At 35.5% G+C, this 560,937-nt stretch overlaps 46 protein-coding genes, 1 long non-coding RNA gene, 2 other non-coding genes and 2 pseudogenes across 77 annotated transcripts; 19 read left to right on the top strand and 32 right to left on the bottom strand.

Moving 5' to 3' along the window:
• Nucleotides 1-8,541: 8,541 nt before the first annotated feature.
• LOC104905362 (axial regulator YABBY 1) lies at nucleotides 8,542-13,736 on the bottom strand. Of its 2 annotated transcripts, none has more exons than XM_010693885.3 (7): nucleotides 13,051-13,736; nucleotides 12,731-12,907; nucleotides 11,865-11,997; nucleotides 10,066-10,114; nucleotides 9,831-9,906; nucleotides 9,603-9,683; nucleotides 8,542-9,009 (listed from the first exon to the last, which is right to left on the bottom strand). In XM_010693885.3, the coding sequence occupies exons 1-7, from the start codon at nucleotides 13,216-13,218 to the stop codon at nucleotides 8,923-8,925; spliced, it is 771 nt and encodes a 256-aa protein (XP_010692187.2). In that variant the 5' UTR covers nucleotides 13,219-13,736; the 3' UTR covers nucleotides 8,542-8,922. The 2 variants fall into 2 exon arrangements, with proteins under 2 accessions (XP_010692187.2, XP_010692186.2); XM_010693884.3 differs by having other exon boundaries at nucleotides 11,865-12,000; nucleotides 13,051-13,733.
• Nucleotides 13,737-58,699: 44,963 nt separating this feature from the next.
• LOC104905364 (Golgi SNAP receptor complex member 1-2) lies at nucleotides 58,700-66,468 on the bottom strand. 3 transcript variants are annotated; one of them, XM_010693887.4, is made up of 6 exons: nucleotides 66,054-66,468; nucleotides 62,040-62,236; nucleotides 61,395-61,484; nucleotides 61,239-61,310; nucleotides 59,458-59,587; nucleotides 58,700-59,110 (listed from the first exon to the last, which is right to left on the bottom strand). In XM_010693887.4, the coding sequence occupies exons 1-6, from the start codon at nucleotides 66,181-66,183 to the stop codon at nucleotides 59,013-59,015; spliced, it is 717 nt and encodes a 238-aa protein (XP_010692189.1). In that variant the 5' UTR covers nucleotides 66,184-66,468; the 3' UTR covers nucleotides 58,700-59,012. The 3 variants fall into 3 exon arrangements, with proteins under 3 accessions (XP_010692189.1, XP_010692188.1, XP_010692192.1); XM_010693886.4 differs by having other exon boundaries at nucleotides 61,392-61,484; nucleotides 66,054-66,463; XM_010693890.4 differs by having other exon boundaries at nucleotides 61,392-61,484; nucleotides 62,040-62,250; nucleotides 66,054-66,194.
• A 25,092-nt stretch (nucleotides 66,469-91,560) lies between these two features.
• LOC104905366 (chalcone synthase 3) lies at nucleotides 91,561-94,166 on the bottom strand. The gene is made up of 2 exons (XM_010693892.4): nucleotides 93,898-94,166; nucleotides 91,561-92,810 (listed from the first exon to the last, which is right to left on the bottom strand). The coding sequence occupies exons 1-2, from the start codon at nucleotides 94,079-94,081 to the stop codon at nucleotides 91,813-91,815; spliced, it is 1,182 nt and encodes a 393-aa protein (XP_010692194.2). The 5' UTR covers nucleotides 94,082-94,166; the 3' UTR covers nucleotides 91,561-91,812.
• Nucleotides 94,167-95,136: 970 nt separating this feature from the next.
• LOC125495809 (uncharacterized) lies at nucleotides 95,137-96,423 on the bottom strand. Its single transcript, XR_007272220.2, has 2 exons — nucleotides 96,049-96,423; nucleotides 95,137-95,389 (listed from the first exon to the last, which is right to left on the bottom strand). It is a non-coding gene; the product is annotated as an uncharacterized LOC125495809 (long non-coding RNA).
• Nucleotides 96,424-124,556: 28,133 nt separating this feature from the next.
• LOC104905365 (chalcone synthase 3) lies at nucleotides 124,557-127,201 on the bottom strand. The gene is made up of 2 exons (XM_048640648.2): nucleotides 126,929-127,201; nucleotides 124,557-125,839 (listed from the first exon to the last, which is right to left on the bottom strand). Exons 1-2 carry the CDS (start codon nucleotides 127,110-127,112, stop codon nucleotides 124,842-124,844), a joined length of 1,182 nt encoding a protein of 393 aa, XP_048496605.1. The 5' UTR covers nucleotides 127,113-127,201; the 3' UTR covers nucleotides 124,557-124,841.
• Nucleotides 127,202-156,689: 29,488 nt separating this feature from the next.
• On the bottom strand, nucleotides 156,690-176,018 carry LOC109136247 (chalcone synthase 2). Its single transcript, XM_057392361.1, has 4 exons — nucleotides 175,923-176,018; nucleotides 159,239-159,422; nucleotides 157,523-157,971; nucleotides 156,690-157,239 (listed from the first exon to the last, which is right to left on the bottom strand). The coding sequence occupies exons 1-4, from the start codon at nucleotides 176,016-176,018 to the stop codon at nucleotides 156,691-156,693; spliced, it is 1,278 nt and encodes a 425-aa protein (XP_057248344.1). The 3' UTR covers nucleotide 156,690.
• Nucleotides 176,019-180,927: 4,909 nt separating this feature from the next.
• On the bottom strand, nucleotides 180,928-182,960 carry LOC104905367 (chalcone synthase). Its single transcript, XM_010693893.4, has 2 exons — nucleotides 182,658-182,960; nucleotides 180,928-182,128 (listed from the first exon to the last, which is right to left on the bottom strand). The coding sequence occupies exons 1-2, from the start codon at nucleotides 182,839-182,841 to the stop codon at nucleotides 181,131-181,133; spliced, it is 1,182 nt and encodes a 393-aa protein (XP_010692195.2). The 5' UTR covers nucleotides 182,842-182,960; the 3' UTR covers nucleotides 180,928-181,130.
• A 10,968-nt stretch (nucleotides 182,961-193,928) lies between these two features.
• LOC130591310 (plasmodesmata-located protein 8-like) lies at nucleotides 193,929-198,002 on the top strand (annotated as a pseudogene).
• Nucleotides 198,003-203,086: 5,084 nt separating this feature from the next.
• Nucleotides 203,087-208,671, top strand: LOC104905368 (plasmodesmata-located protein 8). The gene is made up of 2 exons (XM_010693894.4): nucleotides 203,087-203,987; nucleotides 208,378-208,671. The coding sequence occupies exons 1-2, from the start codon at nucleotides 203,243-203,245 to the stop codon at nucleotides 208,497-208,499; spliced, it is 867 nt and encodes a 288-aa protein (XP_010692196.2). The 5' UTR covers nucleotides 203,087-203,242; the 3' UTR covers nucleotides 208,500-208,671.
• A 949-nt stretch (nucleotides 208,672-209,620) lies between these two features.
• LOC125492077 (pectinesterase 2-like) lies at nucleotides 209,621-210,439 on the bottom strand (annotated as a pseudogene).
• A 1,011-nt stretch (nucleotides 210,440-211,450) lies between these two features.
• On the top strand, nucleotides 211,451-214,416 carry LOC104905369 (vacuolar-processing enzyme gamma-isozyme-like). 2 transcript variants are annotated; one of them, XM_048640659.2, is made up of 5 exons: nucleotides 211,451-211,659; nucleotides 212,427-212,623; nucleotides 212,717-212,837; nucleotides 213,636-213,838; nucleotides 213,976-214,416. In XM_048640659.2, exons 2-5 carry the CDS (start codon nucleotides 212,430-212,432, stop codon nucleotides 213,989-213,991), a joined length of 534 nt encoding a protein of 177 aa, XP_048496616.1. In that variant the 5' UTR covers nucleotides 211,451-211,659; nucleotides 212,427-212,429; the 3' UTR covers nucleotides 213,992-214,416. The 2 variants fall into 2 exon arrangements, with proteins under 2 accessions (XP_048496616.1, XP_048496612.1); XM_048640655.2 differs by having other exon boundaries at nucleotides 211,479-211,659; nucleotides 213,636-213,833.
• Nucleotides 214,417-220,400: 5,984 nt separating this feature from the next.
• On the bottom strand, nucleotides 220,401-226,995 carry LOC104905370 (pectinesterase 2). Its single transcript, XM_010693895.4, has 2 exons — nucleotides 226,031-226,995; nucleotides 220,401-221,300 (listed from the first exon to the last, which is right to left on the bottom strand). Exons 1-2 carry the CDS (start codon nucleotides 226,935-226,937, stop codon nucleotides 220,624-220,626), a joined length of 1,584 nt encoding a protein of 527 aa, XP_010692197.2. The 5' UTR covers nucleotides 226,938-226,995; the 3' UTR covers nucleotides 220,401-220,623.
• Nucleotides 226,996-231,825: 4,830 nt separating this feature from the next.
• On the top strand, nucleotides 231,826-238,447 carry LOC104905372 (uncharacterized). Its single transcript, XM_010693896.4, is given in 11 exon segments — nucleotides 231,826-232,098; nucleotides 232,210-232,339; nucleotides 234,251-234,389; nucleotides 234,475-234,687; nucleotides 234,782-234,920; nucleotides 235,405-235,531; nucleotides 235,534-235,554; nucleotides 237,141-237,250; nucleotides 237,326-237,423; nucleotides 237,553-237,622; nucleotides 238,146-238,447. Coding segments are annotated over 11 exon segments (1,230 nt in total). The 5' UTR covers nucleotides 231,826-232,005; the 3' UTR covers nucleotides 238,236-238,447.
• Nucleotides 238,448-241,820: 3,373 nt separating this feature from the next.
• Nucleotides 241,821-245,807, top strand: LOC104905373 (probable pectinesterase/pectinesterase inhibitor 36). Its single transcript, XM_010693897.3, has 3 exons — nucleotides 241,821-242,956; nucleotides 244,242-244,577; nucleotides 244,941-245,807. Exons 1-3 carry the CDS (start codon nucleotides 242,686-242,688, stop codon nucleotides 245,630-245,632), a joined length of 1,299 nt encoding a protein of 432 aa, XP_010692199.2. The 5' UTR covers nucleotides 241,821-242,685; the 3' UTR covers nucleotides 245,633-245,807.
• A 1,761-nt stretch (nucleotides 245,808-247,568) lies between these two features.
• On the bottom strand, nucleotides 247,569-268,651 carry LOC130590290 (uncharacterized). Its single transcript, XM_057392360.1, has 5 exons — nucleotides 268,331-268,651; nucleotides 267,477-267,593; nucleotides 266,004-266,708; nucleotides 262,224-262,291; nucleotides 247,569-247,761 (listed from the first exon to the last, which is right to left on the bottom strand). Exons 1-5 carry the CDS (start codon nucleotides 268,649-268,651, stop codon nucleotides 247,569-247,571), a joined length of 1,404 nt encoding a protein of 467 aa, XP_057248343.1.
• A 3,133-nt stretch (nucleotides 268,652-271,784) lies between these two features.
• LOC104905374 (pentatricopeptide repeat-containing protein At5g12100, mitochondrial) lies at nucleotides 271,785-275,770 on the top strand. Of its 3 annotated transcripts, XM_010693898.3 has the most exons (4): nucleotides 271,786-274,280; nucleotides 274,382-274,464; nucleotides 274,557-274,674; nucleotides 275,512-275,770. In XM_010693898.3, the coding sequence occupies exons 1-2, from the start codon at nucleotides 271,923-271,925 to the stop codon at nucleotides 274,421-274,423; spliced, it is 2,400 nt and encodes a 799-aa protein (XP_010692200.2). In that variant the 5' UTR covers nucleotides 271,786-271,922; the 3' UTR covers nucleotides 274,424-274,464; nucleotides 274,557-274,674; nucleotides 275,512-275,770. The 3 variants fall into 3 exon arrangements, with proteins under 3 accessions (XP_048496629.1, XP_048496626.1, XP_010692200.2); XM_048640672.2 differs by having other exon boundaries at nucleotides 271,785-274,464; nucleotides 274,557-274,657; XM_048640669.2 differs by having other exon boundaries at nucleotides 271,785-274,464.
• Nucleotides 275,771-276,790: 1,020 nt separating this feature from the next.
• Nucleotides 276,791-279,499, bottom strand: LOC104905375 (ycf20-like protein). Of its 2 annotated transcripts, none has more exons than XM_010693901.3 (5): nucleotides 279,201-279,499; nucleotides 278,898-279,049; nucleotides 277,671-278,069; nucleotides 277,467-277,580; nucleotides 276,791-277,133 (listed from the first exon to the last, which is right to left on the bottom strand). In XM_010693901.3, the coding sequence occupies exons 2-4, from the start codon at nucleotides 279,020-279,022 to the stop codon at nucleotides 277,574-277,576; spliced, it is 531 nt and encodes a 176-aa protein (XP_010692203.2). In that variant the 5' UTR covers nucleotides 279,023-279,049; nucleotides 279,201-279,499; the 3' UTR covers nucleotides 276,791-277,133; nucleotides 277,467-277,573. The 2 variants fall into 2 exon arrangements, with proteins under 2 accessions (XP_010692203.2, XP_010692204.2); XM_010693902.4 differs by having other exon boundaries at nucleotides 279,429-279,493.
• A 2,662-nt stretch (nucleotides 279,500-282,161) lies between these two features.
• On the top strand, nucleotides 282,162-290,102 carry LOC104905376 (methionine aminopeptidase 1A). 2 transcript variants are annotated; one of them, XM_010693903.4, is made up of 17 exons: nucleotides 282,163-282,327; nucleotides 282,442-282,525; nucleotides 283,570-283,620; nucleotides 284,135-284,308; nucleotides 284,946-285,021; nucleotides 285,217-285,264; nucleotides 285,373-285,417; nucleotides 285,676-285,775; nucleotides 286,530-286,581; nucleotides 286,669-286,710; nucleotides 287,168-287,229; nucleotides 287,321-287,419; nucleotides 288,300-288,373; nucleotides 288,482-288,551; nucleotides 289,022-289,087; nucleotides 289,182-289,270; nucleotides 289,784-290,102. In XM_010693903.4, exons 2-17 carry the CDS (start codon nucleotides 282,452-282,454, stop codon nucleotides 289,859-289,861), a joined length of 1,200 nt encoding a protein of 399 aa, XP_010692205.2. In that variant the 5' UTR covers nucleotides 282,163-282,327; nucleotides 282,442-282,451; the 3' UTR covers nucleotides 289,862-290,102. The 2 variants fall into 2 exon arrangements, with proteins under 2 accessions (XP_048496643.1, XP_010692205.2); XM_048640686.2 differs by lacking the exons at nucleotides 289,182-289,270; nucleotides 289,784-290,102 and having other exon boundaries at nucleotides 282,162-282,327; nucleotides 288,482-288,581; nucleotides 289,022-289,057.
• A 244-nt stretch (nucleotides 290,103-290,346) lies between these two features.
• On the bottom strand, nucleotides 290,347-311,466 carry LOC104905377 (tubulin-folding cofactor D). Its single transcript, XM_010693905.4, has 17 exons — nucleotides 311,088-311,466; nucleotides 308,831-309,378; nucleotides 306,279-306,381; nucleotides 305,783-305,959; nucleotides 303,506-303,697; nucleotides 302,206-302,322; nucleotides 301,612-301,716; nucleotides 297,664-297,834; nucleotides 297,348-297,563; nucleotides 295,960-296,158; nucleotides 294,731-294,936; nucleotides 294,431-294,655; nucleotides 293,815-294,348; nucleotides 293,461-293,730; nucleotides 291,915-291,959; nucleotides 290,956-291,141; nucleotides 290,347-290,825 (listed from the first exon to the last, which is right to left on the bottom strand). Exons 1-17 carry the CDS (start codon nucleotides 311,331-311,333, stop codon nucleotides 290,535-290,537), a joined length of 3,831 nt encoding a protein of 1,276 aa, XP_010692207.2. The 5' UTR covers nucleotides 311,334-311,466; the 3' UTR covers nucleotides 290,347-290,534.
• A 5,528-nt stretch (nucleotides 311,467-316,994) lies between these two features.
• Nucleotides 316,995-317,993, bottom strand: LOC130589426 (pectinesterase inhibitor 11-like). The gene has a single exon (XM_057390674.1). The coding sequence runs from the start codon at nucleotides 317,900-317,902 to the stop codon at nucleotides 317,267-317,269; it is 636 nt and encodes a 211-aa protein (XP_057246657.1). The 5' UTR covers nucleotides 317,903-317,993; the 3' UTR covers nucleotides 316,995-317,266.
• A 6,735-nt stretch (nucleotides 317,994-324,728) lies between these two features.
• LOC104905379 (hypothetical protein) lies at nucleotides 324,729-327,481 on the bottom strand. The gene is made up of 2 exons (XM_010693907.3): nucleotides 327,346-327,481; nucleotides 324,729-326,404 (listed from the first exon to the last, which is right to left on the bottom strand). The coding sequence occupies exon 2, from the start codon at nucleotides 326,335-326,337 to the stop codon at nucleotides 325,069-325,071; it is 1,269 nt and encodes a 422-aa protein (XP_010692209.2). The 5' UTR covers nucleotides 326,338-326,404; nucleotides 327,346-327,481; the 3' UTR covers nucleotides 324,729-325,068.
• A 2,115-nt stretch (nucleotides 327,482-329,596) lies between these two features.
• On the bottom strand, nucleotides 329,597-332,533 carry LOC104905380 (uncharacterized). 2 transcript variants are annotated; one of them, XM_010693909.4, is made up of 4 exons: nucleotides 332,172-332,533; nucleotides 330,875-331,967; nucleotides 330,179-330,368; nucleotides 329,597-329,928 (listed from the first exon to the last, which is right to left on the bottom strand). In XM_010693909.4, the coding sequence occupies exons 1-4, from the start codon at nucleotides 332,468-332,470 to the stop codon at nucleotides 329,801-329,803; spliced, it is 1,710 nt and encodes a 569-aa protein (XP_010692211.2). In that variant the 5' UTR covers nucleotides 332,471-332,533; the 3' UTR covers nucleotides 329,597-329,800. The 2 variants fall into 2 exon arrangements, with proteins under 2 accessions (XP_010692211.2, XP_010692210.2); XM_010693908.4 differs by having other exon boundaries at nucleotides 330,875-332,533.
• A 4,231-nt stretch (nucleotides 332,534-336,764) lies between these two features.
• On the bottom strand, nucleotides 336,765-339,426 carry LOC104905565 (uncharacterized; the record flags this gene model as incomplete). The annotated part of the gene is given in 4 exon segments (XM_048634202.2): nucleotides 336,765-337,008; nucleotides 337,209-338,257; nucleotides 338,260-338,769; nucleotides 338,772-339,426. Coding segments are annotated over 3 exon segments (2,166 nt in total), but the record flags the coding sequence as incomplete, so codon positions are not given.
• A 210-nt stretch (nucleotides 339,427-339,636) lies between these two features.
• On the bottom strand, nucleotides 339,637-344,537 carry LOC104905382 (uncharacterized). Its single transcript, XM_010693910.4, has 7 exons — nucleotides 344,240-344,537; nucleotides 344,001-344,107; nucleotides 343,618-343,750; nucleotides 343,399-343,502; nucleotides 341,087-341,258; nucleotides 340,856-340,996; nucleotides 339,637-340,779 (listed from the first exon to the last, which is right to left on the bottom strand). Exons 2-7 carry the CDS (start codon nucleotides 344,042-344,044, stop codon nucleotides 339,859-339,861), a joined length of 1,515 nt encoding a protein of 504 aa, XP_010692212.2. The 5' UTR covers nucleotides 344,045-344,107; nucleotides 344,240-344,537; the 3' UTR covers nucleotides 339,637-339,858.
• Nucleotides 344,538-345,552: 1,015 nt separating this feature from the next.
• On the top strand, nucleotides 345,553-351,717 carry LOC104905383 (arginase 1, mitochondrial). Of its 2 annotated transcripts, XM_010693912.4 has the most exons (8): nucleotides 345,553-345,719; nucleotides 345,943-345,971; nucleotides 346,722-346,884; nucleotides 347,076-347,235; nucleotides 347,438-347,571; nucleotides 349,242-349,451; nucleotides 350,295-350,405; nucleotides 351,165-351,717. In XM_010693912.4, exons 3-8 carry the CDS (start codon nucleotides 346,744-346,746, stop codon nucleotides 351,423-351,425), a joined length of 1,017 nt encoding a protein of 338 aa, XP_010692214.2. In that variant the 5' UTR covers nucleotides 345,553-345,719; nucleotides 345,943-345,971; nucleotides 346,722-346,743; the 3' UTR covers nucleotides 351,426-351,717. The 2 variants fall into 2 exon arrangements, with proteins under 2 accessions (XP_010692214.2, XP_010692213.2); XM_010693911.4 differs by lacking the exon at nucleotides 345,943-345,971 and having other exon boundaries at nucleotides 345,554-345,719.
• A 903-nt stretch (nucleotides 351,718-352,620) lies between these two features.
• On the bottom strand, nucleotides 352,621-362,833 carry LOC104905384 (protein NRT1/ PTR FAMILY 7.3). The gene is made up of 5 exons (XM_010693914.4): nucleotides 362,341-362,833; nucleotides 358,553-358,697; nucleotides 354,928-355,145; nucleotides 353,814-354,379; nucleotides 352,621-353,628 (listed from the first exon to the last, which is right to left on the bottom strand). Exons 1-5 carry the CDS (start codon nucleotides 362,389-362,391, stop codon nucleotides 352,764-352,766), a joined length of 1,845 nt encoding a protein of 614 aa, XP_010692216.2. The 5' UTR covers nucleotides 362,392-362,833; the 3' UTR covers nucleotides 352,621-352,763.
• An 8,249-nt stretch (nucleotides 362,834-371,082) lies between these two features.
• Nucleotides 371,083-379,335, top strand: LOC104905385 (probable tRNA N6-adenosine threonylcarbamoyltransferase, mitochondrial). The gene is made up of 15 exons (XM_057394499.1): nucleotides 371,083-371,409; nucleotides 371,518-371,562; nucleotides 372,952-373,026; nucleotides 374,408-374,504; nucleotides 375,879-375,969; nucleotides 376,161-376,210; nucleotides 376,526-376,538; nucleotides 377,089-377,266; nucleotides 377,389-377,474; nucleotides 378,020-378,095; nucleotides 378,218-378,301; nucleotides 378,388-378,502; nucleotides 378,618-378,706; nucleotides 378,837-378,997; nucleotides 379,082-379,335. Exons 1-14 carry the CDS (start codon nucleotides 371,152-371,154, stop codon nucleotides 378,969-378,971), a joined length of 1,392 nt encoding a protein of 463 aa, XP_057250482.1. The 5' UTR covers nucleotides 371,083-371,151; the 3' UTR covers nucleotides 378,972-378,997; nucleotides 379,082-379,335.
• A 2,094-nt stretch (nucleotides 379,336-381,429) lies between these two features.
• Nucleotides 381,430-387,094, top strand: LOC104905386 (DNA repair protein RAD51 homolog 3). Of its 2 annotated transcripts, none has more exons than XM_010693917.4 (9): nucleotides 381,430-381,668; nucleotides 383,071-383,169; nucleotides 383,438-383,557; nucleotides 383,692-383,725; nucleotides 383,799-383,869; nucleotides 383,929-384,167; nucleotides 384,601-384,732; nucleotides 385,373-385,439; nucleotides 385,606-387,094. In XM_010693917.4, the coding sequence occupies exons 1-9, from the start codon at nucleotides 381,557-381,559 to the stop codon at nucleotides 385,779-385,781; spliced, it is 1,050 nt and encodes a 349-aa protein (XP_010692219.2). In that variant the 5' UTR covers nucleotides 381,430-381,556; the 3' UTR covers nucleotides 385,782-387,094. The 2 variants fall into 2 exon arrangements, with proteins under 2 accessions (XP_010692219.2, XP_010692220.2); XM_010693918.4 differs by having other exon boundaries at nucleotides 381,431-381,668; nucleotides 383,941-384,167.
• A 926-nt stretch (nucleotides 387,095-388,020) lies between these two features.
• LOC104905387 (phosphopantothenoylcysteine decarboxylase) lies at nucleotides 388,021-392,805 on the top strand. Its single transcript, XM_010693919.4, has 3 exons — nucleotides 388,021-388,184; nucleotides 388,904-389,283; nucleotides 392,301-392,805. Exons 2-3 carry the CDS (start codon nucleotides 388,939-388,941, stop codon nucleotides 392,589-392,591), a joined length of 636 nt encoding a protein of 211 aa, XP_010692221.1. The 5' UTR covers nucleotides 388,021-388,184; nucleotides 388,904-388,938; the 3' UTR covers nucleotides 392,592-392,805.
• A 3,155-nt stretch (nucleotides 392,806-395,960) lies between these two features.
• LOC104905388 (3-phosphoshikimate 1-carboxyvinyltransferase 2) lies at nucleotides 395,961-401,755 on the top strand. Its single transcript, XM_010693920.4, has 8 exons — nucleotides 395,961-396,486; nucleotides 397,747-397,988; nucleotides 399,227-399,380; nucleotides 399,751-399,965; nucleotides 400,041-400,158; nucleotides 400,547-400,757; nucleotides 401,093-401,154; nucleotides 401,266-401,755. Exons 1-8 carry the CDS (start codon nucleotides 396,154-396,156, stop codon nucleotides 401,482-401,484), a joined length of 1,554 nt encoding a protein of 517 aa, XP_010692222.2. The 5' UTR covers nucleotides 395,961-396,153; the 3' UTR covers nucleotides 401,485-401,755.
• Nucleotides 401,756-412,232: 10,477 nt separating this feature from the next.
• Nucleotides 412,233-415,226, top strand: LOC104905390 (UDP-glucuronate 4-epimerase 3). The gene has a single exon (XM_010693922.4). The coding sequence runs from the start codon at nucleotides 413,468-413,470 to the stop codon at nucleotides 414,818-414,820; it is 1,353 nt and encodes a 450-aa protein (XP_010692224.1). The 5' UTR covers nucleotides 412,233-413,467; the 3' UTR covers nucleotides 414,821-415,226.
• Nucleotides 415,227-425,201: 9,975 nt separating this feature from the next.
• Nucleotides 425,202-428,624, bottom strand: LOC104905391 (uncharacterized). The gene is made up of 2 exons (XM_010693923.4): nucleotides 428,234-428,624; nucleotides 425,202-425,687 (listed from the first exon to the last, which is right to left on the bottom strand). Exons 1-2 carry the CDS (start codon nucleotides 428,461-428,463, stop codon nucleotides 425,480-425,482), a joined length of 438 nt encoding a protein of 145 aa, XP_010692225.1. The 5' UTR covers nucleotides 428,464-428,624; the 3' UTR covers nucleotides 425,202-425,479.
• A 2,709-nt stretch (nucleotides 428,625-431,333) lies between these two features.
• On the top strand, nucleotides 431,334-433,987 carry LOC104905392 (40S ribosomal protein S18). The gene is made up of 4 exons (XM_010693924.4): nucleotides 431,334-431,494; nucleotides 431,616-431,776; nucleotides 432,938-433,126; nucleotides 433,625-433,987. Exons 1-4 carry the CDS (start codon nucleotides 431,492-431,494, stop codon nucleotides 433,728-433,730), a joined length of 459 nt encoding a protein of 152 aa, XP_010692226.1. The 5' UTR covers nucleotides 431,334-431,491; the 3' UTR covers nucleotides 433,731-433,987.
• A 2,564-nt stretch (nucleotides 433,988-436,551) lies between these two features.
• Nucleotides 436,552-438,770, top strand: LOC104905393 (uncharacterized). Its single transcript, XM_010693925.4, has 2 exons — nucleotides 436,552-436,780; nucleotides 437,485-438,770. The coding sequence occupies exon 2, from the start codon at nucleotides 437,517-437,519 to the stop codon at nucleotides 438,345-438,347; it is 831 nt and encodes a 276-aa protein (XP_010692227.1). The 5' UTR covers nucleotides 436,552-436,780; nucleotides 437,485-437,516; the 3' UTR covers nucleotides 438,348-438,770.
• A 728-nt stretch (nucleotides 438,771-439,498) lies between these two features.
• LOC104905569 (pentatricopeptide repeat-containing protein At3g50420) lies at nucleotides 439,499-442,936 on the bottom strand. Its single transcript, XM_057394479.1, has one exon. The coding sequence runs from the start codon at nucleotides 442,027-442,029 to the stop codon at nucleotides 439,930-439,932; it is 2,100 nt and encodes a 699-aa protein (XP_057250462.1). The 5' UTR covers nucleotides 442,030-442,936; the 3' UTR covers nucleotides 439,499-439,929.
• A 1,236-nt stretch (nucleotides 442,937-444,172) lies between these two features.
• LOC104905394 (uncharacterized) lies at nucleotides 444,173-452,967 on the bottom strand. Of its 15 annotated transcripts, none has more exons than XM_048640742.2 (10): nucleotides 452,722-452,967; nucleotides 451,457-451,576; nucleotides 450,046-450,213; nucleotides 449,510-449,626; nucleotides 449,209-449,356; nucleotides 447,974-448,063; nucleotides 445,623-445,677; nucleotides 445,319-445,441; nucleotides 444,977-445,033; nucleotides 444,173-444,851 (listed from the first exon to the last, which is right to left on the bottom strand). In XM_048640742.2, the coding sequence occupies exons 3-10, from the start codon at nucleotides 450,201-450,203 to the stop codon at nucleotides 444,721-444,723; spliced, it is 879 nt and encodes a 292-aa protein (XP_048496699.1). In that variant the 5' UTR covers nucleotides 450,204-450,213; nucleotides 451,457-451,576; nucleotides 452,722-452,967; the 3' UTR covers nucleotides 444,173-444,720. The 15 variants fall into 15 exon arrangements, with proteins under 15 accessions (XP_048496699.1, XP_010692229.1, XP_048496705.1 ...); XM_010693927.4 differs by having other exon boundaries at nucleotides 451,457-451,552; XM_048640748.2 differs by having other exon boundaries at nucleotides 450,046-450,099; nucleotides 452,722-452,966.
• Nucleotides 452,968-456,705: 3,738 nt separating this feature from the next.
• Nucleotides 456,706-457,266, top strand: LOC109136238 (uncharacterized). The gene has a single exon (XM_019252129.1). It carries the CDS (start codon nucleotides 456,706-456,708, stop codon nucleotides 457,264-457,266), a length of 561 nt encoding a protein of 186 aa, XP_019107674.1.
• A 388-nt stretch (nucleotides 457,267-457,654) lies between these two features.
• LOC104905396 (LRR receptor-like serine/threonine-protein kinase GSO1) lies at nucleotides 457,655-461,025 on the top strand. The gene is made up of 4 exons (XM_010693936.4): nucleotides 457,655-458,327; nucleotides 458,465-458,725; nucleotides 458,828-459,679; nucleotides 460,184-461,025. The coding sequence occupies exons 1-4, from the start codon at nucleotides 457,892-457,894 to the stop codon at nucleotides 460,663-460,665; spliced, it is 2,031 nt and encodes a 676-aa protein (XP_010692238.1). The 5' UTR covers nucleotides 457,655-457,891; the 3' UTR covers nucleotides 460,666-461,025.
• A 3,404-nt stretch (nucleotides 461,026-464,429) lies between these two features.
• LOC104905397 (pentatricopeptide repeat-containing protein At2g45350, chloroplastic) lies at nucleotides 464,430-466,665 on the bottom strand. The gene has a single exon (XM_019252189.3). It carries the CDS (start codon nucleotides 466,557-466,559, stop codon nucleotides 464,622-464,624), a length of 1,938 nt encoding a protein of 645 aa, XP_019107734.1. The 5' UTR covers nucleotides 466,560-466,665; the 3' UTR covers nucleotides 464,430-464,621.
• A 1,576-nt stretch (nucleotides 466,666-468,241) lies between these two features.
• LOC104905399 (hypothetical protein) lies at nucleotides 468,242-469,842 on the bottom strand. Its single transcript, XM_010693938.4, has 2 exons — nucleotides 469,706-469,842; nucleotides 468,242-469,215 (listed from the first exon to the last, which is right to left on the bottom strand). Exons 1-2 carry the CDS (start codon nucleotides 469,760-469,762, stop codon nucleotides 468,634-468,636), a joined length of 639 nt encoding a protein of 212 aa, XP_010692240.2. The 5' UTR covers nucleotides 469,763-469,842; the 3' UTR covers nucleotides 468,242-468,633.
• A 9,171-nt stretch (nucleotides 469,843-479,013) lies between these two features.
• Nucleotides 479,014-481,058, bottom strand: LOC130590289 (uncharacterized). The gene is made up of 4 exons (XM_057392359.1): nucleotides 481,053-481,058; nucleotides 480,533-480,994; nucleotides 479,663-479,911; nucleotides 479,014-479,452 (listed from the first exon to the last, which is right to left on the bottom strand). Exons 1-4 carry the CDS (start codon nucleotides 481,056-481,058, stop codon nucleotides 479,420-479,422), a joined length of 750 nt encoding a protein of 249 aa, XP_057248342.1. The 3' UTR covers nucleotides 479,014-479,419.
• A 349-nt stretch (nucleotides 481,059-481,407) lies between these two features.
• On the bottom strand, nucleotides 481,408-483,860 carry LOC125499572 (late secretory pathway protein AVL9-like). The gene is made up of 4 exons (XM_048648521.2): nucleotides 483,622-483,860; nucleotides 483,045-483,356; nucleotides 482,756-482,895; nucleotides 481,408-481,957 (listed from the first exon to the last, which is right to left on the bottom strand). The coding sequence occupies exons 2-4, from the start codon at nucleotides 483,319-483,321 to the stop codon at nucleotides 481,667-481,669; spliced, it is 708 nt and encodes a 235-aa protein (XP_048504478.2). The 5' UTR covers nucleotides 483,322-483,356; nucleotides 483,622-483,860; the 3' UTR covers nucleotides 481,408-481,666.
• Nucleotides 483,861-484,684: 824 nt separating this feature from the next.
• LOC130591304 (uncharacterized) lies at nucleotides 484,685-487,925 on the bottom strand. The gene is made up of 3 exons (XM_057394449.1): nucleotides 487,819-487,925; nucleotides 486,065-486,172; nucleotides 484,685-485,978 (listed from the first exon to the last, which is right to left on the bottom strand). Exon 3 carries the CDS (start codon nucleotides 485,771-485,773, stop codon nucleotides 485,270-485,272), a length of 504 nt encoding a protein of 167 aa, XP_057250432.1. The 5' UTR covers nucleotides 485,774-485,978; nucleotides 486,065-486,172; nucleotides 487,819-487,925; the 3' UTR covers nucleotides 484,685-485,269.
• Nucleotides 487,926-495,019: 7,094 nt separating this feature from the next.
• LOC104905400 (hypothetical protein) lies at nucleotides 495,020-500,004 on the bottom strand. 2 transcript variants are annotated; one of them, XM_010693939.3, is made up of 7 exons: nucleotides 499,857-500,004; nucleotides 497,254-497,585; nucleotides 496,897-497,051; nucleotides 496,729-496,809; nucleotides 496,494-496,569; nucleotides 496,337-496,402; nucleotides 495,020-495,537 (listed from the first exon to the last, which is right to left on the bottom strand). In XM_010693939.3, exons 2-7 carry the CDS (start codon nucleotides 497,576-497,578, stop codon nucleotides 495,374-495,376), a joined length of 867 nt encoding a protein of 288 aa, XP_010692241.2. In that variant the 5' UTR covers nucleotides 497,579-497,585; nucleotides 499,857-500,004; the 3' UTR covers nucleotides 495,020-495,373. The 2 variants fall into 2 exon arrangements, with proteins under 2 accessions (XP_010692241.2, XP_010692243.2); XM_010693941.4 differs by having other exon boundaries at nucleotides 497,254-497,572; nucleotides 499,857-499,998.
• On the bottom strand, nucleotides 499,520-499,593 carry TRNAN-GUU (transfer RNA asparagine (anticodon GUU)). Its single transcript has one exon. It is a non-coding gene; the product is annotated as a tRNA-Asn (tRNA).
• Nucleotides 500,005-501,889: 1,885 nt separating the features above from the next.
• Nucleotides 501,890-507,050, bottom strand: LOC104905401 (50S ribosomal protein L19, chloroplastic). The gene is made up of 6 exons (XM_010693943.4): nucleotides 506,822-507,050; nucleotides 506,593-506,694; nucleotides 503,209-503,394; nucleotides 503,033-503,119; nucleotides 502,783-502,916; nucleotides 501,890-502,338 (listed from the first exon to the last, which is right to left on the bottom strand). Exons 1-6 carry the CDS (start codon nucleotides 506,822-506,824, stop codon nucleotides 502,236-502,238), a joined length of 615 nt encoding a protein of 204 aa, XP_010692245.2. The 5' UTR covers nucleotides 506,825-507,050; the 3' UTR covers nucleotides 501,890-502,235.
• Nucleotides 507,051-508,283: 1,233 nt separating this feature from the next.
• LOC104905402 (probable protein S-acyltransferase 14) lies at nucleotides 508,284-513,967 on the bottom strand. The gene is made up of 7 exons (XM_010693944.4): nucleotides 513,405-513,967; nucleotides 512,674-512,893; nucleotides 512,497-512,588; nucleotides 510,649-510,772; nucleotides 510,445-510,530; nucleotides 509,594-509,659; nucleotides 508,284-508,937 (listed from the first exon to the last, which is right to left on the bottom strand). Exons 1-7 carry the CDS (start codon nucleotides 513,612-513,614, stop codon nucleotides 508,812-508,814), a joined length of 924 nt encoding a protein of 307 aa, XP_010692246.1. The 5' UTR covers nucleotides 513,615-513,967; the 3' UTR covers nucleotides 508,284-508,811.
• A 12,816-nt stretch (nucleotides 513,968-526,783) lies between these two features.
• LOC104905403 (protein transport Sec1a) lies at nucleotides 526,784-540,810 on the top strand. The gene is made up of 21 exons (XM_010693945.4): nucleotides 526,784-527,024; nucleotides 528,171-528,223; nucleotides 529,014-529,095; nucleotides 530,131-530,209; nucleotides 531,770-531,820; nucleotides 531,924-532,020; nucleotides 532,096-532,128; nucleotides 532,765-532,893; nucleotides 534,098-534,280; nucleotides 534,361-534,444; nucleotides 534,529-534,627; nucleotides 534,712-534,788; nucleotides 535,966-536,062; nucleotides 536,542-536,667; nucleotides 536,754-536,849; nucleotides 537,757-537,876; nucleotides 537,980-538,060; nucleotides 538,936-539,135; nucleotides 539,255-539,345; nucleotides 539,435-539,524; nucleotides 540,323-540,810. Exons 1-21 carry the CDS (start codon nucleotides 526,937-526,939, stop codon nucleotides 540,374-540,376), a joined length of 2,010 nt encoding a protein of 669 aa, XP_010692247.2. The 5' UTR covers nucleotides 526,784-526,936; the 3' UTR covers nucleotides 540,377-540,810.
• Nucleotides 540,811-542,509: 1,699 nt separating this feature from the next.
• LOC104905405 (uncharacterized) lies at nucleotides 542,510-551,733 on the top strand. The gene is made up of 10 exons (XM_010693946.4): nucleotides 542,510-542,992; nucleotides 543,117-543,222; nucleotides 544,001-544,061; nucleotides 544,176-544,471; nucleotides 545,161-545,300; nucleotides 545,872-545,946; nucleotides 546,394-546,484; nucleotides 547,627-547,830; nucleotides 551,102-551,146; nucleotides 551,276-551,733. Exons 1-10 carry the CDS (start codon nucleotides 542,777-542,779, stop codon nucleotides 551,359-551,361), a joined length of 1,320 nt encoding a protein of 439 aa, XP_010692248.2. The 5' UTR covers nucleotides 542,510-542,776; the 3' UTR covers nucleotides 551,362-551,733.
• A 686-nt stretch (nucleotides 551,734-552,419) lies between these two features.
• Nucleotides 552,420-552,492, bottom strand: TRNAK-CUU (transfer RNA lysine (anticodon CUU)). Its single transcript has one exon. It is a non-coding gene; the product is annotated as a tRNA-Lys (tRNA).
• Nucleotides 552,493-556,645, bottom strand: LOC104905406 (glutathione S-transferase zeta class). 3 transcript variants are annotated; one of them, XM_048640816.2, is made up of 9 exons: nucleotides 556,261-556,635; nucleotides 556,119-556,175; nucleotides 555,268-555,353; nucleotides 554,706-554,777; nucleotides 554,031-554,084; nucleotides 553,836-553,935; nucleotides 553,651-553,712; nucleotides 553,300-553,359; nucleotides 552,493-552,833 (listed from the first exon to the last, which is right to left on the bottom strand). In XM_048640816.2, the coding sequence occupies exons 1-9, from the start codon at nucleotides 556,367-556,369 to the stop codon at nucleotides 552,711-552,713; spliced, it is 723 nt and encodes a 240-aa protein (XP_048496773.1). In that variant the 5' UTR covers nucleotides 556,370-556,635; the 3' UTR covers nucleotides 552,493-552,710. The 3 variants fall into 3 exon arrangements, with proteins under 3 accessions (XP_048496773.1, XP_048496781.1, XP_048496783.1); XM_048640824.2 differs by having other exon boundaries at nucleotides 553,836-553,911; nucleotides 556,261-556,629; XM_048640826.2 differs by lacking the exon at nucleotides 552,493-552,833 and having other exon boundaries at nucleotides 553,306-553,379; nucleotides 556,261-556,645.
• Nucleotides 556,646-560,937: the final 4,292 nt, after the last annotated feature.

Raw genomic sequence — 560,937 nt, 5'->3', positions numbered from 1 at the left:
CCAGAAAGCCTCGGCTCTCTCTCTGTGGGAAGGTGTGGAGGTTAGTCGCGGAGGGCTCAAGATCACCCACTTACAGTACGCCGACGACACTATCATTTTTTGCCCCCCAAAGGCAGAGTATCTAGCAAACATAAAGATGGCACTAATTATTTTTCAGCTTGCTTCGGGCCTCCAAATAAATTTCTATAAGAGCTCCCTTATTGGTCTCAATGTTCGCGACTCGTGGATTCACAATGCTGCCTCTTCTCTTTTTTGTAGGGTCGGCTCTCTACCCTTCAACTATTTGGGCCTTCCAATCGGGGGCAACGTACTGTTCAAGGCTCAAGCTGTGGGATCCCATCATATCGAAAATGGAAAAAAAGCTTGCTTCTTGGAAGAGCGCTACATTGTCTATTGGGGGTAGGGCTATCCTCCTGAAATCCTCCCTCTCTAGCCTCCCTATATATTTTATGTCTTTTTTTCCGATACCAAAGGGGATGGTTGATAAAATACAAAAGATCCAACGAGCATTCTTTTGGAGTGGAAATGCGACGAAAAGGCCGTTCCCACTTATGGCTTGGAGTTCTCTTGAACTACCAAAACAACTTGGTGGCCTTAACTTCGGCAATCTCATTGACAAAAACACAACACTTCTCCTCAAATGGCTGTGGCGGTTTTTCCATGAAAAAGATTCATTGTGGCACAAAGTTATAAAATGCAAGTACATGTACAACTCCCCACTCTCTATTTTTAATCACTCACATCCCCCTTCGGTTGGTCTATGGAAAGCAATATGTGGAGCTATTCATAACCATGAGACAACAAAAACATTCATTCCAAATTTAATAAGAATGAAAATCGGTGATGGGAAGAATGCCCTATTTTGGCACGATTTATGGGTGGGAAAGAGACCTATCAAATCTGTATGTCCCCGCCTTTTCCTTCTATCCCAATCCCCGAATGCTACGGTCAACTCCTACGGGTTTTGGGACGGAATCGAATAGCAATGGAGTTTTTCTTGGAAGCGAGATCTTCGTATTCATGATTTGGAGGAGCAGGTTCTTTTATTCTCTCTTCTTGGCAGGGCAGTCCTCTCTCCAACAGGGATGGATCATCTTGTTTGGACCCCCTATAAATCCGGCAAATTCTCGGTAAAGGCCTGTGTTCTTGAACTTGCAAAGGCCCGCATACGTGCTCAGATGGCCCCGATTAAGGGCCTTTGGCGTGGATTGGTTCCTCATAGGATCGAAATTTTTAATTGGTTCGCGGTCCTTGGCAAGCTTAACACCAAAGATAAATTGGGTCAGCTCGGTATAATCCCCTCCTCAAACACAAACTGCATCTTTTGTATGAATCATATAGAAACCCACGAACATCTTTTCCTCACATGTGTCTTCTCACGCAAAATATGGGATTGGTGGCTTCAATTATGGAAGCTCCAATGGGCCTTCCCTTCATCCATTAAAGAGGCCATTGAGCAATAAATGGCAGTATCCTTATAATGGCATCTTCTTTAAAAAAATCTGGGCAGCGAGTTTCTTCATTATTCTATGGACTATTTGGATTTCAATGAAGTATTCAGTTCAATATCACAACTCAAAGACCTTATTCTATTGCGATTGAGTTGGTGGATAAAAGGTTGGGGAGACCCCTTCCCGTATAACAGTGCTGACATATTGCGAAACCCCTGCTGTCTATTATGGAGGCCCTCCCTCGCTGGTCCTTGTGGCCTCTCTCCAATTTTGAACACCGAATCATGGTCCCCGACCCGCCTCCTTTCGGTTCTCTGAAATGGAATGTGGATGCATTCCTTCACCCCTTCCGATTCAAATCAGCAATTGGGGGTGTCCTCCGGGATCACTTTGGAAACTTTATTTGTCTCTTCTCATCTCCAATACCCACTATGGATATAAATAATGCAGAGATTCTTGCGATTCATAGGGCCATAAAAATTCACCAGAGCTGTGAGCGGATAGCAAACTCAAAAATCATTATCGAGTCGGATTCGCAAAACGCAGTCCAGTGGTGTTCTAGCGTTTCGGGCGGACCTTGGTGCCTAAACTTCATAACAAATTTCATCCGAACATCTATGGTGAATGGAAGAGTGCAGCTGGTGCACAAAGGGAGGAATACAAACTTTGTGGCAGACTCCTTAGCCAAACAAGGACTCGACAGAAACAACGAATTTCTAGCCTGGATATAATCACCTATGTAATCATATGGAAGTGATTCATGTCCCCTTAGTCTTTTGTTTTGTAAATGGCTGTTTAGGCCTGTAACTGTCAAACTTTTTGACTATTAATGAAAGGGTGGTAAATTATCAAAAAAAAAAAAAATTACGAGTCAAAAATTTAGTATGTGGTCGTGATAACTAATGTGAATTGTCGATGATTTTGGTTTTTGGAGAACCATTGAGAAACTAATGGTTAATTTAGAAACCTTAGAACGGAGAATATATATCGAAGTGAGTTTAGATAACAATTGTAAGCTAATGATTACCATTTGGTGATTTGCATCTGTTGAGACCCATGGCCTAATGTGGTCTCAATTATAGCCCAATGATGCCTGCTACTTTTATTTTGAGAATATTTATAGTACACACCCAAGACTATTTTCTCCAAATGAGCGAATGAACAAATGAACAAATGAGCAAATAAGCAAACATTTCTACTCATGTAAGAAAAAGAGCAAACACTCTTATTACAAAATGAGCAAATAAGTAAATGAGCAAAATGCCCATATGAGCAAATTTGGTGTCAAATGAACACTTGAAATTCTAATTTATTACGAAAATACCCCTCGGTGTACCATGCTCATGGTACACCCGGGTGTACCATGAGTGAACTCTTTTATTTTTGTTTAGTCTCCAAGTATCAGTACTGTTGTGCCACCAATACTGATATTAATGTCTTTTGTTTGTAGCTAATACTGCTTTCTCATGCTCATTTGGCCAGTTGTCTTTAGGCCGTTATTTTGTTTGATCCAAGAAGGATTCCAGGACACTTGTCACTCTTGAAATGGTGTCTGTAATTGTGAGCATCAATGTATTTATGTAGCTCAGAAAGGATGTAAGAAGACATTCAGAAATGAGAGAGTGAAAAGAGTAGTGGAAAGTTTATCACTGCTAAGCATGAATCATCTTTATTATTGTTTTCATGGTATTAGAGCTACGGTTACTCAACCTATTTTTTCACCATAAAAAATCCAACCTCTGTTAAATCTGTTCATCCAAAATAGCTAGAAAAAAGAAGATGACAACTATTGAAACAACTAGCCCTCTTTATCTTCATCCTTTAGATGGAAATAATTTCATGACTGTGGAGAAACTTCAAGGATCATCAAACTATAGATCATAGAAGCGCTCCATGGAAATAACTCTAGCTTCAAAAAGGAAGCTAGGTTTTGTTATTGGTCAGGTTAAAAGAGAGAATGGTACAGGATTGAAGGCTGAAGCATGGGATACTTGCAATAAGATAACATGATAATCTCATGGATATACTTGGTTCAGGATCTGAGCCTATAATGAATTCATCATGTTTGTAAGCAATGCTTGCCAGATCTGAAAACAGTTGGAGCAAAGATTTGCTCTAACTAATAGAACCAGAAAATACAAGTTGAACAAGGACTTATATGAAACAAAGCAAGATGGAAAACAAGTGAGTGAATATTACACCTCCATGAAAAGTGTATGGGAAGAACTTGAATCTCTTACCACTTTACCTGCTATCACTACAGTTACAACAAAAGTAACTGAGTTCATAGGAGCTATACAACAATTAACAACAAGAAGAAACGAAGTTGTTTCAGTTCTTGAATGGACTAGATGAGATCTATGGACCTCAGAGGAGTCAAATGTTGATGATAAGTCCTCTACCAACTATTGAAACAACATGTAGTTACATAGAACAAGAGGAGGCTCAGAGGGAAGTCCTAGGTCAAGTGAAAGAAGAACCAGACTCCATTGCTATGTATAACAAAGGAACTGGGGGAGTAATGAGTTAAAAGGGACTCCAGTGCAGTGTGTGTGGGAAACCAGGGCACATAGTTGAAAAGTGTTGGTTTGTAATTGGTTTTCCAAGCAAATGGAAGAACCAAGGATAAAACCAAGCCTAATCTCAGTACACAGGAAAGAGGAAGATGAACTATAGCAATCACCAGAAATGGAACAAAGGGAGAAATAGAGACCAGATGATTGCTGCTAATGTTCATCATAATCACAATGATGGAAAATCAAGTGTTCAAGGAAGTACCATAACTGATCATCAACTTGAACAACTCCTCAAATTACTGCCTACACCATCTAAAGCATGAGACACATATGATGAAATGGAGGCCAGTTATGCAATTATGATGTCATGTTACTTTGCTGATGTTGGAAAAAAATGGTGCTTGGATCGTAGATACAAGAGCCTCAGATCATATGATTGGGACTCTTGATATACTCATTGATCTTACATAATGCAAGAAGAATGCACTGATTATTCTACCAACTGGTGAGACTTCTAAGATTTCTCATACTGGTAATATAGTGTTGAAAAAAATATTAAACTCAACAATGTTATGTATATTCCAATATTTAAACATAACTTATTATCAATTTAAAAGATGTGTGAAGATGGAAAAGTACAAAGTAATGTTTAATAAGACATTTTGTATGATAGTTGATGAAGTCATACGAGAATTAAAGGGAGTAGGAAAAGGTGAAAATGGGTTGTATTATATGCTTAATGAGCATGTTGGTAAGACCTTGAGAAGAATTAGGGAACAAAGTACTAGCAGTGCATATATGAGAAAAATTGATGTGTGTAATGGAAGTTCTATGACTGCTAGCAGCTGTATAAATGTACCTAGTATCATCAAAAATGTTGCTAGACTTAGCAAGGATACATTATGGAATCATAGGTTGGGTCACACACCTATGAAGAAGTTAATGATGATAGAAGAGATTGGTGTGAAGGGAAATGGAGCAGATGTGTGCTTAGCCTGTCCCCTAGCTAAATTTACCAAGTTGCCCTTTCACAAAAGTGACTCAAGAGCAAAAGAAAGCTTTGCACTTTTTCACATTGACACTTGGCCTGGGGACCATACACAGTCAATTACAGAGGGAAATTAAGGTATTTTCTTACCTTAGTAGACGATTACTTAAGACTTACTTGGGTTCATCTACTAAAACTAAAATCTGATGCATTTGATGCTATCAGGAACTTTACTATCATGATTCAAACTCAATTTGGGAAAGGAATCAAGATATTGAGATCATACAATGCACTTGAGCTTGATGATACAAAGTGCAAGAAGTTTTTTGGAAAAATGGGTATTGTTCATCAAACATACTGCCCTGACAAACCCCAACAAAATGGGAGAGCTGAAAGGAAACACAGAAACATACTTCAGATAGCTAGATCTCTAAGGTTTCATGCTGGTTTACCTCTCCAATAATTCTAGGGAGATTGTGTCCTTACAGCTATTCACATAATCAACAGGGTACCTAGTGATATCTTGAAGGGAAAAACTCCCTATGAAGCATTGCATGAGAAGAAGTCTGAGTACAGACAAATGAGATCATTTGGGTGCCTGGCATTTGCCTACAATCCAGAGAGAAAAAGAGATAAATTCCAAGCAAGAGGGGTGCCATGCATCTTCTTGGGGTACGCTAACACTCATAAAGGGTATAGACTCCATCACTTATTGACAGGGGTATCATTTATGTCAAGGGATGTTAGATTCTATGAATCTATATACCCCTATCATATATTCCACTCAAGTACCTCTCAATCACTTATAGTGAAGCCACATGAAGTTCAATACGATACTATTGGTGTGCAGTGTATGATGATGAAGAGAATGAAGGTGAAGTTAGAGAAGAAGTAAGAGAAGAAGTAAGAGAAGAAAATGAAGGTGAGATCACTGAACCTGACTTGTCACCTGGAAGGTCAAGCTAGCAGATCTCATAAGGCTCCTGTATGGCACCAAGATTATCATATAAGTGCCAATGATGTTCAAAGAGTTGGAACAACTCAAGTCTCACCATAATTCACTTGCATGATGGGCTCTGTAAGTATACAACTCCAGATCAAAGGCATTTCAAAGAAGCATTTCAACACTCACATTGGCTAGTTGCCATGAATGAGGAGTTAGAAGCACTTCAGAGTAACCATACATGGGAGATAACTGGTCTTCATTCCACCTAGAAAGCAAGTAATTGGTTACAAGTGGTTGTATACCACTAAGTATGATCCTCAAAGAAATACTACTAGGTATAAATCTAGGCTACTAATTCTCGGCAATAGACAAAAGTATGACATCGATTATACTGAAACTTTTGCTCCAGTAGCAAAGTTGACTATTCTTCTTGCTGTTGTAGCCATGGAGGGTTGGCATACACATCAGATCGATGTAAAAAATGCCTTCCTCCATGGAGAATTGGAAGAAGTGGTGTACATGAAGTATCCACCAGCAGGTTATGAAGGAGAAGGTTTTAGGTTTGATGCCACGTCTCAGGGGGAGAATGTGAGTAAAGCTACTACTAACAAGGTGTGTAGACTGATTAAATCCCTCTATGGTCTCAAGCAAGCACCAAGGCAGTAGTTTGCTAAGTTAAGATTAGTTTTGATAGAAAATGGTTTCAAACAGTCAAAGAATGACTACTCCTTATTCACTAAGCTTGATGGATCAACATTTGTTGCAATTCTTGCCTATGTTGATGATATGATTCTAACAGGGAATGATATGAAGGCTATCTCTCAAGCTCAAATCTTTCTTCATAAGGAATTCAAGATGAAAGATATGGGAGACTTAAGCTACTTCTTAGAGATTGAAGTAGACAGAACTGATCAGGGGATATTGTTATCTCAAAGAAAATGCATCAATGATCTACTTACACAGTATGCTATGACTATATGTAGAACATTAAAGCTTCCTATGGAAACTCATGTCAAGCTTCTCTTCACTGCAGGATCTCTCCTCTCACATCCTGAGATCTATCAAAGACTCAATGGAAAACTTATCTACATAACTCTCACTAGGCCAGACATTGCCTACATAGTGCATGTTCTAAGTCAATTCATGCACAGTCCCACATCTGTCCACTTTCAAGCTGCAAAAAGGGTGTTAAGGTACCTAGCTGGATCACAGGATCAAGGTATTCTTCTTGCTTCTAAGTCAGGAGCTCACCTTAAAGATTTCTATGATAGTGACTGGGCAGGATGTCCAAACATAAGGAAATCTACTTCAGGTTTTGCATTCTTCTTGGCAAGTCTCCTATTGCCTAGAAATCTAAATAACAATCTATGGTGGCAAGATCAACAGTAGAGGCAGAGTACAGGTCTATGGCTAGCTATGGCCATTTGTGAAGTCATATGGGTCAAGGAAGTGCTCAAGGAACTAGGGCTTAAGCATCTTGGCTCTACTCCTATTCTGTGTATGTGACAACCCGTCTGCTTTGGCTATTGCAGCAAACCCTGTGCACCATGACAAAACCAAACATGTAGAGATTGATTGTCAATTTATTCGAGACAAAGTAGCTGAAGGTCATATCACTGCCACCTATGTGCCTACTACTGAGTAACTTGCAGATGTTTTGACTAAAATTCTGACTACTGAACAACACAAGCAACTCTTAGTCAAGCCGGGAGTTCACACACTTCAATTAGTCTCCTCACTCTCATCTTGAGGGGGAGTACTGTTGAGACACATGGCCCAATGTGGTCTCAATTACAGCCCAATAATGCCTGCTACTTTTATTTTTGCTTAGTCTCCAAGTATCAGTACTGCTGTGCCACCAGTACTGATATTAATGTCTTTTGTCTGTAGCTAATACTGATTTCTCATGCTCATTGGCCAACTGTATTTAGGTCATTATTTTGTTTGATCCAAGAAGGATTCTAGGACACTTGTCACTCTTGAAATGGTGCCTTTAATTGTAAGCATTACTGTATTTATGTAGCTCAGAAAGGATGTAAGAAGGCATTTAGAAATAAGATAATGAAAAGAGTAGTATAAAGTTTATCACTGCTAAGCATGAATCATCTTTATTATTGTTTTCAGCATCTGAAGTCATCTAATAAAATTCTTGTATTTTTTGGACATCAAGAATTATTTGTAGTTGTTGAATTTTCTTTTTAGGAGTTCCTTGAGGTCCTAGGAGCTTTACAAATTCTGTACTTTTCTAGCCTCTTATGCAATACATCTTCCAATCTACCCTCTTTGCGAATCAGGCCTTAGAATGGCATAAGTGATCAGGCCTTCAAACCATAAACATGGACTTTGAGACTAGTCCTACATACCCTCTACTAGGTAATAAGTTAATAAACTTTAATGATTTCTAATGTACTACTTGGAGTACTATTAACCTCTTTCGATTACATACAAGTTATAGCAAATAATCCCACACGAACATTTTATTATTTCTTATATATCGTAGATAAAACATGTGGTTTAAATTTTCCGACTTTGGTTTTAAAAGGCAAATTATGCAATTAATATGAGACAAAAGGGGTATTCTTTTTAACTTACAGTCACATTTTTATTCTTCCTACACGAAGTAAAAACATTTTTAAGAAATTGAAAAATGATATAACATCATCATACTTTAAACAAACTAAAGAGATTTAGTTGTTAAGAAGTTTGAGCAATAACATTAATATATATAACATGCTCACTTCAACTTCCTTGGTTTCCCTTCTCTAAGACAAATATTTCATCAAGGAGTAAAAAGTAGAGTCCTAAAGAAGTTGAATTACTCCTAGAGGTAATTAATGAAGTGCAAAGAGAGAAGCACCAGGTGAAAAGCTAGTGACTTAGAGATCAAACTAAAAGAGACAAAAGAAAAAAAAAACCTACGGAAATTTAAACACAAAGTGGTAGTACTAGTACTAGAGTTAGTACTTGACTACCCTTGCTTTAAATTTTCTTATAACTACTTTGTTTTTTCATCCATCCATCTTAGTAGGGACCTACACCCACATTCACATTGCAATTGGCTTGAGGAGCTAAGAACCCTTCTTTCATCAGAACATCATGCTCTCCTTCCTGCATTATTTCAATCGAAGTGTTGCATTAATTTTGAAACACAGTAAGTAAATATCTTTTAATTAATTGGCGTATTTTCAAGAAAGGAATATTTTGATTTATTACTATTTGAACTTCGTATGTAGGGCGCGAAAGGGATATAATGCGAGTTCAAATTGAAATATTAACGTGCTTATTAGTCTCCCGACAAAGGGAATACATACATGATGATGTTATAAGTTTAACGAATACGTTCAACTTTTTTTTTTTATTGAAGTTAAATAGAAGATTTAATTATACTAATAGAAAAAAATTATACTTTGTTTTTTGTCCTACTACGAGGAGTTTCCTACCGTCTTTGGTGAGTGGATTAATCTCCTGCGGGAGTTTGCATGGGTACCTCAAAGGACAGCATTTCTCCCAGTTGAGATTTTTTTCATACCCAATGCTCGAATCCGAGACCTTGGTTAAGGAGCAAGAGACCCTTGACCACTTACGCTAACCCCAGTTGGTAAAAGATTATACTCTTTATAAAGGAATTAAGTGGCTTTTTTTCAAAGATAATATAGAAGTACTTGCTAGGGTTAGGGCTACACAGTGAGAGAACGAAGTACCTGCTGCTGGCGCACATTAGCCTTCTTCACGGGTTGATGGTCAGGCATAAGGCCGAAATGAATGTGTGGGAAGTGGGCCCACTTTTACATGCAAACAAATATAGAAGATCAATAATGTTTTATCAATATTTAAAATAATACCCAAATTCTAAATTTAGTCATTTAAACCCACAAAAATAGGAAAGAATATAATTTAAAAAAAAAAACAGAGTTTCTAAGATTTTTTACATTCTTGGCAGCAGCACTGAAGGCTTCCCTGTGACTTATATCAGGATTTCCAGCTTTAATTCTTTGAATTTCTTCCCTAAAAATACAATATTAAATTAAATTAATTTCATTAATTAACACTTAATTATTTAAACTATAGTTTATACAATAGACATATGCATGTAATAATTATTAAGTATATATAGTACTAACAATAATATAATTGTAAAAAAAAGGTAGAAAAAAGAATACTAACTTGATGAATCTGTTATAGGCAGATGGTACTCTCTGTCTCTTCTCTGGAGCTGTGATGACATTTATCAATTTTACATGCAAAACACATATATATAAACAAACAAGACAAACAAAAACCACATTAATTAAACTCACTTTTTTCTGACATTTTTTTTTGGCTTTTCAAATTTGCATTTAATTCATTCATTCCAATATCTTTCTCTTTCTATCCTATATTTCTCACTCTAAATCATAACCTCATCATATTCATATCATTCTCTTACCATTTTCTATCTATCTATCCCATCAATTGTTTGTTCTTGGATTTTATATGTCCTATTGAGTGCTGAGAGAGGTGTGGGGGTTATACACTTGGCCACCTAACTTTAGCTCATCAATTTGTTAGGTCGACTTTTGACTCATCATACTCCTTAACTAATCATATTTAAGCGGAATATATATCATACTGTCTTAGTTTGAAAACGAACATTATTGATATTAATTGCTACACGTTTTATAAGTATAACATTAACAACACTCTTAGATGAGCTTAATAGTTGTGATTTGTCCGTTGTTAATTTAATAGCATGCTTAATTAGTTGATGAGTTTGGAATTAATTATGAACTTTTAATTTTTTTTGTTTCCCTTTTAGATGAAGGAAAATAACAAATTTCCTTGATTTTGTTTGAGGAGATTCAAAAATTATTAAAAGAGACGGTCTAATTTTGATATAAAAGTAAACCTAATCACTAAATGAACTAAACTAGTCACCGAAAGAAATTAAATATAGTCACCACGGGCTAATCCTCTTTTTAATATTGGGTTTATCATTGCTTAATAATTTTAATTTAAAAGTAGGCGGTCTTTTACAAGACAAACTCGAGGAGATTTATGTTAAAACTTTGTATTATAATTAATAAGGGTTTTTAGATTTTGATGTAGTCTTGCTATTGGTTCCCAATTACAGTCACTTCTTATAGGTAATTATAAACTAATCATATAAAAGTGGCTTGACATATGTACTTTTTAAGTATATTTTCATTGCCCTAACAATATAGTGTAACTTTGGCTAAATTACTAAATATACATGATCTGTTAATAACAAGCTATGAGGAAAATATTCAGTATGATAAAAAGTCCAAAATGAAAAGGGGATTCAAGTACAAATACATTGAAATAGGCCTTCTTCTTTTGTGTAGAAAACAAATTTTAGAGCAAGAAAGAGATGTAAAGAAACAGTGAAAGGCATATAATGAAAGTGAATAATGTAAGAAAGTTCTCTCTTTTATTTTTTTGCCTTCTCTTTTTCTTTTTTCTTTTCCCATCATTTGTTATTTTTGCAATAAAGTAAAGCAAATAACCAAAAGGCCAGGCTCAAACTTTAGGGATGGCATGAATTTTAACACATCCAATCAATCAAATATGTTCTTGATTGATGAGCTTGACATGTCCTCTTAGGGCTAAGCACAAGTGCAGATGAAACTGCTTTTCTTTTTTTCTGAATAATTATACTTCCTCTGTTGAAATGAATGAAACGCTTCTCTCAGAGAGCTCTCACATAAATGAGAGAAGCGTTTCATTTATTTAAGAACGAAGGAAGTATGCAGTTTGGAAATTATTTGTTAGGGTAGAATGGCTTTGATTGATGTTCTATAAGTTTTGTGAATAATTATGTATACATTGTCCTATATATTAGTTTTTGATATTAAACTTTAGTTTTAGTTACAACCCTACCTTGACGCATGCCTAAACGAGAGAATATAAGAAGAAGAATAAAGGGTTTTTTAATTGATTGAGATCAAGTAATGTTAGGGACTTACGCCGATTCACAGGTGGAGGCTTTGGCAACTCTTGATGATGATGATGATCAATGCCTCGAACCGGCATCATGGGCTCATTGAACACAGATTGATGATGGTTGTTGATGAAATTTGGTGTTGAGCTTCGAATCTCCTCCTAGTACGTACAATATATCAAGCAAACAAATAACTAAATCAATCTAATTATTTCAACTTTTGACCATTATCAACTCACAAATTTTTTGACTCAGTCTCTTTTTACTTGATACTTTTAATCTCCCGCACCAACACTAAACCACTAATATCTTTAATTACACAGTTGTGATAACTTTAGAATATGTCGATATTATGAAAATACACATGAAGATAAATACAACGTCTCATATCATAGTATTCTCTCTTATATGATAGTGAAAAAGGTCAAAATTTATAAACTTTTGGCCTTCAAAAAATGAAAAATGTAGCAAATTAAAACAATCTTAAGTACTACTCTAACAAATCAAATATTCAAATGCAAAACCAAGTATGTTAACCATTTCATATATAGTTCAAAACCTCTCACACAAACATTATCTGTTTTATACTCACACCATCCTATCCTAAATTAATTGTCACATTAGTAATTATAATGTGAACTTAATTCAACTCAAAGGAAGTAATATCACACATCTAGTACAACTAGACAGAGTAGAAGGAGAACAAAATCCCAATATTTTACCTTAATATCTTGTTACCAACTAATATAATTAGCTAGATGAGTATAAAACTATCCCTGCAACTCCAACCATCAGCTTAAACTTTTAGTTGAGTTGGTCGATCTTTTGACACTAGAAAATCTCCCCTTAAAGATAAGACTAAAATTAACATTACAAAAATAAACAACATACCAGAAGATTATGAGGAGAAGTAAAGAAAGAGGGAGGAGGAAGATGATGATGAAGTTGATTAGTTGGAAGCGGCGGCGGCGGAGTAGACGGCGTCCACATTTGCACTGATAACAAATTAGTGCAGTGTCCACACCTCACTGTCACAGTCTTAAACAAGCTGCTACTTGGTACACTCACCTAATAACAACATACCATAAAAAAAATAATTCACCTCATTTTCATTATTCACATTCACATAATAATAATCACATTTCATATATATATACTAAGATAATGTTAATTTTTGGTAATAAAAGAAAGAGTAAGAATAAGAAAATTACAGCAAGAACAGTATCACAGAAGTTGCAATGAACATAACAAAGTTGATCTGAAGGAGAAAGAAGATGATTTTCAACATTAGTATTATGAGAATGATTAGTAGTAGTATCTAAACTTCCTCCACCACCTGCACTTCCTGTTGTTGTTGTTGATGATGATGAAGATGACATTTTTTTTCTTCTTATTTCTAAACTTTCTCTCTCTAAAAACACACAGAAATACAGAATTAAAGAACACTAGCTACTTTCTCTCTCTTGCTTTGATGATATGATATGATCTATTTGATGGGATGGGTGGATGGATAGATGGACTGATTGACTGAATGACTGATCGGTGATGTTTTATTTGTAGTGGAATATTTATTACTATTATATAGTTTTTTATAATATTATATAGTAGTTTTTTAATACTATTATATAGTTTTTTCAGTAGTTAGTGTAGGTTTTACAGATTTAACCGCCTACACTTTTGGGGATCTGCTATCTTTTCTTTCTCTCTCAACAAATGAGGGTTGAGAGAAAGACAGAGAATAGTATGTATGTGTGTGTGTTTGTGTGTGAATGTTGTGGGTATGTGTGTGTTATGATGATACCAATTATATAGTTGTAGAACTTGAAAGCTCCATCTTCTTCCCTAGAGAAAACTGCTCTTTCTACACTTTTTTTTTTTTCTTTTTTTTGATCCCACCAAACTATTTATTTATAGTGACTGTACATTTTTATTGGTTCTTTTCTTTTGTCACATTTTAAAAAGTATGCATTTCTATAGTGGATTCTCATAATAGAATTTTTTTTTTTTTGTAATTAGTAGGGTAAAGATTGAGTAATCTATAAACGGTTATGTTATATGCAGCCTTTAGAGCTGCATATAAGAGTTATAAGACATAAATACATTGCTTAAAATGGAATTTAATTGTAAATTTATGATAAAAGTTTGCATTAATTTATGTAATAAATGATCAGTTATTGTTTGTTTTTTTCATTTTTAGCTTCTTATATACAATCCTTAAGGCTGCATTTAGCTTTTTCCATATATAAAATATGTTTTTCATTGTTTATTTTTAGTGGGTTGATTACTCGGAGTAAATATATTATTTGCCGATTGATGAGGTGACAATATGATATATATACGAATAAGGGTTATTAGTAACTCTAACATGGCGTTAATGAGAAATGTATACCTATATATTTTTTTTGATCCATATGAGCCACGAAGGCGGTACAAAGTACAAAGAAGGGGACGGGGATTCGAACCTGTGACCTATCGTTCACAACACCTCAATCTTAACCACTAGGCCAAGACATCCTTGGTAATGTATACCTATATATTGGGTTGGAGTATTGACAAACTCGTTTATATTATGTATGTGATTTTTATAGAGTTGTGATCTTATCTACATAGTAAAAGATAAGTGTGAACAGGTAATGTAATGCCATGTTTGATGACATGTAGGGCCTGTATCAATTACTGCTAAAATTTCATGAAAATTTCATATGAATTGTCTCATATTGAAGACATAGGAGAAAAACAAACTATGTTATAAGTTTGAGAAATAACTCATTTAATTGCCAATTAGTTTTAGGATAAAAGCTTCTTTAAAATTATAAGTCGTCGAAACTGATCTCTTTCATTGATGGATGCATTGTGTAGGCCCACATCCATCTAACAATTAACAAAATTTAACTATGACATGTACAATAATATGGACTACACATTATTAGTCAAAAGTTCGAAACCACAAAAAAAAATACTTATGGCATCTTTGGAGTGTTTAATTTAGTTCTCTTATCAAGTGTTTAATTTAGTCATTTGTTACTAGACTAAGATTGTTTAGGCTTAAATCATTCTATTCAATTTAGGTAAATCTAATTTACATGACCCAAATAAGTTGGGACCAAAATTTCACCCCCACATATATACTTGTAGCATTTCCACAACTCTTTTTGTCCCCTTATTCCATATCCAAGCTCTTCACAGTACGGCCATTTAATTCTTCTCCATCCCCAAATTATTCAAATCAACGTGTGTTCAAAACTCATCCTATACCACAAACCTAGAATGTCTTTGCAAATGTGTGTCTGATATTTTCTTGAAGAAATACTTCTTCTGTCCTTTAAGAAATACTCCAGCTAAGTCAACTTTTTTCCAATATGAAAATTGAGGATTAAATTTGTTAGATAATTAAGATAAATTGCCCCTCTTTTAGGTATTATTTACAAGTCTTTAATTTAACAATGTAAAAGTGCTTATATACTAAAAATAGACCAAAAAAAAGGATAACACTTAGTTAACTGAGTGGGTAGTTTATCCATTACTAATAATTTAATGCATGGTAGAATTCAATTCACCATCAATTATAATTTTTAATAGTTTATTAGGAGTTGTTAATCTATCCATTGGATAGATGTAGTTATGTCAAAAAAATATAAGAGCATGATTTTGAAAATGAATAATAAAATCTATCCATCTCTTCAAAAAGTTTGCATCTTTTATTTCTACTATTGTTTGTGTAAAGAGTTAGATGAATAGCCAGACATACTCTTCCAAAAAGGATATATGCTATATGTATGTAATTAGTGCAATATGAGTACTTACGGTACATTCTCTTCACTAGAGCTTATTTAATCGGTCTACTAATTTAGGACACCTACGAGATGGAGGCCTATTATAATCCGGTTTCCTAAACCAAATTAACCGGTTTCTTAAGCCGTGTTTGTAGTAGTGAACCTCATAAACCTTAATTTAACCTTAATTTATGTTTACACTTAATTGGACCTCATCAGTTATGATTAATTAGATCTGATCGGACTCGAATCATTATTTTTTTGAGGTGAAGATCATTTTGCACCCCAGCCTTTTTTTCCATCCTTATGAGCCACGAAGGCAGTACAAAGTACAAAGAAGGAGAAGAGAATTCGAACCTGTCATCTATCGTTCATAACACCTCAATCTTAACCACTAGACCAAAATATCCTGGGTACCCACCCTTATTTATAACACAGAAAATGAATTCATATCTTAAAATTGCAGCAGTAAGTAATTAACGAAATTCAACGCATATAAGTTTAGCTGAAGAAGTAGTGTGACAAGTGGATCTCTAAAAAGCTAGTATATAGACCTGTTAAGTTTACTACTACAACGTAGCTTTAGCTGAAATAAAGCATATAACATCAGACATAGAAGTATTATAGATTTACAGAACTTAAAATTAAATAGCCAGGTCTTTCTTACACCCTCTACATATTAGGGTTTTGTCTAGAGAGAGAAAGAATAATTAAGTAGAGAGAGAAAATAGTTAGCTAATAAGGTAAGAGAAGAGAAGAGAAGAGAGAAATTGAATGGTTGGCATTCCCGATGATGAGAGAGAAACAAGGGCAGAGGCGGCAGAGGTGGGGGAGAGGGACGAGAAAGGGACGTGTGCATGTTGTGAATAACTTTGCCTCATTCATCTGTTGTTTTCAACCCTCTTTTTTTATTTTTATTTTAAGAGTTTTTCTTCTGCTTTAAAAAACTTATGTCTTCACACTATACTAATTAATTAGCATAATCAACATATATATAATTCCCAACTTAAACTTATGTATTAATCATGCATGCATATATTGAGTAATGATTATTCAAAAGTACTACAATATATAAACCACATAAATAATAATAGCGTATTGTACTTCTATGTTTTTTTTTTGTATTTCTAGCTCTATGTAAAAATTTAAGAAGATAACAACGTGTTTGAATAATAAAGAATATAAATTTATTCATGTCAATTATTAATGTGATTTTTTATGTAATAGTGGAATTTATACTACTTATAGGTTGAGGATTCTTCATTACAAATTCTTGGGTGTAAGTGTAACCGTTACACCATAATTTATGGTGTAACAATCTATAAACCACCATTACTTTTGTAAAAAGAACTCAAATGACATAAAATGAATGACAAAATGATGTGATATTCATGTCATTATTTGTATAGTCTATATGTTTTTGTTGGAATCTTTGTTAGTATGCATGTTATTACACATGCAATAACTTATGGTATAACATGTTACACACAAAACTCACTTATTTTTCATATGCTTAACATGTCTATATGACTATAATAATCAATATGTCTAACAATATAAGAAGTATTCCCTCTTGATCGGTCCCTCTAACAAATGTATTATTTAATTTTCATGGTTACCATGAAAAAATATTTGATTATTGACTCTTTTTTTTCAATAGTAGTAATAATAAATCTTTATAAAATATAATATTTGAATGTATATATTAAGAACAATCTAATAGGATATCATTAGTCATATTATTTCAAATATATTGGTGAAAATTTATTGTCAATATATATGAAGTATTAGAACCAAAAATGCTTGTTGGGAAGTACCTCTATGACTTTGAAAATGCAAATGGGATATATTTTGAGTATAGTTTATCAATCGCAGCTCGACCCGACCTGTTTTTTTTTTTTTTTTGGGGGGGGGATAATTTTTGGCCTGTAGTCGGGCCCGACCTAACTCGATTATTTTTGCTTTGGATCGAGCTTTGGGCAAGTCAGAAATGACTTTTTAATCTATTTTTTTGCTCAAAATAACGGGCTTTGGGCACAAAAAAACCGGCTCGGATTTTGGCCCGAGCCCACCAAAGGGCAATTTTTTAAAGCGCGACTCAGTACGAACCCGAACCCGCCCCATGATCATCTCTAATTTTGAGGAAAGGAGGAAGTATCCTGTTAGGTCTCTACTTCATAGTTCATACTCCATCAAATTTCAAAATTATATTATGTCTGGATTGATCAAATTGATCATATACGTCCTTCTTGCGTTCTTGTTGTACCCTTTGTAATTCATATGCTAGTTGTCATAGTTACATGGGAGAAAGGGGGAGAAAATAAATTCGGAAGGTACTTCTCCTAATATTAATCTTGTATCTTTTCATTTTCTCTAATTTGAAGAAGACTTGCACGTTACGGTTAGGAATGGGCATGGGTCCAGGATCCTAACAAGATCCTATTATCTCAGACCTTAATTTTAGAGTCTAGGTCCAACTTTTTTTTAATCCTAAGGGTCGGTTCCTGTTCCAGGTCTGGGTCCAAGGAAATTTCTTAGGGTCCGGGTTTGGGGGTCTTAATTAATATTCTAGACACATATCCTAAACTTGGACCTTAAAGTTATTTAATTAGTATTCTTTTTGCCGTTTGCGTCTTGCGTGAAAAACGTTCATATTTATCCTAAAATTTGAACTCTTGCAATTTGGACTCTAAACTCTAGGCCCACACCATACACCATACAGATAATAAGCACTATCAAAAGTTAAGAAATATACATGATATTGAAAATTGGGCAAAATTAAAGGAAATATGCTAGACCCTATACCCTAGACTCGAACCTTAGACCGTGTAGGCCCTAAGCGTCTAGGTCTAGGTCTAGGTCCAACTTTTCTAGACCCTCAGGGTCCGAGTCCGGTTCCAGCAAAAAAAATTAGCGTCCAGGTCTAGGGTCTAAGTGGACTAGACCCAAACCCTATCCATGTGCATCCCTAGTTAGGGCCTTATGAGTGTTGAACTTGTTATGCACACATGTGATTCTTTGGCCTTAAAGCAAGAGAGAGAAAATGACCACCTTAAAGATTTAAGAGCTACTTCTTACATTGTGATAAAATAGATTGAAGGAAAAAAAAATTGAAATTATTATTACGGCTTTTTTCCAAGTACCTCTGTGGTTTTTCAAAATTCATGGGATATCCCTGCTTGTTAAAAAATACACCATGTACTACCCTTATTACAATTTCAATAAAATTCACGAAATACCCTTGATAACTAACGATGTTAAGTTTCCGTTAGTCATTAACCTAATTCTCCCCTCTAACCCTAAACCCTAACACTAACCACCCACCACCCAGCCCCTCCCTTACCAACCCAACTGCCCCCACCCCCACCCCCGCAGTCCCTCTCCCATCCCCCAACCCTGTTGATTTTCGTTGATTTCCCCCCACCCCCGTCGATTCCCTTCAATTTCCCTATCCCCCATCGATTTCCCTCACCCCCGTCAATTTCCCCCAGCCCCATCAATTTCCTTCGAATTCCCCCCTTCCCACCGATTTCCCCCTCCCCCTCCGATTTCCTTTGAATTTCCCACCACCCCATCGATTTTCGTGTGTTGTGTTGTGATGTGTGATACAGGGGATGTGGGTCTATTATGTATTGCGGTCTGCGGGTGATTGGGGTCATGGCTGGTGGTTGCTTGTGCGAAGAGAGAGAAGGGGGCACCGTGTGCGGTGTAGTGGTCTGCTGTGTGCGGTGGTTGAGGGAGGGGGAAGGGGTTGCAAGGCTGCGGGGAGAAGGTGGAGGGGTGTTGCGGTGGTTGGGGATGGGGGGTCTGCGGGGGTGGGGATGCTGGGGTGGTGACTGGTGAGGGAGGGGTGGTGGGGAAGGGAGGGTTAGGATTAGGGGGTTAGGATTAGGGTATGTAGGGTTAGGGTTTAGGGTTAGAGAGTTGTATTAGGGTTAACGACTAATGGAAACTTAATATCGTTAGTCAGTAAGGACATTTCGTGAATTTTATTGAAATAGTAAGGGTACCTGGTGCATTTTTTAAAAAGTAGGGGCACCTCATGAATTTTGAAAAACTATCATAGGGGTACCTGGTGAAAAAAACGTTATTATTAACCCAATAAGGGTATTTATAGTAAATCTTATAAAATATAACTTAGGTAGAACTAGGAAAATATATCCTAAACTAAATATAATACTAAGAGATATTATCTCTGGATAAACACTTCTACATGGATAGATAGATTTAGAAAATACTACTAAATGTATCCTTAATTATAACATCCTCCCGCAATCGTAATGGCAGTAACACGAACTTTACGAGTGGAGAAACAAAAAATAAAGAAGTAAAATCAAATTAAACATATATATTGATAGAAACATCATTCTTTTTGAACCCGCAATTTTCTAAAAAATGGATATGCCATTTTCTTCAAACCCGTAGTGTTTACATTTTTCTTACGCGATCATACTCACAACTAATATTGATTTTTCTTGAGCAAAGTCAAACTCTCTTCAAATACTGGTTTGTTTGAGCAAAACCACTCTAACACATTATCCGACCTTGTGCCACAGTACAAGGAGAACAAATATACCTTGTTTCACGGTAAAAGGAGAACCAATATACTTTATCTCACGATACAAGAGAACCAATAAGCCCTGTCAATGAGAGAAGAAAAAGAAGTCTTATCTCACGACATTGGGAGAGCCAAAACTTTTATGGAGGGATTTTATGGTTAAGAACTAAGTAAATTAGGTTCTTGATAACTGTAGCCAAACACCAAGTAGAAGTTGGACTTCCAAAACGGTAGGAGAAAATTGGAGAAAAATCTAGCGGCAAACACCAACAATGTCATGGAGTAGTGTAATACAAAACAACCCCGTTGCAAACCAACTCAAAAGTGTAGCAGCGGAAAGTAAGTTGCGGTGAGACATAAATTAAAACTACAAACCTCCAAATAATTAATGAAATAATGATGGTAGCAACAAACATGGGAAGGCAACTAAACCTCCTTGGGTGGATGTGTTGATGGGTAGAAAGGGCAAAGATAACCGACTAAGAAAAGTGCCATAAAGCTTGTATACTCAACGCAACAATCACCAAAAATTTGCCACCTGAATAAGTATTAGCAACGGAATACATTGCACGCTATACAATACTATCAAGAAAAAATATAAACTTTGAGAGAAAAAAATCCGGCCGGTGAGTTTGAGGGAGAATAATATATTTGAGATTTTGTCAAAGATCTTAATTTACTCTGATACCATGACAAAATAGATTAAGGGAAAAAGGTTGAAGTTATTATTACTATTTCTGCTTTTTTTATTTGCTACATTGTTGTGCACAGTTTTTAAGGCACTATCTAACCCTTGATATCTCTTATTTCGTTTAAGTAAAAATTACAGAAATTTGATATTATGAAACGACACATTGAGACGAATCTAACAAGACCACACATGAATATTTTTTCACTTATAAAATAATCAAAATAATTAGTCAAAGTTAGTGGCTTCATTCCCAAAGCAACAATTTAGCAAATAAAAAAAAACAGAGGGAGTAACCCAACCATAAAGGGTATTTATAGTACATCATATAAAACCCAACTTACTAGGAAAACATATCCTAAACTAAATATAATACTAAGAATTATTATCTTTAAGTAAACAATTCTAGATGGATAGATTTAGAAAATACTCCTAAATCTATCCTAACACGCTGCGGGTTAATCTTGAGTTGAAGTCTCCTTGAAATTTATAAGTGGTTTTAAAACCCCTCTATTTATAGGTATCTTCCATATATGTTTTACGATTGACAAAGTTACAATTGTGTTGGGTACTACTCAAATAGGAAATTTGTTTTACAATGCCAAACTTCATAAATTATGATTGTATTTTTTACTGACTAGTAAAGTATGTCAATGTGTACTTTTACTTATGAAAGATTTTTATAATTTTCATTAATTCATGGTTGTTCGAAGGAATCGTAAATATAAAATGAAAGATCTCGACGGTGAAAATCCCGCTTTAAAAGTATTAAAAAAGCATACTATCTTCTATTTAGTTATTTTGCGCAAAAAAAATCTTAATCCTTCTGCTAACAGAAAATTCATGTTCCATATGCATCAAAGTTAGCAATTAAGTAGCAAAACTAGACATTTCTAATACGAGGATTAATATAATATTAATCCGACTTATAGTAATTAGTCACAGGTAAAGCCACACTGTTGAAAGTCTTAAGTATTTGTTTGGTTGATAAAATAGAAAAAAAAACTTGTAAAGTAGAAGCTCTTAGAAAATAACCTATGCGAAGTTGTGTTTAATAGGGGAAAAAAAAAGAATTTCTACTTTCCATAACCTGAAAGAAGTTTCTTACCTAGATTTCCAATAGCAAAGTATACTTTTCCATGATAATTCGAACAATCTATTGTACTTTGTAGGAGATGAGAATATACGAATAAAAAGTTTTATATGAAATATTACTTTTGATGTTCTACCAAACGACTACTTAATTTTAATAAGCAAGGTAGAAGCCACTGTAAGCATTTGTTGTGCTCAACTTATTATAACTTATTTCAGAAAACACAAGTTCGGATAATAGACGACAAGTTCAGATAAGATAAAGTTCGGATTATATAAGATAAGTTTAGATAAGTTAAGTTAATTAAGTATAGATAATATAAGATAAATTCAGATAAGATTACATAAATTTAATAATACAAGCATCATCAAGTTTAATAAGTTAAAATAAATTTAGATTAGATAAGATAAGATAAGATAAGTTCAATTAAGTCAAAATAAGTTAAATAGAAGTATAGAACGAACCCAAACTAGTAACTATGCGCCATAAAGTAAAGGTGTACCCGATTCTTTCCATAATCAATGTGACTTAATATCAATTGTACTTCGATGTTTTATCAAAATAATAGGTGAAACTTAACTTTTATAGCCAAATTCTATTTTAATTTCTAGTACTACTTTACTCATTAACCTCTATATGAGTATGACAACAGGAGTAGGACACGAAAAAATAGAAAAAATAAAAAATAAAAAGAATGTAACTACCTAATTAATTAAAAAAAGCATAATAAAAAGAAAACAATGAACATTTACAACACAATCAGCTACTTCCATCTCAATTATATTTTTGGAAAAAAAGTTTAAAAATCTATGATTTAGTGGGATAAACTGATTAAAAATTTAAAAAATTCCTAATTTATTTGATGTAATTAGCAATTAATTTAATTTTCCACATGCTTTTGTACGAATCGCATGCATTTAAAAGCTAGTAAAATAAATTGCAATAATTTGTTTGCAGAGAATTACAAAAGAGTTGTTTAGTAGGTTGTTTGTTGTTTATTTTATACTTTCTTCGTTTTTACTTTGCACGTTTGTCAAAGCAAAGCTTTAAGAATTAATATATTAAATTACACGTAAGTAATGATAAAAAGTGGATATTTTGAAAATATATATCGAGATCCCACACGACTATATCTTTCCTTACATATAAATAACACAAGATGGTATGATCAAAGTGAAATATAAGAATAGAGTCAAAAGTCAAAATGGTAAAACTAAAAAAAATGGAGAAAGTATTATACAAGTACCAACCAGGGAGAGAGCAATATGATAAAATAATAATGGGTTCTTCCCCTAAAAAATGTTGTAATTATTCTAGTAAATATGAAAAGGAATAGAAAATATAGTATATAATCGCTCTATAATTATCATTATGAAGACCTACAAATTGATAACCGTATATGTGAAAGTATTTCTAACAATTAATTATGTTACTATATTTTAATAGCAAAATTAGTACAATTTCTAACAATTAAATATGTTATATTTTAATAGCAAAATTAGTACTATTTGACATGCATGTTTAAGGTCAAAGCTAGTGGCTATTTAGAATATACAGTTTGACCGATCACTACTAGAAAATATACTTGTCTTTTTATGTTTTGTTCTTTGTCTGTCTTATGAGATTTGTATTTTATAGTATGATTTTATTTTATTTTGTTGTAGGGTCTTGTTATGCATATGACTTATGATAAGTCACTATAGATTTTAATGATCCTTTGTCCTCCCACTACATATTACCCGTGCATTATCATCAGACAACTAGCATTGATCAATGGATCAGTACAAAGTCTTGTTCTAGAGAAATTTTATTGGTTTTCAAAAAGATTTGAAAAGACCCCTACATTTCCTAAATCTACCTGCAGAATTTGGACCTCACACACTAGAAATTGCAATAACTAGTTTTTTTTGGCAACGTGCAATAACAAGTTAGTGTTTGGACAAGATCATGTTTTGAATAACATGCTTGGAACTAATTTGTTGCCCATCTAATTATATAATCCCCCTATTAACACATTAAGATTACTGAATTGAACTATCCTAATTTTTTACAATTCATTGCATTATCACGACCTACAATTTACTACGTCGAATAGGTAACCTGTCTATTAGATGTAATAAATTTGTTCTAAATATAAAAAAAATGTATATATATTTCATGCATAATTAGGTATATACATCACTTAACCTCTCATTAGAGTATGATTTAAAATGATATGACACAATATTATCCCAAGTAGTCATAAGTTACAATATATTATACTCATATATAATTATCTACCATCTATAGCTAGAAAATCGAAGCATCTTTTCAAGTATATATAATTTTTTTTTTTTGAAAACTCTATTTGATTAAAATTAATTGGTTAGGTCAATAAGAGATATAAAGATAGTATATTTCATATTTATTGAAGTTACAAAAATGCTCCAAATAAATTTACTTATAAGACAAAAATTTAGCTAAGAGTTTTAACTTTTAATAATTTATGCATGTTTAGGAATAATGGGAGTCATGTCATGCAATGTGACCCAAAACATTCCATTTAGATACGCTCATATCATATGCATACAACGATATGAGAGATTCTTGGGGGGAAATTTTATCCAGCAGATAATTATAGGGTAATAATTACCCAATTTTGAAGTAGTGCAAAAAAGTCGTCCTACAAAAAATGCTTTTACATGTTGCGGATTTGACCACTCATGTCTTCTTCCCCCTAACAGCGATCAGATACATAATAGTAATATGTCAGTTGGTGTGTGTGTCATACTCATACACGAGGGATTCTCAACTATATTGGCCTACTACAAGGATATTTTGGTCATTTTGTTAAAAATTAATACTAAAAATGGTTAAACTTTTTATCATTTTAACTATTGTTAGTGTTAATTTAACCACTATCAGTAGTAATATTTTTAGCCCAAATGGCCAAAAAGTTATTGTGGTCCAATATGGCTAGATATTAAGACTTCCTCCTCATCCACCACAAGTCCACAACACACATATCTTCTTCATATCAAATTATAGTATTAATATTGTATTGCATTTTTCTTGCTATAATACTTGTTCCGTTCTATAATAAAAGTAACATGAAAAATGGACGATGTGTAAGGAGCTCGATCATGTGATTAGAAGAGGGATAAACAAGGGACGACATACATGATGAAGATAGATAGATAATATAGAGATAACCCTTTAATAACATAGAAAGTGTTTATTTAATACTAATTAGGTATACTTCTTTCGTTTTTTAATACTTGCAACCATTTAGCTTTTGGATTATTCATCAATCATGACCTTCTAATTAATACATAAAATCAAAGTGATATTCATTAACATGTTACGTTGTTGGATTTAATTTGATATGTACATTTCAAATATCAACTTTTTATAATTTAGATTAATCGATAACTATAGATATTAATAATCACGGATGTGCACTGGTAAATGACAAACATGAAAGTCAAACAGTTGCAAGTATTATGAAACAAGAGAAGTACAGCTTTTAGTCGGACTAATTGCAAAAGAAACAACTTTACAATAATTTAAATGGCTTTTTTTTGGGGGGGGGGGTTATTAGTCCCGATAATATGAAGAGAACAAAATCAAAGCTCCACTAAATAAACTAGCTAAACTAATAGTTAATTAGGCATTGTTAGCTTTACCTTAATTTCACTTATTTTTGTCAATTAGATTTGAAGAGATTATTTTAAAGAAATCAAGTAAAGATTTTCATATCTTAGCAGGCAATCAAGCATAATATGCGTTGATCACCAAAAAAACATCGAGAATAGTACATTATCACATCATATTATCACAAGTAAAAGCATCGTGAGTAGATGTAGGATATCATTTTCTAAGAGGTGAGAAAAGAACTAAGGTGATAAAAGTAGCTACTGCTGGTAATCTTGTTGATATGTTCACCAAGCCGGTTCCGCACGACAAGTTCCAACATTATTTGGACTTGCTAAATGTTTTGAGTTGTCAAATCTAGGCCCTTAAGGTCATTTTGAGGCAAAGGGGAAAATTCTGGGTACACCTGGCAATAATTATGCATCTAGTTCATTTGTTATTATGATCAGTCAGAAAATTCAAGTCAAGATGAAGATTTGTTGAAAATGCCTTGAATTATATGGCGCTATGATTAATCAAGCATAGGATCGGGGTCTCGCTGAATCTGTTTCAGATTCGGTGTATGCAATTTAATAAACCGTTTCTATTTTAGTTTTGAGTTTAGGCTCATTCTGTTTAGGTTAATTAGAAGGTACTATATAAACCTCATAATCATTATTCCCCATGCATATTTTGTAATATGTACTCTCTCTCCTAAAGGATAATAAAATATTTCTCCTGCATGTGGATATAACTAACACATTGTTAGTGAACCACGTTAATTCTTGTCTCAATTGTTTTTTTTATATAAATTGTTAGAAATAATTTAGGAAATTATTTGTTTTCTTAAAAAGAAACTGCCTTCAAAATAATAGTGCCTTTGATTCTTTTTTTATATTGCAACATTTGATCATTTTAATCCACACACCAAAAAACGGCAAATGTTGCATATAAAATAAACAGGAAAAGTACTAGATAACAAATTATGTTAAATTTGATTGTTTAATTCCACCATTGACTTATGTGTGGTTATCACATGACCTTCTTCAACACTATTATTTATTTAGAGCTCGAATTGGAGGGATTTAATTTGTCCAATGGACACACGAACCAACAGTAGAAAAGTATCGATAGTGGCGTCACAATGGTTGGAAGAAGATTGAAAAAGGTTACGTGACTAGCTACGATGTGCAAGTCAATAGCGACATAAACTAATGACGAGCGACTATATATCATCTAATAGCATCATTTTGAAAACAATTTGTTGTAATAGATAATTTTCTGAAAAGAAGAAGTTAAAAGGTAATTTATTTTGAAAAAGTTTCTTATAAAAGTTAATTTCTTAATAAATATCCAAATAATTATTGGTCTCTAAAAATTCACAAATATTGAACTCCATACAAAGTCCATGCTAATTGCTATAGAAAGCACCTCCAATAGACTTCTCTGAAAAGGATGTTGGCTTTTTCAGGCATTTAGTAGACGTAAATTACAACTATCACCATCCCTCTCATTTATTATTATGTATTTTTATAAATAGAAATGTGAACTGGCAAAAGCTGATATCCTTTGGTTTCAAAAATTACCCTTAAAGGTAAATTGTTCCTATGCACAGTTGCTAATGCGAGTTTTAGCCTCTTATGTGGTCCTTGTACTTTGGGTATGTTTCGCATGACTGTCCTTTAACCTTTTTTCCACTTTTACTATACATTTTATGCTGTCAGATTTGGTGCTAGCTTCTTGTTTTTGATTCATTTCATTTGCTCATCTTCAATTCCCACCACATTAATTAGTATAATTGCTTGATTGGTACGTGCTTATATATTGCTCTATGATTACATACCATAAATCATGTCTATCCAATTATCAATCTCTAATTAAACTAGTTAATGGCTCGGATTATGTACCGAGTTGCTGTGATTTGTCATTGATCACCTGTGTTTTGCATAATGTAATAATGATTTGAGCTCCCCGTCAAACATAATGTTAATTTGATGCACGAATTAAGCTCCATATTATGGCTTTAGTATTATCTTATAGCTTAAGACAGCTATTGCATGAACTCATTTACTAAAGTTCCATCAAGAGAAAATAAACACAACTGCGATATGTTGACTGATTAATGAGAACCCCGCAAAAAGTTGTTTCTTTCTAAATTCCAATGTCCAAGAATGAAGTATTTTTGGAGTCCTTGTAAATAGAAAATGTCATGTATGTGAAAACAACATACTCTATTCTCGACTATTTTTTTAACATATTAAGTATAGACATAGATTACTAAGGGACTAATATAACTATATCCCTTCACATATATAAGTGTAACCGATGTTTACGTCGTTTATGATATACTATTATGCTCATATGCTTCATCATTTTCATAATGCAACGTGTGTACGTTTTCATTTATATTTGCAAACTTATCAATTCTTTTCATGATTTCTTGTCTCTCACTTTTTTTTTTCTCAAAAAAAAAAAGTAATTCAAAGTTTAATATGCCATATTATTGTTATCTTCCTTAATTAGCCTGATTTGATGATATTGGAGTTACTAGCTAGTCCTTTTTTTTATGGGGTACAAGCATCCTTCTTTGGGTTGTACTTTCCAAGGGTCCAACCCAAAGGCCTAAAGTGAAGTACCATGCACGCACCCACCCCATTTTCTTGATGAGCATTCTAACCTACTAACCTGGGTTACGGTAGATGGTATGCCTATACCACTACTCCGGCCACTAGGCTAGCTGCTGCCTGCTGCCACTACTCCAAGCTTTTAATTTAGTGGTACTTGTATGATAAGATCTATCTTAGATTGCTTTAGCTTTATTTTAACACAAACATACGGGTTTAGCCGTTTAGGTCGCCACTACGTAACTCATGTATAAGCCGAGACTAATTGCTGTCCCCCCCTCTTCCCAAGCTCTCCCCTTTGGTCTTCATCAACTTGTTGCTCTTAGCCTTACCCTAGGTTTATACGGGTCTCTCCCTTAGAAAACGAACATACTCCCCCTGCTTTTATTTAGTTGCTACATTGTTGATGCGCGATTTTCAAGACATTATATAACTCTTAATACTTCCTCCGTTCCATAATAAGTGAAACACTTCTCTAAAAAAGCTCTCACATAAAAGAGAGAAGTGTTTCACTTATTATGAAACGCGGGAAGTATCTCTTATTTCGTATAAGTAAAAATTATAAAAAAATTGATATTATGAATCTACACATCGAGACGAATTAACAAAACCACACATGACTATATTTTTACTTATATAAAAATCAATATAATCGTCAAAGTTAGTGGTTTAATTTTCAAAACAACAATGTAGCAACTAAATAAAAGTAAAGGGATTAACTAGCAACAACTTTTGGAGTCCGAATCCTCTAGAGTTTTAGTGAAACTCTATAAGGTGGAGTTGTATCTAAGCCATACATTTTAATATCAAGGGCTCATATTGGTGGACGAGAAAGATTTATGGTTGGATTTTAATGAGATAAAATAGGGGAATTTTGGAAAGAGAATATATGAGCTATTGATTTTTTATTCAATGGTTGATATTGCTCAAACTCTATCTTGTAAAGTTATTTTACAACTCTAGAGGATCCAAACACCAACTTTTGGATAGCTTTAGTCAAATATATTAAGCAAAATTGCTATGATTCTTGTAGTCTTGATTGTTTTCATGTATCATAAATGTCATTGATTGTAGAATTAAAAGGGAGTATTATATCAAACTAAGAAGAAAGGGAGAACCAATAATAATTGATGTACAACTAAGGATGACAAGGCATCGGATCTAAATCAAACCTTGGTTGGCTCAGATTTAGAACCGTGTTTTATACATGGATCCAGATTCGATGCGGATTTGTGGATCTAAAAAAGTTAGATCTAGATCCATTAGATCCACTGATCTACGGATCTGGATATGGATCCACATAAATTCTTTTTTTACTTTAAAAAAAGCACCTAAAAAAATTTATTATTGAAAAGGAAATTATCAATCACTTTATTTTACATTTTACAAGAAAAGAATATTAATGAAACTATTTTAATTATCATAAAAATTATATTATCACTTTACTATACACATGTTGATATATATTACAATATAACGGACCCACGACTCGGATTTGAAGACCCCTTATATCCTGGATCCGCTGGATCCAAATTTCAAAGATCCATATCCTATAAAATAGAACTGGATCTACGGTTATGAAGCAGGTCCAGGATCCATTGCCATCCTTACGTACAACACAATCATAACTCATAAGACATAGTTATTGGTACTAGTTTGAAGTCATGAAATTAGATGTCATTTGACTTCAAAACAAAGAATAAATTTTTAATTTAAAAAATAGATTTGTGCAATTCTAAGTGAATAAAGCCTTACTCTTTTGGACTTATTTTTTATCTTTTTGGTTCAGTTCAACATTTTGAATTTAAAAGAGTAGGTCTAGTAGAATAGTTGCTAAGCATACATATATACATGCATACATTGAGCACATTTAAAAATCCTGTTGTGTTTCTTTTGTTGCATATTGTTTCATGCATTTTTACAATGTTTTGTATCATTTTATATGTGTCCTTTTTGCAATGTATTGTCTCATTTCTATTACATATGATATTGTTTTTACAATACTACATCTCATCTATACAAGTCTCCTTTTTATAACATTTTATTTTATTTTTGTGAGTCTCATTTATATGACATTCTGTTACATTTATATGAGTTTCAATTTATATTATTTTGGATTATTTAATAATAAATCTGGTTTATATATCATATGGTATCATATACATATCATCCTTTCTCATTTATATGACATTTTGTTACATATTTTATGATTATTATTTATAGGGCAATATGTCAATAGTCTCATTTATATGATATTCTATTTCATTTTTATGTGTAGATAACATGCACCCAAAATAACACTTGTACAAGTGACTAGTGAGTTAGGCAGCTATTAGCTAGTAGCATAATAGCATTGACTGTAAATTTACTAGTTACCCCCTCCCTTTCTTCTATTTGTGTTCATCCCTATGCTCTTAAAGGAACCATGTTCTCTGCAAAAATGCATGCTAAGATAAACAGGATTCATACATTTGTTTGTATATCTGCAACAGCTAGCAGTAACAGCAAAAAAATAATAATTCCCAGTACATATTAAAACACAAATTACAAAAGCAAGCTTAGTATTGTGAGCAGCATTCATATTAAATATGTTTTGACTATATATGTCAACAGTCTCTCTCCTGCACCTTCATTAAATCCATGATTGGCTTATATGATGTAAGTTAGCCAAGATCGATTTGGTGATGAACCCTCTTGTGATTCAGAATTCTCTGTCTCCTGCTATTCTATCAGTGAAATAGAAATATTTTCATTTTTATGGTGTGATCAAAAATAATAAAACTATTTTATTTTTGGAATCATTTATACGTACCTAGCCTTCAACATCTTATGGTTTTTTTTTATATCCAAAAAAAATTGGATTAGCGGCATTTTGTTTTTTTAGGGGGAAGGAAAATTTTCATTCATGAAAAAGTCATATAAGGCATGTCGGCATCTAAAAAGTTAAGATCAACCCTAAAATACTACATCAGTCGTTTAATATTATTTGCAACGATTATATATTTTCTATTCACATTTTATGTCAAATCGTTTCAAATAATAAAGGGAGCTAGTAATATACACTAGCTAGTAGAAAAAGGACGATTTGCGTCCCCCCAAGTGCGTCGCACTACAACGAAATCGACGCAAAAACATAATTTGCGTCGCATGGGAGTCAGAGTGCGACGCACATTAGTTGGGCCGTCCTTATTTATGAGCCCTAACAAATATCCATCTCACCCTCTCCCTCTTAACCTAAAACTCCAACTCCCCATCTCCCTTTAACCTAAAACTCCCTCTATGAACGCCGCTTCTTCCTCCCCCTCTCTCTCCCTCTCTCTCCTTCACTCGTCAAATTCATCAATCTGTTCGTTCCATCTTTCTCTTTGTGAGTGAAAAAAACCTAATCTCACTCCTCAATTTCACTCTTTCAAAAAAATCGTACCCTTACTTTGTGAGAGAAAAGAACCCTAAAAAAGGGAGAATTTGGTGATTTGGAGATCTGACGAAAAAAGTGTGGTGAAGCAGTATCAAAAGGCATCGTAGAGCTGCAAATTATCAAAAGGAGATTGAAGATTTGAAGGAAAAAGCGAGATAAAGGTTTTAAATCTTTTTTTTTCAATTTCTTCTTGTTTTTGTTGATTTTTTCTTAATTTTTTTGAGTTGGCTTCTGATTTTTTTTATCTCACTTTTGCTTTTTCGCTTTTTTTTGTTTACCTAATTGAAAATTCTGAGTTATGAATGTTTAATATTGAATGTTCAGTTTTTTTGTTTTCATTTTTTAGATCTGATTTTTTTTATATAATTTTTTTCATTTTCAGATCTGGGATTCATTCTCTCTCCCTCCCTCTTTCTTCATCTTCCTCTTAGATCAAAGGCGAAGGGCGACTAACTAACGATTGAACCGAATGAGTCACGATCTCACTCTCGCCGGTGTAACTGAACCAAAGTTGAAGATGACGGTCAAGATTTTCTCACATAGTTCTTACCCAGATTGTATTTTTCTTTAGATTTTAGGGTTTTTTTTTGTATTAGGATTCTTTTGAACTTCGATTCATTTCAATTACTAAATCTGTTGATCTGAATGCAATGGTTTTAAACTCTATAATAATAAAGTTCATTACTTCCTATAATAATCTGTTGATTCTTTTGTACTTCCTATTGTTGATCACTTGATCTGAATGCAATGCTAATGGACAAATGAAAACATCATTTCCCTGAATTAACAACAACGAAGGAAAAGCTCTCTTCTATCCAGGCTAGAATTTGCGTCGCACATAGACCAGGGTGCAATGCACATAGACCAGGGTGTGATGACGCAAATCATGCATCTGCGTCACACACTGTGCTATGTGCGACGCAAATTGCCCTTGAAGCTTTGAGGGGTTGGGGAGAGAATTTGCGTCGCACCGTATACAACGTGCGACGCAAATAACTAACAAATCTTCGTCGTTTTCACATACGACGTAGATCAACTAGAGGTCATCTGCGTCGAGACCTGTGCCGTCGGACCCAAGTTCGACGCAAATAGGGGTCCCAGGTCCGACGCAAATCGACATTGCTCTACTAGTGATAGATCTAATAGTTATCTAAAAATCTACTACATTGCAAGTTTATAAACAAGAAAATTATGTTTTTGCATACTCGAGCGCAACTCCAAATTCATGGTTTTAATTAATAAATATCGATCACTAGGCATCTTTCATAAAGACAGAGACCTTCACAATCCGTGCTAGAATAATCGTCTTGACACAAAAGCTTATTCTATATCTAAGATCATGTCGATTCCTGATTTTATTACCCACAATCTTTAACCCGTAAACATAAAAACAAGGAAATTAAACCCGTATTATAGACGAGAATAAATACTACCAGAATGAGAGAAACAAACTTCGTTCTACAAATGGAGAGAAACTCATTATTTTTAAAATAAATAAATAAAAGCACTATTTAGTATTCCCTCTGTATCTTTTAATGGTTACACTTTGATACTATTTACAAATTTATAGATTTACTTTTGACTATCATTTGTGATTAATGGGTAAGGAAAAATATAGTCGTATTGGATCTTGTTTGATACGTCTCCATATATACTTTAGAATGATCAACTTCTTTACTATAAATTTTAGAAATAGCAAATTTTAGAGATATTAATGTGTAAACATTTACATTGACAAAAGTGAAAAGATAGTACAGTGTAACTAATAAATATAACAAAGGGAGTAACTTATGATAGAGAAAACTAGCACTGTATTCACGCGATGTGTACAACAATATATTATCTTGTATTTGGTAGATAATTCAACAACTCTTCGTTTAAAAAATGATCAAGGTTATGTTTTTTATTTATTTAAAAAATACATATATTTTATAGGCGTATTTTATGAATAGTAGTTCAATTTAATTTCATTGGTTAATTGAGGTTTTAAACATTCTATGTTGAATAGTGCTTCAATAAAAAATTGATATTGATAAATGATGTATGTTCAACTCTTTAATTATTTATTATATCAACTGATTGTGAGCTCCAAAAAATGAAAAAATGAATATTTTCTAAGTTTCTTAATTCTTTTATGGTTTGTTTATGCATGTTATTTGAAATTGTTATTAGTTCATATAGTAAAAATTTCTGTAAATCTTTGTTTTCATAATTGTTTACAAATTGATTTAGTCATTAGTTTATATTTTAAATTGTGAGTTTTCTCTTTTTATACTTTTTTATGTATGTCTTTCTGGTAATGTACAACTTTTCTTATTACCTATTTTTGTAAATGAGGAAAGAATTAAGAATTTTTTTTTTAGATTAAAGATATATAAGTTTATTAGAGAAGGGACTTATCATCAACAATTAGTTTTATGGCCTAACTTGATGCTACTCATGCTACATGAAACGCGCGAGTTCTACATCCACATGTACATTCCGATATAGACTAAAGGAAAAGCTCTAGTCGGTAAAACAAACATTTAGGAGATTGAAAAGGCCATTAAATTGAAATTTCCAAATGTACATGTGGTAGCTACTAGCTACTAGCCATTAGCCAATAGAGGACTACTCTACTTCATCAACATATGATTGGTATTTTTTCAAATGGAAATATTGGCCACCTGATTTTTGTCCCTTTTGTCAAGTAAAGTAGTAAGAAAAAACTAATCATTAACTCTAGGCTTTATATTGATCATCTCAGATGTTACATTCTACATATCAGAGTCAAATCGAAAGAGATTGTTCCCATGTTTGATCCACTTATTACAATTTACAACTTATGAATATGATATCAAGGACCTAATGGTTAAGATTGAGGTGTGTGAACGTTAGGTTTCAGGTTTAATCCCCTCTCCTCTTTTTTGTACTGCCTTTGTAACTCATATGGATAAAAAAAAAACCCCTCATGAATATGGTCCATTTTTAAAATCATCAAAGTATAATAATTAGTGTTATCTCCTTAATCTTAACTAAACCGAACAAATTTTTACAACTTTACAATACATGTCTAATGTATTTTTTTGTCTTCATTACTGTGTTATCAAATTAAAGATTTTTAAATTTCTTGATACAAACCTTCTTTTTTTTTTTTTTTTTAAAATTAAAGCCATCAATGACCATTAATATTAGCAATTAACAATTAACAACTTAATCCAAACTATGTTTGACTAATATCTAAACTCCGACAATTATTGACCGACCCAATTTTGATTCTTGGTTATAAAGATATCATCCTCTAAAACTTCAACTATGTTCGCTAACATTCAATGTAACCTATTTTTGTAGTGGTAAATAGTTGTTGGAAGGTAATAAGCCTAGCATTGTTCTTTTGATAGACATGTTTCCTAGTTGTAATTGCCCTTTCTATCACATGTGTTGACAAGCCTATACGGGCATTAAGGCAATACATGAACACTTTGATTGACTTATTTAATTGATGAGAAATTTCAAAAACTAGCTAGGCCCTTTTCATTTTGATGCATGATTGATTTAGGAGTTAAGTCTTTGTTTATTGCCTAGTTGTGCCAGATTATTCGGTGTGCGTTCTTTTATGATGTGCATTCATCAACAAGGCAATGCTACATCTATCCGGTGGGTAGTTAATCCACTAGAAATAGAGCGTTAAAAAACTATTAGAACTGATGAGTTGGATTCCACAATTTATTTATTTCTATTAGTAGTGGGTTGTTGACCCACTGGGTAGATCAAGTTTTTTCCTCATCAACACGTGTATTAAATGTGTCCCACTATTCCTTTTTTAATGGATTTCATTTGATTAGTTGCAAACTCGAAAGAGTAAATAAAACCTTTTTTTTTTGGTCTTGTGGTTTCTTTGTTACTCTCAACTTCATATATCGTCGTATGACCAATAATACTTCTACCTTATCTTCATCATTAGAATCTCTTAAAGTCAGATACTTTCCCTACATTGCAACTGAAAAAGTAAAAACAAAGTTTCTATGTAAGGCACACCAACAGACAACACTTGAGCTTAATTTGATAGGATGATAAACATTTTATTGTGGAAAATGATTTTTCTTTGAAAAAATATATTAAAGAGAAAACACAATTATAGCTTAATTTTCCTTTATTCCGTTACTTGCATAAAAAGTTAAAGAGTCAACAAGAATGTAAATAAACAGAAGAGGATGGATGAGAGAAAGGTGAAGATCAATATGGAGTAAAAGGTGATTTTCCTCTCTTTTTACCATTGACAAACCATTTAAAGAAAAATGAAAAACCACTTTTTAAGTCTCCGAAAAATATTACTTGCTCCGTTTCAATTTAGTTGTGACACTTTAGAGTGGAGAGAGATAGAAAAAGAAAATAAAAAGGCCCCATGTGATATGAAAGAGATAGAGAGAAGTTATTACCCAAAATGAAAGTGTCACAACTAAATTGAAACTTCCTAAAATAGAAAGTGTCACAACTAATTTGAAACGGAGGAAGTAGTATTTTCTACCAAATTAAACAAACGCTCCCTTGATATAGAAGTCGTGCATGAGAATCACGTGAGAGCTCATTAATGGTTGGAGGCTTGGAGCAATGGAGCTCCCACCTCCCGACCTCATGGTAGGGAGTTCGACTCTCATTAACCCCAAATTTGGGATGTTTGTGTGGATATTTGTTTGTGGGTATAAATCTCCACTTTTCAGTCTCTGGAAGTTTCCTTATGAATTGGAATTCTCTTGTTACTTCCTAATTCATAAGGACTGAGCCTACTTAACCAGTTAATTACCGAATAAAAAAATATAGCTAGTGAAAGTATTGGGTCAGACCGTCTGACCCAATAGTTTCCGTCGGACTGGCTGAGTCCAACTTAACGCGCGCGGGTTCTCGCCGTTGTTTCACATCACCGCCGTCTTCATTGAACACCCACCAACATCGCCGATTCGCCGCCGTTACTTGTAACCTAGATCTGAGGGTTCTAGATAATTTTTTTTTTACGAAGAAGGGTACACGTCTCTTCACGTGGTTTCATTCATTATCTGGCAATGTCATAGTTCTACCATTATCTCCCTCCTTTCTGATTGATTATGTAAAGATGTATCAATCGAGATTTATTCTGATTGGTTAGATTTCAATGGAGTTGACAAAGTATTGAAGTTGATATATTGAGCATCTGTAATGTAGACCAAAGACTTGCCGAAGTGGTTAGAACTTTGAAGGTGCTAGGAAGTGAACACTAACCACATTTTTTGTCTGAACATGAGTATAGAGTATCAGCTAAGAGGAATGAAGAAGAAGGAGAAAGTGAGAGAAAGCAGGTTAGTGTTTTGTTTTCTTTCAGTTGGACTTTGTTTTCTTTCAGTTGGACTTTGTTTTCTTTCAGTTGGACTTTGTTTTCTTTCAGTTGGACTTTGTTTCGTAATATGTATACCAACTGAAACAAATAATGGACCAACTGAAACAAAAAATGGACTAACTGAAAGAAATAATGGGCCAACTGAAAGAAATAATGGACTAACTGGAAAAAAATGAAGACTACCTAAAAAAAAATGAAGACTACCTGAAAAAAATTAAGACTAACTGAAAAAAAATTGGAACCACCTAAAAGTCGTCCGACCAAAGATTATGATCGGACGAGTCCGACACAATACGTTATATAGAAGTCGTGCATGCATATGCACCTATCATCCATGCGCCATAAGTCATACGTGCACATGCATCACACCACTCATATTCTTTATTAGGAACGAACATACATGATACATAATGATGTTGATGCTAACTGATTGATAAATGTTTGGAGTTCTTGAGATATGAGATTGTTTTGGCCAATAAGTGGCGTAATAGCTGGTAAATTACGTTTGGTTACGGAGTATAGCTGAATTAGACATGCGAATATTACTCCCAAGCTAACTAGGTAAGATTCACTTTAATTAATAGTTGTTTTTCTATATGCCAACTAATCTATACAAATATATTAAAAGGCGTGCGAAAAATAAGAAACTCTGTCACGTGGCGCTCTCTCTATGGAGTTTTAGTTCATGTAATCCATGTACAATATAAAAAAAATAAAGAAATTGCATAGTATAGGGTTTGATCCCGAGACCTCAAGTACATATACTAAAGTTTTAACCACTAGGCTAAGTTGTATTTAGTGTTATTATCATAAAGTATTATATTAATAAATGAAATTTTTTCTTACTCGAGGCATAGCCCGGGCCTAATAACTAGTTTTAATTTGTTTGTGAAACTTGTGTACCCAACTTTTTTCAATACGTGGAAATTAAACAATTAACTTTTCTTCCATATGTCAAAATACTCCATCTACTGGATTATCGTTTCAGCATGATTTATACTTTTTTAACGTAGAAATATCACCATTAATATCTTTTGCTATCTATACTAAAAAAATGTAAATATAAGCTTACTTTTTTTAGAAAACACGCATCAAATTTTGGTCCTGTCTGAATCTTGTGGGTCATAAAGGAAAATATTTTAAGGTTTTAAATTGCCAAAAAGTTATAAAAGGTTGTTTCTCGTTAAAATTGGGATATAAGATGCTTGTTTTGATAAATCATCCTAAAAATTATTAGTTTTTGTAACTGATCAGAAGCTAGATCTATTGAGGTTAAGATTTTGATGTTGTTATTATGGTTGGCTTAACTTTGATTAGAACATTTCTCACCTCTTCTTAGCCAATGATTCCCTATTCTTCTTTAGAGCCTCAGAGGCGACCTACACTAATATTAAAGCTATATGATAGAGCCGATTTTGCGCATTTCATGGTAAATGTTGAATCTTGAATTTGCAAAAATCTTTTGTATAATTTAGCTCTAATATTTCACCCTATCATCAGCAAGTTTATAAGAATATCCTCAGGATGGAGTCTCATTCTTTGTTGAGTACGTATCGGATATCTAGGTGGATATTCAAGATTCTAAGGTTCAGCATTTTACTCCACTCGCTCCTTGACAAGGTCTCTACAAAAATTTCGCAATGGCGTCGTCATTCATTATCTCAGTCAACAAAGATGATCATCATCAACTCTATTCTTATTGGCACTATAATGCACCAGTTCGCAGTGTTCCAAATCCCCCAAACCATGTGCGAGTCACGTATATAATTTAACTATTTGAAATAAATCACTCTTCAGCAATATTTTTTGGAAATTTCCATTGGTAACCTTATAGTTTTTCGATTTCCCTAGAGGGACATGGGATGGTATATTAAGAAATCCCACGGCTTTGAATGCGCATAAGAACAACTTCTACGACCGTTTCGAGGCCGTTTCGTGGCTGCACCACAAAATCATGAATGGTTGGTTTGATGGCATTCTGGGGCAGCGCAATTCAAATGGTACAAAGCACTCATGATGCATTATAAGTCGTGCCACACCCCATAGGAAGGTTTTCTCCGAAATATATGACCGGGTCCGGAGTAGCTCTAAAACGGTCAAAATTAAAGGTTATAAATCACGCTTTTAGACATCCATGAGACTCGTGCACCAAGTATCGTGGGATGGCTCGGGGGGACATGGGATGGTATGTTAAGAACTCCCACCGCTTTGAACGCGCATAAGAATAACTTTTACAACCGTTTGGGGGCCATTCCGTGGTTGCACCACAAAATCACAAATGGGCGGTTTGATGGCATTCTGGGGCAATTCAGATGGTGCGAAACACCAGGGAGTCATTATAAGTCGTGTCGCATCCCATATGAAGGTTTTCGGCGAAAAATATGACAGGGCCCGGAGTAGCCCTAAAATTGTCAAAATTGAAGGCTATAAATCACGCTTTTAGACGTCCATGGGACCCATGCATCGAATGACGTAGGATGACTCGAGGGGACATGAGATGGTATATTAAGAACATCGACGACTTTGAACGGGCATAAGAACAACTTTTACGACCGTTTCGGGGTCATTCCGTGGTTGCACCCTTAAATCATAATGGGTGGTTTGATGGCATTCTGGGGCAATTCAGATGGTGCGAAACACCCGGGATACATTATAAGTCGTGCCACACCCATTGGAAGGTTTTTGCCGAAAAATATGACGGGGAGCGGAGGAGCCCTAAAACGGTCAAAATTGAAGGCTATAAGCCAAGCTTTTAGACGTCCCCGGGATCCGTGCATCGAATATCGTGGTATGCCTCGAGGGGACATGGGATGGTATATTAAGGACTCCCACGTCTTTGAACGGATGGACTGAAGAAAAGCTTTTACAACCGTTTTGGGGTCATTCTGTAGCTGCACGACAAAATAATAAATGGTCGTTTGGTGACATTATGGGGCAATTCTGTTTGTGTAAAGCACTCGAGATGCATTATAAGTTTTACCGCACCCCATAGGAAGGTTTTGGGTGAAAAATATGACTGGTCCCGAAGGAGCACTATAACGATCAAAATTGGAGGCTATAAGTCACGATTTTATACGTCGCCGGGACCCGTGTTCCGAATGTTGTGGGATGTATCGAGGGAACATTGGATGGAATATAAAACTCCTAAGGATTTGAACGGTCATAAGAACAACTTTTACGACCATTTCGGGGTCATTCTGTGGGTGCACCACAAAAATCATAAATGGGTGGTCTGATGGCATGTTGGGGCAATTCAGATGGTGCAAAGCGCCCAAGATGCATTATAAGTCGTGTAACACCCGTAGGAAGGTTTTCGGCGAAAAATAAGACCGGGCCCAGAGGAGCCCTAAAACAATTAAAATTGAATGCCATAAGTCACGCTTTTAGACGTCCCTAGGACCCGTGCGCCGAATGTTGTAGGATGCCTCGAGGGGAAATTGGATAATATATAAAGGACTTCCATGACAGTGAACGGGCATGAGAAAAACTTCTACGACCTTACGGGGCCATTCCGTGGTTGCACCACAAAATCATAAATGGGTGATTTGATGGCATTATGGGACAATTCAGATGGTGCGAAGCACCTTGGATTCATTATAAGTTGGGCCGCACCCCATAGGAAGGTTTTCGGCGAAAAAAATGGTCGGACCCGCAGGAGCCTTGAAACGGTTAAAAATTGAAGGTTATAAGTCACGCTTTTAGACGTCCCCGGGACCCGTGCAACGAATGTCGTGGGATAACTCGAGGGGAAATTGGATGGTATATAAAGGACTTTTATGACTTTGAACGGACATGAGAACGACTTTTACGACCGTTTTAGGGATATTTTGTGTCTGCACCACAAAATCATAAATAATGGGTGATTTGATGGCATTCTGGGGCAATTCAGATGGTGTGAAGCACCCGAGATGCATTATAAGTCATGTCGCACCCCATAAGAAGGTTTTCGAAAAAATTTATGACCGGGCCTAGAACAGTCCTAAAACAGTCTAAATTGAAGCCTATAAGTCACGCTTTTAGACGTCTACGGGACCCGTGCACCGAATGTCGTGGGATGCCTCGAGGGGACTTGGGATGGTATATTTAGGATTCCTTCGGCTTTGAACGGGTATGAGAACCACTTTTACGACCGTTTCGGGGTCATTTTGTGTCTGCACGACAAAATAATAAATGAATAGTTTGGTGGCATTTTGGGGCAATTCAGATGGTGCGAAGCACCGGTGATGCATTATAAGTCATGTCGCACCCCATAGGAAAGTTTTAGGTTAAAAATATGCCGAGCCTGGAGGACCCCTAAAACGGTCAAAATGGAAAGCTATAAGTCACTCTTTTTGACGTCCCCGGGACCCGTGCACCGAATGTCGTGGGATGCCTCGAGGAGACATTGGATGGTATATTAAGGACTTCCATGACTTTGAACGGGTATAAGAAAAAATTTTACGACCGTTTTGTAGCTATTTCGTGGCTGCACCACAAAATCATATATGGGTGATTTGATGGCATTCTGGGGCAATTCATATGGTGCAAAGCATCCGAGATGCATTATACACCCCATAGGAATTTTTTCGGCCAAAAATATGACCAGGCCCGGAGGACCCCTGAAATGGTCAAAATTAAAGGCTATAAGCCACGCTTTTTGACGTCCACGAGACCCGTGCACTGAATGTCGTGGGATGGCTCGAGGGGACATGGGATGATATATAAAGAACTCCCATGGCTTTGACTAGACTAAGGAACAACTTTTACGACTGTTTCGGAGTCATTTCGTGGTTGCACCACAAAATCATAAATTGGTGTTTTGATGGCGTTATGGGGAAATTCAGATGTTGGGAAGCACCCGGGATGCTTCAAGCCATCACCTACGCAAAAAAATCTAAAATATAAAATGGTAAATTCAGTGACGGTTTTAGACGGTCGTTATTCTTGTTAAAAGTCGTTAATGCTAATGACGGTTTAAAACAGTCGCTATTTGTAAGAATAACGACTGTTTGTCTGGCCGTTGCAGTGAAGCCGTCGTTGATTTGACATTTTCTTATAGTGCATAATTAATAAACTTGATGGAATGCTCGCCAGGGCCTTCTGGTCTGGTACGCAAAACCGGGGGATCCACTGTAGGAAAATTTAAGGGAGGTTCTGCATCTCCCAAAAGGCCTTGGGGTCTTTGTCCACGAAGTGTGGGCACTCTTAATGATGCTTTATTAATGCGGAAAGCATGGTTTATCCACTAGCACGCGCAATTATTGCTATCTCGAGTCTACAATACTCATGGAGGGTTTATTCGTCGACCGAATTCCTCCTGGGTGCGCGCGGGATTTTAAGAGCGCAACTTACTCTATAATAGCAGTGTGCTTGAATGGGAAAGTTGGGAGTGGGAGACACATTTGGACCGCAAAAATCATATGGTTGAATGGGCAAATCCCAATCATGAAAGATGAAGTTCCTATTATTGTGGGGGCTAGACTTAAGGTTTCTGATCTTATTATCTCCCCTAATGGTGCAAATTGAGATTCAAGGAAAGTTTGTAGTCTTCTCAAGCATCAACAAAACGATATCTGTAGCAAGACAACTCCGTCTTATATGCGTTTCTTTCACATGATTTGGAGATTGAACATCATGCCAAAATGAAAACTTTTTCTTTGGATTTTGGCACAATAGTCTTGCGACTCCGGCCAATTTATTTCAACGTCAATTATCTGACTCAGATAGTTGCCCAATTTGCTTTGGGGTCGCAGAATCTCTTCATCATCTATTCAAGGATTGTCCTCTTGCTCTAGAAGCCTAGGCCTTTACTGATATAATGGTCCCAGATATCGCTTCCTTTCACAGAACCTTTAGGGATTGGCTCATGCATGCAATGCATTTTTTTGCTTCATGAATGAGGGTGGAGTGAACAGTACTCGTGTGAGTGACTACATTATTGGCACGCATTGGGCTATATGGACAACTTGTAATGAGCAGATCTTCTGCAGGACTTGCATGTGCAACCGTGGAGGTTCTACAACAACAGATCAAGAGGAGTAAGCAGCAACATCTAGTGTTCACCCAGGATGTGAGGGCTGCTAGCCAGCATGTTGTGGACGGGGGGCGGGCCAGCCCTGGTTTTTTCTACGCCAATATTGGTCGTCAAAAGCATGGCACACTAGAAAACTTAATATGTGTATAGATGGCTCATGGGTGAAGAATACATTCCATGGTGTTGCCACTTGGATAGCTGATGCACTTGGCATGCCAAATTACAAAAGACATGGTCAGCGTTTTATTGCCTGTTCAGCTCTTCATACGGAGGCTAGAGCACGTCTCCTTGCGCTTACTTGGGCTAATACTATATCGTTCACTCGGCTCAGAATACGAACATATTCGAATTTACTCTTCTTCAATCTTCTAAAATGCAAGATATTTCGATCCATCATACTATTTTTGCCATTCGCTCTCTTGCTACCCGGTTTGATTGGTGCCAAATCGTCAAGGTCCACAGGGATGATGTCTCTCCAACACATGATTTGGCTAAGCGTTGTCGTTCCTCTCTATTTCCCTTTATGTCTTTTTAGTTTTCCATCTATTATTTGTACGTTTTTCCGCTGTAAAAAAAACTTTGGTTAGAACACAATGTCAAAAAGAAAAAAACTCTGCTTAGAACAACTTCTCTTGTAACTTCTTAAAAGATCTTTCCTCGCCTATTTCCTTAGCATAAGTGAGCAGAAAATCCTAATTGTGAAAAGATAAAATTATACTCCCTCCATCCCATAATATATTACCTACTTCATTTTTCGTAGGTCAAACTTTAAAATCTTTGACCGAATATTCTCATTTGTATATATAAAAAAACATATTCATGTGGAATCTTGTTAGATTCGTCTCAATGTGTAGTTTCATAATATCACCTTTTTATATTTTTTATTAATATGAAATTGAAGATATTAAAGGTCAAAGTTACATCTTGGAGACTGTGTAAAAAAGAAACAAGCACTATATTATGGGACGAAGGGAGTAATAGTTAAAAGTATGCTTAAGTCACCGTATCTAAGCTTTGTGTAATAAAGCAGTTTTTTCTTACTCAAGTTTGTTTGAAAGCATGAGATAAAACCTAACCCATTTCAAGCATTTTCTCCATCATGGATCGAATTGTAATTCATGGGACATCTCTATATCGTCGTGCTACATTTAGAAGGCATTGATATAATTAATGTAAACGGAATGAAAAAGGTTGGAATAAGGAGGGAAAATGGAAATAGTAATTGCTACCTTCAATAGTTGTTTGGTATCCTACTAGAATGGAAACAATTGACAGGTTGGTTGAGGCCTTGAGGGAGGAAATGTAATTTGTTTACACTAGTTTGATAAGGATAACAAATAGGGGGTTATGTTTCCATCCGAAATTGGTATTGTTCTAACACTCAATATTTAGATAATGCAAATACTTATTTGAATCCATTTCTTATATCAAAATTTTTCATACTAAACATCCTCCTCAATTCTATAGTAGTATAATGCACATCATATCCTGATTATGTATTCTTATCCCAGGAAATTTCTATGTTCTTGTTATTTTTCTTACTAGATTAAGATAATAGTTACATTTTGAGTACTATGTTCGGCAATTAACACAGAGAAGCATCCAATGATACCAACTTCCACATGAACAATGTCCCCAATTATTTAATTAAGTTCCTAATAATTGACACAACTTGTATTCCAAATGTTTCCTGGCTAAATCGTAATAGTGAAGTTTATAAAATCGCAACCAACATTCAAACTCCATTCCCCGAACAGTGATAATTAATATATTATTGGACTTGATCGATGAGTTGATGATTGTCTAGCTCATCCAAGAAATCAGAAATGTCGTGATCTCCACTCACTGCTCTTTGGTACCCTTGTACTAATGACTATTTAACAGTCTACTTAACGTTACGTTGATTAAACGTTAACAAAATCTAAACAAATATATTAAAAGGCGTGCGAAAAAAAGTTTATGTGCCACGTGACACTCTCCTTCAATTTCTAATGCAAATGCTTTATGTTCATGTGTACTCCTCACTTCAAAAAAAAAAAATGTAAGTGCAAGGTATCGAACATGTGACATTTGAAATGAAAAATAAGAGTTTAACCATCAATACACTATGACTTTGTTGTTCAATATTTCAAATAAAATATGATAAAGTCTTGTAATAATTGTAATTAACTAAAAAAACTTAACAAGTATATACTCCATCCATTTTTTTATTGTTACATTGTTGTATGTACAATATTTATGCAATGTCACTTTCAAGCTTTTTGGAGCATACTTTTTGATCCATTTAATGTAAAATAATGAAAAAAAGTGAAAAGGTAGTATTTTTGGGTAGAAAAAGAGAAGAACAAATATAAAAGTATTACTTTATGGTGGGCCAAGTACCCCAAATAAAATAATATGGCAATTAAAAAGAAACCATCATTTAAGGAAAATGTAGCAATTAAAAAAAAAACAGAGCGAGTACATCTTTAACACTCTTATTACGTAACTTACAAGAGAATATTGATGTCATTTTCTCTTACCACAATCACTTTTTAGGTATTGTTTTCAAACTCAAAGCTTTCAAATATTTTTTTACTTATCACGCGTGATGTGAATTTTTCAATTTATTCTTAATGAACAAAAAATACGAAAAGTAGCAAAATAAATTACTACCTTGGTTTCCTAAAGATCTTCCTTGTTACTGTTCCTACAGATACCAAGGAGGATCCATTTGTGTGGGGCATGGGGTGGGTAAAGTAGGAGAGAGAAAAGGGTTAAGATAAATAAACAAATAAAAAAGGATTAAAGTAGGATAGAGAAATAGAGTAAAATTGAATCAATAATGTAATGGTGGACCATATGATAGGGACATGAGAGGGTAAAAAGGGAAAAAAATTCCAAATAAGGAATAAAGTAAAAGAGGGAAAATCTTTTAGAAACGCACCTAAACGGAAAGAGGGAAGATCTTTAGGAAACAGATGGAGTATGAAATAATAAAAAAAATAACAACATATTTATTTATTGTAACTGACGCGGGGCATCGCTCGGGTAAAACAACTAGTTTGGATTATTAATAAGTGCTTAAGGTTTGTTTGGATGTTAGCTCATATGTTAATTAAGACCTAAATACCCATACTTCATACTTCCTCTGTTCCATAATAAATGATATATAGGGATTCGGCACAAGATTTAATAAACTTCACTTTCAAAAGCCAGAAAGTTATAAAATACTCTTTTCATTATCAAAAGGAGGAAAGAGAAAAACAAACCACACAAGTTTGTGATGGATACTCTTGTCATTTTGTCACTTTCTTTTTTTAATTTTTGTATGTTCCACTTATATTGAAGCATTTTAAAATAATAAGTGTTCCACTTCGAGTTACAAAACCAGATTGTAGTTTTTTCTTCCCAAAATATTCATTCTTCATTTTCATTCATTTGTTGTTTGCTTTAGTTTTTTTTTGTAATATGATTTTTATTGCTCTCATTTTCGTGTTATTTAAGCTATGATTGTGATTGCTTAAATTTATGATATTGATGTGCTTTTTTTTTTTTTAGTTTTTGTTAATCTCTGAAATGAATTCAAGTTGATGTTGCTGCTTAACAGATGGATTTTATAAGAAAAAGCTTTAAAATGTACTCCCTCCGTCCCATAATATAGCGCCTATTTCATTTTTGGTGGTCAAACTTTAAAATTTTTGACCGAATATTCTCATTTGTATATATAAAAACATATTCATGTAGGATCTTGTTAGATTCGTCTCAATGTGTAGTTTCATAATATCAACTTTTTATATTTTTTATTAATAAGGAATTGAAGATATTAAAGGTCAAAGTTACGTTTTGGAGACCGTGAAAAAAGAAACAAGCACTATATTATGGGACGGAGGGAGTAGGAAAATGATATATATAGTGTTTCTGTCTAGAAATTAAGGGTTCCGAATCCTTTGCTTAGGGAGTACCAGGTCAGATTCAAATGTCCTGAGTTCAAAGTCCGTACGCCGGAATCCTGCAAAAGTAACGGTTAGACTGCCCCGGGGTGGTTCCGGGATCGCCTCTCCGACGCTCAAGTCAGTAATCAAGCTTAGAGAGATAAAGTCTAGAGAGAGATGCTCTGATCTGTTAGGTAGGAATTCAATACCTTCTCATTGATGAGGGGGTTGAGTATTTATAGTGCTGGGGATATCCCAACTGTAGGCCAGCTGGGGGCACTGACAGCTGGTGTGCACCATCACAGGTGGGGCCCTCTGGAGGTTTAAGGCCCTTATTGGGCTTAATTATCCCTGGTAGGCCTAACCCAGGAAATAAGCCCAAACAATTAGCCCCACGCCAGGAACGGGAAACATCGAGGCCTTGCTGAAGTGTCTCCCGTTCGTGGCGGAACCTAGACAGTCTTGAACCCAGGCTGACCTGATCTTTTTAGGGAGAAAAAGGGCTCATGCCGACCCGGTCTCTTTGGAGAGAAGGGCGGCGTGCGCCGACCCGGTCTCCTCAAGGAAAAGGATGGCTAGTGCCGACCCAGTCTCCCCGAGGAGAGGGGTGGCTAGTGCCGACCCAGTCTCCCCGAGGAGAGGGTTGGCATGTGCCGACCCGGTCTCCTTGAAGGGAAGGGTGGCATGTGCCGACCCGGTCTAATATGAGAGAGGGTATCTCGAGTGCCGACCCGGTCTCCCAAGGAGAGGCGTGGCTAGTGCCGACCCGGTCTCCCCAAGGGAGAGGGGTGGCATGTGCCGACCCGGTCTCATAGGAGAGAGGGGGAGCCTGAGTGCCGACCCGGTCTCATAGGAGAGAGGGGGAGCCTGAGTGCCGACCCGGTCTCGCATACTAGTGGAAGGGTATGGCTTGTCTTTGGCTCGGACTAGGGACCAATGAGCCCCATGCTTGTCCGAGCCGGTCCGCCTTCGCTAAGTCAATCTGGGACTTAGGAAACTACTCAACCAAGGAGGAGGGCCTCCTTGGGCCGAGCTGGTTGGACGCGGCTCGGATGAGGGGCCAATGAGCCCATGCTTGTCCGAGCCGGTGCCTGCTCTCGCTAAGTCTAATCTGGGACTTAGGAGACTTACTCAACCAAGGAGGAGTGCCTCCTAGGGCCGAGCTGGTTGGACGCGGCTCGGATGAGGGGCCAATGAGCCCCATGCTTGTCCGAGCCGGTGCCTGCTCTCGCTAAGTCTTCTGGGACTTAGGAGACTTACTCAACCAAGGAGGAGTGCCTCCTAGGGCCGAGCTGGTTGGACGCGGCTCGGATGAGGGGCCAATGAGCCCCATGCTTGTCCGAGCCGGTGCCTGCTCTCGCTAAGTCTATCTGGGACTTAGGAGACTTACTCAACCAAGGAGGAGTGCCTCCTAAGGCCGAGCTGGTTGGACGCGGCTCGGATGAGGGGCCAATGAGCCCCATGCTTATCCGAGCCGGTGCCTAAGATTTTGGACCACTGGCTGAAGTGACCGAGCGGGTAACCTTGAGCTGATGAACTAGCAATCTTGAGCTGGTAACTTAATAGCTTCTTGAGAACCCAAATGCCACGTGGCAACGGTGGATTATTGGGGTGCTTGAAAACATGGTGGCGATTCAACTTCTGGTCATTTATGACTTTTGTGACGATTGACATTCCTGGGAGCGGTGCCTTTTGAACAGTTTTGGGCATTTGGGAGGCCCATTAAGGTGTTGAAACACAGGCCCGGTCCAAGATGTGACGCGGGACACGGAGACCGAGGATTTGCCTATAAGTAGGGAGAGAGGGAGAGATTTTGTCACTTTTACAATTCTCTCTCTCTCTCTAAATTTGAGTTTCTGCCTCTTCTCTCTCTACTTTAGAGTTCTCTTCTCTCTCTAAGTCCGGGTCCACTCTTCGTCCGACCAGGTACGCCTTTGTTTTGCTTTTTCACTAAGTTTTTCTTCTCTTTCTTTTAATAAAATCGGCCGACCCCCTTCTGTTGATAAATAATGGGGAGCTCGTCCGAGTCAGTGACACCCCCTCCCTCACCTCCTATAATTTAGCCGAGGAAGTGAGAGGTATGGGAATGGTATTGGTGTCAACTTTAATAAGTTGCCCGGATCCCTCGGCTGTGCCTGAGGCGCTTTCCCTCCCAGTACTCCTTCGCAAGCCGAGGAGGAGGAGGCCGAGGGTCCATCCCCCTACCCTGGGAGGTGTCCCTGGCCTATCCTTCTTCGAGGAGTTACTTAGACAAATATTGTCTGATGGTGTAGTTGGATAGCTATGCCGGGAGAGAAGGGAAGCGTCACGTCCGGGGGCTCGTATATCCGGAGCTTGATCCGAAAGGGGACCGGGAGCGAAGTTTCCACTTCCGTCTTAATAAAGGCTTTGCTAGAAGATGCCGAGGCCAAGCGCCAAATTTCAAATAAAGGACCCTATATTGGTCCGACCCGATGCAGCCATACCATCTTGTCTCACCACCCGGATGCACGCTTTTATTACAAGGCCATGGAACTGGGCTTAAGATTCCCGCTGACCCAATTTGAGAAAGACATTCTGAACGCCTACAATTGTGCTGGGTCAGCTTCTCCCAAATTCTTGGGGGGATCTTGCGGTTCAGGTATCTGTGACATCATCGGTGTCAAGCCGACCCTACCCTTTGGCGGCATATGTACAAGTTGTTGAAATGCCAGCCGGGGATCATGGTCCGGGCTGGTGGTGCTTTCAGGCTCGGCGGGGCTACCGACAGTCCTTGATCTCCCACTTCTCAGAAGGGGTTCCGCCGAGGGTTCGCTTTGTGTACCATGGTGGGGAATGGGGCATCCCCACTGTGCCCCCGTCATGCGCGAGCCAAACCACTGCTTGAATTTCAAGGTGCCTGAGCTATCCGACGAGGAAGCCGTGGCCGCTATTTAATGCAGCTGGAGGCCAAGATAGTCGATGGTGGCGAGGTTTTGTAGCGGGGAACTGGCTCCCGAGCTGCAAACTTTCAAAGAACGAGCATTTCTTGGCGGCCTTCGGCTTGAGTCCGGCCTTTCCTAAGGGTAATTCGGCAAAGAGGGGTCCGGTTGACTTATTTTTATTCCTTATTGACATATTGTTTAACTCTTTTTCCTTCTGCAGAAGCCTCTCTAGCCTTCCTTAAAGAGACCGACCAAGACATGGCCGAACGACTGACCTCCGCTGCTCTGAAGGCGGCTCGGATTAGGGCCGAGATGAAGGCCAACAAGATTAACAAGCCTTCCAAGCCAAAGGTGAGCCCTTTTTATCCGACCCGGTTTAACTTTAGATTTTCTTATTCTCACCAACTTTTATAGTGTTTGTAGGATCCTTCCAACCCTAAGCCGAGGAAGCGCAAGGAACGAACCGAGGAAGGGTGGAGATGACGAGAAAGCCTTGGCGAAGGCTCGGAGCGAAAAGGAGGCTTCGGCCAAGAAGGCAAGGCAAGAGTTCTGTTGGAGTGAACAGCCCCCGCCCGGCTTCTGGGGATGAAATACACACATTTCCCTTCATCCAGAGGATTTCGAGCCGGTGCGATAGCCGAGCCATGTACAGGGGACCTCGCATACCGAGCAGACCTTATCCGAGGCGCCGGTCCCCTTTACTGAAATGTCCAAGACGGACAAAAGACAACGGATTGCCAGTGCCTTGGAGATACTGGTTACCCAAACCGACCGAGATCATCAACGCGGTAAATGGGAGGAACGAGTCGAGCGAACTCTTTCGCTCCTGGATGGACGTAAGTACCTTTGCCTTACTCCTCTTTTTACTCTTTATTGTCTTTTAACTGGTCCTTGTTTTGCAGTTTTCCATCCGGATGACTAAAGTAGCCGAGGACCGGCTGCGCTGGTGCAAGAGGTCCAGAGCTTGAAAGAGGCGGCTCGGAAGCACTTCGATGAAGTTTATCAGGCCAAGGAGGCCCAGCGTCTGGCCGAGCTTCGCTTGGAGGAGGCCAACAAAAAATTGACAAGGGCGAGGCGACCTGGAAGCAGGAGAGGGAAGACTGGAAGGTGGAGAGGGCCAACCTTTCTCTTGCCAAAGAAAACGCCGAGTCTGCCAAGGTACGGCCGAAACCAAGCAAGCTCAGGCCGAGAAGGATTGGAGGAGGTCCGCTCAAACTCTCGCGGCCGAGGCCCAATAAAGGAAGAACGGCCGTTCTTCTCGCTCTCAGGAGGATGGTTCAAAGCCTGGCAGAAGTCGGACGACTGTACCGATTCTGCGCTGAGGTGGGCCAATCCTCCCATAAGATGGGCGAGGACGAGGCGCTCTCAAGCTAAGGAAGCCTTGGCTGACTCCTGTCCCGAGGCTGACTGGAATTCAGTCTGGTCTCGCTACCAGGAGTTGTCTGAGCCGAGGCAGCTGAGATTAAAGCCAAATGGCTGAGGAGATGAGCTCGGACAGCGATACTGATGATGATGAGAAGAAGATGCTGGAGCACCGAGCCACCCTCCACGAGCAACCTGCTGCTGAGCACGCGCACACTGCCCGGTCCTTCTACTTACCGCTTTAGGATTTTATTTTCTTAGCTTTGGCCTTGTCGGCCTTTTAGCTTTTCTGCTTTTGACCCCGTGTTTTTGTAAACTTTTGGTTGTATTTTACAACTTTTGATCAATTGGAATACAACTACTATTTTGCAACTTGTCATTTGTCGCGCATTTTTCGTTACTTGCAATATTACAGCGTTTAATAGACAATAAACTGGTTAAGTCCTTGCTTTTTAGATCAAAATAATGAGACTGGCTAAGTCTTTTTATTTCTGGGGTAGAAACCGACTTGGTACATGGACTGGTTAAGTCCGAGTTACAGATTTAGTCGATTATTGATTGCTTGCTAAACCGACCAGGTAGTGCTGGCCTTACATCATGCCCCTAGTGCAAGTAACGAAAAAGAAGTTATACATAGAATCTTTTGAGATTGTCTAGGTTCCAAGGTCGAGCCAGGGGGACCCCTTCGGGAGATTCGAGTCGGAATGTCCCTGGCTTGATGATTTCTGTAACCTTGTAAGGGCCGTCCCAATTTGCCCCCAACTTCCCTTTGAGATGGGAAAGTCCGGTGGCTTCGACCTTTCGGACGACCCAGTCGCCTAGACTGATTGGCCGAGGCTTTACTCGCCTGTTAAAGTGCCTGTGATTCTTTGCTTGTACCGGATGGCTTGTAGCAAAGCATTGCCTCGGGTTTCTGGCAACAAGGTCTAAGTTGACGGGCTTTTCTTCTTCTATTTTGGTCGAACTCATAGAATGTCATCCGAGGGGAGGGATTCCCACCTCGACCGGAAGGACAGCTTCGCTTCCATAGACCAAGCCGAAAGGAGAGTGCCCCGTGGCTTCTTTCACCGTTGTTCGAGCCGACCAGAGTACTCCGGTAGGTCGTCTACCCATGCCCCTTTAGCTGCATCAAGGGATTTTTGATACCCTTTAGGACAATTTTATTGCCGACTCGGCTTGCCCGTTGGTCTGAGGGCGGGAGACTGCCGAGAACCTTGTTTGAATGCCGAACCGGGCACAATACTCTCGAGTCGGCCCCTGTTGAACTGTCGGCCATTGTCTGATACCAAGGCTCTTGGAATTCCGAACCGGGTAATGATATTCCTCCATATGAACAACTGAACCTGCTTGTCAGTAATTGACGCCAGTGGCTCGGCTTCGGTCCACTTGGTGAAGTAATCAATAGCCACAATTAGGAACTTCCTTTGCCCAGAAGCCGGGGGAAAAGGTCCGAGCAGGTCCATGCCCCACTTGTCGAAGGGCAGGACTGCTTGAATGGTGGTGAGGGGAGTGGCGGCGCCCTTGGTATGTCCGAGTGAATATGGCAGGAGGGACACCGCGGACTAAGTCCGAGGCATCAGCTTTCAAGTAGGCCAATAGTATCCGTCTTAGCGCCTTTCCGGTTAGTTCGACCCCCTTGATGGCTTCCGCAGGCTCCTTGGTGTATTTTCCCGGAGGACATAATTTCCTTCCTCGGGAGTTATACATTTGAGGAGGGGATGAGTGAAGGACTTTTTATAGAGCTGCCTTTCATGCCAAAGGAACCAACCTGACTTATGCTTAATCCGGTCGGCTTCTTTAGGATCACTGGGTAAGGTCCCGTCTCGCAAGTACTCCACAATTTCACCCATCCAGTTTGAGGATCGATTGAGTACGAGCTGCTCTTTGGCATTTATGCTAGGCTCCTTCAAACACTTCCCAAGTTATGGTTCTGGGGGCCGACCCTCAGCAGAACTAGCCATCCGAGCCAGTGCATCGCTTGCTGATTTTCCGAGCGAGGAATGTGGGTAATCCGGAATCCGGACAACCTTGCAATGACGGCTCGGGCTTTGGCCAAGTACATCCTCATGTTATCCTCTTGGCCTCATAGTCTCCGGAAATCTGACCCACTATAGCTGTGAGTCGGACTTGGCTATGATTGATGTTGCCCCAGCTAGGATGCATAGCTGTATTCCGAGGATGAGGGCCTCATATTCGGCTTCATTGTTAGATCCGAGAAATTCGAACTTAACAGCATATTCAATTTTTTCTCCGACCGGGGTTTGATGACCAGCCGCTCCACAACCACTCTTTGTGGATGATCCATCAACAAGCAACTCCCACTCCTCTTGCGAACCGACCGGGGGTCGAGTTGCGCATTCAGTGATGAAGTCAGCGAGTGCTTGGGCCTTGATGGCTCTTCGGGGCTCGAACTCGAGCCCAAAATCTGCTAACTGGTCTGCCCAATCACTCATCCGACTCGAGTGATTTCTATTCTCAATAAGCTTCCGGAGCGGTTGTCCGGTTAGGACTTTGATGGGATGTGCTTGAAATAGGGCTTGAGCTTCCGGCTCGCCATCACCAAGGCAAAGACCATTTTCTCAACATCGCTGTACTTCGCCTCGGCCCCCCTATAGGCGTGGCTGATGAAGTAAACAGGATGTTGCTTTCCTTCTCGCTCGGCTATTAGGACGGCGCTAAGAGCGTAGTCCGAGACAGCCAAGTAGATAAACAGGGGTTCCCCCGGCAAGGGGGAGATCAGTTTGGGCAAAGATGCCAAGTGATTCTTGAGGTCACGAAGGCTTGCTCGGCTTCGTCATCCCATGCGAACTCTTTTCGCTTCAGGGCCTTGAAGAACAACAAGCTTTTATCGGCCGACCGGGAGAGGAACCGACCGAGTGCCGCTAAGCAGCCGGTTAGGCGCTGTACTTCCCGAACATTCCGAGGCGATTTCATTTCTAAGACCGCTTTGATTTTGTCCGGGTTGGCCTCTATACCTCTCTCATCTACTAGAAATCCGAGGCACTTTCCCCCTTTAACCCCGAAGACACATTTTTTGGGTTGAGCATCATTCGGTATTTCCTTAGGGTGCTCAGCGTTTCTTTCAGATCTGCAGGGTGATCCGACTGGGCCTTGCTTTTGACTATCATATCGTCAACATATACCTCAATGTTCCGACCCAATTGGTCGCTGAAGATTTTGTTGACGGTTCGCTGATATGTCGCCCCGGCATTTTTGAGGCCGAATGGCATCATTTGTAGCAGTAGCCCCCTGAGGAGTGATGAATGCTGTATGAACCCTATCCTTCTCGGCCATGGGAATTTGATGATAGCCGGCATTTGCATCCATGAAGCTGAGAAGGGCGTGCCCTGCCGTTGAATCGACCAGCCTATCGATCTTTGGCAGAGGGTGATTGTCTTTTGGGCAGGCTTTGTTTAAGTCGGTGAAGTCGACACACATTCGCCATGCCCCACTCGGCTTTTTGACCAAACCACGTTGGCCAGCCACTCCGAGTATTGGCATTCTTCTATGAAGCCCGCTTCGAGCAGCTTCTTGACTCTGCTGCTGCCGCGGCATTTCTTTCGGGACCTTGGTGCTGAGCTTTTGCTTGATGGTCTGAACCCCTCTTTATGTTAAGCTCATGACACATGATTTTCGGGTCGAGCCCCGGCATTTCTGTGGCCTCATAGGCGAAACATCTTGGTACTCCGTGAGCACTTGGATGATATCTTGCCTTGTTTGGGGTCCATGGCCTTGCCTACCCTGACAGTCCGACCGGGGTCCTGGCCGATCGCTACTTCTTCGTCATCCTCGGCTGGCTGAGGACGCTCGTATTGCTTGGGGTTTTCAGTTATGTAAACCCCGAGACTGGTTGAGGGCTGACCCCCTTCGTATTTTCTTTTTTTCGAGTCCTTTTGGACGTCGTTATCCGAGTCCTTTTGGACGTCGTTATTTTTTAGGCTATTCACATAGCACTCTCTTGCGGCCTGCTGGTCGCCTTGAATTTTTCCTACCTTCCCGTCATCAGTTTCAAACTGCAAGAGGAGCTGGTAGGTGGAGATGGCGGCCCTGGCTTTGTTCAGCATGGGCCTCCCCATTATTATGTTGTAAGGCAAAGGGATGTCTACCACCAAGAAGTCGATCGGTAGGCTTCTCCCCTTACCCTTTTCACCCATCCGAGTGGGTAATTTTATTGATCCGACCGGGTGGACAGAGTTACCCCCGAAGCCTATGAGCGGCTGAGCCATGGCGGTAACATCTCTTTCGGTGTACTTCAACTTCTTGAGGCAATCAAGAGTGATTATGTCGGCGGATGACCCACTATCCACCAACACCCTTTTCACCTTGGTATTAGCAACCTTGAGCTCGATGACTAAGGGGTCATCGTGCGGAACATGCAACGTCCGACTGGGTTCCCCGAAGGTCATGACGGGACCGCTGGCTCGGGGGAGCTGGACGTCAAGCACCTGATGTTTAAGGTTTTGAAGGTGAGCCTTGCGCGCTCGGCCGGTTAGGCCTCCCGACGCGAATCCCCCAGCGATGACACCAATGAATCCTTCCGTGTCCCCACTGTTCGACTGACCCACCTTTTGCTTCCCCTTTTCTTCGCTCGAACGCTTTAGGTAGGGGTTGAGTTTGCCCTGGTCGGCCAGACCGTTCAAGGATTTCTTGAGCTCCCGACAATCGTTGGTGGTGTGTCCACATTCCTTGTGGTAGTCACACCATAAGCTCTTATCCCTCCGAGACGATGATGTCCGGATGGGCGCTGGCCTAGGGAGCCAATTTTTGTTCCGGATGTCAAAGTAGATTTCCTTCCGGTTTTTATTGAATCGGGGGTCGTTGCCATTATCGGTGAGCCGGTCCCCTCGGCCCCCCGTTCTTTGATGTTTAGGCTGACCCAGATGACCTCCTTCATCTTTTCTCTTCTTGCCACCCTCGTCCGAGTAGCGACAGATGTCCGTGGCCTGGATGAACCGTTGGGCCCGAGCCATGGCTTCCGAGTAAGTTTTTACTTCATTCTCGGCCAATGACCATCTGAGCCGACCCGGTTGGAGCCCGGACATGAGGGCGGCGAAAGCTACAGCGTCCTGTAGGTCAGTTATTTTGAGAGATTCCTCGTTGAACCTCTTTATGTAGTCCGACAAGGATTCATTCTTGTCTTGCTTCACCCCCATGAGATGAAGGCTGGTTTTTCTTTGCCTCTTTCCAGCCACGAACTGGTGGATGAAGAGGTGCTCCAATATGGCGAAGTCAGTGATGACCCCCGCCGGCAGCTCTTGGAACCAATTCAGAGCCAAACCTTTGAGGGTGGTGGGGAAGAAGCGGCACCAAGTGGCCTCGCAGCTTGTCTGCACACTCATTTGAGCTTTGTAACTAGCCATATGATCATCTGGGTCGGTTAGGCCCGCAAATGGCTCGATCAGGGGGGTTTTGATTTTACCCGGAGGTTGGGTCCCTAGGATTTCCTGACTGAAGGGGATCAGGAACTTGAGCCCTCCTCCGGTTAGCCTAGGAGGCTGAGAGTGAGCCGAGTCCCCTTGGCCTTCTCGGTCATTGGCTTTCTTTCTGAGGAACTCCCGAGCGTCATAGCCTTGGCTGAGGCGCTTCTTGTTGTTAAGGAATTCTCGGGCATCTTGGGGTTTTCGACCCGCACCCCCCCTTGGGGATTTAGATATATGGGTTTCCCCATGTTGGCGGGCCGACCTTTGTCGCGCTGACTTTTCTCTTTCCCGGTGGCTTGGGTCTCTCGCATCGGACCGTGGCCGGCTAGGCTGCGGGTCTCGATTAGAACGAGAGTTGTCCCTCTGGGAGTGGACAACCGTGCGCTCCCTAGGCTCATGCTGATTGAGCGGGACGACTTGTTGTGGCTGCCTCTGCTGGAGCATGGCCATCATGTCCATCATGTCCATCATACCCTTTTGGAAAGTTTCCTGGAGCTGAGCCGTGATAAGGGCCAGGTCAGACGCAAAGAGCGGCTGAGGCTCCACATGCTGAATATGCTGGGATACCGACCGAGGGTCCAGAGTTTGGACGGTAGGTGACCTCCGAGCCGGTGAGGGAGTTCGCTCGGCCTCCCGGTTATGCGCAGGCGAATGACCTCGCTCCGGTCGAGGGATTGGGGGTTCCCGATTATGTGCTAGCGAGTGGCCTCTCTCTGGCCGAGTGACCTGATCAGAGGCTGGCTTGCCGCGAGTGTTTTTGGTTGGTGCCATTGTTAATTGGCGTTCTGAGCTGAGTAGCTGAGCGAATAAATCTGAGTGAGTGGTGGCGAAGTAACTTTTTGTACTGTCCCCACAGACGGCGCCAAACTGTTTTTGTCTAGAAATTAAGGGTTCCGATTCCTTTGCTTAGGGAGTACCGGGTCAGATTCAAATATCCTGAGTTCAAAGTCCGTACGCCGGAATCCTGCAAAAGTAACGGTTAGACTGCCCCGGGGGTGGTTCCGGGATCGCCTCTCCGACGCTCAAGTCAGTAATCAAGCTTAGAGAGATAAAGTCTAGAGAGAGATGCTCTGATCTGTTAGGTAGGAATTCAATACCTTCTCATTGATGAGGGGTTGAGTATTTATAGTGCTGGGGATATCCCAACTGTAGGCCAGCTGGGGGCACTGACAGCTGGTGTGCACCATCACAGGTGGGGCCCTCTGGAGGTTTAAGGCCCTTATTGGGCTTAATTATCCCTGGTAGGCCTAACCCAGGAAATAAGCCCAAACATATAGCTCTTAGGGCTACGTATAAGAAACTTAAAATAGAAATAAAAACTTGAATCAAGCATTTATTATCTCAAATGATGTGTAATTTTGTCTTGAATTCTTAAATTGTTTCCATTTTAAGAAATGTATTTAAAGCTTATCCTTAGCCCTAAAGGCTACATATAACATTATCCTAAAATGTAAGAGCTTTGATTAATTAGTTGAAAATTGAATATGGATATCTTTTAACGGCGCAATTATTACATCGTAAAACTTACAATATTTTTATTTGGAAAATGATCAAATTTTTGAAACTCGAAGAACACTACGTTAATATAAAGAATAGACATTAAGGTCTTTGCATGTGAATTGACATATAAACTAACCTTAAACACTTAGCAATCCAACTTTTTTTTGTAACATCTAATTGGTGTTAGTTGCATTGTGCTTAATAAGTCATTAATAGAAGGTGACAAAAGAGAAGCTAATTAGATTTTCTGTACCAATGAGAAAAATCAAAAATAGAAAGGTACCATTGAGAATTTCTAGATAAAACGTCTAAAATGCTATCAAAATTTTACTCCCTCATTTCTTAAATAATTGTCCTATATGTATCATTGTAATTATATACTTGTATATTAAATTGCAAAAAAGTTCATACATGAACTCTGACAGTTTCTTGCTCTAATATTTGCGAGTCAAGTGCTTGAGATTAGAGTTAAGGGAGAGGATAATGGATCCCCCCCCCCCCTCTTTGGCAAGACTTACCCAAAACCTCCGAGATTTAAGTTAAGAGTCTTGCCAAATAACTAAGTACTACTCAACCCGAATTGCCCAAATTGCTAGCTCGGTGATAATATGCTACAACCTTGAAAAAACGGGTAATTCAAAGCTTTTGAATTGCTATTATACCAGAGAGCTTCTTTACACCATAGCAAATGAGAGGTGATCATTTAAACCAAAATTACACTCACAAGTTTCTGCTCTTTTCCCCATATGCAAGACAATTAGGGCAAAAGAAAAGAGAAAAATAAAAAGGGAAAAGCAGAAAGAACCTCTTCTGTTGGGCAATTCCCACTCATATATTGCAATTGTAAGGGTTCACTGTCCTATATATTACCAGCAAATTACAGAAACAAAAAAAAATCTGCAGATGATTATAGTAAGAGTTTTTCCTTTTCCGGTACTGTTACTGTCATTTTGAGAGCCAGTAGATAATAAGGAACAAAGTACAAGCCGCGATGACAGCAGAGAGAATAAGCGTATCCCTGGAGCGCTTCCTTCTAATTGAACCTGCACAATTTATCGAAAGTTAACTCCGATGAACTCAAAGTTTTTAACTGCTATAAACATTTAGGAGCATTTCTTCTAATAGACTTTTCCCCAAAACATCCAATTTTATTTTCAATCTCCCACCCCCCGGAAAATAACCCCTAATTTTCCATTTAGTCCCAAAGCTCTTGTTAATTTTGTTCACAACTGTTAGGAATCAGGAGCATCTCAGATAAACCTTGTACTCATTCATTTCATTTTCTTTTCTTCCATATGATGAATGTACCGATATTAATGCAGTAACGAATGAGACATAGTTTTAACTTCTAAGCAAGCAAAAGTATGGGGGTAAGAAATATGTCTTATACCAAGAAGGCCACGGATGACAGGAAATTTCTCGCTTAGAACTTTAACTTTTCCTCCAACATCGCCAAACAATGCCCTCTGAGAACCCAAGACTGATCTAGTTGCCTGAGCTTGATTTATTACCTCGTCTATCTGCAGAATATGAAAGCAAAACAATAACATCAGAAGACGAGGAAAAACCAGACAAAAAGAAAAAAAGACAACAAAATTTCATAAGCATTATTAAGCACAAGCACCCAAATGGACACATCCCAAATTTCATTCAGAATCACTGATCACATTGTCTTCAATGTGTCAGTAAAGAGGAAAATGTTAAGCTGCCAGTACACCCTCATACCAGGGAAACAATGTGGCTTATGTATAACAGATTACAGAGCAATCAGAATAACAAAAGAAGTCGATTAACACTACTCCCTGTGTTTTAACACTTGCTAAAATAACCTTCACATGTGCATCTATACCATATTTGGATCTATTTCCTCTCTTCCTATCTCACATCTGGGTCCACTTCTGCTTGTTATCTATCTCTCTCCTCTTTCTTGTATTTTTTGCCATAAAAAATGTATAGCTTAGGTGAAGAGAAACTAGTATGAACTTTTAACATACAACAATGAAGAATAAAGGATCAGATAACAAACTTAAAACAGAGGCGCAGAAACATAAGAGAAAAGAGAACAGAATTGACAAGAATCTTCACAAGAATATAGTTACATTCGTACAGCATCCATCAATCTATCCCCAAGAGTCAATATATCTACAATTATGTGTGTTCCAATCAAAACAGAAATAGATTTAGTAATGACTTTTGGAGTAAATAGCCAACTGTTACTGTGTGCACAGTGCACACTGTTGTTCCCATTGATTCTGGATTTTCATCTCCAAGAATGGTTAATTAGCTGCTGGTTCTACAACACTATGAAAAATAGATAAGTTATCAGTAAGAGGAAATACAGGTTCTGATTAAGATTCTTATCTATTCGACTTCGTAATTGGTATTAACTTAAATTGACAAACCTTCATCCCCTTTGAGACTGAGATGTATCCAACATCCCAACTATCCTTCCCTTATTCATACCCTTTATATCTTATTTCTAAAATTAAGGGATGAATTAGCATGTCTTAGAACTAAAACAAACTGCAAAGAACATGCATTTTCTTTAATATCCTCTTTATATCTATATCCTGGTGTAATATGTTGTGAATAACAAATCCACTTGTCACATAAAAAAAAAATATTTAGAAGTAATGGGACAATCCTAAACTTGAAGCAACCTAGTAAAGTTGTTGAATTCAATTGAAAACCGTTGCAACTTTTTTATTGTTTTTCTTTTACCTCTTACCACATATCACAAATATCTATATAGCAAATGTACAATATATATATACTTGATATAAGTATTTACATCATAAACAATATTGTTGAGTATAAGGTCTTTCGTACTAAAGATACAGACTACAGAGTAAAGAGTAGATGCATAGGATCATTCTTCTTTTGGAAAACAAAAGGTTCAGTTTGTACTGTCGCCATCTTAATGCAGCAGAAACAATCATTTTGGTTTCTCAATTTAATGAGACAGTGTGTCCAATCCTGTAACCCAGCCATAATTACCCCCCTGTATATGAATGGAAAACATATGGGGCATGATGCAAGAATAGCTTCCACATGGCATTTCCTAATTCCTACTTTCTGCGTTAGCTGTAGAAGTATTAAGTAAATTGAAAAATACAGAAGAGGAAAAGAGAAAAAGATACTGATGCTATCCTCAAAAGTTGAAAGGCTTACATGAGATATGCTTCCATGAATTGCACCTCTTTCTCGTAGCAGCTGCATCTTAGGAGACATAGTCCCTGATGCCTGCATGAAGATGAACATAAAAATATAATCAATGATGCAAAATTAAGTAATAATGATTTATGTAATGCTTAGATCACTCACCACCTTGTACTCGCTAATGTCATCTCTCACAGAACTAAGGAGCTCTGCGTGTTCCTTCATTGAACTTATATTTCCCTTGATACGCCTGAATTCCTGTAAAGATGTGAAAATAATGTGTGAACGAAGCCTACTACCACAAGTCATAAAAGCTGATGTAGACAAGCCTTACCACATAGAAACTGACACTGGCATTATGTTTAATTAACAAAAAGAACTACTACATGATGACGTAAGTAATAGACAGCACACAAAAAATATAAAGAATCTCAAAATTGAAGCAAAACGTTCCTTGGTGCTCTATAGCTGACCAGTCAACACAATCCAAAGACTAACACAGAACAACACATGTAAACTGAAGGTGGAAACAACGGTTTTTTGGGCATTCAAGACTACTAATGTACTCCTCTGTCAATAACCTATAGCCTTCAATCTTCACAATAGACAACCAGCAAAAGGAAACAGGGAAGTTATTTCAGGATTAGATACTTCACAAGCCAAGCCACACTTGGATCCACATGAGACCAGGAAACTCTACCAGTTCAATGTTCACAAAAGTAATCCACGTCAATAACCTATAGCCTTCAATCTTCACATAAGACAACCAGCAAAAAGAAAAAGTTCAAACACGTAACAGCTAATAAAGAATACCTGGGTAAACTCATGAAGTATGTCTCTGTGTCTTGCCAGTTTTTGAGTAACTGATGTAGCCGGAGTAGCAGATGCAGCGCATCTGCTCATTGAATCATTTATATCTACTAGCTTCTCAATTAAAGACTGTATTTCCATTTCCATAGACTTCCATGACCTGCTCGAGCTCACTGTTGGGGATCCAGTATCCATGTAACCTAATTCCATGACACTATGCTCAGAAAACAGAGGAGCCCCCATGAATTCTACATTAGAGTTGATCTAAAAACACAAATAAACAGCATGCACATGTGCATCTTAATCCTAAGTCCTAACATAGTAGCAGTAAAACCACAAGGAAGTCGAATATCAGAAAAGATTCTGATCCCAACACCCCCACCCCCATAGAAAAGAGAAAAGGAAAAACATCTTGTAGATCTTTACAAACAGCAATTGTAATCGTCTTCAACTACTTAGGGGTAAAATTGCATCCTTTGGGCCTCCCTAAACCCTGCCAACAAGGTTAATGGGTTGCTATTTTCTTATGAAACCCTGGATCATCCCTGCATTCCCAAGCTCCAACAAGTTGTCCTTTCCACTATCTGGAGTAAGCCCTCCATCAAGCATATCTATTTCATACTGATTTGGTAGATCTAAATATGTTAACGTTTTACCATATGCAACAAAGCGCAGGTTACATGCAGACATATAGCAGGCACACGCTAAAGAAAGAGAAATAAATGCAACAAATTTTTAATTTTGGCAAGTCCATTTATTTTCCTGATTCCAATCCCAACACATGGCAAATGAACTTATAGTATGTTGCCAGGCAAATGAATTTACAGTACTTTGCCAGCGAAAAAATAGCAAAACTTTTGGTAAATTGACAACCATATTATTATGCAAGGTTTATGAAGGAGAACCTGATGCATTTTCCTCATGCAATCACTCTATGAGTTTTTGCTTTTGTCAATGATATTGCTCGCCACAGTCATTTAAATCATATCTTGCAAGCTGTTTGGAAATAATAAACCATTACAGCTCATGAGTCAATTCAGAGGTGAGTGAAGCTGGAATACTGAAAAGTTTATTTGGATATAGAGGGACTTAGATTAAACAGCACAAAGGCCAATGAAAGATGAAACAAAGTTGAACAGCAGGAGAAGAAGAGAGATGCAATCACAAGGATCCAGTGAATGCGTGGCTTGAAGACTGGATTGAAGAACGGTATGAACAGCTCGCAGAGAACAACCAAAGTAGGCGGAATGAGGAATGCTATGAACAGTTTAAAGGAAGGTGGCTGTCTTGAAAAAATGTATTAGTTACCCTTTAGAAAAACAAGTTTCCATCTGATCTCAAAGAGCAACCTCTACTTGCCAAGAGCAAGCAACATTCTATATCATGATCTCTCCATAATTCTTCGGCACATTTTGGAAGGCGCTGTTGCAAGTGATATTGCATGATATTACAACTCTATCGACTGTTATATAGCTTTGTACATCCAGTGACGGAGGGACTCAAGGTCCTACTGGCGCACATGACCCACCAATATTTGAAAAAAATGAAGCTCTTTAAAAATAATAAAGAAATTCATTTCCGGAATGACGCAAGTAAAAGATAAATTACGCAATAACATAGGAGACAAAATGTTGAATGATTGCTTGATTGCTTATGTAGAGAGGGATATTTTTATGAAAGTTAGCATGAATGATACTATATTGGTATCATTACACGAGAAGTCTTGAGAACCGTTGTGATAATTTTTTAGTACTATTTGATTGTAATTTGAATTATTATTACTTTTGGAATGAATTGTTTTTTTTAGTACTTTTTTCTAAAATTCATGAATTGGTTATAAGTGGTTGGTAGTCAGTAGTGACCCACCACTTGTAACTTCCTAGATCCGCCACTCTATACATCCCTACTAGTGGCAACATATTAGAAGAGCTCTGCATCAATAGAAGTAACACCCAGCCTCTCCAACACATTTACAAATTTATTTTACTGCATGGATTCAATCTGATTAATACAGCCATGAAAGCAGTCACAACCTAGCAGACGTCTAGATTGGAGATACACCTTAGAGAAGTTGACTGGCAGTTCAGTACATATGTTGATACAAAGCTTCATTCGGTGCTTATTATATCATAAGAAAATTTAAGAAAATTTCAACAGAGAGCAAGTCCAATGAGCAATTGGACCATAGGGACTAAAGAAACTGGGCTAATTTTGCAACTATGACTGGGCACTTGAATGGGTGAACCTCATGAATCTGAGGCTATTCAACAGTATTCAGGTAGGATCCATCAAAAACCTAGGTTGCACAGATACAGATACGGGTAAGGGGTCGACGGGTAAGGATTCGGGTGCTGGGAAGGAAAACGACGATATTTCAAATTTTAGGAATGGGTACACGTACCCATACAGGATACGTATCGGGTACGAGTACGTGACCTAGTAGAAGTGCCCATGTTACACAGTTAGATACGGGTGTAACCTGACTCCCTCCTTGCAAAGTAAACAGCCAGACTGGAGTGATCCAAGGATTAAAAAAAAAAAAAAAAAAAAAGAAACACACATAGAGAAACAGGATGTGAGAAGTCTCAAGAAGCCAGCCTCTAGGCCAATCAAACCCCTTATTCAGCAAACCTTGAGACCCAGTTCATGCAAGCAAATCACATGGCATCTGAGTAGTTTACTCTTTTGTTTATTGGTTCGAATTTAATCCCTGTGACTCTACCCTCCTCGACCTGCATATTTGTTGCCTCTCTTGGCACCTTATAACTCCACTTCTCATGTGCTTCCTGTTTAAGGGACATGCTCTTGCACCTCACACTAGTCATCTACAACCCCACTAAATAATCTATCTCATACTAGTCAAAATGAGGCTATTAGTCATTGAGATTAGTTCCAAAAAGGATCATCTCGAGTACAAATATGTCTCTTGGAACATAAGAAGACCCATACCTGCCAGTTGACATCAATGGAAAGGCTTCTTCTTTTCACCTCCATCACAAGTCTACAAGATTTGCAATTATGGACGCAAGCAGCACAAGATTACACATCAAAATTAAGTAAGGGAAAGGCTACACATAAATGAGAGTGACATTATTGTGTTTTATGATGAAGACTTGACAGCTATAACTTATAAGAGTGGATCATGTACAGAATGCAGGATGTGGAGTCATTTGGATCATTCGTAGTTAGAAGTAATTCAACACTTTCTTTGCAGTTTGCACTTATTTATGCACTCAAACATGCTTCCAGTTGCTGTCAACTTTCCAGCATACCATATACTCCACAATTTACACTTGATTTGGCTTTGCAAATATATCTTCTTCCCGCCAAATAAGCCACATCCAAGACTTTGGCACCTTCCACCTACTAACACTTCACCACTTCGAATTTCTAATATCCAAATATACTTAAGAGTCTTAGATTCTGGTCCATAATCCAAGCAACATAGATCTTTGGTAGTTATACATCACATTTCAATCAAACCAGTCATTTATCAACAAGAGCGCAAACCCACATTAATTGCTCCTTGTTCCCTAAAACCTCAACTGCCAATTCGCACCTTCAACGACTTCTCAGGAAAAACTTTATAACACAAACTACAGATTCCAAGAGCTCAAACAGTAGGGAAGCAATATACATAAAGTTCTCATATTCTAAAGTAGAGTGATCCATACACTCAAAATCGATTATGTTACCCTAGAATACCATCATATTAACAAAACTCACTGCTCAAAGACCAAATTAAGCAATAAGGTACTTCATCATCTTTACACATCCAATTACCCACATAACAAATTGCAAATCTATACATTTCATGTTAATTCTTCATGAACCAAAACATAATTTATTCAACACTCAAAATCAAATCTTTGAGATCCATAAATTCAACACAATGTAGACCCATTAACACCCACTTCTTAGTAAATCAAATCAAGATATTAAAAGACAACATAAATAGCAAAAATTCAAAGTACCCAATAATTTGAGAAACATTAAAATGAAGAAAAAAAAAAGTACCTTGGCTAAAACGTGCACCAAGTTTAGCATAAGAAGAAAGCTTAACATCAAGATCACCTTCAATCTTCCGAGCTTCTTTTCGAAGCTCTTCCCACCCAGATTCCTGTAACTCCAAATTTAGATCCGCCATCTTACCCACTTAACCAGAATACAACCCAGAAAATCAAATTTGGGAATTCTGCAAAATTTGACTAAGTTTGATAAAAGTGAGTGAGTTGATGTTGTTGGGTGTTTGTTAATTTGATGTTAATGAGGGTTTTCTAGTGGAGTTTATTAGAGGGTTTTTTTTTCTTTGTTTTTTTTCCCGGTTTAAAGAGATCTAGCATCAAAGTTGAAAAAAAAAATGGAAGGGAGAAAAACAGTGATCTAAATTTGCTAAACTGATACTTGATTAGTTGATTTGTTGTTTACACAAATGGGCTCTTTGTCCAGTGGTTATGGCCTCAAGCCATCCATCAATTGGAGTAGGACTATCGGGATTTCCAAGGGAGTCTACCAAGGTGATCAATCGACTTAGGCTATGTTTAGTTCACCTTATTTTTGCTTATTTCAGATCAGATCAGATCAGATCAGAAAAAATAAGTTTAGATCAGTTCAGATCATGCTTATATTTAAAAATCACTATATCTTTCATTACATATTAGTAAAAATTATAATAATTGAATATTAATAAAGTACTCATTGAGACGAATCAAACAAGACCCCACATGACTATATTTTTCCTTATATATGGAGAAAAATCTAAAAGATAAGATCTTGTTATCAGATCAGTTCAGATCAGATCAGATCAGAAAAAATAAATTCAGATCAGATCAGAAAATTTCAGGTGAACTAAACATAGCCTTACTTCTTCGTTTTTTTACATGTTACACTTTTTAAATCACGGACTCTAGACAATTTTTGGAGAGACTAGAGAGGAGAGATATGAAGAGAGAAATAAAACAAAAGGGTTGCATGTAAACATGTGATAGGAGAGATAGAGAGAAGTTATTACTCAAAATAAAAGTGTAACATCTAATTTGAAACTTTCTAAAATAGAAAGTGTAACATGTAAAAAAGCACGGAGGAAGTATAAATTTTTGGGTTATGAGACATAGATATATTGCTTAAAATGAAAATTAATTGTCAACTTATGACAAAAGTTTGCACTAATTTATTTTATAAATGATCAATTAATACTTTTTTTTCATTTTCAGCTTCTTATATGCAGCTTTTAGGACCACATTTAAGTTTTGCCATAAAATTTTAAAGAGTTTAATATGATTCACAATAAAATTTTAGTAGAGAGTCATATCTCCTTTAACTTAAAAGGTATATATCTTCCCCTCAAAAAAAAAAAAAAAAACTTAAAAGGTATCTCCTACAAGACACACTATGCAAAGCGTCTCTATGGAGATACGCTCAAGACACATCCAACTATTTAAGAGCTCCATTATTGGGTAAGAGGTGACTCTTCATTTTCTCTCTCTTGGAGAGTTAGTTGAAGAACTAGTTGGTAAACCACGTTGCACATACTCTTAGAAATTCTACAATATATTGTGCGGTACAATAAAAAATTAAAGATGTAAAATATTATCCGTGGAGGATATTTACAGTTACATAACTAATTCGTTAAAACAAGTCCCTCATATCAAATGTAAGATATTATTGGATGCATGTTTTTTTTTGGTTTCTAATTTCAAAACTAAAAACGAAAAGCTAAAATGAGAAAAAATGTAGTTACACACTTTTTTGTTGTCAATAAAAAACAAAAAGGATTAGAGTAAGTTAGTTTGACTATTTGAAATTTCGGTATACAATATAGATTATATGACTTTTAAAATCTGAAAACTTAAAACTATACACTATTCATAAAGGTGATCAAATGACGGGCTTGGTGGGGATCGGGCCAAACCGCGCCCGAAAAATTGCCCATTAGTCGGGCTAGGCCGATTTATTATACCCAAATTCCAATTTGGACTTTTCGGACCAAATTAAAATTTGAACTGAAAAATCATATTTAGGTTACCTAAAACCCCTTCTAAACACAAAAAAGATCGAGCCGGGCTCAAAATCAAGTGCAAAAAATCTACCCAAGTCCGGACATTTTTCGGTGTCAAGCTGGGTCGGGTTCACTTTGATCAGGTATAACGGTCAGTAATATTGAATTGTTTTATATCATTCATGTTACCTCTATTCAATTTTTTGAGATAGTGTCTACTTGGAGTTTATAACTCCCTCCTATTTCTATTAGTTTACCCATTTTTTTAGGCATATAATTTTTGGAGAAATAGATATATGGGTCATATAAGAAAAATTAAATTATTAATTTATTGTATATTATATTGAAGTTAATTTATTAATGTTGTGATCCAAGAGAACTAGAGTGAAATAAATTCATTATAAAGATAATAATATAAAATCGATAGGACCATTCAAAAAACACTAGAAATAAAAGTGGGTAATAGGAGTGTAAGTGGATTGCGAAAAGTCCAGAGTCCAATTCAGTCCAGTCCAAACTTGTCGGACTGGACTGGACTGGACTGGATTGAATTTTTTGGACTAGATTCGGACTCAAATTTTCGAGTCCAAATATTTTCAAACTGGATTTGGACCACCCCTTTGAAGTCCAACAAGTCCAGTCTAATCCAAAAATATTTTTATATATAATATATATTTAATATTTATATATATAATGTATATATATTTAATATTTATATATATAATAAAAAGTATGTATGTGACTTATTTTATGGAATGGATATAATGAGTTTAATTTTTCAAATTCAATTATGAGAAAACATTATTGTGAACCATTGAATCAAAATCGGGGGAAGAAAATAATATAGTAACCGGACTGGACTGGATTCTGACTCAAGAAAAAATTATCCGACTGAACTAGACTCAAAAAATATTTGGATCGGACTTGGACTCAATTTCTCGAGTCGAAATAACTTTGGACTGGATTTGAATTTGGCAAAGTCCAATCCACGCACTTATACCCCTAGTGGGTAAACTAGTACTCCCTCAATTTCTTTCTAATAGTTACTCTTTACCATTTTCACGCTTGCTAATGTAAATGTTTAAACATTATTATCTCTAAATTTGCATTTGTAAAAATTTTAAAAAAGTGATATTCGAAAAGTATATATTGAAACTAATCAAACAAGATCTCACATGACTATATTTTACCTAACCGATTAATCACAAATATTAATAGTCAAACATAAACTTGTGAATAGTGTCAAAGCTTATAAAGTGTAATTATAAAAATGAAATTGAGGGAGTAAATAACAACCCAAAAAGAAAATGATTAAATTAATAAAAAACGAAGGGGGTAAGATTCAAATAGGCCGGTCAAATAACTCTTGGGCTCTAAAAAAAAAAACTTACTCTAGGGTCTAATATATACTCCATCTTTCTTTTTTTTTTTCTTGTTTTCCTTTTAACGTTGTTTTCCTAATTTAATCAATATATTTTAGGTGTATTCTTTTGCCTATAATATTGTCCTCATTGAAGTTACTATATTACATTTTTTTTCTACCTTTTGTTCTATAGGTGGGGTTATATGAAATTTTTATTTTCCAAACTATCCAATTCACTACACTTTTTTTTTACTCTACACTTCTTATCTATATTATTTATCAAAAACAAAATATACATAAACTATTGCATGTATACCAAGATTTGTTTCAACACAAATCGGAGTGCTACTTCATTTTTCACCGATTTCAAATAATCAGAATAAAAGAAATAGGAGTATTATTTTTCTTTAAAAAAAATTAATGTTCAAATATGGAATACCTTATATCTGCAGGGGCGGGTTTAGGATTTTGAATTTGTTGGGTCCCAACTAAACCAAGCTAAATCATAATAACATATAAGAAGTTTAGTTTTACCAATAAGAAAACCAAACTTTATATTATTTAAACCATGTATAATATATATCTTCATTATATCGGTATTTCAATATTATCTCCAATTTTCAATAAATTTAAAAGATTAATTTTTACACTCATCAACAGACATAACTCTTACCTTTAATATCTTCATCAATTAACTGTTCCTAAAATTTTTAAGAAGTTGATATAAATTTGGTAAAGATAAATATATAACAGAGAAAATTCCAAAATTTTACATAATAGAATTATTTTTAAGCATTTGTAAAATTAATCTTAGTTATACTAGATATAGCAATACGAATATCTAATATAGAAACGAAAAAATGGTGAAGGAGAAAATAAAAAAGAGAGAGAGAGAAGAAGTAAGCAAAACGTAAATTAAACAAACAAAAAACAAAGAAGAAAAAGGAAAAAAAAGGTAAAATTGGAACTACAGGGATTTGAACACGTGAACCAAACTACTGCCCACAGCTCCACAAGTTTAGGCCCCGTTCGTTATCATTTTTTGTTTTCAGTTTTCAGTTTTTTTTTTAAAACTAAAAATCAAAAACTGGAAGCCAGAAAAAGTGTTTCACTTTTCAGTTGTTAGTTTTCAATATCATGACGTTAACAATACATTTGATTAATTTTGTACTCATTATAGGACATATATCATATGACTTTGAAATCAAAAAACCAAAAAACAGAAAACCACAGTAATATCGAACGTGCCCTAAAGTAAAAATTAGAGTTTTTGCGGGGATATACCAGGGTAATAGGGCATTTTGTGGGGATATACCTCACTAAATTTTTTTATCGGGATATACCAACCTAAATTTAAGTTTTGTTAAAAGGTACCAAAAACACTATTTTCGGCGAGAAAGTCAAATTTTCTGCCCTTGACTTGCTTAATTACTCTTTATACAGTGTGTGACATTCAATTGCTTCTATTACATTGATTTTCTTCCAACTTCCTCACTGTCACTTTGTGGTTCACTCGCGAGTTCCTACCAAGTCAAAGGCCGAAAGTTTGACTTTCTCGCCGAAAATAGTGTTTTTGGTATCCTTTAACAAAACTTAAATTTAGGTTGGTATATCCCAACTAGAGGTGTCAAAAACAACTTTTTAGTCTATTTTTTTGGCCCGGTCCGTTTTGGCCAGCAAAAGCCCGCTAATTTAGGCCTGAAATAGCGGGCTTTGGACACAAAAATTCGGCCTGAATTTTGGCCCTGGCCCGACCAATGGGCAAATTTTGTTGGTCGCGGTCCGGCCCGGCCCATGATCACCTCTAATCCCAACACAAAAAATTTATTGAGGTATATCCCCACAAAATATCCTATTACCCTGGTATATCCCCGCAAAAAACTCTAAAAATTATAAAAAAAATTGATATTATGAATTTACACGTCGAGACGAATTTAACAAGATTACATGTACATGACTATATTTTCACTTATAAAATTATGGATCATAGTTAGTGATTTCATTCACAAAGCAACAATATATGTAACTCAAGATATTGGTGTTTGAAGTTGCATCTCGTAAACTGTGATAAAGCAAACGTAGCAACTAAATTGGGATGGAGGGAGTAACAGATAAAAAAGTTAGTATAAAATTTGCCGAACGTTTAGAAAAAGAAAAATCAATTTTTTTTGGTAGGACCTATATCTCCCAAAACCCTTAATACCTGTCATCAACTCTACTAATTTTGTCATTTTGTGCTTCCAATCAACAAAATCTTCGAAAATCTGCCAAAATGTACAGTTGGATTCATCAATCTATCAATATAACCCCAATTAACTATCCAAGATAAAGACACCATTGAACCTAATAATATTTATTACAATAGTGAAAGAGAAAAGAAAAGGAAACAAATTATTGTACTTTAATAAGTTTTAGAGGTACAAATCGGATAGGTACGGCACGTACTTGTATATGACAACATACACATCGCATGTTGATGAAAAGATACAAAGTCGATTGTTCCATGCGTTTGCCAAACTAAATATAATTGATAATTATACAATAATACTTGAAGATGGGTTAAAAAGAGCTTCCATTTCCCACCCTACAAAAAGTGGAATAAAAATTAATCTTATGTTTAACTTGGAAAAAAACCTTCCATTACATTACTACTAGTCTACTAGTACTTTATATGAAAATGTAATGATGCTTGATAGTATTTTATTAAATAATAAAACAAGTATGTAGTTCATCTTTTTTTAAAAAAAAAATTTAAGTCAACAAATAAAAATTAACATTTTTTTTTTCTTTTTAGTGTCCCCTATATATTGCTATATAGAGTACTATAATAAATATCGATAGGGATTGACTTCGCTGGAACACTTCATATATGAGAATGTGATGACAATTGATAGTATTTTATTAAAGTTAACAAGTAATCCATCGTTGTCTAAATGCAATTATATTTTGTTTACTGTGATTCCAATATTCCTACAAAAATAACATACATATTCAAAACAAAAGATTTTTTAATATTAAAACAACATCTTTTCTTTTTTATGAAAGGAAAAATAACATCTTTTCTTGATTGGTTACAATAGTGAAAGGGTAAAGAAACAAAAGTGAAAGGGAGATTTAAATGATGTGACCAATTTTTTAGTTGGTCACAATATGACCAAACATATTTTTCAAGTTGTTCATAATGTAGATGATTTTTTTTAATCTCATAAACTAATTTCATATCATGATGATAGATGCTCTAAGAACAGACAACCTTTGTATTGAAATGACTTACTTTATTGTTTTTACATTCAGGTAAAAATTATTTTAATTCGAATCAATTTATTCTCTCTAAATATAATACTCCCTTCGTTTCCTAAAGATCTTCCCTGTTAATGTTCCTACAAATACCAAGGAGGATCCACTTGTGTGGGGTGTGGGGTGGATAAAGTAGGAGAGAGAAAGGGGCTAAGATAAATAAACAAATAAAAAGGGGTTAAAGTAGGAGAGAAAAATGGGGTAAAATTGAATTAATAATATAATGGTCGACCATGATAGGGACATGAGAGGGTAAAAAGGAAAAAAAAAATTCCAAATAAGGAATAAAGTAAAAGAAAGAAGATCTTTTGGAAATGCACTTAAACGGAAAGAGGGAAGATCTATAAGAAACGGAGGGAGTACTATATTTGGAACTCAGTGCAACTAAGAAGATTATCACTTACCATTTACAAAGAGTATGCAAAAATGACATCTTCCACTGAAATTAGATAAGAACATCGAATGGTAGGCGATAAAGTATGTGTTATGATATGAACTTGATAAGCATTAAAGCTTATAATAAAACCCTTATTATCTAATGCAATTGTTATCTAATAGCAACTTTCAACATTTAAAAATTGATCTGCCACTTCTATACAAATTTCCAATTGTAATCTTTTTTGTCTTAAACGGAGCAGGTGAAATGTTAGCTAAATAGCGCAACCGACTTTGGATTTACTGAGATTAGATAATTAATGGTTCAATATCGTATAAGGTTAAAGCTTTGAATCTTCAAATCAAAGCTCTTCCTGCACACAGAATACTAGTATAATTTGTTTAATTGTCTGAGATTTTAACAAAAAGAATTCGAGAAATAGGGAGTACAAAAAAAAAAACAATAGATGAAGATTCTTTGATATAAATATTCAAGTATCACCTTCATCATTATTTGAGACATTTAACATGTATTCATTCGAATTCGCAACACTTATATTCATTAGTTGCGATTCGTTAAAGTAGTATTTTGTTCAATTATTTTATTCATTTATTGTAAATTATGTTAAAAATAGTATAAATTTAGATAAGATCTAACAAGGTTTAGAGGTCGTTTGGTTCACTTTAAATTCCACCTGAATTTGGATATCCGAGAAAGAAGTACAAATAGGGTAGTTGTTTGCATGAAATAGGGAATTTATGGGAAATAGAATTTTCAAGAAAATGGAAATTCCTATGAAGTGTAGGAAATTAATCACCAACCCTCTTTGGTGATTAGAAATTCCTGTGTCAATTACAAATTCCTATGCTCAACTAAACACCCAAAACCATTTCCTAAGAAATAGACAAGGTAATTTACTTCCCATAAGATAAGACTTCCTATGGGAATTCAGTTCCAACGATAACCAAACGAGTTTAAAGTTTGTAAAAGATATTTTCACTTAGATCATAATTCTATAAGTATGTCATAATCTATTAATTGGATATAACACACCCTTTAAATTTTGACATAAACATGACCCCTACAATAAGAAAAGGGCACAACCATTAAATGAAAGAGTGTAGAGTGAAAATGAAATTTGATAATCACAGATTGCAAAAACCGCATCAAATTGGATTAATATATAGTATAACTATTCATTAAATAATTCCAAAACGCGCCAAATCAAAAACTAAAAGTCAAAGATTATGAAACTTTTCTTTTTAGTAGTAGATTTATTATTCCTTTAACAAAAAGGAAGTACTAAAAAATTGCATACCACCATGTAATTTTTCCTACGTACACGTTCCTACATAAGCCCGCTACTTGTATTAACTCCCTTTCATGTTTCATCTAAGTAGCTAGCTAGCTCCTCATTATTCTTCCTCCACCACCATGCTTATTATTATCCACCCTTGCACAAGCTTCCTTTAATAGTTTCTAGCTAAGCTAATTAATCTTGTCTATAATTTGGTTAAACCATTATTATTGATCATATTATTATCATGGACGTTTCATATGCTCTTGTACGACGTCCACCACCACCACCACCTCGACCTCCATCGAGAGGCATAAGAATCCGGGTCAAAAAGCGGGTTGTTCGATGTTTCTCCCGGGTTACGGGCCGGGTATATCGGGCCATGGCCCGTTGGTTTGGTGGGCTAAAGAGGGGTTTCCTTAGAGTCGGGCCGGAGTTGGGCCTGGGTTATGTCCGGGTCGGGGAGGGGGAGGACCGTGTTGCGAGGACGCCGAAGGGTCACTTGGTGGTGTACGTGAGGCCCACGGAGGAGGGAGGCGCAGCTGCGGCGAGGCGAGTGGTGGTGCCAGTGATTTATGTCAACCACCCTTTATTCAAGAGGTTGTTGGAGGAGGCAGAGGAGAAGTATGGGTTTGATCACCCGGGTGGCATCACCATCCCTTGCCCCGTTTCGGAGTTCGAGGCCCTGAAGACCAAGATTGCACAGGGCCGGGCTCGGAACGGGCCTGCCCTTCCTTTGCTTGGTTTCACCTAGAGGCTAGAGCTCTTGGCCGGGCTGGGCCGAGCCGGTTTATGATAAGTAAGGTTATAAAGCGAGAAGGTCAGGATCGGGTCGGGCTAAACCGGGCTTTAGCCCACCAAAAGAAAAAGCCCAAAACTTCAAGCCTTTTGAATCGCATCGAGGCATATCATGCCAAACTTAAACTTCGCATGTGGCATGTGGCATGTGTCAATCCTGATCAGCTTTAATATTACCTTCAGCTGAGGATTTGATTATGTATTCTTAGGGAATACCATGGAGAACCTCTAAATATTTGACAAGATTATGTAACATAAGTTAAAAGATATAGAGGTTGATTAACCTAATTAGTTGGTAAGATTTGTGGGGAATTGTTATTTGAGATATGGACTTAGAAGCTATAACTAGTTAAATGGTAAGTATATGTTTGTATCATTTCTAAAATAAACCCAACATTGATTTTGAGCGTTTTATCTTATTCTTTCCATGTTTTATGTGTGATAATTGGATCATGACCGTTTTTCTTATGAACGAGAAGGTCGAAAACTCGAAATTATTAATTATTTACTTTATAATTCCAAGTATGTGTTGAAAACCAGTTTTAATGTAATCCCAATCAATTAATTCAATTAAAAGTCCTCTCTATATGTCAGCATGTACACAATGAATTTTGTACTTCAAAAACAAATGAATACGGTCCAAGCATGGTTAGTTTCAATAGAGTGTGCCCTCTATGTTGAAGTGGACTTTTTTGCTTGTGCTATAAAAATCCCATATATATACATGATCAACTCTATGTCCAACATGTAACTTTCATTTAGACCTAAGTTACTTTCATTTAGACTTAACTTATTTTCAGTTAGACCTAAGTTACTTTCAGTTAGACCTAAGTTACTTTTAGTTAGACCTAAGTTACTTTCAGTTAGACCTAAGTTACTTTCATTTAGAGGTAACTTACTTTCATTTAGACCTAACTTACTTTCATTTAGACCTAAGTTACTTTCAGTTAGACCTAAGTTACTTTCATTTAGACCTAAGTTACTTTCATTTAGACTAACTGAAAAAAATGAAGACTAACTGAAAACAAATTAAGACTAACTGAAAAAAAATGAAGACTAACCGAAAAAAAATGAAGACTACCTGAAAAAAAAATGAAGACTACCTGAAAAAAAATGAAGACTATCTGAAAAAAAATGAAGACTACCTGAAACTCAAGTGAAGTCGTCCGACGAGAATATTGTGTCGGACGAATCCGACACAATACGAGCTATTATAACAAAATACATGATCAATCATAATATCATTTCAGATGGAGGATTGAGCTATTAAATTTACTTGTAACGTATTATCAGCAAAAAGTAAATATGATATACTTACCTACTTAATTTACAACTTTCATTATCTTCTCTAACAGGATATCTAACAATGTACTTACTCTATTATGTAAAGTTTTACTCACTTTTCATTTCAGTCTGTTTTGCGAAGTTCTAGTGTTCTATACCCTTTATTTTATCCGTAAATTGATAAAACAAATATTATTAGTTTATTGGCCTATGCCCTACTTTTGTTTGTGCTACTTATCTCTATTACATAAGGGAAGGGGGGACCTATGGTGTCCTCTTTTGAACCGACTATTTTACCCCCCCTTTCCTTTACTAATTACAAAAATATTATCAATACCAAAATGGGGATTCAAACAAAGCTACCGAAAATTAAATTTCAACATCACTCCCAAATCACTTATGTTAGGAAACTTTACAAATCCCTTTCTAAATCACGTTCAAGAAATCCCGCAAATCACTAAACTTTACAAAAAACTAAAAATTAACTTACAAACAAAAACTAATATAGTACTGTAAAAAAAAAAACCTAATATAGTAGGGCGTAAATACATAAAAAAATCATTCACAAAAATCACTTACAAATCATTGTTCTCAAGAACTCACAAATTTCACTTACAAATTATTTTTTACCTATACACGCTATGCATAAAAATCTGTAAAAAAAACATAAAATTTCGACGGGGATATCACACATTTGTCCATCGACGATTTGCAAACTTCCAAAAAGGTACATAATTCTTTTAATCTTCCAAGTTATTTCAAATTAATTGAAAAAACAATAGCAATTGTTATGTAGCGACTAACAGAAAAAAGGGAGATGATAGCAATTAGTTAAAAACGACTTTATTTAACCTTTATTTTCACATGAAATGAGAGAACAAGATAAAAGTAACAAATTTTGTTTTTTTTTTTTAAATTCCAATATTAAAAATTCTGCTCATAAATTTTGCAAAAAAAAAAAAAACAAATAAATTTTGAAAAAAAAACCAAAATCAAATTTTTCGCGAACGGTTTTTGAAAAAATCAATTTTCAGAAAAATATTAAATTAATTTGCTAAAACCATTTTTCAGAAAAAAAAAATTACATTATTTTGCGAAAACAAATAGTGAAATTAAGCACCAAGACAACTGTAAAATTTTGAAATGGAAAAAAAGGGCTTTCATACAATTTAAATTTAATTCATTTTCATGTTAAATTAGAAAACAAGATAAAAGAAACGATTTTTTTTTTTAAAAAATTCCAATATCAAATTGTGTATGAAAATTTACAATTTTATCTCAAATATAATTTTAAATATGAGACTGATGAAAATTTTAAATATAAGTTTGTGAAATCATAATTTAGATGTTAGGTAAGGGAAAAAAAACTGAAATTGATTCATACTTTCTCGGATTCAAATTTTGGGATGATAGATAATCGACCCAAGAAAAAACTGAAGTTGATTTAAGAGATTACCTTTCTTTGTTAGAAAATCGACCCAAGAAAAAACAGAAGTTGGTTTACTTGCTTCCTTCAAAAGTGGTTGATACGGTTGATGGATTTTTGATGAATTAGATCTACTGCTTTGCTTAATACTTGAAAAGGCTGATTTTCTTATTGTATAGTGTATAGTTTGATGAACTAGATTCCTTGAAAATATGGTTTGTAGATTTGTAGTGAGAGGAGAGAGAAAATAAATAGCAAAAGTAGTGGAATTATACTGATGTTGCCAAGTAGTGGAAAAGGTAGTGAAATATTTTTTGTTAAAATTCTAGAAGGATGTGCCTATAGGCTACAACACATCACTCGAAATTTTGGGTTTCAAATACAAGTGTGGATCAAAGTAGTCCCTCCGTCCTCTATTAGTTTACCCCTATTCCTTTTAAAGGTGTCCCTTATTAGTTTACCCCTTTCTTTATTTTGTTATTTTTGGAATGGGACCACAAACTTTTCATCACACATATATTCAACTTTAAGTATAAATAATCTTTTCTCTCTTTTTATATGCCCCACAATACTATTCCTCCTAAAACTTTGTGCAAAAGAAAGGGGTAAACTAATAGAGGATGGAGGGAGTATAAATTAGCCAAATTATAATATATATGGGTTTCAAATATAAGTGTAGATCAAAGTATAAATTAGCCAAATTATAATATATATGGGTTTAAAATACAAGTGTAGATCAAAGTATAAATTAGCCAAATTATAATATTGTTGCATTGGAAATTCAATGTAACAAATAATATGGACTCAATTTTTTTTTGTTCAATAGAGATAAGTTTAACTAAGGGAGTAATACTGTAATGCTACTTAAATGCAAAGAGTTAATGGCTGCAAAAGATATAACAAAATGTAGAAGGAGTACTATTGATTGTATTTCAAAGAATCTTATTCACAAAATGGAGGTGAACTTAAAATACTAACTTGCATTTTCTTTTTGCTTACTACTTAGTAATATTTAGGCCTAAAAATGTCATCGCACGCATCGCGTGTATAAAAAGCTAGTATTTATTTAATGCAAGTGGACCAAAAAAAATAGACCTAATATCTCTATCGTCATATATTCTTGTTTGTTTAATGCAAGCACAACAAAAAAAAAAGCATATTCTCATTCTTTAAAGTCTAAACTATTGCCTAAGATACTATGTCAATAGTAACTAAGTAAAACTTCTAAAAATGAAAGGAGTAACAGTCTATTGTTATTATAAGTCCATAATATTCATATTTTGTTAATTCAAATTGTCATGTAGGTGAACATTAGAATTTAGAAATTGATGTTAATAATAATAAATTGGTAAAATGAAGAGAAAAAGAATGAAATCTTAATTGATTACATGTCGTAGAGCTTTGCCATATGACCAGAAAGACGGCCCACGAAGGATATGAGTCGGCATAATTTAAAGTACACACTTGTGGTAAATGAATATATAAGTGGGCTCCTAGATGTGGGCCATCTCCGCGTGACGTTATTATTAACATGAGGAATTAAGCCCAATGGTACAAGTAAAACTATGGATATATGAACTCCACAATAGGTAAGCATGGATTATATAGACTATAGTTCATATGAAAGTATTTCATATGGTTTGGTGTAGTAGCAGGACCGTTTAATAAGGCATATAAAGCGATTAGGAACACAGGGTCCAAAAGTCTTAAATTAGATTTTGTTTTTAGTAATATTGTTTAAACTCGAGTTTTATTTTGTCAAAAATAGTTTAGAAATGATATATTATGTAAAATGCATTATTAATAATTTACAATCTATACATAATCTTTTTATATTTAGGGCCCAAATTGATAATTAGCATAGGGACTTCAAAAATTTTAAGACAACTAGTATAGTAGACACACATTTCAATGTTATATTAGATGTTAATTATAGATTCAATCATATTATTGATTGAACAGATACGTTTGGCAATATACTATAAACATTATACTATCTGGTGCATTGCGCAGATTAAAAGCTATAAATTCATAATATGAGACATTTTTTTTTGCATATAGAAATGTATAATACATAGCTGCTTAGACAAGTAAATTGTTTGAAAGGTCATAGATGGATATAAAGTTGTCAATTCAGTTACTCGAGTCGGATTCATGTTAGGTCATCTCAGGCTTCAGGTCATGTTCGGTCAAGTCGTGTAAGCTCATCAAATCCAACTGATGGGGTGCTGATCGATCGGGAACAATCGTTATTCGACCAGGTCTGCTTGAGTTTGTTTTTTCTTTCATATTCGGCCGTGTTTGACACGATCAATTTTGGGACTGGTCATCTAGTCTCGGATCAAGTTTATGGCATTTAGGTCCTCCGTGGTCAGAAATTTATCAGGTCAGTACAATAACGGTTTGGGTCATTGACATGTTCTAGTCAAGTTCAGGTCGGTAGTTATTAGGCTGGGTTATAATTACATTGTGGCATACTTGGTTTCAGGTCACTTTTGAATCGCTTCGAGTACGGAACGAGCCATAAAACTTGTGTGGCGCTACTTCACATTTGTATAATTATTAAAAGGTTCCATTAAAAATCAATGCTTGAGTAGTTCATTTAGTTTACTAAGAAATCACTTAGTTAAGAACCACCTCTTGAGTGAGTCTCTAAGGAGTTTTTAGGGGGTTTATATGCCTTTTTCTAGTAGTGTTAGGTTATGATTTATGTTACTATGTGATGACGTTAATGGCAAATCGAGTTATCAACAACCAACAAGTCGGATAACGAGAAATGGGTAGCAACACGTCAGATAAAACCAAGTACAGGGTCGCAACAGGTTTGGTAAAATCAGGTAATAGGTCGCAACAAGTCGGAACAATAACAGGTTGTGTCGAGTTATAATCGGTTTCAGGTGCTAATCAGGCCAGGTCTTGAATCAGGTTTGGATCGTTGTTAGGCCACATCACTTCAATTATGAGTCTTTTTTGGGCAGGTTTCGGTTCAATTCATGTCATGGAGTGCTGGGTCAAGATAACTTATTATCAGGTTGGGTACACGTAAGGTTACAAATGACCTGTTTTACCAAAGTTTACATGTCATTACAGGTTTAGATCGGTTCTCAAATCAGGTCATTTTTTAACGACTTTAATATTTATCATGGATACAAGTCCAAGCGATATGAGTAAATGATCGACTGAGTTTAGCTCCCATATCAGATCAGATTTGCATTGTTCGCATGACTTATTGACTTGACCATATACTATTCTACGTTGAAGAATAGAAGGACCACATGCCCTTTCTTTTTGTCCTTGATAACAAGGCCACTGCTATCTTTTATTTCTTGTCTGTAGTGTAATCAATGCTGTTGTACTAGGTATCTGTTATTTTGTCCTTATTGGAATCATCACCTAGGATCAGGGGCTGCATTGGTAGTGGAACTGAACCCCCCTTTTTTATTCCTCTATCTCGGCTATATATAGTAGAGGGAATGCATTGTAATCCAGAGAGAAAATAATACTAAGCAACAACATTTCTCTCATCTCTGCAACTAAAACCTTGATGCAAACATCAAAGTTTTCATGGTATCAGAGCAGGTCCTAGTGCAACCATTTTTTTGAACCTCAAAATAAATTCTTTCTTCCTTCCTTTCACCTACTTTCCCTTCTTCTTAACCTGTTCATCAATCCTTCCCTTCAACCAATGTATTTTCCCTTAAATTCGTCCCTTTCAATGGCAAAACTGTCTGATATTCAAAACCCTTTGTACTTACATCCCTCCAAAGTTCTGTCTCAGTGGAGAAACTGACAGAAGCTGGAAACTATAGAGAATGGAGGATATCAATGGAGATTGTGCTGGTATCTAAAAGGAAGTTAGGGTTTGTGAGTGGAGTGATAAAGATAGAAACTGAAGATGATGTTAAGGTTGAGCAATGGGATACCTACAACAGCATGGTAATTGCTTGGTTGATGGGATCAATGAGTGAGACCATCAAAAGGTCCACGCTATTCCTAAGCACAGCAAGAGAGGTGTGAAAACAGCTATAAGTGAGGTACTCTCAGACAAATGGTGCTAGGAAATACAAAGAAGCAAAATGAAAGACCCATAAGTGAGTATCATGCTGACATGAGTGCGCTATGGGAAGAAATAGAGGGTTTGAATCTTCTTCATGCACTTACCCAGATGAGTCCTGAGGTAAATGAGTTCATTCAAGCCATGAACAGACAAAGAGAAGAACAACATTTGTTCCAATTTCTGAATGTACTTGATGAAGAATATGCACCTCAGAGAAGCCACCATGCAATCTTCTCTACCAAGTGTATGAGTAGCATGTGGAACATTACTTCAAGAAGAAGCACACAAAGAGAAACTCTGAACCAGATGTTGTTGCTATGTATAACAAATGAGGAGAATCCAGGCCTCAAAGGAGAAACATTGAATTTGGGCCTGGTTGCACAGTGTGTGGAAGGAAAAACCACTCCACTGAAGAGTGATGGAGAGTTGTTGGATTTCCTAAAATTCATCCTCAATACAAGAAGTAGCAGAGAAACAAGGAAGCAATGGGTGCAGGGGAGATGGAACAAACCAAACCAAGGGCATAAGTTGGCTGTAAATGCTCATACATTTGATGAGAGTGTGTCTCTCATTGCTACTCAGCTTGAACAACTCCTAAAGATGGTTCCCTCAGGTTCTAAGTCTTCCAAAGCTGGGCATGAAACTGAGGAGGAGCTAGATCAAAATTTTGTAGGTATGATATCTTGTAATATAGTCTCCAGAAGCATGAATGACCGGATCATTGACTCAGGGGCCAGTGACTATATGACTGGTGATATACATCACCTTGAAAAACCTATACCTACCAAGGGTAAACCTAAGATACATCTACCAAATGGAAAAATATTGGAAATAACCCATACTGGTAATGTTAATCTTCAAAACAACCTGACACTGAAACATGTGTTGTATAATCCTGTCCATCATAGTTTGTTGTTTGTCAGTAAACTGGTGTAGGACAATGAATGTAGATGAATTTTTATCTTGGATTGTGTGTGATCTAGGACTCTGCTACACGGACAACTAAGGCTGTTGGAAAAGCTGCTGGTGGCTTGTTTTACTTAGTAGAATCAGGAAGGAGAAATGAAGGCAAGAAAAACACTAAACCAAGGATGAATTAAGTCAGTAAAGTTAGTTCACAATTAGCTAACAATGTTGTGCTTCAGCAAAGTACTAAATGTAATGTAGCTAATTTCAGTGAATGTAACTTATGGCATAATAGATTAGGGCATGCTCTTATGGAGAGAATTTACAAAACTGATGTATTTCTCATATATGCAAAAATCAGCATGATGTTTGTTTGACTTGTCCTCTTGCAAAGTTTACTAAATTGCCATATTCTGCTACTATGTCATGTGCTAAGAGCAAGTTTGAATTGATACACATTGATATATGGGGACCATACAAGGTCCAAACTAAGGAAGCATACAAATACTTCCTAACTATTGTACATGATCTCGCTAGGGCTACCTGGGTTCAATTACTCAGGTTGAAATCTGAAGCTTATGGTGTGGTTAGGAAATTTGTTTTGTTTGTGCAAAATCAATTTCAAGCCAAAGTGAAAATAGTGAGATCTGACAATGCTCTTGAATTTGATGATAAGCATTGTAAGAGGTTCTTTGGAGACTTGGGCATAACACACCAAACTACATGTGTGGATAGGCCTCAACAAAATGGGAGGTGTGAAAGAAATAAAGCATAGAAATATCTTGGAAATGACAAGAGCCCTCAGGTTCCAAGATGGTCTACCCCTATGTTATTAGGGTGATTGTGTGCTCACTGCCACCTACATCACTAATAGGCTACCATCTGTTGCCATCAACAACAAAACACCATATGAGCTGGTGTTGGAAAGAAACCTGATTATACCTTGATGAAAGCATTTGGATGTTTGGCTTTAGCTTGCAACCCCACATCTCACAAAGACAAATTTAAACCTAGGGGTCTCCCTTGTGTGTTCCTAGGGTATCCAATGAACAAAAAAGGATACACCCTACCGAACCTACTCACTAAGCAAACATTCACATCTAGAGATGTGAAATTCCATGAGCAAATATTTCCCTACAACACTCACTCATCTTCGTATAAACACCATCTCCCTGTTGATATGCCTACCTTTACTCCACAAAACACCCAGCACGACTTTGATCTTGTAGATCAAGTAACAAACACATCTGCACCTGCATCACCAGTCAGGTCTCCTGCACCCATGTCACCTACACCTAACAGCCCACCTACCAGCCCACCTAACCCTCCCACACAAAACTCACCTATAAATACACCGCATGTTCAAATACCTCCTAATCCTCCCCCTAGGAGGTATGCCAAACTACACAAACAACCTACTTGGTTATATGACTATGTCACTAACCTTCACTCTAACATCCACTCAGGCTCCTCTCACAACAACCCCCCACTACACACATAGCCAACCTTGCTACTACTCACATCCAACCTGAGTTTGCTGCTTTCCTCTCCCATTCCAATCAGGTCACTGACCCAACTCACTTCAAGGATGTTGTAAAACATCATCATTAGACCTGACAAAATTGATCCTGATCCGAAAATCCGGTCCGAAATATCCGATATGAGTCCGAACTAGATGGTCTGAACTTTGGTCAGAATCCGAAACGATCCGGTCGATCCGAATCTGGTCTGAAATAATCTTCACCCGAAACTCATCCCAAATGCGAATGATCCAATATGATCTTGCTCGATCCGAAATTAATCCGATCCAAAGGTAACCCGATCTCAACGCAATAAGAAATTATTGGCTTCCATTAGGCTTTGATCCAAAGTACCCGAAATTGACCAGTTAAAAAAAAAAAACGATTATCACAAGCACTCTTTGGCACAAGTTCTGACTATGAAAATTAGTTATGTATTCCTTTAGAAAGCACGAAGAGTGACAGTTCTATATATGCATAACAAAAGCTCATAGTCAAAGAAACCATCAAACCAAAGGAGTAACAACTCCATATATAATAAAGATGAGACAATCTACCATTCGATCCACAACCGTCCGATTCGAAAAGCATTCCATTTCGATAATGATCTGAAACATAATCCAAAATTGGTCCGGTCCGAATATAACTTGATCCGAAAACGGTTCGTTCTGAATTGATTCGGCCCGTATCCGATCCGATTTTTCCGATTGCCAGGTCTAATCATCATTGGGTATGTGTTATGAATGAGGAGCTCCAGGCTCTGGAAACCAATGACACATGTGCCATCACCACTCTTCCAGCTGGCAAGAAAGCCATAGGCTGTAAATGGATCTTCAAAACTAAACACAACCCAGATGGCACCATTGAGAGGCACAAGGCTAGGCTTGTAGTGCTGGGATGTAGGCAACAATATGGCATAAACTACCAAGAAACATTTGCCCCAGTTGCCAAGCTCACTACTGTGAGATCCCGCAGCTATTGAAGGCTGGCATGTCATCCAAATGGATGTAAAAAATGCCTTCCTTCATGGAGACTTGCTGGAAACTGTGTACATGCAACTCCCCCCTGGGTATACTAACTTGAACAACAGAATTTCAGTAGATAAAACCTGCTCAACCTCACCGAAAAACCTCACAAAAAAAGTGTCAACTAAAAAAATCACTCTATAGGCTCAAACAGACCCCTAGACAGTGGTTTGCCAAACTCTCTTCAGCTCTCAAGGACTATGAATTCCAACAGTCTAAGGTCTCGTTTGGTTCACATGGGAAGTAATTTCCCATGGGAATTTACATTTCATGGGAAGTTATTTCCATTGTTAATTTCCTAGAAATTAGACAAAATTGTTTGGTTGACACCATAGGAAATTGCATTTCCTAGGAAATTACTCACCAAGGGGGGGCTTGGTGAGTGATTTCCCATGTTTCATGGGAAATTCTATTTCCCTTGGAATTTGTATTTCCTATGCTTCTCCCATTTCCCTCCAACCAAACACAACACCCATAATGCATTTCCTAGGAATTTCTATTTCCAAGGGAAATAGCTTCCAACCAAACAACACCTAAGATTGATTATTCCCTCTTCACTCAACAGACAACCCACTCCTTTGTTTTTATCCTGGTCTACATTGATGACCTGCTCATTGCAGGCAATGATGAACATGTCATCACTCAAGTCAAGCAGTACTTATCATTTGCATTCCACATGAAAGATTTGGGAGCCATCAGATACTTCCTTTGGATTGAAATAGATAGGTCCAACACTGATTTTTTCTTATCTCAAAAGAAATATGCAACTGATCTTGTGAAAGAGTATGGTATGCACAATCAAAGCCAGTGAGATTACCCCTAGAAGCTAACCTTAAACTCACTGCTGATATGGGGGACCCTTCCTCACATAACTGAGTATTAAGACTAGTTGGTAGACTCATCTATCTTACTATCACCAGACCAGATATAACCTATGATGTGCATATTCCTCTTTCTAGAGGGAATGCATTGTAATCCGGAGAGAAAATAATACTCCCTCCGTTTTTTTTAGATGTAACATATTAACTTTGGGCACTATTCATCCATTACACTTTGACCACTAATTGTTATTTATACATAAGAAAAAATATAGTCATGTGGGATCTTGTTTGATTCGTCACGGTATACACTTTCCAAATATATATTTTTTTATAATTTTTACTTTTATACAATTGGAGATATTATCGGTCAAAGTTGTGCCTCGACAAATGTGAAAAGTCCAATGTTACATAAGCAACAACATTTCTCTCATCTCTACTATTTATCTGCAACTAAAACCTTGATGCAAACATCAAAGTTTTCATACGTAGTGGCCAACAAGATTGAATGCTATTAGTTATGACCATTAATAATCACTACCATGGAATACATAATACTACCTTCTCGATTCATTGTGTTGTGCATGTAATATGTTATGTTTTGATGATGAAAATTAATATAATATGTTATAGTATGAAAGTATGTAACAGTTGAAACAGATGCATGAAGAAAGGAATTAATAAATGAAGACTTTGAAGAAAAGAAGAATCAAGATTGAAGTCAAGTTTATATGTTCCTTTAGAATAGTTACTTTGTGTAAAAATGTAATAGGCTTGAATTAGGTGATATACTATGTGCTAAATATAGAAATATAAAATTAGTATAATTATTATTTTCTTAGAGTTAAGAAAATAAATAATTGTATTAATATTATATGTCTATATAAAAAGGAAATTAGTTTATAAAATAAGATAAAAGATTTTCATAAAAAATGTTTTAGAAAAAGAATTTTATAAAAACGTGGTTTTAGAAAAATATTTTTATAAACGTGTTTTATGAAAACGAGTTTTAGAAAAGAATTTTAGTAAACAACGTAATTTGGTTTTCAAAAAGGATTTGGAAAATATTTTTTGATAAAAACAGAATTTTAGTTGAAAAGAAATTCTAATAAGAAAAAACTTATCTTTTTGAGATTAAAGATAAAGATAGAAAAAGATAAAGTTTGTTTTTCTAAAAAGAGATTTTATCCCTTAAATTAAGGATTAAAAGATAAAGATATTTTTGAAGGATTTTCGTCCAAACCAAGTCTTATAAAAGGGATTTATAATTCACTTTTAGATCTCAAGTTTTCAGAGAGAAAAATCGGAGATATTAAGAGCTGAAAACTATTTCCTTCACACAGAGTATAGCACTGTTTGAGTCAGATTCAAGTAACGAATATACGAGTGTAATTGTCCTCTAAATTGCTTGACTAAGAAGCACACAATTGAGGGTCGTTTTCTTTCTGTAATTTCACCATTATAGAGAGTGTCAACACTAGAGTTAAGTGTTGGGGGTCGCTACTAGATTAGTAGTGAGGGAAATCTTATTGTATCAAGAGGTTGATATTTTAGGATTTAAAGAAATAAAAGAGTTTTTGTTTCTTGTGGACGTAGATCTCAGAGGTGAGATTGAACCACGTTATATCTTGAGTTTGAGTATTGATTTAATATAGTTTTAGTTTTAATTTCCGCAAAAACTCAAAACAGAAATTTTCGAGCGTTTCACTCAGTGTCTGGCCCTGTGCGATAACAAAAGTTTTGCGAAAATCGATCAAATTTCGTCACTCAATTCAATCCCCCTTCTTGAGTGTCACCTTGTGTTCCAACACATTGTTTAATTTTGATATAATTTATAATATACCAATTATATGCTTTCTTCTGTAATATGCAAAAATTGACCCACTTTCTCTCTCCCTCTTCATTGTTTAGGGTAATTATAAATTATATCAACTAGTATTGCCAGAGATAGAGAAGTTTCGTTTACTGCTACTAGTCTCTCAAATGTCTTAATTTTCGACGAGGAGATGTAACAGATGTTAAATACTCTAAATTTTGGCAGACTCCTCTTTTTTTTTTTTAAAAAAAATACATAATCATTCAATTACAATGATATAACTAATTTCACTGCAAAAGTAAATCAAGAAAAGAGCCCATCAACATGATAGTTTAACAAATTTTGCACTATAATGCAAATTCCTACAACTTCTTCGTCAATAGTCAGTACTCGCGAGTACTGGGAGCACAGACAGCGTCCACTGACCACTATGCGTACTAGAAGGTGATGCAACGACCCATCGCTCATTTTCCTATTCCCATCACAAATTTATGGTATTCTTGCGTTTCTTTATTTTCTACACTCTATCTTAAATTTCAGAAGTTTTACGTAGACTTGAAATTTAATTTGAACATTAGTAATAGCTTAGTAACATTGACACCACTCTCGATTAACAGGTTGTTAAAAAGTAGCGGTACATGATTGAAGATAAAGAAACATAATCGTACGCCAATTTAAATTCTATATTTATTTACTTTGAGTGCAAATCTTGTGGCTCACTAAGATTGAGTAGTACAGTAATGATAGAATTTGATCAGGCAGAAGATTTTTTTTTCCATTTCCGAAATGAATGAGAATCCGTATTACTTTTAAGTAGTAAAAAATATTAAAAGAAAGAGCCTAATTTTAATATAAAAGTAGACCTAGTAACTAAATGGATTAAACTCGTCAACGAAAGAAATTAATCTAGTCACTATTGGGCTAATTCTCTTTTTAATATTGGGCTTACCATTGCCTAATTTTAACTAGAATTCTTTGTACGCGATGCGTGCTTGAATTTTTCTCGAAACAGAAATGAGTTTTTTGAGAAAAGGTCCCATCCTTCAATATCATGATTGGGTCAACCAGGCTAGATCATGAGTCAAACATCATCATCGGGTCGACCCTCGATTTTCTTCGGCATAAGAGTCAAAATTTGAACATTAGACATACGAAGTATAATTGTTTTTAGTTGCAAAATTTGATTGGTTTAGTTTCTGTCACTTAAGTCTCTCACCATTCTTTTTGTTTTTTTTTTTTTTTTTTTTCTTTTCAAAGTTAAATTCTATGAACAAAATAGAAATTTTATTGAATTTATTTATGATTTAATAATATAATTTTTTAGTTGATTTTTACTTCATAAATTGTAAAGAAAGTGGACACTTTGATTTCAAGTTAATTTTTTCATAAGTTGTAGTTTGTAAGTAAATTTTTAAGTTTTTGTAAAGTTTCCTCATTTTAGTGATTTGCATAACTAAATTATGAAATTTTATGATTTTATTTGACTTGTGAGTGATTGTTATAATTATATTTTTGCTATTTTTGTTTGAAGCCCCCTTTGATTTGTAAGTGAATTTGTAATTTAGAATAGATACGGGTAACATAGTCTCTTCATTTAGTGACACCATAGCTCCCCCCTTCCCTTATATAATAGAGATATGTTGTACTTTAATTCTTGAATGATATTTTACATAACCTTTTTACCTTGATAATTAATCGTTATTTTATAATAGAAAAAGATAGGTCCAAATATATGTAAAAGTTTCATTATATATAGGAAACACTATAAAAAAAATAATTTTTTTTTTTGTCTAACTTCTAAATTCTATTTCACTACAAAACACCTCTATTTTTTATCATGACCCACCATTAATTGTGAATGGTTCTTGAGAATAGTGATTTGTAAGTAAATTTTTGAAATGTTTTTGTATGTATTGACGTTCTAGGTTATTAGTTTTAGTTTGTATGTTAATTTTAAGTTTTAATAAAGTTTCCTGATTATTTGAGTGATTTGCGTGATTTTCTCAATTGTATGAGTGATTTGTAAAGTTTCTTCTTTTAAGTGATTTGTGAGTGAGTGTTGTAAATTAATTTCGATAGTTTTCGTTTTTGAGTGTGATTTTGATTTTGACATTCCTTTTGTAATTTAGAAAGGAAAGGGGGGCAAAATAGGCATTTCAAAAGAGGACACCATTGCTCCCCCCTTCCCTTATATAATAGAGATTTAAAAGTAGGCGGTCTCTTACAAGACAAACTCTTCTAAGTAGTAATCAACATTAATTGAGATAAGGGGAAATTATAGTTGGAGGTGTAGGGGTATGGCCCATGATAATTTATAGTGTCATATTGGACATATATAATAATTAATCAAGGATGTCTTGGCCTAGTGATTAAGATTGAGGTGTTGTGAGCGATAGATCACAGGTTCGAATCCCCCCACCTCTCCCCTTCTTTGTACTTTGTACCGCCTTCGTGACTCATATGGATCAAAAAAAAATATTGGATATATATAATACATATGTTGTATTGGTTAAGAGCTCAACTATTAATATACTATTTAGGCGCAAAAAACTTGGTCTCTTAAGTTTTTGGTCAAAGATTCGTCACTGATTGAGGCTGCTTAATTTAATGCCCCCTGTATTTCGCTCGTAAGTTGAAGACGCTACTACTCTTCCTATTGCCATATGAATTTAAAATGAAATCTCCTTTAATCTTACAAGTGATCTTTTTTCTTCTGATTGTGAGTGCAATTTAGGCCCATTTTATCAACTTTTATAGTATTTTAATCATAAATTTGTCATATATTGTATCTAGTTTATTTATAAAGATAGCTAAATGGGAATTCTGAGCTGTTTTTGTTTCGGTGTTGAAAAGGTCGAGGACCTCTGAGATGTTCATCAATAATTGTGCGGTGTCCAAGAATGGAAGGCTGCAAGAGAGCAAACGTAAACTATCCTCGGGGATGCGAGGAAACCCCTTGCAACGCTCAAGTCATTATGTGTCCGTGAAGAATTTAGAGAGAGATACAAAGAGAAAGTGGTATTCAGAATGTACCTGCAGAATAGTACCATTTGATTATCTATAGGAGTATTTGACATGATACGTAATTTGTTGACACGTGTACAACTGAGATGAGTTTGATTGGAGGAAAGATTCCCTATTTTGTCATTTTCAGTAGCCGAGAGTGCAATCTGGAACAATCATTAGGAATGGTATGGCTCACCAGAATGAGGTTGCGTACTAAAAGATTCATGTCGTACATATAGCAGACTTGGGTACGTACCCCATACAGTTTTTATTACTTTTATAAGCAGTGCTCGACTGGAAGTACACGTTAATATCGATACCAAAATGCTATAGTCACTAATCACCTTATTGACTTATTATTTTCTGAAACTAACGTTGTTTATACATCAGATTTTCAACTAAAACAAATGTGAATCATACATCTTATACATTTTTCCAAGTGTAATATTGACTGCAGAAAAGATTGTACCAAAGTTCAATATCTCAACAACTCAAAAACATATTCAACGCACAAGTGCAACATTAAACATCTCTATAGATCACAAACTCCAAACTTTAAAAACTTATTCATGAAATTTCTTCTACAATAATATTATTGCGCAAGAGAACATGTAGATACATTATTCTATCACCTTAAGCTCTTACATTCATCAATTATTTGAGCTACCTTGCTTAGGAAATCAATATTTATAAAACAAAAAATAGAATTAAGCATAACATATACGATGATGTTTTAGGTTGGCCCTATTCTAGAGCGAACTTGTTGGCTAATAATGGCTAGAGTCCCACTTAGTTGGCTGTAGGTACGCTATGGAGCATAACGGTTTCAACAGTCAAGCCAGGTCCAAATCCAAACAAAACACCCCATTCTAACCCTTCCCCTGTGGTAGCCATTCCTTCCTTCATTGCCCTCTTCCTCATCTCATCCAAGATAAACAAAACACAAGCACTCGACATATTTCCATACTCGCTAAGTACATGTCGAGTTGTTTTAAGTTTATCCTCCTTAAGCCCGAGCTTCGATTCGACGTCGTCTAGAATCGCCCGGCCACCAGGGTGAGCCACCCAAAAAATGGAGTTCCAATCATCAATCCCAATAGGTTGGAATGCCTCAACCAAGGCCTTCTCAATATTCTTAGAGATAAGACCTGGTACATCCTTCAATAAGTGGAAAGTAAGTCCGACTTCTCGAAGGTGCCCATCGATGGCACCTTCTGAGCCGGGGAGTATAGTTTGAGCGGCCCACACCAGTTGGAAGATGGGTCGCTCAATGGACTCATCTGGATCAGCACCTACGATCACAGCTCCAGCTCCATCACCAAAAAGTGCCTGACCAACCATGGAGTCTAAGTGGATTTGAGTAGGCCCACGGAAGCAGATGATTGTGATCTCAGCACACACAACCAACACACGGGCTCCTCGGTTGTTCTCGGCGATGTCTTTCGCTAAACGAAGGACGGTACCACCAGCATAGCAGCCTTGTTGGTAAAGCATAAATCGCTTCACGGAGGGTCGAAGGCCAAGTAATTTAGTAAGTTGGTAATCAGCTCCAGGCATGTCTACACCAGAAGTGGTGCAAAAGATTACGTGGGTGATCTTAGACTTTGGTTGCCCCCATTCTTTGATGGCCTTAACAGCTGCCTCTTTTCCGAGTTTTGGCACTTCAGTTGCGAGAATGTCTTGACGAGTATCCAACGATGAGGCGTTAAAGTCGCACAAGTGTGGGTTCTCTTCTAGCAACTCCTCTGTTACATGCATGTAACGCTTCTTGATCATCGAATTGTCACCTGTACGTAGTATTATCATCTATTAGTAAATAATTGTTTCACTTGTCTATCATATATACGTCAAGTGATGCTATATATTGTCAATATATCGTTTAATCTAACATATATACAAAGAGAGGGGGACCTATTAAGGGTCTGGGTGGCCGCACAAAAAAAAATCAGTTCCTTTATATTAACGTAATAAAAATTACTGTTTAAATTTAGTATCCACACTTTTATACAACAATACGCGAGTTGCTTTAGTGGTCAACTATCTACCAACCTCTTGCATGCGCTAAATTTTTGCGCGGTTGGATCACCTAAAAACCATTTTCAGCTTTCTATTTCATTTTGTTTCTTCTCTACTTGATGAACTTTGTTTTTCTATATTACTTTATACTTGTTGTTTTCTTTTTTTCTATTTTAACATTTTTTTTCTATTTGAAATCTTCATTCTATTATTTTTGAAGATTTTAGCTCTAATTTTAACCATCTTTTTGTAATATAACAATTAATTCTCTCATTTTCCTTTTAAAATTGTCCCTTATTAGTTTCCGCACATTTTTTTCCTGTTTTTTTTTATAAGAATCGTCCTACCAATCGTCTACTATTATATTTACCTTATCATTATACTTTTTTTTTTCTCACAACATTAACTTCAATACAATAAATTGGAAATAGTATGAAAATATCGATATGATGAAGGTATCTCTAATAAAGGACTCAAATAATATAAAGTTTTTTTTTTTTTGTTATGGTCAAAACTCAACTTATCATTTATGTATTATGATCATTGTATATTTGTTTGGTTTAATTAAGACCTCCAATTTCAAAATCCTTGATCCTCCCTTATATACAAACATATAAATATGTCTACCAACGTATTCCACAATTTTTCAAAGTCACCTTGGAAGAAACTTAACGTTGCTCGTGAAGATATTATTTTTGAACAATTATGTATATGTTGTAATATAGGGCCTCTAAGCCTAACTACTAATGTCCCTTGATTTGTACGTACTAAACTCTATTAGCCCTTCTTAATATATTGCTCCAGTTAACCAAAAAAAGAACATGTATACAAAAAGAAAAGATTAGAGAAAATACTTACACATGCGCTTAAATTTTTGTTTAAGTTCTTTCATGTGCTCGCTCTTGGTAACTCGGAAGTAAAAATCCGGATACTCAGCTTGGTACATTTCATTGGCGGGGTTGGCAGTTCCAATGGCTAGTATGGTGGCTGGACCATTGGATCTTTGAGCATCACGGATTTCTTGAACAGATGGGGTGGCCATTTCTTTGACAGGATTTTTAGTGATAAAACTAAGTAATACTTATGTTTTATCTTAGAGTTGTATGTTTGGAGTGTGAGAGCCTGAGTAAAATGGTTGGAGGCTTAGGGTTTATATAGGGCTCATCGATTTAATTTGTAGTAGGTAACTTTGAATGAATTGGCAAAAAAACAAAACATATTAATTTCCTTATATATTTTTGGGATATTTTATTTGTTTATTTTCCTCTTAAGGTTGTTAGACAGTGAGCTGTTTGAAAATTCTTGGTTATGTGTGATGCATGCATGCATAAAATTCAAGCAAAGAGACTAATTAAGTGAGTGTAGCACCAATCAGATTTCATTGGATGTATGAATTGACCAGTTACTACTTACTATTCTAAGTATAGCATGACAAGATTGAATATTATTATGAGCTACTATGGCCTAGTGTTATGAACTAAACCAAATAAATACGACAATAAAAAACCTGAAAAGAGAAAAATATCAGAACGAAGTACTCCCTCCGTCCCATAATATAGTGCTTACATTCCTTTTTTGATGTCCCAAAATGTTGTGCCTATTTTCTTTTTTGTCAATTTATTTGGAATAAATTATCCTTAATTTCTACACAAACTTTCCAAAATACCCTTACTTTTCTCTCAAAACATGTGACCTCATTTATTGCTTTACACCATTCCAAGGAACATTTATTTCCTTTTGATTTTATTTAAAGGAAAAAGAAAATAAATAACTAGTTTCAATTAGGCCTGTCAATCATGTCGGGTTGGGTCGGGTTCGTGTTCGGGTCAAGTGAAAATGGGTTGAAACCCCCCCAACCTGAACCTGATCTGTTTTAATTTTCGGGTCAATATCATCAACCCTAACCTGATCTGAAAATTATCGGGTCAACCTGACCTGATCTGTTTGACCTGATTTTTTTTAAACGGGTTGTAAATGGGTCAACCTGAACCTACTGTTTAACCTGGTTTTTTCAGGTTGACCCGACCCATATAACCTGATTTTTTTTAAAAACAATTACATAGTTCATAATTGGCACTTGGCATTTGGGCCTTGAAATTTCATCAAAGTATTAGGCTATTAGCTAACCAAGTTTATACTTGGCAATATCAAGTACTTCTACCAAGTTCTAGCTAACCAAAATTCATACTTGGCAATATTACAAACCAATTTAGCAAAGTTTTATAACATAAAACAACATTAAAGTATCCTTATTGTTTTAGACTTATACAACCACAAGTCCACATCTCAAACAAACATTGTTGAGGTTTCACAACATTTGTAGGAGTGGAGTCAATCTCCTCCTCTGCCTCTGATGAGAAAATAGGAAATAAAAAAAGAACATTAATACTAATTGGTAGGAAAAATAGCATAAAAAAATTAAACAGAAAATAAATAACATTAAACTGGAAAAACAGCATAGAAAAATTAAACAGAAATAAATAACAGAACATTAAACAAAAAATTAAACAGAAAAATAGAATAAGAAAATTAAACAGAAAATGAATAACAGAACATTAAACAGAGAATTAAACAAAAAAAAACAGAAAATTAAACAAAAAAAAAGAACATTAATACTAATTGGTAGGAAAAATAGAAAATAATATAGAAAAATAACATGAAACAGAAAAATAGCATAAAAAATTAAACAGAAAATAAATGACATGCAGACATTAAATAGGAAAAAAATAGAACATTAAACAATAAAAATAGAAAATTAAACAAAAAAAAAACAGAATACTAAACAGAAAATAACATAGAATACTAAATGAGAAAATACAAAAACAATGAAAGACAAAATATGAAAATCACATAAATAACAGAAAATAAATGACAAAATACGAAAAAAAGGGTCAAAATACGAAAATCACATAAATAACAGAAAATAGCAAAAAAAAAACGAAAGAAAATAAATGAGAATAAGAAAATAAAGGACAAAATAAGAAAAAAAAATTGACAAAAGAAGAATACCTTGAAGAAGAGCAACGTAATTGCGACTTTTCAAGACGAAATTGAGAGACTTATTGCGACTTTGCGAGACGAAGAAAATTAAATGTTGAAGAAGAGCATCGAAGAAGACTGAGAGAGAGAGTAAAAGACTGAGAAATTTCACCATGAGAGAGAGAGGCGTTAGAAATTAGGGTTAGGAGAGAGAGAGAGAGAGAGAGAGAGAGACTGAGAGAGAGAATGAGAGTTGAGAAAGAAAGGGGCTGGTGAAATCTTTTAGGGTTAGGAGTTAGGAGACTGAGAAAGAGAAAGAGTGTTAGAAATTTAGTTATTAGGCTGGGGAAATTTTTTGGGCTGGTAAATCTTTTGGGTTGCGCAAGTGGCAAACACCAATATTCTTTTTTTTTTAGTTCAAGAATTCGGGTCAGGCGGGTCATTGTCAGGTCAGAAAATTCGACCTGAACCTGACCCATTTAACTTTCAGGTCGGGTTCAGGTCGACCCATTTAACTAATCAGGTTGAAAACCTCAACCCAAACCCGCTATTTTCAGGTCGGGTTCGGGTCGGGTTATCGGGTTGGGTCAGCTTTTGCCAGGCCTAGTTTCAATACAAAAGTATCAAAAAAGCACTTTAATAAATATATTTTTTGGAAATTCTACCACTCATTCCATTTTCCTTAATTCCCGTGAAAAATGAGAAGTAAGCATTATATTATGGGACGGAGGGAGTATATTTCATTCAATGATGATACATTCAATAATATACTTCATTCAATGATGATACACTTTAATTTTCTTGTATGAAAATATCACAATATGATTCCAAACTTGAAAAGACAAAAATTTAATTTTCATTACATATATGACACTACAAAAGTAGAGGGGTAACTATTTTTTTGGTTCACTCCTTTGATCACCTTAATTACTTTGTTAGTGTCCTAACTTTTTCTCGCTAAATTTCTTGATTTTTCCCACTTTCACTTTTACTTATTGCGAAATATAAGAAGTATTAAAGTTTCACTATAAAGAAAAAAAATACAAGACCTCATCTTGGGTCACAAGTCCAATCAATACTAGTTGATGCATCTAACCATTGGATAATTATGCACCAGAAATAATTTAGGGTCGCTAATCGAGCGAGTTGATCGCAAGCAAATTAAACTCAGTTGGACTCGACACAAAAATCATTTAATCATGCTCGAGTGGTACTTGTAACTCGTTAGGCCGTTGCTCAACTCGTGCTTATTAAGATTAGTTATTGCGATTCGAATTCGAACTACTTGCGAATCGCTCAACTTAATTAGCACCCCTACTAGCGAGTAAAGGAAAAAGAACGCAACATGTACATATTGTTTTGCATCAGCTAGCAAAAAAAGGTAAATTGATCATTATAAGCTAGCAAGTAGGTAGCACATTCCAACATTAGAAACGAAAATATGATACTTTTACCAAGTGAGGGAGTTTCTGTCATGGTAAATGACTGATTTTAGCTCCTTTGTATGTTTTCTTTGAGGTTCAAGAATAATCAACATTTTCCCCTAAATATTTTGAGTGACCGTGAAGATTGTTTGTGTTAATTTTTAGATTATATGAAAATGGGTCAGGCAACCCAATAAAGAGGAGGAGAGTTTAACCCACTTACAAGCTAGCTAGGAGGTTCCATTCTAAAACCAATTGGTGATAGGAGGAGTAACTCCTCATCTTATAAAGTGGTTTACTCTCTCCTCTTTCTCCAATGTGGGACACTCACAAGTGGACTTTAATTTCAATGGGTTTCAACAGTTTGGGTGGCTTGGTTCATTCATTACTTATGTTAATAAATTTTTATATAATATAAAATTTCCTTAAAAAAATATATTAAAAAACAAAAGTTATTGAGCTGCTTAAGACGAGTTGAGAATTGCTGAACTCATGCTCATTAAGGTTTCGAGCCAAGTTGAATTCGGGTCAAACAACCTTGAGTTATGTTATATTTGAGGGTTACCATCGAATCTAAGATGCCTAATGTAATAATAAGTGCCTTGAATATGTTTGATGAAATGCGTCAAAAGGGTGTTTAGGAGTGCCGCCCGATCGGGCCCGAGACAATTTCGTCAACAGATGGTTTAAGGAGACCGCCTGATGCTATCGGGCCTGCTCGCCCGATCGGGCGCACTTAGCGAACAACGTCCAGGCAAGGTCGCCCTATCGGGCCCGCAACAATTCTGGGATTAGTAATTACTGCCCGATTGGGCGGATGTCGCTCGACTCGATCGGGTGGTGGCCCATTATTCAGATGGGGGTATAAATAGGTTATTTTACCTAATTGTTTCAGACTACGAATTTAGTCTAATTCTCTCTGTAATCTGGTTTTCCTCACATAATAAAATATTATCTCTCTCTGCCTGTGGACGTAGCCAAATTGGTGAACCACGTAAATCTGTTGTTTGTTTTTCATTGTTTTACATTCATTATTGTTTTTCACGTCCGTTATAACAAATTGGTATCAAGAGCTTCGTGTTCGATCTGTGTGAGAAAGATATTTGGGATGAATGTCAAGATTGATAAATTCACTAGGAGGAATAGTTTTAGTCTGTGGCAAATCAATATGCGGCTTTACTGAAGCAACATGGGTTGTCGGCACTGTTGATGAAGAAGTCAACAGATTCAGTTACCGCTGAGATGACCACTCTGGAGGAGAAGACTCATTCAACGATTATGTTGTGTTTGGCTGATGATATAATCACTGAAGTCGCGGAGGAGGAAACCTCATTTGGTCTGTGGTTGAAATTAGAGAGTTTGAAAATGACAACATCTCTAACCAATAAGTTGCTTTTGAAGCAACATCTGTTCAACCTGTGAATGCAGGAAGGTATGCCTCTTAGAGATCACCTAGATCATTAAATACAATTTTGCTAGAATTGCGTAATATTGATGTTAAGGTGGAGGATGAGGATGTCCTTTAATTCTACTTGTTTCTTTACCATTATCATATGAAAATTTTGTGCAATCTTTCATTGTCGGTAAAGATTCTGTGTCCCTAGAAGAGGTTAGATCATCTCTTCATACTAGGAAATTGCACCATAAGACATCTGGTAGTACAAGTACAAATAATCAGGCTTCTGGATTAGTGGCCAGTAGTAGTGGTAAGGGACGTGGTAAAAAGAATCTAAAGAAATCTGAAAATTCTAAAGGGGGTCCTAAACCTAATGATGTTTGTAATTACTGTAAGGAAAAGGGGCATTGGAAAAAGGAATGTCCTGAAAAGAAGCATCAGGAGAATAAATATGGGTTTGGTGAAGCGGAAAATTCGAATTCCGAGGATGATCTTGCTCTAGTTGATAATGAGAAAACATATTGTAATGATGTGTGGGTTCTTCATTCTGGAGCGTCGTATTATATGAGTCATCGTAGGGAGTGGTTTACTACTTATGAGCAGGTAGATGGGGGTAATATTTCAATGGCTAACAATGCAGTTTGTAAGACAATTGGAATATGCTCTATCAAGATCCGGACACATGATGGTACATTCTGCACTTTGAATAAAGTTAGGCATGTTCCACAGATGACCAAGAAACTGATTTCACTTAGTTTGTTAGACAGTAAGGGGTTCAGTTTCAGAGATGGGGGTGGAGTTGTGTATGTCTGCAAAGGTTCAGAGGATGTTTTGAAGGGGTCAAGTGTGGTCCTTGTATGTTTTGCAGGGTTCTACTCTCTCAGGTTCAGCTGCTGTTGCATCGTGTCTGAAATTCAAAAAGAGGATATGACCAAGCTATGACACATGAGACTTGGGCATATGAGTGAGAGAGGGATGCAAATCCTCTCCAAGGCTGATCTTCTAGGTGGCCATAAGGTCACCAACCTGGAGTTTTGTGAGCATTGTGTCTTTGGAAAACTACTCGTAGCAAGTTTCCTAAGAGCATTCATAGAACAAAAGGTACTCTAGATTATATCCACTCTGATTATTGGGGTCCTTCACGCGTGGAGTCTTTGGGAGGTCACATGTATTTTGTATCTTTCATAGATGATTTTTTAAGAATTACTTGGTTAATAATTGTCATGAAGTTAAAAGGTGAAGCTTTCAATAATTTCAAGCAGTGGAAGGCATTGGTGTAAAATCAAACTGGAAAGAAGATCAAAAGGCTATGAACTGATAATGATATGGAATTTTGTCTGTCTGAGTTCGAAGAGTTCTGCTAGAATGAAGGGATTGCTAGGTATCACACTGTCAGAAATACACCACAACAAAATGGTTCAGTAGAACGAATGAATCAGATACTTTTGGGGAGAAACCGTCAGTACAACATGTTATCTGATCAACCGTGGGCCTCAATCTGGGATCAATCTCAAAACACCATATGAGATGTGGTTAGGTAAGCCTGCAGATTACTCAGATATACGAGTTTTTGGTTGTAATGTTTATTATCATGTAAATGAGGGTAAGTTGGAACCAAGGGATTAAAAGGGAGTGTTTGTGGGTTATGAGGATGAAGTAAAGGGTTATAGAATTTGGTCTCCGTCTGAGAGTTGGGTTATACTGAGTAGAAATGTTGTCTTTAATGAAAATTCTATGTTTAATCCTACTGTGAAATCTATTGTTGTGTGAGATAGTAGTAGTGTCGATAAACAGGTGGAGCAGCAAGTCACTCATGATGAGAGTGATGATTATCAACACATTATTTCTAAATAATCACCATCTTCAATACCAAGTGAAGAGGCGCCTAGCCTGGCTCGGGAGCATCCTATAAGGACAAAATTTGGGAAACCCCCAAACATGTATGGTTTTGAAGATATGGTGACTTATGAACTACAGGTTGCTGAGGAGGTGGATGTCTATGAGTCATCCATATATAAGGAATCAGTTACATGTACAAAGTCTACCCATTGGCTTGCTGCAATGGGGGATGAGATGGAATCACTTCATAAGAACGAGACTTGGGAGCTTGTGCCTAAGCCTCCAGGGAGAAAAATTGTTACTTGTAAATGGGTTTTCAAGAAAAAGGAGGGGATAACATCTGCAAAGGAGGTCAAGTGTAAGGCTCGACTGGTTGCAAGAGAGTTCACACAAAGGGAGGGTGTAGACTACAATGAGATATTTTCACCTGTAGTTAGACATACTTCCATCAGGGTGCTACTAGCAATAGTTGCACATCAGGATTTTGAGCTTGAGTAGCTAGATGTAAAAAAGCTTTTCTACATGGAGAGTTGGATGAGGAGATATACATGGCTCAACCAGATGAGTTCCAGGGAATGAAAACTGTGTTTTCAAGTTGAAGAAGTCCTTACATGGGCTAAAGTAGTCTCCGAGGCAGCGGTACAAGAAATTTGATAGCTATATGATAAAGTTAGGCTACAACAGGAGTCCATATGATTGTTGTGTGTATCACAACAAGCTGACAGATGGATCTTTCATTTACTTAGTGTTATATGTAGATGATATGTTGATAGTTGCTGATGTTCAGAGGTTAAAGGAACTTCTTAGTGCTGAATTTGAAATGAAGGATTTGGGTGCAGCAAAGAAGATATTGGGTATGGAGATTTATAGGGAGGGGGATCAGAAGAAGCTTTTCTTGTCACAGAAAGGCTATATTGAGAAGATATTGTCAAGGTTTGGCATGTCAACAACAAAACCTATAGATACTCCAAGTGCTGCAAATAGTCATTTGTCCGTTGCATTTGCACCTAAGTCTGCTGAGGAGAAGAAGTACATGAGTCGAGTTCCGTATGCTAGTGCAATAAGGAGCTTGATGTATGCTATGGTTTGCACTAGGCCGGATCTTTGCACATACATGCAGTCAGTGTTGTTAGTAGGTTCATGGGTGATCCTGGTAAGGAGCATTGGCAGACAGTTAAGAGGATCTTTAATTTCGTTATCTTAGAGGTACATTAGATGTTGGTCCTATTTAAGTACGAAGGTGATATGTCATGTTTAGTTGCAGGATATTCTGATTATGCTAAAGATGTGGATGGTAGGAGATCTATGACTAGTTATGTATTCACTCTTGGTGGTTCTGTTGTGAGTTGGAAAGCGACTTTGCACCCTACATTGACTTTGTCTACTACCGAGGCAAAGTATATGGCCTTGACAGAAGCAGCTAAGAAGGGAATCTGGTTAAAGGGGTTAATCAGTGATCTGGTCGGGTCCACATTATGATCAAGCAACTGTGTATTGTGACAGCTTGAATGTGATAGCTTGATGTTAGGTATCATTTTCTGAGGTATGAGACAAGAATAATTAAGGTGAAGAAGGTAGGAACTGCTGATAATCCTGCTCATATGTTCACCAAGCAAATTCTGCAGAGTAATAAGTTTCAAAATTGTTTGAACTTACTCAATTTTCGTGATTGTTAGTTGCCCTTGTGGGGCAAATCTGGGGGTCCTTAGGGACTAATATGGTCTGGTTGTCTTTTGGGACAAATCTGTTTGTAGGGAGATTCTGGGCGTTGTGACCGATGCATCTGTTTTCTAGTTTATTGTGAGAGGATTCAAGTCAAGGTGGAGATTTGTAAGAATAAGTGTCTTGAATATGTTTCATGAAATGCGTCAAAAGGGTGTTTCGGAGTGCCGCCCGATCGGGCCCATACAATTTCATCAACATATGGTTTAAGGAGGTCACCCAATGCTATCAGGCCTGCTCTCCCGATCGGGAGCACTTAGCGAACAATGACCGGGCAAGGTCGCCGGATCGGGCCCGCAACAATTTTGGGATTAGTAATTACTGCCCGATTGGGCAGATGTCGCCCGACCCGATCGGGCGGTGGCCCATTTAACGCGGAAATGCGTTTTTCTAATGGGGGTATAAATAGGTTATTTTACCTAATTGTTTCAGACTACGAATTTAGTCTAATTCTCTCTGTAATCTGGTCTTCCTCACATAATAAAATATTCTCTCTCCGCCCGTGAACGTAGCCAAATTGGTGAACCACATAAATCTGTTGTCTATTTTTCATTGTTTTACATTCTTTATTTGTTTCTTTCTCACGTCCGTTATAACACCTAAGATATCCGGCAGCGGTGTGAATCGATTAATACCCCTACAAAGAAAGTTCACAAACAATGAATATTCACTAGCTATGTCCTTTGTCAGTTGTCACTAGTCTATTGATCAATACTCAATTGAACTAGCACCATTCCACCAAATAATCAGATTGAATTTTAGTTAGTTCCCCCTAGAAATTTGCAACATCATAGTCATTGATTATTAGTATTTCCTAGTCAAAAACAGTATGCTAGGCTGCTAGCTGCGCTAGAATTTTCTACTTCGAAGAAAGTTGCAACCTACTATAGTATGTCATGCACGTATCTTTGATTTTTCCGAGATTCCCGACAAGTATCAGGTAGAATCATATATGTTTTTCTTTCTCCATTTCATTCCCTTCATAGCCCCCGCCACGCTTTGGGGGTCGATTACTCCTCTTGGCGGCGCCGCAGCAGGCGCTGTCTGACTACCAGATCACATTCCATCGATCCCAACCGCCGGCATGCCCACCCAGATGCCACTTGCTAGCAGCAGCTCACAGCCTTCCAACAACCAGTGCTATTTCCTGAAGGTTTTTGCTACCTCTGACCTTCCAACACTGAAGCTCTGTTTGCCGAATCCATTTGGTAAGGTAATGGACTAATGGTAATGCATGAGTCTCATGCCAATAAATTACCATGATTGGTCGTACGTATAGAGATACGGAAATCTTTTCTGAATGCCTCATCCGGCTCAAGAGACGGCAATTTCCGATGAAGGGGTTTTTGATCTTCTGTTGTGCAGTAATGTCACTCAAACGGTGGGAATAGATGTTAACCCTTCCTTAGGGAGTAAGCTTCATCTGGTTATGTAATTGTTGCGTGATTGATCTGTTTGCATGTTTCTTTTACTAGAATTTTTTTTAACGATAGGTTGACGGTTAAACCTGCCCATTTTTAAAGGTATGAGTCTAAAATTTATCCGATTTGAATTCGGGCTAAGTGATGTTGGATTCAGACCCGCCACAAATCCGATCGCATGGATTCATATATAATTTTCTTTTTTCAAAAAATAAATATTTGAAGTTGCAAAATACAATTTATATAGGCTCACATAAAGTCTTTATACTCTAAAAGTATAAAATTAATGGTGAGATAGGAGAGAATTAGCAAATGAATTTCTTTGATATTATTGTTATATATAGAATATATGATACTTCTGTAGGTGTTGGGCCCGGAAAATTTCATATTAGCAAAGAAGGAATTAAATATCAGTTAGCAAGAATCATGGGATTGGCATTGACTTTGGATATAACTGTTGGAGGAAAATAAGGAGGAAGTTAGAGATAATCAAGGCACTACCTATCTTCAAGGGAATTTGGAAGCATCTTTGAAGGATATCCCACCTATATATATGTAGTTCAATGTAACCCTAGTTTCTCTTCTACTACTTCTCTCTCCACGCACACATTTATATTCATTATTCTCTACTCTAATATTTTTCATAGCGGCACAAGAAAGCTTGATATTATAATCTACCCTTGTATTGACGCCGTCGGCATATTAGTGGATTGGTGATCAAGAGTATCACCCGCGGTTTTTCCCATCATTTGGGTTTTCCACGTCAACAATTTGTTTGTCTTTTTATTGTTTTATTTCCTTTACATATTTCATTTATTCGTTAATATTGATTGCCATAGTGTAAAGATCTCGTTGTTGGTTCCCTTTTCCTTTTGCGTACTTAGTACAAAAATGGCATAAACAATTTGGCGCCCACCGTGGGGCCACAACAAGATCTCTATATATCCTTTGGCAATCACGTTTTTTCCTTTCATCTTATCTACGTAAGTTTTCCGTACTTTTCTATCCTTTTGTGTTTTCAATGGCAGGACAATGGGTCACCACCCAAGAGGTCATTGATGAGCTCAACCGCGTCAAGGCGGAGATGGCGATATTGAAAGAAAGTTATGTCGCGTCCTGTATGGAGAATCAAAGCCTGAAATCTGCCCAAAAGTCCAAAGGCTCTAAGCGCCGCAGCATAGGCGACGCCGTCATCGAGCATGACGCCGTCATCGAGCATGACGCCGTCATCGAGCAGCGTCTTCAGCGACTAGAAGACATGATCGCCAGAATCCCCGGTGTCCCTCGTCCTATGGAGAAAGCGACGCCAAACAGCTATGCGGACTCACCTTTTGCTGATTTTATTGCGATGATCGAGGTTCCAAAGCGGTTTTCCGTCCCAACCATGAAGATGTACGACGGCACTACAGATCCAAATGACCACGTCGCCCAATACAAACAACGGATGATGACCATCTCAATTCCTCGTAGCATGCGCGAGGCATGCATGTGTAAAGGATTCGGATCGACGTTGACTGGACCAGCCCTGCAGTGGTTCATCCACCTTGGCAACGACACTATCTCTTCCTTTGCTCAATTGATTAATATTTTTAATTTACAGTTTGCTAGTAGTCGTAAGATGGAAAAACAGGCTAGTGACTTATATAGAATCGTGCAAAAATCTAATGAATCCTTGAAAGAGTTTGTTCACAGGTTTAACAGGGAAAAGGTGTCGATTCCAAATTGCGACTTTAAGACGGCGATTGAAGCTTTTCGACGGGGTCTGGATGAAGACTCAGATTTGTACAAAGAGCTTACCAAGTATCCCTGTCCAACGTTCGAGGACGCTCAAGCCAAAGCCTCGGCCCAGATCCGATTGGAGGAAGACATGCAGTCAAGAAAGGAATTCTATGACGTCGACAGCAGGAAGTCGACACCAAACGAAGAAAGTTCGTGGCGTCCAAAGCCTTATGATCGTCCACAACAAGTTTATAGCGTCCGTCAGATTCATCAAGCCAACGATTGGAAAAACGATCCTAACTAGACGTCGCCCAAAAAGTGATGTCGACGTCCACAATTGCGACGGTGTCTGGCAACTGGACGTCGTCCAAAAAGTGACGTCGACGTCAACAATTGCGACGGCGTCTGGCAAGTCGACGTCGTCAATTATTTCACATCTCAAGGAGGTAAGCACGTTCCCTGAAGTTGGAACGTCGTCCATCTAAAACTCTATTACTTTTAATCGTATTATGTTGAGAACAAGAGGGACGCCACTACATGTAAGTAACCAACAAGTTAAATTGAGTTATTTCATTTCATTTTATTCTCAACATATTATATTTTCATATTTTAAGCGTTATTTCTTTATATTATACTAACTTGAGCGTCGTAGGACCGTTGGGGAAGCCAACGACAGCTCACCTTTGTTGTATGAAGACAGGTATGGGGACGAGGATTAGTTGACAATCAACTTTGACACAATCGAACACCACAATGTTCACATTCACCTGACGCCATCATCAGCGTCAATGACACCATCATCGGCGTCGACGACGTCATCACAATTGACGCCGACCCTTATTATGACGGCGACAGTTTTAAGCTGGGGCATCAAGGTTCGACGGCGTTCAGGTGAATACAACATGACTTATATACAAAAAGGGACACACACCTTAAGAAGTCATCACAACAACATACAAAACACCACAAACAATTAATTAGAAGAGGCAAATTAGCCTTTCTTAACAATTAACACTGCAAGTGGTTTCAAACATCAAAGGTACCTACACACATACGTACACACATTCATACAAACATAAGGGCCCTACACTTGACGACATATCCTGGATGACAACGTTTAGTTTTAAAACTAAACCTCTAGTCACGATGGAAGAGTCATATACATACGTACATACATACTTACAAACATACATTTCGATAACACACGGTAAACATATGCAACGACTTTTACACACAAAAACTAACGCTGAAAACTAATTTATCTCCATGGCATCTTTATCTTCTGCAACAGGGGCATATTCAACAGTTGTCGCCGTCTCAGCAGCGGCAGTGACGCCGTCAGGAAGCAGGTCGTCAAGAGTTCTAAAAACAGCCAGGAGTTTATGGACGTCGTCTTCTGGCGTCCATGACGCCGTCTGATGTCCATGATGCCGTCTGACGTCCATGACATTGATTATGGCGTCATCAAGGATGACGGCGACAGTAGTCATCACATCACCGGTGACGGCGGCAGACGACATAGTGTTCTCTGATAACGACGTCGGCGTCCGAAATGAACAAACTTAAAGCCATTTGAAGGAGAAGATTAATAAGGGAAGAGTGTAATTGATGCCACTTCCCAAGACGGTTGAGCAAGTGTCATCAATTAGGGGCAATTGTTGGGCCCGGAAAATTTCATATTAGCAAAGAAGGAATTAAATATCAGTTAGCAAGAATCATGGGATTGGCATTGACTTTGGATATAACTGTTGGAGGAAAATAAGGAGGAAGTTAGAGATAATCAAGGCACTACCTATCTTCAAGGGAATTTGGAAGCATCTTTGAAGGATATCCCACCTATATATATGTAGTTCAATGTAACCCTAGTTTCTCTTCTACTACTTCTCTCTCCACGCACACATTTATATTCATTATTCTCTACTCTAATATTTTTCATAGTGGCAAAAGAAAGCTTGATATTATAATCTACCCTTGTATTGACGCCGTCGGCATATTAGTGGATTGGTGATCAAGAGTATCACCCGCGGTTTTTCCCATCATTTGGGTTTTCCGCGTCAACAATTTGTTTGTCTTTTTATTGTTTTATTTCCTTTACATATTTCATTTATTCGTTAATATTGATTGCCATAGTGTAAAGATCTCGTTGTTGGTTCCCTTTTCCTTTTGCGTACTTAGTACAAAAATGGCATAAACAGTAGGCATATTTGATATTATATAATTTTAATAGTCTTCTACTAAACTTTTAAATTGATATAGGATTATTAAATAATATTTTCTTGAGTTATAATTTTATTACTTCATTGCTCATTAAGTATTAATAGCCGAGCTTATCACAAACATCATTATATGTAAAGAAAATTTTAATGAAATAAACATATATATTAAATGATATTGATAAAAATTATTTTAAAGATCTATTTCGAACCCAAGACTCACTAGACCCAACGGGTCTAAAAGTCTAACTTTTTTAGGCCTAATGGGTCTTGGGGCGGGTTTAGATCCACCTCAAAAATTCGGGTTGGGACTTATGAACCAGCCCAGACCCGACTCATTGACATTTGTACCTAGGACACTTATCAGCAATCGAAAACGTTATATGTATTTATTTACGTGCGTAATTTCCTTCTTGGCTACTTGAATATGCATGACTTATTGAAAAACCAAAAAAAAAATTTTTGGGGGATGTTGACCACGTCAGCCAGGACCTTAAACGGATCCTCCCCTGCGTTCTATATTGTAGACGACTTAATGTTTTTTTTTTTACATCAACAAAATTTGCATTAATAAAAACCAGAAACCACTAGCTGCAGTAGTGATTCCCCCAAATCAAAAAAATTATTATCAAGGATTTTCGTAAACAAGAAAAACTTACAAGAGAGTTGAAGCGCAAAAAAATAAAAAAAAAGCAATAAAATTTGTCTCAGATTTCTTGTCTCATACTGATCATTTCATTTTCTTTCCTTCTTTTGGTCGATTGAGAATTTCTCCCCAAAACAAACCCCCCTTATTCTATTTCTCTCTCTTGTAATTTCTCACTCCCGAAGATCCCCAGGGCGAGCTCTAATGCCTGTTCTTCCTGAGTCGCGTAGAACTGAGAACGTCCCTGATCATCTGAGCAGAGGTATAACACCTCTTGTTTATTTTCTTCTTTGAATTTCAGAATTATGAGATTAGTAAATCAAGCCCAAACTGTAAATTGGAAATTAGTGTAGGTATTTGGCCTTAAAAACTGATTAAAGTCTGGGTTCTAATTTGTGAATTGTGATTGATGTACTTTGTTGTCAATCCCAAAAACAAACCAGCAGTAAAAGTGTCTAGTAGAGTAAGCTTTGCACCATTATCAAACCATATTCTTCATCATCATCAACGACATCAATTCATGACCAAAAACCCAATTTGTATCTGCTTTTGTTACTCATAAAATTAATTGGTGAAGCAAAAGGTTGGGAGAAGAAATTACGCAAACGATTTAAGGGGTATTCAATAGTTAAACGCTGATGTGAGGGAAATTAACAAAGAGGGGTTGGGGTAAATTAAGGGGGTATTTTAGCTAGTAATATTATATTAGAGTGATAATTGGAGGAAATAGTTAACCATGATTAGTAAATTCTGAATTTGGTAGTGCTTTTTAAAGTTTTTTCACTTATAAGGTAGTTTTGTAAAATAAACATGATATAAGGTAGTTTTTTTTTAAAAAAAGTGTCTTTAATAGGTAGTTTCTAACAATTTTTCCATTAATAAATTAATAATTATTTATATGATGATTTAGTTTCTCTATTAGGTGTTCTATGTACTTGTATGATGGTAATTTGTTGATTGATTTTCATATAGTTAATTTATATGTGTTAATTTGTATTAAATAATGAATATATGAAACGATGAGTGATACACCTATATAAAAAAATCGAAGGCAATGGGAAAACAACCTGATATTAGACACTGTTTCTTTACGTTGTAATTTTTTTACTATTGAATATCTTTTGTCTCTTTTTATACCATCGATTTTGAAATCTTGACTCCGCCACTATCAAAAACTAGAGATAAAGTATCTAAATAGTAAAAAGAAAATAGAGGAACACTTAATGGAACTTTATTACTAGTTCTTACAAACCCTATAAAGTAAAACCGACAAAAAGTTAAATACCATCTTGTCACCTTATGAGTCTAACTCTTCCATCAGAGGACATTATGGTATTCTAGGAGAGTACTTCTCTTGGGTGAGTTTTTCTTATGAAGTTGCATGTTATTGTTAAATTATGGGCCTGGGCCGCACCCATCACAAGGAGAGAGAGTCCACTTCACAACACAAAGGAGGTTCCACCTTAAAACCATATGGCAATAAGAGGAGTAACCCTTTTGCATTATAAAGTGAACCCATCTATCTTATTTAATCAATGTGGGACACTCACATGTGGTGTGCACTATACATCATAGCTTCAACAATCCCCCTCACATGTGAGGTCCCTTTTTCAATTGGCCTAGAATAAATTAACGGACCCTCTGTGGGCCTGGCTCTGATACCATGTTAAATTATGGGCCTGGGCCGCACCCATCACAAGGAGAGAGAATCCACTTCACAACACAAAGGAGGTTCCACCTTAAAACCATATCTCTATTATATAAGTCAAGGGAGGATGTGTGGTGTCCTCTTTTGAAGTGACTAAAATACCCTTAATGATCTAATTAATGGAATAAAAAAAATTACAAAAGCAAATCATTTAAAAATCCCATTCCAACTTGCCATTTAAAACAAGTTTAAAATGGTATATGCATCAAATACTTCAATCAAAAATTAAATGGACAAAATATTTATACCTTATAAAAAAAGATGGCATACATAAAATGCACATGAAAAGTCTGAACATTCACTACCTTTGATACTCTTTAATCCAGTTAAACCAACTCATTATTTTTGTTCTTTCTGTTCAATATTCATTCACAAAAAATTAATGTTAACAATCACTCACAACTTTTTTATTTTTTTTTACATTAGCAAATTAATAAATCTAAATTCATCTAACTGTTGAATTTTTCATATTTAAGTTTAATCATAAATAAAGTACGAATGGAGTATCTAATAGAATAACAAATTTTGAAATTAACGCACGCATCGCGTGCATATGAAAGCTAGTATGTCAATAAGGGGAGTAACCCTTTTGCATTATAAAGTGAACCCATCTCTCTTATTTAATCAATGTGGGACACTCACATGTGGTGTGCGCTAAAATAACGTAACTAATTAAGGCTATACATGAAATGATTTACACAAAATAAATCTTTCCTATAATACATATATACTAACAGTTATATCTAAAGAAATAGTTGCTGAAGCGTGATGGATATGTCGAGATTCTAAACAAAAATGATCTTCAAAGATGGATTGCCATTATAGAAGCATTTTAAATGGATAAATTGGAAAGGATGTGATGAGTGCATCCTTCTATCCGACTGACCAACATCAATGGGGAAGCTAAAATCAAAGACAAATACACTAATGCGACAAATGTATGCAGAGTGCTATTGCAGGAGGATCAAACAAGGAAGCAAATGTTTCGGCTAAGCTAGTTCCGAAGGGGAGCATGGAAGTTAATATATTCCACCATTTTTGCTAACCATATTGGGAGAAATTACATATTAGTTTAGAGGCTATTATTTTTGAACATTTAAGTAGGTGTTGTGATGTTGGGACAGATGACCCCCATGTTTACGTTGAATAACGCGTAAGAAGAACAAATTTTAGCTTAACATATATATAGCCCCCTTCATTCCTTCAACAAAAAAAAATAAATAATGGATTGCCACCTCTCATTTTGTATAATCATATATTATAGGTTGAACTAAGAAAGAAGTCACTTTCATTTGTGACTTCAGACTCCTTCAATTGATGTCCCATGCCTGTCATAAGGAGAAAGAAGTGTTCAGTTCATAAGTCAAAGCTAGTTTTCCTACTGTCATATGATTTTTAAATGAAATCTCCTAAGTAAGATCCGAGATTAAATCACGTCTACATCAATTCTTCTGGTGGCTTTCATACAAAAAAAAAAAAGAGTATGTAAATCTTTGTTGGAACCCAAGGGAACACTCAAGAAGGGGGGGTTGAATTGAGTGGTGAAATCTAATCGATTTTCGCAAAAATCCTTTCACAGCTCAGTGCTAGGCTCTGAGCTGAGCACTCGAAAATTGCTAATTTGCGTTTTTGCGAATAATAAACTTAAAGGATATTAGATTTGACACAAGATATAACGTGGTTCAATCTCACCTCTGAAATCTACGTCCACAAGAAACAAAAACTCTTTTATTTCTTTGAATCCTATAATATCAAACTCTTGATACAATACGATTCCCCTCACTACTAACCCTAGTAATGACTCCCAACACTTAACTCTAAGTGTTGACACTCTCTATAATGTAAAAGTTACAGAAAGAACGATCCTCAATGATGTGCTTCTTAGTCAAGCAAATAGAGGACAATTACAATTATGAAATAGTAACTTAAACCTAACAGCTCAGTGCTATGCTCAGTGCCAAGGAAATAGTTTTCAGCTTTTTTATTAGACTCGATTTTTTCTCTCTGAAAACATGAGATTTAAAAGTGAATTCTGATTCCCTTTTATAGGCCTTGGTTAGGATGAAAATCACTTAAAAATATCTTTATCTTTTAATCCTTGATTTAAGGGATAAACTTTATCTTTTTCTATCTTTTATCTTTTAAACAAACAAAGATAAGTTTTCCATATAGATTTTCTTTTTAAAATATTTTTCCAAATCCTTTTAGAAAAACTGAAAACACGTTTTTATAAAATTCTGTTTTTATAAAAAATCTTTTCTTTGAAAACACGTTTTTATAAAATCTTGTTTTATAAAAATCTTTTCTTAGAAAATACGTTTTTATCAAAACCGATTTTTATCAAAATCTTTTTCAAAAACTTGTTTTATTAAAATCTTTTCTAAAACTCGTTTTATAAAAACACGGTTTTTATAAATCTTTTTCAAAACTTATTTTTATTAAACCGCAATTTTTAGAAAATCTTTTTCTTTAAAAACTTGTTTTCCTAATCCCTTTTGATTTCTGATTTTGAAAACTTATTTCCTTTTTATATAGAAATATAATTTTAATATAATTATTTACTTTCTTTACTCAAAGAAGATAATAATTATATTAACTTTATATTTCTATATTGAGCACATTGCATATTACTAAGCATATTACATTTGAATCTAAAGTTACTATTCTAAGAAATTATAAACTCGAACTTCATTCTTTGATTCTTCTTTTCTTCAAAGTCTTCGTTTATCAATTTCTTTCTTCTTCATGCATCTGTTGTAACTGTTACATACTTTCATGCTATAACATATTATATTAATTTTCATCATCAAAACATAACATGTGCATAAAACATAACATGTACATGCACAACAAATTCCCCTTTTTGATGATGACAAACTCATAAATATAATATTGTTACATAAACATTTGTTCCCCCTTAAAGTATGCATATTGACTTTTGTTCCCCCTCAAACAATGCATGGATTGAATATTTAGTATTTACCCTTTTTGAAACTATATCCGTACAGTATTTACCCTTTTTGAATCTATCCGTACCTTAGATTAATATAGCTTTCAATCATTCACTTGTCCCTACATGCTCATTTATATTTTATTCACATTATCTCAACCTAGGATATCATCAAGATTCTAGTCAATATTATATGCTTTCTTTTCCCCCTTTTGTCATTCTCAAAAAGCATCAAAAAGACAAAAAAAACACACATATAGTCAGAATAGATCCAAAATAATCCAATAGCTCAACCAAGTGGGCTAGGGATGCTGGTGCTACAACTAATACCAATTCACAATCATCAGAAACATCCAAAAAGTATCCAAAAGTACCAAAATAGTTATAAAAACAACAAGTTGACAAAAACTACAAAGCATTAGCAAAAGGTCAAAGTAGAACTAGGATAAAGAATGTAGTTCAGGGTTTGGACATAAGCTGACGGTGACGTTGAGCGGCAAGGGTATCACTGGATCGGAGTCGTGCCACAATCTGTTGCATTTGTTTTGCATATCACGCATATATTCCATCATCTTCAAACAACCAGCACACGCCTCTTTTGGTGTAAAACCCCTAAAATCCTTCTTCAACAACTCACCTTTGACCACACACAGATCCATACGGCTCAATATACTATCACACATAACATCCACACAAGCAACACCCTTAGAGGTGGGTGTCAGAACATCAAAAGCCTGAAACACTTTGGTGAGCCATAACCCATAAGGAAAGTAGAGCGAACTCATGGACAAGTTACGCATATGATGGAATCAAGTGAGGAAGGCTAATAGGATTGCCATGAATTAATAACCAAAGCAGCACCTGATCCATAATCAAACATTCACCCCGATTCTCAACCCTAGGTAAAATTGTCTTTGTAACAAGGTTTCGAAGCAGTTTGTGGGGGGGGCCGAAAGTAAGGCAGAAGAAAAAATCTGGGCTTGGGGCAAGGGTTGATCTGACAGAGTGCGACTGATGGTGGCATTATCAACACCCAAAACATACGGCCAAGTCTGATGGGGTAGGTCCGAAAATCCAGCATATGGGACCTCTAACAGTTGACCCAATTCTTGAACAGAAAGTGTAATCATAACATCATTCACAGTAGAAAACACCAAAGATTCAGAAATCACCAAATTACTGTAAAATTGTCGCACCTCATCCTCATAAACAGCATCATTATAATTTAATAGTTTTAACCACCCTTGATTCTCCAAAGACTCTTTCAAAAATTTAAATTCAGCCCTAGAAATCCAGTCATCCTCATAAACCCGACCGGAAAGCACTTTGACTAGTTTGAGAAACTTGGAACGAGGCTTACCCGTGGTGCCGGCGGTTTTTCGCTTCCGAGGTTGTGAGGTGGAAGATGGTGTAGCAGCGGAACTCGACGGAACCGAATGTTGTGACCGGCGAGGAGAAGGAGGTGGGTTCGACTTTGGCATGGAGTGAGTAGCAGATCTGGTGGTCGGTTTTCGGACAAAAGGTTTTGTGGCCGGAGATTTTGAAGCGAAGGTTTTGAAGCGGCCTTTTGTGAAGGTGGGAGGTTTTGGTAGATTTGTGGTGGACGGTGGTGTTGGCTGTGGAGGTGGTGGAGGAGGTGACGGAGGAGGGGAAGGTGGGGGTGTCGGAATGCGTGGAGGAGAGGACGGAGGTGTTGGTGTGGGAGAGGGAGTGAGTGGGTCGACGGTTTTCGAGAGAAATCGCCGGCGAGCCACTGTTTTCCGGCCCATGACTGTGTGGTGGGAAGAAGGAAGAGAGAATGTGGAGAGTTTTAGGGTTTAGGAGGGTGTAAAGAACCGGTTATGAGGATGGGTTTGGGGGTTTGGGTATTTTGAAAGGGTGGGGTTGGAGTGTAGGGTTATGTGTTTAGGTTCAAGTCCACTAAGCTCTTTTACTTCAAATGCCTTGCATTATTTTCTTAAAAAAAATTTTGAAAACCAATTTTAGAAATCATTTTAGTTTTATCAAAGCAACATCAATAGAGATTTTCGAAAATTGTGATACTTTTGTTGGAATTTTTCATGGAATTTTTCTGAAGCAACTTAGGTGTCAGTTATCAGGACAGCATCAATAGCCTTTTTAGGAGTCTTGAATTAAATCAAACATCTGACTTAGTGTAGGTATAATCTTTTGAACTCTTAAGTTTGCAAAGGGATCAAAGGCACATTAATCAACTAGGCACTTGAAATCAACCCCAAGGCTAATCTAAGTTTTTCAAATCTTTCACGAGCAAGAGGTTTAGTGAAAATATCAGCTATTTGGTCTTCAGTACAAATAAATTCAAGGGCTATATTACCTTTTTCGACATGATCACGTAAGAAATGATATCTAATTTCTATATGCTTTGTACGTGAATGTTGAACAGGATTTTTAGAGATGTTTATGGCACTTGTATTATCACACATAATGGGCACATTATCAATCAAAACACCAAAATCTCTAAGTTGTTGTCTTACCCATAATACCTGTGCACAACAAGATGCGGCTGCAACATATTCAGCTTCTGCAGTGGAAAGAGCCACGGAATTTTGCTTTTTGGAAGCCCATGAGATTAAGCAAGGACCTAAGAAGGTGGCTGTTCCAGAGGTACTTTTTCTATCTACTAAAAATCCTGCATAATCTGCGTCAGAATAACCAATCAAGTCAAAGTTGCCTCCTTTAGGATACCATAGATATAAGTTAGTAGTGCCTCTTAAATATCTAAGGATTCGTTTGACAGCTTTGAAGTGAGACTCCTTTGGACATGATTGAAATCTGGCGCAGAGACATACACTGTGAAGAATATCTGGTCGACTGGAAGTTAAATAAAGAAGAGAACCTATCATACCTCGGTAGATTGTTTCATCTACTTTCTTACCATTTTCGTCCAGATCTAACTTAAGTGCAGTAGGTACAGGTGTAGGATAAGTCTTTGAATCTTCCATACCATACTTCTTCAATAGTTCCTTCACATATTTCTGTTGATGTATCATGATGCCATTATCCAGTTGCTTGATTTGTAAACCTAGGAAGAAACTTAATTCTCCCATCATAGACATTTCAAATTCACTCTTCATTAGTTCAGCAAAATAATGACATAATAATTCTGTAGTTGCTCCAAAAATAATATCGTCAACATAAATTTGAACAACTAGCAATTCTTCCCCCTTACTTTTCAGAAAAATGTCCTATCTACTGAACCTCTTTTAAAGCCATTTTCCATTAAAAAGATAGATAGGCGTTCATACCAAGCTCTAGGAGCTTGCTTTAAACCATAAAGTGCCTTATCTAGTTTATAAACATGTTTAGGAAAATTTTGATCAATAAAGCCAGGAGGTTGTTCAACATACACTGTTTCTTTTAAGTACCCGTTTAAGAATGCAGTTTTGACATCCATTTGAAAAAGTTTAATATTTTTAAAAGCTGCAAAGGATATCAAAATTCGAATAGCTTCTAAACGGGCTACAGGGGCAAAAGTCTCATCATAATCAATTCCCTCTTGTTGGTTAAAGCCTTGGCACACTAGTCTGGCTTTATTTCGAACAATCATCCCACTATCATCCAGTTTGTTTCTAAAAACCCATTTTGTTCCAATTACTGATTGATGAGTGGGACGAGGTTCTAGATGCCAAACTTCTTTCTTTTAATTGATTAACTCATCCTGCATAGCCAAAATCCAATCAGGGTCAGTCAATGCAATTTTATAATTAGATGGTTCAATTTCAGATATAAAAGCATTGAAAGCACAAAAGTTATGAAGAGATGAACGAGTTTGGACTCCCTTTGATATGTCTGTGAGTATTAGGTCAGTAGGATGTGATCCTTGGTGTTTCCACTTCTTCGGAGTGAAAATTTCGTTCTGTGGCTCAGTGCCATGCTCTGAGCGTTCACTGTTGTTTTCGTTTTCTTCAGCTTCTGTTGGTTCTGCCGACACTTCTTCTTCGACAGTTTCAGTTATCTCTTCTGCATCTTTTTCATTCTGTCGCAGTTGTTGATTTGTTCTTCAGACTGTGCCATGCTCTGAGCCTCAGAACTTGTTTCAGGTTGATTCTCATCATGCTGTTTGTCTCGTGACTCTCTAATCAGTCCAATAGAGAAGTCTTCGTCATCATCTACCTGCACATCTTGTAAGCTTTTATCAGATTCATCAAATATGACATGGACACTCTCCTCCATACGCATTGTTCTTTTGTTGTATACTTTATATGCTTTGCTATGAGGAGAGTAACCAATGAACACTGCTTCATCACTTCTTGGATCAAACTTACCCAAATTATCCTTGCCATTGTTGTGAACATAACAAGTACATCCAAAACATCTTAAGTGAGAGATATTTGGTTTCCTACCTTTGATCAGTTCATATGGAGTTTTATTCAAGATGGATCGTACTTTAGTTCTGTTATATATATAGCATGCAGTACTTACTGCCTCAGCCCAAAAATTCACTTTGTAGAAGCATGGTTCGAGACATGTCTTCTAAAGTACGATTCATCCTTTCTACAACTCCATTCTGTTGTGGTGTTCTTGGTGCAGAGAAATTATGATCAATTCCATTGTCATTGCAGAATTTTTCGAAATCTGTATTTTCAAACTCAGTGCCATGATCAGTACGGACAGACAGCAATTTACAATTTGTTTGATTTTGAACTTTTCGAATATGAACAAAAAAACATCAAATGTTTCATCTTTCCCACCAATGAATAATGTCCAAACAAATCTAGAGAAATCATCAACAAGTACCAACACATATTTGCTACCACCTCTACTCCTTACACGCATTGGGCCACAAAGATCCATGTGAATTAGTTCCAAGGGTTTAGAGGTGCTAACAAATGTCTTTGACTTAAAAGATGATCGAACATGTTTGCATCTAGCACATGCATTACAAATTGTTTCCCAATCAAAGTTTATGGATGGTAAACCATCTACTAAATCCATTTTTCTCAATTTGTTAAGCAGTCTAGAGCTAACATGTCCAAGTCTTTTATGCCAAAGTAGTGGATTATCTTGTAGGGCACTCATGCATGAAATTTTCTCATTAGGTAAGGTATCTAGACAGATTATATAGACATTGTTTAATCTTTTACCTTCCAAAATTACTTCCCTAGTTTTCATATTCAAGATTTGGCACAAATTTGCCTGAAATTCAACAACATTACCTTTATCACACAGTTGTGATATACTTAACAAGTTGTGTTTCAGTCCATTTACCAACATAACATTCTCGATGGAGTGTGTTAGAGACTTGCCGACATTGCCTATTCCAATGATCTCTCCCTTTTTGTTGTCGCCAAATGTAACACACCCTCCATTGTGGGCTACTAGTGAGAGGAATTGTGTTTTGTCACCAGTCATATGTCTTGAGCAACCACTGTCGAGATACCATAGGTTGCTTCCTCTCACGTTTACCTGCACAAGAATCACTTGTTAGTTTTGGAACCCATACTTGTTTGGGTCCCTTTTTCTTACGTTGGCATCTAGAATTCTTTTCTAATCCAGATTTGAGTGACATGTTTAATGTTCTTTGCAATTCGATTTTTCTTTTTGTTACAGTCCTCAATTAGGTGTCCATTATTACCACAAAAGTTGCAAATAAATATTCAGGAAGGCCAACATATTTTCTTTTTCGAAAGTCTCTTTCGAAGGGTCTGGCACTGAGCCTGGCACTGAGTCGCTGGTCAGAATATCCTAATCCTGTTTTGTTCGTGTTGTTTGTGGTGCAAGTTAGGTAATTTAGAGCATTCTTCCCATTGGTCCATTTTTCGTGCATCTTTCGAGCAATAGAAAGTTGTGATTCCAAATATTCAACTGAGGTGTTCAAATCACTACTTCTTTTTCGGGAAATCTCTAAGTCCTTTTTAACCTTATCCAGTTCTTCTTTTATTTTCTCATCACTAGGTGGCATAAGTGGGACAATTTCAGATTGTTGTCTTGATTTTTTAAGTTCATTCAACTCGTGATTTAAATTTTCAATTTGTTCCTCAAGACTAGACTTTTCAGCTTGGAACTCAGTGACTGGCACTGAGTTGTTTACGAGATTATCAACTAGAGTCTTTTCTTGTTTTAGTGTGTTTATCTCTAAGTCTTTCTCGTCAATCCTTTTTATTAGAGTTTTGTTTTCTTTCAGCAATTCCTTATATTCTGTTTCTAATCCAATTTTTAGCCTGGTCAAATTTTTTATTTCCTTTTTCATGTTATCAAAATTATCATTCATGTTTTGACAATCATCAATTACGTTTTCAAGCAATATGACAAGCTTACTTTTGGAAAGAAGATGAATTGAAGGTTTTAAAGAAGTTAGACTTACCTCACTGTCTTCTTCCTCTTCAAGAGGGTTCGAACTTTTAGCCATCAAGCATAGATGTGAGTCGTCATGGCTCAGTGCCGTCTTCAGAGTGGTCTGTACAGCATTCAGACATAATTTTGCTTCGTGGCTCTGAGCGTGGCACTGATCTTCGTCAGAATCCGAGTCTCCCCAGACTGCTGCGATCATGGCTTTCTTGTACTCCTTCTTAGACTGCTCTCGTTTTTCTCTAGGCTTTTCTTCATCCCACAGAGGGCATTCTTTAATCCTGTGATCATACTCACCACACTTGAAACAACCAGAGTTAGTAGCACTTTTCTTAGGGTTAAAAGTAGTGCCTTTACCTTTGGAGTTTCCACCTCTCCTGAAGTTGTTATTCCTATTCTTTTTCAGAAAGTTTTGAAATTTCCTAGTTAGAAAAGCTAGTTCTTCATCACTATCACTATCATCTGTTTCTACTTCAGTTTTTAAGGCCAACCCTTATTCTTTGGTTCACTTGATTTAGAGTCTAAAACAAGTTCTGAGTCATTAAGGAACCAATGAGTTGTTCTAGTGAGAGTTTTGATAAATCCTTAGCCTCTTGAATAGCAGTTATTTTAGGAAGCCATTTATTAGTCAAACTTCTTAACACTTTTCTAACTAAATCTTCAGAAGAATAGATTTTTCCTAAAGATCTTAGTTCATTAGTTATTAGTGTAAATCTGGTAAACATATCTTTAATAGATTCGTCCTTATTCATTGTGAACAGTTCATATTGTTGGACTAGTAAATCTATCCTAGACTGTTTTACCTCGTTTGTACCTTCATGTGCCAATTCCAGTGTTCCCAGATTTCCTTTGCTGTAGTGCATGCTGAGATCCTTGAATATTCATCAGGTCCAATTCCAGATTGGAGAATACTCATGGCTTTGAAATTCTTTTCTGCCTTTCCGTAGTCAACAGAATTGTACTCATCTTCCTCCTTGTCGATCAGGTTTCCTTCATCATCTTTGTTTTGAATAGGAAGAGGTCCAGTCTTTATGATTCTCCAGCATTGAAAGTCAGAACCTTGAATGTAGATCCTCATCCTAGTCTTCCACCATCCATAGTCTTTCCCGTTGAAAATTGGACACTTGGAATACTTGTCGCGAAGTCGTCTTGTGTGTTCATGATTTCTATTCTCTAGATGTGAGTCTTACGAGAATAGCCTGCTCTGATACCACTTGTTGGAACCAAGGGAACACTCAAGAAGGGGGGGTTGAATTGAGTGGTGAAATCTAATCGATTTTCGCAAAAATCCTTTCACAGCTCAGTGCCAGGCTCTGAGCTGACACTCGAAAATTGCTAATTTGCGTTTTTGCGAATAATAAACTTAAAGATATTAGATTTGACACAAGATATAACGTGGTTCAATCTCACCTCTGAGATCTACGTCCACAAGAAACAAAAACTCTTTTATTTCTTTGAATCCTATAATATCAAACTCTTGATACAATACGATTCCCTCACTACTAACCCTAGTAATGACTCCCAACACTTAACTCTAAGTGTTGACACTCTCTTAATGTAAAAGTTACAAGAAAGAACGATCCTCAATGATGTGCTTCTTAGTCAAGCAAATAGAGGACAATTACAATTATGAAATAGTAACTTAAACCTAACAGCTCAGTGCTATGCTCAGTGCCAAGGAAATAGTTTTCAGCTTTTTATTAGACTCGATTTTTCTCTCTGAAAAGTGAGATTTAAAAGTGAATTCTGATTCCCTTTTATAGGCTTGGTTAGGACGAAAATCACTTAAAAATATCTTTATCTTTTAATCCTTGATTTAAGGGATAAACTTTATCTTTTTCTATCTTTTATCTTTTAAACAAACAAAGATAAGTTTTCCATATAGATTTTCTTTTTAAAATATTTTTCCAAATCTTTTAGAAAAACTGAAAACACGTTTTTATAAAATTCTGTTTTTATAAAAAATCTTTTCTTTGAAAACACGTTTTTATAAAATCTTGTTTTATAAAAATCTTTTCTTAGAAAATACGTTTTTATCAAAACCGATTTTTATCAAAATCTTTTTCAAAAATTGTTTTATTAAAATCTTTTCTAAAACTCGTTTTATAAAAACACGGTTTTTATAAATCTTTTTCAAAACTTATTTTTATTAAACCGCAATTTTTAGAAAATCTTTTTCTTTAAAAACTTGTTTTCCTAATCCCTTTTGATTTCTGATTTTGAAAAACTTATTTCCTTTTTATATAGAAATATAATTTTAATATAATTATTTACTTTCTTTACTCAAAGAAGATAATAATTATATTAACTTTATATTTCTATATTGAGCACATTGCATATTACTAAGCATATTACATTTGAATCTAAAGTTACTATTCTAAGAAATTATAAACTCGAACTTCATTCTGATTCTTCTTTTCTTCAAAGTCTTCGTTTATCAATTTCTTTCTTCTTCATGCATCTGTTGTAACTGTTACATACTTTCATGCTATAACATATTATATTAATTTTCATCATCAAAACATAACATGTGCATAAAACATAACATGTACATGCACAACAATCTTAAATGTTAACTCGGAAGGAACTACAGGAGGGGGCGGAGATGGTAGTGTGAAACTTATTGCCCAAATAATGCGGAATTTAAAACATAAGCAATAAGGAACTCAAAGTGCAAGAGAGATTTTACGTAGAAACTTCTTTTCTCAATATAAGAAGAAAAACCACGACCTCCTCATGATTTAAACGCTTCAATATAATAGGGAACCTCCTCTGTTACAACCTATTATATGCGCAAGTTCCACTCGAAATTTCAACTCTCTCACAAGTTCCACTTGGAACTTTGACTCTCTAGACTTAACTCTAAGTCTCCCAAGAGTTCCCGCAATTCTTTACAACATGTTTACTCAAACCCTTCACCCCTAGATAGACTTCACCCCAAGTCTACTCATAAATAACGTACAAGAACTTACTCAAGTTCCTAACTTGAAATTGATACAAGAATTCACTCAAACCCTTTAACAAGTTCCCTTTACAAGAATTCACTCAAACCCTTAGCTTTAACCCCAAACTGAAATACAGATGCTTAATAATTTCGTTTAACTCTAGTATATAGAAACTGAATAACTGTAAAGAAACATGATACTCGTAGGAACTTGGAACTCACAGGAACTGACTCAAACAAAGGAATAGAAAATATAATTCTTTTATAACGTTATTCCTTAAGTCAAACCTTATGGAATGACACAAGTTAGACACTATGGAAAGATACTAGTCAGACACTTTAAAATGAATAAGCCTCTATTTATAGTACGCTCAAGACTTGAGTACTACTTCCACTTATTTCTCCACTAACCCATTATCAGTGTGTTGGGAGAAAGTTGGAAGAAAGTTGAGGAAGAAGCAATCAACTTCTTGGGCACAACTTATGTCACGTTTATAATAAAGCAATTAGAGTAAAAATAAGAAACAAAAAGAAAATAAATACTTGGAGAAAAAACGTTTTATCAAAATATAATCCAAGAGATATTTTTTCAAAAATCACTTTTTATTTATTTTCTTATGCAAAAATATTTTACTGAAAACTTTTTTCATAAACTTAACATAAGTATATGAGTTCCTGTGCATACAGGAACTTGCGCCAAGTTCCTGCACTCACGAAAACTCATTATACGTAATATAAATTTACGCTTTTTATTTTCCAAAGACTGATAAGATAAGATTAAATAAACTAAAAATATAAAATCAGAATCTTAAATTAAAATTGATTTTATTTAAAACTAATCTTTCATTTAAAAACTAAAGCTTATCCTGAAACAACTAATGCATATTATTTAAAAACAGTTAATCAAGTAGAGATTTATTAAGAAACATACTCTAAATAAATCTTGTATATTAAGATAATAATATGCGACAGACTCAGTGACTCTTAAATACTTTTGACTCTAAGTCCCACAAGTTCCTTTTGACACCTTGTTCCATTACCTTTCACGTTTCCATATAGTTACACGAATCCTAGAAAATAAACTCATATTTTTCGCCTTAGCTTCATGCTCCATGCTGCTTCAACTCAAGAACTGCATGTTGATAGCTCCACCTCTGGAACTCTTTATTTGATGTGCTAGTTCCTGTAAGGAACTTCGCACTTATATATTATTCCTGATTAGGAACTGCTTGTTTCAATTATGAAACTTCAGGAACCGCTCTCACTCAGGAACTCTTCCAACTCAGAAACTCTTTCACTCAAGAACTGTTCCCTCTCAGGAACTCTTCCACTCAGGAATTGCTCCCACTCAGGAACTCTTCCACTCAGGAACTGCTCCTACTCAGGAACTGCTTACTTAGGAACTGCTTTCTTTGTGTTCCTTCTAGGAATTTTTCTTGGAACGTTAACTCTCTTTGGATTTCTTCCTCAGGAACTTCACTTATTGGATTTCGTCTAGGAACTCCTCATGATGTGCCATGACTTGTTCTATGTTAATGAAATATGCACATCTCAAACACACATGTTAGTTAGATAATCATCATTTGTTTACAATCATCAAAACACTACACGCCTCAACATTAAATCTCGAGCTTTTGTTATATATTGTATCTATTATCTTCTCTTCTGCCCCTAATAGAGTTCTCATTTCTACTTTTCACATTTGTCAATGCATGTTTTGTATCATTAATATCTTTAGTTACATATCAGGAAAAATTAAAAAGTTTGATTTTCTAATGTACTTACTGAGACAAATCAAACAAGACTATTTAACTATATATTTTTTATTTTCTTATATAATGGCAAAAATAATTATCAGATTTTCTTTACTCATAAATAGTGCAAAAATTAAAAATGGAAAATATATTATAGAATGGAGGGCGAAATTATTTAGAATGATTGCTCGATTGGAATTGTGAGTTGTTTAATTACTTTTCTAAGCAGTGTTCGATTGGAAATACATGTTAATATCGGCACCAAAATGCTTTAATCACTAATTAGTATCTTATTACATTTCTGAAAAAACTTTGTTTGCATATCAGATTTTTAACTAGCACAAATGTGAATTATACATCTTATACATTTTTCCAAGTATATTATCCACTGCTAAAAAGATTGTACCAAAGTTCAAGAGGTCAACAACTCAAAAACATATTCAGCGCACAAGTACAATATCTAACAAACATCTTTAGATCAAAAACTACAAAATTTAAGAGGAAATTTCTTCTAGAATATTATTGCTCAAGAGAACATAACATAACAATACATTATTATACATTATTGCGACAGTTTAAGTCCTTAAACTCACTAGTTATAGTAACTTTGGGAGAGGCGATCAAACAACCAGTATTATCAAAATTACAAAAGTACATGATATTTTTTGCAAGGTAAGAGCCTAGGACTGACATCAACTTTTAGATATTAAGTAAGCATAACAATTAACATGAGATGTTAATGAACTTCTTTTGCTGAAATTATTAGCTAGAGCATCATTTAGTTGGCTATAGGTACGCTATGGAGCATAACAGTCTCAACCGTCAAGCCAGGTCCAAATCCAAACAAAACACCCCATTCTAATCCTTCTCCTGTGGTAGCCATTCCTTCCTTCGTTGCCCTCTTCCTCATCTCATCCAAGATAAACAATACACAAGCACTCGACATATTTCCATACTCGCTAAGTACATGTCGAGTTGTTTTAAGTTTATCCTCCTTAAGCCCAAGCTTCGATTCGACTTCGTCTAGAATCGCTCGACCACCAGGGTGAGCCACCCAAAAAATGGAGTTCCAATCATTGATTCCAATAGGTTGGAATGCCTCAACCAAGGCCTTCTCAATATTCTTAGAGATAAGACCTGGTACATCCTTTAATAAGTGGAAAGTAAGTCCGACTTCTCGAAGGTGCCCATCGATGGCACCTTCTGAGCCGGGGAGTATAGTTTGAGCGGCCCACACCAGTTGGAAGATGGGTCGCTCAATGGACTCATCTGGATCAGCACCTACGATCACAGCTCCAGCTCCATCACCAAAAAGTGCCTGACCAACCATGGAGTCTAAGTGGATTTGAGTAGGCCCACGGAAGCAGATGATTGTGATCTCAGCACACACAACCAACACACGGGCTCCTCGGTTGTTCTCGGCGATGTCTTTCGCTAAACGAAGGACGGTACCACCAGCATAGCAGCCTTGTTGGTAAAGCATAAATCGCTTCACGGAGGGTCGAAGGCCAAGTAATTTAGTAAGTTGGTAATCAGCTCCAGGCATGTCTACACCAGAAGTGGTGCAAAAGATTACGTGGGTGATCTTAGACTTTGGTTGCCCCCATTCTTTGATGGCCTTAACAGCTGCCTCTTTTCCGAGTTTTGGCACTTCAGTTGCGAGAATGTCTTGACGAGTATCCAACGATGAGGCGTTAAAGTCGCACAAGTGTGGGTTCTCTTCTAGCAACTCCTCTGTTACATGCATGTAACGCTTCTTGATCATCGAATTGTCACCTGTACGTAGTATTATCATCTATTAGTAAATAATTGTTTCACTTGTCTATCATATATACGTCAAGTGATGCTATATATTGTCAATATATCGTTTAATCAAACATATATACAAAGAGAGGGGACCTATTAAGGGTCCTGGGTGGCCCAGGTCACACCAAAAAAAATCAGCTTCCTTTATATTAACGTAATAAAGATTACTGTTTAAATTTAGTATCCGCGCTTTTATACAACAATATGCGAGTTGCTTTAGTGGTCAACTATCTACCAACCTCTTGCATGTGCTAAATTTTTGCGCGGTTGGATCACCTAAAAACCATTTTCAGCTTTCTATTTCATTTTGTTTCTTCTCTACTTGATGAACTTTGTTTTTCTATATTACTTTATACTTGTTGTTTTCTTTTTCTATTTTAACATTTTTTTTTCTATTTGAAATCTTCATTCTATTATTTTTGAAGATTTTAGCTCTAATTTTAACCTTCTTTTTGTAATATAACAATTAATTCTCTCATTTTCCTTTTAAAATTGTCCCTTATTAGTTTCCGCACATTTTTTTCCTGTTTTTTTTATAAGATCGTCCTACCAATCGTCTACTATTATATTTACCTTATCATTATACTTTTTTTGTCTCACTAACATTAACTTCAATACAATAAATTGGAAATAGTATGAAGATATCGATATGATGAAGGTATCTCTAATAAAGGACTCAAATAATATAAAGTTTTTTTTTTTGTTATGGTCAAAACTCAACTTATCATTTATGTATTATGATCATTGTATATTTGTTTGGTTTAATTAAGACCCCCAATTTCAAAATCCTAGATCCGTCCCTGTATACAAACATATATATCTGTCTACCAACGTATTCCACAATTTTTCAAAGTCACCTTCGAAGGAACTTAACGTTGCTCGTGAAGATATTATTTTTGAACAATTATGTTTATGTTGTAATATAGGGCCTCTAAGCCTAACTACTAATGTCCCTTGATTTGCACGTACTAAACTCTATTAGCCCTATTTAATATATTGCTCTACTTAACAAAAAAAAGAACATGTATACAAAAAGAAAAGATTAGAGAAAATACTTACACATGCGCTTAAATTTTTGTTTAAGTTCTTTCATGTGCTCGCTCTTGGTAACTCGGAAGTAAAAATCCGGATACTCAGCTTGGTACATTTCATTGGCGGGGTTGGCAGTTCCAATGGCTAGTATGGTGGCTGGACCATTGGATCTTTGAGCATCACGGATTTCTTGAACAGATGGGGTGGCCATTTCTTTGACAGGATTTTTGGCGATAAAACTAAGTAATACTTATGTTTTATCTTAGAGTTGTATGTTTGGAGTGTGAGAGCCTGAGTAAAATGGTTGGAGGCTTAGGGTTTATATAGGGCTCATCGATTTAAATTGTAGTAGGTAACTTTGAATGAATTGGCAAAAAAACAAAACATATTAATTTCCTTATATATTTTTGGGATATTTTATTTGTTTATTTTCCTCTTAAGGCTGTTAGACAGTGAGCTGTTTGAAAATTCTTGGTTTGTGTGTGCATGCATGCATAAAATTCAAGCAAAGAGACTAATTAAGTGAGTGTAGCACCAATCAGATTTCATTGGATGTATGAATTGACCAGTTACTACTTACTATTCTAAGTATAGCATGACAAGATTGAATATTATTATGAGCTACTATGGCCTAGTGTTATGAACTAAACCAAATAAATAAGACAACAACAAACCTGAAAAGAGAAAAAAAGATCAGAACGAAGTATATTTAATAATATACTTCATTCAATGATACACTTTAATTTTCTTGTATGAAAATATCACAATATGATTCCAAACTTGAAAAGACAAAAATTTTATTTTCATTACATATATGCCACTACAAAAGTAGAGGGGTAACGTAACTATTTTTTTGGTTCACTCCTTTGATCACCTTAATTACTTTGTTAGTGTCCTAACTTTTTCTCACTAAATTTCATGATTTTTCCCACTTTCATTTTTTCTTATTGCAAAACATAAGAAGTATTAAAGTTTCACTATAAAGAAAAAAAATACAAGACCTCATCTTGGGTCACAAGTCCAATCAATACTAGTTGCTGCATCTAACCATAGGATAAATTATGCATCAGAAATAATTTAGGGTCGGTAATCGAGCGAGTTGATCGCGAGCAAAACTCAGTTGGACTTGACACGAAAATCATTTAATTATGCTCGAGTGGTACTTGTAACTCGTTAGGCCGTTGCTCAACTCATGCTTATTAAGATTAGTTATTGTGAGTCGAATTGGAACTACTACTTGCGAATCGCTCAACTTAATTAGCACCCCTAATAGCAAGTGAAGGAAAAAGAACGCAACATGTACATATTGTTTTGCATCAGCTAGCAAAGAAAAGGTAAGGGTCGTTCAGTATCACTGTGGTTTTCTGTTTTTTGGTTTTTTATTTTCAAAGTCATATGATATATGTCCTATAATGAATAAAAAATTAATCAAATTTATTGGAAACATGATGATTTTGAAAACTGACAACTAAAAAGTGAAAATCACTTTTTCTGGTTTCCTGTTTTTGGTTTTTAGTTTTCAAAAACACTGAAAACTGAAAACAAATCACGATAACGTCACTAGTAGAAAAAAGGCTACTTGCTGCGGTTAAAAAGTGCCCTATTGCTGCGGAATAGGGCGCGCAGCTATTAAGGGCGCAGCAATAGGTAATAATAATATTGCTGCGGTTTTAAACCGCAGCAATATAACGTAATATTGCTGCGGGGGGTTTTAATGACCAAACCGCAGCAATATTAGGAATTGTGGTGAAATAAGGTGGCCCAGAAAGGTAATATTGCTGCGGTTCCTGGCCCAGAACCGCAGCAATATTACTTTTTTTATTATAAAAAAGTAATATTGCTGCGGTTCTGGGCCAGAAACCGCAGCAATATGTAGTAGTACAGGTAAAATTTTTTTTTTTTTTTTTTTGGTATTTTGTCATCAAATTTGAAAGACAAAAAGGCTAAAAGAAAGAAACACTATTGATTATAACTAATGACAAAAAATATTATATAACATTAAAAATATAAACAATACAAAATGAAATATATTATTACAATATAGGTAAGGTATTGTATAAAAATCAAAAGTATAAAAAAATTACAACAAACTAAGCAACAAATTAAAACTAAAACATAAAACTAAAAAAATTAAAAAAAATATTTTGATTAAAAAGTAAGAAACCAAAGAAAACAATAAACTGAATTGTACATACTAGATACCACAACGAAACAAAAATTCTTAACAAACTAAAATGAAAAAAACAAATCAAAAAGAAAAAAAATGAAGTGCTTCGACAACTTTCCAGATCAAATCGTCAAAAAACACAACACCAACGAACAAGTGAAATCCAGATGGCCGCCCGCCGCATGAACGACGAAGGACTGGACCGCACGAACGGCGAACGACGAAGGACTGGACCGCACGAACGACGAAGGACTGGACCGCACGAACGACGAAGGACTGGACCGCACGAACGACAAAGGATGACTGGAACGGCGAAGGACGACTGGAACGACGAACCAACTCTTCGACTCACGAACGAGACCCCCGACGAAGAAAACCAGACGAAATCGCGTGATGATGACGAAGCAGAAAAATCTCCGATGTGAAAAAAACCAGACGAAATCGCAACCGGCGACGAAGAGTAGAGAGGAGAGATGGGGCCGGTCTGATTTCGACAAACAAGCAACAGAAGGATTTAGGGCTTTAAGTTTCAACGGCCGAACAAACGAAAAGGAAGAGGATGTGAGGATGACGACCGGAATTCTACACGAGAGAGAGAGAGGGAAATTCCGGGGTGAGATGTGAGGAGGGAAGAGAGAAAGGGTGGGAGCTTGAGAAGGGGAGTTTTGAGAGGAGAGAGGCGCCCAGTTTATTTATATTTAGGTTTACATGAGAGGGGGAGATATGAGAGGGGAAAGGCGCCCCACTTAAAGATTTTTACGATTTAATTTTTTTTAGCTATATTGCTGCGGTTTCCACGTAGGACCGCAGCAATATATTAAAAAAATATTTTTTTTAATATATTGCTGCGGTTGCCCGTGGGAACCGCAGCAATATTCGCTGTTCAGGGGCCCACATGTTTTCAAAATTTGCCCGTTGACTAATATTGCTGCGGTTTTTGGCGGGAAACCGCAGCAATATTGTAATTTTTATTTTTTTTTCTTTTTGCGTGTTATATTGCTGCGTACAGGTAATACCGCAGCAATATCAACGCAACAAAAATGAACGGGCGCTAAATTGATCATTATAAGCTAGCAAGTAGGTAGCACATTCCAACATTAGAAACGAAAATATGATATTTTTACCAAGTGAGGGAGTTTCTTTCACGGTAAATGACTGATTTTAGCTCCTTTATATGTTTTCTTTGAGGTTCAAGAATAATCAACATTTTCCCCTAAATATTTTGAGTGACCGTGAGGATTGCTTGGGTGGCTTGGTTCATTCATTACTTATGTTAATAAATTTTTATATAATATAAAATTTCCTTAAAAAAAATATATAAGAAACAAAAGTTATTGAGGTGCTTAAGATGAGTTGAGAATTGCTGAACTCATGCTCATTAAGGTTTTGAACCAAGTTGAATTCGGGTCAAACAACCTCGAGTTATGTTATAATTGAGCGTTACCAAATCGAATCTAAGATGCCTAAGATACCCGGGAGCGGTTTGAATCGATTAACACCACTACTAAAAATAGAGAAGAAAGTTTACAAACAATGAATGCTCACTAGCTATGTCCCTTGTCACTAGTCTATTCAATACTCAATTGTTGTACGAGTTTAATTAGATCCAGTAGAGTTAGTAAATAACTCTACCACGTAGAGTTTAACAAATCATAGCCATTGATTTTAAAATCAATGGCTTATATATTCTTTCCCAAAACTCCCCCCTATTTTCCCCAAAAATCCTCCCCCTCCTTATCTCTTTCCATAAAATCCGAGTCGTTGATTTTAAAATATAAGGTTAGGATTCAACTCCACTATGTAGAGTTTTCATCAAACTCCACCGAATCCGAACACTGTACTAGTACCACCATTCCACCAAATAATCAGATTGAATTTTAGTTACTTCCCCCTAGAAATTTGCAACATCATAGTCATTGATTATTAGTATTTCCTAGTCAAAAACAGTATGCTAGGCTGCTAGCTGCACTAGAATTTTCTACTTCGAAGAAAGTTGCAACCTGCGTGCTATAGTCATGCTCATGCACGTATCTTTGATTTTTCCGAGATTCCCGACAATTATCAGGTAGAATCATGTTTTTCTTTTCTCCATTTCGTTCCCTTCATAGCCCCCGCCACGCTTTGGGGGTCGATTACTCCTGGCGGTGCCGCAGCAGGCGCTGTCTCGCTACCAGATCACATTCCATCCCAATTAATTAACCGCCGGCATCATGCCCGCACAGATGCCACTTGCTAGCAGCAGCTCACAGCCTTCCAACAACCCGTGCTATTTCCTGAAGGTTTTTTCCACCTCTGACCTTCCAACACTAAAAATATGTTGCCGAGTCCATTTGGTAAGCGATTATAAATGATGGTAACGGTAATGCATGAGTTCCATGTCAATAAATTACCATGATTAGTCGTATGTTTGGAGATATACGTAAATCTTTTCTGAATGCCTCATCCGGCTCAAGAGACGGCAAGTTCCGATAGAGGGGTTTCTGATCTTGTGTTGTGCAGTAATGTCAGTCAAAAGGTGGGAAGAGATGTTAACCCTGCCTTAGGGAGTAAGCTTCATCTGGTTATGTAATTGTTCAGTGACTTGATCTGTTTGCATGTTTCTTTTACTAGATTTTTTTTAACGATAGTTTGACTGTTGGACCTGCCCATTTTTAAAGGTCTGTGTCTAAAATTTATCTGGTTTGGGTTGTTGGATTATGCTCCAATTTCCTCCTCTAAAAATTCAACATGGGTCCGGGCCAAATGATGTTCAATCCAGACCCGCTCCAAATCCGACATATAGATCCATAATTTTTTTTTTTCAAAAAATAAATATTTGAAGTTGCAAAATACGATTTATATAGGCTCACATTAAGTCTTTATACTCTAAAGTTATAAAATTAATGGTGAGATAGAGGAGAATTAGCAAATGAATTTCTTTGATATTATTGTTATATACAAAATATATGATACTTAGGTAGGCATATTTGATATTATGTAATTCTAATAGTCTTCTACACTAAACTTTTAAATTGATATAGGATTTTCTTGAGTTATAATTTTATTATTTCATTGTTCAATAAGTATAATAGTCGAGCTAGCTTATCACAAACATTGTTATATGTAAGGAAAATTTCAATGAAATAAACATATATATTAAATGATATTGACAATTTTTTTTTTTAAAGATCCATTTCGGACCCATGACTCACTAGACCCAGCAGGTCTGAATTATTTAGGATTAATGGGTCTTGGAGCAGGTCTAGTTTCCACCTCAAAAATATTCGGGTTTGGGACTTGATGAACCACCCTAGACACGACTCATGACATCCGTACCCAGGACACTTATCAGTTATCAGCAATCGACAATGTTGAATGTATTTATGTACGTGCGTAATTCCCTTATCGACTACATGAATATGCATGGCTTATGGAAAAACCACCAAAAAAAAATTTGGGGTTGTAACACCCCAGAATTTCAAAACGAAAAAGAAAGATATAATAATAATATTATAGGACGATGGCAAAAACATCGTCTTCTGGGAATGTCACTACTACAAGAAATGCTTTTAAATAACTAAGTGATAAAAACAAACTTAACTAAATTAAATCCTATAAATAAATTAATTACTTAGATTAAAATCGAAATGAGAAAACTATCTCAAACTAAAAAGAAGTCTAGAACTAAATAATAGATTATTTCTCGCATCTCAACCCGAGCCAAAAATCAAAGAAAAACCCCATCAATCGAACCTGCAAAATATACAACAAATATCCACAATCAGTGGGGAGTAACTAACAGCTCTCCCAACCCAATATAGGATCCAAATAGCAATTTTTAGTAAAGTTAAAATAAAAATTACCACACAACAACATGCTTCTAATAACAATAAGTAAAAAAATTAATAATAATGAACTTAAGATAGTCATACAAGATCCATAGCATAAGCCTCCAAAACAATTACACAAAATAATATACTTCCTCTATTTCAATTTATATGTTACACTTTTAAAATCACGGACTCCTAGATAATTTTTGGAGAGGAGAGAGATAGAGAAAGAGAACAAAAGGGTCCCACGTAATACACTACAAAAAAAAGCTCATATAGCGACGGATTTTTTGCGACGGAAATATATCCGTTTCTAATTTAGAGACGGAATATTGATAATCCGTCTCTAAATTTAGGGACAGATTATCAATATCCGTCTCTAAATTTTGGGACGGATTTAAAAAATCCGTCTCTAAATTTAAATATGAATATTTTATAGCACTTCTTTAATTTGGAGGCGAAATCCGTCTATAATTTAGGGACGGATTTTTTAAATTTGTCTCTAAAGTTAGAGACGGATTTTAAAAATCTTTCTCATGCACAACCGTAGGTATGTTATTTCACCAAAACTTTCACCACGTATACTCATACACCATAACGAAGTATACCCAAGCCAATATATGATTATACCATAGAAAAAGTAACTATTTTAACAAGAGGATTAACATAAAACATAAATTACACATCCCTAAATATGATAATTCAACATATATTAACTATTCTAACATGATTAGTCACAAAATACATGAATCATATATCAAAAATAAATAAATTTTAGATCACTAAAACCACCAAAATTCATCCAAAACCACATCCAATCTTAAACAATATTCAACAAACATGCTTAAACATAACCCTAACATCATGCTACCAATTTTTCACAAACTCCTAATACTTTCATGATAAAAAATACATATAACATCACAATTGTAACAATAGGCATGAAGAATAACATTTATATAATCCTAACATGATACTAACATGAATAAAAAATAACAAGAACAATTCTGATAGCATCCTAACATATTCCTAAGCCTAATAACATGATATCTACCCTACTAACATAAATCCTAACAATATCAAAATCACTACTCTAGTCCTAATGTGCTAGAAAAGATGCTAGTTGCCTTGATTTTAGGTGGAAAAATAGAATGGCAAAGAAAGAAGAGAATTATATTACTCCTGAAAACTCCAAGAAAACCGGATAAGTCGTCTGTTTGAAATTGAAACTGCAGATGTGTTGCTCACTTTCTTCAAAAACAAATTATACCATGAGAAAGATCTTTCTGATCAGATAAATTTTGACTAGTCACACGTCCAATTTCGATAAGAGACGAAGGAGGTATGATGCAAACAAGTTAGGTGTGCAGAAATGGCCGAAAATGCGGGAAGGGAGAAGAAGAAGAGTTGTGATGATTTTTCCTTATTGTTTCCAGCTTTTGGAGGGGGGGGGGGTTAAAGTGCAGAAAGTAATGAGATTATTTACCTCATTAAGCAAAGAGTTTAAGGGTGTATTAAGATGGGTTAATGGTGGCAATTGATGGGGGGTTTATAAAGGTTTGACTCTTCATCTCTTGGTGGTTACAAAGAGGGTATCAGAAGATGCTAATACTATACTTAATACTCCTCTAAATTTCAGACAACATAAGAAGGAAATGGGGTTGCAAAATTCGTTACGTTGGTCGGTCCAAAATATAATTAACGCTTAAAATAAAATCACACGCTACCTAATTTTATAGAATAAAAATTACCAACTATATTATAAAACAAATATGCACATTAATAATAATAACAAATAAAATTCCTAAATAAATATATACACTTTAAATTAATAATCACAATTACATAATACAATAATTAAATAATTAAACACTTTCAAAAATAGTTTTTAATAGTAAATTATTTTATTTTAACGAGAAATATCATTTTTAATGTAAACAACGCCAAAAATAAAGAGTGAAAATTACGGGGTGTTACAAGGTGGGTGCGTGCGACCGCACCAATTAGGACCCAAAATGGATCCTCCCCCGCGTACAAAATTGTAGACGACTTAATGTTTTTTTTTTTGTTGTTTTGACATAAACAAAATTTGCATTAATAAAAACCAGAAACCGCCACCGGCGGAGCCAGTGACCTCTAGAATTTAAAAATTATTTTAAGGATTTTTAGAAAGAAAAAAAAATTATTGCGCCAGACGCAGAAGAGTTGAAGCGCAAAAAAGCAATAAATGGAGGAGTTTGTGGTTCTGTGGTCCCTGATAGAGGTCTCCGCCAAGGTGACCCCCTTTCTCCTTACCTCTTTATATTGGTTGCTAATGTTTTTTCTAAGATGATTCAGAGGATAGCTCAGGAGAAACTGATTTATGGTGCTAAGATAGCCGTAATGGGCCGGAAATCTCTCATCTTCTTTTTGTAGACGATAGTTTACTTTTTACAAGAGCCACCCGTCAGGAATGCTTAGAAATAGTTGAATTGACATCCGGACATAAAATTAATTATGAAAAATCGGAGGTCTCTTTCAGTAAAGGGGTACGTGTCGAGCAGAAAGATGTTCTTATGGAAATTTCGAAGATGCGACAGGTTGAAAAGCATGAGAAATACCTTGGTATCCCTTCTATTGCAGGAAGATCGAAGAAAATGATTTTTTGATTCTCTCCTTGATAGAATTTGGAAGAAACTTCAAGGCTAGAATGAGAAATTACTTTCGAGAGCTGGAAAGGAGGTGTTATTGAAAGCAATCATTCAAGCTATCCCTACCTATCTTATGGGAGTTTATAAATTTCCTACTATGATCATCTAGAAAATTCAAGCTGCTATAGCTCAATTTTGGTGGGGGAGTTCAGATGCAAAACGAAAGATTCACTAGAAAAATTGGGAGGCGATGTGTACATTGAAATGCCTTGGAGGCATGGGTTTCAAAGATCTGGCGGTCTTTAATAATACCCGTCTAGACCGGTAGGCTTGGCGATTTATTCATGCTCCTCATTCTCTTCTTGGCCGTGTTATGAAAGTTAAAAATTTTCATTATGCGATTTCATTGATGCCTCACTTGGCTATTGTTGCAGCTACTCTTGGAGAAGCATATGAAGTGCAAAAGCTTTGGTGATAGAAGGTTTGGTTTGGAGGGTGGGAAATGGTTTAAACATAAATATTCGGGAGGCCCCATGTGTAGGTGATGAGAATGGTAAATACATTACTTCCCCTAGAAGAAATGATATTACTCTAGTGAATCAACTCATTGATCCGCATAACATGAAATTGCGTTTTGATGTTATTGATGAGGTTTTAAACAAGCGGGACAAGAAATGCATTCTTGCAATACCTTTATGTCTTTCTCTTAATGATGTGTTGTCATGGGCCTTAAAAAAGATGGGCATTATTCTGTTAAAAATGACTATATATGCTTGGTAAAGGTTGCAATTTGGAAAATCTTCATAACTCTTAGGTCGAATTATGGAGAATGGAGGTTAGTCCCAAAGTCCGTCATTTTCTTTGGAAATTATGCACTCATACATTGCCTACTCGCGTGGTTTTGTTCCATAGTCATCTCATTGAAGGTGCGGATTACCCGTGGGGCTGCGGTTAGCATGAAACTGCCCATCATGCTATATTTCTTTGCCCAAGATTCGAGGATATTTGGATGGAAAGTGGCTGCTCAAGGATGCGGGATAATAGTGGCTGTGACACCATGTGCGACTTGGTTGAGAAATGAAAGCAACTTGATTCAAAGATAAGGGTGAAATGAGCTTTTTTGATGTGGTGTATTTGGGGAGAGAGAAATAGCAAAACTTTTAACAACAAAACCACCCCAAACAGTGTGTTGTTAAGCCGAGCTGAAAGATTGGTCGAAGAGTATGGCAAGCACTCAATGGATACCGTCGGCAGGTGGTGGCTGCACAAATCCCCCGTATGTGGAGCCCTCCACTGCTAGCATGTTGGAAAATTAATGTGGATGCATCTCTTGCAGTTGAAGGATGGGTTGGACTTGGGGTTATTGCTCGTGACCACTTTGGTGGCGTTCGGTTCGCGGCTTCGCGTCGTGTTCGAGCTTATTGGACGCCAGAAATTGCAGAAGCCAAAGCCATTGAGATGGGCGTGAGGCTCCGAAGGCGATTTGGACTGAAGAATGTGGTGTTTGAATCCGATTGTCTGACTGTGATCACTAGGCTGCAAAAGGCCTCTTTCACCTCTCGGATTTAGATAATGTTTTGTCTAATATTTTCTCCTCTAGCTCTCATTTTCTTTTCTTAGTATGGTCTCATGTGAAAAGAGATGGTAATATTGTTGCTCATCACTTAGGTAAGCTAGTCCCTTTTAGGGTTGAACAAATCTGGGAGAACCATTCTCCTCTCGAGGTGAATCCCTATATGTATTCTTATGGACAATTCGTCCCGTGATTAATCTAGCTTAAGCTTTTCCCCTAAAAAAAATCTCAGATTTCTTGTCTCAGTTGTCTGCTACTGACCATTTCCTTTTCTCTCCTTCTTTTGGTCGGTTGAGAACCCAAAACAACCCCCTATTCTCTTTCTGTCTCTTGTAATTTCTCACTCACGAAGAAACTCTAATCCCCAACCCCAACCCTAGGTCGAGCTCTATTGCCTGTCCTTTGTGAGTCGCGTAGAACGACCCTATTCATCTTAGCAGAGGTATAACACCTCTTGTCTGTTTTCTTCTTTGAATTTCAAAAATTACGAGATTAGTAATTCAAGCCCAAACTGTAAATTGGAAATTAGTGCAAGTATTTGGCCTTAAAAACTAATTAAAGTCTGGGTTCTAATTTGTGAACTGTGATTGATGCATTTTAATTTGTTGTTAATTTTGTGAATTTGTGAATTTGTATAAATTAGGTATTGTTAATAAATTGATAAATTTTTTATGATAATTTAATTTCTCTATTAGCTTTTTTATGTACTTGTATGATGGTATTTGTTGATTGATTTTCATATAATTAGTTTATATGTGTTAATTTGTATTATATAATAAATATAGGAAATTATGATCATCAAAGTGGTGGCCCAGACCATTCCAACTTATATGATGAGCATTTTCAAGATCCCGGAATGCCTTATTGATGAAATACATGCTATGTTATGCCGGTTCTGGTGGGGCTCGAGCACTGATGTCCGCAAGCTACACTGGAATAGATGGGAGAAACTTTGTGTACCCAAGGCTAAGGGAGGACTAGGGTTCCGTGATCTCAAATGTTTCAACCTTGCCTTACTAGCTAAAGAAGTGTGGCGTCTGTATGACAGAGGGGAAAATCTTCTGCACAAATTACTAAAAGCACGATACTTCAAAAATTCGGGTGTGCTTGAGGCCCTACGGGGCTATGACCTGAGTTTTTTGTGGCGCAGTATGTGGGGAGCGAAGTCTTTGTTGTTGGAGGGTATGTCTTGGAGGGTGGGAGATGGTTAGGATATAAATGTATGGGTTGATTCATGGCACGTACAGGATGGCATGCCTCTTTACCCGTCACCACTACACACGACTGATTTGGAGCTTCGAGTAGGGGATTTAATCAATTATGAATGTGGGGAATGGGATGTTGCAGCGGTGAGGAATACTTTTACGGTGGATGATTGTAAGCTAGTCCTTGCAATGCCACTCTCAAAGTGGTGGCAGAAAGATAGATTGTACTGGAGGCAAGCAAAGGATGGATGCTATAGTATTAAGTATGGGTATTGGTTAGCTAAGTTGGGCTACTTACCACATAATGATGGAGAAGATGATGCTGATGTTTGGAGAGGGATTTGGAGCCTTCAGGGCCCCCCTTGTAGAATTTTTAGAGGAGGAAAGAGAGAAACTTGAAGAGGATTAGAAAGACTACATTTTTATATATTTTTCATGTACTCACATTATGAATAAACAAAACAACCTTTAAATAGGCATACAAAGCACTACTAACAACATGTCCACTATGTAGCCCACTACTTACTTGCTATCCCACTAGCTAGACCATTATCTAGACCACTACTTGTTAACCCACTAACTAATTATTAGCAACTAATCATAACTATTAGGAAAACTTGACTAATTTTGGAGCATATATAATCCAACACACCCCTTTGCTTCAAAATTTGTAAGAGCCAACATTAAACATTATGTCACAATCTTGATTCTTGGTAATTCTTCCCACATGATGGACCTTCATTTTTTTATCTTCATGGAGCACTTCTCTCCATTAACATGGAAGCACTTCTCTTCCTAATGTAATGCACTTCTCATTACCAACTTTAAATTTATTGATGCACTTCTCATCAACCTTCAATAAATGGAGCACTTCTTTCCATAAACTCTATTTGACGTAGTCTTGCAAATTTGACCACATCCACTACTACAACTTTGAAAATCGTCTTTGCGTTGAGTACGGCTTCCACACACTCGTAAAGATTACTCGATCTTCAACTCAAACAATTTTTTATGCCCTCTTTTCCACAGGATTAAAATCCATTTTCATGGGCTAAAAGGGAACCCAACAACACATCACACCCAACCATTACTTTCATGGTTAAACACAAAAAATTTCACTCAAACAAAAAAATTGCTCACAAACAATAAAATCAAGCTGCATTGCTTGTTTCTTTTTACTCAATTTTGTTTTTAATACTCTCTTTCTCTCTCTATCTCTCTCTTTTTTTTTTTTTTTTTTTTTTTTTTTTTTTTTTGCTTCATCTCTTTCCCTTTCCCGGATCTAACTTGGAGCTCTTGATACCATGTAGGATTTTTAGAGGAGGAAAGAGATAAACTTGGAGAGGATAAAAAAGACTACATTTTTATATATTTTTCATGTACTCACATTATGAATAAACAAAACAACCTTTAAATAGGCATACAAAGCACTACTAACAACATGTCCACTATGTAGCCTACTACTTACTTGCTATCCCACTAGCTAGACCATTATCTAGACCACTACTTGTTAACCCACTAACTAATTATTAGCAACTAATCATAACTATTAGGAAAACTTGACTAATTTTGGAGCATAATCCAACACCCCTAAGCTGCTACATTTGTGATGCTGAGGTTGAAACAATATATCATGCGTTGTTTGAATGTAAAGCTGCAAAAGAAATATGGGCTCAGAGTGAACTCACTTCACAATTTGAAAATAATCCTCACTCGACCTTCTCGGAAAGATGGAATTGGTTAACATCGTTGATGAATGCTTCGAGTGTGCGCAAGGTGGCCTCCCTCCTGTGGGCAGCGTGGTTCTGTAGAAACAAGATGTTCTTTGAGCAATATACCCCGAATGTTGTGGTCGTGGCTGCGGGATTTGTTCGGCTCGTGGAGGATTATAACAGGTATGTGAATCAAGTGTCCTTCAACACTACTCTTCCTATGATGCTGGACCGAATGTGTCATCTTGGCAACGCCCTTCAAGGGTTATGTGAAGATTAACACAGATAGATGCTCATGTTGTGGATGGTGTAATGGCTGACTTGGGCGTGGTTGTGCGTGGAGATGATGGGGATCTGAAGGTGATAGCAGCAAAGAGGATACATGCCACCAATCCAGCGATGGCCGAAGCTTCTGCCGTTCATTTTGGTATTACGCTTGCAAGAAGGCTGGGTTATGGAAGAGTCGAGATTGAAAGTGATGCTCTGGCCGCCACCATGAATTTGTTAAAGAACAAGGCAAAAGGCTCCTCTTCGTATGTTCTTAGTTATTGAAGATATTAAGCATGATAGTTGTCTTTTTGAATCTTGTGTGTTTTCTCATGTTAAAGGAGCTTGTAATACTGTAGCTCATATGGTTGCCAGGGCCACCAGGCTAGACACAAGAGGTTGTGATGAACTACTTATTTGTATGTGGTCTTTTCCTCCAAGCATCACTGCGTTGGCGGACATTTATTATTATTGTTAACCTAATCAAAAGTTGATTAACATTGTAATAATAATGATTATTATTGTTAATCTTAATTATTTGACCATGATTATAATATTATTTGATAATAATATAATCAGCTAATTGTAATATGAATAATCAAATAACAGACAATAATACAAGTATAATACTATACATTGTGGTACCTTAATAAAAAATTCTAATAATAACATAATCAACTAATAGTAATATGAATAATAAAATAATAAATAATACAAATATTTAATAAAATAATAGACACTAATACAAGTATAATACTATATAATCATTGTGGTACTTTAATTAAAATTCTAATAATAACGTAATCAGCTAATAGTGATATGAAATTATGAATAATAAAATAATGGACAATAATACAAATTTTTATTGAACATTGACTATTTGGACCTTATTGGACCTGATTGGAACTTATTGCACCTGATTGGAACTTATTGGACCTTATTAGACCTGATTGAAACTTATTGCCCTGATTGGACCTTATTGCAACTTATCTGAACTTATCTGAATTTATTGACCTGAAATTTAAGTTTTTAAGTTGAGGAGAACGCACTCTTAATGGAGCTTTATTACTAGTTCTTACAAACTTATAAAGTAAAACTGACAAGAAGTCAAATACCATTTTGTTACCTTATGAGTTTAACTCTAGAGGACATTATGGTATTCTCGGAGAGTACTTCTCTTGGGTGATTTTTTGTGAAGTTGCATGTTATATCTTGCAAAGAAAAAGCTGCTAAATCATGATGGATATGTCGAGATTCTAAACAAAAATGACCTTCAAAGTCCAAAGATGGATTGCCATTATAGAAGCATTGAAATGGATAAATTGGAAAGGATGTGATGAGTGCATCCTTCTATTCGACTGACCAACATCAATGGGGAAGCTAAAATTAAAGACAGATACACTAATGCGACAAATGTATGCAGGGTGCTACTGCAGGAGGGTCCAGTGAAGCTGGTTCAAAAAGTTGAGCGGGATCAGACAAGGAAACAGATGTTTCGGCTAAGCTAGTTCGGAAGGGGAGCATGAAAGTTATTGTATTCCACCATTTTTATTAATTATTGTTGTGCATGTACATGTTATGGTTTATGCACATATTATGTTTTGATGATGAAAATTAATATAATATATTTTAGTATGAAAGTATGTAACAATTGAAACAGATGCATGAAGAAAGGAATTAATAAATGAAGACTTTGAAGAAAAGAAGAATCAAGATTGAAGTCAAGTTTATATGTTCTTTAGAATAGTTACTTTGTGTAAAAATGTAATAGGCTTGAATTAGGTGATATACTATGTGCTAAATATAGAAATATAAAATTAGTATAATTATTATTTTCTTAGAGTTAAGAAAATAAATAATTGTATTAATATTATATGTCTATATAAAAATGAAATTAGTTTATAAAATAAGATAAAAGATTTTCATAAAAATGTTTTAGAAAAAGAATTTTATAAAAAACGTGGTTTTAGAAAAATATTTTTACAAACGTGTTTTATGAAAATAATTTTATGAAAACGAGTTTTAGAAAAGAATTTTAGTAAACAACGTAATTTGGTTTTCAAAAAGGATTTGGAAAATATTTTTTGATAAAAATAGAATTTTAGTTGAAAAGAAAATCTAATAAGAAAAAACTTATCTTTTTGAGATTAAAGATAAAGATAGAAAAAGATAAAGTTTGTTTTTCTAAAAAGAGAGTTTTATCCCTTAAATTAAGGATTAAAAGATAAAGATATTTTTGAAGGATTTTCGTCCAAACCAAGTCTTATAAAAGGGATTTATAATTCACTTTTAGATCTCACGTTTTCAGAGAGAAAAATCGGAGATATTAAGAGCTAAAACTATTTCCTTCGCACAGAGTATAGCACTGTTTGAGTCAGATTCAAGTAACGAATATACGAGTGTAATTGTCCTCTAATTGCTTGACTAAGAAGCACACGTTTGAGGATTCTTTCTTTCTGTAATTTCACTATTATAGAGTGTCAATTCTTAGAGTTAAGAGTTGGTTAGCACTACTAGGGTTAGTAGTGAGGGAGTCTTATTGTATCAAGAGGTTGGTATCTTAAGATTCAAAGAAATAAAGAGTTTTGTTTCTGTGGACGTAGATCTCAAGGTGAGATTGAACCACGTTACATTCTGTGTTTGTGCATCAAATTATACGTAATTTAAGTTTTAGTTTTCGCAAAAACTCAAATCAGAGATTTACGATTATTTCGCACAGTGGCTGGCACTGTGCAATAACAAAGGTTTTGCGAAAATCGATCAAATTTCGTCACTCAATTCAACCCTCCCTTCTTGAGTGTCACCTTGGGTTCTAACAAGTGGTATCAGAGCAGGCTATTCTCGTAAGACTCACATCTAGAGAATAGAAATCATGAACACGCAAGATGACTATCGTGACAGGTATTCCAAGAAGTGTCCTGTTTTCAATGGGAAGGATTATGGATGGTGGAAGACTAGGATGAGGATCTACATTCAAGGTTCTGATTTTGAATGCTGGAGAATCATAAAGAGTGGACCTCTACCTATTCAAGTCAAAGATGCTGAAGGAAAGCTGATCGACAAGGAAGAAGATCAGTACAATTCTGTTGACTATGGAAAAGCCGAAAAGAATTACAAAGCTATGAGTATTCTCCAATTTGGAATTGGATCTGATGAATATTCAAGGATCTCGGCATGCACTACAGCTAAGGAAATTTGGGACGCACTGGAATTGGCCCATGAAGGTACAGATGAGAACAAGAGCAACAACTTCAGGAGAAGTGGAAACTTCAAAGGTAAAGGCACTACTTCTAATCCTAAGAAAAGTGCTACTAACTCTGGTTGTTTCAAGTGTGGTGAGTTCGATCACAGGATTAAAGAATGTCCTCTATGGATTGAAGAAAAGCCTAAGGAAAAACGAGAGCAGTCGAAGAAAGAGTACAAGAAAGCTATGATTGCGGCAGTCTGGGGAGACTCGGATTCTGACGAGGATCAGTGCCAGGCACAGTGCCACGAGGACAAATTATGTCTGAATGCTGTACAGACAACACTGAAGACGGCACTGTGCAAGGACGACTCACATCTATGCTTAATGGCTAAAAGTTCGAACCCTCTTGAAGAGGTAGAAGACAGTGAGGTAAGCCTAACTTCCTTAAAACCTTCAATTCATCTTCTTTCAAAAAGTCAACTTGTCACTCTACTTGGTAATGTAATTGATGATTGTCAAAACATGAATGATAATTTTGATATCATGAAAAAGGAAATAAAAAATTTGACCAAACTAAAGACTGGATTAGAGTTAGAGTATAAGGATTTATTGAAAGAAAATAAAACATTGTTGAAAAGGATTGATGAGCAAGACATTGAGATACAAACACTAAAACACGAAAAAACAATCCTGGCTGATGACATAAAAAATCGAACAGTGCCATCCACTGTTTGTGAAACTGAAAAAACGTGTCTTGAAAAACAGATTGAAACACTAAATAACGAATTGACTGAACTTAAAAATTCAAGACAGGAATCTAGTATTGTTCCTTCAATGCTGCCTAGTGATGCTAAGTTAAGAGAAGATCTTGAAAAGGTTAAAAGAGACTTAGAGATTTCCAGAAAAAGAAGTAGTGATCTAAATACCTCAGTCGAATTCTTAGAATCACAACTTTCCATTGCTCGTAAGATGCATGACAAATGGACAAACAGAATGAATGCTCTAAACTACTTAACTAGCACCACAAACAACATGAACAAAACTGCATTAGGATACACTAATCAGCCGCACAGTGCCAGGCTCTGTGTAAGGACTAGGGATGGGCATGGGTCCAGGACCCTACCCAGACCCTGTTGGACCCGACCCTAATTTAAGGGTCTGGGTCCAACTTTTTTAGACCCTAAGGGTCCGGGTCCGGGTCTGGGTCCAAGTAAATTTTTTAGGGTCCGGGTCCTGGTCTTAACATTTTGGACCCAGACCCTACCCAGACCCGACCCTTAGACCCTAAACTTATTTAATATAAACATTTTAACTCTTTTTAAAAAAAACAAATTGATTTTCTAAAAGACTAGAACCTAAACTAAAACACCCATTCTGAATTGTACTCTTATGTAAGTTGTGTTTGTTTTGTTTTTTTCAGTTTGTATGTTTATGTTTGTTTCGTTTTTTTTTTTCAGTTTATATCTTTGTGAATTGTGTTTGTTTCGTTTTTTTTCAGTTTATAAGTTTTTATCTGTTATTTTTTTTCAATTTATATGTTTATGTTTGTTTCATGCAAATTCTTGTGTTTGTTTCATGCGATTTTTTGCGTTTGTTTCATGCGAATTTCAGATGATTATTGATATTAATAATGTTGATAATTTGGCAAAATAAAGAATTTAGGCCTGGACCCTCCAGACCCTCTAGACCCTCCAGACCCTAAGGGTCTGGGTCAGGGTCCAATTTTTTCAGACCCTTAGGGTCCGGGTCCGGGTCTGGGTCTGCAAAAAATTTAGGGTCCGGGTCTAGGGTCCAGCTAGACCCGACCCAGACCCGACCCTTGCCCATCCCTAGTAAGGACCTACGAGAGAGACTTCCGAAAGAGAAAATACGTGGGCCTTCCTGAATATCTAATTTGCAATTTTTGTGGAAATAATGGTCATCTAATTGACGACTGCAACAAAAAGAAAAATCAAATTGCAAAGAATATCAAACGTGTTACTTAAATCTGGGTTAGGAAAGACATACTTGATGCTCAGCGTAAGAAAAAGGGACCCAAACAAATCTGGGTTCCTAAAACTAACAAGTGATTCTTTTGCAGGCAAATGTGAGAGGAAACAGCCTATAGTATCTTGACAAAGGCTGCTCAAGACATATGACTAGTGATAAATCTCAATTACTCTCACTAGTAGCCTACCATGGAGGGTGTGTTATATTTGGCACTAATAAAAAGGGATAAATTGGTATTTGAAATGTCGGCAAATCTTTAACACACTCCATAGAGAATGTGATGGTGGTAAGTGGTTTGAAAAGTAATTATGTGATCAAGGTAATTATGTTGAATGTCATGCATGAACCTTTTACAAGATAACTCGTGGCTTTGGGATTAATTTCTGGAAATTAGTTGAGTATTATGCCTATTGTCCTCCTTTAAATATGTTAATTAGAGTGTCTTGATGCATGTCTTGGTGAAGCTTTGTGAGTAAAGGTCCACTTGATATAAAAGGACTCGTAATGGTCTAATGATGCTATCCTAATGTCATGATCCTAAGTTGTCGAACTAATAAGCTATATGATCCTAAGTTGCCGAATTTTTGAGCTATGAAATGCTAATTCTTTCTCCTATAGCAAGCTTGATTTTTAGCCCAATATTCTGATTTTCTATTCATGAATTTGACTTTTGTGCCTCATAATTTTTTTTATATATCTCACCTTATCTTCATTTCCCTATTATTATCCTTCTTTTCTTCACACATTCATCCAAAGTTCTACAAGTGCTTTTAATCTTGATTCATGGTATATGGAGCATAGACATATTGATAAGATGGTGAAAGAAGAAGACGCATTAGTTAAGGGGGAACATGAAAAGGTTGGAAGAAACACTAATGCTTGAAAGAATGAAAGTACTGTTTCATACTGTGCGGGGCACAGTGCCATGAGATGTATCTAGAAGAAAATGAGGTTCGAATTAACTTATTTCACCTTTGATATCTTATTGATTGACTCTAGTAATATTGTATGGTCTGACTCTCTTTAAAAAAAATAAAAAAAAATAAAAAAAAAAGAGAGAGAAGAAAAGAAAAGAAGAGTAAGACACTTGTGTTAGATAAATCTTAGAGTTCAATTTCTAGATGAAAAAAAATATTATCAAAGGTTTGAAAATCATTATTTTGGATTCCCGTATATTCGAAGATTAGTTATATTTGAAAGGAAATAGATTATTCAGTGGCTCACACAGTGGCACAGTGGCACACACAGTGCCACAATGAAGAAAGTCTTAGGATGTTTATTTGCGAAAGTTGAAAATATGAAAAAGGGTTTAAGCACTTGTTGTTCCAATTGCCATTTCAAATCTTTAAGCTTGCATTACCTATCTCCATCCTACATTCTTAGCTACTAACCATGATCCTTCATGATTATTTCTTGCTTCATAAATTCGGATTGTGAGTTGGATTATATTTTGCTTAATGACTTCGGATTGTGAGTTGGATTATGACATAGCACCAGTATCCTTAGTATTTATTGCTTGAGCTACTTGAATTATTTTACAGACTATATCTCACTTTGACTTGCTAAACATGTTGATGTTCTCCTTTTTGATAATGTCAAAAGGGGGAAGATGGGTATGATACTTAGACTATTGAATGAAATTATCTTGGTTACCAAGTTTCTTGTGAAAACGTATGTGAATGATATTATGTTGTGATTAATGATGCATACTTTAAGGGGGAACAAGTGATTATCTAACAATATTATATTTATGGTTTGTCATCATCAAAAAGGGGGAATTTGTTGTGCATGTACATGTTATGGTTTATGCACATATTATGTTTTGATGATGAAAATTAATATAATATATTTTAGTATGAAAGTATGTATTAACAGTTGAAACAGATGCATGAAGAAAGGAATTAATAAATGAAGACTTTAAAGAAAAGAAGAATCAAGATTGAAGTCAAGTTTATATGTTCCTTAGAATAGTTACTTTGTGTAAAAATGTAATAGGCTTGAATTAGGTGATATACTATGTGCTAAATATAGAAATATAAAATTAGTATAATTATTATTTTCTTAGAGTTAAGAAAATAAATAATTGTATTAATATTATATGTCTATATAAAAAGGAAATTAGTTTATAAAATAAGATAAAAGATTTTCATAAAAAATGTTTTAGAAAAAGAATTTTATAAAAAACGTGGTTTTAGAAAAATATTTTTACAAACGTGTTTTATGAAAATAATTTTATGAAAACGAGTTTTAGAAAAGAATTTTAGTAAACAACGTAATTTGGTTTTCAAAAAGGATTTGGAAATTTTTTTTTTTTTTTGTTTGGTAAGTAAGTAGTAGTATATTAAGAGCAAACAATACATCCTACATCCTCTTAGAGGACACCACTGGCATTCCAGAGGGCAACCTATCAGGTTGGCAACATTTACAATTTATTCCACCATTCCCTATCTCCATCACTCATTCTCTTAGGCATCTATGCATATTTCTTTTCTGTACAGTATCTTTAATATCTATAAGCACCTTCTTTACAGTGTACACTTTGGAATGCCATAAGGCATTATTTCTTTCTTGCCAAATCGCATATACAGCAGCTATTATGCTAGCTATAAAGATGCTCTGCTTAAATTTACCTCCTTTGAATCTTCTCCTTGTCCATGCTAGAAGCTGTGCCAGATTATTGGAAGTACTTTTTATTCCCATCCAATTCTTCACTTCTTTTAGAACTTGACTGCTGAATGGGCATCTGAAAAATAAGTGCCCAATATCTTCAACACCATCCTCACATAGCAAGCATCTGTCAGTAGTGCAAATCCCAATATTATGCAATCTGGCCCTTGTCTGTAGCCTATTCTTCATTGCCAGCCAGCTTATAAATCCATGTTTGGGGACATTATGGGAATTCCATATGTCCTTACACCAATCTTGCTTCTGCCCATGGTCAGTCAAATTTTTGTACATATCAGCAGTACTAAATTGAGGGTTAGAAAGCCAACTGGACCCATTCATACCAGTAATGGTATTTTTAGCTTTACTAATGAACTTGACAGCCCAGCTAGCTGTCTTAGGAGCACAATAGTGATCCCAGGTTTGCTGCTTCACATACATGACATGTACCCATTTGACCCACAAATTGTCAGCCTTCATAGAGATACTCCAAGCTTGTTTCCCTACTAAAGCCAAATTCCAATGCAGCAAAGATTTAAAACCCAGTCCTCCTTTGCATTTAGGATAGCACACATCCTCCCAACTCACATAACCTGGCTTTGATGAGTTATATAACCCTGTCCATAAGTATGATCTGCAAATTGCATTGATTCTCTTCATTACAGCCTGAGGTAGCATAAAAATTTGGGCCCAGTACACACATATACTCATGAGAACTGAGTTGACTAGCTGTCTTCTGCCTGCAAAAGATATATTTTTGGAGCTCCAAGTTCTAATTCTGCCAATCATTCTATCAATGAGTTGTTCACAATCTACTGCAGACAACTTCTTGGTGCTTATGGGAACACCTAAGTATCTAAAAGGTAGTTTGCCCTGCTGGAACCCAGAACACTCAACCAATCTCAGCATTTCTTGGCTGTCCATTCCACATCCAAATATAGCAGACTTATTAGGATTGGCAACTAATCCTGTGGAACTGGAAAACAGCTTCAATCCTTGTAGCATCATCAACACAGATTGATATTCTCCTTTACAAAAGAGTATCATATCATCTGCAAAACACAGATGATTCAGCCCCAAACTTGTACATCTTGGATGAAACCTGAATTTGTCTTGCTTCCCAACATACTTCATAATTCTGGTGAAATATTCCATGCATAACACAAACAGCAAAGGTGACATTGGGTCACCTTGCCTGAGCCCTCTCTTAGAATTGAAAAACCCAGTGGGAACACCATTTAACATCAGAGTAAAGCTTGGACTAGTAACACACAGCATAATCAGCTTAATAATGCTATGAGGAAAGTGTAATGCCTTCATCATTTCTTCCACAAATTCCCAGCATACAGTATCATAGGCTTTCTGGATATCAATCTTCATCAAGCAACCTTTCTGTCTTTGACTTGGATTGTAAATTTTGACAATATCTTGGCATATCAAGATATTGTGCATGATGCTTCTACCAGTAACAAATGCACCCTGAGTATCAGAGACAATATGGGGCAACACCATCCTTAATTTTTCACATAACAGCTTAGTTATGCACTTGTATATTACAGAACAACAAGCTATTGGTCTGTAGTCACTAACATTTGCTGGGGTTTTCACTTTTGGTATCAGGGTGATCGAAGTAACATTGATACTCTTGAGCAACTTCCCTGTCCTGAAGAAGTCTAGCACAGCATCACTGACATCATCACCTATCACCTCCCATGTTTGCTTAAAGAAGTAGCTATTATATCCATCCAGCCCCGGTGCTTTATCATTAGGGATGGACATTAGGACCCTCTTCACATCAGCTCTGGTGAAGTTACACACCAATAATCTCTGCTGCTCTTCAGTGAGTTTAGGTCCTTCATCAATAATCTGGGCCTTTACAGAGCATCTTTGTTGCAATTGCTGCCCAAGAAGATCAGTATAGTATCTGACAAAAGCATCATCAACTTTTTCCCCTGTGTTAACCCATTCACCATTCCCATCTCTGATAGAGTGGATTCTATTTGCACATCTTCTAGCTTTAAGGGACTGATGAAACAATCTAGTGTTATCATCACCCTTGTCAAGCCAAGTTGCTTTTGATTTATGTCTTAAGAAACTGAGATAGGTATCCTGGAGTTTTCTGTACACCACAGTGGTTTCTTTCTCCTTCTGACTATAATCAGTGTTGCTAGGGTCTGCATGCATCAAATTCTGAATATGGATCAACTCCTGATATGCTTTAGTTGCCCTAACCTGAATATCTGAGTATCCTTCTCTATTAATCTTCTTTAGCTCACCCTTCGGCCTCTTGAGTTTCTGAGTCACCTTAAACATTCTGCAACCAGTTACATGTTGGTCCCATACAGCTTTCACAACCTCCTGGAATCTAGATGCTTGCACCCACATATTGAAGAATCTAAAGGGTTTCTTCCCCCCTCCAGCCTCAGGATAAACAATCAACAGATTGGGGCAGTGATCATACTCACCTTCAGGTAAGTAAGTTACTTCTGCACTAGAGTAATGAGACATCCAAGCATCATTTGCCATGGTTCTATCTATTTTGGTGAACACTCTACTTTCACCTTCTTGTTTGTTCGTCCACGTGTATAATCTCCCATTGTATTTCACATCAGACAGTTTACAATTGGCCACACAGTCCCTAAAAGGCTGAACTTCATTCACTCTTACTGGAGTACCAATTCTCTCATCCAAATTCAAAACTGTATTGAAATCTCCCATAATAACCCATGGATCATCAGTTTTTATTCCTCCCAAATCCTTCCATAGATCCTCTCTAGCATTTCTCTCATTATAACCATAGACAAAGGAGCAGTAAAACCATGGTTGAGGACCAACAGGATCAATCCTACAGTGAATCATTTGTGCTGTAACCAGTAACACATCAAGTGTGAACACTTCAGCCCTCCAAGCTACCACTATTCTTCCTCTATCAGTTATACAACTATTTGTTGTAAAACACCAGCCATCACAAACATTTTGGTAAAGAATTCCCATATTAGGAATTTTTACCCTTGTCTCCAGGAGACTGAAAAGCTTGATATTATGGCTAGAGATGAATTTTCTAACCTCCTGCTGTTTACTTAGCTTATTCAGTCCCCGGACATTCCATGTCAGGATACTATCCATCCAGGTCAGGGGCCTCACACCCCTGCACTTCATCCTCCTTAGGTGGCTCTACCTCCCTTTGTGGTTCCACATCATAGAACAACTCAGCTGTACTTGCCTCTGTGAGCACATCAAACCTATTCTTTACTGAGGTTCCCCCTATGTTAGCCACACCCTTCTCTACATTAGAAGTTACCCTTGGTGTTGGAGCAGCTTGCATTCTCTTTTGCTTCACCACCCATACTTTCTTAACTGGTCCATCTTGCTTGTGCCTTTTGACACAGTCCCTTCCATGATGCCCATATCCATTGCATTTGTCACATAAAATGGGCTTCCAACCATACACCACTCCTTGTTCTCTAACAGCTCCATTCTCATCCTTATAATGCACCCTGTCAGGAAATTCTTGATCAACATTAACTTCAACCAAGATTCAGGCAAATTGCAATCTAGTTCTACTCAGTGTAGCTTGATCCACCATAATGAATTTCCCTATTCTGCTCACAATCTTAGTTAGACTCTTATCCCCCCAATATCGCAGAGGAAGTCCATGTAATTCAATCCAGATTGGAACATTCTTGACATGTTTAGTGCTCAAATCCATATTCGATCTCCATGCTTGAGCAATAACTGGTTTACCATCAAAGAATTGATATCCTTCATTCAAGATTGCATCCCTATTCTCCACATTATGACATATCACAATGAAAAACCCTCTATCTAGTGATGCAACCTTATCAATCCCAAATTTTCCCCAAATCCTCCTAATAAATCCTTCAATCACCATTAATGGTGGATTAGCACCCAGAATATAACATACAATCGAGGATTCCCAGAAAGAAATCTCTTCTTGAATGTCATCCAACTCAATCTCCGGAATATCACAAGCATCTATGACAGTATCCTTCACTTGTCCATCCATCATTCCACCCTCAGTATGCAATTGATCATGTATTATAGGTTGTTGATTACAATTAACCTCTATCACATTACTATCAGGTATATGCATAGCATCAATTTCATTCAATTTCCCTTTATCACTTAATTCCCCAGTTTTCTCATCCCCAGAGACCCTCTTAGATGATTTTGATGAACTATTAATCACCTCTAACCATTGCGAAAATAGATGTTTATCATCAGATTGCTTCTGTAATTCATGTAAAGAAGATCGAGGAGAGAGAATTTCACCTTCTTCTTCAATGAAATCCGGAATTTCCAGCGTTCCAACCCCCATGATTGCATCCATTGACTTCATTTTCTTCGCATCTGCAGACGTCGGTTTCTTCGCACTTCCTTTACTCTTTGCCATACTTTTCGAATTCTTGGACCCTCGAGGTCTCCCCATGGCGACCAGCAATGGCTGGAAATCCTAGAGAGAGAAATTCAAAAGTTCGCGGCAAAAAATTTCTTAGTATATATAGTCCTTGGAAAATATTTTTTGATAAAAACAGAATTTTAGTTGAAAAGAAAATCTAATAAGAAAAAAACTTATCTTTTTGAGATTAAAGATAAAGATAGAAAAAGATAAAGTTTGTTTTTCTAAAAAGAGAGTTTTATCCCTTAAATTAAGGATTAAAAGATAAAGATATTTTTGAAGGATTTTCGTCCAAACCAAGTCTTATAAAAGGGATTTATAATTCACTTTTAGATCTCACGTTTTCAGAGAGAAAAATCGGAGATATTAAGAGCTGAAAACTATTTCCTTTTCGCACAGAGTATAGCACTGTTTGAGTCAGATTCAAGTAACGAATATACGAGTGTAATTGTCCTCTAATTGCTTGACTAAGAAGCACACGTTTGATGATTCTTTCTTTCTGTAATTTCACTATTATAGAGTGTCAATTCTTAGAGTTAAGAGTTGGTTAGCGCTACTAGGGTTAGTAGTGAGGGAGTCTTATTGTATCAAGAGGTTGGTATCTTAAGATTCAAAGAAATAAAGAGTTTTGTTTCGTGTGGACGTAGATCTCATAGGTGAGATTGAACCACGTTACATTCTGTGTTTGTGCATCAAATTATACGTAATTTAAGTTTTAGTTTTCGCAAAAACTCAAATCAGAGATTTACGATTATTTCGCACAGTGGCTGGCACTGTGCAATAACAAAGGTTTTGCGAAAATCGATCAAATTTCGTCACTCAATTCAACCCTCCCTTCTTGAGTGTCACCTTGGGTTCTAACAATTATATTGGGAGAAATTACATATTAGTTTAGAGGATATTATTTTCGAACATTTAAGTAGGAGTTGTAATGTTGGGGCAGATGACCCCATGGTACGTTGAATAACGCGTAAGACGAATAAATTTTAGCTTAATATATATATTTCTCCCTTTAAAAAAAAATGGATTGCCACCTCTCATCTTGTATAATCATATATCCACAAGATGATAAATCCAAGACCTTTAAAATGAGAAATCTTAGCTTCCTAGAATTTTATAGGTTGAACTAAGAAAGAAGTCACTTTCATTTGTGATTTCAGACTCCTTCAATTGATGTCCCATGCATGTCATAAGGAGAAATAAATAATGTTCAGTTCATAAGTCAAAGACGCTACTAGTTTTCCTACTGTCATATGATTGTAAAATGAAATCTCTCAAGACTTGAGATCAAAATCCGTCTACATCAATTCCTCTTGTAGCTTTCATACAAAAAAAAGAGTATGTAAATCTTAAATGTTAACTCGGAAGGAACTACAACAGGGGGGGTGAATTGTAGTGTGGAACTTATTTTCCAAATAATGCGGAATTTAAAACATAAGCAATAAGGAACTCAAAGTGCAAGAGAGATTTTACGTGGAAACTTCTAGTCTCAATACAAGAAGAAAAACCACGACCTCCTCAGGACTTAAACTCTTCGGTATAATAGGGAACCTCCTCTGTTACAACCTATTACATGCGCAAGTTCCACTCGAAATTCCAACTCTCTCACAAGTTCCACTCGGAACTTTGACTCTTTAGACTTAACTCTAAGTCACCCAAGAGTTCCCGCAACTCTTTACAACATGTTTACTCAAACCCTTCACCCCTAGAAAGACTTCACCCCTAGAAAGACTTCACCCCAAGTCTATGCATAAATAACAAGAACTTAATACTCAAGTTCCTAACTTGAACTTGATACAAGAATTCACTCAAACCTTTTAACAATTTTCCATTACAAGAATTCACTCAAATCCTTTAACCCCAAACTGAAATACAGATGCTTGATAATTTGGTTTAACTATAGTATCTAGAAATTGAATAACTGTAAAGGAACATGACACTCATAGGAACTTGGAACTCACAGGAATTGACTCAAACAAGGAATAGAAAATATAATTCTTTTGTAACGTTATTCCTTAAGTCAAACCTTGTGGAATGACATAAGTTAGACACTATGGAAAGACACGAGTCAGACACTTTAAAATGAATTAGTACGCTCAAGACTTGAGCACTACTTCCACTTATTTCTCCACAACCTATGATCAGTAAGTTTGGGAGAAAGTTGGGAGAAAGTTGAGGAAGAAGCCGTCAACTTCTTGGGCACAACTTATGTCATGTTTATAATAAAGCAGTTAAAGTAAAAATAGGAAACAAAAAGAAAATAAATACTTGGAGAAAAAGCAACGTTTTATCAAAATAAAATCCAAGAGATATTTTTCAAAAACTCACTTTTTATTTATTTTCTTATGCAAAAATATTTTACTGGAAACTTTTTTCATAAACCTGACATAAGTACATGAGTTCCTGTGCGTACAGGAACTTGCGTCAAGTTCCTGCACTCATAAAAACTCATTATATGTAATATAAATCTACGCTTTTTGTTTTCCAAAGACTGATAAGATAAGATTAAATAAAATAAAGATATAAAATCAGAATCCTAAATTAAAACCGATTTTATTTAAAACTAATTTTTTATTTAAAAACTAAAACTTATCCTGAAATAACTAATGCATATTATTTAAAAACAGTTAATCAAGTAGAGATTTATTAAGAAACAAACTCTAAATAAATCCTATATATTAAGATAATAATATGCAACATACTCACTGACTCTTAAATACTTTTGACTCTAAGTCCCATAAGTTCCTTTTGACACTTTGTTCCATTACCTTTCACGATTCCATATAGTTACATGAATCCTAGAAATTAAACTCATATTTTCCACCATCATGCTCCATGCTGCTCCAACTCAAGAACCGCATGTTGATAGCTCCACCTCTAGAACTCTTTAACGTGCTAGTTCCTGTAAGGAACTTTGCACTTATAATTCCTGATTAGGAACTGCTTGTTTCAACTATGAAACTTCAAGAACCGCTCCCACTCAAGAACAACTCCCACTCAGAAACTCTTTCACTCAGGAACTGTTCCCACTTAAGAACTCTTCCACTCAGGAACTGCTCCTACTCAGAATTTGCTCACTTAGGAACTGCTCTCTTTATGTTCTTTCTAGGAATTTATCTAGGAACATTGACTCTCTTTGGATTTCTTCCTCAGGAACTTCACTTATTGGATTTCGTCTAGGAACTCCTCATGATGTGATATATTTAACCTTCCATGACTTGTTATATGTTAATGTAATATGCACATCTCAAACGCACATGTTAGTTAGATAATCATCATTTGTTTACAATCATCAAAACACTACACGACTCAACATTAAATCTTGAGCTTTTGTTATATATTGTATCTAGTTATTCCCTCTGTCCCCTAATAGAGTTCTCATTTCTACTTTTCACGTTTATCAATGCATGTTTTGTATCATTAATATCTTTAGTTACATATCAGGAAAAATTATAAAGTTTGATTTTCGATTGTACTTACTGAGATAAATCAAACAAGACTACTTAACGATATATTTTTTTATTTTCTTATATATTAGAAAAATAATTATTAGATTTTCCTTACTCATAAATAGTGCAAAAATTAATGGAAAATATATTATAGGATGGAGGGCGAAATTTAGAATGATTGCTCGATTGGAATTGTGAGTTGTTTTATTACTTAGAAGTATTCGATTGGAAATACATGTTAATATCGGCACCAAAATGCTTTAATCACTAATTAGTATCTTATTATATTTCTGAAAAAGCTTTGTTTGTATATCAGATTTTTAAGAGGATATTATTCCAAGTATATTATCCACTGCTAAAAAGATTGTATCAAAGTTCAAGAGGTCAACAACTCAAAAACATATTCAGCGCACAAGTACAATATCTAACAAACATCTTTAGATCACAAACTACAAAATTTAAGAGGAAATTTCTTCTAGAATATTATTGCTCAAGAGAACATAACATAACAATACATTATTATACATTAATGCGACAGTTTAAGTCCTTAAACTCACTAGTTGTAGTAACTTTGGGAGAGGCGATCAAACAACCAGTATTATCAAAATTACAAAAGTACATGATATTTTTCACAAGCTAAGAGCCTAGGACTGTAAGTAAGCATAATATGAGATGTTAATGAACTTCTTTCGCTGAAATTATTAGCTAGAGCATCATTTAGTTGGCTATAGGTACGCTATGGAGCATAACGGTCTCAACCGTCAAGCCAGGTCCAAATCCAAACAACACACCCCATTCTAACCCTTCTCCTGTAGTAGCCATTCCTTCCCTCATTGACCTCTTCCTCATCTCATCCAAGATGAACAAAACACAAACACTTGACATGTTTCCATACTCGCTAAGTACGTGTCGAGTTGTTTTAAGTTTATCCTCCTTAAGCCCGAGTTTTGATTCGACTTCGTCTAGAATCGCCCGGCCACCAGGGTGAGCCACCCAAAAAATGGTGTTCCAATCATTGATCCCAATAGGTTTGAATGCCTCAACCAAAGCCTTCTCAATATTCTTAGATATAAGACCTGGTAAATCCTTTGATAAGTGGATAGTGAGTCCAGCTTCTCGAAGCTGCCCACCGATGGCACCTTCTGAGTCGGGGAGTATAGTTTGAGCGGCCCACACGAGCTGGAAGATAGGATGCTCAATAGACTCATCTGGATCAGCACCCACGATCACAGCCCCAGCTCCATCACCAAAAAGTGTTTGAGCAACCTGTTGGATTATGCTACAAAATTAGTCAAATAGTTTTCCTAATAGTTAGGATTTGTTGCTAATAATTAGTTAGTGGGTTAAGAAGTAGTGGTCTAGATAATGGTCTAGTTAGTGGGATAGCAAGTAGTGGGCTACATGGTGAACATGTTATTAGTAGTGCTTTATATGCCTATTTAAAGGTTGTTTTGTTTATTCATGATGTGAGTATGAAATATATAAAAATGTAGTCTTTTTAATTGTCTCCAAGTTTTCTCTCTTTCCTCCTCTAAAAATTCTACACAACCATGGAGTCCAAGTGTGTCTCAGTAGGCCCACGGAAGCCGATGACTGTGATCTCAGCGCACACAACCAACACACGGGCTCCTCGGTTGTTCTCGGCGATGTCTTTCGCTAAACGAAGGACGGTACCTCCCGCATAGCAGCCTTGTTGGTAAAGCATAAACCGCTTCACGGAGGGTCGAAGGCCAAGTAATTTAGTAAGTTGGTAATCAGCTCCAGGCATGTCTACACCAGAAGCGGTGCAGAAGATTACGTGGGTGATCTTAGACCTTGGTTGCCCCCATTCTTTAATGGCCTTAACAGCTGCCTCTTTCCCGAGTTTTGGCACTTCAGTTACAAGAATATCTTGACGAGTATCTAACGATGAGGCGTTATAGTCATACATGTGTGGGTTCTCTTGTAGCAACTCTTCTGTCATGTGCACGTAACGCTTCTTGATCATCGACTTGTCACCTGCGCATATTATTATCATCTATTACTACCTCCGATCCATATCAAATAAGATGCTACACTTTCTTAAATGGAATGTTTGTACACTTTTTTTTTTCCTTATTAAGTAAGTTTTAGGCTATAAAAATACTTAAAATACCCTTACTTTATAAAATTAATTTGATTACATACCCTAATCTAAAACAACTAAACTAATAAACCTACTCAATCTTTCACCTAACTATTCTTCTGTTCCTTCTTTCCAACATCACCACCAAAATTTGTCGGAGCTAGATCAATTGGGGTAGTAAAATAAGATCTAGACTATGTTTGGCAACACTGATTGAAATGAAGCTGAAACTGATAAGGTGGCTGAAACTGATTAGGTAGTAGCTGAAACTGTTAAGGTGCTGAAACTGATAAGCTAGCTGATTGCATAACCTGTTTGGTAATATTATTTATGACTGTAGCTAAAATGTCTTTTTAACCTTTAAAAAATAAAAATAAAATATATTTTTAGGCTTAAAAAGATAAAAAGAAAATAATAAAAAATGAAATTTCAGCACCTGATCTCAGAAGCTATATTTTACTCCAACTCAATTTCAGTCATCAAATTTTATTTGGACTTAAGTTTTATTTAAGTTCCTCCACCAAACACCACTAGTCATATAAGGTGACTTAAAATTGTAGCACCTTATGATTTAAGTCACCTGAAATACTTCCCCAAACAGAGCCCTAGACTCGATATGGGTTTGGGGTTTTTCCGAGTTTTTCTTGATATGGGTTATTAAGTGTTTTTCTGGCGATGAATTGTGGTGGTGGGTTTCTTGTTATGGGATCTGTGTTTCTTGATTAGGGATTCGAATGGTGGTGGGGTTTGGATGTGGGTTTTGAATGGTGGTGTTGGTGGTCAGGGTGGTCTTGTCGTGGTTGTTATGGTGGCGAGAGTTGGTGGTGATAGTGTCGTGTTTGGTTTAGGTGGTGGCAGGGTGGTGCTTGTGGTGGCATGGTGGTGGCTGCTGGCGGTGGTAGGATGGTGCTGGTGGATCCCAGGTGTTGGTGGAGTGAATTCGTTGCGTTACTAAATAATTTAATCACCTACCCCTTTTCATTTAATTATACACAAAAAAAATTATCTCGTGTACGTGATTTAAAAAGTGTAAGATTTTATTTGATAGGGAGGTAGTAGTAAATATTTGGTTCATGTGTATTATATATATATGTCAAGTAATGCTATTCTCAATCGATTAATCAAACATATACGAAAGAAAAGACGAGAGTAGATACTTACACATGCGCTTAAATTTTTGTTTAAGTTCGTCCATATGCTCGCTTTTGGTAACTCGGAAGTAAAAATCCGGATACTCAGCTTGGTACATTTCATTGGCGGGGTTGGCAGTTCCTATGGCTAGTATGGTGGCTGGACCATTGGATCTTTGGGCATCTCGGATTTCTTGAACAGAGGGTGGCCATTTCTTTGACAGGATTTTTGGTGATATAGAATTAACTAAGTAATACTTAAGTTTTGTCTTAGAGATGTATGTTAAGAGTGTGAGGGACCGAGTAAAATGGTTGGAGGCTTGTGGTTTATATAGGGCACGTCGATTTAGTTTGTACGTGGGAATGCCCTTGCGATTTTTTTTTGGTTTGTCTTTCTCTTAAGGTTATTAAGATAATGAGCTGTTTGAAAGTTAGTTCTATGTATGATACTCATTAAGCTGTTTGAAAGTGACTTAGTGCTTGTTTAGTTGACATTGTTTAATATGTATGGGAAGTTAGAATTTCTAGGAATTGGAGTTTTTTTATGTTGTTTGGTTGACAAATTCATGGGAAGTAGAAATCCATAGGAAGTTCCAATTCCTACAAAATAGAGGAAATTACTGACCTATGGGACCTAGGTAAACCTAGAAGACAGTTACAACACAAGATTGAATTTTATAATGAGATATTGTGGACTAGTGTTATTAACTAAACCTATAAGACAGTTACAACAATACGTTGATATACAAATTTATGTAGTTCACCAACAATATATTAGTCAATTATAGAGATAAAAAGAGAACATATGTTATATGCTTTAATTTCCTTATATAAAATAAAAGTGTCACAATAAGTGACATCAAACTTGAAAAGATATTTAATTAAAAAAAATTCATTTTTTATTACACATATGTCATTTCAAAAGTAAGAGGGGATCACTATTTGTTTGATCACTCCGTTAATTACCTTACTTTGTTGTGGTCCCACATTTCTCCTTCTCTCTCTAGATTATTTAGTTTCCCCCATTTTTTATGTTTTACTTATTAAAAAACAGAGCAAGTATTAAGATTTCACTATAAAGGAAAAAAAACATTATTTTACTCCTTAGATACATACACATACACAATAACCCCAAATCTAAGACTCGGGTTGGGTCACAAGTCCAAACAATGAATAACACTACTAGTTGATGTTGCATCTAACCACTAGATAAAATACGCTCTAGAAAATTTAGGGATGTTAATCGAACAAGTTGATCGCGAGCAAAATTGTATTGGATTTGGCACGGAAATCATTCAACCCTTCTCGACTTGTGTTTTTTACTCATTAAACTCATTAGGCCCTTGCTCAAGTTGATCTTAATTAGTCGCTAGTCAAGTTCGAGCTGCTTGCAGGTTGCTCCTCGATTAACACCCCTTAGGGCTTGTTCTCTTCGGCATAAAACAGCTGAACTGAACTGAATTGAACTGAACTGAATTGAACTGAACTGAACTGAATTGAACTGAACTGATTTGAACTGAACTGAACTGAATTGAACTGAACTGAACTGAAATGAATAGTGATATGTGAGAGTAAAAGTATTGTCAAGAGCTGAACTGAACTGAACTGAACTGAACTGATCTGAACTGAACTGAACTAAACTGAACTGAATTGAACTGAACTGAACCGAACTGAAAATAAGCTGGGGAGAACAGGCCCTTAGGCCATAAGAGCCGGTGGAAAAAAGAATGCAACATATCCATAATAAATTGTTTTGCATCGGCTAGCAAAAAATTAAAGTTAATATTAATCATTATAAACTAGTAAGCAGGTAGCAAATTCGAACATTAGAAACGCAAAATTCGAACATTAGAAACGAAAATATGCTACTTTACCAAGTGATGGAATTCCTTTCACGGGTAAATGACTGATTTGGGCTACTTCATATGTTTACTTTTAGGTTCAAGAATAATCACCATTTCTCCCTAAATATATTGACTGATCGTGAGGTGTACTTGGGTAGCTTAGCTTGGTCGTCCATCTTTAACTTATGTTTTAATAATTCTTTTATAGTTTTTAAAATCCCTGACCATATGAAAAAAAAGCTAAGAAACAAAAGTGTTATAGAGCTGCTTATGAGCTTGTCGAGTTCAGTTGGGTCTTACAACCAAACTCGTGCTTATTAAGATTTTCAAGTCAGATTGAATTTGGATCCAGCCAATTCAGGTTGTGTTTTAATTAAGCATTGACCAAATCAAGTCTAAGTTGCTCGGATACTTGATTAACACTCCACTAAAAATAGACAAGAAAGTTTATACACAAATGAATACCCACTAGTTATGTCCCTAGTTACTAGTTTAGTCAATACGCAATTGAACTAGTACCACCCAATCAGATTGAATTTTAGTTACCCCTAGAAATTTGCAACATTATATTAGTCATTCCATTAATTAGTATTTCCTAATTCCTAGTCAAAAGCACTATGCTAGGATGGTAGCTTGTTGTGCATGTCTATATAAGTTTTGATGATGATAAACAATATATTTTATAATATATATAATTATAATAGTGGTGTAAGAAAGATTTTCAAAATTTGAAGTCAGTGAAAGGATGAAGACTTTAAAGAAATGAATATTCAAGATATTGTTACATATTTAGTTCCAATATGCAAATGTAATATATTAGAACTTTATGATATATTGTGTGTCAAAAATAGAAATGTGAAATTAGGATGATTATTATTTTCTTAGAGTTAAGGAAATAAATAATCATATTAATTTCATATATCTATATTAAAAGGAAATAGTAATTCGAAATTTAAGATTATCTAAGAAAACGGTTTTGATAAAAACCGATTTAAGAAAGGATTTTAGAAAAATCGAGTTTAAACAGATTTTGTAAAAATCGAATTTAAGAAACGATTTTGGAAAAGAATTTCGAAAATGAAAGGAGCGTGACTAAAGATAAAAAGAAAACTGATTTGGTCATCAAAGTTTTAGATAAACATTGATTTAAGAAAAACTTTTCTTCTTAAAAGGAAAACTGTTTTGGTCATCAAAGTTTTAGATAAACATTGAAGTAAGAAAAACTTTTCTTCTTAGAGTTAAAGATAAAGATGAATAAGATAAAGATTGTTTTCTTAAAGGAAAATGTTTTATCCCTTAATCTTAGGAGTGAAAGATAATTATCATTTAGAGAAGGATTTTCGTTCAGAAAATAGACTATATAAGGGATAGAAACTCAGTTTCATAACTCACGTTTTTAGAAAATAATATCGGAGATTTCGAGAGCTGGAAACTATTTCATAAGGCACAAAGTATAGCACAAAGTTCTAGTCAGTTTTGGTAACTATTCAACGTTTGTAATTGTCCTCCAATTTGCTTGAATAAGAAGCACGCTTTTGAGGATTTATTCTTTCTTTAATTTCATTATTATAGAGAGTGGCAACACTTAGAGTTAAGTGTTGGGGAGCACTACTAGGGTTAGTAGTGGGGGAATCTTATTGTATCAAAAGTTTGATATTTTAGGATTCAATTAATAAAAGAGTTTGTTTGTGTGGACGTAGATCTCAGAGGTGATATTGAACCATGTTATTTCTGGTGTTTGACATTTGATTTCATATCGAGTTACATTTTAGTTTTCGCAAAAATACAAATCGGAGAATTACGAGTGAATGACATTGTGTTAAGCACAGTGCTATAACAAAGTTTTTGCGAAAAGCGATTAGATTTAGGCACTCAATTCAACTCCCCCTTCTTAAATGTCACCTTGTACTCCAACATAGTTGCACAAGAATTTTATACTTCGAAGAAAATAAGTAGAATCATACTTTTCTTTCTCGATTTCAGTCCCTTCATTACCCCCGCCCTGCTTTGGGGGTCGATTACTCTTCCTACTGGCGGTCTCGTGGTAGGTGCGGGCGTGCGGTCTGGCCATTTGCCAGCAGCATGCAGTGCACAACCTTCCGCCATTGGAGCTCGCTCTTTTCTGAATGCCTCAAAACATTTCGAGTCTATTTGGTAAGCGATTATAATTGATGGTAATGGTAATGCGTTAATCCTACAGACATCAATATATTACCATGATTGGTCGCATGTACGGAATAATAATGGAAATTATGGATACTTAAAATTTACAATAAAATTCACTATCGTTATCACCATTTATTATTGCTTATAGAGCAAGTCATAGTTGTTACTCGATATAGCTTGTCATTATGCTTCTGGGAGTCATGGTCAGCCTTGGTTTTGGGATTAGCCTTTAGACATCAAGCCTTGTCTTTCCCATTTTTGGAAGGTTTTTGCTTTGGCTTATTGACTATTGTTTTTCATTAGGCTAAAGTATGATTTTTACTCAAGCCCTGTTTTTACACATGTGTTGTGCATGTACATGTTATGTTTTATGCACATGTTATGTTTTGATGATGAAAATTAATATAATATGTTATAGCATGAAAGTATGTAACAGTTGCAACAGATGCATGAAGAAAGAAATTGATAAACGAAGACTTTGAAGAAAAGAAGAATCAAGAATGAAGTTCGAGTTTATATATTTCTTAGAATAGTAACTTTAGATTCAAATGTAATATGCTTAGTAATATGCAATGTGCTCAATATAGAAATATAAAGTTAATATAATTATTATCTTCTTTGAGTTAAGAAAGTAAATAATTATATTAAAATTATATTTCTATATAAAAAGGAAATAAGTTTTTAAAATCAGAAATCAAAAGGGATTAGGAAAATGAGTTTTTAAAGAAAAAGATTTTAATAAAAATAAGTTTTTGATAAAAACGAGTTAAGAAAAAGATTTTAATAAAAATAAGTTTTGATAAAAACGAGTTTTTGAAAAAAGATTTAAAAATCAGATTTTATAAAAAAAAAAAAAAGATTTTGATAAAAACCGTGGTTTTAAATAAAAAGATTTTTATAAAACAGAATTTTATTAAAACATGTTTTCAGATTTTCTAAAAGGATTTGGAAAAATACTTTTTAGATATAAACAGACTTTGAGTTGAAAAAGAAAATCTAGATGGAAAACTTATCTTTGTTTGTTTAAAAGATAAAGATAGAAAAAGATAAAGTTTTATCCCTTAAATCAAGGATTAAAAGATAAAGATATTTTTAAGTGATTTTCGTCCTAACCAAGCCTATAAAAGGGAATCAGAATTCACTTTTAAATCTTACGTTTTCAGAGAGAAAAATCGAGTCTAATTGCTGAAAACTATTTCCTTGGCACTGAGCATAGCACTGAGCGATTAGGTTTAAGTTACTATTTCATAATTGTAATTGTCCTCATTTGCTTGACTAAGAAGCACATCATTGAGGATCGTTCTTTTTGTAACTTTTACATTATAAAGTGTCAAACTTAGAGTTAAGTGTTGGGAGTCATTACTAGGGTTAGTAGTGAGGGGAATCGTATTGTATCAAGAGTTTGATATTTAGGATTCAAAGAAATAAAAGAGTTTTGTTTTTTGTGGACGTAGATCTCAGAGGTGAGATTGAACCACGTTATATTATTGTGTCAAATCTAATATCTTTTAAGTTTTTATTCGCAAAAACGCAAATTAGAATTTTCGAGTGTTCAGCTCAGAGCCTGGCACTGAGCTGCGAAAGGATTTTTGCGAAAATCGATTAGATTTCACCACTCAATTCAACCCCCCCCTTCTTGATGTTCCCTTAGGTTACAACAAGTGGTATCAGAGCAGGCTATTCTCGTAAGACTCACATCTAGAGAATAGAAACATGAACACACAAGATGACTTTCGTGACAAGTATTCCAGAATTTTCAACGGGAAAGATTATGGATGGTGGAAGACTAGGATGAGGATCTAATTCAAGGTTCTGACTTTCAATGCTGGAGAATCATAAAGACTGGACCTCTTCCTATTCAAAACAAAGATGATGAAGGAAACCTGATCGACAAGGAGGAAGATGAGTACAATTCTGTTGACTAGGAAAGGCCGAAAAGAATTTCAAAGCTATGAGTATTCTCCAATCTGGAATTGGACCTGATGAATATTCAAGAATCTCGGCGACCACTGCTAAGGAAATTTGGGACACATTGGAATTGGCCCATGAAGGTACAAACGAGGTAAAACAGTCTAGGATAGATTTACTAGTCCTGAATATGAATTGTTCACAATGAATAAGGACGAATCTATTAAAGATATGTTTACCAGATTCACACTAATAACTAATGAACTAAGATCCTTAGGAAAAACTATTCTTGAAGATTTAGTTAGAAAAGTGTTAAGAAGTTTGACTAATAAATGGCTTCCCAAAATCACTGCTATTCAAGAGGCTAAAGATCTAACAAAACTCTCACTAGAACAACTAATTGGTTCTTTAATGACCCATGAACTTGTTTTAGATCCTAAATCAAATGAACCAAAGAATAAAGGGTTGGCCTTAAAAACTGAAGTAGAAACGGATGATAGTGAAAGTGATGAAGAAGTAGCGTCTCTAACTAGAAAGTTTCAAAATTTCTTAAAAGAGAACAGGAGCAACAACTTCAGGAGAAGTGGAAACTTCAAAGGTAAAGGCACACTTCTAACCCTAAGAAAAGTGCTACTAACTCTGGTTGTTTCAAGTGTGGTGAGTTCGATCACAGGATTAAAGAATGTCCTTTGTGGATTGAAGAAAAGCCTAAGGAAAAACGAGAGCAGTCGAAGAAGGAGTACAAGAAAGCCATGATCGCAGCAGTCTGGGGAGACTCGGATTCTGACGAAGATCAGTGCCACGCTCAGAGCCACGAAGCAAAATTATGTCTGAATGCTGTACAGACCACTCTGAAGACGGCACTGAGCCATGACGACTCACATCTATGCTTGATGGCTAAAAGTTCGAACCCTCTTGAAGAGGAAGAAGCAGTGAGGTAAGTCTAACTTCTTTAAAACCTTCAATTCATCTTCTTTCCAAAAGTAAGCTTGTCATATTGCTTGAAAACGTAATTGATGATTGTCAAAACATGAATGATAATTTTGATAAATGAAAAAGGAAATAAAAAATTTACCAGGCTAAAAATTGGATTAGAAAAAGAATATAAGGAATTGCTGAAAGAAAACAAAACTCTAATAAAAAGGATTGACGAGAAAGACTTAGAGATAAACACACAGAAAAGACTCTAGTTGATAATCTCGTAAACAACTCAGTGCCAGTCACTGAGTTCCAAGCTGAAAAGTCTAGTCTTGAGGAACAAATTGAAAATTTAAATCACGAGTTGAATGAACTTAAAAATTCAAGACAACAATCTGAAATTGTCCCCTCATGAGAAAATAAAGAAGAACTGGATAAGGTTAAAAAGGACTTAGAGATTTCCCGAAAAAGAAGTAGTGATTTGAACACCTCAGTTGAATTTTTGGAATCACAACTTTCTATTGCTCGAAAGATGCACGAAAAATGGACTAATGGGATGAATGCTCTAAATTACTTATCTTGCACCACAAACAACATGAACAAAACTGGATTAGGATATACTGACCAGCAACCCAGTGCCAGGCTCAGTGCCAGAACCTTCGAAAGAGACTTTCGAAAGAGAAAATACGTGGGCCTTCCGGAATATCTAATTTGCAATTTTTGTGGTAATAATGGTCATCTAATTGACGACTGCAACAAAAAGAAAAATCGAATTGCAAAGAATGTCAAACACGTTACTCAAATCTGGGTTAGAAAAGACATACTAGATGCTCAACGTAAGAAAAAGGGACCCAAGCAAATATGGGTTCCTAAAACAAACAAGTAATCATGTAGAAAAAGGAAGCCCTTGAATTTATTTGTACTGAAGACCAAATAGCTGATATTTTCACTAAACCACTTGCTCGTGAAAGATTTGAAAAACTTAGATTAGCTTTGGGATTGATTTCTGGTACTTAGTTGATTTATGTGCTTATTTGACCCCTTTACATGCTTAAGAGTTCGAAAGATTATATCTACACTAAGTCAGTTTTTTATTTAATCCAAGACTCCTGAAAAGGCTATTGATGCTGTCCTGATAACTGACACCTAAGTTGCTTTAGAAAAATTCCATGAAAAACTCCAACAAAAGTATCATGTTTTCGAAAATATCCATTTGATGTTGCTTTGATAAAACTAAAATAATTTCAAAATATTGGTTTTCAAAATTTTTTAAAAAATGTATGCAAGGTTGTTAGAGGTGCATAGTGAACTAAAAGCCCAAACACAATCTCTCCTCCAAATTAAAAAAAAAAAAAAAAAGGTCCCCCCTCTTAACCTACTTCAAAATCTGGTCCACCCATTAAACACAAACCCTAAACACTTTCAAAATCTCCATCCTTCTCCCTAAAACGAAAAAAAAGGGGGCCTAACCCATGGGTCGAAAAACCACCCGCCGGATCTTTAAAAGGAAGACCACCTCACCGGCGACTCCTTCTCCCCTGAAAACCTCTACCCCTCCACCTCTACCTCCAAACCATTCACTTGTTTCCAAAACCTTCGCCTCAAAACAACCGTCCAAGAAAATACCACAACATGAAATTCCGGTTCCAAAAACCCGTTACAAAACCCATCACTCGAACACTCAACCGGAAAATTCCGATGACTTCCGCTGCTACCACCTCATAAACTCCGCCGACTCGAAAACGGTGCGATGCTGCTGGTACGAACGACCGAAAAAAAAAAAAAAAAAACCTCCATCCCCCTCGACCCGCAAACGCAAAACTTCCGCTGCCACCGACCCTCCGTCATTCGACCCGTCTTCATCAAAGCGTCGTCGAATTGCTTCCTCCGCCGGCATAAAAATTCTTTCTGGGCGCGTTTTCGCATCCCCGTGGATTTCGAAACCTGTGTTCAAGTTTTTGCTTAAAGCCATTCAAACTCAAGAAGTTAAAGAATTTTATCAAACCCTAGAACTTTCAGATGTGTTGGAATTAAAGGCAAATGTTAATGGGGTTTCGATTCATATGGATGTTGATACATTAGCTGATATTCTTGGTGTTCCCTATGTTGGGTTTTCGGATTATAAGACTCAAAATTGGCTGGTTGTGTATGGGTGGACAATGCTACATTAGCCGTACTATTTCTGATCACCCTCTCCATCATGCCCAGATTTTTCCCACTTCTACTGCCTTGATCACCTTAACTCCTTTGATCCCAGTTCTACTATGTATCTTTGCATATTCCTTGTAGTTTTTGGACAAATTTTTTGTTAAAACTGTTTTCGATACTGTTGGATGTTATTTTGGATTATTCTGAAGATTGTGAATTGGTGTTGGTTGTAGCACCAGCATCACTAGCTTAAATAGTTGAGCTATTGGATTATTTTAAACTCTTCTGATTCTGTGAATGATTTTTTTGTCTTTATGTACTTTTTGAGAATGACAAAAGGGGGAAAAGAAGGTATATAATATTGACTTTGTGTCTTGATGATATCCTAGGTTGAGCTAATGTGAATTGAATATAAATGAGCATGTGGGACAAAAGTGAATAATTGAATGCTATTACTCTGATGTACGGATAGGTTCTATAAAGGGTGAAAAATCCATGCATTGTTTGAGGGGGAACAAAAGTCAATATGCATACTTTAAGGGGGAACAAATGTTTATTTAACAATATTATATTCATGGTTTGTCATCATCAAAAAGGGGGAATTTGTTGTGCATGTACATGTTATGTTTTATGCACATGTTATGTTTTGATGATGAAAATTAATATAATATGTTATAGCATGAAAGTATGTAACAGTTGCAACAGATGCATGAAGAAAGAAATTGATAAACGAAGACTTTGAAGAAAAGAAGAATCAAGAATGAAGTTCGAGTTTATAATTTCTTAGAATAGTAACTTTAGATTCAAATGTAATATGCTTAGTAATATGCAATGTGCTCAATATAGAAATATAAAGTTAATATAATTATTATCTTCTTTGAGTTAAGAAAGTAAATAATTATATTAAAATTATATTTCTATATAAAAGGAAATAAGTTTTAAAATCAGAAATCAAAAGGGATTAGGAAAATGAGTTTTTAAAGAAAAAGATTTTATAAAAATAAGTTTTGATAAAAACGAGTTTTGAAAAGATTTTAATAAAAATAAGTTTTTGAAAAACGAGTTTTGAAAAAGATCTTAATAAAAATCAGATTTTATAAAAACGAGTTTTTGAAAAAAAAAAGATTTTGATAAAAACCGTGGTTTTAAATAAAAAGATTTTTATAAAACAGAATTTTATTAAAACATGTTTTCAGATTTTCTAAAAGGATTTGGAAAAATACTTTTTAGATATAAACAGACTTTGAGTTGAAAAAGAAAATCTATGGAAAACTTATCTTTGTTTGTTTAAAAGATAAAGATAGAAAAAGATAAAGTTTTATCCCTTAAATCAAGGATTAAAAGATAAAGATATTTTTAAGTGATTTTCGTCCTAACCAAGCCTATAAAAGGGAATCAGAATTCACTTTTAAATCTACGTTTTCAGAGAGAAAAATCGAGTCTAATTAAAAGCTGAAAACTATTTCCTTGGCACTGAGCATAGCACTGAGCTATTAGGTTTAAGTTACTATTTCATAATTGTAATTGTCCTCTATTTGCTTGACTAAGAAGCACATCATTGAGGATCGTTCTTTTTGTAACTTTTACATTATAAGAGTGTCAACACTTAGAGTTAAGTGTTGGGAGTCATTACTAGGGTTAGTAGTGAGGGGAATCGTATTGTATCAAGAGTTTGATATTTAGGATTCAAAGAAATAAAAGAGTTTTTGTTTCTTGTGGACGTAGATCTCAGAGGTGAGATTGAACCACGTTATATATTGTGTCAAATCTAATATCTTTTAAGTTTATTATTCGCAAAAACGCAAATTAGTAATTTTCGAGTGTTCAGCTCAGAGCCTGGCACTGAGCTGCGAAAGGATTTTTGCGAAAATCGATTAGATTTCACCACTCAATTCAACCCCCCCCCCCTTCTTGAATGTTCCCTTAGGTTACAACAACATGAAATTGCTAAACAAACTTTTTATAATTCAATTGAAATTAAATTATTAATATTATTCAATTAGTTTTATTGATTTTCTCCTGATTTGATCAAAACTGATTTCTACTTAATAAAACAGATTTAATTTTACTAGTTAAAGTGATTTTTTCAAATTATTCTTTTGCTTGAACTTAACATGGCTTAGCTTAGCTTTCTTTTAGTAGTTTAAGCTTTGATTTCTATAACCAAATATGACTATATGATGATTTGATCCGCCAACTTATACTTTTCAATGACCTGAACTTTGATCCATCTATATATAAATTAATTGACATGAACGTAATATTATGACAAAAATGACACAAATCTGACACGGTCTAATTTCTATACCCACCAGGCCACCAGGACAAAGTTAATTAGCTTGTTAAATGTAGTCAGGGCCGTCTCAAACTATAAAAAGGCCCTGTGCGAACTCATATTAGAAAAATTAAATAATGTAATAGCTCGTCCATTAGTCCAAATATGTAGATAAGCCTTTTCTATTTTGGGGTCTTCGCAATTAAAGGGTCCTGTTCCATGGAACATGTTGAACATGTTAAAAGCCGTCCCTGAATGTAGTAAACGGAAACTTTGTGCTATTACGTGCAGAAAGCACTCGAAGCAGAGAACAATCATGTGTTAGGATATCCCAGTACAATGGCTCATTATTTTCTTCGAAGATTGATAGAGTAGAGAAACCAAGGTAGATGGTCTGTCATTTTAGAAAAGTTTAGGATTACAAAACCAATAAAGTGGTTCATTATGTTGTCCGAATATTTATCGAGTAGAGAAACCAACGTAGGAACCTGGTCTGCTGGTATACAAAAGTTTATATGTGTTTCAGTTGCTAGTCTATAGAGTGGTCCATGAGCCGGTCTGTATGATATATGAAGTTTGGTAGTATGATGGCAAATTGATCTCCGCAAGATTTTTGGCTTGGCAAATTATTTGTTTGTTTGATTTACTTTATTTAGTTTCCTAATTTAGTGAAGTTTGTAATTGGGTAACTATGTACTTAGAATTATTATCTTGGGACAAGTATTATAATTCTAGTAAATTAGGTTTGTTTTCTTGTTTAGCCTATAAATGGGAGTTTAGGCCTAACTAGAAAATACACATAAAATAATTATTATTTTTGAGTGGAAGGAACCATCAAATGAGGAGAAGTATTATTTTGGAGGAACTTAATAATATAATTTATTTTGAGGGGAGGAAATTAAAATTTCCTCATAAAACACTTGTCTCTTGTTTATTGTTATTTCTCTATTTTCATATTGTATTTGATTGTGATTTTTGTGGTCTTGGACGGTGTTTGTCACTAATGCCATGCATTGTCTTTGTCATAGTATCAACTCGTACAATATTGTAAATGACTTGAAGTTTGTTTTGTCATCAACGAGATTTGCGTTAATTAAAATCATAATTACAAACTAGAGATGGAACATCTAAACGAGAAATAGAAAATAAAGGAATACTGAATTGAGCTTTACTAGCTCTTTCAAACCTTATAAAGTAAAACCGACAAATAGTTATATAGTACACCATCTTGTTGCCTTATCAGTTCAACTCTCCAATCAGAGAACATTATGGTCTTTGTGGAGAGTACGTCTTCTGCGTGATTTTTTGGTGGAGTTGCATGTTATATCTTGTAAAGAAAAAACAGCTGAAGTGTGATGGATATTGTCAAGAATCTAAACAAAAACGGTCTTCAAAGATGGATTGTCACCTCTCATCTTGTAGGACAATATATATACAAGAGGATAAATCCAATTAAGGCCCTTAAAATAAAAAATCTTCCTGAAATTTTATAGATTGAACTGAGAAAGAAGCCACTTTCGTATGTGACTTTATACTCTATATAAAGGGTATCTTGAGTTTCTCCCTAAGAGGCAAAAACTCAAATTTTGTGGAACTCGAAACTTGCCCTAGAATAAAATTAGACAACTTCCCGTAAGATGATTTATTTTGAAGTGTAATGACTCTTATATAAACATCACATGAACATGGGGTGAATTAAATTTTTTTAATTCATCACCCATGACCTGATCAGAAGATTGGAACCCACAATCGCTAAATTACAAAATCGAATCCATCCAACAACATATTTAAGTACTAACATAAACTTAGAACAAGGATCCTGATTTAGATAAAGACCTCTCCTCTTCTCCATACACGAATATGACGTAGGAAAATTAGGTCGTTACTAATCTCCTAAAGTCAAACTAAACCTAACTATAGACCACTAACCTAAGTAAAGTGGCAAGCAAGGGTCATTTTTCACAAGGACTAAAAGGAACATCGATATGTGTTAACTAATTAATAAGCTACGCCGGAAAAAGAGTCGGAAGGTATCAATTACCAACTAAAGTTTGTTGAATTAAACTAATAACTAACAAAGAACAAATAGGATTAGAGAAAGGTATCCAATACCAATCAAATCATGATTTAGGTAATTAGAAAGGTGAAACATGGAGGAAAGAAAACCAAGCAACTAATTGAGGTAATTGACTCTTAATTAGCTTTATTCCCTCTCTCAAGGGGTGCATAAAACTACCTAAGTCACATAACTAAGCCATTCTCATGGTCTTAAATATAAAACCAAGTGGATAAGTACAATGTCAATCCACAACTTAAAACACTCACTCAAATCTCACTCTCATGAGTAATTAAGCAAGATAATAGCATGAATATCAACCTTAATCTCCTCTCTCAATTTGATTAAGGTATCAATAAAACAAACATTAAGGTACAATGTCAATCCACAAGTATCAATTCTTGTAGTGCAAATAGTAATTATTATATTAATCAATGAATTAGCCCAATCAAACTGCCCAAATTTAATATTCCAACACCCAAATTATCATTGTTGGATTTTCACCAAACCCTAACCAACAAAATATTCCACAAGCACAAAAAAGAGAAACTTAGAGAAAAATTAACAACTAATAACATGATAATACGTATTAATCTAACAATAAACTAACAAAATAAACCACATATAATTAAACTAAGCATGAACAATTAATATAATGAAAACAATTAAAATAAGAAATAAAAAAAGAAAAGAGAGTAAGAAATTCTCATTGATAGATGTAAAGAAAACTTCAAATCTTCTTGTCACTAGATGATTATCCAAAATCCTCCATTTTTCATTGTGTTTTCTCACTTTCTCACTCTAGGTAGTTTTGAGACTTTCTCTCACTTAAAATCCTAATCTAAGACTAATTGAGGCTAATCCTCCCTCAACTCGGGTCTTCCCCGTAAATTAGAGATATCCTATTTATAAGTCCAACTATTACATCATTAAAGAGCCGCGTTAAAAACAGAGTTGTCTTGAAAATTTGAAAGGAGTCGGCGCTCCTAAGGAAACTGGTATTGGCAGAAAGTTGGAGCGATCAGCGAGCAAGAGCTCGAAATAACAAGGAGCGGGCACTCCTTTGAGAAAGGGAGCGAGCGCTCGTTAGAAAACTGGGCAAACAGTTCAATTTAAATAGTCATAAGTTTCTCGTTTTTAATCCAAATCAAGCATGTATCATTGAAAAGATAATGAGCAAAATTTTATTCTTCGATTTGAATCACAGCAAAATGATGTGTGGTATGGAAGATATGGTCATTCAAAGTGGACCATGTTGTGAACTTTGTTGCTTCAATTCCCATTTGCCTTCGTTCCTTCATTATTCATGATTTACTCCACATTTGTGCATTCCTTTGGCTTTTATAGGTGAAATTAAAAGTATATTTTAATTGGACCTACAAAGAACCAAGAAAATAATGTAAAAAGTAGGTCGAAGAGTAAAACAAAGACACAACCAAAAAAACTAGTAAAAAAAAAGGTGCAATCTAAGCAAAACAAACTTATAAAAAGAGGGTAAAATAGAAAAGAAAGGTTAAATATAGGGATAAATTAGTTTTTAGGCTCGGGCTAGACCCGTGTAATGATATTTTTCACTTATTAATATTTTACTTTAAAATGATAACACTAAATATGATTTGGTTTAGTGATTAATACTTTAATTTATGACTTTGAAGTCACGCGATCATATCTTATACATATTATTTTCTAATTTTTTTATTGTATGTGAAATACATGGATTGAAAAATCCTAATGGAGAGCGTCACGTGGCACCATTCCTTGTTTAGGAACACCTTTTAATATGTTAGTATAGATAAGGGGTTTAGAGTGACATAAATATCACTCATCAGAATACTTTAACTGTAAACTCTAGTCAAGTGAATCTTTTTTAAGATGGAGCGTCTTCTTGAGAGGTTCCCATAGATGATTCTTCTCTCCCATTTGGAGACCCCAACATAAGCATGCATCTTGATATCATTGTCTTTGGAAGCTAAGAAAAACTCTTTTCATTCGACTTGAGACCAAGTTTCACTTTTCCCTCCTCATCTCTTAGAATTTGAAGAGGGGCTATTGGCTTCTTTTTGAGCTCATCTGAGCACAAATTAAAGATATGCAACCACAAAGTACGAAAATCTCGTCTAAAATTATCATTTTTCAAATCACACCACTTAACTCCTCAAACACTTAACCAAACTCTGAAACATCCATAGGAAGAGCACCAAGGGAAATTGGGATTGTCTAACACTAAACTTATACTAAAGCAGATTAGATAATTTAAGGAAAATGAAAACATAAACAACATCTTCGATAGAAATGGGCTTCCGATACCTCCTTTCTTAAGTCTTACTCGAGAATTAGAAAATTTAAGAGAGGTACAAGAAAGGGAACTAACACAAAAGCTTGTTTATCTGACGCAGTGTTGTAGACAAGGACCATGAGAGGAAAGGGTAGGGGGCTCGGCAACCGCTGGTGAGGAATGTCGAGGCACCCCTGGCAGTTTCTAAGCCCCTAGATTTATGCCGTTTGCTTTTCCTTTTCCTCGAAATAGGGGTTTTCTATCGAGTTGTTTTTGACCTTGTAATGAAAGGGGTTTTTTGATGGGAATAATCCTAACTTTGACTGATCCTCCCAAAACAGTCCAACCTTTTATAAATTTGGGAACAATCCCACCTTAGGATGTGTCTGCTCAAAATGGTCTCTTACTTGTTGGTAACCTGCAAATGTAGGTTTTCTCTTTTCTCCCTCCTCTACTTCTTCTCCTGCACAACTACCAGCACCTAGCCACCCCACCCCTGCAGCCCTCATCCCCACAACAAACCCCAGTTCCCCCACTACTAGTTAAATATCAATGGATTGCAATTTTGAGGTGTTTTATTACTTTTCTAAGTAGAACTCGATTGGAAGTACATGGTAATATCGACACCAAATGCTTTAATCACTAATCAGTATCCTATTACTTTTCAAAAAAATGTGAAATGGTACCTTTTGTAGCACTGATTTTGTGAACTAGTATCTTTATTGTTTTATTTTGTCAACTAGTACTTTTAAGTCTTTTAATCTTTTATTTTCAGTACCTTTACTTCATTTTTCGGCCAAAATGATCAATAATCCGACATTGACTTCAATTCTCCCTCCAAATTTTGCGCGTGTGCTGCACATTAAGTCTTTTAACTCCTCTCCCCCCCCCCAAGATAATTCTCCCACTTTAATCCATCCCTTCCCTAAAAGACAGTACCCTTAACCATTCTCATCAAAATTCTCCCTGCCAACCCTAAATTTTACCTTGTGAAAGCCAATTCAACTATTGGAAATTGGATTCCAATCTAAGTCTTTTTCAATTTCAGAGGTATGTTATATCAATTCCTTTTGGTTTTATTTTCAGAAAACTAGGGCTAATTTTTTGTTTGTTTTAATCTTATACAAGAATGTCTTCTTCAATGTCTAGATCTTCCTCAGCCAAATGTACTAGGAAATGTGGATGTGGAGTCTCAATTGCTGAAAAAAGATCATGGGCCATTGATAATCCAGGGAGGAAATTTATAACATGCAAATTTTATGATAAGGAGAGTAGGCACAGGGTCTGTGAGCTTTTTGATTGGGTGGACCAAGGTTCGACTAAATGGCAGAAGGAAGAAAGAGACAGAAAGGAGAGAGAATGTGAGAGGAGAGAGAGTACAGTATTTACTAAAACTGAACTGAGGTTGGTGAGAAAGTAAAGATGGAAGATGAAAGAGTTGAAAATTGGGGGAGAAATGGATTTAAAATAGGAGAGTGAGAGCATGCTCCATCAGAAGCAGAAAAAAAAAAGCGCAAAATTTGGAGGGAGAATTGAAGTCAACTTCGGATTGTTGACCGTTTTGGCCGAAAAATGAAGTAAAGGTACTGAAAATAAAAGATTAAAGGACTTAAAGATACTAGTTGACAAAATAAAACAATAAAGGTACTAGTTCACAAAATCAGTACTACAAAAGGTACTATTTTACAAATTTCCTTACTTTTCTGAAAATTTTTGGTTTATATATCAGATTTTCAACTACATTAAATGTGAATTATACATTTGTACATTTTTTCAAGTATAATAACTGCAAAATAAGAATTGTATCAAAGTTCAAGACGCAAAGACTACACATGCACTCGGTGTATGTGGGCCACATGGGCGGAGCCACATAGTAACAAGGGGTAGCACGTGCTACCCCTATTTTTTTAAAAAAAAAATTGAGTTTTTTTATTAAAAAAACAAAGAGAGGAGAAGCGCGTGTAAGACTAAACAAAACCCTAACTGAACTTCTTTCCTTTTCTCTCTCCTCCTGGCCTCCTTTCTCTCCGTCACTCCGGTTTACTCTCTCTCAGAAATTATCGGCTGCTGGTAAATGGCTTGTCGCTCAAACGCTTAATGGCTGCTCGCTTGTAGATCTGCGTTGTTAACTTGTGGTCGTGCTCTGGCTTGTGGTTCATTTTCATATTCATATTCATATTTTCTTGTTCTATCTTCACTCTCACAAGTCACAAGTTAGTTTGCTCTCTTCTCCCTTAACCCCATTGTGAAATTGGATCTTTAATGGTTCATAAGTTGATTAAATTTTGGTTTGAAAGCTTGAAATTTCATTGGTATTTGATTGTATCTTGGTTAATACGACATTTGGGTTTTTCCCATTTTTGACTGATCAATAAATTATAGTCTTCATCATTTTTTTAATCTATGGTTAATCTTTTTTTTAAGTGCTGAAAGAAGTTTTCTATGATTTAAATTGAAATAACATAAATTAGCACCATCATTATATAAAATGAACATAACAAATCAACAGTAGACTAAGAGAAGAAGAACACCAAGATAAGCATTTCAAGGAGCAGATGACATGATTTTTTTTTTTTGATAAGTTTTTTTGTTTTTTTTTTAATGAGGAGATGGCATGAGTGAGTGAGAAGAAGACTTTTTCTTTTCAAAAATTAATCTTCTTGCAGCCAAGCAATAGACATAATCTGTGACATTGCAACAAATTTTCCTCGTTCTTTTCCTCGAAGTTTGGTCAATTACATGGAATTTTTGACGAACAAAAATAATAGATGTGAATAGTTTAATTAGGACAATGCTACTATGATAGCATACCCATTTTGCTGAATTACTTAGAAAATGGAGATAGGGATAAAGAGAGATAAAGATTGAAACCCAAATCTTCCTCCAACTCGATCAAGCTAACAAAAGTTTTCCATGCCAATTGTGAAAATCAATTTGAAGTTGTATTTGGATATTGTGATATATTTAGTAGTTTGGTCTTTTTGGTTTTTAAATGCAATACTATCACCAATTTACGCTACCCCTAGTTCGAATTCCTGGATCCGCCCCTGGTGGGCCATACATACACTAGGTGTATGATTTACTATTAAAATTTATACCTTGTGTATGAGTTACTACTAAAATCTATATTATTACTAGAAATATTACAAACTTACAATGTTTTGACAGATAATTTTGTTTTTAATGATTTGTTCTTTATCTTTGTTTGAAAAATCTGTTTTACGTAATTTTCTTTGTTTATATTTGTATGAATCCTTAGTTTAAATCAAAAAAAAAGAATTGTAATTTTTTTTCCAGATTATTCATACATTAGCTTCATCTTATTAATCTTCACCATTTTTCTAATATTAATTTCTACTAAATTTTCCCGTCGTTTTCAATTATTGAATTTAATTGTTTGCGTTGGAGTTTATAGTAGAAACTCAAAGTTTGCTTCAAAAGAATATGATTTTTTCACGCCACAATTATCATATAAGTTTATTTTAATTGTTACCAGTTTACGTTCCTACAATTTGTAGAATAATAATGTTATATTTTGATCCCTACCATGTAATAAAATTCAATTTGAAATATAGTATTTCAATTGTTTATGTATTATGTTAATTCAAATATTGTTGAATAACAAAATAGGTTCAAATATTTTAAGTTTGTAATTTTTTAAGTAACAGTATACATTTTAGAAATAACACATACAAAAAGTATACATTTTATTAGTAACACATACATCCGGTGTATGTGTAGCCCACATATACTCGATATATGTGTATCATCTCTCAAGTTCAGGAGGTCAACCACTCAAAAACATATTCAACTCACAAGTACAACATCTAACAAACATCTTGAAATGACAAACTACAAAATTTAAAAGGAAATTTCTTCTAAAATATTATTGTAAAAAAACTAATATGAACCCAGTGCACACTAATTAGTGTGCACCCGATCCATATCACGTGAGTTTAGGATAATTATTGTATACGCTTTTCAGTTTTTGGCCCCTTCAGTTTTTATCTCTCCTCAGATTTTCTCTCTCCTCAAATTTGTTCAGATATTCTCTCTCGTTTGATTTTCTCTCTCCTCATAACTTCTTCCCACTACTTCGTTCTATGGTAACTTCTGCATATTTTCTCTCAATTAAAACTTCTTTGCCCTAACTTCTTCATTTTCTCTCTCTTCAAGTTCAGTTTTCTGTAAAATCTTCTCTGCCCTAACTTCTTCATTTTGAGTTCTGGTTAATCTTCTCGTTTGAATTTAGCAATGGGAAAGAAGACGATCGGTTGAAGTTGGTTAATCTTTTTTGCTGTCATGTATATATGAATAATTGTGTGGTTATAGTGGTGTTGTATTTGATATAACGTATTTTAGACTAATATAGTGTTGGTCTATATGATATAGTGTATGTATGTGGTATAGTGTGTGGTTTTAGTATTTGATAGTTGTAAAAATTGAATAATATCCGTTTTGATATAGTGTAGTTTTGAATGATATAGTGTAGTTTTGAATGATATAGAGTATGTGATAATGTATGTGCTTCTGTTCTAATATATCTACTATTGTGTTCCTATAGGATATAATGTACCTAGTTATGATATAGTGTACCTATGTATAATATAGTGTATCTATGTATGATATAGTGACCTATGTATGATATAGTGTATCTATTTTTGATATAGTGTATCTATTTATGATATAGTGTTTGTTTCTGTAATGCGTTTAAGTAAATATTTTTTATATCTGCTATTGTGTTCCTATAGGATATAGTGTACTACCTAGTTATGATATATTATACCTATGTATGATATAGTATATCTATTTTATTTTGATATAGTGTATCTATTTTTGATATTGTGTATCTATTTTTGATATAGTGTATGTTTCTGTAATGCGTTTAAGTAAATATTTTCTATATCTGTTATTGTGTTCCTATAGGATATAGTGTACCTAGTTATGATATAGTGTACCTCCGTATGATATAGTGTATCTATGTATGATATAGTGACCTATGTATGATATAGTGTATCTATTTTGGATATAGTGTATCTATTTATGATATAGTGTTTGTTTCTGTAATGCGTTTAAGTAAATATTTTCAATATCTGCTATTGTGTTCCTATAGGATATAGTGTACCTAGTTATGATATAGTGTACCTATGTATGATATAGTATATCTATTTTTGATATAGTGTATCTATTTTTGATATAGTGTATGTTTCTGTAATGCGTTTAAGTAAATATTTTCTATATCTGCTATTGTGTTCCTATAGGATATAGTGTACCTAGTTATGATATAGTGTACCTCTGTATGATATAGTGTATCTATGTATGATATAGTGTATCTATTTTTGATATAGTGTATCTATTTATGATATACTATATGTATATGATAATGTAACTATTTACCTAGAATGACAGCTGAATTAGATTCATCAATAATTGAGAGTAAAGCATATTGCTCGCCAAATTGATTTTCTAGCTCATTATGAAACAGAACCACATTATCTACATAAAATTATAGTGTTAGTCTTTTGCTTGATGAAACAAATGAAATTATTGACTTTGATGTTGTTATTTTCAAAACTTGGTGTATTATTAAGATCTATTACGAGAGAATCTTGATACTCATTTTGGATTGAATTGTGATGTTGTTCGTCGTCGAGTGCTTCAATATTGTTCGTCGTCGTCGAGTGATTTAGGTTGTCTATATTATATGCTACAATACTCTGATTCAGATCTATTTGATCAATTAAACCCGAATTTTCCATGAATTTTTCGTAGTTGTTCAATTGAATAGGCAATTGTCGAAGAATCAATTTAGTTTGCAGAAATAATTTGAATGGAGAGAAACAATAATTTGCAGAAATTTTATAGCGACAGAATCTTTGATTTTTGGAAATATTAAAGAAAGAGAAAATCGCGGATTTTGGAAGTATTGAAGAGAGAGAAAATCGCGCATTTTTGGTAATTAAAAGTGAGTACTTCTTACCGGGTCACGTCCCGGGTCTGGTCCACACTATTTTAAATGTGAACCGGGTCCATGCAAAACGGATTGATATTATTGCCCAAGTAGAGACCATAACGTGATACACTATTGTAATTTTTTTTTTAGGGGATATACTATTGTAATTCTTAGCACTTTAATTACATTCACTAATTATATTATTATATTGGGAGAGACGATCCAACAGGCGACAACCAGTGGTATCAAAACTACAAAAGTACATAATAAAGCATAATATAAGATAAGGCTTAGTACATGAATCTTTATTTAAAAAAAATCAAGCATAACATAAGATGTTAATGAACTTCTTTTGCTGCATTTATTAGCTAGAGACTCATTTAGTTGGCAATAGGTACGCTATGGAGCATAACGGTTTCAACAGTCAAGCCAGGTCCAAATCCAAACAAAACACCCCATTCTAACCCTTCTCCTGTGGTAGCCATTCCTTCCTTCATTGACCTCTTCCTCATCTCATCCAAGATGAACAAAACACAAGCACTAGACATGTTTCCAAACTCGCTAAGTACGTGTCGAGTTGCACTAAGCTTATCCTGCTTAAGCCCGAGTTTTGATTCAACTTGGTCTAGAATCGCCGGACCACCAGGATGAGCCGCCCAAAAAATGGAGTTCCAATCATCAATCCCAATAGGTTTGAATGCCTCAACCAAGGCCTTCTCAATATTCTTAGAGATAAGACCTGGTACATCCTTCAATAAATGGAAAGCAAGCCCGACTTCTCGAAGGTGCCCATCGATGGCACCTTCTGAGTCGGGGAGTATAGTTTGAGCGGCCCATACCAGTTGGAAGATGGGCCGCTCAATGGACTCATCTAGATCAGCACCTACAATCACTGCACCAGCTCCGTCACCAAAAAGTGCCTGACCAATCATAGAGTCCAAGTGTGTCTCAGTAGGCCCTCGGAAGCATATGACTGTAATCTCAGCACACACAACCAACACACGGGCTCCTCGGTTGTTCTCGGCGATGTCCTTCGCTAAACGAAGGACGGTACCACCAGCATAGCAGCCTTGTTGGTAAAGCATAAACCGCTTCACGGAGGGTCGAAGGCCAAGTAATTTAGTAAGTTGGTAATCAGCTCCAGGCATGTCTACACCAGAAGTGGTGCAAAAGATTACGTGTGTGATCTTCGACCTTGGTTGCCCCCATTCTTTGATGGCCTTAACAGCTGCCTCTTTCCCGAGTTTTGGCACTTCAGTTGCGAGAATGTCTTGACGAGTGTTCAATGATGAGGCGTTGTAGTCGCACATGTGTGGGTTCTCTTCTAGCAACTCTTGTGTTACGTGCATGTAACGCTTCTTGATCATTGACTTGTCACCTGTGTGTATTATAATCATCAATTAGTTAATATTTGTGTCATTTATCAGTCTTATATGTAGAAACTAGAAGAGGAGATAAGAAGAGAATGCAAAATGACAAACGTAATTCAACTTATCAAACCAAAGTACATAGTAACAATCAGAAAAGCAATCCCGAAATCACTCCTAAAATATTTGACACCACTAACATCCTAACAGTCGACCCAATAACATTTTATTTTGAGCATCCTAAGCTACTAACTAACTATTCATATTTCTAACCAACGATGTCTTGGCCTAGTGGTTAAGATTGATGTGCTGTGAACGATAAGTTACAAGTTCGAATCCCCCTTTATTCCTTTTTTTTTTACTTTGTACTGCCTTCGTGGTTCATATGAATAAAAAAAACAATTCATATTTCTAATTGAACACTAAATTCGAAGCAAATATTCCAACAATATATACGTGAAGTTATGCTATATATTCTCAATCATTTAATCAAACATATACAAATTACAAAAGAAAAGATGCATGAGATATAACACTTACACATGCGCTTAAATTTTTGTTTAAGTTCGCTCATATGCTCGCTTTTGGTAACTCGGAAGTAAAAATCCGGATACTCAGCTTGGTACATTTCATTGGCGGGGTTGGCAGTTCCAATGGCTAGTATGGTGGCTGGACCATTGGATCTTTGGGCATCTCGGATTTCTTGAACAGATGGGGTGGCCATTTCTCTGATAGGATTTTTGGTGATAAAACTAAGTAATACTTATGTTTTATCTTAGAGTTGTATGTTTGGAATGTGACAACTTGAGTAAGATGTTTGGAGGCTTGGGGTTTATATAGGGCACATCTATTCAATTTGTGCGTAGGTAACTTTGAATAAATGGGCCAAAAAGTAACACATTTTGATTTCCTTATTTTTCTGTGTTATTTTATGTGCTGTTTTTCTCTTCAGGTTTTTTAGACGTATAGTGAGCTGTTTGAAGATTCTTAGTAGAGTAATTATGTGTGATAGTCTGATAGATGCATGCATAAAATTCAAGCAAAGTGACTAAGTGAGTGTGACACCAATCAGATTGCATTGAATCTATGAATTGACCAGTTACTATTCTATTTAGCGCACAACAAGATTGAATTTTATTATGAGGTGTGGTAGTTATAAACTCAACCAACTTAATACTTCCTCCATTCTTTCTTAATGGCAACATTTTCACTATTTGGAAGTTTTCTTATTCATTGTAAGACTTTCTTATTTAATAATATCTTCTTTTTATCTCTCTCATATCACATATTCACATGTCCCCCATTTTTATCTAGTTATATCTATCTACTCTTTACATAGGTTTCTTAAAAAATGTTTCAATGAGTATGTTGTAATTATTATGGAGTCGAATAAGTAAGACAAAAGCAACCATATAATCGATAAACAGGTTTAATTTATGTGGTACACCAACAATATATTGGTTAAACAACAGACATATATTATCAAGATTTTACTATAAAGTACATATATAAATGCAATGAACCAAAATAAAGAACTCGTGTTGGGTCACAAGTCCAAGCAATGAATACTCACTAGTTGACGCATCCAACCACTAGATAAGGCACGCACTAGGAGTTAGGAATGTTAATCGAGCGAGTCGATTGCGAGCAGAACTCTACTCGACTTCTTAGCTTGAAAATTTGATTGACTCGTGCTCCTTACTCGTTGAGCTCATTAGGCCCTTGCTCAACTCTTCCTCATTAAGGTTGTGAGTCGAGTTCGAGTTGTTTGTAAGCTACTCAGCTCGATTAGCACCCCTAGTAGTTAATGAAAAAAATGAATACAACATATGCATGCATAGTCGATTGTTTTGTATCGGCTAACCAAAATAAGTAAGACCAAACATTATAAACTAGCAAGTAGGTGGCAAATTCGAATATTAGAAATTAAAATAAGCTACTTTTACGAAGTGATAGACTTTCTTTTACGGATAAATGACTGATTTTTCTCAAGTGATATAATAATATAATCCGATCCCCTAGAAAAAAGGAAACAAAAATTATCGAGCTGTTCACGACCTTATCAAATTTGTGCAACTTCATGCTCGTTTATTTTTTAGTCTGGCCAAATTCGAGTCGACCCAACTCAAGCCAATTGAGTGTTGTGATCGAGTTGAGTTCGGATTACTTATGAGCTACTCACTCTCCGCTATATTCTTACTTCCTAGTCACCACACCAGTCTAGTCAATACTAGTACCCCGCGCACAATCAGATTGAATTTTAGTTACTCCCCCCCCTAGAAATTCGCGACAATAAGTATTGATTTACTCAATAAGTACTAGTCAAAAACAGTATGCTAGACTACTAGCTGCACTAGAAAGACTTTTACCATAACTTGTTTTGTACTTCGAAGAAAGTCGCAATCTGCCGTAGTCATGTATCTTTGATTTTTCCGCAACATCCACGATTATCATTAGAATCATATTTTTGTTGCTCATTTTCAGTCCCTTCAATCTTCATCCCCCGGCCCCGCTTTGAGGGTAGATTATCTCCTAGCAAGTAGCAATTATTACTTCTTCTGCTGTCGGTGCCGACGTGCCGTGGCGGGTGCGATCTGGCTACCAGATCACGCTCCATCCGAGAGGATCATTTCCACTGGCATGCCCCCCCAGTTGCCACTTGAAGGTTTCTTCACCTCTGGCTTTCCACCGTTGAAGCTCTTTTCTGGATGCCTCAAAATATTTCGAGTTTGTTTGGTAAGCGATCATAAATGATGGTAATGGTAAGACATGAGTCCATGTCAATTTATTAACACCATTGGTTGTAAGTATGGAATAACAATGAAAAATATAATTTTGCTGCAAAATTACACTAACCATTTAATACTGCTTTTGGAACGAGTCAATAGTTGATATCGCCTATTATTATGCTTTCAAGGGTCATGGTCGGCCTTGGTTTCGGGGTTAGACTATAAACCATCAAGCCTTCTCTTACCCGGTTTTGGAAGGTTTTTGCTTTGGTGGATTGTTTTTCGTAAAAAAAAACTTTAATAAACCCGGTGTACACTAATTTTAGTGTGCACCGGATTGTTAATTGATATTAACTTTGTATAGTGAGTTTTATAAAGATATAATGAGCTTATATATAATATTGGATTTTATTAACGGAAAACATGTAGTGAAATTATATGCAATATAGTGGAAGATTTAATTCTAATGTTTTAACATACAGGAAAATGTAGGTTGTGTAATATATTGTGACACATGTTTTAACATATAGGAATATGTAGTTTTGCATGATATAGTGAGTGTATGAATGATGTAGTGATGAGTTTCTGATTGATGTAGTGCATTGTTCATAAATGATATTAGTTTATACATGATATAGTTAGTTTATTCATGATATAGTACGTTTCTGAATAATATAGTGAATTGTTTAGAGATGATGTAGTTTTTGCATGATATAGTATGTTAATTATGAATGGAAAAGTGAGTTTATGCATGATATAGTGGATTTCTAAAATTTGATGTAGCTTTTGCATGATATAGTGTTTTTCTGAATGACATAGTGAGTTTATGCATGATATAGTGAGATTCTAAATGATATATTGGATTGTTCAAAAATGATACGTGCTTTTGGCGTGGTGCACACTAATATTAACGTAAATCGGGTCCATGCAAGTCAGGTTGTTGTTTTTCAGTATGCTACAGTACGATTTTTTACTCAAGGCCTTGTATTTTTATGTACGCATGAAATTGCTAAAGTAATTTTTATTTTTATTCAAATTGGATTTAACTTATTAAAATTGTATGTTTTACTGATTAAAAGTTAAAACTTATTTCTACTTAATAAAACATATGTTCATGTTAGAACTTTTTGCTAGGAAAAACCTATTAAAATAGCTAATTTGTTGAGAAAGACTTAACAAAAACTTTTTTTGTTGGAAAAGACCTATTATAATACTTCTCTTTGTTACTTAAGATCGTCTCAACATATCCGGCCAAATAGTCGATTTTCTAGCATTTTTTCTTCCTTTCCCTTTCTCATTAAATGGGATCAACCTATTTTTTTCTTTCCTAATCCCTTAACCTTACCAAACCCTTTCCTCCCGCTTCCCATTTTAAGGGATTAGGATAGAAAGAAAAGGGTTGGTTCATATATCTAATGATAAAGGGAGGGGAAGAAAAGCGAATGCCAAAAAATTGAGTTTTTGGTTGGAAACTTTGAGATGGTCTTAAGTACTAACAAAGGAAACTACTAAATTAGGTCTTTTTACAACAAAAAAAAATTAGATCCTACAAAATAGTTATTTTAATAGGTCTTTTTCAATAAATTGTTCTTAATTGTACTAGTTAAAGTGAAATTTTCAAATTATCTTTTTAGTTGAAAATGACATGGTCCAAAGGAGGTTTCATATAAAAGCAATTGACAATACCGCAATAATAGGAGTAACTCATATAGCTTATAATGTAGTGTTTTTTTCTCTTCTTTCTTCAGTGTGAAACAACTCATATATGCACACAACAAACAAGGCTTTTAACATAATTTGATCCGCCAACTAATACTTCTCATTTTATAGCGTACTCCCTCCGTCTTTTTTTATTTGCTACATGTTACCATTTAGGGGTGTTTCAATTTATTTGCTACATTTGCAAATATTTCCATATATAGTACATAGGTCCCACACTTTATTTACTAATTTGCCATCACTCCCTTCTTGATTTTGTAAATGTTTCCATATATAATACATAGGTCCCACAATTTACCTATTTGCTTTTTTGTTAATTCCATTTATGTCAATGATCCCCACTCCCTCCTTGGTCTTTGTGAAAAAGTGCTTGTAGCAAATAAAAAAAGACGGAGGGAGTATATGGTAGGGAGAAATTTTCTCCAATGATTTGGACTTTGATCCATATAGTTATTGACATGAACTTAATATTATGACAAAAATGGCACAAAATATGACCACTTTCTAATTTGTATATCCTCCAGGCCACCAGAACAAAGTTTCTATTTCTACCCTCGGCACTAAAACCATCTTATTAGGTACGAAATTATTGCCATATGTTGAATCAAGCCCAACCTTGAGCCAGGGAAAAAAGGGTGGTCGCTCGAGGTCCAGGGATAACATGTCAATCATTCTAGATATCCAATCACAAAACTTGAAAATTTGATTTGATGAAGAACATATGTAAATTAACCCGAAATACATTCATGATGCACACAATAACAACCGCATAAAACCAATCAATCACATGAATATGAATAATCACATGAAGTAGATCTTAAAAATCGCAAGAAATATGTTAAATCTCAACAGAATTAGAAAGAAAAACTTGAAATAACGATCTTTGAAGAACTATTCGAGCCTCAAACTCCGTATGGGTATAAGTGACAGAGTGATGGATGTGAGAGGTTTCTAAAGTTCAGGGTTTGGGCAGGATGTTGTATATACTCCATTGTAGTTTAGGATTTATTGTTGATTTGTTGCATATGGACTGCAAATGTTGGACAAGGGTATTCGTATTATTACTACTAGTCTTATATGTATGTTATTAAGCCTAATAATTAAATGGGTCGGGTTTATGCCTGTAATAAGTGGATTCAGTCATTATAGAGTAACCTTATTATGGTCAAATAAAGGGTTCGATCAAAATGGGTTGTACGTCGATAATGACGAGTTGATAAACGAACAAAGCAAAGAGATGGAGAAATTAGTCATAAGTGAGTTCGAGTAAATGTTAGACCTTGTGTTACCTTTTTTACCATTTCCTTTTAATTTTACAAAAATACTAGTTCACTATTGTTGACCCTGTAAAGATCTTATCTAATAAAACCATGTATATCATACCATGGACCCCTGTCCATTAAGAGCCCATTTATTTGACCGTACTCTTGTACCCAAATGGTTACTCTGTATAATAAACAAGTTTACACGTGATGCTTGTGAAAACAAATACAAAGTTCATTTGTGTAATGACGTGTACAAAAAATTCTGCCCAATATCTCTTTCTTATTTTTAAAAAACAATAAATTAGAGATATTGTAAAGGTTTTTGTTAAGGGTATAATTGCAAAAGAGGGTAGACACTAAGTCATCCCCTCTTCCAATATATAATAGAGATTATCCTTATATGTATATGATGTAATTACATAATCAATTTAAAACACAATAACAAACATAAATTGAATCTTGATATTATTGTCCTCACTTTTTATTGGTATCAAGTGGTAAATTATTTCTCCAAATGGTACCTTACTCAATAGCAAATAATATATCTATATATTAAAAGGCGTTCCCATCAAAAGAATTATTCCACATGACACTCTCCAATGTATTATGTGTCACGTGACACTCTTCTCAAGCTTATAGTAAATATGTGTATGATATCATTTTGTGTAATGTGTAGATATTAAGAATCGAACACATGACCTTTTTGGAATGAAATATGAAAGATTAACCATCAATCTACTACAATTTCAATATCTAATATTTCAAATTGAAACATAATAAAGTCTTATAATTATACGCAATCACAGAGACATATACAAGCTTTTTAATCTCTAGCACTTTTATTAAGGTAATAAATTCTCTTACCCGAATTCCATTGACATTGTTATTTTTATCCCCAATTCCTTAGAATATTTTTAAAAAAAAACAACTTATCATGATATACCATCCATTTTTCAATTTTGCACTTAATGAACTTAAAATTTGATATTGTCGAGTCTGAACCGACTAATTTCAAACAAGCTTCTAAAGATTCCCGTTGGCGCCAAGCTATGCTTGATGGAATATAATGCATTAATTAAAAATGACACATGGGAGTTGGTACCTCGCAACTATGACAAGAATTTACTTGGTTGCAAGTGGGTTTATAAAATTAAATATCATTCTAATGGTTCTGTGGAGCGGTACAAAGCCAGACTTGTTGTTTTTGGCAATCACCAGCAGGCAGGTATTGATTACTTTGAAACCTTTAGTCGTGCTGTTAAACCTACTACTGTTCGCTTGGTTCTTATTATTGTTGTTTCTCTTAAATGGTCTATTTGTCAGTTAGATGTTAAAATCGTTTCTTCAGGTTTTCTTAATGAAGAGGTTTATATGCGTCAACCTCCAGGTTTTATTCATCCATCTAAACCTACTCATATTTGTCGTCTTCGTAAGTCCATTTATGGTTTGAAACAAGCTCCTCGAGCTTGGTTCTCTAGGTTTAGCAATGTTCTATTATCTATTGGTTTCAAGTGCAGCAGTTGTGACACTTCTATGTTCACTCTAAATATCGTGGTCATCTCATTATTCTCTCTATTATATGTTGATGACATTGTCCTTACTGGTAGTAGTCCTTCTTGTTGCCAAATTCATATTGTTCTTTCTTCTCAATTTGCTATGAAGGATTTAGGGGATCTTCATTCTTTCTTAGGTGTGCAGGTTGTGCGTACTCCTCTGGTTTATTTTTGTCTCAACATAAGTATGTTTCTGATTTACTTCGTAAATTCCATCTTCATACTGTTAAACCAGTTACACCCTGTTGTCTCTAGAGTAACATTGTCTCCTTGATGGAGAACTTCTTGCTGATCCACAGATTATCGTAGTATGGTTGGTGCATTGCAGTACTTAACTATGACTCGTCCTGATATTGCTTATGTTGTTAATATGGTGTCTCAGTTTATGCATGCTCCTCGTACTACTCACCTTCATGCTGTGAAAAGAATTTTCAGATATCTGCAGGGCACTTTGGATTATGGGTTTTATTTATATAGCAGCAGTTCTCCTACTGTTGTTATTGCCTATTCTAATGCAGATTGGGCAGGATGTCCTGACACACGGCGTTCTACTACTGGTATGCTTTTTTCTTGGGAAGAATTTAATTTCCTGGGTTCGAAAAAGCAACCTATCTGTCTCCAAATCTCCACTGAAGCTGAATACAGGGTGTTGCCTACAGTGCAGAAACTATTTGGCTCAAGCAATTCTTGCTGACATTAACCATTTTCTCCGTCGTCCTGTGATTGTCTATTGTGATAATGTCTTTGCTACTTATCTCACTGCTAACCCAGTTCATCATGATCGTAGCATACATATTGACGTGGATTATCATTTTGTTCGAGAAATGGTTGTCAAGGGAGGACTTATTGTTCGACATGTTCCTACTCAGACCTCGGTCTCAGGTTGCAGACATTTTTACTAAGGGCCTATCTACTGACTTGTTTACTAAACATTGTATCAATCTATCCGTAGTTTCACCTTGTAAAGATTGAAGGGGTGTATTGGATAATATTATATGTAAAGATATAATATTATATTGTAAAGGGTCAAATGGTACTTTACTAGTCACTGGTCTGTATTGTAAACATTATAAATATTGAATGCCAGGTTAACCTACAACAGGTTAACACAATTATTCTCCACACTTGTACATAGTGCACGGAATATTAAAAAAAATTCTCACATCCCAAGACACAACTAATCTAACCTGTTAATAGCTTTCAGTCTTCTTCTTCCTACCCTACCATCTCTATTATGAACTTTACTTGGAAGGTCATTACTCTTAAATTCAATCATTTTCATTGTAACAAACCGAATATCAAATTTAACTAAATTTCTAAACTTCAATAGTTTTTCACTTTAACTCATTGATACTCTTTATTATTTAACAAAAACAAATTCAAATAGGAAACTAGTTACCAAGTACCAACAACCCCAAAGTCATATTTTAAAGGCCTAAGAGAAAATCTGCAATTGGGACCCTAATTAGTAGTGTTAATCTTTCGATCCAAAATGAAAAATAAACCGGTTTTCGGTCTAAGTTTTGATTTTTTGGTACAAACCGGTTGACAAGAGTGATATTAAATTAATTATTACTCTCTTGATCATTATTAGAAACTTTCTTAAAATGATAGTCCCTCCATCCTGAAATATTCTTTACACTTTCCTATTTTATCTATTCTAGAATACACTTAACACTTCTATTTTGGGATATATCTGACTAAAATAACAATTAATAACCAAACAACAACTTATTATTTATAACTACGTGCATCGATAAGTGTAGAGAGTATTTTGGGACGGAGAAAATAATATTTTTGAATTTACAAAATTTATTATGATAGAACTTGTGATTAAACACGTAGCGTTGAACTCGATGATTGTCATGATATAATTATTGGATATGCAAACAATATACGTTAAGTTATAGCCAACTAAACCTGAAATAGAAAAAATTTATATGGACCCTATACAAAGTGCAATCACAAAAAATGACTCTCTTATATTCATAAAACATAATGAGTTGATTTATACAAGTTTAGCCAAAAATCCTAACTTTTACTAAGTGATCATTCAAAAACCATAATCAACATGTTATTACAAATTTGGGCTCGAGTGATCAGTAAAAGTCTGTTTTTTTTTTGTAATCAACATGTCATTACAAATTTGGGCTCGAGTGATGTTTATTTTTTTCATGGGGTTAAGAAAATAGATTTTCTTAGTAGTTGGAATTAAATATGGTTCCAGCATATAAGAGATCCAGCTTAATGGTAAGATCATAACATTTGAACTAAGACGTCAGGGAATTCTAATCCTCTTACATAAATCCTTTGTTCATTTTCAAGGGGCTATCATGTCAGTAAAAAAACGAATATAAGTTTTTTGAATCCTACTTTTTTTCTTCTCTTATGCCAACTCATACATCTTCATCTATGCTGGTTGTTTCCAAGACAAATTCCAACCCTCCTCCCCTTTTGAATCCGCCATCAACTCTTTCCTCACCTCCGTCGTTAGCTCCTCATCGCAAACCGGCTTTTCCAACACATTCACCATATGAAACTCCACCCCGAACACCCCTTCCGACACCTCGATTTTCGGCATTTACCAATGTAAGGGAGACTTAAATCCTGCTGATTTCACAAGTTGCATTAAAAGTCCAGTCACCCAAATAGGACCAAACACCGATCTATTTTTCATTTCGGATTGGAAGATTAACACTCCTAATCAAGACCATATTTACAGATTCACCCTTAGACCATTAAAAACTCAAGACCTGGTGGTTGGTCATTGGTTTCCTCTTGGATTTGTTTTGTGAGATCACAAAGCTAGTGTACGCACAATACTCATTCGATCCATATTTTTTTCTGTTGTTTCTGCTAAATAGTAAATAGTATCAACGAGTTAAAGTAAAACTATTGAAGTTTTGAAATTTAGTTCATTTCTTAAAATACTCATCTTTCCTTCGTTGCTCTGCTATTTGTTCATTTTTATTTTGCCTTTTCACCTGAACATATCTTTTTGTGCTTCTCGAAATTCATCTACGGTATTCATACCTAAATTGGCCATAGTATTAAACGCATTCCAACAGCCCCACGGTAGCATAAGGTGAGTGAATCACTAATTTGTTTCCATATGCATTAATAATTTCAACACATTATCATCTATGTTACTAGTAACATTCATCCAACCATATTATACATCATCTTGAATTTGTATATTACAGATTTCTTCAATGAAATGAAGACAAATATCCAATATACAGTTTCTCCAACTTGACTTAGCATTCCCATTTAAACATTTCATAACATTGATGAGAATTTGTGCACATAATTTTTTTGGTATTTCTCTTCTCACATGTTAGAACTGTAACTAAAAGATTCGCTATTAGATAATTTATGTTTTGTCATACCATTAAAATCACTAAAACACATCCACTTATTTACATTCTTGAAAGAAAGACTATAAATGTTACCTTTGATGATAGGTCAATCCATATCCACCATCCTCTATATTTTTCTTTCATATGGATTAGATTGCATTATCATTTCTGAAATCAAATATTATGTTTCTATCTAATTGGTCATCATCATATAATTTCAGAACCAAAAGAATAGAGTCTTTGTCTTTAGCCGACAATCCTTCTTAGTGCATGGAGTACTAAAAATAATTTCTCACTTCCCAATACACAACTATTCTAATCAGTTAATAGCTTCCACCCCTCTTCTTCTTATCTATCATCTCTATTATGAACTTTAGTTGGAATGTCATTAGGCTTGAGTTTAATCATTTTCATTGTAGCAATCCAAAAGTATCAACTTTAGCTAAAACAAATAACAAAATTTCTAAACTTCAACCGTTTTTTCACTTTAACTCATTGATATTGTCTATTATTTAACAAAAACAAAGAAAAAATAGGAAAAGAATGAGTACGGTACATATACCTCCGGTGCTCTCACAAAACAAATCCAAGAGGAAACCAGTAACCAACAACCTGAAACTCATATTTAATAGGCCTAAGAAAGAATATGCAATTGGAGTCATAATTACTAAGGTTAATCTTCATATTGAAAATGAAATATAACCCGGATTTTGGTCCAATTTTATTTTTTGATTCAAATCGGTTGACAAAAGTGATTTGAAATTGATTATTGCTCTCTTGATCATTAATATGAACTTTCGTAAAATGATAGTCCATTCGTCTTAGAATACTCTTTACAATTTCCTGTTTTATCTATCCTAAAATCCACTTTACACTTCTATTTTCGATATGACCCACTATTATTTTAATCATTTTTATCTTTTAACTATTGGCCCATCATCTCTCCTCCAAATAAAATAATATCACTCTTATTACCTACCAACTCACACCATGGCCCACATCCTCTCTCTATAAAGTAAAATAATACTATTTTTACTAACTACTAACTCCTATCCTATCTACTTTTCAGTGAAATAACAATAAATAATCAAACAACAATTTATCATTTATAACTATGTGCATTAATAAGTGTAAAAAATATTCTGGCACAACACCCACCATCAAAAAACGAATATAAGTTTTTTGAATCCTACTTTCTTTCTTCTCTTATGCCAACTCCTACGTCTTCATCTATGCGGATGGTTCCCAAGACAAATTCCAACCCTCATCCCCTTTTGAATCCACCATCAACTTCTTCCTCACCTCCGTCATGAGCTCCTCCACGCAAACCGGCCTTTACAACACCTTCACCCTAGGAAACTCCTCCCCTAACACTCCTTCCGACACCTCGATATTCAGCCTTTACCAATGTAGGGGAGACTTAAATCCTGCTGATTGCACAAGTTGCATTAAAAGTGCAGTCACCCAAATAGACCTCATTTGTCCTTACTCCTATGGGGCTACCCTACAACTTAAGTGTTGTTATGTTAGATACGAACGGTACAATTTGCTAGGAAAACCTGATTCAACGGTCATGTACAAGAGGTGTAGCCGGAGCACAAGCAACGACGTTGAGTTTTTTTGTAGGAGAGATGATGTGTTAGGCGCCATACAAGGGGACTCTGACAGGTTTAGGGTTTCAAGTTCAGGGTCTATTCAAGGGTTTGGACAATGCTTAGGAGACTTGAGCTCTAGTGATTGTTCTAGTTGTTTGAGTGAGGTTGTTAAGGAGTTAAAGACACTTTGTGGTCAAGCTGCTGCAGCTCATATTTTTTGGGTAAGTGTTATGCTGAGTATTGGGAAGTTGGGTACTACGACTTCTCTACTCATTCTTCATAATTCGTACTCCTTAGTTGCATTTTTTTACAATGGTTCGATAAATGTGAACGTAACAATGGTAATTATTGTTTTCTTGAATTGTTGTAAATAACTTTTACAAAGGAATAAAAAAGGTTTCCAACTAATTATTTGCATGTTATTTGTGGGTTGCATCGCACACATATCACATATGAGAAAGTGAAAGTATTGTGTCAGACCGTCTGACACAATACATGTGGTTCGAGCAGCAGCGTCCCGCTCCATGACCATAATACGTCCTCGAATTCTTCCCTCTCGCTTTGATCACGTAACCTTTCTTGTTCCTCATCATCGATCATCAATGGCACCGAAGATGAAAACAAACATTTTTTGGCGGTGAGAGGCAGTGTCTTTGGAGGTGCCAAGGGTGTCGACAAGGCGACGGAAGGCCGAGACAGCGGTGTTGATCTGGAAAACACCGGCGGCGACTGATTTAGAAGGAGTTTGAGACATGGAACGAGAAGAAGAAGTAGGTCTTCCTCCGCCATTTCTGATATCTTGGAGGCTCGTTCTTTTTGCTGGTTTTGAGATACGAAAGGTGCTTTCATTTAGAAGTAAGTTACTTTCATTTAGAAGTAAGTTGCTTTCATTTAGAACTTATTTTATTTCATTTACTTAAGTTTTGTTTTCAGCTAGAATAAATAAAACACGTAAATGAAACAATAAGATAAGTAACTGAACTTAAAAGACATCCAACTGAAAAAAATTTGAAACCAACTGAATAAAAATTGAAACCAACTGAAAAAAATTGAAACCAACTGAACAAAAATTGAAACCAACTGAAAAAAATTCGAAACCAACTGAAAAAAAATTGAAACCAACTGAAAGTCGCCCGACCAAATATTATGGTCGGACGGTCTGATCCAATACCTTCTTTATGAGTAATAACTAATAAGGTTTGTAAATGGTAAGACATACTTCTTTTGTTCTATTGACTAGTTGTCACAGATATGGCAGGATTACCCCAAACCATGCAAAATCACATACATCAGTAATAAGGTTTGTACTTTGTAGACACACTTCGTTCATTCTATAATTTTGTAGACACATCTATTTCATTCTATTAACTAGTTGTCACAATACGATCCAATTTTGACTTAATTTGTCCTAAATAGGAATGCAACGGGTCGGACTTGGACCGAATTATGCATAATCCGACTCCGACCTTACAGAAAGTCGGATTTTAAATCTGAGTCCGACCCCGACATCCGACTCTGAAAATCTGAATTCGCCCCGACTTAAAATCCGAACATCCGACTCCGAGATCCGACCCGACTTAAAATCCGGACATCCTACTTAAAATTCGAACATCCGACTCCGAACCCGATCCGACTTATTTTTCTTCCAATTTTTTTATAATAAAATAGTCTTCTACGATACAATAATTTAATCATTACAATTTATTCTAATTATCATATGGAAATCTTATATAGTACAAATAATTTAAATATTACTATTATTTTTAACAAGCATTTTTTCTATGGGAAAATCCTATATAATACAATTGGCTGAAAGTCGAAGTCAAATTATACATAAATAATAAATTACATAAATAAGAAAAAAGGATTGATTGACTCAAAGTCGGTGTCGGGTTCGGATGTCGGATTATTTTATGAGATCCGACTCCGACCCTCCTCCGACTCGGAGTCGGATTTTTTAAACGGAGTCGAGCCGGATTATTTTTTTGTCGAAGTCGACTCGGATTTTTTACTTCGGATCAGAGCGGACTAGGGTCGGATTCAGACTGGATTGCCATCCCTAGTCCTAAAGTATGATTCATTGGGTGTATAGTAGTACTCACATATGTATTCATTCTTTACTTACGTACAATAACTGAAACTAAATGATGCTAACAGAAATGTTAAAGAAACATATATATGCAGTATATATATTAAACATGCATTAACTAAGTAAATTATTTTTAATTTAAATTAGGCAAATTAAAATTCACAAGCCAAATATTACGGGTTAACAGTTTATCCTTCTCAAAAGGAAATATAAGTGGACAAAATAAATACATTTTTCAATTGCTATATAAAGCTCATTGTGTTTCATGCTAATTGATACTACCTCTGTATTTTTTTAGTTGCACCATTTGTTTTTTCACATTTGCCGAGACAATTCTTTGAACGTTAATATCTCTTATTGAGTGTAAGTAAAAATTATAAAAATTTGATATTTGGAATCCTCGCATTGAGACGAATCTAACACGACCCCACTTGACTATATTTTTTCTTATATAATAATGTGAGATAGCTTAACTAAGTTGGTTGATGAATAGTGCCACAAAACCAAATGGTGCAACTAAAAAAGTACGGAGGTAGTATATTGCTAATTTCTACTCCCTCCGTCCCAAAATATAGTTCCCATTTCCATATTTGGTGTCCCAAAATATAGTTCCCATTTCCATATTAATTAGTTTCACATTTTTCCGAAATTTGTCTAGAAAAACCGTGTCCCATCATTTATTTGCTTCTTGAATTTTGTTTTTTCAACCAAAATATTACAATTAATGCTCTTTCACCAATTATACTCCATTCTCTCTCCTAAAATCATCTTTTCCCATACAACATTTATTTAAATAAACAAAAAATCTTTACTATCCCTACTTGCATAAATTACCGTGAAAAAAGGGAAATAGGAACTATATTTTGGGACGGAGGTAGTATTATATATGGCAACCCTTGAGTATTGTGGTGTTTCCCCTTTTTGACTAATATACCCCTAACTACAAAAGAAAACTAAATCACCTATCACTTTATTAGTTTTAAAGTAAAAATTAAAATAAAAAGGACAAATCCATCAATCTGATAAACTACAAATTAGTTGTTACCACTTATCCTACGACTCCGCACGCATAGCGTACATATAAAAAGCTAGTACTTGATAATGTGAACATCTTGAATAGATTATCTCTAGCAACCATCTAAGCTTATTTTATCTAGAAAGATCAGGAATAGCCGAATAGGCTAAGTATTATTGAAGTGAAAAAACATTTGAAAGGTAAAAATGGTCAAAACCATTACTTTAAATTTTTATCGAACAATAACCATTACTTTAGTATAAAGTAAAAGCATCAAAGCATATTTTGATACGTAACTTTCTTTTGGTCACCTTCAGTATTTTGGTAGTTGTTAGTGCCCTTTTTCCTTCGAGTATGTTTGTCTTTCGCCTTCCATTATCTTTCTTTCCCCTAATTGATTATTCCCTTTGTTGTGATCATAAACCTGTACTTCGCACAATTTCTAGCTATTAGCCTATTATGCAGAAGAAAATTATTCATATAGGGATCCTATTTATTCAATAAGTTTACCATTTTGAGCACCTCAAATTCAAAAACCAAAATATTTAAATATGTAAAGAAGTGTTTAGGGTTTGAATTGCTTGCCTTTCTATTGATCTCAAATACGTATATATAGTACAGTGAAGCTAGGAAACTATATCAACAAGAAACCCTATACATAAGGAAACAAATATAACAGAATATTATACACAATATTTCCTAACACCCCCCTCAAGTTGAGCAGGGGAGGGATCGAAAATGCCCAACTTGGACAATAAGAGATCAAACTGAGGACGACCAAGAGCCTTAGTGAAAATATCCGCAAGTTGAGTCGAGGTTGGAACATAGGAAGGAAGAATAAGCTCATCCCGAATAGCATCACGAACAAAGTGACAATCAACCTCGATATGTTTGGTTCTTTCATGAAAAACAGGATTGTTGGCAATATGGAGAGCGGACTGACTATCACAGAAAAGAGGAATAGCCTTGGGATGATTGACGCCCAAACTCAATAACAAGGCCTTCAACCACTTCAACTCACAAGTAACAGCAGCCATGGAGCGATATTCAGCCTCAGCAGAAGAACGGGAGACCGTAGGTTGCTTCTTTGTCTTCCAAGAAATAGGAGAGTGACCCAGGAAGACAAGCCAGCCCGATAAAGAACGACGAGTAAGAGGACAAGCCGCCCAATCAGAATCACACCAACCCTGAAGAGAGAGATCGCTGTCAGAGCGAAGTAGAATACCCTGCCCAGGAGTACCTTTCAAATACCGAACGACACGTAAGGCCGCCTCCCAATGTTCCTGGCGAGGTTCTTGCATGAACTGAGAAAGCACATGAACAGAATAAGCAAGATCAGGACGAGTAACTGCCAAATAAATCAGACGACCGACGAGCCTGCGATATGCCGCAGCATCTGAGAGCAAAGGACCACGAGCCTGCGCAAGGTGGTGATTTTGCTCAATTGGAGTACCAGAAGGCTTAGACCCCAGTAATCCAGCCTCAGAGATGATATCCAATGTATACTTTCGCTGACAAAGAAAAATGCCAGCGGAACTTCGAGCCACCTCAATACCAAGAAAGTACTTTAGAACCCCTAGATCCTTCATTTTAAAACAATCACTCAAATATGCCTTGAAAGTAGAGAGCGCAGCGGAATCATTACCAGAGATAATAAGATCGTCAACATAAACCAGAACATTGAGCTGAACAGAGTGATGAGTATAGGTGAAGAGAGAGTAGTCGGAATATGACTGGAGAAAACCAAAATCCTTCAAGGCAGTGACCAATTTTGCAAACCAACAGCGAGGGGCTTGTTTGAGACCATAAAGCGATTTGCGGAGCGGCAGACAAGATTCGGATTAGAGGATGCAAAACCAGGAGGAAGCTTCATATAAACTTCCTCATCCAAGTCACCATGAAGAAAAGCGTTATGAACATCCATCTGATGAAGTTCCCAATTTTTGGAGGCAGCAATAGCAAGAAAAGTACGAACTGTGGTCATTTTGGCAACAGGAGCAAATGTCTCCGTGTAATCAATACCGGCCTCCTGATGATTCCTAAAACAACCAGGCGAGACTTAAGCCTCTCAACAGCACCATTTGACAAGTACTTGGTGCGATAAACCCACTGACAACCCAACGCCCGTTTCCCGGGAGGCAACTCCTCCAAGGACCAAGTGCCATTATCCTCCAAAGCCTGAATTTCGGCCTGCATAGACTGTTTCCATTCCTCACTTCGCAATGCTTCCTTATAGGACCTCGGCTCAGTGGTAGATACAATAGCTGCAACAAACTTCAAATAATTTGCAGAAAAATTTGAACAATTGATATAGTGAGCTAGAGGATAAGGAGTACCTGAGGAAGACGACGAAGCAGGAGTAGAGGAAGATGGACAATCCGAAACAACAACATTAGTAACATAATCCTTTAAGAGAACGGAAGGCAACTTGGGCCGGAGACCACGGCCCAAAGGAGGAGTATCCGAAAGATCGGGTGAAGAAAAAGAAGAGGAGGGAGTGTCCAAGGGAGATGAGGGGGTAGGGCTCGCGGATCGCACATCAGCGAGAGAAGATGAGCTGGGCGGATCCAGTGGGCCAGTAGAGGAAAGACTGGGCCCAGGTGGAGAGGAGGGAGACAAAGGAGAAACGGACCCAGGAGAATTTTGTGGAGAGGATGGGCTTGAAAGCGGGCGGGCAGACCCAGGAGAGGGAGAGTGTGGAGCGGGCTGGGAGAGAGAAGGGGCCACAGGTGAAGTGGGCCGAGGGGGTGAATCGGTGGAGATGGGCTGGACATGTAAAATTTCGGTGGATGGAGTGGGATCATTGGGCAAATTTGTGGAGATGGGCTGGGTAGACAAATTTTCGGTGGGTGTAGAGGAAGTATGTGGCAAATTTGTGGAGATGGGCTGGGTAGACAAATTTTCGGTGGGTGTAGAGGAAGTGTTTGGCAAATTTGTGGAGGGAATAGTTGTAGAGGGAAGAGAAGGGTGAAAATCATCATCAAAATCCGGATGAATGGGACCGGAACAAGGAACCAAGGTAGATGAGTCAATGTTTACATCTTCGGGAGAGAGAAAAGGGTACACATCCTCAAAAAATTTAACATCTCGGGAAACAAAGAATTCCTTAGTATCAAGATCAAACAACCTCCATCCTTTCTTACCAAACGGGTAACCCACAAACACGCATTTTCGACTACGGCTAGCAAACTTATCCCCCTTAGTTTTGTGATTATGGGCAAAACATAGACAACCAAAAGTGCGAATTGCATCATAGGCAGGAGAGACACCAAACAAAATATCAAAGGGAGATTTGTTGTGGAGAAGAAAAGAGGGAGTGCGATTTATTAAGTGAGCAGCAGCAAGGATACTTTCCCCCCAAAATAAATAGGAAGATGAGCTTGAAAACGTAAAGCACGACCAACATTAAGAATTGTTGGTGTTTCGTTCAACCCTACCATTTTGTTGTGGAGTAGCAGTACATGAGGTTTGGAAAATGATGCCAGAGAGATGAAAAAAAATCAAGCAAACAATTGAATTCCGTACCATTATCACTTTGAACAACTTAATGTTTGAGAAAATTGCCGTTCAACCATAGCAACAAAGTTCATAAACATAGAAAAACCTCAGTCTTATCAATCATCAAATAAACCCAAACAGCCCGAAAAATCATCAACAATAGTCAAAAAATATCTGGCCCCACAAGAGGAACATGCCTGTAGGGACCCCACAAATCACAATGAACTTTTTCAAAAATTCGACTAGCTTTATTGTCACTCAAAGGAAATATCTCTAGAATGTTTAGCACGGAAACAAATTTCACATGCTTTGTAAACTACCCTTATGACCACACAGAGGAGATAACTTCACCACTTTTCAGAGGGTGACCCATACGACGATGCCACAACTCAAAGTCAGTGGAACATTATGAACAGAATCAAAGGATCACGAGCACCGCTGTTGAAGTAGTAAAGTCCATCTTCTCTACGACCCGTTCCAATCACTCCCTCATGCGGTCCTGTATAGCACACATAGAAGAGTTAAATTTGAACAAAGCATGCAAATCATTAGTCAGTTGTGCAACAGAAAGTAAACTACAACTGATTGAGGAACTAAAAGAACATTAGTCAAAGTGATAGAAGAAGACAAACGAACTGAACCCTTTGTAGTAGCAACCGCCGTACTACCATCAGGAAGACCAACCACACAAGAGGGAATAGAGACCATATCAAACATAAAGGAACGCTCACCCGTAACATGATGGGTGGCACCACTATCAATGATCCAAGATGAAGAAGAAAACATACCACTTAACCTGTCATCCGCAACTTTAGTAGAACCAAAAATACCAGCAATAGCCTTCCATTGGTCGGGAGTAAAAAGAGCAGGAGAAGAGGATGAAGGTGAAGCACTCGGGGAAGCGGCAGCCCCGACAACAGCCGTAGCATTAGCAGCGACGGCACCACGACCACGGCCCGCGGGCGGTTTGGTGGAACGAGACTTGGCATCCATGCCCTCGGGATACCCAACCAGTTCATAGCACTTAGAAACATCGTGACCCGGCTTCTTACAGTGAGTACATACATGTAAAGTCCAACAGCGAGAAATATCGTGCCCCACCTTATGACAGTGGGCGCACGTGGGGCGGTCAGACGAGCCTCGGCCGCGACCAGCTGTACCGGCAGAGGAGGAGGGGCCGCGAACAGCGAACCCAAGGACAGCAGCAGGTGAGTCATCAGAGGAAGATTTGGCCGTGCGTACGCGTTCTTCCTGAACCACAAGTTGGTACGCACGGTCGAGTGAGGGTAACGGGTCGGTGGACAATAACTGTGTGCGGATTCGACCATAGTAATCAGAGTAGAGGCCCATTAAAAAATCGTGAAGGCGTTGGTTTTCACGCCGGGCAGCATGTAAGGGACCGGCCGAACAAGGGGAAGCACAAGTGCAAGAAATTAAAGGTTCATGTTTGAAGAGTTCATGCCATAAAACATTTAATTTGCCATAATAGGTAGAGACACTCATGGTTTTGGTTTGTTCACACTTAGCAATGGCAGATTTTAATTGATGAATTCGAGGGCCGTTAATGGTGGCAAAACGAGTTTTTAAATGACTCCATAATTGATGTGCTTCACGAAACTTACTTAACGTACCTTTAACCTCAACATCGATCGTGTTGAGAAGCCACGAGACCACCATAGCATTCACAGTAACCCAATCGGCTTCGGTGAAGGGAGAGATGGGGCCGGTCAAACTGCCGTCGACGAAACAGAATTTTCGTCGAGCCTCGAGGGCGAGCTGCACGTCGGACGACCAGTCATCATAGTTGTCCGATCGTAGACGCGTCGGCGTGATGAAGTCGCCAGGACGATCACCAGTACCGAGAAAAAAAGGGTTTGAAATATCAAGACGGGAAACAGAAGATTCCGGCGGCTTTTCATTACTGTCGCCGGCCATGAGAAAGAAAAAAAAAAAAAAAATGAGAGAAAGCGTTATGGCTCCGATACCATGTAAAGAAGTGTTTAGGGTTTGAATTGCTTGCCTTTCTATTGATCTCAAATACGTATATATAGTACAGTGAAGCTAGGAAACTATATCAACAAGAAACCCTATACATAAGGAAACAAATATAACAGAATATTATACACAATATTTCCTAACAAAATACATGATGAAAGAATAATAAAAAGGCAACCAATCCCACCAAAAAAGCATCAATTCTCCTCCCACCACCTTTCAAAAATGCATCTATGAATCATCATCTAGCACCACTCAAAAGTTGAGAACTCAAACAAAACAACAATCCCACCTTCTTCCACCCAAAAATGCTCATCAACATCACCAAAACCAACCATTTTACCGTTTTTTTCCTCCTCCTTTTTCTGCTTTCTTTCTTCTCTTATGCTAATTGTTATGTCTTCATCTATGCTGGTTGTTCCCAAGACAAATTCCAACCCTCCTCCCCTTTTGAATCCACCATCAACTCCTTCCTCACCTCCGTCGTTAGCTCCTCCTCGCAAACCGGCCTTTACAACACCTTCACCCTAGGAAACTCCTCCCCTAACACCCCTTCCGACACCTCGATTTTCGGTCTTTACCAATGTAGGGGAGACTTAAATCCTGCTGATTGCACAAGTTGTATTAAAAGTGCAGTCACTCAAATAGGCCTCATTTGTCCTTACTCCTATGGGGCTACCCTACAACTTGAGGGTTGTTATGTTAGATACGAACGGTACAATTTCCTAGGAAAACCTGACTCAACGGTCATGTACAAGAGGTGTAGCCGAAGCACAAGCAACGACGTTGAGTTTTTCCGTAGGAGAGATGATGTGTTAGGCACCATACAAGGGGCCTCTGACGGGTTTAGGGTTTCGAGTTCAGGGTCTATTCAAGGGTTTGGACAATGTTCAGGAGACTTGAGCTCTAGTGATTGTTCTAGTTGTTTGAGTGAGGCTGTTAAAGAGCTAAAGGCACTTTGTGGTCAAGCTGCTGCAGCTCATGTTTTTTTGGGTAAGTGTTATGCTGAGTATTGGGAAGCTGGGTACTATGACTTGTCTACTCATTCTTCAGGTACTAATTCGTACTCCTTAATTATTGCATTTTGTTACTCCCTCCGTCCCAATTTATTTGCTACATTTTGTCATTTAGGGGTGTCTCAATTTATTTGTTACATTTGCAAATATTTCCATATATAGTACATAGGTCCCACACTTTATTTACAAATTTGCCATCACTCTCTCCTTGGTTTTGTAAATGTTTCCATATAAAATACATAGGTCCCACAATTTACCTATTTGCTTTTTGTTAATTCCATTTCTGTCAATGGTCCACACTCCCTCCTTGATCTTTGTGAAAAAGTGCTTGTAGCAAATAAATTGGGACGGATGGAGTATTTTACTATAGTTGGATTAATGTGAACATAACAATGGTAATTATTGTTTTCTTGAATTGTTGTAAATAACTTTTACAAAGGAATAAAAAAGGTTTGCAACTAATTATTTGCATGTTATTTGTGGGTTGCATCGCACACATATCACATAGTATGAGTAATAACTAATAAGGTTTATAAATTATAAGACATACTTCTTTTGTTCTATTGACTAGTTACGTTGTCACAATATGGCAGAATTACCCCAAACCATACATAATCACATACATTAGTAATAAGGTTTGTACTTTGTAGATACACTTCGTTCATTCTATAGATTTGTAGACACATCTAGTTCGTTCTATTAACTAGTTGTCACAATATAGTCCAATTTTGACTTAATTCGTCCTGAAGTATGATTCATTGGGTATATAGTACTCACGGCATGTTTGCACTAAAACTATTACCATTACCACCATTTAGTACCAATAACCAAACGGGCCGTCAATACTCATATATGTATTCATTCTTTACTTATGTACAATAACTAAAACTAAACAATGCTAACAGAAATGTTAAAAAAACATATGTAGTATATATATTAAACATGCAATAACTAAGTAAATTATATTTAGTTCAAATTAGGCAAATTAAAATTCACAAGCCAAATATTAGGGGTAAACAGTTTATCCTTCTCAAAAGGAAATTTTTTTTTTTTTTCTCTAAATGAAACTATGAAAGGTCGTTCTCAAAAGGAAATATAAGTGGACAAAATAAATACATTTTTCAATTGTTATATAAAGCTCATTGTGTTTTATGCTAATTGATATATTGCTAATTTCTATTATATATGGGAACTCTTGAGCACTATGGTGTTTATCTTTTATGACCAATATATCCCTAACTATAAAAGAAAACTACATCACCTATCACTTTATTAGTTTAAAAATAAAAAGGAAAAATTCATCCATCTAATAAACTGCAAAACTGTTACCACTCATTCTACGACTTTGCACACATAGCATGCTTATAAAAAGCTAGTACTTGATAATGAAAACATATTGAATAGATTATCTCTAGCAACCATCTAAGCTTATATTATCTAGAAAGATCAGGAATAGCCGAATAGGCTAAGTATTATTGGAATGAAAAAACATTTGAAAGGTAAAAATGGTCAAAACCATTACTTTAATTTTTTATCAAACAATAACCATTACTTTAGTATAAAGTAAAAGCATCAAAGCATATTTTGATACATAACTTTCTTTTGGTCACCTTCAGTATTTTGGTAGTTGTTAGTGCCCTTTTTTCTTCGAGTATGTTTGTCTTATCGCCTTCCATTATCTTTCTTTCCCCTAAATGATTATTCCCTTTGTTGTGATCATAAACCTGTACTTTTTGATTCGATCATAGTATTACTTAGGCATGTCATAATAGATTATAAAGCTCTTTGTTTACCTTGTTTTAAAACAACTAATACGGCTCCTGTCAACCTTTGTAGCAATAATTGGTGCTCATATGTTTCTTTTTAATTTTTATATAATGTTAATTCACATATTATTTGTCCATGTTACATTAAGATTAGTTTAAGTAGCTTTAAATAAGTGAAAATCATGTAGAGAAAATTTATATTTCGTAACAACCTGCTTAATTAGCTTGGTAATGATGAATTTATGGATAATTTTTTTAAGAAAGTTATATATCAAGATACATGCATGGTCCACTTTCTAAACAATCCTTTTTCTCCTCATTTTTTTATATTTTGAGGTGACATTAAATGGTAATGAGAATTTATGATTTAAAACACATATTTACATATGATACTTCAATACCATATAAATATCGGCACGAGACTTTTTTTACAAAATTTCTATATAGTGCCATTACCAATACTTCATTCTAATATTGGTTACCAATTATGTTTACATTTATATTTTAGGTATCTCAAAATACCATGCCGCCTTCTAGAATTAGTAAATTACAACTTTGAATTTCTCATATATAATTCCTTTACTTACCGACGAACACACCTAGCTAAGTCATGATTTAGTTTTTGTTTTTTTGAAAAATATAGCTACATTATTTTATTATGGTAGAGATAGAAAATTAATTCAAAAGTGAGATATAATTGTAATATTTGAAGGCAAAAGTTAATTAACGCTCTGAAGATGAGATACTTCCTCTGTTTTGTTTTAAATGAAACGTAGGGTCTTGTCACGGAGAATTAGGGGAAAAAAAGAGATAGCAAGATAAAGAAAGGAACCTATGTAACGAATATATATGACGATGAAAAGATATACAAAAATAAGTAAGTGTGAAATTGAGTAATGTTTTATTTTTATTGAAATATGCTGAAATGATAACTATTTTATTTATTTTATAACAAAATAAATATATAAGAAGAACAATTTTTTATTAACAATGATTTGATGAAATGAGACATATTCACATATTAACAGAAAATGGGAGTCCTGACATATTATTGACTATTGAGTACTTAAATACAAGCACAACTTTTTATGCACAAAACCACTTGGTGACTTATCCACTTATCTCACAAGCACCAAAGTTGATACCATCAGACAAGAGAATATTATGATGCATGTCCTACAAAAATAAAATAATGTATGTAGGTCATCCTGAATTAATACTTTTATGTGATGCATGTCTCCTGTACCTAAAGAGAAAAAAAAAAAAAAAAAGCTTTCCTGTGATGATCATATGATTAAATAATTCTACTTTTTACATAATATGCATATCATGATTAGTGCCATTGTGTTGTTAAATTATAAATATATGTCGCACTATATATTTAAAATTTTGGACTAGGAAAGGTTGAGCTCGTTAGTGGACGTAAAAAACTCTTAGACCCTTAGATAAGATGCTTTATGAATTCACGTTTCGTCTTTCGTGGTGCATGCATTGTTTATGTTTTAATACTATTTAGTATTTACTCTCTCGTTTCTTTTTACTAATATTTTTTCCTTTATAGTTTTTAGGGTCTAAGTTCATCAATTATGATGTGACATTATTATTAAATTAGTCTCAAAAATCTTCTAATATTCAATTAAATTTTCATAATTTAAATACGTAAATGAAATTACTAGTAATCTTAGTGAGCGTGGAATATAGTAATTTAAAAGATCAGATAGAGGTAGGGCTGGCAATGATGCGAGTCGAGTTCGAGTTTGACTAAACTCGACTCGAACTCAAAAACTCATACTCAAACTCGACTCGACTCGAAAACTCGCGAGTTTCAAATTTTCAAGCTCGAACTCGAACTGGAAACCTAAACTCGAGCTCGAACTCAAACTCGTTTCAAGCTTTTTGGTCATTTGATATAGTTCTATTTTTTATAGAAGAAATTTTTGCTTTGCTTTTTGGTCATTTTATACACTTTTTTTTCATTTTTTTAAAAAGAAAAGTACAAGTATTTTTATAGAAAAAAATAAAGTTAAAATTTCTTAAAAAAAAATTAAAAGTATAAATATATAAAATTGTATCGAGTATCTCACGAGTTTCATTCTCGAGTCGAGTATTGAGTTGCTCGACTCGACTCGTTAATCTGTCGAGTCGAGTTCGGGCTCAAGTCGAGCTCACTCGAGTCGAGCTTTGACCGAGCCGAGTTCGAGTAGCTCGCGAGCTGTCTCAACTCATTGTCAGCCCTATATAGAGGTATTACTTTCTCTATGTGAAATTCAACATCATGCTGTCTCAAATCCTTATAATCGAAATTTTGTATAGGTTATATATATATTTAGAAATCCTGTCTCAACTAAGATGATTAGAATTTTAAGAGATGTATCAGATGGAGGTGGTACCATCTAGAAATACATGTAGAGCATCAGGTGATAGTCTAGTGGTGTTGGATTCACCTGTGATTCAGTCTCACCCCTTATAAGGAATGATCCCCAAATTTTCTCCTTCTTTGCAAGAGACTTCATCTTATTTTTTAAAAAAAAAAATCTTAAAATACACGCAAAAAATACATTCATTTAGTTTTTAACTATACGAAGAAAATCACTTATTCTTTTCTCCAGGAAACTAACTATCTTCCCTCCCTTGGTTTCTATGTGGCTTTATTACATACAGATCCGTCAAATGATGATGAAGTTGCAAAAACAGTGGCTATTATTGTTGGAATCATTGGAGGAATTGCAGTTTTGATCGTTCTTCTCTCTGTTTGCCGGAAAAAAGCGGGTGGTGGCAAATAATAAACCCCTTGAATCCATAGAAAATGTATCTACTTTTATTTTTCATGTGCATCATGTTAAATTTTGTTTTCAAGTAAGTTATCAAATGAGCTAGGCAATTAATTACATGATCAATTCATTACTTTATTCTCATAAAAGTGTTTCTATATATACGCATTATTATTGTTTATCACTACTAAATTTTTGTACGCTGCTATAAAACTGTATATATCATTTTTGTATTTCAAATAGTACTATAATTTATATTTTGAAAATTACTCCTTTAGGGGGTGTTTGGTTCACTAGTTTTAGGTATGAGGTATGGGTTTGGAATGAACAAAACCTATACTTAGTGTTTGTTTAATTTATTTCTAAATTTTAAACACATACCTCAAACCCATAAGGTATGGGGTTCAGAAACCCATGGGGGGTGGGTATGGCTCATACCTTACCTCTAGGTATCAAATAAAAGAAGATTTTTCATTCCTAAATGAAACCAAACACAAGGTATCAAGTATCAAGTTTCAAACCCATACCACTTTGATTTCATTTCTGATTCCAAACCCATACTATTATATGAACCAAACGCCCCCTTAGTTATACGGAGGACTACTAAGACCTAGGTTATTGACATATTTCTTAATCTTCTAAGTGATGTTCTCTCTATCTCCTAAAAAGGGAAGAAGTGATTCTTTTCAAGCTGTCATGCATACTTTAAGAAATTTAAAAAGATAAAGAAAGGAAAAACAAAAATCTACGAGATAATATCGACAAAAAAAATCTACGAGCAAATTGGTGGGAATTTTCTTCTCTTACTCAGCTTGGTGGGTTTTGCTTTTTTACTCTGCATGAGCCCATACATTATTAACCAAATTGGCCCATTGAATCCAATCTATCTTAATGAGAGTGTTTGATTGGGTGCTAAATATATGTATGGAACAGTAGTTTTCTTTTGTTTGGTTTGCGAAAGGTTGATAATAATTTTTTTCAAAGAAGGTTGGTAATAATTTTCTTAAATAGTAGTGGAAAATAGTTTTTTTAAAAAATTAAAAGTTATTCTTTTGATTTGAAGTGATACGACATCTACAATAGAGATCAAAAACTAACAATGCATATCAGATTAGGATCAATTATACCACCAGTTATTTCCAGCAATAAAATCTACTAGGCAACCAGTTATTTCCAGCAATAAAATTTCCAACACTAAATTTCCCAGCTTCAGCAGAACTTGTTATCACATGATAACCCGACCACTTCACCCGATTCAACGTGGATGAACCAAGACTCGTATTTTCATATTCCCCATAATACAATGTGCTAAGGAAAAAATCGCCATTCCACTCAAGCCATCCCTTAGGATCAACTATACCGCCTAAATATGTCTTCATAAAAACAGTTCGGGAATATTTTTTCCATGGCCTACCCAATTAAGTCTTGGATCCTTTTAGGTCTTTAGATGTGCTGACCTGGAACTTATGGATCGACATACCCGTGTTCTTAGTTGGGTCGGACCGTCCTTGGGCTGTGATCGCAACAGTCCTCGAAGGACCAAATCGGGCATATATGTTAAAATTTTGGATGACCACAACCGCGTTTCCAAATATAAAGTCTAAGGTACCATAAATGTCACATTCACGGTAAAATTTGCGATTTGAGAAAACATAGAGGGTATCTTGGTGTCATTCAAAGTTGTATTTGTAGAAGACTGAGAGATCGAAGTTGGAGCGAAGGGCTACAACTTGGTGGTTTGATGGACCGGTTGTGTTCCTAAATGTTATTCTTTGTGTAAAAAAACATGTGTATGAAAAACTTCGTGCTAAAAAAGAAATGGGTTTTTCTACGTTATACCCTTGTGTTTCTTCAATTTCTACGTTTTACCCCAACTTTTAAAAAATTCCACACGGTGCCCTCAAGCTTACCTTTTTTAATGCACGATGCCCAAACCGCTTATGAAATGTCATTAATTTCATTAATTTTTTTAAATTTATTGGAACTAATTTGACTTATACATAGTTTAACCCTTATTTAGAAGGTTATTCACTAATTAGATTCGTTCCACCGGAATATCAAAAATAGACGAAATTAATGGATGTATAATCAGCGGTAGGGGCATTGTCCGTTGAAAAAGATAAGTTTAAGGATACTGTGGGGAATTTTTTGAAAAGCTTAGGGTACAACGTAGAAATTGAAAAAATACAAGGATATAACGTAGAAAAACCCAAAAGAAATTGAAAATCCTAATAAGCTATCCATTTTGGAATATTTTGGAACCAAGACCCGTTGGATATTGGTATCGGTCTAGATTGTCTAGATCATGGGTTTAGGGCGAGTTTGAGTCGAAATTGAATTTCATGGGTTTGAGTCTTAGTGTTGCCAAACCCGACCATGCCTATCCATATTTGACACGATTAAAAGTGAGGAAAACGATATTAGAATTAAATTCATGTTTGTTATTGTCTTTTAAATTGATTCTGTAATTACATCATATACATATAAGGCTAATCTCTATTATATATTGGAAGAGGAGAGAACTTGGTATCCACCCTCTTTTACCATTATACAGTCAATTAACAAAAACATTTACAACATCACTAATTACTTAGTTTTAATAGAGAAAAAATACAATTAACTTTGTGCACAATTTTTCGTACATGTTTTATGCAATTGAACATTCTATTTATTTTCATACGTAGACCCGATTATTGGATACGATGATCCAACGGGTACGAGGCTAGGTCAAGTAAAAATGGCTCTTAATGGACGTGGCCAATGATGAACAAAGTCTCTATTGGACGAGATTGTTACAAGATGAACAATAATAACTCACTATTTTAGTAAAACTAAAAGGATACGGTAAAAAAAATCACATAAGGTCTAAAATTTATGTGTACTCACTTATGCTATTTCCTCTATCTTTTTCCTTTATTCGTTTATCGACCTGTCATCACTAATCGGCAAACCACCCTCACCCGACCCTTTATTGATTCGCAATAAGGTGACCCATTACTAACCCAACTGCACTACTTAAACGCACCTCCCAAACCCATCTAATTATCATGTCTAATCACCTAGTAATAATAATAAACCCTTGCACTAACCCTGAATTTTAGAATTTAGAAACCTTTCACTCTCAGCTTCCTGCTTCCCTCACTCATAATCTCATACTCATACGGTATCTGAGGTTCGTTTTTTTCTACCTAGCTTTTGTTGCGATTATTCATGTGCATTTTCATATCTTGCGTTTGCTAAGATCTACTTCATGTGATTATTCATATTTATGCGATTGATTGGTTTTATACGGTTGTTATTATTTGTTTCGTGAATTTATTTCGTGTTTTTCGGGATATTTTACATGTTTATGATTCGAAATGGGTTTTTGTTTTGGTTGGTTTCTTCAAGTAGAAATTTAAGTACACTTTAGGGGATTTCAGCTTAGGGTTTTGATTCCTCTTGATTATCTGCTCATATTAACAAATTTTGCTGTTGATTTATCAGTTTTTTCTAAAAAAAATTCCAAATTCAATACAACACCCCAAAAATTTTAGCTATGAATTTTGATTCTGTCGCAAAATTCTTGACATTACTTGCTGCAAGTCTTCTTAGAACTCTTGATAGGTTTGTTTAATTAGTCTTTGAGCTAACAAATTTCACACTAATCGAAAAAAAGAAAAAAACACCAATTTGAATTTTGATTGTCAAATGTTATTGTGATAATTTAAGTTTAATTATAGGTTATAAGGGTCTGTTCTCTTTGGCATAAAACAACCGAACTGATCTGAACTGAACTGAAATGAATAGTGATATGTGAGAGTAAAAGTATTGTCAAGAGTTGAACTGAACTGAACTGGTCTGAACTGGTCTGAACTGAACTGAACTGAATATAAGCTGGGGAGAACAGGCCCTAAGTAAATTTGAGGAGGTATATAAAGAGTTCCGTTGTGAATGTAGGTGATGGGGTGCCAAGGGGTCTGGAGAAGTTTGCTAATTAAACCACAAAAATTATTGATAACTCTTGTGGGGTTGGCAATGTTAGTATATGGGATTTACGTTTTTGGAATGTATAAGCAAGCGTTGCCGGATTCTGCTCTTCCTGCTATGGCTATGTCGCTTTCTAACATCGTTTTCGACAATCTTCCTAAAGCTTGGTATGTAATATAAGTTCTTGTTTTCTTGTTTCTAACAAAATGAAGATTCATGAAATCCACAGTACTTCTTACATTCGCTATTATCAACTTCAGTATGGACCTTATGTCACTCTACTTGGGCTCTAACTACGACCATAAGCATCACAACAAACCAATTTCTTCATATACTAGTGTTGATCAATGTGAAGCCACCATGCTCTATTTGGAATCTTCGGTTTGTCTAATACTATTTCTCTAATTTCGCTTTAACAATTTCTTACATGTCTCTCGTATCTTTATTTATTTATCTATATCTTAGGGAAAGATAACTCGGACATATTATTAGTTCAAGTAGATTTTGAGTAGAAGTAATACTCTGGGGAAGGGGCCATACTCTAAATTACCGCTAGTATCCTACTTTGCCACCAAGAGAGCTACTATCTCACATATACCCTTTAATATGTGAAATATTAATGAAATTAAATATTCAAGCAACGAAGGGTGCAAGTAGCTAGTGGTTTATTTCATATCCATCTGGTACATGTCTTTCTTACCTAAGATTTGCTAGATTTTGGTCCTTTGATGTCTTAAGCATAGGGTATAGTTGCTTTTTAGGAGGAGAGGAAAGGTTGCAAGTAGAATGAAATAAGTTTGTACATGTCTTATTTCCCGAGTTATTAGGGGGGTTAGAGAGCCAAAAAAATTCAAGTAAGGAACAAAACAAAAGTGGAAAGAAGTTAGAAAAGCGAATGAAAACGAAAAGTTGGCATAACAAAGGAAGTAAAATCAAATACATGTATTTGAATTGCCTATATAATATTTACAAATCTTATACTATAACATATGTAGTAGATGTCAATTAGTATATATTGGATCTTGATTAGAAAATTAAGTTTTGAGATCGAGTGCCTCTACAGAGTAGAAGCTCAAAAAGACTTCAATGCCATTTTGATACATCAGATAATTATTATAGTTGATCATTACATTAATGAACTGTTAGTTATTTTTATGATCTTAATAGTCATGAATATAGGTTGAGGCAGCACCTAAAGGGTCTGTTGAGCGAAAACAAGCTCAACAAAATTTGGATGATGAGATATCGCATAGGAGTCATACAGAATGTGCTATCAAAGAGATTGGAAAAGCTCTTTTTGGCGAAGAAAATTACTATGAGATGATTATGACCATCCGATCACCGGTTGTGGACGATTGGAATTGTTACAAAACAATGGTAGTGTATGTCTAACCTTTTCTTTTCCTATTTATACCAAAAAGTATCACCTAGTGTTAACTATTTAACATGAACTTTTATTGAACTTCTAGACTCTAGTAGCTAAATAACAAATTGTTATTTATATGTTAATTGTATCCAGCCAATCGCTTATATGAAACATTGTGGGAAGTTCTACACGTACGGGTTGAAGTTCATGAGTGCGTTTGCAAGTATGTGCAATGCTGGCTTTCAACCTCATCAAGTGGCTGAAGTGGCATCTCAAGTGTGTAACAACAAGTGTACTTTGGGCCTGTTTGACCAAGCTTTCAAGAAAAAACTTGGGCAAATGAAAAGGATATAGACTTATAGTGTATTTGGCCATTGATTATAGCAGCACTTCAATCAATTCAATATTGTTTGGCCCCTTCTTTTCACTAGTATCTTACGTAGTTATTTATGTATATGGTCACCTTTCTGGATTTTTCCCTTTTAAAAGATGTCATTATTATTGGAAATGAATTAATCATAAATGAACCTTGTGCTGATGTCATTAATATTGGAAATGAAAATCATTCACGGCCCGTTTGGTAATTGGTCATAAATGGTGGTAATGGGAATGAATTTGTGTGTAAATTTGTGAAAAATATCATTGTCCATTCCCATGGTAATGCTAATCTATCATAAAGTGTCCACTTTCCTTCTTGAATTTTCATTCCCATCCAATACCACCTTGTAGGGTGGTAATGAAAATTGCTTCCCTTTGGAGACAAAAACACAAGTTTTGGGGTGAGATTGCTTGCCCATGGAGAAAAAATGCCTTCCCATGGAGATTTTAAGGGTGCTTCACTAATAAAATTACACTTAAAATTCATTCTCATTACCGCAATTTATTAACAACTACCAAACAGGCCGTCAAGTGTTTGGTACTCACTTATATTTTGATAGTTATGGACTACTAATACGGAGTATATCCAAGAACCAAAGTTGCTTAGTAGGATTCTCAAGTTGTGACTGAGGTCACAGATTTGACTCCTACCATTAGGGTTTTTCTTTATTCTTAACCTCTCACTTTCAAACGGGGTTACTGGGAGCATTGATTACAGATGCACTCTTTTCACTTTAGGGTGTTCTTTTCGCCTGATGAAACCTGAATTCATGTGAACAAGAATTATCTGAACTTAATAGAATTTATTAAACTTGAACTTATGTGTATTGAACAAATTAGTTCATATAAATTGTACTTTTTCTTTTCTATAATAAAATCAAAAAATTAAATATGTTGTAAATCTTTTTGTTAATTAAGGCTATGTAAAAAAGATGGAGGATTTGTATTTTGTTGGTTGAGGCTTGGGGGTATAGTAGGGTTTTCAATTTTTGGTGTCTCCTATCTCTTCTTTTATATAATAGAGATTTGTACATCTAACAAGAAAAATAAAATAAAAAACATATGCCCCTTAAATTATTACCAAGTTCACTAGCATGCATAGTGGAAGGAGATCAACATTACATCAAATGTATATCATATCAGGAAATATATGTATAGATATATATATATCAACGCCTATCTATTTCCCTTGACATGCAGGAATAATCCTTCCTATGTCAGCACACACTTGAGCTGCAACTTCAGATAATCGAGCTTGTTGAACACCTCGATTGCACATCGTTCTGAATACTTGCATGTATTTGAATTAATACATGGAGAACGTCCCACAATGTGTCTGGAAAGTGGAAATCTGCATATACAATAAGTAACTATGTGAGATATATAACGTCTCATTGAGTAGCAAAAACACGAACAAAGTATTATAGTCGTTCACAGGTGGTGATTGAATATCCATCACAATATCATACTATTCGTCGGTGTTGAATATGACTTTTCTAATTTCACAAAATATACCGTCAACATGTCTGCGACGTGATAATTCAATTGACTCATATGTTATCATTATGTTGTAATATGAACTAACGAAATATCATTGCATGAGTTTAGAACTCTGATACACACGTCGAAAAAGCCAATTGTAGATGCCTGATATTGGCTAAGAACATTCATAGAAGGATCAATTGGCTCATCAAGTTATCAGGAGTGAAGTATAGTGCAAGGAACTCTTTATCCATATCAAAATTACCATACTTCATTGCATGAGAGGAAGTGGTTCAGCACCTAATTTTTAATAAATACACCATTATATGCAAGAAAAGTTACTTATAATTAAAAACTTAAATTACATACATTAAATATAAGTAGTAATTAAATTAGTTACCTCTTCATACTGTTGACCTAGGGTCTCTTATATTGAATCACTTTCTTCACTGTTGAACAATATAATGAGCATATGTGTAAGACAAATAATGGTTATAAAATATTGATTGATGCTAAAGATCAACATATATCACCTGTCTTCCATCCAGGAAACACTATACAGGTCACCCAAACATGTTGTTCGACTATTAGAATCTTTAAAACAATATGCTAGAGGTGATCATTTTGGCCCGGCTCGCTGGCCCGGCCTGTTTTTTGGTCGGGTTTTGGGTAGAATTTTTGGGCCCGGTCAGATTTTTTTCAGTTTTTGGCGGGCTTTGGGCAAGCCAAAAACGACTTTTTAGTCTATTTTTTGGTCCGGCCCGTTTTGGTCCGCAAAAGCCCGCTAATTTAGACCCAAAATAGCGGGCTTTGGACACAAAATTTCGGCCCGAATTTAGGCCCGGCCCGGCCCGACCAATGGGCAAAAATTTTTGGCCGCGGCCCGGCCCGGCCCATGATCAACTCTACAATATGCTGCATAACTATTCTCTGTCGGATTTGCTGCAGTCGTGACATATATGGTTACGTTGGTTGGAAGATCCTTAAACATGCTTCCAGAATAACAAGCCTCGACATGTATAAGCTATAAATGTAGTACTCCCTCCGCTTTTATTTATTTGCAACATTTTAGTTTACACGAGAGTCAAAAATAATATATAAAAGTAACCTTTATAACCTTTTTAAAGGTTTATTCATCAAAAATTTATTTACCTTCATAATATAAAGAGTTAGTTTCTCTCATAATATTGAGAGGGGTGGTAATACATTTGCATATTTGGTTATTAGGTTAGATTGAACAATTTTTTGTTGATTTCTTTGAGCAAGGTGGTTTGGTCTTGACGGGTTTGATGTTGCTTAATATTACTACCGTTTCCCAAAAAAAAAAAAGTGATAGATGTGGTGGGTAAATTTCTTCCCAAAAAAAAAACTATATTTACGTAGCTAACACTCTAGGCTTACCATGACCAGAATAGTAAATGAATATTTGATCATTTGGACTAGTCTTCAAAACCTTGCCACTACCTCTACAAATTGTCGTTGCGTTGCCAAGTAAAACAGCAAAGAAATTCCGAGCTGACACAAGGTCACCTGTATAGTCATATATTCAACCAATTACATGGAAAATATACATTAGCTTTTGAATATGAAGATTTATTCAAAGAATCATGATAAAAAAGAATCCACTTTCAACTATAACACATAATCTAGAACAAAAACACGAGTCTTTAATTTGAGCAAATCATTAACATACAGATGGGAAGACACCAAATATCATGGATTCATGATTCATGACAGACTACTATTAGCTTTAAAAAGATCAGAGGAAACTAAGGTTTTAGAAATTTCGAGAGATTGGTGAGGGAATTATTAGCTTACATCTACATAAACCTACCCGTGGAACATCTAGTCATCTACATAAACATTTTCGCCATTTGGTCGGTTGATTATAATACCTTGATTGCACATAGTTCCGAATACTTGCATGTATTTGAATTCATACATGGAGAACGCTCCACAATGTGTATGGAAAGTGGAAATATGCATATATAAAATACTTAAGAATGTGAGATATATAAAGTCTTATTGATTAGCAAAAACATGAACAAAGTTTGTAGTTACATACCAGTGTTTCCTAACAAATTCCAATCGTTCACAGGTAATGATTGAATATCCATTATAATATCATAGTAATCGTCGGTGTTGAATATGAATTTTGCCATCTTAGAAAATATACATTCAGCATGTGCGCGATGTGATAACTCGGGTAAACCTACATGTAGGGCCTCATTATATTCAAGTTTTTTTAATATTTGATTTTTCGGTCTAGACCGAAAAATAAATAGTTGTTTGGTCCAAGTTTTTTGAAACTCCGATTTTCGATCCTAACCGTAAATAAATTTTCTTTTTTGGCTTTTACATCAAATCTATATAAAATTTAATTTTATATTATTTTTATGTACTTTTTATTGATATTATAACAAAAAATTATTTTTATATTATCAATAGCTTTATTTTTTATATATAAGAGAGAATGGAGATGTAGGAGAGAGATAAAAATTTAGTGTATAATAGGATATAAAATGACGAGAGAATTGAATAAAAAGAACGAAGAGGTTAGAAAATTTTGCAAACCAATTGATATTAAATTTGATAATTTGAAATGACATGATTTGATTTGTTTAAGATTTTGCAAGTTGTCATGATAATACTCCATATGAAATATTCTTTCCTATTATTAGTGAAATTGTGATATGTTTTAATTTGATTTGATTTTCTAGTTGTATTATGTTAATGACTCTACATTAGCATTATGTATCTGCATTGTTTTGGTATTAATCCATATAATAGCCTATGTGAACTTGTACATTGGTTCAACTTTTCAACTTTGGTTTACTCATGTAACACCTCGATAATTCTCTTTTTTTCTAAAAATGAGTGCTTTCATGTTTGTTTTCCCCAATTTCTTTTCAATTCAGTTCAGTTCAGTTCAGCTCCATTCTTTTATAACTATTTTTTAAAATATTATTATTATGTTGGTCGAATTTATTTTACTAATTACTCTTATTATTATTATTATTATTATTATTATTATTATTATTATTATTTATTTTTATATCATTATTATCATTATTATTATTATTATTATTATTATTGTTTTTATAAATAATTTTTTATTATAGTTTTACTCATTATTATTACAATTATTATTAGGAGGAACATGGTTTAGATCAAAAGCACAAATAAACCCACGTTTTTTAGCCCATAAACCAATCAAATCGCGTCAAAACGGTTTATGATGCAATTTTGCATGATTGAACCCAATCATTATTTTTAGTACTAGATATTATTATATTATTAAATCTAATTATTAAAATAGTAATATTAATTTACTTCTTAGATATTATTGTTATTATATAATCATCAAGTATTAATATATTAATACAAATAATATAAAATAATTATTATTAATTATCATTAATTATTATTATTATTATTATTATTAATATTATTTATTTGTAACTATCATTTAAAAATATCCAAAATACTATTATTATTCATTATTAATTATTCATTATTATTACTCATCATTGTCATTATTATTTAATATTCATATTATTATTGTTTATATATTATTTATATATTTGTTACATTCAATTTAATTCAATTCAATTCAATTTAATTCAGTTCAGCTCAGTTCAGCTGTTTTATGCCGAAGAGAACAAGCCCTCAATCATTCCTTATTGTTTAAAATGTTGGTTTCGGTTTATTGGCGACTTCTGGTATAGATTGAATTTTTTCATTTTTTTATTAGTTAAATTAACCTCTTTTTTCTTTTTTAATTAGCTGCCCATCCCTTATTGGCTCTAATTAACCCATTTTTAAAAAATAAAATAAATTTTATGAAAATATTTCAATCACACTCTCGGGATTCGTGCTACTAAGGGTGGTCATGAATAAGATCTGACATATAAATATATGTGAAAAAACAAACATGAATAATTATGCATACAATAAATATTCTATGAATAAAATAATTAGAGAAATGCATAATACCTTTGCAATTGACAAACTTTCCTTTGATTCATGTAATGTCACCATGAAATGCTATATGTTCAAAATTATAAATATGTATTTTTACCTTTATATAACTCGATATTTAAAAGTATGATTTACAAAGATATAATTGATGTTGTCCCACATATATACACTATTTTTATAGTTATTTTTTACATGTAATTAAAATAAAGAATAAATAATACGTTATTTTTCATCCAAATAAATAAATTTTCATAAGTTGTAAAATTATATTGTTTATGAAACTTATTTCGAAACATATTTCGAGCACTCTCCAATATTAAAAAAAATTATAATATTACGAATTTGTAACAAAAGTTATATTCAATTTCCATAGTGTAATATTACAGAGTTATATTCAAAAGTTATTTTCATTTGTCAAATGGAAGGCTACATTGGTATGCCATTTGTAATTAATAATAATGCCTCCATATTGCACCATACAATAGGCACGAGTAAGCACTAGGAGAAATAACTTAAGATTGTAATTTCAAGTATTCTAGTTTTGTCTATAAGAAAGAACTTGATCACTTGATACTATTATTCCAAGTATTTTAGTTTCTTATAGGAGCGCTATACATCATGTATTTACGAGACTCTCAATCTCCACCATATCTCATCATTTTCATGGAGAACAATAATTCTTCATCAGTCATGATACAATATTAAAACATTGTATTTTTCATTGAATTTCAAAAATAAAATACTTATAGATACCATATTTCTTTGACTTGCCTAGCTAGGAGATTTTTCATGCGAAGTTTCCTAATATGTATAAATGATCAAAGAGAAACCCTATATAGCTATATATATATACATAGCATATTCTTTATTTGAATACCTACAATAATTTACATTATTAATATTGTTTCTATTTCTATATATACTGATATATTGATCATGTTCATGATACGTGAAATGAGCCTAAAGATCGGACTTGAAAGGCACCCCAGTACTAGGCAACCAGTTATTTCCAGCAATAAAATTCCCAACATTAAATTTTCCAGCTTCAGCAGAACTTGTTATCACATGGTAACCCGACCACTTCACCCGATTCGACGTGGATGAACCGGGACCCGTATTTGCATATTCCCCATAATACAATGTGCTAAGGGCAAAATCGCCATTCCACTCAAGCCATCCCTTAGGATCAACTATACCACTTAAATATGTCTTCATAAAAACAGTTCGGGAATATTTTTTCCATGGCCTACCCAAGTAAGTCTTGGATCCTTTTAGGTCTTCAGATGCGCTGACCCGAGAGTTATGGATCGATATACCCGTGTTCTCATTTGGGTCGGATCGTCCTTGGGCTGTAATTGCAACAGTCCTAGAAGGACCAAATCGGGCATATATGTTACAATTTTGGATGACCGCAGCTGCATTTCCAAATATAAAGTCTACGGTACCATAAATGTCACATTCACGGTAAAATTGGCGATTTGAGAAAACATAAAGGGTATCTTGGTATCCTTCAAAGCTGCATTTGTAGAAGACCGAGAGATCGGAGTTGGAGCGGAGGGCTACAGCTTGGTGGTTTGATGGACCGGCTGTGTTCCTAAATGTTATTCCTTGTGCCATGAACCCACTTCCCATAACAGCTGAAAATGACAGAACAAAAGCAAACATAAGTACTCATTCATCAATCTCATCATAATAACATTTTTCTTACCATAATAAAGAAAAAAAAAAAATATAAGCAGATTCATGTAGTCATGTAAAAAGATAAAAATATTAAAAGAATCTTAATAGTAAGCATATTGTATAGTAGTATAACGTCCAAGCTTAATATATGTTAAGCTTATTGCAAAACAAAGTATTTTGTTACTTTGCTTTAATTAAACTTTTATTGGTGAGTAAACAGTTCCCACATCAAGTAGCCATGGGACAAGTAGGAGTGCAATTAGGTCAAGTTGGGTCGGATTCATGTCAAACTGACTTCTGTTTCGAGTTAATTATCCCTAATCCAAACCCGACCTTGATTTTAATTTCAGGTTAACTAAAACAATAGCCTGAATCCGACCTGCTAGGTTTTGGATTGACTCGAAATCAACCCAGTATGACCTTATCTATATCTTGTAATTACAATAATTATACATTATAAACCTAAAGCATAGCAAATCATAACTTTAAATGGCAATTAAATAAAAATTCAAACTTCATAGCAATAAATTAGCCAACAGCTACAAGTAAAGAAATGGCTTTGGCCAAATACAAGTTTACAATTATAAACTAGGTGACTTAAGTTATAAAAGTCAGATTATTTTCAGGCTGAAAATTTCTAAATCAGTTTGTTCGGGGTATTTTCGAATTCAAAAGTTAGCCTGCATCTAACCCGTCGAGGTTCCATGTCGAGTTTGATCAACCCTTTTTTTTTTTTTTTCGGGTCAAAAATCTCAATCCCAACCCAAAAATTTCAGGTTATTAATTTGAGGTTGGGTAATCGAATTGGATTAGCTTTTACCTGCCCTAACTTGACCAGACAAATACAAAATCCTTTGGGGGAGGGACTTATCTTCTAAGAAGTTAAGTAGTAAGGATTTCAAAGATTTCAAAATTTGTAATGAATTGCTCAAAATTATATTCTTTTATTTTTTTAATAAGATAAGATGACGGCACACTCCAGAGAGAAGGAATAAGGGGGAATTTCTAGATAATGTACATGATAAGATTAGACCTTAAAGATCATGTATGGCCGAAAGTTGGAAAGCTTGGCCAATTTGACCAAGCTTCCTAGTTGCTCCAACAATTTACACTTGCCATGTTATTAATTATGTTAAGCCATATATGTCGTAAGATTCGTACATATATAGAATTACTCTCATAACGCTTTTATAAACTTATCTAATAATAATAATAATAATAATAATAATAATAATAATAATAATAATAATAATAATAATAATAATAATAATTCTTGGATGTTAATGTTACACCATAACTTATCGCGTAAGTTATTAAGTTGTAACAACTCAAAATCATCGCTTCTTTATTCAAAAACTCAAATGACATGAAGTAATTGATAAAATGACATCAAATCTATGCAGTGTTATATCTAACTTGTGCGTCAAGCATCACATACGTCATAGAGGTGTTAACATTCAAAAGTCCGCAAGGAGAAGTGTTGTTCGTTGGTTATCCTTTATCAGGCAAAGCTTTCTCGGCAGAATCAAACATCCAACATTTTGTCAATTGTCATAGAGGTGTTAACTTAGGGATTTTTCTACTATTTTTTTTTTTTTTTTTTCCTTTTGAAGCTCAAGATTTTGGATATTTATAACCATAAAAAGAATCAAAACAATTCTATCCAAAAATTTGTGTACTAGCTAGCTAGTAGCTCTCCTATAGAATATTTTTTATTGGTAGTTGTTATTACCAGGGGCGGATCCAGGATTTTAATAATGGTGGTGCACCAATATAACCGACTCAACATTATGCGAAAATTCAAAAAAAATCCAAAAATATATAAAATTACCCACAAAAAATTATTTTCCTTTAAATCATAATCAACAATTTTTCCATAATTGTTCTGTTTGAGTCTTCATATTTTATAACAAATCTAATATTTGATTCATATTTTACAAGTCACAAGTGGACAAATTAATAATCAACTAAAAAAACAACGTATTTTCATTCAACTTCAATCGAAAAAGCAATTAAGCAAATAAGGAATTTGAAACAAAGACAAACTGAAAATTTCTAAGAGAGAATTGGAAAAGAAAAACCGCAGATGTGGCGTTTGACAAACTGATGTTGACAACACGCTAAAGTTGTGGGTTGTGGCACCTCCTTTAGCCCTTCCGTCAGGCAGTAGGTAAGGTTGCATTAGGGTGCAACAAGTTTGTAAAAGCTCCTTTTAAGGTTTTAATACTATTTTATAATGTTTTGGAGTGGTCAAGTGGGACTTTTGGATTTCGCACATTTGGGAATCGAGTATTTTTGTAGTCTTTATAGAAGAGTAGTACTCTGAGAGGCGGAGTCACACTTTTTTTTAAAGCTATTTTAATAAAAAATAATGGTGGGGCACGTGCCACCCAGGACCCCATGTAGGTCCCCCTCTGGTTATTACTATAATCCACTAAATTAAAATGAAAATTTAACACATATAATCAATCAATAAGAAAAAAGACTAATATGAAAATGGTGCAAGTACAAATTGTGAAAAAACGTTTTGTGTTTATACTTTATATAAAGAACCATGACATGAGTATAAGAATATTAAAAGTTATGAATAATAATCAAATTTATGGATTTAAAGAATATGAAATGTATTAACTACTAAATCAACATATGATACATCAAATTTTTGTCCTATAGGTTGAATCAACTAGGGTCCATTGGTGTGAACTATTTCATAATTAAAGTCCCAGAATTTAAGCAATATTATCATGCCATAAGGCTTAAACTAATTTACAATTTTATATTAGAAAAACTATTATGTGTTTGTTAGTTTTGATTTATATTGTAAATATCGTATGATTTTTTTTATTAATCGATTAATTTACATTTAGAATGAAAAGCATAAACCATATTCATGCAATTTTAGTTTACGTATGGCATCGGATTGGTCACCGTCAAAGCTAATTAAGGAGTTTAACATGACATTTTTAGGGCAATACTTGTCGTTTTACTTTAAGTTCACTTCTATCATTAAGTTATAAATTAAAGTAGTTAGGTAGATAAAGAAATGTGTATACTAATTATCTGGAACCGTTAAAACTTAAGCTAGTGGGTCACATCCCTTTCTATGGTGTTCGATTATGCAATTACTAATCAACCAAATATCATTCCATATATAGAAAGACTTTGTTTAGATATACATTTTCGTGCTACTTAAGTAATTTGGAAATATATGATCAGGGATTGAACGTAAAACAAAGAGGAACACATCGATTAGGTAAAGGAGATGTTAATATGTAGGTTTCTTTATTAAAGACTTTGTTTAAGAGCCCTAAAAACAACCAATTTTTAGATTTTGTTCTTTGTAAAAAACAACAATAGGAGAATTAATTAGTTGCATGATTTAGGATAAGAGAAAACAGAGGTGGCTAAGGCCATGTACAGGGTGAGCAACTGCATAGGGCCCTCAAAATATAAGTGCCCAATTCCACTTGTTATCCGCGTAAAAAAAAACCTAAATCTAATTACAGACTATTCTTTCCAATTTTATCAAGTGTAATGTTGGATGCAAATTTAAAGAGATTAATTTCTATTTGGTATTTTTCTTCTTCTCCTCCTATTCTCCAAAACAAAAAAAAAAACCTCGTAATAACTCTTCCATCTATTCCTATTCACCAAAAAATTAATCTTTATAATTTATTTTAACACAAGGCCCCTAATTTTATGAGACGGCCCGGGAAAAAAGAATTAGTTGTCAAAATTATGGTGATAAATCAGAAGTTACCTTGATGACAAGGGTAGAAGGATATAATTTTACTCCGCATTTTCCCATTTTCATTGCTTTTATCGCAAATACGATGACGATTTGTGACAATAATGTCAAAAACTTTTATCCTAATATGAAGGGTACGGTCGATTGCATGCATGTATTCCCTTCGCAAATATAATGTTCTCAACTAATTTTACAAACAATAAATGCAACTAGTACAATACCTAATGACTATATACAACGCTTAACAACTATAGTGATTGTTAACAACTACTTTTTGTGGAGCAAACCCAAAGTTTTGCTAATGAAACAACATGCAACCCAGTACATGTAGTATGTTGATCGAGGGAACAATAAATCTTTTCCTTGCTATAACTCCGATAATTAAGTATAACAATTACTTTTTAGATCTGGGCTATATCACGGGTAATAATATTTTGACTGTAAAATGATAACACCAAATAATGACTTGGCTTAGTAGTTAAGACTTTAGTGTACAAGCTTAAATTTACGGGATCAAATCTTATATAATGTACTCCTTAATTTTTTTGTGTTATGGAATACATGGAGTAAAAAAAACCCCTAAGAGAATGCGCCCAATCATACTTGAACCTCACACATGTCAAATTAAACCGGCCTAGGTTAGTTGGCTATTAGACACTCTGAGGGTAAAGGGGCCAGAAGGATAAGGAAAATCCCTATCCTCAAACTTCTCATAGTGGGAATTAAACCCTCAATCTCAAGGTTGAAAGGGACAATCACAACCACTAGACCAAGGTTAGCTTGGCAGATTCCTTTAAATATTAGTTCTATTTTCTTTTCTTATATAGTGTGTGTAACTGTGTATAATATATAAATATATATATATATAATTACGTACTTAATGAAAAAAAAGTATAAGATGAATTGAAGGATATATAGAGCTAAGTAATATGGACTCACCAACGGTAGCTGATCTGAAGGTAGTGCTACCTCCTCCAACACTTTTGCTCCCTGTGATAATAGTTCTCCCTATACCATCCCCCAACAACATAATATTCTTCAACTTATCCTCTATTTCCACATTCTCCTTATAAATTCCTGCCTTTATATATATCACAAACCTCCCACTTCCTCCTTTCCTTGAGGCATCACTTATAGCTTGCCCTATGGTCTTATAATCTCCTGACCCATCTTGTGCCACCACAAGGTCGGCTCGGCCGGAGCTCGGCACCGACTGCAACAACTTCCGGTCACTAGGTCTAACCCATCTTGGAAATCCACCCTTGGTCCCGGCCCAGTCCTGCCCCTCGAGTCGACGACCATTTGATCCATCCCCATTAATAGCAAGTGCATTGCTAATCAAACATGATACATTATTATCATTAGATAACATGGGCATGATATTTTCTGTAACACCCAACTCTCTAAACCCATTTTGGCATGTTTGCATTAGGGTTAGGGCTGAACTAAGCCATGTTTGAGTATCATCTTTGGTGCAACTAGAGGTGGTCATAGTATTGTTTAGGCCTTGGATACTTAGCTCATAGACATCCAAACAATCCTTCCATGCCGCCTTTTCTTTCTCATTCTTACAATTATGGCCTAGAGAATTAACATTTTTATGGGCTTTTCCGGCATTTTCTATAGCACTTTGCATCATCATCTTAAGAAAATCTGATTTTCTTTTGATATTGGGAGGTTTTTGGTTATGACTAAGGTAATATTCACATTGTTTAGGGTATGGTGTTTGGTTACACCAGTAGGACAATAATTTAGAAGGACCATAACCTTCTACATGCATAAATAACGAGAACAAAGATGTGAAGAGTACAACTATCATTAATGAAATCGCATAATTAGGAGCCATTTATTTATGGTTTTGTATGGTTTTTGAGTAGGAGTAAATATGAGAGGTTTAATTAGTTGTGAATTTGTATGGAGAGATGTTATTGCATGATCAAATGAGAGATATAGCTCGTTACAATATATATATTGAAGTTGGGATTAGATAATACTTATGGTCATAGCATTAAAATTGGATAAGTAGGTATGGAAAGTTAAGTGTTCATTTTGGGCATAATTACATGGTCCGTCACTCAATCATAGTTGTCCTTTTCTAATTATTGCTATAATCAACAATTTTGAATTTTCCAATTTGAGGCTTTCTCGTTTCTTTTTCTATTGATGTGATTGGATTGGAGGTAAGCAAAAGTTACTAGAACGAACAATAAACTATTTTTCACTCTTAAACTTAATCCTAATTGATTAATCTCCTCATGATGACATTGGTTCCGAAATTTCAAATTACTTTATTACGTGGTTTTGCCATTCATGCGACGTAAATGCGGCGACGCAAATCGTCCTTTTTCTTTACTAGTGACATTCTTCCAAATATTTTTATCATACCATCATAAATATTATGATCGAGCATATACATGATAGTTCCAAAATTTTATGCAACTTATCTTGATGAGATACGATTAGGGTTAGCATGCCCCTAACTTTTATCATGCATGACAAACCATATTGATCTTCTCTTATTTGGAGAACATGGGGACTTTAATTTGTGTTTCAGTTTCAGTTTTCTTATACTGCTTATTTGATTTGTTGGTGGGAATTTGTGCGACAACGTCACGAAAAATGTTTAGTCTTATTTTGTAATCTATTCAATTACCTCAAGTATCATTATGAAACTACAAATTCATAAACTTACTCGTAGAAAACTGCATTAATTGAAAAAGGGATGTAAAAGCGGATGGATGGGTAGATGTGCTAAATATTATCAACGATCATGGTTAAGTTTTGCATAATAGAATTATATATAGTCTGATACATAATCATTAGTTTTGACTTCGATTGTAAATATTATATATGTGACTCCAAATCAGTAAATTACATTAAAAATAATATAGTGGGTGTTGTCCCATTTTTATAAAACATACATGGTATGGGAAAAAAAGTGGCATATACATCCAGTCATCCCTATATATGTTTTCGCATGCATATATCACAAATTTATCTTGATTATGGGGCTTTCCTCTCTTCGTAAAAGAAACGAAAAAAGAAGAAAACAAACTCGACAACAACCCCATGAACACATAGCATTGACAAGTTAGAGAACTAATAAATTCTTTTTAGCACCAAAAAGTAAAAGAACAAATTAACAATTAACGTTGAACTAAATTTAGTGGTGTACTTTTCAATTTTCTCTTATTTTCTTGTAGCCAAGTACCCTCCAATGTACCAAGATCTTTGGGTCTAATGGTATGACTTTCTATCTCTTACATGGGAGATCAAAGTTCAAATTTTGATGGAAGTAAAATTTCAATATGGAGGGAGGAGATTTGGAGATTGTTGGACCTCTGAATGAGTAACCTTGTACGAAGACAATATAGAGGAAATTCATCGTATCACGGGTTCTCGAAAGAAAAAAAAAAAACTCTGATCTGCATTGTATTGGAAGAGCAATGCATGCGATTACGTAACGCAATGAATAATATTATAATATCAGTACGCATGTGGCACGTTTAGTTAATGTAATTATTGATGATAACATGCCTACGTAACTACGTTATTACATTATAATTACAAAAGCTTTAGGAAGTTCTATCGCTGTTTTCAGAAATTAATGACCTTGACTAGCTTCCACGACATTGTTTTTAGCCTGAATAATTTATACTCATTTGCTTTACGTATTTTCGCCAGGCTACTTGATTGTGTCGTTAGGATAAATGATAAATGATAAATGATAAATTGGGTTTTATAAGAAATCTTTGTAGGTCTTTTTTTCAAATATGTATCTTGTTTCATAAGCTATTCTGCGGATTCTTTGTACCAATTTTGTGGTATTATTGGATGTTCAATGAATACATATTTTGTGAAAGTATTGGATCAGACCGTCTGACCAATACATATTGTCAGACGAGCTGCCCAGTACTGTACAATTTTAATTTGCTTTGTTACGCAGAGCGAGTACCCCTACTTCTCTCATATTGAAGAAAGCCACTTTTCAGAATTTGAATTTCAGAAACTCCACTCCACTCGGCGCATCTTTCTCTCTCCTCATCATCTGTTTCAATCTAGGTTTTGGAAAGTTGAGCTATGAGCTGCTGATATTTCCACCACTTTCCGAGTTCGTTTCGAGTTGCCGAAATCGGAGCTACCACGGCGGTGACCTGACATTACTGCCGCGGGTGATCGGAACTCCTGATCATCGCCACTGGAATAATTCATACCTTGGGCCAATGGTATATGTGGAGAGAGATAAAGAGAAGTCCAAATACATAAGGAACCGATTTCTTCTTGATAAACTACTCCAACAATGGCGACAGATGGTTGTGAGGTGATGGAAGAAGACATTTGACTCCAACAAAAAGACCTCATGAAGACCTCATAAAATCAAAAAAACCTCATGAAGACATTGATGAAGAAGACGATGGGATAATTACAACAAAAAAGAAGGGAAATTTTTTAAGAGAAAGAGATGAACTCCAAATCAAATAGGGGAGTGGTCTGACTTTTGAAGGTGATAAAAATTTTGTGAAAGAAATTGCAGCGAAGCAGAGGTGACGGGAGGAGAGAGAAAATGATGTTCAGTCTTCATTCTTTTCCTATTTTCCAATTTCAGCTGGACTTTGTTTTGTTTCAGTTGGACTTTATTTTGTTTCAGTTGGACTTTCTTTTGTTTCAGTTGGACTTTTTTTTGTTTCAGTTAGACTTTCTTTTCTTTCAGTTAGACTTTCTTTTCTTTCAGTTGGACTTTCTTTTCTTTCAGTTGGACCAACTGAAAGAAATAATGGGCCAACGAAAAGAAATAATGGACTAACTGAAACAAAATGAAGACTACCTGAAGAAAAATGTAGACTACCTGAAAAAGAATAAAGACCAACTGAAACCCAAGTAAGTCTAACTGACGCACAAAAACCCACTGAAAAACAAAGAAGACTAACTGAAAACAAAATGAAGACTACCTGAAAAAAAATTGGAACCACCTGAAAAAAATGGAGACTACCTGAAAAAAAATTGGAACCACCTGAAAGTCGTCCGACCAAGATTATGGTCGGACGAGTCCGACACAATACGTTCTCATACATTTTTTAGGATTCAATTTAAGTAAACTAAATGGAAGTACATGATTAATTAATATAAACAAAGATCAATTTAGGTTTAAGCAATTATGATCGCTATAATTTTATTGTAGACGCATTGAATAATCTTCCTAATATTGGATAATCACAATATATATATTTCAGCATATATAAGTTATGACAGCTTTTGCGTAGGTCTTTTTTATATATATTGAAATAGAATCACAAAAGCCGTCACAACTAATTCTATTTCAAATTCTAACGCCAAACTAATAGGTTGAGTACACTAAATGATCACATAATATATATGCTTGAGAATTTCACTATTAAAGAGCGACGATAATTCCATTATCAATAGACGTCCAAAAGCCAAATTCTCAAGAGTTCATACAAGTAGCACTTATCTTGATGATTTGTACTTGTAAGTTGTAAATCAAAACATAACTTTTGTCTTCTGGAGAACTAAAACCACCTTTGACTAGAGGAGGCGGCAAACTATTTGTCTATTTCAACTATAATTCAATAGATACACTAAATGTGTACATATAAATGATACTTCACATATAAATGTGTACATACACTAAATGTCGTATGATTTGGTTTGGCTTATAGGGAGTTGTATGTGAAGACGATATCCGCATAACACAAAACATAAACATATATAAGAAACTACTATTTGGGTTCGGGAGTTGCCTCAAATTGATATTGTGTCATACATGTATAATATCAAGAGGTTACGAGTTCAAATTTTGTTGCAAGCTAATTTTAATTTTGTTAATTGACATGCTAAAGAAAACTAATGACGTGAGAACACATGAATGGGGAGATCAGAAGAAGAAAATTTAGCAATAATGCGTGCAATATTGTTGAAGCAACGACACTTCATCGAGGTATCCTCTTGTCTTGGCTATACAACATGATATTCGATATTTTTAATAGAGGGAGACAAATTGCTGGTCACTAATGCAGTCAAAGGCATGCATTTGATCTCCTCCTTGACAAATAGTAGCAAATATTATTTCAAGAGTTCAGACATACATCTCCTTGTTCTCTTTCACTCTTGGTCCATCAAGCACATATACCGTGAAGCCAATGAAGTAGATGATTAAATAGCTAATGTAGACCATTTAGTTACTTCTTTTTTCCATATCTATATATATCTAAAATCCAAGACAAACAAATATCATGCTGCCACATATACTTTCTCCTCCCCCACACAATCAAATGAGACATTAAACAATAAAAATGTGTGTTTCAATGACCTGGCTAATGCAATAACCAACTACGCTACAATACTCATGTTGGTCTTTGTGAGGGAAAAATCAGTTCAAAATAATATAATATTCCTATTTCTGAATACTTCAAATACACGTTGGTAAATAATCCGGGACATCTTGCCCGGGACAAAAACTAATTGATGTTTGTAATGCTTCTTATATTCATTATATTCTTGTAAACGATTAATTAAGTCTTAAAATTTCTCTTATGAAGACGTTCTCCTAATTTTCTTTTTCTTACTTTTATTAAAAAAAAAAAAAAGACATAAACTAGCCTAATACATCAACATATCCAAAAACAAGCCAGACTAGTCCAGTTTACTCAACCCTTTGCTAAGCCCACGATAGAAACTAATGAGCCAATTCACCTACCAAATTACCAATCCAACTCCCAACAATTTTACACGAACAAAAAAATAAATATTCCGAGAAAAAGAAAGCAAAATCCAAGTGAAATCTCCATACTCCGGTGAAAAGCTAAAATTAGGGTTTTCGATTATTTCTCACTCTACCATAGCCGTTATTCTCTCTCTCCTCTGTTGAAATTATAACTGAGAAAAGCTTTTCAACAATGGCGACAATAGTTCCGACAACTGAAGAAGATCCTGCTCTCTCCGTTGTTCGTTTTGTTTCCGAGCTTGCTTGGGCGGACGCCGGTGCCGAGGTAAAATTTCCGATTTCTCGAATTTTCTAGGGTTTTTGATTGCGAGTTTATGCATCTGATTTCGACGAGATTGATTGATTGTTTTGTTTGAATTTGGGGAAATAATTGAAGGTTGCAGAGCCTCAAGTTGCGAGATTATGTGTTGAAGCGCAGGAATGTATGGCGACGGGGAGATGGCTTGATTTGGCATCTTTAATTCTTACTTCTGCTGATTTGGTTTTTACTAAGGTTGCTGAGAAAGGTAATTATTTTCGTCATGTATGTGTTCAATTTGATTGTGTTATGTGATGAATTATTGATTTTGATGCTTTTGTGGTTTTATGAGCTAGTAATTGTGTTTGGATGATATATCTTGTTCAATTTTGTTGTATTTCTTGTGCATTTAGATTTTTGTAGAAGTGTAGAGTGTGAGATATTGTGGCTGTATTCTTACTATTTTCTTTGAACTAAAATTCTGGATTGTTGTGGGCTAGTAAATCGTAATATTGGACCGCTTTGCTACGATAATCCTATTATGCTGATGTGCTCATGTTCAATACGTTGTCGATACGGTGAGGGAACATTTGAAAGATTTAGGGATTCAGTATGACACTTTGATAGAGTTTGAGTAATATAGGTATCAGAAAATTCCAGTTACTCCTACTACATTGAAAGCACTGCTATCAGAAAGCTTGTCTTTATTTTGAAAGGATGGGGGTCACTTGGCTATAGTTTGTCTTCACTCTTCTCTGTGAGTTGAAGGACAATAGAGTTGCAACATAATGCTAAGTTGCTACTAATGAGTCTAGTACTGATATTTATTACTCAAGAAATATGTGTCGTTCGGATAATCTTTTAATACTCTGCCTTTATAATGTCTGTTGACCTTTTGATACTAAGAACATTTCTCTTATAGTTCAAGGCTTTAAGGAAAGCATTTTGCCTTTTATTAGATGCAACGTGTGTCTTCCCACCTGGTTTTAGGGTCGCAACTGTGCAACTCTTGATGAGGATATGGAACTTCCGCTACAAAAGAATGATATGCGTCCAGGCTCTTTGGATTCTACTCCCATGTTGGACAAGCTTTTATCCAACATAGGTCAAACTTTGGAAATTATAGCACCTATTCATTTTGGTTTCTGTGGAAGTTATAGGTCCTGGTCGCATTTGAGTGTTCCTCTGCATTAGTGGCTGCATGTGAGGGAGCAAAGCTATTTGAAGTCCACAGGAATTTTTTTTGAGTTGGTTAAAGGTGTTTCATTTTACAGCATTGAGCTAGGTAGAAGGAAAAAGTAATTCAGGTCTGCTGGTTGATGATCTCCACCCGTCTACGTAGGACACCCTCAAGAAGTGCACAGGTCAAATTTTGAGTAGGTTAAAGGTGTTCCAGTTTATAGGCAGTAGCCTTATATGCACGCTATGCGTGCGTGGAATAGAAGTGTTGTGCAGGATTTTTAGGATCGATTATTTTCCCCGAATCAGAGGATTGCAGTTTGTGTATTATGTTTTTAAGTAGGGGTATATTGGTCAAAAAGGGTGGACTCTAAAGTTCTTAAGAGTTCCTATATATAATGGAGATTTAGCTAAGTAGAAGAAAAAAGTTGTTTGGCCCTGCTGATTGATGAACTTCATCTTTCTACATAGAAGACTCTATTTAGTTTCTAGGCTTGTTAGTATTATTTACAGTTGTAAGAGCTTAGATACTGGCAATCTTGACCAATGTAACAAATCTTTTCATGTGTACCTTTAGTGCAAATATTTTAATATCCAATAGAAAAAGGCTCTATTTGACAATGTGTTAATGTATGGGACTTGGCCAGTGTTGTGTCTTACCAGATAATGTGCGACAGTTTCTTTTAGACATCAGTATCAACCTACGTGGCATCTGAGGAAAGTTCACTTAGACCTAAGTTATAAGTAGCTGATCTTGTCAACTTATGCTATGGAAAGCTGTATTTGATGTTAAATCAGGTGCGGAGTTCTGTTGTGACTGTTTGTAAACCTAGCATTTTTCTTTGTTGCCATCTTGAAAGGCTTTCAGTTTAATGTTATTATTGAAGGCTGTTACTGATTTGATCACAACTCACAAGTGACTTCCCCCTCCTCCCAATGAACTGCCTTTTGTTTGATTAGGATATGGTACTGAGTGAGTTTTATCATTTCTCTATTACAGATGTTGAGTGCATTTACACTGTAATTTGCAATCTTGTCACGAAGACTGAAAATCCTGATGAGGTTTTGGAGATCGTGAAACTTATATCTGCTAAAATTATCCAGCAGCCAAATGAGAAGCCTGCTTTGCGCCTGAAGATGTACATATTTTTCCATCCTCCCCACCTCCCTCTTTTTAGCTAATGACATTTGTTGGAGTTTCTTATTCTGTCTGTATTTTTACAGATTGTTCAATCTATACAACCTACTTGAAAACGCATACAGCCGTTTCTATGTTTACTTGAAGGCCCTCAACCTGGCTGCCAGTGGTAAAGTTTCAGAGCATGTTATTCCTTCAGTCAAGAATATCGACAGTTTCTTGAAGGAATGGAATCTTGGAGTCCAAGATCAGAGAGAACTTTTTCTAGCAATTTTCAATCTTTTAAAAGAAAGCAAAAGGTATCCTTCCTACCCTCTCCTGACACCCCCTCTTAATTGTTTCTTGTACCTATTTCGTCCTTTTTATGATACTGCTACCTTTTCACAACTCCAGCTCCGGAAAGGAATCATTTAATTTTCTCACCAAGTATTTGGCAACTTTCTCCCCTGAGGATGAACAATCTATGAGTGAGGCAAAAGAGCAGGCTGCCAATGCTATTATAGAATTTGTGAAGACCCCTGACATGTTTCAGGTATTTACATATGATGTTTGAATATTTCAGCAGTAGTTGATTTTCTAGTAATATGTATGAGTTTCCCTTGTGCCAATAGTTCTAGGACCTGGCTGTGAACAAAAGAAAAAAAAATGGGCATGCGTTGTGTTGGGTTTGAGTGAATTGAGGTTATGGATAAATGTTCATACGTTTGCTCTCCTCCATAGAAGTTTTATTTTTCAAGTGAAGTTTTAAGTAATTTAATGTTAACCTGTTATGGACATGAATTCGCTGATTGATGTTATGCTTTATTGAAAAATTTATTGGTGTTACATGTTTAACTGTTTGTTATGCTTCCATAGTTATTCTGGAAGAAGGTGGTGGTTACATGTTTGGTCTTAAATTCTTTGGCCTTGTTTTGTACTCTGAATAACAGTCATGTATACTTTTGTGCTATTAAAATTTCTGCCCTTCTTCCTGAAAAGATAGTTCATAAAGAATGTTATTTTTTTTTATGTTACAGTGTGATTTGCTGGACATGCCGTCAATATCACAGCTAGAGAATGATGCTAAGTACTCAATGTTATATCAACTACTGAAGATTTTCCTGACTCAGAGGCTTGATGCTTACGTAGATTTTGAGGCAGCAAACTTTCCTTGTTGAAGAGCTACGGTAAACTACATTCCTTGTACAATATGTCCTTGCTCTGTCAGGGAAGCTATATGAGATACTTGTATTAAATTTATATTAGGAAAGGAAAGATTGATCTTTGAAACTTAAGCTAAAAGAGTGCCATACAAAGATAGTATAGCTGTCACTGTATACACAAAGCATCCCTCTTCAACCAAATTTCACCACAAACTCTGGAATGATTCATTTTACTTGCTTTTTGTCCTTTTTGTCGAAGATTGTGATCTTAGTACTAAAGGAAAGCTTACATATTTGGGGGGGATATGAAGGTTCCTCAAATACTACAAGCCGGAAGTGCTTAGCGTGGTCAGTGGTATTGATGGTGCAGTGATGATAATGGAGTCTGCTTATATCTTAAGCATATGTGGGTGGAAGGACTTGGATTGAGCAAAGGAAGGGACTCAGTGCAAATCTCACATCAGCTTTTGTTTCTTGACCTTCTACCAATTTATAAACCATTATTGTCTCCACTTGTTATCATATCAAGTTATTAACGTCTAATAGTGCAAGTTTGAGTGGAACGCAGGAATCGGTGCAATGCCAATGATGGTTTTAGAGGGTGGTGAGGGAGGTCAGACTGTTATAGAACTCTTGATAGTCCTTCCACCACCCTGTTCTCCACTAGTTAACATAAGAATTTTCACTGGTGCAACTCGTTTAGAGTATGAATGGAATCGACTCATTGCTATTGTAACATTGTCGCATTTTTTTGTTGGGGGTGGGATGGGGGTTGGGGGGGGGGGAGGAGTTGACGTTCTTCCATCATCCCATAAACCATCCTCGTCCACCATTGGTATGACTGTTGTTTGACGACAGATGAGCAAGGACTCCTTAAAGCCAACTTTTCATAGCCTTGCCGAAGAGCATTATGCATGGTGTTGGAGGGGGGGGGGGGAGTTGTCGTTCTTCCATCATCCCATAAACCATCCGCTTCCACCATTGGTATGACTGTTGTTTGACGACAGATGAGCAAGGACTCCTTAAAGCCAACTTTTCATAGCCTTGCTGAAGAGCGTTGTGCATCAACCACTGTCGATATTTGCTGTCTGTTAGCTACTGATTGGACGCTCATTGAATGCTGCTGGAAATCTTCACAATTATCAGCAACAGGCTGAAATGCTGGTTTACATAGACAACCTGCATGGACACTACCCTAAGTTGTCCTACTCCTACACACAAACTTTAGAGCCCCTGATAATTTTTTGTACTGGCCTTCGTTGATTTTTTTTGTAGTGAACTTAAGATCTGTAACTGTGTAATGTTGTATGGATAATGCAATGTGTGAGAAGTGCTACGATGCTGTGATTAATGTGATGGAGCCTGAAGTTCAAAGCCTCTGTCATAACGAAGGCACTTTTTTCATTGGTGATTCAATGGATAGTGTAATGTATGTGAATTTTTGTGCCATTGAAACTTTTTACCGGACTTGAGAACCTCTTTCAGAACGAAGAACTTTTTTCTATCATTGGTGATTAAAACAAATCTAGCTTCTCTTGTGTGTTACTTTAGACTATAGAGTATAGACATGATTGCTGAAAGATTAAAGTTGCCTTTGGTTTTTGGTGTAGGCCTTGTTCATGAAGATTGTCTGTCAAAGATGAGGCTGATGTCATTGGTAGATCTTGCCTCTACGGAGTCGGGGCAAGTCCCGTATGCTCTTATCAAGGACACACTTAGAGTGAGTTGCTTTCCTACTACATCATAGTTTCAATAGTCTTAGTGTTGCCTTTATTAATGTGCTAGCATTTTTCAGATCAATGACAATGAGGTAGAACATTGGATTGTTAAGGCCATTGCTGCCAAGTTGCTTGATTGTAAGATGGATCAGATGAATCGGGTTGTCATTGTAAGGTATGTCTGTGAAACATATCTTTCTTTGTGTTATGGCTTTGTAATAAATAGTTAAACACTGGGGCTTTCTTTTGACATATCTGTTTTACATATTTTTTTTGTTATGTTTATTTGACGTGTCTAATACAGCTGCTGTACGGAGCGATTGTTTGGGCAACAACAGTGGGGAAATCTTCGATCCAAGCTAATAACATGGAGGGTAAGGCTAAAAGAATTATCCTTTTCCCTGCCCTTAGTTATATCTTCTCCTGTTTCATTGAAGTGCCATGTTTATTTATTTGCATCATGATGCTAAGCAGTAAGCAGTAAGCAGTAAGCAGTAAGCAGAAAAGATCTTCCTATCTTCACTTGTTGCTTAAGTGGGACTTTTGAGTTAGTGAATTAAGAAAGTATGTGACAAAGAGAATGCCTGACTTGGTCTTTGTACTGGGACTAGATATCTTGCCAAGCACCTGTTATCGTACTGTATTAAGCCTTTTCTGTCGTAAAATACTTGTCGGCTTGTTGCTTTTGCATTTTGGTTAACTTTTGACTTGTAATCCTTTCTAAATATAGATATAATCTCTGAAATTGATCCTTATTCAATAGCTAAAAAAATAGGTGAATCTTTTGGCTTGGAGGATTTTTGAGCTTTATTGTATAAACGTGTACTTGCATATTTTGTGACTGTAATTCATTATAACTAATTTGTGATTGTTGCTTATCTATTGTTATTTATCTAGGGCAATATTGCAAGTGTAATCAACACAATTCAAGCGAACAAGGCAACCGAGGAGGCCACACAAGCAGTGCAGAGCATGACAGTGCGTTGAGATCAAATCTGAAAATTTTAATTACATCATTAGAAGTCTAAATCAAGGGCACATTTTTTGTAATTACCCTTTTAATGTGTGGCAGAATTGAAGCTCAATTCTGCTGGAGATTTTGACTGACGTTGCTTTGTATTGAATTTTTGTTCATCAAAATTTCTGTTTTTGTAGACGGTTTCTTTTAGCACTAATATATTCCTCTGGTTCATTCTTAAGCATTGTTTTCTTCCTTAAATTGAAAGCTAAATATGGTCATTGCATTAAATTAAGTTTGTAAAGAAGGGGCATTGAATCAAATCACATCCCATGGAACTTGTTAAAAAATCATTCATCCGTTTTCTCAAATGTTTTTTTTTTCTTGTTATTTTTAGATGCAGAACTACTTTTAGTATTTCTATAATATAAATAGTTGAAAGGAGGGCTATAAGTTGAGAGGGAACAAGTATCAAGGTTGGTGTAGTTGGTTGGAGGTTCTCCTTTCTTCCTTGTAAAATAAGGGTTTGATTCTTACCCCTCGTAAAGGGAGATCTTTACTTTTCCCCATTTGTGCAAGAAATATTCATCTTACCTCTAAAAAAAAAAGAATATTGAGAGGAAATGGGCTATAAACGAGAAATGAATCTTAAGAGGAATTAAAGTTCAACTAGTCATACCTATGATGTGGATACATGTGAATCAAGGAGATTGTGCGTATGGTCGAGGCGATGCACGTTTTTCATGGTTGGGTTTTTGGTTTTCCGGTTTCACAAACCGGCGAAGTGTGCAAGATTTCACTTTATTTAGCTCTCTCCCTAGCTCGACATTGATCTTTATGATCCTTAATTGACAAATTCAAATATGAAGGTGGCACAACACTTGCATCTGGTGGGTTTCAGCACGCCCACTCAAAATCGTTTCTCCTTTCTAATGGAGAAACTTGAGATACTCTCGAGCGAGAGTACTGAGTCAGAAAGGAATGTGACTCTTCACAAGATCATGAGTCCAGAATCCCAAGCAATAGCGGTTTGTTGGGATTGCTCATGCGGCGAGATACGACGCTCGCCGTTGGTTGTTCGTTGTCCGAATCGTGAACGACACTCGCTTCTCTCACAACTGCCATCAACCATCAAAGTCTTGACTCCACTATCACTAGCATTGACCAGCGATGTCCTCCGTCACATGCGACTTTTTATTGTTTTTGTTTTCTATGGATTGTAAGAGCTCTTAAAGCTTATTTAGATTCTTTTATTTGTTTTAGATTTGGTTTTATTAGCATTAGGCTATACTTGCTCTTTTAATTAAGTGAAAGTATTGGGTCAGACCGTCTGACCAAATACGACTGTTAGACGGGCTGACCCAAATGAAAAAATACATTGGAGAGAGATGAGAGAAGGGAGAACGTTTAGAGAGAGAAACCTAAACCCAAACCCAAACCCTTGATAACTGTCCGGCGACATAGACCCCGCCTTCCACCCAACCCTCAACCACTAAGACTATCTTCATCGATTTTCTTCCACTAAACATCAACCCCAACATCCTCCTCAATATTTTCTACCCTCATGGCCCTATCTCCTCCTCTTCATCCCAGAAAAACTCAGTCAAAGCTGTAAGCACAGATACGCTTTCATCAAGTTCACCTCTTCCAGCTCCCTCCTGAAGGCAATTAATGGGGAAAATGGCAGAAGAATAGAAATTTCTATTTAGGAGACAATGAGTGGTAGAAGCATCCTTCAATGGCAGAAATTCTTAATGAAGATAAGACTTGGAAGATTTTCATGAAATTCTTAAGTTCTTTCATAAATCCTATTTTTCATGAAATTCTTAATCTCAGTCTCCATTCTTTATTGATCTAACAAAGAAGAAAAAAATCAGCTAAGAGGAATGAAGAAGAAGGAGAAAGTGAGAGAAAGCAGAGGTTAGTGTTTTGTTTTTCAGTTGGACTTTGTTTTGTTTTAGTTGGACTTTGTTTTCTTTCAGTTGGACTTTGTTTTCTTTCAGTTGGACTTTGTGTTTCTTTCAGTTGGACTTTGTTTTGTTTCAGTTGGACTTTGTTTTTTTTTTTTTCAGTTGGACTACCTGAAAAAAAATGAAGACTACCTGAAAAAGAATGAAGACTACCTGAAAAAAAAATAAAGACCAACGGAAACCCAAAGTAAGTCTAACTGAAGTACAAAAACCAACTGAAAAAAAAAGAAGACTAACTGAAAACAAAATGAAGACTACCTGAAAAAAAATTAAGACTACCTGAAAAAAAAATTAAGACTACCTGAAAAAAAATTAAGACTAACTGAAAAAAATTGGAACCACCTGAAAGTCGTCCGACCAAAGATTATGGTCGGACGAGTCCGACACAATACGTTCTCTTTAATTAATGTACGATTTCTCGTTGTCAATAAAAAAAACTAGAGGTGATAGATGTGTGATTATTATTTATGTCATAATTTGTTCATATTTGAGTTGATAAATTTGGATTTTCTGAATCAACCAACATTATTTTATTTTGTGATTTGGATCAAGTTGGTTCGAATTAGGTTTTAGTTTAGGTCCCAATCATGCATTTTCGAATATAGTTGAAGGTCGAGCTAGGTTTTATTTTGGTAAGATACTATTGTTACTCACTAGAAGTTAGAACCCGTAGAGATAAATTTTGAAATTTATCAATATGATGTCTGATGATTCAAAGTGGAGAAGTAGCTAGGCTTCTTCGACATCAACGTCATCTTCAATATTTCGGTTTTAAATGTTCAAAAAGACATATGATGATTATAAATTTACTAGTTATGACAGAAAAACAAGCTCTAAACTACAAAAGAATACGTTAAATGAACAACTTCTAAATACCCCCATGCAACAACTAACTTACACAAAAGTAATTTACTATATACTTGGAACTTCAAGAAAAAGTGTCCAATATTACGAATCGTGAAAAGAGAATTCAAATTATTTTAAATTACTTGCGTGATTCTATAGGAAAAAACTTCAAATCACGAAGTTGTCTGAAATAAATTAAAATGTAAACGAAAGGTGTTTGAAATTACGGTTTTAATATATGCAATCCTCATAGTTGCACATCAGCATTACATACATTTAGAAATTCATAACATATTCATGTGTTATTCTATGTAATTAATGTGTATCTATTATTTAATATTTCTATTTTTAACTTCTTATATACAATCTTTAAAATCGCATATATCATTCTCCTTGAAATTAACACAACTACCAACATGGACTTTTTTCTGTTGATATCTTGGCTTTAAACGACATATAGTATAAGGCAGAACCCTAGCTATAAATTAACAAGTGTCAACAACTATCATTAAGGTCAGCTTGATATTAAAAGGGTGAAGGGTAGAATACTCTACTGTGTTTGCTCATGAGTAGATTATTACATTAAGCAGAATGATGAATCAAGAAATTATGAGCAATTAATTTACTAAGACGACCACATGACATCATTATATATATGCATAATGCATGAAAACCTACGTATAGGTTTAAATACTTGGACATCTCTTACGCCTAACATCTTTTGTTCATATCACAACCACCTGGCTTAAAACATGGTTCCATGTGTAACTTTCTACGTAACTTATGTGCATAAGTACATTAACTCCCTTAACATATAAATTTTAACTCACTTATATATAAGTAAGTTCCTACTGATCACTTATCTCCACCGCCAAAAAAAAGAAAGCAAATAAAATAAAATACAAGGGGAAAAAATGTATCCTTTTACTACTATTATTCTCTTTTTGTTAATTTCTTTCCTAGCCATAGTTTCATCAGCCAAACAAGACCTAGAGATGGTTCAAATGGCTCAAACCATGGTTCTCCAAGCCAAGAACTGGGCTCAATCATCATCATTAGATGAGTCTTCTTTGTTCTTAGGCCATCATCGCCGCCACCACGGCGGTGGTCATCATAGTGACTTAAGCAATAGTAGTAGCAAAGACGAGTCCTCTTTATTCAATTCCTAGGTCGAGGTGGTCGTGGCAGCGGAAGTGGTGGTCATCATGGGGGTGGTCATCATGGTGGCTTAAGCTATGATAATAACACCACGGATGAGTCCTCTTTGTTCTTCGGTCGTGGTGGTCATGGCGGCGGCAGTGGTGGTGGTGGTCATCATGGAGGTGGCCATCATGGTGGATTAAGCAATGACAACAACACGGATGAGTCCTCTTTGTTCTTTGGCCGTGGTCGACGTGGTGGCGGTGGCGGTCATCATGGTGGTGGGGGCAGTGGCAGCGGCAGTGGCGGTGGTGGTCATCATGGTGGTGGCGGCGGCAGTGGCAGCGGCAGTGGCGGCAGCGGTGGTCATCATGGTGGTGGCGGCAGCGGCAGTGGTGGTGGTGGTCATCATGGGGGTGGTCATGGTGGCTTAAATTATGACAATAACACGGTTTATAACTATACTACTAATAATTACTACTACAATAATGATAATAATGCTAATAATATTTATGATCAAAGGATGGCTATCGTTGATTGTGCTAAGCTATATGATCAAGCCGAAGCACGGTTGGTTCGTTTGGTCGAAAAGAATGGAGAATATAGCCATGAAGATGTACTTGCATGGCTTAGTGGTGCAATCACAAGCCATAGGACTTGTTTGGATGGTTTAAAAGAGAGAGGGGTAGATGAACAAGTTCATCCTATGTCACAAAATTTGACAATAGTATTAAATGAAGCATTGGCTTTGCATGCAAAGAAACATACATTTGGGAGCAAAACTAAGTCTAAGGGTAAGCTTTTGCTTATTCTCTACAATAACCTGGTTAACCTAAACCGCCACTTTTATCACCATTTTGCATGTATTAAGAACGAGGTACGTATTATAAAACATCTAACGGTAGATATATCTAACAAGTAACATGATTGTTTTTTTAACAAATAGTAGTATGGTTTGTGTATATAATAAATATTATTTGTGTATATATAAATGTTGCTTGTGTTATATTCTCATTATTTGTTACACAAAACACAAATAATTATCTACACAAGTAATATTTGTTGTACGAAAAATTGTATTAGATATATCTATCCGTTAGAGATTTATCAAACCTCATTAAAAACACGTGTAGCAAAATCTAACTTTTTATTATATAATATGAGCATATATATGCTTCCATCTCAGCTTTAATTAGAAATAATATATGTCCGTCCGTAAAAGTTGTTCCAATTGAAAAAGCTAAAAAAAAAGCATATTAATTCAAAGAAATGGATGAAAGACCGAAGAGTATCTTAACACTCCTTTGATCAACCGTATATTTATTTATTAAAATTAGTTAAGAACATTTATAAAAATACATGCATGCAAGATTAACCAAATACCAATATATATCATGCCAATATGCCATAAAAGTCAATTATTCATATAATATAGTTTAAAATATATGGTCTAACTCTATTGTACCGTACAAAAATAACAACAATAATTAGTAGTAGTATAATATCACGACTCCCTACCATCTTTTTATATAACAACGAATGGTAATTTGAAAATTATCTTACGACTAGTATAATATTGTGCTGCTCGACTCAAAAAAAAAAAAAAATATATTGTGCTGCTGGATTGAAATTTTTTTAAAAAAACTTTCATCATGGTATTTTTGTGCTATTTTTTTTATGAATATGTATTACGAGAATAATATATAGCCAAGGTATAACCTCGGTTATTGCCGTATTGCGTGTCCCATATAAATAGAAATTGATGGAGATATATATAAGAAAATATATATAAACACGTACGACTTTAGACAGAATTTGATTTTAATGTGTATTCTTAAGAAAATATAATTTTAATAAGTACTATACTACTCGAAGATATGCCAAGTAAGCTTGGTTTATTGGTAAAAGTTTGGCCTCATGACTTCAAGATCATGGGATTAAATATCACTATTTGGTGTGAGGTTTCCTTTACCATCCCCTTTCTCCCGGAGTCTAACGGTAACCTGCAAACCTGACTGGTTATACTTGTACGAGATCTCGAAGATATATTTCATATATCCTAAAGTTGTTCTGGTATAGGGGTGGAAGGGAGGCCGCGAAGAGGCAACCACTTCATAGGGCAATTAGCGTCATGGAATCCAGCAACGTCGAGGGCCGATATCGTGGTGGCAAGAGATGGATCAGGTAATTACCGGACCATCAAAGAAGCAGTGGATGCATTAGGCAGGATTAAAGGCAGAGGAAATGAAAGAAGAGTAATAGTGCATGTAAAAGCAGGAGTATATGATGAGAGAGTTGAAATTCCAAGGAACCTTAAAAATGTCATGTTTGTTGGAGATGGCATGGGTAAAACTGTGGTCACTGGTCGCAGAAATGTCATCGATGGTGGCACCACAGTCAATTCTGCTACATTTCGTAAGTACCATCTCTTCTCTTCCAATTTCTTTTTCAAGTTTCTTATTCATTTCAGGTGTACATTTGTTTGCAAGTTGATCATTTTCCTTTAAAAAAAAAAACTCAAGACTAACACCACCTATTAAAGAAAAAAATGGGGTTTAGACTGTTGCATGCTAGACCTTCTATAAATACGTGAATTAGGGTTGAGTTCTCAACTTGTTCCTTGAACGATTTAGTTTCGGATCAAGGATTTGAACCCCTTTGTCCACGTCTCGAACATGAACCCAACCAACACCAATTGTTTGCAATTGCCGCCCCTAATGTACATATGTTTGATTGTCTAATTTCACTTTACATTGCATTTGACACAATAATGAGCAGGGGTATTCGGCGACGGGTTTTGGGCTAGGGACATGACGTTTGAGAACACAGCAGGACCCCAAAAGCATCAAGCAGTTGCCCTTATGGTGGCTTCAGACCACTCTCTCTTCTACCGATGTAGCTTTCAAGGATACCAAGACACTCTGTATGCCCACTCATTAAGGCAATTTTACCGTGATTGCCACATATATGGAACAGTAGACTTCATATTTGGTAATGCAGCTGTTGTGTTACAAAATTGTGACATCTTTGTTAGAAAGCCAATGAACCACCAGGCTAATATGATCACAGCTCAAGGGAGGGAGAGCCCGTATGAAAACACCGGGATCTCGATCCATGGATCACGGATACAACCTGCTCCAGAGTTCGTAGGACTAACGCAATCCGTCAAGACCTTCCTAGGGAGACCTTGGAAGAAGTTTTCAAGGACGATTATTGCTAAATCGGACCTTGATGGGTTAATCCACCCAAGGGGTTGGACAAATTGGGAAGGGAACTTTGCCCTTTCGACGCTCTATTATGCTGAATATATGAATACTGGTGTCGGGGCTTCGACTCGAGCTCGAGTCAATTGGCCCGGATTTCATGTGTTGCGTGATCTTAAGGAGGTTCATCCCTTCATGGTAAGAAATTTTATACAAGGAGAATCTTGGATTTTGAGTACTGGTGTGCCTGTTTGGCTTGAAATGTAAGTAGGATAAATGTCAATGTAAATACATGTTGGGTCTTTAAGATTAATGATGAATAAAGGGTTCATTTATCTTGAAGGGTTACGTGAGTTACTATCTTCATTTATAGAAGTATAACTAGAAATTGATGCATTCCCTTTTTTCAAATTTGGATACATGTCAATAATTTTTTTTAGGATTTTTTTTGTGTTATATCTTTATATTTTCATTAGATCACCACTAGTAGACCTGTTCAACGGGCGAGCCCGGGTCGGGTTGGGTCATGTTGTATGCGGGTCGGGTCGGGCCTGAAGTCATTACTGACGGGTCAGGTCAACAGCTAGACTGACCCGACTCGATCCTGACCCTATTTTTTAAAAAAATCAAATGGATTAAAAGAATGACTTAGCAAACAAAGGGGGTTTGTTCTTTTGCAGAGAGAGATGGGGGTTATCATTGAATCTGTAACTACTTACCATTAGGGATGGCAACGGGTACGATCTGGACCGGATCCTCAAGGATTCAGATCCAGATCCTACCCGGATCCAATGGGTAATAAATTTGAGGATCCAGATCCGATGAATCCTACGGATTCGGGTCCAAAACGGATCCTAACTTATTTTTCTTCAAAGGAACCTAATTTGAAATTTCCATCCTAACATTAAAATAGATTAACAAAAGTAAACAAATGAAAGAGTAATTTCAACAAACTCAATCAATACACCAAAAAATCAACAAGAAAATAATTCAGGTCACATAATATTAACGCGATTTGCAATTACAATGATGCTGAAATGTAAAAACTTAATGATGCTGAAATATAAAAACTCTATAATGTTCAAATATAAAAATTCAATGATGCTGAATCTACAAAATTAACGCAAGCAAAATGATATACAATGATACAAATGGACATAAATCAACAACAAAACCAACGGAAATAATTCAGGTTCATTTCAAAAACGAAAATCAAAAAGAATTTTAGGGTTCTGGCGAAAACGGAAACGAGGACTAAACTGGCTGCTCTGGCGCGGTGGTTCGATTGTTCTGCCGCGGTGGTCCGACTCCATGGTGTTCCGACTGCTCGGTGCCGTAATTAGTGAAGATGGAGGAGTAATTGACTGGCGTGAGGAAGTGAGGACTGAGGGCTGCGTGAGCGTGACTCAGTGAAGAGGAGTGAAACGACGCTTAAGTGATTTGAGTGAATTTAGGGTTTAATTTTATATTTTAATTTTAACTTTAAAAACCGGGTAAACGGATCCGAATCCGGGTAATTAAAAATTACCCGATCCAGATTCGTTTCCAAACGCGAGGATCCAGATCCTACCCGGATTCGCCGGGTCCAAATTTTAAGGATCCAGATCCGCTAAAAACGGATCTGGATCCACAGATCCGGGTAGGGTCCATTACCCACTGCCATCCCTACTTACCATGCTTTACAATACCTTCGTATATCCTTCAAGTGAAAATTCTTAGGTATACAAGCTGCAGATCTAAGTGCATGTTGATACAAAGTTACGTTTGAAGTAAGGAAGTATATAGTCCTTGCTAGTTGGATGAGATAGTGCCCTATGTCCTAACAATTCTGGGACTGAAATTTTCAATAATCTCTCAAATCTGAACAGTGGCAACCCTATAGATTAAAGCAATTTCACAATCACAAACAATCACAAAATCGAAATGGCATAATACAAAACAAGTCATTGCAAGATTTAATATTCATTAGAAAAAACTACAAGTCATTGCAATTATATGTTCTTCGGTTCCTTTGTTCATCGATGCATGCTATAGCAAGATTTTCATTCAAGGGACTTGTGAAAAGTGCCAAGTGATGTTCCTCCTGCATATCATTCAAAGCCAAACAATAAAAACAATCCATCAAATATATTGCATGGAGAAACAAAAAAGTAGAAAGGGATGTGATTGTACAAGAAACAAACGAGTAACCAATACTTTACCTTTAAAGAAAAAGACTCGTTTCATCAATATCATCACCAATATCATCGCAAGCCTCATCGTCCTCTGTAATATCGACCTCTGAGTCGCTCCAAATATCACCTTCTGCACGTCGCCAATCTTGGACACATACCAAGGCTTGCACTGTCTTAGGCTTTAAAGAGCTAGGAGACGGGGATATGGTCTTACTTCCAATGCTAAATGCAGACTCATAAGCCACTCACAGGGATAGTTAACAATCACGTGCTAGAACAGAGAAGACCGGGTATCTAATAGCACATTGATGTCAATACTCCAAGACATTCAACTCTGAATCCATACCAAGGCCTTCTTCTTCCAACTACAAGTCAAGTTGAGACCTTCTTGTCAAACTTCTAGCATTTCTCCCTATGAAACTATGGTAATCTCTAAATATATTATCATCATCTGTGATAAACTTGGAGGCGGAGGACTAACAATTAATGATCCCGATGACTCCTTGTACTCATTAAATAATTTGTTTAGAGTATCCAAGACACGATCAACCTTTCTTTGCGCCTCTTCAATCCCATACAATTTGGTAAAACTATACTCTACAAACTTGACTTTAAACCTTGGGTTGAGAATAGTCGCACAAGACAAGTAAATGTTATATTATTCCCAATATAATGCAGCACAGTCCCTCGCGAGGGCAAACTTATCATACATCGGGTTTACCATTTCTCTTAAAAAATCTTGAGAACTCGTACTTGCTTCAAGTAAGCGGAGATGAATCATGCAAGCCCCTCTAAAGTACAAGTTTGATGTAGGATTATTGACACTAGAAAACATGCATGTCACATCATAAAAAACCTTCAAAAACTTGTGTATTACACTCAACTTATTCCACTCTGATTCAGAAGGTACAAGACTCATAAACGAATAATTTTTTGACCTTAATTGCATAAACACATCTTTGTAATAAAAAACATTATCAAGCATCTTGTATGTTGAATTCCAGCGAACTTCCATGTCTAAACTCAATTTTCTCTTAACATCTAAATGAAAATTCTTTTGGGCAGTTTCATACAATTTCTCGCTCCTTTTGGCAGATTTATGAATTAACCTCATAAGTGTTCTAATCTTATCCAAAATATTTTTTATGCAATCCAAACCAGCTTTCAATATTAGATGTACTATATGAGCGCAACACCTAATAGCTAGAAAAGCACCATCACCAACAAAAGACCCTTTCTCATAAAGACGACCACATAACTTTACATAACATTTTGTCGTTGTAGGTGGCATTGTCAACCGTAAATGTAAGGATATTCTCTTTATGACCATTGGACCAAAAACTAAAAAAATCTCATTTGTAATACTTTCACCATCATAAAAAGGATTTAAAGCCCTAAATATCGAAATTCTTTTTTTCAATTTCCAGTGAGAATCAACAAAATGGGCAGTGATATGATACAAATATAGTGTTGCCAAGAATGTGAAGAACTCCAACAATCAATAGTAAAACAAATTTTGAGACCAAAAAGAATTAGTTTTTTTTATTTATTTTTTTAATACTTTTTTTTGGAGTTACATCACTTTTTCATCAGATTTACATCACTTATTCATAAGAGTTATAGCGCGTAAAATTCATTCTCATTTCTCAGGTAAATATGCTTTCTCATATGAACTCACTTCTATATATATATATATATATATATTATATATATATAATATATATATATATCCTCAACGCCTATCTATTTTCCTTGGCATGCAGGGATGATCCTCCCACATTAACACACACTTGAGCTGCAACTTCAAATAATTGAGCTTGTTGAACGTCTTGATTGCACAAAATATCGAACACTTGATTGTATTTGAATTCATACATGGAGAATGCTCCACAATGCGTATGGAAAGGGGAAATCTACATATACAATAATTAACTATGTGAGACATATAACATCTTATTGATTAGAAGAAACACGAACAAATTTCATAGTTAGATACCAATGTTTTGTAACAATTCCAATCGTTCACAGGTGGTGATTGGATATCCATCATAATATCATAGTAATTGTCGGTGTTGAATATGACTTTTGCCATCTCAGAAAATATACACTCAACATGTGCGCGACGTGATAATTCATCCACCAACTTTTTTTGAGTCTTTTTTGTCGAGGAGACCGTTCATGCGCTGCTAAAACCTATATATACAATTATAAAGAAACAAAAAAAAATTATATAATTCACTCATTTGTTATCATTATGTTCTAACATGAACTAACGGAATATCATTGCATGAGTTTAGAACTTTAATATCGCATCGAAAAAGCCAATTGCAGATGCCTCATGCCGCCTACGAACATTCATAGGAGGATCAATTGGCTCATCAAGTTAGTGTGGTTTTATGCTTGTAAGGCCAAAGTTGTAATCGAGAATAAAGTATAGTGCAAGGAACTCTATATCCATATCAAGATTACTATACTTCATTGCATGAGATGGAGTGATTCTTTTTTGCACCTAATTTTAATTAATACACAATTATATGCGTGAAAAGTTAGTTATAATTAAAAATTCAAATTACGTACATTATTTGTTAATAAATGATTCATTTAAATATTTAAGATTTTGTATGCACGTGATGCGTGCGAAAATATGTAGAAAATTAATTTTTTTAGGAGATGTAGAAAATTAAATTAATTGTTAATTATATTTAATAAATTAGGGATATATGAATTGTTGATGGTTTTCTTTTTGTAATGTGTTTTTTTTACTTTTTAAATTAATTAGGTAGTTTTCTTTTTTATTTTTTAATTTTTTATTTTTTAATTAAAGTAAGTAGGTAGAATAGAGATGTTATGAGGCTAAAATGGGGTTTCTAATATTTTGGTGTCCTACCCCTCTTCTCATATAAAATAGAGATAAGTACTAATTAAATTAGTTATCTCTTCATATTGTCATGCCCAAATTTATGAGATTTTGGAGGCATAAGGGCGAACCTACCTATTACGGCCCTAACTAGATCCAACTTTTTTGAATGTTTGATTTTTGGTCCAGACCGAAAAAATATTTGTTCTGCATTTTTTGAAATTTTGATTTTCAGTCCGAAATCGCGAATGATTTTCTTTTTTGGCTTTTACATCATTTCTATAGAAAATTTAATTTTACAATATTTTCATGCATTTTTTATGGATATTATATCAAAAAATTATTACTATATTAATAATAGCTATATTTTTTTATATATTAGAGATAATGGAGAGGTGAGAGATATATAGATTTGGTGTATAAGAGAAGATGAAGGCAGTGGCAGACTCATCTGAGTATACAGGTACCAAATTGAAAGTATCATCATCTCTCAATTGTTAGAGATTCAGACTTGAGATTGTCAGAGTAAGCAGACTCCTTATGGAGTGAAATTGACTTTGGATGTTGATCGTTGACTTTGTTGAAAAGTATCTAAATCAAAATTCATCAAATGTATAGAGCCTAACTCGTTTACAGTTGCAAAGATATGTCGATAGCAATCCAAATTGGTGATGATCCCTCTACTGAAAAGAGTTTTATCATACTCTTTCTTCCCACCTAACATGGAGATGTATCTATCTTTGCATTTGTCAGACATGTATAGATGTGATGTTGTACATATATAATTAGCATTAACATATGATTTACTATCATAATTTTAGTTTCAAACTATATATAAAATACTTTACAAAGTAAATGTAATTCCAAGAAAAGCATATGCAAGTTTGTTTGTTCAATTCTCTCCAAGATTCAATGTCCATGGCTGAATACATTGGCTACAGCTGTATCCCCAGTTTTTTTTTAAAAAAAACCAGCTTAAAAAAATTAAAATAAAAATATGTGTTGGGATTGCGACAGGGTCAAGGCGTGAGATTTCATTCAATCATTCCCCTATTTCTCCTCTCTCTCCTCTCTATTCTCATTCTTTTTTCACGCTATAATAATGTAATATAATATAATATAATATAATATAATATAATATAATATAATATAATATAATATAATTAATATAATATAATATAATATAATATAATATAATATAATATAATATAATATAATATAATATAATATAATATAATATAATATAATATAATATAATATAATATAATATAATCCCTTCGTCCCAATTTATTTGCTACATTTTGCCGTTTAGGTGTGTCCCAATTTATTTGCTACATTTGCAACTATTTTCATAAATAGTACATAGGTCCCACACTTTATTTACAAATTTGTCATCACTCCTCCTTGGTTTTTGTAAATATTTCCATATATAGTACATATGTCCCACAATTTATCTATTTGCTTTTTTGTTAATTCTTGTTATGGCAATGGTCCCCACTCCCTCCTTGGTCTTTGTGATAAAGCAAATGTAGCAAATAAATTGGGACAGAGGGAGTAATATAATATGACATGACATAAGATGACATGAGATAACATAAGATAATATAATATAACATAATACTCCCTCCGTCCCTTAATAGAGTGCCCATTTCTTTTTTGGTATGCAAAGGTAAAGAAAGCCCTTAAAAAAAATTCTAATATATAAGAAAAACAATAGTCATGTGGGGTCTTGTTTGATTCGTCTCATTACATACACTAAGAAAATCAAACTTTTATAATTTTTACTAATATGAAATTCAAGATATTAATGATACAAAACATGCATTGGCAAACGTGCATTGGAGAAACGGGCACTCTATTTAGGGACAGAGGGAGTATAATATGATATGATATGATATGATATAATACTCCCTCCGTTTCCTAAAAAAATTGTCCAATAAGGAATAAAGTGAAAGAGAGAAGATATTTTGGAAACGCACTTAAACGGAAAGTGGAAAGATCTTTAGGAAACGGAGGGAGTATAACATAACATAATATAATACAATACTATATATATAATACAATACAATATAATATAATATAATATTTCACCCGTTTAGAAATAGTTGCACCATTTCTATTTTGTACACTATTCACATCTTACACTTAGATTGTCTATGGTGATTTATATTTTAGGAAAAACATAGTCATGTGGGTTGTTAGATTTGTCTCGATGTAAATTTTTTTAAAATAAACTTCTTATAATTTTTACTTATTGATAATTAAAGATATTAATGATTGAAATCATACATCGACATGCGTGAAAGTTAGAAATGGTGCAACTATTTCTAAACGGAGGAAGTATAATATAATATAATAATAGTTTTTAATAATATAAATATGTTTTCGTCTCTTTGCGTAATGACGACGACAAACTTTATTTCTTGAGGAAGCATTGTGCACTTTCAAATGATTATGTCTATATGTCAGAGGTGCTTATGGATGATAATAATATGTTTTATGACTGAGATGGTTGCGAAAGATAATCTAGTTAAAATTGTGTGACTTTATGGTGCATTTAAGTTAGAACTTTTAGTTATTTTATGTTTATGATGATTTTATATGTGGAAGCTATTATGGAACTTTTAGTTATTATCGTATTTTACATGTGGAACTTATTGTGGAACTTTTAATTATTATTATATTTTATATGTTTGTCTAAATCAAATTGCATTAAATGTATATCTGCCTATGTAGAATGGATGAAGATTTGGTGCAACAAAGTTTGACGCGTATAGCATTGCATGAGTTTGGGAGATTGACAAGCCAAGTTGAACTGACGCCTTTGCATTCGGGGGAGAATCGTGGCATCATTTCATACATGGGATTTTGATTGTTGACAGATCATCGTAACTTGTGAAAAGAACAACTTCGGCTAGGTAGAGAAATATTTGTAAGTCTTGCTAATATGTTTAGAACACAACAACTTCTAGTAAATGCCTATTCATGTTGATGCCTCCTTCTCCTTCCCTCAAGAACCAGTGGGTGTTGGGGGAAGCCTTAAAACACGTGATGGGAATTGGGTAGCGAGGTTTCAAAAGAAAATGTCACCAGTAATGCCAAAATCGCCAAAATACTTGCAATAGTTGAAGGGCTACTCGTGGCTCATTGACATCAATGTCTCCATATTGTATTATGCTCCGATTGCCAGGATATCGTTATGATACTTAATAAAGATTTGATTCAAAACGATGCATACACAAATGTCTTGAGTTTGTGCAGACAGGAATTCAGAGATGTGAGGTTCGTGTTCGTGAAGTATGATGATAATTGCTTAGCAGATGCTTTGGCAAAGACCCCTAGGACTATTGATGTTGATTGTAATGGTGTTAAGGACTTGGATCTTCCCCCTCCCTTTTGTAATGACATTATGGTTTCCGATTGTAATGGGTGTTTTAGACCCGAACTGGGTTGATTATTAATAGTATGCATGCCTTTTTCACCAAAAAAATATTGAGGAAAAAACCTTGGATCCATAAAAGCAGAAGGCAAAGCAAAATGGAGAATGTTTTCCTAAAATGGTGTTCAATAATAAAGTAGTCCTCTATTCGATTTTCAATTAAAACTTAAAAGTAAATCCACAATTCAATGTTTCAACAAAACATACTTCCACATTTTGGTGCTCATGTTAGTTTTGGATGTTGATAGACTTTACAAATTCATATGCCAATTTTACCCATATTCAAAACAGAAAAATAGAGGTCGTTTAGTTCACCTCAAATTGCACTGGAATTTGAATTTCTTGGGAAGTACAAAATATAGGCCTCATTTGGTTCACATGGGAAGTAATTTCCCATGGGAATTTACATTTCATGGGAAATTCTTTCCCTTGTTAATTTCCTAGGAATTAGATAAAATTGTTTGGTTGACACCATAGGAAATTGCATTTCCTATCTAGGAAATTACTCACCAAGAGGGGGCTTGGTGAGTGATTTTCCATGTTTCATGGGAAATTATATTTCCCTTGGAATTTGTATTTCCTATGCTTCTCCCGTTTTCCTCCAACCAAACACAACATCCATAATGTATTTCCTAGAAATTTGTATTTCCAAAGGGAAATAGCTTCCAACCAAACAACACCTAGTAGTTGTTTGGTATGCAGGAAATAGGAAATTCATGGAAAATGGAATTTCCAAGGAAATGAAAATTCTTATGAAGTGTAGGAAATTAATCACCAACCCCCTCTCCCTTGGTGATTAGAAATTCCTATGCTCAACCAAACACCCAAAGCCACTTCCTAGGAAATAGACAAGAAAATTTACTTTCTATGAAATAGACCTTCCATGAAAATTAAGTTCCAACAGTAACCAAACGAGTCCATATATAATTTTACATAAAAGGCTATATGTTAATATGTTATGGTACCAACTAGCTTGGTGTATAAATTAGCGTTCATTTGTCAAATGGAAGGCTACATTGGTATGCCATTTGTAATTAATAATAATGTCTCCATATAGCACCATATAATAGGCACGAGTAAGCACTAGCAGAAATAACTTAAGATTGTAATTTCAAGTATATTCTAGTTTTGTCTATAAGAAAGAACTTCACTTGCATGTAGCTACGAGACTCTCAATCTCCACCATATCTCATCATTTTCATGGAGAACAATAATTCTTCATCAGTCATCATACAATATTAAAACATTGTATTTTTCATTGAATTTCAAAAATAAAATACTTTTAGATACAATATTTCTTTGACTTGCCTAGCTACGAGATTTTTCATGCAAAGGTTTCTTAATACTTCCTCCGTTTTTTATTAGATGTTACACTTTTCAAATCACGGACTCTTAGGTAATTTTTGGAGTGGAGAGAGAGAGAATGAAAAACAAAAGGGCCACATGTGAGCATGTGATAGGAGAGAGATAGAGAGAAGTTATTACCCAAAATAAAAGTGTAACATCTAATTTAAAATTTCCTAAAATAGAAAGTGTAACATCTAAAAAAACGGAGGAAGTATGTAAAAATGATCAAAGAGAGACCCCTATATAGCTATATAGTCCAGTAGTAAACATTTTTGTTCTTTTCTGGTTTGTATGATTTGTGAAAAAGGTACGCTAATATTCTGCCAAGTCTTGTTGGTAGACTTGAGGCGAACTGACTCCATCATCGAGATTAAACAAAACAAGCATGTCAAAATTTTACATAAATGATCAAATACTGTAGAATGGAAACTAACTAGTGTAGTCAAATGTGCTTCTCCCCTCAATTTGTCCGTTTCAATATACAATACTAGATTTTTTTGCACGCGATGCGTGCTTGAATTTTTTCGAAACAGAAACTTGATTTTCTTCGGCATAAGAGTCAAAATTCGAACATTAGACATACGAAGTATAATTATTGTTTTTAGTTGCAAAATTTGATTGGTTTAGTTTATGTCACTTAAGTCTCTCACCATTCTTTTTGTCTTTTTTTTTTTACTTTTCAAAGTTAAATTCTATGAACAAAATAGAAACTTTATTGAATTTATTTATGATTTCTAATATTATAATTTTTTAGTTGAATTTTGAATTAAGTACAGTACTTCATAAATTGTAAAGAAAGTGGACACTTTGATTTCAAGTCAATTTTTTCATAGGTTTTAGTTTGTAAGTGAATTTTTAGGTTTTTGTAAAGTTTCCTCATTTTAGTAATTTGCATAACGTAAATTATACAATTTTATGATTTTAGTTGACTTGTGAGTGATTGTTATAATTATATTTTTGGTATTTTTGTTTGAAGCACTTTTGTTTCGTAAGTGAATTTATAATTTAGAATGAGAAGGGGGCAAAATAGGCATTTCAAAAGAGGACACCATTGCTCCCCCCTTCCCTTATATAATAGAGATCATTGTGTTATACTCTTTCCATTTCATTTTAATCTACACATTTTAACATTTTACACTATTCACAAATTACATATTGACCTTCGTTTGTGATTTATACGTGAATAAAAACATGGTCATGTGGGATCTTGTTAGATTCGTCTTAGTATGTATTTTATTAATATGTACATTTTATAACTTTTACAAATACAAAACTAAAGATATATGTCCTCAAAGTTATGCATTGACATGTGTGAAAAGTGTAAGTATGTAGATTAAAATGAAACGGAAGGAGTAATGTACAACTAAAATTATTGAATGATATTGTAAAAGTTGTGATACTCAAATTTAGTTTGTCAATTTGATAATTCACGCAAGATGCAACCTTCCCTAAAAACTTTTCAACTGCATAATAGAGTGTCTTCTAATCATCTAATTTCACCCAAAAAAATTCTAAAATTCTATGATTAAATTCTTTTTCTTAAACATATTTTTCGTAGTTACCAAATTTCCCATAATAGTACTTCATTCGTTCCAATTCGTTCTTTTATATAGAATACTCCCTCCATCTCATAATACTCTTGACACTATTATCAAGACACGTAGTTTTGGATGATAAGTTGTTGGAGTTACTACCTCCGTTTACTAAAGATCTTCCTTGTTACTGTTACTACATATACCAATGAGAATTAATTTATGTGGGGTGTGGGGTGGGTAAAGTAGGAGAGAGAAAGGGATTAAGATAAATAAACAAATAAAAAGAGGTTAAAGTACGAGAGAGAAAGGAAGTAAAATTATAATGTAATGATGGACCATATGATAGGGACATGAGAGGGTAAAAAGGAAAAAAAATAAGTTTCCAAATAAGGAATGAAGTAAAAGAGGGAAGATTTTTTGGAAACACACTTAAACGGAAAGAGGGAAGATCTTTAGGAAACGAAGGGAGTAGTAGTTAGTAAAAGTATTATTATTTTATTTGAGGAGAGAGAATTTAGGCCATGGTTAGAGTTGATAGGTAATAAGACTGATATTATTTTATTTGGAGGGGAGAGAGCGTGGGCCCAATAGTTAAAGGTTAAAATGATTAAAAAAATATTACTGAGTCATATTCGAAAATATAAGTGTAAAGAGTATTATAGGATAGATAAAAAAGGAAAATGTAAAAAGTATTAGGAGACGAAGGGAATATATATGAAGAAATCAAGGTAAATGCACTTTTTGCATTATCTTTCTTAGATTTTAGAACTTTGAGTCTTTGCTCTTACTTTTGCAACCTATGTCTTACTTTTTGATTGGTCTCTATCTTACTTTTCGTTATTTAGATAATGTAATACTCTCTATAGGAAGAACTTTTTGGAACATCCCAATGAATAAAGCAGTTTGAGACTTCAAATAAACAAAAGCAGGAAGAACAAATAGAAACAGAGAATGGAACATAAATGATTATTAGGGGTGTTAATGAGGCAATGAGGTTGACGCGTGACTGGCTCGCAAACTATTTGAGTTCAGTTTGAAAGTTTTTAGAGCTAAGCAGAAAAGAAGTTTCACCCGAGAAGTTCATGAACAGGCTTGGATATATTTTTAACTATATTATTTTCCATATTATTGAATTTACTTAAGAAGTTATAAATAAATTATGCACTAATACTTCTGAAAAATTGACATGAAGTATGTTGTAGCCTAAAAAATCAACGGCTCTGGTACTGACACGTGGCCTCATCTGAGCCCTACATGTGGCATATATGCAGGGGAATAAAAGTACAAAAGGGCCTGAAGGTGACAGGCCTAAAAGTACGTTTCTCTGAAAGCGTACTAAAAAGACCTTCTTCTGGCCCCAAAATTGTACTTAGGCCCAGTAAGCATGATTTACACCTTTATATGAAAGTGAGGTGTACTGACCAATTAACAGCTGCCACGTGTCCCAAACTTTGATTAGCCAATCAGATGCTCCCAAATTAGGGTGACATCAAGGCACAGCAGTCATTTCAAACAGTATAAATAGTCCTTGATTTCAGGGTGAAAGGTACTTTTGAGCATAGTACTGTTACTCTGTCATAAATTCTTCTCTCTCTCTCTCTACTTTCTCTCTCTAAAAGTTCCTTTACATCCTGATATCTGACTTAAGCATCGGAGGGGGAAATACCACCCAAACCTCCAGGGTGTGTCCCTTTTTGCAGGTTGCTGGTCAGGAGTTTGCTTCGGGATTTGAACCAATCATTGTTGCACAAGTCTCCAATTCTAAGAACCCATCTTTGGGAGTTGTGATATTAATTGCTAGTTTTACATAGCATAACATTTGGCGCCGTCTGTGGGGAGACGCAACAATGACGGACTGTCACTCTTCGAATGTGGCAAGGAACAGAAGTTTTAGAGTTCAGGTGGATGATACCGTTGATGACGAAGGCCACCTCGAGGCAGGGATCAGGGCCATGCTGCCGTTCACCTCGAGGGTAGGACTGTAACTCCAGTCATCCAAGAAAATCTTGACCGTCCAGTGACTGCTGGTCATTTGGAAAATGTATTGAATGACTTCCAGGCCAGGATGGCCGCTGTTATGGAAGAGCAGATTAAGAACAACATGCTATTTTTTCAGATGAGTCCGAGAGAAGAGGCAGCTGCGCCACTTAAAGGGCGATCCCAAGAGGGTCGTCCAGGACCTAGTCGGCCACCTCGGCCAGAATTGACTAAGCCGCCTTCCAAAGGAAAGCAGCCAGCAGTCAGTGATTCTAGGAGGAAGATGGACTGGAACTGGTGGTCCGTCCAGCAGATAATATCCCTCCTACTGGTCACATGATGGAGACTGATGCCGGGAGTACTTGGAGGCCAAGAGGGCGGCAGCAGCAGCGTTCGCCTCTGGCTCCACGCCATATATGAAGGATCCGTCCTTAAGGCTCCCGTCCAGAACAGTGGTGCGAAGCCGTGGTCCATCGTTTCCAGCCCAGGCAAGAGAAGACAGTTTTGCAGCCTATGGTGTACAGGCGTCAAGCCTTAGCGAACACCTCATCTAATCCGGTTTTAAAAGAGTACCGTCAGGAGCACATACCCATGAGGGCAGGTGGCGGCACTCCAGATCAATTGGCCCACTCCTTTCTCGGTCAGGATCATGGAGTCCCCTCCTTTCCCAAAGGTTAAGCTCCCAACCATTGAACCTTTTGACGGAACTACTGATCCGGACGATCACCTATCAGCTTACAAGCATCAGATGTATGTCCAAGGGGTGGACGATGCTACTTGGTGTAAGAATTTCCCAGCTACTTTAAGGAGTAGCGCAAAAATGGTTCAACAACTTGCCGCCTAATTCAGTGAATAATTTTACTGAACTTAGTATTCTATTCACCAGTCACTTTGTGGCTAATCGGCAAGAACAAAAAACAAGCATGCACCTGGGAAAGTCATCCAAGGTCCTAAGGAGCCTTGAGAGGTTATGTGAAGAGTTTAACCTAGAGGCGTTGCAGATCCAAGATCTGAATGCGGGTGTGGCATTTGACGCCTTCATCAGAGGTCTAAGACCAGGAAGTTTTAAGTTTGATTTGGTGAAGAAGAAAATCACTACTTTGACGGAAGCATTGAGGGAGGCTGAAGCATTCATTCATGCCACAGAGGTCTGTGCTGAAGCAAAACAGCCAGAAGTGAAGAAAGTTGAAGAAGCTGTTCAGCCAAAAAAGAATCCGCCCAAGAAGGCTGAGACTTGGGCAATGACTTCTATGACCACTTCGTCCAAGAGAAGCAGGCGGTCAGAGCCGGCGGCCTCAGTTGAGCCAATAGAGTTCAACAAAGATCAATATTCCATTTTGATGGAAATAAAAGATCAGCATGAGCTAAAGGCGCCGGCCGAGATGAAGACGCCTTACCGTAACAGAGACAAGAGCAAGTATTGTCACTTTCACAAAGATTGTGGCATGAAACCAATGAATGCAAGCATTGAAGCGAGCACTAGAAGAGTTGGCTCGAAAAGGAAAGATGAACAATTACCTACCCTCGTCAGGAAGGAAGTTTCAAAAAAGGGATAACCGTCAAGGAAGAAAGAATGGACGGAGATAGCACGGATGATGATGTAGTGATGGTCATCTCAGGAGGATTTGCAGCTGGAGGTCCGACAAATCGCGGCCACAAAAACTATTTGAGGGAACTCAGCCAGGTTATGCTCACCAACCAGGCCGAGTCTGATCCTTTTCCAAAAATAGTGGTCAGCGAGTTGGACCGGGGAATTTAGGACGCCCCATGACGATCCGCTGGTTGTGGAAATGAAGATTGCCAACCTAAGGGTTAGGCGAATTTTGATTGATACTGGAAGCTCAACTGATATCATCAGTGCTGATTGTTTGTCTCGTTTAAAGTTTGACAAAAACGATTTGATGCCGGTCAATCATCCTATAATTGGTTTTGGCGGGGTCATACACCCTATGGGAACCGTCACCTTGCCCGTCAGAGTTGGAGAAAAAGATGCGGCCAGGACGCTTTTTGTGAAATTTTTGGTAGTACGAGACTTGACAGCTTATAATGTCATTCTCGGACGACCTACCTTAAATCACATCAAGGCCGTCATTGTGACCCATTTAATGCTGATGAAGTTTGAATGTGATGGTGGGAAGATTGGATCTCTTTATATGGACCAGCAAGCTGCCCGAGAATGCTATCTCACCACCCTCAAACCATCATCTTGGAAAGAAAAAGCAGAGTGTCCAAGGCACAAGGAGGTGATTCGGCCAAAAAGTTAAAGGCCAGATTGTGAGCTTAAAGGAAATTGAGAAGGTTCAGGAGTCGCCTCTTCCTGAAAGCAATCCGTCCATGCTTTTGCCTAGCAAGAAGAGAAATGTTTGGCTATTAAGGAAGAAAAGCATTCATCTGAGATAATGGCTATAATGAGTCTGGGACTAGAACGTCCAGACCTGTGGAAAGTCCAGTAGAGATTTGCTTGAATCCAGAGCGTCCGGAAAGGACATTGAAAATTGGATCATTTTGAGATAGAAATTCAGGACGCCTTAGTTGCGTTGCTGCGAGAATTTGAAGATGTGTTTGCCTATGCTGTAGAAGAGATGCCTGGGATAGACCCTGAAGTGGCCGTCCATAAGCTCAACATTGAGCCGGGGCAAAAGCCTATTCGGCAGAAGAAGAGACATCTGGGGCCGGCCAGAAATAAGGCCGTTGATGAGGAAGTTCAAAAGCTGCTAAATCTAAATTCATCCGGGAAACATACTACCCAGATTGGGTAGCAAATGTTGTGATGGTTCCAAAGCCGAATGGCACTTGGAGATGTGTGTTGATTATACAGATTGAACAAGGCCTGTCCTAAGGACAGCTTCCCGTTGCCAAAAATAGATCGTCTGGTTGATTCTACGGCCGGCCATGCCCTGCTGAGCTTTATGGATGCCTACTCTGGCTTCCATCAGATTCCTATGTGGCCGGATGATCAAGATAAGACTTCCTTCTTACTGAGAAAGGGCTGTATGGATGGCTCAGGATGCCTTTCGGCCTAAGAAATGCTCCGGCTACATTTCAGAGGCTCATTAATACAGTATTTCAGCCGCAGCTCGGCCGAAATATGGAAGCTTATATGACGACATGATCGTCAAGAGTAAAGAGGAGAAAGATCATCTGGACGATCTGAGGGAAACCTTCCTCACCTTGAGAAAATTCAAGTTGAAGCTTAATCCGCAAAAATGTGTGTTCGGCGTAGTTGCTGGGAAATTTCTGGGATTTTTGGTTGATCAGAGAGGGATTGAGGCAAATCCCGACAAAATTCAGGCTATTATGAATATGTCTTCGCCGTCCAAAGTCAAAGAAGTTCAGAGGTTGACGGGCTGTTTGGCTGCTCTTGGACGGTTTCTCTCAAAATCAGGAACAAATGTCACCATTTCTTTGCTACTATCAAAAAAATGCCAAGTTTGATGGTCGGAAGAAGCTAGGCGCTTCAGCAAGTCAAAGACATCTTCGGCAGCTGCCTAGGTTGATCAGTCCGGCCGAAGGTGAAAATGTTGTATACCTGGCTGTATCACCCTTCGCAGTCAGTGCAGTCCTCTTGGCTGAAAGAGACGCGGTGCAAATACCCGTCTATTTTGTGAGCCATGTGCTGAAAGATGCTGAGAACAGATATTCCTCCATCGAGAAATTCGGCCTGGCCTTGTTGATGGCTAGCCGGAAGTTAAGACCTTACTTCTTAGCTCACAGCATCCTTGTATATACAGATCAGCCACTTAGGCAAGTGTTGCATAAGATGGATGCCTCTGGCCGAATGTTAAAATGGGCTGTTGAGCTGAATATGTTTGATTTAACATTTGAGCCTAGAAAGGCAATCAAGGGCCAAGCTTTGGCTGATTTTATCGTAGAGCTTACTCGGCCTATGATAGAAAGCGTCCAGGACCCAGCAGCAGGAAGGCGTCATTGGACCCTTATGGTGGATGGATCCTCTACTGCTAACGGCTGTGGGGCAGGAATCATTTTTCAATCTCCAGAAGGGGATAAGTTTGAATATGCTATGAAGTTCAAATTCCAGGCGTCCAATAATGAAGCTGAGTATGAAGCTCTTTTAGCCGGCATAAAAATGTGCAAAGCGGCTGGGGCCTTGGAAATTGAAGCTAAAACTGACTCTTTGCTGGTTGTTAGTCAAGTTAATGGTGCCCAGATCAGAAAACCATCAAGCTGATGCCCTCTCTAAACTGGCCAGCTCGGCTGAAGGAGATGTTCCTAGAACAGTCTTTTGGGAGGTGAAGGCGGCCAAGAGCATTGAGGCCGGAGAAGTACTGTTTCTCAGCCGAGATGATGAGTGGATGCGTCCAGTCATTGAGTTCAAGAAAACCGGCCGTCTGCCTCTTGATCCCATTGAGGCCAAGTATGTGAAAGCAAGGGACAAGTGGTTTGAATTGTGGAATGAGACTCTATACAAAAAATCCTATAATCGGCCTCTTCTCAAGTGCATCAGCCGAAAGGAAGGTCTGGACGTTTTGAAGGAGTTGCATGAGGGAGCTTGTGCTTCTCACATTGGAGGAAGAGCTTTGGCAGAAAGGGCTCTCAGGACGGGCTACTTTTGGCCGTCCTTAAAAGAAGATGCACTCCTCTATGCCAAGAAGTGTGATAGTTGCCAAAAGCATGGTAATATCCATCAAAAGCCGTCCAATTACTTGACGCCCATTCTCTTTCCTCTTCCCTTTGCTAAATGGGGGATGGACATTCTTGGGCCTTTTCCTATTGCTGCCGGCCAGAAGAAATTTGTAATAGTAGCTGTAGACTACTTTACACAATGGGTTGAAGCTGAAGCATTAGGGGGCATTACCACCAATGATGTCAAAGGGTTCATCTGGAAGAACTTGATTACGAGGTTTGGCATGCCCCAGTCGATCGTCTTTGATAATGGGCCGCAATTCGAAACACCCAAGCTTCGTCAATGGTTGGCTGATCAAGGAATCAAAGCTCACTTTGCAGCAGTAGCTCATCCACAGGCTAATGGGCAAGTGGAGGCTTTTAACAAGATTCTTTCGGCCGGAATTAAAAAGAAGTTGGACAATGCTAAGGGGCTTTGGGTCGAAGAATTGCAGCTGGTCTTATGGTCAATAAGGACAACGGCCAAGAACTCCACCGGCGAGACTCCTTTTATGATGGTTTATGGCTCTGAGGCCGTCCTCCCTATTGAAGTTGAAGAGCCCACCTTAAGAGTAATGATGTACTCAGAAGATGCCAACTGGGCAGCTCTTAGGACGGCTTTGGACTTAGTTCCTGAAGTCAGGGGCAATGCTCTGCTGAGGATGCAACTATATAAGTTAAGAATGGCAAGAGATTTCAACAAAAGAGTTGCAAGGCGTCCATTAAAGATGGGAGATCTCGTCCTAAGAAAAATGGAAGCGGTCGGCCGAGCCAAAGAGTTAGGCAAGCTTACTCCTAACTGGGAAGGACCCTATAAGATAGTCGAAGTCGTTCAGAATGGTACCTTTCGTCTTGAAGGATTGGACGGACGTCCTATTCCTAGGACGTGGAATTCTGACACTTTGAAGAAATACTTTGTTTAGAGCACCCAGCTAAATTGTAATCTTTTCCTAATGCATTACAATGAAAAAGTAGAATGTAGACATGTACCTTGACTATCCGTCAAGCAAACTTCATATAATACAATTCTACTTCTCTATGACTTTGTTTTAATTGTTTGCTTAAGTTACATACTAACGTCAAAAGCTAACTAATTTTACAAAACAAAAAGACAATGCACCTTTCATTAGGAGTTCGGCTGAACATGTTATCATTCTTAAACGGATAAAACATGTCAGATTTGGCCGGTTGTTTACTTAAAGAGTTAAACATCTCCTGAACAAGGTCGGCTGGAAATAAGACGCCTTAGTAAAGGTATCTTACTGTCCGTCCAAAAGCCACAAAACTTCGAAATAACAACCTTAGTAAAGGAACAAGTTATTTCATGATTTCACAGAGATGGACGAGTTTTTTCAAAGAATCAGTTCGTCCAACTATCATTCAGACGAATTGCTCTCCAAAGAGGCAGCCCGTCAGAATATTAGCTTGGACGAGTTGCTTCTGGCATAAATCGCTTGTCCTAGTTGTTTAAAAATTATCTTCTTAACTCCTTCTTGAACAGGAAAAAGTTATAAAAACTCTTCGTCCAAGAAGGGAGGCATATAGGGGCATAATTTATAAATTAACTAAGTCTTTGTCCAAGGACGAACGGAACCCAGGCTCTGGCCGAGCAAACTTCTATACTTGGAAATTTAAAAATTAAAAGTTTGCTTGAGCATCTGGTTATGAACGTCCAGAAAAGAGCTACTGGGTCAGATCAGAATGATTGACGAGATACTTATTTACTTGGCTTTAATAATAGTAATAGATGAAATCGGCCAAAAGAGTTAATTAGACCAGCCAAATATTATGATGAGTTGTTTTTGCACTGGTAATAGATATGAGGTTGTAAGACAATGCGTCAAAAACAGTAAAGCATAGAACAAGGGGGATTGAAAAAGATAGCTTCTCATAAATATAAAAAGATGATTACAACCTAAATTCATCTAAGTACAAAAAGAGAAAAAGTTACAAGTGGCTCACGGCCAAGATACAACAAAAGAACTAGGCGGCAGGAGGATCATTGTCCTCTTCGTCCTGGCCTCTGCATCGGCCTCTCCCTCTTCATCCTCAGAGGATTCTTCAAAGACGGGAGGTTCTGCTCCAGTTATGGTGGCCTTATGCAAGGCTTCTTGGAATTCCAGCCGACGAGCATATCTGGGGATATCCTCCTCCTCGGCCATCATCTCAAAAGCCTTCACCGCCCATTCTTTTGAGGTATCTATGACGTCGTTCATAGCCTCTTTGGCGCCAGCAACGGTCTCTGCAACCTCAGTACGAAGGGCTTGGTTTTTGACCTTCAGGACGAGGTTCTCCTTGAAGAAATCAGCAGCCATAGTCATGACTGAATTCCTCTCGTCCGTCAGAACACGTTCCAATGAGGCCCGTTCGTCTAACATCTCCGTCAACCGCAGAAGGTAGACTTTGATCTGAGACTCCAGCTCGGCCGATCGTTTTTCCAGCGCAATCTTGGTCTGCTGATGCAGCACCTCTTGCTGGGCCATAACAAACTGGGCATGATCAGCGGCCCCCGTCACGTCCTGGACGAGCTTCTTGTTTTCTTTTCTGAGCTCCTTCGCCCAGTCTTCTGTTATCATGCTGCGAGCAAAGAGCTGAAAAAGGAAGGAGGATATAAGAGTCAGGCCGAATGTTAGAAAATTGATAAATATCTTAACTTTGGAAATAGAGCGTCCAAAGGAAAGCTTACCTCTGCAGCCAGCTGAGACATGTAGCCAACATGCCCTGAAGAGGCTCCCCTTAAACCCTTTATGTAAGGTTCAGGGAAGCATTTGAAGAGCTCCAGCTTGAGCTTCTCCCTTTTGGCCGGGCTCATCCTCGTAAAGGCGGCCGAGGCTTCGTCATCAGAGAGGACGGGAGAGCCGGCTGGAGCCTCCTCAGCTTTGCCCTTTCCCTTATCTGAAAGAGGTGACGGGTCAGTACATTTGATGGGTATTACGACCGTCTGACGGTTGGAGGGACTCATTGGCCGTCCGCCAACGCGCAAGGTCCTAACAAAGTTTGAGTAATAGGACTCACCAGAAGAAAGGGAAGCCGTCTTATAAGCTTCCGGCATCTGTGTTACCAACTTGGCAACCGGCCCGGAAAAAGCTGACCCGTCCACGGAAGTGTCCGGCTTCAGCTCGAAGACATCCAGTTGAGCAAGGGCCTCTGGTTGCTCAGTCGGCTCGGCTGCAGAATAGGGGATCAGGCTCCTCTCTTCAGTAGCCTCACCGGCCGGAGGAGAATCCTCGGCCGGGATGTTGATTACCATCTTTGGAGGGGGCCGAGCAGGTTTCTTCTTTTTGGCTGTGAAGCCTTTGGATTTTTTGGGAGGAGGTACCTCACCGGCTGGGGCCGACCTCTTCTTTGAGGCCGCCTTTTCCGCCAACGCTTTGGACGTTGGGGCGTTTTTCTAACAAAAATGCAAGTTAAGACTCGTTCTGAGGATATATTTTTATACACAGGATGAGAGCGCGAGGCTGAAGCAAAGCGTCCAAAATCATGCAAGACGGTTTCCTTTTCAAAGAGTCAAAACGTCCAAGGTGGATCTTGGACGACTTGCTCTTTCCAGAGGAAAGGCGTCCAAATATCACGCAAGACGGTTTCCTTTTCAAAGAGTCAAAACGTCCAAGGTGGATCTTGACGACTTGCTCTTTCCAGAGGCAAGGCGTCCAAATATCACGCAAGACGGTTTCCTCTTCAAAGAGGCAAAACGTCAAAGGTGGATCTTGGACGACTTGCTCTTTCCAGAGGCAAGGCGTCCAAAAATCATGCAAGACGATTTCCTCTTCAACGAGGCAAAACGTCCAAGGTGGATCTTGGACGACTTGCTCTTTCCAGAGGCAAGGCGTCCAATATCAAGCAAGACGGTTCCTCTTCAAGAGGCAAAACGTCAAAGGTGGATCTTGGACGACTTGCTCTTTCCAGAGGAAGGCGTCAAATACAGCAAGACGGTTTCCTCTTCAAAGAGGCAAACGTCAAGGTGGATCTTGACGACTTGCTCTTTCCAAAGGCAAGGCGTCAAAAATCACCAAGACGGTTTGCCCTACGAAGAGCAACGTCCAAAGATACCTAAGACGGTTTGCGCTTTGAAGAGGCAAAACGTCCTGAGTCAGTAAGGACGGTTTGCCCTCCATGAAAGTAGGACGTCAAAAAAAAAATAAAAAAAATTCATATGTACCAGTGTGTCCGCTCTCTTTTCAGCGTCGGACTTGCTGAATCCTTCCATAAGGAGTCTGTAAACTTGGACGCACTCATGTCGCCTGTCCAAGATCTTCGCAACCTTGCTTGGCTGAATCTGCATAAGAAGAATGTCAATTTTCTGAACACAGGACGAAGAAGTTTTTTCCTTGAACTTTGGAAGATATACCTCTATCAGCGGCCGGCCTAGCCCAGCCGCGACCAAGAAGTCGTCACTATAGAACATCTCCTTGAAAGGGATCCAGTTGGACGGACCTCTAAAGGAGACGTCATTGATAGAATACTCGGAGGTTTTAAAGTATTCCACCAGCTCTTCAGCCGAGCTGTCCTCCAGCTCCAGAAAGGACGCGGTTCGCCCAGTATTGGTGGCGCCCCGGCTGGCATAGACGGTAACGTCTGCCACGGCTTCGTTTGGAGCTTGGACGAATAAAATTCGGCTTTCCAAGCATGCATTTTGGACGTCTTGTCCCAAGACGTCATAAAGCCTTGCCTATTGCAAACTGCTCACCCAAGCCCATTAACAGTTTTGGGAACTTTGGAGACATAGTGTATTTGGGAGAAGGCGCCATGGATGCTGGACGCCCTTAAGCTCGCAGAGGCTATGAAGGTTAGAATGTTTTGCCAGGAATTTGGGGCAAGTTGGTTGAGCCTATGTTAAATAATAAAGGATTCTGTAATAAAGGGATGAAGAGGAAAGCTAGTCCGGCATCTAAAGCTAGACGGTAAACAGCAAAATGGCCAGCAGGAGCACTAAGTACGTGTCCTCCCGGCCAGGAAGAACAAACGGTACCCCGGCGGTATAGCTGAAGAAAGATGGTCTAAATGGCGACCTACTCGTCCTAGCCAACCAGACTCGGCCAGAATATATCTAGGGTCAGACAATGGGCCCAGACGCCTCCTAATCTCGGAAGAGGTGGTTGATGGATCGTCTGAGCCACTGCCAGCAGCAGAAGAGCTCTCGGCCTCATTTGATTCATCAGAGGCCGTTTTTGGGTTTGACGGGTTAGGCCCTGGAGAGCCAAGTCTTTCGGGCTCCTCCTGGTCATGTTCAGGAGAAGGAGTTTGGTTAGTAGGACGAGTACTTTGGGTTTCTCGTTCTTCTTCGGCAGGAATTCGGGCAGTTGATTCCTCTCTTTCTGAGCTAGAGGCCGGCATGGTAACCCCTCTTCTGATACGAGCCGTCTGCTTGACAGCGCAGATTACCCTGCACAGGTAAAGACTGGGTCGTCTGACTTTGCCGTCCATGGCTAAAGAAAAGAATGCATGTCCGGCCGAGATAGGACCAACTCTAGAAGATGCCGGAGAAGTTAGGCCCTCTGTTCTAGGGTTAGCACCAACCCTTGAGCGGCCGGAATAGTTCGAGGAAGAGGACGAATCCTTTTCTTAAAAAATGCTTGAAAATACAAAAGAAGGATGATGAGGAATACCTGTAAGGAAAAGTTCGGACGGACGTCAGAGATGACTTAAAGTCGGACGAGCAAAACAACAATTGCAAGAGCTTGGACGGGAGTTGTTCTTCTCTCTAAAAAGTTCAGTAAAAATTTGCAGATCTCTCTCTTAGAAAATTTCTCAGCAATGTTAAAATGATTCCAGGAGCGACTAAGGCACATATTTATAGAGGGGTGAAAATGACCTCTCATCCGGTAAAAGTAACCGTTGTTCATAGGAGTTGACCTGTGGAGACCGGCAAAATGGCGCCTCTTTTTTGAAATAAGGAAGGGCAGTTTCAGGTCGGTTAAAAGAGGAAGATTAACCGTCTTGGCGCCCAAAAGATAATAACTCCCTCTTTTAAGGGGCAAATGTTGTAGCCTAAAAAATCAACGGCTCTGGTACTGACACGTGGCCTCATCTGAGCCCTACATGTGGCATATATGCAGGGGAATAAAAGTACAAAGGGCCTGAAGGTGACAGGCCTAAAAGTACGTTTCTCTGAAAGCGTACTAAAAAGACCTTCTTGGCCCCAAAAATTGTACTTAGGCCCAGTAAGATGCATGTTACACCTTTATATGAAAGTGAGGTGTACTGACCAATTAACAGCTGCCACGTGTCCCAAAACTTTGATTAGCCAATCAGATGCTCCCAAATTAGGGTGACATCAAGGCACAACAGTCATTTCAAACAGTATAAATAGTCCTTGATTTCAGGGTGAAAGGTACATCTTTGGAGGGCATAGTACTGTTACTCTGTCATAAATTCTTCTATCTCTCTCTCTACTTTCTCTCTCTAAAAGTTCCTTTACATCCCTGATACCTGACTTAAGCATCGGAGGGGGAAATACCACCCAAACCTCCAGGGTGGGTCCCTTTTTTGCAGGTTGCTGGTCAGGAGTTTGCTTCGGGATTTGAACCAATCATTGTTGCACAAGTCTCCAGTTCTAAGAACCCTTCTTTGGGAGTTGTGATATTAATTGCTAGTTTTACACTACATAACAAAGTAGCTTAAACCTATCTATGGAAAATGTTGCAATATCCTTCCTCTGTTTCTTTTCCATTGGAACTAGACCTGACAGCGGACCGGAATGTCCCATGGGAGGCCCGTCCTGGAGTGGGCCACGGACGTGCCGCAACTGTAAAAAAAAAAAGTTGTCCGTTTTTGGCATAAGCTTGTAGTCGGCCCATCCAAAACTCGCCTTAAATACGAGTGGCTCGTAGGAGGCAGGAGTTTAGCCCACAAGGCATGCGAGCTGGATCGCGCCGCAATTCATTTTTTGTAAAAGTTGGTTGGGCCCGACATGTCCCGTGCTTAACAGCATAGGCCAATGCATGGCCCACTGCAATACCTCAGCTCGTGGGCCCATCATGAGGGTCAACATGGCTCAGTCCGTACGCAAGTATAATTGGAACAATGAAATTTTTACACTATTTACTGACTAGTGACTACCCTTTAACTTTTTATTGTGATTTTTATATAAGAAAAATACAGTCATTTAGGTATTGTTGGATACGGCTCGATATATAGTTTCAAAATATCAAATTTGTATAATTTTACTGAAAAATAATTAAAGATATTAATAGTTGAAGTTGTCATTGACAAGCGTGAAAACGCAATTGTTGCAATAGAAAAAGAACTGAGGAAATTTTTTTCCTAAATCAAGTTGAGTTTCAAGGTTAAATGATCGAGACTCGACTCTAGTTTGAATAAAAGTGTTAGAGTTGAGCCGAACAACCGAAGCTAGGTATTGGGCGAGGTTCAGCTCGTTAACCCCTCTACATGGTCATGAAGCTTGCAAATTTGTACTGAAATATGAAAATATGAGCAAACCAATAATGAAACAAAAGGGTTTGTATTGAGCTGAACGAACTACACTAAACTGAATTGAATATAATAATAATAATAATAATAATAATAATAATAATAATATTATTATTATTATTATTATTATTATTATTATTATTATTATTATTATTATTATTATTATTATTATTATTATTATTATTATTATTATTATTAGGCAAAAGCTAACAAGCGTCCCTGAACCCTGGAGAGTTATTATTATTATTATTATTACTACTACTACTATTATTATTATTATTATTATTATTACTATTATTATTATTATTATTATTATTACTATTATTACTATTATTATTACTACTATTATTATTATTACTATTATTATTATATTAGTAGAGTTGAAATTGAAATAAGTTGTATTGAGTGGCATAGAACTGAATTGAAATTAAGCTAAAAAAACAAGCTTTATAATAATGATTTTTTTGTCCCAAACTACCTTTAACTTTAAAGTTTTTGCGAGAAACAACGTTATAAAAAACTTGTTGTCCTAAACTACCTTACTTTACAATTTTGTTGTTGACAGCTACCTTTTGTCGGTTTCCGACGTTGACTTTTGTATTTTCAGTTCAAAATTATAAGAAAAACAAAATTACCCTTGTGAAAATTGAGAAGGGTGAGTGTTTCAATTTTAGTTAAAATAGTAGAGGAATTTAATGGTGGATTGGTGATACAAAATGTCACATAGATATGAGAAAGAGAGCGTGCGCACACAAGAAATGGGGAAATTAGAAAAAAAAAAGGGTTTGAAGAGGTCAAGTGATATAACGTGACTTTAAAAAACCGGGAAAAACAAAAGTCAACGCCGAAAACCGACATAAGTTAGTTGTCAACAACAAAATGGTAAAAATAAAGTTGTTTGGGGCAATGATTTTTTTATAAAGTAATTTCTTACAAAAATATGAAAGTTAAATGTAATTTTGGACAAAAAAATCCATATTCGGAATTAATAACACCTGTATTCTGTAATCCCAGCACCTGGCCTTGTACTTTCGTCCGTCGTTTCCCTCTCTTTCAAACAACTTCCATTTTACTGTAAAATAAAACTGCTTTCTGAATTCTGAACCCTCAGAATCACCACAAAAACCACTCAAAAACCATTTTCCCCATTTTTTTCCCATTGAAAAATACAACAATGGTGAAGCAATTTCGATTCCTCCTCAGAAAACCTCCACCCATAAACACCACAAACCACTCAAAACCCACTTCATTTTCTCTCTCCTCTTCCCTCTCTTCACTCCCAGAAAACAACAATACACCCACACCCACCTCCCAAAACGACATGGAAAAGCAAGAATTGTTGCAGAAACTCCGAGATTTTATTCAGCAATCGCAGTTTGAAGCTGCCCATAATCTCCTTAAACCCTTAATTACATCTAAAACCCTCTTTTCTTCTCCCTCTGAATTCTGCTCTGCATTTTCTCTCTCCAATCCTTCGCTAAATCGGAGTTTTTTAAGCTTGGTTTTCTCTCTTTGTGTTGATTCTAAGCTCCCCAATGAAGCAGTGGAGTTGCTTCAGATTATTAAAAAAGATGAAGGTTATTTTAGCATGGATGCATTTGATAAGTTAATTAATTGCCTAATTTCTACTAATCAGTTTGATAAAGCACTTAATTTGTTTGATGATGTTTTGAATTCTGGAATTAGGGTTACGAAATTTGCTTATAGTAAAGCAATACAGGCGGCTGTGAAGCTTGGTGATCTGGGTAGAGGTTTAGAGTTGTTAAAACTTATGGAGGAGAGAAGAATTGGTGTTAATGTGTTTGTTTATAATGTTTTGATTAGTGGGTTTTGTAAAGAGAAGAGGATTAAGGAAGCACACCAACTGTTTGATGAAATGTCTCAAAGAAATTTGGTTCCGAGTCCGGTTACATACAATACACTGATTGATGGGTATTGTAAAGGTGGGAGTTTGGAGGAGGCTTTTAGTTTAAAGGAAAGGATGAAGTTGGAGAATATAGCTCCTGATCAGGTTACTTTCAATTCGTTGCTTAATGGGTTGTGTAAGACACATAGGATGGAGGGAGTGGATAGGGTATTGGAGGAGATGAAATCATATGGTTTCTTGCCTGACGCGTATACGTACAGCATTTTGTTGGATGGTTACTTGAAGTGTGGTGATCAAGATACGATGTTGGCTTGTTTGGATGAAGTGAATGCAAGAGGGATTGAAATTAGTGAATATACTAGTGCTATTTGGGTGAATAGTTTGTGCAAGGAAGGGGAGGTGGAAAAGGCTGAAAAGGTTTTGAATAAGCTAGTTGAGAATAATCGTCCACCAAATGAGGTAGCTTATAATACAATCTTAAATGGGTATTGTGCAGCTGATAACATGGAAAAAGCCTTCTCTATATTGGAAAAGATGGACTCTGTTGGTCTTAGACCATCTTTTGTTACTTTTAATTCTTTGATAAAAAAGTTTTGTGAATTAGGAAACATGGAGGAGGCAGAGAAATGGATGGTAAAGATGAAAGACAAGGGAGTTGCTCCCACCAGTGAGACGTATAACATTCTTATTGATGGTTATGGTAGAAATCACATGATTGATAGGAGTTTTGAGGTGCTGGAAAGTATGGAAAACCATGGTCTGAAACCAAGTGTAATTACTTATGGCGCTCTTATAAATAGTCTCTGCAAAGATGGTAAACTTCTCGAAGCTCAGATTGCTTTGGGGGATATGGTGGGAAGAGGGGTTCTACCAAATGCACAGATATATAACATGATTATTGCTGGTCAATGCAATGCAGGGAAATTTCAGGCTGCCTTTGGGTTATATGATGAGATGCTAAGAAACAATGTGGTTCCAACATTAGTCACTTATAACTCTCTTATTAGTGGGTTATGCAAGAAGGGAAAATTACAGGAAGCTGAATGTCTTCTTCCACATATTACTGGTAGAGATTTGGCTCCTGATGCAATCACTTATAATTGTCTGATTCTTGGGTACTCTGGTGCTGGAAAATTTTCGAAGTCCTTATCTTTGTATGAATCTATGAAGAAAATGGGCATCAAACCAACCTTAAGCACCTACCATACACTAATTAGCGGATGCAGCAAAGAAAGCTTGTTGCTAGTAGATAAGATATATAAAGAAATGTTGGGTTTCAGTCTGTCTCCTGATAGACTTGTATATAATGCCCTTATATATTCCTATGTGGAGCATGGAGACGTTGAAAAGGCACTCGCTATGCACAAGGAGATGACAAGTAAGGGGATCGAGCTTGACAAGATGACATACAATAGTTTGATAATGGGGCACCTTAAGATGGGAGAGCAGAACAAAGTAATGGGTCTTATCAGTGATATGAAAGCTAGAGGAATTCTTCTTAAAGCTGACACTTATACCATACTGATTGATGGACATTGCAAGCTGAAAAATGTTAGCGAGGCATATGCTTGGTATAGAGAAATGGTTGACAAGGGTTATCTATTGGCTGCCAGCAAATGTAATGAGCTTATAAGTGGGCTTAAAGAAGAAGGAAAGCTGAAAGAGGTACGTATAGTCTACTCAGAAATGAGTGCGAAAGGATTGGGTGATTGTTTTATTGATGACGCTTTGTCTGCTGCTGCAAGCTGATAACTGTAGCCTTGTAGGGAAGATTGGTTGTCAGGGTGCAACCGACAGAGCATGTATAGATTGTGTAACATCAAAATAACCTGGAGAACCACAAATACAGGTACTCAATCATATATTTACTGCTGTTTGGAGGTCTTGAAAAACATGGGTATTAATGTTACTTTCTGTTTGTTTTTTTTTCTTTTTTCTAAGATAAGAGGAAGATCCTTCCATGTGAGGATTGGGCATCCAACTTTACAAGGAGCAAGAATCGGGAGGGCCTCCAACCAACTAGGTCAACCTTGATTTTTTGGGTATTAATCATACTTAGGTGACGGTCTTTGTGCCTTTTTGATATCAAGCATTTGTTCTAAATTCTAATACATACATGAAAAGCCTACTGTACCTTAAAAAACAAGCTAGATATGGAATATGTTGAAATATAAGCCCTAACGACCATTTGTTAGGCGATAATAAATCAAGACAAGGGTAATTAGTAGGATGTTAAAAGTCCAATGTCTTGCCATTCGATGTGAAGAGCAATAACAGGATAAGTTGGCTTTTGAGGAAGAAAGGCAAAAGTAAGACAAAGAGGATTACTTTATCAAAACTTATTGCTCTAAGTTTCTGAACATTGTACTATTGTAGTATCACTCCTATATCGAGCAGGGAATATGTGTGTTGAATATCAGTGAAAATTATTGTATAGATGGATCTTTTATGGTGATTTAAATGCGCAATTTGGCTGCAGATTTTGTAACTGTGCCCCATAAGCCATTGGTCATTAGGTAATAATGTTGTGCTGTTTTGCGTTTAACTGAGAGAAATAGTCGTATTATTATGGGTTTTTAGAGTCTGAGATGCATACCTGACTCTCCATGCTCGTAAGATGCTGCATTTACAGTGTATAAAAAGCCTAAACATCAAAATGTTTGATACCAAACAAGAGAGATGAAGGGCATATTGACAATTCCCCCCCCCCCCCCCTCTTCTTTCTTGTTCGGTAACAAACAGGTTGCTTGGCCATACTCTACAGTTTAACCCTTTCAAAATCCCCTCATTGGCTATTCTATATATCAATTGTGAACTTCATACCACTTTGTGGCTGTTTTAAATTACTTTCTGCATATTTTTTCATTTTGTCTGAACTTGCGTGTGTTTAATGCAGATGGACCCTTAGGATTGAAGCAGCTCAAATAACTTAGCTAATCGGACTGATCTTCGAAATTCTGATAATTGGAGATACAGATTATTTGCTGTTCAAACCTTCATACATGAAAAAACATGTTGATGGCTCAGAAACTGCTTCGATTTTATACCTGATTATGTATGTTGAAGCTCATGTAAATTATGCGAATTGAGCTATTTCACACCTTAGTATGTAAATGTATACGTGCATTCTTTTATATTTGAAAATTGTAAATCCAGATTGATGTAAATCAATAAACCCAGGAGTAAAATAATCGGGCCTTATCCCAACAAGAAGGCCTCTTCTCTTTTACCTAGCCCAGGGCATGTTCTATTCGATTTGTTTTCCTGAAAAAATCTGATCTTATCGTAACCCTCACATTTTTTTGAACATTTCTTAATCTTTTGAAGGTAGCTATTCTATTACTCCCTCCGTCCCAAATTAGTTGCTACATTTTGACCGTAGGTACTGTTCACGTCATAACTTTGACTATCTTTTACTCCATATACATAAGAAAAAACATAGTCATGTTGGATCTTATTTAATTCGTCTCAATTTGTATTTTTCAAATATATAATTTTTATAATTTTTTCACATGTATAACTCAAGATATTGGTGTTTGAAGTTGCATCTCGTAAACTGTAAAAAAGCAAATGTAGCAACTAATTTGGGACAGAGAGAGTAGTAAGTAGAAATACCAAATTTGACACGAATTTTTTAAGTGGATGGAAATCGGTAAGTGGTCTCAAACTCTCAGTTGGAGATGGAATTGGACGAGTTTAGGGATTAAACGAGATTCAAGCTGGGGGAAGTGGTGTAATTTGCCTATGGTGTGAAAGGAATAGCCTTAAATTTAAGGTCAATCAGGTCCAATAAGTTCCAATCAGGTTCAATCAGGTCCAATAAGTTGAATCAGGTCCAATCAGGTTTAATAAGTTCCAACAAGTTCAGTTCAGGTTCAATAAGTTCAGTTCAGATAAGTTCCAATAAGTTCAGGTCCAATAAGTTGAATAGAACGCACCCTAAGTGGTACTACTAAAGCTATATAGGTAACTTGAAATCTTTACCCATCAACATACTTGCTGTGTTCCTTTGAGGTGGCTGCATGTTCCTATTTGCGTAGACTAGTTCTTTTATGGATCCTATTAAATATTGACTATTAATATATCTTCAGTTACACATTAGACACTAGTAAAAATTATGAAGTATTAAGTTTATCTTTTAAAATCCTCATCGAAATAAATTTAACAAGAACTAGTATGGCAATATTCTTTTTCTTATAAATCTTTTCCATAGAAATGAAAAAATACGATGAGAGTTTTCAACATTTGACCATATGAATAGTAACTGTAGCCAACTAAAATGAAAGGACGTACATAAGTTCCAAAATGAATTTGTGTATGCTATACATGCTTGCTGCTGAACTTCGTATCAGCATCTCCTGCCAAATTTCACATTTTGCATCAGGATACTACGAGCTTCGATGAACAAGGCAGGTGCTGTGTAAAATTTTGTTAGTCGACTGTACTCTTTACAAGTAGAACCTGGCATACAATGATCTCTTCAAGAATGAATCCGACCCAAACAAAGCCATATAGAAACTGCAAAAAAAACAGCCATCAAATTAAGAAAACCTGCTTTATCCCATCATGAAAATCTTGTTACAAGTACGACATGAAATAAGGGTTAGTTTCTATCACAGTGATAGATCTACTGCGTGATGTGGAAATTTACCAATAATCAGTAAAAAAAAATGTCTATAGTTGCCAGAAAAATATTAAAAGGTTGTTTCTCACAAATGATATATGAAAGGTTTGCTTTCAAAAATTTCGCAAAAGAAAATGTTGCTGCTCTTATCTGGCTAAACGGAAAATTGCAATGCTATATATCAGCAACTCATTCATCGTTTACAACTACAATTCTTATGGCCTTACCTTTCACTTGTATCAAATACAATTTACATCATTCCAGGTGCGTCTAAGGCTACCTCATTTCCAACAATCCAAGTTTCTGCCCTCAAATAAAGTCAGGACTTGATACCTTAATACCTGAAAACAAGGTTGAAAACAATTAGAATACAAGAAGAGTAGTGGAGCATTACAAAAAAATAGTAAGCAATCCCCCAACTTATTTCATACTTGAATGAATCCAAGAAAAGACCCATTGTAAGTCCAGCTTTCCAGTAGTTAAATATGGCAATAAGGTTCCTGCTCCTGTCAAGCAAAGGTACAGAAACTTTGTACATAAGAGCTCCAATACCCTCCACCACAGCGACGGCCACGGCAGCAGACAGAATGTCCCAGTCACCTGTTTGTCCAATCACAGTAGCAAATGCAGTTGCACAATAGAATCCCACCAAGAAAAAGAAAAACTTCCTAGGAAGATCTTTCCGGAAATCCCGAATCCTTGCATTTAACCGGATCTGTAGAGTCTGAATCGCTTTGAGTAATCGAGTTCTTCCATCACCAGTGCCACTGAGAGGATCGAATCCTCTGCCATCTGCACTGCTCCTAATTGACCAACCCCTTCTCCTGCTCCTACAGACAATATTCTTTTCAGGTAAGTTAATGGTAGACGTGATTTTTCAAAGCTGAGCAGCTGCTTTAGCTTAAAAGTTAAACTGACTCTTCCAAGCTTGTAGCTGCCTGTTCACATCATAGTTATACTTATGGACCTTGCACAGTTGAACTGCTTATGATCAGAAAAATATCGGAAATGATACCTACCTGGACCTATGGCCATTTGGTAAACGGAAATACTTGCAACATAATTTTGTAAGATATACCCCGTGCAAACATCCATGGTAAAGAAATTTCATCCTCAACCATGTGTTTTTCTTCATTAATTTTCATAATCATACAATACCACATTCCAGAACTGTAATGAATAAAACTGAAACTCTATGGAGATTCTAAAAAAAAAGTGTTTGGAGGGTGGACAAGCATCACCATGGACATTGACAAGGGACTCGAATACATAATTACACTAGGTACTTGTTTAATCAACATCATATAATATGAAAGGATGAAATTCCTAAACAGTGGTAAAAAATGAAGTTGCTTGGTTGACATTAACACATGAAGTGGCACTACCAATGAACTTTCTATACTTCCCTTAAATCAGCATTGGAACTTCCTAACAAGTACTTCCTCCAATCAAACAAACAATCACTAAAAATCATTACTATTATTCATTATCGTCTATCAAACGGGCCGATTCTGTACATCCCATATACCCATGGGAACTCATAGAGGACAATTCCGTCCCAAAGTATTCAATCACTCTTATACTAACAAAATTTATTATCACAAAATTAGGTTATAAACCAATAATATACATCATCTTCAACATCATAGAAAACTTACTTGCAACTGCAACTGAGCTCTTTTACTTGAATTGAACTAACAATATAGCGCAAATACTTTGTGGGAGTAAACATCATCACATTGTTCGGACATTGATGTAATCTTGTTCCAAAATACAGAATCATGAAAATTTGTGCAGTTCAACATCCACTCTACGAGTCACATTCACAAACATATCAGTTTTCATACATAAAATTTTACATTAAAATTACACTTGCGAGTTATCTGAATTATTGGTCATATATGTTGGAGATTCAAGTTTTTTAAGCTCAATACTTAGATTAATAATAATCGAAGACAAACCTTAAGAATTTTTGGAAAATCAAGTTTCCAATGTCGTCGAAAGATTAAATTTGATCAAAATCTTTTTCTCTCACTTCTAAGTTCTAATTTGGAAGTCAAATTGAAATGATGGAAATTCCAAATTGTGTGTTTTTGTGAACTTTTTCGATGAAATGCGGAAATGGATGAGTTTAAAGAGAGAAAGAGAGGTCTAAACTGTAATTGAGGGTTAGGGTTAGAGATGACGACCTTGATTGTCGCTTAATCGATCTTCTTTTCTTTGTTTCTTTTTCGAGCGTTTTTCTTGCCTAATTCTCGGTAAAGAAAATAAAAATACGAGTTATTTGAGGGATATATCAGCTAGGGATGGCAATGGGGCGGGTCCACCTGGACCCAGACCCAGACCCGTTTATTTTTCACAGACCCAGACCCGCCCCAGATCCGTTGGGTCTAGATTTTCCAGACCCAGATCCGCTGGGTCTAACGGGTCCATGGGTCCTTACTGGATCCTAAATGGGTCCTTCTTAGTTTTAAGTTTTCATCACATTTTTGAATATATGTAATTAAAAATTTTCGCCCTAATATATATATGTTCTTGTATCCATGGTTAAAACATTCTCTAAATAAAGTTTTAAGAATTAACTCATAAAATATTAAAATGTTACAACTTATAAAGTTACATGTCTTAGTGGAGTTACAACACTAACGAGTTCACAAAATCAAAACTCATAAAATATTAAAATGTTACAACTTATAAAGTTACATGTCTTAGTGGAGTTACAATACTAATGAGTTTACAAAATCAAAACTCATAAAATTTTAGAGTTTAGGTAAAAAAAAAAAAAATCTAATATGTAAATGGGTCCGCGGGACGGGTCTGGGTCTAGCATATATGGATCCGGACCAAGACCCGACCCATGCTCTTTGGGACCCAGACCCGACCCGAACCCATTGGGTCTAAAATTTCTGAACCCAGCCCCTTATAAATGGGTCGGGTCCTAGCGGGTCTGGGTCGGGTCCAGGACCCATTGCCATCCCTAATATCAGCGTATTAGAGCAAGAGGTGGGCATGGGCAGGGCAGGGCCTATTCACGGGCTCGGCACGCGGCCTGAGTAAATAGCGGGCCGTGCCCAGACCCATTAGTGGCGGGCCGAGCCGCGCTTGAAATTTTAAATATTTGTCCACGGGTCGCGGGCTGGCTCATGCTTTATGTTGTATTTTTGTATTTTTGACAGTTTTAGTTTAAAAAAACACAGAAAGGAGCGTTCGGCCCACGCGGGGGCGTGCCGTTGCGGGCCGGAAATAAAATTTCTTGACCGTGACAGGCTCGCGGCCCACGTAGCGGACAATGGGCCGGGCCGGCCCATTCCTATCTCTAATTAGAGCATGCGATATATCTCACTAATTATTATTTTTTATATGCTAATCTAAAATTAAGTTTGTTATAATGTATCAAAAATACTATTTTTGGCGGAAACAACAAATTTTCGGCATTTGACTTGCTTAATTACTCTTTGTATAATGCATGATATTTAATTGCTTCTATTACATTCATTTTCATCCAACTTTGTCACCGTCAATTTGTGGATCACTCGCGACGTCCTACCAAATCAAAGGTTGTTGACTTTTTCGTCGGAAATAGTGTTTTTGGTACCTTTTAACAAAACTTAAATTTAGGCTGGTATATCCCCACAAAAAAAAATAGTGAGGTATATCCCCGTAAAATGCTCTATTATCCTGGTGTATCCCTACAAAAAAACTATAAAAATACAAAAAGTTTTTGTGATCAGTATAACCTTTTGAATATAAGTATCAAAAATTTCAATATTGTTGGGGGTTGGGAAGGGGGGTTCGGAGCTTGTTGGGCATCTGGGTGAGTAGCCATGTGTGAGACAGCCAAAGGAAATTCATCTTACCACGAGCTTGCGAAGGGGGGCCTCAAAAAAATAAGGGGAATAATAGCCGAATAATATTAATTTTTTGCAAAATACTTAGGGGGTGTTTGGTTGGGGTATTTTTAATGGAATGGAATGGAATGACATCCATTCCATTGTTTGGTTGGACATATTTAGGGTAGAGTATCATACCCAAGGGTATCTATCTCCATCCCATCCCCCTAGAATCCCAATCTCCCCTCCCCCCTAAGTTTCTTACTCCATTCCACCCAAGTTTCAAACCCTAATTTGTATGGGAGGGAGAGAGAGGTCAACCCTAAGATTTTTCGCCAGAGGAGAGAGAGGGTCTGAAATGGTGTGGAATGAAGGTGGTGGGTTTCGGTTTTGTTAGAGGAGAAAGAAGGACATGCGACGGTTTTGTGCCGGAGAAGAAGAAGGCGCGAGGGGAGGGTCGTGACGAGCGTGGAAGGAGGCTGTGAAGGCAATTGGTTGCTGCCTAGAGCAGGAGGGAGTCGCGAGGGTTATTGGTGGGTGCCGACGAGGATAACCGGTGGTCGGTCATCGGTGCTCTGTGATGAGAGGCGGAAGAAGGCGTGATGGAGGGGGATGTTGTTGGTTTATGTGAGAAAGTAGACGAGTGGGGTTGCGCGTACAGGTGCCGGCGATGGAGTCCGGTGAGGACGGCAGTTCGTCGGAGAAGGGAAGGTGGTGCGGTGGTCTCCTGTGCGCGTTGGTGAAGGAGAGGTTGTAGGATGGGTGGTTATGGTGGGTGGGGAGGGTTTGATTCTTTTTTTTAATAAATTTATGTCTTTTTTTTATATTCATATAGCTGGTACAATTATATTAAAATAAAAACTAGATGTAGAATCCATTCCAAAAGTGAACCAAACAACAGAAATGGACATTAAATCCATTACAGGATTGAACCAAACAGTTTGAAACTGGTATGGAGTTTTGAATCCATACCACCCTAGTATGGACATCCATACCATTCAATTCCAGTTTAGTGAACCAAACAGGCCCTTACTTCTCACAACAAATTGGAATTTCTTGCAAAGATCTAAGTATAATAAAAACCAGTTCAACTTTGTATTTTCCATTGCTTAATCAACAATTAAAAGCAAGTTGTTATTCCCCGCCAACCTCTGCTAGACTCCTTCAACCCTAGTATCCCTGCTTTCTCTCTCCTCCCTGCTTTCTCCCATACCTTCACACACAACTTCAATTCAACCTCTGCTCCATTTAACACCAGGTACTACCGAAAAACTAAAGGGAATTTACTCATTTTATTTATCTACTATAATTTCTTGTTAGTTTTCTTTTTCTTGATTAATACGTTTATTCAATCTTAACTTAATTTTTACAGTGATACAACAATGGTGGATGATGGGTCTGAACCAAATCAATCGAGTTTATCGTGTGCTCGATGCTCTAAACCTGCTCATCTTCAGTATGTCCCTCTTTTCTTTTTTTTTTTTTTTGCTTCCATTAATTAGTTCTAAAAATGGGTATTTCTTTATTTATTTTCTGGTTGATTGTGCCCTTTTCTGTTTTCCGTTGATTTCAGCATGAATTTATAGTCTTTACTCTTTGTACATGATTAATTTGATCCAGGGTTGTTAGAATCTATGTTACTCAGATTGAGGGTCTACTAGGATACGTGTCCAAGTGTACGACTCGGCTATTTTGTAGAAAAAAGTCAAGTTTTTAGTTTAAAATGAAGTATCCAAGTAAAGTGTCATGTCGGACACGACACTACACCCTGTTTTTGAGGTAAATGGAGGTGTCGGAGTAACACCGGTTAGAATTATCAAGGTTATTGGAAAAAAAAAATATTTGATTGTAGAGAAATGAAATCATAAATATTTTTTTCTTTGTTTTGTTTTCTTGTTTTCACTCCATCATGGAATTTGAGACATTTACTGATTTACCCGTCGGATAGTTTACCCACTAGAAATCGATAGTAAAAACATATTTCGAGATGGATGTGTTGGATTCCACTTATTAATAATGGGTAGACAAAGTTATTTCTTTTTATAGTTCTTCTCAATTAAGGGACATCCCAAAAAGGAATACGAGTAAACTAATAAAGACCGGAGGGAGTATAATGGTTGCTAGGTGGAATAAGAGGTTTGCTGCTTGCCCCCTCTCCGATAAAGGAGAGAAAATCTTCTTCTCTGTATTAGGGAATGGGTCTTAAAGGCTTATAAAAGTGACGGTAGTCGTACAATTAAGATGATCCTTAAAATTGTCACGTAACTACTAAATAATTTGCGAAAATGGATATCTTTTAAAGCTTCCACATTATAAATTTTGGATGGCTAAAGCATGTCTCCCAACCTCTTTTTTATATATAAAAAAGAATGAGTAGCTAACCCATTTACAAGGTCTGTGAATGTCAGCTTGGTGATATATTCTACCTTTCTGAGTAATTCAGCAAATGAGTTTTTCAGTATCTGAATTGAATTTAACACCTATGATACAATTTTTGCAGGTGTCCGAAGTGTGTACTGCTGAAGCTCCCACGGGAAGGTGCTTCATTCTGGTAATTATTAGATTTGTACTTATATTGCAGTAAGGTTGAAAGTTAAATTCCATACGAGGCTTTATTTATAACCTTTTGATGGTCTCCTATTACAGAGTCTCTAATTATGTCATTGCACTTGTTAGTTTCATAAGCCTTTTTTTATGGTTTGGACTTTGGAGAAATTGTAGCTGGAACTTGAGAACCGGGAATTAAACTTTTAGCCTCTTAGGTAGTGTTCTTTTCAATCTATCTAGACTAATTGAGAAATATAAGTTAAGATAAGTTCAAATTATTTCAGATAAGTTTAGTAAGTTCCAAAAAGTTCAATTCGCAATAACAATACGTTAAGATAAGTTAAGATACGTCAAATGCAGTTGATAGGACACACCCTTATCAAGGATTTCTTACCAATTTACTACTTTTTGGGGTCTATACTTTTGAGTGTACTTCAATTGTGTAGCTAATATTTACTCATGTTTGTCGACTTAGAGTGTTTAAACCCAGGTCATTAACAAACTTATGTCTATTATAGTTCTCAGGAATGTTTCAAGGAATCTTGGAGTTCTCATAAATCGGTGCACATGAAGGCAAATGCGTCTTCCTTGGGAACTGGTGCTGCTGGAGACAAAAATAGTGAAGGTTGGCTTTATTGCTTAAAAAAAGGACAGGCTCGGACTTCAAAGCTTCCAAATTTCGATTGGACAGGGTATTATGCCAATACTTGCTTGTTTTTGGCTACACTTTTATTTACAATTGCAGCCTTTCCCTATTGTACATTGAGCAAGTCTTAGACTGCCTCACTCTATCTTATTGTGATCCATCAAAAGTCCGCCTTTTAAAAAAGTAAGAAGTAATACTGAATTATATAAATATCAACTCCACCTCTTATAAGACTTTTCTCTGTACTTCACATGTCTTTATACTATAGCCTCATATAAAAATTCTATGGTGAGAGTAATTGCTATCATGACTGCTACATAATGGGATTGATAATTCTATTCTTGCAGTGTGAGTTCATGGTTTTTTTTTTTTTGTTTTTGTTTTGTTGACCCCTTCAAAAATTCTATTGTTTGCTTAAAAAGGAATTTTTTTGTTTTGGGTGTCTGTGTGGTTGCTGCTTGCTCGTATATACCTAACATTGCATGTTTCTTTTGCTACTTAGATTGTATTTAGTAACGTTATAGGTTTTAATTAGATAAAGTATTATCGCTTTACTATTGCTTCTTATTGAGGAGTGTGGGGCTGGGGTCTGGACTCATGTTTGGAGACACACCTTTTGAATTGGCTCCATTCTTTTGCTGGTATTTCATTCTTCTCTATAATGTAACCTTTTCCTGGTGTAGATCATTAAGACCATACCCCATATCAAGTAAGCGTACTGTACCAGCACATATTGAGCTACCGGATTGGGCCATGGATGTAAGTTTTTATTTCTTTTATTGACAATTGTAATTTTACTGCATATTTTCCAGATTTTTGAATGCATTCAATCGCATTCTATTAATCCTAGAAGCTACCTGTTACACATTGTGCTTATAAATGAACTGATGTTGCCTTTGGTCCTTGAAGTCTGCAAATAATGAAGCTCTAATGAGATGCTTCTAATAATTGTAGGGTATCCCGAAAATCGAGCCGGAGAGCTCCCTGCAGCATGTTGTCGAGGTAGGCTTAAATATTATACTTCCTATACTTGTATATAGTGGCTTTTTAGTCCACTCAGATTTTTATTTTTCTCTTTATCTGTTTTCTAATAAATTTTCAATTCTGAAGATCAAAACTCCAGAGCAGATAGAGAGGATGAGAGAGACTTGCAAGGTAAGGTCAATTTGTTTGTTGAAGTTATAATAGTCAATAGTTAAAGTGGTTTCCTTGTGTATGATGCCCCTTGCCTTTTATATATAGTTTTGCGGTGGTATGTGAACATCTTTGTTCGACCCCCACACAAGAAAGAAACCTTACTTTCTTCATGGTAAAGGATGAACTGAAGGAAGCCCCTCTCCTTTTTTTTAGATGAATTAATTGAGTCCATCTTAGGTTACGTGTAGCTATGAACTCTGAAATTGCTTTCTTCAGATTGCTAGGGAGGTTTTGGATGCAGCTGCACGTATTATTCGGCCAGGCATTACGACAGATGAAATTGACCGAGTTGTCCATGAGGCTACTATAGCGGCAGGTTTGTGTTGATGTAGGACAAGAATTAAGCTACTACATGTGTAGAATTATCTTGTTGCATATGGATATTTTAAAAAGACATGTTGCCTAGTTCTGGGATACTTTCACTTTGGTGACTAGGAAAGTCAGGAGAACCCTTTTATAGATTACTTATCTTCACTTCTAGGTTTTCTCATCCTCTCAGATCTCTAGATATGCATTATATTCTTACATTAGATGAGATTCACCATTTGCGAACAGAAAAAGTACAGTCAAGAGTTCCACTGTCTTGGCCCCAGTCAATTGTCAAATATAACCGACAATTCTGTACTTAATAGTATTTTCACACTCTTTAGGAGCAAGAGCTGTCACTCCCTTCTGACCGAGATTAAGAGAACCGACTTTCTCTTCCAATGCTCCACCTATACTGTTTTCTTTTTTGGGGTAGCATGTGTAAATTATTCAGGAGCAGTCACTGGAACAAGTAAAACTGGCAACTTAGTGAAGCTTCAGTGTGCTGTGAAATCCTTCAGAATTCTAATGGGTGGATGTGCATGAAGGGATAAATGCTCTAAAACCCCATCACCCAATTTCACAATGTCATTGTTGTGGACTACATAATTTGAGGCACGATGTAGCTTTGAGTATCACTTCTTGTATGAGAACCATATATTTGATCATATATATGTTTTTTCCAAATGATTTTGTATTCTAACTATATAGTATAAGACACAAGGTTATATGACTAGCCTTTTTTTCTTTTTTGATGAATGCAGGCGCTTATCCTTCTCCATTGAATTATCATTTCTTTCCGAAATCCTGCTGCACGTAGGTATTTTTACATGTTAACTTTCTCAATAATTACCTGGGGTTGTGAAATCTGTAACTAGTATAGAATCGACTTGCTTGTTGTAGGTCCGTCAACGAAGTCATCTGCCATGGGATACCTGATGCCAGGTATGTCCTTAATGCTTTAGATTTGGAACACCATAGTTATGTTATCTCTCTTTTAGGGGTTTCCCTTTTTCTTTTTGTTTTTGGGGGGGGGGGGTATAACTCAATCCTAAATTGTACTTTTCTTTTTGCTGCTGGTGTAGAGGTATAAGTTGTCAACTTAGTGGATTCACATACTCTTTACTCCCCTCACCCCCCCAAAGAAAAAACGTAAGAGAAGGAAATAGGAAGAAGAAAAGAAAATTCACATCATGTAGCTGTCAGTCTTTTGGGATACCTATCAGGCTATCACACATCTTGATCTACTCGTGGGTGATCACGTTTGATGGATAACTGAAAAGCATATTCAGCACTTGCATTTGATAAATATTTGATGACTTTTAATTTTGTTCTGCAAATGGTTATAGAAGTTATTTTTATTTAAATGCTTTACTAATGGATATCTTACTTATTGTTTCAGAGTGTTAGAAGATGGTGATATTGTAAATGTTGATGTCACTGTTTACTACAAAGGGGTTCATGGTGAGAATTATGTTCCTCAAGAACTGTTAAATGGTGATTTAACAAGTGCCCATAGGGTTAGTATGCTGACTGCTGCTTGAATTATCTGCAGGTGATCTGAATGAGACCTATTTTGTTGGAAATGTTGATGAAGAATCACAAAAGCTGGTCAAGTGTACATATGAATGCCTGGAGAAAGCAATATCCATTGGTTGGTGCTTAATGACTCATAGATTACATCCTTTTTTTAATACTGTGTGAAGCCCATTCATGCATGACAACGATTAAGTGTGACTCTGAAATAAAGTCTTTGACCATTTACTACTCAAAAGAGTACTTTATTGATTATTATCTATTTAGCGTATTTATATACTTTTGAATATTGCATTTTCATATAACATTCAGAGCTCGCTTTAATTTGCCTTTATGGTCTCACCTTCTAAGTGGCAGTTTCGGTATAGGAGGCATTCAGTTTTAATATGGTTATGACCGATGAAGTGCATTTTATGCGAAATCAGGAGTTTTATGTCCTGTCAATTTGCTCTGGTTTGTATAACTATTTTCGTTGGATATAAGGAACTAAGACATATAGTATATGGACATGGATAAAGTATCATTCTATAGATAGCAGATAACGGGAAGAAATTAATGTAATAAAGTAACAAAGTTTCTCTGGATACTAGTATTATAAAGCCCCTTCAAAAGTTTAAACCCAACATATTTAGCATGCAGTAATATTTTAAGTCAACAGATTGATTACCAGAATGCAGTGGCAGTCTCAACTATGCCATCTTTGCTGTAAATTGGTGCCTTCTACACAAATATCCTATCCTTTCCATTTTAAATCCGGGAAAAAAAGGCATTTAAAGGCTGCTGTTGCATTCTCAGCTTTCACCTTGTTCATTTGGCCTTCTTTTGCTGGTCAGAGGGGGAAAAACAGGGAGAAAGAAAAGGGAAGGTGGCCTTTTTTCCATCCATTTTTTGTATCTGTGGATTGTTGCATCCAAGAAAACCTGTATCATTGCATTTACATCTTGATTGGTCAACATGCTTCCTGGAGTTTTTGGTCATATTCTCTGTTTTTATTACAGTCAAGCCGGGCATGAGATTTCGAGAAGTCGGGGAGGTCATTAGTCGACATGCTACAAGGTCATCCATGAGTGTGGTATGTGGTATGATCTGTATTAGGAGTTCTCAAAGTGTGATAGCTGCTTCAAGGATCTGAGCATCTGACCAACTAGCTCATGTGTTTCTTTTCTCATGAAAAATACAGGTTAAGTCATATTGTGGTCATGGAATTGGAGAGCTTTTCCACTGTGCCCCAAATATTCCGCATTATGAAAGTATCCTTGAATAATCACGTTTTCTATCATGTACATCCTCTGGCCCAATATTTTATTTCACTTAGTTTGGTGTACATATCAGAAAACTAGTAAGGGCTGGGCCATTTGCATGTTAAATGTAATTTAAGAAACTAAAAGTGGACTGAGAAAGTAGTAAGAAAAATTGTAGAAATTGTGAAAGAGAGGGTGAATGGCTGATGTGACAGAGAGAGAATGTATCAAGAATAAATGGGACCCACTCACATGGTAGATCTGTATCTCGCCATTTTAGGCAAGTTGAAAACAAAAAATTGGACGAAAATGGTTAAGTGAAAAATAAATTTGGGACTGATGGGGTAATTAACTATAATGCTTTTCCACTAAAAGAAACTATAGTTACGTGCCACATTGAGCATTGCGTTCCGCAGGGTTTCTACAGAACAATCTTAATATTTGCTGCATTTACACATTCTCTTCCTTAACAAAAGCAGGAAATAAAACAGTTGGTGTGATGAAGGCTGGACAGACCTTCACAATTGAACCAATGATTAATGCAGGTACTTTCATGGTCTATATGTGTATTACAGCCATAAGATCTTCCCTCTTTGTATGTGTGATTATGTTTGCTTTCATGGTGTACTGTGTTTTTAGGGGTGTGGCGAGACAGAATGTGGCCTGATGGATGGACTGCTGTTACTGCAGATGGAAAGCGCAGTGCTCAGTTTGAGCACACATTGCTGGTACTCATCTTTCTCTTTGTTATGACCGCATCATCTCTCTCTTTTCTATCTTTATAAAAAGTAATTTGTGCCCTTTAAGAGCTTAGATATTTGCTCAATTATTTCTTTGTAAGATTACTGGTTTCTCTAGATTCATTTAGTAGAGATACTCTCCTGCTATTGGCATCTTACACAATAATAGAATCATCTTCTTATTTGTTTTTTAATCCAAAATCTGGGAAGTTGTCAGTCTTGCTTAAATCAATAAATCTCATCTTTTGCCATTTCTGAAGTCTGTTTTCAGTTTAGTTTTTGGGGCTGCCAGGTTGAGGGGTTGTCATCCGTGCAAGTCATAGTTGGTTCAGCATCCCTCTTATTACCCTCACCCCCTCTTGGTCTAACCCCAGCTTAACTAGTGCTTTCCCTCATGTAAAGAGAAACTAAGAAATTAGAACTCAATGTCTTTCTTTTGGCTTTATATGGTTTAGCGTATGAAATCCATGATAATATATCCTTGAATTTGTTATTCTGCAGGTGACTGAAACAGGGGTTGAAAACCTTACAGCGCGATTGCCTACCTCCCCTAATGTATTCCCTTGGCTCAATGTTTGAGAAATTACCTCAGTTTCTGAGGAAGTGGAGAGCTATTTTTCGTGTATTCTAACAATTCTCAAATTGTTTTTTTTTTCTTATTTGAATTTTGTATACATGAATTTCTCTCATTGATGAGTGGTAGGTTTAATTCATTTTGGTGATCTTTTGGTTCGTTTCTGATTTGTCATTTACGATGAGCATAAATGTAAACTTTCTCATTTTCACTACCATTGAGGAAAATTTGCTGGAAATCTGGTTATTTCTGGTCTGTTCTTTCATTGTTCAAAGTTATGTCCTCAAGGACACATTTACCGCTTACTGTCATAGAACTCTTGGAGGCAATTCCAGGTTGAGTCTTTCCTTTCCTCAAATTATGGGAGGGAGAAACAAGGGCTTTTCTCAGTGCAGCGCATAAGCACTGCTATTATATGTGCTACTCTGGGTGAAGGAATTCTCAGGTTCCATTTTGAGGCAGCGTTTTCTGCAAACTCCACAATTGAGCCTTTATCAGCAATAAAATATCAATTTCATATAAACCTTGAATTAATCATGTGCACAAAATCCAAGGTTGAAATGCCATCTATTCCTCTCAGCCTTGAAAAAAAGCAAAACAGGGGTTGACATTTCCTTCTCTAAATTATAACTGCGGACTAAGTAGGAATGGCTACATGAAAATGCACCATCAAAACATCTAAAAACCTGTTGATTCAACTAAAGCAGAGTATGAAGCATGTTCATCATACATCGACTGCTTTTGCTCAACATGCCTCTTTGACATACCAGAGCTGTTTTTGAGGAGCAGCCCGGAATCTAGACCGGCTAACTCATATAGATGTAATTGATGTTGCTTCGCTTCCTCTAAGTCGCCTTCCCAGCAGGTTTCAGAAATGATTTCAAGAGCTTTCTCCATATGATTCTCCGGCACCACATTTCCATTTTGTAGCATGACAAGATACACTTGTTCAGCTGAAGCTTTTCGTATCTGATAAAACAGGCAATGAAGTTCCATGAGCAAGGATCTATTTTACCTCAGTATTAATAATTTTGGCCATACAAATTTGGTTTAATAGAGCAATAAGTCGCTAGTCAATGGCTTTGATAAGTTGCCAAACCTTAGGATATCTATGCCCCAGGAAAGAGAGTAGATGGGCGAAGGCTTGCATGTTAATCGGTTCAGAAAGGGAAGCAATATAGCCAAGTAACGCAATTCCTGAATACAACTTTGTGAAGTCCTTGCATGCCCGCAACTCCACCTTAATTGAATCAAACACTCCTGCGCAGAAAGTTGCTGTATGGGCCTGAAAACAATTATCAAAGGCACAATTTACCAAGAGGGATGCATCATCATAGCATACAAACAACTAGCAGAAATTACACACTTCAATGGATATCAGGCTACTTATGGAAGATTAAAACTTTCAATCAACATCTCTTATATCAGCATAAGTTCTGACAAATGATATTGGATCCAGCAAATAACAAATGCAACAGAAGAGATACAGTTTTAAATGTCATATCCCCGACATCAGTATAAAACAGTTGAAGCTTAATGAATTTCATAATATAATAATGAAATTGCTGATAAACTGACAAATTACTTGACAGGCCGTTGCAAGTATGTGATAGTATAATCTCCACTTTGAATCAAAGATCTTGTAGCAAATTTCGTTACTAAGATTTCCACTTCCTATTGCCAAATTTGTGAACTGTTCAATAGCTGATAAACTTTGCAGCTAAACATTTTGTTCAAAACTGGCTCAAACTGACAGTAAGTTTAACAGAGTCAACACTTTGTCCAACCACCACCAAGGCAACTAGCCCTCAGTGTTCCCTCTCTCCTCCCCCTTCCAAACCAAAAAAAGGAGTAAACTTAAAAGCAATTTTAAAACCCTCCCTCCAGAAGGCATCATTTGTACTCTCTAACTCTCTTCTTTGTGTTTGTGATGCATGCAGGTTCCTATTGCACACCTAAACAAACTCAACCTTCTCCCCGCACTGTAACAAGAACATGACAAGATGACCAAGGAAGAGTTATATATAATACAGTATCATAAAATAAAGAGAGAAATACCTCCATGCTCAGGAAGAACTTTTTACTGAAGAGAATCTCTATTGTCTGAAACAAAAAGGTAAGTATGTTAAAATGAAAGTACTTAATGCAAAACAACCTTAACATATCATGAGCCATTAGGAGCAAAATAAAAATCCAAAAAGCTTTGCTAGAAAAGAATAATTTAGCCACTAGAAGCCAAAAGCAGTTATACAGCTCAGCAACCGATCTAAGCAACAGCATCTCAAAAAAACGTATGATTGGACAAAATGATTTATCCTATGGAAAGCAATAAAAGTATAATTACATTTAACCCTGTGACATCTATAAGTTCAAACTACAAGCAGCTCCTTATCACCAGATCCCTGAGAACATGAGCAAATGATAGAAGACCTTCAAAGCTGGAGGGAGATTTATGTAGCCAGCTCGCACACATCAACGGGAGCACCAAAACAATACCAATAACATACCCCCATCCTCACAACCGCCTCCCCCCCCCCCCCCCTCCAAAAAAAAAAAAAAAAAGGAGATCCTGAAAGGGAAAAAAAAGAGGGCCATTGTAGTTTAATTTGTTCCAGATAACACAGATAATGACCCTCAGAAATGATAGAAAAAATCCTGCACACATTAGAGAGAATCCTATCATTGCATAGTATTTCCTTAGCTGAGTGTATTTCTGTATGATAGCCTGCCCATAGTTGGGTCTATAAAGGTTATCCTTTTCCATTTTGAATCCTAACTACTACTATCACCAGTCCTTTTCCTCATCATAAATGTCATTATTGCTATTGTAGCATGACTGGTGTTATCATTAGCTGTTGGGAAATCCAAGTGGTCGCAAACTTCATTCCAAACAAAACCTAATTACAACAGGAATCATCATAAAACACAGGTTGCAAGCTGCATAGTAAAGTGATCTCCTTCAATTCCAAATGCGGCCCTTAGTTGTGAGGTGTCAGCCTGCAGCCTCATCTGCATGGAGTACATCAGGTGCATCCCCGTTTTCATTCTTTTCATTTGTTCATCCCCTTCCGATTTCTCTTTCTGCTCTTGCAAAACCACATTATCACACCCAAAAAAACTTATAGTAGAGAGCCTGGAATTTGTGTCCAACGCCTTTGGAATACCTCAAGATTTTCAAAACCAAGGCCTAACTCACATCACGTGTGAGGCTTTTATGCTCACAAAAGAAAAAAAAATATTGGCCCTCTTTAAATAAACCAACTCATATTTTCAGATCAGGACCAAAAAATGGCCTCGGATGCATGTCGAGCAGTGAGAGGAGAAGTGCCAGCAAGTATTGATGTTCTGAGCAAGTAAGGATATTAGCTATTATCCAAGCACTTGGATATTCTATTTGGCAAATTCTGAATTCCTCGCAGAAGAAGGAAAATGCTTATCATAAATCTCTCAGCCACTTCACTTAGCCAAAGTGAATGGAAACTTCAAAGCCAGATTGAACACAAAAATGTGCAAGCCTCTTAAACAAAGGTTCTATTGCGGACAAGTCTCCATTATACTAAGCTATTTACACATCTTAGACAGACTCAATGTAGGTGTGAACTACCTTCATAGTAGGTGTGATGACTCTATCACATTTTTTATATTCCTGCAGGACCCAAAGTATATCTGTGGAAAAATTGAGCTCTCGGGAGACGCTTTCATCATCAATGTTATGACTTTTCACCTGCAAATAATCTAATAAAGCTGCAAGTGATGCTTTAGCCAGAGACTCTTGTAACCCACCAATTGCTACAACCAGTCCAGAAAGTAAAGATCTACTGTAACAACTGATCTCAAGTAAATGAACAAAACGAGGATATGACAATGTAGGTACCTGCAAGGAAAACTCTCCATCAGGAAACAAATCGATCTGTTGCAAAACTGATATGAAACATTTCTAAAAAATAAACATACTTACCCCCCACTTCAAATCAGCATCATCTGGTATGATTTCCTGCAACTTTTCCCTGTAAGGTATGAAGGGAACAAATATTGTTTTGTTGTAAAGAATCCTTCCAAGAACCTTGGCAGCAATTTCTCTTAACTTGTCCATTTTTTCTACAGCTTGCTTTAGGATTCCTCCAACTAAATTGACAGCAAGTTCTTTATTAAATAGTGAGTCCATTTCTGATACCTGCGAAAATTCTTCTGTTTCTCTTTTAGAACCTATAGTATCTCTTCTACAGAGTATATATGTACATCTCTCAAGGGCATCCATGGCAGCCTCACGAACCCAAGAACCAACATCACCTCGGTTGTCCACAGAATAGTCATCAAGGGCTTTAAACAAACTCCTCATAACCTCATTCTTGATGAGAAGAAAAAGTGGCATGTCATCTTCTCCAAAATGCAGAGCTGTTGTGGTTCTTGAGTCAGTCAGAATTTCACACACAGCAACAAGACCTTTGACGGCATTTACCCGTGCTTCAGCATCCCTATCTTCAGAATTTTCCTGAACATACAAGTCATTTCGGTCGCTCCAATTGACCGTAAAAAAATTTCGGGAAAAAAGGCAACTAGAAGGGCTTTATTACCTCAATTTCACAGGACTTGGAAAGTTTCGAGAGTACATCCCTCCATCTTTTAGCAAGAAATTCATATGGCAAAATGCCAAGAGCCAATGCAGAGCCTCGTCTTACCGCCACATTAGAATCACTCAGCTGCTCGAGATACTTTGATGTAATATCACAAGTACCTTTAGCGTTTGTTGGTTGGAAATATGCTGGAACAAAGTGTTTCAGGGCATCAACAGCAGCTATCTGCTCAGAAGATTGAATAACAAAAGTAAGACTTCAGGTCTAAAGAACAATCACATATCCAGTAAGAAACTTGACCTGTATCTGAGAATTTGGATGTCTCAGGTTCTCATTAAGTGTGTCAAGCAAACTTCGCTTTGTTTTATCTGATAATGGTATATGAGCTAGAGCTGCACACTCAATGAACCGAGAAACTGCTGCACGCATTATTTCTCCACCCTTTCCACGATAAAGGCGTGCTCTTTCAATAGCAGGAACGAGGCCAGCAAGTTGTTTCTGCTTATCTGCAATAGCAAATACAGATAACATCTGAAGTGTTCTTCTCTTTTCTCTTAAATTTACCAAGATGAAGAAGATTTAGTTAGAAAGAACCAACATGCAGCAAAGGAAGACCAGGAAACATGTTAAACATATATTAGAAAGAGAATAATCACGGAAAATCGGCAAAGGACTACAAAGAAGCTGAACTGTTGTTCTAACAATATATAAGTAAAAAAGAACTTGTTCCAATTGCTATCTATTAAGAAGCCACGAGGAAACGAGAAAAGAAGTCTATTTTTCACATGAGGACTCTAGAATATACTTAAATGTGAGTACTTGCCGAGTTGCTGTTCTGGTAGGAAGAACTACAGGGGGTAAAATTAGCCATAAAAGGGGTCAGCAAATTGTAACTGAGACCTCATCAATTCTGCTAAGTCAGACTTAATTTTGAGCACTCCCAACGTTTCTAATGATTATTTCAAAAAGATTGATTTGAAAGAATAGAACCTGGAGCTCCAACAAGGTTATTACGAGAGATAGCAACATCAAGATCAAAATTAGCATGGTCCATTATCAGAGCAATGTTTAGAAATCTAAATAGCTCAGCAGTATTATGTGATAATTGGTAGCAGACAAATCAACTTTCCTTAGCATTTTAGTCAAAGGAAATAAGAAAGTCTATACCAAGCTCTTGCCATTTACTGTCGTAGAGATATTTTACAGAAACAGCAACAAGAATCTGAGGTGAGTATGGTCCATGTATGGTTTAGTTAACTTAATGAGTATGCGTATTCTATTCGTCCAATTCACTATCATAATTCAACTGCCATGATAGAACAGACTTCAAACAGTGACTTCACTAACATTTTTAAAAGGAGGATGCCAGAATAAGATGCAAAGAGCGAGTTCCTATTTTAGGATGTAAGGAATTTTGTGACAAGCCACATAGAATCAATGCTATTTTTTATGTGCAGGAGAAAGTCTATCCTATTTTAAACAGATACTTCAAAAAACTAGCTACAAAAGCTTAAATTAAAGAAACTAACCAGCCGACAGGTTATGATTGCACTTATGTAGAGCCAAAACAACTTCCCCAGCTGCTAATGTTGCACCATGACGCATGCACAAATCAGTTGAGAGAGTGCTCGGTATTATTTTCTCCAGTACAAAATTTGCAGCATGCTCTGGATCATAAGTTACAAGGGCGGAAAGGGATCTTGATGCAAGTTCTCTTAAACCTTTATCCTGAAAAAAACGTACAAGTCACATATAACCAAGTTTGCCAGGGAAAATCAGGAAGTGAAGGGCTGATTTAGTAGATCGACACATAATTCATTTAAATTCTCAGGTATCTATTCAAATTATTACACTGAAGACCTACATATGCTATTGATAAGATCCTTTCTCCAGCAAGTCTGACAGATGGGCAACTAGGAGAAATGAGAACAAGCATGATGGACATAAAGCAGAACAGGGACCAAGTTGCTCTCCAAAGTGAGGCGTGATGTAAATTCTTAGTGACTGAAGTACAATTGTGTAAGCTTTAGATTCAAGATCCTTTCTTCAGCAACCAAAGTCTATGCTCAGGCAGGATACACGAATCATATGACCCAATAAACAAGAAAAAATGAAAACAAAAGTTCCCTACATACTGTTGTGAGAGGTAACAAAATGGAAAAAAGATACTTAAGAACAACATTTACTCCTTCCATCCCATTATAATTGCCACATCACGCACAAGATAAATTTGACCATAATGGGATGAAAACAAATTTAATGTTGTTTAGTATCTTTGCATAGTCAAGACAGATAAAAGAGATAAGACAAAAAAAAACAAAAAGGAGGACAACTCCCACAACACAAGGAATCTGACTATAGTAAGTATAGTTCCCTTCAGTGGAGGTACTTCAGGAGATAGAAAAAAGAGAGACAGAAAGCAATTGGAAAACCACATGTATTAAAAAAATTAGGAGGTATAGAATTTTCATCTTCTTCTTATTCTGAGTCCAGCATGACTAAATTCAAAAGAAATTTTAAGCTCCAGACACAAGTAATTGTCAAATTCAACCTAATATAGTGCACAAGATTTCATGTCGCAATTGAATTTCGGAGACGGGAATACAGAATTTAATTTCCTTGTGAAGCAAAGTTAACTAAAGCTAGCTTCCTAGGAAAATCCTACCGAGTTCAAAACTCGGCTGTTATTCAAGAACCTTTAGACGTCAAAATCCCATCAAGTTACGAAACAAAAAAAAAAAAGCGATTCACAAGGTTCAAATATGTTTTCCCTGAGAGAACAATGTCGGCAGCAGTAACACAGCAAATCAGCAAGTGGCAAAATAAGTAATAGTGTTACAATTAGACAGATGCAAGATTCCTTTAAGTGAAGTAGTAAGCATATAGGACATTAGAGACAAACTAGCATTCGTCATACCCAGTGACACATTTTGCTAGACAGCAGTTCATCCACAAAAGGATAAAGATAACCCTCATACTTAGCAATGCTGACAGCCACGTGAAGATATGAATTCACACGTGATGAAAGAGCGAAGTAATCTGCGGTGTTCACAATATCAATACCATGCGGGTAATTTCCTTGTCTTCCTACATTTTCCTGAAAGGCTGCTGCAGCCGCTCTTCTACAGTTCACCTGATAACCACATTTCAGAGAATTGGAAACAAGAACCAATCAAAGAGTATATATTACCATCCAACAATCCAAAATAAAGACGTCATGATAAAATACACACCTCACGATCATAACAAGCAACTGTCAACAGATGAGGAGCAAGTTGTTCCAGTATACTTCTCATGTCACTATGATAATATGCACGACCAAATGCCCAACAAACATAGGCAGCAGCATCACGTACATGTGCGCCAACACTATGCGGACCCCTTCTAACATCATAATGCAATGCCTGCAAAAATTTTAATCAATATGGATCCTGCAATTCTGCATAGCAATAAATTTAATGTTTAAATCAATCGATATTCAATCAAGCGATGCTTGAATTCAATATGTGAGCATTCAATTGTTTGCCTCATGCACTTTTAAGAGGTCAATGACAAAATCACGTTTAACAAGCTAATATAAGTAAATTGACAAGTCCAGTGATTGAAATCGAGATATAGAACAAGAACTTGAACTACAAAATATTTGGCATGTGCTGGAAGAGCACAGCTAATTAAAGCTGTTTTGTTAAGGTATTTGGACATATCAGGTTGAGATCTTTATACTTCACCAGAAAGTCATCAAAACTATTGATGCAATGTGTAAATCATTTCTATGGTGTGGAAGTGCTACCATCACTAAACAGGCTTTATTTGTAAACTTCCTACTGCAGGTGGCCGGGGAGCGATTAGTATGCAATAAAGCTGCCATCTTTAAGCTGTTTTGGGCCCTAGCATAGAAGAAATGTGTTGTTGCACATTACATTTGGACGGAGATGTATGGAGCACGGCAATCACAAATCATATTTCTTGGATGCAAATATAGGTTTTGGTGACCCGAAAACGTGTTACTCATGAAAGAGGTTCAAAATGTAGATTAAAGTTATTGTGATGTAATGATGCTGTTCATGAGGCAAGACTTGTCCTTTGGATAGCGAAGAAGAAGAAACTCAAAAAAAGGAAAAGGTTAGAAGATGAGGCCTCCTAGTGATCGACTGATCGTGTAGGTTATGCGCCCAGGAAAATAAATTCTTTGAATAGCGAAGAAGAAGAAACTCAAAAAAAGGAAAAGGTTAGAAGATGAGGCCTCCTAGTGATCGACTGATCGTGTAGGTTATGCGCCCAGGAAAATAAATTCTAGAACTATTTATGTTCCTATGTCTTTTCGGTACCATGTGGAGAGAGTTGATGGATAGAACTGGCACTATAAACCCCCTGCACCTCAGGCCAAAGAACTGAAGCATACAGTACAACCTGCCATATAAGAATGGATTTTGATGTGGAGAATCACAGTAAATCAAGTGGTGTGGAAGAGTGCTGCTACTATAGCATTTAGAGTTAGTGAACACCAAAATTTAGTAAAGCCGGTGATGTACTTCAGGTCTTCAACTTTGGCCTTAATTCGTGTTTCTGGGCGTCGCTTTTATGTAACTGACTCTTGGCTACTTGGGAACATTATGAAATCTTTGTTTTTGATCTTCCAATGACGAAAATTATGTATAACTGAGGCTATTACAAGAATCAGATTGGCATTGTGAGTGGAAAGCCAACAGGCTCCAGCTAGTAGCTATGCTGTACACCATTCAATTTTTTGGTAATTTATCAAATTCCTTAATTAGACTAGGACAAAGACTAATCTAAGTAAACATCTCTACATTCTCTTCGACCATTTACTGCTTGTTCCAGATTAAACTTCTTTGGATATTTTCTCACAGCAAGGAGAAACAAAAGGGAAAACGCTATAGCTAATAGTTATATACATATGCACCAAAAACGCAAAAGCATCCATGATATAAAATTGTCTTCAAGAAAGCTTACTGTGATATCAGCAAAAAGAGAGTGATATACAGCAGCAACAAACATCCATCAATGAGTGTCTAAGTTTGCATATTCTAAAACACGGGAGAGAGTCTAAAAGACCACAGAGAACTCAATTGCCAAAATTGTGAATAAACTTCAATGCAGTACTTCAAAAGAAATACTAGCATCAACATAACTATCTAAGAAGCCTCCACCTTACATATTGCTTTCTCTGTGGTGGCTACTTCCTAATCAGCCTATATCACAGGTGACTGATAAGGATGGTTGGCAAGTCGTTGCGAGGAAGACAAAAGAGAAGGGGAAGAATAGTAACACTACTTTTAAGCTAAAAAATAACTTAACTTGTCCCCGTTTTCACAATACTTTGTCATCCAATGGCAAAAGGGTGAGGATTGCTAACTTAATGACAATTTGGAGAGCTTAATGATGATCAACTGAGGGTCAACTTAGATTATGTTCAAATTTACACAGTGTTTAGGATATCATCTTAAAGGTAGTTGTTGAGACAATCTTGCATTTTTATAGCTCAAAACTATAATCCCGTCAATACCCAGACAAGGCTATGGTGTGAAATATGTACTTGGTTAATCTAAATTCTTGGGGAAAATTATGTTCAGTTTCTTAGAAATATCATATTGCTCCGAAAGGCTGGTTTGAAACTTTTTCTGATATATAATCTTTTTTCTACTCAGTTTATAAAGCAAAGCCAATCACTTCTTAGTGTGCCTTCATTATGCCATCAATACTGTCCCTCATCTTATTTGCTAAGAGGAAATGTCTTGGAAATACATTACCAAGGTACTTAGATGGGCAAGGAGGAGTCACACAGGTGGTATTCTCCCCACCTTGTATGTCTCCCTTCTGGTTGACCTGGTTTCGGGTCACCATCCAAGTGCTCTAAGAGTCTAAGGAGGTGCACCTGCTCCTCAGCCTCTTAGACAACAATCCTTACCATATCAAGTAAACAAAGTAATCGAGCGTAACCATGTCAGTAATGAAAAAAGAACTCAAACCTGTATGAAAGTTGAGTTGGGGGTGGTGGGATGCACTCAATGACACCAAGAGTCTCCTTGAATATGTTTTACCAGATACGTAGTCTTAAATATTTGCAGGCATTAAGGAGTGTCGTTCATAAGCAAGCTAATAATGAGACTATCAGGAGCTCTTCTTTTGGTCTATGCACACTGCACCTAGATAATGTGCGAGTTTCTCTTTCTTATGTCCTTCCACTCATCATCAGTTTTTCATGGTTCTTTCGCAAATTATTTTCTTTCTATTGCCGTCCTTCATCTGCTCAACTTGTGTAGATTCAAAGCAACATCTCATGAATTTTGTGTTGCAAGTTAGAAGCTAAAAGAGAATTGGTTGTTATGCAGAAACAAACCAATTCTCTTTTAGCTTCTAACTTGCAACACAAAGTGATAAAATAACTCGAATTGCTAATTTCGCACGTTCAATCTGCAAACTGAAATCCTTGCAGATTTTCTCAAGGATAAAATTGCCTCACACACTTTAATTGAAAAAAAAAAAAACAATATGCCTCAGAAGTCGAAGAAGCTTATGTTGTCTTTGAGGCTGAAGGAAATGTCAATTAGTGGAATTGAAGTGAGAGTAGTTAAAACAATATGGTCATTTTAGCAAAGAATTCCCAAAGAACCTGTGAAAGGATGTGAAAAAGGCAGAAGCTATCGATCATGAAATAAATAATAGAAAAAAAAAGTGAAAGCGTATAATTGTTGTAGAACTAGTTATATCCATATTTGTTTATTACTTGCCACTATAATCTTACATTTTCACTTCATCTATTCCAGATACCAGTTCTTCAAATGGCTCTCTACTTATGATGACTTTACTTCTGTTGAAAAAGGTTGCATCAGAATTTAGAAGGCCGGTTGCATGAACTAGTCAGAATTTGTTCATACACTGCTTACGTTAACATACAAGCAAATAGTCCATGTAGCTTGACTTCAGCTCATGGGATTTGTTTGTGTTAAAACTTACAAGCATGGATGGTAATTGGTATGGTTTTGTTTGAGATTTAGAAGATACTAAGAGGCTAAGGGCCATGAAGATGGGAGACGCACCACCTTCATGCAAACCCCAGACCATAAATAGATTAAGTTAGTGAAGTCTACAGATTCTACACAAGAGAAATCATCAAACCACATGTTATGTCAGTATATCTACACACTAGATGATCTAACCTTAGCAACAACATTCACAACTTTTGGAAGACTAACTGGCAACAGCAATCCCCTACGAGCAAGTTCAGCCAAAGCTAGGCAGCCTCCATGCCATGACCCATCTCCCTGGAAAAGTGGAAATTAGCAAGACAAGCCAGATGAATTTAGCATTAGAGTATCTATATATACAATCATGAATGATAATTTAAAAAATAACAGTTAAAACACCAGAAACTCGGAAGGAAAGGAAACAGACACACACAAGAAAGAGGCCTAAGGGGGTCAGCAGCATCCATGTTAAATTAGACAGTATTAAACTCTTAGTAGAGACTTGGGTCTTGTACACACTAAGCTGATTTTAAGAAAATTTTATGTGGATTAGAAGTCATGAGAGTCCAAAAACACAAAATATCACAAGTATGCTGCTTTCATGAACAAGAAACAAAGACAGGTGTCACCCATGTGACAAACGAGGGCAAAGGACAAAAGACAAAAGGAGTGCATAGCACAGATGCTTTCAACTGACATGTAGCACAATATGAAAAGTTCACCTAAAAGTAAAAAACAATGGTAAATCAGCACGCAAAAAAGATCACAGTTGCCATGACAGCATACCTCACGTGGTGAAAATAACTCCAGCACAGATGTAAGAATTTCATCTGAGAGGGAAAATGTGAGACGTGAGGTAACGCGACCAATTCCTTTAGCAGCAGACCAACGGACAACAGTGTCCTGCACAAGTATGACATATATCACAAAGTTATAGAAGACCAAAAATAGGCTAAGTTTCAAGTAGATATCTTAGGTGAAGACTCAACAGCCACAAGATTTTGGATTTGGGCCAAACACCTTCTCAGTTCAAGACTATATAATACAGCACTTAATTACAGAAAGGAGGATACTGAATCTTCAGTAAGAGAATAAGAGGCAAGACTAAATAATTAGCAAGCAACATAAATTTTAATAAATTCAACAAACACCTCCCATTACAATGACATTATTTTTGGTTGGAAAATTTGTTAGAAACCACCTTTAAAATAGCATTTTTTTTTGGGAGAAACAACCTTATAAAATATAGGCACCAATCCACCTTTTATCATATTTTCTTTGTCAGATGAAACCACTTGTCAGATTCCGGCATTGGCTTTATTTCTCTAGTGTTGATTGGCTCGCGTTTAGCACATTCCCTTCGTTTTCCCCCATTTTATTCTCTCTCTTCTCTTACTTTGCAGCTCTTCACTTCATCCATCTTCATCTCCAATAATCTGCTCAAAAGAAACCTTGAACAACCCCGCCTAAAGATCACCACCATCTCCACCTCTACCCGCCTAAAAATATGGCAGTGCCACCACCAAAAACTACACGAATATGCTCTCAATACAGCAACAACGACCACAACGCCAGAACTTGCATCAACTCCTCGCTGCACCCCACCGTCGCTTCAAGCACCGCTCTCACACTCGGTTTCATGCTCTTTGGGGGGAGATTAACAGCCCTAAAGAGATATCCTTCATCTTCATCACCTTCGATTCTCAGTCTTCAACGATTTCACGGAAGAGTATGAGTTCGAATGATCTACAAATTCTTTAAAAGATTCATACTTGAGGGGGAAAAAAGAGAGATTTCGAAATTATCTTAGCTCTGTCTCCGTAATTATAAAGCATTCCAAACTCTAAGGTACCTTTAGTACACCTTACGATTCTCTTTGTGATGCTCCAAGGTCTACATATAGTACTATGTATATCCATTCAACCCAAAAACACTGGCAGAGAAAGTATACATTTATGTACAGCCTTTAAGGCCAGTAACGAAGAAAGGCCATGCATATAGGTATACAATATATTTTCAGTTTTGAGGCACTAGAGTGGGATGGAGATTAGATTTTAAAAAAAGGAATCTCACCCTTTAAACATACCGTATCTTTTAAGCCAGTCAGTAGCACTTCAATAATGTCTTCTACAAGTTCTGGAACATCCATGTCTTCGTCTTCTTCACTGCTCATGCTTTGATTTAAGCTGGATGACTTCATATCAGCACCCTGACAGCAGTGATCTGTTCTTTTAGCATCTTCTGTTAAAAGATCCTGCCCCAGAGATGCGACTCTACCCTGCAGAGATGCAAATATATACGTGAATTCCTTGAAAAACATGTGGACTATCATGAACAGGCAAGTATAAAATGTACACTTTGAAGCAGGCAGAAATGTAATTTTAGTCTCATATGTAAAGTGCTTAACCCAAAAGCCAAAAGGTCAGAGACCCTTAGTCCTTATTAAATATTAATGCTTCTCTCTTATTGCTAATGGAATAAAATTAAAGCAAAACAACTGCTTGCTGAAGTTAGTATATCAGAAATTGTATTAAACCAATGCCAAGAAGCTCATAAAACGCCTAAAAGAAACCCATTGATCTTCGTCAGGAAGGAAGGAGATGGGAAGGTTCACTACCAACTAGTTCTGAGTCTAGCTAAGATTTTCTAATAGTTGGTTTCTTCATCAATCAGCTCCAGTCTAAATTTTCTCCTGACGACCAAACGTGCAGAACTTTTATTTTCAATTTTCCATGCAATCATGAATCGTTGTAGATAAACTTGTAAGTCACTTATTTAACTGCATATGCTCTGTTCTATGATAGCAGCTAAGTAGTAATTGCTGAATAAGGTGGAGAGATTTTTCTTGAAACTCTTATTGTAGGCACTTGCAAAATGCAAACTACTTGCACAAAAACTCGTCATTCCTTCAAACTACATTTGGTATTCAAAGGATCAAAAACAGTGAAAGCCTAAATATACAGCACAATTTTGGATAAACTCAATACCACTGACATACTGCAGCCAGCAGGTTCAGAAAACCACTAAAACCTCTTCTCCAAATGCATGTTATGAATTTTGCAGTTCAGCAACCAGAAGTAGCTCATTTCTGCACTATGGCATAAAATCTTGGAGGTGACAGGGTCCTCGGGCAATAGTTGATCCTATATAGCTTTTTGTTGAAACAACTCAATAAGGATTCGGAAAGTTTACGAGCTTCGATAGAGTTTGGCCATCTACTGTTTTTGTAACTGGAAAGGAACAAGAAGATTTCTCCCCTCAAGGCAATGTTGTCTACTTCTCTATTCATTCATCCCTCCGGACCGTTTTTTTGAGGTTTCTCCAACTATGGAGGATTCCATTTCCTATTCTTTTATATGCGCATACCTTTGATAAGAATTTTTCCCTTTGGATGTGGGAGGAGGTGGGGTACAATACATGTCTCATAAAACATTTTACGCCAGACGTCAAATTTGCTAGATAATTAATTTGCAGAACAAGGGCAACATATAATTTTCATGATGTACCTCTGAGTAGAAGAAATGAACTTTCATGTGAGGTTAGAAGCAGAGGCACAAACAAGATATGAGCAAGTTTACAGTATGATAACAGAAGACGATGACAAACAATATATGTGGGAAAACACCCCTCACTCACAAGTAGGGGAAAAAACCACCAATGAAACTAATTATCTACGAATATTAGAAAATCGGCCCCAACACCCCTATGATGGAAAATCCTAGCCCTTCAAGAACACTAACAAGTAATCTTAAGAGTGACTGTAATGACTCACCTTTGTTGTGCATTTTAGCTATGATCCTAAACGCTGTTCATATAGAGGTTGGAATCTTAGCTCTAGGAAACAACTCTAGCATTTAACAGGATCTGGAAGAATACAATGATCAGGAAATTGATCATGTTATCTCTAAATTAATAACAAATGCAGTAGGACGTGATATACTAGAATACTATAAGTACGATAAGAATTATGTGTACCAAAGAAATAAACCACAAAATTTCCAGAACAATATTGGAAAACTGCTGGAGTGGACGCCGAAATTGCTCTGTCCAACTTCGCAAGCCTCAAGCGAACGCTCCACCTTCAAAGGAGTGGATGCTTCAGCAAAAGTTTTGACACGGGTGTGTTTGCCCAATTTTGCTGAAATCTTCTTGTTTTGCCTACGAGCTTCACATGACCAAACTCAAAACCCACCATGTGTTTCCGGGTCCATCCCATATTTAACTTGTTGGGCTTGCATATTTAACATTTACTTTTACGCAACACAAATCATACATAATCAAACATGTCCACATAATATTCCAGAAACACACAAGCAAAGGAAGCATAAAAGAGCTGTGAGTCTCAACTTTCAACGGTCCTAACCTTATAGTGCCAAGATGGAGAACGATAAGAAAGGCAAACAAGACCTATTCGCTGAGTGAGCTTTACAAGATACTTGCGAAGCAAAGGGCTTCGGCCCGCCACACTGGACTTCATCAAGGCAGATACATCATTCCAGACAATTGGGACCACATTCAGTAGGACTTTTCTGCTACCAGCCTGCACCAAACATTATCTGTATATTATGGTGCCGCAAAATCAATAACTTTTGAGTACCAAAGAAGGAGAGACAAAGATACGCAGCAATCAGCATGGAGTGATGCAGGTCCTAACGAAATAGTAGACACCTTTCCATCAAAACAAAGCACATATTTTCCTAAGAATTCTTTTAAGCTAAACAACTTTTGATCCCCTCCCTACCCTCCTCCCCCAACTACCAACCAACAAAGAAAGAACTACTAGCTCAGCCTCACTGACCTGGTGGATTGCAAATCAGAGTATAGAGACCTGTATAATAAGCAAGACTAAAGAAAATCACCTTGAAAATGGCCGCCAAAGATTCCACAGCACCAAGCAGTCGGAAATGATCCAGGACATTATCTGATGACGAAGGCAATACTTCATGGGTCCATTCAGTGAAGCTGAAAAACGTATCAAGCATTTATAAGCCGGAAGCATTCACTGGTAAAAAATAATCACACGAGAAGCAAGTCAACAGAATTAGGTAATATGCATCCAAGAGGATACCAGAATAGGCAGCAAAGAAAATTCACCCAAGGCTCTTGCACCACACTGAGTTGATATCAGGATACTTTAGCACAAAAATAACAAAATTTTCTTCTCTCCCTAAAGCAAATAATTTGAACCATAGATCCTAACAAACAGATAAGAAATCAGCATTTATTGCACAAAGCAACTAGATATACAATTCATCGTAGACTCTCTTATGATGGTCCACCAATTGCGATGTTCCAAGTAGTCTCCATACCAGCAATTATATAGCACCTAAAATTGTACTCCCTTGTCCTTTCTTTCTTTCAAATTGTTCTACTTTATGGATGTCCCTGAATGTCAAGTTTCCGGTACTACAAAAAGCAATTAAAATGCCATTCAGATCATAAGTGAGATAAATCACTTGAATGATGTTTTTTTTTATTCTTTTTAACACCCAAAAACAATCAGATAATAGTTGGTACTTTGTATGGAGAGTATCTATATAGGTTCGAGTATTGATGCTAGAACACGTCGTTAGCTTCAAAGCAAAATATAAGTTCATTCGTGCATGTAATTTAGTAAAGAAAAATAAGCTGCCTAAAGAATTATCTTTAATATTACCCATAACTTTTCATTCGATGCCCTGAAGCCCGGTGTCTAACTCTCGTTTGTCTAGATTGTGAAGGACAGAAAAACAAACAATCATGACAAGGCTTGCTTATTGTACACGGCAGGCTCAAAGACACCTGATTTAGAACTAGCACTTAAGTCCAACAAATATTTTATAGTAATTCCTCTATATCTAGTCTGTTTCAATGACATATTCTAGCCAATTGATGCGACCTATGGATGGACGACGGACCCTTTCAGATCTAGGAGTATAAAGCTGCTGCAGTCAAGCCATTCACATAAGCACCAAAATCATATACCATAAATGTTTTACTAACTCCTTTTACAACAAATAAAATGAACTCATACCAAGCACTAATGTAAACAACTTTTTTGTGTGCATCAAACTCATTGATGGTCAAAGCTTCAACTCCTGCTATGACTAAACCCATACATTTCAAATGGAATTCTTCCTTTAAAGAAAAGAGCAATCCAATCATCTTCCCTAACTCCAAGTCCATAACAGAGAGATTACTCCATTTCATTCTCAAGTATGGTGCATTACTCAGATAAGACAAATGCATAACTCAGACAAAGATCTTTAGACTCACTTATCTAATCGAGGTAGTGAGAACTCATTGATTACCTATTGATGGATAATGATAGAGTTAGCTCTCCCTAATAATCTGAATGAAGATAAAGTTACAGCAAAGATAACCATAGAAAAGATCTTAGTTGATCTTATTTCATTTCTTTTTGACACCCTTTCACGGGTTGACATCTGATCCAACATTGTAGTAAGCAAATCACCATAATCAATCAAAGAAGTCCTTACATGAAAATGCACAAGAGTCACACCCTCTAAATTTTCTTGACAGGAAAGTTATTCGCCAAAGAGCAAGGAAGGCCTCTTCAATTATCCCTTTTTGTAAGAATAGAGGCAATTACCATTTCATATTTTGGGATCTCAAGAATGAAACATCCTCAATTCTACGTGAATTTTTATGTAAGCCTCTCATTTGCTTCTCTCAATGGAAGTTTCACTTTCGGGGTGCTCATTTTAACTTAGTTTTCTAAAATGAATCAACTACATTCCCAACTTCATGTGCTAATAGTTTTCTAAAATGAATCAACTATATTCCCAACTTCATGTGCTACGCAGTAGAGTTTCTTTATCTATGATCTCCCTTCTTTTATTTGATTACTTTTCTGTAACAGATTCAAAAGGGATGATGCAGTGTTGCAAGTTGCAACTACTTTCAAGTACATATTTGTGTAGTATGTCTTGCAAGGAAAATACAAATAATTCTTGCAAGTTAGCAAAAAGGAAGAAAATTATCCTTGAAAATGCATCTAGCCATCTAAATGAACCAAACTAGAGCAAAATATCAGCCTACTACATACAAAGAAAAATCTATTTCGAAAACGAAAATAACCCTACTTCCATCATCAGGAAACAAGCGACCCAATTTTATTGAAACTCTACATAATCCGACATATCAACAGAAAATCAGAGCACCAACCACCTCTCCAAACCACAAGCCACGAGACAAAGGGTCCAATTATTTCATCGTCTACCTACAGGCTACAGCTCATATGCAGAGGCAAACAATCTATGTTCTAGTTATTTAAAATACATCATCCTCATACCCCCACCCCCCTTGGACAACACCTCCATCGTAGTATACAAATGCACCAATCGTTTTTTACTTTTTTTTTCTCAGGCACTTGAAAATTAACTAAGTGTGTTCTTGAGGGAAAAAAAACCTGGTAAAGGCCTTAAGCATATCAGGCCGTGTCAAAAGTCTTGAGAGTAGCAGGCCAGAAATGGTACGCATGGGACCTGCATTTGAGAGGTAGTCCTTGGAGAATTCCAATATCCTTAGGACCAGAGGTGGTGGCTCATCTCCTTTAAAAGAGCCAGTTTGTGAGATACTTGAGTCAACAGAAGAAATGTCAAAAGGAACTAGAACAAGTATAGATAGCCACAACAGCACTACACATTTTGCTTCCATTTCTCCCGTGCTTTCTTGGCGCAAAGATGATGTCGTATTCGTACTGTGGCACTTCTCCATGAGAGATACAGCAAGTTCTAAGTCAGAAACCTGATGTGGGAAGAACTTGGTAACAGCCTTGTATCCACAAACAGTAACTAAAGTATAGATGATTATGCAAAGAGGCTTGACCACTTCAAGAATTTCATCCGACACTGTTCCTAAATCAATTGTCTTGGAGCGGATGATGGACATCAAAGGAGAAACTATGCTTTCAAGGTAAGGCTCAACTAGCTGTCCTTCCTGCTGATACTTGTCCATCTGTACAATAAAATAAACAATCTTCAGAGATATGGAGAGTAACACAGGATCACTGACCAAATGATATGAAAGACAACCTCAAAAATTTACATTATGACACCAGCAAAGACCACAAAAATAACCATATTATACAACCCAGGAGGAGAACTACTAACCAACTTAATTTAGCACAAAACAAGGTAACACGCAAACCATATCAACATGTCTACGTGTGAATCTAAAGTTTGCACATTTCTTTATCAATCCCATAAACACAGTGATTTGCAAACGGTATGCTGGTGCACAGATGCATAGTGCAGAGAGATATTCAAGTTGTTCCTAATACAACGAGGCAGGCAATATGGAGAAAATGAAGTGATAGAAGAATCATCATAGAACTAAGCAACTGCCACAGCTGCCCTCATGTAATTGCACAAATAACATTAAAATCCAATGAATGCATAATGAAATTATGTCCGCCCCTAAAATGAAGGGTGAACCATCAACCATCTGCGTGGCCTGTGGATATTTACTTACAAAGAAAGAGCGGCATTTGGTGATGGAAAGGACTGAAGACCCTTTATTCTAGTGGTACCCCCAGCCAATCTCCCAGAGGAGACCAGGGATCAAGTCCTGGGGCAGCCCTTTGGGGTAACAAAAGAGGGGGTTGTCTTTACTCTTTAGTTCTGGGCCTATGTTGAATCCGTAGGAGGAGGGTAGGCCCAAGTGATCCAAAACCTACCAAGAAAAAAAGTGGTGATGAAATGGATTTTACTCCCACAGTTCCATTATCAATCAGAGTTTGAAGAAAGTCTCTACCTCTCAATTATGATCATCCAAGATATTATTACCTATAATTCTACCATCCTCGGCCCTCGGGAGTTTATTACTTAATCCATATGACTAGACATGCCAAAAGACCTTGCAACACTTTAACCATTCCTCGTCTATAAATCAAGGGGGGGATGCCAACTATTCTAGGCCAAACCCAAACAGAAAAGGAAAACAACGACAACTCCCTTGTATGCATCTCCACACTACCCTTGCCTATAGTGTGCCACCTCTCACTATTCAGCCGAACCAACCTCTTCTAGGACCAACTACTCACGAGTCCACCCCAAAAGAATTCTCATTTATTAACTTTCCTTAATACTGCATGCCAAGGTGTCACCTAAATTCGATCCTGTTCGCCCCCAGATAGTACTTACTAGTTAGTACTTAGGAACCGGAATAGCAACAACTCTCCCGTCCAAATTACTCACATTATCCATCCTGAAATGTCCCCAATCTATTTCCTGTTTTCCTCAACACAATAGATTAACTACTCTAGTCTTATCCACGAGTCAAGAGTTCTCATACAAATCAGACATTGAAAAAAAGCCATCTAGTTCTAATGAGCACAACCGTGAATTGCACGACTCAGCTCTAATGACGAAACAATGCAATTACACGATTAGGCAGCTGAATTAACTGAATCCGTAAACTCACTTCTTAATATCCAGGTCATATTATCATCCACACACCAAAAACATACACTACATTCATCAAAAAGTAGCCGCAAGCCGCGCATTCTACATAAACACTTCCTATAGCAATCGATACATACTCAAAACCCTAAATTAGGTTCTAACAACAAAAATTAATCGAAATCAAGAGGTCAATCAAAAAGTAATGATTAAAAATCAAACTTTATAGAGAAAAACAGAGAGATGATAGAGAAAGAACAATACAATATGGCGGATCTTGTAAGCGGATGAAATATTGGAGACGCGACCGAGTGAAACGATATCGTCGAGAATAGATTTGACGACATTCCATTCTTGAAGGAAGTATTTCTGTAAAACCCTCTCTTTGCAATCGTGCTCATCATCTTCTTCCACTGGTTCGTCTTCTTTGTTGGCATTTGTTTTCACCACCATTTTCGTAATTTCTTCTAGTTTTTGGTTTGATGTTGCTGCATCTTCCATGGCTACCATTTCTCTCTCCTCTTTTCTCTTTTTCGATTCCCGCCAGCAGGAACAGTCGGAGAGTGCAAGTGTCGAGTCGTGAAATTAACCTCGCTTTTGATTGGGAGAAAGTCCTAGTTTATCACCTTCATAAATAAAACTTTGTAAATTAACAATCTTGTAGTAAAAAATCAAAATATGAAAATACTATGATTTAGCAAGGCTCTCGACTAAAATTTAGTAAGGGTCTGGCTTAAATACCATCCTGAAATTTTCTACTAACGTCTGGTATTTTTGAATACAAATACATAGGTTGTATTTAATACATGGCATTTTCTCCTTTCCTCTTTCCATTTCTTTATTTAAACTCCCACATCTTTCATGTGTTTCACACAAACCACCACCAAACTTTCTTTAATCACTTTTTATTTTCTCTAACATAAATTCCAGTAAATCTCCAACCTCCGCCCCTTTTGTGTTAAAGGACTATTAATGTCATCTAATTGTGTTGTGCACGGATAAGAGGACTCTTCTATTATAATCTTCCCGGCGACCGGGGGCGAGGTGGGTGTGGCCTCCACAATCAGGGCTTGTTATTTCCGCCATTGACTAAGAAATCTGTCGACGTTGACCAACATTGACCGACATTGACCAATCAAGAAGAATAAACTCCGGTGGCAGATAATGTGAGTTTTTTTTTTTTTTGCCGGTAAAACTGGTCATGTGCCTAAAAATGGTCATTCATTTGAATAAAAATGTTTCGAATTCAAAAGTGCAATTATTTAATGGTGTGTGTTAACTGTTACGAGATTTTTGAGTTTTTTGGATTTATTCTTGTATTTGAGGTTGTGTTGGTATGTGAATATATAGCCATAACTACTACATATAGTTATGCTAATGAGTCAACTTGGCTCACAAATTATTCGTATTCGGCTCGATCAAAGCTTGGTTCGTGGTGGTTCGACTCGAGTTCGTGTTCGACTCAAAACCTAAACAACCCAAGTTTGAGCAAGAACATGTAAGCAACTTTTGTTTTCATGTTTTCGTTTTTCATCCTTTGATGTATGACTTTCTCTTCCCTTTTTCATTTTTTTACTTTTATTATTTTTCCTTCTATGATGTCTGATGTCGGTGAGTTATCAAACTATTTGTACTCATATTCGTCGTTTTTTTCGGTATTATGCAGTAGGTGCGTAAAATTATGAAAACAGGTTCATTGAAATACATAATTAAGTTGAACATAATTCTCGAGCTTTTTTCGAACCAAATAATTCCCGAGCTTTCTTGAATCGAGCCAATTTTTTTGTTTCAAGCTCAAACTGAGCTCAGATTTTCGAGCTCAATTCGAGTCAAACCGAGCCTATGTTGGAGTTTATAAAAAAGAGTGTTTTAAAGAAACTCAAGAATTGCTTCAAAAGATAATGTGTAAGGGGTTTATAAACATTACACTTTCTATACCCATTGAGTTGTGTGACAAAAGGACTTTTAGTGGGCTTGTGGTGAGTGGAGTTACCACACGCGCGCCCCGTCCGGGCCTTGGGCCTTGGGCCTTGGGCCTTGGGGAATAAACTTAACTTAACTAAAGTTTTGGGTCAAAATTTTGTACCCTTGGTTTCCTCCCTTAATGTGCCGTTATTCCTAATTTCGTGCCATTAACTCCTCCCACTAAGTGTCTGTTGGTAACCACGTTTTAACCCAGTTTCCGGTTTTATTCTTCTATAAATACCGAGGTTACTGTTCTCATTAAACACACAGAAAAATCATAAACACTTCATTCTTCTCTCTGATTTATTTCTATTCTATAATTATGGGCAAAATTCAAGATCGTTTTCAATCTGTTTTTTCATCTACACTGGAAACGCAGAGACCGTGTACCCCTGGAGGTTGATTGCTATGAGGCCGTGTGTTGTAGCGGGGCAAATTCAACTTTAGGGCAGTGAGTTTTTCACGCCACGGTTATCAGATAAGTTAAATTTATGTTCTTAGCAGTTTTAGTTCCTACAGCTTAGTCAAGTTCGATCTCGATTCATATGTCTTGCTTGGTATATATGGTTGATAAATTGGAAAACCCTTGTTGATTGTTGTGTTAATAAGGTAACAATCCTTTAAACGTTGTTTTCCCCTCAATATACCTCCTATATGCAAAAGTTTGAATCCTACTTTACCTATACACTTTCAGGTTCTTTTATTTACTTTCGCATGTTAAAATTAATATAATTTAAAAGAACTCAAACGCGTTCTATAATATAAAGTAAAACTCATTGCTAAATTCGTCACTTAATTAGAAGAGTAGTTTTTGATATTTAACTAGATTGACAACAAGCAGAATTCATATTGAGATCAACAAGGCCATGAAAGTTTTATTTTGGAATGAAGTACATATGACAACACACATTAACAAATTAGAGTCAATAAATCTGACTAAACATCACCATACACTGTCTACATGTGTGCTTCTAAATAATGAATTGAAGTGATTAGTGAGCAGCATTAAACCTACCTTGTAGGATACCAGGCCACTAGTTTAATATTTAGATATTATGACGCGAAATATGTATGACTCTTGGCTGAGACCATCTCAGCCGAGCGAGTGACTGAGCAACATGTACCATCATTTTTCTCTAACAATGGTTCAACATGCATAAATTGATAAAGGGTCATGTTATATGTAATCTTTAGGGTCACATATAAGCATTAAATACATTTTTTTAAATGGAAACAGTTTAAGAATTCAAGATACATTTTCACATCAATTGAGATAATAAATGCTTGATTCAATATTTTATTTCCATTTTAAGCGCGCACCTTATACATAACCCGAAGGGTTATGTATATCATTTTCCATGAACTAAAATGACTGGCATAGATCGCGCCTCGTTCATTCTAATACTGAGAAGCATCTCAAGATTCTCAACCAAGACACTTTCTTGAATTTTTATTATTAAATCATAGGGGGGATCCAATATACCTAATCAAGTTTGAAATTAATGAGTCGTCACATATTAAGGTTGTTTGGTAACGCAATTATATGCTTTATACTTCTATAAGTTAATACACAAAAGAAAATTAAAATATACATATACATATACATATATATATTTGTTTAGTTAATATATACGTATACATAGTTACATAAAGCCTAATCCGAGGGTGATTCCACCTGATTGAGAAAGACACTGATTGTTATTGCAATTCGATCAAATATTGGTGGGAATCCAGCGAGTGAAAGAGAATTCTGGGTAGAATAAGCAGTTAATTAATAATTAAAATTAAGATCTCCTACTAAATACTAGCACAAGTGTAGAAATAAAACAAATTAATTTCATGTATCTTAGTTTGTAGATTGTACTCCTTCAATGGAACAAGACAACAAATCTTTCATTCAAAGCTGCGTTGGTGCTCCCCCTTTGCTTCTGATTTCTGCAGCATATTTTTTGGGAGGATTCTAAGATCACATGGACACCCGACTAGAGTAATCGATATTTCAAAGGCATTATGTAACTAACTCTATTAATTAAGTTAGCTTTTTAGCGATTATTTGGTTCAATATTTTTATACTCCAAGAAATAGAACTAATTATCGATTCTCTTTTTTCTTGTTTGGCTAACTCCTCCTGATTACATTACCATTTGTCGATGACAATGAATTTCCAATTTGTTACTTTGCCCTCTCTTTCAAGTAACATAATCTATTACTTGGTGGTAATGGTTAACGTTCATTTTCATTCTTTGCCTTGAACCAAACATCCTCACTAAAAGTAAGCATTTTTGTTATCATTATCCTTCTTTATTTGAGTACATTCCCTTTCCATTCTATACATTAAACCAAACGACTTCTTAATGTATAATGATAAAGCATGCATATTTAGTCAGTATTTATCTTTATTTCTCCTTTATTTGGTAAACGATATACAAAATTAGTATCCTTTTTCCAAACCTAGCCTTTCCTCTCCTTTTCTCTCTCTAAAACCCTAGCCTCCCTTACCCCTTCTTCATCAATTAGGGGGCTGCCATGGATGTTTTCATCCATGGTAAACCCCTTTTTCCCTTTTATTTTCAGTTTTTAGTTCATTTTCTTGTTTTGTTCAATAAATTAGTATCTCTTTATGAGATTTTCTCAAACCCTTTTATGGGGTTTTTAGTTTCTGTTTTGGAAATCTCTTTCTCCCCTATGGGAGTTGTGAGTATGGTTCTTTTGTTTTTAGGTATGAGAAATTATTCTCATGGGTTGAAGTTCGAGATTCAACATGAAGAATTAGGGTTTCACAACTTTTGTAAAATTATGGAAGACTATTGGAGTACGTTCATCCCAAAATTTCCGCATCTGCAGATCGTATGCCGAACCAGAGCGAACTCACAGATTGCATTGCTTCAGATGAAGATTTTTATTAAGGCAAAATTAAGTCAAATCTGCGATGTTTACATTTCTAGGGTGATATGTATTTCTATTAGAATTTTATGTTTTTCAGAAATGACTTGTAAGTGCCGTTTGACAAAATATTAATGAAATCCCTTTTCTTTCTTTCAAAAAAAAATATACAAAATTAGTAAGTAGATAATCAAACTCAAAACTACTTTTAACTCCTGTTATGTAGTTTGTAACGTACACATAAATGCTCTTTTGTAATATGACACTACACACTAGAACAGTAAATGAAATAGAAAAAGAAAATGATTACTAATTATATTTATAGTTGATTTCTAAGTAGTATACTTTATCCTTTTTTTTTACCTACAACGTCTTAAATTTTCTAATGTGTGCTTACTTTGATCAATTGTAACTAATATATAATACAAACTTTAGCATGCGAAATATTATTGGATTCATCTTATTATATATCTACAATATTTCAACTTTTAAGATTCTTACAAATAGATTATTAGATAAGGTAGTAATAGTCATTTTTGTGTATTGATAAGGATAAAAGTCAAAAATTACAAGTAGAAGAAACTAGAGGAAGTATTAGAAATAGTATTTAATTAAAGTAAATAGTTAACCGTAAGAAGTCCCACATGCCACATAAGCATTGTAGATATATCTTTCTCGACAAATGTATAATTTCAGTTCGTCTCTTAAAGACAGTTTGATCATGTCTTAAATTCATTGACTATACGTATTTTGCTTAACTTTTAATTAAGTATGTTTGTTCAAGTTTTTAGCTTTAAAGTTTTTTTCGCAATAAAAGAAATCAAAGGTTAATGACATGGAGTATCAATATATTCTCTATTAGTTAAAGTGTTATATCTTTTGTAACATTTACTTTTTTTCGTTTACCATTAGATCGTTTAATTTAATACAAGAACTTGCTTCTTATTAGTTCTTACTAATCATGTAATTTCACATTTTCGTGACTATATTTATTGCGTAACCACATTAGCAAATTAAAACGCTAACACTATATATCGACCAAAGATTATTAGTAATGGAGCACAATATTCTAATATGTTTGCAATTTGCATAGGATATCCGTATACTTCTTCTGTTTCATATTACTCGCTACACTTCTCAATTCACAGACTCTTAGGTAATGTTTGGAGAAGAGAGAGGTAGAGAGTAAAAAGAAAAGAAACCCATGTGAGAGGAGAGAGATAAAGAGAGTTTATTGCCCAAAAAGGAAGTGTAGCAAGTAATGTGAAACTTCCCACAATGAAAAGTGTAGCGAGTATTATGAAACGGATGAAGTATACATATATAACCATTATTACAAAACTTTGCTGATATTATTACTCATAATTACAACTTTCAGTATACAGTAACTTTATAGATCATCATGTAAACTTTGTAGTATAAACAACAACAACAAAGCATGCTTTGTAGATCCAAAGAATTAATTAAAACACAACTAAATAATAAATAAATAAATTCATAACAGTATATATATAGTATATATATTATAAGACTAATTTATAGCAATTTAAACACTTATCCATGCAATCACCTTCACCAGAAAAACCTCCATTATCTTAAGGCCTAAGATGAGTTTTTGCACGAGTAAATCTATGCCTCATAATAAAGCGATTTACCAAAGCCAAAGCATTACTTGTAACTTGGGTAACACCATCAACCTTTGCCCTAACCCTACTTCTTACAATCTTGCCATGCACGTTACCTTCGAAAGCGGCGGCACAATTGATTTGATCTGTAAGTGCAGTACTAGTCCAAGTTTCTACGTTACTTGTATACCAAGAAAAATTATCATAAGTTATTTGATCACTACATCTTTGAAGTTCTCTCAATGATAGTCTAAGTTGAAATACACTATCATTTATTTGGTCTATGCAATCTCCTATTGCTTGAGCTTCTTCGTAATGCACTCTTCTTAGCCTACGAGCCATCTTGGTTAAGTAGGCTCGTGTAAACCTAGCCTCAGTTATGCTTACGCGTAACGCGATTTGAGCTAGGTGTTTATGGCTAAGGTTGGTTGAGTTTACATATCTTGAAAGAGAATTTTCACATACTTTAGGGTAGAGGGTGGTTCTACATGAGATAATGACGAATGCTCTAGCCCTAGAGCATCGCCGGCAGCTCGATACACTGCCGGCGAGGAGGAGGAGGAGGGAGAGGGAGAGGAGGAGGAAAGGGGTGGTGTATTTTGCCATATTGGTTGATGTGATGTTATGTTATGTTATGTGTATGATTTTGGGCAGGGAGTTTTGGGAGATTGTATAATTTTTGTGAGGTATTAAAAGGGTAAGAGCTAAGAAGGTGTATATATAGAAGTATAGAAGTAAGGTGTATATATAGTGTCTTAATTATGTGACAGCCTTATTTTAGGGTCAAATGTTACCCGGCCATGTGCATAAATTAAGTGCTAGTTGAGCTTAGCTTAAGGTCAAAGCTTAAAGAGTTGAATCTTGTGAAGATTGGTAATAGATCTCTTTTAATCGTAAATATCTATTTAATAATTTAGTATAGATTTCAAGATATACGCATCTATGGAACTGTGGGAGATGCCTTGGAACTAAGAAAATAATAATATATAAGGATGAGATGCATTATATAAAAGATTAAGATGTTAGATCTAGGGTTTCTCAATAGTAACAAACATACCAAGTATGCTTATTTGAAAAAAAAGTTGTGACCATCAGGAATAGTGCTAGCTGTTTTAATGTTCTTCCTAACACAGAAATGAGAATTAGAGTTTTTTTTTTCTAATTAAAAAAAATGTTGTGTATTCTTCTTTTGTTTTTATTGGTAATTGGCTTTTAATTAATAAATACACATATATATTTCTGTTTAGAAATAATAATTGTTACGTTTACACTTTTCAAGTATGCCAATGCAAAACTTTGAGAACTAATATCTCTAAAATTTTATATTTGTAAAAATTATACAAAGAACATATTAATAAAACACAAATTAAGATGGATGTATGTAACAAGATCCAACATGATTATATTTTTATTCACGTATAAATTGCAAACAACGTTTAAAGTGAAATTTATGAATAGTGTAAAATGTCAAAGTATAATTTTTTTTTAAAAAAAACAAAAGGAGTATATATATACACAAGCATATATACTAATTGTAACCAAAGAACTTAACTAATTAATAACTGAATATACAAATGATCTATCATAGTTGTTCGTTGGTGAATGTACAAGTCAAAAATATTGCTACTTATTCCCCTCAAAAAAAAAATATTGCTACTTAAAAAAAAAATAGAAGAAACAATTTATTATCATATATACTAGATAACATTCTACAGTGTTCTATAATATAAATCAGATATTGATGCATATATGATACCATACTTTAAAATATTTGGGTCTATCTCTTTATAATAAATTTGTTTTCTTAAGATTGTCACTAATAAGATCGCCCTCAAATATTTGTGACAATCACTTTATAAACAAGCAAAGGTGCTATACACATAATTGGAGTATATCCTATATATATATATATATATATATATATATATATATATATATATATATATATATATATATATATATATATATATATATATAATATATATATATATATATATATATATATATAAAACTTTGAGAATTGTACATAATCACTTGATAATTGTACAAACCACCAAGATGGGAGCAAGTAATTCCTCCGTTTTTTTTAATTGTTACACTGCTTACACTTTTCACGCATGTCAATATAAAATTTTGAGAATATGTCTATGTAGTTTTGTGTTTATAAAAAATTATAAAAATAACATATTAATATATATAATACATACTAATACAAATACAACAAGATTTCACATGACTATGTTTATATTCACGTATAAATTACAAACGAAGATTAAAGTGCAATTTGTAAATAATGTAAAATATCAAACTGCAACAATTAAAAAGAAATGAAGGTAGTAGTAAATAAAGACCAATGATATGTATCACTCCGACATATAGCAGCAGGCTTAAATGTAAATCATACTTTTGAATAGGGGTGAAAGTTCGGTGTGCGGTTTGGATTAGGGCCTAATCCAATCCGATCCGAATAAAATTTGGATTTCAATTTTTCAATCCGAATCCAAACCAATTAGGGTTTGAATCCGATCCAATCCAATCCGAAATTTCATACTCTAGATTGGATCCGATCCGAAAATCCGATTTTTTTAAAACTTTAATTTTTCGATGAAATAAATTAAGCACAACAGCAGCCTAGTAGATTTAGGAAATGAGGAATTAAGTGCAGTTAGCGTTTTAGGGGAAGGATTGAAGTGCTATGTGTATTGGACTATGGAGTAGGTTTTTTTATAGTAAAAAAATCAGTTAAGCACTTAAGCCCAATCCGGATACATAATACAAGGCATATTACTATTCAGTTATATTGGATTTCTGGATCCAATTACCCTCAATCCAATCCGATCCGAAAATCCAATTTTTCAAAAATTTTCAATCCGAATCCAATCCGAACACAGTTCGAATCCGATCCGAATTACTAATTTGAATTGGATTGGATTGGATTTTATCCGAATAACTTTCACCCTTACTTTTGAATGCAAAGTGAGAAGCTTAGCCAGCATCGAAGCATTACCTTTTTTCTTTTTTCTTTTTTTTTTTACTTTGTGAGAGGGCATCGAAGCATTACTTAGTAGTTAGTACTTCATTTCATACTTCATAAGTTCATATAATATCATCTTACAAAAATCAAAAGCTAACATTTTCTTACATTATCGTTTGACAGGATTGACCTTAACTCCTCTTATTTATATTGTTTTTACTGTAACGACAGCAAAGTCAACGAAAAGTTTTAAAGTAAAGAATACATATATGCTATATAGCCACAGTTAGCAATATTATTAAAATAACTTTTCAGTCTAACCAGTAGATATGTTGCAGCTCATGTAAGCCTGTAATTCGATTAAAAAAAAGCATGTCATGATGAAAGAGAACGTAAAAGTTGTAAAGGTATATATAGTATCTGAGTGTGAGATAAATATCGTAAAAAGTCAAAAGGCAAAATTAGCCTCAACATTCTGACATATATATAACTCGGATGTCACCAACGCCATCAATTACGACTAGTAGCCTAAACACCATTAACTATAGAGTGGGGGTGCATTCCATATCATAAATGAGGCCGGAAGCCTAAAATATCGCCAAAGCTAAGATGGTGGATTTTTACGATACAGATTACACTTCACCCTATAGTTGGTGGTACAGACCGCACCCCCCCGGTAGTTGGTGATATTTAAGCTACTAGTCATAGTTGGTGGTGTTGGGTGCACCCGAGTTATAATTCAGAGTGTTGAGCTCAATTTTGCCAAAACTAAAAGAATAGAGTTTACATAATAAAGCTTATTGATTATGGAAAAGAACATAAACAAAATGTATAAGCTTCTTTTAAGGTATCTTTACATTTGTTTATGAAATAATTTTAATACAATGTTTTTACTTATTTTATGGAGTACGGTAAGTAAGGCAAATGACTTTTGTTGGACATGATTAATGATCTTTATATAATTCTCAATCCAACTTTATTTAGAAGTCATCAGTCATGTTGTATATTGGAACGAAGTATGAACGAAAATAATGAGATCCTTACACTTAATAGCCTACATGCTACAACTCTTAGGACTTTTGAGTATGTGACCTCGAAGTTAATTATTAATTAGGCTCAATCTATCTTTATTATCATTTGCCAAGCTTGGTAGTAATATAATTAGTTTTATATGGTAAGATTAATGCAACTTAATATCACGGAGCTAGTCAGGAATATGTTGAACACTTGACGAAGAAAGTAGAAAAAAATTAGGGTTTAGAATTTGTATATGACATCCTTGCCCATGAAATTTCAGAATTCTTAAAATTGGGCTATTATTATAAATGTTGGAATTTGGTTGGAATTGGCCAATTCCAATTCCAAATTCCTGGATTTTCCAAACATGTCATTTGGCCAATTCCACATTTAGAAATGAAATATTCATTCCCAAACATAGCATTAAAGAAATCTCTATATTTTTAGAGTCATTGAAGAAGTTGACTTTATAACCTCAAAATTATGTATATACATGTAAGATACATATTTTACGATCAAATCATATAAGGCGGAGTCTATAGTCAAATTATTTTATAATCTCAAAAGTATATTTATGCATGTAGAATACAAATCTTACCATGGAATCATATAATACAGGCCTCTAATCAAATTATTTTATAACCTTAAAATTATGTAGGTATATGATACAAATCTTACTATCTAAATCATAAAATGTGCGTGCTTATTAGTGTAGAATTCAATAATTACTTAAAGAAGTTTCTAGCAATTTTCTTGAATACTCGCACATAGCAATATAGCATAACACAAAGATACAAGCGTATTGACGAGGAGAAGCAAGCATGTGCTTCAACTTGCACAATCAGATAGCTGGTGAATGTATGTGCACGTGCTATTGCATGCATAATGGAGAGATCGACTAGTCAATTTGATCAAAATTACTCCACGTACCCCATATTTTTAGGGGTACTGTCCCAAAATTTGATACAACCTTCTATTTTTAAGGGTCTTTTGCTTGCTTCCTATATTCAAAGTAATTACATGGGGATTTAACGAAAGTACAAAGAAATGAGTCTTTCAGTCATGTGCTAGTTGGCTAGTTGCCAAGGGACTAGGGTTTGTCATTTGTGCCAAGGCGCACTATTCTCGTACGACAAAGCTTTGAGTATGGAAAACATCACGTCACCGTCCATTACAACAAATAAAATGAAGAACTCACGGCATGTTTGGTTAGTGGTATTAAATTGTGGTAATGGTAATGCTTTTAAGTGTAAATTTGTGAAGACATACTAATGCTAATATTCATGGTAATGAAACTTGATGTCAAAACATGAGTTTTCCTTCATAAATTTCCATTACCATCCAATACCACCTTTCTAAGTGGTAATGGATGGTGATGAAATTTTAGGAAGGAAATAGATGTTTTGGGATAAACTAGCATTACCATGGATATTGACATGGGAATGCTTTCATAAATTTGCACTAAAAACCATTACCATTACCACCATTTAGTACCAATAACCAAACGGGCCGTCAGTGTTTTTGATAGCATGAGATTTATGAGTACTGGGTAATCAAATTTTTCTATCCATATGAGTCACGAAAACAATACTAAGTATAAAGAAAGGGAGGGGGGGATTCAAACCTGTGGCTTATCGTTTGCAACACTTCAACCTTAATGAAAATTATTAGGCCAAGACATCTTTGGTTATGAGTAATCAGTTAAGTGTATTACATCCAATGTTGGGACTCAGAAGAAGTTGTATTAATCTACCTTGTGTTGTGCAATCATTATCTGTTACAAAATATGGGGTCCTTAAAGTCATTTAATGATGTAAAAATATTATTGTCGGTACTAATGAAAATTCACGGTAAACTTTATTGTATTTAGAAGAGTTGTAAATATATTCAGCTTGTTATATTATAGAATGTTTAGTGGTTTTGGTCTCCTTATATATTTAGTCTAGGGTTTGCCACTTGTGAGTCTTTATTATAAATAGTTCATAGGCTCATAATAAAGGAGAGTGTTGTAAGAGGTATGTGAAACATCGAAGATGTAGACATTCGTGGTAGTGGAGTGTGGGTTGGTGTACAACCAAAACTGGTGGTTGTGACTTGTGCACAACCAAATGTGGGTAATAATATGGTTATATGGGTGTTGGTTAGTTAGGTGTTTAGCCTTTTTTTAGAGCATTGTCAATGGTTGGACTCTTTTTGGGGGTCATCAATTATTCAATTACTTTCTCTCTCCTTCCTATCACATATGCCCAACTTACATAAAAGACCATATTTTTTTATCTCAATGGTTAGACTTATTTTTAGGATCATCAATTATCTATTTTATTTTCTCTCTCCTTATATCTCATCCCAATACCCAATGACATCATGCCACATGTTATCTCCTCCCCAAATTGTCAGCTTTTGTGTTTTTGCAAAACCTTCATAAACAGTCTATGAGGAAGAACCGTTTATGGTTCTCTTTCCTCTCTTTTCTTCTCTTTCTTCTTTTTTTATTAGTATTTTTAAATTCTCTCTCCTCGTAACCCTCTTGGGGTTCAACCATTGGCAATGCTCTTAGGGTTCCTCTGAGTCTCTCTCTTCCTCAGTCTCTCTCTTCAGCGTTTTTTTCAAAATGTTCACGCGTTTGCTCACTGCTGAGTGCTGGGCGTGTTTCTTTTTCCTTTTTTTTTAAGAAATTATTTTTTAAAAGTGGGGGGACATCTGTCCCCATGTCCCCCGTGCTGGCTCCGCCACTGAATATGGGTGTTAGTAGGTTAGTTAGGTGACTTGGGGAGAAAGTCACTTGTGTGCAATGATGGTCAATTGGTCATGGACCAAGTCATAAGATAATTCCATGTGTAATATGGTTGCTTGTGATAATATTTCTTAACGTGTAATGTTGTATGATGTATTAATAACTCTTCTTTGAGACAAGTAATATAGTGATTTGGTAGTCTTTTTTCGAGGATCATATTTTTCACGTCATATATCGTGTTTTTTTTTTTTTTTTTTTTTAGGATATAATGTTACAATATTAGTGAGTAAACACCTCTTGTGATTCCTTTGGGAGCAATCCCCTACGTGATACTTTACTTTGAGATCACACTCAGTGCTTTCGAGTATTACTTATGCCAATTAAAGTTGTAGCTAAAAACCCTATCATCAAATTTCGACGTAAAAATCAAACTTTCGGTTATTGATTTTTTTTTTCCCTTCCTTTTTGCACATAGATGTTACATTGTTACGCACAACTTTTTACCTAGCTACTGATCAAGAATCTTCACTAATATAAACTTCATATTGGGCAAACTTCTCCATTAGCTGTTAGCAGTCTATACTTTCCTGGGGGAGTTAAAGAGCGACAACTTGTGCCCCTTTCCTTTCAAGCAGCAGGTGCCAAATTGTCATTGCCAATGTGCTGTAGAGCATTAGTCAAACATAATTATGAAGCTCACAACACGCTAAGAAAAAGTGTACGTTGGTCATCATTTGTTATTATTTCACCAACCACTAGATGCACAGATTTTGCACCAAAGTGCATTATGCATTAACAACACAGTTACAGTCTTACAGACACTGTGAGACAGCATGAAGATGTTGATCCTACATAACAAATGGAACACCAATTTATGCCAACAGCCCTTGAGGACTGGAGACACAATCACACACTTCAACAAGAAGGCACTGAGAATACAGCAGCCAGCTACTAGAAGGACAGACTTACATACAATGAAAATTAACACTGCTAAGTTACACGGAAAGTGACACGAATGAGACACGAATCAAACGTTAACGAGAAGAATCAATCAGCCACTTTCATGCCGGTCAAGTAAACCCGGCTTTGAATTACTGTACCACCAATCCAAAAGCCAGGCATAACCATCAAGCCAGCCTTTGGTTTTTGCTCGTTGTCATCAAGTACTAGGTTTTTCACCACACTTTCCATGTAAACCTCAGAGAACTCTGTTCCCTTGTTGACTTGAAACACCTTAACACTTGGATCAAAAGAATGCGCGAGTCTATGCAGAAGCCAGATTGATTTTGCCAGTTTTAGAAAGGCCTGGTAGAACGGGGTGCGTGGATGTCCACCCCCCATTACATAGTTCCTCTGATCCAAATTACCAAAGAAGGAGGCCTCCATTTTAGGGTGGACTAATATTAGGTACTTGCTCCTGCAAAATTTACCAAATATGGAATCTGGGTTCTGACCCAAAGCATCCAAGGGGTCCATTTCTCTCAAAGCAAGGTACTGATGAAAGAAACTCTCTCTGTTTACTGAAAGATCTTCAGGTTTCTCTGTGAAACTCTCCTGTTGAAAACCCAAGAAAATTCTTTGGCATATGCAGGATTCAAACGCAAATTTCTTGTGAGCTCTCTTTGCATAAACAACACTTGGTTCAATTGACTGAGCTGCAGCATCAAGGTCCCAACCAGCCGCCTTCATCATGTTGATCAATGGCTTTGAGAAGTCATGGATAGCTTTGTATGCAGCTTCTACCACCGAAATAAACAAATCAGGAGTCAAATCCACAGGGAAAAATCCCTTTTGCTCTCCAGAAACTTCTGAATCTCTTGTTGACAATCCCCTAAGCTTTAAATTCTTTTCGAGTTTCTCTCGCTTTTGAGTAGCCTCTTCTATCTGATGCTGCAACTGATTTATCTCAGAATCTTTGTTCTGAATTTCTGACTGGAACTTTTTTACCATGACCTCATATGTCTTCAATAAACTTTGCTGTTCTTGAATCTCTGCAGCTAACCTCGAGTCTTGAGGAGAAACACACACAGGCTTGGGATTGTTTTCCCGGTAAAAATGCTTAAGTTCCGATAGATTCTTAAGCTCTGCAATGACTTGCTTATCAGCAACTTGAATTTTATCAGGATCATAGGGAGTATGAGCTGCTTGGAGATGGATATAAGCAGTCTTTAAAGAGGAAATATTCGTAAAAATCCTTGATATCAGAGCATCTATAGCTTCAACGTTTTGATTCATGGCCTCTTCCATAGGTTGAGGGTGGACTTTCTGGCTGTTGCTCTCACGGAGTTGAGGTTCTTTCACTTCAGTGGGTAGCATAGCTACTTCAAAGGAAAAGTGGTCAAACAAACACCACTTTCCGTGGAGCAACAATGACACAACTTATCTACAAAATTCACACAACAATGATCAATTAGAAAGACATACTGAGGTCAATGAAGTATCAAAGAAAATCAGACAAAACAGATCAACACTAAAATATCTCCCAGCCATTCGGAAAAAAATGAGACGAAATGAGCCATGCCCAATGTTGGCACTCTATCGGTACTCACTTAGCAAAGGTAGTCTCGTCTTTGACTAGATTGAAACTAAATATCCCTCTAAAGCCGAATGAAGTAGCGTCTTTTCCTCAACCAATACCCTCTTCCTCAACATAGTGGCAATTATACAACTAACAAAGTCTGAGCCTCTAAAAACCGGAATTTTTTTCCCCTTTGTTTGATGATGATATCATAATTCTCTAATATACAGACTAACAATTCAAGTTAGTGGGCCGACGATATTCGAACATAATCAACCTCACAATCGCCTAAAATATTTCATGACGAAACGAGAGGAAGCTAAAACACATTTTTCAGGGAACCTAACTTCACAAGTGCAAGAGAAATGATGTGTTCTATAACAACCCATACTTAGTTGAAAAGGCAAACTACTTACAGAAAACATAAACCAAAAAAAAAAGTTTGCAATAGAAATGCACCAGTTAACAAATAATTATTAGCTTATTTCAAATATTCAATCAAAGATCAAACAATCAACATCTTCAAACTAATATATCAGCTTATCAAAGAAATCACAATCGAAGAATCCAAATTTGGGGATTTTTTCGAACAACCAAAAATTAGAAACCCTAATTCGCGAAAATAAATCAATGGTCCCAAGAATATTCGACACCAATTAGCTCAAAGATTAGCGCAATAATCATTCGATCTTGTAGAATCGTGGATCAAACAAAAAAAAGGAAAGAGAAGAAAGAACAAAAGTAATTAAACAAAATTAGTAGAAAACAACATCGTTTAATTAAACCCAGAAAAAATAAAAACTAACCTTGGTAGAAATGAAGAGATCGAAAGGGAGGAGAGAGAAAGAGGTTGACAGAAGAGGTGCCGATGTTTCGCCTAACCTAAACATTCTAAGACTCCGTCGTTTAAATTAGAGTTAAAAGCATAAATACGAGACTTAATATATATGGTATTTTTCACCTGTAAAGACTTTTTTTTTTTTTTTTTAACTTTTAAGGATCTCCTACTTTTTTTTCACTTTTAAAGACTGTAAAATTTAGTTTAGAGCTGTAATTAATTAAAATTAACTCAAGTGTAATTAAGCCACGGTTAATGACACTAGCATTTTTGGCACGCGATGCGTGCGTGCATAGATTTTAACATTTATTTTGGGCACGCGTAATCATTCACTTATGCTTAATCACAATTTTATACGCGACATAATGTGCATGGAATAAAAAATGTCATTTTTGAATTGACATGTTTTTACATGTAAAACCGTAGATTTTGAACTATTGTGTTCTTTAAAACAAAATTATAGTGAACTTAATATGTTTAAAGGGTAGAGTACTAATGTTTTATAACTATTATCACTACCTTACCATTCCTTATATGATAGAAATTGTAAATAGTAGGCAATAAGCAATATTTTATGAGTTGCATAAGTTTGATATTCTGTAAAATAATATGCGGTGAAAATGTAATGTATGTTATTATTATCAATATTTGGTAGTAATCATTTTCGAATTGAAGATTCTCATTTTATCAATGATCTTGAAGCTTTTTTGTGTAAAGCTTTTCAATCAAATTCATTTTTTTTACTTGTGTCTTAATTAGGTAATTATTTGTTTTAATATTAGCTTGTTTAATATGGAAATAGCTTCTATCTTCTTTCTTTCCTAATATTTTCTTTTTCTTAAGGGTATTTTCGTATTTTCAAATGAGGACACCATGCCTCCCCCCTTCACTTATATAATAGAGATTAATTATGGAGCTGACGTGTTTTTAGAAACGCGCCTAATGTACAGAGGAAAGAAGTTAAATCCCTTATATTCATTTCCACATAAAAATCTTGGCGTCCTTTCATTTTTTTCTCCCATGATCTAATACAAAACCCATCATTGTTGGAGTTGGAGGAAAAAGCAAGGCGATTACTCTATTCTTGGAGCGATTTCGAACCAATTTCCAGAATTTATCATTCATAATTCCCGTATTACGGTTGTTTTTTTTCGATTTTTATGAGAAATGTTTTATGGGTAATGTTAGGGTTAAGGGTTTTGTGATGATAATGTGAATTTTTTTGTCGAATTGTTACTTTGTTGTTAGTAAACAAGTTGTTAATGTGCATATCGTGTTTAGATGATTACATTTCATTTAAATTTGTTGTGAATTGATGAGCTGAAACCCAAGAAGTTCGATAAAAACAAGGGGTAGTGTAGTGGTGGTTTGAAATTGGTTTTATGCTGACTTTTGGTATTTTTTCGAAGGAAAAATATGGCTTCCCTCGATAAACTTCACCCAGTCCTCTCCATGCCTGAGAGTGAAAATGAAGTTGGTCAATCCTAATTGTCTATTGTTCATACATGTTTCGCATTGCTTGCAGTTCATCCATCAAAGTCAGACGGATTCTACTCCTCACTCAAATCTCACAGACTAACCAACTACATTAAAGTAATTACATATCCACTGTCACCACTCAATTAAAAGCACAAATTAGTACAATTATCATAAGCAATAAATATATAACCACTCTGTGAATTGTTGTCATTTTCTTGTTTCGTACTCCGTTTCCTCAAGGTTTATCAATCTGATCATCTCATGTTTGAGTTCTCAATCATGGTCTTGATCAATCCATTTCCAAAAATGGGCACTGATATTACAATTGCAAGACCGTTCCTTGATTTGAAAAAGGTTGAGTGTGCAACTATACTTTGTTTACTTCATGAAAGGTTCAAAGAGAAATCTACCTATTACAACAGTAAGACATATTTGTATGCACTGAATGTCAATTCAAGCCCATAAAACATTGATACTTCAAAACCTACCATCTATTGCCCAAATATATCCAACCTGAAGTTGCGTCTCAAAGTACCCCAAATTTTACAGGATCTCGTGATTAATCATTACTTGATTGAGGTTCTATAATTAGAAAGATTTAAGTTATACTTTTGCATCTAGTGTGTTATGCCACCCTGTTTACAGTTCATATTTTGCTTTTTTCCCCTTGCTTGCACTAAAATCAACAATTTTAGTTCTTTTTTTTAAGGGAAACCATTCTAGTTCCACAATCTCTTGAGTTAACGAAATATTACATGTGTGTATTATTTAGGAAGTATATATCAAGTTCTATGTATAATAGTATATAGTATTCTGTCAAAAAAAAAAGTATAATGTATGTTTACAATCTATGCATATAATCTACAATTGTTGCAGCGAGTGTAGACCAAGCTTGTCTTTGTCATTCTCATTCTACAGCAAGATCAATCAGCCATACCGTATGACTATGCATCAATCTCAGGCCCTGGATATGCAGGTAAGCTCATTATTCGCTTGTCAACTACTGGACCTCCAACTGTGAAATGGTAGAGACTTTGATAGTTTGATCCCTTCAGGTCAAGCACCTCGTGTACTGCAAAGAAACACAATGCGTTTAACTACGCGCAACCATGCGACAAAAAACATTCGTGTACAATTAAACACTCCTTTGGCTTTCAAGAACCAAAAATATCTGCCTCAACAAAAGTTCTACACTCTCCCGGTCCTCTTGACTGCTAGATTACAGAATAGAGGCAACTACTAAGTAATTAGATCTAAAAATCATCTAAGAGAACCAATACATAGAGAAAAGAGAGCAAGAGGGGAGAAAAATATAGCTATACCAGGATCGTCATGAAAGCAGCCAATTCCCGTGGCAGATATGCCCACTGCATGAGCCTCTAGGTAAAGCACTTGTCCTAGAACACCAGTCTCCCAGAACAACCGAGGATACATCCAAGCACCCTTCGCCTGCAACGTGGGCTCAAGATGCGCTATCATGCCAAGACTGAAACACCCATCACTAGCAATATCCTGTTTCCAAATTCAGATGGGAATTAAAAAAGACTTTCTACCACATCTAGTAGCTACTGCAGATAGTTAAGTATACTATCCAGACTCTTACAAGGCATGAAAATGGGTCTCCTATTCTATTAAGAGAATGCCTTTTTCACTCCTTTCTCTCTCCTAGTTTTGTTCTCTCTAATTCTGCATCATTCCCTTTTAGCAGGCTAAACTGAACGCTACAGCACCTCCCAGCTCACATCAGATGGTTTTAGTAACTTATGATCTTTTGCCGACATCCTATCATTCATTCAAATAATTTTTGCTTAATCAATATAGGTACCAATAGATTATGATGTAGAGATCAGTCTTCTAGGACATTTCTATGGCATATGGAGGGAGAAATAGATATACTTTACTGCAAGATACACAAAGATATCTATCTAAACCAAAAAGACTCTTCTAAACCACAAAGTACTTTTAGTTTTATAAATGATAAAAATGAAAACTGCTAATTTGCAGCTGTACGTCTGTACCTGATGGCATGAAAGCCTTTTCGAGAGCTCCTTACAGTCACCAGGAGCAAGTTCATAAAGAGGAAGATCGGCAGGGCAACCCTCCGGTCTCTTCCACGTAAACTCTGGACTCATAGCTTTCCTAAGATCATCGAAATGATTTTCATTCCTCACCAAGAAATACAAACCTTTAGGCAAACCCGATACTCTATGAACAAATAAAGCAGCATGCACTTCACTATCCCAGGAGAGAGCCCTAAATGGCAATGCCAACTGTTTGCCTTGCTTCTCTCCACTCCTCGATCCGGAGGGGAGACAATGCAATAAAATCTGGTAAAATGTATCTCTATGAATTACAGTTTCTCCATCCATATCTACCGCACTCCTCCTCTTCCTAACCACCTCCCTAAGTGTTAACTTCTTATACAAACTATCACTACAAACACCACTACATTGGAAAGGATCAATCATCAACCTCTCACTTACTGATAACGGCTTCTTCACTGCTTCCGAAGTCCTATAAATCACATCCCAAACTACATGCTCTTTACTCAATGTATTAGGCTCCCCCTTCCACTCCAACTTCGAAAATTCCGATATCCTCGAGCTCAATTCCTCGAAATCCACATCAAACCCCGCCTCTACTCCGCGTGGAAAAACCGCCAACACACAATCCGGGTGCTCAAACTCAATCTCAGGGAACTTACCCTTGACGGGGCGACTCGGAATCGACAACTTAGGAAAAGACTCAAGCCCCAACAATTTCTCCAAGTCATCAAACCCTAACCCATCAAGCAACTTAACATCCCAACCAAGCCCAGCAGCTGCCATAGCAACAGCAGCAATAGCATGCCCAACATCATGATTACAATACCTAAACGCCCTTTCTCCATACTTCCAAGCTTCCCTCCAAAAAATGGAGGAAAACCCAACAAAAAAACAATCATCAGGTAAACATTCATCAAAAAACCCAGTTGGAATTTCAGCCCTAATTTCTAATCCATGCTCTTTAGGTGCATAATGTGCAACAAAACCCGAATTCGACAACGACCCAATTACAGGAGCAATGAGATAAGCCTCAGTAGGGTGTAAATTCCCACTACTAGGGTTCACCCTAAGAGACCAAGTTGAAAACCCAGTAGTTTTCCAAGCAGATAAAGCTAAAGAATCATAAAAAAGCTGAGAAATTGATGAAAAAGAAATGGGTTTTGGAGGAGATAAAGATTGAAAAACAGAGGAGTATAAAATTTCACCTGAAACTAAATTTTGTTCTTCAATTGGAAAATGTTGCAAAGAGATTAAAGGAGCAAAATTGTACCTGCGAAATGGGTTAGGTTGATTTGCCCAATCTAAACGACCAGGACCTCTAGCATAGTTAGTGAAATGATGTTTTGTTTGTTGGTGGTATTTTAAGGATTGTAAAAGGTGGGTTTTTTGTTGTTCTTTGAGTTCTTCCTCTGTTATTGAAGAAAAAGAAGAAGAAGAAAGTGACATGATTAAGTTGAGATTTTTGGAGTTAGATTTTGGTTTGGAGATTGAAGGGAAGATGAACAAGGGGAAATGGTGATGACGATGGTGGAGAGAGAGAGATAATCTGGGGAAGTAGGAACATTGCATTGTGTTAAAAGTTGAAGTTTAACGTTTTTTGGGGATTTTTCAAGAGGTTACTTGCCGAAAATGTTTAACATTGCAGGCTTGAGCTTGTCTTGCGTCCAATCGTTTGAGTCTTTTAGAGGACTCAAACGGGGTAATTTGATCATTTTATGCGTTGGAAGATTTCACGCGCGTGTGGCAAAGATTTGCTTGGTACCAATGCTAGGTTATAATGGTACTATTCTCTGAAAATATTGATACCTTGATACCAGTCCTAATAACAATTTGATACCAATGTCAGGTTATAATGGTACCATTGTGTTTTTTTTGGGTGTTTGAGTCTTTTTTGGACTCAAACAGTCGGTTACCAAGCCTTTCTCTTGGAAGCTTTAGAGCTCTCCACTTTGTAAGGAATTTCAATAAACAAAATAGGAACAACTTTAGCATTATCAAATTTAGTATATCAACATTTATAATTTGAAAAATATGTTAATATATATTATATCATATATAGAAACCAACAATGTCATTACTGTAATATACTAATATACTATTTCCGTTCCTTTTTAATAATTAAGACTTTTAATTTTGACACTATTCACAAATTTTCCTTTGACTATCATATGTGATTTATGATTAAGGGAAAATATAGTCACGTGGGGTATAGTTTGATTCGTCTCGATATGTACTTTTAGAATATCTACTTTTTATGTTTTTTACAAATACAAAATTAGAGATACAAAAACAAAAAAAGGAACGGATATAGCACGTAGTAATAGATAGTGATTGTGTGTTGCACTTATTATTAAGTGTACAACATTTACAAAAATTATTAAAAAAGACGGTCTAATTTTAATATAAAAGTAGACCTAGTTATTAAATGAATTAAACTAGTCACCAAATGAAATTAACCTATTCACTATTGGGCTAATTCTCTTTTTAATATTGGGCTTACCATTGTCTAATTTTAATTTAAAAGTAGGCGGTCTCTTACAAGACAAACTCCAACATTTATAATTCAATATACTCCTTTGTTCTTTTTGATATTCCTACTTGTAATATTCTATTTAAAGAGAGAGAAACTTTAAACATGAATTTTGATCCATATATATGCAACAAAAAGTAGTTATGTCATTTGAATTGGATTCGGAAAAGTATCAATTCATGATTGTGTTCACTTGTAAAACTTGGTAAATAAAGGTAATTATATTATTTATATAGTTACTCCATTTCTAATTAGTGTTATGTTCTATAGATAAAATATAGTTAGGTGAAGTTTAATTAAATTTGTTTAATATATTTTTTCAAAATGTAATGTTTTATAATTTTAGAAAATGATATATGTAGCCCTTAGGGCTACATATAAGGTGCTTAAAATGGAAATAAAATATTGAATCAAGCATTTATTACCTCAGTTGATGTGAAAATGTGTCTTGAATTCTTAAACTGTTTCCATTTAAAGAAATGTATTTAATGCTTATATGTAGCCCTAAGGGCTACATATAACATTACCCTATAATTTTTACTTGTGCGTAATTAGAGATATTAATGATCAAAAAAATATCAAATGATTACGTGAAATTTGTGAATGTAGCACTTATTTAGAAACAAAGGAAGTACTTCATTTGTTTCTTTGTTGAAAGGAACCTCAAAAGAGGGAACTACTTCAACAAATCAAAACTCGCATAGCGAGTAACAATGTCCGGGATATCATCAACTAGGGGTGATAATGAGCCTGACAAGCTCGCGAGCAGCTCAGGCTCAACTCGGTCAAAGCTCGGCTCGAGACTTAAACGAGTCGAGCCGAGCTCTGAGCTAGGCAAAGCTCAACTCGTATCGTGAACAGCTCGATTATTATTTTACACTAAAAAAATATTTTATATTTAAAAAATATTTTATATTAAAAAAAGTGATTATACATTAAAAAATTATTTACATATATTGCAAATTATATTAACCTGAGCCTAATCGAGCTCACGAGCCGAACTCGAGCCGCAAATTCTAATCATGAGCTCGAGCCGGCCCGAGTGCTATTCGGGCTCGGCTCGCTCAATAAGCACCCATATCATCAACCCAACACCTATAGCCAAACTCCACAAGTTGGAGATGAGCAAGCATATGAGCCACCATATTAGCATAGTGTTTAACAAAAGACCAAATTAAAACATCAAAATAACAAACACATTCTAAGATATCATCAATAAGTAAATAAAATTCACCAGTTAACGAAGTCTTAGACTTAAGAGCATTCACAACTTGGAGACAGTCACTCTACATATTTTGTTTTCCACCATAATCAAGTAAAAAGTAAAACGTATCAGAAAGAAAGGAAAAGCATGAGAGAAAACAAAAAAAAAAAATTATAAAAAATGTCTGATTGATGTGTGACAACAATATCATGAAATGGTATGAGAATAGTATACTCCATAAAAACAAAGAAAATGTGTAAATTACGAACAAATAGAGGGGTGCAATCCTATGCTCATGTTACTTAAATATTTGATGGATTGTTGTTCTAGTGAGTTTTCATGTTCATATTTAAAGTATTTGCTTCCTATCTCTTAAAAGATACTTCTTATGTTTTCTAAATATTGCAAATTAAGAAAATATCAAATACTATTCAGAGGTGTGTGCTCCTAGGAGTGAATCATTAACAAGTTCAAAGATCACATAATATGACAAAGCTCTGTGCTCAAACTTGTTCATGATTGACTTAGTTTTCCATATTTCCTATTTTGCTTGTATCTGTTTTTCTTTATCTTTCCAGCATTATCAAAAAAAGAAGATGCAAATAACTTACACGAATTCGATGTACAACTTTGAATAGTTACTCACTATTAAAAGTTATAAAAGATAGTATCTATAGATACAAATATTGAAGCTAATATTGTAACAATTTGCATACTAACATTTGTTTTTTTATATTAATTAAAAAATTAATTTGATAAAAACATGTAAATAGTGCAAAATTCATGTTGCAATTTTAATCCTCGAAAGTACGACATATTGATTTAATATAAAAATGTTATTTGGCAAAAGATGTGAGAATTCAAACTCGAGAGAATTGTCACGATTATGTGGAAGATAGATGGTGAAATCACCAAACGAACCCCACATCCGTATATAGTGTTGTCATTTTCTCTTTCTCACACCTAAGAGAAAATCTCATCCTTATAGTATTTCTCTCAACTCTCCTTTTTACACGTCACTTTCTCTTTCTCTCTCCTTCTTACATCCTCTTTCCTTAACAATCTCCTTCCATTTTTTCCAACTATAAGAATCCTTAAATTGAGTACATATACGAAAAGAACGTATGATAAGTTGAAAATAAACAAGAAAAGAATAAATCACTTCATCTTCACCTACCCCACCATATTTTCTCTCTCCTCCAATTCTTCTTTGCTCATCTTCTTTTTGGTCCATCATGAAGAGCTGAGAATTAATTTTTTGACCAAATTTTTTTCTCTTAATAAACTAATAATACTTTTATACTCTCTCTCCTTATAACCCACAAGGAGGGCAACGACTGGGAATACTCTTGCTTCTCTCCTCCATCCTCATTACTTAAGAATTCTTATATGTTCTTCCTTAGCTATGTAGATCTCATAAAGGAGAGAAAGTACCATGAAGATGGTAAATCTTCGATTTTTAAAATTGCTTTAGCGCCTTTTTTTCTAGTTATATTATAATCTTAGGTCAAGATTCAAAGCGGACAATAAATAAAAAGTATTTATTAGTATGATATACAAATTGATCCGAAGAAAAAGAAAAAGACATTCTGAAACTTCTCCGGGTTTATACTGCATAGTGACAACACACCTTTTTACATCCTACCACTGCCACCTAAAACTTCTTATTACCCATTCACTTGTTTGAAATTTAAGTGAGAAAAAAGTCTTAAATACAACTACAAGAGTACCACAACTTAAAATTTGTGGGTTTACAAGCTGTAATCCTTCGTGTCTTGGTGGGAGTTGAAGTTACTACGCAAGAAACCAGCCCAAACCCATTAAAAAGCATCGCTAAACTTGGCACATAGGCTATTCGTGCATACTCCAAAAACATCACTTCTTCCGTTTCATAATACTCGCTACATTTTTCATTGTAGGAAGTTTCACATTACTTGTCACACTTCTTTTTTGGGCAATAAACTCTCTATTTCTTTCCTCTCACATGAGTCCCTTTTCTTTTTACTCTCTACCTCTTTCTTCTCCAAAAATTACGAGTCCGTAAATTGAGAAGTGTAGCGAATAATATAAACGACGAAAGTACATGGTATCTTAAAGCTTCAAGAAACATATGTGTTAAAGGAAAGTAATTGAAGTTTGAACTGAGATTTTAAACCCAAAGCTTTTATTCCTAGAACTAGAATATAACCACTCTTACAAATTTACAGAATAAGTGTTGCTACTTGCTATTGCAACTCATGCATCAATCAAACTCGTTTTTCATTTTCTTTCTCTAATAACTCTTCCACTGTTAGCATAAAGAACCACAACTTGTCTATATCCTTCTTTCTTTGACATTTTTTCACCCCACACACACATATCACTGATCCAGACCTGCACATTCAGCAATCACAGCACAACTAAATCAAAAAACAGCAGAATAAATGAAGACAAGGAAGTCTAAACAGCTAATTTTATATAGGGCAACACTATAGTTCCAAAAACCATATATTTGGACTAACCTTAGTGCTCAAAATAGACGCACAAAAAGGGATAGCATAAGACAAAAATCAAATCTGAAATGCATCATCTACCTTTACACAAACATCAACAACTCAGGTCTACTATAAATGTTCTCTCCTTCATCCTCCAGTGTGGGGTAAGCAGCTACAAGAGCATCCTGTGCAGTGTGCACCGATATAAAGGGAATTGTATATCTTCCAGTAGACTTCCCTGACTTTCCTTGCAGGATGAAACAAACCCTGCAGACAATAGTTCAGTACTGCAGCAGCACCCAATGCAACTCGCATCCCTTCAATAGCTTCTGTAACAGCGTTGATGACGTGAGGTGAAGTCTCGAAGATATTGGGCCAGACATAATTCATAAGGTGCACCAATGCGTCTTCACAACCTAAACCTGCAACACCCAGAGCCATGTGTTTCACAGCAGAAGCTGCAGTCTGCCGGTGAACAAGGTCCCTGTCCATAAGAGCATCTTCGAGGAGAGGAGTCATTGCATAGATGTAATCCTTCCCCATTTCACCTATATACTCAAAGAGGAAAGACAAAGATTTCAGAACACCGTTCTGCACGTTCAGCTCTGGAACACGGTATTCATTCATGAGTGCCGGCAAAACGGTGAAAGGTGAGCAAGTCTCAGCAACGATGGCAATAGCCACGGTGGTACAAACACGATGTTGTCGCTCTTGAACCTTAAGATTGTTCAGAAGAGTAGCCAAAACATCCTGAGGTCCAATAGCTTTGGCAATGTAGCCAAAGGTGTTGACAGTGGCTCTTCGAATGCCTTTCTTGTGAGCCTTGAGCATCTCCAGAAGCTCAAAGCATATCCTCATCCATTCTCTAGCACGAACGAATTCTGCTCCACGGTCGGCAATACGCCCCACAAGATCAATGCAGTTCTCCTGGACCTTCTCATGCCTGTTCTTTAGAATAGGAGTCAACCTGGGGAGCAGATCTTTAATTGGGGGAGTCATCTTAGTCATACCGATGACATTAACAATTGCTTTAAGTGCTCCCAAGATTGAACCCAGCACTTCAGGATACTCCTCTCCGAGGTACTCATACAGAACCACACCCAAGTGACCCATAAGCTGCTCTTCTCCACACTGTTTCATAACCACTCAATTCGAGAGATAAGATCGGCAGCCTGCTGTCTTACTTTTGCACTCTTGTTATTCAAACGCCACTTGATTGTACCACATATCTGAGGGAGGTAAGGCTTGACCCTTTGGCCAAGGGCATTGACCACAGCGCCAAAACCATTAAGCATGACATTGGCATCATCACTCGTCTCCTCTTGAACAGCATAAAGAATTCCATCAATAAGAAGTTCCTCCAAACGAGCATCAATATCGGCTGCCCCCAAGTTGGTCACCACTTTCTCTATAGTCTCCATAACCATACGCCTATAGGGTTCACTCTCATCTTTGAGATCCTCCACTATCCTACCCACTATATCAGCAACGCTTACCTTGTTGGCTATCTCTACAGTAGTCTCTACAAGCTGCTTGTAATTTCTCCTATCCAGTGCCATTCTCCTGACCCAGAAGTTCCTAAAGAACTCTGGAAGAATATCACTTCTGATATAATCAGCCTCAACACCCTCAGTGCTAACACACTGTTTAACCACTTTAGGACAATCTTCTTCATTTCTTCATCTGGTGACTGGAACTCTCGAATTAAAATAAACATGACTTCTTTTGTATAGTAGCTAGCATAAAGAGCATCCATCAATGGAATGATAAAACCAATTGCCTTAAGGAATGCAGCCAAGACCTTTCCACGGTGTGATCTGATACCTTTCCACAAAGGTTTCAATACAGAGTCAAAACTCTCTATACCATACGGGGATGAAGCCTCAGCAAGAGCTGCCAAAGAAAGTGCTGTAATTGTTCTGACCTTCTGGTTCTCATCGTTGAGACCATGTTCAATGATCTCCACCAAAGATCTCAAGTGTGGCAGTACAGCACAGCCAATTAAAATGGCTATCTGTTGAACAATCTTAATACCCGTGTGCCTAGCTTGCCAGGACTTCTTACTTTGACACACAGCCTTTAGGAATGGCAGCAGAGCAGGAATACCTAGAGCAGAAGCCACAACACTAAAAGCCCTTGCAGTTGTATTCCTCACATACTCGTCAATATTGTCAATATCTGGTCTCATGGCAGCGATCATAGTGGCCAATCCAGCAGCCTTACTCAAGTTTGAAATGATCTCTCTCCCCTCAACACGGGCATAGTAGTCTTCATCAATTAAAAGTGGCTCAATGACCACAAGAATTTTGTGCACATTTTAAATTCACAACTTGCAAAAAAAAGTCTAAAGTTGCTCCTTCAGCAGAAACGAGCCCCTAATTTGCCCAAATTCTACTTCAAATTTCCTTGTCGTTTCCGCATAAGCCACCCATATATGTAGTATCGGACCTAAACACCAAAATCAATAGCATACATGTGTACATTATTCTAAAACTGTAACAAAAATTTGTCATCCTACGCACTATAGTAGAAGCAACAGTATTTTATAGCATTAATGAAGCCCATTAGTCATCACTTGCGCATAGCACATATTACTTTACAAATTATCATGAAGATAAACATGAAGGGAAGTAGAGAAAGAAACAAAAATAAACAAATACAAACAGGTATAAGATGCCACAGGTAGTAACAAGACTGAAAGGCAGATGCCTCGAAGGTAGTAACGACTGAAATTTTTGTTCACGTTTATTTAAGAGCCATGCTTTGGTTGCGAATTGTCTGCAGAACTATGTGGAGAAAACAGGTTAGGATATGAGAATTCTGAATCATCGTCCATTGATGGTATCCTCTGAGGCTGATGGTATGAGAACTCTTGTTTTAAAGTATCCTCTGCAGGAGAGAAAAATTCAGACTCCGGTTTAGTTTCATCATTACTAGCATGATTAGAACCATTTAACTTCTGGTCATTTTGAAAGTGCTCAGCTGGGGTCCAGGGATTCGAAAGATCGTTATCACCTGAGGTATTTCTGTCATCCAGTTGTAATTTTTTAGCTTCTGAGAGATTATCCTTATTAGCATGAAATGGGTTCTCAACATCACTATCAAGGGACTGAATACCACTCTTACTCTTGCAAAGTTCAGAAATTCTGACTTCTGCAAGACTAGCTGCTGAGCGAGCAGCAGCTGCAGCACGTTCAGCAGAATCAGCAGCAGCCTTTGCAGCCGCCAGTACGTCATGCCAATCCAAATTTGGATCACTTTTATTCTTTGAAGGAGATGGAGATTGACTGCTTTCTTTAACAGGAAGTGAAGCTGATGACAAAGAGGATGGTGGCGCAATGAACGGCAGAAACTGTTTAATCTCCCCAGGAGTGGCTGAAGACTCGGGTGATTCATGCTTGGCAGACAATGATTTGTCCTCGGGCCCAATGTTAGACTCTGGGAATTGGAAAGTATGTCTATCACTTGTCTGTGGTGGTGGATTGACATCTGAACCGGTACTTGGCCTCAACGGTGCTTTGGGAACTTCAGGAAATTCTAATTGGTCAAAGCTTTCATCAGAATCAGAATGCTCATTAGCACCTTGAACTGAAGTAGATTGCAAAACTTCGTCATGCTTTTCTTTAGGAAGTGGAACTTTGGAGCCACTGACATATTGCTTTGGTCCATTCTGTGGAGGAAATAAGCACACATAAATAAAAAACAGGGGAGAATATCTCAAAATGCTGCAAGGTAGCATTACTCACCAGTAAATCATCATGGGACTTAAAAAGTTCAGATTCAGAAGGAGACGGATCCCATTCTAATTCATGTTCTTCGGCAATTTCCTTCAACAACTTCAATTTCTTTTCAGGGGAAGGAGCACGGACAGACAACAATTCTACCAGCTGCATTGCCAGTAAAGCAGCTATTAAGATACAAGAACATCATGATGATGAGTCACCATCCATAAATTACTTGGGAAGAAGAAATAAAACCTGTCGATTAACACCGCAATCTGGCATGAGCTCTGTAGCAGCAGCTACGAATTCTTTCCCATATTTGGAAACAAATGACAACTGAACTTGCAGCAACTCAGGCAAGTCTGCACATCTCGGTGCGGCAAAACAAATACTAGATATGGCCTCTTTCAAGTCTAGTGGACATTCCCTAAACAAAATGTCAATAGACATCAACATCCAGAACCAAACTTCAAAATTTTAAGCCGGCAGACAGAAGCAAGGCTCGTGAACATGATACTGACAAAATTTTAATCTCACGTTTCAATTCAATTGGAGCATATAAGGTAAAAATGGATTGTTTTTTTTTTGCCATCAATTGCTACATTTGCAAACTCTTTGAGGAGAGATGTCATACCATAGGCAAATGAATGAGGCCAAATCAACAGGGTTCTTTGTAAGTGCAGATTCCAGAAAACCATTTCAACATCTACAACAATGATAAGACTCAAAGGTGTGTGTGTGTGTGTGTGTGTGTGTGTGTGTGTGTGTGTGTGTGTGTGTGTGTGTGGAGGTCTAGGTGTTCAGAACCTTTCCACAATCAATCTAGACTATAAGAAAGGTTGTCTAGGGAAGCCCGTAGAAGTTCTAGAAAGCTTTAATGGAAATTAAGCAGAAACTAAAAGGCAACAAATAAACAATGCGCATCAAAGTCTGTGGCACTATTGAACTATGATCCAAAATCCATATTTATAACTTTGTTTTAGGTGGGTAAGACTAGAGAAGGATAAAAAGTTTCAAACAGGAAAGAAATATATTAGAGTGGAAATAGAAGCCTTATACGATTGTGGGGAGGACATCATTTAACTGAGATACAAATTTAGGCCTTGCGTGACTATTATCTTGTTGGAAGCATCTTTTCGATGATTACGCTACAGATTTCTTCACCTTTTCTGTCTCACTCTATGTTTTGGTTACCTCTATGTTTTGGTTTCCTTCACCGTATTCTTTGTCCGCGGTTACTCGTAACTCCATCCTGTCTAATGAACGACGATGGCAACACTCAAGTATACAACAAAGGAAACAGTCAATTAGAGACTCCAAGAGCAACTTCTCATATCATCTCGGATAAAATGCCATTCATAAACCATCAGCCGCTTTTCTCACCGACAACCCCTTGCAACTACTATAGGGAGAACAAAGTCTAAGGTTCTTAAAGTTATGTAAAGTTAATTTTAGGGAAGAAGCAAGCATCAACACTTATCAAATATGCACCGATCTTCCAAGAGCTAAATTACAATCCGAGTGCGCAGAAGCCAAAATTGAGTTGAAACCTTAAATAATCCCTACAATGCATCAGATGAAAATGAAGGTGACATCAACTCATCAAGACCTAATGCCCTAAGCAACATGTGTGATATAATGAAGGGACAAGGGTTGATCAAGATACTCCTTTAGAAAACTATGATGTGAATGGTGCAATGCACGATGAGAGTTGGATAGACCCTAGTGAGCCATTTGGAAGTTTATCCCTCAAAGGCAGGAATGACAATGATTCATGCGATGACTCTATGAATTCAGTATTGAAGTTACTCAGATTGAACAAAGAAAGAACTAAGTTAAGAAAAAGCGCACTGAAACCGCTCGAAAAAAAAATGATTATGAATTAAATTTGAGACTCGTGGTCCGAAAATCAGCATCCTCATTCCTCATCAGGTGCCAATTGGTGTTCTTTGGTTTCCTTTTACTGCGGCCTTCTTACCCTTTCTGTCATCTAATAAATCTTTCCCTTACCTTAAAAAAATGATGGTCTTACATATGTTTAAATGTTGGAGAATAGCCAGAGTCTCAATCTGCCAAACAGTGATCAAAACTTGACTTCAACCACGTCCCTCTCAACATATGCTTCATTAAACAATTTTCTCCTTTTATGCACTAAACCACAGCATAGAGAAAAAGGAATCCAGCAAAGAAGGGCTTTGGCAATAGCTTTACTATTCTTCCTTGGTCATTTCTGCTAATATAAAGATGACATAAACCTACCAATACTGGAATGGGGGCCTCTTTCAGAAATGACTATCAGTAGATAACTTCATAATCCGTAATGTTTGAATGCACAACCGACTCAAACATACGATGAACGTCTAAGGCTAAGGAAAACAGATCACACCCTTCAGCAATGACCACAAGTGTCAAACGCTCCAAGACAAACAAATAAAGAGTTTATGACTAGGATATATCTTAACTGAAATTAATCACATTAGTCATAATAAAATACAGTTCATGAAGAGCAGAGCAACAACATTTCTCATTTTCCTTAACGATCAGTTTTAAGGAGTAGAAGAAGAAACCTCTGAGACTCGATAATGGGAAGACGGACCGTAATAAGCTCACAGAACAATTCGATGATCTCTTGTGCAGCCATCATGTTCTCTTCTCTTACTATGTGCTCCACCTGAATTTCATGATCAAACACCAAAACAATCATTCAGCTTTTACATAGCATAATCCAACTACACAATAATGTAAATCAGAAATGCAACCCAGAAATGCAACCCAACAAGACTAACCCGAATCCGAGCAGTAGCTTCTTGACCAGTCTCAAGAAGCTTAGCAATATCCTTGCGCATTTGCTTAATCTGAAGTTCCCTCCTATTCCTCAGCAACTTAATCCTTGGAATGCTAAGTTTCAGTAATGTTTTACTGCAACAAAATTACAGCCATATTGTAAAAAAAAAAAAAAAAATCCACCCCTCAAAGGCTTAAAACACCAAAACAAAGATCCAAAATTCTGGAAATGAAAAGTGAAAAAGCAGAAAACCCAGATCATTTCTTTTCCTTCTTAACTTCCCCAACTCAAAATCAGCTTCAATTACTATAAATTAAACTATAAAAGAACTCAAAAATCTTGTCTTTTGGGTAAAAGATCAACATCCATGATCAAAAGAATTACCATTTAGAACCCTTGAAGCCCTTGCTGAAGAAAGAATCCATCATCAAAGTGATCACACAAAAATTTGAGTTCAACCCAATAATCTAATTGCAATAGGAGAATCAGACCTACACATCAAGAAAAAAAAAAACATCATGTCCCATTTCGAAATAAAAACATTCGTGCCCAATTCAATCATCTATGTAAATAAAACCCAGAAAGTAAAGAAAAAAAATGAAGGGAGGAGAGAGAAAACTGACTAACTGTTGTTGCCTTCGCTGGAAATTGACGAGGAAAGATTGAGACACCGTGTAAAATTCGAATGAGGAAAGGGTTGAGAGTTAAGAGTCTTATTTTGATTTTGTGAGTGGAGTAGTTAAGTTGCTTAGGGTCGAAGGATCCTATCTAATTTGTCTGTAAGATGTTATGGTATGACGCTAAGACTCTAACTTCAGGTGGTCCGACAATATCGACAGAAAACAAGGTAGTCGTAGCACCCGCGAAGCTGCCTGTGTAAAGGTCGATGAGAACTAGTGGGCAGCTTGGGCGATGTCACAAATTGTGGCGTAGTTTTTGTTTTTGAAGAGTTGTTAATGTAAAAAAGGATAAGTAATTGATGATATTTTACTAAGTGGAATTGGTGAGCCTCATTACTTAAGAGTTGGTTTTAAGAAAGAATCTGGCTAATATATATTAGCAACAACCAATTAGGGGAAGCAGTAACGAACCCAGGAATACGAATCTGGGGGTACGAAATTACGGATGTACAACAAACACAAAATAGTGCAAAAAAAAATCATAAAAATGGTTCAATACATAAGTCTCCCAACAAAAATATCCATAGTCATACAATCAATTTTGTCATGTTTTTCTAGTCTACTCCAAATTTCCTTTTCTTTAGCCTATGTGATTGTTAGATATTGCAGCATGACATGCTTAACTGTCCTTTTTGGTATTTATAATTTTCAGGAGGCACTAGTATTAATTTGAACTGCAAGTAACCTTTGTATTTTTCCTCTGATTTTAGCGTACAATGCCTATCGTCTACCAGTTCATGGCTACTTATTAATTTGATCAGTTAGATCAACTATTACTTATATGCTATGTGTTTGGGATGTCCTGTATGACTTTTCCAACTAGATTTTTGCTGTAGTTTTATTGGACCTAAATTCTGCTGGAGTTAAAATAATTTAGAAATTGTGATGAACTTGGATAGACATATCATTGTTGGAGTCGAAAATGGACTCCAAAAGGATACCATAGTAATTTTTTAGGTTTGAATATCAAAGTAAAAGTTTTAGTCAGTGTGATACCATAATATTAAAGTAATCAAAATGTAACTTTGATATCAATTTGACTGCACTTTTATACTAATTTTTTTTTTAAAACTTTGATACTTCCAAGTTCTAATTCATAAAATTATTAATATACTTCTCCTAAAATTCAAAATAAACTCGAACAATGAGTCGCCAACACTTTCTCTTTTGTGATGATCCACAGGCACGATTCCACATCATATCATTCATCGGGACAATAATATATGCAATTGGACAATGTTGTACTACCAGACCAGTTATAAGCAGAGGCACCAATTTAAAAACTTAAAAGCACATATTTTTATTCGTCAGCTCCACCTCTGTTGCCCATCTAAACTGCACTACCAACATCTTATTCTTCATCATCTCTTCGTCTTATAGCTTCTTATCTTTCCTCCATATCTGATTCTATCAACGTAAGCAGGTAGAATTCATATACCCTTCTTTCTCTTTTTATTGAATTACACGTTTTCTTTATGATGTTTGAAAGATACATGAAAAAAAAGGTGGTTCATTTATGAGATTCTACTCATTTATATGCAGTTTATGTTTATGTTTGATTTTTCTATGGTGTATTATGTATTGTTTTTTTTTTAATTTAAGTATCTATGGTTCTGGGATTAATCTTGATTTTTTGTGGGTTTCAGACTTTCAGTATTGGAGTTCACAATTCAGTGTATGTGATTTTTGTGAACTAATCTTGATTAATTTTTGTGGGTTTGTTATACTGGAGTTCAGTGTTTTGGATTTTGTATTTTTGTAACCTTCAATCTTATAGATTGGAATTTGTGTTCATTGGTATGTCGAATTTCGGGTTATGATGAAATAGTTATTCGATTAATGTGAATGTAAGATCAATATTAGGTGATTCTGCAATAAAAACAATAACTTTCAGATGCAGGAAAGGTGGGTGATGAGGAGTGATGACATGAGGTTTCCTTCTTATCGCCTTCCTAGCTAGAATCCAAAATCTATAAGTGCTTTTTATGTTTGTTTTTTTGTTTTGTTAGTAAGAATTTGCTTCCAAAAATGTGTACAAGGGGTATAAGTTTCGTTAATCAAATGATTCTATATCACATAAATGTATTATTGGTTGATTATTAATATGGTCCATCGCGGTGATTGATCAAGCACAATAGCAGTGATTCAAATTGATCAATAAAGACTAATACCGTTTGCTATATGGCATGCTAGTAAGTAGTAACACAATGACATAGGGGTAAAGAAAGGGGAGAAGAACTGTTGCTTATTGACGGTCTTCTCGATCAAGTTTTATTAGTGAGTAGCATAGTTAATTATCTGATGGTTTTGTTATATTTGCACTTATGCAGTAAATGGATTAGAGATTGGCTCTAGCACTGTGTTGCAAAGAAAAAAAATTGCAGTTTATTATTATTTATTTTAAAAAGTTCCCCTCTCCTAACAGGTGCTGAGCTCCTTGCGTAGTCATGCAGCAGGTTGCGAGGAGGGGAATTCATTTCATGCAGAAACTGAATGCTGCAAATGTTCCCAATGATTTGATCGAAAAAGGCCAAAATAGAGTTATAGATGCCTCCCTCACTCTCATTCGTGAGAGGGCGAAGCTCAAGGTAGTTCACCTTTCTATACTAGGATTCCTTATACTTTCCTTGGTCCTTATAACTGTGCCTTTTCATCTGCTAGATTCTATTGACCAAATCTCACATTTTTAAGACTTTGTTTATACACTTGACTTTCGTTAACAATTTCAGCTTTACATTTGTTGTTGTGTGAACTTGTTAAAATTTAGTTGTTGTTCTAGGCGGAGTTTGTGCGGGCCTTAGGAGGTGCCAAAGCATCAACTTCACTCCTTGGCGTGCCTCTAGGCCATAATTCTTCATTTCTTCAGGGGCCTGCTTTTGCACCTCCACGTATTAGGGAGGCAATCTGGTGTGGAAGCACAAATGCGACGACTGAAGAAGGTATTTTCATCATTGATGTTTAATTGTTGGTAAATGCCATGTAGGTGAAAACCATTCGGCACTATGTGTGTATAATCAAATAAGTAATTACTTATGACAGTTTTATTTTGATATCTGATCAGAATGATTGAAATTTTGATATCTATTGCACTTATATATTGATTTGCTACTTGGCTGCCATTAAAATTCTGATCTGCTGCAGGCAAAGAACTTAATGATCCTCGAGTCCTGACAGATGTTGGTGATGTTCCTGTTCAAGAGATCAGAGATTGTGGAGTGGATGATGATAGATTGATGAACATCATCAGTGAGTCAGTCAAGCTAGTCATGGAAGAAGTATGCCATCTTTTGCGATCTTCCCAGCTTACAAGCAATTTAAATTGTTCTCAAGACTTTATGCTATGTAGTGGTTTAATCTTTTGCAACTTTCACTTCCAGATATCTCACCAGCATGATCACCCATTTTCAGGCTGGGGAGGGGAGGGGGGGAGGTTAGTTAAAAAAAAAATTAATCAGTACTAAATTATGCATGCTTGCAGTGTTGGGTTTAATCTGATGACAACCAAAATAGTATAAAATCATCAAAGCAAAGTCAAGACAACCAAATTCTAGGACAAAAGCTGGACACAAGCCAAAGAACACTTAGGTTTCTCCAGCGACTGAGCTTCTTCATAAGTTGCTCTTCTTCTTTTCACTGCTTGCAGTCTTGCTCCTCCTCTGACCTTCCAAATGTGCTGCTAAGTTTTTTCTTCTGTTGTAGATAATGTAACAAAAAAATGAATAAGGAAAAAAAAAAAACATTTTTCTGGACACTTGCAACACACTGGATGCTGTTTATGGACAGTGTCATATGCCTTTTACCCTTCACTTCTGCTCAAAGCTCATCCACAAACTGATCTCATGCATTCCTCCATGCTAGGTCTCACATCCAACAATCTTGCAAAGACTTTCATTATCTTGTCTCCAGATAAAAAAAATAAGACAATACACGAAGAAATGTTCGTAATCAACGTGCTTATTTGCCGGGTCGTGTTTGTGATTCTTATTTTTTGCTGGTTCCTTATTCTTTTCTTTCTTAAGTTTTGAAGTCACTTCACATGCTTCAATGGCCTGCACCTTTACCATTCGTCTGCATGAGCCACATAGATAAAAGAGAAAGAGAAGGAGAAGAAGGACCTAAAGGGTTTGATTCTCTCTTGTTTGGATGGTTGGTTTAGTCGTTTAGGAAGGGGAGAAAAGGAATGTGGGATCATTTTCTTAATTACAGGGTTTAGTTGATCCTTGTTTGGATGGTAGGTTTAGGAAAGGGACTATGGGGATTCATTTGCCTTCCCTGTTTAATGAACTTTCTGCTTCTGAAGATGAAAGCCCTTCAGTTCTTCTTTTCTCCCTCCCTCCCCTTTCCCTTAAATATTTTTATCCAGATTTAGTGTAGATATTGGAACTCGGTGCTCTTTGGTATTAACGTTCCTTTCGAGATTGATAATATTTAGTGGTCATTTGAGTTTGTGACTAGGCATATGAATATATGATGAGGAGCTTTTCGGCCTCATCTACAATATGAAATCTATTTCTTTGCATTTCCACCTGATTTCTTGCTTTATCCTCCTTTGGCAATCTTTTTGTCGAGGTGTCTTCTGAAAGACAGCATCTGGCATGCCCGCATGGGAGTGCATGTGTGCTACTTCTATTAGGTGGATTCATATTGGAATCCCTTCTTTCTTCCTCTCCTACTTCAATCTGGTGTTCTTGGTTCTACAATCACTTGTTTCCCAAAGCCAGAGGCAATATCTGTTCTTCACAGTAGTACGTTATGCTCATTCAGCATTTTCGGGTTTTTGTTGCTTCATCAACCATGATCTTGTGTAACTGAAATGTCACTGAAGTTCTATGTCATCATCATATAGTTAGCACTTGGTGTCCTTTAATTTCTAGAGATGAAGAAATGGGTCTCAGTTTTATAGATAAAAATTACTTGTTCCGAGTTCTGACTACTGTTTTGGCAGGAACCTTTGCGTCCATTAGTTCTGGGTGGTGACCATTCAATATCTTTCCCGGTTGTCAGAGCTGTGTCTGAAAAGCTCGGAGGACCTATAGATATTTTACATCTTGATGCCCATCCAGATATCTATCATTTATTTGAAGGGAACAAGTATTCTCATGCATCTTCTTTTGCTCGTATAATGGAGGGTGGCTATGCACGGAGGTTGTTGCAGGTAAGAGAGTTCTATTGTTCTTCCTTTTCTTCCAAATGTACTCTTTAAAAGAACAGATAGATTTTACTGTGCTGGGTGTCATGTATGTAAAATGGATTTGTCATCCTTAGGTAACCAATTACATTCTCATCAGTTGGTCTATCCCATAAAAACAAAAGATTGATTACTTTTACTATTTTCATCTAGTATGTTAGGCCATTGATTGTATAGGTAGACAAATAAATATTATAGATTGCTCGATTCTTGCAACAAGTAATTAAATATCTAAGCCATGAGTTTTTGGTTCTGATGTCTGACCCTTTAGTCATTATCCTTGCTATATTTGCGGTTACCGGGCGGGGATCAAGAGTGCTTTTGCTGTGTAGAACTTCAGTAGATCTCAAAAGAAAACCATCAACATCTGCCCTTTGCCTACTGCTGGGATAAGTATACATTGTAGTCTTACCTTGTTTTTCGTAAATGAAGACAATATATACTGTTTCTACTAAGCGTATACTCCCTTTATTCCTATTTATTCTTCTTGAATGAAATATTTCGATTATAGAAACAAATTATGACCAGGAATTGCTATCAGAAAAACGTTATCATGTGAAGATCTTGTTACAAATTTTCTAATGCGTGTTTCCAAAATATCAACTTTTCATTTTTTTTATGAATATGTAATTGAGGACATTAATGATAAGGTTTGCATTGAAAATTGTGAAAGAGTTGCTAGGAAGAACAAAAAGAACATAGGTAGTGTGTTAACACTCTTCTTAGTAGTATAATGTATTACATGATTTGCCTTACTTTTGGCATGATAATGAAGCCTGAAACTGTCTTATTGCTGTTTGAACTGTTCAGGTCGGTATAAGGTCGATAACAAGTGAAGGAAGGGAGCAAGGAAAGAAATTTGGCGTGGAGCAATATGAAATGCGAGCATTTTCTAGAGACCGCCAGTACTTGGAAAATTTGGTATTTCTTTTTATCTGTCATCTATGTTCAGTATTTACCCACTTGTTAATTGTTATGCTGTTTATATTTGTGTTTGCATGTGAATATGCAGTAATACATGTTTTACGTGCTAATGTAGTTGTTTGACATTCTGGGTTCAATCCGATTATCACTACTTGGATTCCTTTTGCTTCCTGAATAATCTTTTTGGCATGAAACAACACTCATTTGTATACTAAAGTTATTTTTCATGAAATTATGTTATAGGCCGTATAACAATGCACATTGTCTAGATGGAGGTCCTTCTCAAACATTTTGGTGGCTTTATGCTAGTTTTATACTATATGCCCGAAAAAGATGAGATTATATACCATAATTAATGTAGGAAAACATCAGACCTCAAAGGTTTAAGAGAACTCCCTCCTATATAGGCCAACTACAACCTTAAATTTTGTGCATATAATTGTTCATGTAACATTTATTTTTGCAATAAAGTGTACGTTTTCAAATTATGAGACCCTCATCCTTTTGGGTCTGTGTGCAGTCATATCTATTGATTTTGTGGGTACAAGTAGTTTTAAGTTTCTTGTTGTTTCCCCTTTGTAATAAATCTTTCAACTTTGGCCTTCTGTACATCTGGTGAAATTTCATCTGGGTATTCAATAAATACTTGCTGAAAAATCATTTTTGTTTTTTGCTTGTCTATACCTTTATGCATGAAGCCTGAAGTAAAACCTTTGAACATTATTGTGACTCTTTTCTTCTTATGCATTGTATCAGAAACTGGGTGAGGGAGTGAAGGGTGTCTATATATCAATCGACGTGGACTGTCTTGATCCTGCATTTGCACCTGGTGTATCTCACATTGAGCCGGGAGGTCTGTCTTTCCGTGACGTTCTCAATATTCTGCATAATCTTCAAGCTGATATCGTGGCTGCAGACGTGGTTGAATTCAATCCACAGCGCGATACTGTTGATGGTATGACAGCAATGGTTGCAGCCAAGCTGGTAAGAGAACTTACAGCAAAAATATCCAAATAGAGGCAAAAACTTCTCACATATAAAACTCTCATAATCTGATTAATCATTCTTACATCTTACTACTAGATCTAGTTATATCAAATTGGGTTGTCTCCAATCTCAATGTTGTATAATGGATGTCAAACTTTGGCTTTCTTGCCAAGCCTTGTTGAGATAGCGAAAGCATGATTTCTGGGATAGCCATGAAAGTCTTATAATAGCTGCATTGCTTCTGGTTCTCAACTAAAATGTTCGCAATCGATGCTCCTTTATAGCTGATATGTTTCCAGTGAAGTTTTCTTATATTGTTGAACTCTACAGAGCATAGTAGTCTTTGGGAAATTTTGATTTCTCTAAACAAAACTTGAGTCTTGGATTAACTGCTTTTGCCAATATCTAAAGAAAAAGACAAAAAAAGAAAGAATATAAAGAAAGAAGAAGCAGCAGAGCTAGAATAGAGTGAGAACTCAGAAAGATCAAGGTTAAAAGTTCCAACAAATAGTGTTTCTGCAATTGTATTAGGCGAGGATAGAAGAGTTTCTATTTAATCATAAAGGTTAAGGTTAACTTGCCTACATCTCAGTGCTAGTGTTAAGTTAAACAAGAGATTACAAATGAAGGGACTTATACTTCATAGTCTCTAAATTAGATATATGAAGGTTACCTACTTAAACCAAAGATTGTAAAACTCAATCTATGAAAATATTATCGATAACCTTAACGACCTGTTTGGTTAGTGGTACTAAATGGTAGTAATGGTAATGGTTTCTAATGTAAATTTCTGAAGGCATTCTCATGTCAACATCCATGGTAATGCTACTTTATTCCAAAACACCTATTTTCTTCCTAAAATTTCATTACCATCCATTATCCCAAGACAAGTTTGCAAAATAATGTACCTTGATGAGTAACAATTGAGCCAGAACTAACGCGGAAAAGGAACTATTTTTAGGAGCTATATAGCTGTTATAACGGGGGTATTGTGAAGTTTAAACTCAGAGTTAAGTTGCTCCATATGAGAAAGAAAGGAGGATGGCTAGTCTTACCTCACATATGTTTGAACCCTAGAGAGTTCTATGACATGCCTTCAATATTTCCGAGTTCAATGCTAGCTATTGTTTAACTGATTTGCGTCCTATGACCTACTCTTCCGTTTCAAAATATAAGGCATTCAATCATTGGTTTCTTAAAGCGGGAAAGTTCAAGTAGTTAAGAGAGACTTATGTATAACATGTTACTTTCTCAAGAATTCCTTCTAACTCGATTTTAACACATCAATCGTTGGTTTGAGGTTTTCTATGTAGTATACATAGTATATGTTGCAAGAACATATGATCTTAGCTTACAAAACTTCCCACCTTACGGCACAATGTCATTCATTTCTCTATCACTCTCTCGCTTCTCCAAGGAGATACACTTGTACCTTCTAGCACAAAAAACATAGAACCCTAAATTTACTGTAGTCAAAGCAGCCGAGAGGAAGAAGAATCGGTCCAAGTGCCCGTCATTCAAGTTTGGAGGGACCCACCCCGGCTTGCCATTCTTTGAGGTGAAATGCATTACCACGGACAAGATAAAACTGCATAAGTAGCTTCCCATAGCTGAAGAAGACATCGATAATCCAAGTCCGATACTCTTTATACCATCGGGTGTTTGAGAGGAGAAAAACTCCCATTGAGCTACATACACAAAAGCCTCGGCTATTCCTACAAGAACGTATTGAGGAGTTTGCCAAAAGATGCTCAATGGACTTATATCCTCCCCACTCAATATAGCATATTTCCTCCTTTGCTGCTCCAATAACCCTGCTACTATTATTGCAATCACTGCAATTGATAGTCCTATACCGATCCTTTGTAGCTCGCTTGGAGGCTTTGGCTTCCTCTTTGTGAGCTTGACATAAAGAGGGACTATGAGTTTGTCGTAGAAGATGATGAAGGTGGATGTGCTGATTATGTCGAAGGCAGTCATACTTGCTGGGGGGAAGTGGAAGGCTCCTATAGCAGTGTTCATTGTAGCCCCTTGCTCAATGAAGAGAGACATCATTTGGATGAAAACAACTGAGGATAGTATAGTACATAACCATATTGGTAGCAATCTTAAGATGCATTTTACTTCTTCCACTTGAGTGACTGTGCATAGCCGCCAAGGGTTCGTTGGAGATGTCTTTTCTAGCGTGAAAGACGTGTCTTCTGACGTGATAATTGCTGCTCTATCGAGAAATCTGCCGACGACATAAAGTATGCAAGTTAGTGTAAGACCAAAAAGAAATAGAGGGTAACTAGACTTAGTCAAGTATTGATCAATAATAAAGGAGACGGGATTGGTATTTGAATAGTCTTTTCTTGCTCTATTATATATGAACGATCGTAGAGTGAGCAGATGATTTTGTCGAAGCGAGTTACTTACTTGAACCCATTTGAGTGGAGTAATTTTCTAGCACAATTGATCTCATGGCTATCCTTCCCTTGATTTTCATAAAGCCCTTCACCATGTTGGGGAACCTCAAGGCTCATTTTCCGAAACGAAGCCACAATTACTTGAAAGAATCTAGATATAGGGTTCCCACTAGGCTTAAAATGCCTATACCTCATAGTCCCACAAAATAGCAAAATCAAAGCAGCAATTCCACAAGCAGTAGATATCCAAAATCCAAGCACCCAAGCTCCCATAGTCTCAATATAAACCAATATTGTCTCTCCTATTAAGGAACCCATGTTTAAGGCCACATAGAAGTAACTGAAAAACGACGTCTTTGATTGGCTTTCTTCAGGATCTTCTTCATCAAATTGATCAGCTCCAAATGTAGCTAGTGCAGGTTCAGCTGCCCCATTACCTAGGGCTACTAAGTATATTGATACGAAGAATATGGAAGTCTCAAATTTCGAGTGAGGATCACATTGCTGATCTAGTGTTCCGCAACCAACGGGTTTTAATAGAAAATGTTGGGTTGTCAAAGAGCTAGCAATCAAACCCTGCATAGATTAAGAAGCTGAAATTAGTTTCAGGATTAATTGGAATACTTTGCAATTCAGTTTCATCTTTTTTCTTTGTGCTTTTGTTGTTAGAATACTTTGCATATTGTTGCTCTAGGTAAGAATAATATCATAAATAACACTTCTTATATGAAAAACGTGAATTCCTGGACTATTCCTCTAAACTCACCTTGGTCCATAATTGAAAATGCTAATTGAGATCTCCTCTCTTGCTTTATGTATTATAATGTGTGTCACTCATTTCATTTCTATTAGTTCATGTTAACTCATCAGGCAATTAGCTACATGCATGAAAATGTAATCGCGTGTGTGAATGCGCGTATGTGCATAGACTGATATAGGCATCACATTGTAGCATTATATATAGGTTCAAAACTCCACAATATTATTGCTAACTTTTTGATAATTGCTTGCATTAGTATTGCATTTGCTAAGAGTGGATTAATGAAATGATAGTGATAGCTTTATAAGCATGCATGGTAAGAAAAGAGTAAAGACTAAAGAGTACTGTGGGACAGTATACTCACAATGGTTAGGACAGCTTGGAAAATTAAGCAAGTGAGATATCTGCCCAAATATGAATCACTCAGAAAGGCTCCTAACAAGGAGAAAAGATACACAGCTCCCATCCACATGCTGAAGGTGTTAGCCGCCTCGGCGTTCGTCTGTCTTAATACTGATTTTGAGAACAACACCAAATTCACTTCCACTCCCACAAAAGCAAGTGTTGCTAAAACTTCATTACCTACATTTAAAAGAGTGTTCATTTTGTTAGAACAAAAAAAACTATGTATCTGGTAAGGAAAGATATATATGAATTACAATTTTCTTCTTAATTAACATGGTTTTATCTAATCCCAAAATAACTTAACACCAATACTAGAAACACTTTGATAATTGATATAGCTTGTTAACTTTGAGCTTAATATAACCGAAATTTTTATTGGATGATCATGTGTTAATGTTGTTGTTACTAACTAGGAGTACATCTTACTTAGATATATGATTATAGTTTATAAATTTTGCTATTAACATAATAATAGAAATGCAGTTGGTCTTGTAAGAGACCGCTTAATTTTAACATAAAATTAGGCACAGGCACGATCCAAGTCTAATATTAAGAAGAGAACATGCCACCTTTTTTAATATCTCTATTATATAAGCCAAGGGAGGAGGTGTGGTGTCCTCTTTTGAAGTGACTAAAATACCCTCTAATAATTTAAGTTTTTCTTTTTATAAAAAATTGAAAAATGAGAATCAATGAAACTTGCCATATGAGTAGGTCAAAAATGGAATATGCAATACCATTAATAACCTGACAAACTAGATTGACACAATCAATTCACGAAATCAATTGGAATCTTCAACCAAAAAAATTTAGCAACATATCATGATTACAAAGTTCAAACAATATGGTTTATTAACATCTATTGTTAAAAAACTATACTAAAGTCGCTGAAAAGAAACATTATTAAATCATCTACCAAATTTTACAGTGATGGTATTGAACAGTTAAAAATCATTCACCTTTAATTTAAAAAGATAATAACATCACAAAAGAACCTCAATAATTTACATCACTATCAAAATAATTTTAGATAAAAAAACATGTCCATTTATATATAACTACATAAGATCTCGCGTGCATATGCAACTAGTAGTAACTAGTTTAATCTATTGAGGGTCCAGGTTAATCTATTTCTTGATCAATTTAATCTAGTCAGTTTTAACATTCTTTAACCATTCAGTGACTAGTTTAATCCATTTAGTGATTAGTTTAATCCGTTTGATAAGACTACCGAGTTTTTGTTTTAAAATTATCTAGTTGTAGTTCGATAATCAAGAAAAAAAAGGAGAAGAGAATGGATGACTAGGATACTATTGGGTTAGAGTGAAATGGAATGGACTTGTTAGAAAAATCACTTATGGATTCGTCTAATTGTATGTTAAAATTAGTCCGTCTATTCTAATAATTTGTATAGAAATTAGAAAATGGCATGGTTATATTGATAAAGTTTTATTTCAAACTAAAAAACTAATTTCCATGAGAGATATAATATTTATTTGGGTGTGTTTATAGCTATTTCCCCAAATTTCAAAGTAAAAGATTTTACAAGATGATTTTCTTGCAAGATACAGTGTATGATGTTCTTAGACTTAGTGATTATAATGTCTTAAGATTAAAGTACATATTAAACATGACATGTTTCTAAACCAACCTTAAATTAATTATTAATGTGTCAAGCATAAACCTCTTTATGAAGTCCCAAAATAACTTTGTCATTATTTTCTTGACCAAAATTTTATCTTTTAGTGTTATACTATTAACTATATCAACTTCTATCTTTACTCGTGACAAAGGTAGGACTCTCGCATGATATTTAAAAAATTAAAAGTACAACATTTAGCCCATCAACAAAGGAAAGTTGATCAATTTCAATTATGAATTAATTGAATACAAAGTGATAATGTCCCCATTCACTAAACAACATGATAATAAGATTGTGGACAAAAGTATTACACCATATTATTGATACATGTTAACGCATGTTGAACTTATGATGATTTATTGACATCAAAATAAGGTTACATAGGGTCCAGAAAGACCAGCCATAAAGGATTTACATAATAATAAGTCTTGGGATTCACATATTTTAAATTATTGTTTAATCGATATGCTTTCCATCCGTAATTTTTTGATTCATTGTACAAGGAGTCCATCAATCATACACCCGGTTGTACCATGTATATGGTTACAGATGGCCAACGGTGCGGGCCAATCCAGCCCAGCCCGCCTCTTGGGCTGTGTGGGCTAAGCCCGTAAAATGCCCTATCCAGTCCAGCTCGAACCGTGAAATCGGTGGGTGGATCGTGGGCCAAATTTTTTGAGCCCAACCAATGAAATCCCGCTACTAAAACCGCCCAGTCCGGTCCATGAAAGTGGCCCAACCCAGCCCATGAACCGGACCAGCCCAGCCCATGAGTCGAAAGTGGTCGTGTGGGCTAAGCCCGCAAAAAGCCACGTCCAACCCAGCCCATGATATCGTCAAATCGATCAAACCGTCAACAAGCTACTAAGAGAAAAGCTAAATAATTAAGGTTTGACCAAAAACTTATGATCGGATCGACTGATATATAGAAAAACTTGTTTTTTATTTATAAATAAGACCCTTTATATAGTTAGGTCTTTTCTATTATTTTCTTAGACCTTACTAATTTCATGTTGACAAAAATGTGATATTTTTTCGCACATAATACTATATATGATTGTTAATATCGGTCGAAGAAGTAATATTTTTTTTTTAGGGAGTAATATAAGAGTGGAAGAAAGATTCTAAAGCTTAGAGAATTGCAAAGAATAAATTTTCTTTTTGTTGTTGATTATGGTGGACCAAATTAATGATAGTCTCTTGTACTTATTGGATCATGGATTCGTTTTTTCTTTCGGTGAGAAGTTAAGTCCATAAAATTCATGATTTTGTGTGCGAAAGGCAACAAGTAAATAGGATTAGGCACCAATATGCAAGAGGATATACATATGAGTAATTTTTCCTATATACTTTGACCAAAACAGGTGAAGTTCTGTTACTGGCTTCTTTTTCTTCAAAGGTTGAAATTGTTAATTACTTTGTGTTTTCAGTTGACCACAAAGTAGTACTAATTACTATCACTATTCCAAAACAAGGAATGTTTCAATTTTTGAGATCAAATTAGTGTGTAGCTCGGACGACATTTCGAGTTTTTACTTTTAATAATACTTTAATATATTTAAATTTATATTTATTTCACCATAGTTTGTAATATATATTTATGTTTCAAGTCATATATATTTATGTGGAGTAATGAGCATATCTAATAGTTGGTTAAAACTTAAGATGCTAAGATGTCTAGTTTACAATTTATTGATCACATGTTCAAATCTTATTACACAAAGTTTTGTAGTACAGATTCTTTGACAATACATGTTTCTAGTGAATAGGGGGTTACATGTGACAACATATACTTTATTCGAAATGCCTTTTAATAAGTTTGAGTCCGATGAAGATATCATATCAAGTTTTTTTTACCTAGGAGTAACATCTAGCACTAAAATGCATTATAAACTAGCAAAAGGAGAGGAGAGCAAATTATCAAAGTATAGGAGGCAATTACCTAGCAGTAACATCCCCGATTTCCACCCACCGGTTCTTCCTTTAATTGCAGGTCTTCCATGTCGATCAAGTGATCCATCTTTTGTGTAGGAAATCCAAGTTTCTGCACTACTACTGCTACCGCTACTACTACTGCTATTGCCACCCTATAATCAATTGAGAACATACTTGTTAACGGTTGTGTATAAGAAGTTAAAGTAGACATAGTAAACATTTGATAACACTGAATAATCTATATATATTTTAAATTTCGAGATTAAGGCTATTTTAAAATAATATGTACGTAATGCTTATGTTTAACCCTTAAGATACAATTCCACTAACCGAGAGAAAAGCAAAATAAATGGACCTAGTAAACTAATGGCTAGCAAATCATGTATTAGTAACCGTATTACTATTGTCTATGTATAATCATGTATTAAATTTAATGGCTAAATTATTAAGGTTGATTAACTGTATTTAATGATAGATATGTCACAAATGTATTTTACGAAATATCAACTTTTGATACTCATTACTAATGGTAAAAATTGCATGTTTTAAGACGTAAATAGAAAAAGTTATTATTAATTAATTAAAAAACCCCGGAAATTTATAAGATATTAAAAAATTAAAAAAATGTTTGAATTCGCCTCATTTATTAAATAAATTATACAAAGTATACATAATCAGCCAAACCTAAAGCCGAACTCACTTTAAAAAAAAAAATAAAGCCGAGCTTGAACTCAAGTCGAGTTATCGAGGGAGAGTGCTAGTCATTACCCTTTAATACTATTAGTCTATTACTATCCAAGGCCAAAGGATAAATGACACGCCTCATTTCACTCCAAGAAACCAAACATTATAATTCAGAAGATTCATCATAAAAGAACATCAAACAACTCTTTTCAAAGACATTTTATTGGAAAAGTGGTAGGTAGATTTGAAATCCCAGGTTTGTTATAATTGAGTAGTACTACAACATCTCTTCAATCTTTTTCTTCAATGATCACCAAGTATCACTCCTTGCGGCTTCTATCACACTTTTCCAAGACCAAATCATAAAGATCAAATCCCCAAAGTCCCCTTTTTCAACTTCGTTTTTGGGTCACCTCCAACAAAAAGAAAAAGAAATAAAATAGAAATTCCCTTCATAAGAGTCTTCTAATAGATCCCAACTTCTGAATTGTTTATTTTTTTATTATGAAAAATAATTGGTCTGAAGACCAACTCTAACTAGGCTACTAGCCAGCAAGGCACACCAGTTCAGAGGTTAGGTCAAGGCTAAACAGTCCATAATTAAATGCCCAACATATTGTTAGGATGAGGATTCGAACCCTGAGCAATGCCATGAAATTCGAAGTGGCACTCCACTAAGCTACCACCTCTCCCTCAATCTGAATTGTTTATAATTCTCTCGATTTTCTTTTCCTTCATCTTCGATTTCAAGATGATGACACCTAATCTTGTAAAAAACACATAATCCCAAAACGAGCTCCTATTTTCCCCTCTCATACATTCTCAACTGTTGATCTAACAAAAAGACCATCGATTTCACTAGGAAAATGAAGAGGATCGCAACTCACTCCCTCTAATATACCTTTCTTTAAACCTTTGTTATATCCTATGCTCTAGTTAAACAAATATCTACTTGTACTTGCACTTTCTAGGAACTTGTAATTCCTACGCAATTGGATGTCAACCAAACAAGGGCTAAAAGTACATACACTCTCCAAACTTTTTTGGTACCACCAAAACCTAGGTAAATTGCCCAACAATTTTCACTTTCTTTTGGTAAGGAAAAATCATTATGTCTACCTCATTTTATCATTTACACAAGTTTGTCACGGGAAATATTTCAGGAATTTCATTGGTATTTTTATTCAAAAAGTAAGCAAATTGTTAGGGATGTCTGATGTTATCATGTTATACAAAATATATATATATATATATATATATATATATATATATATATATATTATTTTATATATATATATATAATTTAGTACTTTTTATGTCAACAAAAGAAAAACAATATCAGTATAAATTATGCCTTCTTTTAAGATATAAAGCAATCTCTTATTTACTATATAGTAAATATCGAAAATCAAATATTTTTTGCCTCATTATATATTAGATAAAACTATTTTAGATTCTTGGTACATATAATGGTGATTTTTTTATATAAATAATAAGAACATAAAATGGAACTTCTTAATTAGCAGAAAGTGAGGCTATAGGACTATATGACTAACATGATATACACGTTGTTCCTAACTAATTCTTGTGACCTCATTATATGTGTAGTGTGAACATGTACGTGAATTATCTAGATTAGAGCTAAGATTGGAGGGAAAATGATCATTTTATCAATTGCCATAATTAGTTTCCTCTTCTCATAACTTCAATTTGTTTTTTCGTAATCATCCATAAGAATGCTTTAAGATGATCAAAGTCGTTGTCTTGAGATTATCACTAATTATTTCTTTCCTTTAAAAAAAATAACTTCGATCTATTTTGTACATGTAAATTGTCTATTTTAATTAAGCAAACTTTTAATGAATACAAAAGAAAAATAGCCTAACGAGTAAATAAATAAATAAATTTGAGTATATGTTGTATTAAGAAAAACACCTAATGCTAGATATAAGTAATGTATTTTTTTTATAAATAAAATTAATTACTATATAATTCTTGACAATACAATGTGTCGGTTGTTACAATTAATGCTCTATGTTTCCTTTTCTAGCTTATACCCCTTATAAAAGGTTATATAACAATTTTCTATATAAGAATTAAAAAGTGTCTTTCTTAGTGACTTTTTCAATTAATTTTCCTCTTGACCTTTATCGCTATATTTTTTATCCATATAAGCTACGAAGGCAGTACAAAATACAAAGAATGAGAGGGCCGGGGGAGTCAAATATCTGACCTATAGTTTACAACACCTCAATCTTAATCATTAGGCCAAGACATCCTTGGTTGACCTTTATCGCTATATAATTAAAATGAATGTCGTTTTGATGATAACATTTTACACAATAATTTATTATATACTCCAACAAAATAACATTAATTGTAGAAATAATGACATGAATCTCATATTATATTTTCATTTATTTCATATTATTTAAGTTCTTTTTAAAAAAATACCGTAGGTTGTGAATTGTTATATCATGATTTACGGTGTAACAGTTATACCAACAAAATTTGTGAATTAAAATCTACTCTACGTATAGCTTTTTCATTAAACTCTACGTATAACTTCGGTATGATAATTAGTGTCTCTTCTATTAAAAATATATTCCTTTTTTTTTTAATAGGGAAGGAGCTACCAATAATATTATTAAAAATAACATATTTTTATTGATATATATATGATCAACTGAGACTATTTTTCTGCTCATTTTGAGAACTCCAAACGAACTATTTTTTTCTAGATGATTTACTCGTGTTGGTGAAGAAAAAAATAATTTCGTACCATGCTCATGATATACCCAAATGTACGACGAATGTTTAATTATTACAACTCAACCTTGTCAAGAAATAATTTTCATAATAAATTGTAAAAATACTCGAATTTTCTATTTTTTCTCTTTCAATAATCAATAATTTTATATCATCATCTAAACCTGATAATTCCTTACCATTTTACTTAATTTAAATGCATAAACACAAATATATCAAGCAATTTTAGCCCAAAAATCAAAGCAAAAAAAGACTTTTTTAAGAAATAATAATAATAATAATAATAATAATAATAATAATAATAATAATAATAATAATAATAATAATAATAATAAATATTACCTCGGATCCGTTACAAACTAAAGAAGATTGAGTAAGAGCTTTTGTCTCCATGTTTGAAAGAAATCCTCTCTTTGTTTCTGTAAGCTTTTTCTTAGTGATAAAATAGAGCACATAAACAAAAAAAAAAGGAAGAAAAAACTAACTCTGTTTTATAATTTTCCTCTTTGATTGTGTTTTTGTTTTAATGGTGTAAAAAATCCATGAATTTAGAAAGTTTGAGAAAGAAGATTGTAAGAGAGTAAAAAGTTGACAAAGGTATATGAAACAGATGGCAAGAAGAAACAAATGGATTGCTGCATGCCAGAGAAAGAGAAAGAGAAAGAGAGAGATTAGGAACGAAGGAAGAGAGTCAAAGGAGGAAGTGTTTTGTTGCCCCATGCAGAGGAGCTCTTGTTTTTATAACCATAAAGTCACTGACATTTTTGTTTAAGCCTCATAAAGTCATATACTACAAACTTTTTTAAATTAGAAAATATGTTATATAAGAGATGTAATAAACAACAAAGAATTGAAAAAAATCGACATAAGAGTTTAACGTGGTTTATTAACAATGTGTTAGTTATTAATGATGTTTTGGTCTAGTAACCAAGGATGTCGATCTTAGCCTAGTGATTAAGATTGAGGTGATGTGAACGATAGGTCACAGGTTCGATTCCCCCTCTCCTTCTTTGTACTTTGTATTGCCTTCGTGGCTCATATGAATCAAATAAAATGTTTTGGTCTAGTAGTTAAGATTGAGGTGCTGTGAACGAGGTTACAGGTTCGAATCCCCTCTCTCCTTTTTTTTTTGTACTTTATACTGCCTTGGACCCTTGGTGACTCATATGGATATAAAAAAAATGTGTTAGTTGTGTCCAAAGAGTAGAGAGAACATATTTTAATCAAGTTTAGGAAAGAGAATATAGAGGCTTAAATTAATTATAAAATTTATATAATATCCTAAACAAATGGGTCTAAACTCGTAACTGAAATTGAAACAAACTCGATATATTAATTAATCCTAGGACCAGATAATTAATTCAAGCTATACTTCAACCAAATGAGAAAAAAGAGTTTCTGAGAGATATTTTGGTATTAGTGGAAGTGGCGGACACAAGATTTTACTTTTGAAGCATTAGCATAGTTTTTGACTAAATGCATTTTGTATTGTCTTATTCTACCTCCGTTCTTTTTTAGTTGCAACGTTTGACAAATTGCACTATTCATGTTCTCTTATTTTATCACATTTATTGATTTATATGTTAAACAAAATATAGTCATGTGAGGTCTTGTTTGATTCGTTTCGATGTAAGCTTTCATAATATCAAATTTTTATAATTTTTACTTACATACAATTAGAGATATAACGATTTGAAATTGTACATTGGCAAGCGTGAAAGTCAAAACGTTGCAACTAAATAAAAACAGAGGTAGTATAGATCAAGACTCAACACTATATTCTTTTGTAAAATTAAGAGTATAATTCATATTTTTAATAACAAATAGTTTAATTTATATTGTTTTGCACATAGCAATAAAAGTATGTATTAATCAATTTATCCACTCCACTCTCAATTTTTTGAATTGCAACTATTATACAAATTACTTTATATAATAGTGTTTTAGGCTTTTAGCTTATTGTATAAGAGGCTATTGTACATTAAGATGTTTAGCATATCCTTATTGCTTGGGCATCCCCTATGATGAAAATTATTAGGTGGTTAGTTAATGTCAGTTTAATATTTAGAACTGGTTAAGCTATAATTTTACCTTATGTTACCTTAAGTTATTGGACTTTTTTTAAGGGCAACCTTAAGTTATTAAGCCTAATCAATCTTGATTAGTCCAAAATTCAAATTAGCCTGAATTTTATTAAAGGTGAAGAAATTGCACCTATAGTAGTCCTAAGTGATGAAGAGTTTTGTATTTACGATTAAGGCTATGTTCAGTTCACCTTATTTTTGCTTATTTCAGATCTAATCAGATCAGATCAGATCAAATCAGATCAGATCAGAAAAAATAAGTTCAGATCAGATCAGATCAGAAAAAATAAGTTCAGATCAGATCAGATCAGACAGATCAGATAGATCAGAAGATCAGATCAGATCAGATCAGTTCAGATCATATCATGCTTATATTTAAAAACTTATTATTATTAAATATCTTTCACTACATATTAATAAAAATTATAATAATTGAATATTAATAAAGTACTCATTGAGACGAATCAAACAAGACCCCACATGACTATATTTTTTCTTATATATTAGAAAAATCTAAAAGATTATCTCTAATTGTGAATGTGTCAAGATTCTAAGTGACAAAGATAAAAAAATACAAAGGGGGTATTATTATTTACTAGTAATTTGTTCAAAAGAATTATTATGTTGTTGTTGTTGTACTTATTAATTATTAATATTGGTAATTATTATTAATCTTGTTGTTACCATTATAAATGTCATTGTTATTATATATTAAGTTATTTTGTTGTTATTAAATAATAGAAAATTAAAAGCCACATGTTAAGAACATAAGATTGACGCAAAAATAAGAAATATATAAAATATGATATCTCAAATTCATGACAACGAAACTACTAATTTCGGATTACATTTCAAAATAAGCTAAGTGTGACATACAAATTATAAATTTAGATTCGGTATACCTCTTCTTACCGAATTCCAAATCTCTCTAGCTATTTGAAGTTGCACGATATTTATTTATTTTTTGCTCAAGTCATAGTTGTTTGTATATCTTGTTCTATTTTATATGGAAAAAAAAAGATTCAGTTTGCCGACTTCTCAAGTGTGAAACTTTTTTTAAAGGAAAGTGTGAAACATTGTATAAGTGCTCTTATAAAATAATGACTTGAGTTATATAATTATTTTTAGTAATAATAATAATTATGATTATAATTATTATTGTTGTTCTTATAATAATGATAATAAATAATTATTATTAATAATAAAAGTTGTATAAAAGTTGTAATAGAAATAAAATGATAATAATAGTAACACTATAAAGAAGATCTTATAATGTATTGCATAATAATGATTTACAAAGTAATAATATAATAGTAATAATATATTTTAATTTATAAAAGATAAGATCTTGTTGAAAAAATAAGTTCAGATCAGATCAGATCAGATCAGAAAAAATAAGTTCAGATCAGATCAGATCAGAAAAAATAAGTTCAGATCAGATCAGATCAGATCAGATAAGTTCAGATCAGAAAATTTCAGGTGAACTGAACATAGCCTAAGGCACCACTACATTTGTTCGTGTAAAAAAGAAAAGAAATATATCCTTCATTAATTTGTTTATTGCTCTTTTAGATGATATTTTGTTTATTTATCGTCTATAAAACTATAATATTATACAACCATGTATCATAGTGATCGAGGATATGACATGATTTAATGAAAAGATAATGTATAATAATTCAGCCATTTTAATACTTTTTTCACTTCATTTAATTGACACTAGCCTTTTGTGCACGCGATGCGTGCGAGGATACATCCCAATGAATCATGATGGGTTGGTTTGGGTTATTTTTATCTTGAGCAATAAAACTTGTGCACTGCATGTCTGATTTAATTTAGGAGGATTTTTTTTAAAAAAAAAAATCTTGCTTGTTAACCAGGAACAGTTGGTCCATATACTTATTTGCCACTTAAATCGGTGAAGAGTAATTTTTCTCCTTTTCTAAATGTTCACACTTTGAGTTCAATTATATTTGAAATGAAATTTAAAATTTTCATACACAATCTGATTTTGCATGAAATGGTCATTTTAATTTTTCTCCTTTTCTAAATTTTAACACTTTGAGTTTCAATTATAATTGAAATGAAGTTTTAAGTTTTTCATACACAATATGATTTCGCATGAAATGGACATTTTTAATCTTTCTCTTTTTCTAAATTTTAACACTCTGAGTTCAATTATATGTGAAATGAAAATTTAAAATTTTCATACATAATCTGATTTCGCATGAAATGGTTTTCGAAAATTAATGTAAATTTTTTTTTTCTAAAAAGTTGTTCGCAAAAAGGTTTGATATTGTTTTGTTTTTCAAAATTTATTTCTGAACATGGATATTTTGCAAAAGTTTTGGGCAAAAATTTTATATTGGAAGTTTTAAAAAAAAGAACTAAATGTGTCATAAATGAATCAAATTTCATACACATCTTGTTTTCTGATTTTATATGAAAATGAATCAAATTTAAGTTTAATTATATAAAAGCCCTCTTCAACTAATTGCTATTATCTCCATTTTTTCAACTACATAACAGTCGACTAATGTGAAATAACTTTGAAGATTAAAAGAATTATGTACCTGTTTGAAAGTTCGCAAATCGCCGATGGACGAATGTGTGATATCACTGTCAAAATCTTATGTTTTTCTCAGATTTGTGTTTATAGGTAATTTTTATGAGTATGTAATTGTGAATGGTTATTGAGAACAATGATTTGTAAGTGAATTTTGTGAATGTTTTTGTATGTATTGACGTCCTAGTATATTAGTTTTGCTTGTAAGTTAATTTTTAGTTTTTGTAAAGTTTCCTGATCATTTGAGTGATTTGCGTGATTTTTACAACGTGATTTTCTCAATTCTATGAGTGATTTGTAAAGTTTCCTCATATAAGTGATTTCTGAGTGATTGTTGAAAATTAATTTTGGATGGCTTTGTTTGACCCCCATGTTGGTATTGAGAATCCTTTTGTAATTTAGAAAGGGAAGGGGGGCAAAATAGTCAGTTCAAAAGAGGATACCGTGGCTCCCCCTTCCCTTATGTAATAGAGATATGCAAGAAATATAATCACAAATCATTACTTTATTAGAAAATGGTTGGTGAAATTTATTTGAACATCTTAGAGTAGTACCACGTAATTTCCAAACAGGGTGATATCAAATTATTTAGAGAAGAATATATAATGGAGCCTACCATGATTCTAGGCCAAATCCTTACTTAAAAAGCCTATATATATATGCATGACAAGATATATACACTTCTATGAAGTATAGATCCGAATGATAACATATGACCATACCGATGCATTAACACAAGTTAGTCGATGGAATTAATTAAGAATCAAAACATATTTTTAAAAGTTTGTGGTTGCAATTTGAAGAAGCTTATTTTTCAACTAAAAACCTTTTTTTGTTCTAATATAAATTAGACATGGAACAAGTGAGCTGGTGTGTCACTCCAAATTCTAGGATATTGTCCAGGGTTCGAATCTTCATCTCACCAATATGCTGGACATTTAATTTTGTGCTATTTAGTCTTGTATTACTCAGTCTCTGAGTTGGTGTGTCCGTGTGTCCTATGGGCTTGTAGCCTAGTAGGGGTTGGTTTTCGGACCAATTATCTTTCTTATTAAAAAAAAGAGAACGTATTGTGTCGGACTCGTCCGACCATAATCTTGGTCGGACGACTTTCAGGTGGTTCCAATTTTTTTTCAGGTAGTCTTCATTTTTTTTCAGGTGGTTCCAATTTTTTTTCAGGTAGTCTTCATTTTGTTTTCAGTTAGTCTTCTTTGTTTTTCAGTGGGTTTTTGTGCTTCACTTAGACTTACTTGGGTTTCAGTTGGTCTTTATTCTTTTTCAGGTAGTCTACATTTTTCTTCAGGTAGTCTTCATTTTGTTTCAGTTAGTCCATTATTTCTTTCAGTTGGCCCATTATTTCTTTCAGTTGGTCCAACTGAAAGAAAAGAAAGTCTAACTGAAAGAAAAGAAAGTCTAACTGAAAGAAAAGAAAGTCTAACTGAAAGAAAAGAATGTCCAACTGAAAGAAAACAAAGTCCAACTGAAAGAAAAGAAAGTCCAACTGAAAGAAAAGAAAGTCCAACTGAAAGAAAACAAAGTCCAACTGAAAGAAAACAAAGTCAAACTGAAAAGAAAATAAAACACTAACCTTTGATTAAAACTCACTATCCCATTTTTTGAGTTCTTCATTAGTAGAACTGTTAGCAGTAGAAGAAGACTTTGCAGCAGTAGATTCAACGTGTTTCTTACAATACTCAATCACCTTCGAGAGGATCTTTGCAGTGACATTAGGGAGAGGAATCGCGGTGTCGGCGCAATCATCTTCGATCATCAGTTTGATGGTTTCACATTCAAGAGCAACGGATTCTTCGACTTCGAACTCTCTCCATCGGAGGATTTCAATGTGATCATCCTCACTGTGTGGCAGCCATTGAAGGAGAAGAAGAAATCGAGAGGGTCTTGTAGTGGTAATGGCAACAATAGTACAGAGTGGGGAGAAGAAGAAGAGAAGAGAGAAAGTGGTGCGTACAGAGTTTGAGTTGGAGTTTGAGTTTTGGGCTCAGCCCGTCTGACAGTAAGTATTGGTCAGACGGTTTGACCCAATACTTTCACATAAAAAAATGGAATAGTGAAATAATATATAATCATGACTTATTGTAGACCACTAAACAAATGACATAAAATTAATGAGTGAATTATCAAATTTGCCAAATTTCCTACATGCTAATTTGGTGTGGGTCATGATCCCTTGTTAATTAGATTTATGTAATCTAGAACTCAAAACCATGGTAATAATAATGTACGGTTGGACTCAATTTCATGGTCCTTTTTAGTGCCATACTTGTATACAAGTAGGCCACATTAAAGCAAGCATGTAGGATGTGGGAAACTTTTTACCCTACAACATCAGTACAACATGTTAATCATGTCTCATGATCATCTGATCAATTCTAGAAACCTACTATCGACCAATTCTATCCAATTTTAGTTGGGATTTCTCTTAGCCATTACTTTCCATTTTATTCTTTTTGCTTATGTTTGTTTTTCGGTTTGTCTTTTGGAATAAGACTAGTACTATCATTATAATCAGATCGCGTCGAAAAATGTGATTTTAGGATAAGGAGGGAGACTCCAGTCTCACGTTTTGATGCTATTTATGATACATGCCAATCACTCTATATAAGCTATTATAAAAAAACAAAATTTGCAATCATTCTATAAATAAGTACACAAATTTATATTGGGTAACTTAATTTAAGATGACATTTGCTCTATAAAAGCTATTATGAAATTTTACGAGAGATGATCAATAAAGTTTTCTTAGAGGCATAAATATAAAGTTTCCCCTATTTCAAGCACAAAGTAGATGTTATACACGTCAATACACCGGACATGGTGCTGACATCGTGTAACATCATCATTTTGTCTTCAACGAGATGTGGCAAAATCGAGGGCAGGATTTTCCCAAATTCAAAACTCTGGGATTTTAAAACAATGAGCAATTACCTCTCACCTACATTTTTTCTCTCTACATCTACTATCGTATTTCAAGGGACTAAAGACCCAATAAAAGTTAGTAAACAATCATCTTACATCATCAACAAAACCTTCTAATATCTATCTAAAACACATATATGTTACACTAATCAAGCTAGAGATTTAATAATGTAAAACAGATGCACCAAATTTATTATTTACAATCTTAGGCAACAAAAATGTCCTTTTTTTTTTGGGTTGCCTATCTGATTCATCGAAGCTTATGCTTCGACTACATCCAGATCTAATCCAAGTCACACTTGATTTTGGTGGGTGAATCTTCTAATGAGAATTCTAATATAAAGTAGGATTTGAACTCCAAACTCTTCTTAAAACCGTTTACAAAAATGATAATAAGACCCTATTCTTTTGGACTGCGAAAAATCGAACTGAAGTCGCAGATTATTTTTCGGTTTTTTCACCAAGTACCCCTAAGTTTTCAAAAAATTCACCTGGTATCCTCCATTTTTTCAAAATTCACCAGGTACCCTTAAGTTTCAAACTAATACACGGGGTACCCTTAAATGCCCTTAATGACTAACGGCGTTAACCGCCATTAGTCATTAACCCTAATATTCTGTTTTAAACCCTATTAACCCCCTAATGCTAACCCTAATCATAACCCTTAGCCTAACCCTAATCCTAAACCCTAACCACCCCTCCCCCACACTCCCACCACCCCTGCAGCCTCCCCCACCCCCGCAAGCCCTCCTCCCCTACCTCGTCGATACCCCGTCCCCACCCCCACTATCCTCGATTCCCCCCATTTTTCTCGGCGGCGTAGACGAACCTATGGGCAGCGAAGATCGACGGGGTGGGGGAAATCTGGGCAGCGATGGGGTGGTGGAAATATGGGGAGCAATGAAAATCGACGAGGTGGGGGAAATCTGGGCAGCAACGGGGTGGGGGAAATCTGGAGAGCAACGAAGATCGAGGGGATGGGGGAAATCGACGGGGTGGGGGAAATCTGGGCAGCGACGAGGTGGGGGAAATATGGGGAGCAACGAAAATCGACGGCGGTGGTAGGGGAGGGGATGTGATGGTCCAGCGGCGGTGGAGGGGTAGGGGTGGGGGAGGGGTAGAGGAGGCTACAGGGATGGTGGGAGGGTGGGGCCTGGGGGAGGGGTGGGGGCTGGGTGGGGGGAGGCTGCATGGGTGGTGGGAGGGTGGGGGAGGGGTGGTTAGGGTTAGGGTTTAGGTTAGGGTTTAAGTTAGGGTTAGGCTAAGGGTTAGGATTAGGATTAGTATTAGGGGGTTAATTAAGGTTTAAAACAGAAAATTAGAGTTAATGACTAACGACGGTTAACGCCATTAGTCATTAAGGATATTTAAGGGTATCCTCTATATTAGTTTGAAACTTAAAAATACCTTGTGAATTTTGAAAACATGAAAGATACAGGTGAATTTTTTGAAAATTCGGGGTACTTGGTGAAAAAAACTCGCCTTTTAGCTACTTTCGCACCCTCACCAGTCACCACACCCTCCTCTCTCTTCGTCTGTCCATCCTCTTTATTGCATAGGAAAAAAATGGTGGGTGTGGCGGGAAGTCTTACTAACACAGTACTTCTACATCGCTTAAAACACCTCTTTCCCACCAAACTAACAACGTTTCCCACAATTCGACAACTTCGTCAACATAAGAAACTGCAATTTCATTTCATTTCCGCTAATTTTACTACTACCCACTTCAATTCTCACAAAACCCAGTTATCAAAAGTGGAAAATGGGGATAATTTGGTTGTTTTGGGCATTGAAACTAGCTGTGATGACACCGCTGTTGCTGTTGTAAGTCTTCATATTCTTGTTTTTTTATGTGTTCACTTTATTAAAAGTGGGTTTTATTTATTTTTGTGCTCTGATTATTTATATGTTTTTTTTTTTGGGGGATTTCAGGTGAGAGGCAATGGTGAAATTCTTAGTCAAGTTGTGTCATCTCAGGTATAAATGTTCTTTCAGTTTCACTGATGGTTTTGTTGGTTGATATGATGACTTTGTATATGTTCTTGTTGAGTGTATATACAGTATATATACACAATTATGATGAATTTTTGGATTTTTGCTAGTTTCCGTTTTATTATTGCTTTTGTTTTTGTATCATGTGGTTGCATCTCCACTTAGATTTTGTGTGACTCATGAATGTGTTTGATGAGTTGATGAACCACCACATTGATATATTTGGTTGAAGGGTTGTTGATCACGGGCACACGATAATACGGAACTGGAGCGCCTTGTTTTAGAATGTTGGCTAGTGGCTATAGAGAGTGAGTGAGAGCCTTTCTTAGAATGAAAATGGGGTCACTATATATAGTGAATACTGAATCCTATAGTGCACTAGGGGCTTCTAAACTTAGGAGTCATGGACTCATGGTCAATGATACAACTATTAATCAAATAATTATTCACATGGCAGATGAACATTTACGTTTGTGTAGAGAGTGGTGACTTTGTGAGACGTAATGGTTTCGTGTCTGGTTGCAATTTTTTCTAGCTGATTGGTCGAACAATAAAAATGTGTTTATGGTAAGACAAGATCACAAGATTGGTTTTATTTTGTTTGAAGGGTTTAGGTTTCAGGGTTTAGGGTTGGAGTATCTTTTCTTAACGACTTTTATGGTGGGGGTTGAGTTTCAAAGAGATATAAGGTGATTTTTAAAGAGAAATGAGGTGATTTTGACTGTATGCTATTTATCTTGAAAATTCGCAGTAGTTGTGGTAGAAATGAGTCAGCTGAGTACTTGATGATGTCATGTTCATGGATTTAAGACAAATCAGTTCCATCATTGTGTCTTTTTGAGAAATACTCTGTTAAGGTTATGCACATAGATAAGAGATTTGTTGCTTATTGGTCGATGTTTCAAATTGGCAAGTGGCAAGTAACATTGCATTGGTATTTAGATGGACAAGTATTAGTACATTGGTATTTCGAGTAACTGATAATAAGGATTGAAATATTTCGTCGTCCATTAAACTGTTTATCTTGTACTATATAGCTAAGTAGATATCTAAGAAGTAAGAATAGATGCTTTCTATTTTGAAAATACCGCTGCACATAGGTTTACTTCTTCTTTCGATAAGTGGATTTGTAGAACTACCTTTGGCTTGTCCTTGTCCTGCTTTTTGATATGCTGTTGATTTTGACACTGTTGAGGTGTGTTGATGCATTCTGGTATCCTGCTTCTTGGAGCAATAGTGCACAGGTTTCATGGTACAGGTCCCTCAATGGAGTATTAGAACCGTCTATTGTACTTTTCATATTCAGTTTATATGTATCACGGAGCTATAAGCATATTTTTGTTCTTGCCTAATTTTTTATATGTGCTGATCAAGGCAGATCTGCTTGCCCAGTATGGAGGTGTTGCCCCTAAAATGGCAGAAGAGGCTCATTCTAAAGCCATCAATCAGGTATAACTTCAGTCTGATTTGCTTAGTTGCTTCTGTTGATTATAAGTTACTTTTGCATTTCTATATGTGATGTGACCTGGTAACCTTCCAATATCAACCTGCAAAATGAGAATGATCTGTAGAATTGCTAAAAGAATCTGAAAACTTCTCCTGGCTACTTGAGTCTTTCTAGTACTCAGCAATCTAGCCAACCTTTTGATATGCCTTTATTAGAAGTTTCATGTGAGTCATTTTGGGTTTGCTCATGTTATTATATCATGTATGCCGTTAAGAGCTGTTTTGATGTTCTTGCAGCAATGTCCTAGATCCTTTTTCTGGTTACTGTTGGTAGCCTTTCTTCTACATTGTTATATGTATTACGAAGATTGAAGTTACTAACGGGAGTTACATCTGTCATAGCGTCTTCTGCATGTCCTTGAGTCCTTGTATACTAAAATGAAACTCTTAACAACATATATTGTGTCTCAGTAGAAAAATTTAGTTTTAAATTTATATGTACATGGAACTCTTGAGTTATCTCTTCCAATTGTGGTAAACCTTCATGTGGCTCTGACCGATCCGTTAGAGCATGCTTAAAGTTAGGACAGAGAGATACTTGTGTGGCAAAGGGTGGAAGATAAATTTATTGTCTTGTTTGGGGGGGGGGGGGGGGGGGAGGGGTAAAGCTGCTGAGATCTGACCTTCCCAAACCTTGCCACTGTAGAGATTTGTACTTGGCTGCTGAAGTTGAGGAAAGAGGATCCCTTGTTCACACACACACAATTCATATTGCCACCCAATTACATTACAAATGTGGTAGCCATCTTACCCGATACGAGTAACCATCACCTATCTGTTTTTGGTGGGCGTCAGGGTTGATTGACTCTATAAAACAGAAAGATATCTATGTCATGTTCCACTGCTTGAGGATTGAGTCATGAGAGTTATGGCGGAATTAGGGAAGTGCACACTATCGAGGTTTTTTTTTTTGGTTTACTTTATTAATACATAATCAGCAAAGCATATGAGGATTTCATCCGTGATGGGCCTCTTGTACACTTTAAATGTCTTCCTTTTTTGAAATATAAGATGGCTTAAGGAATATATTTACTTGCTCCTTTTGATGTTAGGATGTCTAATTTTTGCTGTTCTGTTGAACAATATAGGGTTGTGAACCATAGAAATTTCAAATTTGTAATGTTATAATTATGATATAGTTTTGGTTACCCACATTTGACCTCCCCACACCCTGGTCCTGAAAGGATTAATTTGTGTTGTTGTAGTTGTATGACATTTATTTGTTAATCAGGTGTCTTAAGTGTGTGTACTTGAATGCAATAGAAGCTGTCATATATAACCATCATACTCTTCTTTAACTTTCCTTTTTCCCCTTTTGTCGCAGGTAACACAATTAGCACTTGACAAAGCAAATTTAACGGCTAAAGATCTTTCTGCTGTTGCAGTAACCATTGGTCCTGGATTAAGTCTTTGTCTACGTGGTAATGTGTTTGGCTGACTGTTTGTGTTTGGTTTTATTTTGCTACATAATTGGAAATTGGCTGACAGGTTTTACAAATCTTAGGAGTGAGCATATAGTTCTTGTGTAAATATTAAGTGTAAATTGTCAGGGTGTGGTTGAGGTGATTGGTAACCAGAAATCAGATGCGATTTCTGTCTGGTTGAGGCCCTGTGTTTAGATTGAGGTTGAGTCATATTATAGTGGCTTTTAACAGATTTTAGGACTCTATTTTGGTAATTTTACATTACAATTCCTACTTGGCCCTAACGAACACAATTTGAAATACAAAGAGTGCTATGTGGACTTTCTGTTATATTATGTTGATTGATACTCCTTTCCTTTGGGTCTGAGTTCCGCTTTCGTTAGTTAGTAATAATGGAAATGCTCTTCAGTTGGATCTACCGTGAAGTCAGTGAATCAAGATTTGCACCACTGTAATACTCGCTGAGTCTCGTTGCATGTTGGTACCAGGAAAGAAAGATGTGTGTGTGCCTCTGTGGGGCTTCAGGTATTCATTAGTGTGTTTACCCAGCTGCAGAAGGGTCTTGACTCAGAATTATTTTGTTGTGTACTACAGTCAACAGAGTAGGTTAACATATTTCTCTCCATGGTGTCTGGTGTAGTTTTAGTTGTGCATATAGTAGTTTGGGTGGATGCCAACTGGGGAAGAAAGGGGTGTATACGGCTGTGATGATGGGCCTAAGCTGTAAGCATTTTGTTTTCTGCACTCGAGCGTTACATCTGAGTTTATCTGTGGGTTCCAAATCCTATATATGGGAGAAAACTCATGTAATCATGTCAGTAGGACTTGCCAAATTGTGGAGCTCAATAATTAATTGTTTGATATGGTTGTGTTTATGTGTCAGCTTTTCTGGCTTTTATATTATATGTGAAAAGACCATGAACAAGTGCCAACATTTTTCTTAAAATTTCAACTATGCATCCAATGATAATACTGCAAGGTAAGTCAGAAGGTTGAGGAGTATCAGATGTAGTAATGACTCGCTTGTAATCCTATCATGTAAATGGCTGGAAAATATAACTGGGAGGTAAAGAAGTCGATCTGGAGATTGAATGGGGTCACGTCTGTATGAATGAAGCACTAATAGCATTCCATTCTAAAACCCCTGTTTTCCCCTTTTTTACCTTTTCTTCGTTTGGGGAGGGCCGGGGGGGGGGGGGGGGGGAGGTCGCAGGTTATGTAGAATAAGAATAGAAATAACAGACAAGAGCCTCCTTCCTTTTTGGCGTTATGTTATTAGCTGTTTGTTTCAGGGCTTTTAGAGAGCAAGAAGAAGTCATCTTTTTTGAAGATTTTGACTTCTCATTGTTGTTATTTGTTATATGAATGTAGTTGGTGTCCGTAAAGCTCGAGAAATTGCTGGAAGCTTTCAGTTGCCTATAATTGGGGTGCATCACATGGAGGCTCATACTATAGTAGCGAGGTATGGTTGTTACCCTGCGCAGAATCAATTGCCTAATGCCTAACATTATATGATGAATTTTGATCAGTTTTTAGAACTTTCATAGTTTGTCGTTTTTTAGCTGAGTTTTGATTGTGAAGAACCTTGTTTCTTCTGCACCCCATTAAAGCTGCTGTATTCTGTCGCATTTCATAGTTTTCCTTCTTGTCCAGGTTGACTCATAGAAACCTGCAGTTTCCCTTCATGGCACTGCTTATTTCAGGTAATGATGTTTCTCAAAGTCATTCTTTTGCACTTTTTCTGTTGAACCAGGCTGAAATTGAGTCTCAAATTTTCTAATACTTCCGTGATCACTCAGGACTGAGTGATGATGCACTATATGGTGCTTTTCCATCTAATCATTGTTAGAGTCATAAACAAATTGGTTCTAGTGTCTTCTACTTTTACATATTTTTCTTTAAATTTGCCAACATTCAGATATTAAGGCTCTATGACTCTATGTTCCAACAATAGAGTTGAAAACATTGGAGAATAAGTTGAAGTCTGACATAAGATTGAGAATTATGTAATATTAAAGGATTCAATAACCTGTGCAATTAAGGTTACATTTAGCCATTTGTTATAATGATCTTGGTAATCTGTGAAAGATACTTTTCAAAGCTAATTACAGCGAGCTTTATCCGATCTAATTGCTTAAGAGATTCTTTTCAAAGCTAATTACAGCCAGCTTTATCCGATCTAATTGCTTAAGGAACTAAGCGGGTGTTTGGTATGGGGGTTATAAGAAAGGGAAAGGGAATTAAGACCCTTCTTTTATATATCCCTTTCTCCATTGTTCCCCCAGATGCGTTAATCCTGATCTCCCCCCTCCCCTTGGGATTTCAAAACCCCCAGACCACTCTACATCATGGCTTCCCTTAACAACCATCATTAACAAGACCAACACCATTCTCCCCCAACAGCCTCACACCACCACAGCCAACCATCCTGCTTAGAAACACAGCATACCAACCTCCCACCCACTCCATCCAACCACCTCTCAATCCGACACCTAGCAACCGCTTTATTATGTAGATCTTTCAAGTGTTACCCGTAATGCTATACTGAGTATCTCTTGGACTTCATCTTTCCTTCTAGGAGGATAATTCTTGCACGTGATCTGGGCCATTACATACAACTTGGAACAACCATAGATGATGCCATTGGTGAAGCATATGACAAAACAGCAAAGTGGCTTGGTTTAGATATGAGGAGGAGTGGTGGTCCTGCTATAGAGGAGCTTGCTCGAGAGGGTGATCCTGTGTCTATAAGATTCAAAGTGCGTGTCTTTTTTTCTTGAACGTTTCCCAAGTCACATTTATTGGCCTGCATACATATGGTTTTCCAAATATTGTTTTATTGGACTGTTTTATGACCAGTTCTTTTTCTGTCTTCTGTTAGACTCCAATGCAACACCACAAGGATTGCAACTTTTCCTTTGCTGGTCTGAAGACTCAAGTGAAGTTGGCAATTGCATCAAAAGACATGTAAGCATCTGCATCTGCTAGGAGCAAGGGTGGTCGTTACTTGTTTATATTAAGTTACCCTGTGTTAAGAAAAAGATAGGCATGTGTGCGTCCTTTTTTTTCTGGAGGGGGGGGGGGGGGGTGGGGTGGGGGTGGGGGAGGAAGCAAGACTGTACAAATTTACAAACCTCTGCATATATGGGTAATCAGGCCTATGCTCTAGGGCTTTCTGAAATAGGTAGCTGGGGTTGACACATTCATCTTATTATCTGAAAGACTGCAACTCTGCAAGGCTTGCTACTATAACTTCTTTCTTCTGCAAGTTGTATGAAAATCAGGTGGCCAAGCTGGATATCTGATACCGTATCAAAATTACTTCTTCTTACTCACTATTGCATCTAGTATTTGTTGATGCAATCTCCTTCATTTATTGCTTAATCTGCTTGTACTTTTGGCTAGATTGGTTTCTGGCTGTTGATTGTGAATTGGTGATGAAACTGTGTATTAGAGATTGGTCTAATAATGAACTTGATCTCCAGTTGTTCATGAGTCTGGACCTTGTGCAGCGATGCAGAAATTCCACTTTCTTCTGCAAGTAGCGAAGACAGAAGGTCTAGAGCTGATATTGCTGCTTCATTCCAGGTTACTACCATGTGTGAAACAATTTTTTCCGTCTTCTAATTCAGATTCACTCCCTCAGCGCAGGTGCTCTTTTATAGTATTTTTTCATTTACTGATGCATTTGCGGGGGAACTGTAATACAGCGAGTTGCAGTGTTACATTTAGAGGAAAGATGTGAACGAGCTATCGAATGGGCATTAAACATGGAGCCATCACTCAAATATTTTGTAAGCAGTCACTGATTTGTTTATGACATGCTACTCAACTAAACTGGGATGGAGAGAGTATGATTCTTATTAAAGGTATTCTGCAGGTTGTCTCAGGTGGCGTTGCGTCAAATCAATACGTGAGATCCAGACTTGATCAAGTTGCGAAGAGCAGAGGCGTGGAGCTTGTTTGTCCTCCACCCAGCCTTTGTACCGACAATGGTAGATCACTCTCATAGTGAATAAAAAAAATAAGTTAATGGATGGAAGAATGTTAGAACAGTTTTACTGCCTGGAGTACCTGTATTCTGTAAGATTAACTTATTTACTTCCAAAGGTGTTATGGTTGCTTGGACTGGCATTGAAAATTTTCGTGTGGGAAGATTTGATCCACCACCACCTGTCGATGAGCCAGAAGATACAGTGGTATGTAAACTTGTGCCCTTCCAAATTTGTGGCTTGCCTTATACCAAAGGTGCTCTTATCTAATAATTAAGCTGAACATATATAGACAACGATTCTTACTCAAGTGTTGCACTTTCGCGTGATCATACAGTATGATCTCCGACCTAGATGGCCACTGGGGGAGGAATATGCCGAGGGCAAAAGTGAAGCACGCTCAATGAGGAAAGCGAGGATGCATCCATCCCTCACATCTATCATCCAAGGCTCAGCTCAACATGTCTTGTAGCATCCACTTTCCACTGGGATCATATGGTGCAGTTTTTTCTCACAAATTACCCCTTCAGCTTTTTTTTCCTGGCTATTTTTATTGACTTGGATTGGTGTGTTTTTATTTAGATTGCAACGATGTTGAGCTATGGTTATCTAAAGGGGTCTTCTGGACGATTCAACCTTTAGGGTTTGGAACCGCATCTGGCACCTGTTGACCAGCTAATTTTGATTATCACAGTGTAACTTCAGGAAATGTTTTTTTTTGTTTTTTTTATATAAATCTTTATTACATTATATTATTGTACTTGGGGTATATATTGACATTTTTGCTTGTAATTGATATATTGTTTTCAAGGGAAATCAAAGTTTTGAAAATTTCATTTTAACTCTACAAGGCATCTTGAGGCCAATTTTTCAAGGCACAACCTGAGTTTTAACAGTCATTTCAGAGCTTGTAAATTGAGCAAATTAAGTAAATTGACATTTCAAGGAATTTGTTCAGAAGAAAAAGAAAAAGAAAGTGAAAGATGATCTTTCCCTATTGACTAATCCTGCCAATTTAAAAATGCAAATTGATGCATACTCATTCCATTATTTTCACATATCAAACTGTAAATCTATACCGCAAATTAGGTAACATTACCTCTGAAAACTCTCTTATTCCAAAGGAGTAACAAATAATAACCATCAACTGTATGGTTCAGATGTGGAGAACAAGTTAAAACATAAAAAGTACTCTTGTCAAAAATAATACTTTCTCAGTTCAATAATAATTCAACATATCTAATTGGTCACATTTGAGAAAGAGATATAGATAGATATAGATTTAGCCATTTAGGGAAGCGAATCAAGCAGCGGATTCATGGTTTATAGAGGTTACGAGGTTTTGTCTTTATTATAATGGTTTCCTTTTTCTAATTTGTTTTTTCTTCCATCATCCGAAAGAATGTTGCAGGTTGGTCTTATGTTAGGAACCATCCCTAGTTTTTCTTTCCTGTAACATATATATATATATATATATATATATATATATATATATATATATTATAGAAAATAGTACGACGAAATAGGAGAGAAATAAAAAAAATATTATCTAATAAAAAAAATGTAATTTGACATGTATGGAACTGGTTCACAGTAAAATTAGTGTGCATCAGGCTCATGCACGTGAATCATGAGACACTACTAATAATAAGGGATGAAAATTGGGCGGGGCGGGTGCGGAGGATGGTACATCCACACCCGCACCCGCACCCGCATAAAATTCCAATCCCCATCTCCGCCCTACCACTCATTGCGGGGGAAAATTCCAGACCCATCCCCGCCCCATTAGGTACGCATTTATACCCATCCCCGCCCCACTACCCGCATGGGTACCCGCACCCGCTTCATATCCGCGTCGTACCCACTTCATCCCCACCCCCACCACCCGCATGGGTATCCGCACCCGCTTCGTACCTGCGTCATACCCTCATATTTATATTTTGCAAGATAAAATTATTAATAATATAAGTATATAAATAAAATTTTAATCATGTATATGTGGGGCGGGCAGAGGTGGGGCGGGCAGGGGTGGGGCTGGATGGACATGGATGGGGCAGGGCGGGCGGGGGTGGGGTGGGTATAGCATAAAATCCATACCTGCTCCACCACCCACTACGTGTAGGATTTTAATTCCCATCCCCGTCCAACTTGGGCGGGGATGGGGAAGGTCTCCTACTTGACCCGCCCCACTGTCATCCCTAACTATTTAATACACATAAATTGATTATATCACAAACAGATACACTATATAAGAAAAAAAAATACACTATATCACAAACAAATACACTATAACACAAAGAAACACTATAGCTCTTGTAAAAAAAAACACTATAAAAAGAGAAACACATTATACCACATACAAACATACTATATCAAAACAGACAATATTATACTAATCTTGTATAATAGATTTAATTGTACAATCAACTGTAATGCGCAAAACACACTATATATCACAAACAGATACTCTATATCACAAACAAACACACTATAGCACAAAGAAACACTATCATAATAAACATACTATGATACTATAGCATAGACAAACACACTATAGCACAAAGAAACACTATCATAATAAACATACTATGATACTATAGCATAGACAAACACACTATAGTGACTATACCACACACAAAAACACTATATCGAAACTAACAATAGAATCTTAATCTTCTATAAAATGTTCAATTGTACAATCACATTACAAAAACTGAAAAACTGAATAAGAACTTGAAGAGAGAAAAAATAAAGTAATTATGAGAGAGAAACTAAAAAATAAGAAAATTTAAATAGAGAGAAAGACAAAATAGTAGAAATTGTAATCATTATCACCTACATAACATCGATTGAATTCTGATTCGTACGATTTTTTTTTTTAAAATGTTGCAATTAACATAAAACCTCTAAAAAAAGAAAACTCGCTATTGGAAAACAACAGAGGGAGTATAACTAATTTTTACAAAAATTGGAACAGAAAATCACCATTCTTTTTGGCGCGAGAAGACGAATGTCGATATGCTAGAGAGAGAAAGAGAAAGGTGAGAAGTGACAAAAATGGAGGTGATGAGAATAGCAATATCAGGAACACAAAGAGGCAAATTAATATCAGCAGGCTACACTTCTCTCTCTTCTCTCTCCTCCATTTCTCCTTCTCTTCTTGCTCGAGGTTCTTCTTCTCTTTCTCTCTCCTCTTTTTTTTCATTAGTTCAATCCAATTATGATGCTATATTACTCTGATTTTATCTTCTCTTTATCATTGATTATCATTATATTCAAAGGTTTTAGGTTTTTTTTATAAATACAATTTGATTATTACTGTTGATTTCATCTTCGATTGTTTAATATTTCTGTTTGATGCGCACTTCTTCCAACTGTTTGATCAAATGTCTAGCTGAACATTTTTGTTGTCACACATTTGCCTTCTTTCTATCAATTTGAATACTCCAATGTATATGTATTCAAATTCTTAGGTTATTTAGTTGTGCTTTTTTTCTTTCGCATTTTGATTGTGATAGTAATTAGCTATATGTCATTTTATATGGATTGTTGTATTGGGGAAGATAACATTCCTTAATAAGAGGAATCAATGCCAGAAAATATTAGTCATTTAGCGGACGCAACGCAATTGATTGGATTTGGAACCAATATTGTGCTTCTTTATCCAAACCTAACTCCAAATTAAATGGGACTTTATTGATTTCCTTGCTATTTTTTTGATTTGGAAAGACTGGAAATGTGAGTTCAATCAATTTAATTCGTTTACGATAAAGTTTGGGTCAATTTTTTGAACAGAGGTCGATGTATTACATGTTGTGTAATGAACTATCTTCAAAGCAGATTAAAGACTGAAACTGATATTTGATTGAGAATCTGGAAATTTACAGCAAATATAAAGATAGTAACAAGCTTTCGAGAGGCTTATTTTTCTCCCAAAACTAAACACTAGACTCTCCAATAATTTCAGCACAATTTCTCTTTCCCTAACTTATTCTATATATAGAGTTTCTTCCCTAATCCCTACCAACTCCTTAACTTATTTTTCAAGCTACCCTTAACTGACATAACTAAAATAATGATCACTTTCAGACATACCTTGATAAGACGTAAGGATTTTGTTATCTTGGTGCATGTTACTTCTATGTGGTAAGAGGACTGATTTAGAAGTGAACTTCGCCTGGTATGTAATGAAAATTGTAATGATAAGTGAATGTTCTCGAGTCAGTTTGTTATGCATAAAATGCTATCGCCATAACTCTTTGTTTTCCCCTTTTAAACTGCTTTTGGTCGTTGCCAGTTTAAGTCAACTACATGTTGTTATCTATCTACTTTTGACCTATAGCACACGCTTGTTGTTTAATGTCCAGTGAAGCCCCAAGGGATGCCAAGTTGATTTTGGCCAAGCTGAGTCGTTGTATATGCTTAGAGGATATACACTCTGCTGATATACTTGCTACTGCTTCTGCTTATATGATGTTCCTTTTTTCTTCTCGTCTTCTATATCATCAGGCCGATTTTTATTAGTCAAAGTGCAGTCTCAAGTAGATATCTTACATCCTATATTTCAACAGATTTAAATATTTCAGAAGTTGAAGCCCTTGAAATATTGAAGGCTGCATCACATAGCAGCAGAAAAGACAACGCTGGTGGAAGTCATGCAGTTCTCAATGGTATTTCTTTTGCTTCCCTAAATTCATCTAAAGGATGGCTAAATAATGTCGTGGAACATCATGCCATCTTGTAAGATGCATGTATGAAAAAAGAGTGTATTATTATTTTTGATGGGTTGTAACAATGAAATATGTGGCTAGAAAATTCCAGCATGTTATGTGATGTACTGATGATCACTTCAAACATTGGCCACTTCTCCGATCTTTATTTATGTACTTAACACAGATTTAACTTCATCTAAGACAACCTTTAATATGTCTGCTGTAGGTGCTCAAAATGCATGGGAAATGTTGCATGGGGACTCGTGTACACGGATCACTACATCTTCTGCTGATGTTGATGACATCCTAGGTGGTGGTATAAGCTGTAAAGAAGTTACTGAGATAGGTATGTCGTACTCCATTGTATACATCAACAGAAAAGCTGACATAAGCTAGTTTTTCTAAGTACTACAGTCTTCATATCTTCTTGCTTACAAGTTGGTCTTGCAGTGCTGAAATACTTACTTTTGTCAAATGTAGGTGGAGTACCTGGCATTGGCAAAACACAATTCGGGTATGCAACCAAAGTTTTAATTTAGTCTCTCGAGTTATGTTATGCTTTGATATTGATGTTGTATAAATTTCAGGATTCAACTTGCAATTAATGTCCAAATTCCAGTCGACTTTGGTGGTCTTGGAGGAAAAGCAATTTATGTAGGTGAGTCATAGCTGCACCAATTAACCTGACTTTCTTATGCTTGAATCTGAGCTGTTTAGATGCATGTTTAGATACAGAGGGCAGCTTCATAGTGGAGCGTGCTTTACAGATTGCTGAAGGTTGCATTGACGTCATGGGGGAGGATGATTACTTTCGGCAAAGAGATATTCGAGCTGTTAGAGAAAAATTGCTCCCAGAGGTTTTTTTGGCTAACATATTCTATTTTAGAATCTGCAGTTACACTGAGCTGATTGCTATGATAAATCATCTGGACGAATGGGTCTCTAAGCATAAAGATGTATGTATCATATCTTTCCATAGATTATCTAATATGTTATTGTTTGAGGGTCCTTTTTACCGCATCTTTCTAACCATTGACTAGATTTATTCTAGTAAGTATTCTGCTTATTAAATTTTGTGCAGTATCTAGCTAATTGTTTTGGGAATTGGAAAATAGTTGCAATGATGCATAATTTGGCTGTTGAGCTGCCAAAATGACATGAAATGAGTTCTGGACCACGGAAAGAATAGATCCAATCAAATTTATAATTCTTATTGTCTAAGGGATTCAGGCGAACACTATATTCTATGAAAAATCTTGTGAAATGTTCAGTAGCAGTTTTGTTTCTGTAGTCTGCCTAGTTTGAAATTTTAATTATGCAAATAGCTGAAACAGTATTCTGTTCATATGTTATGAATGAGTTTGACTTATTAGCTGTGTGTTCTTTCAGGTCAAAGTGGTTGTAATTGATAGTCTAACATTTTATTTCCGTCAAGATTTTGAGGACATGGCCCTCAGGACTCGGATTCTTGGTGAGATGGCACTGAAATTGATGAAGCTTGCACATAAGTTCAATCTGGCTGTAAGTGAAAGTCTCGCTCTTAAACTTCCCTGTTGTAAGGTGCACTTGGGCTGAACAAACAGATGAGAGTCTACTTGATGTTAGTCTCACAAACTGACAGATGTAGACACAGATTCATCTCAGGAACCTTAATTTATTGTTCAGAACTCGGAAGTGTATGACTAGGTCCTATAGTTTTTCTTGATTGACAGTTTCAATTGGGTACATGAAGGGACTGGAAATAAAGTTTGGATTTATTCCAACCACCTCGTGCTTCTTTGTTAGTCTCATTTGACCTTATTAAGTAATTTATATATTTCAAAAAAGATATATAGTCATGCAAGGTTTTATTATATCTGTCATAATCTGTTTTCGGAAGTATACACTGGAGACTGCATATTCCAAATGGGATTAACAAAAAATGACAGAGGTATTAGATACAAATAATTGAACTATGTTTATAGTGTTGTGTTCAACATGTTTTTACTTATTAAATAAGTTAATGTAGGTTTCATAAAGTTATACCAATAACAAATAAGTTGACGTAACTTCAGATAAGTCGAAATCAATTGAATAGAACCCACCCATGATGTGCATAAGAGCTTCAGTCATGATCTGACCAAGTTCACCATTGTTTTTTTTTTTTTCATGTATCTTTCAGGTGGTCATATTAAATCAAGCGGCAACCAAGTATACAGAAGGTTCATGTCAACTTACTTTAGCACTAGGTAACAATAATTTTCTCATCTCTTTGCCCACTTGAATTACACTGGCTTGCACTACTGCTTTCTTGTTGTTCTCTGAAGGTAAGATAAACTAAGGAATTATGTTAGTCTTCTCATAAGATTCAGCATTGCCCTTTTGATTTTCATTCAAACTGATCTTTCTGGGCAGGTGACAGTTGGTCTCATGCAAGTACAAACAGGATCATCTTATACTGGAAAGGGGATGAGCGTTGCGCTTATGTTGACAAATCACCCTCTCTTCCATCCGCCTCTGCACCATACTCTATTACAGCTAAGGGTATCCGAAACTCAAGTAAAAATTGTAAAAGACTGAAAATTCTGTGAGCCTATTCTATTCAGTTGGTTCCATATTCCAATAGATTGCAAATGGTTTTTTCGCTTGTACATTTATCACGGTTCCTTGCTTGGTGCTTTTTTCAGCTCCAGTTTGCTTGCTGAACTGATTAAAAGTTGCTCCTCTCAAGAAAATAAATATAAAATCTAAAGTATTGCATTCAAAGAGTATTGTGTGATGCGAAAGTCTCAATTTATCTTAGATATATGCATTCTTTTGCATCTTAACTCTTTTAAGTATAAAAAATGGTTACTATGTCCTAGCTAAACTCCTTTCCTACCCCATCTGGTGAGATAATGACTAATTCTGCTTACTATGTCCTTTCACAACAAAATGAAATCTACATCAGGACAACTCCGACAATTACGAAAGTATTTCGTATCATCTCAAGTTTGAACTGTTGAACATCATGCAAAAATGGAAAATCTGGCACAACAGCATGGTTGTTTATGCCAACCTCCATCAGAGAGGAATGGGTGCCATAGATTGATATCCCATCTGCCTCAGTGAAATGAAAGACACACAACATCACTTCCGTTGGTGCCAACTGGCCACTGGAGCATGGGTAACCAATCAGCTGATTGTTCGTTTCCCTGACGAAAGACCATACCCCCCCCCCCCTAGAGTGGCTCATTGCTTGGGTTATATATTTGAGGAGAAGACGGGAGACTAGGAGGTCACACTGCACATCTAATGGCGATGCGAACATGCTAACTCAGCAATACAAACTGAAGTTAACGCTTACCTTCAAGCCATACAATGGGACCAACACCAGGGTTATACTTGCATTAACATCCAGACAGAGTCAGAGCTTCTTGTTTGATACCTCAAATCTCCTAAAGTGTGCGAAATAACAAGTAATTGGGCTACAGATGCAATCTGTAAGATCGCTTATTCCATACAATGGTGTAGGATCACAAAAGTCTCCTGAGTACAATATCTCGAAAAATTAAAATAGGGGTTTTTCACCTTATATACGGATATACCTTTGCGTTTATTTAGTTTCTACATTGTATATCGAACTTTTATAAATTCTACACAATGCCCTTAAACTTATATTTTTTATACACTATTCCAACCCCCCCCCCCCCCAACTAGAAGTCGCTAATTTCATTTACGTAGGAATTGGGATGGGATCAAGTCTTGAGCTTTCCTGTAATTTCTATCCCAAATATTTGCTTGGGATTTTCATAGGGGTCGAGGTATATGGTTGTAAACTTATAATGGGCCTCTGCGTAAGGTCCCTGTGTGAGGGTAACACAAAGAATTTCTTCTTATATATTAAAAATTCTAATTTTATTTACATTTTGTAATATAGTGATAATGTAACTTATACATAGTTGAGCTGCTGGAGAGAATATTTATAAGTCAGATCAATTCCACCTTGATTACAAAAAAATGAACAAAATTAATGATGCATAGTTAATGGGTGGGAAGTTATGTATCAAAGAAATAAGTTTGGAGGTACCGTGCGAAATCTTTGAAAAGTCAGGGATTAACGTAAAAAAATAAAAGGAATGCAAGAGTATAATATAGAAGAACCCCAATAAAATCGCAAATAAGTACATGCACCCAAGTGCATGTAGAGCATGGTGCACTCTTTTCTAAACTATGTCGTTTTATTATTTTTAGAGTCTATAATTTTAAAAAATTATTGTTATTTGTTTCCTTAAATTTTGCAAGTAAAGATTCCTTTTTCAAATTTAAATTTAAAAGGTATATGTTCTTTTACCTTAAGTGTAGATGTTCATTTATTATATGTTCTTTTCATTATAACATTTGTTCTTTTATAAATATAGATTTATACGTTCTTTAATTTTAAGCCATGTGTTCTTTTTAAAACTAGAAAAGTTATTGAAAAAAGTTCGTGTTCTTTTATATTAATTGTATGTTCTTTTTGGGTGCACCATGAACATTGTGCACCCTAGTCCATAATCCACGCTTTGCAATAAAATAGAATGAAACCAGACTAAGCTTGGCCTAATGGTAAGCAAAAAAAACCTTCCAATCTCAAAGTTGGGGTTCAATGACTCCAATCCCCACTATGAGCACTTTGGAGAGAAATGTCCTAATCAAAGTATTCGTTCGCTAATCCGGACGGGGTTAACATAAGGTTCCGATCAAGTAGGGTCATTCATCTTACCATCCGGAAAAAAATGATGATTTATTTTTTAAAAAAAATTAACATCAATTTTTTTTTTTTTTCAAAAAAAAATTCATCCCTCCTTTTCATAGTTTCATAAACTTGGACAATCAAATTAATTGGCGCTTCCCTCTCCTCCCTTACACACTTCGTCACTTGCAAAGACTCGCCGACTGCCGCCCCACTCACGCCGTCAAGCTTCAACCAATTGCTGCAATAAACCAGCGTTCAAAACCAAACAAAACCACAGGTAAGTTGAAACCCAAAAATATTCAATTTTTTGCCCTAATTTTACTAGCTTTGATATTATGTACTTAATTGCAATACTTTTGGCGTTAATTTAGCTGTAATTTTCTGGTGTAATTTGAATTTTCGCTCTTAAATTGGTCGGAATGTGCTTGATTAGAAATGTTGTGTTGAAATTGTGACTTGGTACTTGACTTTGTAGATTAAAATTTGGTTTTTCTCATTTAATTAGGGTGGATGAAGGGAATTATATTGATTTTATGCTTATTTATTTTGTATATGACCTAAAATTCTGATAATTCTTTTGTTTGATTAGATATATATGCTTTGATTAATTGGAATTGAATTTGGAGTAAGATTTGGATTGCAAAAATTGAGATGGTTGTATTTTAATAAAGTTTGGGAAAGTGTATTTGATACTTTTGTGTTATTTACCTACAGCTTATTTAACTAAGATGGAAAAGATTAATACGGTCGGTATTAATTAGAATATGTGCAGCTAATAATTAGGATATTCACTTGCTAACATGCCTCCTCAAGTTGGAGCGTGTAAATTGTGAATGCCGGACTTGCTTAACATATGATGAAACTGTGCATGACTGAGACTTTCAGTAAACTCATGGACAACTTGATGGCCTGATGAAATGTAACGCGGGCAGTAGATGTACACTATATTCTGAATTCTGGCATTTTTGTGACTTTATGGTTGGTAATGTTTCCTAGATTATTGAAGAAGTGGTGGCTTTTGCTCGTTGATCATGGCACAAGTTGAGCCTGTCAATTCGCACTTAGAACCTGTACAGGCTAACGTTACACCGAGGAGACCCAGGATCCTTCTTGCTGCTAGTGGAAGTGTTGCTGCGATCAAGTTTGGGAACCTGTGTCATTGCTTTTCTGAATGGGCTGATGTGAAAGCAGTGGCCACGAAATCTGCTTTGCATTTCATTGACAGTGTGACAATTCCAGAGGATGTAATTCTGTACACGGATGAGGATGAATGGTCTAGTTGGAGTAAAATTGGTGATAATGTTCTGCACATTGAGCTGCGTAAGTGGGCTGACCTCATCGTTATTGCCCCTCTTTCAGCAAATACTCTCGGCAAGGTACTTTTTTTTCCTCCATTCCATATTCTCTGGTCACTTGAACTGAGCTTTCTCATTCCATAATTTCTGTCACTTCAATTACCAGTGCACTATCATTTGCTCACTAAGTATATTAATACACTACTACTTGTCAGTCTATACTACCAATGCAATAACTAACACTTCCTAAAAAGTTGTGCATAATATCTTAATATCAAACGACAATTGATATGAATTTAGGGAGACTGATGGGTATATATTGAGAAATCTGTCTTGCCTCTACATTGAAATGTTTATTATGGCTCCAACGACAGATAAATTAAACAACGGAAGCCTGATCAAAACCTGAAGCCACATAATGAAGTTACTTTTTGAAGTATCATAAGAGGGTCAGTCTTGTCCCAGTCAACTATCAGCTCTTTGTACTCTGCTAATAGAAAAATCTCACAACAGCTAAATTGAAGATTTTCCTTGATTCACAATAAGCTCGGTTAGGACAACTGTGTCCACTCTAATTCTTGACATTATACTCATAGTGTGTCCACTGACCTATAATGATAAATCATCTTAGCCTAGGCCCTTGAATTAAGAAGCTTTATTCCAGCGACCACTAACCCCTGATCTGGCATCAGAATAATGAGAGCAGCATGATATATAAGACACTTCACTGCTGAATAACCTTACCAGTCCACATAAAACTTTACATGCTTGGTGACTTTAAATTTAACCAAGTTCTAGCCTCAATTGTATCGAGTTCTAAAATCATAGTTGGAATAAGGTGAAATCTGCTAGAAGTAATTCAAAGTTTTCTTAGTCATGGAACTAATTATATCAAGCATCGCATCAGAAGCAGGCTCAACTTCATCAACACAATCTGTGTGAAGAGAAAGATAGAACTAAAGAGGACTTATGGGAATTTTTTATTTATTCATTTGAGCCAATGTAAAATTAAAAATCTTGTGTTCCTGTAGAAACTAGAAAGTTACGTCAAGCTATTCTAAAGCTGTAAGCACTTGTTTGCATTTCCTGTTTGTGTCCTTGCTTTTCAACTGCTTTATTTTTAATGGTCCTATGTTTTTTCGATGTGATATAGCATAAATTATTAAGTAAAGCTAACTTTCTTTGTGCATTTTTATATTACTTGCCGCACTTGCACTTATATGAAGTGTGCTTCAGTTACGCGTCCAATAAGCTCTTTCCTTCTCTCCCTTTGATGCTTGACACTAAGAGGGCGGGATAAACTAGCCACAAAGATTAGGGGCTGTCTGTAAATTTGAATGGTGGTGTGGCGTATCTAGGAATTTACTCATGGGGGTACGAATACGTAAATAGTTAGACTCGTTAATTATTTTTTTTCAAAATAAAGCTTTATTAACATTTTTTTCTCCCTAAGTTTAAGTAAGAACTTAGATATAATTGCTAACTATTTAAGTGTTCAATGTTTCAATTTAAATAACCAGATCTTTAAAAATAAGTTGTTCAATTTAGAAACAGTTGTTTAAGTATATAAATGAGGAAATTTTGAAGGAAAAAGAATAGAGACAAAATTATTATTTCGGAGCTTTTGTTTTTGTGGGCTTATGAATTTGTAGTTGCAGAGTAATCTTACTTATAAATTTTTAGTTTCACACTAATAGCCATAGGCCCATAGAGAGTAGTATATAGTAGAAGTGTTGAAGATAAATTAAACATGAGTCAAAGGGGAGTAATTAAAAGCAAAAAAAGAACTTTGTGGGGTTTTGAACTCAAGACCTCCTCATGAATCCATGGATCTTTCTTTTCCCTTCTGCTACCAACAAGAAAAACCTCACCATATTGATTTGTTTTCATTATTTTCCAGAAATAATGGGGGTACAGCTGTACTCCTTGTACCCCCTCTAGATCCGCCTACTGGTGTGTAAACTTTGCAAGGAGCCAAAAAACATTAGGACTATATGATTCAGGACATGATTAATTATATAAATCTTGGCTCACATGTCCTAGGATTGACTCTTGTTCTAAAAAGCTTTGCTGCACTCAGGCATGCGTTAGGATTTTTTCTCGGGAGTAGAAAGTGGTCTTTATGTTGTGTTTCATTAGAGCTTAATTTCATGTTAGTTTATTGTCAGCAAAAATAAACAGGATGTCAATACTAGAATAAAGGGATTTAGTGGTAGCTGAGATGGTAGCTTTTCTCTCGTAGCCCCGGGGGGGGGGGGGGGGATTATATCCATAGTATTACACTATGAGAATGTTTTGTTTTATTTATTTTTCCACCAGCATTTAACATTAAAGCATCATTACTAACATTGAATCAGATTATATTATTACTTTTTTATCAATTCATTTTCCCTTTATCTAGATTAGAGGACTGGTTGAAAAAGATGCTGAAGTGGAAGTGTATGTGGGATGGTGGGAAGTAGGTTTAGATTATGCAGTTCTTGAAAATGGATTATCAAGTTAGGTTGAGTTTGGGTTATCTTCGGGTGAAGAGCCATTTAATTGGATTTGGTCGGTTTGAGTCTTTTGTGGTTATACTTCCTCCTTCCCTTTCAGATTGCCCCAGCTTCCTATTATTTTCGTACCTTCAAGTTTGCCTCATAGGCTCATACCATAAATGGCAATGAGGGACCACCACTTACCCTCACACCCTCTGATTTTCAATCTCATCAACTCCACCCGACCAAAACTTTAAAATGTAGAAATAATCCAATGGAGCAATCTTAAAGGGACGCAGTGAGTGCTATACATATGATGATGAATATTAGTCACATTATTTTTCGCCTCCTGTTGGTTTCGATCTGTTCAATTGGGTATGGTCAAAATCAGATCATGTAAGTTGGGGTACAGTTTGGATTTGGATTGGATAATCAAGAACCTGTCAGTTATTCCAAATTTAGTAGTCATAGATCAATGGACAACTTTGACAAAGAGATCCCAACGGTTGTTGGTTCACATTTGCATCTCAAACTGAGCTTCACTTTTGATTTATCTAGTTATGCTTTGTGTAAAATATTTCAGTAACGTCTAAATATGCAATTGCTGCTATTTTTCCGTAGATTGCCGGGGGATTATGTGACAATCTGCTTACGTGTGTTATACGAGCATGGGACTACAACAAACCCTTATTTGTTGCCCCGGCTATGAACACCTTCATGTGGAATAATCCATTCACAGAGAAGCATCTTCTGTCAATCGATGAGCTTGGCATTACTCTGATTCCTCCAGTTACAAAGAGATTGGCTTGTGGAGATTATGGAAATGGAGCTATGGCCGAACCATCTCTCATATATAAGACCATACGGTTGTTCTTGGAGTCTCATCCGCTGTCTGCTGGCTCAAATGTATAGTATTGCACAAGTTATGTTTCTTTTACCATGTGTGAGGATTTCGGAAGTAATTATGCTTCCATTGTATATTGTGGTTAGGTGTGTGAATGTTTGTTTCCATGACACTAGGTATTTTGATTAAGCAGAGCAGGTTGTGGAGCTTTCTTTTGGCTGATTAAAAGCCTCTTTTGTTCTTGTTGGAGATGTCACAGGTCAAATGGTTATGTTTTAAGCATTGTAGTTTGTAGTTTGTAGTTTGTTGAACTAAACCAAACACCCCCCCCCCCCGCACGGGGATAGTACTGCTTGGGCTCTTGCTAAGGTCCTAACTCCTATCTCAAGATTACTAACTAGGGTGGGAGGCCAAGCGAGAGAATGGTTAGGAGAATCGAATTTGAGCCAGGCGAGTGGAAGGCATATATGCCTTGCCACTTGAAGCACACAACTTCCTCATGTGTGTTGGACAATATGTTATGAGACCAAACATGAGTATGGATATAATGTAGTTTCATTACTTGCTATGTTCTTTTTAAATTGCAATAGTCTGATTTTTACAATCTCCATTCTCTAGTGCATATCTGTAATTACATGAGTATATATTGTGATTGTTATGTTAAGTTAAAACTTTCAAAATTTCGTTATAAAATTCAAAATATTCCAATTTAAAAACACAATGGGTGTACTAAGGTTTTGTTTTTCTCAATTTATCATTTTGCTTAATTTTGCTAAATTGAACTTATTTCTTGTTGAAATTTATTTTTAAAAAAGTACAATTTCTGTATGTACGGTCAATTATTAAGCTTATTTATGTTTAATTCAGCTTATTTTTACTTAATATATTTTTGCTTGAGAACAAAGCCGAGTCAAATCATTATAAGTAGAAATTAGAAATATTATTATTAGTAGGAGGATGATGTAGGCAAAGGCAAGAAATTGGTTTTAGAATGGAGCCAAAGATATGGTTGTCAATTGTCAGCCTGTCACTAATCTCCTCTTTCTTGTTGATAAAAACTTGAGGTTGAAAGAATCACTAAAAGGAAGAAAAAAATGAAAATAAAGCATGGAAAAAGTGGGTTGGTATATATGCTTAAAATCATCATGTTCTCTTGCCATAATTCGTGGTGTTTTCATGATTTTTTGATATTATCCTAAATACAATGTATTATCAAGTAGTATAAATTTTAGAGCAATCCCAATGGTGATCAAACCCATCACCAAAATCAAAAAATTTGGATTGAACAAAAAAAACATGGATCCCATTAGTGACATAAAACCCATCACCAAATGACAAAACATGTCATTGTTCACATGGTGAACAAACTCATCACCTCATGACTGCTGCCACGTGGCTTTGTTACATACAACCAGCCAGTGGCAAGCTGCCACGTGGCTACTGCTGTGTAATTTTGGGAAATTTCATGGAAATTTCCACGGAATTTCCCAGAAAATCCCTATTTCAAAAAAAAAAAACCAAAATTCATATTTTTTCCCCCTCTATAAAATGATACCCATATTGATATATTTCAGAACAAAAAAAAAAACTTCCCCTCACCTTTCTCTCTCTAAAAATAATACCCAATTAATTATTATTTTAGTAATAACCCAATAATGATAGTTAATTTTTGGTAATTAATTATTATAATTTTAAGTAATCATAAGATGATTCATTTTTATTATTAATATGTAAATTATATTATTAATTGAAGTAGGAATGAGAAATAGGAGAGAGAAAGTTGAGGTAGGGTAGTGAAAAGTAGGAGAGATAAAGTGGAGTTTGATGGTTTTTTTGTTCATGAGTGGAGTGGAGGTGATACATTTGTTCATGAAATGATCAAAACATGACTAAGTAGGAAAATTTGGTGATCAAACCCATCACCATTGGGAATGCTCTTAGTAGTTCTTTGGTTGGTGCCACTCATTTGTATTATTCGACAAGATCACAAGACTTGGCATATTCCACAATTCATCCGCTTGTTCCTCTCATTTGCGTTGTCTTATTTTGTTTTTTGAACTTTAGTTGCAATATGTAGCATGCACATGTTCATCGTGCTAATAAATTGGTACATTTTTATATAAGAAAGATTTGATGGCTGATCGATTATTGAAGTAACAATGTTAATGGTGATGATATAATAGCAGTAATGTTAATGAGAATTTTAACTTTTGAAATCTAAACTTATAAGTTCAATCTTCAATACAGATGCTTTTGGGATGTGATTCCCTTACAATTTCTCATTCTCAAAGGATTTTGTATGTGTAGCTATGTCAGATAATCTGTGCGAGGTTTCGTTTCAGTAGGACATTTCTAATTTCTTTTTACCAATAAAAATCTTATAAGTTCATGAGCTATTTTTCTAGTTAGTTTAAAGTACTAGATGTATGATAAATAGTTGAGTTTTTTCTTCAAAATTAGATGTTTGAATTTGATATAGATATTGTGTCTTTGTGTGTGTTGAATTTCAATTCTGAGTTCCCTGTAAAAAAAAATATCAATTGCAATTTCGAGGTTATGATGTAAATTAAATTTGGGAGACTATAAAGTATTTGGTCAGCCCAAAAAAAAAAATCAGTACTTATATAAATCAAAAACATAATAGAGAATCCAATTTCACTATAAATATTAGTAGTTTTGATTAAAATAATCTATTAAAATGAACTCTAACCTTCACATAATTTCCACATACTATTAATCAACAAAATAAGCATCACAAATTATTAGAATAGGCGATCTAATTTTAACATAAAATTAGACAAATTCAAATTGAATTTTTCTAACAAGCTCATTCCATTTCATGCAACCCAAAATTATCCTAGTAATTCCTTCTTTTCTCGTTCCTTTATTCTTGATTATCGAACTACAACAGATAATTTCAAAAAAAAACTAAATTGGTGGTCTTAACGGATTAAACTAGTTACTAAATGGATTAAACAATGTCATTACTGAATAGATTAAACTGATTACGAAATAGATTAACTTGGTCCCTAAATAGATTAAACTAGTCACTATATTAAAATTAGGCGATCTCTTATAAAACCAACTGAATAAGCACAACTCTGTATATTAGCTAGATTTCAACTAAATCAAAAACCCTTTACAATTTATAAAAATTATTAAAAGAGACGATCTAATTTTAATATAAAAGTAGATATAGTCACTAAAATAAACTAAACTAGCCACCGAAAGAGATTAACCTAGTCACTATTTGGCTAAATTTTTTAATATTGAACTTACCATTACCTAATTTTAATTTAAAAATAGGCGATCTCTCACAAAACAAACTCTATAGTTTAATCCAACCTAACTACGCAAGTTAGCCCAAAAATTATGTCTACTTTGTACAACTTTATAAAATACACACAGTAGTTTATATCTTGATGATTAACTCCTTTTGAAGTTTGACTACACACCAACCCCAAACACACCCACTTTTTTTCCCCTCTTGTCACCAACCCCCTCCTCTTTAGCCACCAAAGCTTGGTTGGTGAGTCCTCCAAAACTGCTAAATTCTCTCTCTCCTGAAAAAAAAACTAAAACCCACCAAAATTTCAGACATCAAAAAAATTACAAGTGAAGGAAACAATAATGGCTCAAGCTAGCACCATAAACAATGGTGTCAAAAGCACCCAATTATGCCCCAATTTACCCAAAACCCACTTATCCAAATCTTCAAAATCTGTTAAATTTGGATCAAATTTGAGATTTTCTCCAAAGTTGAAATCTTTTAACAATGAAAGAGTTGGTGGGAATTCATCAGTTGTTTTCAGGGTTAGGGCTTCAGTTGCAGCAGCAGCTGAAAAATCATCAACTGCACCAGAAATTGTGCTACAACCCATCAAAGAGATCTCGGGTACCATTCAATTGCCCGGATCCAAGTCATTATCTAATCGGATTCTACTTCTTGCTGCCCTTTCTGAGGTACTTTTCAATTGTTCGATTTCTTTTTTTCTTAGAACTTGTGAATTTGTATACTTTATCCGTTTCTAAATACGTGCAACATTTGAATAGTAACGAGTATTTATCTACCAACTTATTTAATATTCTCTCACGAATGTATAAGAAAAAATATAGTGTTTTATTTGATTGGTATGCGTATTTTTATAATATCAACTTTTTATTATTTTAGAGGACAAAGTAGTGTATTGGGTAGCGTGTAAAGAGGTTGGAACGCAGGAATTATTTAACCTTTCAAGTTTGATAATTTGATATTTTTCATAGTGAAATGTTTATTAGCATAGAATCATGCTTTTTAGTTTTTAGTGGAGTGTGCATTTATTCTTTATGTTGTTTGATGGCTATGATTAAGAATTGGATTCTGGTTATTTGCTTGAGTATTTAGAAATTAATTGTGGGTGTTGGTGATAATGTAACAAAATTGTTTTGAATGTGTGAGAATGTGATTTTAATTATATGAGGAAATGATGGGTTATTTATTGTAATGTGGGAATTTATGATAATATGTTGGAGGTTGAAACAAGTGATGATTTTGAAGTGGGTTATGAAGGCTTTCCCCCATTTTTTTTACCTTTCATGTGTTGTATGTAGCAGACTGCCAAAGCAATTCTTCTGAGCAGCTTGGCATATTTCCATTGCAACTCATAATCTCAATCCAAGCGCGATCAATTACCTGCCATGCTAGCACTTTAAGTAGCAAAATCACGCTTGAAGAAAAGATAATACCACAGGCTTCTATAGTTCTATTCCTTGTGATATAGGACACAAGTATCATCCTAGATGACTTCCCTAGCCCTGCAAATAATTCCTGGAAGGAAGTCCGTTGAGCATCCTTGATCAAGTAAAATTAGCGCTTTCTTTTGGGTAACACAAACTATACTCGAACCACTTTATGCTAAGGGATCACATTGCATCTCTTGCAGAACTTTTAACATTTCTAACATGGCATAAGCACGGAAACACCCTGTGAAGTTGCTAGTAACCATCTTTCTTGATAAATCAAGAATCCCTGTTCTTATTTGCATACAAAGGGATAAGTCTTGTCTGAGAGGGATTGACATATCTCCTGCTGGATAGACTTTGTGTTCATCTCTAATGTTATTCTGAGTTTGCATTGTATGTGTTGTGTTTTCCTTTTTCTTCTTGTTTGTGTGTGTGTGTGTGTGTGTGTGTGTTACCCAAACTTGTACGGAAATTTCCATCCTAACGAGAATTATGCTGCAGGGAACAACAGTGGTTGACAACTTGCTATATAGTGATGATATCCGTTACATGCTGGATGCTTTGAGAACTCTTGGGTTGAATGTGGAGGATGATAATATAGCCAAAAGGGCAATCGTGGAGGGTTGCGGTGGTTTGTTTCCTGTTGGAAAAGATGGGAAAGAAATTGAACTTTTTCTTGGAAATGCAGGAACAGCAATGCGCCCATTGACAGCTGCAGTTGCTGTTGCTGGAGGAAATTCTAGGTTTGTCTACTAAGGCCTTCCATGTCATCGTGAGGCTGTTAATATTCTTTTATTTTGTGTGGAGACTTGTTTCCTCTTGCTACAATTGCAAAGGGGGCTGGGATTGATTAACAATGCAGAACTCAAACACTATCTTTGGTATCACCGTCTGGCAGGCGGCATCTGATCTTGCAAAACAGATTTGGAGGGTTTTGCCGGAAAGGGGTTGGGGGTGGGAGTATAGCCTCAATGTTATAGAAGATTGTGCTATACTACTGTAAAATTAACTTTTGGTTGGAACCAGATATAGTTAATAAAGTATTTTTTTATCTGGTGAGGGGTGCTTCTAGGTCCTGAAAAGTTCCACCATAGAAAAAAATTGAATTTCATTGTGAAAAGCTAAGGTGAATTCATTAAATTCAATACATGTTGTTGATTGCTTGAACTAGAATACTTCAGATATCAGTTAATTGAATTTATTTCTCTTGGAGAACATGCATGAAGAGCTTTTAACTCGCCTCTACTATCCTGCTCTTAATTATGTTTTATAAATAGATTTAGCAATTGGGAATATCCTGTAATTTGCTGGTTGCTTTTTCATATGGTATATATTGAATTGGTGTGGAGGCGTTTTACAAAGAGTGAAGGTAATTGTTGATGGGTGGATATTGAATGGAAATACTTTAATGGCGGATAGCATATTCATCTGATTGGATGTCTGAAATTTGATGAGCTCTAGTAAATGTTCCTCCATGTATGCTTGTGTATTGGGAATTTGCAATCCAGTAGTAGAGAACACCCCTGATAATTGCACTATTATTCCTGAGTTGTGAGAGCTCTCAAGAAGATAGATGGGGTTCTTCAAGTTTTTTAATTGTCTTTAGGTAGTGTAAAGGTTGCAATATTTCAAAGGATCTGTCTGATCCAACAAGTCTGCTAAATCCTTCACCAATCTGAAAGGGGAGAAGATACTGCTCTCTCTGACCTGCTTGCATGCATATAAAGCTTCTAAAACAAATAGGTTAAATGTAAAACAAGCGCAGAAGTTTTCACTTCTCTTGGGAAATGTGTGCCAAGATCTATTGCATGACATGAATTCATATTTATTGATTACATGCTCAACATGAATGGGATTAAGAATGAAATAAAGTAGCATGAGTAGGAGACAATCCGCCTGCTTTTTTAATAGGCATATACAATCAGTCATCAACATCATTGCTGCTTTAGAATTTGATTTATATTGATCTTGGTTTTTGCAGCTATGTACTTGATGGAGTGCCGAGAATGAGGGAGCGACCCATTGGGGATTTGGTAGCGGGTCTAAAGCAACTTGGCGCCGATGTTGACTGTTATCTTGGCACAAATTGTCCTCCTGTTCGAGTGAATGCTAAAGGAGGCCTTCCCGGGGGCAAGGTGAATTCTCTTGTTTTGATTAGAGAAAAATTATAAGTTAGTGTTCTATCATGCTTGACACGAACAAGTTTTTTTATCTGAAAGAGAAAGAAGTGTATGCCTTATGATTAACAGTCATATTCAAAATGATATAAAAGAGGGTGGAAGGTTACTTGCTCTATGATGATTTATGGTAGTACCGTGTTACCAATAGCAGAATTCAAGCAATATTCTTTGAACTGGTAATAACAAGTTCAAGCAATCAAGCATAGTTTAGATTAGATTCTATCAATCTCTTAGCATAGTTTAAATTCGCTTCCATCAATCTCTTTTGTGACGTAAGAAGTTCTGTTCCATTATACTTATGCTTTTTGTGAAATTTTATTTGCAGGTCAAGCTCTCTGGATCAGTTAGTAGCCAATATTTGACTGCACTGCTTATGGCTACTCCTTTGGGTCTTGGAGACGTGGAGGTTGAAATCATTGATAAATTGATTTCTGTACCCTATGTGGAGATGACAATAAAGCTAATGGAAAGGTTTGGAGTGTCTGTAGAGCATAGTGCTGACTGGGGTAGGTTCTTGATCCGAGGTGGTCAGAAGTACAAGTAAGTCTCTCTTTTTTACTACGTGTCCTGAAAAATCAATGTTTTAGTAGACTAAGATACTATAAAATACATCAGATCTCCTGGAAATGCGTATGTTGAGGGTGATGCTTCAAGTGCTAGTTACTTCATAGGAGGGGCCGCAGTCACTGGTGGGACTGTGACTGTTGAGGGTTGTGGAACGAGTAGTTTACAGGTATGATTTAAAGCCTTATTTCACATCCTTTTACTTCTCTCCTTACTGCATCTCAGCTTAATTCTGAAGAACTCTTGTTGCTCAATCTCTAGGCATAAGCTTGTTCTTTCGACCTTCTAAATTTGCAAAATCATTCTGTTAATGTAACAAACAGAAGATGAGATGGTGTTTTTGATCCTGATAAAAAAAATTAGGACATTCATGATTGGTATATGTTCTATGACAATTTCGATGATCTCTTCAATTGTAACTTGAGGACCCTTTTCTGCTAGTAAAGATTGTGTATAAGCTATTCTAGACTGTTGTATACACCTCATATTCCGGTATTGTTTATACCTAATAAACTTCTTATGATTAGTATCTTACTTGTCTCATGTGTTTTGCATAGGGTGATGTAAAATTTGCTGAAGTTCTTGAGAAGATGGGTTGCAAGGTATCCTGGACAGAGAACAGTGTCACTGTCACTGGACCACCCAGGGATGCATCTGGAAGAAAACACTTGCGCGCCGTTGACGTCAACATGAACAAAATGCCAGATGTTGCAATGACTCTTGCTGTTGTTGCTCTTTATGCAGATGGACCCACCACCATTAGAGACGGTATGCTTAACTCCTTTCTGTGAACATGACACTCTTCTTGTGCCATAGGTAGATTCCGTAGTTATTTGGTCACAATTCAAATTTGCATTGGTATTTAAAGCAAGTCTTAGGTGGTGAGACTGTTTGAAACCCATAATATAAAAGAAAGGTCACCTTGGTCTCAAAGTTAATTCTTGTGAGACCATCTCATGCAAGATTTTGCCGGGTATCTAATCCTTGTTTGCAGTTTGCACTGAGGAAAAGGAAAAAAATTAACATGGCCTATTAGTAAGCCCAAAATATTCTAACAAGAGAAATAGCCGAATAGGTAATAATATTTGTGATATGATGATCAGTGGCTAGCTGGAGGGTGAAGGAAACAGAACGGATGATTGCGATTTGCACAGAGCTCAGAAAGGTTAGCCATTTTGGATATACACATTCTTGAAGGTTTTCAACCTTGTAGAAGATTGTACTATTGATAAAAAAAATTGATGTTTATCCGGTGTACTTCGAAATTTCTTTTCAGCTGGGGGCAACAGTTGAGGAAGGATCAGATTACTGTGTGATCACTCCACCTGAGAAACTAAATGTGACGGCCATTGATACATACGATGATCACCGAATGGCCATGGCATTCTCTCTTGCTGCCTGCGCCGATGTTCCTGTTACCATCAAGGACCCGGGTTGCACTCGCAAGACTTTCCCAGACTACTTTGATGTGTTGGAAAGGTTTGCAAAGCATTAAGTGGTCTCCTACATATTCTATGAAGCATAAGCTGAGATTTTTTGAGAGAATTAGGAGATGAAAAATGCTTTCTGCTTGAGTTATCATCACATTCTTTGTATTATGATTGTAAGATTATTATAGTATAGAGTTTACAAAGTACTACTAATAATTGTTATGTATCCGATTGATCAGAAATAAGTTAATTGGAAGGCTGGACTTTGAAAATGTGACCAAGACACTAGTGTGACCATGTCATTTTGTTAATGTGAGTTCAATGTTATTGATTCAACATGTAGAGCCAAATCTCAATTCTATCGTCACTTCATATGACCAAAAATCTAAAGATGAAAAATAAAAAAGAGCATGTTGGATCAAACTCTAGCTGTATCTCTGAAATTCAATCACGCAGTTAGATCAAATGAGGATTAAAGGGAGTAATTACCCAATATGATCTTGGACAAAAAAGGATTTTCCAATGTGCTTTACGTAAATTTGATTAAACATAGTTAACATACATTGACACGAAAAAGTGATTTTTGAACAAAAGGTTGTGATGTAAAACCCGATTGTTTCTGAACCTGAACACCCCGAAAATTTTAAGGTCAATATTGACTGGACTCGACCTAACAATCATTAGTTTTATAGTTATAATCTGAAATTACGAAAAAATTCGACTAAAAGTACATCTCACTAATAAAAATCAGAATTGTTGATTCTAGTGTGACATTTATTCTATGCATACCACATTTGTATAATTAGTATGTGTGATTACATTTCAGTATTAATAATGACTTGTATTAGCCTGAATCATACATTTATTAGCTTTCCTTATTTTATTTTATTTTTGTCATCGGAGAGTTTAATAAAGAGACTTGATTCAATCGATAGTAAGTTGCAAGAGGACGAGCTTGTTGTACTTGGTTCCTAGAGACTTTCGTGCTAATACAAATATCTTGAAATCTCTTAACACGCTAACTCAACCTAAATCTTAATGTTTTGAACCACTATTAATATGACCCAACTATTGCACAAACAAAATGACCCAACTAATGCAACCCAAAATATATCTAACTCGACTAAACCGACCCGTTTTTCTAATGAAGAAATGAAGAAATTGACGGAAACATAATTAAACGCAAAAACGACGAATTTTGGAGATGAAGATGTTGATGAGGAATCTTGGAGATGAAGCAAGCAATTACCTGAGAAGACTAAGGTAAGCAAAATTAAAGTTGAATTCGTAAATCATAAAACCGAATTTTGACGTTAATTTTGAGGTGTCTGTTAAAATTTTATGTTCGAATTGTGATTTGTGCTATCAATCTCATTTGTATGATGCAAAATTTATCGAGGATTTGGTAACGAAATTGATTTTTGCAGCGAATTGTAATTTTAAGTAATGGTGTTGGATACTTTTACAGAATTTCCAGGTGATGGTGGTTTTGTTGCAATTAGCAGTGATTCATATATCTGAAGTAAACAAATTGAAGGTCTTGTATCAAATCCAAAAATACAAATTGAGTAGTTATGTATACGCTATTTTAGTCCTATCATTGTAGCCCATTCCACCATATAATCGTCCATTATCTTCTCCTTCCTTTGTCTTCTTTTGAATCTCGAATTACAACAAACAATTTTAAAAATAATTCGATAGTTTTACGGAATGTATTAAACTAGTTATTAAATAGATTGAATCAGTCACTAAACCATTCTCTTATTAATATTGGGCTTGGGATGCGCCTACTTTTAAATTAAAAGTAGACGGTATCTTACAAGATCAAGTGATTTTTTTTTTTGGCATAAACAATTGATATTAAGTAGATTTATTGTCAAATAAAACAAAATTGAAGTACAAAACGTAGAAAAGGATACGAATAAATGGAAAGTTGAGAGAAAGATAAAAAAAATGAATAGAATATTCAATAGAATAGAATAGATACATGATTTCAATAATGTGTGTATATCGGATTTTTTGAGGCAATTATTGATTCTAGGTGGAAATTCTAATTGGTCAACAAAAATAGATATCAATGCTCATTTTTTTGTTTTTCCTTAGTTCAGCCAATTTATTATGAAAGGTAAAAGGGGTAAAGAAACTTTGTGTTGATGGTCCTCTAAATATGAGTTTTCTTCTTCTGGATTTAGAAAAGGAATAAATAGATCATTTAAATTCCGGGAGGCTTCATAAAGAAGTGGGTTTTCAATGCTTATAAGTTTTGTTATTTAATGATGCTAGCATGGGTGCTGTAGATTTGTGGGAGTTTGAAGTATATAAGGATAAAAGGGTTATAAGTTTGTAATTTGTGTAATGCATGCTAACAGATGCTAGGAAGATTATGTTATTATGGGTTTTATGTATTGACAAACTATTTCTACCACAATATGTGGTTTATTAGCAAGAGTTGTGTGCTCAGAAATTTTAAAGTATTTTTAACCTCTAGCTGAAATGATGAGCAAATAAGAGTTGCTAGCTACTTTCGAGAAATTGTTTGGTGTGCTGGTATATTTGGGAGCCTGCTTTGTTTTGGATGATGCCTTAGGTTTTTCTCAATGAAGGGATTTATGTGTCTGTGTTATTGTATGTTGTTTTTGCCTTCTTTTAAGGACGTTTTGTGTGTTCGTATGTTCTTTTGTTGCCTTTTCTTTGGGTTCGATAAGAGAAGGATTATGTCAGTTGATGTATTCATTTTGCTAATGGAGACTGCGCATCTATTTTTGTGGGCAAGTCTAAAAGCTAAGTTAGACTGTAAGTTGTACAAGTACTTTACGTGTCTGGGGAAGTGGAGATTTTTTTGTTAATCTGGAAAAGAATTACGAAATTGTTAGTATTCTCTCTCGCTCGACACCAATGAATCTTTTATCTGATATAAAAAGGATTATATGTATTTCTGATAATGTTATATGCAATACAAGAGATACCTTGATACTTCATGCAGAATGATGGATTATCTCAATACCTTGTTAGTTGTTAGTAATAAAGATTCAAGCAACCTTGAAAACTTATTAGTTCGAGCATATTTATGCCTTATAATGAAACATCTTTGCAGGTCCAGCTCTCATTGCTACTCCTGTGGCTTCTTGAAACGTGGAGATTGAAATCATTGATAGATTGTTTTCTGCACTGTATGTCTGTATGTGGCGATGGCATTAAAAATTATGGAAACGTTTGGAGTGTCTGTAGAGCATTGTGCTAGCTGCCTAGCTGGAACAGGCTCTTCATCAGAGATGGTCAGAAGTGCAAGTTTCTCTTCTTTTAGTATGTGTCGTGTAAAACTGCCCCATTAGTAGACCTGAAATGCATAAAAAGAATCTCCCAGATCTTCTGGAAATGCACATGTAAAGGATGATGCTTCAAGTGCTGGCTACTTACTAATAGGGGATTGAGTCACTGGTGATGTGGAAGAATCAGTTTACAGGTATGATCTATTGCTTGATTCTGAAGAATTCTTTTAATACTTAATTTCTAGGTTTGAGTATGACATTTTGACAGAAAATTTGCAAAGTTATTAAGCTAATGAACAAGCAATTCAGGATGAGAGGATCGTGTTTGATCCCCTAATAATAATTATTAAAAGGATATCATGCACTTTTTTCCATTGCTTTACGACAATCTCTATGATATCTTCCCAATTGTAATTCGAGGACCCAATTATGTTAGTAAAGATCGTTTTATTGGCTATTCCTAGATTGTTGTACTGCCAATTAGCCATGGACCTCATCTTCAGGTTTTGTTTATACCTAATAGACTTCTCTTAATTAGAATCTTACTTGCCCCATTGGTAGGGTGTCATAAAATTTGTTGTGGTTCTTGAGAAGATGGGTTGCAAGGTTACCTGAACTGCTGAACAAACTACAGAGAACAATGTCACTGTCACTGGACCACCGACCACCCAGAGATTCATCTGGAAGAAAGCATATGCACGCCATCGACGTCAACATGAACAAAATGCCAGATGTTCCAGTGACTCGTTTTTTGTCGCTCTTCATGCAGATGGGCCCACCGCCATTAGAGACGGTATGCTTAACTCCATTCTATGAACATAACTCTCTGCTTGTGCCATAAGTAGATTGCTAATTGATTGATGGCACTGCAAAATTCTTACATGGACCTTGATTAATTAATGATAATGACATTTAGTGTGTCAGACTGTCAGAGGTAAATGGGAATTTGGACTTGCCTTGTTATTGGAAAGAGCAAACAGCAACCAAATTGTTTTTTGTTTGTTCTAATGGTGTTTAAAGTGTCACTGCCCCTAGATTGGAAGTTGTGATTTTTGCTATCCCCAAGGGCCCAAATGGGCATCTCTTGATAGTTGATACAATTATGGAAGTGAAGGACCACTTGTGCAACATTGATTTTCTCTCCACTAATCTTAAATAGCCAAGTGCCTTGGAAACTATTTTCTAATTTTGTGGTGAAATGACATCTCTTGTTTTAAATGTTACTATGGTGAGAGATATCAGTCAACTTATCGGATAGAAATTTCTGGAGGTTTAATCAAAAGACTGGAATTGAAACCCCATCTCTATCACTCCATGTATGAGGGCTGATACATCACCAGTCACCACATGATGTGTGGGACTAATTTGCCCACCCTTAGGACAAAGACATAACTTTAAATGAGTCTATCACACCCGACTAGACAATACTTCCTTTGTTTTCTTTTAGTTGTATCTAGAGTACTTTGCACATCTGTCATCGCACAACTTAAAACTTTAATATCTCTAATTATGCACAAGGAAAAATCATAAGTTGATATCTTGAAAATATATCGAAACAAATCTAACAATACCTCACATGATTATATTTTTTTCTTTGTATAAGTAATACAAGAGGGTCAAAACGAATTTTGTGAATAGTGTCAAAAGTTAATATGGTACAACTAAAAGAAAACAGAGGAATTCCTCAAAAAAAATTGAAGGGTATGCCAATATCTTAGTATAATGTCTGAGATTTTCCATATTGTGCCTGTGCTCAAAATTTACATGTGTGCATGGATTTACCATTTCACAAATGTTTATACTTTCTCCTGCATGCGATAATATTCTTGCCTCCTTTGCACGCGGGTAAAAGAAACAATACTTCTTGCATCTATTTAGCTGCTACATCTTCATTTCCACACAATCATGCTTGTTGACGTGCACTTGACATTAACATCTTTAATTACTATATGTTAGTATATATTGTGAAGAATAGATATTTTGAAAAATATATATTGAGATAAATCCAACAGCCTTATTACAGTTTGTGTTTATATATCTGTAAAAATATTCCAATCAAGGATAGTAAGTATATGAATAACTCAAAAGTTAAACTGCTGCAACTAGAAAAGAGGGGGAGAAATAGATACTATCACCTATTCACTTGTCACTTCTGTTTATGACTTTTGTTATGTGAGTGAGCACTTGCTAGCTGGACTGCTGGGGAGTGACGGAAGCGGAAGAAGAGACGATTGCCATGTGCATAGAACACAGTCCTTAACCTTGTAGAATTAGGTAATTATTCAATATAAACTGGTGTTTATTAATTTTGGAATTCCTTTGCTTGGGGAAATTGTTGAGGAAATACTATGTGATCAGTTCACCTGAGATACTAAATGTGACCATCGATCATTGACACATATGATGATCATTGGATGGCCATGGCATTCTCTCTTGCTGCCGGTGCAGCAGTGCTGATGTTCTGGTCACCATCAAGGACCAGGGATGTACAGGCAAGACCTTCCGGGATCTCTAAACCTTATTGCATTAGTTTTGTTTTGAGACGAAATTAAGAGATTAAAGTGCTTCCTACTTGAATTATCATCACATTCTTTATATTATGTTCTTAAGATATTACTGTATTTGTTGATAGTACAACTAGAAGTTCTAGGATGTATTTAATGAATTAGAGATAAGTACTTGGGTGGCTGAATTTTGAAGTTTAAACATGTGATGCAGACAACATTCTTATGGATTTTGGAAGTCATTTTTTTAGTGTGAGGTACTGAGTTGCCTATTGTTGTTTCAAGTTGCATGATTGCAATTTGCATCCCTCTCGTAAATAAAAAAATATAGTGCCTCTTTTCTTTTTTTGGTGTTGTGAGACTTGAGAGTGTTTGGTGGTGGTCGGTGGTTTTTCTATTTTATTTTACTTTGGGTTTTACAGGAACACTAAAAGTAAATTATATATTCCTGGTTCTCAAATCTGAACTTTTTGGCCAAAATAAATATATAAAAAATCTTTGTCATAAGGAAAAGTTCATGTGGAATTTTACTTGGAAAAGAAAATGTTATGTATTAATGGATTCAGGTCCATAACTATGATTTTAATATATGAGATCTTGCAGCACTTATTAATGAGGTCCTATCGATTAGTATTACACGTCAAAAATTCATTATAGGCAGTATTGCAATTGGATTTTATTTGGTTTGTTTAACATACTTATTTGATATATCAATGTTTTGTATATTTTTTTTAAAAAAAAAAAGATTTTACATGCGAAGATATATTATGTAAATTAACTTAAAGCAGGAGGCGTTATTTTGAATAACTTGAAAATTTCAAGAATCCACGTTCTCAAGGACAATTGACTTACTTAGGGTATGTTCTCTTCGACATAAAACAATTGAATTGAACTGGACCGAACTAATTGCAATTAAATTGAATTGAACTGAACTTATTGCAACTGAACTGAAATGAACCAAATTATAACTAAGAAATGATAGTTGGAGTTGAACTGAATTGAACTGAACTGATTGCAACTGAATTGAATTGAACTGAACTGATTGCAACTGAATTGAACTGAACTGAACTGGAAATAAGTTGGGGAGAACAATCCCTTACTCAAGAGCGTAAGAGCAAAAATCCTTCCTTAAGCTTCGCAAATCAACTTCTCATACTTCCCTTCCTAGTTTTAGTAAGCAATATTCACCAATATAATAAGAGGATTGAAATTGGTCTAATAGTTGTAAGATTTTCTTCTCACAACAGTTTGATATTACCTCTCGAAAAAAGGATCTTCAAATATTTCTCCTCCTTATAAGAAAATTCGCCTTACTTATTTAAAAAAAAAAAGATTTACCAATATATCTCAATTTCAATATTATTTTACGAGAGAACTTGTTTTATACTTTTACTACAAATGATATACTACCGCTTATTTTACCACTCCTATGTACCAAAAGAAAACACCAAGGACTCTTGAATCCAATAGTATGGTTTCTATTTCTTATATGCGGGGGTCATGCGGGGGTCAAGGTTCAAATATTGGTGGAAGCAAAAATTTCAATATTATTGGGGATTAGGAAAGATGGAGGTTTGAGACTTGTTGCGTCTCTAGATAAGTGACCTTGTGCGAGAGTCGTCCAGAAAAAATTGATCAAAAAATGGAGCAAAAGAAAAGAGTATGTGGGGCCAAACCCTTAACGTAAGACCAATAGAGTTGGGTCAAATGATTGATTAATGGAAATAGAAAAAGAGTAATAGTTCATCTCATCACCGCCAAAAGTTGTAGCATGTGATAGTGTCATTATTAAAAGGCGAAAAGGGCGAAGGTGGAAGGTAAACATGTTTTATGGTCGTTCTTCCTTTGTAGTCTGTCCATCATGTTATATGCGTTTTCTACTTCATACCCATTTAATATAAGTTGAACATTCATGGCCTTGCCCTTTATCAATACTCAACATACTCACTCACTCACTTTCACTACAATTTTTCTTTTTTTCAAATTTTCAATATTATGTGTTAGATGCTTAGATTAGATAATATTGTGCTGGTAGCTGGCCAAACGAATTTTACTATGAGTCTATGATTCTAATTGAAATATCACCATATTCTTTACAAAAATGCTTTATTTGTTGGTTATTATATTCGGTGTGTCTTAGACGAATTTCTAAGATTAACAATGACTAAATAGAGAGAATGAGAGATTACATAGTGAGTCTTTTTAAATGGCTCGAGTAAGGACATGTTCTCCTTGTCATAAAACAGCTGAACTGAAATGAATAGTGATATGTGAGAGTAAAAGTATTGTCGAGAACTGAATTGAATTGAACTGAAAATAAATTGGGGAGAACGAGCCCTAATGATCGAGTCTGCTATGAGATGTTGCAATTGTAAAATTAAACTGATTATTAATCTCCATCGATAATTTCATTGTAGCATAATTATATAAAGATCCATTAATGAACCAACGCAAATACATTATAATTACAATGTCACGTTATCTATACATACATGCACATTTAATTCTATTATTGGCAATATTTTTTTATCCATATGAGCCACGAAGAACGTACAAAGAAGGGGGATTTGAACATATGATCTATCATTCACAGCACTTCAATCTTAACCACTAGATAAAGACATCCTTGGTCTATTATCGGCAATTTAGTAGCACGTCTAAACTTCAACACTAACTTTGATACAAGTTGTTGGGTCCATGCCAAGATCACGCCAAGCTAGTCACTTTCACATTCTTACTAATGTCAAGTATATAATATGATTCTGATACAAATTACTTTGATAATTTTCTGAAGCTCGTTGATTGGTTGAGATAGCTTTATGATGTTTTCTTGATCATATGATTGCTCAAAAGAAGAAACTAGCAAAAGTTTACAGCATATAACGACGAACAAACAGGAAAGCAGTGTCAGATGAAGAGAAGATAGAACTATTTACTCAAAACACCAAAAAGATTGAATTTTAGATCTCATCAATAAATAAATAAAAACCATAGTTTATACTTGTAATTGTATCTGAACTAATTTCTAAATTCTAATGTTGGTAAAAGTTAGCCACCTTGGCACCCACAGGTTAATAATATTACTATGATAATTTAAGCACATTACATAATTTTATTTTATTAACAAGTTAGGTGAATTTTATGATGAGAAGTATGATGCGGAGAATGTGGGTCATGGAGGTTTAAGTAATTTATTGTGTGACATTATTTCCCCTTTTTCCACTTAGTTACCTATTAGAGAAACTTTAAGCTCAAGAATAAGTTATTTTGTCCAAACAAAATTTGCTTGAATATGACATGTTAGTCGAGGTATTAAGGATTTCTTGGCCTAGGGGTTAAGATTGAGGTGTTGTGAACGATATGTCACAGATTTGGATCCCCTCTTATTTTTCGTACTTTGTACTGCCTTTGTGGCTCATATGAATCGGAAAAAAAAAAACGTGCTAGTTGTTAGTTAATCGGTTTTAATTACTGATTATAGTAATAGAGAAAAGTCTTAGTTATATTTATGTTGATGTTTCCAATGCAATTAGAAGACTACTCTCTTATTATTATTATTATTTTCGTTTTAAGAGTTTTTTTTTCAATATTACCAACGTTTTAAAAGTATACAACAATAGTATATGTTTTGAAGAAAGATCACAAGAAATGCAAATGATAAGATCTTGAAAGAACAAAATAAGTTTAAATAGTGAGGTAAATAAGAACTCAAGTCAACCTTATTGAAAAAATGTGTAATTTTTTCTACTCCCTACGTTCCTTATTGATATTCCTGGTTGGTATTTTGACACTATTTGGAATAACATAGAATCTTCTAAATTTTCTCAATATATAAGAAGAAATATAATCATGTGTAGTCTTATTTAATTCGTCTCAATTATTACTTTGATAATAATCTTTTCTTTCAAAAGCAATAAGTTTGCTCACTTTTTATTGTCCAAAGATAGAAGTTTAGCATTTTGTTGATAATACTATGACAAATTGATAAGTAGTATAGACTCTAGAATCTAGATCATAGAAGCTTAAAACATTGATTGAAATACAAGATATCCAAGGTATTTCCCGGAAAGATGCTTTTGCCTCCTTATCAAGCTTGTTTCTAGTAGCAAGTAGCACGTACACCTGCCCAACATCACAAAATTGAGGACTTATTTCACCTTCACATGTCTTTGTCTCCCTTTAGCATTAACTCCCTTCCCTTCTTGCATACAAACAAACAAATCCTATAGAAAATTGAGAAGAATAACACCCAAAAATATTTTGGAAAATGTAATGTATCCAATTTCATTTATTAACTTAATTAAGATCTATTGTTTTTAGAGCGGTCATCGAAAGAACAAGTTTAAAATCACGATTTATCTTGCTAATATATTAAAAGGTATTCCTAAGTAAAGAATGGTGTCACGCGATGCTTTCCTTATGATATATCTTATTCCATTTATTACTTTAATTAAGATCTACTCGTATCTTTTGTGGTTGCGGTTTTATTTGAAATGAGTTACAGCGAGGGTTATTCATGTTTGAGTTTGTCTAAGAAGAGACCCGCCTATTTTAAAATTAAAATTAGGCAATAGTAAGCCCAATATTAAAAAGAGAAATAGCTTAATAGTGACTAGGTTAATTTTTTTCGATGACTAGTGTAATCCATTTAGTGATTAGGTTTACTTTTATACTAAAAATTAGATCGTCTCTTTTAATAATGTTTGTTCGTGTTTATATTCATTTTGATATTGATTATATTTATTTTTCAAACAATCAAGAAAACCTTATAAGCTGAAAAATATTAGAATGTGATTTTCGAATTTCCTATCTAGTCTTTTCCTAATATGGAGAGGATACTATCTAAAACTTTATTTTATATTCCATTATTCATACTTTTTTGTGAAAAAATTATCAAAACTCATATAGGTCCTAATAAAAATAAAAAATCTAATATACAAAAATACTTTTGCAAGTTTGTCATTAATTTGGATGAATACTGAAAGTCAAAGAATTAAGAAATTTCATTTTATAAAATACTTAATATATAGCCATCCTTATTATGGGCAATTTTCACCACTACCATCAATCCTATGGCATGAAACCAATTAACTAATCCATAATTAGCACCAAAATTTATCCCCTCCAGCCCACATCTCCAATATTATTTCAATCCCAACCTTCCTTCCCCTCTAAATGGCAAATAAATAAATAAGATTTCTACTCAATTTGCTTAAAATTAGATGAGGATAAAATAGAAAGGCTAACTTTAAGGCAGTATGACCAATCAAATTACTTCTCAATGGATAAATTAGACTAGATTCTTTTATTCTCTTTTAATTCTTCTCACTTTATTCACAAGAGTAATTTTGACTTTTAGTGGGTTGTCAAATTTAGCATATCAATAAGCATTAATTGAAAATTCCTCTATGTTTAAGTTTCCCTTTTTTTACCACATAGTACTTCCTAGACTAGTACTTCCTAGACCTTAGTAGTAGTACAATCACCAAAAGAGGATGGGAATGACATATTAAAAAAAAAAAAACTCAAAGGACACAAAAAAAATTTTTTAAAAAAAAATAGAATAAAATAAACTGAAAAATAAATTTACCTCACCTACCATTGTAATTTTCTACTTTTTTTTTTATTAGGAAAGGAAAACTTAGGTTAATCTCGTTAATCCAAGGACCAGCCTAAAACATTCCTACGAATAATTAGAGAAAAATTGTAATTTTTACTGTCTTTTGACTCTGAATGGATCTCCCTATTTAGTAGCTTCAAGTTGATCTGAAAATTTTAATCCCCCATTTTTCTAAAATTTCCTAAATCTTTTTCTTCATTTTCCTCTCTCTTTTCCATAATCAAAATCAAATCTCCTTAACCTTTACCTCTTTGAAACTCCAACTCTTCCATCAACACAACTCACCTCTCCAAGAAACCATAAGATTCCTTCCCTTTCTTCCCACTATCCCTCCCTTATCTTCAACAAACTCCATTTCTTAGCTCTCCTTAGAGATAAGAGAGAGAAAATCCCAAAACAAAAACACAAAAAATTACAAAAAAAACAAGAACAAACTACCATTGTAATTTGCTACAAATATTTCTGCAATTTACCCACAAAAATTCCACATTTTGAGCAAAACCCAGATACCAAAACTCAATTCTGAGCAAAACCCACAAATTATCTCCCCTCCCATCTGTATTATTCATCTTAATTTCAGGTGGGAAGATAAGATTGTTTGTTTGTTTGTTTTTATTTTTTTGAAAAGATAAGATTTGGTGGTTTTGGGTGTTGAATGAAAGAAATGGCTCACATAGACAACTCCCCATCAACACCAGGAAAGTTCAAAATGGAGAAATCTGGTTACAACATTCACCACCAATACCATCATCGTTTAAGATGGCCTGTTGCAAAACTTACATTTTGGTGTTGCATTTTCGTTGGATTAATTCTAGTATTTATGTTGAGATCATCATCTTCTTCTTCGTATTCAGCCTCAGATTATAGAGATAAAGATAGTATTAGTACTCGTCATTCCCGTTCCCTCCGCACATTCTCATGGGGCGGCCCCTCATGGGAGAAGCGCGTTCGAAACTCAGGTCGAGTTCGAGCTCCCAACGGTTTCTCTGTGCTAGTCACCGGTGCTGCTGGTTTTGTTGGCACCCACGTCTCAGCCGCATTGAAGAGACGAGGTGATGGTGTTTTAGGATTGGATAATTTCAATGATTACTATGATCCTTCATTAAAAAGAGCTAGACAAGCTCTTCTTGATAGAAGTGGTGTTTTTATTGTCCAAGGTGATATAAATGATGAACCTCTTTTAAAAAAGTTATTTCAACTTGTTCCTTTTACTCATGTTATGCATTTAGCTGCTCAAGCTGGTGTTAGATATGCTATGCAAAATCCTTCTTCTTATATTCATAGTAATATTGCTGGTTTTGTTAATTTGCTTGAAGTTTGTAAATCTGTTAATCCTCAACCTTCAATAGTTTGGGCATCATCTAGTTCTGTTTATGGGTTGAATTCTAAAGTTCCATTTTCTGAAAAAGATAGGACTGATCAACCTGCTAGTTTATATGCTGCTACTAAGAAAGCTGGTGAAGAGATTGCTCATACATATAATCATATATATGGTCTTTCACTTACTGCCTTAAGATTCTTTACTGTATATGGTCCTTGGGGTAGACCAGATATGGCTTACTTTTTCTTTACTAAGGATATATTGAAGGGAAAATCCATACCAATCTTTGAGGCTGCGAATCATGGCACCGTTGCTCGTGATTTTACCTACATTGATGATATTGTCAAAGGTTGTTTAGGGGCTTTGGATACTGCTCAGAAGAGTACTGGTAGTGGGGGTAAAAAGAAGGGTCCTGCTCAATTAAGGGTCTTCAATTTGGGGAATACGTCGCCTGTTCCTGTTTCCGATCTTGTTTCCATATTGGAGTCTCTCTTGAAGGTAAAGGCTAAGAGGACAGTCATGAAGTTGCCTAGGAATGGTGATGTGCAGTATACGCACGCCAACATTAGCTATGCTAAGAGGGAGCTTGGGTATAAGCCCACCACAGATCTGCAAGGCGGCTTGAAGAAGTTTGTTAGATGGTACCTCAATTATTATAAACCAGGAGGGAAGAAGAGCTCTGTGTGAGGCGTTTTCTTGATGCTGTAACTTATTCAATGTTGCACCACGGTAGGGATTATGCCAAATTCTTGTTCATTGATTCTTCGTATGATTGTTTTTTGGAGGTTTGTCTACTCATTGCTGCATCGATTATGTCCTATTTGTGTAATCTTAGCAATGCCTTATAATGAGAGAATACTTGCTTCACCCCGTGATGGGAGAAGTTTTGGGATTACAGAAAATCGTTTGGGCATCATAAGCTGTACAAGAACCATCTATTTTTTTTTCTTTTCCCATTCTTAATCTCTTTCTTGAGAATGTAATTCGTTGTAGTTTCAGCAAATGTAGAATTCATGAGTAATAGAATGTTGCCAATTCATGGACTTGTGTTATTGCAATGCAATTTGAATAAAGTTAGGACACAATGCCTTCATATGTGCTCTTCTTTTGCTTTCTTTACACAAAATTTCATTGATAATCTATAGTATGTGATGTCATATATATATGTGTGTGTATATTCTCCTAAGAATTTTTCTTTACTTATTTTGCTTCAGCTTTAAATTGCATTTATCTTGCTAAAGAATTGTATGTGTAGTTTCAACCATCAGAAGCTTCTTATGCATTGTTGTCATAATAGTTAACATGCTGAATCTCTTGTTGGAAAGGTCTATTGTTGTTTAGGACTTCGCCTTGAATGTCCTTGTTCGTCAATAGAAGGTGACTCTCGGGACCTGAAAAAGGTGTCTCGCGAGCTTGCTGGTTATGAAAAATTTGTATTTTGGACCGGTTATAGCTATCAATATGTACACTCTTAAGGTATTTCTCCTTAACATACATCAGGTATATGGAACTCCTCCATCGATAGAGTTACGTTGTAAGATGTAAGATCTATGTAGTTTTGAAGAATAGATGCCATTATATAGTGCAGGTGTGGAGCCGTGGTCGAAGCCAGAATGTTTTGCACTCTGGATTCACTCTGATTAAGGATGCGGCATTATTCTACTATTGTAAACGAGACCATTTCGTATAGCAGGTAACTCTGGTCTCTGGTGCATATTTTATGGATTCAAGTTATGTAGATTACATATTCTAGTTTCTTCCATTAATGTTTTGGGAAATGTGGATCTAAGTTTTAGATTTGTTGCTGTAAGTATCTTTGATTTTGTGGAGATGCTATAATTCTATATAAATAATAGAATAATAAGAAAACTAATGATGCCAGATCCAATGGCGCAAAGTATGGTTGCACAGGCTTGCAGCACATGTAGTCTCTGCTTTCGTGTTTTCTGGTATTCTTCTGTGGTTTTTTCCCCATGTGGTTTTTATAACCTTCAGATGATGAACTTCTGCATTACAATCTTTATGTTGCTGAAGTAAGTTTTTTTTAAAATTTTTTAGCATGGCATTGGGTAGGAATCGGCTATTCGACAAATTTAGCTATTAGCTATCGCACTAGCTCTTTGCTGTTGTACTAGCTATTATTACTCAAACCTTAGCGGTTATGGTATTTGGTTATTGTTCGACAAATTTAGCTATTAGCTATCGCACTAGCTTTTTAAGCGGGTATTATACTTCCCAAACATTGTTTAGTTTTGACGATTTTTACATACAAATTTATAAGCTACTTAGACGATAGTTGCCGGGTTTTTGTACTAGGATTATCAAGGAAACATTAGCTTAATGTAATGTCCCATTTTTATTGCTTTAATTGGCATGAGAGACCTCATCTCTAGTTCCAAAATCTGGACCAGAAAACCTTAAAACTGGACATTCTTTTTCTAGATGAAATGTCATGTTCAAAAATGGTGATGGCTGTTAGATTGTATTAAAAATGAAGTCAAAAAGTTCTGATAGGCTCAATCTAACAAACACAATGAAATGTCATTTTTCTTGATTAAACAAGTTTTAATTGCTCTAGCAAAATTGTCTTTGCATTCTAATTACTTAAATTTGTACCTTGAACCACTTTCTTCCTGCGTTCTTTCTTGTTTAGGGAACTACTAATTGTATGCTGATTGTGATATATTGATGCATTCCAATACTTTTATGGTATTGTTTCAATTCATAGTCATTGGTCTATTCTAAAATAATCCATTCACATCTTATATCCTTTTCTCTTCTTTTTTTCCTTGCATGTTAAGGAAATTTTAAAAAATTACATACTATTCCAACATCTAGTTTCGCTGAACACTTGATCGAATAACTAATATGTCGACCAATATTTTTGATGACTATTATTACCCGTTGTCTCAACAATTAATTTTGTCGAACAAACTCGAAACACCTCCTAGTCACATATACATTCAAACAAAATTGAGAAGGGGGGGAGACCCACAAGAGCGCTGATATGCGCATACCCGGTATGGACACTGTTTGTCCATACCGTGGCAAAGTTGTAAATAAATACAACTTTTTCTTTATTTTTTTGGTTTTTTTTTTATGTATGTTTTTTTATGTATGTTTTTTTTTTTGGGTTTTTATTTGCATATATTCATGATTTGATTCACATTATAGTTGGTCTAATTCACATTGTAGTTGATCTGATTCATATAATAGTTGATCTGATTTCTCTCCTACATGATCAGAGTTGTCTAAAATGCCATTAAGTTAACTTTTTTTGTCTTTTTCTGGCAAAATTACTAACATACTCCGGTATGGACACTTTTGGCCCATACGTCAATGGTTTCTAAGACCCACAAATAGTATTGAATATTCATTTTGGTCAAAAAGGTGACCCTTATTGGTGACTATTGTTTGGTGATGATGAGTGATGGGAATTTGTAAGCTGTCAAATGTGAATATGTGGTGTTATACTTTCATAAATTTAGGGGTGGGTAAGGAAAACAATTGAATGCACTTCTGATATATACTTGTTATTAAGGTGTGTTGTTGTGTTGGTTTTGCTTTCATAAGAATTGACAAGGACAATTGTCCTTTCACTCTTCTTCTCCTCTCTTTTCTTGTGATTTTCTTTCCTTATGTTAGACTTTTCTGCCTTTGAAAAAAAGTTACCTTACTCATGTAATTGTCATGATGAAATTCAAAACCTTTGATCTTCTAATGTAACTTCTTGTGTCTTTTTGTACTTATTGTTTTTGTTACATACACCCAATTCAATGAATTCATCATTTTCTTGGGAGGATATTACCAGAAGCGACTAAGATCATGTGTAAGGTGAGCAACTGTACAGAGCCCCTAAAATATAAGGGGTTCAATTCTATTAGTTGTCCTCCTAAATAGTGGATGCAAATTTAAAGAAATTAATTTTTATTTGGCGTTTTTCTTCTTCGTCTTCTATTATCCAAATAGACCTATTAATAGTTCTTCCATTTCTTCCTATTCACCAAAAGAATTTAATCTTTATAATTTAATTTAACACATAGCCTCTAATTTTATGATACGGCCCTGAATATTATGCTTTGTTTTGCCCAAGAGTTTCAACTTCAATATCTTCTCTTTGAGACCACAAGATATTATGCACGTTAAGAATATGCGTAAGTGTCGTGTCTCACGAATTAAGGGAAGCAAGAGTAAGTAAGATCCCAAGTGTTCTTATTCATTACTACTATTATTTATTAGGACCACATCATATTCATATGCCCATCTTGGCATTTGTTCCTGTAGTACTTTGGTTACTGTACGTTATTTGAGCTGATTTAGGACATGAGATACCTATTGTAATTATCATAATGAGTACAAACTATGAACCTAGTAGAGATGGAAGTAAACGGTATCATCACCCCTAATATGAAGGTCCGTTTTAATAAGGATGTATCTTATATACTTCCTCCATTTTTTATTAGATGTTACACTTTTCAAATCACGGACTCCTAGATAATTTTTGGAGAGGAGAGAAATAGAGAGAATGAAAAACAAATGGATCCCATGTGAAGTTGTGAACATGTGATAGGAGAGAGATAGAGAGAAGTTATTACCCAAAATAAAAGTGTAACATCTAATTTAAAACTTCCTAAAATAGAAAGTGTAACATCTAAAAAAAACGGAGGAAGTATGAAAACTTGAGTGACAAAATGATGATTCCCAGTATTAGGGATGAATATGACGGCGCATGATACGATGATGTTGTGGATATTTGAGCTGTTGTATTAATGAGTGAAATAAAATATACAACCTTAACCTAGAAAAGAGAGAGGAATACTATATATATACATGATGATAAAGTAAACCTAAATAAAAGCTGTAGGCCCAATATACAATGAATAGTTACAATAAGTATGGGCCGAAAGGAAGGAATGTGATATATTCCTTTACCCCCCCGCAAGCTGGAATGGAGAATGAAAGTCAACCATTCCCAGCTTGGACATCAACTCCTGAAACTGTGAAGAAGGGAGAATCTTGGTGAAGATATCGGCGATCTGAGCACGAGTGGGGAGATAAGTGAGCTGAATGAGACCCTCAAGGACCTTTTCACGAGTGAAATGGCAATCAATGTCGATGTGTTTGGTCCGTTCGTGGAACACTGGGTTTTTGCCAATATGGATGGCGGATTGGTTATCACAGTGTAGAGTGACCGGAGTAAGAGAAGTAAGGCCCATCTCAGATAACAAACGGACGACCCAAGTAATTTCAGCGGCTGCATGGGCCATGGCACGGTATTCGGCTTCGGAGGAAGATTTTGAAATGGTGCTGTGTTTCTTGGATTTCCAACTAATGGGGGAGCCACCAAGGAGTAATACGTAACCGGTTAAAGATTTCCGAGTATCGGGACAGCTACCCCAGTCGGAGTCGGAAAAGGCTTGAAGGGTGAGGCTGGGTATGGCGCGAAGGAGGATACCTTGGCTATGAGTATGATGAATGTAGGATAAAAGGTGATAAAGAGCAGAGAGATGAGCAGTGCGTGGTTTTTGCATGAATTGGCTTAGAGTTTGAACGGCGTAAGAGATATCGGGACGAGTGTGTGTGAGGAAATTAAGTTTGCCAATGAGGCTACGATAAACGGAAGGGTCAGGGATGAGGTTGCCATCATCTTGGCTGATTTTAAGGTTGAGGGGAAGAGGAGTAGCAGCGGGTTTGGGAGGAGGGAGATTGGGCTCAGTGAGGAGTTCATGGGTAAATTTATGTTGTGTGAGAGAAATGCCTTCGGGGAGATATGCAAGTTCGAATCCCAAAAAATATCGAGCTTTCCCAAGGTCTTTGATACTGAAGGTTGTGGCCAAAAAATGTTTGAGATGAGTTATGAGAGTAGAGTTGCTGCCGGTTATAAGAAGATTGTCGACATAGACAATGAGGATGGTGAGATCTTTGTCTTGACGGTGGATAAACATAGAGTAATCATTTTTGGACTGAGAAAAACCTTGTGAGAGAAGAGCTCCGGTGAGTTTGGCGAACCATTGACGACTCGCTTGTTTGAGACCATAAATGGATTTTTTAGTTTACAAACCCGGTGATGAGGATTAGGGAATCCGTCCGGAGCTTTCATGTAAACTTCTTCGTGCAAATCGCCGTGAAGAAAGGCGTTGTTGACGTCGAGTTGATGAAGGTGCCAAGAACGAGCTGCGGCAATGGCAATGAGACAACGAATGGTGGTCATTTTGACCACTGGGGAGAATTTTTCATCAAAGTCAATGCCTGGGATCTGAGAGAAGCCGCGAGCCACGAGGCGGGCCTTGTAACGGTCGATAGTGCCATCATTGCGGAACTTCAGCTTGTAAACCCAGCGACTTCCAATCGCTTTCTTACCTTTTGGGAGATCCACCAAGTCCCAAGTATCATTGTTGGAGAGAGCAGTAAGTTCAGCTTGCATGGCTTGTTGCCATGCGGGATTAGAAACAGCTTCAAAATAAGACCTGGGTTCATGGTTAGAAGCAATAGTAGAGACCAAAGCATGAAATCTATTAGGCAACTCAGAATATGGAATAAGGTTACACCAATGACCAGTGATAAGGGATGTGGAAAGAGTAGTGTCGTAATCGTGAAGGTAAGAGGGAGGTTTGGTGATGCGAGATGACCGACGAAGAGTGAGGTCAGGGAGGTGTGAGGGTGAGGAAGTAGTGGTGGATAATGGAGGTGTGAGAGGCTGAGAAGAGGGAGGAATGTTGGGAGGGGGAGAGAGTGGGGCCGAATGAGTTAAGTGAGGAGAGAGATGGGAAACCGTTGGGGAGGAGGGGGAGTAGTGGGAGAATGTGTCTCATTAAGAGGGGGAGTGGTGTGAGTTGGCATTATGTCAGAAGGATCAGAAGAAGTGGGTATATAAATGGGATCCAATGTGAATGAGTGGGGTATGTTAGAGGTGGGTGGAAAATTGGTTAAGTGAAATGGAAATATATTTTCATGAAAAGTAATGTCACGGCTTGTGAAAAGGGACCCAATACCAAGGTCCAAAACTTTGTAACCTTTTTGGCCATTTGGATAGCCCATAAAAACACAAGGTGTGGCCCGGGGAGAAAATTTGTGTCGGTCCTTTTTGAGAGTAGAAACATAACATAGGCACCCAAAAGAGCGTAAGTGGGAATAATCTGGGTTTTGTTTGAGGAATACTTCGAAAGGTGTTTTGTGTTTAAGGCTCTTAAGAGGAAAACGGTTTATGAGATAAGTGGCGGTGAGGATGCACTCACCCCAAAATTTAATGGGGAGGTTCGATTGAAATTGTAAGGCTCGGGCTGTTTCTAAGAGGTGACGGTGCTTGCGTTCCACAACGCCGTTTTGTTGTGGGGTGTCACGAATGCTAGTTTGATGTTCAATGCCATTTTCTCGGTAAAATTGTTTTGCATATCCTTCACATAACTCTAGAGCATTATCGGTGCGAATAGTTTTAATTTTGGTATTAAATTGGGTTTGAGCATAAGCAAGAATAGATTTGATAATAGAAATAGCATTCGTTTTGGACTGCATTAAATGGGTCCAAGTGCACCTAGAAAAATCGTCCACAATCGTTAAGAAGTATTTGTGGCCCGCGTGTGTTGGATATTTGTATGGGCCCCAAGTGTCGATGTGTATTAACTCAAAAGGTGAATGGGTTTTGATACTGCTAGTAGGAAAGGGTTTTCGGGTTTGATGTGCTTGGGGACAAACATGACAAATGTGAGTATTTATGTTCCACTTGGCATGCCAGGTATTAAATGCAGTTTATTGAAAGGGAGGTGTCCCAAACGTAGATGCCATAGCAAAAGAGAAAACTTTTCATTTCTAGGAATGTGTGAAACATTACAATATGAGTTTTGATCAGATAAAGAGGCCCCATTACAAAGTTTGTTTGCACTATTTTCCACAAAAGGCAGAACAGTACTATTAGCAACAATATTGGTATTATAAAGATCATCTTCTTTCTTCAACTGTGTATCCACATAATACAACCCATTTTTGTGTTTACCAAGAAGCATAGGCGTGCTCATTGAATGGTCCTGAATAAAACAATGTGAAGAAGAAAATGAGATTTGACAGTTTAAGTGAGAGGTGAGTTTATTTATTGAGATGAGGTTGAAGCGAAAATCGGGTACATGAAGAACATTATGCAAAATAAGATTGTGTTTTAATCTAACGCTACCAATGTGTTTAATTTCAGCTTGATGGCCATTAGCAGTGCTTATGTGATTTTGAGGGCCGGTGACTCTCTTATATGTAGTGAAATGGGAAAGGTGAGGAGTGATATGGTCGGTGGCACCGCTATCCAAAATCCATAAGGGTTGCGTAATAGAAATCATAGAGCAAAGGACTTTACCTGCTAACATGGCGGTAGATGTGCTGTCGTGGTTGTTCGGATTTTGTGTTCCATTGTTGACATTTTGCTTTTGTATCATGTCCATGAGGTGGTTGTACTGATCTTGGCTAATCATGTGTTGGTCACTCGCATTTCCGGTCTCATTTCCTTCTTGGCTTCCATGACAGTAAGCCACAACTTTCTTCCCCTTTCCATTGTTCTGACCATTGTTGTTATAAAATTTGTGGTTTGGTGGGTAACCGTTCAACTTGTAACATCTTTCCGTGGAATGTCCTGGGCATTTGCAGTGGTCACAATAGTAATTATTTTTCTTGAAAGTATTACCTCTGTAGTTTGTGAAGGTTTGTGGGTTTCTTTGGTGGTCATGAGTTTGAGTTTGGGTTTTGTGGTTAAAGGAGGACTGAAATTTCTTGTTGAAAGCGGCCATAGCTGAAGCTTCTGGGTCAATGGTAGATGAACCCGTAATTTCTCGTTGTCTCTCCTCTTCAAGAAGAGCATGATAGGCTTGGTTCACAGAAGGGAGAGGCGATTTCATGAGAAGGTTACCCCTTGTTGTGTTATACGGTTCATTTAAACCCATTAAGAAATGCATGAGATGTTGATCTTGAATGAGTTGAGAAAAAGCTTGCGCAGACCCGCAAGTACAGGTTGGTAAATCTATGGCTTCCATGTATTCATCATGAAGGTATTTGAGTTTGGTGAAATAATTTGTGATGGAGAGATTGTTTTGAGAAAAGTTGGAGATTTCTTTTTGTATTTTATAGATTTTCGTGCCACTCATGTGAGCGTAACGAACCTCGAGCTCAGACCAAATTTCAGCAGAGGTGTTACAATACAAAATGCTTGAGGCTATATCCTTGGTCATAGAGTGAATCAACCAAGATATTACCATGTTGTCGCATCGTTCCCACTGGTTCAAGTTGGGTGAAGTGCTACTGGGTTTCGGACATTTTTGAGTAACAAGTCCCAGTTTGTTTTTAGCTTTCAAGGATATTATGCAGGCTCTTTTCCATTGGTTATAGTTGTTGCCATCTAACGGTTCAGGTGATAGGATGTAACTTGGGTGGTCTGCGTGATGAAGAAAAAGGGTATGTGAAGGGTCTATTTTCTGGGTTTCTTCCATTTCACTGGGGAAGATGAAGATAGATAAAGAAAGAAGGAGAAGTGGGTAAAACGGAGATTAATGATAAAAAAAATGAAGGCTTTATCGAGAAACGCGCTCTGATACCATGAAAACTTGAGTGACAAAATGATGATTCCCAGTATTAGGGATGAATATGACGGCGCATGATACGATGATGTTGTGGATATTTGAGCTGTTGTATTAATGAGTGAAATAAAATATACAACCTTAACCTAGAAAAGAGAAGGAATACTATATATATACATGATGATAAAGTAAACCTAAATAAAAGCTGTAGGCCCAATATACAATGAATAGTTACAATAAGTATGGGCCGAAAGGAAGGAATGTGATATATTCCTTTAAAGTAGTTGATTTCGACTTATCTGAATCGTTAGAACTTATTTTAACTTATTATTTCTATTATCCGTCAAAATAGGTTGAGCTGAACAATACTTAATTTTTTTGCTTTTTAAAAGAAGTGGGGAGGGGAGCATATCATTAACCAGATCAAGTTCTTTCAAGGCTTGGGTGACTGGGGTGAAGTTCTCAAATACAATCAACTCCTCCTAATTACGGGGACAAATAAGAGCAACATAATGGTTAACCGCATTCTCCACTCTCTTCACATAAGAACAATACCTAACTTTATCACTTTTAAGTTGTAGGTTATATTTGTTCAATTTACGACCACCAGGCCGTGAGGCTTTCCCAAGCGACGTTTTCTATTTACATTTGAAAAAAAAAAAAGTTTTGTTAAGTTTCAATAAGTTACAAAAATAATTCTCAAAAATTCAGATTAGCAATCAATCAAATAAAACACAAGCATAACGTGTTATATGTAGCCATGTAGGAGAGTCGGTTTGCCCTTTCTGATTTTTCAACTTCTCTATCTAAGGAGGTTCACCATTCACCAATCACCATCAAAAATATGCTTCATTGGCCATGTGGCCCATGACAATCACCATGAAATCGATTTTTCCCACACTTTCCCCCACCAAATAAGGACCTCCCATGCCTTCCCTTAAATCAGGATGGCCCTAGAGTCGATGCCTCGGTCGCCTTTATTTTGCCATCCATCTTCGCTTCACTAATCTACGCAAGTAGGTGTATTATGTACATGATACATCTAATACTAATTTTTTGCTCATTTATAGTTCTCCTTTTGAGTATATTTTGTTCATTTGGAGGATTTCAAATGAGCAATGAGCAAAAAAATAATGTTTCGCCTTTAAAATAGGAAAGTCGCCTATCTTATTGTAAGTCCACTCCACCGCGACATTGCATACAATCTACAAGTAATCAATTGCTCTAAAAAATTCTAGTTCTCCAACTGAAGAACCCAAATTAATGGTTCTAGATTCTGTTCAAGGAAAATTAAACTATGACCTACTATTGTCTAACTTGTTCATTGGCACATTTGGTAAATGGCCACCAAATCACCACAGTTGTGTAAATCTACATATGCAGTTCAAGGGACTTCCACATGAAGTAACATGATGACTTTATGGGCTCTCCTTTCCTCTGACAGAGTGTGCAACTGATGATAACTCATAAGCTCTCTAGTAGCATTTCCTGTTCTTGAATTACTCACTAAGATTCATAAATTCACAATTTAAAACTGAATTTTTCAATGATGATATGCTCAAGAAGCCAGATTTCAATCCACATAAACATAATATACGCACTAGTAAGTAGTAACACTACCAGATAGCAAGCTTGAAAATGGGGCAACATATCATACTTGTATCCAAGGTGTTACGCTTACTCCACTGCTTGGCGGACTCTTCGCAGGACCGCCAACCAGCTCTACAACCGGAACACAAGGATCACAGTAGCAAGGGCATTATATCTTCATGGAATGTGTAAAATCATTTACATTAATTTACTTTTTCAAGTGATAATGCTTATTCACAGCTTCAAGCACTTGAAAAGTAATCTTCAATCCTTTAGGGAACACAGCCATGTCACCACTTTCTATTTCGAAAGATCCGTCATGTCCATCAACTGAAACCTTGGCTTTACCTTCCAGCAGGTACATTGTCTCCTCCGCTTCAAAAGTCCATGGAATTATGCTTGGTTGAGAACTCCACCTATTCACATTTTTGTACTATGTTAGGTAAAAAAAATAAAAGCAGCTTCATGAAAGCATAAGTGAGACCATGACAATGTGATAGGTACAAGCTATACAGATTTTTACATGCTACATGATATCTGGTCTTATATTATGGTAGAATTTTGTATATGTGAGAGTCTTCTTGCATAAATCAACCAATCGTAATTGTGATGAGTTCTACCAAATACAGAATGTATTGCTAAAGTTTCAACACTGGCTAGCACACTTCACTTTTAAGTTTGCAGTAGCCAGCAGCAACTAATATTAATCAATGATTCAACATTTGGAAAAGTCTAAATGTAGAGGCCAAAGGATCAGGAGAGATATATGCATCAACAGACAGGTTTAAATTTTTGGCGAGAATAAAAGATGAACGCCTCCTTATAGGAGTATCCATTACTTAATTGGATCATCCGAAGCTTATTTCCAATCATAAGCAACACAGGGTACAGAACAGGCCATGCACTGTCCTTCTCGGATATTCTTGTCCATTTAACCTCGTACACATAAAAAAAATTGAAGTCTTATCAAATAACTGAATAAGCCGTAAGTGAGCCATGTTTCCTGGTCGGTCCTACCAAAACTAAATTGCACAAACTTGGAAAAAAAAAATCTATCTACAATGAACAGTTCAGAAATTGCAACTTTACAACCTTGAGAAGTACAAAATTATTAAGCAAAAAATCAATATGCAAGAAGAAAGCAAAAGCAATAAAATCATTTTTTCACTCAAAGCCTCAACAGCGTTGAACCATAAGCTCTGGTAATGCATACAAGCCAGAGTCTTATGGCCGCTTAATAGCCCAGTAATAAACAGCGGTAATGGTATACAATTTATATGTATTTTTTAAAAATAAAGAGTCTCACGCCAAGCGGTAATGGAACTTCAACCTCGGAACATGTGATATTCTTGACAAAATTCTATTACCACTTAATACCACCTCTAGAGTGGTTGTGGGTGGTAATGGAAATTTATGAAGAAATAGAGGTATTTGAGGATGGAGAAGTATTACGATGAACATTTGGATGATACGTTCTTCACAAATATACCTATAGATTCATTAAGAATGATCATACGCCTGTCATGCATTGTATGTCCGATAATAGGTCCCATTCTTCTAGCCTTCCCCAGGAGTGGACTATTCATAGCTGCTACAAAGTTCAACCCAATGCTTTTTTCTGTCCTAGTTGTTACCCCTATTTATTTCCATCTACCAAACGGACTAGCCTTCCAGCAACAACCCCAAAAACCACTACGTCGTCTCAAGGATTGGGCATATAATCCAATTTTAGGCACTGGAGTTAATGTAACATAAGGATACTGTATACGATACAATATACCTTTTTACTTGCAGTGCAGGCAAACTTACCATAAGGGGACAAGGCAACAAAATCTTGGAGATGGGGTTATCCTCTCTTGCAATACCCTCCTTATCCGCTAAAATGGGAGGAGGGGGGAATCCCCCATTCAACTCCCTGAATTAATCACACCTTAACCTAAATTTTTTGGTTGCTGAATGTGAATCTAATAAAGCTAGCCCTTAGCAATTTACACGCAGATTAGCAACTCTACTTGCAACTTCATGCTATAAAGGCTCCTATAACCAATGCCAGAAATACATAATGAGCAGAGAAATATAGCCAAGAGCAAATAAACTAGACACAGCATGGCCCCATTTAGCTTTTGGAAAATAGCTAACAATACACAAGCTTCGCATATATAGCATTCAGCTATGCTCCCAAGTCCCAAGCATAGAGATGAGCAAAATACCACCACCCCCTGAACTCATAGGCTTCGGCGATACCTTCAACCTTACAATACTGGCTAGTATTTGGCATTAGAAGCTTCCCATCAACCCCATACTCAAACCATTTCTACCCAACAACAAAGAAATCAATCTTCCTATGGACATTCAAGCTACTAGACCCCTATGCCACTTCCACCTTCTGGCAACCCATTAGGCCATTTTATTTAATCCAATCATATCATTTCACCTAAGAAACATAGACAATTATCAATCAAATACAAATTAAGCATAACCCAATATCCACAAACTTGCATTACACAATGCAACCAAATTTGTGGAATTCTAGTTCCAATTTCTAAACAAAGATAACTCCTTCATCAACAATAACAATGCCAGAGCCTTAATCCCAATAAACGGGGTCGGCTACATAAGTCAAGATTTTATCTCCGATGGCAATCGTAATTTCTTGATCAACAATACTCCAAATTTCTTTTGACTAAAAACTTAAGAAGGATAGACATTTATGTTCCAATTCCCACTACCCTAATCACCTAACTCACATTTGAATGTTAACAATACACAAGCTTCATTTGCCAAAGATATGGTATCGAATCCCGTCTACATCATTTGCTCTTGTGGCTCTCTCTACACCAAAATTTACCTCACATTTACCCTTTAACCCAGGAAAAAAAAACAAATTGAAGAAACCCCAAATCAAAATCCATGAAATAAACCTTCAAAACCAAAATTCATACAAGAAAAAAAATGTTCTTACTGGGGCCAAGTGGTGACTTGAAGGTCATCAAGCTTAGACTGAGGAGGGTTCTTCTGAATCTTGACTCCATGAATTTCTGAGATAGGTGTGACATTATTTTCTGCTGCTTTTTCCATTGAAGTGATGATTTCCTTTGAATTTTGAGGTGTTGTAAGAAAAACATAGGCTATAATTACAGAAACTAGTAACAACAAAAGAGATGGTAGGAATAAGGGTTTTGAAATCTTCATTGACTTCCCTAAAATAGCGTGCAAGCTGGCAGGATTTTTTATTTATCCTGGTATGCTATAAAATCCGGCGTCTTCACGGCGCCGACGAGTTCATTGTTTATGTTTTTATTTTACATAGGGAATGGTGGAAGGTAAGGGAAAGGGAAGATGAGGGTAAATGGAGCAAATAGAGGGTAAATTTGTTTTTTTTAGGGTAAAGAGAAGGTGCCTTAACTTGACCGGAATTTCGTACAGGTCAACTTGATTCGATTTTACAGGCAAAGTTCCTTAAAAGTAGGGGATAATTGTAAAGAAAAATCCCGACATTTAAAGTGTCTCTAGTGGAGTTTGATCTCACAATCTCAAAATTGTGAGATACAAACCAGGCCACTCAATCAAGTACTACTTGGTGCAACCAGGGGGTAAATGGGGAAAGGGGTAATATTAAGGGTTGTATCAGTATTTCTATATGTATTTAGGGCGATTTTAAGTAAATTTAGGGCAGCATGGTTGGCTCAAGTACTAAGGACTCTTGACTCTTGAGTCTAGTGGTATGGTTTTCTATCTCCCGCATGGGAGACTAATGTTCAAATCTTAGTGGAAGTAAAAAAAATAATATTATTGGGGGAAGGGGTTGGGGCTTGTTGGGCCTCTGGGTGAGTGGTCATGTGTGAGGCTCCTCAGAGGAAATTCATCTTACCACGGGTTCCTGAAAAGGGGCCAAAAAAATGGTTGGTTCAAGTGATGAGTTTCTTTATCTTCTCTAGGAAAGTTTAAGGTAAAATCTTACCTACACATTTGCTTGAGATTTAAGGAGGAGGGGGTGTTAGGGATATGTGACTTGTAATGGGTCGTTGGGTATGTGCATTGTGCAAGGGCAACCCAGGAAATTTCTTATAACCTATTTTTAAAAAATTAATAAAATTCTATTTTGAAAAGTTATATACTTATAATTACATGGATGAATTAATACATACCTGTCATAGACTTAAAAATTAACATGGAGTAAGCATGGGACGTAACTGAAAGTCGCGTTGTATCATGTCGACCTCTTGATCAATTCTTTGAAAACAAGGCTCATGCATGACCTAATTCATGCAACAGGCTACGTGCCACGTGGAGCCAGCTTTGACTGTGGTTCGTTTAAGATTTTTTCCTTCCTTTTTCCTGTTAAAATTAAAGAGACCAACCTTTCATGTTCATATCGATTTTTCAAAAGTAATATCTATGCGCAATCGAGCATCATGCCTTTCATCTTGTGTCTAGTCATTAGCAAATTTATGTGTAAGGTCGATCCTTATGTTAACATGATCCGTAGTGTGGTAAGTTGGATTATTATAAATAAATTAGACATCCTTTTCTAAAGGAGAATTTCTAATTTATTAGTATGAAGGGAACAAAGCTTTAAAAATAAATTGCCACTTTATTTGACCAAATGTCTTTAAAACCTATTTCAAAGGAATAATTATCTCCATCAGTTTCGTACTATTAAATGCTAAAGTTTGTGCTATGACGAAGATTAGTGCGTAGATCAATTGCTTCCCGAGCTAGGATATAGAACTTCTCTAATTGTCTCAATATAAATGTTTTTTTTGGTCAAGCCAATTATCCTAAAAGTATCATGAGCATATTCAGTAGCTAATATAGAACAGTTTGATCCATTAAAATTAGGTTTAAAAAACCTTATTTATAAAAATAAGGAACACAAATGATGCGTTGAGTGGACATCGAGATAATGAGAGAAATGATTTTTTTTCTCTATATAAAAAAAGTAGGTTATATTTTAATTAAAAAATATAAAAATTTTATAATTTTAATTATTCCGTCAAATGCAATGGTAACTTAGAAGTTTAGGGTTACCTGAGATAAACTTGCAAATGTGAAAATTAATTTAAAAAATGATCTAAATGTTATAATCTCTTGTGAAATTCAGTAATAAATACATTAACATTTCCAATTAAACTTTTAACTTATGAAATGAATATGCAATGTACTTAGACATGGCCAATATGGCGCATCACGAAACCGACAACCCGAATAGACGTTAACTAGTCAGATATGAACTCGATGCACCTTGAAAATGACCCAACTTGGATCAATGAGAACTATACCGTCAACTATGATTCCAAACTTTAAAGTAAACAAAATTCGTTTAGTCTTTCACTCTCCTAATAACTTATATCTCCTTTGATAATATTTCTCTCTTGATATTATATTTTAAAATGATACAATGTATTTTGAAATAGTATAGTGAATTTAAAAATGATATAATGTATTTTGACATGATAATATTTTGCTGAGTTTTTGGCACGAGTGTTGCACATGATATAGTATATATTGACATGACATAGTGTATTTTGAAATCACAAAGCGTTTTGACATGATAGTGTTTTGCTTTATTTTTTTTGGCATGATAGTGTTGCATGATATAATGTGTGTTAACATGATATAGTGTATTTTGAAATGATATAGTATAGTTTATTTGTATATTATGCAAAATTACCATAATCGATCGTTATAGTGTTGATATGATTGTGTATTTTGACATGATATAATATGTTTTAACATGATATAATGTATGTTTGTTCTAAACGACTATTTTTGTTAAAATTTTAAAGCGCGAGAATCTTATTGAAGAGAGAGAAAATCGCGAATTTTGAAAAGTGGGAGCGACTAGTTTTGTAATAGGGTACATACTTACGCCTAATCCATAATATTTTTAATGTGAATCGGGTCCATGTAAAACGGATTGATGACCCTATTTGGCTATTTCCTTTAAAAGAAATAATTATTGGAGTTGGAACCCTATTGTACGTTGGGCAACTGCAACATATGCTCAAGCCCAAGCCCAGCTAATCACCCCTATAAAAATAAATATACAAATTAATTAAAACAATATCTAAAGCGTCGTCGTTTTTAACTAGGGTTTTGGTTTCATAGAAGAAAAACCTAGACTTCACAAATATATTCTCACTTGTGCGTTTTGAGCCTCCACCACCAAAGAGAGAGAGAACACCGCCCCTCGGAACTTCACATCGCATCTGCAAAAATGGTACATCTTTCTTCTCTACTTTTCCTTATTCCATAATAGTCAATATAATTATTTTGATTTTCAACTAATTTATCTGCTTCATTTATTAATTGGTGATTAATTTTTTCTTGTAAATGAACAGTCTTTGGTGGCTAATGAAGAATTTCAACATATTTTGCGTTTGTTGAACACAAACGTTGATGGTAAACAGAAGATCATGTTTGCCATGACTTCAATCAAAGGTATTGGTCGTCGTTACGCCAATATTTGCTGTAAGAAGGCTGACATTGATATGAACAAAAGGTACACTTTTTTTGGGTTTTTTTTTTTTCTGGGTTTTAATTTTTTCTTTCTTAGTTATCTAAATAACTAAAAAGGAATTAGCTTTATGCTAATTTATATGAATGAATGATATGAACAAAAGGTTTAATTTTCTGGGTTTTAATTTTTTTTTTCTGGGTTTTAATTTTTTCTTTCTGGGTTATCTAAATTATTAAAAAGGAATTAGCTTTATGCTAATTTATATGAATGAATGATATGAACAACAGGTTTAATTTTCTGGGGTTTAATTTTGTATTGTTGGGTTACTTAAATTATTGCAAAAAGGAATTAGCTTTGTGTTAATTTATATGAATGAATGATACGAACTTAGTTAAGTTTTTTAGAACTATGGGTATGTGATTATTTTTGGGTAATTGTTTAGTTTTCTGGGTTGCTGTGGAATTAAGAAGGAATTAGTAGTATGAGATAAATTTTTTTAGTTTAGGGTTCTGGATATTTGTAGCTTAATTTAGTATGCTATTTTGATAGCTGGGTCGGAGATTTGTAATTTTGGAACTTATCTCTTTTAGTTTACCTTTTGATTAGGGTTGTTAGTAATTTGATTATTTAGGATGTGTACAGAAGAAATCAGTGAAGGTTAAGTGTGATGTTGGTTTATGGAGCTGTTGCTGTTGTAATATCTGGTTCTGAGTAGTATTTTAGCATCTTTTGGTTCGATATTAGAGTATCTAGGCTAGTTAATATCATTGAGTGATGTGAATCTGCTATAGTGTTTTATGTTGTTTGAGATTGACACCCTCATAGTGTGAATATTATATGTGTATTCGGCTGCAGTTCTTCATTTGTATTTCTATTGTTGTGTTGTTAGTTTAGTTGGTTATGGAACTATTTCGCACCCAATATTGATCCAAAATTGTAAACGCTGTGGTTGCAAATTCATATTTTGTAGGAGTTTATTCAGTTTATGAATTTGGTTTTCCATCAGGCCATCCATTATCCTTGGATATTGACAACTAAAGTACTTGGCACATTTTTTTCCATTGCTTCAATCTCATACTTCTCATCCTTGTGGCCGGACATGTAACTTTTGATATCGATTCTATGTATTGCTCTAGAATATTAACTTTATGAGTCCCAGTTATTACTTGGAAGATAATCTCAAGTGTGTAATCTTTTCTCTAGGGCTGGTGAGCTTACTGCTGCAGAGCTCGACAATTTGATGACAGTTGTTGCAAACCCTAGGCAATTCAAAATCCCAGACTGGTTTCTTAACAGGCAAAAGGATTACAAGGATGGCAGATTTAGTCAGGTTCTTTCTAACCAACTTGACATGAAACTCAGGGATGACCTTGAGCGTCTGAAGAAGATCAGGTGTGTTTTCACTTGTGCTGTATTAGACCCTAGCTGTGTCATGCTACCTTTAGTAAAAGTAGCATCATTTTGAGTTTCCAGGTCCAAGTTAAATAAGATTTGATTATTTACACCATAAAATATACATAAAAACATAGTTAAGTGGGACGTTTTAATTCCGTCTTGATGTTTAGTTCTAACATGACAACTTTTAAACTTGTTATCTCTTACATAATCATGTATTTAAATGGTCAAATTGCCTCAATAGAGACTTTAAGAATCATAGTGTTGCAACTTTTGTGACGCGGTGAAAGGGCTGTAAAATGTGTGTAGCATTTTGACTATAGATTGTGAATCACTTCCTCAGACAGGGTAGCAGAGAACACATTTTAACCTTCTTCTAGCTCAAACACAGTTAATCTTCTGCTAGCTTAAACTGCTTTATGTTTCTGCATTTTGGTTTAATTGTTGAACATTATCTGATTTGCTTACATGAGTTGACGACTGCTCTCGTTACAGAAACCACCGTGGACTACGTCACTACTGGGGTCTGAGAGTTCGTGGACAACACACCAAGACTACCGGACGTAGGGGAAAGACTGTTGGTGTCTCAAAGAAGCGTTAAGGATTATGGATCTTTTACTACAAATTATCATGTCTTCTTTTGTTTTATGAAAACCTAGTCTTGAGAATGATACAAGTAATGCTGTTTTGGCCAATTGAGGCAGTTGATGTTATTTTTGTAGATCAGAGCTTCCAACTCTTGATACTTTAGTTGAGAGAAGGTATGCTTGTAGACTTTGCGTTAGTAGTGAGTAAAATACTTAGTCGTTTACCATGCGGCTTTATTTGAACTTTGAAGTCATGAATTTCTTTGTTTAAGTCGATGCCTCTTTTGATCTTTTGATACTTAGATTCCATTGGAATGTAGCCATTGATTAGTACATGACTACATGGTAATATAATCATAACTTGTCTGATTTTCTTTATGAATTATATTTCCACTGAAATTCGACATCTAATTATCTAAACTCTAAAGTGTTTTGGGTCCATTTAGTATTACATTTAAAGCGAAAAAAAGCAGTATTGGATGATAATGCATATAAAAAAAATGTACTTATGTGAGATTAATATTAGATTTATCTTGATATATTTATATTTTAAGATGTCAAATTTTTATAATTTTTATTTATAGGGAATTAAAATTATTAATGGTTAAACATATGCGTTGACAAGCGTGTTTTGAGAAGATTTTTAAGTATTTTGAAATAGCGGGATTGTATAACTTTATATATTCAACTTAATAATCACTTTTTTTTCAATTAAAAAGTAGGAAAGACAACTATAATATAGAAGTATGTTGTACAATTTAAGTTTTAACTTTATTTTCTATAAAGAAGAAACTTTGTCAAAATTCACCTTTAATATGTTTTGGGGAGCCATATTTTATAATTCTTTTGACACTAATTCACATTCTATCAACTTTTTTTTATCTGAAATCATCTCTTGTCGAATTCCTCTTATTGCTGAAGAACCTTGGATGTCAACCACAATATGTAGAGTACGTGACTTAAACCTCTTTTCTTTCGTTTTCCTTCCATTACCCGTTATTTACCCCATTTTGAATTTCTGTTGTGAGGATTTTGCTACTAATTTAAAGGTGATTTGAAGGTTTTATGAAGAAGAAAGCTGTTGGATTTCTCAAGTGAATATATTATATATGTCTCACAAAATTATAAGACTTAACCCTAATTTTTCATTTTGTCCAATCCTCGTAAAGTCGGAGAATTTGATCACTTTAATGTAAGTCTAAAAATTGAAAATAAGAAGCTAATGGTAAACTTACCATTGCATTAATTGAGAGGGGTACAATATAGATAAAATTAATAATTTAATGGTACAACCTAGAAAAGAGAAAAAAGAAGGCCGCAAGATAAAAAAAAAAAAAAACATGGAGTACACTATTAAAAAAAACCAACATTTTGAAATAAGCGAAATACTTTTCGAGATAATCAAAATACCGACCTAAAAGAAAGATACAAAATTATTAAAAAAAGTCTATTTTTAATATAAAATTATACCTAATCACTAAGGGGTCGTTTAGTTCACTATATTTGGATTTCAAGAAACGAAATCAATTACCGATTCCATTTCTTCTTGTTTGGTTCAACCCCTCATCAATCCCTTACCATTACTTGATGGTAATGGATTGTCTCAATGTGTTACCGTCCTTCCCCCTCAAGTAACAAAATCCATTACTTGAAGTTAAAATGGTTACCCTCCCTTTTCATTCCTGGGCTTTGTTAAACGACGCCCTAAATTTTCCTACTAACGCCTAAATACATTATTTTTATACCTTGTATTTTTTTTTTCCCTCTCATCCCCTTATCCCCTAGGGCAGTGATGCTTTTCTTACTCTCCCTCACCACTGCCTCACCACTCCCTCCACCTTGCCACACCACCACCACCACCACCACCTCATCCCCGGTAGACACCACCTTCTTCTCTCTACCTTCTCTGTTTTTTCTCCCTTTTTCTGATTTTTTTTTTTTAAAATAAGGGGGCGTCCACCAAGGACGCCCGTCCTTTGCAGGCGCCTCACGATGCCACTGGTGGTGGGGCGTCCTTGGTGGACGCCTCCCCTTCTTTTTTAAAAAAAAAAAAAAAATTCAAAAAAATAAGGGGGTGCCCACCAAGGACGCCTCACCACCGGTGGAGGCGTCCTTGGCAGGCGCCTCACCATGTGGTGGAGCGCCTGCCAAGGACACCTCCACCGGTGGTGGGGCGTCCTTGGTGGGGCCCCCTTATTTTTTTTAAAAAAAAAATTTCAGAAAAGGGAGAAAAACAGAGAGATACTCGCCGGAATTCGAAGAGGTGTTGCCGGAGGAAGGTCCTTGCCGCCGCAAATCACCACTGCTCCTCGCCGGAATTAACCTTCACGCCGGAGATACTCGCCGGAATTCTTCTTCTCGACGGAGTATGAGAGTCTTTGCAAATGTTTGTTGATGAGAGAGATGGAGTAAGAGAGTGGAGAGAGAGTGAGAAGTGAAGGAGGGTCAAGAGGGTGAAAAAGAGTGGGAAAGTGGTGATGAGAGTGGAAGTGGGAGAGTGGGAGTATAAGAATACACAAATACAAATTTATGTATTTATACAGGGCGTTAGTATGAAATTCTAGGGCGATATTTAGCAAATGAGTTCATTCCTTGACTTGAACAAACACTCCATAAAGGTAACATTTTTGTTACCGTTCCCTTATTCTATTTGTATCTGTTCTCTTTTCATTCCATATCTTGAACCAAACGACTTCTAAATGAATCAAACTAGTCACCGAAAGAAATTAACGTGATCACTATTGTGCTAATTATTTTTTTGAAAGAATTGTTTTTTTTTGAGTGGTTTTAAAGAATTGTTTCATTTGTTTTAGAATGGAGTTTTGAGAAGAGTATAAAGTGCATAACTGTAGTAGGAAAAGACATAGAAAAAGAAGTTTGTAACCCTAATCTCCAAATTTCAATCCGTAGGATTTGCTTTAGGGAAATTCCATCTCTCTATATCGATTACCGATTCCAATTCCAGTTTTCTTTTCTATCTAAAATTTCGATTTCCATAATCAACTCAAGTACTTGTCGAGGAAAGAGATTGAAGGATTTTTTCGACGATTTCAAAGAATTGAAGGTTTGTTTAGTATTAATTTTACTATATATCGTAAGTTATAAGATTCCAAGTTTTTAGTTCATGATTAAAATTTTGAGTTAGAAATTTTCAATTGAATTCACTACCATCACTAGTATGCGATGCTCGCTCAAATAAATAAATAAATAAATAAATTAAAATCCTGATTTTTGGGGTTGAGTTTAACCCACTGAATCTCTCCTGTATACACCACTGCTCGTAATGTATCGTTGTTATTATCTTGCATCTGGGCTACTTTTATAGTGAGAAAGATAAAAGTTGTGGGTGTAAGAGTTATGTAATTTAAAAACTTGGAAGAAATGAAAGCAAGCATTTGAAGGATTTGATAACAATTCATAATGTCATGAATTTCTCGAATGAACCGCACTCCTTCATATACGATCAGGAGTCCAGTCCATTGATGAGAAGTGAGTGGGGAAAGCTTGAACCCAATTCCTACAGTGATGAATATAAGCGCAATTGAAGAAATTTACGCAATTGTATGGAGATACCGCTGCGACATGTTACTATTTACATATCCCCGTGATTATTTAGGACAAACTGTTAAGTGTAGGATCTTGCTAGTGTTAATTAACTCATTCTGTAATTGCTACATTTTCTTACTTGTATCCATTTCATTGTTCTCTTTGTGTATGTCATTGGTTTATGTATGTTTGAAGCTATTCTAAAATGAAGCTATGATGCAGGATTTGTGATCCAAGATTATCTGTTATAACCTATGGGAGGACATAAGCATCCCAGGAAGCAGAAGAACTACCGCTCCCACCGAGATCAATCTAGCTCTAGCTATGACCCATGTGTGGAGGGAAGGTCTCTCCCATCGGAATATGATATTAACGAAGAGAGTGAACCTACTCCTAAAGTCCAGCTCGCTATGTGGGATTTTGGACAATGTGATGCAAAAAGGTGTACTGGAAGAAAACTAGCTAGGTTTAATTTGTTAAAGGAATTGCGTGTCACTGCTGGTTTTGGAGGCATTGTATTGAGCCCTGTTGGGACTCGATGTGTCTCAAGAGAAGACTATACTTTAATCAAGCAACGAGGATTGGCTGTTGTGGACTGCTCGTGGGCTCGATTGACTGATGTTCCGTTTGTGAAACTTCGGTGTACTGCTCCTCGGTTATTACCATGGTTAGTGGCGGCAAATCCGGTGAATTATGGTAGGCCATGTGAACTATCTTGTGTAGAAGCATTAGCTGCTGCTTTGTTAATTTGTGGTGAAGAGGAAACAGCTCATTTGTTGCTTGGGAAGTTCAAGTGGGGGCATGCTTTTTTGTCACTTAACAAGGACATCCTTAAAGTGTATTCTGAGTGTAAAGATAGTGCTGAGATAATTTCAGCTCAGAATGCCTGGTTATCTAAACAAAAAAATCCACAGCCCTCCAGTGTCTTGCAAGATCATGAAGAAGAAAATCATGGGGAATCGAGTGATGTAGAGGCCGATTCCTGTGATTCTGATGATGGGCTTCCGCCATTGGAAAGGAATCTAAATCATCTCAAGTTAGAGGAGAGTGAAGAAGAAAGTGAATCAGAGGAGGTTCAAGAGTAAGGTAGATTTGGTTGCTATGATTTTCCCCGGTTATTGAAGGTAAAATCATCAACCACTAATTATAGTTTGTCCGGAACATACCATTGCTGTAGCCTATAGGTGAATCACAATTCGAGTGTCAGGGAGACAAGTTCTTTCCGATCATAGGATATTAGGAATATACGTACACTTCTTTGTGAACCGCCAATCTTTATGGCTATCTTGGTGGACATGTTTTCTCTACCTTTACGAGTTCAATAATTTTGTAAGTTTGGTGAAGTGGGAAATGAGGATCAAATATCTGTACCAGTGAGTATGGAGCTCGTTTTATTCCTGATGTGTTAAATTTTTTAGAATCGAGTCAGCGTGTATGCTTAACTTCAACATCAGTATTTTTTTGTTAGAGAAATGAAAAATGATAGCAGCTGGTATTATTCTCTTGCATATGAATCCCAGTTTGGAGAGTTATATAATGTAGCATGTAGTTAATATTGCTTATTAATGGAGGAGTAAGATATATTTATCACAGGTACATCTATTATCAAACTAGTTTCTGCTTTTCTTGGGTAAATGTAAGGATAAAAACCAGGCTAAGCTGATAAGAATTGTGAAATTAATCTTTTACCAGCAGTGTGAAGAACTGTATACCAAGGAATCAGAGGATCAGTTGAAGACTTGAAGGCTGTTCTTTTATTTCACCGAAGATTTGAAATATCTAGATTAGCAATTCAGAATTGAAACGAAAAGTTAAAATGGCAGCAGTAATTCCTGAATTTTGAATTGGCAAACATGATAGCATAAACACCACAAATTACAGCTTCTCCAAATTCGACTCTAATGCATCAGCCATGAGGTTACATTCACATAACGCCAACAAATGCTTATGGATGACTGTAAAATCTAGATTGGATACTGACTCTGCTATACCAGATCAACAACTTTGTCTTAGGATGATCACAGCTCTGAAGGAGATTTGGTTCATGTGCACAACTGGAAACCATCCGGGCAATCTCAAGTTGTCCAATCATAATCTTAATCCTCTAGATACTCTCAAATTTTTTGTAGTAAACCACCTTATAAACTCACATTTGTGAACTGAATAACATTACAGCAGCAAGAAACAGCAACCAGCATGGTGATATTTTACATAAATTCTGGCCCCTAATGTTGGATACGAGGCTGTCTCAAAAAATTGAGTGGCCCTGTACTTAAGCTGATAATTGGTCCACTGTACAAGCTATGCTTATTGTTTTACAAAATGCACAATGAACACTGAGCACGCATAGCTGTCGTGAGAGTCAATTGGCCAGTTTATGAATATTTGGCAAGTTTCGATCCAAAATGACGTGCCAAGTGCCAACAGTCCATAAACTGTGTTGGGGTGTTGGTGTGCAACGTGGATACTATAGGAACAATATAGCTCTTGTGACTTTGGCTTTGGTGCATTGTGTGCCATGTTGAACTACTGTATCTGCAACGACTGTCCGTTTCAATTGGTGGCAAAGAATTCGGATCCTGGTTGTGGAAAGCCTCAGGAGCTCTTTGATACCTAGATCCCAGCAATAATTTTTGTCCAGCTTCTGTAGATGAGGATCCTTATGCATTATATATCATCAATATCTTGCTGTAACATCATGCTTCTTTTTAGTATCTGCAGCTGGTGTCTTACTTCTTCAATCCTCGGGTGTGACTGATCACCTGATGAGAAAACTTCCAAGCTTTTCACTGTCTCAACCCAGCTCAATCCTGGATCCTTTTCCAAATTAAGTCCTCTTACTCTTTTCCTTACCTCCATGACACCATCCCAACTCCCAACAGAAGCATAGAGATTTGAAAGTAAAGTGTGAGTTGCACTATCTTGTGCATTAAGTTGTAAAATTTTCGCTGCAGCATGAAGTCCCATAGACAAATTTTTGTTAGAAACAGCTGAACTCAACACAGTCCTCCATAATGCAAGATGGTTCTTAGTAAAATCTGACTCTAGAATAACTTCCACTGCCTCTTCTAGCAGCCCTGCTCGACTGAGCAAACTTACCATGCAAGCGTAATGCTTAAGCCCAGGAGAAAGCCCCTTTTCCTTCATATAATTCCACAAGTGCTTCCCGCTATCAACTAGACCACAATGGCTGCAAGCAGAGAGTAGTGAAATAAATGTCACTTGATCTGGTTCCAGACCATGAACTAGAAACTCATCAAACAGTCTTATTGCATCCTCAGCCTTTCCATGGTGACTGTAGCTGCCTATCATTGAGTTCCAACACTTCAAGTCAGGGTTATCGATCTCATTAAAAATTGACTTGGTAGCTTGCAGGTCACCATTTTTGGCATATGCGTTGATAAGACTTCCACATACTGACATCTGAGAATCACACCCAGCTTTTATAGCCACAGAATGAAGCATTTCACCTTGTTTCAGAGTTGCAAGATCAGCACATGCACTCAAAGCACTACTCAAAGCAAAGTCATCAATTTTATGACCTCCTTTCCACATCTCATAGAAGAACTTCATTGCTTTCTCACTATCTTCCACGTTAGAATAACCAGAGATCATTTCAGTCCACAGAACCACATCTTTCTTCGGGATAGAGTGGAAAACACCTTCAGCAGATTCGGTTTTACCATGCCCAAAATACATGGCAATCAATGGACTCCCAACATATACACTTCTATCCAATCCAGATACAATGACCTGTGCATGTAAGATTTCTCCATAGTACGAAGTTGATTCTCCTTGAATAGCAGATATCAGAGCTGCAAAAGTGTATTCATCTGCTTTATGAATGGCACATTGTTGCAGTTGGACAAATAGATCCACAGCTTTCTCCCCTTCTCCTTTCTCTGCATATCCTGCCATCATCGAGTTCCATGACACAAGATCCGGACTCTGAATTTCTTCAAATACACGAAATGCAGATTGGGTGTCACCACAGCTAGAGTACATGTCAATCAATGCATTCTGCAACGGCAAATCCAGGAACACACCAGTCGAGATAACTTGTGCATGAGCAAGTCGGCCATAAGAATAATCGCTCAATCTTGCACAAGCATTCAGTACCATTGAATATGTAAATTCTGTTGGAGTTGCACCACTACTCAACATCTTTCTGAATAGACATAGGCCTTCTGTCATTTTGTTGTTTTTCACATACCCTGATATGATACAATTCCAGGAGTAATCATCTTTAACAACTACATTTCCAAATACTTCAACAACAGAAGTAAGATCACCAAAATTAGAGAAGAAACAAATCAAAGCAGTTTGAACCTGCACATCAAACAATTGACCGGACTTGATAATTAAGCAATGAAGAGCCAATCCCTGAAACCGATCTCGAGCAACAGAAGCTGACTGCAATAGGCATATAAAAGTTGCCCCATTTGGTGTAAAACATTGGTACCTCATCTGGGAAAACAATTTGAAAGCATATGAGGCAGAATCAGAACGACGGGCAATCGACGAAATGATAGAATTATAAGAAATGAAGTTTCTTTGAGGCATTTTGTCGAACACAAGGTGGGCATTGATGACCGAACCGCATTTCGAATACATGGAGAGGATGTTATTATGGAGGAATGGCTTCTGGTAAGTGAAAGGTGTGGATGAGGTTAAGATGAGGGCATGGAGTTTCTGGGCTTTCTTAAGTGAAGTTATAGAGGTGCATTTTTGCAGGAGAGAAATAGTAAAAGAAGCAGCTTCATTCATATGTAAATGCCTTTAACAAAAACTAGACTTCAATATAATTTTTCCCACCAAAAACTGTTATATGAAGGGGGTTCAAAGGAAATTTAACGGTTTTATAAACAATGATGGGGTCTTTGACTATTTGGTAGTTGAGAAATGAGATGGGATATGAGAATTTATATTCATATATGATACACCCACAAAATCCTTTTTTTTTTTTTATAAGGAAAGAAAAAATAGGACTAGTCCCTAGGATAGTATTAGCCTACAACATCTTTGCGAATGATTGAAGAAAAAGCAAAATTAGAAGAAGAAAACCAATACACAAGAAAACGAGCTTCATGACCATAATGCATCATAAAATCCGTTGCCTGATTGGCTTCCCGAAAACAATGATTAATAGAAACAACTTGAAAACTCTTTATCTGATCCGCTAAATCTTTGACCAAAGAGCTAATGTCCCAGGAGACCTTCCAACAATGCCGGATAGAATTAATCACAACCAAATTATCACCTTCAACTAAAAGAGAAGAGAATCATGTGGGAGCCCAATGGTTGGAGCTCCCACCTCCCAACTTGTTGGTCGGGTGTTAGACTCTCATTAGCCCCAATTTAGGGAGTTTGTGTAAGTATTTGCTTATGAGTATAAATCCCCATTTTCCAGTCTCTGGAAGTTTCCTTACGGGGTGGGATCCCCCTTCTTACCCTCCAACTCATGAGGGTTGACACTGCTTGGGCCAGTTAATTACCGAATCAAAAAAAAGAAAAGAAGAGATACCTAAGAACCTAGCAGCACAAAGCCCCTCACAAAGACCCCACGCTTCTGCTTTAAGGATAGAACATGCAGGAGAAAGAGGCATAGCACTAGCCAGACACAACTCCCCCACATGATTACGGATAAGAAAACCAACCGAGGCTTCCCATCAGCTAGTTTTGAACCATCAAAGTTAATCCTTGTTTTTGTAAAGAGTTTTATTTCTATAAATTTTTGATTTATTTTCAATTACCTATCAAATAAGGGATACCAATATCCAATTTCTATCCTAATTAATCCCCAAAATTTGCAACCCACGTATCTTACCAAATATTCGTTGAGAACATATGAAATTGGAGCTACGTGAAAAATATTATTGTGACATTATCATATATAGTTATTTATTTAATAGTTTTTCAATATATTGTGTTTATTACTCTAGGTTATTTTTAAAGTTCACGTGCTTCATTAATTTTCTTTAAAATAAAAAATGTTAGACCCAAAAAAAGTATAAATGAGAGAAAAAGGAGAAGAAAAAAAATGAAGTTATAAATGATTTGCGTGTTTTTTTTCTCTACTTATAGAAAGGATAAAGAGCGAATAAGTTCTTGTATCATGAGTTTAGAGGACAATTGAACCCGAAAATATAGAGCCCCAGATAACTTATATCTCATTGTTTTTTTTTTTTTGAGGGGACTTATATCTCATTGTTATAACTAAAATATCTATACAAATATATTGAAGGCGTGCGTGACAATGTATACACGCCACGTGGCACCTTTGTTACTCCAGTAGAATTGTCCAATGTGTACACAAGTGACAAGTCATGTCAATTAACAAAAGTAAAATTAGCTTGCAACAAGATTTGAACTTGTGACCTCGTGCAATTATATATGACACAATTACCATCTCAACCAACTTTTAATAATGTTTTAAGTGTCCACATTATTATATTTGTACCTTTTAAATGTTAAGCTTTTCTTAATATATTTTAATAAGAATGAAAAATATATATATATTAAAGTTGTAAAACAATACCAACCCGGAGCAACGCCCGGGACCAAATACTAGTTAGCTATCAAAACTTGTCAATTCATATCAATGGATACACCATAAACCCAATAACTTGATATCTGTTCTTTTTAACCACTTGTATTAGCTACTTTTACTAACGAATAAAAATATGCACCAATAATCAATCGAAAAATGACGGATGAAATTTAACTTTGTATTGGAGTTGCAAAGTTGATGAAAAGTACTGTCCTTTTATTATTCATGCAATTTGAAACAAACTCTGCAGACTCGGAGGAAGTACATCATTTTAAGCAATAAATGTCCTTACTTTTCATGCCAAATTCAGTAAGCGATAAACCCAGTATGCCAAATTCAGTTACTAGCAACAACAAAAGCTTTCAGAAGTAACCAACAGTCTAGATCTCAGAATTTCTTACTGCTGATAAAAAGAACAAATTTAGCAGCTGTATGTACAATTTTGTAATACCAATTATATGTAAGCCCATGTTCGCCCAAGCGATGAGAAAGCCTTGGTAACCAACTGTTTGAGTCCAAAAAAGACTCAAACACTCAAAAAGTTACACAATGGTACCATTATAACCTGGTATTGGTATCACATTGTTATCAGGATTGGTACCAAGCAACCTTACTTTGGTATGAAAATTTTCGAACAATGGTACTAATCTAACCTAGCATTGGTACCAAACAACACGCGCGTGAAATTTCCAAGGCTTAAAATGACCAAATTGCCCCCGTTTGAGTCCCCTAAGAGACTCAAACGGTTGGTTGCTTAGACAAACTCCCCAAGCGACAGGGGAGAGGAAAAAACATCACTTACCAAAAAAGATATGTTTACATTATTTTGCAACAAGCAAGAGTATATCTATGTATTTTTCCAAGAATGGCGCGTATTGTGGTACATAATACATTTGCCTAAATATTTCTTAAACTTGGAAAGGCACTGGCTGTCTTCTAGGCCATGATAAGATTTTCTGGAAATATTTGGCTGGGACAACACCATCAAAGCCTTCTGTCAGTATTACCTCATTTTCCGACTTGTAAAACTTCATCCCATCTGCCAAGGTAATAGATTTATGGGAAAAACAATCTTTTAGATATGATCATGGTTCATCTGAATGTAATCTGCTATGAGCAGCATCCTATCAAGAAAAATAAAGGTCTAAACATCTGCAAGTTTACCTTCCATAGCTTTTTTCGTATCCAGGAAGATTAGCATATTAACATTAGCCCTCATGCCTGGAACAACAACTCAGATACATCATTGAAGAGTCATGAAAAATAATACCAGAAATTTCTAAAATACAACCATTGATCATTTTGTAGATTAGTGTTCTTTTTGAAACCTTTCTTGTGTTCAATTATCAGGGATAACCCTGTGCTCAAAACTCAGAAATATGGTTAGAGAAAACGGGAAGATGGATCAAGAAACGACACGATGCACATAATTGCAAATGCTAAAAGATCAAAATGAAATAGCTTTGCACAAAAAAAAATGTTCGAGAGAACACTCATCAAACATACCACTTATAACTTCTCCATCTGATGGCAAGCCTGGTGAAAAGTGAATGTGCAATCGACTCATTTGCTTGAGACCGGATGCGAGAATAGATTCAAGATGCCTCTTATATGTGCCATGAACGCAAACTAAATATTAAGGAGATTCCTAAAGTTAGCTTCTCAACAATTCCAAAAAGCAATACAGAGATATGATACTTTAGCAATATGTGCATGAACGGAAACTAAATATTCAGGAGATTCCTAAAGTTAGCTTCTCAACAATTCCAAAAAGCAATATGGAGATATGATACTTAAGCAATATGCATACCAGGGATCTCTTCCGCAGAATGGATTGGCTTCAATAAACTCTCAGATTCTACAGACTGGAGATCAAACAAGAAAAATAATAAGTGTACGGTCAGCAGTCAAGGAAAAGAATTCCAAAAGTAACATGAAAAGTTATCAAAAAGACAACGACATTTGCACTAGGCTGCTCAAAAGACTCCTTTCCAAAACATCCTGAATGCCAAGCCTAATGTCTGCGTGGTGTTATACGCTTGAAACAAATTTCGGCTGGCAATACATGGAAGTCTAATTTCATAGGAATTAGTTTACCTTGTTTTGCTTGGGGCCAAACTAACTTCCTATTTATGTTGTAACGAGTTACACGACTGTTTAACTAATGAGATTCTAGGAAAGGAATAGGCAATGATACCCCTATCTTTGTCGGGTTATCTTTTGAATCCCTTTACCCTTTTTCCTTTTCAGAAATCTCTCACTAGTCAAAACTTCTAACCTTATTTCCTCCCCCTTTTCCCTAATTTTGATCACCCCATTCTCCTCTAAAACTATACATCCTCAAACACAAAAAGGAGCTCCTTTGGCTTCACCCACTGGCCAAATGTGCTCAATTGGTCCGCTTCACCAGAAGCTACAGTTCTCACACGGTCAAACCTACTTCATCTGCAATCCACTGCTTCCCTCACTCCAACTGCCAGTTCTTTTTCCAGTGTATCCCCCATGATCTGCTGACATATCTTCCCTGTAAAGTCTAAGCAGCAATATAAGAGTTCAGCATCACATGCTAAATCAGCCTCCAATGGCAATTCACCACCACAACAACCATACAAGACATATATGTAACAGAAAGAGAGCAGATTAAGCAAACTTATGAGTGCACTATCACAGTGGTAAACATTACATGGTTGACTTTGACCACCAAGACTCTAGATGCAGAGCCTTCATGGTCAAATTCGACCATCAAAACGCCACCAGAATTAGTGAGGCAAAGGGTTACGACTTCTGCACTACTAAGGACATCAACTGCGAATCACAAGAAGATGGAAGTTGTTAGGGTGGGGAGTCCGGAGTGGGGACTGGAAGGGGGGGGATAGGACAAAGTTGGTCGGTGAATGGAAGTATTAGCGTTGAGGGGCCCTGAACAGAGAGCGAGAAAGTACAGGTTGACAATAAAGATGAGATTGCAGTGGCAGTTCATGAGAAGAAGCCATGGATACCGCAAGGGTGGTGTGAATGGGAGCAGCTTCTGGATAGGGGTTTTAAGATATTATTCCTCAGTTAAACCAAAACCACAGCAAATTAGATGTCACCTATGTCCTCTTCCCGACCAAATGAATGGGGGTAATTAAATAGTTTCCTTTCCCTTCATTCTCTGTGGTCTCCAATTTGAATCAAACCACCCCTAATATATATATCTCTAATTCTAGAAATCACAAAGTTAAATATACATGAGGCACCCTTTTCCCTCATTTTATAGATGATTAGTAGAACACACAACAAAAGTAGACAAGTGAAATTAAACTCAAGCAGACAAGTTTATGCGGCTTTGCATTCCTTTTCATACTTTCATTAACACTCTGGAATGAATACGTCAAAACCAAAATTGTTCCAGTATATCCTCCGTTTTTAAACATACAACACTTGGATTGGGCACAGAGTCACAGACCACACAAAACAAGGAAGGAGGAAAGAGAAGGTTTCACTCACCCAGATAAACCTACCTGCTATCCCCCAAGCAAGCCCCTCCCAGCCACTCTACCCTAACCCCCACTGTCTGAATCCTACACTTCTCTTTCTACTGATACTTCTTCCCCTTACCGACTGTACCAAACCATTCGAATTTCCGACTGCCCCAATTCTGGCACCATATTGCACTACCTTCCCTTCTCTAGGGCGCTACTCGCCTTCCCTTTTCCCAACTGTCAATGAAGAAGAAAAGGAAGGGGGAGAGATGATCTGTATATTGTCAGTTTAGCGAGTATTTAGTTGAGTATTACTTGAACAGTATGACTCCATATATAAATTTGTTTTGAAGGAAGTAAAAGTGAGGAAGACTCATTCTGTCCTTTTTACTATTTTACATATAAAATTTCTTTAAGGGAAAATGTTCGTTTACGCCGTTATATAGCCTCCTTTAGAACTCATGAAATTCACAGTGTTTACTATATAAGTCAAGCATACTCAAATTAGCTTTTGATGCTATACTCAAAGTAAATCTAGCAATCTACTTGTTTCGCAATCTAGGTACTCTTCCTTAGTCCAGAGCATTGGGAACACCATGATATGTAACTCGACATTAACTCATGGAAAAAGCTTTTCTAGCAAGATAATTAATAATTTACATTAATACGTGATAGTTTTACTGCAGAGATACCTCACCTTTACAGAATGGCCTTGGTTTGCACGTATCCAAAGTTCTCCATCCTCCTCCAAAAGGCCAAGCCTTTGCTTGTTATCTATCCTAACAGCCTGAGAATTGTACAGATCACTGTCAAAGTTTTTTGAGAACAAAAGAATCAAAAGAATGAATACCGCAAAACTTGTAAACCTCTTCACCAAACTTTTCCAAACCGCGAAATTATTTTTACCAACTAAACTGCATTATACAGATAAACATTTAATCTTGCCTTATTCTCTATCGTTTTTCTCTTAGGCAACTTACATATCCTCATTTTATAAAAATGATATGTACTGACTAGAACTAATATTTAATAATCTAATGATTCATCAAAACCGACTTTTAAATCAATTCATGTTCATAAGTTAAAAAGAAAAGGGCTAAAGCCTAAGTAACATAAAATATCCTCCTCATATTTATGTGCTTTTACGAAGCCAAAAAGAAATGCTTTCATTAATTCAGTATGCTTTCATTCTAACAGGTAACTTTTAAATAACTTGTTAGGTCTCAAATAAGCAACTTCTTTGTTAATATATTTCAACAATATTGGATAATAACTGAGGTGCTTTGATTGAAAAAAAATTCAATAAATTATTGTATCTAGTGTTTTAATACCAATAGATAAAACTTAATTAAAAAGGTTAAATGTGTCCTTGTAACAATGTAGATAAACTTTCTTAGCATAATTTAAGTAACAATGTAGATAAACTTTCTTAGCATAATTTAACAAGTTCCTTCAATCGAGATAATATCCTAACAATTAAATGGAAATAAGTGACACTTCATGCTATAATGATGAGTAAAGTTGATCTCAAGACCTTGAACAAAATTAAAGGAAAACAGCAATAACAAAAAAATCATTTATATCATTAAATAATTAAACTTTTGTCATAAGGTGTACATTTTCACATTAAAGGCCTACTTTTTTCTAAGATTTCATAATACAGTCCCTTCATCAAACACCTCAATTGAAAGGGGTGATTCAGATATTAGAATTACATTTAAAAGCTCAGAGGAACTAGAAAGAAGTGGAGTACAAGTGACTTATGCTACAGTTTAATTTAATTGAAACTTGAAAGCTTGGTCTCTAAGTTTCAAACACTACTTGTGTATAGAGCACAAAAAATAAAACAGATTATGCTCAAAGATTAGTTAATCTCAATATGTGATAGCAGAATCGACCAAAAGAACAAAAAAAAACCATGATATGACTTACTTCTCTAATTTCATCTATGGAATGTGAACATAGTGGAACATTTGACCTTGTTTTCATGTTCACCTTCAATAAATCTCCAAGCCTTACATACCCATCAGGGCGCATATCCAAATTCAGCTCCACCGGCGTGTGTCTTAATATACGAACCCTATCAAGAATTTACAGTAAAGAACCATATTAAGTGACTATAAAGTAAAAGGAACTCCAGAACAACTATCAGACATGCTCAAGATGTATCACAAGGGTTGAAAAAAATTAATGCTTTGGTAAAAGAGATCAGAAAGGGTTCCATTATGCTTACAATAATCTACCAAGAGTATCAATTCTATCTGAAGCACTATGAGTAGCACCCTGACCATTGCCTCTTGACCGACCACGATTTCCTCCCATATCTAGATGATCTCTTCCTCTACCTAAACTGCAATTTAAAAACTTATAATAAAAATGTTGACATCAGCATTTTTAGACCTATATAATAATTGTCCGTAAAGGAAATCGATAGATACAGATCACTTGTTTAATGTTATGTGATTCAGTTTTCATCAATAAATTACTATATAATTATAGTGGCAGCATGCAATTTGAAAACTTTTACTCTAGAATTACCTCAAATTGGTTATGATCTTGATTCAAATTAATGATCTTGTAAGTAATTTTGTCTACATATATAGCTAAACAATTCATAACAAACCCATATAAACTCTATCACTCGAAAAAGCCAGAAATATATATCTTTGTTCTGTTTTAGTTAACAATCATTAAATGAATGTAACCTAATCTTTTGTAAAATATAAAATCATAATTCATTGAACTACAGATACATATAAAGAGACAGACCCGGCAGAAGAGTGAGACGAGGACGACAAAGAAGAGCTGCTGCTTCCTCTGCCTCTGTACATCGTGTGGAGAGAGAATTGATGAAGAGAAAGATGTCGATGAAGAATTAGATAATAAGTAGCCGTTGAAGTTATTGTTGCCGACAATCTACCCAACATTAATACTTATCTATAACATAAAGACTTAGCTTAAGATCATTCTAAGATTATAAATTCACACTACTACTATATAGAAATCAAGTCATATAAGTGGTGCATCTAGGATTTTACGGATGGTGGGTCATCACCGTTCACAGACCAAATACTAATCAACAGCCAATGCTTCATTTTTTTTAAATATTAAACTTTATAAGAAGTTTTATTCCATAGGTAATTGCACTCGTGATCAATAAAGATTGACACTTGATAAATTGAATAAGAATAGCAACTGATCAAACTACACAAGTCAACAACAAGCAATTTCACTCATAAAAAACTAAAGATTAGCCTAATTAAGCATATGGGTATATAAATATCCAAAATTTGAACCATATCCATATTTCCTAATTTTTTGAACAAAATTCAGTAGTATAACTCACCTCATAAACCAAATCCCATACTTCAAAACCATACTTTCAGAAGGGAAAAAAAAAAGGAACAAAACCCATCAATAAAATGTTGAACTGGAAGAACCCATTAAAATACTATCAAAAAGTGAAGAGAGAGGAGAAAAGGGTACTGTTCATTTCACTCAAAATAAAATAAAATAAAATATCACAATTAAACTGAGGATGAACTACTACAAGAAACTAAAAACATGAAATTTTCATAAACAAGACTAAAGATTAACTAAGGTCAAGCAAATGGGTAACTCAGTACCACAATTTTAAGTTTTTAATCACACCCACATAAAAATTTCTGATTTTGTCACCTTCTAGCAAATTAACCGAAAAACCCATCAACAAATTACAAAATGTACAGCAAAAAAACCCCAAAGTGAGAAAAAAAAAAAGGGGACTTGTAGATTGAGAAAGAGAAGTCATATGTGCTATATACAGCAAAAGAAATGGCTAAATACAGCATATAACATTTAGTAAAACCTAACTATGATTAATATTACCTTTTTAGAATATAAAATAAATTATATTATGACAAAAGCTAACTAACTCATTCATGGTCTATGTAGAGAGCAAATCACTGATTATTTATATTGGAGTCATGATTTGGAACCGAAGCAATCAAGAATCAATACTCATCTGGTTAATATTTCAATTAAATTGCAATGATTTCACAAATTAAATGTGACCTAATTCTGTTCTTAGGCAATAAAATTTTACAATACAAGTTAACCATTCAGAACTTAAAAACTTTACAATACAATGCCCCACATAAACTTGAAAATTAACCATTCAGAACACAAGTTAGCATCTTACCTCAAAATTTTTTACTCTTAAGCAAAGTATCTTCTTTTTTTAATGTTTGGTATAGCATCTTGCCTAGCATCCCATATTGCATTTGATATTGGTGATCTAGATGAACAGGCACTCAGCAAACTTCATATATATGAAACTAAAATAATCCTCCAAATTCATCAGTCTTGTTTTTCTTCACAGGTATAAGAAGACTTTCTTTAAACCGCACACATGTAAGAACATTCTCTTTAATCAATTTAGAATTCAGACTTGAGACAACTCTTTGTGTAAATTCGTCTTTGTAAAAAACTGATATATTTTCTACCTTTTAAGGTCCTCAATTACAATATGCGAACTACTATATGCTTGTTTGTTTTCAAAAGACACCATATCAAATATCTAAACACAAGTATCAAATGCTTGTTTATATATAGTGGAAAGTTCAGATAATAATGATTTCGATGAATACAACAATTATCTACCCTTCAATTCAATTTGATCATTCATATATCTAAACCCCAAAGAAAAAAATTATACTACCTTTACTAGAGGGTCACTCATCAGTGGCGGAGCAAGGATTTCAAAATCGAGGGGTCACAGAAAAAGACAAAAGATATTCAATATTAAAAATTTCACAATGCAAAGAAACATTGTCTAATATCGGGTTGTTTTTCCATTGCCTTTGATTTTTTGATCTAGGTGTATCACTCATCGTTTCCTGTATTCATTATTTAATACAAATTAACACATATAAACTAACTATATGAAAATCAATCAACAAAATACCATCACACAAGTACATAAGAAACATGGCATGGCTTAAGATTCATATGTTGTCTATTTTACCAGGAAGTAAATTGACATTCAGCAAATAATAACATTATTAAGACTTCAAAACGGACTAAAAATTGACACTTTTAAATTACCAACATTGTAGCATAAAAGAATGCTTCCTTAATTGCCATTGACTTCCTTTGATAATAGACAGTTTTAAACTTTTAATGGAGTCGATTTTGCAGGGAAAAACATAAATAAAGAAGTTTAGCTTAGTGATAAATTGAACATGAGTTATCATACAAAATAACAAAAACAAACATATATTGAATCAAATCATACAAAACACATCACGTGAACATAATATAATTTCTACCAACAACAATAAAATCCCCACATTCAAATTGCAAAGATAGGGGGTAAACTTCAAAACCCCCAATTTGCAAACCCTAAATCCGAGTTCTAAACTAAAAAACTCAAAATTCTATAATTTAATGATTCAGATGACTTACATAGACCACCGTATAAGCGCGTTGATTATGTCGAATTTCCGAAACCCGCCGTGAATTCACCAAACGCACCGGAAAACGCTCACAACCGCCGCAAAAAGTCGCGCAAAACTCGACTAAAACACTCTAGCTACAGCAGCGAAACAGCGGAAAGTGGATGCAGAGCACGAGAGAAGAGGAGGGAGGAACAGGAAGCTTGTGATGTTGACGCAGAGCCTCAAGAAATTACAAGTTTCTTCATTTTCTATGTTGGGCCTCGTCCTTTTAAAAGTTTCTACATTGTACTCTTAAACTTAGTAGTTTTAATATTTAGGCTGCGTTCTGTTCAACTTAAAAAATTAAGTTTCAGTTCTAATAAGTTCAGATAAGTTGCAATAAGGTCTAATAAGGGCAATAAGTTCCAATAAGGTCTAATAAGATCCAATAAGTTCCAATCAGGTGCAATAAGTTCAATCAGGTGTAATAAGTTCCAATCAGGTTTAATAAGGTCCAATAAGTTCCAATCAGGTCTAATAAGGTCCAATAAGGTCCAAATAGTCAATGTTGAATAAATATTTGTATTATTGTCCATTATTTTGTTATTCATGATTTCATATCACTATAAGCTGATTATGTTATTATTAGAATTTTAATTAAAGTACCACAATGATTATATAGTATTATACTTGTATTTTTTTTTTTTGAGGGGATAATATTATACTTGTATTAGTGTCTATTATTTTATTATTTATTTGTATTATGTCTATTATTTTATTATTTATTTGTATTATGTCTATTATTTTATTATTCATATTACTATTAGCTGATTATGTTATTATTAGAATTTTTTATTAAAGTACCACAATGTATAGTATTATACTTGTATTATTGTCTATTATTTGATTATTCATATTGCTATTAAATAATATTATAATCATGGTCAAATAATTAAGGTTAACAATAATAATAATCATTATAATTACAATATTTTGCAATTCATCTTTAAATAACTAGAGATAACATATTTTTGTTACTAATAACAATGAAAGATATAAATGTAGAGTGAGAGATAAGGAGTTAATACATTCTACTACCTTCACATAAATGAAAGTGGGTTAGAATTTTTCATATGTGTCAATTTTAACTTGTTAGCAATAAATGTTAATCAACTTTTGATTTTCCATTAGTGCTTTATAAAATCAAAACAAGAGTATTAGATATATTAGTGGTCAAAGTTATGTATAGACAAATTTATAAATAGTAAATTTTTTTTGTTAAATTAATTATCATAAGAGATAATAAATAATTATTATTTTTTAAAAGGACAAATTTTAATAATTATTACTTCATAATAAATTTTGAGGGGTAGTATTTACGTTAGGAGTAATATTTATATTATTAATGGTCAGATTTTTTGTCTAATAAGGTCAAATAAGTTTCTATCAGGTCCAATAAGGTCTAATAAGTTTCAATCAGGTCCAATAAAGTCTAATAAGTTTCAATCGGGGCCAATAAGGTCTAATAAATTTCAATAAGGTCAATAAGTTCCAATAAGGTCCAATAAGTTCCAATCAGGTTCAATCAGGTCCAATAAGTTGGATAAGGTCCAATCAGGTTTAATAAGTTCCAATAAGTTCAGTTCAGGTTCAATAAGTTCAATTCAGATAAGGTGCAATAAGTTCAGGGCCAATAAGTTGAATAGAACGCACCCTTAGTGCTTGATTATCGATTATGAGTCGTTAATTTTGTTAGCCTTTTGTGAGCTTTGCTAAATTACGTCATAAATTTTCCTAGTAACATCCTAAATAGAGTATTTTCATACCGTATGTATATACTTACATTTCTTTTCTCTCTCTCCCCTTCACTCACTCACTTCTCTCTCCTCTCCACCACAATCGCCACTAATTTCTCTCTCCTCTCCACCACAACCGCCACCACACCACCACTACCACCACCACCATCTTCTTCTCCAATTTCACACTTTTGACCAATTTTCTTCAATAGCAATATGCCGGCACCACCACCACCGTCGTACTCCTGCCACCACCGTCGTACCCCTGCCACCACCGCCGTACCCCCGTTGTACCCCCGACACACCACCACCATCCCCTTCTTCTCTCCTCTGTTTTCTTTATTTACTTTAAATTTTTTTTTTAAAAAAAAGGGGAGGCGTCCACCATGGACGCCCCACCTCTTGGTGGACGCCCCACCACTGGTGGAGGCGTCCACCATGGACGCCCCACCCACCGGTGGAGGTGTCCATGGCAGGCGCTCCACCACATGGTGAGGCGCCTGCCATGGACATCTCCCCTTTTTTTAAAAAAAAAAACAGAAAAAAAGGGAGGCGTTCATGGGAGGCGCCTCACCATGTGGTGGAGCGCCTGCCATGGATGCCTCCACCAGTGTTGGGGCGTCCATGGTGGACGCCTCCCCTTTTTTTTTTAAAAAAAATAATCAATGCACTGTCAATGAAGAAACAGAGAAGATGAGGGTGGGGTTACGACAATGGTGGTGCGGCGACGGCGGTGGTGCGGCGGTGTGTTCTACCGGTGCCCAATGGTGATGTGGGAGAAGAGGGGAGAAAAGTGAATGTAGAAGGGGGAAAATCTGAAAATGAAAAATACATATATAATACGTATTTAGGGCGTTACTAGAAAATTCTAGGGCGTCGTTTAGCAAATGAGTTTTATAATTAAGATTAATTCATTAGATTACAAACTATAGACAAATTATTTGACTTCGAAAGTGCATAAAAGAAGTACGTTTAAGGGCATCATGTGTAATTTCAAAAATATTGGGAAACAACGTAGAAATCAAAGAAACACAAGGGTATAATGTAGAAAAACCTTTTTTTTTATTAAAGTGTGAGATTATATTTTATACCATTATAAAAATAATCTTGAAACATCATATTTGTACTTCCTCCGTTTCAATTTAGTTGTGACACTTTCTATTTTCTCTTTATATCTTTCCTATCACATAAAACCCTTTTACTTTTTTTATCTATCTCTCTGCTATCCAAAAATTATCTATGAGTCCATGATTTAAAAGTGTCACAACTAAATTGAAACACAAGAGGTAATAATGTTGTGATAGTTACAATAATATAATAGACTGACTTGAACCAATTAGTCGTCTTTCATTATTAAGAAAGTCGAATCCTAATTTTACATAACAATCACCCAATTAAAATCTTTATTTATTTATTTAATTTTGACTAAAACGAATAAAAAAATTAAAAAAAAAATTTAAGGGTTATACTATATGCAGTCCTTAGGGTTGCATATAAGACATAAATACACTACTTAAAATGAGAATAAGTTGTAAATTTATGAATTTTTTATGCATCAACCGATGTAATAAATGATCAATACTGCATATAGTTTTTCCCTAAATCTATACTAATATATTAAAAGGCGTGCCTAAGTCAGAAACGGTGCCGCGTTTTTGTGCCAAAGTCAGAAATGGAGAATACTCTGTTAAGTCTGGTTCCCTATTAGCCCATGGAGCTTTTAATCCATATTTTGAGAAGGTAGAATTTGCCTGGATTTGGAAGCTTCATGTCCCGCCGAATATTAAAATGTTCCTTTGGAAAGCCTGTCATGATGGTCTCCCTACTAAGGATAGACTTGAAAAATGCAAAGTTTTTGTTCCTCAACAATGTGTTCTTTGTTGTAATGCTTCGGAGACTATGACTCAACCTCTGTTTTGAGTGTCCGTTTACTTTACAGGTGTTCTCCTGCCTTCATGATAGTACTTCTTGGCCTTCCCTCCTTGGTAATATTAATTTTTCTAGTTCCTTTTCTTTCCGTTACTGGATTGAGGTTTGTCATTCTTCTCTTTCTGATGATACCATAGCTAAGTTCGCTTTTATATGGTGGTTTATTTGGTTCATTAGAAATAAAGTTATCTTCAATGATGAGGGGTTCTCTCCTCGTCGTGGTAGTATTATGATTAAGAACTTTTTTGAGCAATGGTTAAAGACTGATTTGGATGATGGAAATGGTAATGGCATTTCCACCTCTATCATCAGAAAGCCCATGTCAAAGTTACCTAGATTGGCCAAAATCTTATTTGGTCCCCCCTCCTTCTAATTACTGCAAGCTTAATTTTGATGGCTCTAAAATTAGTAATGGGAATGCTTCCTTAGGTTTTATTATTCGTAATAGTTCTGGGGAGGTTCTCCTAGCTGGTGCCAAGTCTTTGGGGCTCCATATTTCTATTTTGCAAGCTGAAGCTTGGGCTCTTAGAGAAGGAGTTAAAGGAGCTATTTCTCTTGACATTTCTAATATTATTATTGAAGGAGACAACTTAGCTGTTATTAATTCTATGAAGAATGGCTGGCGTATTCCGTGGAAAATTTCTAACATTGTGAAAGATGCAGGTGTGGCTACACGATGGTTTCAGGACTGTCAGTTCCGGCACTGCTTCCGCGAAGCTAACAAGACTGCTGACTTCATGGCTAGAAAGGCTCATGCCCACCCCTCCTTACTGTACTGGTTCCCCCCGTATTGTTTGGATTTTTCCCTCATCATCCGAAAGAATGTTTTAGGCTGGCCCCCAGATTAGGGGGTTAGCCTAAGTTTGTTCTCCTTATCAAAAAAAAAAAAAAAAAGAAACGGTGCCACGTGGCAACTCTCCCTAAGAGAGTTTTACTCCATGTAATTCACAACAATAAAAAAAATTAGAAATTGCATAGTGTAAGGTTTGATCCTGGAACCTCAAGAGAACATACACTGAAGTCTTAACCACTAGACCAAATAATATTTAGTGTTATCATCTTAAATTATAATATTAATAAATAAAAATTTTCCTTATCCGGAATATAGCCCGGACCTAATAACTAGTTTAATAGTCAAAGTTGTACATTCACATATGCCAAAATAATTTGAAAGCAGCAAAAGTAGTTTATTTGAAGCTTCTCATAGACGGGTGACCGAAGCTCCCAGTCACAGCACAAACCCCACGATTTCGAATTCTAACGCTTGAACTACAAAGTGAGTTCCTCTTCTACTTACTTCACTTCATTCACTGTCTTCTTCTCCCCCATCATTTTTTTCACCCACATTTCTCTCTCCTCTCCACACAAAAACTAAAAAAGAACACATCTTTTTCCCTTCATTGACCATAAAAACCCACAACAAATCAACCCTTTTCAAACTTTCAAGTTTCAATCCATACCCAGAACAAAATAATGTACTTCTCACTCACTCATAACTTCTTCCTCTTCTTAATTTTCATCTCCATCATATACCCACCAACTGTTTGTGAAAATGCCGAGCTCAAAACTCTCATTGAACTAAAAACTTCTCTTGACCCCCATAAAACCTTCCTTTCTTCTTGGACTGATAATGGTGATCCTTGTAGTGGCACATTTGAGGGTGTTGCTTGCAATGAGCTTGGCAAAGTTGCTAACATTTCATTGCAAGGTAAAGGACTTGATGGGGTTTTACCCGCCGCCATTGCCGGCCTCAAGAGCTTATCTGGTTTATATCTTCATTTTAATAGGTTAACTGGTCATATTCCTAAAGAAATTGGTGGATTAACTCAGCTTACTGATCTCTATTTGGATGTCAATTATTTCACTGGCACTATTCCTGATGTTATTGGGAACATGTCTAATTTGCAAGGTAAAAATGGGTTCTTTTTTTGGTTGTCAATCTGTTGATTTTGGTTTTGTTTTGACAGTTTGCTGGATTATGTGGTACATTATGATTTGAAGGTAATTGAAAGTGTTTTGATTTGCTTGTATTGTATTGTATTGCAGTTCTGCAGTTGTGTTATAATAAGTTAAGTGGGAATGTGCCTACTCAGATAGGTTCTCTAAAGAAGCTTAATGTGCTAGCTCTGCAGTATAATCAGTTAACTGGTGCAATTCCTGCTAGTTTGGGAGAGTTGGATATGTTAACTAGGTTGGATTTAAGCTTTAACAAGTTTTTCGGTCCGATTCCTGTCAAGTTAGCTGAAGCACCCTTGTTGAGGATTCTTGATGTTCGAAATAATACTCTTTCTGGGAATGTGCCTGCTGGTAAGTTGAACCTCAACTTCTTCTATTTTAGTTGATTTGCCTGATTAGTTTTAATGGATAACTGGGAAAGCAAGGAATTAACATATGTTTTATCAAATGCAGCTTTGCATAGACTAAGTGATCAATTTCAGTATGCGAACAATCAGGACTTGTGTGGAGTTGGGTTTGCTTCTTTGAGAGTTTGTACTGATTCTAACCACCAAAGTAAGAACAAACCTGAAGCTTTTACACCGGGTTCTCCCGGGTATGGGTCGAAAGATATACCCGAATCAGCAGCCCTACCCTCAAATTGCAGCAAATCACAGTGCTCAAACTCTTCGAAGTCCTCACATGCTGGTATCATTTCTGGGGTAGTTGTAATTGCTCTTGTCACTGTCATTGGTCTATCCACATTTTCATGGTATCGCCGCAGGAAACAAAAGATTGCAAGCAACTTGGATACTACAGACGGTCGGCTCAGTACGGACCAGGGTAAGGATGGTTACAGGAGGAGTGCTGCACCTCTCATTAGCCTTGAGTATTCAAATGGGTGGGATCCTCTTGCAAAAGGATCACATGAATTATTTGAGAATTATATGTTCAACTTGGAGGATGTTGAGTCTGCTACACAGCACCTCTCAGAAGTGAATTTCTTAGGGCGGAGCAATTACTCAGCTGTTTACAAAGGGGTATTAAGAGACGGATCTACAGTTGCTATCAAGCGCATTGCCAAGACAGGCTGCAAGACCGACGAAGCAGAGTTCTTGAAAGGATTGAAGATCTTGACTTCCTTGCAGCATGGAAATCTTGTCAGATTGAGAGGATTTTGCTGCTCAAAGGGGAGGGGAGAATGTTTTCTTATTTATGATTTTGTTCCCAATGGGAACTTGCTTCAGTATCTGGATGTGAAGGATGGTAATGACAAAGTTCTCAACTGGTCCACTAGAGTAGCCATTATCAAGGGCATTGCTAAAGGTCAGTATAGGTTTATCTTCCTTGTTTATCTTCCTTGTTTACTACATCGCCATTAAAACTGGTGCTCAAACTTAAATAATTTGCTAAAAGTTACATATGCATATGTTGTGTACATGATCCTACAGCCAAATTTACCCAAGAGAGAGTCCTAATTGCAAAATGGTAGCTAATTGATGTGTTGCCAATTTCGTGCACTTTTTGTTTTATGTGTCTTTTCTTTTTCATTTATGAATACTCCTAATCACGAATAAACCACAGAAAAATTTCTGATGTGTCTTCGCGATTTAGTACAAGATCAACTTTGTTTCTGGACTTCTGATTGCACCTATACGGATGAATGATGATGTTATATTGCATATTACTCTTCTAGATGAAGCTTGAAGCTTTGCCAAATGAACAAGATACATAATTAGCGTATTAGGAAAACTTGTTCCTCAATTGCTGCAGACATGAGTGGTCCCAGTGAATTTCACTAATTGCTTCAATTACTGCTTTTCTTACCAGGTATTGATTATTTACACACTCCACAGGGCAGTAAACCCGCTCTAGTTCACCAAAATATATCAGCTGAAAAAGTGCTAATTGACTGGCGGCTTAATCCACTACTTGTGGGATCTTGCCTCTACAAGCTCCTCGCTGATGACATTGTCTTTTCTATGCTTAAAGCCAGTGCTGCCATGGGTTATCTTGCCCCGGAATACACAACTACTGGAAAGTTTACTGACAAGAGTGATGTATATGCATTTGGCACACTTATACTCCAAATTCTCTCTGGTAAAACTAAAATTGACCTATCAATTCATCAAGGTGCTGAGTCAGGAAGATTTGAAGAGTTTATTGACGCAAATCTTCATGGAAATTATTCAGAATCTGAGGCTTGTGAACTTGGTAAAATAGCTTCACTTTGCACCCACGAACTTCCTCATCAAAGGCCATCGATAAACACCGTGAGACAAGAATTAAGTCTGCTTGATGACAGTTCTTGAACTCGAAAATGGTGTTCTTGCCCCGACTTTTCAAACTAGTGACAACGGGCAAATGCTAACTGCCGGCTAATCTTATTTTGCGGTGTGTATGTCACCAATGTAACCATTTATGTAATTGTTGTAGCTTAAGGTTGACAGTAGGCTAGTCTGTTAGTCTGTAGCCATCTTAGAAATTTTGTGCAAAAGGCAAATGCACCATTGATGTTGTAATATAATTAGAATTAGTCAGGTAGTTGTTCTTGTTAGTCAGGTGTTGTACTGTTGTATTAATAATCTCTGTTTCAGCAAATTACTAGACAAATGCAGTATTGTTGAAAGAATCTTTTCCAGCTATAGCAGTTGATTGCTCTCATTTCTCAACTTTGTTGTATTTGTGGCATCACATTTAGTTTCACTGTTCGTGTCTTAATGATTTTTACTTTGGGGTTAGGATGGATTAGGATGTTAACCATGAGATACCACTCTTCATCTTGATTATCCGGATAAAACCACCAATACAAGGATAAAACTGCCACGGTTTCGATATGTACTTAAATAATGCATCTACTCTTTTCGAGATTTCTGTCAATTACGTTGATGAAAATTCATCAAAAATATAACTGTCAAGTGTTTCCTCTTTATTATGAATCTAGCATTACGAATTTTAGATGTCTATTTTACAGGAATAGTTAGTGGTCAAAGTTCGACCATGGAAATTTGTTTTACATGATAAAACAGAAAGGAATAAAAATAACAAGGCTAAGCTGTCAAAAAAGAATTCCATCCAAGGTGAATCAGTTAAGGAACTGTGCTTAGGTTCACTGTGCTAAGTGCATCAGCTCAGACCATCATTCCAAAAGTTCTTGCAGGAGAGTGCATGTGAAGTGGGTATGTGACAAAATTATATGCGCAGAAAATAATGGTACACATTTTGAAGTAAATCATCAAACTGTTGAGTGGAATAATAAGTATAACAAAGAGTAAAGAGCTCAACATTGGGGCCCTTTTACTAGAGAAAGCTACTCTTTACAAATTACAATAACTATTAACTACTGACTACTATCCACATGTGAACTATGGCCCTCCATACCAATATCACAGATGAGACACTCTATTACCATTGATTTTGTACCATTTGCCTTCAATGTGAAAAAACTACAACCTCATTGAAGATAACACAACCCTCACCCACCACATCCCAACAAAAGATTCAAAATATTTTGAAAAAAATTATGACACATTAAGGCTCCTCCGTTGGATGTAAAACATTTTCAATGTAAAAATGATTTTTCATGTAAAACATTTTACAATGGAAAATTCAATTGCAAAGCTAATTTTTCTTTGTTTGGTTCAATGTAAACAAAGCTGTGGAAAAAAGAAAAATAGAAGGGGAAAGGAGAGGATGGATAAGAGGAGAGTAAAAGGTTTGCTGCTAAGGAGGAGGGAGGAAAATGTGTTTTCCCTTCTTTTTGGAAGTAAATGATATTCACCTATACAAGAGCTCTTTCCCCTTACACCCCTCACCAAACCAATCAACAGAAAATGAGAGGAAAATGAAGACTCGTTTTTCATGGAAAACATTTTACACTCTACCAAACGAGGCCCAAGTACCTAAGCTTAAGTGCGTAACACACTATAAGTTTACAATAATATCTTCATAATAAGACTAATATGGAGTGTGAATAGTGAGAAAAATGTCAAATTATCTTCTCGAGTGTTCAAGTGACTATTATGTTACTCATTTACCCTAGAAAAAGAAAAGCTATCATTAGTTAATTGTTTAGTTATCACCCTTCCTCTATTGGTTTTTTTCTCCCTAGTATCTTGACACTTTGACTTCTTCTCATATGTCCATTGTTAGCCTAGTAGGTGGATATAAAGTGAAGGCTGAAAGAAATATGTGCACTAGTAGTCTAGTATTACTCCACCCACCCAATTATTATCTTCTTCAAATGTTTTAGCACCCCTAACATGAGACTCAGATAGTCAGATAAGACTGATATGGCCTCAAGGAGCTAGCTCTGAAATTTATGGCTACATCCCCGGTTCGAGCCTCGTGTTTTCCCTTCGCTTCTTTAAGTTAGAAATAGATATCTCCTTACTAGAAAAAAAACTGGTAGACCACACCACATGACATGCAAATATTGATAGGTAAAAGAAATGCAATTCTGAATTTATATAAAAAAATCTGACTTGAAACGAAATAACCCGAAAAATAAATAAATTTAAACATGCTTATATCGAAAGTGACTCGAACCTGAACTACATTGCACTTTTATTGCCTAGATTGATCGAATTAACAAGTCTATAAAGTATCTAGATGGCTATGCCTGAGAATTTACCACTTCCAATATTATGAATACTCTAGCAAATTTAATCATAAATGCTGTAATGAGAAACAAAAAAATCATTTTCTCCTGAAAGCAGAGTTCCTATTATTGGTGAATGAGCTTGAGACAAATAGTGCAAAAATCTCCAGGGTCCAAATATATCTCCAAAAGCAGACAATATACTCATCAGTTGAACATGTGAAGGAGAATTTTTCATAAGTGTAACAGACTCACATAGTTAAGTTTCCATCAACAGAAATTGACAGAAGGAAGAAACTAAAGTTCACACTTGTACAGAAAAAAATGTTTTACTTCTCTTGCATGTGAATATTTTTTGTCTTCGTTCACTAGTCTTATCTTGATTGTGAATTTGTAACACTTGCAACATACATCTGAGGGAAAAAAACCCAGGAAAGGAATCTCAGCCGTATCCACGTTAGACACTTGTAACAAGTCAGACCTTTAGGTTGTAATCACAATGGATGCTAAGAATTGAGACCACCAGCATATATCTTAGCGAGAATGTATCTTGATCACATAAAGAATCAGCTGCTTGAAAATGATACTGGTTGAAGAGGAGCTTGATGGTACTGTATTATTACCCTCATCCTACTCGACATATATGCTGGAGAGTAAGTTCGGTTTTCAGTTTGGAATGACTCGAGTCTAATTTAATTCAAAACAGAATTATGTTTTTTGATTCCAGTCTAAATTTCAACCATGTCCAGTCTCATCCAATCCAATATAGGATTTGTTAGTTTGAATCCAATCAAAAATCCAAATCAGTGAAACTAGGTTTCTTTGGCCTAATAATCCAAAGACCTTAATTTTAATAACAGGCTGATATGTAAAATTACATCCATTAGATACAAGCCCAAACATTGCCTCACAAGCCTTAAAAGTTAAAATTAACATAATTATATAACGAGTTTAAAAAACAAAGTCTTAAAATTAAAAATTTAAAATAACAAATCGTAAGTCTTAACGATCCACAAACAACATTGGTCATTTGGGTTATTACTCATTTGGTCCGAGTCTGTGATCAAATCAAAAACAATCTTGACTACAAGATAGAGGTTTGAACAAATTTTTGGTTTTAGTAGGTTCCTTATGGATCTAAAGACCCAATCTGGATAATCCAATTTTATAACAAGTCCGTATCCAATCGTAATTAGTGATTTGGCTTAGACTTAGATAGCTTAAATTCCTGATGTTGGGCTTCATGCCAAGGCCTAGAATAGGAGGGAGACAACCAACACACAAATCAAGTGAGGTTCCATCCTAAAACCATCTAGCAATAAGAGAAGTAGTCACTAATCTTTTAGTGTGGATGATTTTCCTGCAAATATACATGAAAAAATCCTACACCTATAACCCAGGCATCAAAGTTTCTATGTAGTATAGTATTTGCTAAATCAGAAAAATAATCAAACAAATGGGACTTAAACTTCAAGGTAATGAAGATGGGTTAAAGTTTTATTGCCAACCTTTAAAGTGAAACTATAGACATTTATCTTGCAGAGGTTTATTATGACATGTACATTAGAGCTCTGCATGCATCTCTGTGGGAGAAGAACACATCAAGTATACATACATTTTAATAAAATTAAGTCGTACCTAGGATGCCATCGATAGTATTCGATTTCACTAATTCACTAGTTCCAGCTCTGTGGGATCTGATTCCATTTTCAAGCTGAATCCTGAAGCACTGAAGTTGTCCAACAAAGAATAAACCTCCCCAGTACAAGGATGAGACGTATCGCTAACAAGAAACTCATGGACTGCTCCATTGAGTTCAATAGAGCTGCAACCAGGAAGTTTCTTTAGAGCTCTGTCCTCCATCACAGTTCTAATCCTGCTAACGTCATCCCACATACCAAATCCAGCATACATGTTGGAGAGAAGCACATAAAAGCCTGAATTACCATAATCAAGCCTCATAAGATGCTCAGCAACCTGCTGCCCTAGATCAAAGTTTCCATAATTAATACAAGCACTAAGCAATGTTCTCCAAATAATGTCATTTGGTTCAATAGGCATCTCGTCTATGACTTTTTTTGCTTCTTTTAGACGCCCAGCTCGACCAAAGATGTCAACCATGCACCCATAGTGCTGGAGTTTTGGCTCCAAATTATGCACTCTTCTCATCAGCTCGAAACATATTTGTCCCTCCTTCACTAAACCAGCATGACCACAAGCATTAAGCAGCCCAATGAATGTAATATCATCAGGCTTTAAGTGAAGTTTCTGCATCTGCATAAAAAGCTCAAATGCCAATTCACCGAAGCCATGAACAGCCAATCCACATATCATGGCATTCCAATGATCAACATCTTTTCCTTTCAAACTCTCGAATACCTCAATCGCCATATCTATGGTGCCACATTTTGAATACATATCTATTAGAGCCACGGCCAGTTTCCCATCAATGATAATTCCATTGTCCTGAATATAAGAATGCACAGCGATGCCCTCATCAACCTGTCCTAGTTGGGAAATGGCGGAAAGAACTATTGAGAACGTAGTTCTATCAGGGAATAAAAATTTCATCTGTAATATATCATGGAAGAATTCCAGTGCTTCAAGAAAATTTCCATTTTGAACATATCCAGCCATCATGGCATTGCAAACCACTATATCCTTTCCAGGAGTTTGATCAAACAAATTCCTAGCAATGTCGAGACTACCAATTTTTACATAGCCATCGACCATCGTGGCCCAAGTGATTGCATCTCGTTCAGGCATTCGGTCAAATAGATCATGGGCAACTGCCATCTGTTTGCATTTCACTAGTCCATCAATCATCAAATTCCAAGTAATCATATCTCTCTTGGGCATTTCCTCAAACAACTCCCAAGCTCTATCAAGCTCATCTTTACACTGCATATACCCACCAATCATAGAATTCCAAGATATCAAATTCTTCTCCTTAATCGGCATACAATCAAACAACTCCCTAGCAAGGCTTAACAAACCCACCTTCACGTATCCATCAATCATCGCATTATAAGAAACCGAATCTCTCTTCGGCGTTCTATCAAACACTTGGCGTGCAAACTCAACACACCCACACTTCACATACAAAGAAATCAAACAATTTTGCAGATACAATTCTGACCCAATTTCTAATTTCCTCAACAACCCATGAATCTGCATCCCTTCTTTCAAAAACCCAAATCGAGAACAAGCTTTAAGAACCAAAGAAAACGAGTATTTATCCACACAAATTCCATTCTCAACCATGAAATTGAAAACAAAAAGAGCCTGTTTTGGTTCAAAATTTCCAACAGCAAAGGACTTAATTACAGCATTAAAAAGAAAAGGATCGAAATGGGTATTTTTCTTTGCAATTATAGCGTGTTGCGACAACAAAAGGTAGCGCGCAAATTGAATGAGAGGTGTATAAGGGGAAGAACATAAATTGAGAATGAGTTTTGTGGTAAAATTAGGGTTTTTGATAAACCCAGTTGTAATTAGGCGAGCATGAATTTGTTTGATGTCATTTAAAGTTTTGCAATGTTGGAGGAGAGAGAAAGTGGGAATGGTGGACTTCCATGGTTGAGTTGAATTTGCACAGAGTAGCATCAAATTTAGCGGGAAAAATCAGTCCAAGAATAAAAGGTTGTTAACTTGTTATAGGGTAGATAAGGTTTTTCCTTTCTTTTGACCTTCTTAGATATTTTTTGGGGGGTGTAATAACACCTTAGTTTCTTATGGATAGTCTTTTTTGAATGATTGTTTGAGAATGCATGAAGGGAAAAAAAGGGTTGTTGTAGGAATTTGATTTATTTGATAGTTTAGACTTTAATATCTTAAGATAGGAAATGGATGAAAAGAAATGGAGATGATCTTAATACGTACAATTATTTAAGATTAAAGATTTGAATCATTCGATTGTATAGACCTGTATGGATAATATGATGAGTTTTATTCTAAGGAGGTCATATACTAGGATACTTTGCTATTTTTGTGTGCTTGACTAGGAATTCAGGATGAGTGAGCTCCTATAAAGGTTCCTTAAGGGTGTATGAATGAAGATAAAGTGCGTTGGAAGGACCCCAAGTTTCAATCATCAATATGCAATTATTGTAAGAACTTAGATCCTAATGAGCAACCGAGGTATGATGAATGGTACTAGAATAAGCATACGATGACATGCTGGACCTATGGAGGGAAGAGATTGAGGTGAGCTAGACTTTGGGGTTGGTAAGAAAGTTATCACTCTATTTGGCAATACATCATTATGAGACGTTTTTTTTTACTAGTATCCACTTTCATCATGAGATTTATTGCATTAAAGTTGTGTTTAACAATTAATATTTAAAAATAATAATAGTTGAGGTTAAGTGACAATAACTTATTGTAAGACGTTAACAGTTATCTGCAAAGTAATAAGTTTTCCTCGAATTTAATGTGGTCTTACAATAAACTATTGCAAGTCTACTTTATCTGTGTCGATTGAAAATAAGGGAGATTACTAAGCATATAAGAGGTAGATAGATATTTCAACTTAATTTAATGATTACTATAATAATTCATATGCCAAACTAAATATACCGTGTTATTTCAGAGAGAAATACATGTGATCATTTAGCTTGATAGGACAGATGCTTAATGATGAAAATGCCAATCAAGTCTCTTTTGATTATGCAATGATTGTTGTTATACATGATTGTATTTGATTTAATTTGTATATTTTCAGTGGGTGAACATAGACTAGTAATTCTATTGGATAGTTCAACACTATATAAAACTTTATTACAGCAAGCCCAATAAATTCCCCATTGTTTGAAAATATTAGAATTGGGTTTCTCATTGGGACTTGTTGGATAGGAGTACTAGTTGCTTGTCAAACAAACAAGATGCACATGATTACATGAAAGATGCCCAAGTTGCAAAAGTAGCTAATTCTTTTGTTTTTTCTACAATGAAGTTGCAAAATATTTGAGCTAACCAATCTCAGAATAGGGTTAGTAAAACTCTAATTGAAGCGTGTAATATTCTTTCTCCGTTTAGAAATAATTGCACCATTTGCATAATATATATTATTCACATCTTACATTTTGATTATCTTTGGTGATTTATATTTTAGGAAATAACATAGTCATATGCGATCTTGTTATATTCGTTTCAATATACTATTTTTTAATATTAACTTTTTATAATTTTTACTCATTGATAATTAAAGATATTAACGTTTGAAACCATGCATCGACAAGCGTGAAAACATAAAACGGTGCAACTATTTCTAAATAGAGGAAGTAGAATTTTGCAAATGCAACGAAACTTCATTAGTTGATAGATGGTAATCTCTAAAAATATGCCAGTTTTAGACATACAAAATCTATTGAAACTAATACAAATATGCAAAAGAGGACTTTAGGAATGCCACATTAGTTTGTCCCTCTTCATCCCTAGGCCCTAATTCAACTTATACATAGTAGCAAACATCTAAACTTCTACAAAAACAACAAAGCTAGATGTGCGTCACAAATTACAAAGTACTTGAAGATCATATATATTTACATCTTAATATACTTCATCCGTTTCGTTTTAAATGCAACAAACAAATATTAATTATATCTCACAAATAATACCCATTTGTTGCATTTAAAACTCCGAAAGAAGTAGTACTACAACAATAGATATCACTCGACCTCTAAGCTTGAATTATTTTCTGTTGAGGGCAAGTAATCCTAAACACATGCTCTTCCCCTGTACATTTATCCACCTTTACTATCCATTTACTCCTTTTTCCATTGTAACTTGATCTAAAATCATGACGTTTAGGCACTTTGCTTACCAATAATCCTTCTCCAATGGGTAAAAAATGTCCCCCTAATTCATTACTTGATGGCACTAAATGTTGTGCATTGTACCCTACAACAATTCCTCCATTTTGAGCTTCTTTAAAAATCATTTCGTGACAGTTGATATTGCAATCAACTGTCACGAAATCTGCACTCTTATACTCATTACTCAACAACGAGAGTGCATCACCTGTCACAAATTCTATACGATTTACATAACGTGACATCAACTCGAATTTCGAGGTACGTAGCTCTTTTTGGCTGGGCAAGATGCAGACGACTCGTCCGCCAGTCTGGTGGGCTGCAGCCACTAAGGCTAAGGTATTTGAGCCTGCAGTGGAACCACAAACCTCCACCATGAGTTGAGCATTGTTTCCTCCTGCTAAAGCTGATATGAACTCTGCTACATCAGGCTCTTTACCTCTTTTACCCTACAAAAAATGAACCATAATAAAGATTAGTCACATGTACAAGAACTCAATATTAATCAAAATCATTTGAATTGGTTCGAGTCTTTAGATCAATCTGATAGAGTATAAATCTATTTCTGGGGCCTCAACCATCATCTTAAGCTTTTGGTTGAGTTGGTCCTTTGACATGGTATCAATAGGCCACATACCCATTGGTGCAGGCCTGGGCCTGGCCCCGTAGTTTTTTTTTTTTAAAAAAATTAAGCCTTAGCTTGTAGTTTAGAGCCAAAAACCTAACATACAGAAACAAGTTACACGACATCATAATATGTTTTTTGGAAAAATCTAGCCCCTGTAACAAATCTTTCAAGATTCGCCACTGTTTTTCTGTAATCATCCATAAGGATGCTTTAGGGATCCTCCGCTTGGAACCCACCTTGGTTTTTTCTTTCCTTATCAACAAAAAAAAAATTACAAGAATGAAAGCATTAATCTTATAATATATGCTTACCATTTTTATGGTTCTAAGGTAAGCTTTAGTAGCATTTTCAGCTGACCAATGAGACATTTTTGGTGTAAGTTGTAATAAAATAATATGTTTATGTAGCTTTTATTGATATGTATGTGTATATATGTAGTTTGAAGAAGTGAAGTTCTTGAAGACAAAAGATAGGTATATATACCAAGAAAAAGAGGCATGGATTTGGGAAGCAACTGAGGCAGGTTCTTCTTTGCAAATTATTAAAAAACGACATGGTCTTAGTTAGCTTCTTAGTTCTTACCAACTAACGTGCTGACCATAGTATTTTGTTTTAGTATATTAATAAATGTTTAGTACTACTCCATATACTGCAACGTAAATTTTGTAAGAATATTTTTTTCTTTGGGGTGGCGGATTAATAATAATTACTATGATTTTTTTTGGGGGGGAGGAAGAACAATAAAAATAGGATTTTTGTGGAGAAACACCACATAAAATTCTTTTTAGGGGGAAGGATCAATTAAAATACTTCCCTTGACAACTTAACACCACATTACAATTTTCGCCAACTTGTCAACTTTCCGGCGTTGACAATTTCTTTCTCTCCAAAACCTCAGTTTTTTTTTTTGTTTCTTCCCCATAAAAATAGTATTTTTTTTTTTGCTAGGGATGGGGGAGGAGGAGAAACAGAAATAAAATCGATATTTTTGACGGAAAAATAAGTCAACGTCGGAAAGTTGACAATTTGGTCGGAAAATCGTAATGTGGTTTAAGTTGCCAACGAAAGTATTTTAATAGGTCATTCCCTCCTAAAAAAAATAAGTGGTATTTCCCCACAAAAACCCTATTTTAATCGGTCTTCCCCATAAAAACCTATTTTAATTGGTCCTTTCCCATAAAAAATCTTAATTACTACTCCCTCTGTTTCAAAATATAAGGCATTCACGCTTTACGAAAATTTGCTTTGACCACAAATATCTCTCAAATACGATAAATAAAAATTATAAAAAGTATACCGTTGGATTCGTCTTGAAAGATACTACAATAATATTATTTTTAAATTTTTTTTATCATCATAAATTGAGAGTAATTAACGGTCAAAGTTCGACCTCGAACCTCGTGCGTGCCTTATATTGTGAAACGGAGGGAGTAGTATTTGATTAATAATAACTGTTACATTGCCCTAACACTATATATTTATCCATGAATGAAATTTAATTTACTCAATCATAATTTATAAAAGTTAAAGCTTTTCCGAACACTCGTTCCCTTGCACAATCTTTATTAACAAGGATAGAAGTCAATTGTAAAAAATAACAATTTTACGAAATGTGACAACTTTTATGAACATTGGATAATTAGTATATACTCCATGTAATTAATATATTTGGACTAGCTGATATCTAAAGACAATAGTAGGTTAGTACATGAATTAAATTAAGAGCTATAGACAAAGAAGTAATAAGTTCAATATCTATCTATTGTTTCAAAGTAACATATGCCAATATTTTAAGTCAAACTAGATTAAACTTCCTTTTTTAGTCTTATATTGATAAAGTTTATTTTATTGTGCCCACCTAAAAAAGACCTATTTGATCCAACCAATTAGCAATAAACAAAATATCCGTAAGTACTTTGGTATACATTTTTCTTAATTTATTAGTTTTTTAAAATAATAATTAATTCATTGATTTGAAGTCATACAAGCTACGATATTTACAAAATAAGTCAAAAACTAACATATATATTACATTAGATCAAACAAAATTCTATAAGCCAAACTCACAATCGTTAATAAGATCTTAATTAGTTTATTATAATAGAGAAATATACAGATAGAGTCAAGTTTTTGTCTATATTAAGAAGAATGAAAGAGAACAAGAGTAGCTTTTTACTCTCTTTTTCCCTCAAATAATACTTAATGTAATATTTAGATCGTCTCATATGATAATTTGCAAGTTTACTGATAAACATGACATAGTACTCCCTAATACAAATTTATAAATTCATTTTCTATAGTTTCATAACTATTCTTTCCAGAAAAAAGAAAGAGTAAGCTCTCCTTAAGAAGTTTTAATTCATGTAATCCATGTCAATAAAAAAATTTAGAAATTGCGTAGTAAAAGGTTTGATCTCGAGAACTCAAGTACATATACTAAAGTCTTAACCACTAGACTAAGTTGTATTTAATATTATTATCATAAAGTATTATATTAATAAATGAAACTTTTTCTTACCCGGGACATAACCCGGACCTAATAACTAGTAAACTTTTAAATGACACTACAAAATTGTCATTCTAATCTTGATATTAACTAAAACCACATATATAACTATTGAGAACGTATTGTGTCGGACTCGTCCGACCATAATCTTGGTCGGACGACTTTCAGGTGGTTCCAATTTTTTTTCAGATAGTCTTCATTTTTTTTCAGGTGGTTCCAATTTTTTTCAGGTAGTCTTCATTTTGTTTTCAGTTAGTCTTCTTTGTTTTTCAGTGGGTTTTTGTGCTTCAGTTAGACTTACTTGGGTTTCAGTTGGTCTTTATTCTTTTTCAGGTAGTCTACATTTTTCTTCAGGTAGTCTTCATTTTGTTTCAGTTAGTCCATTATTTCTTTCAGTTGGCCCATTATTTCTTTCAGTTGGTCCAACTGAAAGAAAAAAAAGTCTAACTGAAAGAAAAGAAAGTCTAACTGAAAGAAAAGAAAGTCTAACTGAAAGAAAAGGAAGTCCAACTGAAAGAAAAGGAAGTCCAACTGAAAGAAAAGAAAGTCCAACTGAAAGAAAAGAAAGTCCAACGGAAAAGAAAAATTCGACTAAATGAAAGAAAAATAAAACCAACTGAAAACATTCAACTCTCGTTTCAGTTAGCTCTAGAACGTATTGTGTCGGACTCGTCCGACACAACACTCTCATCGGACGAGCAACGCAACGCAACGCGCGCGACTTATTAAAGACCGAAAAAAAAAAAAAAATAAAAAAAACAAAAAAACACTTTCATCCCCTTCATCCGCTTCATCCGCCATTGTTCAAGAACAAAAACATATCCAACACTTCCACTTTCTCACTACAAATCTAGTTCCACTACTGAAATCTAGTTCGTTACAAATTGAACAAGAATGTCAGCCGAAGATTCGAATTCACAAATCGCAAGTTCGTTACAAATTGATCTGAGCAATGAGAATATTCACAGAGATCTCACATTACAAATCGAACTAAACAATGAAAACCGTAACACAGATATCACATCAGAAAAAAAAAGAAAGAAATTACATGAAGAATCAGCTGGAATACAAGACAAAGTAACAGGGTATGTCTAAATTAAATTTCAATTGCATTTACTCATTTTCAGTTATAATTTTGATTGTATCAGTTAGTATGCATAAAATTACCTTTTACATTGCAACAAAAGTCTATTTTTCACTCATTAACTTTTTTTTCAGTTAGACTTAATTAGTTTTCAGTTAGACTTATAAAGTGATCAGTTAGAGTACTTTAGTTTTCAGTTAATATAGTTTTCAGTTACACTTAATTAATTTTCAGTTGGACTTATTACCTCTTCAGTTAAACTTATTTACGCTTCAGTTAGACTTATTTACTCTTCTGTTAGACTTATTTACTCTTCAGTTAGACTGATTCAGATAGACTTATTAAGTGTTCAGTTAGAGTAATTTAGTTTTCAGTTAGACTTGTTTACTCTTCAGTTAGACTGATTCAGTTAGACTTATTAAGTGTTCAGTTAGACTTATTAACTCTTCAGTTAGACTTATTTACACTTCAGTTACACTTATTTTCTTTTCAGTTAGACTGATTCATAGACTGATTCATTTAGACTAATTTAGTTTTCAGTTAGACTTATTTAGTTTTCAGTTAGACTTTTTAACTCTTCAGTTAGACTTATTTAGTTTTCAGTTAGACTTATTTGCTCTTCAGTTAGACATATTCAGTTAGACTAATTTAGTTTTCAGTTAGACTTATTTAGTTTTCAGTTAGACTTATTAACTCTTCAGTTACACTTATTTTCTTTTCAGTTAGACTGATTCATAGACTGATTCATTTAGACTAATTTAGTTTTCAGTTAGACTTATTTAGTTTTCAGTTAGACTTTTTAACTCTTCAGTTAGACTTATTTAGTTCAGTTAGACTTATTTGCTCTTCAGTTAGACATATTCAGTTAGACTAATTTAGTTTTCAGTTAGACTCATTCAGTTTTCAGTTAGACTTATTTAGTTTTAAGTTAGACTTATTTTCTTTTCAGTTGGTCCTTAATTTATTTCATTTAGTATAATTATTCTTTCATTTGATACTATTACAATCATTCTCAGCTACACTTGTTTAGTTTTCAGTTAGTGCTTTTGTTCTTTAATTTAGTGTCCTAATTTTTTGACAATGAACTCAACAGCTGAACATGAATATCTCAAGTACATCAATGACGAAAATATCAGTAGCAGTTTAATAGGGAGACATGTTACAGATCACAAAGATGGCTACAACTTGTATCAAGCACACTCAAGAGCATTAGGATTTAGTATTAGGAAACAAACTCTAAGGAGGAGGAGAATTGATAATTCAATATACGAATTCTACTTGGTTTGCTCAAAGGAAGGAGGCTCAAAATCAACAAACAAAATAACAGAACCAAAAAAAAGACACACAACAAGAAAAACCTGTTCAGATACCAGATGTTGAGCAGCCAACCAACAAAAGAAAGGAAAGAGTAGTCAATGAAACAAGAACAGCATGCAAAGCCATGGTCAGATTTAAGCAAGAAAAACCTGGTGAAGACTTTGTTGTAGTAGCTCATGAGTTGCAGCACAACCATGAGTTGGTAATACAACAAGAAATACATCATCTGAAATCAGAAAGGAAGATAACTGAACAAAAAGGACAACTAATACAAACAATGGTTGAATCTGGCATAAAGCCAATGCATGCATACAACTTTTTGTGTCATGAGGCTGGATCAGAAGAAGTAGTGGGCCACACAAAAAGGGACCATCTAAACTATATCACACAGTACAGAACAAGATTGGTTGAAGGAAAGGATATGCAGAGTGTGTTGGACTTACTTCAGCAAAGAGCGGATGATGATCCTGCATTCTTCTACAGGCTGAAATTTGGGGAACATAACAACATCGTCAGCTACTTTTGGCGAGATTCAATGATGTTGGAGGACTTCAAAGCATATGGAGATGTTATGATATTTGACACAAAATAGGACAAACAAATATGGACTGATATGTGCACCATTTGTTGGCATAAATTGCCATTGGAAACAACAATGTTTGCATGTGCTTTCATAACTAATGAAAAGGAAGAGAGCTTTGAATGGCTACTAGAAACATTCAAGAGAGCAATGTGCCAACAAGAGCCAAAGACAATTTTCACTGATCAAGATAAGGCAATGGGCAATGCAATTGAAAAGGTATTTTTCAGTTAGAATTATTTAGTTTTCAGTTAGAATTATTTAGTCTTCAGTTTGAGTTAATTATTTATAATTCAGTTAGACCTATTTAGTTTTCATTTAGACTCATTAATTTTCAGATAGCCTTATTTTACTTTTTAGTTACACTAATTTACTTCTCTAGTTAGACTCATTGAGTTTTCAGTTAGACGTATTTAGTTTTAAGTTAGACTCATTGAGTTGTCAGTTAGACTTATTTAGTTTTCCGTTAGACTAATTTAGTTGTCAGTTAGACTCATTTAGTTTCAGTTAGACTCATTTAGTTGTCAGTTAGACTCATTGAGTTTTCAGTTAGACTCATTTATTTCCACTATTTCAGTTAGACTTCTTTCTTTTTCAGTTAGACGTCTTGATTATTCAGGTAGACTTAATTAATTTTCAGTTAGACTTATTTAGTTGTCAGTTACACTTATTTACTTTTCAGTTAGACAAATTTACTTTTCACTTAGACTTATTTAGTTTTCAGTTAGACTTATTTAGTTTTCAGTTAGACTCATTTAGTTTTCATTTGGGCTTCATATTACTTCTTTTTGTCTAATGAAATTTTCAGTTAGCATTTACACTGTTTTCAGTTAGACTTCTTAAATTTTCAGTTGGTCTTCATATTATTTCTTTACCTTTTAAATTAGATTCACAAGAATTCAAATGAAAGTGATTTCTAGCATAATATGTACTATCTTAAATCAGGTTTTCCCAAATACAAGACATAGGCTTTGCCTTTGGCATATAGAGAAGAACTTTGTAAGCCACTTCGGATCCCTCAAGACCAATGAAGACTTCAAGAACATGTTCAAGAACTGTTTGATGGGGTGTCAAAATGAATCAGGCTTTGAAGAATTGTGGGCGAAAATGATGGAATTGTATGGACACGAGAAAAAAGAATGGTTCGAGCAAGTATATGATCAGAGACACAAGTGGTGCACCGCATTAAACAGGGATATGTTTTCAGCTGGAATCTTATCATCACAAAGAAGTGAAGTCACAAATAAGGCAATATCATTCAATGCAAAAGCAACAACAAACCTGTTTGAATTCTATCATATATTTGAGCAAACAGTGAAAAGATGGAGAAGCAATGAAACTAGTGACAACTTCCGGAACAGAACTGAACGTCCCAAAGCCGTCAAATCCAAATCAAAGCTTCTGAAACATGCTGCTGATGTATACACACTAGCACTATATAATGACTTTGAAACAGAGTATGAGTGGGCAATGGCATCATTTTTACGAGCATTTGCAACAGAAAACTCACAGCTGAAGTTGTTTGAAGTCTCACCAGAAGAAGATTTCAGCAATTCACATACAGTAGCATACGATGAGGCGACAACAGAATTAGTGTGCTCATGTCAATGCTTCACAGAGACGGGAAGCTTTGCTTTCACATAATAAGGGTCATGCACATGTTCAGCATATTTCAAATACCACAAAAATAATCCTTAAGAGATGGACAAGACTTGCAAAGTCAGCAGTATGGGAGAATGTTCAAGGTTAGTGAAATAAATCAATATGAATAACTGACAAATGAAAGCAACTAACTGAAAAACTGAAGACTCCAACTGAAACAATTAACTGATCACCTGAAAGATTTAATTAGTGAACTGAAAAAAAAAAGGCTCCAGCTGAAACATTACTATAACTAACTGATAAATTAATGTTACTACCAGAACATTAATTGGGGGTTTTCTTTGTGTGTGGGAGGGGGAATATTAGTAGTGGGGGGTTTTGGGGGGTGTGGGGTTTAACACTTAACTAACTGAAACAATTAACACACCACCTGAAAGAATCTAAGCTATCTGAAAATTTTAGTTAGTCAAATGAACTAATTGACTAAGAAACATTTATTAAAGCAGACAAGGACAAAGCCAAAATGCACAGTTGTGGACACCATGGAGACATGCAATAACCAAGAATTTCTACAACCTAGTGTCAATATGTCAATCAAATGAGGATGCAAGAACATTATGTGACAAGTCGTTGAAGGAATTATACAAATCAGTGAAAGAAGTTTTCAAGACTGATCAACAAAAACAACAAGAAATCGAAGATGAAGAACTACGAAGACAAACAGTTGAAAATCCTGAGGTGATAAAGACAAAAGGAAGACCACCAAAGGGAAACAAGAGAGTAAAAGGACATTTTGAGAAGCGTAAAATGAAGACAAGGCATCCGAACGAATATGGAACAAAAACCCCAAATGTACCTCAAGTTGAATAGTGTTCAAATAATATTAGTTTTCAATTGTATTCCACTCAGTAATTGATTGAAATTTACACTTGTTTATTCCTAAGCTACTCGAAATTCATTAATATTAGTATTTATTACCTTCAGTTAGACTTGTTTTTTTTTTCAGCTAGTCTTTCTAGTGCTTCATTTAGACGTGTTTACTTTTAAGCTTATATTAATTCAGTTTCAGTTAGACTTGTATATTTTTCAGCTAGTGTTAATTCTGCTTCAGTTAGACTAATTTATTTCTCAGCTTATCTTTATATTGCTTCAGTTAGACTTGTGTCTTTTTCAGCTAGTCTTAAAAATGCTTCAGTTAGACGTATTTATTTTTCAGCTTGTATTAATTGTACTTCAATTAGACTTGTGTATATTTCTGCTTCAGTTAGACTTATTTGATTTTCAGCCTCTATTAATTACGCTTCAGTTAGACTTGTGTAGTTTTCAGCTAGTATTAAATTTCCTTCAGTCAGACTTATTTATTTTTCAGATAGTATTAATTGTGCTTCAGCTAGACTTCTTTATTTTTCAGCTAGTCTTTATATAGCTTCAGTTAGACTTGTTTATTTTTCAGTTAGACTTAAAACTCTTCAGTTAGACTTGCTTGTTTTTCAGCTACTATTTACAGTGTATAAGTTAGACTTAAAATTTATATTTACAAATATATGTCATACACTTATTATTATGAGTTAGATTTTTCATTTTTCAGTTGGTATTTGTATTTTTCCAATTAATTTTCAAACAACTTCATTTTTACACAAATGTATTCCATTCAAAGTAAGTGTAAATGTACAATTCATTAAAGAACACATAATAAAATGTAAAATGAGTTCTGTGCTATTTGTACTGTACATTGCAAAATTCAATGGTTTCTATTTATCTACTGTACATTATAATAATAATAAAAAAAAGTTTGGCACCTAAAATAATGAAATTTCAACAGTTGCTCTATTTTCACTTTGTCTCCAAAATTATTATTCAACACATCTTCTACTTTCGCCTCATGATCCCTCCTTCGCCGTAAAATGTGTGCTTCTTTTCTATTCGTCTTCTTTGATCGATTAAATGCTAATTTATCTAGGACAGCCTCTTTATCCTTCCTTATCTTCTGTCTTGCCATCAGTTCAGGTTTCTTTGCAGACCAAACATAACAGTCATGCTTCACTTTCTCTCTCAGTTTGTTTAAAGGATGGTCCACAAGACGAACAGCAAGCCTACACCGCTCAAGGTTTTTGGTGGCTGCCTAAAAAATAAAAAAAATCAAAACTATTAAAAAAGGTTCAAAAATGTAACAATTACAAAATAAAACTAACTGAAAATAAACAACAACATCAACTAGTCTTTATAGTGCTTCATTGTTTTTCAGGTAGTCCTTATAATGCTTTCAGCTAGTAATGATTGTGTTTCAGTTAGACTTGATTGTTTTTCAGCTAGTATTTATTATGTTTCAGTTAGACTTGTTTATTTCTAAGCTAGTCTTTACAGTGCTTCAGTTAGACTTCATTATTTCTCAGCTAGTCTTTATAGTGCTTCAGTTAGACATCTTTGTTTTTCAGCTAGTCTTTCAAGTCCTTCACTAACTGCCTACATACCTTTTTCTATTAAAAAACTTTCAAAAAGAAATGTAACAAGCAAAATAAAGTAATCATACCCTTTTCAGGTCAACAAGTGCAGCATGGTTAGTATTATGACCGTCATACAGCTCCATGGTTTTGATTGCATAGACACCACAATCAAAATTGTTGTCCTTGCTTCTCCAAGGGAAGTAAAGAGTTGATGTTTGCCAATGGTGGAGACGATCAAAATCACGACACCTCATAGTCTCTTGCATAAAAGAATCAAAAGCACGACACTGCATTTGAAGATCAAAAAAAAAAACAACAATTAAAAACAAGTAATAAAATGGAACAAAAAAAAAATACAAATGCTCATAAAAAGGTACTTACAAAGTATGTAAGACCGTTAAATTCCTCATATATCTATCAATGTCCTTCATGTCTGTACGATTGTCAATATTTTCAATCCTTTTTGCTTTCTTGTTCAGCACCAAGACAGTATTAATGATCATCCTTGTGAACAGGAACAAAAATCTGGAAGATAAACATAAGATGCAAAAGCAATAAGTCTACCTGACAGAGAACAAAAAACGAAATGAAATACTAAAAACACTAGCTGAACTAAAAACATACACTAACTGAAAACATAAACTAGGACTAACTGACAAGTAACATACACTAACTGAAAGAGAAAATTACACTAACTGAACAAATAAAAAAATAGTTAACAATAATACAACTAACCAGTTCAGCTTCTCGAATATCATTGCGTGGAAATGATTTCACCCATGAAGAAATAGCTTCCTTACATTTCTTGTAGAATAAATCATCATCTTTTGTAATAAGCTTTTTCTTGTTTTCTTCCCATTCCTTAAACTTCTGATCATACTGCCTAGTGCCCTCCAGGTTCTTCAAAATAATCTCATTTTCAGCAATCTCACTCTCAAACTGAACCTTTTTTACCTTCTCAGCACACAACCAATTGATATAGTTCTACAACAAAAGAAAATAGATAAATGACAAACTGAAACATTAAGTTTAGTTTTCAGTTAGACTTTTTAAAATGTCATTAATTTAACTTTTCAGTTAGACTTATTTATTTTCAGTTAGACTCATTAAGTTTTCAGTTAGACTCATTAAGTTCTCAGTGAGACTCATTAAGTTTTCAGTGAGACTTATTTACTCTCAGTTAGACAAATTTACTTTTCAGTTAGACTCATTTAGTTTTCAGTTAGACTTATTAAGTTTTCAGTAAGACTCATTAAGTTTTCAGTTAGACTCATTAAGTTTTCAGTTAGACTCATTAAGTTTTCAGTTAGACTCATTAAGCTTTCAGTTAGACTTATTTACTTCTCAGTTAGAGTAATTTACTTTTAAGTTAGACTCATTTAGTTTTCAGTTAGACTTCTTTATTTTTCAGTTACACTTATTTATTATTCAGCTAGACTTATTAAGTTTTCAGTTACACTTATTTACTTTTTATTAGACTGAAAACATAATATGACCAACTGAAAAACATAACATGACAAACTGAAAAACAGAAGATGACTAACTGACAAAATAATATGACCAAATGAAAACAAACATATAAAACTAAGCAATAACAACACTTACAAAAGGCATAATATTAAACCAAAATCTCCTTGTTGCAGAAGGTGATTCCTCTTCTTGCCTATTGAACATGAAAGCGCATCCGTCAATAACTCCACTTGTCAGCCAACCTTGACGAGGCATGCTAATTAAGTCGAATTTGTACAGCTGAACCGCATAGTTGCTATGAGGATTATCAAAATCCACAATGAGATCACTTGTAAGTTCACTTTGCATAATGTCATTTTTCATCTTCACTTCCTCAGAATCTGTATCCAATGACATATATGCAACATCTTCATACTCATTGTAAAATAGATAATCAACCAGCAACCTCTGGTCAGGAGACAGATCACTCAAATATCTATTATAATGCTGCAAACTTCGACATAATATTATGCCATGGTTGTTGACAGGAACAGCATGCAAACCAGGCGTAGAAGATGAAACAACACCAGCTTCATTATCATCCTCTTCTTTTTTAGCCTTGCAGATGATGATTCAACTCCATGATCAGCAATCCTATCAATCAGGTCCTCCAAACCTTCATCGTCATAATCATCACCTGGTTCCTTAACTCTCACAACTTTCCCAACTTTCTCTGAAGAAGGGTCATAGTCCCACCCCTTCAATAATTCAGGTGTTGAAGGGATTTCTGACTTTGATTGTTTCTGAGGTTTGTAGGATTTGTATGATGATTGATCAGAATAAGAGCCATCACACTGCATTCAATTAAAATATTAAAAAAGATGACAGATATACTAACTGAAAGATAAACATACACTAACTGAAAATAAAACAGATACTAAATGACAAGAAACATAAACCAAATGAAAATTAAACAATTACTAACTGACAAGAATGATACACTACCTGAAACATAACATAATACTAACTGACATGAAACTTACACTAACTCAAACATAAACTGATACTAACTGACAACAAACAAACATACACTAACTGAAATAAAAGATATACTAAATGACAAGAAACATACACTAACTGAAACAGAAAATAAACAAATTAAAACAGAAACTAAAACTATACTTACTCGAGGATATTTTACATTTACTGGAGTGATGATTGGAATTGAACTTCCAACACCCTCACCACTCTCTTCACTGTATGGAAGATCCTCAACAACAGGACTAGGAGTTAATAGTTGGAATGAAGGGGCATCGAAATCAGCAATGTTTTTCTTTTTAGCAGAAGAATCAACTCTCCAAGACTTTCTGCTATATACATTCTCAACTGCTTCAACAACAGGAGGAGGAGGAGGAGGAGGAGTTGGAGTACGAAGATCAACAATATCAATACCAGCAGCGGTGCGAGTAGGGACGTGTGTAGAAATTTTACACTTATCCTTATCCTTAGCCCCTTTGACTTGATCATCATCAGCATTCCTCCTCTTCCTATCAGCTTCCTTTGGTTGTTCTTTCTCAAAATCTTAATTCAAAAACAAAAAAAAAATAAAAATAAAAATAAAAAGTTAGAGTATCAAAATTTTCAGTTGGTCTGAATATTCTTTCAGTTTGACTTGTTTATTGTTCAGGTAGTCTTTATAGTCCTTCAGTTAGACTTGTTTATTTTTTCAGCTAGTCTTTATAATACTTCAGTTAGACTTTTTTATCTTCCGTTAGACTTATTTACATTCAGTTACACTGATTAAGTTAGACTTATTAAGTGTTCAGATAGAGTAATTTAGTTTTCAGTTAGACTTATTAACCCTTCAGTTAGGCTTATTTACACTTCAGTTAGACTTATTTTCTCTTCAGTTAGACTTACTTACTCTTCAGTTAGACTAACTTAGATTTCAGTTAGACGTATCTACTCTTCAGTTAGACTTATTTGCTCTTCAGTTAGACTGATTCAGTTAGACTAATTTAGTTTTCAGTTGATATACTTTTCAGTTAGACTTATTTAGTTTTCAGTTAGACTTACTTACTCTTCAGTTAGACTAACTTAGTTTTCAGTTAGACTTATTTATTTTCAGTTAGACTTATTACCTCTTCAGTTAGACGTATTTACTCTTCAGTTAGACTTATTTGCTCTTCAGTTAGACTGATTCAGTTAGACTAATTTAGTTTTCAGTTGATATACTTTTCAGTTAGACTTAATTAGTTTTCAGTTAAACTAAAACAGTATTTCAGTTGTTATTTATAAGATATTATTTCCTTTAGAGCATCACATTTTTCAGTTGGTCATTGAATTCTTTCAATTAGGAATAACATGAAAGAAACTTACTTCCTCCTTTCTCTCCTTCTGTATAAACCCCAGCATCCAACTCCTTATTTCTCCTTCCTCTTTATCTCCTTGAAGACCACAATCATCATCAGCATTGCCAGTCTTCTTCTTACCATCTTCCTTCGGTTCTTTCTCATTATCTTCATTCAAAAACAAAAGAAATGAATAAATTCATTGACAAACTAAAACTATTTTTCCACCAGATTAAATAAAAACAAATACAAAAAGTTTCATTTGGTATTTATATGATATTCAGCTAGTATTAATATTATTTCAGTTAGAATATTACCTTCCTCTCCATCTCCATGAAGACCAGCATCCTTATCTCCTACTTTGTCTTCATCTCCTTGAAGACCAGGATCACCATTATCTCCTCCTTTGTCTTCATCTACATGAAGATCAGCATCCTTATCTACTCCTTTGTCTTCATCTCCTTGAAGACCAGGATCACCATTATCATCAGCATCATCATCCTTTCTCTCATTATGATTCTGGTGATCCTTATCATCACCATCATCATCATCATCATCATCATCTTCTTTATGCTGATCATCATCAGCATTCATCTTCTTCTCATCCTCCTCTCCTTCTTTTTCATCATCTTCATTCAAAACATAACAAAACAGCTAAATACACATAAACTGAAAAAATTCATTTAGTATTCATCTCATTTTCAGCTGGTGCTCATATTATTTCAGTTAGACTGTCAAAGTTTTCAGTTGGTCATTTTATTCTTTCCGTTAGAGTATCAAAGTTAGCTATTTCACTTCTTCAGTTAAACATTTCTTTCACTTAGAGTCTAAAATTTTTATTCCAACCAGATTACAAAACTACAACATGAAAATAATATAATGAAAGGAACTTACTTCCTTCTTTCAAATCAACTCCATGAACACCAGAATCCAAATCAGGAACATTTTCAATTCTTCCAATCTCCAATTCAACAGGCCGCTTCACCAATAGTGAAATTGTAGGATCAACTTTGTTTGCACTGTCTTTCGCTTCCAAATGACGCTTGCATATGTCGTCAATTTGACTCAGAAAATCTGGGTTAAATACTTCACTATCATCCAGAGAAATACTGTCTTGAGACAGCTTCTCGCCTTCCTCCGAATATTCTGGGCAATCTCCAAATTAACTTGACAGAATGCAAGCGCATTCCTCTTCAACTTGTGCATGTTCTTCACATATTCCTTCAATTAAAAGAGCAAAATAGAATAAACAAACAAATCAATATGATGATGACACAGAAACAACATAAACAGAAATATAAGGACCATCTGAAAGAATCAAACTATCAAATGAAAACTTAAATGAAATATAAAATAAACTTATTTATTTCCAGATAGACTTATTTAGTTTTCAGTTAGACTTATTTACTTTTCAGTTAGACTTATGTACTCTTCAGTTAGACTTATGTACTCTTCAGTTAGACTTTTTTAGTTTTCAGTTAGACTTATGTACTCTTCAGTTACACTTCTTTAATTTTCAGTTAGACTTATTTACTTCTCAGCTAGACTTATTTACTTCTAAGTTAGACTTATTAAGTTTTCAGTTAGACTAATATAATTTTCAGTTAGATTATTAACTCTTCAGTTAGACTAATATAATTTTCAGTTAGACTTGTTAACTCTTCAGTTACATAGTTTCACATCAACTGAAAAAATACAAAGATCAACTGAAAGAATACCAACATTAACTAAAAGCAGACCACCATCAACTGAAACAATAGCCTAGATTATTTTTAAGGTACTCTATATAGTGCTTCAGTTAGACTTCTTTGTGTTTCAGATAGTCTATATAGTGCTTCAGTTAGACTTGTTTGCATTTCAGCTTATATAGATTGTGCTTCAGTTAGACTTCTTTAATTTTCACTTAGACTTATTTACTTCTCAGCTAGACTTATTTACTTCTAAGTTAGACTTATTAAGTTTTCAGTTAGACTAATATAATTTTCAGTTAGACTTATTAACTCTTCAGTTAGACTAATATAATTTTCAGTTAGACTTGTTAACTCTTCAGTTACATAGTTTCAGTTAGACTTCTTTATTTCTAAGTTACACTTCTTTACTTTTAAGTTAGTCTTATTTGCTCTTCAGCTAGAACTGACATTATTTCAGTTAGAGGTCAACAGTCTTCACTTAGAGTTCAAGAGTAAAAAAAATAAAAACATAAGATAAATGAAACTCACAGGAACACCAAGAGCATCTATTTCCTCATCAGTCATCAAACTATGAGGAAGATCCATGATAAGCTGCCTAGTTGAAGGTGATGGACCCTCAACCACCTTAATTATAGGAGAACCAGACTTCCTACTAGCAACACTAACACTGGGAGTTTTAAACTCAACCTTCTGTTTTTCACGCTTCACCGGCAGAATAAAATCCATGTTGATCTCAAACTGCTTCACAACATCAGTCAAATCCTTCTCATCCTGCCAATAACTGATAAATGGCTTACTCACATTTGAATAATCCAGATTACGACACTTGAAGTTGTGAATAACAGCAAGAGTCAAAGCGCTGACGCATCCCGAAGCTTGAATGATACTTTCTTCTGTCCAAGCTCAATCTTCTTAATCATAATAGACTGATGACAGTCCAAAACAGCAGCACAAAGACTTCTCAATATATATCCACACCAGTCATAACTTGAAATTGCAGATACATCTTCTAAACTCTTGGCACATTTCAGCACAGGCCCTAAATCAGCTATAGGACATAGAAGCTTGGACAACGAAAAAATAACAAATAACTTCTTGAAATCATCCCCGGATTCATATTTCTTAAACAAATCATCCCAATTTTTTCTACCAATATATACCTTCTTGGGATCAGAAATACCAAGAAACCTATGCCAATCCTTCCTGGCACTTCCAGCCTCTACCTGACTACCTTTCCTCCTAAAGGCATCATCATCTATAACCTCTACTGCTCTATCTGACACAGGTAACCCCAAAACATCACTAATGGTAAACTTATTAAAAATCAGTTTACCATTCTTTGTTGAAAACATCATTCCAGATGCATTGTAATTTAACAACACCTCCAAATTCAGATTAGGACAAAACTTCTTTATCCTAATATCTAAGAGACTCCCAAACCCAATATCCCTAATGTCTCTTTTTTGCTCATCACTCAAATTACTAACCACTTCATTTAAATGGGAATAGTCTGACAATACTTGTAGATTAATTGACTTTATTTCTTGCTCAGTGAAATTCCTAACAAAAGTGAACAAAAATAACTTTAAAACATAAAAAAAAACACAATCATATAATATAAAAGGAGAATAATGAAAAAAACATACGATCTATCAAATGTGTCTTTCTGTTGATCGGGATTAGATCTTGAAAATGAAAACTTGATTGGTGATAAATCAGATTTGCCTTTCTTCTTAGACAAGGATTTATCACATCTGAAAGAAAGAAAGTTTAATCAAACAACAAAAACTGAAAAAAAAACAGCATCAACTGAAAAAATACAAAGATCAACTGAAAGAATACCAACATTAACTAAAAGCAGACCACCATCAACTGAAACAATAGCCTAGATTATTTTTAAGGTACTCTATATAGTGCTTCAGTTAGACTTCTTTGTGTTTCAGATAGTCTATATAGTGCTTCAGTTAGACTTGTTTGCATTTCAGCTTATATAGATTGTGCTTCAGTTAGACTAGTTTATTTTTCAGTTAGTCTTTACAGTCCTTCAAAGTAACTTCTTTATTTTTCAGCTAGTATTTGTTGTGCTTCAAGTAGCCTTGTTTATTTTTCAGCTAGTCTACATAGTGCTTCAGTTAGACTTGTTTGTTTTTCAGATAGTCTATATAGTGCTTCAGTTAGACTTGTTTATTTTTCAGCTAGTCTATATAGTGCTTCAGTTAGACTTGTTAATTTTTCAGATAGTCTATATAGTGCTTCAGTTAGACTTGTTTGTTTCTCAGATAGTCTCTACAGTCATTCAAAGTAACTTCATTATTGTGCTTCACTTAAACTTGTTGCTTTATCAGCTAGTCCTTATTATTTCATTTAGTATAATTATTCTTTCATTTCATTCTATTCCAATTACACTTAAAATTTTCATTGAAAATTTACATTACTTCAGTTACACTTGTTTCTTTTATCAGTTAGTCAATATAGTGCTAAAGATACACTTGTTCGGTTTTCAGCTAGTATATAAAGTGCTTCAGATAGACTTGTTTGGTTTTCAGCTAGTATATAAAGTGCTTCAGATAGACTTGTTCGTTTTTCAGCTAGTATACAAGTGCTTCAGATAGACTTGTTCGTTTTTAGCTAGTCTATATAGTGCTTCAGATAGACTTGTTTGTTTTTCAGATAGACTTATTTTAGTTTTTCAGTTGGCTTATTTAGTTTTCAGTTAGACTTATTTAGATTTTAGTTAGACTTATTTAGTTTTCAGTTAGACTTATTAAGTGTTCAGTTAGAGTCATTTAGTTTTCAGTTGGACTTATGAACTCTTCAGTTAGACTAATTTACGCTTCAGTTAGACTTATTTACTCTTCCGTTAGACTTATTTACTCTTCAGTTAGACTGATTCAGTTAGACTTATTAAGTGTTCAGTTAGACTTATTTACACTTCAGTTAGACTTATTTTCTCTTCAGTTAGACTTATTTACTCTTCAGTTAGACTGATTCACTTAGACTTATTTAGTTTTCAATTAAACTTATTTAGTTTTTCAGTTAGACTTATTAACTCTTCACTTAGACTTATTTGCTCTTCAGTTAGACTTATTTGCTAAACAAAATCAACTGAAAAAATATAAGAATAAACTGAAACAATACAAGAATCAACTGAAGAATATAAATATCAACTGAAAACAACATCAACTAAAAGAATACAAGTAGCAACTGAAAGAATATTATAATCAACTGAAAGAATATATAAATATCAACTGAAAAACAACAACAACTGAAAACATCTGTATAAAACAACAAAAACTGAAACACAAACCCTAAAAACATGAAATAAATACTCTGATAAACTGAAAACATTCAAAAATAGAAAAAAAAAATATCTAAACTACTCTAAGAACTTGAAATCTACCTTGGATCATAATCACCATCTTTCTCTTTCTTCTTCCCAGCAGTAGACACTGCCAAAATTTTTCCTGAAGATCCAAGACTCTTCACCTTCTTCGACTTCGGGCTACATTACAATTACAACAACAAAAACGCTCAAATTTTGAAAACAAAAAAAAATTACAGCAAAAACAAACGAAATTATACCTAGAATCCATCATTTCTAATCCTCTTCACCATATTTGCGATGCAAATGTAATGGATTATGAACAAAAAAACACGCTAAGTTTCAACAGCAGAGAAGCAGAGAAGCAGAGGAGCAGAAAAATTCTAGAAATAATCAGTAAATAATATATCGGTTTCTTTGAAATGAAGAAGAATCAGTTTTAAAACTAGCGAGAATCAAGCAGAAATCCAAAAAACAGTTTCAAAATCGAAAAAAGATAATGACCTAATAACCGTTATATGTTTTTCTAAAAATAAACAAAACTGCTGATCAACAAAACAAATATGAAAAAAAAGGAAAGCCAGCGCGTTTTTGTTGGCCAGGCCCGTCCGACGGAAGCTATTGGGTCAGACGGTCTGACCCAATACTTTCACTTTCATATTATTGTTTTTCTAAAATTATTATAAGAAATGTTTAATTTATATTTCATTCAACTAATAATAGTACAAACTAACAACTCCAAACAGAGACTTGGACAAGGATATGTACAATCTTAGGTGCAAGTTAATCTTCATACCTGAAAAATAATAAAATAGTAAAGTAAGAATATAAGTGCATACTCTTTGAACTGAAAAAATAAAACATATAAATATGAGTGCAAAATCAATGCATATTCCCCTTGTTTATTAAAAACTAGCCGTATATGCACGCGATGCGTGTATTGATAATCTTATGTACGAATAGGTATATATATTTTTAATTTAAAATTATTTTGGTAGTGATTTAAAATATTGAGGTTTTTTTGTAGATATTATTTTCTTTTTGAACTAAAGGTGACCGATTTTCAACTGTTAAAAATTTTGGTCGAGATTTAATAATTCAGTATAGTTCTATAACAATTGTAAATGTTAATAAACCATATTGTTTGAACTTTGTAAATACGAAGTATTATGTTGTCACGATATATCACTAACCTTTTTTAATTGAAGATTCTAATTAATTTTGTGAATTGATCGTGTCAATCAAGTCAAGTTATTGATGGTGATTGCATATTTCATTTTTGACTTATTTCATATGACAAGTTGCATTTATTCTTATTTTTAAATTTATTATAAAAAAACGTTGTTTTAATTTATTAGAGGGTATTCTAGTCATTTCAAATGAGGACACTACACCTCCTTCCTTGGCTTATATAATAGAGATGCATAATTCCCCCTTTTACAAAATCAATAGAAATCTGTCAAGGTTATGTGCTCTTTATCTAAAAGACTTGACCTGGTTTTAGTAGTTATTTATAATATGATCTAGTTTGATAAAAATCTTTTCGTTCAATTCTTGTAGTTTCACTGAATATTGACCATTATTTACTCAGATTTATAAGCAAAAATGTATTCATATATGATCTAATTGAATTCATTTCAGCACATAGTTTTCATAAATTTAATTTTAACGATTTTCGTACCAAAGATATTTTTTAGTTTAATAAACAAAATTAAGAAGGTGTGATATGATTTGGTTTGATATATAAATTTAATAATAATATGTATTCCATCCATTTCTTTTTATTAATCTACACATGTGTACTTTGACACTTTTTACACATTTCACCTTTTTACCATTATTTCTCGTCTATAAATATGGAATAAAATCACGTGAAATCTTGTGAAGTTCAATTGAACATATTTTTTTGAAATATTAACCTTTTTATAATTATTACTTTAAAAGTATATAAATGGTTAAAGTTGTGATTAGTAAGAAACAAAGTTAGTAATTACTTCCTTTGTTTCTAAATAAGTGCAACATTTCTTGTTTTCACGTTTGCCAATGCATTATTTTAACCATTAATATCTTTAATTATCAATAAGTAAAAATTATAAAAAGTTGATATTAAAAAAATTCACATTTAGATGAATCTAACAAGATCCCACATGACTATGTTTTTCTATTTTGACACGGACGGAGTATTAATCTTACATTTCCAATGTCCAAACAGAAAAAGCCGGTAGCTCAAAAATTCAATGTTACAGATAACTAAGTAAAAAAATGTAATGAAGGGTCCTTTAAAAAAAAAAAATGTAATGAAGGGTTGGCTCTGAGTATCAAGAATGAAGCAACATATATGATTCCTCTTGGATATCTGCGTTCATTGTCGGGGCATCAACTTTTACTTTCCAAGTTATGGGGTGAGTAACTGAGTATCGGTGTGTGTATCCAGGAAAGTTCTTCAGCTTATTCGGATAATTTTCAGGTAAATGATATTTTCTCCTGGATGGTGCTCGAAGTGTTCGGATCCTCTAGAGTTGTAAAATAACTCTACAAGGTAAAATTTGAGCAATACCAACCATTGAATAAAAAATCAATGGCTCATATATTCTCTTTCCAAAACACTCCTATTTTTTTCCATCAAAATCCACCTCCTAATCTTTCCCTGGCTCCCACCAATCTGAGCCCTTAATTTTAAAATGTATGGCTCAGATACAACTCTAATTTGTAAAGTTTCACTAAAACTCTAGAGGATCTGGACTCCTGCTCGAAAGGGTCCTAATACTTGCAGGAAGTTTGAAGTGGAAATATAACACTTGTCGACGCATAATTTTGACCATTAGTATTTTTTAAAAATTTAATATCTTAAAAATATACGTTTGAGATTAAACCAACTATGATTAAAGCAATGTTATTTCTTTTTTTGAGGGGAAAGAGAAGTGCATTAATCAAAGGGACAAGGTGTCCATAAGTACATAAGGTGTAACAATACTAGGATAGTGACGCTCCCAACATTGCTCAACACCAAAAGGCACTACTCTAGCAAGGTTATGGGCAACAGTATTCCCATTCCTTCTAACATGAGAAAAAGAAACAGAAGAAAAACCATTACACAGAGAAAGAATGTCCCCAAGAATTGCATCCAAATCAGAGAAAAAGATTGATGCTTTTGTTAATCTTTTCGTGGCTACTAGGGAATCAGACTCGAAGATCACATCACCATACCCATGAGCTTTGGCTAAGCGGGTCGCCATATAAATAGCCTTACATTCAGTATGATAGATCACATCACCATACCCATGAGCTTTGTGCATTAATATTTTCAAAGTTGATATTCAAATAGTGTAAAAATTCAATATGATAATCTATTAAGAAGTAGACAAAAAAATAATTAAGAATTAACTATCAGAACTGGTAACAACTTTAGAAATAGACAAATAATGCTTAAAAGTTATGTAAAATTGGACAGGGATTAATCACACCTTTGGCCGATCTGCCAAAAATAATCCCACCTTTAGATTATTCTGGAATAATCATACATTTACTTACTAAATTGAGTTTTTTGGTCCCAAAAACACAGTGATCGGTAATAACAAGTTACCAACCCCCTTTTCCTGTTGTCCCCCCCCCCGTCGCAGCTCCCTCCCCTTCCCCTCACCTCGTCGTAACCCCCACCCCTCCCATTCGCACCGTACCATCTCACCACCATCATCTCGCCATTTGCAGCCCCCATCCCCTCTCATTCGCACCATCTCACCACCATCATCTCACCATTCGCACCATCATCTCCACCATTCCAATGTCGTCTCGAGGAGAGAGAGAAAGAAGAGCGAGAGAGACAAGAGGAAGAGAGAGACGACGACAGGGAGAAAAAGGGGTTGGGGGCCTAGTGGCTGGAGCGTGGTCCGGTGGTTGGGGCGGGTTTAGGAGGGAAAACTAACTTGGAGTTACCTGTTTGCCAAGTTACAAGTTCTTGACACCAAAAATCGATTTAGTAAACAAAGGTAGGATTATTCCATAATAATCCAAAGGTGTGATTATTTTTGGCAGATCGGCTAAAGGTGGGATTACTACTGTCCAATTTTCCTAAAGTGATCAATATTAGCTTTTTTTTATTGTTTTCTTTGTTATCTGCCACCTTTTTGTTCCGACTTTTACCGTTATAAGTTAACATTTTCAAAATTAATATGCAAATCAACATGATAGAAAAAGGACAAAACAACAATTAAGAATTAACTATCAGAACTAGTAACAGCGGTAGAAATAGTGCTTAATTTGTATTGTTATTTTTGTTATCTTCCACCTCTGTTTCTGGTTACACTTTCCTTTTCACGCATATCAATGTAAACTTCAAGTAATAACGTCTCTAATTATGTATTTGTAAAAATTATAAATAGATATTACTCCCTCCGTCCCATAATACAGTGTACATTTCTCTTTTACACGATTTTCAAGACAAACCTTTGACCTTCGATCTTTCAATGCCGTCAAATGGTGTAATGAAGAGGTAGGTAGCCCTTGGAACCCTGCCTTTCAACTAAACCTCATTTGCAATGCTAGAAGAAGGTGGCCAAACTTGTCATATCTTGATCATATGTGTTGGTGGAATCTTACAATTTTACAATTCAATTTTAAAGGTTGTTTCCGATTCAAACTAGAATCTCGATTTTAACAACTTTGATTTTGACAACTAATAACCAGTATATGCCAACCAATTCTAATACCTATATGTGTACCTTAACTAACTATATACCTGTTTTTTCTACCTTAGCAAGAGTCGAGGATGTTTCTAGCAAGTGCCTCACCATAAATACTAAGTAGATGAGTGTCTTTTGGTGCTAACCAATGTTGCGGAACCATGTCTTTTCATTGTATGAACAACTCCTCATATACGCTGCTCATTGACGTTTTTTCCTCTCAGAATTAATGCACTTTGCCTTTTGGTCTCACTAAGAAGACCAACTGATGTTTTCATCAGATAATATCAATTCGTCATTAATATCAAACTATTATCCTTTAGATATATACTACTCCCTCCGTCCCATAATATAAGTCCTGATTCTATTTTTACGCGGGAATTAAGGTAAAGTGGAATCTTGTTTTATTTTGGATAAAACTATTTATTTTTATTGGGAAACACTTACATTATTATATCTTTGTAACAAAAAATAAAAACTGAACATTAATGTTGCATGGTTTAATGTGTAGAGGAGTTTAATAGGGAGAAGATTCCAATTTGTCATTAATTATAGTACATTGGAAGCTGAAATTATGAGGGCATTTTGAGAATAAAATTACTTTCATGAGGGTATTTTGGGCATAATTATTAATTGAAAATAGAAATAGGACTTATAATTTGGGACACCTTATAAGGAAACAGGACTTATATTATGGGACGGAGGGAGTAGTATTTTGCAGTTGAAACATGAGTGGTCGGTGTGAATTGTGAACCATAAGGGTGCAAAATTTCTACGACATGAACTCAATTATTTCGAATCTGCAACACTATCATATTCACTAGTGCACATGCGGGCATAGAATCCATTATGTACCCATAATTATATGTATCTGTTATTATGTTCATTAAAATCTGCTCAATGTCAAGGGAATGAAAGCAGATTCCCTTTTTTTATATTTATGAGACAAAAGAAATAAAGGATAAGGTTCAAGGAACCATTTGAGAAAAGAGGGGAGGGAAGAGGATTAGAACATGAGCAATGGACGGGTTTTAGTTGGTTTAGGAGAGTTAAAAGTTGGTCTTATTTAGGTTTGTCATTGGAGTAAATTAGTTTTGGAGTTGGGTTGATCCTGTCTGCCAGACCATCCGAACCTCGGATGGCGTACCATCCACAAGTAACATTACACCATGTGCCAAACAATTGCGGTGACCCATGAAATTTTCTTTTTAAAATTTCAAATGTTGCCTTCAAAAGAAGGAGAAGAAAAACGGACTATACTTGTCTGTAGCTGAGATGTAACGCACACAATGTCACGCGGAAAGTTTCTTATCAGTAAGGCAAGAGCTTTTAATTTTGCGACTGACAAGCAAATGAGGACTCGTCATGTAGAAGACTTTATTAAACAAAAACATTTTGTATAGGAAATAAAGTATATGATGGGGTATAACAAAAGTAAGAGAGAAATAGAAAAACGAAGCTAACCCACCCATTGTGAGAAAAAAAGATGAGTTGGTGGAAAATTAGCGAAATGTAAGATGCAAGAAGGAAGGGGAGAGTGAAAAAAAAATATAAAGACAACAAAAGCCAGTACGTCCATTCTAAATGCTCTGAAAGTTATGTGTCACCTTTTAAAGACGAATCTAAAAATTTAAAAATAGAAATACGATTATATATAGCCCATTAGACTCATGAAAAAAAATATACGCACTGCCAACTTATTTACCTTAAATTTATGGAGTCTTGTACATAATGAAGTATACACTATACAAAACAATTTTTTTTCGAGAGAGAGGCTCCGCCTTCTCTCTAGAAAAAAAAAACCCCTTGGCTCCCCCCAAAAGAAAACCCTAAAAACCCTAACCCCCAAATCAATTTCTTTAGAATTTGAAACCCTAGCTTCCTCTTTCTTCCTCCTAGATCTAGTCATTGTTATGACTTAGCTTTGTCTACTAGCCCAATTTTTCTTGTCCTCAATCGGACACTTGTTTTCTAGCCTCTTTTTTAAATCAGTCAATTTAGGAATGATTGTTCACGGTGTGGGTACAGTTTGTTCGTGGTGGTTCGTGAGCGTTCACGTCGCCGATGTTTCTTTCATCTCCGTGGTTGGCGACGATTCAAGGTATGGTGGTCACTTTGAGAAGGTTTTGGAGCTATCTCAGTTTTTGTGGTGTTTGTCTGGCCCCCCGTGACGGGTTTCACTCAATTGGACCTGGGGTGAAAGTGTTAACCGCGGCGGAGCTTCCACAAGTGTTCCTTTGTGCTCCTTTTTCTTCTTCTCGTTTACCTTGCTGTTTGTATGTTGTATCTTGTAACCATCCTTTGTGGTGTTTTAGGGGGTGTCTTTTGTTGTAGACACCTCCTAGCTTTCTCTCTTGATCAAAAAAAAAAAAAAAAATGGAGTCTCGTACATGGACTCTTGAGTCCAAGCATTGAGGTAAGGACTAAGGTATACAAAAACAATGTAGTTTTAGGGTAATAGTTTTGAGATCATATAAATCTATATACTTGTCCTACTCGGGCCCATAGAGAGAGGCGAAAGGAAACCAACCTCAAGGATCCTTGAGACGTGATAACCACTAGAACAACATACAACAATTTGATATTGGCATACATAGAGCTTCTCAAAACCCCATTTGAAAATTACTAATGTCATGAAATTATGTCCATTACAAGGTAAGTGCATAATGGGAGTAACAGAATAGCTTACATAACTGGTAACCCAAATTCCAGCTCATTGATGATTAACAACAATCCTCACAACTTTCACAAGTGCAAGATAAATGAAGATATAAAGTTCAGCAAGAGCACCTCCACGGTGAATCAAACTGTAGAAGATAAAGGTAACACCAACCGTGCAAAACTACAACATAGATGTATGTGGGCATGACTACAAGCCTCTAGGCTCCAGTGTCCTCGATAATTCGTGGTTAAAATTTTTCCAAGTTTTACGAAGAGCTATAAGGAAGATCCAACTAGTCTATAGGAATCCTGACGACCTTTTTGGTTCCGTTGCCCGAAGGATTAGCGACATTTTTGTTGCCTGGTGTACTTCCCCATGTACCTCCCATATATCTGGTAGATGGAAGGAGAGACCTTCCCCAGTCTGATATCCGATTCACTCCACTACCACTAGATCCTGCATCATCATAGAAAAGGATACATTAAACTCCACCTCGTCAACCTTAAGTTACCCAATGGCTACCACAACACATTAAATATCTTTGGAAGGAAGCTATTCGGGAACTTGTGCAAAAATGCGCTTGATATTAATGAACAAGTCCGAATACCCTTAATAAATACAGTAAGTCATTTTGTTCACATCATAAGGGAATGTTCATCTTTTCGCTACTTGTTATGTAACCCTCAAAAAGAGAATGTAAGATAAGTTCAGTAATTAGCCTCACTTGATTTAAGATAGCCTGACCATACACCAATAACTGACTTATGTCCACTTTTTTTTTTATCTGTTTTTTAAGATAACATGTACCAAATATAATTCAAGGCATTCTTCAGGGACAAGACACGTCTTACACCACAAAGTTATTCTTAATCTTCTTCTGGAAATGTAACATTAAAACTTAGCCACAGTATCACATATGGAAATAGCAGTTCATGGACAAAACTACAGGCGGCTTGTTTATTGTACTCATGAAAATATACAATCTTTCATGATGTACAAAGCATGATAGTTTCCACTTTACTAGAATATAACTAGATGGCAAATGCTAGTCATAGAACGAATTCTGAAATTATGTATCCAGAGATCAAACCCCCTGATGCTGCCATTTTTTGTATTATCATTAATGAAAGTATGAAACATAACAATGTATGCAGCAACAAGGCAATATATAGACGAGTAAATTCAAGGAAAGAGTTGTTCAAACACAAGTGAATAAGCTCGTCACCCCTACTAAAACAGTGGATACTGAACATACCTGGATCTGATGGCAGATGCTTTCCACCTTTGTCTTTCCAAGCCTCTTCAAAGCTTCCAAGTTCATCTGAAAAGGGTTAAAAAAAAAGTTTTCTTGACAACTGACAACTAATTAGCAGATAACAGTTTATTTGCTACAGATGTAGGATGAATCTCACCTTTATTGAGATTATGCAGTGTTTGCAACATGTCCACTTTGCCATCTGAATTTAGCTTCCTAGTAACTGAATGGCCCTATAAAACAAGTTGAGAGTAAGTATTGCTATTATCGGAAAACATTTCATGACTCCCTCAATGACAATTCAGATATTTTGGGACATTTTATTAGCTGTATGCCTCCCCTGTGTGAACATTTGGCTCATGGAGTGTAACTAGAAAGGCTGAAGCAAAAACCTTGTCATGAAGTCCCCTCGATATCCTATGTGTTGCTTCACCTGTTCTCTTGTCTGCCTCTTTGCAGTCTTCCATGATAATCTGGATGCCAGCGAAGCGTTTTGGTGTCAAAGACGTGAAAATGTCACACACTCACATGCATAAAATGATAAAATTATGAATACTTACTCCATCACTTCCCATTCTTCTGGTTGCTGAACTGGTGTAATACACTCCATCTACACCACCATATGTGACTTTGCAACTGTGTACTTTACATGATTGGACCTGTGAACCTCCAGCCTGGTTCAAGTCTGTCCTATACTTCGCTTTGTCATTACTGTCTGCCAAACATAAAAAGTTGAAAGATGATATACGGCAACTAAAAGAGAAGATAACATGAAATTTCAATTGTAATAATGCATATTTAACTCGTTTTTTAAATTATAGAGTATGAAGAGATTGTACTAATTTGAGCAACAAACATGGAAAGGCTCCAGAACACAAATGACAATCTTAAAGGGAAATATACTTGAAGGCACTTACCACCAGTTTCATCATCTGGATGATCAACATAAGGCTCATTGACAGGTCTACTACTCCTCTGATCTTCCTCAGCATTATCTTCCATTTCCTCTTCTATTTCATCATCGGAGCCAAGTTCCTCAATCATAGGTCCACTTGGTGGAACCACTAGGGGTGAATCAGGGACATAGCCATTTGAAGGAAACATATTACCGAATGGCCGTGTGAAAAATGGATCATCAAAAAGATTCCTCCCAAAAGTTGAACGACCAAAACTCCCAAAGTTTCCAAAACCACCAAACATGTCAAATGGGTCACTCAGCTGTGTGTCTCTCTCGTCCTGCATCTTCACCCTTTTGTAAATGCAAGTAATCTTAAGATTGAGGGGTTGTATAGAAAACCAAACAACACACATATTTATACAATAAGAAACACCAAGAACATAATAAATGCCATGAAAGTCGTCCTACGACCAGCATCCCTTATTTAGCATGTAGAGAAGAATAGCCTAATATGTTGTCATCAACCTCTCAATTATGGGATATTTGTCTAAAAAAGTTTTCAACTTATGCATCAAAATCCAATGCTAGATTTCACATACCCTCATTCAACAACATGAATAATTTTGTATCATCATCACGTCAAATATCATGATATTGGTTTGAGCACTAAAATTTAATCGAAAATACAAACAAAGAACAATCTTAACATTGTTCTAGTTTAAAAATCATATGGCAACTCAAATTTTCTTCTAACACAAAAATTACCACTTTTCAGGTGTCTACCACAACCGGCATATGCCGCACATGACGCACCCTTCAAGAGGAGCAGGTAATCGCCTAGTGACATTAGCATCACCTCAAATCTCAAAAATCCTGAAATTGAGTGTCACCCCTTGCAAGAAGGACCCTAAATTTCCCACCCTCCTTGCTAGGGACTTCAAACCTATCTTAAAAAAGTGGTGCACCCTTCAATAAATACACAACTTGAACTATTTGCTAATCACACATGTACAAATTTCCATTTCCTCTGTCATGTTCATTTCTTTCCTCAATCTAACCTTTCCCTCTTACCAAAGTAGTAGTATAGAACAAGTCCATAGTAAGTAATTGCACCATCAAGTCTTATCCCATGTAGAGCTGGCAAAGGTTGACCCAACCCGATAACCCGACCTGAAACTGACCTAAAAATTCTAGGTTTGGGTTGAGATTTTCGACTTGAAATAAAAAATGGGTCGACCCAACCCGATTCAAAAGTATAATGGGTTAGGTTCGGGTTTACTTGAACCTGAAAATAACCCGAATAACCTGATTTAGAAGTCGAGTTATTTTCAGGTCGGGTCAAGTTAAAATTAACCCGGACTTTCATAACTTATACGACCTATCTTCTGTTATACTTATTTGTATTCGGCCAAGCCCATTTCTTAGATCACCTAAATTTCATTTTAGGTCATTAATCCATACTTCATAACTTAACGTGTATAGTTAAATTTTAGTTAAGGTCATTCTGAGTTGGTTTCAGGTCAACTCGAAATTGGTAAGGTCGGGTTTGGGTTATGATTTTCAACGTGAAATTAGAATCAGAATTACACTGTCATCAATATTATTAATTTTAGCTAATACTTTCATTTTTAGCTTCTTGTATCTGCTAATATCATGTACCAAGATTTCATTTTTAGCTTCTTATATTTTAGGTCATTAATCCATACTTCATAACTTAACGTGTATAGTTAAATTTTAGTTAAGGTCATTCTGAGTTGGTTTCAGGTCAACTCGAAATTGGTAAGGTCGGGTTTGGGTTATGATTTTCAACGTGAAATTAGAATCAGAATTACACTGTCATCAATATTATTAATTTTAGCTAATACTTTCATTTTTAGCTTCTTGTATCTGCTAATATCATGTACCAAGATTTCATTTTTAGCTTCTTATATTTTAGGTCATTAATCCATACTTCATAACTTAACGTGTATAGTTAAATTTTAGTTAAGGTCATTCTGAGTTGGTTTCAGGTCAACTCGAAATTGGTAAGGTCGGGTTTGGGTTATGATTTTCAACCTGTAATTAGAATCAGAATTACACTGTCATCAATATTATTAATTTTAGCTAATACTTTCATTTTTAGCTTCTTATATCTGCTAATATCATGTACCAAGATTTCATTTTTAGCTTCTTATATTTTAGGACATTAATCCATACTTCATAACTTAACGTGTATGGTTAAATTTTAGTTCAGGTCATTCTGAGTTGGTTTCAGGTCAAGCTTGCATCAAAAGGAAAAAAAAAAACGCTAGAAGGAGGGGTCGAACCTCCGACCTTGTGGTTAACAGCCACACGCTCTAACCAACTGAGCTATTCCAGCTTGTTGGTATCTATCACTAATAATATTACTCAAGTACTAGAAATAAGAAATGACAAATGATGATAAAACCATTGAAAAACCACAAAGTTACAATGTCATACAAAAATCACCGAAAATCGAAAATTCAATGACCTTATAATAAAATCACCTATAAACAATAATTCTAATGATTTTTTCAAGAAGAAAGCATGTAAAAATAAATGGTAATTACGAAATTTAAGTCCCTAATTAAGTTGTTTAGAGAGAAAGGTAGAAGAGAGTACCTTGAATTGTCTGAAGAAGGAGAAATTTCTGGAGAAAGAAAGAAAGAAGTGGAAATATTTAATTAAAAATGTTTGTGTTTATATAGTTTTTTTTTTTTTTTTTGGTGAAAGAAGAGGATCACAGACCCAAGCAAACAAGAAATAAAACAAAATGTGTTTATATAGTGGACGTAACGTAACTTGAGTCAGACTCTAGAGACAACGGGAAAATTAATTGAACGTGATACGTGTCAGCCACTTTGAAATGGCAAATTTTCCGAAAAAATTAGAAAATAGATGAGTTGTTAAATGTCGATCTAAAATTTCTTATTTAACGCCCCAGATACGTATTTGATAATATTGATATTGTGTTTGTATATCCTCTTTTTACTCTTTCACTCACTTCCCCCTTGCCGACCCTCTTGTTATTTCACCACCACTATGATTTGCACCACTGTAACCACCACCACCAAATTTCCGGTAAGTTTGACATAATCACTAACAATTTAAAAATTAAAATTCTCTACTAATAAAATAAATATCGTGTGGTGTTCAAAATGGATGCCCCACCACAGGCATAAGACGTCTCGTCGTATATTTTTAAAAAAGATAAAAAAAAAAAAAGAATAACCCTAGGAGAGAGATTACAAAAACACTCCAAGGTATGGTGAGGGTGGTGGTGGGTGTGATTGTGGTGATCGTATGGCGACGCCAGTGGTAGTATGGAAGAAGAAGGGAAAGAGGAGAAAGAGAGAAAAGAAATGGAAGTATACACATAGAGTATAAAATTATTACATTTAGGGAACTAGTAAGAAATTCTAGGGCATCAAATAACAAAACCCAAAAATAATTAGAAGTAGGTAACTAGTATTTCATTTCTTTTTATGTGGGTGTCGTTTGGTTGAGCACAAGAACTAGAATTTATTTGGGACTAGAAAGATGTTTTTCCTATGTATAAGTAACTATCTTATATGCAATTAATGCGTGCAAAAACAGTTATAAACTTAAATTATGTAGTTATATCTATCCAAATCTTAATTTTTAACTAAAAAACTATACTTATTAAATTTGAAATATTGCCTTAAATTTGGTAGAGCTACCATGTAATTTGACCCTCTTTTTTCAAATTTATAAAAAAATATGTTTTGACTTTTTTATCTGAATGTATATTTATAATTTAGGATGGTCACCAAATCCTCCCATCTTTCCTTATATGACAAAGATTCAATGTTAAGCTAACATGACTCTAAAAGCTTTTAGGTTGGCGAATTATTACACAAGTTATTCAGTGAACTGAGTGATGACGGTTGGATGTGAAGTGAAAACTGAAATTGAGCATAAATTTGATTTTTAATGATATCAAAAGTTAAGAACTAATCTGTGCGAATTTCCTCCATGAGATTATTTCCTACAAATCCCTCATACTCCGTTTTTATATGTGATTTTCTTCACTTCCTCCGTTTCATGATACTCGCTACCCTTTTCATTGTGAAAAGTTTCATATTACTTGCTACACTTCTTTTTTGGACAATAAACTTTCTCTATCTCTCTCCTCTCACATGGGTCCTTTTTCTTTTTACTCTCTACCTCTTTCTTCTCCAAAAATTGTCTAGAAGTCCGTGAATTGAGAAGTGTAGCGAATAATATGAAACAGAGGAAGTAAAATTTTGCAATTTGGTGTAGCAATATGACCGAAAAAGAGGAAGTGGCAAAATAAGATACAAAAGAATGAAAGGAGGAACCTCAACAATCAATGCGTTTTGAACTGAAAAGAGCACAAGCGAAGTTCAGTTCATCAGTGGCTCCCCCTTCCTGAACTACTTTCACATTGGAAAAGATCTCTATTCCATGTTTTTGTACCACACTGAGTGCCACCCATTCTTATAATAGCCAGGTATCAAATCCGCAAGTGTACCTGCACTTTGGCTTCAGAAGTTTCGACTCGTTTCTTCGTGTTGGCAATACTAACCACTAACAGCTACTAATATAGTCACTGCCATGAGAAATGTAATGTAACCATCCAACTTACAAGCAGATTGAAACCCATCAAGAAATCAAGAAAGGAAGCAGCAAAAGGATTTATTACTCCATCAGCTTAAGAAATTAGTAAAACACTGTGGAATGGCAACAACCCATAATATGTCCCCCTTGCTAGTTGTTAGTTTGCTAAAACTCTGCAAAATTGCACTTTTCATATACCAAAAATTACAACACGAAAACAAAAATACTGACATTTTTGAAATGATTCTAGGATCTCTTCAAAAAATTATCCGATATTGCCATCTTCAGGATCCAGCTAAAATAGAATGTGTAGTGTTCGCAGATCTCTGTGAAGAACCCTGCTTTTTCTCAGGTGGCAAACCATTCCATCTTCATACAAGTGAAAGAAAAGGTCGGTCCTCATTTCTTAAGAGGGTTCATCCTTTCCCTAAGGTAATATAACTTGGCTCTCCTCACTTTCTTCTTATCCAGCACTTTTATCTCCTTTATGTTAGGTGAGTACCTGTTACCATAAACCACAGGCCTTTAATAATCCAGACATGAACAACTCTGCATTTGTAAGTCACTCTAATATTATCAATCAATTTTCCTAGAGAGGAAGAACACCATACAACAATCCAATATTATTCCTATAGAGACAGACTATTAAAGCGAGGTCACCACGAGATCTGTAGCAAAGTCTGAAAGGGATATGCATGGTTTCCTAGAAAAGGAAAATCGTTAAGGGTTTAGAACAAACCAAATCAGCCTCCTCTGACCATTTTCAAGGGTATTACCCGGCCAGAATAGACTGTTTAGTCTTTGGTCCGTTTAGCCTGATTTTACTGGGCCCAGCAAATTATGCCAAGGGCCGAATTGTTTTTTGTGTGGCCCGAATATAGAGTATTAGTCTTAGATTTTGTAGGATGAGACAGAGATCTGGTTTAAGTTATCCAGAATCACATACATTGGGAGAAGACTCTCAACTCCAACTCCGGCAACTAGCCTCCTTATTCTAAATGTTGAATTTAACCCTGCATTTCGTCTCGCTATAACAATCCCTTTTATCGTAGTGATACGTCGTTTGTTTTCAGGAACTTCCTGTTATGACACATGAAAACACAAACACAGCCAAACGAAAATTAGAATATATTATCGACAATCCTCATCCCAGCATGTTAGCAAATCAATAGTTGCCTCTACCAAGTTATACATACCAATTTGAGCTGGATGATATAACCTGGCTTGATATCCGGAATTTCTCTCTGTCCCTTCACCTCCTGAACTGCTTCTTTATCCAGAATCTGTTGAGAACACGTCGGATAGAGCATAAGAACGAACACAAATTGCATAGATTCTTCGGGAAAGAGATATACAGCAGAAGCAAGTATACCTGCATTATATGTCGCGCTGTTTTGTCAAGCCTCTTAAATTTTATACGAGTAGGCACATCAACTTCAGGAGCTGTAGAATCTTGTGTGGTTGATGCCACAGGGTTAACAGCTGTTGTGAAACGCCTATGAAACAAACATGCACCGGATCCATGCTTTGTAGCACAGTCACAGCCAATTTTCCTTCCCTGAAAAAGGTCAAGTCTATAAACAACACTTTTGAACTCAAAAACAGACCCCCACAAGAAGGAAAAAAAGTCATGGTTCTTATTCTTCCTTCTCCTGATCATTATTTTCGTTTTTCATGGAATTAAAAGAAAATTAGTCCACAATTAGCTACAACTTTTGCAGTCGCAAATTGAATCCTAAATAGGTTTGTTTATATTAAGATAAAGCAAAATGACACACATTCAGTTGAGCTTTCAGCCAAACCAATGAGCACAGGAAGGGAAAGAAACAACCGACAGCCTGTTCAACAAGAAAAAAGTAGATGCCACATTGAAAAACACCACTGCAAGCATAGCCTACCTGGAAAAAAGGTAAGACAAACAGAAGGACAGGGAGAAGTGGAAGAAATGACAGGAAAAGGAGAAGGGTGTGTTTAACTTTGGAGTTTGGACTAGTGAGTAACAATATCACATGGCAAACTGGCAGTGACCTGAATGCCACCTTCCCTTATCCAGCATCTATTGAAGTCAACAAGGTAATTAATTATCATAATTTATTGGAACAAAAAAAATTTGGAATCAACTCCATCTTTGGAATGAGAGAAATGAATTAGAAGGTATAAGAATGAATTCAGGTCTCAAACCAGATCTCAGTGGATGGCAGAAGTGCGTGATGATGGTTGTCACTTGTTAGGAGTTAGGACATGGTGGAGGAACCCTACTACCTTTATATGGAAGTAAATTACTCCCCTCTAAGAAGGGGTAGGAGAGTCTACCTTTATCTGGGAACGATTTTACCCTCCTAGTCTGCAGTCTATTTTACATAACAATGAACCTCCCACAATATTTTTCAAAGTAATAACCCTAATTGAATTCAAGAGCTGTCCCACTATACATGAGATCAATATGTTATGATAAATCAAACACCAAAATCATAAAATACCCTCATCAGGCAATCAGATCTCAGCTTTCCTAACTGCCAAACCCCTAGATTCCGTGTTAAAACTTTTGAGGGAATATGAACATGGACTTGGGCTACCCAAATATGATGAGAGTTTGGACCACTCACAAGAAGGTTCCAATTCCATATTAAGCAATAGGTAATAAATGAAGTAGCTCTTCAAGCTCTAAGTTGCTGATTTATCTCAACTCTTTTTTAACACGGGATGAGTCGCATGTGTAGAAAATAATGGGGATCCACACTTCTCACAAATGAATCTCTCCTAAAGTTAAGGAAACAAAAGAGATAACATCAATAATCCTCGATGAGGATGAGCATCCAATATAGACCTAGTGCTTTACAAATTACTTAATAACCCCCAATGAAACTAGATCTGCGATACCCACATATGAAAAGGAGGGTTTGGACCGCTTACAAGATCAAATAAGGTTCCATCCCAAAACCAGATTAGCAATAGGGGAATAGCTCCTTCACCCTATAAGTTGGTAAGCACCTCTCCTATTTTCCAATGTGACACAACCCGTATTTAGACAAAAGAGTGAGGCTAACATTTTGCAGACAATTAGCCATACCCCATTATTTACTCTTCAAGTAACAAACAGCCATCATAGGCAACATAAACCTCCACCAAAGCGCTCTCTCTCTCTCTCTCTCTCTTTCTCTCTCTCTCTCTCTCTTTCTCTCTTTCTCTCTTTCTCTCTCTCTCTTTCACTTTTCGGTCTGAATTCTCTTATTTTCCTCTTCTTTTCCCAATTGACTGCATCAAAACATATATATCTTATAAGAAGGCTACCCTTTACACGACCCCAATACTTAAGCTCACTATCCTTTACTTGTCTTACTCATTATGATAGACATAGATTTAGCACATGCCACAACAAAGTTTCGCATAATTGGAGAATACTGTGAATAATATTACACACTCCCCCACAGGTCACAAAATAACTGCTAAGTGTTTCATCCACGAGTTGCCGAGTTGGAGATCCTAAAATGAACTTCATGTGAACATGAAACCATTTTTTGTGGCACGAACGAAATCTATGTGTTAATCAATTCTGTTAAGCAAAACAGAGTCTCAAAAATCAGTGGAACAATAATCCCTTAACCTTCAATCCACATCTTCTAAAATGCCAAAAAAAATATGAATGTTTCGTCATCTTTAACGAAACTTACAGGTCTACAGACCCAGAGGCTAGAAGAGCTTTCAGCCTTTCACAATCCACATGACAACAAGTATGATGTATTCCCCGGCAGGCCGGAACCTAAACATTACGCAGCCTGACACCTTCAAATTCAAAAACTGAAATCTGCTATAAAAAATTTCAAACACCAATACTTTATCTATTTACATAAAAGAATAACTTATAATTTATTTAAAATGAAAAGCATGATTGGGCTGAATTCTGAAGAATAAATATTTACATGGATTTGACCATCTGAAGATAATGGTTTCCAGCAAGAAATAGCAAAGACTAAATTTTAAAAAAAGAGACTTTTTAAACTTTATTTCTCGCCAGGAAAAATTGAGAGATAAAAGAGGTGGAAGAGAATAGAGAAGGAAAGGTATGGGCATCGAGTGAAAATGAAACATTCCTTTCCTTGACAAAGAAAATTTTTCCACCTAAAAAACCATTTCAACCCAAACTTTGGAGAACTATTTTTCCTAAGGTATGAAATCTCCCTCACCCGGCCAGCTCAAACACACCCTAAGGAGAAGAGCCAACCCTCCTATCAGGATATATATCTTCCAGCATACAATTGAGTGACATGATTAAATGAAGGGCCTTGATGCATAGTGTACAGAATATCTATCTGCCTATCGATTTCTCGAATTAATAATTCTACACAAACAAAAAAAACATTCACATTCTCCTCCCCAATGTCAGAAACATCATCCATTTTTCTGCACACATCTTATGATCAAACATAAGAATGGTTTTAATGAATGTCATACTCCTCGTCGACAGCACCAATAACTTCACGATTCACAAATTAGATTTAAGACCACAAATTCCAAGAAACTAATAACATAAACACAACCCTATTGAGTCCAAAACCAACTGGAAAGAACAAGACCAATACACTCCCAACTCAAAAACACAAAACTTCATGAAATAATTCCATAAGTCCAGTAATAGCAACATGCCCCTAATATCATTAATCAATTTTGGGCCCAATAATATGATGCATCATGTTGCGAGAACAATTATTCAATAAGTAAGAAAAAAATCAGAGGAAATAAAGGAAATGCAAGTTACCGAAGCGATGGAGGAGAGAGAATTGAAGCTGCGAATGTTCGAGGGGATGTTCTCGGAGTTGATTTTACACTGCGATCGAACTGCCCTAATTAGGGATTGCATCTGAAATTTTGGGGAAAATAATCAATTTGATTAGTTAAAAGATTAAAAGTGATTGATGAACTTGGGAGAAGAAAGAAATACGAATATTTAAGAGTTCGTATTGAAGTTTAATGGCGATAAATGTTACCATTGTTGTCGACGAAGAAGTCCCGCAAAACCCTAATTTCTCACTGTTTTTGGGTTTAATGGAACTTGGAAGTTGGGAGGGTTTATGAAGTTTATCGACCAAGATAGTTACACTTGCACACTTACACTTTAGGCAGAAATGGAGCTCTTTCTTCCTTTCGTAACTTAGTTATAGCATTAGCTCCGTTGTTTCTTTCTGCCTGTAATGGTTCGATTTTTACATCGTTCACGAACTCTATTTAGTTGATATGATATTTGGTGATTTATTATTTATGTCGAAAATTTTTGGTAATTTATAGTTAAGAAAAAAACATATTTATGTGAAATCTTATTAAATTAATTTTATATTTTTTAAATATTTAATTTTCATAATTTATAGTTGTTATTGTTTAGTGTTATAACAGGTGGTATATAATAGAAAAATGATGAAGGGAAGGAGGGTGTTATTGTGAGATCTCTGCATAATACCAGGTGAGAAATAACGAAGGGAATGAGGGTGTTATCTCTGCAATTTCAGGTGACAAATGACAATACATAGACATAGGACGAGGATTTGGAAATTAGAAGTCTGAGTGAAAGGTAGATTTTATTTTTGAGTGAAAGATAGACGACGTTCCACTTTAGTTAAAAATAGAAGGATCTTCCACTTTAGTTTAAATGCTTCCATCTTACTCCTCTCTTTCTCAATCACAATTGTTATTCCAAGCACTTTGTAGTGATTCGACATGACTGATCAAACAATTTGTAGTGATTGAGCATATGATCACAATTCAACAATTGCAGCGCAAAGTTTCACGTCTTTCTCTCCTCAAATAACGGAAATCACAAGATTAAATCATAAAACTAAAATTAACTTGTAGCAATTAGACGTTCTGTTTAATTATTCAAATAGACAACAATGGTGTTGGGTCTTTAACACATATTTATCATTGAAGCCCAACTAGAATGAAGTTAAAAACATTGTACATATCATACATATAACTTTATATAAATTAATATATTCACATATAGTAATAAAATTGTATAATTATATAAGACTATAATGATGGCCAATGTTGTTGACATCAATTTTTCCCTTAATGTGCAAAATTTCATCTATCCTAATTCAATATGCATCTAGTGCCCTTTAATCTTTATCTTATAAGAGTGAATCCCTTCAAAATGACAAAATGTGCTTTATTAGTAGAAATCAACCCCCAAGACTCAAATTAGGAGGCCATCAAGCTTCAAGTGTCCCAAGCTCTGTTCCTAATCCACCTAGTACATACAATCTATAATAAAGAAAACTCAGGAAGAGCAATAATTTCTCATTTCTCATGCAAGTACCTGACATTTTTCCTGTTAACCCGTGCATCGAACAAATTTGGAATAACTTCTGTAAAAGCAAGAAATATGAAGCAATTTTCTGCTTCCCTCTTCTGATGAGGGGAAAAGAAGGCCAAGATCAAATTACTAAACTGATATACAAAAATAAGCACTAGTATATATTGACATAAAAGAATCATGTGATGGAAAGGCCCAAAAATATGAGGGTAAGTGGGAAATTTAGTCATGAGAGGAATCAATGTTGCAGTGAAGCAAAACCTAATAATGCAAATTCCCCCTCAATTTTTTGGCTTACCATAATATAAACATCAGCAATTCCTGTATTACAAAGCCCCCGCCACACTCCCATCAAGGATCAGACTGTTAACTTAAAAACATACATGTAAGAAGCAGTCCCGCCATTCCGCCAATGCTCTACAACCTACATCTTCCTGCTCCCTATAAAAACATCAGTCTTTCCTCTCTTCTTTTCTATGTTCATTATATTCTCTCTTTCCTTTGATGGCTTTTACATTTTAGAAGCAAGTAAAGAACAGACGGACTCGGAACCCAAAAAAATTGCCACTCGCTCGATCAGACTAAGAGAAGCAGCATTTCTATCAGAGCTCTGAATCCAAGATTGTAATGAACAGTTGTGAATGTCAGAGATATGGAACCAACACGTGTTAGAACTCTTGTGCATCAAGATCGGGTTTTGATGGGTATTCGAGACCCTGAAGTTCGGGCATCCTTCGTATATCTTCTTCTGAATATGCCGGGATGAACCAATACCGCCTATCCATTCCGAATACCTGGGAAGCATCAGAAAATTTGTTCAGAATGACTGCTGCACAAGCTTAACCTCCTGATATACTTTAGAAGCTAGTATTGCATTACAAACTGTATACAACCTACACGAAACCTATATGGACCCAAAAAAAAATTCTACTGATTAAGATGATTACATGTATGCACAAGCTGTCAAGCATAATGTGAAGAGAAAAATAACTAGAATCTATTCCGATGCTTGCATATTCATCAAATACGTCACATTCATGATTCATATAAAATCACTGTTGATTAGTTACTGAGACTCTCCATTTCACCTTGAGTACCTGAGTCGAAAATTCTCAGACACTCTGACATGAATACGAAATTATGAACACTTTGACACAACATATCGAGCTAAAATTATGGAAACTATTCTTATAATAGCCGAGTCGAATACTTAGAATCTTAAATATATGCAACAGAGGTTAATTAAAGCGTATATTTCACTATACCAACTATATGGATGCATGTAATGTAATATGACTCGTTGAAGATTATAGATTTTGCCGGAGCTTAGAGAGAGTTTTCGATTATCTTGAAAATTGACTAAAATTATTTAATATATCCATATCCCTAAATCCGAGTAACATAGTGTTGAAAGATTTCAGAGAAGAGAAAACTCGCAAAATATACCAACCTGCTGAAAGTTTTTCTTCTTGCCAAGGTCATAACGCCACTTTGGGCTTGTCTTCTTCTCATATGCCTGATCAGATAGCAAAGAAAGACGGTTGTTAAAAATTACATTGAAATTGCAGAGTACGACTTTAGATGGAACAGAGCAGGATCACACTGTCTATAAAATTTGGTAGACAAGGAAACAAAATAGAGTACAAATGAAACCGGAGTCCATTGTTTTATGTTCTGATAGAGCAAGTTCTGTGCTCTGTGCACGCATGATTACTCTTCTCTATTATTGTGCCTTCTATTTGCAGGGTGAAGTATCATACAGGACTACTCATAACTTCACTAGTCCGCACTAAAGTACCTATGCTCAACCATCAGACACTTGGACACAATACATAACAGACCCAGACACTCCAATTTACACCAACATTGCGAAAAAAATCGGAATCCCATCCTTCAAGCTTTTGTGCAATATCAGATGAGGACATTCCTCAACCCATATATAAAACCAATGGTTGAGACTTGACAGCATGTGCATCACCTAAAACTTATAGCTGGAAAAAATAAGAGTCTAAGCTAATCAATTGAATTTGACTTATTTGAACTTATCTTAACGTACTTTTTTTCGTTGCTAAATCATCTAAGGGAAAAGGAAAACAAGGGTCTAACAACATATTAAAAAGGAACTCCAACGCAAACGGTTTATAGGAAAAGGCAGAAAGGCAAATGATATGGTACAAGTTTTCCCAAGACGCCAGAAACCAGAATAGGATGACCGCAGGGTCCAAAAAGATCATAACAAAAACTTCAAAAAAAAAAAAAAAATTCAGCGTACAGCCAAAAGAAGCCATATAAAAAGTTTACCTCAATAGTAGTGGTATTAGCTGCAACTAGAGATATATGCATGATGAGAAATCCCATAACACTCAATGCAAATGCCAAATTCAAGACTGCAACAACCATAAAAAAAGACAAACTATAAGGTCCTTCTCCACAAGAGACAAAATAGTATTAGTAGAAAGAGAATATACATGTAGATTTGGTATTATTTAGGTAATCATCCATTACCAAATGCAAGGAAAGTCGTTGCAAGACTGCTTGGTGATCCAGGTATTTCTCCATCACTAAAGAATGCTATAAATTGTGGCAGCAGCGAAATTGTCACAACAGTGGTCTCCAAAAATGTGTAGAACTGCATTAAAACACCAAGCAATCAAACATGGAAATATATAAAGAGATGGATAGTAAATTAAAAGAGATGAATATAATAGTAAACATTAGAAAAGAAAAAAATTAGATAATGACTCTGTCCTACAATTAAACATATACTGAACATGACTAATCTATCGACAAGTAATTAAGAGATTCACGAGTAGTATCAGTATCTGAACACCTCCAAGCATCTATTGCTGAAGGTATCGACATGCACAATCAATGCCAGAACAAAAGGAATAACTACAAAAAATTCAGGAGAGAAACAGCTATCCCCTCACGTCCCTTCCATGATAAATCAATAATACCTATTTTTGAAGCATACGAACCAGTTTATGGATATCTCAAAGCAAAAACAGAAGGACACAACACTTGAAAGTGACCAAAGGGGTAGTGAAAATCCTGGTGGAGCTTCACGTTTTCACCCACATCAACTCCAAAGAATGTATCACGGCAACTGGAAAGAGAAACCCCCAAACAAGCAAAAATCCTACGAAAATACAAACTTATGCGATTTCGGAGGCCAGTTCATGATAGGTGATTTGCACATGCAATGTTCAATTTATCTATGTGTCCAAGTGTTGTATACAATATAAATGCTCCATGGATTATGATGGTCCCAATGCCAACAACAATCAGATGATGAGTCGTATCCAGGCTAAACAGTAGCAGGACGCATGATAAAAACAAGTAAATACATCCTTTAAAAAAGACAGCAGAGCAGACAATTGCCATGACTTTTCAATCTTGAGAGTTGAGAGCCCCCTTTCCCTAAAATGCGACATCAGCTAGAAAGAGAGGTTGGATTAAAAATCTACAAGAATGAACCAATCTTTCAAGGGTGCATATCCTCTTACAATCCTATTTAGCAATAATAAGCATAGAAAGAGATTTGTAATTAATGTAGTGACAAACAAACAATTAAAATTAATTGTTCTCAGATTCATATGGAATAGAGATCCAAGATGTCGAAGAAAATGATTATACACCTACTGCGTCCTCGAACACTTAAAGAGATCAATCACTACCCGATCTTTGGTTCTGCTTCTGTAAATTCCTAATACAGAAATAAACAGTTCTGACCACAAAAGGAAAATTTCACATGTTGGAGAGAGTGTTGATTTAACAGCCTTCCGATGGTTCGACAAATTTCAATTTACGGTTAATTGTTAACGCTTGGCTCCATGATAAATTTTTTTAGCTGTTTTGCTTCCTGCCGCCTTTTCTAACCCTCGGCATAACTGACTATTAAGTTTTCAAACAAGTAGGACATCTTATGAATTCCCTCATAGGAGCTAAGTTGGGACACTTACACACACTGGCCTTCATGAGAACCCCTATGATTGGTGGCCCCATCAAAACCCTTTATACTATACCCTTATAACGTGGACATTACCACCACCTGGTCATTTATACTTTTATACATAATGACAACTACCCAAACTCAAAGTGTACGTTTACTTTCTTGAGATGGATAAATTGTAGCATAACAACACAACTAAAAACTCTATTGCTGAGCATACAAACGCGTAAAGTCAGAAACAAATTATAGACAACAGAAAGTTAAAATCCACAATAAAGAGTAAAGACAGCACCCAAGGAGCAATAGCATGCAAAAAAAACAACTACTGTCTAAATGCACGTAAATATGCAATGAACTGACTACAAAAAGGAAACGAATGAGGAACATAAACTGAAACGTACCAGGAATAGAAGGAAATACTTATAGTTTAATGCCCCAACACAATTGACAACCCATACACAATGGTGATCCATTTTTAGAACACACCTCCCACCTGGTATAAAATTCAGTAGCATGTCAAGAATCTAACAGATGGGCAGGTATCCGTTAAGGAAATAAAACAAACCAACGCCACTCACAAACAGAGCAATGATGACAACGAGGAGGTTTCAGCTGATTGCACTTCCGACAAGCTCGAACTTTCGTATGAGATGGGTCAGATTGCACTCCACTGAAGTCAGACGCAGTCAATGGATCATTCTCACCTCTCTCCTCATCAACACTAGGCCTCCAATTCGAGGGCACACCGCCCGGATCAGTAAAAACAACAGAAAAATAACTCCACAACAACATGGCTAACTGCAATTTCGAAAAAACAAAATGTTCCTTAATTTAGGACCTGTCAAGTACTTAGCTCTGATTTTCACAAACCCTACACAAAATCACAAATCTAGAAAGAAAGGAAAAAAAAAAAAGATTCCTTCTTCAAATGCCTTGCACAAGAAGCATATCCAAAAAAGGCAGTATTGTAATACAAGATTGGCACTTAGATTTGTTAAACTCAATAAACAAACACCAAAATTGACAAAATTCATGGTACCCACAATCTAAAACTACAAAAATTGCAAAATTAAGCAACTAAATATACTCATAACTCAATTTCCAACCTCATTACATTCATCAAAATTAAGCACCTAAACCTCAAAATCAAAATTCTTAAAACAACCCATCAAATTATAAAAACTTATTAACCCAATTATTCCAAGAACATCAACAAAAAACCCAGAAAAACAAAATCAATAATTTAGGCAAATCTAAAAGACCAAACATTTTTCAATAAAAACTTAATATGATTCAAAATTAAACTCACCAAACCATGAAAAGGTATCAAAACGACGATAGAAGTGAGAGTATCAAGACCACCATCAAATAAAGCAGGTCCATAACTGGTCAAAACGACGGCGTAATACGTAACACCCACAACACCTAAAACAAGCAAGATCATGATCGACCCTAAACCCCGCAAAGCAGTGCAAAATCTGAACACATTCCACGCCATTACTGTCCCAGATCTGTACATCACTTACAACATAAAAAGAGGAGAGAGAAAATGAAAAAAAATCAAGAATTTTGAGAAAAAAAGAAAGCAAATTTATATATTTTTTTTTGAAAGGAAGGAATTTGATTTATGTTTTGTTTTTCTCTTCGATTTTGATCTGAATTTTGTTGTGTTTCCCCCTGTTTGGAGCTTTTTTATTGGTTAATTTTAATGGCGGAAAAAAGCTAAACAGGGGTTTATTGAAAAGATGGAAGCGCGTGAAAGAAAAACGCCGATATTGAATGGAGAAAATGTGAGAATTTGGGAGAAGAATTCTTTTTTCTGGGGTTAGCTGGATAAAATGGGTTACCACTTATTATTCAGGCAAAGTAAAGGAAAGCATAGTACTACCTAGGTCTTCTTTTTTTTATTGAAAATGATGATTTAGACTATGAACAAGCTTACAAATTTAATACTTTATTAGTCTTAGATTTTAAATTGCTTCTAGATAATCATTTTTAGGGTCATGGTGTGACTTATGAGAATGCCTAATTTGACTTTAATTTGGTATATGTAGGATTATATTACGTGTTTCGCATATTAGCATATGGGTGAAGAACGTGAGAGGTCGAGAAGGTGTAAATTTACACTTGGGTAGTTGAGTGTAAGGTGTAATTTTTAATCATTTTACGTTATTCTTGGTATATTGAATCTTTGTTGTGTGTCATCGTGATTAGTTATAGATAATTTTTTAATGTTGAGTAGTTTTTAGTTTATGTAATATATTTTCTTGAAATAAGATTTTGATTAGTGTGATGTCGTGTGTTAGTGTTTGTTCCGATACATTCGTATAAGTGGTTAAGGTGGAGAAAATTTAATGCATGGGAAGATGATAAATGAATTGCAGTTGATGTGACACCATGTCTACCAAAAAGAAGGGGATATATATAGCGTGAAAAATATATAGCAAACAAAAATGAAAATTGAGAAAAACATGACCAGAAAGATAAACGAAGATTTGTTAGAGAAAATTTCCTAAAACACTCTTTGGCCAATAAACGCCATTTGTTATATCAATGTTATTAGCTTATTATTTTTTCTCTCCCTTTCATTTTCCCCGACCTTCATTTTTAGTTCAATATTTTCATGTCATCAATTTTGTATCTTAACATAGTAAAATAAATAGTGAAAATTGACGAATATCTATGACGGAAATTAATGAATATATATGACGAAAATTAACCAATATCTATGACAATATCTATGACTTTGATGATACGTAGGAATTTTAATTTAAAAATTACACGATGTGGAAAAATAATAATACGATATGTGAGTCAAATCTATATCAGATCTAAATCTCATAATATTTGACTTGCATTCAAATTCAGACTTCATTACTTAAACACATATAGGCTCCGTATTTATCAAACAGGTGTCCATTTGTCAAATTAAACCCAACCCTCTAAAAGAGGGTGGGGTAAAGAAAACATGTAACACATGTCCATCCTAAATTGAAGTTAAGAAAATATTATGTGCTGTGAAAGTTTTTCATCTAAAAAGTTTGATCACATAAATCTCTCATTTAATTTACTAGCTTCTTTTTTTTTATAGGAAGAAAATTATCATTCATTGAAAAGTCATCCAGCATCTTGATTGATAAATGAGATACGGAAGTAGATATGAAAACAACAAGTAATACATCATTCAAAGAAGATAACTGAATATCTATTCGAGCCCATTTAAGGGTGCGTTCTCTCCACCTTAATAAATTAAGTTTTAGGTCCAATAAGTTCAGGTAAGTTTCAATAAGTTCCAATCAGAACAATAAGTTCCAATTAGGTCTAATAAGGTCCAATAAGTTTCAATCAGGTCTAATAAGTTCCAATCAGTTTTCAATCAGGTCTAATAAGGTCCAATAAGTTCCAATTGCTAAAAATTAATAAGGTCTAATAAGTTTCAATCAGGTCTAATAAGTTCCAATCAGGTCAATAAGTTTCAATCAGGTCCAATAAGTTCCAATAAAGTTCAATCAAGTCCAATAAGTTGAATCGGGTCCAATCTGATTTAATAAATTCAATTCAAGTCCAGTAAATTCAGTTCAGGTCCAATAAATTCAGTTCAGATAATTTAATGTGCAATCAATCCGTAGATTATACACCAAGGTGTAGGATGAGCATCCTACACCTTGTCCAAAACTACGTAGTTTTGATGGTTTTAGGGGAGCCAAAAGTTGGCAAGCTTTTGGTAGTATTTATGAAAGTGGGTCAGCTCTTTCTCTCTCATCACTCACTCATTCCCTCCCTTTCTCTCTCATTTATTTTTCAAGAACCATTTCAATTCTCTCTCTCTCATTTATTTTGTTCTTCATTTATTTCTCCCTTATTTTCATTCATTTGTATTATAAATTTCCAAATGTTGATATTTGATTTTATTTTATGTTTTGCATTTTTAAAACTTTTTTTGATGTACAAATGCATATGGTTTGATGTACAATAATATACGAGTGTACATTTGGGGATTTTCAGTGATCAAAGTAATGACCATCAGTGTACATTGTGATTTATCCTTATTTACGTTGGTTGCGGTACCTTTTTTATTATTATTAGCTCCACCTACAGTTGCATGTACATGCACGTACCTAGCATGTACACTTTGTTGACATTCATGTACATTAACTGGGTTAACGTTACAATCATGTTGTTATGTGTTGACCTTTTGTTTTAATACTCGTATTGAGTTTTTTTTTTGTTTTGGATGTCTATTATTGTTCATTGTGTGTTATTGACGATTTTATGGGGGGATGTCATTGTACATTTTGATTTTGTTAATGAACAACCACGAAGCCAAGAATGTACAAAGAAACATAATAGAATAAAAGTAACCCAATTCCTAAAGCTGATGTCAAGTGAGTAATTTGCAATCTTTGTACACTGGTGTGTTGATGTTTGTTCGCTAATGAAATTCAATATGTACAATTACAGTCCTATACCTCATAGTGCTCCAGGTGCCACAAAAAAAACTCAATATGGGTATTAAAACAAAAGGTCAATACATAACAACATGATTGTAACCCAGTTAATGTACATGAAGAATGTCAACAAAGTGTACATGCAAGGTACGTGCATGTACATGCAACTGTATGTGGAGCTAATAATAAAAAAAGGTACCGCAACCAACGTAAATAAGGATAAATCACAATGTACACTGATGGTCATTACTTTGATCACTGAAAATAAGGATACATTATTGTTTGATTGAATGTTCACTGGATATGACTCAATGTACAATTATTCTAGCAAGATTGTTCAATTATTAAGCCTGAATGTACAATGTTGTTATGACTGAATGTTCAAGTTATTTTATAGAGCTGACTTTGTTCTGTGTACATTAAATTGCGTTAATGATCATTGTGTATGACTAAATATACATTAGCTTCACTAACATGCATGCATAACATATTCTATAGACACAAACAAAACAAAAAAAAAACTCAATAGGGTACTAGATTAAAAGGTCAACACATAACAACATGATTGTAACCCACTTAATGTACATGAATGTCAACAAAGTGTACATGCAATGTACGTGCATGTACATGCAACTGTAGGTGGAGCTAATAATAAAAAAAAGGTTCCGCAACCAACGTAAATAAGGATAAATCACAATGTACACTGATGGTCAATACTTTGATCACTGAAAATCCCCAAATGTACACTCGTATATTATTGTACATCAAACCATATGCATTTGTACATTAAAAAAAGTTTTAAAAATGCAAAACAGAATATAAAATCAAATATCAACATTTGGAAATTTAAAATAGAAATGAATGAAAATAAGGGAGAAATAAATGAAGAACAAAATAAATGAGAGAGATAATTGAAATGGTTCTTGAAAAATAAATGAAGAGAAAAAGAGGGAATGAGTGAGTGATGAGAGAAGAAAGAGCTGGCCCACCTAAAAATTCTGCCAAAAGGCCTGCCAAATTTTGACCCTCCTAAAAGCATCAAAACTACGTAGTTTTGGCCAAGGTGTAGGTTCCTCATCCTACACCCTGGTGCAGGATCTAAATTACCATGTGCAATAAGATGAAAAGAACGCATTCTAAATCGATGTATGCGCATCTTTTAAGAAAAACTCTTTGCTGTATCTCGTAAGCATTAGGCGAAGCATATTTTTGGTAGGTGAAGCCTGACGCAGTCAAAATTCTTTATGGTACTAAAGACTAAAGAGTAGCATAAATCAACATATTCGAAGGATTGCATGAATGGAACATTGTATAGAAATTTTTCTCCACAATACTTTCAGTTTTTCTATATTTTTTCTATTGTAAATTTTGCCATTTATACAAGTTTAATACCTATTCTTTTTTTTAGTTGTAATATTAAAGCATAGCACAAGAATACAAGAGAGGAGAAAGATAGAAATAACTAAAAAAGAGACCTATATAGACTATTAGTCTAATAGTGCTAAGAGAGATTAAGAAAATAAATAGGAAAAATTGACAAGAATAATCCAAACTATCACCGTTTTGTTCAAAATAATCCCAACTATGGGTTATTCTAGAATAATCCAAACTATTGGGAGTATGTTATCAAAATAATCCAAACTTTTAATTATCCTATATATAATAGACCCAAAAGGGATCATTGAAGGCAAGAAAAATAAAAGTTTGGATCATTTTGAGAAGGTACCCCAAATAGTTTGGATTATTCTAGAATAACCCAAAGTTCGGATTATTTTGAGCGGGCCGGTCATAGTTGGGATTATTTTTGTCAATTTTTCCAAATAAATATTATAAAAAAATATCAATGCTGTAAATAAATTTGCAACTTCCTAAAATGAGGAAGTTGCAAGTAAATGGGATGGATAAATTACCAACTAAACTTTTGTCTCTCTTCATTTACTCCTTCCGTTTCTTTTTAATCTATTCACTAGTATTAAGACCCGTGCATAATGCACGGGAGTATTTATTGTTTTATTACATATTTAAAGGAAGTCACATAATAACATTGACTTAATTTCTTATATTACATAAAATCATAAAACATAAAGTATGAGTGCTAATGACCAAAAATTACAAATAAAATTTCCAAATCAATTTATATATTGGCGAACACTTCCTTGTAAACTACATTTGGCGTATTTTCACGCAAACAATGTTTTTTATCAAACGGAAGGATCTTGAGAGCTCTTTTGCTCGTAACTCTAAAAACGACATCATAAAATTGTTCATGGCTGAAAACAGGTGTCGGAAGATACATGCCTACATGAGACAGAGTTTGTCCTTGACTTTTATTTATAGCCATAGCAAAACAAATTATTAATTAAAGTAAATTTCTGTCTCCGAAATCTAATAGTAAATTTAGTGAAGTCAGACGGGATTAGTGTCATTCTTGGGATAAATATTTTTTTCCCCAACATTGCTTTCAGAATTAACAGTAACTTTACGTGCATCATGCATATTGTACGGGAAATGTTTTGTCTTATAAATTGAAGATTTTAAGAAGTTTGTCCTAAAAATCATGGTGGTGAATATTAACTTGTGATTTAAGATTTCATAATCATTTTTTAATATTATTTTAAAAACTGAATTATAACTCGTGTGTTCAGTAGCTGATGTAGTTAATGCCATGGTGGATCATATGACCTACCTATATATTTTTTTTTAAAGTTGATAGAAATAGTATTTGCTATGTATATTGCTTCCCATAGAGTCTCAGATAAAATCACAATTCGCACCACCAATAACACTCAGTCATACACCGGTTTTAACAACCACTTATGGAAAAGTCTTATTCTACATTTTTGCACCACCAATGCATCATATTTGGGCACCCACTGGTATCTGCCTACTTAGTGATGATTTAATTTTATACATGTGCAATTGCATGAGGGGTTTTTTCTTTTATAAATTTAAGATTTTATGTTATTTCTCCTAAAATCAGGGTGAAAATATTTTTCGTTTATTTATCAAATATATGATATAAAAGTTATGAATAAAAAAATAAGTATATACATAAATGTAAATTTTAATTTGCTATTATACCTGTGCAAATTGCGTGAGAAATTTTGTTCCATAAATTTAAGATTTTATGTTGTTGTTCCTAAATCATTGTATAAATAGTATCTTGTGATTTAAAGCTTTATAATCATGTATTTATTTACTTCGAGAATTGCTTATGACCTGTGTGTTTAGCAGTTGATTTAGTTAATATTCATTGACCCATTATTAATCTTTTAAAAAAATTGATTGAATTTTTTTCACTTTGCCTACTAATTCATTTAAAGGATTAGATTAAATCACACAATTTGACCACATCTCGTATTCAACTATTGAGCCACTTTTGTTCTCGCTATCTACAATCTATCTCACCTCCCTATCTTGTTGCCTTGCACTACCATTGCATTAGGCCACCCAGTGGACATCATTATTTGCAATAATCTACATGAACCTTTTTTTTGCCATTCACTCTGCATAAATTTTTTTCTGTTGATTTTGTAATTTGTTGATGGGTTTTTGTTAATTTGCAAGGAGGTAATGTGTCCTACTGAGTTTTAATTGATAAAATTAGAAAAGTTTAGATGGGTGTGGTGAATAACTTCAAGTTGTGGTACCAACGTACCCATTGGCTTGAAATTAGTTGATCTTTAGTTTTATATTTGAAAACTTGTGTTTTGAGTATCTTGTATTAGTTCATGTTTTTTTTTTAATGAAAATATATTTTTATGAATATGGTTTAAATCTTGAAAAATTGGATCATAGTATTACTTCTAGAGTGAAACTTTTTATGAAATTTTATATTCATGCATTGATTATTGATTGACATTTTGTTGTGGACGGTGGTGACTCACCAGCTGTAAAATTTTCGATCCGCCACTACATGTGTTATAAAATTTTGACTTATAACTTATTTCGAATGATAAGTATAATACTCTCTCAAGCTGCATGAAAAATGTCCAATGTTTTTTTTTTTTTTTTTTTTGGAAAATGACCCATGATCACGCATCAACATATGATAGATCCTTTTTTTTTTTAACTCCGGTAAATGAATTATTCAGAAAAAAAAAGCTATATTTTCAAAAATAAATGTTGATATGTAAACCCCAACTCCCTAAAACACATACATGCATTATATTCTCTTACTGATTGTTTCCTTTTTAGTCAATAAGCAATACGTCAATTATATCATATATGCAAATTATTTACTTGATTGACGGAAGCTACATAAGCAAGTTATGATTTTTTACATAATTTGGAACTTGGCTTTGCTCAATAAATGAAGTTCAATAATCTATATGATGATACATCCTCCATGGCTTTGCTCATTATATCATATAGATTGAACTTTGTATATACATCCTTCCAGAGTTGAATTGCTTGGTCAACATGAGCAATTGCCACGTACGATTTAGGATTTTGCTTTAGATAATAGTATATATAATTATAGATATGAATTTTAAAAGTATGGTGAAATTCTTGATTTAAATTCTTCTAACTATTGTCAAGAAATTACAGTTCCTTTTTCACCCCTTACATACTTTTGTACCTTTTTTATCGGGCCATGTTTACCAAAGTGATCATTTTCCTATTCTATTTAGGTGGTCACTGATATCCTTCAAATTTTTGTTACAAATTGAAATCTTTTTGAAACCTTTTTCATTTTTATCTATTATTAATCTGCTTTATTTACTCTCCATATAAGTTTTCTTCTAGATCCTTCTAACTAATATTATACATGTAAGTTTGATTGATGTTTGCATAGTAGTAATTGATATTACTATCCTTTTGAAAATATATTGATACTAATAGAAAACATTGCATCAATATAATTTTCCCACTTCAAATGTAATTCATACCACTAAAAAGTTAGATGCTTTATGTTCATTATTTAGAAAAAGTACTACCTAAATTATGTACAATTAATTTTTTTCGGAAAAATATTGCAAACCTTTGGTTAACAAACATATATCTTCAAAATAATATAAGATTCTTGCAAATTAAATAAAGTACTTGAAAATAATTGGATTGTATTTCTTGACTTACCTTTTTTTAAATACATCTGATTAAATATAACCACATTCCATTTTAATATACCATACCAAAGAAAATAGCTCAAGTTTATAAGTGAAGAGCTTATCTATTTAATCTATGACTAACTTTGGATTATTCATTGACAAATCGAAACATTAAAGGATTTTCTAATTTTAACATTGCAAATTAAAAAACCAAATCATTATACTTCATAAGATCAAGTGTCAAGCCCATGTAGTCTTTATACAGAACTTAAAGCTAAAATATATAGGAGTGTTAAACTTCAAAGATTAATTTGAGTGAACGGTTGTAAAGTAACACAAAGCTTATGAAAAAATGAAGCTAACTGTGTCGCAAGATCTGTTCTAAAGTTTTAATTTGTGCCCACAAATATGAAATGAACAGCTACATTTATCGAATTTGGACAACAGATACCATAGGCATCACTTATAAAACAAAACTTATTACAATGCCATAAAATTATTACCAACAATTCTTAGCTGCAATATGGTGATAAAATTCTACAATCTTCATCTTCACTGATTCAGGAATACATGACATAATCATTCATCATAGATTTGCATAACATCAAATTTTAACTTTATCACACAAACAAATTAAAATCTAGTTTTTCTGATTTTCATATTTCTGTTATTAGTTTTCAAAAAAACTGAACATAAAAACGATATCGAACTGGGCACAAGTAAATTTTACCCATCACACAAACAAACTAAAATCTATTTTTTCTAGTTTACATATTTTCTTTTAAGTTTTTGTAAAAACTCAAAATAAAAACTAATAACAAACAGGCCATAAGTGAATGAATGATTAGTTTAAAAATAAGATGGTAATGCGTGTAAAATATTTATCACTAAATACAAAAAAAGTGTATATGTATCCTCATATCTCCTTCAAACATTCAATTTTTTTTATAAATTCCGAATATGTATAAATTTCTACAAAATTTAAATTTGAGAAAAATGAATAAGATTATTGATGTCATTCACCACAATTCTCGCATCAAGAGATGAAGCTGCTGTTAGACGGGACGACATCTATCAATCATTGGTTCATCACAATCAATTATATACTGATGAAATTCTTACATCAACACAATTCCTTCAAAATTTTGCGTTCTTCTCAAAGCCTAATCCCTAATTCTATTAAATAAAGCACAAGTTTCTAACTCCTTAAGCAATAATGAAAACCACATGTGGTGAGATGGAAGGAATTATTTTGTTTATCATATATAATATTAGGAAGATGAAGAATTTGACAGCCATAATACAAAATGAATTGTCTTTGCTACTATATTATAACTATGTTGAAGAATCATATGTGTTGAAGAAGAACCCAATATTTGGAAAGAATCACCAAACCAGTTGAAGAATCAATCATAATATAGTAGCAACACATTTGAAGAATTTGGAAGGAATTGATTTGGTGCTAATTTTCCATAGACGCTTCATTGCCTCAATCAAAGAGGATTTGCAACATATTACTTTAATCAGTGACACGTGGCAAGTGGATGAGAAGGGTCAAAAAATTAAAGAGCAATGAGAGGCGAGAAAGAATATGGGACTGCCACGTTGGATGATTTTTTTCTTGCTTTAATATTATATATATATGATGATTTCATTTTGGAGGAGAACTAAAGATAAAGTGCAAAAGTATGAGATAGAAACTGAGGAAGTAAAAAGGAAAATTGAAAAGTGAGAAAGATAAACTAAAAAGTAGGTTAATATATGAAAAATTAGATGACATAAGTGGAAAAGAATGATAAAGTAAATGTGACATGTGATCAAAAAAAAAAAAAATTATCAAAAAAAAAACATGTGATCAAAAATTTAAAAAGCAATTGTGGGTAGATTTAAAAGAAACAGACCAAAAAAAAAGTGTGTAGATTAAAAAGAATATGAAGGAGTACATATTAAAGGAATAATTAATATACTACATATTTCTCTCTTGAAAGAATACTACTTCCTCCGTTTTTTTATCCGCAACACTTTTTTAAAATGAAAATAATTAATTACTCGCAACACTTTCTATTTTTTTTTTTCCTTTCTCTCTATCTCTCTTTCCAATCACACGGGCTCTTTTTTTTTTTCCTCTCTACCTCCCTCATACCCAGAAATTGCATTGGAAATGATGGAAAAAAAAGCGTTGTGAGTGAAAAAAAATGAAGGAAGTATAAAAAAGTATGCATTTTGACTTTTAAGTGTTCCCGATAAATTAATCTAAGAATCAATAATTAAGTAATATAACAATCACGAAAAAAATGTTGTCGAAAAATTACATATTATTAGTAATGTCAACAGAGTTTCCATATTTATCAAAATATTCAAATTCACTATATAGACACATAACTAGTTATGTTCCGGGTAAGGAAAAAATTTCTTTTATTAATATTGTATTTTAGAATGTTAATATTAAATACAACTTGGTCTAGTGGTTTAAACTTTAATATATGAACTTAGGGTCACGGGATCAAATCCTATACTATGCGATTTTCAATTTTTTTTTATTGTACATGAATTACATAAAGTAAAACACCCATAAGAAGAGCGTCACGTGGCACCGTTCCTTGCTTAGGCATGTCTTTTAATTTATTTACTAGTTGTTTTTGCCCGGGTGATGCCTCGAGTCAGTTACAATAAACAAATATGTTATTATTTTAAAATTTCAAAATTTATTTTGCTACTTTTCGTATTTTTGTCCATTAGAAAAATAAAAAATTCACTTCACGAGGTGGTAAGTAAAAAAATTTGAAAAGCTTGAGTTTGAAAACAATACCTTAAAAGAACTTGCTTGTGGTAAAAGAATATGACATCAATATTCTCTTGTAAGTTAAGTCTTTTTAGTTAATTATAATTATTACAAGACTTCATCATATTTTATTTGAAACATTAAACAATAAAGTCATAGTGTATTGATGGTTAAGCTCTTTTTTTCATTTCAAAGGTCACGTGTTCAAAACCTTTCACTTACACAGTTTTTTAAAAGTGAGGAGTATATATAGACATAAAACATTTGCATTAGAAATTTGAGGAGAGTGCCACGTGGCACATATACTTTATTTCGCACGCCTTTTAATATATTTGTATAGATTATATAGATATTATGGAAAGTTTTTATGTCATATATATTAAATAAAAGTTTGTTAGGAACAATCTTTTATATTCAAGTTTTTTCGAGAAACAACCTTTTAAAAAAAATTCTGGCAAAATAAGACCTCCAAAATAATTTATTTTGCAAGGAACAACCTTGAAGCATTTTCTAGGCGTTGATCAAGTATTTTGTGGCTTTGATTCACTAAAATCAAACATGATAAGGCACATAATCTACATTTTTTATGTTTCAACTCCATTTTCCTTCATATAGTGATAAATCCAATGTCAGAAAATATCTGGTCAATGTTGAAAATGGAGAAAAAAAAAGAGTTCAAACATAATAGATGCAGTTCGTGTGCCCTCCACATGGTTGGTTTTAAGAAGTCAACACTGAAAAATGCTTGGTCAGTGTTGGAAGATGGGTCGAGGCTATTTCTTGCAAAATATTTTCTTCTTGAGGTCTTGTTTTTGCTAATTTTTAAAAAAAAGGTTGTTTTTGACAAAATTTCCTATATATAAACATACTTAATTCCCTTAAAGATATAGACAATTGGCATTAAAAAAAGACGTCAAGTATCAGTTTTCGATCGAACCTATTCGGATTTATGCATGATATAAGTTATAACTAGACATGTGGTCCCTTTCATAAGTGAGTTCAAAATTTTTATAAAATAGTACTTCCATAGTTCCACTATTCGCTTTTGTCTTTTAAATAATTTTCAAATATGAAGATCAAATAAAATAAAGGAAATACTTAACTTTTTTGGAAAATATTACTAAAATATAATTTCTTTAAAAAATATAACAATTATAACAATTTATAAAACATATAGTACAACAATTGGTTGTAAATTAATAGGAGTATTATAAAATTATTATCTATGATTATTATCACTACCAACTACTTTCATCAACTTTTGAAAATTCTTATCCACGTACTATGATCATATAAATTATGAAAAATAGTATTTATGGGTAGTATTGTATATTTTTCTACATATAATAAAATTAGTGGCAACAAAACTTGATTAGAAATAGTTGATGTATTTCAAAAAATAATTTGGTTATCAAAATTTCCTTTCGGAGTTGATATGTAGACCAATCTAAATCACGAGGGACAATGGTGGAAAGAAAATCTCCAACTAGTCAACCTTAAATATAAGTAAAATTTATTAGAAACAACTTTTGAAATAAATTTTTTTTTTTGCGAGAAACAATCTTTAAAAAAAAATTGGCAAAAGAAGACTTTAAGAAAATAATTTGCGAAAAATAACGTCGATCCATTTTCCGGCATGGACCAAGCATTTTTCAGCGTTGACTCGTTAAAACCAAACATGTGTAGTGCACGTAAACTGCATCTCTTATCTTTCAACTCTGTTTTTCTCCATTTTCTACATTGTCCAAGTATCTTCCAATGTTGACATCATCAGTATATGACGGAAAATCGCGTTGAAACATAAGAAATGTGGGTTACGTGCCTTGTCATGTTTGGTTTTAGTTAGTTGAAGCCGCAAAATACTTGGTCAATGTCCGAAAAATGGGTTAAGATTGTTCCTCACAAAAAAATTATAAATTTTAAGGTCTTATTTTACCAGATTTTATTTTATAAAATATTGTTTCTCGCAAAAACTTGTATTTAAAAAGATTATTTCAGATAAATTTTCCTAAATATAAATAAAATTTGACGATCCTATCATCTACGTAGACTAATCAATGTACTTGCAAAAATATTTTTTAACGGGACATTATTCTAAACCTTCACTTAGGTAAGAGTAAACCCATGAACTCATCCTTGAGTATCAAGAATGTTTTGACCTAGTAGTTAAGATTAAGGTATTGTGAATGATAATTGATAGGTCACATGTTCGAATCTCCCATTTCCTTCTTTGTACTGCCTTCGTATACATCGAGGGTCAGAAAACCTCAATTAAAAATTTTAAAAAAGGAAAATGAATAGAAAGTCATGATGAATTGATAAGAGTAGCAAAAAAGTGGTAAACACGTCCTCAACGACTAAATGAAGAAAGAAGGAAGACAAAGGCCGGCCCCACACCAAAAATAACTAACTAACCTCTTCTTAGTTCTTACACCCCGCCTTGTTTCTCGTCCTTCCTCATTTCTATGTTTTCTCTCTCCTTTTTTTTTTTCTCTCTCTTGAATTCCGCCATTGTTAACCATTGTTGTTCTACACAAGAGCTTCTTCAATTTTCTCTACAATGTCGGCCTCGGATTCCGAGTCTGCTTCCGGTCGTGCCAACAAAGGCACCGGAGAATATAAGAATTTCCGCATGACTAGCCGTGATCGTGCGTTTTCGCTTTCTCTCTCTTCAACCTTTTTTTTATTTTAATCTCATTGTGAATTGTTTTGTTTGATTTTTAACTCCTCCAGTTTCAGCTGATTTTGAGTTGATCGTTTGATTTTTTTTATAGCATTTGGTGGATACAATTTTGAATTGCATTTTGTTAGGAATTGCGCGCTGCAGAGGTTATTGTTTGATTTTTGTTGTGAATTTGTGTTAGAGATATACTAATATCCTAAAGATATTTATATCTCTTAACATTTTTTCACAATTTGCGAAGAATTGGATAAACCAATGCATTTTCCCGTATTGTGAGGGAAAGGTGAAAATAACTCTATTTAGAGGGCAACTGAGTCTTGTCTTTTTCTTTAGGGTAGGAAGAAGCTTGTAAGTTGTAACCGAAGGAGATTGTGTGTTTCCCCAACATTCCGAAATTGCGTATATAAAGACAAAGAGATTCTGAATTTATTGTGTGGTACTCGTAAATGTTATTGAACTGGTAACTTTGTAGGAATCATGTTGAACCCTGAATGCTAGGTAGGGCGGTTGGTTTGAGTTGCTAACCAAGGAGGTAGCATCTTGAGGAAAATATGCAAAGAAGATCACCCGTGACTGGTTCATGTTTGATACCTTATACTTCCTACGTTTCATATTACTCGCTATATCTCTCAATTTACGAACTCCTAGGCAATTTTTGGAGAAGAGAGAGGTAGAGAGTAAAAAGAAAGAAGACCCATGTGAGAGGAGAGAGATAAAGAGTGTTTATTGCCCGAGAAGGAAGTGTAGTAAGTAATGTGAAACTTCCCACAATGGAAAGTATAACGAGTATTATGAAACGGATGAAGTATTCCGGATGACCTGGCATTTTTCTTTCTGATTAGTTAATGTAAAGATGATTGCTAGGTTAAACTAGCTGATAGGATATACTAGGTGATATGCATGATCATGTACAACTTCAACATTGCTTCAATCCCTTCAAAATTGACCATTACTTGAAATTTCCTTTTACTCGTAACTCATATTTCCTATTTGTTGTACTATCCAATGTTTGAGTGGTCTACTAGAGTATGATTTTAATACATAGTGCTCCATTGGTTGGTGATCATTCTTTGTTAGCTATTGATGCTGACTATACATTTGATGATTTCAGGGCTGTTATATGAGATGCTCCAGTCAACCTCAAGTGAATCAAAATCATGGAAGGTCTGTAATCTATGAACAAAATTTTGTTGTGTCTTTATGTTTTACATGTTATCTCCACATGTAAGTTTAATACTCCACATGTGTAATGTGTCTTTATGTATTTTGGTAAAGGGGTTACAGTTCAAGTTTCTCTTTTTCTTCTTTTCGAAAGTGAGAAAGAATAATCTCCAGAAGACACCAAGGGCTTGTCAAACATGTATGAAAGGCGAGCTAAGAGCAAATAACCATAATGCGTTCTTGTCTAATGTTCTATTAGTTTGGCTGTATGCATCGCTCATGCGGTGATGCCAAGCACATCCATTTTCTTTGTTTCTTGGAAAAATATATGGTCAGAAGAAAAGAGCTTCTACCTGGTTGTTTAATCTGCTGTCTTTATATTGAGATCAGAAGTTGATGAGTTACATTTATATATGGGCCAATTCATATCAAGCAAATGCAAACTGGTTAAGAAAACTTGACCATCTTTTCAAATTATCTGAGATCATAGTCTACCTTCTATGATATCATGTCCAAATGCAATTTTAAGGATGTAGAACTATACATAGATGCTTGTATAATTGTATGTTTTAGATCAATATAGTTTTAGGTTACTATAAGTTAGAACGAAGATACTTTGACTTATCATTTGAGACAGTCATTTTAAGATGGGGTAGGTAGCTTTGTTTATTATCAGATATTGTCTGGAAACTCTGCAAGTATAGACGCCCTTGTTATCTACGATCATTTTCAGTTTCTTCTGTTCGGATTGCATATCACAGTATATGAAACATGTTTCAAAGTTCTATTTCAGGTATTGATTATGGACAAAGTCACTGTCAAAGTTATGTCCTCATCATGCAAGATGGCAGACATCACGGATCAGGGGATTTCTTGTGAGCTTCTTGGACTTTACTATAAAATTTTCTGGGGTTCATGCCATGTTTTGTTTTCATTGGCAAAGAATTTTAAGAAATGATTGCTGAATCTCTATTCTCAATGCTTTTTATTGTTGATATTTCTAGGTCCTTAGATAGTTCAAATTTATTGACCGACTACAATAGTTGATGTGTCTACAATTGAGCACATTTAAATGACAATTGTTTGCTTATCTGGATATAGATTAATTTTGGTACATTTATTTACTCTGATTGCCATGTTAATTTAGAAAAGCAACTACCGTCATTTCTATTGCAAAAAATTTATACAACCATAGCTACTAACCGATGAATGTATAATGACTACTGTGGGATTACCAATAAAACTAATGCGTTGGAGTGTATACAACACTTGTCTTGTCTTCAAGCTGAATCAGAAGTGTAGATCCCATATCTCTCCCTTAGCCATCATATTTCTTTTACTGAAGATCTGAAGGGATCCCCTACAAAAAAATTCTTTATTCCTCTGACTTTGCCTAGCACAAAAACTCAATAAATTAATGATGTGATACTCGGAGTTGCCTAAAAGTCATCTTTTCTACTACACTTCTGGTCATTGAATGATAATTGGTGTATAATATACATTTTATGTCCTATTTGAAGGCCTATGATAATCCAACTCCATTGCAAAGTATGTGTTTTGTTTTCTGTCATCGGTTTATACAACAACTATTGCTCATAATTCTAGGTTTGCTATTAAGTGACAATGAAAATTACACTCTTTGTTGTGGAGAGGCGTTGTAGGATTACCGAGTATGTTCTCAAGGGACGTTCCAAGTGAAAATCCACAACATATATAGCCACATTTTGCAGTAACTTTAAGAGTATGCTTTTCAGTTTTCATTGTCCCACAGGCATGCATTTCTGTCATTATTTGGGGCAATCATTTTTTAATAATATACATGCTAATTAGCCATCATATAAATCTCAAGCTATATGCATTACTTCAAATTACTGTGGTTCATCTTGCTCTAATGACTGATCTGTCTGCAGTGGTGGAAGATCTTTTCAGGAGAAGGCAACCATTGCCCTCACTAGATGCTATCTATTTCATTCAGCCTTCAAAGGAAAAGTAAGTTCTTTCCCATGCATTACGGCAGACTGGCACTCATTACATCATCTAAAGTTTCTGGTATAGTCTAGACTACTTAGACAGCTAGACCCAAAAGAAATCCAATAAAATGAAGCACGAAAAACGTATTGAAAAGAATATGCTGTTTTTACCTGCAATTGTAAACACTTCTATTTCACTAGCTCAATCCTATTTCTAGACTGTCCTTTGATCTTCTTTCTCTTGAAACATAACTAGTTTTGGGTCTGATAAGAGTATAAGACAGTGGGGTTTGGAGTTGAGTTTTGTCTGATCTGCCATTCGAATGCATGAAAAAGCGTCTGCAGGGGTAATGTAATGATGAAAGCGTGGATATTTACTATCTTGTGAAAGGAATAAGCTCTTTCAAATCAAATGGACATGGGGGGTTCGCGCATAAAGGAACAGCTTGTGGAGGGATCTGTTCCTTTTGCAATGCATTGGGATTTTCTAAGTGCATTTTACATGTTTGATCCCTTCCAACCCATATGGAAAAATTTCTGAGAGGAACCCACTTTCTGAAAAGACTGCATAGAAAGTGCTATAGGTTACATTTGATAATACGTGTTGGTCCAGTGGTAGTCATCACCTTTAAGATGTTAGTCTTCCAGTTGTTCTAATAATTTGGGAAAACCAATTTGCCAAAGCTATTATTTTCATATTGCTTTCAATCTAGACAGCAATATATGATGATCTGGGAATCCATAAACTGTGAAGGAAGTTCATTTATCAAGTGCTAAATGTTTGGAAGTAGACCCCTGTCTAGTGAATGTTTCATCCAGACAACAAATTAAAAGATGCAGCCTAATGTGGTGTTCCCTTTTCTAGATCATTTCATATTCTTAAGCCTATTATTATGTGGCAGGCCATCTGGTCTTCTTTGGTCTCAATGTGTCTGAAGGGATGGTAGAATCTTTTGTTAAAACAAATGAAGGAAATTGGATACCTGTATCCAGAAACTAGTACCATAGTCAAAATGGTTATTATGTGAGATGAAGAGACCTGTGTTGCTTCTTAGAGGAAAATACACCTCTCTTAAGAAATTTAGGTTTCTAAGAATTGATTAGTGCAGCGGCTAGGGATATCGTGGAGACACTAATGAGGTGCGTGTCCAACTAAATGGTACAATGGATGATGTCTTTAAACTGATCCAAACCTGATAATTGTCATCGAGACACTTCCATGTTTCTTTAGATGCTCCCCTTTGCCTTCCAGAAATCTTATCCATAATTCCAAGTAGAGTATGTTTGCTGTGTCTGGAAATAGTATTAAATACAAACATCTAGAGTGTCCCTGCAGTTTTCAACATTATCATTATTATTATCGTTTTGTTATTTTGTTTTTTTAATATTATTACTATAGTTGTTTTCATCCTCCTTCTCCTCATCGCTATTCTCGTTCTCTAATTATCATTAAAATAGTGATAATGTAAATAGTACTATGTAAAAGATAATCTGATATTCCTGAATACCCTTGCAGCTAAATCTCCTGATTTAGTATTTGCTTGCTATATGTCTAAAATGCTCTCTTCTTTTGTTGCAGCATAGTCATGTTCTTGTCTGACATGTCAGGAAGAGAACCTTTGTACAAAAAGTATGTGAAGGTTTCCAGTATGCCTCAATGACTTGTTTTTTATCCTCAGTTTCTGTCTGCTTGCTTTGAAATGCTTGCTTCTGACTTTTGTTTCTGGTCCTAGAGCCTTTGTATTTTTCTGTCAACCTGTTCCAAAGGAATTAGTTAATCACATCAAGAGCGATATGAGTGTGGTACCCCGTATAGGTGCTTTACGAGAGGTAAGGGTCATTTCTGTAGTCATTTGTTCAAAACAGTAATATATTACTAATGGTCTTCTTTCTTTTCATGTGCAGATGAATTTGGAATTCTTTCCAGTGGATACCCAGGTATGAGCACAACTTTTCCATGCTCTGATATATTGATACTTTCAATATCTTTCCACACACACACAATTGACACTTCAAATCAATAATAAAACCCGTTACATATATATTTTCTAATGACTCTGATCTAATGACTCCGAGTCTCTAACAGTTTTGAAAAGCTTGAGTAACTAGGCTTTGTGCAGCAATCTTTGGATACTCAGTGAAGTTTCCTCGGTATAATTAACTAAATGCTCACATATTAAAGATCAGCAAGGGGGTGGGGAGGGTATGACCTTATGTTTGTGACATTAGAATTATACCTGTACAGCTGTTCTCTCATCTACCTTCATTTTATCCCATCCATCTAACTCTACCTCGCTCATTTTTCTTATGTTTTAACTTTACCTCAGAAAATGTACTTGCCTTTTGCTGTTTTTCTCCCAGAGACGATGTGTTTAATTTATGACCTTATGTTTGTGACATTAGAATTATACCTGTACAGCTGTTCTCTCATCTACCTTCATTTTATCCCATCCATCTAACTCTACCTCGCTCATTTTTCTTATGTTTTAACTTTACCTCAGAAAATGTACTTGCCTTTTGCTGTTTTTCTCCCAGAGACGATGTGTTTAATTTATGCAGATGATAATCATATAGGTGTTTGTTACTGATCATGACATGGCAATGGAGGAGCTCTATGGAGAGACTTCACAAAATGCTCGGAAATATGATGCTTGTATGAATGCATTAGCAACACGTATTGCCACCGTCTTTGCTTCATTAAAGGTACATAACTGTAATCTTATGTAGAGCTTAATTCTATTACAGGAGAACCCCCATGTTTTCGCCATGCAAGCCTCTCAATATATGCTTTTTGCCTCTTCTGTGTCGTGTTTGTCTGCTTTCCAAGTTAATAGCTTTATTATAAGCTTTAATGCAGCTATTGTATACCGATTTAATTTTAGTTTATTTTGGCTTTTCTTCACTTTTTCTAAACCACATCTTCCTTTGCTTATCTGTTTCATGTATATCCCGTTTACAAAAGACATTTAAGATAGTGAGATACAAATGAGGAAAAATATGTGTTTCGGACAATTCATTGTAGTCCTTGATGAATATGCTCACTTTATTAGTTTATTTTATGTATTAGTTGAGCCTTTAAGTGTAAATCACAACAGAAAGGCCTAGTTTATCAGCTGATGCCTGATAGTGTCTTGTCTGATGTTAGATTTATCTTGGGTAGATGATAGATAGGCAAATTAGTAAAGCTCCAAAAGTCCATGATGTTCTGACTAGCAGATCCATTTTGTGACGAGTTGATGTTAGGGCTTTGTATCTGAGCATTTTCTGGAAAATATAAGGTATGATATTATAGGGAACAATATGTACCTTTGTTAAATGTTAATCAACATAATCCAATTACCCAATGGTACCTGTGTAGATATGCATCTGACAGTCTGACACCTCCTACTTTTTTTGGATAAGGATACTTGGGCATGATTTTTTGGAATATAATGAGAAGCAATAGAAAATTTTTCCATTTACGTTTTTAGTACTTCTTCAGGAGTCCGACAAATTAGTCCGGGCAACATAGGTAGTATGTACTACAAGAGAAGGATGAAGCATTTATTATCATCTAGATGTTTGCTAGTGCAAAAGATATACCATCTTTATTTATCACTGTGCTTACAGAAGGTTATATCTTCAATTGTTAACATTTCTTAGCAAATCAAAATATGGTAATATATTTACTCAAGATTGTGGTTGAATAAGAGGTACAGAAGGTTTGAGATTCTTGTAATCTTTATAGTTTGTTGCTATAGAAAATAATGTTCGTGACCTCCGATTTGACTATACAGCATCATTTATATATATAAAAAAACTTCTGTGCTGTCAGCTCCATAACTTTTCATCATGTTATGGCATGAGAGTCGGCGTTGGTTGATTGACATCATGCAGTCAGGATCTCAGTATGTATTTTTCTCTATAGGAACTCCCCTATGTGCGGTATCAAGTTGCAAAGGATCCTGATAGAGCATCTGCTAATGAATTGATTCCCTCGAAGCTTGCTTCAGCAATTTGGGACCGTCTAACAAACTATAAATCCTCAATACCCAATTATCCCCAGAAGGAAACATGCGAGTTTCTTATCCTGGACAGATCTGTTGATCAGGTTAACCAGAGAATTCTCGCATTTCTTGTTCTGTGATCCAATGCTTTGTTTTTGCTGAACACTTGAAATTTCATTTTTAGATTGCTCCAGTGATACATGAGTGGACTTATGATGCCATGTGCCATGACTTGCTGGAAATGGAAGGAAACAAATTGGTGCTTGAGGTTTGTCTGGCAGTTCTTACCTTACCTCTAATATGTCTGTGCATTTACAATTTATTGTGAAGCTTGACAATATCTTCATCATAGGTCACTAACAAAGCAACTGGTCAGCCTGAGAATAAGGAAATTCTTCTGGAAGACAGTGATCCTGTATGGCTAGAGATCCGTCATTTGCACATAGCGGAAGTATATTTCCTGGACTTGCATCTTTTTTCACAAAATTCAAGTGCTAAATCTCTGAACAGTACAATTAACCATGTGGTTTTCCAGGCTAGTGAACGGCTTCATGACAAAATGACGAACTTTGCATCAAAGAACAAAGCTGCAGCACTGAGTCAAGCCTCAAGGTTGTAAAAGTGTACTTGATGCTCCTGAAACATTCTCTAACAAAAGTTCTAAATCATTTTCTAATATTTCTCTCATCTTATGTTTATATCTGCTATTGGAGCATAATCCTCATCGCCTTCTGATACTTGGTGTCTTAAGTCTCTGCTGGTGTTATATAGTTAGCAGTCATAAAATGTAGTATCATTGGTACAAGCCTACAAGGGAAATTAATTGTTAGCATAGAAACGAATGCTAATATGAGCCTCTTAAAATATCTTCAGATGCTCTGGAAATTTTATTTGTGCACATTACTCTGTTTAAAAAGGATACTTTTCCTGATACTACTAAATGGTGGTTAAAACAAGTTACCATATTGTACACCTAGCAAACATTACTTGAATAAATTCAGCTTTTTTGGCCCCAGGATCCCTCTCATTTTAGATATACTAAAAATAATGGATAACTTCTTTGTATCATGTATAATTACTGAAGATAAACTTCTTTTACAGTGTTGAAATCTGGACACTTGAAGAAAGAGAGAGTAATTCTGAATCTCCCGTTATTATACCTTTAGAGATAGGTCTTTCGGTTGTTTCCAAGAGCTGCTCAAAGCCTCCAACCCTTTAGCTTTTATGTGGCCACCTCACAGAATATGAGAATACCAACTCCAGTGAATTCCTGATGTTAGGAGGGTTAAGCAGCCTTTTATATCTGACAGATTGAGAAGCTGTTTGTGAAATAGCATCAGAGAAAACATTTTGAAAACAACCAGGAAAGTATCATATGTGATAAAAATAATATGCTACACACTGAATTATTCCCTCAATAGATGTGTTTGTTTTAAGATCTGTTTATGAGTTCGTCTTTGATGTCATCTAGTCTTTGGATATTTGATTTTGTTTCTCTCTCTGGGTCTTCCCATTGCATTAGTCTCTGTTTTTTTCATAGTCTTTTGCATTCCGGTAATCGAATATGTGCTGGTAATATAATTATATATTACTACTGTGGTACCTGCTTTCTTGAATCTGGACTGAGACACTGCAACACCCTCGAATCACACTTGGCCTATACTGGTCGCTAGCTCGTTTTACCTCCTGTTAATGGAGGGCGCAAAACAACTCTTGTCTATCAAATTTGTTAGTTTAATTTGGAGAAAGCACTGCTGTCGTATTCACAGAGATTATTGACTCCATGTAGAGATGGAGCAGAACTTTCAACGCGTGATTTGCAAAAGATGGTTCAAGCTTTGCCACAGTACACTGAACAAATGGAAAAGCTTTCTCTGCATGTGGAGGTACACTTTTATCATGTTTTTAAACTGCAAGCCTGTTGTGTTTGAAAGCTAATCACTCTCTTGATATAAAGTTGCTTCAGAATTTACACCCTCGATCACAGAATTGATAGAACCGCGCTTAAATCTCTCAAATTAATATGCAAGTATATATAGTGATTTGGTTTTTGGAGACGTAAAATAGTCCTAGGAGGAGGCAGTTACAGACTTTCTGGAGCTTAGACTATTGTAACATAGCCATTGATATGTGCGCAAGTAATATTGGATCCTCATGGGTTGTGCTTCCCATACCACATAAATATCAAATGAATTTTGATGTTTACTGGCAGCCAAGAAATGAGCTCGTCCTAAAGTTGTGATACAACTCTCTAGTTGATAATAATTATTTGAGATAATATTGGTACATCTGGGAAACATCCTAGTGTTATTGCATATTGATGTACTAGATTTTTGTTGTTGTTAAATTGTATTTTGTTGTGCAGATCGCTGGAAAAATAAACAAAATTATCAGAGATATGGAGCTCCGAGAGCTTGGACAGTTAGAGCAAGATATTGTCTTTGGAGATGCAGGAACAAAGGAGATCATCACCTTCTTAAGGACACATCAGGTTTTCATCTGCGTTTGTGCTTGAATCTGTATAGAGCAATTCCTTCCTGTATATTGAATAATATATTCTAACCTTAATATATCCAGGATGCATCTGTTGAGAATAAATTGCGCTTGTTGATGATTTATGCATGTGTGCACCCTGACAAGTTTGAAGGAGATAAAGCTTCAAAGATAATGCAGGTAGAGGAGATCTCCAATTTTATGTGTATTGACGGGTTCTTCCTACTCTAGTTGCTTTTGCAAACAGAGATTACAACGTCATCTTCTGGGGTAACACCTGTTAAGTTGAATGCAGCTGATTGTTTATGCTAAGAATTCAGGTCTAATCATCACTTGTGATTACCTGACTGGTTATGCTTCCAATTATCAACTAGTTACTCCTTAGAATGGTGTATATCATAGTTGCTACAGAACATCTATATATAAAAAAAAAGCAAGCATTCCTGCCTGTTCTTCTGTTCTGTTTACTATTATCAGTTCTATCATATTGGCAGATTGCACAACTTGCCTTTCTGGTATTGCATAATTGGTAAACATCTGAATTTGTGAGATTGTGTCTTGCTGAAGTTGACCAGGAATCATCTTTCATCAGATAGCTTGTGGTTCTGTCTTCATCTTCAGTTCCTTTACCAACAGTTCTTTTTGCTGAAGGAATTGAGAGATCTTACCATGTTTAGCTTTTGGAGATCATGGTAATTGTTTTTGTAATAGATTAGAGCATGAAGATGTATATGCAACCTTCTCCCTCAAGTTCTCTAAAAGATATATGGAGAATAATTGTTTCAATCAATACTTGATATTGGAAACTTATCTTCACATTAGCTAACGTGAATTCGACTTGTTCAAGTGCTAAATGTCTTTAATTTTACATAATTCAGTGTCACTGCCGTCATGTAAGATATAACATGCTCCGATTCCTGATCAAGGAGTACATTGTGCTTCTCCTTCAGTAGTACTATGTATAAACTTGAGATGGCGAATGAACTTCTACAAGTAACCATTAGTTTTTCTTAGATAAGAACCATACACTGATGCAAACTCCCTCACTTTTCTAAGATGAGAAAACTCATTGTTTGCTTCCTTTCAGTTAGCCAAATTGTCAGCAGAGGATATGAAGGCTGTAAAAAAAATGAGACTGCTTGCTGGATCATCAGAGACTAAGAAGAAACCGAGTGGGAGTTTCTCTCTAACATTTGATGGTCAGAGGGTAATATAAGTAGATTTCGATGCTTTACAAGGAAAATTCAGTGACTTGTTTTTGTTCCATCAGATATACTAACTGGTTTTTTGCCTGATTTATCCATCACCAGAAAAAAGTTGCTGCTAGAAAAGATAAAACCAGTCCCGAGGAGGAAACTTGGGCTTTATCCAAATTTTATCCTATGCTAGAGGTAAAATTTTCTTAAATTAGACTTATATGTTATTTTGAGAGATTGCTTACAGATTTTACCCAATTTCTTTGTCATCTACCAAGCAGCTTGAATGTGCCACTTCTCTTACCTTCTTGACAGTCAATGCCTTTTAAGGGGAATGACATATGTTTATTTAAGACTTTCGAGTCTCTTCCAGAATCGCTCTTTCCGTTGGTAACTGTAAATTGATCAACATAGACTTATAATAACTACAATATTAATCTGAAAATGTTGAATATGCTATTAAGGCTGCAAAGCTGGGGGGTAAGGAAGCGTCAGCTATATCCAGCCTCACCCTGGGGTAGCTTGAGCAGAATTTAGGATAACAATTGAATCTTTCTCCATATATTTTTTCCTAATGTCGTATAGATCTGGTAACTAGAGTTTCATCATAACATCAAACATGTACTATATATTTCAGTTGTATGTAACTAGTAGCTTCTACATATCAAAGTTTGATTTTGACTATTTGAGATGATCAAACCATAAATACACTGGCAAATAGACAGTAAGTGCACTAAGATAATATTTTTTCACTTGGGAAGGCGTTGAGTTTTCATTTATTCCAAGCATAATTGCTTTTTCCTCTGTAGAAGTTCTTCTAAGGTATATTACTCGAACTCTTCAATTCACCTCAATCACACACACACGCACATGCATGTTGGACACTGAATGTTTCGACATGGTCTAATGGATATTGATACTAAGAAATTTACGAAATTATATTTTCTTACGAGTCTGTCCCCAATATATATCGAGGAGCAATTCATGACTAGAGAGAGTCAGATAAATATATTTTTCCTTTTTTTCCATGAACTTGTACAAAATTTAATACATTTTGAATTATTTTCCAGGAACTCATAGAAAATGTGAATAAAGGTGACTTATCAAAGAATGACTATCATTACATTAATGAACCAGCTCCAATCAACAAAGAGCGCAATCAAAGCCAGAGTGCTTCCGTCAGCACGACGACGACAACTGGTCCACGTTCAATGAGATCAAGACGTACAGCAACTTGGGCCCGTCCTCATCATTCTGATGATGGAAGCAAGTAATCCAGCTCTCTTTCTTTTTTTTATTATCAAACTTTATTTCTTGCTTAGGGGATCAAGAGATAGTCAGGTTCTGTTACCTTTTCTTAGTTTTCGTGAACTTTGTTGTCTGTTTCAGTGACTCAGTATTGAGACATTCACCCAGTGATTATAAGATGATGGGATCGCGTATCTTCATATTTATCATTGGAGGAGCTACTAGATCTGAGGTAAAAGTCTTGGCTTCTTGCTTCTGGTACATTACAGCCTCTGAATTTGATTCTTTTACCTGAAGATCCTTTTTTCACTGTCTTCCCAGTTACGAGCTTGCTACAAACTTACTACAAAACTTAGGAGAGAAATTGTACTTGGTGCAACGAGTATAGATGACCCTCCACAATATTTAACGGTACAGTTCTCTTGCATCTCTCATGTGCTATGCATAATGAATAATGTAGATGAGAAGAATCTCTTGTCAGTCCTCTATCTAGTCCTGGATTTCAAAGACTGTAATTATCAGCTCAAACGTCAGGATCAGCTGTACCAAATTTATTATACTTGTTTCTTCTGAAAGGAATATAAGCAGCAACAACATCATATGACCCACGAACTGTCCCGCATCAAGGGTGATTTTACGACTGGTAGGAAGTGATACCTTTACAAACAAACTGGTGGGGAGAGAATAGGAATCACCCAACTATTTCAAAGGATATATTATAAAGTGAAATCATACCTTTGTAACGAGACTGTTTGTTACAATGTCACAACTCACAACTATATTCGATGGAGGAATAAGTATTTGTTTGAGCAAATATCTCATTTCTAAACATATTGTGGTTTCTTCAGTGCTTCATCATTGTCAGTAATCTGTTATATATATATATATATATTCAAGAATGTAAGCATCCTGCTTTTCTTGGAAAAAAGGTTTTTCTCCTGAAATGATGTTGCATTAACAGCCCCAATAAACCTACAGATACCCCCATATAACTGACCAAAATATCCAAGATGTGACTTTCCCCCAGGATCTTGAAAACACCCCATGTTGCTCCCGATCTCAGAAACACCATATCACGGTTATGAACCTGGCAAAGCTCTTTTCAAGACACTTGAAAAATAATATGATGGATATTGATTGCATCAGCATATTATTTTTATCAGTTTTCTTTCAGCCTGCACGCTCATGTTTTTTATTTGTTTTCTGCAGAAACTCAAGCTATTTTCGGAAAAAGGTCTTTCTGTAGAAGGCCTCAAACTCTGAGCATATGCCTCATTGTTTACAAGAGGAGCACACAAAGATGCTTTTGTAGCTTTTTCTCATGTTTTCTGTAGAGACTTTCAATGTGGTGCAATACAGCAGAATAGAAGCTGCACCAAAACTGCTTGATAGAGGCTGATTTTCAGATTAGCTCAGATAGATCAACATACTTGTGAAAAAGAACATTTTATTCTGCACTCGTCCCAGCATTATGGGAAGAACTTAATCATGTTTATAGTAATAGAAGGGTTAGAAATTCTTTTTGTTTCTTGGGGAGGGTTGCATTAGGAAGCATCCAGCAAAAGCTTGTTGCTTTTTACATTGCATCACAGGAAAGCAATCTAAGCTATGAAACTAATTTAGACAATTTTGTAATTGTGTATTAAGAGTTTTTGATGCTCTAATATGTGTTTCTCGGTGTACTATCACCGTCTTAATGGTGTTGAATGTCGATTATTTGGGAGATCCCCTATCATCTCAACATAGTACTACTTCTAGTTACATCTTACATATTAGTCCGTGCATCGCTGATCGCTGCATTGTACACTATGAAAGCTAGTTATATGTATGCCTCTGAGTTAGGCTTGTAAAGACAGCCTGCAGGTGGAAGTTACCTTACTATGTAGAATGAATAGTAATCACCCCACAATATGTGGAACTAAGCATCCCCTTCCCTCTCATTAGCCATCTGAATGAACCTTGATCCAGGGTTCTGTAAAATTGTGCTATGGTACATTTTCTACTTGAATGCATCAAATCCTCAGCACAATCAAAGTTCAATCTTTTTGTCTTAAACTAGTCATTTGCTCATATGGGATCTCGGATCATGAGTAATTTGAAATTAAAATTTTAACTAATTTAAGTGACACATAAACTAATTTTGTTTAAAAAGATAAAATTTAGTTGCATATAGTTTGACATGACAATTCTATATATAGTACTCCCTCCGTCCCTAAATAGAGTGCCCATTTCACCAATGCACGTTTGCCAATGCACGTTTTGTATCGTCAATATCTTTAATTTCATATTAGTAAAAATTATAAAAGTTTGATTTTCTTAATGTACGTAATGAGACGAATCAAACAAGACCCCACATGACTATGTTTTTTCTTATATATTAGAAATATTTTTTGAGGGCTTTCTTTACCTTTGAATAGTGTCCAAAAAAGAAATGGGCACTCTATTAAGGGACGGAGGGAGTATCTTTTAAATTGATTTTGTAGTATTAATTTTTGGATCATTGTATTTTACTTAATTAAGAACCCCTTTGACATCATTGTTACTTTGCTAGTTTTCATTTATTTCGTTTTTAAAATTTCAAATGTCATATTGCTATGAGTTGCTTTATGAACTTAAAAGATTGTTAAGTTTGTTAATCATGTTTGTTTTGAAAGTCGAGAACAAAAAACTTGAAAAACTACTTATTTTTATTTCAATATTCTGATTTTAGTTTTAGAAAAACTATAAGTTTAAAACAAAATATAACAACGAACAAATCCTTAATTGATCAAAGTTTGAAATTTAATTATCAAGCTTTATAAAATTCATTAAACATTAAACAGTATATTGGGTTTGAGTTTAGGGCTTGTCTGTTATTGTTTTTTGATTTTATTTTAAAAAAAATTAAAATAAATATATGGAAACCAGAATATTACGAGCCGGTTGCACATCACTTTTAGTTTTCAGTTTTATCAATATAAAAAAAATTAAATGATATAAGAGGTGTAATATATTTGAAATTAGCCCTACTTATAACAAACATGTCAAAACTGAAACTACTAACGCTATGTTCTTTTGGACTGAATCATGAAAATTTAGTTTAAATCAAACAAGTTCAGTTCAGTTCAAGAAAATCCAGTTCAGTTAGTTCGCTCTTACAGTTTTCATCCAGTTCAGTTCAATTCTGACAAATTCAGTTTAATTCAGTTCAATTGAGACAAATTCAGTTTAATTTAGTCCAATTGAGACAAATTCAATTTATTTCAATTCAATTCAGTCCAAAAGAACACAACAAACAATAAGAAACAAGCCTATAATTTTCAATTTTTCGTTGTCAATTTCAATTTTAGCAATAAGTAAGTAACTTCATTGTATTACCAATATATAGCCCATAGGTAACGCTATGTAATTAATTTGTAGGAAAAACGTCCAAAAGTACACCAATTAGACATTCACTAATCAGCACTCAGCAGTAATAATCACTACATCAATGATCAAGCAACGCTAACTTATAGAAGAACTCGCCGCCATTTTTCATCATTTCTCGAACCTTCATTGCAGTATAACCAGTGGCTATCACGATATCTCCCACGCACTTTCTCTCTCCTCTTCAGCGACTCTCACCGCGCTAGGGTTTTTCTCCGGCGATCTTCATTTTCTACCGTTTGAAATTTCGCCGGAAAAATGGATCCCTTACTTCCGATCATACTTTTTTCGACAATTCTCGGCGCAATCATCGTGTTTCTCATTTTCGGAAACTACTTCAGAAAGCAGAAATCTGAAGTTGAATCACTTGCTAAAGCTGAGCCTATGAACGATGCGATTTCCAAGAAACCTTCGAAATCAATTCCTAACTCAAAAAAGTCTCAATTTAAGCACCATTCTCATGCTGCTGATAAGGTGATGTTTAGGTTTTTCTGATTTCTAGGGTCTTATTTTTGTTTTTGTTACTAAATTTCTGCAATGTTGCTATTTGTAGTATCGCACTGTTTTTTATTTTGGAAATGTGATCGAATGTATGCAGGAATTAAACAAGAAGCATCATCCGTTGGATTTGAACACGTTGAAAGGTCACGGTGATTCGGTTGGCGGTCTGTGTTTCTCATCAGATGGAAAGAATTTGGTCACAGGTTATAATTGAATTTTGTAATTTCAATTTTCTCGTTTTTTGCTCTGTGGTTTTAATTCTGTTTTGATTTGTTTGTTGTTTTTCACAAGCTAATTTTTTGTGTTTGGCAATATATTACATTGAATTAGAAGTATCATAGGCGGCGTCTTAACTGCTGTGTATTTATAGTATGCACTGGGTGGTGGTCGCGGCATTGAAATTGTTCTTGGAGTGCAATGAGCTAGTCAAGTACTTGTTTAACCTTTTTTGATAGTTGATGAACAATATATATGTATGGTGATAATGCTAATAGATAAAGAGAGTGTAGCAGTAATGAGATGGACTATGTGGTCATTTACTCCATCACTTGTAAAAAGTGTATTTATGTTATGTATCCAAATAGGAGGCTGAAAGTTTTCTGATTTTGGTTTACCTGGTGACGGCAAGATTCTTCAATTGCTTTGAGATTGTTATTAGAGTACTGTCTATTGGAGAGATCTATTACATGCGCAAAGTGATTGTCTATATTAGAGTTGCTTCCATTGTTAGAAGCCAATGTGGCTTTGCTTATGTTGTTAGTCGTGATTCTAGAAGTCTGATGGGCTTCCTCCTCCCCCCTTCCCCTCTTTTGGGCTCTGAGTTATGGATGTGCAATTGCAATTCAAGTTTAGTAGAAAAGAAAAAATAAAAGTTCATGAGTTGAGAGCTCCACTTGTATGAAATGGCTGCTCTCTCCTAAATATAATTTTTTTTAAAAGCATAGGTTTTCAATGTTTAACATTCTTTTGTTCATTCTGCAGCTTGTGCAGATGGGGTCGTCCGTGTTTTTAGGCTGGATGATGTTTCTAACAAAAGTTTCAAGTATGTATTTACTATTTAATGATCATAACTAGCTGTTGGTTGCTACAAGCATGTTACATGTTGAAGGTGTAAGGCTTGTAATTCTCTTATCTTTTTTCATGTGTGAAATTGCAGATTCTTGCGTATTAACATGCCAGCTGGAAATCATCCCGTAGCTGTTTCATTCTTAGAGGATGATTCATCAATTGTAGTGGCTACTCAAGCTCTGTTGGGTACTTCTCTTTACATGTATGCAGAAGAAAAGGCCAAACCTTCAGATGGAAGTAAGCAGCAAGCCAAACTTCCTCTTCCAGAAATTAAATGGGAACATCATAAAATCCATGAGAAGAATGCAATTTTGAACCTGGTTGGGGCTACTGCAAGATATGGCACTGGTGATGGAAGCACAGTGATAGCTTCTTGTTCAGAAGGTATGTATCAATAACTATGTATTTATGTGCTTTCGTTCTAATTTTTGTAATCGGATGTACAACAAAAAAACTACTACTTACTGATCTCGCTATAGTGAGGTGTAGGAGGTCAGACGTATGGAGCCTAGCTCCTAACACTCTACTTGTTGCGAATGGTATAGAGAGGTTGTTTCTATAATACCTGAAATATAAGTATCTTTACCATAAATTTAGTAAAGTCAGAACGTTTGCAAGCAAAGATTTTATTCCTTATTAAGATCTTAAACCTTTTAAGTATCTCTGGATCTCTTAATTGTGGTAGGCCAGAGAGAAATTATTACTGCACTGAACTCTTTTTTAAATCATAACCTCATTGGTGAAGCTTGTAATTGTCTCACTGGCCATTGTTGACTGAACTTTTTTCGTTTTTAAAAGCTGTCAGTGATAGTTCTGTTTCATATTTTCCGAGAATAATATTATTCTTCTTGTTCTTTTTGTTGATTCCTTCTGCTGATTTCTTCCCTGAATTGGCCCTATTCTTATTATAATCAATTTCCTTGTGGTGGACTAATCAAGTTTATGATGATTGACAAGAGATGGTCTTCCTCTGTCTTTTTTTCATCTATATTTTAAAGGAGCAATTTGTTTTTGCTTTTTCAGTAGTTATTCTTCTGTTCTAGGAGCTGTAACTCAGTAATGTTTGTTTTCAGCAACTGAAATTAAACTTTGGCATGGGAAAACCGGAAAGCTATTGGGGACAGTTGATACTAACCAGCTGAAAAACCACATGGTCGCTGTATCTCCGAATGGACGGTTTTTAGCTGCTGCAGCATTTACAGCTGATGTGAAGGTGGGTGGTTCATTGTGATGCATAATAGCATTATTGGACTCTAAGCTCTTAGTTTTTACCCTTGGACTGGTTGAGTAGTTTCGGTAGGTGAATGCACTTTTTGGCGTTTCCCTTCAAGTAGCCAGCAGTAGTCTATGCAGCTTGCTTTCAGCTATCTTATTCCTCTAGTTGTTTAGTATTTATTATCTAATTACTTTTGCTCTCATCAGGCATATCTCATCAGGCAAGCATGTACCTATGCAGCACATTGTTGCTATAACTTGAGTATATTTCTATGGATACTGTTTTCTTTAACAGAGTTTTTTGGCTCAGTGATCTGCTCTTGCTGTTGCATTATGTAATGAAAGATGTTTGAGTTCATATATACCTATCTAAAGCAATATTCCAGACTTTGATTAGTTGTGTGATGCTATCCCCCCCCCTCCCCCCTGTGTATCATGGGTTCCTGTTTGTTGAGTTGCACTTAGGCATCATAACTTCCCCTGATTTATTATTGTGTCTACCGTACTTTGTCTAGTGTTCTACTGTTTTAGCTTATTGTTGAAGGGTCTAAAAATCGTGTATTTTGCAGATCTGGGAGATCATTTACTCGAAGGATGGTTCTGTTAAGGAAATTGTTAAGGCTATGCAGCTTAAGGGGCACAAGGTTACTCATCATTTCTTTCTTCTTTCCTGTTTGCTGAAATGACTTTTACCAAATTTCTTGCAGATTTTTGGCTTAGGAGTTATTGGATTTGGACTAATTGCGTGTATTGTGTCACAGCAGATTTAGTTCCTACTGCATGCATAATTTTGGCAATTTTCTGTAGTTTACTTGGTATTATGGTGTTAAATTGAAGGTTTTGTCTGTTGGACATTTATATGGTCTTTGGAGTTTGGAGATTTGGTCTTGGACATAATTGGCATGAATCATATTATGCATGTTTAGGCCATAAAAATATAAAATTATATAGCTGTTTTTGCAATTGTCATAAGCTCGTTATAGTGACCGTCCACCATCTTGTTCCTTTTAAAGTACACGTGTCCATGTACTATATATATATGATATTTTTGCGTCTTTGTTCTTAATTTTTTATATCTTTTATGTTTGCAGAGTGCGGTAACTTGCTTATGCTTTGCTCCAAACTCAGATCAAGTGATAACAGTATCTAAGGATGGTACCTTGAAAGTATGGAATATTGACGGTGGGTACCTGTTTTTCCAAATAATGGCTTAATTGACTATGATTTTTAGTGGCTCATCTAAAGCAGGGCATCTTTTATCACTTGAGGGTAGTGACTAGTCTGTTCTTGTTTTCAAGGTGAATGTGCAGACTTAGGTATACTTTTGTGGTCCCATTTGATTTATTTGATTTTTTTTTTCAATGTTGAATAGGAGCACAGCTTTTCAGTAGCTTCATAGCTGTGCTCTGGATGTAAATATCTTACGAAGATGCTAAATTAGAATGCAATTGAAGTTGCTTTTTTTATTGCGAAGGCATGGGGGAGGGGGGAGGGGGGAGGGAAGGGAGGGGGGAGGAGGAGAAGGAGAGGGAGTGAGGAAGAGAGGGGGAGAGGGTTAAATATGTTGGATTTTTATTTTTTTTGCATATCTTTCGAATTGTATGTGGATATATGTTTTTTACTGTATATGCAACTTTTCCATCATGTGCATTTTATCTTCTTTTTTTATCAAGCTAAAATTATTCTAAATAGTGGCATATGTATCCTTCTCATTTAAGAAACTATTTATTAGCTCTCTTCCTTATACACACTCGCACATGCACCCACACATGCACGTGCGCACACACCCACTCATGCACCCACACACCCACTCATGCACCCACGCACGCACACACTTCGCTCACTCCCTCACTCACATGAATATTTGATGCGTTATGGAGCGTCTTTGAATTATCAACAATATAATGCACTCACTCATGAATATATGATGCCTTATGAAAGAATTATCAACAATATAATGTGGTCCTTGTGGATATAACTCATTTTTGGGCTAAGATGTGGTCCTTGTGTGTAGAACTCATTTTTGGGCCAAGATTTGAGCTTCAAATCTGGTAAACTAGACTTGTTTGTTACTGTGGATTGTAAAGGGTTTTTTCTTTCTTTCTATCTTTTTTCTTATTGGGTTGGGGGCGCAGGGCAGTGATATGTAGAGATGAAGGTGCTACAATCATGTATGTAAGAATATGGTGCATATATCTGTAATTATCTGGCTTATATAGCTTGCAGGGAATTTGATGTTAGAGAATATTAATAGATATCATCTGTGATAGTCCTGCTGATTTCGTTTTTGGTGGGTCTCAACATTACCTTATATTTCACTGCAGTTCGTTATCATATGGATGAGGATCCCAAGATTCTGAGAGGATTTCCAACTCCGCTTCATGATTCTAATGGTGCAACGTTGCATTATGATCATCTTAGTTTATCTCCTGATGGAAAGATACTTGCTGCCACTCATGATTCAACTTTGCAATGGCTATGTGCTGAGACCGGAAAGGTTTTGGATACCGCTGAGATGGCTCATGATGGTAAGTCCATCCTTTAAAGGGGAAACTTAAGCTAACATTTGTGGAGAAAACAGTTGTTTATTGATGTTCTCCTCCATAGGGAGATTTTAGTAGACAAAATTGTTCAAGTTAATAAATTCCAATTTTACCTGAAACATAAGTTATTGTGGTTGCTCTAATGATTCCTCATTGTATGTTCGTTTTTGTAATCTTAAATGGATTTTGAAATAGTGAAAGGTATCTAGCTGCTCTTGTGAGTGATGCATGCTATTGATCTTGAAAAAAAGAAAGAACCCAGTGCTCAAAAAAAAAGAACTTGTGCTGTACAAAAAGTGTTAAAATAGACTGGGATCCTATGAATACTTGAAAAGACACTTGGTAATGTACTTCCACATACATTCATTTTCAATGATTGAAGATTTGGGAAAATTAGTTATCATCCTTTTGAATTGATTGAAGACATTACTCCTTGTTTTATTTGCCCCTGCCTCCTTTTTTGGGTTTTCTACATGTTGCATGTCGCTGATGCTATCTGTCCTTCATTTTCAGATAATGTTTAAGTCACTCCTGTCATAGGTTATAAATATTTGTCCCTCTATAGGGTTTGTAGCATTCCCTTATTATTTTTTTTCATGGTAATATTATGTGAAAACTTGTATGAATTTCTACAGTAACAACCCAGTATGATTCCACTGAGAAAGGATCAAGGGAGCTCTGAGTATATGTAACCTTACCTCGAGTCAAAAAAGGTCTCTGACGCTCAGTCTATAAGAAGGATTTGATGACTAGCTAAAGGATATATGTAATCTACTTTTTCCTTAAACTTGAAAAGCAAAGAACATCCTACGTAACAAACAAACCTACATGTCGACTATTTGAACTATAGCTTCCCATTTATCCTATTGAGGGTCATGTTTTCTGTGTGCTCTGGATAGTGACAGTAGGTGTACAAGCATATACTATGGAGCTGTAGGAGAGACTAGAGAGTGATAAAGTATAAATTGAGGAAATGACAAGCATATACCATGGAAATATGGGAGAGTGTTAGTATGGATTGAGGAAATGTACAAGGATTTCAGAGAACAAAATCGGGTTTATAGTGGACAATTTACCATAGAGTGACTAGAGTCTGTACAGCTTATGAGACAAATGATAAATGATTTAATTCTGTAGGTAGAGGATCTACTCATGAATTTCGTGGACATAGAGAAGGTTTATGATAAGGTATTAGGAGACATGCTTTGGTGGGCAATGTAAAAGAAGGATATACAATGTATCTGTTTTGACGTAGTTAAATGTATGCATTGGGATGTGGAGAAAAAAGAGCAAGGAAGATTTCCCTATTACCATAGGACTATGGGACTATGTTCTGCATTAAGTCACTTCCTGTTTGCAAAAGTAAAATAAATGAACTAATATGGTCTACAAGGATGAGATGTTGTGGTGTATGTTGTTAATGATAGAGGTGGGGTTATTGTTAAACTGGAACTACTAAGGCAAATGCTAGAATCTGAAGGATCTGGGCTAAGTCGAAGCTGAATACATGGAGTGCAATTTTATTACTGAGAAAGTCCAGTGAGGATGTAGCAAGAATGGATGGTAAGAAGTTGCTCATAAATGAATGTTTTAAGTACCTCTGGTCAATTTTACAATGGAATAGAGATGTTGGACAAGACATAGTTCTTTGGATTAACTCAGGGTGGATTAAATGGAGAGAAGCAAGTAGGATGTTGTGACCGTAGCCGACTTATAAGATTAAAGGAAAGTTCTTTAGAACAACTAGTAGGCTAGTGTTATTGTATGTAAGTAGAGATGTGTAGGCTGTATGCCATATGGTGAGATGGATGTGTGACAACTTTTTGAGCAATATAATTCAGAATGGAGATATCTGGAAAAAGGTTGAAGTTGCAGATTGTGAAGGATTTCGTTAGGAATATTGAGGATAACTCCCTTATACATATTGGCAGAATATATGCAATAAAATTTAAATACATTCATAGCACTTCTCTAGGCCCTGCGTCATATGCCTTCTCCAAGTCCAAAAAAGTGATCTGGTGATCCTTTTATCTGTCTTTGACATGGATTATGGATATGTGGGGATTTTTTGAGTGATAGAATTCAGAATGAAGATATTCAGAAGAAGGTTGAAGTTGTAGATATTGAAGGATTTGGTTTGGAATATTGAGGATATCGTGCTAGTTTGAACTCCCTTATACATATCTTCAGTGGACAGAACATATGCAATAGAATCTAAGTACATTCATAGCACTTCTGAGGCCCTATGTCATACGGTCATGCCTTCTCCAAGTCCATAAAAGTCATATGTAGATCCTTTCATCTGTCTTTGAGATACTCCATTAAGCATTTTAAGTAATCTGTAGCTCCCATTGTCTTCCAATTCCATGAATGTAACCACATCGTTCTCTAGGTTAAGTCTCTTTTCGACTAAGACTCTCCCAGTCTAGTCGTTGCTTTTCTTTCTGTTACTTCGAAAGTAGTTGTTTCAGCTTCTGCCACTAGAATTTTCGATATTCCTATTTAGTTCTCATCAAACAAATGGTGTATGCCTTCCTCTCATAATTTCACTGCCTGATTATCTTAGTGCCTTTGTAAAGTTTTGATGTTCCGCTTGCTCGTGTATAGTTTCATAGTGTTAATCCCGTTTGTGCAAATTGCTGTGTTTGCAATTTGCTGGAGCCTGGACGGTGGCACTGCTCATCTATTCTAGTGTTGCTCACTTGCTCTAAATGCATCTATGAACTAAATGCACCTTCAGTTGCTAATTATGTCATCGGGTATGGTTTGGGAGGGTGGTTGCATTGGGGTAAAAAAAAGTCGCTAGTAGGCTCTATACAATCTTCTATCATACAAGTATAACGTAACGAGGGATAATTTACTATTCTGCTGATGTTTATATAGACCCTACCTTATATAACTATATTTTGACTTGTTTTTGTGATACAATGTATCCCTGGTGTGGATAACAGATTTGAGATGTAGACTGTGGCCACCTTAGTTTAATGATCATTAGGCAGTGCTATGGATGGTCGTATTAGAACTTATAAATCTGGTGGTTTCCTAACATACACTACAGTCATTACTTTCTCTTCAATGTAGGCATTAGCAAAACATTTTATGTTGTTCCTTGTTATATTTGCCTGTTTTCCTTGCTACCTCAAGTTCATTTTTTCTCTTTCCTTTTCTCCTGTGTTTGCGTGCCCTGTGATCATGAAGGTTTTCTTTCATGGTTTTGGTCGTCGATGAATTAAATTCCTGAAACTTACTCATGCAGGTGACATCACATGCATTACATGGGCGCCCAAGACCCTTCCTGCTGGTAATTTTCTTTAATTGCTGTTTAATTTCATTTCACTAGAATAATTTGAGGGAAAATCTGTGTTGGATTAACGTAGGATGGTGTTTGGTTCTTGGACTTAACTCTCCTATTTACCTATTTTTCCTGCAGTAAACTCAGATTCCTTCATCTTGGGAACATCTGGAGTTGATAAGAAAGTTAAGCTATGGCTGGCACCTTCTATTCATTCTTCATGAAGAACTTACGTAGTACAATGCTAATCGCTGGAAAAGCAGCATTACCGTTTCTTTCCCAAAGCCATACTGGAAACTCCGCGATTTTGTAGTTTCAGATTGCTGCTGGTTCATCATCTTATACTGACTTTGCTTATGCTGCGTAATCTTATGACATCTTGCTGGCTTACATGAGAAATTGAGAATTGTAGAGCTTTAGACCAGAATCTGAGAGATAGTTTTGTATGGTTTAATGGATACTTATAGGATAGTGGCATACATGATAATTGGTGTTGGACTGTTGTTGTTTAGTAGAACCTCACTCAAATATGTAACAGATTATAGCTATGACTCGTGCCGGTTATATAAAGAGTAATTTGAGTTGTGCTTTTGTGAGATTTTGTACTTTCTTACGGTAAAAAGTTGTGGCTAAATTATAATCAGGGAGCAGTTGTATTTCGATTCTCGCCCTTGTACAATTTATTCTTCTTATTCCTTGTTCTGAGTCGGGGTGACAATTGGCCATTTCTTTGGCCAGCGCAAAGACCTACATTAACTTGTATCTGTCATGATTTTTTATAAGGTAAGATGACGGTCCATGTAATTTTTTTTTTTTTGATAATGTATTCATGAGTTTTTTTTTTTTTTTTTGATAATGTATTCATGAGTTCTTTTTTCTTGATAATGTATTCATGAGTTTTTTTCAACTTTTTATGTTGTACTCCAACTTGTAGTAAATCTAAGTAGCATCCCCTAAACTTTGAAACATGTCTCGATGATATCCTTTATGTTAACCTGACGTTAATTTACCACTAGTTATGCAAAAGTAGTGTTCAACACTTTAATTTTATCTTACGACAATAAAATTTACATAATAGCTAGAAGTATCTCGACAAAAAAAAAGATAGTATCCATTAATTACTGTAAGTAAGAATAGGTTAGATGTTGCCTATCTAATACCTAGAAGCATCCTTTTGAAAAATGATTCTCTATCACCCAAAACAAATAGAAGAATGACGCTTGAAGGAGATTTTAACTTTCTGTAGGTAAACTTGCTAGTAAAATATGCTTATAAAAGAAATCGCCCACCGTGGGGCTCGAACCCACGACCACAAGGTTAAGAGCCTTGCGCTCTACCAACTGAGCTAGACGGGCACTTATTATGTACAATATCCGCTTCGAGACTTTTATAACATAATTTTTAAGCTCCAGTAGGCCTTAAATTTTAAATATCAACAGTCAACACCATATGAATACTTCACTAGCCATTGCATAATTGCAAATTACAGATACCACATTCCATCATCACTTTCCATACTAGACTACAGTATCTGCTTTTCAGAATCAGACCCTTCGCCGGACAGCAAAGTAGACTAACGGCTGAACCAATCTCTTTCTGCATTGACTGCATCCGGTTGCCTCTCAGGAATAGAGGCTTGGAATTCAGGCAACACTTCGCATGCTTCATACACCCTCTGTAAGGTAGGATATTTCGACTGCAAAGCAACTCGTGAACTTATGAGCATCATGAATGCTACCAAGGTCTAACAAGTGACATGATATCAACCACTGCTCCCTCCATGCCGATATACATATCCCCCATGTTAATTTTTGACATGTAGAAAAGTAAAAGTCGAGAACAAAGAGTTTCTTTTTTTTTTTTTTTTTTTTTTTGCATAAGAAACATGCAATTCTTTTCAAGATAACATTAAAGTTTGAATAAGGACTTAAGAAACCCAAACAATTGTTCCAAACTACTCTTGGAGAGCACCAAAAACAGCCCCCTCATAAGCGAGAATTGTTAGAAAAACAGTTGGTATTATGTAATGCAGTCCACTTAACTGTTTACCTTTTTTCTTTAACGTTTTTGAGTTGTTTTCTGTGACTTAATAACCATCATACTGTATTATACAAGAATTTGCTTTAAAAAGAAAGGAACAGAAAAGAGAAACCTATGATTACCATATCGGTGTTAAATCTGCTCACTGCAGCAGAAATTTGTGGTGCCAGAAATACATCTGCCTGAAGTTAAGAAAAGGACACTGAATATATGTTAGCACAAAATGCCAAGCCATGTTCACAGAATCACAGTCTACTAGAGCCACTTAAATTTTGTAACATTATAAATTATGCACATAAAAGAAGGAAACGTCCCGTGCAAAAGATGGGATCACAAAAGGAATTTTTTGTTAAAAAAAGAACTATCTGATAACATTAGGATGTTTGTACAGTGAGGTATATAGATGACGAGGCGTCGAGGCATCAAGATAACAAAAAGTGCAAATGAATGCGTCTAAAATGTTCAATACATACCATAGATACTTCATCTCCGGTAGAATATCTGCCAGCATAATCTTTGAGCAACTTTTCCAGAGCTTCCAGGGATAACATTATACACAAGATCATGGAGAAGAGAGGATTTCAAATCGAGTTTGTCATCAAACATCACTAGTTAATATCGGAGAAGAAAAAAAAAGGCGAGTAAAGAGAGCGCGTACCAGAGAAACCCTTATCGATAATCATTTGAGCCCATGTTGTACGCTCCTCTTGACCAAGTTTATTCTCAATAAACTCCTGTGGAGGAAAACAATTTCCCAACTACGAGCTCAATATTAAATCAAGGAACTCGTAATACACATTATTAGAAGTTCAGAGACTTCAGACAATCCATTGCACAGACACAAGAAACATACCAGCACTGATCTCATATGAAGTGACTGCATGCTGCAACTGACGATACTTGCAGCCTATAATAGACAACATAAGCTTGTAATATCATACCAGAATACAACTTTCAAAAGTAAGTACAAATGACAGAAGTGTTCCAGAGTGAATATTATGAAACATGATACATCAAACACTAGTTCCCACTGGGTCCCAAAAGTGTAGTTTCTCTTAAGTCCTAAAGAGCGTGAAAGAAGGATTCGCAAGTCATAAATTTTGGCATTGTGTTGACCATGTCCAACAAAGATTTGTTCATTACAGACGCTATGCAATAAAATTCATTTTGACTTTGATTCTACCTTAGATCCATTAGGCTACCCTGCCCATTAACCAAGCCTATTTGCAAGCGAGTCTACAAATTCTAACTTCAGCAAATCAAGTGCAACTTAATTGTTGTCTCAATATATTTAGTAGAGATTTGTGAAACTTACTCAAATTTCACAGAAAAGGGAAACAAATCACTGAAAACATAATCAATTCAAAGTTTTAGGTATCTTATAAAGCGAAGGACAGAGCTAATGCAATAGATAGAAGAGATTGAGATGGTAAAGTTTTAGATGATTACATTCCTTAACTTAGTATTATGGATTCTAGTACTATACAGTTTTGGTAATTCAAAAGGCATTAGTAATCAAGAATCTCACCTGAAGATTGAGCGCTCGTCTGCAAGGATCAGCTCGCAAAAGTGGATTTTCAGGATATCTATCTTCTAGATACTAAACAACAATGGAAAACACAAACAATTATCAATGAATAGACGGTTATGTCAAAGAAAGTCTTAAAAAAAACTCCAATAGCTCATCAATACAAATATTTACTAACAAAAAAAGCTTAGTTAAGATACATGTCCTCTACTGGTGACTCGTTATTTTTCTTTTATATAACCAATAGATCTCTTTTTCTTCCTGATTAGTAGATGTTCTTTCTCTCTCTCCTCTTCCTTCATCCAAGACATTGTTCTTTCCAAAACTATGTGCCACAAGATCCAAAATGATGACTATTATCAATTGGGATCTTGTTAGATTCCTTTCGAAGCATATTTATAATAATTCTGTAATAAGTCTAACAAATTATTTAAGATATTCATGGTTATATATGTACATCGAAGACAGTAAAATGATGATGCAAGTAAAATAAGAACAGAGAATGAAAATTTTGAGCACCATATATTTTGTGTTTTGCACAAACTAAGAACTAGATACTGACCATGAGGATAGCCAGCGAGTCAGAAACCACAACCCCGTCATCAACAAGAACTGGAACGTAACGAAGCGGGTTGATCTGTTCAAATTCTACAAGTACACATTGTGGTTGTTAAAATATACCATTACTTTTCCTTTCAAAAAAACAAACATACCATTATTTAAGTACTTAACTCATCAAAATGATTAGAACTAATTATCCCTGATTTCACCTTATGTTTACGCCTAATTAGACCTAATATACCTTAATTACACCTGATCAGCGCATAAAACGTTTTTTTTGAGGTGAAGAAAACACACCCTTGGTTCGTTCAGTCTATTTTTGTTTGATGGCCGTAAATTAATGTATTATTGCATCTTTCCTAATTGTTAATAGACAGTGTCAATTTGTCAAATGAAGCATCGCATAAAAAAGAAAACACTCTGTCAACAGTTATTACAACTTCAATTGCTAAAACTATAAGCACAGCCTGTCAATTAAGAAGATTGCTACATCTACCAACTGGGTAGACTACCCATTAGAGATAGACAAAAAAAAAAATTCCGATCAATTGGACTCCACTAATTATTAATTATTAATGTCTATCTGTAGTGGATAGATTACCCGTGGGTAGATAAAGTTTTTCCCGTCTTGCTATGGCGCTATCCACTAACTATAATCATTAATCACAATACAAGAAATTGACCATATAGAGAATATTACATAGATCTTTGCTTAACAATATATAAAAATACACTAATTATATAGAGAATATTACATTGTTCTTCTTTTACAGGTATAATGTAATAAGCCTAAGTGGACAAATAACAATTAATAAAGAAATGATATGAAACAGCATCTTAATATTCAATTACCTGGATGAAATTGTTCCCCTTTGAAAAGATCAACTGATTTATACTCGTACTGAAGTCCTACAGATTGACCCAGATCAAATTAATATAAAATTTTGATCAAATTTTGCAAAAGATTAACCAAACTTAATTAAAAAAAAGTAACCTTTCATGTTTAAAGCAAAACGAACACGCCAAGCACAAGAACTTAGCCAGAAAGAGTAAAGCACCCTACTTGAAGCTGAATATGTGGATGATGCAGCAGCTTTTTTCATCTTTCATCAGATCAAAATTTGACCCCCCAGAAAAAAAAAAAGGAACTTTTGGAGTTTTATTAATTAGAAAATCCAAACTACACTTACTACAATTGTATATTTGTATGTGATTGTTCAGAGGTTAGAGAGAAATTCCAGTGTGTTGAAACTTGAAAGTAGTTGCAGTAGCAAAATGGAGTTGGTAAGCCTGTGAAGTGGAAAGTTAAACACTCAACGAAAAAAAATAAAAGGTTAAACATCTATACAAATGGTTGGATATCTAAATATAGAATGTATTTATAGAAATGTCCTATAGAAAATAGAAATGACTGTTGAGAAACAGTGGAATGAACAATTCCATTATTTACATATGTGTGAAGTCCACTGTTCACATATGTGTGAAGTCCATATTTTCTGCGTCATTAATGCATGTCAGTAATTTTTCTTCCGTGTTGAAAACTTTACAATTGTGATAGTAGAAAACTTTGCTTATAAATACATCGATGGTAGAAATCAGTTTACACTATGCATACAATACTCTCTGATATATTTGCATAACTTTCTCTCTATTTCTCACAACACGTTATCAGCACGAGTGTTCTACGAAATTTTTTTAAGGTACCTTTAAAATTTTTACATCCATTTTGTTTTTAAGTTTAAATTTTTTTTTCCAAGCCAACCCTTTTACTACCCGAACATGCAACAAAGTAACGGATTAACATTGTTTTACACAATGTCTCTGTCTCGGTATTTATTTTTGGATAGAGCGAAACATGTGCATTCACTACCACCCAGCGAGGGAACTGTAATACAACCCGACCAGTAACCGTAACAACGGTACAATATCATACCAGAGAAAACCCACAAACCCTGTTCCAACACAATAATAACCCCTATACAACCAGCTGAAAATCAACTCCGCCATAATAAAAGAGATAGAGATGAACAGAGAAACTAGTAGTAACGTCACCATACTACTAACGCAAAAAACAATATTTTAACGCCACCTTCATGGAGGGCAAGGACATTTTATTTACGTTATTTTATTTTACTGCTCTTAAACCGCCTATATGAAAGGTAATTTTTTATGCACCTATATGGACGGCCTAGTGAAGTGATAGCATTATTATGTCTTATAGTGCAATAATGTCGTATTATGCAGGGAACAAGCATTCAGAACATTATTATATATTATTGTCTCTAACTTCTATTTTTTTTTTGCATTTATAGTTACATATATTATTACCAATTTACTAGCATGCTTTAATATATATTTGTCAATCTTAAAATTTTATTGCGTTGTATATTTTTAACTGTATATGAACTGCACAGTTAGGGATAACCCTCTATAAAAGCGGTTACCATCCCATTTTCACCACACATCCCTTATCTTCTTCCGATTTTTTTTCTCTAAACCCACAAAAATTTTTTCCTTCTTCCTCAACCTTCCGGCACCATGTTTAACGCGACGATAACCGTCCTCCACCTCATCTTCCTCTTTTGAAGAGGATTTAGGAAAATAAAACTCTACTTATTTCTTATAGCCGGTTTTTTTTCCTCTCATGGATTAATGATATATTCCTAATACATAAATAGGAGACAAAAAAAAATTTCCCCCCGGAAGAATGGCGAAAAATGCACATGAATATCAATTTTTTTTGTCTTTAAGTGCATTTTAAGAAGTTTTTTTTTGTTTATTCACTTGTTGTATTTTGTTTCTATTTTTGGTATTTTCTTGTTTTTTTTGCTTACCTTCATTATTGTTGTACGCTATTTTAGTTTTTTTTGTTTGTATTATTTATCTATAATAATGATATATAATCAGGGGGAGATAATATAAATGTGATTTATCATCATTACTATTTCAAATATTTACCTATTTGTAGTCAAAAGAATGGGAGATCTAGTGAAAAGACAATTTAACATACTAGATCTATCTGGGCAAAAGTTTTTAGAATGGACGGTGGACGCCCAAATGAATTTAAATGCCCAAGGACTGGAACATACAATTAAAGATGTGACAACCAACAAGGGGATGCAACAACAACATCCGCATCAGTTAAAATTGCGACTGTACAAGAAAAGGCAAAAGCCTTAGTCCTCCTAAGACATCATTTACATGAAAGTTTAAAAAGTGAATATCTACTTGTGGATGATCCAAAAGAACTATGGGATAGCCTAAATGAAAGATATGGCATCACAAAATGTGCTTCTCCCAAAGGCACATTATGACTGGACCAATCTGAGGTTCCAGGATTTTAAAACGGTCAGTGATTACAATTCAACATTGTTTAGAATTGTATCATTGTTAAGATATTGTGTATCCCATCACAAGAAGAGCAAATGATAAACAAACGCTCTCCACTTTCCACGCCTCTAATATCATATTGGCGAACAATACAGGTTCAGAGCTTTCAAAAAGTACTCTGAGCTAATCTCAGTACTACTTGTGGCTGAACAAAATAATGATCTTTTGCTGAAAAATCATAATCTTAGAAATATTTTAAACATTCTGATAAAAATTGGGGACAATCATCTGGAAATCAGAGGCAGACGTCCTATAAAGGAAATGATACTTGCCATAGATGTGGCATGACTGGGCACTGGGGCCGCACATGTCGTACTGCCAAACATTTGGTAGATCTATATCAAGCTTCAATAAAAAACAAAGGAAAAAATGCTGAAGCAAACTTTGTTAATGAAGCCACTACATCCATGCCCAGCCTTGATGTTTCAGATTTTTTTATGGATGATGCTGAAGTTGAAAATAAGTTTGTTTAGATCACAATCGATTAATGTGCTTAGTTTATTTAAACTGCTTCAATATCCACTTTCATGTATTTGTTTCCTTATTATTAATAAAATAGTATTTTTTTATACTAATCATCGTATTTATTATTTATGAAGATATGAATTCATCAGAAGTTGGAACTAAAGAACAATGTCTCCTGGACAGTGGGACAACACACACCTATTGAAAAATAAAGAGTATTTTTCAAAACTTACAATATTCCAAGCAAATGTTAGTACAATTTCTGGGACAGCCAAGCTAATTGAAGGCTCTGGAAAAGCTTGCATTATATTTCCAAATGGGACAAAATTGATAATTAATGACGCATTATATTCGAGTAAATCTCGAAGGAACCTCATAAGTTTCAAAGATGTACGTCAGAATGGTTACCATTTGGAAACAATGACGTGAACAAAGAGGAATTCATATGCCTAACGGCAGAGAAAAACGGCAAGAAATACATCTATGAAAAATTGCCAGCAATTTCCTCGGGACTATATCGCATAGATATACGTCCGATTGAAATTAATATGATATCTAACCAGAAGTTAGATAATAGAAAATCATTTACTCTATGGCATGACCGATTAGGCCATCCTGGCACAGGAATGATGCATAAGAATCATTGAAAACTCAAATGGACACTCTATAAAGAATGTCAAAATTCCTCGGTCAAATGAATTAACATGCTCTGCATGCTCACTTGGCAAATTGATAATCAGACCATCTATAAATAAGATTGCCACTGAATCTCCAATGTTTTTAGAAAGAATTCAAGGAGATATTTGTGGGCCTATTCATCCTGCATGTGGACCATTTCGTTATTTCATGGTATTAATTGATGCCTCTACTCGATGGTCACATGTGAGCCTTCTGTCAAGCAGAAATGTTGCATTTGCAAAACTTTTGGCTCAAATAATTCGATTAAGAACTCAATTCCCAGATCATACAATAAAGAAAATAAGATTAGACAATGCTGGGGAATTTACATCCCAAACATTTAATGACTATTGCATGTCTATTGGGATTATTGTTGAGCACCCTGTACCTCATGTACATACACAAAATGGTCTTGCTGAATCATTAATCAAAAGACTACAATTAATTGCAAGACCATTAATAATGAGGTCAAAATTGCCATCTACTACTTGGGGTCATGCTATATTACATGCGGCAACATTGATAAGATTAAGGCCGACAGCCTATCACAAATTCTCACCATTACAATTAGTATCTGGTCGAGAACCGAATATCTCACATTTGAGAATTTTTGGGTGCGCTGTACATGTACCTATTGCTCCGCCCCAACGTACTAAAATGGGTCCACAAAGAAGGATGGGAATATATGTTGGATTTGAATCTCCATCAATTATCAAATATTTAGAGCCAACAACTGGTGATCTATTTACGGCTCGATTTGCCGACTGTCATTTTAATGAGTCGGTATTCCCATCCTTAGGGGGAGAGAAAGTGGACCCACAAAATATAAAATCGGAAATTACATGGAACGCATCGCAAATGTCGTTTCTGGACCCGAGAACAAATTCATGTGAACAAGAAGTCAAGAAAATTGTTCATCTGCAAAGTATTGCAAACCAATTGCCAGATGCATTCACAGATTCTAAGAAAGTGACAAAGTCACATGTACCTGCTGCGAATGCTCCGGAACGGATTGAAATTCCTAATGACAATAAGGCAATTGAAAATGAGTCAATAGCACGTCGAAAACGTGGCAGACCACCCGGTTCTAAAGATTTAAAACCGAGAAAAATGAAAAGGCAAGGGGAGACAACGAACG

The sequence above is a fragment of the Beta vulgaris genome, chromosome 1, assembly GCF_026745355.1.
Source record: "Beta vulgaris subsp. vulgaris cultivar EL10 chromosome 1, EL10.2, whole genome shotgun sequence".
Taxonomy (NCBI): Eukaryota; Viridiplantae; Streptophyta; class Magnoliopsida; order Caryophyllales; family Amaranthaceae; genus Beta; species Beta vulgaris.
This window is presented reverse-complemented; position numbering and strand designations above follow the sequence as displayed.

Excerpts from the sequence above, each read along its gene's own strand:
- LOC104905362 (XM_010693884.3), bottom strand. The coding sequence starts at position 13,218 with ATGTCATCTTCATCATCATCAACAACAACAACAGGAAGTGCAGGTGGT. Across the intron at positions 10,115-11,864 it reads GCCTCCACCTGTGAATCGGC|CTCCAGAGAAGAGACAGAGA; the intron begins GTAAGTCCCTAA and ends ATGTCATCACAG. Across the intron at positions 9,907-10,065 it reads GCCTATAACAGATTCATCAA|GGAAGAAATTCAAAGAATTA; the intron begins GTTAGTATTCTT and ends TTGTATTTTTAG.
- LOC104905364 (XM_010693886.4), bottom strand. The coding sequence starts at position 66,183 with ATGGCGGATCTAAATTTGGAGTTACAGGAATCTGGGTGGGAAGAGCTT. Across the intron at positions 62,237-66,053 it reads TGGTGCACGTTTTAGCCAAG|GTTACATGGATACTGGATCC; the intron begins GTACTTTTTTTT and ends TCATGGAATTAG. Across the intron at positions 59,588-61,238 it reads TTCATGGAAGCATATCTCAT|ATAGACGAGGTAATAAATCA; the intron begins GTAAGCCTTTCA and ends CATATTCTGCAG.
- LOC104905366 (XM_010693892.4), bottom strand. The coding sequence starts at position 94,081 with ATGGCCACCCCATCTGTTCAAGAAATCCGTGATGCTCAAAGATCCAAT. Across the intron at positions 92,811-93,897 it reads ACAAAAATTTAAGCGCATGT|GTGACAATTCGATGATCAAG; the intron begins GTAAGTATTTTC and ends TACTACGTACAG.
- LOC104905365 (XM_048640648.2), bottom strand. The coding sequence starts at position 127,112 with ATGGCCACCCCATCTGTTCAAGAAATCCGTGATGCTCAAAGATCCAAT. Across the intron at positions 125,840-126,928 it reads ACAAAAATTTAAGCGCATGT|GTGACAATTCGATGATCAAG; the intron begins GTAAGTATTTTC and ends TACTACGTACAG.
- LOC109136247 (XM_057392361.1), bottom strand. The coding sequence starts at position 176,018 with ATGGCCCATGATCTTTTTTCAGCAATTGAGACTCCACATCCACATTTC. Across the intron at positions 159,423-175,922 it reads ACATTGAAGAAGACATTCTT|AAATGGCCACCCTCTGTTCA; the intron begins GTATAAGATTAA and ends ATCCTGTCAAAG. Across the intron at positions 157,972-159,238 it reads ACAAAAATTTAAGCGCATGT|GTGACAAGTCGATGATCAAG; the intron begins GTAAGTATCTAC and ends TAATATGCGCAG.
- LOC104905367 (XM_010693893.4), bottom strand. The coding sequence starts at position 182,841 with ATGGCCACCCCATCTGTTCAAGAAATCCGAGATGCCCAAAGATCCAAT. Across the intron at positions 182,129-182,657 it reads ACAAAAATTTAAGCGCATGT|GTGACAAGTCAATGATCAAG; the intron begins GTAAGTGTTATA and ends TAATACACACAG.
- LOC104905368 (XM_010693894.4), top strand. The coding sequence starts at position 203,243 with ATGCTCATCAACATCACCAAAACCAACCATTTTACCGTTTTTTTCCTC. Across the intron at positions 203,988-208,377 it reads CTTGTCTACTCATTCTTCAG|ATCCGTCAAATGATGATGAA; the intron begins GTACTAATTCGT and ends TATTACATACAG.
- LOC104905369 (XM_048640655.2), top strand. The coding sequence starts at position 212,430 with ATGGGGTGCCAAGGGGTCTGGAGAAGTTTGCTAATTAAACCACAAAAA. Across the intron at positions 212,624-212,716 it reads GACAATCTTCCTAAAGCTTG|TATGGACCTTATGTCACTCT; the intron begins GTATGTAATATA and ends TATCAACTTCAG. Across the intron at positions 212,838-213,635 it reads TGCTCTATTTGGAATCTTCG|GTTGAGGCAGCACCTAAAGG; the intron begins GTTTGTCTAATA and ends TCATGAATATAG.
- LOC104905370 (XM_010693895.4), bottom strand. The coding sequence starts at position 226,937 with ATGGCTCCTAATTATGCGATTTCATTAATGATAGTTGTACTCTTCACA. Across the intron at positions 221,301-226,030 it reads CTTCAGATCAGCTACCGTTG|CTGTTATGGGAAGTGGGTTC; the intron begins GTGAGTCCATAT and ends TGTCATTTTCAG.
- LOC104905373 (XM_010693897.3), top strand. The coding sequence starts at position 242,686 with ATGGCTATCGTTGATTGTGCTAAGCTATATGATCAAGCCGAAGCACGG. Across the intron at positions 242,957-244,241 it reads GAGCAAAACTAAGTCTAAGG|GGGTGGAAGGGAGGCCGCGA; the intron begins GTAAGCTTTTGC and ends GTTCTGGTATAG. Across the intron at positions 244,578-244,940 it reads AGTCAATTCTGCTACATTTC|GGGTATTCGGCGACGGGTTT; the intron begins GTAAGTACCATC and ends AATAATGAGCAG.
- LOC130590290 (XM_057392360.1), bottom strand. The coding sequence starts at position 268,651 with ATGCCGGCCTCTAGCTCAGAAAGAGAGGAATCAACTGCCCGAATTCCT. Across the intron at positions 266,709-267,476 it reads AAAAGAGAGCGGACACACTG|AAAAACGCCCCAACGTCCAA; the intron begins GTACATATGAAT and ends CATTTTTGTTAG. Across the intron at positions 262,292-266,003 it reads TGTCTCAGCTGGCTGCAGAG|ACGGGTATTTGCACCGCGTC; the intron begins GTAAGCTTTCCT and ends CTCACAAAATAG.
- LOC104905374 (XM_048640672.2), top strand. The coding sequence starts at position 271,923 with ATGGTGAAGCAATTTCGATTCCTCCTCAGAAAACCTCCACCCATAAAC.
- LOC104905375 (XM_010693901.3), bottom strand. The coding sequence starts at position 279,022 with ATGATTCTGTATTTTGGAACAAGATTACATCAATGTCCGAACAATGTG. Across the intron at positions 278,070-278,897 it reads GAGCTCAGTTGCAGTTGCAA|GAGCAGGAGAAGGGGTTGGT; the intron begins GTAAGTTTTCTA and ends TATTGTCTGTAG.
- LOC104905376 (XM_010693903.4), top strand. The coding sequence starts at position 282,452 with ATGGTGGATGATGGGTCTGAACCAAATCAATCGAGTTTATCGTGTGCT. Across the intron at positions 286,582-286,668 it reads TTTCCGAAATCCTGCTGCAC|GTCCGTCAACGAAGTCATCT; the intron begins GTAGGTATTTTT and ends TGCTTGTTGTAG. Across the intron at positions 288,552-289,021 it reads AAATATTCCGCATTATGAAA|GAAATAAAACAGTTGGTGTG; the intron begins GTATCCTTGAAT and ends TAACAAAAGCAG.
- LOC104905377 (XM_010693905.4), bottom strand. The coding sequence starts at position 311,333 with ATGGTAGCCATGGAAGATGCAGCAACATCAAACCAAAAACTAGAAGAA. Across the intron at positions 303,698-305,782 it reads CTCCATCTTGGCACTATAAG|GGTAGAGTCGCATCTCTGGG; the intron begins GTTAGGACCGTT and ends GCATCTCTGCAG. Across the intron at positions 297,564-297,663 it reads TTGCTTGTTATGATCGTGAG|GTGAACTGTAGAAGAGCGGC; the intron begins GTGTGTATTTTA and ends TGTGGTTATCAG.
- LOC130589426 (XM_057390674.1), bottom strand. The coding sequence starts at position 317,902 with ATGGCAAAATACACCACCCCTTTCCTCCTCCTCTCCCTCTCCCTCCTC.
- LOC104905379 (XM_010693907.3), bottom strand. The coding sequence starts at position 326,337 with ATGCTACCCACTGAAGTGAAAGAACCTCAACTCCGTGAGAGCAACAGC.
- LOC104905380 (XM_010693908.4), bottom strand. The coding sequence starts at position 332,470 with ATGCAATGTTCCTACTTCCCCAGATTATCTCTCTCTCTCCACCATCGT. Across the intron at positions 330,369-330,874 it reads AAAGGCTTTCATGCCATCAG|GATATTGCTAGTGATGGGTG; the intron begins GTACAGACGTAC and ends ATTTGGAAACAG. Across the intron at positions 329,929-330,178 it reads CTGCTTTCATGACGATCCTG|TACACGAGGTGCTTGACCTG; the intron begins GTATAGCTATAT and ends GTTTCTTTGCAG.
- LOC104905382 (XM_010693910.4), bottom strand. The coding sequence starts at position 344,044 with ATGATGGATTCTTTCTTCAGCAAGGGCTTCAAGGGTTCTAAATG. Across the intron at positions 343,503-343,617 it reads AAGCTACTGCTCGGATTCGG|GTGGAGCACATAGTAAGAGA; the intron begins GTTAGTCTTGTT and ends CATGAAATTCAG. Across the intron at positions 341,259-343,398 it reads CCCATTATCGAGTCTCAGAG|GGAATGTCCACTAGACTTGA; the intron begins GTTTCTTCTTCT and ends CATTTTGTTTAG.
- LOC104905383 (XM_010693912.4), top strand. The coding sequence starts at position 346,744 with ATGCAGCAGGTTGCGAGGAGGGGAATTCATTTCATGCAGAAACTGAAT. Across the intron at positions 347,572-349,241 it reads TCAAGCTAGTCATGGAAGAA|GAACCTTTGCGTCCATTAGT; the intron begins GTATGCCATCTT and ends CTGTTTTGGCAG. Across the intron at positions 350,406-351,164 it reads GCCAGTACTTGGAAAATTTG|AAACTGGGTGAGGGAGTGAA; the intron begins GTATTTCTTTTT and ends GCATTGTATCAG.
- LOC104905384 (XM_010693914.4), bottom strand. The coding sequence starts at position 362,391 with ATGGAGACAAAAGCTCTTACTCAATCTTCTTTAGTTTGTAACGGATCC. Across the intron at positions 354,380-354,927 it reads TCCAAGCTGTCCTAACCATT|GGTTTGATTGCTAGCTCTTT; the intron begins GTGAGTATACTG and ends TAATCTATGCAG. Across the intron at positions 353,629-353,813 it reads CTCCACTCAAATGGGTTCAA|ATTTCTCGATAGAGCAGCAA; the intron begins GTAAGTAACTCG and ends TGTCGTCGGCAG.
- LOC104905385 (XM_057394499.1), top strand. The coding sequence starts at position 371,152 with ATGGTGGGTGTGGCGGGAAGTCTTACTAACACAGTACTTCTACATCGC. Across the intron at positions 378,096-378,217 it reads ATATTGCTGCTTCATTCCAG|CGAGTTGCAGTGTTACATTT; the intron begins GTTACTACCATG and ends ACTGTAATACAG. Across the intron at positions 378,503-378,617 it reads CAGCCTTTGTACCGACAATG|GTGTTATGGTTGCTTGGACT; the intron begins GTAGATCACTCT and ends TTACTTCCAAAG.
- LOC104905386 (XM_010693917.4), top strand. The coding sequence starts at position 381,557 with ATGGAGGTGATGAGAATAGCAATATCAGGAACACAAAGAGGCAAATTA. Across the intron at positions 383,558-383,691 it reads TAAAGAAGTTACTGAGATAG|GTGGAGTACCTGGCATTGGC; the intron begins GTATGTCGTACT and ends TGTCAAATGTAG. Across the intron at positions 385,440-385,605 it reads TCAACTTACTTTAGCACTAG|GTGACAGTTGGTCTCATGCA; the intron begins GTAACAATAATT and ends CTTTCTGGGCAG.
- LOC104905387 (XM_010693919.4), top strand. The coding sequence starts at position 388,939 with ATGGCACAAGTTGAGCCTGTCAATTCGCACTTAGAACCTGTACAGGCT. Across the intron at positions 389,284-392,300 it reads CAGCAAATACTCTCGGCAAG|ATTGCCGGGGGATTATGTGA; the intron begins GTACTTTTTTTT and ends ATTTTTCCGTAG.
- LOC104905388 (XM_010693920.4), top strand. The coding sequence starts at position 396,154 with ATGGCTCAAGCTAGCACCATAAACAATGGTGTCAAAAGCACCCAATTA. Across the intron at positions 396,487-397,746 it reads TTCTTGCTGCCCTTTCTGAG|GGAACAACAGTGGTTGACAA; the intron begins GTACTTTTCAAT and ends ATTATGCTGCAG. Across the intron at positions 400,758-401,092 it reads ACCCACCACCATTAGAGACG|TGGCTAGCTGGAGGGTGAAG; the intron begins GTATGCTTAACT and ends TATGATGATCAG.
- LOC104905390 (XM_010693922.4), top strand. The coding sequence starts at position 413,468 with ATGAAAGAAATGGCTCACATAGACAACTCCCCATCAACACCAGGAAAG.
- LOC104905391 (XM_010693923.4), bottom strand. The coding sequence starts at position 428,463 with ATGAAGATTTCAAAACCCTTATTCCTACCATCTCTTTTGTTGTTACTA. Across the intron at positions 425,688-428,233 it reads CAAGTCACCACTTGGCCCCA|GTGGAGTTCTCAACCAAGCA; the intron begins GTAAGAACATTT and ends AAATGTGAATAG.
- LOC104905392 (XM_010693924.4), top strand. Across the intron at positions 431,777-432,937 it reads GACATTGATATGAACAAAAG|GGCTGGTGAGCTTACTGCTG; the intron begins GTACACTTTTTT and ends TCTTTTCTCTAG. Across the intron at positions 433,127-433,624 it reads GAGCGTCTGAAGAAGATCAG|AAACCACCGTGGACTACGTC; the intron begins GTGTGTTTTCAC and ends CTCTCGTTACAG.
- LOC104905393 (XM_010693925.4), top strand. The coding sequence starts at position 437,517 with ATGGGAGGACATAAGCATCCCAGGAAGCAGAAGAACTACCGCTCCCAC.
- LOC104905569 (XM_057394479.1), bottom strand. The coding sequence starts at position 442,029 with ATGAATGAAGCTGCTTCTTTTACTATTTCTCTCCTGCAAAAATGCACC.
- LOC104905394 (XM_048640742.2), bottom strand. The coding sequence starts at position 450,203 with ATGTTGGGTAGATTGTCGGCAACAATAACTTCAACGGCTACTTATTAT. Across the intron at positions 449,627-450,045 it reads TCGTCTCACTCTTCTGCCGG|TTTAGGTAGAGGAAGAGATC; the intron begins GTCTGTCTCTTT and ends TTTAAATTGCAG. Across the intron at positions 445,442-445,622 it reads TTCTGCGGAAGAGATCCCTG|TTTGCGTTCATGGCACATAT; the intron begins GTATGCATATTG and ends CTTAATATTTAG.
- LOC109136238 (XM_019252129.1), top strand. The coding sequence starts at position 456,706 with ATGGCATTTCCACCTCTATCATCAGAAAGCCCATGTCAAAGTTACCTA.
- LOC104905396 (XM_010693936.4), top strand. The coding sequence starts at position 457,892 with ATGTACTTCTCACTCACTCATAACTTCTTCCTCTTCTTAATTTTCATC. Across the intron at positions 458,328-458,464 it reads GAACATGTCTAATTTGCAAG|TTCTGCAGTTGTGTTATAAT; the intron begins GTAAAAATGGGT and ends ATTGTATTGCAG. Across the intron at positions 458,726-458,827 it reads TTCTGGGAATGTGCCTGCTG|CTTTGCATAGACTAAGTGAT; the intron begins GTAAGTTGAACC and ends TATCAAATGCAG.
- LOC104905397 (XM_019252189.3), bottom strand. The coding sequence starts at position 466,559 with ATGCTACTCTGTGCAAATTCAACTCAACCATGGAAGTCCACCATTCCC.
- LOC104905399 (XM_010693938.4), bottom strand. The coding sequence starts at position 469,762 with ATGTCTCATTGGTCAGCTGAAAATGCTACTAAAGCTTACCTTAGAACC. Across the intron at positions 469,216-469,705 it reads ACCTTAGAACCATAAAAATG|GGTAAAAGAGGTAAAGAGCC; the intron begins GTAAGCATATAT and ends CATTTTTTGTAG.
- LOC130590289 (XM_057392359.1), bottom strand. Across the intron at positions 479,912-480,532 it reads GGTTTAATATTATGCCTTTT|AACTATATCAATTGGTTGTG; the intron begins GTAAGTGTTGTT and ends CTTTTGTTGTAG. Across the intron at positions 479,453-479,662 it reads ATATTCGAGAAGCTGAACTG|ATTTTTGTTCCTGTTCACAA; the intron begins GTTAGTTGTATT and ends TTTATCTTCCAG.
- LOC125499572 (XM_048648521.2), bottom strand. The coding sequence starts at position 483,321 with ATGAATGCTGATGATGATCAGCATAAAGAAGATGATGATGATGATGAT. Across the intron at positions 482,896-483,044 it reads TCATGGAGATGGAGAGGAAG|ATAATGAGAAAGAACCGAAG; the intron begins GTAATATTCTAA and ends TTTTGAATGAAG. Across the intron at positions 481,958-482,755 it reads AGAAGGAGAGAAAGGAGGAA|ATTTTGAGAAAGAACAACCA; the intron begins GTAAGTTTCTTT and ends TTTTGAATTAAG.
- LOC130591304 (XM_057394449.1), bottom strand. The coding sequence starts at position 485,773 with ATGATGTTTTCAACAAAGAATGGTAAACTGATTTTTAATAAGTTTACC.
- LOC104905400 (XM_010693939.3), bottom strand. The coding sequence starts at position 497,578 with ATGCAGGACGAGAGAGACACACAGCTGAGTGACCCATTTGACATGTTT. Across the intron at positions 496,570-496,728 it reads CGAGGGGACTTCATGACAAG|GGCCATTCAGTTACTAGGAA; the intron begins GTTTTTGCTTCA and ends CTTGTTTTATAG. Across the intron at positions 495,538-496,336 it reads GCATCTGCCATCAGATCCAG|GATCTAGTGGTAGTGGAGTG; the intron begins GTATGTTCAGTA and ends ATGATGATGCAG.
- LOC104905401 (XM_010693943.4), bottom strand. Across the intron at positions 503,395-506,592 it reads CTCTCTCCTCCATCGCTTCG|GGAAGGAAAATTGGCTGTGA; the intron begins GTAACTTGCATT and ends GACCTTTTTCAG. Across the intron at positions 502,339-502,782 it reads GTTGAGAGTCTTCTCCCAAT|GTACTCACCTAACATAAAGG; the intron begins GTATGTGATTCT and ends TTATGGTAACAG.
- LOC104905402 (XM_010693944.4), bottom strand. The coding sequence starts at position 513,614 with ATGTACAGATCTGGGACAGTAATGGCGTGGAATGTGTTCAGATTTTGC. Across the intron at positions 510,531-510,648 it reads AACGACTTTCCTTGCATTTG|TCTTGAATTTGGCATTTGCA; the intron begins GTAATGGATGAT and ends TGGTTGTTGCAG. Across the intron at positions 508,938-509,593 it reads AGAAGAAAAACTTTCAGCAG|GTATTCGGAATGGATAGGCG; the intron begins GTTGGTATATTT and ends GATGCTTCCCAG.
- LOC104905403 (XM_010693945.4), top strand. The coding sequence starts at position 526,937 with ATGTCGGCCTCGGATTCCGAGTCTGCTTCCGGTCGTGCCAACAAAGGC. Across the intron at positions 536,850-537,756 it reads AAGCTTCAAAGATAATGCAG|TTAGCCAAATTGTCAGCAGA; the intron begins GTAGAGGAGATC and ends GCTTCCTTTCAG. Across the intron at positions 539,346-539,434 it reads GAGGAGCTACTAGATCTGAG|TTACGAGCTTGCTACAAACT; the intron begins GTAAAAGTCTTG and ends CTGTCTTCCCAG.
- LOC104905405 (XM_010693946.4), top strand. The coding sequence starts at position 542,777 with ATGGATCCCTTACTTCCGATCATACTTTTTTCGACAATTCTCGGCGCA. Across the intron at positions 542,993-543,116 it reads ATTCTCATGCTGCTGATAAG|GAATTAAACAAGAAGCATCA; the intron begins GTGATGTTTAGG and ends GAATGTATGCAG. Across the intron at positions 543,223-544,000 it reads TGGAAAGAATTTGGTCACAG|CTTGTGCAGATGGGGTCGTC; the intron begins GTTATAATTGAA and ends TTCATTCTGCAG.
- LOC104905406 (XM_048640816.2), bottom strand. The coding sequence starts at position 556,369 with ATGAAAAAAGCTGCTGCATCATCCACATATTCAGCTTCAAGTAGGGTG. Across the intron at positions 554,778-555,267 it reads ACTCGCTGGCTATCCTCATG|TATCTAGAAGATAGATATCC; the intron begins GTCAGTATCTAG and ends ATTGTTGTTTAG. Across the intron at positions 553,713-553,835 it reads TATCGATAAGGGTTTCTCTG|CTCTGGAAAAGTTGCTCAAA; the intron begins GTACGCGCTCTC and ends TATCCCTGGAAG.